Source organism: Heterodontus francisci, chromosome 5 (genome assembly GCF_036365525.1).
Source record: "Heterodontus francisci isolate sHetFra1 chromosome 5, sHetFra1.hap1, whole genome shotgun sequence".
In the NCBI taxonomy this organism is placed as follows: domain Eukaryota; kingdom Metazoa; phylum Chordata; class Chondrichthyes; order Heterodontiformes; family Heterodontidae; genus Heterodontus; species Heterodontus francisci.
The window spans coordinates 34,673,854-35,211,213 of record NC_090375.1 but is presented as its reverse complement, the minus strand read 5'-3'; the positions used below and the strand labels follow the sequence as shown (position 1 = coordinate 35,211,213).

Below are 537,360 nucleotides of genomic sequence, written 5' to 3'. Positions count from 1 at the left end.
AACCAAAAATTAATGACAATTTTAAGTCTGTAAACATACCTCCCAAGCCCAAATAGTCCTTGCAATAATGTTTATATATAAATTGGGGTAGCAGGATCAGAATATTTAAACATTGCTGGTTAAGAAATTAGAAACATTAAGGTTTTCTTTTCGAAGTTCTTGGCTGCTGCTGACCAATATTTTACTGTTCTGGTTAAGCAGATATTTGATACTTTATTTGGGATGTTACCAAATGCTGCTTGTGGCTCAATACCAAACTCATTGCAGCAGTATTCTTCTGCTGGGTCCCCTTAACTGATAAAGGCTCAACTACTCTACCTCACAGGCCAAGTACAAAAGCAAAATACTGCAGATGCTGAAAATCTGAAATAAGAACAGAAAATGCTGGAAATACTCAGGTTAGGCAGCATCTGTGGAGATAAAAACAGTTAATGTTTCATTGGAACTGGGAAAAGTCAGAAATGTAATGGGTTTTAAGCAGGTGAAATCATTGGCGGGGGTGTGGAAAAAGAACAAAAGGGGAGGTCTGTGATGGGGCAAAAGATAAGAGGCATTAAATGATGAGTTGGTGATGCAGAGCCAAAGGGAGTGGGTAATGGGACAAGTAAATAAACAAAAGATGTGTTCAGAGAAGGTGTGAATGACAAAATAATGAACAGCTGCCATCCAAAAGCAAAAATAAGAAAAACACTAGATTAAGACTGAAACATAAAAGAACACAAGAATTAGGAGCAGGAGTAGGCCATTTAGCCCCTCGAGCCTCCTCTGCCATTTGATAAGATCATAGCTGATCTGATTGTGGCCTCCTCTCCACTTTCCTGTCTGCCCCCTATTAACCCTGGACTCCCTTGTTGATCAAAAATCTATCTGACTGGGCCTTGAATAAATTCAATAATTCAGCCTCCGCTACTCTCTGGGGAAGAGAATTCTACAAACTAATGACACTCACAAAGAAAATAATTCTCCTTATTTCAGTCTTAAATGGTAAACCCCTCATTTTACAAACTCTGTCCCCTAGTTCTAGACTCTTCCATGAGGAAAAACATCCTCTCAGCATCCACCCTGTCAAGTCCCCTCAGGAGCTTGTATGTTTCAATAAGATCACCTCATTCTTCTGAACTCCAATGAGTATAGGCCCAACCTGTTCAACCTTTCCTCATAAGATAACCCCTTCATCCCAGGAATCAGTCAAGTGAACCTTCTCTGAATTGCTAATGTGACTATAACCTTAAGTAAGGAGGCTAAAACTGTACACAGTATGCCAGATGCTGTCTAACATAAGCTCTGCACAGCTGTAGCAACACTTCCCTACTTTAATACGATTTCCCTTGCAATCAATGACCACATTCAAGTTAGCTTCCTGATCACTTCTTGTACCTGCATACAAACATTTTGTGATTCGTGCACCAGTATACCCAGATTCCTCTGTACCATAGAGTTCTGCAATCTCCATTCAGATCATGTCCACTTTGGCAGGAAGAATAGAAAAGTGGTATAAGTTCACATTTTCCCACATACTGGATCTACCCCCAAACTTTTTCCTACTGACTCCAACTCACTTTGCAGACTCATGTCCTCTTGAATGCTTACTTTCCTATCTTTGTGTCATCAGCAAATTTAGCTACCATACATTTGGTCCCTTCATCCAAATCACTGATATAAATTGTAAATCTATGAAAAGGAAACAAAATGTGATTAGAGATTACGGTCTGAAATTGTTGAACTTAATGTTCAGAGAAGGCTGCGATGTACCTAATCGAAAGATGCGGTGCTGTTCCTCGAGCTTGTGTTGAGCGTCATTGGAACACTGCAGTAGGCTGACGACAGAAAGGTCAGCGTGAGAGCAGGATGGCGAATTAAAATGGCAAGTTAACGGAAGCTCGGGCTCATGCTTGTAGACGGAATGGAGATGTTCTGCAAACCAGTCACCCAATCTGCATTTGATCTCCCCAGTGTAAAGCAGACCGCATCGTGAGCAGTGAATACAGTATATGAAATTGAAAGAGGTACATGTAAATCGCTGCTTCACCTGGAAGGAGTCTTTGGGACCTTATGCGATGAGAGAGGATGTAAAAGGGCAGGTGTTGCATTTCCTGTGCTTCATAGAAAGGTATTGTGGGAAGGGGAGGGGCATTGGGGTGATTGGAGCAGGGTGTAGTGGAGGAAACTGTTCCTTTGCAATGATGAAAGGGGAGGGGGAAATGTGTTTGGTATAACACTGGGGGTGGTGGAAAGGGTGGAGGCTGGTGGGGTGGATGGTGAGGACAAAGGGAACACTATTGTGGCTCTGGGAGGGAGGAGAAAGGATGAAAGCAGAAGTATGGGAAATGGGTCGGGCACGCTCAAGTGCCCTGTCAACCATGGTTGGGGGAGATGATGTGGACCCTTTCACCTGTTTCCAGTATTCTCTCTCCAGCTGGACTTCTCCCTCTGGCCTCTTACCCTCTCTTGATCTTTTCATTGAGAACTGCTGGTGTGACATCGGCCATCTCAATTTCTCTGCTCCCCTCACTCACACTAACTTATCTCCCTCTGAACTTGCCGCACTTCGTTCTCTCAGGTCCAACCCTAACATCGTCAAACTGCTGACGAGGGTGGTGCTGTGGTTGTCTGGTGAGCAGACCTCCACTTAGCTGAGGCCAAATGCCAACTCTGACACTTCCTCTTACCTCCCCCAGACCATGACCTCACCACCAAACATCAAGCCATTGTTTCCAGGACTGTCACTGACCTCATCTCCTCTGAAGATCTTCACTCCACGGCCTCCAACCTCATAGTCACAACCCCATACAGCCTGCTTCTACCTCCTTCTCAAGATCCACAAACTGGATTTCTTCCTATGTTGACTCTATTCTTTCTCCCCTTGTCTAGTCTGTCCCCAGCTACATCCGTGACTCTTCTGATGCCCTCCATCACTTTAACAGTTTCCTGGCCCTAACTGTCTCCTCTTCACCATGGATGTCCAATCTCACTACGCCTCCATCACTGAACTGGATGGTCTTAGGAATCTCCACTTCCTTGGATGGAGGCTCAACCAGTTTCCATTCACCATCACCCTCCTCTGCCTGGCTGAACTTGTTCTCACATTGAACAATTCCTCCTCTTACATATGAACATACAAATTAGGAGCCGAGTAGGCCATTCAACCCCTCGATCCTGCTGAGCCATTCATTAAGATCATGGCTGATCTGATTGCAACCTTGAGTCCACATTCCCATCTATCCTCAATAACCTTTCATCCCCTTGCTTATCAAGAATCTATCTACCTCTGCCTAAAAATATTTAAAGATTCTGCTTCCACTGCCTTTTGAGGAAGCGAGTTCCAAAGACTCATGACCCTCAAAGAAAAGGTTTCTCTGCATCTCTGCCTTAAATAGGCGACCCCTTATTTTAAAATAGTGACCCCGAGTTCTAGATTCTCCTACGAGCGGAAAGATCCTTTCCGCATCCACCCTGTCAAGACCCCTCAGGTCTTACATGTTTCAATCAAGTCTTCTAAACTTCAACAGATACCTGTCCAACTTTTCCTCAAAAGACAACCCACCCATTCTGCTATTAGTCTAGAATATAAGAGCAGGAAGGTTATGATGGAGCTATATAAAATGCTAGTTAGGCCACAGCTGGAGTACTGTGTACAGTTCTGGGCACCACACTATAGGAAGGATGTGATTGCACTGGATAGGGTGCAGAGGAGATTCACCAGGATGTTACCTGGCCTGGAGAATTTCAGCTATGAAGAGAGACTGAAAAGGGTAGGGTTGTTTTCCTTAGAGCAGAGAAGGCTGAGGGGAGATATGATTGAAGTATGCAAAATTATGAGAGGCATAGATAGGTTAGATAGGAAGAAACTTTTTCCCTTACTGGAGGGGTCAATAACCAGGGGGCATAGATTTAAGGTAAGGTGCAGAAGGTTTAGAGTGGATTTGAGGAAAAAAAATGTCACCCTGAGGGTGGTTGGAATCTGGAACGCACTGTGTGAAGAGGTGGTAGAGGCAGTAACACTCCGAACATTTAAGTATTTAGATGAGTACTTGAAACGCCATAGCATACAAGGCTATGGGCCAGATGCTGGAAAATGGGATTAGAATAGTTAGGTGCTTGATGGCTGGCACAGACACGATGGGCCGAAGGGCCTGTTTCTGTGCTGTATAACTCTATGATTCTTCTCTGAACTGCTTCCAATACATTTACATCCTTCCTTAAATAAGGAGACCAATACTGTACACAGTACTCCAGATGTGGTCTCACCAATGCCCTGTATAACTAAAGGATAACCTCCCTACTTTTATATTCAATTCCCCTCGCAATAAATGATAACATTCTATTACCTTTCCTAAATGCTTGCTGAACCTGCATACTAACCTTTTGCGATTCATGCACTAGGACATCCAGATCCCTCGGCATTTCAGAGCTCTGCAATCTCTCACCATTTAGATAATATGCTTTTTTATTCTCCCTGCCAAAATGGACAATTTCGCATTTTCCCACATTATACTCCATTTGCCAGATCTTTGCCCACTCACAACCGATCTATATCGCTTTGCAGCCTCCTTATGCCGTCCACACAACTGACTTTCCTACTTATCTTTGTCAGAAAGTTGGCATTCGACCTGTGCTATGTAGAGGTCTGCTCGCCAGACATCAGCAGCAAATTTAGCAACCATACCTTCGATCCCTTCATTAAAGTCATTTATATAAATTGTAAAACGTTGAGGCCCCAGCACTGATCCCTGCGGCACAACACTCGCTACAACTTGCCAACTAGAAAATAACCCATTTATGCCTGCTCTGTTTCCTGTTAACTAACCAATCTTCTCCCCATGCAAATATGTTACCACCTACACCATGGGCTTTTGAGTTCCACAATAACCTTTGATGCCTTCTGGAAATCTAAGTACAGTACACCCCTTTATCTACAGCACATGTTACTTCTTCAAAGAACTCCAATAAATTGGTGAAACATGATTTCCCTTTCACAAAACCATTGTAGGATCAGAATCCCCTTCAACTGGGAAAATTTATGGACTATAAAATTCAGACCCACAGATATGCTTTAACCTCATGTTTGGATTACAATACAAAAAGCCAAGCTGCAGCCAGCAGTACAGGCTGAGCAGAAAAGGGTTAATTTGGACATTCAGAAAAGACAGTGGCTCATCAATAGGAATTCAAACATTGACTGATTGTTTTCGATGGAACAATGGTACCAAAGGAAAAGCCATCACCTTATGTAATTAGGAGACTGATTACCCTGCACAATAGTACAAGGGACTTTGTCATAGGTGGTCATTGCTGAGTCATAGTTGGTGCCTCTGATGTGGGCCCACTTAGTCTCTGCAGCCCCTGTAGGAATGTTTTGAAGGGCTGTATCAAGTGAATTTAGAAACTTATGTAACAGCTGTGGATAAGAAATTCTGCTAGTGTTGATACGCGGGCGGCCCTTCGGCTTTGAGTGATGCAGCTTCTTTGGTTTGAGTCTAACCTTGCTGCACACCATGGAGTGGTTGGTGTCGCAGTCCACACTGTGGAAACTGCATGTGATTTGAACGCTGTTTAAAGAGGCTCGCCTTGTGACGATGAGGTCCAGCTGGTGCCAACAACATGATCTTGGGTGCCTCCAAGAGACCTGGTGACAGGGTTTAGTATGAAAGAACGAGTTGGTGATGCAGAGGTTGTGATAGGTACACAACTCAAACAGTCTCTGTCCATTCTTATTCATCCTTCCAATGCCATAGCGCCCAAGGCAGGAGGGCCATGAGTCATGGTCGGCCCCAACCCTGGCATTAACGTCCCCCAGCAGGGACAGATGTTCGGTATTGGGGATCTACTTATGATATTATGGAGTTCCTCGTAGAACTGGTCTTTAACTTCAAGTGGGGAGCAGAGTGTTGGGGCATAGATGCTGAGTAGGTGTACTGGACCAGAGGCGGTGAGCAGTCGGATGGACAGTATGCGTTCCGAGCCATTTGAAGGTGGCTCTATCATGCTGAGCAAGGAGTTTCTGATGGCAAAGCCCACTCCATGCTGTCTTGGTTCTGCAGGATCTCTACCCTGCCAGAAGAAGGTGTAATCTTGCTCTCTTAGAGATCCACTCGCAGGGAGGCGTGTCTCCTGAAGTGCTGCAATGTCCACATTGAGTCTACTGAGCTCGTTGTTAATGATGGCGGTCTTCCGAGAATTGTTGATTTGTGTGGGGTCTTCCGACAGGCCAGGACACATAGTTCTGACGTTCCAGCTTGCAAAACGAAGGGCTTGTACCTTCTTTCCTTTTTTTGTTGTACTGTTTGGTGCGGTGTTGGCAAACGTGTGAAGCAGAACGCAGATTGGTTTCAATCTCACTTTGAAGAGCTGGAACCTGTCATAGCCGCTAAGGCCATCGCACTGTTGAACTACAAGGAAACCCCCAGCGAGTTAACATCTGAAGCACTTAAAGCAGCCAGAAGTACTGCACAAAGAACAGCCAGGCGCTGCGCAAATGACTACTGGCAACACCTATGCAGTCGTATTCAGCTGGCCTCCGACACTGGAAACATCAGAGGAATGTATGATGGCGTTAAGAAAGCTTTTGGGCCAACCATCAGGAAGATCGCACTCCCTCAAGTCTAAATCAGAGGACACAATCACTGACCAACACAAGCAAATAGACCGCTGGGTGGAGCACTACCTAGAACTGTACTCCAGGAAAAATGTTGTCACTGAGACTGCCCTCAATGCAGCCCAGTCTCTGCCAGTCATGGGTGAACTGTATGAACAGCCAACAAAATCGGAACTCAGTGATGCCATTGATTCTCTAGCCAGTGGAAAAGCCCCTGGGAAGGACGGCATTACCCCTGAAATAATCAAGAGTGCCAAGCCTGCTGTACTTTCAGCACTCTATGAACTGTGCTGGGACGAGGGAGCAGTACCACAGGACATGTGCGATACCAATATCATCACCCTCTATAAGAACAAAGGTGACTGCGGTGACTGCGACAACTTCCGTGGAATGTCCCTACTCAGCAGAGTGGGGAAAGTCTTCGCTCAAGTCGTTTTCAACAGGCTCCAGAAGCTGGCTGAGCGTGTCTACCCTGAGGCACAGTGTGGCTTTCAAGCAGAGAGATCCACCATTGACATGCTGTTCTCCCTTCGCTAGCTACAGGAGAAATGCCGAGAACAACAGATGCCCCTCTTCGTTGCTTTCATTGATCTCACCAAAGCCTTTGACCTCATCAGCAGACGTGGTCTCTTCAGACTGCTAGCAAAGATCAGATGTCCAACAAAGCTACTCAGTATCATCACCTCATTCCATGAGAATATGAAAGGCACAATTCAGCATAGCCTCATCAGACCCCTTTCCTATCCTGAGTGGTGTGAAACAGGGCTGTGTTCTCGCACCTACACTGTTTGGGATCTTCTTCTCCCTGCTGCTCTCACATGCGTTTAAGTCTTCAGAAGAAGGAATTTTCCTCCACACAAGATCAGGTGGCAGGTTGTTCAACCTTGCCCGTCTAAGAGCGAAGTCCAAAGTACGGAAAGTCCTCATCAGGGAACTCCTCTTTGCTGACGATGCTGCTTTAACATTTCACGCTGAAGAGTGCCTGCAGAGTCTCGTCGACAGGATTGCGGCTGCCTGCAACGAATTTGGCCTAACCATCAGCCTCAAGAAAACGAACATCATGGGACAGGACGTCAGAAATGCTCCATCCATCAATATCGGCAACCATGCTCTGGAAGTGGTTCATAAGTTCACCTCCCTAGGCTCAACTATCACCAGTAACCTGTCTCTAGATGCAGATATCAAAAAGCGCATGGGAAAGGCTTCCACTGCTATGTCCAGACTGGCCAAGAGAGTGTGGGAAAATGGCGCACTGACACGGAACACAAAAGTCCGAGTGTATCAAGCCTGTGTCCTCAGTACCTTGCTCTACGGCAGCAAGGCGTGGACAACGTATGTCAGCCAAGTGCAACGTCTCAATTCATTCCATCTTCGCTGCCTCCGGAGAATCCTTGGCATCAGGTGGCAGGACCGTATCTCCAACACAGAAGTCCCCGAGGCGGCCAACATCCCCAGCATATACACCCTACTGAGCCAAAGGTGCTTGAGATGGCTTGGCCATGTGAGCTGCATGGAAGATGGCAGGATCCCCAAAGACACATTGTACAGAGAGCTCGCCACTGGTATCAGACCCGCCGGCCGTCCATGTCTCCTCTTCAAAGACATCTGCAAACGCATCATGAAGTCCTGTGACATTGATCACAAGTCGTGGGAGTCAGTTACCAGTGATCGCCAGAGCTGGTGGGCAGCCATAAAGGCGGGGCTAAAGTGTGGCGAGTCGAAGAGACTTAGCAGTTGTCAGGAAAAAAAACAGAAGTGCAAGGAGAGAGCCAACTGTGTAACAGCCCCGACAACCAATTTTATGTGCAGCACCTGTGGAAGAGCCTGTCACTCTAGAATTGGCCTTTACAGACACTCCAGTCGCTGCTTCAAAAATCACTGACCACCTCCAGGCGCTTACCCATTGTCTCTCATGACAAGGAGGCCAAAGAAGAAAAAAAAGTACAAGGGACATGCCATCGGTATGATAATTAAGGTCAGCATCATAGACACTGGTACTGGAATCTGACCATTGTATCTGTGATTGATCCCTCTCAAGGAGAGAGATGAGATGTTCCCACCTTCCAGCAACTTCAGAGCCCGGTGGTTAATGTATTGCCTCAAACAGCAGGAGATTTTGTTTTAAACAACATGAGAGTTTGAAGATTTAGTCTGGGTTATTTCTGCCATGGAAGGACTGTTTTGTTGCTCTGATCAGATGGTTCTGAAGATTTGTTTGAGTTACTTCTTCCACGTTATTTCTCTCAGTATGAGCTGATCAGATTTGTCTGAGCTAGGTGTGAAATTAAGGATGTTTACCTGCTGGACACAGCACAGCATGAACAATAGCACATGTCTTGGAAGTCCTGAGTCATTTTATTGTAAAAAGCAGCCACATCAGAGTGAAGGGGCTGCAGTTATGTGAAGAAGGACAAGGACTGGCCATCTCAGGTCCAGGCCTACAATCAACATTGGTAATGACCAGCCGTGTGGGTGATTGTAAGTTTTTCAGTCAAATCTTGAAGGGGTTTGTACTGTGGGGACTGCAGTCGGAAGAAGGGTCAAGATTGGTCGTTTTGACTCAGGACCTACAATCAACACCGGGACCGACCGGCTGTGTGGGTGATTGTAAGTATTTTCAGCCAATTCGTAGTGAACTTGGTCTGAGGTTTTGGGACAAAAGTGTAGTGTTTTTGCCTGAAATTTGTAAGTTTGAGCTCAGTCGTTGTGACATTGTTTTGGGTAACTGGGAAGTGAAGAGCCAAGTCGTAGTGACTTTGTTTTGGGTAACTGGGAACAGTGGTCAAATCACTGAAGGGTTCAGCTGGGAATTGGGGTGTCAATTTTAAGTTACTGCAGGAGGCTTTGTACTGGGGACAGTTTTGTGTTATTTCTGTTTCAACTAACCATAGAGGTGTCTGGATTAGGGATATTATTGGATTCAGTAAAACAACAATTCATGGTTAAGTCAAACCCTGTGTTGTGTGCAATTTTGTTCTTGTAATTCCTAAAGTCCAAGAACTGTAGTAAGGGGGTATGGGAACGGAACCTCTTACACCATGTTGGCTCTGCCTGAGTACCTTGAATTTTTCTAAGTGCCCTGCTATAACGTCTTTAATAATAGTTTCTAACATTTTCCCGAAGACAGATGTTAAGCTAACTGGCCTGTAGTTTCCTGCTTTCTGTCTCTCTCCCTTTTTGAATAAAGGAGTTACATTCACTATTTTCCAATCTAATAGAACCTCCCTGAATCTAAGAAATTTTGGAAAATTAAAATCAAAACATCAACTATCTCACTAGCCACTTCTTTTAGGACCCTAGAATGAAGTCCATCAAGACCCAGGGACTCGACAGCCCACAGCTCAAACAATTTGCTCAGTACCACTTCCCTGGTGATTGTAATTTTCTTGAGTTTCTCCCTCCCTTCTATTTCCTGATTTACAGCTATTTCTGGGATGTTACTTGTATCTTGCTCTTGCCCTACACTGGAAAATATCAACTTTGTTTCCAATTTCCACCCTTCTTTCACCTTCATATGATCCATCTCCCACTCTTCCTCGAATTCTCTGTCTCCGTTTCTGAGGATAGTCTTTCAACAAATATTTATTATAAGCCCACTGACTCCCACAGCTAACTCAACTACATTTCGTCACACCCTGCTTTCTGTAAGGACTCCATTCCATTCTTCCAGTTTCTCTGTTACATCTGTTCTGATGACACAACCTTTCATACCAGTGCTTCTGATATCTCTTCTTTTTTCCTCAGCTGTGGAATCCCTGCCACCATGGTTGACAGGGCCCTCGACCGTGTCCGATCCACTCTTTGCACTAATTATTACGCTACTGCTCCAAAATTGGCATCTACCCAACAAACTGAATGATTGTTCAGGTATGTGCTGTGCACAAAAAGCAGGACAGATCCAATCCGGCGAATTACTGCTCCATCAGTCTACTCTCAATCATCAGCAAAGTGATGGAAGGTGTCATCGGCAGTGCTGTCAAGCAGCATGTACCCACCAATAACCTGCTCACCAGTGCTCAGTTTAGGTTCTGCCAGGGTCACTCTGCTCCAGACCTCATTACAGCCTTACTCCAAACACAGGTAGAAGAATTGAATTCCAGAGGTGAGGTGAGAGTGGTTGCCCTTTACATCAAGGCAGCATTTTTACAGGGTGTGGCATCAAGAAACCCGAGCAAAATTGAAGTCAATGGGAATCAGGTGGAAAACTTTCCACTGGTTGGAGCCATACCTAGCACAAAGGAAGATGGTTGTAGTTGCTGGAGGGAAATCATCATAGCCCCAGGATATTGCTGCAGGAGTTCCTCAAGGCAGTATTCTCAGCCTCAACCATCATCAGCTGCTTCATCAATGACCTTCCATCCATCCATCAGAAATGAAGATGTTCGCTGGTGATTGCACAGTATTCAGTTCCAATCACAACTCCTCAGATAATGAAGCAGGCTGTTCCCACATGCAGCAAGACCTGGACAACATTCTGGCTTGAATTGATAAATGGCAAGGAGCACTCATGCCACACAAGTGCCAGGCAGTTACTGGTATGTTTAAGCCGGCTTGCTGGATATATTGTATACCTGATTTATCTCAGAGCAATGCAGATATGACACTTGTATTAAATCACCAACTGGTTTATTTATAGTGCTTCAGCACTCAGCACTTACAAGATTTCAGTACAATGCCTTCTCAGAACAGTCTCTCTCTTTTTCTTTTAGTTTCTGTTTCAACTAGGCTTAAACAATCAAACACAGTGAGCACTGATAAGAGGACAGACTAATACATTCAAACCCAGATCAATCAAACACTACAATGGCCATCTCCAACAACAAAGTATCTAACATTTAATGGCATTACCATCATTAAATCCCCCACCATCAACATCATTGACCAGAAACTGAACTGGACTAGCCACATAAATACTGTGGCTGCAATAGCAGGTCAGAGGTTGGGAATTTTGTGGTGAGTGACTCACCTCCTGATCCCCAAAGCCTATCCACCATCTACAAGGAACAAGTGTGATGGAATACCCTCCACCTGCCTGGATGAGCACAGCTGCAACTACACCCAAGAAGCTTGACACCATCCAGGACAAAGCAATCCTCTTGATCAGCACCCCACCCACAACCTTAAATGTTCACTTCCTCCACCGCCGCGCACCACGGCTGCAGTGTGTACAATCTATAAGATGCACTGCAACAACTCACCAAAGCTTCTTTGACTGCACCTCCCAAACCCAAGACCTCTAACACCTAGAAGGACAAGGGAAACAAGCATATGGGAAGACCATCACCTCCAAGTTCCTCTCCAAGTCACACACCATCCTGACTTGGAAATATTTTGCTTTCCATCATCAACGCTCAGTCAAAATCTTAACTAACAGCACTGTGACAGTACCTTCAACATGAGAATCGCAGAAGTTCAAGGTGGCGGCTCACCTTCACCACCACCTTCTCAAGACCAATTAATGATGGGCAACAAGTGCCAGCGACACCCACACTTCATGAATGAATGCAAATATGAAAAAATTAATCGGTGATTCTACATCTACGAACAATGGAATGAGTCTCCCATCTGTCGTCATCAGGAAGAGAGGGGACGTCATCAACGCAGGCCTGGTGTTGAGCCGGATCCCAAAGTGGCCTCACAGGGTTATTTGGAGTTCAGTCACAAACACAAAGAGTTTGGCAGTTTGTTACTGTAAAGCCTGTTTCCTGGTCCCTGGATGATATTTTCCAGTCAGTATCCTTCCTGCCTTCAAGGACAAAGTTCAGATGAGTTCAGTAGGAAGATGCCTGTTTCCATGTTTGTGCGTCTGTGTTCTGCTTTACACATACACATCACAGCAGAGTGGAGCAGTGATTCTCATTCATCTAATCAGGGCAGGATTTCTGTTTGATGGATAAAAGCAGCATTTGGACTCCATCTGTTTACTTTACCAGAGGGATGACAGAGTGTTTAATTTTGATCTGCTGACACTTTTTCCTTTAGAACCAGGTGACTTGCTACAGGATGTTCCTGTTGAAATGCATACCTCTTGGCTTGCTGTCTATTTTCCATCCAGGTCTCGCTGCCTCCTGTTACTGTACAATCCAGTTAAGATTTTAAAGGGACTCTCTCCTTATTATGTAGAGTTATGTATGATTTCAGCCTTGAGCAGGCAGGTTATTTTTTACCTCACTACCCATCACCCAAAAGTAAACATAGAAAGTATTAACGGCCGCGCCTGACCCTGATCACCTCCGAGAAGGAGGATTAAGGACCACTTTGATAGTGTGATTTGGCAGCCTCCAGCCTGTTTTTTTTTCTAAGCTTTAACTCTGTGCATTCTGTTTGTTTCAGTGGTTTTATTTGTCCATGAAAGAAACAGCAGCAACAACAACACCTTGCATTTACATTGTGCCTTTAACATAGTAAAATGTTCCAAGCAGCTTCACAGGGGTGGGATCAGACAATGAGCGTGTAACACTACCACTGACAACAAAAGGTGTTGGAGTTGAACTAACTACAGAGTATGTTAAACGCTAAACATGAGTGCATGTGAATGCCAGCCCTGGTAATTGAGCAGTCAGACTTGGCTAGGTGTGGAAAGAGATGCAGTGGTTTTTGTCGAGGTTCATCCCAAGCAGCTCTGTAACACAGGAGTCTGTGCTCTACGGGCTGTTCCCAGGGACGCACACCGAGACAAACATCAACTGCTGCTGGAGGACTATCAATTCGGTGAAAGACGCCCTTTGGTCTGTCCGAAACTTGCTGGTCTTCCAGTGCAAAGAGTTGTCCACAACCGAATGTTGCAGACTGGCGCATTCCAAGGTCCAGGACTACGTGCTGAGGGATGCACTAAAGCTTGGGGCAGCCGCAGCAAAGGTTCAATGGGGAAAGACCACTGTGCAAGGTCCTCCCACCAAAGTGAACTGAGAGGCTGGATCCATGGGAAACCCCTCGAACTGTATCGGGAAAATTTTCATTTGCTGTAAATGTAAAACTGTAATTGGCATGACAAATGTGAAATGGAAGGGTTGTGAAGCAACTCATGATTGTATTGAAGGAAACTGATCTGCCTTGCAATGTTTGTATTTTTTGACTTGATGCTGTTTTAAACTGTTTGGGAATGTATTTTTTACATATTTTTATGAATAAAGTATATTTTGGAAATTAAAAAAAAGTCAGTCTTGGCTAGGGAAACAAGAACAGATGGGAATTTTCTACTAACACCATTAGGATGTAGTGCCAACATTGGCGACACAGCAGTACAGTGTAAATGGAAGAGCTACTATACTGTGCATGGCCCCAGCTCTTACTGTATGACTGCCTTGTGTGTTGTAAAGGTTTATTTGCTTTCCTCTGATTCCGATGTTCCTCTTTTCTGTCACGATCCCTTGAGTGGGTACTTGGTTTTTCTTGTCCTGCCTGATGCACCATGTTTTCTTTTTCTGTTGATACGATGAATTTTCTGCTTAATTTTCCCTTGCCCTCTAAATAAATGGAGATATTCATAGCAACTACTGACTCCTCAAAAAAGAGCTGTGCCAAGTTGTTACAGTTGGTGTTTACGTCATACTGCAAGGCAATAACGTACTTGGCATCCCTCCAGGCATCAGTGCAGCCTGCATCTGATCAAACATCAGCATTATCTGTCAGAGCCTCTGTGAACTATATCATTGTGTCAGACCTTCTCAAAAACTCTGGCACGTGGAAAATCTGCTGACATGTTCTGCTGAGAGGGAGGCTCTGAATGGGTTTACATGTGATGGGAATATCTGGCCTCATCACTTAGAAAAAGCACTATTGTCTACTTCAGTGTGTAACAGGATTTTACAGAGCTGACTTCTTTTTTTATTGGGAGGAAGAGCTAACGCGGGGAAAGGGGAGTGTGAAATGATTTGCTGCGTACTGCAGCATGTGTTGACATTTCCGAGTATTACCTGAAAGTTTGTAGATTGTAAAATTAAGTTTGATTATATGTTTGTGAATAAAAACTGAAAAGTAGTGACACAATTTTTCTCCGGTCCTCTCCTCTCTCCCCTGGTGGGCCGTAGTGTCACGCCAGCTCAATGAGACACAATAATAAGGGCCCCTCGGACCTCACCATTCTGGCATATTCCAGAGGATGGGACAGGTTGCATCTAAAAGTGTTGCTGCCCTCTACAACAGCAATATTTGTGCTTAAATTGCCACAAAAAGGAAGATTATCAGAAAACTGGCTCCAGCTCACCAGCTCCCAATTTTATTCAGGTGGGATAGGGGGCAGTCAGCCAACCCACTCCCCGGAGGTAGGTTAATATTTTAAATGTGTTAACAAGGCTTGAAGCCTCAAATGTAACCTGCTTTGCAGGTTTAGCTCTGGCTGGCTGGGTTTCCCGGGCCTTGGGAAGTCTGACAGATGCAGTGAGATGAGGACAGCCTCGACGAGATGACGTGTCTTCTCAACACGCCTTTTGGAGTGCTTCCTCCCAACCCCCCCAAGCTCCCCCTCCATCAGACACCCCGCACTATAAGAGCTCCCCCCACCGCCCCCCACCGCGTCCCCCAAGAGTGGACCTCTCTGGGATCAGCAACGCCTCGGACCACCCCTAGGACTGGAATTGACTGGGATGGGAAATCCCCCGGGGTCAGGGATCATACCTACCTGCTCCTTAGCCTCTTCTCTGGGGTTCTCCACCCAACTGGAAGCCAAGCCTGTCGATCAGGGGAGGTGGTGGTGTAGTGGCATTGTCACTGGACTAGTAATCCAGAGGCTTAGGAGAATACTTTGGGGACATGGGTTCAAATCCCACCATGGCAGATGGTGAAATTTGAATTCAATTAATAAATCTGGAATTAAACAAAAAGCTAGTCTAATGGTGACCAAGAAACCATTGTCGATTGTTGTAAAAAAACCCATCTGATTCGCTAATGCCCTTTAGGGAAGGAAATCTGCCGCTCTTACCTGCTCTGGCCTACAGGTGACTCCAGACCCAGAGCAAATGCGATTGGCTCTTAACTGCCCTCTGAAACAGCCTAGCAACCCACTCAGTTGTATCAAACCACTACAGCAGTTCAAGAAGGCAGCTCACCACCACCTTCTCAAGGGCAATAAATGCTGGCCTGGCCAGTGACGCCCTCATCCCATGGATGAATTAAAAAAAAAAATCAGGCTGTCCTCCAGATGAGGAACCTGTCAGTGAGAACAGGTGCACAATGCAGAATTAAAACTTCACAGCGTGTGGAGAAAGCCCGACTTCCCTGTTTGCTACATTCACCCTGGCCCTCCCACTCCTGATGGCTCAAAATGTTAAACATTCCCCTCAAAGTGTACAGGATGATTCAGGAGTGAAGTCACCCAAATTAAATCCTGCCGATGGGTGTACGTTTTATCAATTTGCGGAGTGTGGGTAATCGCTGGCGAAGTTGGCATTTGCTGCCCATCCTTGGCAGTCCTTGAGAAAGATGGCGAGGTGTTACCACCTCGAGGAGGTAACCTCACAGTAGAACAAGCAGGGGGCAAACTAGCTGGTTGGAGTACCTGAGAACTTCTACAACGTCATTTTAAAAAGTCAATAGTTCTGCCAGGTTTTTGCTGTCAAGGAACATAACTGCCATTTGGGTTCTAGTGAACTGAGCTCTACATATGTAACACTTTGCATGAGCAGGGAGCAATGCAGACCCAGGTCTGCCAGCTCTCAATATGGTACCTTCAGTATGTCAGCACTATAAGAATGCCGTGTATCCAACTTTAACCTAGTGGTCCAACTATCTACTGTCGTCATTAATAAATTAAAAATAAATATAGTTACTGAGAGCCTGTAAAATTAACTCAATTCTTCAAGCACAAGATTGACTGTCTGGAGGTGAATATTCTGCACATTGTTAAAGATGGTGTGGAAATTGTGGGAATATTAGATTTGTGACAAAGATTGTTCGATCACACAAGTATTACAGTATACAGTGCTGCTCCCCGAGGTGTTATATTAGGATCACTGCTCTTTTTGATGGATAACCTTTTGTCAGAACTGGAAAAAGTTAAAGATGTTCAGATGTTTTAAGCAAGCACAGAGGCAGAGAAAGGTAGGAGGTGTGAAAAGAACAAACAGAAAGGTCTGTGGTCAGGTGAAAGGCAGGAGAGATTAAATGACAAAAGAGATGATGGGGCAAGGCAAACAGATATGGTAATGGGACAGGTAAAGAAACAAAAGATGGACCCAGAGGAGGTGTACATGGGAATAGCAAAGTCGTCACCAACAGCTGCTGTCTGTGGCAGTGGCAGGGGCAGTGGTTTTGGTCTGAAATTGTTGAACTCAATGTTGTGTCCGGACAGTTGTAAAGTTCCCACTCGAAAGATGGGGTGCTGTTCATCGAGCTCACCTTCAATGGAACACTATGGGAGGCCGAGGACAGAGAGGTCAGTGTGGGAGTGGGGCAAAGAATTGGGGTCACACTTGTGGACTGAATGGAGGTGACCCGCAAAATGATCACCCAAACTGAGTTTGGACTCCCCAGTGTAGAGGAGACTGCAATATGAACAATATACTAAATTGAAATAAGTACTCTTAAGTTTAGTTTAGTTTAGAGATACTGCACTGAAACAGGCCCTTCGGCCCACCGAGTCTGTGCCGACCATCAACCACCGATTTATACTAATCCTACACTAATTCCACATTCCTACCACATCCCCACCTGTCCCTATATTTCCCTACCACCTACCTATACTAGGGACAATTTATAATGGTCAATTAACCTATCAACCTGCAAGTCTTTGGCATGTGGGACGAAACCGGAGCACCCGGAGAAAACCCACGCAGACACAGGGAGAACTTGCAAACTCCACACAGGCAGTACCCAGCATTGAACCCGGGTCGCTGGAGCTGTGAGGCTGTGGTGCTAACCACTGCGTCACTGTTTCACTTGGAAGGAGTGTTTGGGGCCCTGGATGGTGAGAAGGGAGGAGGTAAAAGGGCAGGTGTTGCGTCTCCTGTGCTTGCATGGAAAGGTGCCATGAGTAGGGGAGAGGGTGTTGGGGGCGATTGAGGAGTGGAGCAGGGTGTCGTGGAGGGAACAGACCCTTCAGAATGCAGAAAGGGGAGGGGAGGGGAACATGTATCAGTGGTGGCGGAAATGGTGGAGGCTGATTCCCCCCACCAGCCTCCCCACCCACTTACCCTGCCTCTGCTCTTGCTTAAATCCTGCTACATTTCTAACATTTTCCAGTTCTGATGAAAAGTCCTTGACCTGAAACATTTAATTCTGTATTTCTCTCCACACCTGCTGCCTGACCTGCTGAGTATTTCCTGCATTTCATTTTAGATTTCCAGCATTTGCAGTATTTTGGTTTTGCTCTTTTGAGATATGTGATATATTTTGTGCAAGGCACAATTTCGAAGTTTGCGGATAGCATGAAACTCAGAAATGTAGTAAACAGTGAGGAGGATAGTCACAGTCTTCAGGAGGATATAGACAGACTGGTGAAATGGGCAGACACATAGCAGGTGAAATTTAATAGAGAAGTGTGAAGTGTTCCAGTTTGGTAGGAAATGGATAACAACAACTTGCATTTATACAACGCCTTTAGTAAAATGTCCTAAGACACCTCACAGGAGCATTTTTCAAACAAAATTTGACACAGAACCACATTAGGGCAGAAAGAGGTAGTTTTAAGGAGCAATTTAAAGAAGGAAAGAGAGGTAGCGAGGCAAAGAGGTTTAGGGAGGGAATTGCAGAGCTTAGTGCCCAGGCAGCTGAAAGCACGACTACCAATGGTGGAGCGATTAAAATGGGGGATGCTCAAGAGGCCAGAATTAGAAGAGTGCAGATGTTTTGGAGGGTTAAAGGGCTGGAGGAGGTTACAGAGATCGGGAGGGGTGAGGCCATGGAGGGATTTGAAAACAAGGCTGAGAATATTAAAATCAAGATATTGCTTAACTGGGAGCTAGTGTAGGTCAGCGAGCACAGGGGTGATAGGTGAATAGGACTTGGTGCGAGATAGGACAGCAGAGCTTTGCGGTGACAGTTGCCCTTTTAAGTCGTAAAGCATGAAAATTCTGTGGTTTCTACTGTTTTATTTTTAATAACCTGCCTCTTCTTGGTGCCTACAATTCTGGGTGCTTTCAATGTCAAGGGCAATTAGGGATGGGCAATAAATGCTGGCATAGCCAGTGACGCCCACATCCCATGAATGAATAAAAAAAAATCCCAAACTCCAACTTCTTCCCAGTTCTACTTCCTCTCATGGTACATAATGTTTATACAGGACCTGCACATGGCATTAGCTCAGCAAATGGACAACAGTTGTCTATTATAAAAACAAGAAATGCTGGAACCACTCAGCAGGTCTGGCAGCATCTGTGAAAAGAGAAGCAGAGTTAACGTTTCGGGTCAGTGACCCTTCTTCGGAACTGACAAATATTAGAAAAGTCACAGATTATAAACAAGTGAGGTGGGGGTGGGGCAAGAGATAACAAAGGAGAAGGTGCAGATTGGACCAGGCCACATAGCTGACCAAAAGGTCATGGAGCAAAGACAAACAATATGTTAATATTGTGTTGAAAGACAAAGCATTAGTACAGATTAGGTGTTAACGGACTGAATATTGAACAGCAGCAAGTGCAAACCTGAAAAAAAACAGTGGGTAAGCAAACAACAAGCTAAGATGAAATGAAATAAATGCAAAAAAAAAGATTGTAAAAAATGTTAAAAAGAAAAAATAACTAAAAATGAAAGTAAAATGGGGGGCTGTCATGCTCTGAAATTATTGAACTCAATGTTCAGTCTGGCAGACTGTAGTGTGCCTAATCGGTAGATGAGATGCTGTTCCTTGAGCTTGCGCTGATGTTCACTGGAACACTGCAGCAATCGCAGGACAGAGATGTGAGCATGAGAGCAGGGGGGAGTGTTGAAATGGCAAGCAACCGGAAGCTCAGGGTCCTGCTTGCGGACTGAGCGGAGATGTTCCGCAAAGTGGTCACCCAGTCTGCGCTTGGTCTCCCCAATGTAGAGGAGACCACACTGTGAGCAGCGAATACAGTATACTACATTGAAAGAAGTACAAGTAAATCGCTGCTTCACCTGAAAGGAGTGTTTGGGGCCTGGGATAGTGAGGAGAAAGGAGGTAAATGGGCAGGTATTACACCTCCTGCAATTGCAGGGGAAGGTGCCATGGGACGGGGACGAGGTGGTGGGGGTAATGGAGGAGTGGACCAGGGTGTCGCGGAGGGAACGATCCCTTCGGAATGCTGACAGGGGAAGGTAGGGGAAGATGCGACTGGTAGTGGCATCACGCTGGAGGTGGCGGAAATGGCGGAGGATGATCCTTTGGATATGGAGGCTGATGGGGTGAAAAGTGAGGACAAAGGGAACCCTGTCACGGTTCTGGGAGGTAGGGGAAGGGGTGAGGGTAGAGGTGCGGGAAATGGCCCGGACACGGTTGAGGGCCCTGTCAACCACAGTGGGGGGGAAATCCTCGGTTGAGGAAAAAGGAGGTCATATCAGAAGTACCGTCATGGATGGTAGCATCATCAGAGCAGATGCGTCAGAGACGGAGAAACTGGGAGAATGGAATGGAGTCCTTACAGGAGGTAGGGTGTGAAGAAGTGTACAGTTGTCTATTACTACTTGAAAGTGTCCTGAGATGACACATACCAAATAGTATAGCTTTGCTCCCATCTGGTGGCTGCTTCAGGTATGTGCAATTCACAGTCAAATTGCAGATGCAAATCTTTCATTCTATCTGTATTCTACTCGAGCAGCTTACATTTTGCTATCTCTATTCAAATCAGGAATGTGGTTGGGAGCAATCCATGGGAGTCAAAAACTCTCTGAAATTTTTCATGCACAAGCCTACATAGTGAATGTCAATTAGTTATTGCAAAGTCCAGACCCTCACACCTTAACCCATGTTTATTTCTGCTATAAGCAACTAGGCTACCTGTGGCATAACATGAAGCTTGGGGGTTCCATCCTGTTAACTATCTCACACACTACTAAATGAAAGCAGCCCTGAGATTCAGTATTTGGATCAATTATATTCAAATACTGACTGGGGATTTCTGAATGAATGACATCTGTGCCTCCGTGTAATCTTAGAAATGCTGAAAGGGGTTCTTGGAAGTCCAGATTGATGGAGTACTGCTTTGACAGTGTACTTAACTCCGGGAGTTTGATGAGTGAGTTTTAAAAAATAAGGATCGGTCTGAGTGAGTGAGGGAGCAGGAGACAGCGAGATCTGAGAGCTGAAGTCTAGAGGTACTAATTAGGTGAGCAGGGAAGCGTTTATCGATATTACAGAGAGAGACTCACCAGCAGCAGCGATGGCGAACCTAGGTGGAGACTAAGCATGGCGACCGTGGAGTTAAAGTGGGGGAGAGATCCTCCAGCGCAATCTCCAACAACAAAAGTAACATCAGCAAGATATAATGATGTCCCAACTAGGGAGGGAGCCAATTGGCAAGTAGCTGAAGTGTTTTCATATAATAGTTTCGAAAATAGAGGCAAAGCAGGGAACCTCAGCCTGGTGGGATGCACATCCTGTGCCATGTGCAGCATCCTGGATGCTTCTTATGGCCTGGATGACCACATGTGCAGGAAGCGACACCAGCTAGGGCAGCTCAAGCTCTGGGTTTTGGAGCTTGAGTGGCGGCTGGAGTCACTACGGGATATCTGCGAGGCTGAGAGCATGTTTCTGGAGCTGGTCACCTCACAATGTGAAGGCAGAGAGGGAATGGGTGACTGCCAGAAGTTCAAGGAGCACTAGGTAGACAGGGCAGGGATCCCATGAGTGCATCTTGATCAGTTCTGAATACTGGTGAGAGTGATGGTTCCTTTGGGGAGTGCAGGCAGAGCCAAGCCCACTGCACCATGGGGGAGGAAGAAGAGTGAAAGAGCAATTGTGGTCGGTAATTCGATAGTGACGGGAACAAACCGGCGCTTCTGTGGCTGCAGATGTGATTCCAGGATGGTATGTTGCCTTCCTGGTGCCAGGGTCAGCGATGTCAATGAGCACAGCAGGACATTCTGAGGGGGAAGGGTGAACAGCCAGAGGTCGTGCTCCTTATCAGCACCAATGACATAGGCAGAAAGAGGGATGGGGTCCTGAAGGTAGAATTGAGGGAGCTGGGAAAGAGATTGGAAAACAGGACTTCAAAGGTAGTAATCTCCAGATTACTGCCAGTGCCAGGTATTAGAGAGTATAAAAATAGGAAGATAGAGCTGATGAATATGTGGCTGGAGAGATGGTGCAGGAGGGAGGGCTTTAGATTACTGAGGCATTGGGATCACCTCTGGGGGAGGAGGACCAATACAAGCCAGATGGGTTGCACCTCAACAGGACCAGGACCAATATCCTCACAGGAGCTTTTGCTAGTGCTGTTGGGGAGGGTTTAAAATAGCTTCACAGATAGATGAGAACCTGAGAATAGGTTCAGAAGGGAGAGAAGAAAAGTTTAAAAAAATTAGTAAGTGTGTTTGGAAGGCAGAGAAAACAAAGGTGAGAAAATAGACAACAAGGGAGTTTTTAAGTGCTAAAGGGTATATACTGCAATGCAACAAGTCTAAGGAATAAGCCAGATGAGCTGAGAGCACAGTTTGGTATGTGGGAGTATGATATAATTGCTACTGAGACATGGCTGAAAGAAGGGCAGGAATCGCAGCTCAACATTCCTAGTCACAGGGTTTTCAGACAAGATTGAGGGGGCATAAAAAAAGTAGCCGGGGTGAGGGGGGTCACAATATTGATTTAAGAAACAATTATAGCTGTGAGGAGGAATGATATGGTAGAAGGATCATCAAATGAGGCCATATGGTCTGAGCAAAGAAGGGGCAATCACACTACTGGGAATGTATTATACACCACCAAACAGTTAGAGGGAGATAGAAGAGCAAATATAGAGTCATAGAGTTATACAGCACAGAAACAGGCCCTTCGGCCCATCCTGTCTGTTCCGGCCATACAGCACCCAACTATTCTAATCCCATATTCCTGCACTTGGCCTGTAGCCCTGTATGCTATGGCATTTCAAGTGCTCATCTAAATACTTCTTAAATGTTGTGAGGGTTCCTGCCTCCACCAACTCCTCAGGCAGTGCGTTCCAGATTCCAACCACCCTCTGGGTGAAAAAATGTTTCCTCAAATCTCCCCTAAACCTCCTGCACCTTACCTTAAATCTATGCCCCCTGGTTCGTGACCCCTCCGCTAAGGGAGAAAGTTTCCTCCTATCTAACCTATCAATGCCCCTCATAATCTTGTACACCTCAATCATGTCCCCTCTCAGTCTTCTCTGCTCCAAGGAAAACAACCCTAGCCTTTTCAGTTTCTCTTCATAGCTGAATCTCCTCTGCACCCTCTCCAGTGCAATCATATCCTTCCTATAGTGTGGTGCCCAGAACTGTACACATTACTCCAGCTGTGGCCTCACTAGCATTTTATATAGCTCCATCATAACCTCCCTGCTCTTATATTCTATGCTTCGGCTAATAAAGGCAAGTATCCTAAATGCCTTCCTAACCACCTAATCTACCTGTGCTGCTGCCTTCAGTGATCTATGGACAAGTACACCGAGGTCCTTCTGACTTTCTGTACTTCCTAGAGTGCTACCATCCATTGTTTTAGTTTTTTAGAGATACAGCACTGAAACAGGCCCTTTGGCCCACCGAGTCTGTGCCGACCATCAACCACCCATTTTATACTAATCCTACACTAATTCCATATTCCTACCACATCCCCACCTGTCCCTATATTTCCCTACCACCTACCTACACTAGGGGCAATTCATAATGGCCAATTTACCTATCAACCTGCAAGTCTTTGGCATGTGGGAGGAAACCGGAGCACCCGGAGGAAACCCACGCAGACACAGGGAGAACTTGCAAACTCCACACAGGCAGTACCCAGAATTGAACCCGGGTCGCTGGAGCTGTGAGGCTGCGGTGCTAACCACTGCGCCACTGTGCCGCCCTTGCCTTGTTAGTCCTCCCAAAATGCATTACCTCACACTTTTCAGGATTAAATTCCATTTGCCACTGCTCTGCCCATCTTACCAGCCCATCTATATCTCCCTGTAATCTAAGGATTTCCTCCTCACTATTTACAACACCACCAATTTTTGTGTCATCGGCAAACTTACTGATCATACTTCCTATATTCATGTCTAAATCATTAATATACACTACAAACAGCAAGTGTCCCAGAACCGATCCCTGTGGTACACCACTGGTCACAGGCTTCCAATCGCAAAAACAGCCCTCGACCATCACCCTCTGCCTCCTGCCACTAATTTTGGATTCAATTTGCCAAATTGCCCTGCATCCCATGGGCTCTTACCTTCTTAACCAATCTTCCATGCGGGACCTTATCAAAAGCCTTACTGAAGTCCATGTAGACTACATCTACTGCTTTACCCTCATCGACACATCTAGTCACCTCCTCAAAATATTCAATCAAGTTAGTTAGACACAATCTCCCCCTGCCAAAGCCATGCTGACTATTCCTGATTAATCCCTGCCTCTCCAAGTGGAGATTAATCCTGTCCCTCACAATTTTTTCCAATATTTTCCCAACCACTGATGTTAGATTCACCGGCCTGTAATTACCTGGTTTATCCCTACTACCCTTCTTGAATAATGGCACCACATTCACTGCCTTTCAGTCCTCTGGTACCTCTCCTGTGGCCAGAGAGGATTTGAAAATTTGTGTCAAAGCCCCTGCTATCTCTTCCCCTGCCTCAGATAACAGCCTGGGATACATCTCATCTGGGCCTGGGGATTTATCCACTTTTAAGTCCACTAAAACAGCTAATATTTCCTCCCTTTCAATGCTAATATGTTCAAGTATATCACAATCCCCCTCCCTGATCTCTACACCCACATCGTCCTTCTCCATAGTGAACACCGATGAAAAGTAATCATTTAAAACCTCACCTATGTCCTCCGGCTCCACACAAAGATTGCCACATTGGTCCCTAATGGGCCGTACTCTTTCCATGGTTATCCTCTTACCCTTAATATACTTATAAAACACCTTGGGATTTTCCTTTATCTTGCCCGCTGGTGTTTTTTCATGCCCCTTCTTCGCTCTCCTAATTACTTTTTTAAATGCCACCTTACACTTTCTATACTCCTCTAGAGCCTCCGCTGTTTTCAGCGCTGAGATCTGCCGTAAGCCTCCTTTTTTTCCTGATCCAATCCTCTATATCCTTTGACATCCAGGGTTCCATGGGCCTGTTAGTCCTACCCTTCACCTGAACAGGTACATGTTGGCTCTGAACTCTCACTATTTCCTCTTTGAATGACTCCCACTGATGTGATGTAGACTTTCCTGCAAGTAGCTGCTCCCAGTCCACTTGGGCCAGATCCTGTTTTATCATATTGAAGTCGGCCTTCCCCCAATTCAGTACCTTTATTTCTAGTCCATCTTTGTTCTTTTCCATAACTTCCTTAAATTTTACAGAGTTATGGTCACTATCCCCGAAATGCACCCCCACTGACACTTCTACCACTTGACCAGCTTCATTCATAGAACATAGAACATAGAACAGTACAGCACAGTACAGGCACTTCGGCCCACGATGTTGTGCCGAATCTTTAACCTACTCTAAGATCAAACTACCTACATACCCTTCATTCTACTATTATCCATGTACCTATCCAAGAGTCGCTTAAATGTCCCTAATGTATCTGCTTCTACTACCACCGCTGGCAGTGCATTCCACGCACCCACACTCTCTGTGTAAAGAACCTACCTCTGACATCTCCCTGAAACCTTCCTCCAATCACCTTAAAATTATGTCCCCTGGTGATAGCCCTTTCTGCCCTGGGAAAAATTCTCTGGCTATCCACTCTATCTATGCCTCTCATCATTTTGTACCCCTCTATCAAGTCACCTCTCATCCTTCTTCGCTCCAATAAGAAAAGCCCTAGCTCCCTCAACCTTTCTTCGTAAGACATGCCCTCCAGTCCAGGCAGCATCCTGGTAAATCTCCTCTGCACCCTCTCTAAAGCTTCCACATCCTTCCTATAATGAGGCGACCAGAACTGAACATAATATTCCAAGTCTGGTCTAACCAGGGCTTTATAGAGCTGCAGCATAACCTCGCGGCTCTTAAACTCAATCCCCCTGTTAATGAAAGCCAACACCCCATACACCTTCTTAACAACCCTATCAACTTGGGTGGCAACTTTGAGCGATCTATGGACATGGACCCCAAGATCCCTCTGTTCCTCCACACTACCAAGAATCCTGTCTTTAAGCCTGTATTCTGCATTCAAATTCGACCTTCCAAAATGAATCACTTCACACTTTTCCAGGTTGAACTCCATCTGTCACTTCTCAGCCCAGCTCTGCATCCTGTCAATGTCCTGTTGCAACCTACAACAGCCTTTCACACCATCCACAACTCCAGCAACCTTCGTGTCATCGGCAAACCTGCTAACCCAGCCGTCCACTTCCTCATCCAAGTCATTTATAAAAATCACAAAGAGCAGAGGTCCCAGAACAGATCCCTGCGGAACACCACTGGTCACCGAGCTCCAGGCTGAATACTTTCCATCTACTACCACCCTCTGTCTTCCATGGGCCAGACAATTCTGTATCCAGACAGCCAAATTTCCCTGTATCCCATGCCTCCTTACTTTCTGAATGAGCCTACCATGGGGAACCTTATCAAACACCTTGCTAAAATCCATATACACCACATCCACTGCTCTTCCTTCATCAATGTGTTTTGTCACATCTTCAAAGAATTCAATAAGGCTTGTGAGGCATGACCTGCCCCTCACAAAGCCATGCTGACTGTCTCTAATCAAACTATGCTTTTCCAAATAATCATAAATCCTGACTCTCAGAATCCTCTCCAATAATTTGCCCACTACCGATGTAAGACTGACTGGTTTATAATTCCCAGGGTTATCCCTATTCCCTTTCTTGAACAAGGGAATGCCATTTGCCACCCTCCGATCATCTGGTACTACTCCAGTGGACAGTGAGGATGCAAGATCATCGCCAAAGGCGCAGCAATCTCTTCCCTCGCTTCCCGTAATATCCTTGGGTATATCCCGTCTGGCCCAGGGGACTTATCTGTCCTCATATCATTCAAAATTTCCAGCACATCCTCCCTCTTAACATCAACCTGTTCGAGCATATCAGCCTGTTTCACGCTGTCCTCACAAACGACTAGGTCCCTCTCACTAGTGAATACTGAAGCAAAGTATTCATTTAGGACCTCCCCTACCTCCTCCGACTCCAGGCACAAGTTCCCTCCACTATCCCTGATCGGCCCTACCCTCACTCTGGCCATCCTCTTGTTCCCCACATAAGTGTAGAACGCCTTGGGATTTTCCTTAATCCTACCCACCAAGACGTTTTCATGTCCTCTTCTCACTCTACTAAGTCCATTCTTCAGTTCCTTCCTGGCTACCTTGTAACCCTCTAGAGCCCAGTCTGATCCTTGCTTCCTCAACCTTAAGTAAGCTTCCTTCTTCCTCTTGACTAGCTGTTCCACATCTCTTGTCATCCAAGGTTCCTTCACCCTGCCATCCCTTCCTTGCCTCATCGGGACAAACCTATCCAGCAGTCGCAGCAAGTGCTCCCGAAACAACCTCTACATTTCTGTCGTGCATTTCCCTGAGAACATCTGTTCCCAGTTTATGCTCCCCAGTTACTGCCTAATAGCATTGTAATTCCCCCTCCCCCAATTAAATATTTTCCCATCCCGTCTGCTCCTGTCCCTCTCCATGACTATAGTAAAGGTCGGGGAGTTGTGATCACTATCACCAAAATGCTCTCCCACCGAGAGATCTGCCACCTGGCCTGGTTCGTTGCCAAGCACCAAATCCAACATAGCCTCCCCTCTAGTCGGCCTATCTACATCTTGAGTCAGGAAACCTTCCTGGACACACCTGACAAAAACTGCTCCATCCAAACTATTTGCACTAAGGAGGTTCCAATCAATATTAGGGAAGTTGAAGTCACCCATGACAACAACCCTGTTACTTCTGCACCTTTCCAAAATCTGCCTCCCAATCTGTTCCTCCATGTCTCTGTTGCTATTGGGGGGTCTATAGAAAACTCCCAATAAAGTGACTGCTCCTTTCCTGTTTCTGACTTCCACCCATAATGACTCAGTAGACAAACTCCCCTCGATGACCTCCCTTTCTGCAGCTGTGATACTATCCCTGATTAGCAATGCCACTCCCCCACCTCTTTTACCTCCCTCCCTATTCCTTTTGAAACATCTAAACCCCGGAATATCCAACATCCATTCCTGCCCCTGTGATATCCAAGTCTCTGTAGTGACCACAACATCGTAGCTCCAAGTACTGATCCATGCTTTAAGTTCATCACCCTTATTCCTGACACTTCATGCGTTAAAATAAACACACTTCAACCCATCATACTGGCTGCAACTTTGCCCTGTCAACTGTCTAATCTTCCTCACAGACTCTCTGCACTCGGTATCTGCCTGTTCAACAGCTACCCCATCCACTGATCCGTAGCTCCGGTTCCCATCCCCCTGCCAAACTAGTTTAAACCCTCCCGAAGAGCTCTTGCAAACCTCCCGCCCAGGATATTGGTGCTCCTCCAGTTCAGATGCAACCCGTCCTTCTTGTACAGGTCCCACCTTCCCCAGAAGGTATCCCAATGATCCACATATCTGAAGCCCTCCCTCCTACACCAGCTCTGTAGCCACATGTTCAGCTGCACTTGGTCTCTGTTTCTAGCCTCACTAGCACGTGGCACCGGTATCAATCCTGAGATTACTACTCTGCTCGTCCTGCCTTTTAGCTTCCAACCTAACTCCCTATATTCGCTTTTCAGGTCCTCATCCCTTTTCCTAGCTATGTCATTGGTACCGATGTGTACCACGACTTCTGGCTGCTCCCGCTCCCCCTTAAGAATCCTGTAGCCTCGATCTGAGACATCCCTGACCCTGGCACCCGGGAGGCAACATACCATCCGGGAGTCTAGTTTGCGACCACAGAATCTGCTGTCTATTCCTCTAACCATTGAAACCTATCACTATCGCTCTCCTATTCTCCCCCCTTCCCTTCTGAGCTGCAGAGCCAGGCTCAGTGCCAGAGACCTGGCCGGTGTGGCTTTCCCCGGTAGGTCGTCCCCCCCAACCGTATCCAAAACGGTATACTTATTATTGAGGGGAACGGCCACAGGGGATCCCTGCACTGTGCGCCTCTTCCCTTTCCCTCCCCTGACGGTCACCCAGCTACCTTTATCCTGTAACTTAGGTGTCACTACTTCCCTATAACTGCTCTCTATCACCCCCTCAGCCTCCTGAATGATCCGAAGTTCATCCAGCTCCAGCTCCAGTTCCCTAACGCTGTCTGTGAGGAGCTGGAGTTGGGTGCACTTCTCACGGGTGTAGTCAGCAGGGACACAAGTGGTGACCCTCACCTCCCACATCCTGCAAGAGGAGCATGCAACTGCCCTAGCTTCCATCCCCTCTGCTCTAAAATGACAACAGAGATAAAAAATAAATAAATAAATAAAGGAAAACCTTACCTTACCAAACCCTCCACACAAGAGTCCTTTTTTTTTGGTTAGAGGAGGAGGATGGGTGGGAGACACTACACGTGTAGTGTTTCGGGTTTAGCCACTGCCCGAATATATAAGTTCACTTACCCAGCATTCCCCGTGTCCGCGTCCACTGAATTGCTAGGTCAGTACTTTATAGTGAAACTAACCTCCCTGGCTGCCCCCTGGCTCGCACTCTCACCGCTACCGCTGATCAAAAGGAAGCTGCCGAATCGCTAGGTAAGTACTTTATAGTGAAACTTACCTTCCCGGCTGCCCAACCCAGATGCAATCCAACCTTGCATTCCCTAGGATTAGGTCCAGTACTGCCCCTTCCTTGTAGGAATTTCTACATACTGGCTCAAAAAACTCTCCTGTATGCATTTTAAGAATTCCGCCCCTTCTAAGCCTTTTGCACGAACACTATCCCAGTTAATATTGGGGAAGTTGAAATCCCCTACTATTATTACCCTATTATTTTTACACCTCTCAGAGATTTGCCTACATATCTGTTCCTCTATGTCTTCCTGACTGCTTGGAGGCCTGTAGTACACGCCCAGCCAAGTGATTGCCTCCTTTTTGTTTTTAAGTTCTACCCAAATGGCCTCGTTTGAGGAACCTTCTAAGATGTCATTCCTCCTTACTGCAGTAATTGACTCCTTGATTAACAGTGCAATGCCACCTCCTCTTTTATCCCCTCCCCTATCACGCCTGAAGATTCTATACCCTGGAATATTGAGCTGCCAGTCCTGTCCCTCCCTCAACCATGTCTCTGTGATAGCAATAATATCATAATCCCATGTGCTAATCGATGCCCTCAATTCATCTGCCTTACTAGTAAGACTCCTTGCATTGAAATAGATGCAATCCAGCCTTGCATTTTTCCCTTGTGCCTTACCTGGTCTATATTTGCTCTGCCTTCCAGGAAGACTCACTTTCTGTTCTATATTACCCCCTACTGTACCTCCACTCTGTATCCCATCCCCCTACCAAATTAGTTTAACCCCCCCCCCCCCCCCCCACCAACAGACCAAGCAAATCTTCCAGCAAGAATGCTTGTCCCATTCCGGTTCAGGTGCAACCTGTCCAACTTGCACAGGTCCCATCGTTGATAGAAACAGACCCAGTGATCCAGGAAACTAAAACCTTCCCTCCTGCATCATCTCCTCAGCCACGCATTCATCTGTTCTATCCTCCTATTTCTAAGCTCACTAGCACATGACACCGGGAGTAATCCAGAGATTACAACCTTAGAGGTCCTGCTTTTTAATCTGCTACCTAGCTCCCTAAATTCTTGTTGCAGGACCTCATCCCTTTTTCTACCTATCTCATTGGTACCAATGTGTACCACAACCTCCGGCTGCTCAACCTTCCCCTTCAGAATGTCCTGCAGCCACTCCATGACATCCTTGACCCTAGCACCAGGGAGGCAACATACCATTCTGGAGTCACATTTGCGGCCACAGAAACACCTATTTGTACCCTTTGTGATAGAATCCCCTATCACTATAGCTCTTCCACTCCTTTTTCTCCCTTGCTGTGCAGCAGAGCCATTCTTGGTGCTACGGATCTGGCTGTTGCTGCTTTCCCCAGGGAGGTCATCCCCCCCAACAGTATCCAAAGTGGTATATCTCTTTGAGAGAGGGATGGCTACAGGGGACTCCTGTACTACCTGCCTGCGCCTACTACTCCACCTGGTGGTCACTCATCCCTTTTCTGCCTGTGCTGCCATTACCTACGGTGTGACCACCTCTCTAAATATGCTATCCACGACGTCCTCAGCATCACGAATGCTCCACAGTGAATCCACCTGCAGCTCTAGCTCCATAATGCGGGTAGTCGGTAGCTGCAGATGGATACACTTCCTGCACACATGTTTGTCAGGGACACTGATTTCCTACATAGCGCAGGAGGAGCATACCATGGGGCTGAGCTCTCCTACCATCACTTACCTTTAAATTAATTTAGTTACTGCCTTTAAAAAATACTAATTACACTCGGGGTCTAGTTCTACTCCAAACACTACCCAGTACAATCTAAAGTCTTTCATAAATTACTTTAATTTAAGTAGTACTACACACCTTATTCTTTGAGGTTTTAAAAAAAAACTTTCCCCTTTTTTAAGCAATTTAAATGCACTAACAGCTATTACTTACCCAACCAATCATCTTGCAGAATTCCCGTAATGTCACTGTAAGTTTTTTTCCCCTCTTTTTCGAGTCTCAGCGGGTGCCGAGAGACACAGGCAGTCTGCCGCCACGCCGGATCAGGTTCCTCACAGGTCCGCCAGCTGCCGCTCCACTCTGCTCCCAGGTAAATATGTAGGTAAATTTTTGTGAAATGCAAAAACAATAGGGTGGTAATAGTGGGATTTTCAACTACCCTAATATTGATTGGAGTAGAATTAGTGTGAAAGGCACAGAGGGAATAGAATTCTTAAAATGCATTTAGGAGAACTTGTTTAGCCAGTATGCAGCAAGCCCAACAAGAGAAGTGGCAGTTCTGGACTTAGTTTTAGGGAATGAAGCTGGGTAGGTGGCAAGGGTGTCAGTTGGGGAGCACTTTGGTAGAAGTGATCATAACTCAGTTTGGTTTAGGGTAATTATTGAAAAGGACAAAGATATATCAGGAAAAAAATAATTCTCAACTGGGAAAAACCAACTTTACTAAGCTGACATGTGATTTAGCTAAAGTGGACTGGAAACAGCTACTTGAAGGTAAATCAGTGGCAGATCAGTAGGAGACATTCAAAGAAGAGATAGTGAGGGTTCAGAGCAAGCATATTTTCTTAAAGAAAAATGGTGGGACAAATAAATCCAGATCCCCTGGATGTTGTTACAGCCACCACGGCACTTCACCGCCTCTGACAGAAATGGAATGCAGCATTATGGCGTCGAGTTCAGTGGCGGACAACTCCACACCGACTGTCCCCCACCCCCCAAACCTAAAAACCCACCTTACAGAGGAGCATAAAATTCATCCCTATGTTTCTATGATTCTGTGTGTGATATAAGGAAAAGCAGGATGTTTGTTACAACACCAATAGGTACAGGGGGTTGAACTGCCTGAAACAGTTGCCATCCTTATAACATTATCAGTGGTGCCTTTATAATTGACTTCTATGGTAATGGAAATGGCTAACATCATTTGCCTCATTAGGCCGTGTAAGTGGTGGGTTCCATATTCCAATTGTTGCTCTGCCTGACTTCAGTTAATTCACCACAGAGCAGAAATCAAATCTGGGGATCCCTTGTCTATGTGACTCAGTGCATAGTGGGCAGTGAACTAGACCTTCAGGGGTCTGTGCTTGTCATACATTTTTACTTTTGTTGAAGCAGAACATTTGGCAAAACTTCAAACCATACAATGGAGAAGACCAGAGACAGTGCCGCTGTGGTTACAAAAAAAAATCCAAGAATCTGTATTAAGTTTGTGGTATTTTGACACATATTTGACAGCACTGTTAGTGTGTTCATCTAAGTACGTGTGGTTAGGATAAGATAACTGTAGTAGGGCTATAATGTAAAGGAACAGACCATTTACAGACATAAAATCATTTGGAAAATCTCCTTTTCTCTAGGAGATATTTCAAAGGGAAGTTTTTCTCTTCCTGCCAATCCAGGATTTTCCATTTCAAATCCCTATAGTAAGGGCACAGATTGCCATTCTTTCTGATCTTAGATGGTGGTTCGGAGGCATCTGAGCCAGGTATTTGTAGGACTTGCCAGCTACTGTTGTGTCTCTGGGCTGACCTTAAAATTCCAGGCTTGAATAGCACCCAGTTTGCATCCAAGACCAGACAGAATGCCGGCCTGTACTCATTTGGGGACAAGTTGTACAACTGACAGCAGCTGAATGGCTCCCAGTTAAGTCTGGAGACTTGAAAAGGTGATACTTACTTAGCAAGATGTCAGGAGTATTTACAATGAAACTGCAGCTCTCTACGCTCAACACCTTTCCCCTACAGAAGAACATTTTGCAATGCTAAAGGCGATACATAAGTACAAGGTTTAGTTGTTGCTGTGCCACCCATGGCATAGTCGGTAGCATTTGCACCTCTGAGCCAGTGGGTTGAGAGTTTGAGATCTATTCCAGGACTTGAGCACAAAAGTCAAGGTTGAGACTTCAGTCTAGTGCTGAGAGAGTGCTGCACTGTCAGAGGTGCAGTCTTTCGGGTGAGATGTTAAACTGAGGCCCTGTCAGCCCTCTCAGATGGACATGAAAGATCTCATGGCACTATTTTGAAGAAGAGGAGTTATCCCCAGTGTCCTGTCCAATATTTATCCTTCAATCAACATCTCCAATCATTATTACATTACTGTTTGTCGGAGCTTGCTGTGTGCAAATTAGCTGCTATATTTCCTACATTACAATGGTGACTACACTTCAAAAAGTACTTCATTAATTTTTAAGCACTTTGAGATGTCTGGTGGTCATGAAAGTGTTACAAACAAGTAGTTAAACTTTTTTTTTCTCTGAACAAAATTTCTCTGTTTTTCCAACCACCTGTCTGTAAATAGATTAGTGATTGAATTTTTCCCTCCCTTAAACCTTAATAATAAATGACCACAACAACAACATGGTTCTTAGAATTAAATCAAAGAATCAGGGTTTATTTACACACTTTTAAACTCGGGAAAGGTTTTAACATTTCTACGCAGGCTTACAAACATTCAAGGAAAGGTTAAGGGCATAAGAAGGCAAAGATATTTACTAAATAGAACTATAAACTAACGTGAATTTCAGTTAAAACTAGTGTCTGTTTAAATTATCAAGAAAAGTCCAAAAATTGGAGATCATCAACCGAAAATGCTGTATTGGGGGAAGGAGCTATTGGAAATATCTTCTCTCTGACAAATTTCTTCTTCTTTGCACTCTTGAAAGTAAATGGAGGTAGCTTGACTTGGCTGAAGTCACCTTTTTCTTAGATAGAGTGGAAGCTAGCAGAAGGCAGGTTTGCTTGCTATTTTTGCAGACTGTGCCTTTAATTTGCTGTTTGCAGTCTGTATCTTCTTTAATTTTCTGCCTTTTGCAGACTGTGGCTTAGAGAGAGATGTGTAGTTTCAGACAGCTGTGTAAAACTGAACAAAGGCAGCTGTGGATTGAAAACAGGCTGTACCCTCAAAATGTTACTGTTTCAAGTCCAAGCAGGTTGGAAAGGGATTTTCTGGGTCCAGAAACTAGATCCCTTTCAAGTTGCTGTCCCATGATCTCTCTCCTTCATTTTAACAAGTGGAACCCATCTAAAACTTAAGATGCTGTATAAAAATGGTGGCTGACATTAATACTCAAATGCACACAAAACACAATTTACAGTGGGTTCTCATCGATTCGTGACAAAGGGCACCATCTATAGGCAAGTTTTTCTTTCTTTTATTGTAGTAATCCAGCGATGATTCTGCCAGATTGATACACTGTGGGATTGGTTCTGTGATTGTGCAAATGGCTATTGCAGGAAGGAGCCAGGAAATGGGAGGGCTCCAATTGGCCTCTAGTATCAAAGTGCTATAGTAATGAGATTGGAAATCTCCTGAGGCACCTTCAAGTGCCACCCAGCTTTCCTGGAAAATGCATGTTTGAGGATGTTGGTTGATTGGAATTGCCTATGATGGCTTCCAATTTCAAATTGCCTGGACCTATATGAAGAAAAATTATTTAAAGACAGTTGGAAGAGTCTGCAAGAGAAGAATGCATAATAAAAGCTAAGTAGAATTCCTAACTTGATCTATATTATTGGAGGAGGTGCTAACTGTTACTGAATGGAGGACAAATGCTTGCCTATGGAGAGAAAGAGGAAACTTAAGTGGACTACTGCCAAACACCTTCTAAACAGGTACAGGTAATAAGCTGAAATGGAGATATAACAACTGGAAAAAAGATTCTATTGGGCATTTTTTGCCCATAAAAAAGCAGAATATCTTGAGTGTGTGGGGGTGGGGGGTGGGGGGGGGGTGCTCTTTGGCTTCTTTCATTTATGTCACAGTATCATGCTTTTGAGTTATGGATAGAAATCTTCAACTTCCATTTGAAACAAGCCAGAAGTCAGCAGGACAGTTGTGTCTGCTCCATGAAGCCAGTGTTGAGAAGCCCAAAGCATTTTCAAGTTTGGCCAATGAGCTGCAGCAACAACTTGTAATTATGTAGCACCTTTAACATTGTAAAACGTCCCAAGGTGTTTCACAGGAGCGTTATCAGATAAAACTTGTCAAGGGGCTAAGTAAGGAACTATATCGTCGTTCCTTCATTGTCGCTGGATCAAAATCCCGCAACTCCCTTTCTAACAGCACTGTGGGTGTACCTACCTCACATGGACTGCAGCAGTTCAAGAAGGTAGCTCACCACCACCTTCTCAAAGGCAATTAGGGATGGGCAATAAATGCCCACATCCCATGAACAAATAAAAAGAAATTGTTAGGACGGATGACCAAAACCTTGGCAAAAGTGGTAGGTTTTAAAGGAGGGAAGAGAAATAGAGAAGCGGGAGGTTTAGGGAAGGAACTCCAGACTTTAGGCCCCAATTGGCTGAAGGCATAGCCACTGATAATATGGCAAAGGAAATCAGGGATGTGAAATATGCCAGAATTGGAGGAGTGCAGATATCTGAGAGGGTTATAGGGCTGGAGGAGATTACGGAGATAGGGAGGGGTGAGGCCTTGGATGGATTTAAAAAGGATGAGAATTTTAACATTGTGACGTTGCTGGACTGGGAGCCAATGTAGTTCAGTGAGCTACTGGGTGATGGATAAACAGGACTATGTGTGGGTCAGGATACAATAAAGGCTAAACAGGATCTCTCACTGTTTGTGAGAACATGGGAAACCAGTTGGGTGATACATCGAGCTGGTTTGCAGGTTGCACCTGGGGAGGGGGAGCTGATCACCGAGTGGGTGGACAGCATGGACCAGCAACAGACTCTAATATTTTAGTGGTGCCAGGAGGAATATTCCTACTCCTACTAGCCCATAAACATAAAAATACAAATATCATTTGGGACCCTTTTCTAGAGCAGCATCCAATGGTCCCTTTAATTTGTTTAGGCTGCTCACCACCTGGTACAAATTGGCAGAGCTGTTCGGCCAATTGTGCTTCAAAATTGCAATTGGCTTCCAACTGTACAGGACCCCAATTATCATATTTGAACAGCCACCCGTTTGTTTCAGGAGAGTTGCAACCGATATGAACCCCTACCTAATTCTCAACTGCAGGCCATCCATTTTTCATGGTACAAAACAGGTTGGCAAAAGATTGAAAATCACCATTAAAGGGTTCTAATACAGCAAAGTGGAACTGACCAGACTTGAACCTTCTATTGTCAGATAGAGCCCAGCTTTTGATGAAAATTCCAGCACAAACATAGTCCTATTCCCCAGTGAAAAATGAGCTGTAGAAAAATATAGTTCCTCTTGCAGAGCTAAGAATGAGGACAAATTATTTGGCCTTTTGTGCCCTACAGTGAGTGCTGTGACTGTAACAGCTGAAACCACAAGTATCTCCTGGGCTTGCCTATGGCTTCATTGTTTCCATAAGAAGCTTGTCCAGGTTTCGGTAGCTATGTCGGTGATGTCAATTGTTCAGCCAAAGTCCTCTGTATTAACTTCCTCTCAAATGAACTCCTCTGGCATGTTACAGCGTAGCTGTGTCTGTACAGGAGAAAGAGGAAGAGTCCTTTTTGCTAAAGGAACAGCAACTGATGGTGGAGAAACAATCCAAAGCACCATGCGAAATCAGGATATAAAAATGAACAACTTCACAAACTTAAACCTGTACTTAGGTTTAATCAAAATTTTTCCTGAGGCCAAAATGTTTAAATATGAACTCAAGATATAACTATAATTGAATCATTCACTAACAGAGCGTCATTGGATTCAATTTAGATTTTCCCAATAGGCTGTCAATTTATTATAATTGAATACAGCAGTTATAGCCAGTTCCCTCATACTCCGTGCAGAGGCAGTGTTGAACTGTGTGAGGGTAAAGTTTAACTTTGAGCGAGGGGAGGAAATGGGTGGGCATGGATCAGTAACCTGTTATATGCGATGCCCGTTTTCCCTTTCTCTTCTATCCAATCAAGCAAGATTGTGCGTGGTGTATTGTTATGACCAGGTGAGAAAGAGGTCTAGGGTTCCCTTTCAGCCTTCACCTGGTATTTCTGTAACCGGGTTTAATTTTAAACACACAGTATTTTCAGCTCCCCCTTGGTGAATCCTTGTTCACCGCTTTCCAATTATAAGGCAAATAAAGCAGCACAAACAGGCTTTCTTAGGTTTAAAGAAGAAAAGTTGAAATTTATTAAACTTAAACTTAAACTCTAATTCAGTTGACACCTATTGATACATGACGCACCCACGCTAGCATGCATATGCGATACACACATGCAAATAGGGACAGTAAAGAGCAGAAGAAAAATTAAAGTGGAAAGGTTTAAGGCAATATCTGAGGAGTTGTTCTTAAGGTTCTTCGAGCTCACTCTAGAGTCCTTGATTGTAGGTAGACCTTGCTTTTCATTGGGGCCCAGCATTCTTCTTAAACCTTGTTCACTGTAGGAAACTTTTCTCTCTTGGGGTTCATGTGTCTTCAGTGAATTCAGAAGCTTGTGAGAAAGAGACGGGAGCAGACAGGAGAGAGATCTTTTCAGTTCAGGAACAAACAGACACTCTGCCCAAACTCTTGGTTCAAAAAACACAGGTTGCCCAACAGGTTAGTTATGTGACTAGCTGGTTTGACCATGTCTGTTTGTGTATTAGGCCATCTTAACAGTCAGCCTGGAATGTGAGGTCCCCCACCTTCAACGTCTGGTGATCAAAAGTCCATTGTGGGTTGAATATGTCAGGCAATGGCTGCTTTGTTCTTCCAGACACCATCTGTTAATACGTAAATATCTTTTCCAGCCACAGCTGATCTGTTTAACAAGTCCTTTCTTCACTCCAGTAACAGTTTAAAATCAATGTTCATGACAAAATTAATGTGCCTCATTCTTGGCAGCTGGGGGTTTAGCATGACAGTAAAGTGGGCAGATGATGTGGCACCACCTATTTTAAACCCCACCAAAGTCAAATGTTACCCAACAACAACTTATATTAAAATAGTGCCTTTCAGGAATGATAACAAACAAATTTGACAAAGCCACATAAAGAGATATTAGGACAGGCGACCAAAAGCTTGGTTAAAGAGGTAGGTTTCAAAGAGTATCTTAAAGGAGGAGGAGTAAAGAAGTGGAGAGGTTTAGACAGGGAATATCGGAGCTTAGGGCCTTGGTAGGTGAAGGCACGGCCATTAATGATGGAGTGATTATGATCAGGAATGCGCAAGAAGCCAGAATTGGAGGAGCGCAGAGACGAAGTCATAGAGGCGGCAAGCTCAAAAAATGGCGGTCTGCCCACGCGGACCTCACGCCAAAGAGCCGCCATGACCTTAAGCGCGGCGGCTCATTTAAATAACCGGGGCGGCCCATCTTCCCAATCTCGTGGAGGGGCCGGGCTGTCAGCCCCCAGCAATGGCATCAGCTGCCTGTGCACAAGTGTTGGCTGCATTTTTAAAGGAGAGCCAGCCCTGCTACCTAACTTAAATTTTTGAAGACAGCCACCCCCCCCACCCCCCCCAAAATTAGATAAATAAATTTCTAACGCCCCTTTCCCATGCCCCAAATAACAATTACATTAACTATTTGCCCTTTCCCCCCAAAACACTTACCTTTAACATCTGAACTTCCCCCCCCCCCACCCCACAAACTGCACAAAGCTTACAGATCAACCCTTCCCACCATCCTCTGCACCCATTACCTTTATTTGACCCCGTTTCCCTTCCCCCACACTGAAAATCTTACCTTCTCCCTTCTCCTCACCAGTGTGGCACTGCCCTCATGGGCAGCACATTCTGGGTCACTACCACTCGCTGGGTAAAAAAAGTTCTTCCTCACATTCCCCTGCATCTCTTGCCCAAAATCTTCAATCTGTGTCCCCTAGTCCTTGTACCTTCAGTTAATGGGAGCAGCTTTCCCTTGTCTAACTTATCTAAGCCTGTCATAATCTTGTACACTCTATTAAATCTCCCCTCAATCTCCTTTGCTCCAAGAATCTCAGAGGGTTGTGGAACTGTAGGTTGGAGAAACGGAGAGAGGCAAAGCCATGGAAGGATTTGAAAGCAAGGATCAGAATTTTAAAACTGAGGCATTCAAGGACTGGGATAAAATGTAGGTCAATGAGCACAGTGGTGATGGATGAACAAGACCTGGTGCCAGTTAGGATACGGGAAGCAGAGTTTTAGAGTATTCAAGCGTGTGTTTGTAAGCAATTGTTTTAATTGTTTTAAGAAAGCTAGCATCCAGAGAAAAGCGCACTGAAGAACATTGAAGAACTTAAGAAATAGGAGCAGAAATAGGCCATTCGGCCCTTCAAGCCTGCTTTGTCATTCAACAAGATCATGGCTGATCTTCTACCTCAGCTCCACCTTCCTGCCCTATCCCATATCCCTCAATTCCCTTAGAACCCAAAAATCTATCAATCTCTGGTTTGAATATATTCAACAACTGAGCATCCACAGCCCCCTGAGATAGAGAATTTCAAAGATTCACAACCCTTTGAGTGAAGAAATTTCTCCGTATCTCAGTCCTAAACGGCCGACCCTTATTATGAGACTGTGATTCCCCTTAAGAATTTTTTGTTCCAGTAAGATCATTTCTCATTCGTCTAAATTCCAAGGGATATAGGCCCAGTCCACTCAATGTTTCCTCATAGGGCAATCCCCTCATCCCATGAATCAGTCGAGTGAACTTTTGTTGCACTCTCTCCAAGGCGAGTATTCCTGGTGCAGTCTCACCAAAACCATATAGAATTGCAGTAAGACTTCTTCACTCTTATTCTCCAATTCCTTTATCAGAAAGGCTAACATAACATTTGGTTTCCTAATTACTTGCTATACCTGCATGTTAACTTTCTATGATTCATGTACAAAGACACCCAGGTCCCTCTGAATACCAACATTTCCCAGTCTCTCATCATTAAAAAAAAATTCTACTTTTCTATTTTCCCTTCCAAAGTGGATAACTTCACACTACCCCACATTCTGGGCTGAATTTTTATAGCTCGCCACCGTTCTCGGCGAGGTTCCATGTTGGTGCAGTACACGCCATGTGAGTCTCCGACAACAGCGCCCAGCACCACCGCGCAGGCGCCGGTGCCATTTTTAAAGGGCTTAAAGCCCTTACTGGTAATTCAAATTTTTAAAGTGAACTAAATGTGAAATTTACATTTCTAAATTTAATAAAAGATCGAAGGCCCTCTCCCACCTCCTCACCAATGATCAAAAACTTCAGTTGTTGCCTTTCCCCACTAAAAAAAATTTTGTTCCCATCCTGAACTTTCCTCCAAACTTCATTACCTTTGCCCTTCAACCCCTTCCCACCATCCCCTCAACCAATAGGAACAGTTTTCCCCGCTCCCCACCTCCGAACGGAGATCCGAAGGCGCGGGACTTTTTGCAACCGGTTGGGATATCGGCATGGGACGGCTGTCGCGATGAGGATGGTAATTATTTGTTTATTAGCATTGATTTTAATATGTAAATTAAGTTTTGTTTTGCCATGCTTGATTCCCACAACCCTGCAAATTTATTTCCCTCAAGTGCCCACCCAATTTCCTTTTGAAATCGTTGATTGTCTCTGCTTCCACCGACCTTGTGGACAGCAAGTTCCAGGCCTACATTTACTTTCACTAATCTCTTTCTTTTCGCATACATATACAAACTTTTAAAATCTGTTTTCTGTCTTCTGCTAGTTTACTGTCCTATTCCATTTTCTCACTATCAATTTCTTGGTCATCCTTTCCCAATCCTCAGGCTGACTACACTCTTGGCAACATTACAAATCTCTTCCTTTAATCTTATACTATCTTTCACTTCTCTTGTTAGCCATAGTTGGGCCACTTTTCCCAGGAGGGTTTTTATTCTTTAAAGGAATGTAGATTGCAAAATTATAAATTAATTCTTTAAATGTTTCCTATTGCTTACCTACTATCATCTTTTAATCTAGTATCCCAATCTACCTCAGCAAACGTCCCCTCATATCCACATAGTTTGCTTCTTTCAGATTTAAGACCGTTGTTTTGAACTTAACTAAAAAAAATTCTCAAAGTCAATATAAAATTCCATCATATTATGATCACTATTCTCTAGAGGCTCTTTTACTATAAGCTTATTAGTACAATATGTTAAAGATCAGTGAACAGATACTTTGATGTCTATGTGCTGCTTACTGACTTAAAAGTTCTCAGACAATCTCTAGACATTCAGGCTCCAATCGATAAATCATTTGTGATTCCCAGATACTGCTTAATAAGATTACTGTATGCTTATTTACTTTGTCAGCATAATATAGCAGAGACTCTTATTGCTTGTGTGTCTTTCGTTTGTTCCCATTCTCCCTAATATCTAATTTTATAGTTGTATTTGTTTTCTTATTTAACTATGATTATTCATAAAATCTTCTTGTACAGCGCAATCCCAGATCACCTGTCTTGATCTTGATCTATGACCTTTCTTTACTCTTAATTTTCCAAACCTCAGAAGTTCACTGGACTTGGCTTTGTGGCTGCCTGGAACAGTTTAGTTCCATTATAGTTCATTTCCAGACTGCTCCTCACCAATGACAGGTCACAGCAAACCTTCCCTTTCCACTCATCTATATTTTAAAATTGGATAAACTAAGTTGCAGAGTGAAGATAGAGGGCGCAGCAAGAACAGGACCAGTGACCAAGACCGACGAGGATAAAAGAAGCGGGAGCGGAACGAGAACAAAAAAAATCAAGGAGTGGTGTCACGGCCTGCAGAGCACCATGCGAGAGACCTGAGATTTAAACAGAGTGGCAGCAGTACAATCAGCGGAGCACAGGAAACAAACACTGAGGGAATTTGAAGAAGTGACATGCAGGATGTAACATTATAAGGAGGGGTGGTGGCGGTAAGATACAGTTAAATATTTAATTTAATCTATCTATGACTTAAACTAAATCAAGTAACTGGGTCTTAAGTTTATCTCTGGTAACTTAGCTACTCAACTAATCAATAGAGGCATGGCAGGGCACCTCAGTCCCATCAAACGCACACCCTGTGCCATGTGGGAACTCCAGGACTTTTCTCATATCCTGGACAACCACATGAAGTATCATCAGCTAGAGGAGGTTGAGCTGCATGTTTTGGAGCTTGTGCAGCAGCTGGTATCATTGCAGTGCAACCACGAGGCTGAGAACTCTGGAATAGCACATTTCTGGAGATGGCCACCCTGCAGCTTAAGAGTGTTCGGGCAGTCAAGGAGGATCAGGAAGGTAGTGCAGGAGTCCTCTAACTGCATCTTCTCCTCTAACAGGTATTCAGTCTGAATACTGGTAAGGGTGATTGTTCTTCTGGGGAGTACAGCCAGCAGTAAGTCCACAACACAATTGGTGGCTCAGCTGTACAGGGGGAAGGAATGTGAGAAAAGCAAAGTGATAGGGGTTTCAAGAGTTAGGTGAACATACATGTGGGTCTATGGCTGCAGATGTGCTTCATGGTGTAGGGTGGCTGCAGAGCATTCTGACAAGGGAGGGTGAATAGCCAGAAATGTCGTACATATCAGTACCAATAACATAGGTAGAAAGAGAGATGAGGTCCTGCAGGTAGATTTTAGGGAGCTAGAAAAGAAATTAATAAATAGAATCTCAAAGGTAGTAATCTCTGGATTACTCCTAGTGACCTGCACTAGTGAGTACAGAAATGGTCAGAAAGTGCAGATGAATGCGTGGTTAGAGAAATTATGCAGGAGGGAGGGCTTTAGATTTCTGGGACATTGGGTTCTGGGGGAGGTGGGACCTGTACAAGCCAGACAGGTGGACAGGTTGCACCTCAACAGGGTTGAGACTGATATAGTGGCAGGGAGGTTTGCTAGTGCTTTTGGGGAGGGCTTAAATTAGCTTGGCAGGGCAATGGGAACATTTAGTCTATATTGCCTTTTCCCTATCCCTTCTGTCAAAAGGCATCACCTCACATTTCTCTGTATTAAATTCTGCCACTTGTCTGCCCATTCTGCTAGCCTATCAGCGTACTTTCCTTCGGCAGGTGGATGGAGTTAAGATACAAATGAACCATGACCTAACTAAATGGTGGAACAGGCTCCAGGTGCTGAACATTCCTGTTCCTATGTTCCTATGGACTAGGATTAAATCTGTAACCTTCCTGGTTTGTATAGCTCAGTTGTTCACTTGGTAAATTTACTGATACATAAGGGAGTCTTAGGCATGAAAATTGTAGGACAAAGGAAAGATTACAGGAGGTAAGGGGTTCCATAGCACTTTTGCAAGGCTTAACCATTTAATTCAGTTCACAATCAACAGAGTACTCCTGGCAAATGCAGTCCGTTAAGGACGGTAATATCAGCAGAAATATGCGGTCATTCGAATTACAATTAGACATTGTGGCAGACCAGATCCATCCTGTTTAATGTCCTATTTAACTTTGAGCTGAACTCCAACCCTATATCCTCTCCATCATATAAACTGCTTCCTTCCACCTACATAACATTGCCTGTCTCTGGCCCTGTTTCAACATATTTGGTGATAAAGCCCTCTTTTGAAGCCATGCTTTTGTTACCTCCAGACTCGAGTATTCCAATGCTCCCCTGGCTAGCCTCCCATTTTTCACCATCCGTAAATCCATTTCCAACACATATTAAATCCTCTTCATCCGTCAACTCTGTGTTCTACATTGGCACTTGGTCGACCAATGACTCACTTCAAAAATTCTCATTCTCATTTTCAAATCCCTTCATGGCCTTACCCAAAAAAATTGGCACTGAGCCAAAGCTTTTGGACTAGGTGACCAAAAGCTTGGTCAAAGAGGTAAGTTTTAAGCAGCATCTTAAAGGAGAAGAGAGAGGGAGAGCTTAGCCAAAGACATATGGGAGCTTAGGGCCTAGACAGCTGAAGGCATGGCCACTAATGGTGGGCTGAAGAAAAGTGGGGGATGCATGAGGCCAGAGTTGGAGGAACACTGAGTTCTCGGAGCATTAAGGGACTGCAGGAGGTTACAGAGTTCGGGAGGGTGAGGATGTGGAGCGATTTGAGCACAATAACCTATTTTTATAGCACCTTTAACATGATAAATGTCCCAAGGCACTTCACAAGAGTGCTATAAAGCAAAATTAAACACTATGCCACATAGGGCAGACAGTCAAAAACTTGGCCAAAGAGGTAGGTTTTAAGGAGCATCTTAACTGAAGAAAGATAGGTAGAGAGGCTGAGAGGTTTAGGGAGGGAATTCCCAAGCTTAGGGCCTTGACAGCTGAAGGCACAGCTACCAATGATAGAACAATAAGCTTAGGAGTATAAGAATTTTAAAATCAAGATGTTGCCAGACCGGGAGCCAATGTAGATCAGTGAGCACAGGAGTGATGGGTGAACAGGACTTGGTGTGAGTTCGAATATAGACAGCAGAGTTTTAGGTGAGCTTAAGTTTATGGAGGGTGGAAAGTAGAAGGCCAGCCTGGAGACCATTGGAATAGTTGGGTCTGGAGGTAACAAAGGCATGGATGAGGGTTTCTACAACAGATGGGCTGAGGCTGGGGTGGAAATGAGATATAATATGGAAGTGGAAGTAGGTATTCTTTAAGATGGAGAGGGTGTAGAATTGGAAGCTCAGCAACAAATGGCGCGGAGGTTGTGAACAGTCTGATTCAGCCTGAGACAGAGTCCAGGGACAAGAAGCAAACCAATGAATAGGGAATGGAATTTGTGGCAAGGGTTGACAGCAATGATTTTCGTCCTCCAGATGTATAACTGGAGGAAGATTTGGGTCAGCCAAGACTGGACGTCAGCCACTCTACACAATGTAGAGTTGAGAGAGGTGGTGTGGTCGAACAGGGTATCATCAGTCTACATGCGGAACCTGATGTTGTGACTATGGAAGATGCTGTCGAGGGGCAACAATTAAGAAATAGGTTGGGGTGCGATAGATCCTTCAGGGACTCCATAAGTAACAGTGCAGGGTCGAGAAGAAAAGCCATTGCAGGAGTTTTTCTGGTTACGACTAGATAGGTAAGAATGAAACCAGGCAAGGCAGTCTCATACAACTGGACAATGAAGGAGAGGGGTTGGAAGAGGATGGTGTGGTCAACCACCTTACACAGCATTCACAGAATATCTCACAAACTAAGATAAATTTTCATCTACGCATAGATTGACACATATTTCAATGTTAATAGACAACCACAACTGATAAACTTTTCTCTCATTCAGAATACAGGAATAATTTGCTTTTTACATCTAAGCAGTCATTAACAATTCAAAACAGTAATCACAATCTGAGCGTTCTTTAAAACAACCAGCATCAAATGCATAATTTGCAACAATTGTGCATGCTTGTCTTCTACTGTGATGTCTTTTCATTGTTACTAAGCTGGAATAAACTTGTTGAAGCTAAAACGTTTGACAGTTGCTTAAATTCCCCTTAAAAGTCAAGCTTAAATAACAAAACAAGAACTGGTTGGTACAATGGGTCACCACATTAGTTTTATGCCTCTATGAGCTGTGTTCAAATTAATGAGCTGGAGCAAAGCAGTCTATATCAGCCGACTATGCAGAGTCTATATAAAATTTGGATTATGATCCTGTAAAACGCCTGAGATGTTGCACTAAATTAAAGGAGCTAAATTGCAGAGAGGTACAAAACCTTTTGATTGGTGAGAATGAGGGACTTTAATTATCCTAATATAGACTGTGTTATAGCCAGGTGAGGAGGGAGTCTCAGGCTTCCCTTTTGCCCTTTCTCTGGTTTGGCCGCAACAGGGTTTATCCTTCATTAACACAGAGCTTACCACCTCAGTCAGTGTTTGCTCCTGTTCCTCTAATGTGATTGCAAAAGAACAAATCAGACAGGTTTTCTTGAGTTTAAACAGGAAAGAGGTAAGTTTATTACACTTAACACTCTAACCCAGTTTAAAATACTAAAAATACGCTACACGTTCACGCAGACATTCACACGAGAGCCACACACACACAAATAGATTACAGAGGGAAACAGTGGTTGGATTAAAGTCTGGAATAAATGGAATTTTAATACAGTATGTGAGTCCAATAGTCCTCAGCTGAAATTGTAGTCCTGAAGTCCTTTCTGGGCCAGGTGCACAGCGGTGGGCTCGCTTTGCTCAACGATCCTGAAGGCAGAAGAGGGGGTTGATTCCTGTCCCCTGGTTGCTGGCTGTGGCAGTCTGGAGGCTTGAGGGGGTTCCCAGTTGCAGCCGGATCTTCTGTTGATGTTTTCTGGGGAGAGAGAGAGAGAGACCCTGCTTCATTGATGGCTTTTCAGTTACTGCTGTCTGTGTGACAAAGCTTACAGTTTCTCCAGATCTGCGCAGGCAGTCACATGACTTTATCAAGCCCCTTTGTTTCTAATGAGTTTTTTTTGTGGAATCTTCTCTGAGATTCTAGGTGCTACACGCCTCAAGATGTCTAGTCACACTTGGAGGGGATTGGCTCTTTCAAAGTCAATGGGTGTAGATAGCCTTAATGACTATGTTGATAAAGCCATTCTAGGTAATTCAATCACTGACAGCCAGTGATTGTTCTGGCTAGGTTTGGTGAGACTTTATGTCTCCAGTTTAATCTTCTGGTGTTTCAAATGTAAATTGCATTGACCATCTTGGCTGCCAGTTTTTAAACAAAGTTACTTGCAGGATTTTTCCATTAAAAGTGTAATCTAAGGTTCCAACCGATGAAATGAATATTTCCCCTTTTGCATATAGGGTTTTCATGACAATTGGGATAGAAATAGGTTGGGATAGTAATAGTGTAAAGGGCAGAGAGGCGGATGAGTTTCTGAACTGTGTTCAGGAGAATTTTCTTGTTTCCGGCTCAAAGAGGAAGGAGGTATTCCTGAATCTGGTTCTGGGGAATGAAGTGGGTGGAGTGGATTAAGTGTCAGTAGGCGAACATTTAGGGAACAATGATCATCATATTTAGGTTAGCTATGGAAAAGGGCAAGGAGCAATCTAGAGTAAAAATACTTAATTGGACGAGGGCGAATTTCAGTGGGATGAGAACGGATTCTTTATTCATTTATGGGATGTGGGCAAGGCCAGAATTTTTTGCCCATTCCTAATTGTGCTTGAGAAGGTGGTGGTGAGCTTCCTTCTTGAACTGCTGCAGTTCATGTGGTGTATGTACATTTACAGTGCTGTTAGGGAGGGACTTGCAGGATTTTGACCCAGCGACAATGAAGGATCTGTCCCAGGTAAATTGGAATCAAAGATTGGCAGGCAAAACTGTAACCTTTACAGAGGATATGGTTCAGGTACAGTCGAGGCAACTAAAGCCAGAGCTCCCTTGAAGATGAAATAGATAGAGAATAGGATGAAGCAGAAAAGGGTGTATACACCCAAGCCTAGGTCATTAATATATATCAAGAAAGCCGACGTCAGGTTCATAATACAAGTGAGAACCAGGCTTAATATAGAAGGTTAAAAGAGGAAGTGAAAAAGAATATGAGAGGCAAAGAGAGAGTATGAGAAGAGAATGCAGCTCATAAAAGGGAATCCAAATATCTTCTATAGGCATATAAATAGTAAAATGTGTAGAAGGAGGAGTGGTGGGGTTTATTAGGCATCAAAAAGGGATCCACGCATGGAGGCAGACAGCATGACTGAGGTATTAAATGAATACTTTGCCTTTGTCTTTACCAAGGAAGAAGATACTGCAAAATACATAGTAAAAGAGGAGATTCTGCAGGTGACATGAGGAAAAACTTTTTCACGCAGTGAGTGTTAAGGTCCTGAATGCACTGCCTGAGAGTGTGGTAGAGATAGGTTCAATCGAAGCATTCAAAAGGGAATTAGACTGTTATATAAAAAGGAAGAATGTGCAGGGTTACAGGGAGAAGGCAGGGGAATGGAATTGAATTAACTTAAGCTTAAGATTGAAAATGGCAGGAGATCTCAGACCCGTGTTATGCTCCACTTGCTCAATGTGGGAGCTCAGGGACACGGCTGATGTCCCTGACTCCTTCACGTACTGGAAGTGTGTCCAGCTGCAGCTCCTGTTAAACCGCATGACGGCTCTGGAGCTGCTGATGGACTCACTTTGGAGCATCCGCGATGCTGAGGAGGTCGTGGATAGCACGTTTAGCGAATTGGTCACACCGCAGATTAGGATTGCTGAGGGTGAAAGGGAATGGGTGACCAAAAGGCAGAGAAAGAGCAGAAAGGCAGCGCAGGTGTCCCCTGCGGTCATCTCCCTCCAAAACAGGTATACCGTTTTGGATACTGTTGAGGGAGATGGCTTACCAGGGGAAGGCAACAGTAGCCAGGTTCATGGCACCGTGGCTGGCTCTGCTGTTCAGAAGGGCGGGAAAAAGAGTGGAAGGGCTATAGTCATAGGGGATTCGATTGTAAGGGGAGTAGATAGGTGGTTCTGTGGTTGAAAACGAGACTCCCGAATGGTATGTTGCCTCCCAGGTGCACGGGTCAGGGATGTCTCAGATCGGCTGCAGAACATTCTGAAAGGGGAGGGTGAACAGCCAGTTGTCGTTGTGCACATAGGCACCAATGATATAGGTAAAAACCGGGATGAGGTCCTACAAGCAGAATTTAGGGAGTTAGGAGCCAAGTTAAAAAGTAGGACCTCAGAGGTAGTAATCTCAGGATTGCTACCAGTGCCACGTGCTAGTCAGAGTAGAAATGAAAGAAATGTCAGGATGAATGCGTGGCTTGAGAGATGGTGCAGGAGGGAGGGGTTCAGATTTTTGGGACATTGGGACCGGTTCTGGGGGAGGTGGGACTATTACAAATTGGACGGTCTACACCTGGGCCGGACTGGAACCAATGTCCTTGCGGGTGCTTTTGCTAACGCTGTTGGGGAGGGTTGAAACTAATGTGGCAGGGGGATGGGAACCAAATGAGGAGGTCAGTGGACAGTAAGGAGGTAGTAACTAAAGCCTGTAAGGAACTAGATAATGAAGTCAGCGTGACTAAGGAAAAGAGTAGACAGGGAGCAGATGATGAACGCAAAGGGACTGGTGGTCTGAGGTGCATTTGTTTTAATGCAAGAAGTGTAGTAAGTAAGGCAGATGAACTTAGGGCCTGGATTAGTACCTGGGAGTATGATGTTATTGCTATTTCTGAGACTTGGTTGAGGGAAGGGCATGATTGGCAACTAAATATCCCAGGATATCGATGCTTCCGGCGGGATAGAGAGGGAGGTAAAAGGGGTGGAGGAGTTGCAGTACTGATCAAAGAGGATATCACAGCTGTGCTGAAGGAGGGCACTATGGAGGACTCGAGCAGTGAGGCAATATGGGCAGAACTCAGAAATAGGAAGGGTGCGGTAACAATGTTGGGGCTGTACTACAGGCCTCCCAACAGCGAGCGTGAGATAGAGGTACAAATATGTAAACAGATTATGGAAAGATGTAGGAGCAACAGGGTGGTGGTGATAGGAGATTTTAATTTTCCCAACATTGACTGGGATTCACTTAGTGTTAGAGGTCTAGATGGAGCAGAATTTGTAAGGAGCATCCAGGAGGGTTTTCTAGAGCAGTATGTAAATAGTCCAACTCGGGAAGGGGCCATACTGGACCTGGTGTTGGGGAATGAGCCCGGCCAGGTGGTTGAAGTTTCAGTCGGGGACTACTTTGGGAATAGTGATCACAATTCCGTAAGTTTTAGAATACTCATGGACAAAGACGAGAGTGGTCCCAAAGGAAGAGTGCTAAATTGGGGGAAGGCCAACTATACCAAAATTCGGCAGGAGCTGGGGAATGTAGATTGGGAGCAGCTGTTTGAAGGTAAATCTACATTTGATATGTGGGAGGCTTTTAAAGAGAGGTTGATTAGCATGCAGGAGAGACATGTTCCTGTGAAAATGAGGGATAGAAATGGCAAGATTAGGGAACCATGGATGACAGGTGAAATTGTGAGACCAGCTAAGAGGAAAAAGGAAGCATACATAAGGTCTAGGAGGCTGAAGAAAGACGAAGCTTTGAAAGAATATCGGGAATGGAGGACCAATCTGAAATGAGGAATTAAGAGAGCTAAAAGGGGTCATGAAATATCTTTAGCAAACAGGGTTAAGGAAAATCCCAAAGCCTTTTATTCATATATAAGGAGCAAGAGGGTAACTAGAGAAAGGATTGGCCCACTCAAGGACAAAGGAGGAAAGTTATGCGTGGAGTCAGGGAAAATGGGTGAGATTCTAAATGAGTACTTTGCATCGGTATTCACCGAGGAGAGGGACATGACGGATGTTGAGGTTAGGGACAGATGTTTGATTACTCTAAGTCAAGTCGGTATAAGGAGGAAGGAAGTGTTGGGTATTCTAAAAGGCATTAAGGTGGACAAGTCCCCAGGCCCGGATGGGATCTATCCCAGGTTACTGAGGGAAGCGAGAGGGGTAATAGCTGGGGCCTTAACAGATATCTTTGCAGCATCCTTAAACACGGGTGAGGTCCCGGAGGACTGGAGAATTGCTAATGTTGTCCCCTTGTTTAAGAAGGGTAGCAGGGAAAATCCAGGTAATTATAGACCGGTGAGCCTGATGTCAGTGGTAGGGAAGCTGCTGGAGAAGATACTGAGGGATAGGATCTATTCCCATTTGGAAGAAAATGGGCTTATCAGTGATAGGCAACATGGTTTTGTGCAGGAAAGGTCATGTCTTACCAACTTAATAGAATTCTTTGAGGAAGTGACAAAGTTGATTGATGAGGGAAGGGCTGTAGATGTCATATACATGGACTTCAGTAAGGCGTTTGATAAGGTTCCCCATGGTAGGCTGATGGAGAAAGTGAAGTCGCATGGGGTCCAGGGTGTACTAGCTAGATGGATAAAAAACTGGCTGGGCAACAGGAGACAGAGAGTAGCAGTGGAAGGGAGTTTCTCAAAATGGAGACGTGTGACCAGTGGTGTTCCACAGGGATCCGTGCTGGGACCACTGTTGTTTGTGATATACATAAATGATTTGGAGGAAAGTATAGGTGGTCTGATTAGCAAGTTTGCAGACGACACTAAGATTGGTGGAGTAGCAGATAGTGAAGGGGACTGTCAGAGAATACAGCAGAATATAAATAGATTGGAGAGTTGGGCAGAAAAATGGCAGATGGAGTTCAATCAGGGCAAATGCGAGGTGATGCATTTTGGAAGATCCAATTCAAGAGTGAATTATACAGTAAATGGAAAAGTCCTGGGGAAAATTGATGTACAGAGAGATTTGGGTGTTCAGGTCCATTGTTCCCTGAAGGTGGCAACGCAGGTCAATAGAGTGGTCAAGAAGGCATACGGCATGCTTTCCTTCATCGGACGGGGTATTGAGTACAAGAGTTGGCAGGTCATGTTACAGTTGTATAAGACTTCGGTTCGGCCACATTTGGAATACTGCATGCAGTTCTGGTCGCCACATTACCAAAAGGATGTAGATGCTTTGGAGAGGGTGCAGAGGAGGTTCACCAGGATGTTGCCTGGTATGGAGGGCGCTAGCTATGAAGAGAGGTTGAGCAGATTAGGATTATTTTCATTAGAAAGACGGAGGTTGAGGGGGGACCTGATTGAGGTGTACAAAATCATGAGAGGTATAGACAGGGTGGATAGCAAGAAGTTTTTTCCCAGAGTGGGGGATTCAATTACTAGGGGTCACGAGTTCAAAGTGAGAGGGGAAAAGTTTAGGGGGGATATGCGTGGAAAGTTCTTTATGCAGAGGGTGGTGGGTGCCTGGAACGCGTTGCCAGTGGAGGTGGCAGACGCGGGCACGATAGCGTCTTTTAAGATGTATCTAGACAGATACATGAATGGGCAGGAAGCAAAGGGATACAGACCCTTAGAAAATAGGCGACATGTTTAGATAGAGGATCTGGATCGGCGCAGGCTTGGAGGGCCGAAGGGCCTGTTCCTGTGCTGTAATTTTCTTTGTTCTTTGTTCTGAATGAATTGCTTTTTCAGAGAGCTGGTGCGGACACAATGGGCTGAATGGCCTCTTTCAGTAGTATAACAATTCTGTGATAATTGAGATACTGAATGGGCTAATGATTGATAGAGGAGGTATTAGAAAAGCTGGCTATACTTAAAGTTAATAACTCAACAGGACTGGATGAGATGCATCCCAGGATGCTGAGAGAAGTAAGGGTGGAAATTGCAGAAGCACTGGCCATAATCTTCCAATTGTCCTTAGATAAGGGATGGTGCCAGAGAACTGGAGAATTGTAAATGTTACATCCTTGTTCAGAAAATGAACCCAGCAACTACAGGCCAGTCAGTTTAACCTTGGTGCAAAAAATGAACCCAGCAACTACAGACCAGTCAGTTTAACCTTGGTGGTGGGAAAGCTTTTAGAAACAATAATCTGGCTAAAGTAAGCAGTCACTTGTTCAAGTGTGGATTAATTAAAGAAAGCCAGCATGGATCTGTTCAAGGCAAATCATGGTTAACCAACTTGTTTCAGTTTTTAATGAGGGTAACGTGGTTGATGTGGTGTACATGGATATGTGGCATGGCAGGTTTGGAGAATGATTAAAAAGGCACATGTGTTTTGGGCTTTCTAAATAGAGGCACAGAGTTCAAAAGCAAGGACTTTATGATGAGACTTTATAAAACACTGGTTCAGCCTCAACTGGAGTATTGTGTCCAATTCTGAGTATCACATTTTAGGAAGGTTGTGAAGGTTTTAGAGCGGGTGCAGAAAAGATTTACAAGAATGGTTCCAGGGATGAGGAACTTCAGTTATGTGGATAGATTGGAGAAGCTGGGTTGTTCTCCTTAGAGAAGCGAAAGTTGAGAGGAGATTTGATAGGGGTGTTCAAAATCATGAGGGGTCTGGACAGAGTAGATAGGAAGAAACTGTTCCCATTGGAGGAATTGTCGAGAACCAGAGGACAGCGATTTAAGGTAATTGGCAAAAGAACCAACGGTGACATGAGGAAAATTTTTTTCATGCAAGACTGGTTAGGATGTGGAAAGCACTGCCTGAGACAATGGTGGAGGCAGATTCAATTATGGCTTTCAAAGGGTAATTGGAGAAACACCTGAAGAAAAACAAAGCAGGGCTACAGGGACAGGACAGGAGTGTGGGACTAGTTGAGTTGCTCTTGTGCAGAACCGGCATGGACACAGTGCTGTAACGTTTCTATGATGGGCAAAGAGGTGAGGTGAGAGAGGCTGCCCTTGACATCAAGGCAGCATTTGACTGAGTCTGGCATCAAGTAGCCCTAGCAAAACTGGAGTCAATGGGAATTGGGGGAAAACTCTCCGCTGGTTGGAGTCATACCTAGTGCAAAGGAAGATGGTTGTGTTTGTTGGAGGTCAATTATCTCAGTCCCAGGATATCACTGCAGGAGTTCCTCAGGGTTGTGTCCTAGGCCCAAACATCTTCAGCTGCTTCATGACTTTCATTCAATCATAGGGTCAGAAGTGGGGATGTTTGCTGATGATTGCACAATGTTCAGCACCACTCGTGACTCCTCAGACACTGAAGCAGTCCATGTAGAAATGCAGCAAGGCTTGAACAATATCCAGGCTTGGGCTGATAATTGGCAAGTAACATTCGCACCACACAAGTGCCAGGCAATCACCATCTCCAACAAGAGAGAATCTAACCATCTCCCCATGACATTCAATGGCATTACCATCGCTGAGTCCCCCACTTTCAACATCCTGGGGGTTACCATTGACCAGAAACTGAACTGGAGTAGCCATATAAATACTGTGGCTACAAGAGCAGGTCAGAGGCTAGGAATCCTGAGACAAGTGACTCACCTCCTGACTCCCCAAAGCCTGTCCACCATCTTCAAGACACAAGTCAGGAGTGTGATGGAATACTCTCCACTTGTCTGGATGGGTGCAGCTCCAACAACTCTTAAGAAGCTCGACACCATCCAGGACAAAGCAGCCCGCTTGCATCACGCACAGTGGCAGCAGTGTGTACCATCAACAAGATGCACTGCAGCAACGCACCAAGGCTCGTTCGACAGCACCTTCCAAACCCACGACCCTACCATCTAGAAGGACAAGAGTAGCAGATGCATAGGAACACCACCCTGCAAGTTCTCCGCCAAATCACACACTATCCTAACTTGGAACTATATCACCGTTTCTTCACTGTCGCTGGGTCAAAATCCTGGAGGTCCCTTCCTAACAGCACTGTGGGTGTACCAACCCCACATGGACTGCAGAGGTTCAAGAAGGCAGCTCACCACCACCTTCTCAAAGGCAGTTAAGGATGGGCAATAAATGCTGGCTTGGCCAGCGTCACCCACATCCCCATAAAAACGAATTTTAAAAAGGTCCTCACTGGGATATGCCATTGGCTGGTGCCTAAAATGGAAATGGAGCACATTAGAGGAAGGGATTCTCTTCTGAGGTTACATGAAGCTGTTTACCCAATTAACTGTGTTGAAGCTTATCCAGTTAATACTGACACTGAGTGCCTGAGATCTCTATATCATATATTATCCACGAACGGCCGCAACTTCAAAGCGCCCGCAGGAGATGGCTCGGAGAGCATCTGCAGCGCACTGTCGGCAATGCTGTATGCCTTTATATAAACCACTGCAAAAAACCCTTAGCGAATGTAATCACCTCTGTAAGTCTGCCAAAAGATGCTTCACCTCCTGAAGGACATGGATGAGCTTTCCGGACGTAGATGGTGGGCACTGAGGAAATGGCTTATTACCTGCACCCGCTTTCCCCCCCCCTTTCCCCCCCCTTCCCCTCCCCTTTCCCCCCCTTCCACCCCTCCCCCGTCCCCTTCCCTGCTCCACCCTCTCAGCTCACCCCCTCACAACCCCGTCCCAGCACCCCCCTCGCACCATCTTCCCCCCGCACCCCCTTCTCCTGCACCCCCCCCACCCCCTTACAGCCCCCTTCCCAGCTCCCCCTCACAACCCCCTCCCTCCACCCCTCCCCCTCGCATCCCCTCCTCCCACCGGCATCATCCTACACCTGTGTAGGGGCTCTAACAACCCCACTGCCTTGTGGGCGTCTCGGGAGAGACCAAGGCTAAGGGAGTAAACCCTAACAGATAATCCGGAGCGGAACCCCGTAGGCAGTCATGTGTCACCTTTGGCATGTTTCCGGCAGTTCCTGCAGCCATACCGGTGCCAAACGTCGTGCTCTGCACTCCTTTGGACCCCACCAGAAAGGCCGCGAGGGGGGTTTTGACGACTGGGCAACTCTCAACCTCCATAAATTCGCCCAGGCATGCGCCATGGAGAGGTCACTCCATAGTTGCCTCACAGCGACTGAAACAACACGGAAGGCAGCAGTTACGAGTTATAAGTCCTGATAAATTGGCGTAGAAACTGGGCGCCACGGGTTGCCTTTGTCGGTGGGAGAGGTCATTACACCTCACTGGACAGCTACTGCCTGCCTCAAACCGGGCAGCCTCTGGTCGATAAGGTTTTGTCCCACCACAGTCTACCTGCTTCAATGGGTGCTTGGAGCTCAGGGTCATTGCCCGAAAGGTGGACTGATACACCGCACCGAACAACACGAAAAAAAGGAAAGAAGGTACCAGCCCTTCGCTTTGCAAGCTGGAACGTCAGAACTATGTGTCCTGGCCTGTCGGAAGACCTTACACAAATCAACGATTCTCGGAAGACCGCCATCATTAACAACGAGCTCAGTAGGCTCAATGTAGACATTGCAGCACTTCAGGAGACTCGCCTCCCCGCGAGTGGATCTCTAGCAGAGCAAGACTACACCTTCTTCTGGCAGGGCAGGGATCCTGAAGAACCAAGACAGCATGGAGTGGGCTTTGCCATCAGAAACTCCTTGCTCAGCATGATAAAGCCTCCCTCAAATGGCTCGGAACGCATACTGTCCATCCGACTGCTCACCACCTCTGTTCCAGTACACCTACTCAGCATCTATGCTCCAACACTCTGCTCCTCACCGGAAGCTAAAGATCAGTTCTATAAGGAACTCCATAACATCATTAGCAGCATTCCCAACACCGAACACCTATTCCTGCTGGGGGACTTTAATGCCAGGGTTGGGGCCGACCATGACTCATGGTCCTCCTGCCTTGGGCGCTATGGCGTTGGAAGGATGAATGAGAACAGGCAGAGACTGCTTGAGTTGTGTACCTATCATAACCTCTGCATCACCAACTCGTTCTTTCACACTAAACCCTGTTACCAGGTTTCATGGAGGCACCCAAGATCGCGTCGTTGGCACCAGCTAGACCTCATTGTCACAAGGCGAGCCGCCTTAAACAGTGTTCAAATCACACGCAGCTTCCACAGTGCGGACTGCGACACCGACCACTCCCTGGTGTGCAGCAAGGTTAGACTCAGACCAAAGAAGTTGCATCATTCCAAGCAGAAGGGCCACCCGCGCATCAACACGAGCAGAATTTCTCACCCACAGCTGTTACAAAAACTTCTAAATTCATTTGTAACAGCCCTTCAAAACACTCCCACAGGGGATGCTGAGAACAAGTGGGCCCACATCAGAGACGCCATCTATGAGTCAGCTTTGACCACCTACGGCAAAAGTGCGAAGACAAATGCAGACTAGTTTCAATCTCATAATGAAGAGCTGGAACCTGTCATAGCCGCTAAGCACATTGCACTGTTGAACTACAAGAAAGCCCCCAGCGATTTAACATCCGCAGCACCTAAAGCAGCCAGAAGCACTGCACAAAGAACAACCAGGCGCTGCGCAAACGACTACTGGCAACACCTATGCAGTCATATTCAGCTGGCCTCAGACACCGGAAACATCAGAGGAATGTATGATGGCATTAAGAGAGCTCTTGGGCCAACCATCAAGAAGATCGCCCCCCTCAAATCTAAATCAGGGGACATAATCACTGACCAACGCAAACAAATGGACCGCTGGGTTGAGCACTACCTAGAACTGTACTCCAGGGAGAACGTTGTCACTGAGACTGCCCTCAATGCAGCCAAGCCTCTACTAGTCATGGATGAGCTGGACATACAGCCAACCAAATCGGAACTCAGTGATGCCATTGATTTTCTAGCTAGCGGAAAAGCCCCTGGGAAGGACAGCATTACCCCTGAAATAATCAAGAGTGCCAAGCCTGCTATACTCTCAGCGCTACATGAACTGCTATGCCTGTGCTGGGACGAGGGAGCAGTACCCCAAATTTCTCTGCAGCACCTGTGGAAGAGCCTGTCACTCTGGAATTGGCCTTTATAGCCACTCCAGGCGCTGCTCCACAAACCACTGACCACCTCCAGGCGCTTACCCATTGTCTCTCGAGATAAGGAGGCCAAAGAAGATATTAAAATTCACTTTAATTGTTATTTGGAGTGACCAAATAATTACAGTGAACGGTGCAACTGAAGTAATGTTGATTGTTTTTAACATTCTCTCTGCTAATCTCTCCCAAAAGATATAGTTAGATTTTAGGATTTAACGGATACTGTGGACGGTAAAAGTGTATCTTAACGTTTGGAATGTAATATCGGTTTCTTATGGAATATAACGTTCTTATTAAAGTCATAGGAGACAGAATTCGAGTGAATTCTATTTCTTATAAATAATAAGAAATCATCAGGATTAATTGACCAATGAAGCCGGATTTTACAGTTTGGCGAGGAATAGAGTGTAAGCCGTCTTCGGAACCAGCCTAGCTTTCACCGAAGCGGGGAAATGCCGCCTTAATGTAAAAGCGGAATCCAAGGTAACGGGAGCAAGGCGGAGTTAGAAAAGTTTCACTGGTGCAGACTGAGGGTCCTGATTGGTGCCGATCAAAAGAGAAAACGCCATCTCCAATCTCTGGTCCCTACCTCCCGCAAAGAGAAGGAGAGAGTGAAATGGACCATCGGTCAGAGTGAAATTCAAACCTGCCACAGCACAAAGCGACAGAGCGGAATAGAGCCAGCCAGGGAGGGGGGGAGGGGGGTGGGGAGGGGGGGTGGGGGGAGAAAGGGAAACGATTCCAACAGGGAGACGTTGGTTGGATCAAATGTTGGGAAGATGTCGGAGACGAGTTCCATCAGCTCTGGATCGACGGTGTGTTCAGGCAGCCGTGTTTTACAGCTGGCTAACAGAGGAGAATGGGGCGCCCTGGAACAGGCTCTGAAAAGCATGGACAAGGGAGACCGAGACATCACTCTCACCGATGAAGTGTGTAACTCTTTTTTCCTCCTACTTGTCATTCCTTCTGTTTATTACTGCAGGGTGATCCGCTTCTGGACAGCCGAGTTTTTCCTCTTAATGGTAACAAAATGACCTGTGTTTATATGTAAGGCGCGGAGGGAGGGTAGAAGTTCATAGAGCAAATCGTATTTCACTCGTTGGAGTTGGAAGGTGTGTGTTCCCGAGAGCAGCTGATTGATAAATCAGATAAAGGTCATACTGTGAGTTCACCAGAAGATCAGTCACTCTATCAAAGAAAAATTAATTGTTCTTAACACAAGGCTGCAAACAGCAAGCCAACATTTTATTCAGGACTTGATGCTCTCTTCAGGTAGCTTGACATTTTTCAAACTAAACTACTTAAAATGAACTAAGTCCCCTGAAATCACATCGATCACTTGCGTATTCAGGATTCTTCTTCTTGTTGGGTTATCATAGATCTTTCACTATGAGTCATAGGATAACACAGCCCAGAGGAGGACGTTCAGCCCATCGCGTCTGTGCGGGCACTTTGAAGGAGCTATCCAATTCGTCCCACTCCCCTCTTCTTTCCCCAATACCTCTGCAAATGCCTCCCTTTCAAGTACGAATTCAAGTTCTTTTGAAAGGTCAATTGAATCTGCTTCCACCACCCTTTCAGGCAGCGCATTCCAGATCATAACAAGTCACTGCGTAAAACAAATTCCTCACTCCTCCTCCACCCTTCTAGGAAGTTGGGTCATTGTTGTCATGTAGGGAAACAGTACATTACAAATCTTACACCTCTACATGCTCCCTGACTATTTTCTCCATGAGAAATTTCTAAGTACACATTTACAATGGAAACTGGGTATGTAAAGCATTGTAATGACATCCTCCAGCCCGTGGAGGTACTGAGAGCCACTACTGGAGGGAGAGTGTAAATACAATATGAAAGTTAACATACAAAGTTTCCATTAAAATTTATAACAGAGATATAAAAATAAGGGAAGAATATACCACTTTAAAATGGGGACTGAACTGCATCTGCTCTACCTGGTCTAATTATTGACTGCTCTATCACCCGACTTCCCTTGAAAATATATTTGGTTTTGACTTTCTATGTGCAATGCCACAGGAAATAAATCCGTAAATAATAATTAGAATTTAATGATGGATGAAAGGATAAAACATACATTGTTATTAAATCATATTTACCAAATCACAAAGATCAGGTTAAATATTTGCCAAGGGAAACACATTAATTTCATAGAGTGTTTGAAAAGAGTCATTTTCAGTTGAAAGTTGTGGGAAGTTACTGGATGATTTACTGTGCTGCAGAAATTCAGCAACACATAAACTGCCGTGTGTGTTTATTGTAATATTTGTGTCTAAATAGATGAATAATAAATTTAGTTTAGCAGAAAGGGGACACCATCATACAACTCTTTGACAGATTAAGCAGATTGAGTCAAATGTGGGAGACCATTTGTTTCATTCTTCAAGTAATTGACTTGGCTTGTTGAGGTATAGTTGCTTAAGATGAAAGAAGAGGACACAAATGGAAAACAGTACAGCAGTAGAGACAGGTTTCTCAAAAGGTTGAGGAAGCCTCATTCATTCTCATTGAAAAACAGAAGATTGCAGTGAATTAAGGACTTCAGAATTGTGAAAGCGATTGATAAAATCAGTCCAGTCAAATTGTTCACATGGATATAAGCTTCAAAACTATAGACCGAGTTAATAATTAAGAAATTTGGATTACAGCCTTTTTTGATGCAATGGAGAAATTAGGAATGCATTTCTCCCTAGGGAGAGTTATGCTTTTTTCAGCGGTGTACACAGAAATGTATATTAATGCTTAGAGTCATAGAGTCATTTGTGGCACAGAAGGAGGCCATTTAGTCCATCAAGTCCATGCCAGCTCTCCACAGAGCCATGCCATCAGTCCCATTAGATGCTCATATTGCATTTAAAATGACACATACTTTTCATCCGTCTTTTGGATGAGGCGTTAAACTAAGGCCATGTCTGCTCTCTCAGGTGGGTGTAAAAGACCCCATGGCACTATTTCGATAGAAGAGCAGGGGATGTCCCGATGTCCTGGCCAATGTTTATCCCTCAATCAACATCATAAGAACAGATTATCTGGTAATTATCACATTGCTCTTTGTGGGAGCTTCTGGCATGAAAATTGGCTACAGTGTTTCCTACTCATTAAATTACTAGTTGTAAAGCACTTCAGGATGTCTTGTGGTCATGAAAGGCACTATATAAATGCAATAAAAACAAGAAATGCTGGAACCACTCAGCAGGTCTGGCAGCATCTGTGGAAAGAGAAGCAGAGTTAACGTTTCGGATCAGTGACCCTTCATCGGAACTGACAAATATTAGAAAAGTCACAGGTTATAAGCAAGTGAGGTGGGGTGGGGCAAGAGATAACAAAGGAGGTCTAGATTGGACCAGGCCACATAGCTGACCAAAAGGTCACGGAGCAAAGGCAAAAAATATGTTAATATTGTGTTGAAAGACAAAGCATTAGTACAGATTAGCTGTTAATACACTGAATATAGAACAGCAGCAAGTGCAAACCTGAAAAAAAAACAGTGGGTAAGCAAACTGAACAAACTAAGATGAAATGAAATAAATGCAAAAAAAAGATTGTAAAAAATGTAAAAAAGAATGTAAAAAAAGGAAGAAAAAATAACTAAAAATGAAAGTAAAATGGGGGGCTGTCATGCTCTGAAATTATTGAACTCAATGTTCAGTCCGGCAGGCTGAAGTGTGCCTAATCGGTAGATGAGATGCTGTTCCTCGAGCTTGCGCTGATGTTCACTGGAACACTGCAGCAATCCCAGGACAGAGATGTGAGCATGAGAGCAGGTGAGAGTGTTGAAATGGCAAGCAACCGGAAGCTCAGGGTCCTGCTTGCGGACTGAGCGGAGGTGTTCCGCAAAGCGGTCACCCAGTCTGCGCTTGGTCTCCCCAATGTAGAGGAGACCACACTGTGAGCAGTGAATACAGTATACTACATTGAAAGAAGTACAAGTAAATCGCTGCTTCACCTGAAAGGAGTGTTTGGGGCCTGGGATAGTGAGGAGAGAGGAGGTAAATGGGCAGGTATTACACCTCCTGCGATTGCAGGGGAAGGTGCCATGGGACGGGGACGAGGTGGTGGGGGTAATGGAGGAGTGGACCAGGGTGTCGTGGAGGGAACGATCCCTTCGGAATGCTGACAGGGGAAGGGAGGGGAAGATGCGACTGGTAGTGGCATCACGCTGGAGGTGGCGGAAATGGCGGAGGATGATCCTTTGGATATGGAGGCTGGTGGGATGAAAAGTGAGGACAAGGGGAACCCTGTCACGGTTCTGGGAGGGAGGGGAAGGGGTGAGGGTAGAGGTGCGGGGAATGGGCCGGACACGGTTGAGGGCCCTGTCAACCACAGTGGGGGGAAATCCTCGGTTGAGGAAAAAGGAGGTCATATCAGAAGCACCGTCATGGAAGGTAGCATCATCAGAGCAGATGCGTCGGAGACAGAGAAACTGGGAGAATGGAATGGAGTCCTTGCAGGAGGTAGGGTGTGAAGAAGTGTAGTCGAGGTAGCTGTGGGAGTCGGTGGGCTTATAATGGATATTAGTAGACAACCTATCCCCAGAGATGGAGACAGAGAAGTCGAGGAAGGGAAGGGAAGTGTCAGAGATGGACCATGTAAAGGTGAGAGAAGGGTGGAAATTGGAAGCAAAGTTAATAAAGTTTTCCAGTTCGGGGCGGGAGCAGGAAACGGCACCGATACAGTCATCGATGTACCGGAAAAAGAGTTGGGGGAGGGGGCCTGAGTAGGACTGGAACAAAGAATGCTTGACATATCCCACAAAAAGACAGGCATAACTAGGACCCATGCGGGTACCCATAGCAACACCTTTTACTTGAAGAAAGTGCATGGAGTTGAAGGAGAAGTTGTTCAATGTGAGAACAAGTTCAGCCAGGCGGAGGAGGGTGGTGGTGGATGGGGACTGGTTGGGCCTCTGTTCCAGGAAGAAGCGGAGAGCCCTCAAACCATCCTGGTGGGGGATGGAGGTGTAGAGTGATTGGACGTCCATAGTCAAGAGGAGGCGGTTGGGACCAGGAAACTGGAAATTGTCAAAATGACGTAGGGCGTCAGAAGAGTCACGGATGTAGGTGGGAAGAGACTGGAACAGCGGAGAAAAGATAGAGTCTAGATAGGAAGAAATAAGTTCAGTGGGGCAGGAGCAGGCTGACACAATGGGTCTGCCGGGACAGTCCCGTTTGTGGATTTTGGGAAGGAGGTAGAAGCGGGCTGTCCGGGGTTGTGGGACTATGAGGTTGGAAGCTGTAGAGGGAAGATCTCCAAAGGAGATGAGGTCAGTGACAGTCCTTTGGACGGTGGCTTGATGTTCGGTGGTGGGGTCATGGTCCAGAGGGAGGTAGGAAGAAGTGTCCGTGAGTTGGCGTTGAGCTTCTGCAAGGTAGAGGTCGGTACGCCATACGACAGCAGCACCACACTTGTCTGCAGGTTTGATGACTATGTCGGGGTTAGACCTGAGAGAACGGAGTGCCTCAAGTTCAGAGGGGGGCAGGTTAGAGTGAGTGAGGGGGGCAGAGAAATTGAGACGACCAATGTCTCGCCGACAGTTTTTAATGAAGAGATCAAGAGCGGGTAAGGGGCCAGGGGGAGGGCTCCAGGTAGAGGGAGAATGCTGGAGGCGGGTGAATGGGTCTGCTGGTCGGGGGGAGGACTCCTGGTCAAAGAAGTGAGCCCGGAGGCGGAGGCGACGGAAGAAGAGCTCAACGTCTTGCCGAGTGCGAAATTCATTGAGGTGGGGGCGTAAGGGGATAAAACTGAGACCTTTGCTGAGTACAGAACGCTCAGCATCAGAGAGGGGGAGGTCAGAGGGTATAGTGAATACACGGCAAGGGGTCAGATCAGAAGGGGTGGGGTCAGAGGGAAGTGAAGCGGAGGGAGGATCTGGAGGGGCATTGGTCCCCATCAGCTGCTGGAGCTTGCGTTCCTTAACACCTGAAAGGAGTTAGTGTGAAAGGAATTGAGGGAGCAGAATTCTTGAGGTGCATCCAGGAGAACGTTTTTGGCCAGTATGTAGCAAGTCCAACAAGAGAGGGCGTAGTGTTATACTTAGTTTTAGGAAATTAAGATGGGCAGGTGGATGGGGTGGCAGTGGGAGAGCATTTTGGTGGCAGTGATCATAATTCAGTCAATTTTAACATAATGCACCAAGGCTCCTTAGACAGCACCTTCCAAACCATCGACCTCTACCAACTAGAAGAACAAGGGCAGCAAAGACATGGGAACACCACCACCACCAAGTTCCCCTCCAAGTCACACACCATCCTGACTTGGAACTATATCGGCGTTCCTTCACTGTCGCTGGGTCAAAATCCTGGAACTTCCTTCCTAACAGCATTGTACGTATACCTATCCCAAATGGACTGCAGCGGTTCAAGAAGGCAGCTCACCACCACCTTCTCAAGGGCAATTAGGGATGGGCAATAAATGCTGACCTGGCCAGTGACGCCCACATCCCATGAATGAATAAATTTTAAAAAAAATTATGGAAAAGGACAGAGATAGAACAGGAGTTAGACTTCACAATTGGGGCAAGGCCAATTTTACTCAACTGAGGAGTGATTTAGCGAAAGTGGACTGGAAACAACTATTTGAAGGTAAATCAGTGTCAGAACAGTGGGAGGCATTCAAAGGGGAGATTCAAAGGGTTCAGAGTAAGCATGTTCCCACAAAGAAAAAGGGTGAGACAGCCAAATCTAGAGCCCCATGGATGTCAAGGAGCCGACAGGGTAAGATAAGGCATGAAAGGAAAGCTTATGTCCGACACCGAGAACTCAATACTACAGAAAACCGAGAGGAGTATAGAAAGTTGTGGAGGGTCAGGGTGGGGCGGGCGGGGGAGGGGAGGTGAAATCAAAAAGGGGATTAGGAAAGGAAAGAGAGGGCATGAAAGAATATTGGCAAGCAAAATCAAGGTGAACCCAAAGATCTTTAATCAATTTATAGTTCGTCATTTATATAAACGACATAGATGACTATGTGGGGGGTAGGATCAGTAAGTTCGCGGATGACACAAAGATTGGCCGAGTGGTTAACAGTGAGGTGGAGTGTCTTGGGTTACAGGAAGATATAGACGGGATGGTCAAATGGGCAGAAAAGTGGCAGATGGAATTTAACGCTGAAAAGTGTGAGGTGATACACTTTGGAAGGAGTAATGTGACACGGAATTATTCAATGAATGGCCTGACACTGGGAAGTTCCGAGGAACAAAGGGACCTTGGCGTGTTTGTCCATAGATCTCTGAAGGCAGAAGGGCAGGTTAATAGGGTGGTGAGAAAGGCATATGGGACACTTGCCTTTATCAATCGAGGCATAGATTACAAAAGCAGGGAGGTCATGTTAGGGTTGTACAGAACTTTGGTAAGGCCACAGCTGGAGTACTGTGTGCAATTCTGGTCGCCACATTCTAGGAAGGATGTGATTGCATTGGAGGGGGTGCAGAGACGATTCACCAGGATGTTGCCTGGGATTTAAGCTATGAAGAGAGGTTGGATAGGCTTGGGTTGTTTTCGCTGGAGTAGAGAAGACTGAGGGGTGACCTGATCGAGGTGTACAAGATTATGAGGGGCATGGACAGGGTGGATAGGGAGCAGCTGTTCCCCTTAGTTGAAGGGTCATTTACGAGGGGTCACAAGCTTAAGGTGAGGGGCGGGAGGTTTAAGGGGGATTTGAGGAAGAACTTTTTTACCCAGAGGGTGGTGACGGTCTGGAATGCCCTGCCTGGGAGGGTGGTAGAGGTAGGTTGCCTCACATCCTTTAAAAAAAGTACCTGGATGAGCACTTAGCATGTCATAACATTCAAGGCTATGGGCCAAGTGCTGGCAAATGGGATTAGGTAGACAGGTCAGGTGTTTTAATGTATCGGTGCAGACTCGATGGACCAAAGGGCCTCTTCTGCACTGTATTATTCTGTGATTCTGTGAAACATTTTCTTACGATAGAATCCCCTATCACTATAGATCTTCCACTCCTTTTCCTTCCCTGCTGTGCAGCAGAGCCATCCATGGTGCCACGAATTTGGTTGTTGCTGCTTTCCCCTGGGAGGCCAATCCCCCAGAACAGTATCCAAAGCGGTATATATGTTTGAGAGGGGGATGGCCACAGGGGACTCCTGCACTGCCCGTCTGCGCCTACTACTCTGCCTGGTGGTCACCCATCCCTTTTCTGCCTGCGGTGTGACCACCTCGCTAAGCATGCTATCCACGACGTCCTCAGCATCACGCCTGCCCCACAGTGAATCCACCCGTAGCTCCAGTTCCGTAATGCGGGTAGCCAGTAGCTGCAGCTGGATACACGTCCTGCATACATGGTCTTCAGGGACACTTCCAGATTTCCAACATAGCGCAGGAGGAGCATATCACAGGTGCGAGCTCTCCTGCCATGACTTACCTTTAGATTAATTAGTTACAACTTAATTTAAAAATATTAATTACACCAGGGGCCTTGTTCTACTCCAAACACTACCCACTACAATCTAAATTACACTAATTTAAAAAACAACGCACTAGTGGTACTCACTTTATCACTTGAGGTCTTTTTTCAAAAAAAATCTTTCCCCTTATTTTTTTAAGCTATTTCGAGTCATAGAGAGATAAAGCACTGAAACAGGCCCTTCAGCCCACCGAGTCAGTGCTGACCATCAACCACCCATTTATACTAATCCTACGTTAATCCTATATTCCCTACCTTCCCTCAATTCTCCTACCACCTACCTACACTAGGGGCAATTTACAATGGCCAATTTACCTCTCAACCTGCAGGACTTCGGGCTGTGGGAGGAAACTGGAGCACCTGGCAGAAACCCACGCGGTCACAGGGAGAACTTGCAAACTCTGCACAGGCAGTACCCAGAATCAAACCTGGGTTGCTGGAGCTGTAAGGCTGGCTGCTAACCACTGCGCCACTGTGCCGCCCTTAAATTGACTAACAGCTATTACTTACCCAACCAATCAGATTTCCCGTGCTGTCACTGTAAGTCTTTTGTTTTCCTCTTTTGAGTCTCAGCGCGCACCAAGAGGCGCAGGAAGCCTGGTGCCACTCCGGATCAGCTTCCTCGCAGGTCTGCCAGTCGCTGCTCCGCTCCCAGGTAAGTAAGGGCCTTGAACCCGGCTCTTTATTTATAGCCGTTGCTCCGGATCAGCTTCCTCGCAGGTCTGCCAGTTGCCGCTCCGCTCCCAGGTAAGTAAGGGCCTTGAGCCCCGCTCTTTATTTATAGCCACTGGTTTCTAGGTGTTCTGCTTTCACATCCTTTATAATAGACTGTAGCATTTTCCCCACTACTGATGTAAGGATAACTGGTCTGTAATTCCCTATTTTTTCTCTCCCACTTTTTTTAAATAGTGGGGTTACATTTGCGACCCTCCAATCTGTAGGAACTGCTCCAGAGTCTATAGAATTTTGGAAGATGACCACCAATGCATCCATTATTTCCAGGGCCACTTCCTTTAGTACTCTGGGATGTAGATTATCAGGCCCTGGGGATTTGTCAGCTTTTAATTTTTTAGCACTGTTGATTTACCAATACTGATTTCCTTCATTTTCTCCCTCTCATTAGACCCTTGGTTCCCTAACATTTCTGGGAGGTTATTTGTGTCTTCCTTTGTGAAGACAGAACCAAAGTATGTGTTTAATTGTTCTGCCATTTTTGTCCCCCATTATAATTTCCCCCGTTTCTGACTGTAAGGGACCTACATTTCTCTTCACTAATCTTTTTCTCTTCTCATATTTATAGAAGCTTTTGCAGTCAGTTTTTATGTTCCCCACAAGTTTACTCTCATAATCTATTTTCCCCAGCTTAATCAACCTCTTTATCCTCCTTTGCTGAATTCTAAACTGCTCCCAATCCTCAGACTTGCTACTTTTTCTGGCAATTTTATATGCCTCCTCTTTGGATCTAATACTATCCCTAATTTTTTTTGTAAGCCACGGTTGAGTCACCTTTCTGGTTTTATTTTTGCGCCAGACAGAAATGAATAATTGTTGTAATTCATACACATGTTCTTTAAATATTATCCATTGCCTATCCACCGTCAACCCTTTTAGTAAAGTACCCCAATCTACCATAGCCAACTTGAGCCTCATACCTTCGTAGTTCCTTTATTTAGATTCAAGACCCTAGTTTCGAATTCAACGACTTCACTCTCCATCTTAATGAAGAATTCTATCATGTTGTGGTCGCTCCTCCCCAAGGGACCCTGCACAACAAGATTTTTAATTAATCCTTTCTCATTGCACAATACCCAGTCTAGGATAGCCTGTTCCTCAATGTATTGGTCTAAAAAACCGTCACGTACACACTCCAGGAAATCCTCCTCCACAGTATTATTGCTAATTTGGTTTGACCAGTCTATAATTAGATTTAAGTCCCCCATGATTACAGTTGTACACTTATTGCATGCATCTTTCTATGATTCTATGAACGGTTGTTTTTCAGACTGGAGGAACGTATATAGTGGGGTTCTCCAGGGTTTGGTGTTAGGACCACATCTTTTCTTGATTTATATTAATGACCTGGACTTGGGTGTATAGGGCACAATTTCAAAATTTTCAGATGACACAAAACTTGGAAGTGTTGTGATCTGTGAGGAGGATTGTGATAGACTTCGAGAGGACATAGACGTGAATGGGCAGACAGGTGGCAGATGAAGTTTAATGCAGAAAAGTGTGAAGTGCTACATTTTGGCAGTTGAACGAGGTGAGGCAATATAAAATTATAAAGGAGGTGCAGGAGCAGAGGGACCTGGAAGTGTATGTGCACAAATAGTTGAAGGTGGCAGGGCTGGGGGGGTTGAGGGTTGAGAAAGTGGTAAATAAAGCATATAGGGTCCTGGACCTTATAAAGAGAGGCATAGAGTACAAAAGTCAGTTATGGTGAACTTTTATATATCACTGGTTTGACCTCAACTGCAATATTGTGTCCAATTCTGGACACCACACTTTAGGAATGATGTGAAGGCATTGGAGAGGGTGCAGGAAAGATTTACGAGAATGGTTCCAGGGATGAGGAACTTCAGTTACATAGATAGATTGCAGAAGCTGGGGCTGTTCTCCTTGGAGAAGAGATGGTTGAGAGTAAATTTGATACAGGCATTCTAAATCATGAGGGGTCTGCACAGAGTAGATAGGAAGAAACTGTTTCCATTGGCAGAATGGTAGAGAACCAGAGGACACTGGTTTAAGATGAATGGCAAAAGAACAAACGACATGAGGGAAAACTTTTTTTTCGTAGCAAGTGTTTACGATCTGTAATGCAGTGCCTGAGAGTGCAGTAGAGGCAGATTCAATCACGATTTTCAAAAGGGAATTGGATAACTAACTGAATTGGAAAAAATTGCAATGAGGAAAAGGTGGGGGAGCGGCACTAGGTGAGTTGCTCTTACAGAGAGCCAGCCCAGACACAACGGGCTGAATGGCCTCCTTCTGTGCTATAACCATTCTATGATTCTATGAGCCTATGTGAAGACCTATGCAAAGTAATTATTTAGCAGGCCTGCGGTTTTTTGAGTGTTGCTGGAGCTGCAATCATACACGTGATTGGGGTGTATTTCATCACACTCCTGCCTTGTGCCTTGTAGATGGTGGAAAGGATTTGGAGAATTAGGAAGTGAGTCACTTGCTGCAGAATTCCCAACCTCTGATGTGCTGTTATAGCCAGAGTATTTATGTGACTGGTCCAGTTAAGTTTCTGGTTAATGGTAACCCTCAGCATGTTGATAATGGGTGATTCAATGATGGTAATGCCTTTGAATGACATCAGAAGGTGGTTAGACCTTGTGTTTTTGGAGATGATTATTGCCTGACACCTCTGTGGCATGAATATTGCATGGCATTTATCAGCCCAAGCCTGAATGTTCTCCAAATTTTATTGCATGTGAGCATGAACGGCTTCATGATCTGAGGAGTTGCAAATGGAATTGAACACTGTGCGATCAGCCTATATCCCCCACTTCTGAAGATGGTTGGGCCTAGGACACTACCCTGAGGAACTCTTCCAGTGATGTCCTGGGGCTGAGATGATTGGCCTTCACCAACCACAACCATCTTCCATTATGACTCCAGCCAGTGGAGAGTTTTCCCCCTGATTCTCATTGACCAGTTTTACTCAGGCACGTTGATGCCACATTCAGTCAAATACTGCACTCACTCTCACCTCACCTCTGGAATTCTGCTCTTTTGTCCATGTTTGGACCAACGCTGTAATGAAGTCTGGATCTGTGTGGTCCTGGCGGAACCCAGACTGAGCATCAATGAGTAGGTTAATGCTGAGTAAGTGCTGCTTGATAGCACTGTCGATGACACCTTCCGTCATTTTGCTGATGATTGAGAGTTGGCTGATGGGGTGGTAATTGGCTGGATTTGATTTGTCCTACTTTTTGTGGACGGGACATACTTGGGCAATTTTCTGCTTTGTTGGGTACATGCCAGTGTTGTAACTGTAGTGGAGCAGTTTGGCTACAGGCTAGTTCTGAAGCACAAATCTTCAGCACTACAGCCTGGATGTTGTCAGGGCCCATAGCCTTTGCTGTATCCAGTGTGCTCAGCTGTTCCTTGATATCACGTAGAGTGCAGGACTGCAGAGCTTTGATCTGATCCGTTGGTTGTGGGATTGCTTAGCCCTGTCTATAGCATGCTGCTTCCTCTGTTTAGCATACATGTAGTCCTGTGTTGTAGGTGTTCGAAGTTGGAACCTCAATTTTACATATGCCTGGTGCTGCTCCTGACATGCTGTTCTATACTTCTAATGAAACCAGGGGTTGGCCCACTCTCATGATGGTAATGGTAGAATGAGGAATGTGGTGGGCCATGAGGTTACAGATTGTGATGCAATACAGTTCTGCTACTGCTGATGGCTCACAGTGCCTCATGGATGCTCAGTTTTGATCTGCTGGATATCTTCTGAATTTATCCCATTCCCATGATGTAGTGCGACACCACATGATGGAGGGTATCCTCAGTGTGATGACAGGACTCTGTCTCCACAAGGACTGTGCGGTGGTTCCTTCTACCAGTACTGTCATGGACAGATGCATCTGCAACAAGTAGATTGGTGAGGACAAGATCAAATTGGATTTTCCTTCATGTTGGTTCTCTCACCACCTGCTGCAGGCACAGTCTGGGAGCTATGTCCTTCAGAACTCGACCAGCTCTGGCAGTAGTGTTGCAAGTGAACCACTCTTGGTGATGGACATTGAAGTCTCCATCTGGAGTACTTTGCCCTTAGTACCTGCAGACCGTCTTCCAACTGGTGTTCTACATGGAGGAGCACTGATTCATTAGCTGGCCCTGTAGAGGGTAGTAGGTGGCAATCCTGCCCATGTTTGGCCTGATGCCATGAGACCTCATGGGGCCTGAAGTCAATATTGAGGACTCCCAGGGCAACTCCCTCCCCACTGTACATCACTGTGAGACATAACATACCGAAGGTTGGTGATTGAGGGATCTGGGACGAAAACAGAAAATGCTGGCAATACTCAGCAGGACAGGCGGCATCTGTGGTGAAAGGTCATTGACCTGAAGCGTTAACACTGTTTCTCAATCCACAGATGCTGCCTGACCTGCTGAGTATTGCCAGCATATTCTGTTTTTATTTCAGATTTCCTACATCTGCAGTATTTTGCTTTTGTCTTGAGGAGTCTGGAACTTCGGCTGAAAGTTATGATTCTGTGAAGATGACAATGTCAGGCTGTTGCTTGTTCCCCTAATTTTGGGATAAGTTCCCAGAATGTTGCTGAGGAGGGCTTTGCAATGTCGACAGAGCGGTGTGTTCCTTTGTTGTCGTGCCTAGGTTAATGTCGAGTGGTCCATCCGGTTTTATTATCTCTCATGAAAGCACAACTTAATTCATTGATTTATTTTAAGTGCAAACTGCATATTTGTGCAAGATTTTGCCACAAGGTTAATTCCTACATGGTGTTATTTATTAAACTGTAAGATATATTTATTTCTCCCATCATCCTAATGTGAAGAAGCTAAACTGGAAAACCTGGACTTTGCATGGACTTGAATTCCACAGATAAGGCTCATAGTTTTGTTTGCTGCCTTGACTGTACATTGCTTTGGGAAAAGCAAAGTGGTTTCAACCTTAATTTATGGCAAAGAAACCCATTGGCCGGGATTTCATGAGGAGGTGATGGCCCTGCTATGACTATATTTAATGACCCTCAGCCAATTAACTATCTGCAATTGTGGCTGTTGCCCCTCTGAGGCAGGATGTTGCCAGCCAATCAGAGGGCCAGCAGCTCTTCAGTCCCAGCAGCCCAGCTGGGAGCAGTGGCCACTGCTGGGATTGCATCAGTCCTCAGACCCAGCCAGCGATAGAGGTCAGAGAATAAGGTAAGTGGAGTTGGGACTCGCCTGGACCTATCCACCAGGCCCCACGAGGTGGGGGGTCAATCACGAGGGGGTGTGGTCCCAGCAGGGGTGGCCCATGCCACTTTGGGGGGGGGGGGCCTCCATGTCTTGAACATACTCAATGACTGAGCCTCCACAGCCCTCTGGGGGAGAGAATTCCAAAGTTTCACCACCCTCTGTGTGAAGAAATTCCTCCCCATCTCAGTTCTAAATGGCCTACCCCTTATTCTGAGACTGTGTCCCCTGGTTCTAGACCCTCCAGCCAGGGGAAACATCCTTCCTGCATCAAACCTGTTGAGCCCTGTAAGAACATTGTATGCTTCAATGAGATCACCTCTCATTCTTCTAAACTCCAGAGCATATAGGTCCAGTCTCCTCAAACTCTCCTCATAGGACAATTCTGCCATCTGAGGGATCAGTCTGGTGAACCTTCAATGCACTCCCTCTACAGCAAGTATATCCTTTCTTAGATAAGGAGACCAAATCGTATACAATACTCCAGGGTGCAGTCTCACCAAGGCTGTATACAGTTGCAGCAAGACTTCTTTAGACATTTTGGTTTTTCCTATCAAAATGGATAACTTCACATTTTTCCACATTATATTCCATGTGCCATGTTCTTGCCCACTCAACCAGCCTGTCTAAATCTCCTTGATGCCTCTTTGCATCCTCCAAACAACTCACATTCCCACCTAGTTCTGTGTGATCAGCAAACTTGGCAATATTACATTCAGTCCCCCCATCCAAATCATTTATGCAGATTATGATTAGCACTGCCACCATCCCACCCAATTTTACACCACCCCACCCCGCCCCTCCGCCTCCCACCTTCCAGCAGCTCCCGGGCGGGGCGTGTAAAATCCTGGCCATTGTTTTTCATTACTGGCTTTTTTCTTGCTTTCTTTTTCTAACCCACTCTGTGACTTTAGGATAATCATAGTGTCATGTGAAAGACCAGAGGCCATTCATTTCAGAGGTTTTTTTTCAACTGGATAATGATGGGGTGTTGAAGCTAAGTTGGATAGTGTGAACCTGTATCTCTGATTTTCAACGCTAGTCCCTGGATAAGGTACTCTGTTGCTTGGCACACAGTGTCCCTGGAAGACTCCCTGGTTCACGAAACTTGGCTCTGCATATCCTAACTTTTAATTTCTCGTGTTGGAATATGCCTAATGCATAACTGAGGTACAGCACAGAATATGTCATGTAAGTCATCTTGGATAAAGGTCACTGTTAAATGTCTTAATTATCATAAATGTATTAGGGAGAAATATCCAGAGCATTTCTGTTATTATTATTATCGCTGTTAGCTTTCATATAGATGGTACAACAAGTTCCGATGCTGACTGAATGGCATATGATGTTGAATGCATGCAAGATTCGCAATTCAATAGAGAATTAAAATGGCATTCTGAAAAAGTGTAATTGCGGCTTCAAAAGGATTTTCCATATTTATGACCAACTGGAAAAGAAACATATTATGTTCATATACCAGTCAGTATTTTCCATTTTGAGTGGAGGCAGGACATCGATAAAAGAACAGAAAATTACCATGAAACATAAAGCTGCTCTTACAGTTCTTGCTAGTTCAAGTTCTGTTACCAATTCTTTTCGCAAATTTGAGCCAATGCGGACTAGGCCGTATAGACAGTGGGTACGAAGCACTGATTTCATGAATGGTGTTACTGTATTCATTCCATAATGTGAGATGACATCAATGGTAATTCTATGCGCATTGGTTTTGCATTCGTAGTATATATGTGCAAATATTAAAATATAGCCTGATAAAAAAAATCTTGCCTCGCTACACTGCGCAACCTTAATTTTCTGTCCTGACTACTTTGCCCTGGTCCCACCCATGTGTCCCCGGATTTAATTCAGAAAATATTGTAACCCTAAAGTTGGAAGGTTCCTTTATCTGAAGACTTTCGCTCCTTTTTGAGCTACAACACCACATATGATCGTTGTTCTTTGTTACCTTGCTCATTACTTCTTTCTGTTTTAGCCTTGACAGTGAGTGTCAGTGGACTATTTGAGTGCAACAGAAGCATACAACACTGTATTAGCCAATGTCTGCACAGATGCACTTTCATCAGGGGTTACAGGATATCCACCAGAATTGCGAGCCCTGGTTGATTTTGTCTTCCCTAATCCAGAGGCACTGAGGCCAATTGTAGTGTTCTTACACAATGCCACCTGATGCTGTTTAGCAGGGACCAGTGATTGAATCTGACACTTTCATTTGATGATTCTACATTTTCACAGAAGCAGATTTCACTTAAACACACTTTTAAAGATATTTGTTTTATTAAGCGTAACGTGTTTTGATTCGCAGGAATCTGGTCTGACTCCACTTTTGATCGCTGTTCGAGATAGCAAATTGACTATTGTGGAAAGGCTGTTTGAGTTAGGAGCCAATCAGATTGATCGGTCAAAGGTTAGTTCCAAGTCATTGACATAAACCAAACTATTTTATTCAGTGTGTGTATCTGTATGAAGCAGGCGATATAAAAGACCAACCCCACTAATCTTTCGCTTTTGTTTATATAGCAAGTATGTGGTGTGTTCATGACCTATCTTTCATTGTGCATGATATCATAGATCATAGCGAGACACAGCACTGAAACAGGCCCTTCAGCCCACCAAGTATATGCTGACCAACAACCACCCATTTATACTAATCCTACATTAATCCCATTTCCCCACCTTCCCTCAATTCTCCTACCACCTACCTACACTAGGGGCAATTTACCATGGCCAATTTACCTATCGACCTGCAAGTCTTTGGCTGTGGGAGGAAACCAGAGCACCCACGCAGTCACAGGGAGAACTTGCAAACTCCACACAGGCAGTACCCAGAATTGAACCCAGATTGCTGGAGCTGTGATGCTAACCACTGCGCCACCCCCCTAGAAGGCATACCACAGTAGAGAGATAACTTCCCAAAATAATCTGAGACAACATGGATTTTGTACTAATATTTGATATATCATGTAGATTATACAGATGTTTCATACTTTTCTTGGTACTTCTCGGATCTACAGTCTGTTGTGCATATTGCACAGGAGTGTGGCTGGAGGTACTGGCTCCCAGTGTCATGTGACCAAAAGAGCTGAACTCAAGAGGTGAGGTGAGAGTGACTGCCCTTGACATCAAGGCAGCATTTGACCAAGTATGGCATCAAGGAGCCCTAGCAAAACTGAGGTCAATGGGAATCAGGGGGAAAACCCTCCGCTGGTTGGAGTCATACCTAGCGCAAAGGAAGATGGTTGTGGTTGTTGGAGGTCAATCATCTGAGCTACAGGACATCACTGCAGGAGTTCCTCAGGGTAGTGTCCTAGGCCCAACCATCTTCAGCTGCTTCATCAATGACCTTCCTTCAATCATAAGTCAGAAGTGGGAATGTCCGCTGATGATTGCACAATGTTCAGCACCATTGGTGACTCCTCAGATACTGAAGCAGTCCGTGTAGAAATGCAGCAAGGCTTGGACAATATACAGGTTTGGGCTGATAAGTGGCAAGTAACATTCGTGCCACACAATTGCCAGGCAATGACCATCTCCACCAAGAGAGAATCTAACCATCTCCCCTTGACATTCAATGGCATTACCATGGCTGAATCCCCCAATATCAACATCCTAGGGGCTACCATTGACCAGAAACTGAACTGGAATAGCCATATAAATACCATGGCTACAAGAGCAGGTCAGAGGCTAGGAATCCTGCAGTGAGTAACTCACTTCCTGACTCCCCAAAGCCTGTCCAACATCTACAAGGCCCAAGTCAGGAGTGTGATGGAATACTCTCCACTTGCCTGGATGGGTGCAGCTCCAACAACACTCAAGAAGCTTGACACCGTCCAGGACAAAGCAGCCCGCTTGATTGGCACCCCATCTACATTCATTCCCTCCAACACTGACGCACAGTAGCAGCAGTGTGTACCATCTACAAGATGCACTGCAGCAATGCACCAAGGCTGATTAGACAGCACCTTCCAAACTCGCGACCTCTACCAACTAGAAGGACAAGGGCAGCAAATGCATGGGAACACCACCACCTGCAAGTTCCCCTCCAAGTCACACACCATCCTGACTTGGAACTATATCGCTGTTCCTTCACTGTCGATGGGTCAAAATCCTGGAACTCTCTTCCTAACAGCACTGTGGGTATACCTACCCCAAATGGATTGCAGCGGTTCAAGAAGGCAGCTCACCACCACCTTCTCAAGGGCAATTAGGGATGGGCAATAAATGCTGGCCTGGCCAGCGACGCCCACATCCCTGAATGAATAAAAAAAAAATCGTATGCTCGTATGTACGTATGTTCGTATGTTCGTATGCACATCACCCCAAATGATATTAAAGAGTTGCGTCTTTTGATGAGTTTCATACAGTGTTACGTATTACAAGAATTTCAATGGAAAGCAACTGACTGGGGTTAGGTAATGGAGGTGAATGCTGCCTATATGTGTGTGGATGGATATTATTGAGTTTGACTTCTTTGGCTGGCAGGGAGAGATTTCAGGAGATTATTTGCTGGAGTGGAGTCTATCTATGTCGAACACCTAGGTGATAGGGATTTTATATATGTGGAAGGAAAATGCTTGATGAGCTGGTTTTTTTGGCTCATTCCATCCATTTTCTCAGGCTGAATGTCCTGTTTCTGTGCTGTAGATTCTATGTAAAGTCTATGCATTGTCATGAAGACCCCACCTGCCAAGAACTTCGGTCATTTGAACATTAATTTTAAATTGTTGCTGGACTGAAAAGATAACTTGTTTAAAGAAATCACAGCAGTGGCTGGAAACATTTTGCATACTAAGAGACAGCTGCCTGGAGAGACAATAGAATGGCTCCCTGATCCAATTAACCCAAATGGATTTTGATCACCAAACATTGAAGGTGGGAACAAGCCGGCCCTCCCCCCTCTGCGATTGTCTACTAAGATGAAAGGAATCCACAGAAAATGCAGGAGAGTTTGTTAAAAAAACAACTAGTCACATGACTAACCTGTTGGCCCAGATTTGGTTTTGAACTGTTCACAGAACAGTTTTGGTCAGACTGCAACTGAACTTGAAGAGTCTCTCTCCTGCCTGTCTCTCTCTCTCTCTCTCTTATGAATTTCCAGATCCATTGGAGACACTTAAACCTCAAGAGAAAAGACTCCTACATCGAAACAAGTTTGAAAGCGTCCACTGGGCCCCAACAAAATGGCAAGATTTAACTGCAATCAAAGACGCTACATCGAAGTCAAAGGATAATAAATGTACCCCAGCAACTGTTTCAAACTTTTCCCCCTTATTCTTACTCCTTTTCTGTCTCTATCCATGTGAGTGTTTATCACATATGCATGCTAGCGTGGTCGCATCCCGTATTCGTTGTCGTTTTAACCAAATTAGAGTTTTAAGGTTAATAAACTTCCACCTTTCTTGTTTAAATCTAAGAAAACCTGTCTGGTTGATTTCTTTGCCTTACAATTGGAGGGCAGTGGACAAGGATTCATTGAGGGGGAGCTAAAAGCACGGTGTTTGAAAAAAAATTAAACCCTGTTACGGTCAAACCAGGCAAAGGCTGAGAGGGAACCCCTAGACCCCTTTCTCACCTGGTCATAACGACATGTTATCTATTTTGTTAATGCCATTGTTAATGGGGAGGGAAGACACAAAGTGAATTTTATTGCCTTGCTTTAGACCATTTGGTTGCTTTGTGTTCATTGGTTTGCTTCTCTTTGTTGTACTTTTCTGTTTGTTGTATTTGCTGCAGAAGTGGGTTGTACGCAGAGCACCTGCTTGAGGCCCACTGCAATGTCATTTAAGGATGGGTGCAAAGCAGAACCATTGTACCATACATTTTAAATTAAGTCCTGTTCTGCTGCACAGTTGAGTTATTCTACTGTTTTAACCAGAGGGTGGTTAGCATGTGGAATTTGCTATCACAAGGGCCAAGATTTAAAGGGAAGGTTGTTACCCCGCCCCCTAGTTGGAAAGTTGGGTGTGAACCCACCTCAGCTGGCCCAGGAAGCCAGGAGTATAGAAAGTGCAGGGGTGAAGTAAAAAAGGAACTTAGGCAAGCAAAGAAAGGACATGAAAAATTATTGGCAGGTAAAATCAAGGAAAACCCAAAGATGTTTTATCAGTGCATTAAGAGCAAAAGGATAACTAAGGAAAGGGTAGGGCCTATCAGAGATGTACAAGGTAACTTATGCGTGGATGCAGAAGATGTGGGCAGGGTTCTTAATGAGTACTTTGTCTCCGTCTTCACAAAGGAGATGGATGATGCCGACATTGTAGTTAAAGAGGAGGAGTGTGAAAAATTAGATACGATAAGCATAATGAGAGAGGAAGTACTCGAGGATCTGACATTCTTGAAAGTGGATAAATCACCAGGGCCAGATGGATTGTATCTCAGGCTGTTAAAGGAAGCAAGGAAGGAAATAGCGCATTCTTTGAGGATCATTTTCAAATCCTCACTAGATACAGGTGCGATATTAGAGACTTGGAGATCTGTGAACGTTGTACCATTGTTTAAAAAGGGTGCGAGGGATAGACCAAATAATTATTGGCCAGTCAGTCTGATCTCAGTGGTGGGAAAATTAATAGAATCAATTCTAAGAGATAGGATGAACTGTCACTTAGAAAGGCACGGATTAATCAGGGATAGTCAGCATGGATTTGTTAAGGGAAGGTCATGTCTTACTGACTTAATTGAATTTTTTGAGGAAGTAACAAGGAGTATAGATGAGGGTAGTGCAGTGGATGTTATCTACATGGAATTTATTAAGGCATTTGACAAGGTCCACATGGCAGACTGGTCAGAAAAGTAAAAGCCCATGGGATACAGGGGAATGTGGCGAGTTGGATCCACAATTGTCTCAGTGACAGGAAACAAAGTGTAATGGTCGATGGATGTTTTTGCGAATGGAAAGCCGTTTCCAGTGGCGTTCCACAGGGCTCAACGTTGGGTCCCTTGCTGTTTGTGGTATATATTAATGATTTGGGCTTAAATATGGGAGGCATGATTGGGAAATTTGCTGATGACACAAGAATTGGCTGTGTAGTTGATAGTGAAGAGGATAGCTGTAGACTCCAAAATGATATCAATGGTTTGCTTGAGTGGGCGGAAAAAGTGGCAAATGGAATTCAATCTGGAAAAGTGTGAGGTAATGCATTTGGGGAGGGCAAACAAAGCAAGGAAATACACAATAAACAGGAGGATATTGAGAGGCGTAGAGGAAGTGAGAGACCTTGGAGTGCATGTCCACAGGTCCCTGAAGGTGGCAGGACAAGTAGATAAAGTAGTGAAGAAGGCATATGAATGCTTTCCTTTATTGGCCGAGGTATAGAATACAGAAGCAGGGATATAATGCTGGAACTGTATAAAACGCTGGTTAGGCCATAGCTGGAGTATTGCATACAGTTCTGGTCACCACATTACAAAAAGGACATAATTGCTCTGGAGAGAGTACAGAGGAGATTTACAAGAATGTTGCCAGGCTTGAAATTTGCAACTATGAGGAAAGATTGGATTGGCTAAGGTCGTTTTCCTTAGAACAGAGGAGGCTGAGGAGGACTTAATTGAGGTGTACAAAATTATGAGGGGCCTAGATAGAGTAGACAGGAAAGACCTGTTTCCCCTAGCGGAGAGGTCAATTACCAGGGCGTACAGATTTAAGGTGATTGGTAGAAGGATTAGAGGGGACATGAGGAAACACTTTTTCACCCAGGGGGTGGTGGGTCTCTAGAATTCACTGCCCGGATCCGTGGTGAAGGCAGAAACCCTCAACTCATTTAAAAGGTACCTGGACCTGCACCTGAAGTGCTGTAACCTGCAAGGCTACGGACCAGGTGCTGGAAGGTGGGATTAAATTGGACGGCTAGTTTTTCAGCCAGTGCTGCCACGATGGGCTGAATGGCCTCTTTCTGTGCTGTAACTTTTCTGTGGTTCTATGGTTGACTGGATTTTACAGTCATCAGGCAATTAGTTGCCTGAGGTCATGGCTTCCGCTACTGGTGAGATTGCATTAGGCCTGGGACCATGAGCAGCGCTGGAGGCCGAAAGTAAAGGTAAGTAGGCAGGCTTCCCAGGGTCATTCAGGTGGGTGCAGTTGAAGAGAAGGCGCGATCAAGAGGCGGGGGGCGGGGGCGGGGACGTGGCTCTTCAAGCAGGGCTGGCCCTTACCTTGGGGGGGGGGGGGGGGGGGGGTTCTCCATGGGGCACAGGGTGCCTGAACAGGAGGGACTCCCCCCACAAGCCCGCAATCAGGCCATCAGGGTGTACCAGGTAGCCTCGCCATGTGGCGTGGGCCCCCCACCACCCCCGCTGCTGGTAAAATACCAGCAGTGGCAGGAAGAGGCCCTTAAATGGCCATTAATTAGCCTTTTAAAGGTCTCAATTGGCACAAGGGTGGGCAGACTGCCTGCCATCTCTCCCACTGCTGGTAAAATACCAGCAGAGGCAGGTAGGCGGCAGGCACGGCACTCCCACCATCTGACCTGATATTATGCCCCCACCCAACCTCACAGCCCACTCCTGCTGAGGGGATGTGGTGTAAAATTCCGTCCAAGGAGTAGTTGAGGCAAATAGCATAGACATTTAAGGGTAAGCTAGATAAATACATGGGGGGAAAGGAATAAATGGCTATGCTGATAGGGTGAGATGAAGTAGAGTGCGAGGAGACTCATGTGAAGCATAAACACCAGCATAGACTGGTTGGGCTGAATGGCCTGTTTCCACTCTGTAAATAGCTGCTTCTTTTCTGTAATAAACTCCTTTTGTCTTTCTTGATCTGTCCTCCTTGGCATTTGTAAAAATTATGACCAGTCGCCCTCTCCCATCAATTTTCTTGACGGTATCTCTCATTTCACTAATTAAGTTACATGGATAATAAGAAATATTTTATGACCCCTTGGCTAGTATTCCCATAATGTAATTAGATTTTCTCTATCCTTATCTTGAGCAGAATAAGATGGTGAGTCAGCTCTTGGCTCATTTCCAGAGGCAGTTAAAGAGCATGGTGCCAACATTTAAGGACCTGAACTAGTGAGTGGTGCAACTCCACACTGCCACATTGAATAGTGGGCCTGCAATTGGTCCCTGGAATTGGCCAGCCAGTGGTCCATTTACACGGGAGGAGCTGGAAAGGCTGACTGGAGGCCAGATCACTTCCTATGAGGAGAAGAGGGTGAATCAGAAAATGAAAGAGAAACAGGTGAAAATGACCTGTATTTCTAAGCTCCGTTCAGTGAGCAGAGACAGACAGTACAGGCATGTGGCCTTCATTTACAGGCAAGATCAGGCTCAGCTGCGATTCACTCCATGTTGGAATAGCCTGCCAGGACACCCTGTCAGTGCTCCAGAATGAATGACTACTTGAATGAGGTACCATAGAGTTACTGTAGCTTATAGAACTGAAGCCCAACTCACATGGCTGCCTTCAGAAAATGAAGAGGGAAATTTGAATTGGAAGCAAAAATAAAAAGGCACAAAACTGTTGGTGGAAGGAAGCAGAAGCATGAACTGGCAGCAGAAAGGAGGCAGCTTTGAGAGCGTGGGTGGCTGTTTTCTTTTTATGTTCAGGTCCTTCTTAATTAGACTCGCCAACTTTAAGGGCATTTAAGTGGTCATTGGATAGACATATGGATGAAAATGGAATAGTGTAGGTCAGATGGTTTCACAGGTCGGCGCAACATCGAGGGCCGAAGGGCCTGTACTGCGCTGTAATGTTCTAATGTTCTAATGTTCTAATTCTGGATGGAGTCTCTTAATATAAGCAGAACAGTTCCACAAAACAACCAACAGCAAATTATGAATACTGAGTAAAGCAATAGGCCTCAGCAGGAACAGCGAATAAAAGCCCAGTTGGCGTGGTCGGAAATTCAGTGCAGTCAATGTTTGGACCAGTCAAGCATCTCACCAAAACTTTATTCATGTAAGGGAAATACTATGGCTTAATCGATGTCAATTATGGACCCACTGTTGAATATGAAAACGAAGACATTTAATTCATGATACAGTCTGTAATCAGAGTATCAGAACTACTGGTAATTAATCAAGGGCTCTGCCATTGCAGAGACCTCCTTATGCAGATGTGAATGTGAAAAGGAAAGTTTCTCACAGGGAATTCTCAAGAGCTGTTTGTATTTATTTATTTTACCCCCTCCCGCATTCTTTCTTCCTGTCCTAAAGGAACTGATTTTTGGCTATGTTATCATTATGGCCATTTTTCATTTGGTCTCAGCAGAGATTGCCAGCAGCCTATTCAACTGGGGAGAGCAATCCCCACCTTTCGCTCTGGGCGTTTGGGGATGGGGCAGCCAAGGGAGGGAGTGAAATATAGGTTGTGGCAGTGAGGCAGTGGTAGGTCTCATTGTTGCATTTTGCTTTACTCTCCACCACTATTTGGTCCCATTCTTGGGCAGAATCGCAGAGGAGAGCCTAGCCTGTGGAGACATAAAGAGAGAGAGAGAGCGAGCGAGCAGGTGAAAAACAGAAAAGCACAGTGCTGTTGGGTGTGTGTGATTGCTGATTTAGTAAATCATCCACTAGTTTGCTGAATGCCTTAGGTACTTGACCCATGGACCCACAAAGAAAGAATTCTAATTAGGAATGGAATACAGAATACAATGTGCCCATAATTCCTTGTGTTTGTGCCCGTGGGTAAAGGACAATTGTTCCAGTTTTTTTCACCAAATTTCTACTACTGACAGAGGCCTTGATCTCCAACACAGACATCAGAAATTGTGAGCATGGTATCCTCTGTATTTGAAGTTATTAATATTAAGGTAACTCTGTCAGATTTTTCCATCTGAGTGATGCTATATATTATACCTCTCAATACCCAAAAAAGCCACCACCTCAAAGTTTCTGATCCTTTTCCAACAAAACATTTTCAGTCTTTTTTAAACGTAGAATCATACAGCATTGAAGGTGGCCATTCGGCCCATTGTGCCTGTTCTGACTCTTTGAAAGAGCCATCTGTCACGCTTATGAGAAGTATGACAATGAAAAAATATAGACACAAACTGAAGAATTATAAAAACTGACTTTCCTTTTTTTTTTAAAATGGACAATGCTGCACAAGATGGCCACATGTGTATTTGAACATTGCCACACTGTCTGTTTAGAACAAAGGATACCTAACCAGGTTGATAGGTGTCAGTTACACCCATCTTGAAACATTCCCAAATTGAATGGGTTCTTCTGAAACAAAGAAGGTGTGAAATAGCCACATCCTGGACCATTGTGGGTCACCACAGATAGGGAGATCTATGTCTCCCAACAGAGGCAAGATGTAAGACCATTTTGACCTTAAAAGTAGCTCGCTGAATAGCGAGAGACACCCATAAAGAAGGATCACCAAGAAGCTTGTACAACTAAGGGCTGGGAGAAAAATCCAGCAAGCTAGAAGGGAGGCGCCCTGCTGTAAATGCTACATTTTTGACTTATGCAGCAGTGAAGTTGGAAGTGATCCTCTGTCTTCAAACTGAACTTTCAACCAAGAGAGAAATCTACAAACACCTCAGGCCTGCAACCAATGAGAACTTGACTTCCGAGAGAATTCAACAGGTTTACCGTGAACCCTGAAAACCTACCTCACCTGAAAACAACTTTCCCTTTTTCCTCTCCATCTGTCTGTGTGTGTGTGTGTGTGTGTGTGTGTGTGTGTGTGTGTGTGTGTGTGTGTGTGTGTGTTTGAGTGAATGTGGTTGTGACAATTTCGGGATAAGGAATATTGCTCAATAGATGATTAATCTGCTGCTTTAAACCTACAAGAGAACCTGTTGCTGTCTGTTTATTGGACAAATAAAACAAAAAGGGGTTAAACCCTAATAATAAAAAATGCTTGTTGCAGTCAGGTGGGATTTGAACAATGGGAACTACCCGCCACCTCTCACTGTAACACATCCAATTAGTTCTGTTGGTTCTGGCGATAGGCCATCATTTATGAAACATTTATTCTGTTTCTATCACTGCTGATGCTGCCTGACCTGCTGAGTACATCCAGCATTTTCTGTTTCCATTTCAGAATTCTAGCATCCACAATATTTTGCTTTTGTCTCCAATTACTCCCATTCACCAGCTGTTTTCCATAGACTTGCAATTTTTTCCTTTTCAAGTATACATCCAATTCCCTTTCCAAAGTTCTCATTCAACCTGCTTCCACCTCCCTTCCAGGCAGTGCTGAATGAGTAAAATTGCGACTCAGTTCCTTGGTGAACTTTGTGGAGGTTGAAGGGATTGGCCGGCGCATTGCAGAAAATCCACTTGGCAGGTGTTAGCAGGTTTAAATTTGAGAATTGCACCCTAAATAGGGAGAAATTGTTTTTGGACAAGCTAATTTACTGCTTAGTTTTTCAATCCACTACTGGCCACCCAGAGAAAAATCAATGCCCAGGAGGGAAGAACCAGTTTCTGGAGGTAGTTCCTCACAAGATTTCCAAACATAGCACCACCATCTCTGAGAAAAGCATCACAGATTCTATCCATGGTATTTCTATCGGTTTATTGTGAACAACTAATTGAGTTCTTTTCTCCTCATAAATCTGTCCCTTTGTGCATATTCTCAGTCATTGTAACCTCCACACATCAAACCCTAATAAACTAGTGCCTATGGATATGTCTGCGATTGTTTGGGAGTGGTATATAATTTATGATATACATAGTTTTCAGCTGAAGCCTCTAAGTTTGAATCATTGTAGAGTTTGTGCTCATTAAGGTGAGGAATGGCAATGCTGGGGAAATTGCCAATTTCCTCGCTCACACAATGTTGGAAGCACTTTCAGGTCAAATATGAACAGGCCAAATGCAGGAGCTTCTTCTGCTTAGCCCCAATGGTATACTGACATCCCAACCTCAGAAGAAGCTATTAATACCTCAATGGGTATTCCCACACCTTCAGTCTTCCTCTCAGTCACTGCATGAGAGATCTTGCTGTGCATAAATTTTCTGCTATGTTTTCTACACCATGTCAGTGACAACGCATTAAAAGCAATTAATTGGATGTGAAGTGCTTTGAAATGTCCTTAGGATGTCATGTAGCTATAAGCTGTTTTTACTGCCTTATTTATGCATGTTACCCTGTTTATCAATTAAAGGTTATCTTTATTTTCACCTCAAAATATCCAAATCGTAGACCATCATTCACTTCAGAATGTCATCATTTCAAAGTTGAGAAATAACCCCATTCAGTTCCAGTTATATCTCACACTGGCAATGATAGTTGCGATGTTGGTCTTTGTTCTTTATAAAAAGTGTATGATATATCTCCCACATTACAAGTATATTCATAAAATATCATGACCATAACACATAGAACAGTAATGTAGTGGTAATGTTACTGGACTGGTTAACGTTACTGTGCTAGCAATCCAGAGACCTGGGCTAATGCTATGGAGACACGATTTCAAATCCCACCACGGCAGCTGGTGGAATTCAAATTCAATTAATAAAAATCTAGAATTGAAAAGCTAGTCTCAGTAATGGTGACCATGAAACTATTATTGATTGTTGTAAAAACCCATCTAGTTCAGTAATGTTCATCAGCAGGAAACCTGCCGTCCTTACCCTATATGTGACTCCAGACCCACAGCAGTGCCCTCTGAAATTGCCTAGCAAGCCAATCAGTTGTAGCAAAACACTACAGAAAAGTCTAAGAAGAAGGAAACTGGATGGACCATCCGTCATCGACCTAGGCACTGGAAATGACAAAGGCACACCCTGCCCAGTCGACCCTGCAAAGTCCTTCTCACTAACATCTGGGGACTTGTGCCAAAATTGGGAGATCTGTCCCACAGATAAGCCATGCAACAGCCTGACATAGTCATACTCACCAAACCATACATTGCAGCCAATGTCTCAGACTCTTCCATCACCATCCCTGGGTACGTCCTGTCCCACTCGCATCAGAGGTAGTGGCACAGTGGCATACAGTCAAGAGGGAGTGATCCTGGGAGTCCTCAATATTGACTCCGGACCCCATGAAATCTCATGGAATCAGGTCAAACATGGAGAAGGAAACCTTCTGCTGATTACCACCTACTGTCCTCCCTCAGCTGATGAGTCAGTACTTCTCCATGTTGGACATCACTTGAAAGAAGCACTGAGGGCAGCAAGGGCACAGAATATACTCTGGGTCGGGGACGTCAATGTTCATCACCAAGAGTGGCTCGGTAGCACCACTGCTGATCGAGCTGCTGCGTTCAGAAGGACATTTCTGTCAGACTGAGCCTGCGGCAGGTCGTGAGGGAACCAACAAGGAAAAACCTACCTGAGCTCAGCCTCACCAATCTGCCTGTCGCAGATGAATCTGTCAATGACTGTATTGGTAAGAGTGAATACTGCACAGTCCCGTTCTCACATTGAGGATACCGTTGTATGACACTACCACCATGCTAAATGGGGTAGATACAGAACAGATCTGGCAACTCAAAAATGGGCATCCATGAGGCGCTGTGGGCCATCAGCAGCAGCAGAATTGTATTCAACCACAATCTGTAACCTCATGGCCTGGCATAGCCCCCACTCTACCATTACCATCAAGCCAGGGGATCAATCCCCATTCAATGAGGAGTGTAGGAGGGCATGCCAGGAGCAGCACCAGGCATACAAAAACTAGTTGCTAACCTGGTGAAGCTACAGCACAGGACTATGTGCATACTAAAAAGCTGAAGCAGCATGCGATAGACAGAACAAAGTGAACCCACAACTAGTGGATCAGATCAAAGGTCTCCAGTCGTGAATAGTGATGGACAGTTAAACAACTAACCGGAGGACAATGTAGTGTTGCAGTGGTTTGAAATTGTAATTGCATTGCACCTTGTATATTCTAGAGACCGCTGTAGAACACACATGCCAGCAAAGTGAAAGTAAAACAGACAGAATAAAAGGAGAAGCCTTTACGCTCAGCTTCTGCAGTCTTTGTTTCTCTGTCTTTGCCTCATATCTTATTTCCAACTTGGCTAAACCTCATTCAAGTCCCGAGGGCGTTAGAGAGGAGACTCCACAAACATCCACGTCCTCAATGATGGGGGAGCCCAGCACATCAGTGCAAAAGAAAAGGCTGAAGCATTTGCAACCTTCAGCCAGAAGTGTCGAGTGGATGATCCATCTCAGCCTCCTCCTGAAGTCCCCAGCATCACAGATGCCAGACTTCAGCCAATTCGATTCACTCCATGTGATATCAAGCAATGGCTGAAGGCATTGTATACAGAAAAGGCTATAGGCCCTGACAACACCCCAGCTGTAGTGCTGAAGACTTGTGCTCCAGAACTATTCGCACCCCAAGCCAAACTGTTCCAGTACAGCTACAACACTATCCGACAATGTGGAAAATTACCCAGGTATGACTTGTCTGTTTTACTTCCACTTTGCTGGCAATTGTGTTCTACAGTGGTCTCTGGAATACACAATGTGCAATGCAATTACAATTTCAAACTACTGCAACACTACATTGTCCTCGGTTAGTTGTTTAACTGTCCATCACTATTCACGACTGGAGACCTTTGATCTGATCTGTTAGTTTTGGGATCACTTTGTTCTGTCTATCGCATACTGCTTCAGTTATTTATTATGCATGTAGTCCTGTATTGTAGCGTCACCAGACTAGCAACTCATTTTTAAGTATGCCTGGTACTGCTCCTGGCTTGTCCACAAAAGGCAGGACAAATAAAATCTGGCCAATTATCACCCATACCAGTCTACTCTCGATCATCAGTAAAGTGGTGGGAGCTGTCACGACAGTGAAATCAAGTGGCACTTTCTCAGCAATAACCTGCTCACCGATCCTCACTTTGGCTTCTGCCGGGGCACTCGGCTCCAGACCTCATTACAGCCTTGATCCAAATATGGATAAAAGCTGAATTCCAGAGGTGAGGTGAGAATGGCAGCATTTGACCGAGTATGGCATCAAGGAGTCCTGCAAAAAAGGGAATCAGGGGGAAAATTGTTTGGAGGCATATGTAGCACAAAGGAAGATGATTGTGGTTGTTGGAGGCCAATCATCCAACCCCAGGACATTGCTGCAGGAGTTCCTCAGGGTAGTGTCCTAGGCCCAACCATCTTCAGCTGCTTCAACCTTCCCTCCATCATAAGGTCAGAAGTGGGTTGTTCGCTGATGATTACACAATGTTCAGTACTATTCACAACTCCTCAGAATCTGAAGCAGCCCGTGTCTGCATGCAGCAAGACCTGGACAAAATTCAGGCTTGGGCTGATAAGTGGCAAGTAACATTCGTGCCACACAAGTGCAAGACAATTATCATCTCTAACAAAAGAGAATCTAACCATCTCCCTTTGACATTCAATGGCATTAACATCGTGGAAACACCCACCATCAACATCCTGGTGGTCACCATTGACCAGAAACTTAACTAGACCAGCCATACAAACACTGTGGCTACAAGAACAAGTCAGAGACTGGGAATTCTTAGTGAGTAACTCACCTCCTGACTCCCCAAAGCTTGTCCACCATCTACAAGGTACGTCAAGTATGTGATGGAATACTCTCTACTGGCCTGAATGAGTGCAGCTCAACAACACTCAAGAAGTTTAACACCATACAGGACAAAGCAGCTATCTTAATCAGCCCCTCCATGTTAAACATTCACTCCCTCCACCATCGACGCAGTGGCAGCAGTGTACCCCATCTACAAAATGCACTGCAGCAACTCACCAAGCCTCTTTTGACAGCAGCTTCCAAACCCTCGACCTCAACCACCTAGAAGGACAAGGGCAGCAGATGCATGGGAACACCACCACCTGCAAGTTCCCCTTCAAGTCACACACCATCCTGACTTAGAACTATATCGCAGTTTCTTCGCTGTTGCTGGTTCAAAATCCTGGAACTCCCTCCCTCACTGCACAGTGGGTGTACCTACACCACATGAACTGCAGCGGTTCAAGAAGGCAGCTCATCACCACCTTGGTGTATATGGATGTCCTGATATCTCCCTGCATCAAAGACTAAAATTAATCCTAATAGGTACTGGGTAGTTCAGTTGACTACACTTTATGGCTTTCACCTCAAAACTGGCTCTGAATCTGGGTGATAGGATGAAAGTCTGTTCTGTCTGTTCGCAGTGAGGCACTTTATATAATAAATTTAGAAATCTCAAGCCAATTCCTAATGTGTATTGACCAAAGTACAAAAACTACCAAAGATCTGTAATTCACTCAGGGAGCATAAAAATGACTTGAATAAGAAATGGCAATAAAACGCTGTTGCTGGAAAGGATGGGCTAATGCACATTATTAAACATGTCTGGCTGGATCAGGATTCAATTCTCCACTTACTTAGCTATAAAAACAGATATTAAACATATATATATAATTTTTAAAAAGGCATCTTTGAGGAATTCAAATGAGGATAATAGATTAAAAATACACAAGGATGTAATAAAGTGAGGAACACAACTCCTGCTATATTTAGATGTTGCTTTTCTTCAAGTTATGGTGTACAATGGATTTATATTGCTGGACCACATGCTCATGCGTATTCAGGGAAAACTGTCACTCCACAATGAATCGTTCTTCATTTTTCTTTCCTTAATGTGTCACACGTGGAAATAAGGCTTTCTGCAGCAGGAAGAGTCTCCCTGTGAAAGGTCAATGGGATGACAGAGTTTTGCCAATAAAACAGCTTGGATTTAGAGCTGACCTTTAAATAAATGCTCTTGTGCAGTACATTCTGGTTGGAGTTGGTTCCCCACTGCTAATACTGCTGGACAATGAAGATGAGAGGGGAGGAGACATCAAAATCATCGATACTCCAGAAGAAGTCTCTTTTTAACCCCAGTTTAGTGCAGGGTTATATTTTCAAGTGAAAAGTTTCACTTCCAAAAACGTGAGGAGTGAAAGGTTATGCAGTAACAGTGAAAAGCATCACTTCACTAAGCTCTGAAAAGGAAGAATTTACCTGACTATTGTCACCCACCTGGCCATAACACTACAAAAATTTAATTTTGGACAGATTAATCTGTTCAGGCCATGCTGGGTGCAAAAGGTCTCTGAATACAGAAGCTGCTTTCCATAAAGTGTTTCAATTGCGTTTGAAGACGGACGGAAAAGAACATTGTGCTGAATGAAGGATTAAAAAAGATACACTCAGAACAAAGCAATTCAACACAGTGCCCTAAATTTTCTTCAAACTGATGCTTTGGTCTAGAAATTGGTTCATGCCAGCCTGCTGGCACAAACTGGGTGCAGAATTGATCCCTGCATCAGAACTCCTGCTCTCTTTCTACTTTAAAACCCATGAGGAAAGTAAATCCAACTTGAGAATTGTATCCGGTTTTGGGCACCACACGTCTGGAAGGATGTGAAGGCTTTAAAGAGGGTGCAGAAAAGATTTATGGGAATGGTTCCAGGGTTGAGGGACTTCAGCTACGTGGATAGATTGGAGAAACGGAGATTGGTCTCCTTCGAGAAGATTGAGAAGAGGTTTGATAGAGGTGTTCAAAATCATGAGGGTCTAGACAGAGTAGGGAGAAACTGTTCCCATTGGTGGGAAAGTCGAGAACCAGAAGACATGGATTTAAAGTGATTAGCAAAAGGATGTAATGGGAGGTAAAGTTTTTAACGCAGAGAGCGGATGTGATCTGGAATACGCTGTTGAAAGGGTGGTGGAGGCAGGTTCAATCATAGCTTTCAAAAAATAATTGGTTAGCACCTGAAAAGCAGGTGCTACAGGGAAAGGGCAAGGGGAGTGGGACTAGGTAAATTGTTCATGCAAGTAGCTGGCATGGTCTCAATGGGCCCAAAGGCCTCCTGCTGTGCTGTAACCATCCTATGATTCTGATTCTAAAACAAGGTTTAAAACCTGCTTCTTCTGGCCTCTATTCTCTTCCCGCTAGATTGGTTGACTGGAAGCCTGCTGTTGCTTCCCATTCAGGCTGGCAAGTTAGTATCGTAGTCATGTTATGAGGTTTTGCAGACATGGCATTCATACGTAAAGAAAGACTCTTGCCTGATCATCTCAATTTAACATTTCTATTCATTTATGCTCAACAGATCTGTGTCCTTGTCCCCAAAGCACAACCAGCCTGATCCACATGCTGTGTAATATAGAGTTATACAGCACAGAAACAGGCCCTTCAGCCCACTGTGTCTGCGCCAGCCATCAAACCTATCTACTCTAATCCCATTTTTCAGCACTTGGCCTTGTATGCTATGGTGTTTTAAGTGCTCAGCTAGATACTTCTTAAATGTTGTGAGGGTATCTGCCTCTACCACCCCTTCAGGCAGTGTGTTCCAGATTCCAACCATCCTCTGGGTGAAAAAAAAATTCTTCAAATCCCCTCTAAACCTTCTGCCCCTTACCTTAAATCTATGTCCCTTGGTTATTGACCCCTCCACTAAGGGGAAAAATTTCTTCCTATCTAACTTATCTATGCCCCTCATAATTTTGTATACCTCTCTCTCATATATATATATATATTACATCTCTGAATCAATCATAATAGTAGGATATCATACAACTAATATTAACCCAGTATAGACCAGCCAGCTGTTAAGGTTTAGAAAAAGGGATCCCAAAAGCTGAAGAGGCAGAATTATAAACTAATTCCATTTCTTTTCCTTTACCTATGTAATGTTCAGTCAGTTACAAACTCATTTCACAAGATATTGAACGCAGAACCTCATGGCACTGGTTTACTGGGAAGACAAGACTTTGCTCTTCTTTTGCTGCAACAGGACATAGACAGGCTAGTAGAGTGGGCAGATAGATGGCCGATGGAATTTAGTACTGACAAGTGTGAGGTGATGCATTTTGACAGAAGAAATAGGGAAAGGCAATACATACTTATTGGCACAGTTCTAAAGAGTGTGCAGGAACAGAGGGACCTGGGACTGCATGTGCATTGATCATTGAAGGTTGCAGGACATATTGAGAGAGTGGTTAGTAAAACATATGGGATCTTGGGCTTCATGAAATAGAGGTATTGAGCACAAAAGCAGGGAAGTTATGCTGAACTTTATAAAGCTCTGGTATGGCTACAACTAGCGTATTGCATCCAGTTCTGGTCACCACATTTTAGAAAGGATGTGGGGGTCCTTGAGAGGGTGCAGAGGAGATTTACCAGAATGGTTCCAGGGATGAGAGCTTTTAGTTACAAGGTTAGGTTGGAGAAGCTGAGTTTGTTCTCCTTGGAGCAAAGGAGATTGAGGGGAGATTTAATAGAGGTATGCAAGATATGACAGGCTTAGATAAGTTAGACAAAAAAAACTGTTCCCATTAACTAATGGTACAAGGACTTAGGGACACAGGTTGAAGGTTTTGGGCAAGTGATGCAGGGGGAATATGAGGAAGAACTTTTTTACACAGCGGGTGGTAATAATCTGGAACAGGCTGCCCACAAGGATGGTGGAAGTGGAGGCAATCAGTGACTTCAAAAGGAAATTGGATGGGCATTTGAAGGAATTAAACTTGCAGGGCTACAGGGATTGAGCGGGGGAGTGGGGCTGACTAGATTGCTCTGTGGAGAGCCAAATGGCCTCCTTCCGTGCCATAAATGGCTCTATGAACAAAGAACAAAGAACAAAGAAAATTACAGCACAGGAACAGGCCCTTCGGCCCTCCAAGCCTGCGCCGATCCAGATCCTCTACCTAAACATGTCGCCTATTTTCTAAGGGTCTGTATCTCTTTGCTTCCTGCCCATTCATGTATCTGTCTAGATACATCTTAAAAGACGCTATCGTGTTCGCATCTACCACCTCCGCTGGCAACGCGTTCCAGGCACCCACCACCCTCTGCGTAAAGAACTTTCCACGCATATCCCCCCTAAACTTTTCCCCTCTCACTTTGAACTCGTGACCCCTAGTATTTGAATCCCCCACTCTGGGAAAAAGCTTCTTGCTATCCACCCTGTCTATACCTCTCATGATTTTGTACACCTCAATCAGGTCCCCCCTCAACCTCCGCCTTTCTAATGAAAATAATCCTAATCTACTCAACCTCTCTTCATAGTTAGCGCCCTCCATACCAGGCAACATCCTGGTGAACCTCCTCTGCACCTTCTCCAAAGCATCCACATCCTTTTGGTAATGTGGCGACCAGAACTGCACGCAGTATTCCAAATATGGCCGAACCAAAGTCCTATACAACTGTAACATGACCTGCCAACTCTTGTACTCAATACCCCGTCCGATGAAGGAAAGCATGCCGTATGCCTTCTTGACCACTCTATTGACCTGCGTTGCCACCTTCAGGGAACAATGGATCTGAACACCCAAATCTCTCTGTACATCAATTTTCCCCAGGACTTTTGTGACTCTATGTTCAATAGACTCAGCTCAATACTAGACTCAGCTAGTGTTCCGTTCCTCTTGTGTGTCTTACTCGAGGTTCTTTTAAGTCAGTGTGGTCCAATACATTAGCCACTAGCCAGGTGTGGCTAAATGGGAATCCAGATGGAGCTACTTGTATTTTTGATTAGTAAATAAAAATGACACTAGACTCCATTATTGGACATTTGATCTCAATCATATTCACATGCTGTATATGTGTTTTCTTTAACCTTGCACTTTTGATGGGAAATTGTGAGATGAAATGCAGAATGCGTGAGTGTTTCTTTAATTGATGTACTGTTAGGAAGGGAGTTCCAGGATTTTGACCCAGCAACAGTGAAAGAACAGCAATATATTTCCAAATCAGGATGGTGTGTGACTTGGAGGGGAACTTGCTTGTGGCGGTTTTCCCATACTCCCAATGCCCTTGTATTTCTAGGTCGTTGAGGTTGATTTGGGAGGTGCTTTCGAAGAAGCCTTTATGAGTTGTTGCAGCGTATCTTGTAGATGGTGCACACTGCAGCTGCAGTGCGCCTGTGGTGGAGGGAGTGAATGTTTAAAGTGATGCATGGGGCCAATCAAGTGGGCTGCTTTGTCCTGGATAGTGTCGAGGTTTTTGAGTGTTGTTGGAGCTGCACTCATTCAGGCAGGTGGAGAGTATTACATCACACTCTTGACTTGTGCCTTGTAGATGGTCGACAGGCTTTCGGGAGACAGGAGGTGAGTTACTCGCCACAGAATTCCGAGCCTCTGACCTGCTCCTGTAGCCACAGTATTGGTCAATGGTGGCCCCCAGATTCAGAAATAGTAATGCCATTGAATGTCTAGGGGATTGAACTCTTTCTTGTTGGAGAAGGTCATTGCCTGGCTCTTGTGTGGCATGAACATTGTATGGTGAATGTTATATTAGCAGGATATTGCTTTTAGAGCAGAACCTAGTTTCTGGGGATCATTTTGCTGTTTGAAATATTGGTTGACTTTTGTGAGAAGTTTGATATTATTTGGAATCTTGATACATCGTAACCCCTAGATCACTGTGTGAAGCTCCATGAGAGATCTGGTTAAGTGTATGTATTAAACACTGCATATTCCACACACTTACTGTCCACGAAATAGTTGTCACTATTTTTGAGTAATATATTTTATGTAAATCATTCTAATGGAAATTGCTGTTTAAACATATATATAAAATATGTCAACATATTTATAATGGATAAAGCAATTTGCCTGTGATTATAGGATTCCCCTGACTGTAGTCCAAATGTTTCCAAGTTTCGACTGTAATTTTGCTTTTTTACACAATTTGTACAGTTCAAAACCATATTTTTTGAGTTTTTCATCCTGTAACCAGGGCACCTGGGATCTTCCTGCCATTTTCAGGCTTGAGGCTGCAGCCAACTTGCCCCTTCTCCACCCACTAACTTTAATGTCAAACGCCTTACACACAATACAGGCAAATAATGCTGTAGTGGCTTTCTGCCCAATTACAGGTCTCGACCAATCTGAGCCCACCTGCTTTTTGCTTTCTCCTGTGGCACAGAGGCTGGCTTTGAGCCACTATCTTGAACCATTCACTGCCCTAACACACACCTGTAACTTCTGCTGTGTGACTTCACCATGACCTGGTCATGCCCTCTGACCCCACCTCTCCAAACACCCGACTTATCTGAACTGTCCTTCTGGAAATCTCTCTCCTTACCTTGTGACATTTAAATTGATGACCTCCAAATCACTTGCTTTATAACCACAAGCAATAGTTTTTCCCTGTTTTCCCTTTCATAGTTTTAAAATTTCAATTAACTTTTACCTTGGCCTTTTCTTCTTCAGTGGAAATAGTCCCACTATCTCAAATTGGCCTTGGGTTGGCATTTGCTAATTAATTATTTTCTGTTCCTTGAAATAGATGGCAGTTGCTCAATAAACTTAGAAAAAGGAATAAAGATTTGCATTTATATATTGCCTTTCATGACCTCAGTACATCTCAAAGCACTTTACAGCCAATGAAAAACATTTGTAGTGTATGAAACACTCCTACTGTACCCAGTCCACAAGCAACTCTATAAAGGCACTTACCTTATGGACCCAGCCCTTCTCACCTTTTAGCTGCTGCATTTCCTAAGGCCTGAGAAATTTGGCTGACATGAGTTAAAAATAAAATGGTTGTTAAAATGGAGGCAAGCAGCCTCCTTTAAAGTAAAAGCAAAATACTGCAGATGCTGGAAATCTGAAATAAAAAGAAGAAATGCTGGAAACACTCAGCAGGTCTGGCAGCATCAGTGGAGAGAGAAGCAGAGTTAACGCGTCAGGTCAGTGACCCTTCAACCTCCTTTAAAGGTTTTACTGACAGACACACCCTCATCCTCTTAAGAGTGGATTGGTTGCCCACTGCGCTCCCCCCCCCCCCCCCGTTAAAGCCAGAAATGGGTGGGTTCGCAGTGGATTGAAGTCAGGTTTCGTATTTTAAAGATTGAAATTTCTCACTCGACCCAACTTCACCTATTTTTTGGGGTTAAGATTACGTCCAACAATTCAGGCAATCAGAACTGGAAAATATTAGAGATGAACAGGTTTTAAGCATGGAAAAGGGGGGAGGGGGGTTGGGAAAGAGCAAAAGGGGAATCCTGCGATAGGGTGGAGTTGGAGTAATTAAATGATAAAGCCATGCCGGTGCAAACTAATTGGCGATAATGTTGCCCACAGTCACATCCTATCACCTCAATGTGAATACCAGTGAAACTGTCACCACTCCAAATCCTATTAAGGTTCCTGTATGCATCCTCAATCATTTTTGTACTTGGTGAATTTTTGTTTTATGTTTTATGTTTTTTTGCTGGTCAAAATAATTATTTTTAAAATTGTGTCACAGAAGGGAGTCCACACTTTCCTTCTTGTTTAGTTCTGTAACAGAACTATTGGTAAGTGATAAATGGTTACAGTTCATATGCAATAGGTGTCATGAAGACCCCGGCGGACACGGTTCAACTCTAATAGCGTTAGTGGAATCTGTATTTGTTTAACCTCCCAGGAAGAATACCTGGGTCTGAGGGAGGTGCTGAGATAATTAACCATAGCTCCCAAAAGTGACCCAAAGGAAAGTGTTGATGATCAATTAATATTTGCTGACTTATACTGCAGGCCATTATAAGTCGTCAGACACAAGCAACTCGTAATGGCTATCATTTGAGATTTCAAATGCTGATGGCATTGTGTTGCTTTGTTTTCCACTGAATGAGTCTGTGCTTCGTGTGTAGACTTGATGTTGGAACATTTCCAAATTGAGCTCTAACTCAAGATTAGTCAGTGTTGCTGACAGATTTACTGGCTAAAATTTTAAACAATATATGTAAAGAAACTCAACAGGTGCAAATTCCACTTTTGTTAGCTGGGCCACTCCAGTCGACATTTTTAACACCTTCATTCATTTACATTGACCTACATAATCATTTGTAAATGTTATAAATTCTAGCCATCCATGACACAGGATGGCCCATCAATTACTGCGCTAGAGAAATGGGAGCTCAGCTGAAATCCCAGTTGCTCTGCTGTAACTGGTTTTCTGCTTTCGGGGAGCAGTTTTTAGAAGACTTGCTTGTATGGTGGGGGATTGAAGGAAAAATGCATGTCAAGGAGTAGATTCAAGACATGATTCAAAATTATGAGGGGGAGCTTTCAAAATTATGAGGGATCTAGACAGAGTTCCCATTGTTGGAAGGTTTGAGAACCAGGGGATAGGATACAAAGTTACAAGAGAACCCAAAGGCGACATGACGAAAAACATTTTTATGCGGTGAATGGTTAGAATCTGGAATGCTCTGCCTGAGAGTGCGATGGCGGTAGATTCAATCGTGGCTTTCAAAGGGAATTGTTCAAGCACCTAAGGAAAAGAATTTGCAGGACTATAGGAAAATGGCCGGGGAGTGGGGCTAGCTAATTTTATTTTGTAGAGAGCCAGCACAGACATGATGGGCTGAATGGCTTCCTTCTGTGCTGTAACCATTCTGTGATTCTATGAATGGAGGACATATTTGTGGACGGCACATCTTTCACCCTACTGACAAAATAAGATACCAATTGACATAGAAAGGTAAAGTCGAGGAAGAACAACTGGATGTTAAAAGAAACAAGGTATTTCTTTTCATATTTTACATCAAGTTCTTCTACTTAGTTCTTGGGAGCAGATATTCAGCAGTCCATTATTGATTATAACTATGCGTAGATTATGAGATCACTCGAAAACAGAATCAAACCTACTCAGAAAATTGGAGGAGCAGAAATATCTTCAAATAAACAGATGATAGGAAGCAATGTTGATGCCATCATCTAATCTCAAAGATTCTAATAATATTTATGAATTGCTTAAATTTTGCTTTTATAATTTGCTTTTACATTTGAATTCCTCAGTGAGATTGTTGCCTCGATATATTATTGTTTGTAGCAATTATCTGAATCCCATAATTTGAGATGGCTGTTATTTCTCTTTAGAAATCATCCATAACAACTTGTCCATAACATCCATAACAATAACATCCTCACGGGGCCATAATCAGGCAAAAATTGATACTGAGCCAAAGAAAGAGACATAAGGATATATCTGTTTCAAACCCTTAATATGAATGCTTGCAATCACCCCTCAGCATTCTGGTAATTGTATATTAATGGTGTTTAATTATATGCAGGTGATGGGCATTAACTAGGGATTCGCTTGTGCTCCTATAAAGGGAAACTGTGGTGGTTGGATTAGGGGATGCATGCAGGTGATGTGTATGTCTATAAATTAAAACTTGTAACAGTATGTTAAGACTAGCTCCAGTTCTATCCTTCACTGCCTGGTTACCTGTGCTGTAATATGGTAGCAGTGGATGGTTGACTAAAGGTGAAGGTTGGAAGCTAAGAACATTTTTCAGACACGAAACTGGAATCCTCGTGGCCATTATGGAAAGCAAGAATAAATTAACAGGGTATGATTATCTTCTGATGTTCTTGGAATCTCCATGAAATATATGACCTGTGGAAAAATGAAGTGGATATGATTTTTTATTTTATTTTATTCTTTCCATGGGATATTACTGAACCAGATGGGTTGTTTTGACAATCAATGATAGTTTAATGGCACCATTACTGAGACTAGCTTTCAATGTCAAATTTTTATTAATTAATTGAATTTTTTTGTTAATTAATTGTTTAAATTCCACCAGCTGTTATGGTGGGATTTGAACCTGTGTCCCTTGGGCATTAGCCTGGGCTTCTGGATCACTAGCCCTTACCTGTCCCTACCAAAGAGAAAACAAGGTATGGCCTTGGCGTTGTCGCATCCTAGAGGAAGTAAAATCAGAAAGTAAAGTATTTTGCAAGATGGATGCTCATCAGTTGGATAGTGATAAAAGTTTTAACCTTCTATTCGAGTTTGTGGATGAAATCTACAAGAAAGATGATCCATTAAATGCCTACCAGGCATGGTCAAAATTTGATAGATTTCGGAAAACAGATGGTCATTCCATGGAAGAATAGATCATGAACTTCAACAGATTCTATAAAAGATTGACAAAATTCAATTTGGGAATCCCTGGATCGGTACCAGCATTTAAGTTACTGAATTGTGCTAAGGTGTCTCATTTGAGAATCTCCTAGTTCTAACTGGTGTTCAGCTCTTGGAGAGTGAGATTCTGTTGGATCAGGTGTCTGCTACCTTAAAAAAATTCCTGGGGAAACAGTCATTTCCTTCAGCCTTCAGGGAAGAAATGGCACATTTTGCGGTGACACAAAGAAGAGAGGGCTCAATCATTGCCAGATTTCAAAATAATCCAGATACCAGACACAAGAGGGATTAAAGACAGGCAGAGTGAAATGAAGGCAGATCTAGCTGTCACAGCAGAAGACAAAATTGGAACAATATTATGCGAATGAATAGCTGGAATGCCCGAGGAACTGTTAATAGTGCTTCAGATGTGACTCAAAGTATCATTATGAAATGAAATGCTAAAGGTGAAGAGATTGGGACCTCAAAATGACACATGACAAAGAAAATTCTGAGGAAGAGGATGATAGTCCTGAGATGAATATGTCATGCGGACACCTTTAACTGTGCAGTACTAGATAGTGCTTGTAATTCAACAGTATGTGGGACAGATTGGTTAAAATGTTACCTTGATTTACTAAGTCGTGAGGATCAACCCAAGGTTAAGGAATATAAAAGTACTATTTGCTTTAGGTTTGGTGATGACAACACTTTGAGGTCACTAAAAGGAGTTGTAATTCCATGTAAAATTGCTGGAATAAGCGACTTTATCAGTACTGATGTTGTCTCTAGTGAGATACCTATGCTGTTGAATAAACCTTCCATGAAAAAAGCACAAATGAAACTTGACATGGAGCATGATAAGGCAACTATTTTTGGAAAGTCAGTTGATCTGCAGTTTACCCAGTCAGGACATTATTGTATCCCCTTACCAAAACCTAATGTTTCACATCAGTCTTAGACAAATATTAATGCATTAGGGGATATAATCAGAAGGGAAAAAAAGTCTTAAAATTTCATACAAACTACTTGTCAAAGGTTAAAAATCCTGCTAACAGATGCAACTATGGTTGATGAAGAGCATACAAGGCTAATAGAAGAGGATAGTGAGAATTGTGAAACCTGTAAATGTATCGGAAGACACCATCACATCATATTGTAAGCCTTGAATTGGCATGTGATGTTAACGAGGTAGTTGCCATGAATCTAAAGGTATGGGACAAAGACAGAAATATTTCATCCTACAACTTACAGACCTGTTGACCAGATTTAGAGTTTCTACTATAATATTTAGTAAGGACAAAGAGTTATTATAGACAAAATGCTTGGAGTAATGGATAGGGACCAGACATCGCACTGATAATAGAGGGGAATTTGCTAATGATGTGTTCAGAGACATGTGTGAAAGGTGAACATCATGGTCAACTGCAGCAGAAAGTCCCTTGAGCACTGGACTCTGTGAAAGGAATCATGTGGTGATTGGTGAAATGCTGCAAAACATTTTAGTTGACCAACCAGACTGCAAGTTGACAACCACCCTGACATGGGCAGTTCATGCAAATAGTTCACTCCAGATAGTTGGAGGATATAGTTCTTATCAATTAGTCTATGGGTGAAATCTTAAATTGCCTTCTGTGCTCTGTGATAGTCCTTTTGCTCGAGAAGGTACGACAATTAGTTTAATTTTTCTGCACATTTATTTCTTTCACATACAGGGAGATGGGCTTTCATCAAGGCTGAGATCTTTGAGAAAATTCAGAGAGCACTATCACATTGTATAGGCCCAGCTGAGACAGAGTTCAATCCAGGAGATTTAGAGTACTATAAAAGAAAGGAATGGAAATGCCCTGGTTAGATAATGGGTCATGATGGTAAGACAGTGATTAACAAAAATGGCAATCAAACTGTTAAGGTTCATTCCTGATAATTAATTGGAATTAGTTACAAAATCTCAGACTCTGAGCAGCTGATAGAAGTAAACAAGGTACCTTGTACTTCATGTGCTCATGCGTTTTGTGATGAAGGTCTGGAGGAGGAGAATGCGGCAGATCAAGGGCTGGATAGTGATAATGTGAGTGATCGTGATGCGCAGGACATAGCTATCACATCCACAGGTCAGTTGCCCAGATTGGATACTCGGGTGACATATATTCTAGAGAGGTCTAGTCAATGGAGGGCTGCAACAATTCTGGGACGTGCAGGAAAAGCTGCTGGAATGTTGAAATATTGATTGAATGTCCAGTCTGATGGCCAAGAGGTGAGGTCCATGGACTGACAGAGTAGGAAAGAGTAGAGAGGAAGGAGTTGCAGTGCAAGTACTGATTTTAAGTCCAGAAGTGACTCTTGCATCAGAAAACAATCATGTGCTGCAGAAAGACCCTCCAGTAATGCAAGAGAATGATCTTGCAGTCATGGTCCTGACAAACACAAAGGTGGAAGTAAAGGTCATAGCTTGAATAGTTTTGACAATGAAATAAAGGCCACAGAACAGTCCTGGAACAGAACTAGAAGCAGAAGTCCTCATGATCATGAAATTTTGGTGGATGTCAATCAACATGAGGATAAACTAATAATAGAGGCAAAATAAAAGCAACTAGACAGTTGGAGAGATTTTAGAGTTTATTCTGAGGTACCAGATAAGGGGCAACCAGCTTTGTGACATGGGTGGATTTGTACGAAAATGTCCTTGCAAATTGGAATTGTAAGGCTAAAGCGAGGCTAGTTGCGAGGGATTTTGAAGAGTAACTTGGTAATACAGATGTTAGAGTGGGCTGTCCCACAGCTGGAAAAGTAATCTTGAATATCTTTTTAACTTCTTTGGCCACATAAATAAAAATGTGAGGTTATCCACTTTAGTAGGAGGAATAGATGTGCAGAGTATTTCTTAAATGGTAAGCGATTAGAAAGTGTAGATGTACAAAGGGACCTGGGTGTCCTTGTCAATAAGTCACTGAAAGCTAACATGCAGGTGCAGCAAGCAATTAGGAAGCCTAATGGTATGTTAGCCTTTATCGCAAGAGGATTTGAGCACAGGAGGAGTGAAGTCTTGCTTCAAATGTATGGAACCTTGGTTAGACCGCAGCTGGAGTACTGTTTTGGTCCCCTTACCTTAGGAAGAATATTATTGCCACAGAGGGAGTGCAATGAAGATTTACCAGACTTGTTCCTGGGATGGCAGGACTGTCCTATGAAGACAGATTGGGGAAACTGGGCCTGTATTCTCTAGGGTTTCAAAGAATGAGAGGTGATCTCATTGAAACCTACAAAATACTTAATGGGATAGACAGGGTAGATGCAGGTAAGATGTTTCCCCTGGTTGGGGAGTCCAGAACCAGGGGACACAATTTCAAAATAAGGGGGAAGACATTTAGGACAGAGATGAGGGGAAATTTCTTTACTCAGAGGATTGTGAATCTTTGGAATTCTCTACCCCAGAGGGCTGTGGAAGCTCAGTCATTGAGTATGTTTAAAGCAGAGATTAACAGATTTCTAAATATCGATGATAAAAGGGGATATGGGGATCCTGTGGGGAAAAAGGCATTGAAATGGATGATCAGCCATGATCATATTGAATGGTGGGGGGCAGGCTGGATGGGCCAAATGGCCGGCTCCTGCTCCTATGTTTCAATGTCCTTTGTTTCAGTTGGCATAAAAGCTCCGTTTCTACAGGGCGATACTTTTCAGAGAGAAGTGTTTCTGAAACTGCCAAAGAGGCAGCAGATGCCTCTTAATTAAGTTTTTTGAGGAAGTAACAAGGAGGATTGATGAAGGTAGTGCAGTGGATGTGGTCTACATGGATTTTAGTAAGGCATTTGACAAGGTCCCGCATGGCAGACAGATCAGTAAAATGAAAGCCCATGGGATACAGGGGAATGTGGCAGGTTGGATCCAGAATTGGCTCAGGGACAGGAAACAAAGGGTCATAGCCGACGGATGTTTTTGCAAATGGAAAGCTGTTTCCAGTGGCGTTCCACAGGGTTCACTGTTGGGTCACTTGCTGTTTGTGGTATATATTCATGATTTGGATTTAAATGTGGGAGGCATGATTGGGAAATTTGCTGCTGACACAGAAATTGTCCATGCAGTAGATAGTGATGAGGATAGTCGTAGACTCCAAAATGATATCAATGGATTGGTTAAGTGGGTGGCAAATGTAATTCAATCCAGAGAAGTGTGCATTTGGGGAGGGCAAATAAAGCGAGGGAATTCACAATAAATAGGAGGATATTGAAAGGGGTAGAAGAAGTGAGAGATCTTGGAGTGCATGTCCACAGATCCCTGAAGGTTGCAGGACAGGTAAATAGAGTGGTGAAGAAGGCATATGGAATGCTTTACTTTATGTGCCGAGGTAAAGCATACAAAATCAGGAATGTAATACTGGAACTGTATAAAATGCTGGTTAGGCCACAGCTGGAGTGTTGCGTACAGTTCTGGTCACCACATTATAGAAAGGACAGAATTGCTGTGGAGAGAGTACAGAGGAGATTTACAAGAATGTTGCCAGGGATTGAAAGTTGCAGCTATGAGGAATGGTTGGATAGCTAGGGTTGTTTTCCTTAGAACAAAGGAGGCTGAGGGGTGACTTAATTGAGGTGTACAAAATAATGAGGGGCCGAAATAGAGTAGACAGGAAGGACCTGTTTCCCCTAGCGGAGAGGTCAATTACCAGGGGGCATAGATTTAAGGTGCTTGGGAGAAGGATTAGAGGGGATATGAAGAAAAGCTATTTCACCCAGAGGGTGGTGGGTGTCTGGAATTCACTGCCAGGAATGGTGGTGAAGGCAGAAACCCTCAATTCTTGAAGTGCTGTAACTGACAAGGCTATGGACCAGGTGCTGGAAGGTGGGATTAGATCGGCAGCTACTTTTTTTTTCCAGCCGGCACGGACATGACGGGCTGAATGGCCTCCTGCTGCACCATAATTTTTCTATGGTTCTATGCAGAAGGAAAACTATAGAAACTGAACAACCTTTGGCCTGAATGAAGCTTCCAGGATGTGGTATTTTCTGGTGAGTTCTGTTTTGCTGAATATAGGTTGTATTCCGCGAGTATAATAAAAACAAGAAATGCTGGAAATACTCAGCAGGTCTGGCAGCATCTGTGGAGAGAGAAGCAGAGTTAACGTTTCAGGTCAGTGACCCTTCTTCAGAACTGAATTCTGCTAGACCTGGTTCTTGGGAATGAGGTGGGCCAAGTTTTTTTTTATTCATTCATGGGATGTGGGTGTCGCTGGCCAGGCCAGCATTTATTGCCCATCCCTAATTGCCCTTGAGAAGGTAGTGGTGAGCTGCCTTCTTGAACCGCTGCAGTCCATTTGGGGTAGGTACACACACAGTGCTGTTAGGAAGAGAGTTCCTGGATTTTGACCCATCGACAGTGAAGGAAAGGCGATACAGTTCCAAGTCAGGATGGTGTGTGACTTGGAGGGGAACTTGCAGGTGGTGGTGTTCCCATGCATTTGCTGCCCTTCTCCTTCTAGTTGGTAGAGGTCGCGGGTTTGGAAGGTGCTGTCTAAGGAGCCTTGGTGCATTGCTGCAGTACATCTTGTATATTGTACACTGCTGCCACTGTGTGTCGGTGGTGGAGGGAGTGAATGTTTGTAGATGGGGTGCCAATCAAGCAGGCTGCTTTGTCCTGGAAGGTGTCGAGCTTCTTGAGTGTTGTTGGAGCTGCACCCATCCAAGCAAGTGGAAAGTATTCCATCACACTCCTGACTTGTGCCTTATAGGTGGTGGACAGGCTTTGGGGAGTCAGGAGGTGAGTTACTCGCTGCAGGATTCCTAGCCTCTGACCTGCTGTTGTAGCCATAGTATTTATATGGCTACTCCAGTTCAGTTTCTTTTCAATGGTAACCCCGAGGATGTTGATAGTGGGGGATTCAGTGATGGGAATGCTATTGAATGTCAAGGGGAGTCTGTTAGATTCTCTCTTGTTGGAGATGGTCATTGCCTGGCACTTGTGTGGCGCAAATGTTACTTGCTACTTATCAGCCCAAGCCTGGATATTGTCCAAGTCTTGCTGCATTTCTACACAGACTGCTTCAGTATCTGAGGAGTCACGAATGGTGCTGAACATTATGCAATCATCAGCGAACATCCCCACTTCTGACCTTATGATTGAAGAAGGTCATTGATGAAGCAACTGAAAATGGTTGGGCCTAGGACACTACCCCGAGGAACTCCTGCAGTGATGTCCTGGAGCTCAGATGATTGACCTCCAACAACCACAACCATCTTCCTTTGCGCTAGGTATGACTCCAGCCAGTGGAGGGGTTTCCCCCTGATTCCCATTGACCTCAGTTTTGCTAGGACTCCTTGATGCCATACTCTGTCAAATGCTGCCTTGATGTCAAGGGCAGTCACTCTCACCTCACCTCTTGAGTTCAGCTCTTTTGTCCATGTTTGAACCAAGGCTGTTATGAGGTCAGGAGCTGAGTGGCCCTGGCGGAACACAAACTGAGCGTCACTGAGCAGGTTATTGCTAAGCAGGTGCCGCTTGATGGCACTGTTGATGACACCTTCCATCACTTTACTGATGATTGAGAGTAGACTGGTGGGCGGTAATTGGCCGGGTTGGCCTTGTCCTGCTTTTTGTGTGCTCGACATACCTGGGCAATTTTCCACATTGCAGGGTAGATGCCAGTGTTGTAGCTGTACTGAAACAGCTTGGCTAGGGGCGCTGCAAGTTCTGGAGCACAGTTCTTCAGTACTATTGCTGGAATATTGTCAGGGCCCATAGCCTTTGCAGTATCCAGTGCCTTCAATCGTTTCTTGCTATCACGCGGAGTGAATCGAATTGGCTGATGCTGGAGACTTTAGGGGGAGGCCGAGATGGATCATCAACTCGGCACCTCTGGCTGAAGATTGTTGCAAATGCTTCAGGCTTATCTTTTGCACTGATGTGCTGGGCTCCCCCATCATTGAAGATGGGGATATTTGTGAAGCCACCTCCTCCAGTTCGTTGTTTAATTGTCCACCACCATTCACGGCTGGATGTGGCAGGACTGCAGAGCTTAGAATTGATCCATTGGTTATGAGATCGCATGCTGCCTATGCAGTTTGACACACAAATAGTCCTGTGTTGTAGCTTCACCAGGTTGACACCTCATTTTAGGTATGTCTGGTGCTGTTCCCGGCATGCCCTCCTGCACTTTTCATTGAACCAGGGTTGGTCTCCTGGCTTGATGGTAATGGTAGAGTGGGGGATATGCCGGGCCATGAGGTTACAGATTGTGATTGAGTACAATTCTGCTGCTGCTGATGGCCCACAGCGCCTCATGGATGCCCAGTTTTGCATTGCTAGATCTGTTCGAAATCTATCCCATTTAGCATGGTGATAGTGCCACACAACACGATGGACGGTATCCTCAATATGAAGGCGGGACTTCGTCTCCATAAGGACTGTCCGGTGGTCACTCCTACCAATACTGTCATGGACAGATGCATCTGCGGCAGGCAGATTGCTGAGGACGAGGTCAAGTATATTTTCCCCTCTTGTTGGTTCCCTCACTGCCTGCCGCATACCCATTCTAGCAGATATGTCCTTTAGGACTTGGCCAGTCGTGGTGCTACCGAGCCACTCTTGGTGATGGACATTGAAGTCCCCCATCCAGAATACATTTTGTGCCCTTGCCACCCTCAGTGCTTCCTCCAAGTGCTGTTCAACATGAAGGATTACTGATGCATCACCAGGAGCTTTCCTTCTCCATGTTTGACCTGATGCCATGAGACTTCATGGGGTCCGGAGTCGATGTCGAGGACTCCAGGGCAACTCCCTCCCTACTGTTTACCACTGTGCCGCCACCTCTGCTGGGTCTGTCCTGCCGGTGGGACAGGACATACCCGGTGCTGGTGATGGCATTGTCTGTCAGGTATGATTCCGTGAGTATGACGATGTCAGGCTGTTGCTTGACTGGTCTGTGGGGCAGCTCTCCCAACTGTGACACAAGCCCCCAGATGTTAGTAAGGAGGACCTTGCGGGCTCGACAGGGCTGGGTTTGCCACTGTCGTTTCCAGTGCCTAGGTCGATGCTGGGTGGTCCGTCCGGTTTCATTCCTTTTTATTGACTTTGTCGCAGTTAAATGCAACCTAGTGGCTTTCTAGGCCATTTCAGAGGGCATGTAAGAGCCAACCACATTGCTGTGGGTCTGGATTCACATGTAGGCCTAACCAGGTAAGGACAGCAGATTTCCTTCCCTAAAGGACATTAGTGAACCAGATGGGTTTTTACAACAATGGTTTCATAGCCATCATTTGACTAGCTTTTTAAATTCCAGATTTATTAATTGAATTCAAATTCCATCTTCTGCTGTGGTGGGATTTGAACCCCAGAGCAATACCTTGAGTCTCTGTGTTATTAGTCCAGTGACAATACCACTACGCCACCACCTCCCCTATTATCAAGTATCAGTAGGAGAGCATTTAGGGGATAGTGATCATTGTACCTTAAGGTTTAGGCTGACTATGGAAAAGGACAAAGAGAAATCCAGGGTAAGAGTAATTAACTGGGGGAAGACCAACTTCAATGGGGTAAGTATGGAGCAGGGGCGAATAAATTGAAATCAAAAGCTGGCAGAAAAGACGGTCATTGAACAATGGGCTACCTTCAAAAACAAGTAGTTTGGGCACAGTCGAGGTATGTTCCCTCAAAAGGGAAAAGAAGAGCAAACAAATCCAGAGCTCCCTGGATGACAAAAGAGGTAGAGGTTAAGATAAAGAAGAAAACGTGTGCTTATACAGATGCCAGGTAGAAAATACTATCGAGAACCAGGCTAAATATAGAAGGTCCAGAGGGGAAGTGATAAAGTAAATAAGAGAAGCAAAGAGAGCGCATGAGAAGAGACTGGCAGCTAGCATTAAAGGAAATCCCAATGTTTTCTATAGGTGTATAAATAGTAAAAGGGTGGTAAAATGAGGAGTGGGGCCTATTAGAGACCAGAAAGGGGATTTACACATGGAGGCAGAGGGCATAGCTGAGGTATTAAATGAATACTTTGCATCTGTTTTTAGCAAGGAAGAAGATGCTACCCAGGCAATGGTGAAAGAGGAGGTAAATCAGACACTAGAGGGGTTTAAAATTGATAAAGAGGAAGTATTCGTTAGGCTGTCTGAACTAAAGTGGATAAAGCACCCGGGCCAGATGAGATGCATCCAAGGATACTGAGGAAAGTGAGGGTGGAAATTGCAGAGGCGCTGGCCATAATCTTTCAGTCTTCCTTAGACTCAGGGGTGGTGCCAGAGGACTGGAGAATTGCAAACGTTACACCCTTGTTCAAAAAAGGGTGTAAAGATAAGCCCAGCAACTACAGGCAAGTCAGTTTAACTTCGGTGGTGGGAAAACTTCCAGAAAAAATAATTCAGGACAAAATCAATAGTCACATGGACAAATGCGGGTTAATTAAGGAAAGCCAGCATGGATTTCTTAAGGTAAAATCATGTTTAACTAATTTGCTGGAGTTTTCTGAGGAGGTAACAGAGAGGGTTAATGAGGGCAATGCTGTTGATGTGGCATTCATGGACTTTCAAAAGGCAGTTGATACAGTACCACACAACAGACTTGTGAGCAAACTTGTAGCTCATGGAATAAAAGGGACGGTAGCAACATGGATACGAAATTGTCTGAGTGACAGGAAACAAAGAGTAGTGGTTGATGGATGTTTTTTGGGCTGGAGGAAGGTTCTGGTGGAGTTCCCCAGGGATCAGTGTTGGAACCCTTGCTTTTCCTGATATATATTAATGACTTAGACCTTGGTGTACAGGGCACAATTTCAAAGTTTGCAGATGGTACAAAACTTGGAAGCATTGTGAACTGTGAGGAAGATAGCATAGAACTTCAAAAGGACATAGACAAGTTGATGGAAGGGACAGACAGGTGGCAGATGAAGTTCAATGCAGAGAAATGTTAGGTGATTCATTTTGGTAGGAAGAACATGGAGAGACAATATTGAATAAAGGGCACAATTCTAAAATGGTGCAGGAGCAGAGGGACCTAGGTTTATATGTGCATAAGTCATTAAAGGTGGCACGACAGGTTGAGAGAGTGGTTCATAAAGCATACAATTTCCTGGGCTTTATTAATAGGGGCATAAAGTACAAGAGCAAAGAAGTTATGTTGAACTTGTATAAGACACTAGTTCGGCCTCAGCTGGAGTATTGCATACAATTCTGGGCACCACACTTGAGGAAAGACATGAGGGCGTTGGAGAGAGTACAGAAGAGATTCACGAGAATGGTTCCAGGGATGAGGAATTTCAGTTATGAAGATAGATTGGAGAAATTAGGACTGTTTTCCTTGGAGGAGAGAAGGCTGAGAGGTAATTTGATAGAGGTATTCAAAATCATGAGGAGTCTGGACAGAGTAGGTAGAGAGAAACTGTTCCCACTTGTGAAAGGATTGCGAACGAGATGGCACAGATTTAAAGTATTTGGTAAGAGAAGCAAAAGTGACATGAGGAAAAACTTTTTCACGCAGCGAGTGGTTAAGGTCTGGAATGTGCTGCCGGAGAAAATGGTGGATGCAGGTTCAATTGATGCATTCAAAAGGGAACTAGACAGTTATAGGAAAAGGAAGAAAGTGTCGGGTTATGAGGAGAAGGCAGGGGAATGGAACTGAGGGAGTTGCTCTTTCAGAGAGCCAATGCAGACGTGATGGGCCGAATGGTCTCCTCCTGCGCTTTAGCAATTCTGTGATTCTGTAATTCAACTAAAAGCAGATCCTGCAATGTTTTAAAAGGAAGACTTTCAGACATCTTCGTGATGCATGTTGATGATTTCTTACAGGATAGCTCTGTGGAATTTGAGAAATGTGTAAGTAATTAGATTCTTAAATTACAACAGTGACTACACTTCAACAGTACTTCATTGCTATGAAGCACTTTAAAGTGTCCGGTGGTCATGAAAAGCGTATAAATGCAAATCTTTCTTTTTCCTTTTATTAGAGTAGAATTTAAAATGGGAGTCGGGCTTGTGGAGCCTTTAAATATATTGCTTTAGCTGTTAAGCAAAGTAGATCTGGAATAGCTTTAAATCATCAATCCTATTTAGTGAGTGTTACTTCCACTGCGGTTAATCGTACTAGGTGACTACAGAAGGGTGAAGTCATATCTGAAGAGACAGAGTAATTGTGAAGCTTGTTCAGGGCGGCACAGTGGCGCAGTGGTTAGCACCGCAGCCTCACAGCTCCAGGGACCCGGGTTCGATTCCGGGTACTGCCTGTGTGGAGTTTGCAAGTTCTCCGTGTCTGCGTGGGTTTCCTCCGGGTGCTCCGGTTTCCTCCCACAAGCCAAAAGACTTGCAGGTTGATAGGTAAATTGGCCATTATAAATTGTCACTAGTATAGGTAGGTGGTAGGGAAATATAGGGACAGGTGGGGATGTTTGGTAGGAATATGGGATTAGTGTAGGATTAGTATAAATGGGTGGTTGATGTTCGGCACAGACTCGGTGGGCCGAAGGGCCTGTTTCAGTGCTGTATCTCTAATCTAATCTAATCTAATCTTGATTGAACTGGTTGTGCACTTAGACTAGACCAGATGCCAGTGTTGATGTGATGGAGTTAAGTTCTACAATGAAACACCCTAAAGTAGAGAATGATTTAATGGCAAATAAAACATTAAGGAAGTTAATAAATTCCCATTCTTAGGTGACCCAAAGCACATGAAGCAAGTCATTTTTAGTGATGCTTCACATGCCAATCTTCCTGATGGATATTTTAATGCAGCTGGTTCCATAATATTTCTGATGCATGAGAATGGGAAATGTTGCCCTTTAGCTAGGAAAGCTAAGAAAATAAAAAAGGGTTGTTAAAAGTACTTTGGCTGCTGAAACTCTGGCTCTTGTGGGGACAATGGATATGGGATTCTATGTGTCAAATATTTTCAGTGAGATCCTGTACAAGGGACATAGTGAAGATAAATGAATGTTACATAGATAACCATTCATTGTGGGATAATGTACACACTACAAAAAGACTGAGTATAAAAAAAGTTACAGACTGACCTTGCTGGCTTGAAACAAATGCTAGAGACAAAATAAATCTCTAAAATTAAATGGGTCGGTGGAGGGGGGGGGGGGGGGCGGCGGTGCAAGTAATCAACGATCAGATCATTTTAAAAACAAAATGCATGTATGAAGAACTTGTTAAGGGACCTAGAGGAGGGGTGTTTGTACAGAATATGGAGGTCTTTTGATTTAATTTGTTTCAAAATTTTGGTTTTACATGTAAACTATACTTTTTATTTAAGGAGAGAAGAAAACCTGTTAAGTGTATATTAATTGTGTTTAATTATATACAGGTAGTGGGCATTCAGTTGTGCTCCTACAACAAGGAACAGATTGAAACAATGGTGGTTGGGTTAAGAGGAGCATATAGGTGATGTGTATCTCTGTAAATAAAAGCATGTAAAAGTATGGAAAGGTTGGCTCCAGTTCCATCCTTCACTGCCTGGCTACTTGAACTGTAACTCAATCTATTGTTTTAATAATGTCACTGCGCAATCATAACATCATTTTTATAGAGAATTAGAATTTATAAATGTATCCCTACACATGCACACAGAAAGCTTTGCTCACCACATACTCTCTGTTAGTTGGTCTTTGCACCTGCGGGAACCCCGCTAACCCTTAGAACTGAATGATGCTCTTCCACACACTCTATTTCTCCCTTTTCCCCTTTGTTTCTCTGGTCCATTGGTAAAGTTAGAACTTATGCAATGTTCCTGAATAGAGCATCATCGGCCTTCTTAATGCATGAAAGAACCAGATGGCAAGAATGTCAAGGCATTGGTATCCTTGACTGACCCCTGACTGATGCAGATGCTGCTGTTCTGTAATAAAAACAGAAAATTCTGGAAATACTCAGCAAATCTGGCAGCATCTGTGGGGAGAGAAACCATGTTAGAGTTTCAGGTTGATGATCTTTCATCAGAAGCTTCCTCAGTACGATGGCCAGAATTTTACGTTGGGTGGAAGACCCTGTCCACCGGCCAAAAAGTCAGTGGCAAACTCGCCTCCACCGTGCCTGGGGAGCTAGGCTATGACTTCACACGCTAGGCCCTTAATTAGTCTTGGGCGGTACTTTCAACCCCTTGAGGCAGGGAGTCCCGCCTAATGGAGCTGCTGGTAATCAGCGGCTGACAGCTCTTAATCCCAGCAGCGCCACCAGGAGCGGTGGCCACTGCTGGGACTACCCCCATCCATTGGAGGCAAGAGGAAGGATGGCCCCAGATCTCAGGTAAGTTTTTAGGGCCTCGCCAGGGACAATTGACCAGGCCCCAGTGAGGCAAGGGGGTCGGTTGGTGGTGTGGGGGGTCGATGGGGGGGAAGTGTTATGCATTGGGGCGGTTGGGGCTTCGGGGACAGCCATCCGCGGGGCACAGTGTGCCCGATCAGGAGGGCCCTTCCCAGCCCGCCAAAAGGCCGCCTGGTTTTACCAGACGGGGTCTTGAGGCCTTTGCCGTCCAGCCGCCAAGGGTAAAATACATGCGGCGGTGGGAGGAGGCCGTTAAGTGACAGTTAATTGGCCACCAGTGATTCAGAGGATAATCTGGCCCTATATGTCAGCAAGCTTACTAGTTCACTAATTAAGAGACTTCTAAGAGGCTTAGAACAGAAAGCAAGAGAAATGTCTTTCTACTGAGAGTGCGACACTGAGATTTATCCTCAAGGTTACTTGTTGAGACCGATATATCCAAGATAAGATTGGATAGGTGGATCTAGGAAAAGGGAATAAAGAACAAATCTTTTTCCAGTGGCAGCACAGCACACCCCAAGGAAATTCACCTTCTTAATATTTTTAGGAAAAAAATCCTGTTCCTCTTCCAGGTGAACCCCACTTCTGTCGGTGATCAGCAGTGTTGTGAGTCCCCTCCTGCGACCCCACTGCCTCTTAAGCCGATGGCCTTGTTTAAGGCTGCCCCGCCAATACCCATCCTGTCGTATCTGGGTTCTGGCCTTTCCATTGTGCACAGCCGTGCACAGAAGATCACAGGTTTGGTTCCAGGTTCCTCTGGCCCTAGCTGACCTGAGGTGGGGCAAGAGTTACTGCACTGCAATTAACCTTTAGCACCCCTGAATTATGGAAGGAAATGTTAGCCAATGTTCCTAATTGCTGTCCAGTGACTGCTACAGGAAAGTGACCATGTGAGTGACAGGAGCATTGAGCTTTGGTTGAATGGTCTATCAAAATGCAATATCTAGATTAACAAATGTGGAATGATTCTTTGGACCAATGGTTTGGAGAGCTGTTGGCTGTAGGGATGAATCAGAGATTCATGTGGTAATAGAAAAAAATTATTAAAGAACCATTAATGAAGTCCTCCCCTGCTATCTACAAGTTCCTTTGTTAGCAAAGAACATTTTGACAAACACACACAGATTTAATTAGAGTTTATGTTTTGTCTGAGGATCTCACTGTTCAATCACAGGTGTATGCAGTGATCACATGCTGAGCAATTTTTAACTGGCTGTAAGTTACAAGAGATTGTTGTGCACGTTGTTTAATGGAGGGTTTGTAACTGTGACCAGTCATCCTTTTTACTTACTCATGTTCTAAGTTAACGGGAACAATGCCATTACATTCTTCATGAAGTTTCAAAGTTCAGTAAAGAGTGGGCAGTTAACAAATAATTTTCAAGCAAAATGAAATATTTATTTTCAGTCCCTAAAAAGAAGAAAGAGACTTGCATTTTTATGGCGCCTTTCACAGCTTCAGGATGTTCCGAATCACTTCACAGCCAATGAAATACATTCGATGAGCAGTCACTATTGTAATGTAGGAAATGCAGCAGCCAATCTTTGCACAGCAAGCTCCCATAAACAATTTGATATTGATCACATAGTCCATTTTTGTAGTAAAATTAGTTGAGGGCTAAAGACTGGCCAGGCCACTGATGTCCTCAGGACTGGAGAGAGGTTTAGCTGGGTTTGGTATAAGATATAAGACAGAAATTGAGACAGAATTAGCAAGCTATTAAACACAAAGCCGCCTTCTTTATTCTGTGTCTAGTTTCACTTTCCCTTTGCTAGCATGCGTGTTCTACAGCAGCTTCTAGAGTGTACAATGCAATTGTAAAACACTACAGTTACCAAGGAGAATTCTCCTGAGAGAGCAGATGGGACCTCAGGTTAACATTTTATCTGAAAGGTGCCAACTCCAATAGTATAGAACTTGTCTGCACTACATTGGGGTTTTAGCTGAGATTTTTCACCAAACCTTGGAGTAGGATTTGAACCCACAACCTTTTGATATAAGATGTTGCTACCATCCACTGAGCCACAGCCAACTCCTTCTCGGACAGTGATTTTTTTTTTTTCTTTTGAAACAAGAGCTTTGCACATGTTTGGAAATATTTCTCAGTTCTAAAGTCACTGTCTTCTCCATGTGGACTGGTGACATTCAAAGTATCCCTGACAGATATTAGAATCCTGCAAACTATTTGATTCCCAGCCCACCTAAAAACAATTTCTCGACACCCATAATGCAAAACCTTGTGAACAGATGAAAAGACATGGTACACGGATGGAGCCACATCGCCAGCAGTTGAGATAGAACATGAAGACTTTGTTTTAGCCAAAAAATGAAAAGAAAAATGTCTCTCAGTCTTTATGACAATAACCCGGGCCTTGAAATTAGCCTCTTCAGCTTTTCTTGTACAAATATTTGAAGACATTTCTTCCTTTGTCCACCATTTAAAATAAATAGGTAACAGCTCCTTTAACACAATGAGGAAGGACATTTCATAGAGATGCTTTATGCATTCAAATGCTAATATTCAAAGGCGATAAAAATGTATCCTACACATCGAAGGCAAAATCCAGATATTAAAATCTGAGCTGTCTGATTGCATTGGGCCAACATTGGATTTCATATGAAAAAAATTAAAATTAAATTGCAGAAACATGTGGAAAGGACCTTTAAAATGGCCAGCATTCATAGAAGGAGAGTTACTACCTTTTACCAAGTCTAAACTCACAGAAGACAGGATAGGAGTGAGGTGTGGAATCTTTGGTGTTCTTTTAAAAATAGATTGAATTGCAAACCACAAAGGGAAAGATTCAGAAAGAAAGAAAAGATTTGCATTTATATAGCACCTTTCATGACCACTGGATGTCTGAAAGTAGCTTTTGAAATGTAGTCACTATTCCAATGCAGGAAACACGGCAGCCAGTATGCGCACAGCAAGCTCCCACAAACAGCAAAGTGATAATGACCAGATAATATGTTTTTGTGATGTTGGTTGGGGATGAATATTGGCCAGGACACTGGGGATAACCTCTCTGTTCTTCAAATAGTGCCATGAAATCTTTTACACCCACCTAAGCAAGCAGATGGGGGCTCAGTTTAACATCTCATCCAAAATTCAGCACTTCTGACAGAGCAGGGCTCCCTCAGTAAAGTGTCAGCCTTGATTTCATTTTGTGCAAATGCTCAAATTTTGGAGTGGGATTTGAACCCAGTACTTTGTAAGTTAGCAGTGCAAGTACTACCAACTGAGCCAAGACTGACATTGTAACATTGTGAACAAAGAACAAAGAACAGGACAGCACAGGAACAGGCCATTCGGCCCTCCAAGCCTGCGCCGATCTTGATGCCTGCCGAAACGAACACCTTCTGCACTTCCGGGGCCCATATCCCTCTATTCCCTTCCTATTCATATATTTGTCAAGATGTCTCTTAAACGTCGCTATCATATCTGCTTCCACCACCTCCCCTGGCAGCAAGTTCCAGGCACTCACCACCCTCTGTGTAAAGAACTTGCCTCGCACATCCCCTCTAAACTTTGCCCCTCGCACCTTAAACCTATGTCCCCTAGTAACTGACTCTTCCACCCTGGGAAAAAGCTTCTGACTATCCACTCTGTCCATGCCGCTCATAACTTTGTAAACCACTATCATGTCGCCCCTCCACCTCCGTCGTTCCAGTGAAAACAATCCAAGTTTTTCCAACCTCTCCTCATAGCTAATGCCCTCCAGACCAGGCAACATCCTGGTAAACCTCCTCTGTACCCTCTCCAAAGCCTCCACGTCCTCCTGGTAGTGTGGCGACCAGAATTGCATGCAATATTCTAAGTGTGGCCTAACTAAGGTTCTGTACAGCTGCAACATGACTTGCCAATTTTTATACTCTATGCGCCGACCGATGAACGCAAGCATGCCGTATGCCTTCTTGACTACCTTATCCACCTGCGTTGCCACTTTCAGTGACCTGTGGACCTGTACGCCCAGATCTCTCTGCCTGTCAATACTCCTAAGGGTTCTGCCATTTACTGTATACTTCTCACCTGCATTCGACCTTCCAAAATGCATGACCTCACATTTGTCCGGATTAAACTCCATCTGCCATTTCTCCGCCCAAGTCTCCAACCGATCTATATCCTGCTGTATCCTCTGACAATCCTCATCACTGTCCGCAACTCCACCAACATTTGTGTTGTCCGCAAACTTACTAATCAGACCAGCTACATTTTCCTCCAAATCATTTATATATACTACAAACAGCAAAGGTCCCAGCACTGATCCCTGCGGAACACCACTAGTCTCATCCCTCCATTCAGAAAAACACCCATCCACTGTTACCCTCTGTCTTCTGTGACTGAGCCAGTTCTGTATCCATCTTGCCAGCTCACCACTGATCCAGTGTGACTTCACCTTTTGCACCAGTCTGCCATGCGGGACCTTGTCAAAGGCTTTACTAAAGTCCATATAGACAACATCCACCGCCCTTCCCTCATCAATCATCTTCGTCACTTCCTCAAAAAACCCAATCAAATTAGTAAGACACGACCTCCCCTTCACAAAACCATGCTGTCTCTCGCTAATAAGTTTGTTTGTTTCCAAATGGGAGTAAATCCTGTCCAAAAGAATCCTCTCTAATGGTTTCCCGACCACTGACGTAAGGCTCACCGGCCTATAATTTCCTGGATTATCCTTGCCACCCTTCTTAAACAAAGGAACAACATTGGCTATTCTCCAGTCCTCTGGGACCTCACCTGTAGCCAATGAGGATGCAAAGATTTCTGTCAAGGCCCCAGCAATTTCTTCCCTTGTATTCTAGGGTAGATCCCATCAGGCCCTGGGGACTTATCTACCTTAATGCTTTGCAAGACACCCAACACCTCCTCCTTTTTGATAATGAGATGACTGAGGCTATCTGCACTTCCTTCCCTAGGCTTATCATCCACCAAGTCCTTCTCCTTGGTGAATACCGATGCAAAGTACTCATTTAGCACCTCACCCATTTCCTCTGGCTCCACGCATAGATTCCCATCTCTGTCCTTGAGTGGGCCAACCCTTTCCCTGGTTACCCTCTTGCTCTTTATATATGTATAAAAAGCCTTGGGATTTCCCTTAATCCCGTTTGCCAATGACTTTTCATGACCCCTTTTAGCCCTCCTAACTCCTTGCTTAAGTTCCTTCCTACTGTCTTTATATTCCTCAAGTGCTTCATCTGTTCTTAGCCTTCCAGCCCTTACAAATGCTTCCTTTTTCTTTTTGACTAGGCTCACAATATCCCGTGTTATCCAAGCTTCCCGAAACTTGCCAAACTTGTCTTTCTTCCTCACAGGAACATGCTGGTCCTGGATTCTAATCAGCTGACGTTTGAAAGACTCCCACATGTCAGATGTTGATTTACCCTCAAACAGCCGCCCCCACTCTAAATTCTTCAGTTCCTGCCTAATATTGTTATAATTATCCTTCCCCCAATTTAGCACCTTCACCCGAGGACTACTCTTATCCTTATCCACAAGTACCTTAAAACTTATGGAATTATGGTCACTGCTCCCGAAATGCTCCCCCACTGAAACTTCGACCACTTGGCCGGGCTCATTCCTCAATACCAGGTCCAGAATGGCCCCATCCCTAGTTGGACTATCTACATACTGTTTCAAGAAGCACTCCTGGATGCTCCTCACAAATTCTGCCCCATCCAAGCCCCTAGCACTAAGTGAGTCCCAGTCAATATTGGAGAAGTTAAAATCACCCACCACTACAAACCTGTTACCTTTACATCTTTCCAAAATCTGTCTACATATCTGCTCCTCTACCTCCTGCTGGCTGTTGGGAGGCCTGTAGTAAACCCCCAACATCGTGACTGCACCCTTCCTATTCCTGAGCTCCACCCATATTGCCTCGCTGCATGACCTCTCTGAGGTGTCCTCCCGCAGTACAGCTGTGATATTCTCCTTAACCAGTAATGCAACTCCCCCACCCCTTTTACATCCCCCTCTATCCCGCCTGAAGCTTCTAAAGCCTGGAACATTTAGCTGCCAATCCTGCCCTTCCCTCAACCAAGTCTCTGTAATAGCAACAACATCATATTTCCAAGTACTAATCCAAGCTCTAAGTTCAACTGCCTTACCTGTTATACTTCTCGCATTGAAACAAATGCACTTCAGACCACCAGTCCCACTGTGCTCAGCAACATCTCCCTGCCTGCTCTTCCTCCTGTCCTACTGGCCTTATTTACTATGTCCTCCTCATTTACTTCACTAGCTGTCCTAATGCTCTGGTTCCCACCCCCCAGCCACACTAGTTTAAACCCTCCCGAGTGACGCTAGCAACCTTACAGCCAGGATATTAGTGCCCTTCCAGTTTAGATGCAACCCGTCCTTCTTGTAAAGGTCCCATCTGTCCCTGAAGAGAGCTCAATGGTCCAGATATCTGAAACCCTCCCTTCTACACCAGCTGCTCAGCCACGTTTTTAGCTGCACTATCTTCTTATTTCTAGCCTCACTGGCATGTGGCACAGGGAGTAATCCAGAGATTACAACCCTAGAGGTCCTGTTTTTTAACTTACTACCTAACTCCCTAAACTCCCCCTGCAGGACCTCATCACTCTTCCTGCCTATGTCATTGGTACCGATGTGTACCACAACCTCTGGCTGTTCACTCTCCCCCTTCAGAATGCCCTCTGTCCGTTCAGAGACATCCTTGACCCTGGCACCAGGCAGGCAACATACCTTCCTGGAGTCTCTTTCACGTGAAGTAAGGTCACAGACCTGAAACGTTAACTCTGTTTCTTTCTTCACACATGCTGCCAGACCTGCTGAGTATTTCCGGTACTTTCTGTTCACATTTCAGAGTTCCAGCATCTGCAGTATTTTACTCTTATATTGCAGTAAATAATAAAATAGGCTGGAATCCATCATGACATGTATAATATCAGCTGGTAACCATCACAGCAGGTATAACAAGGATGATATCCTTTATAATATAAGAACATAAGAACATGTAGCTAGAGTTTGGCCCTTCAGGACTGCTCCACCATTCGATAAGATCATGGCTGATCTACCTCAACTCAATTCAACCTTCCAGCACTATCCTTATATCGCTTCATTCCCTCAGTATGCAAAAATCTATCAATTTCTGAGATGAAAAACTCAAGGACAGCTCTCGGGGTAGAGAATTCCAAAGATTCACAAACCTTTGAGTAAAGAAATTTCTCCTCATTTCAGTCCTAAAGGACTGATCCCTTATTCTGACACTGTGCCACCTTGTTCTAAATTCCCCAGCCAGGGGAACTTCCTGAGAATAAAGTATAAGAAATAGAGAAACTGATGCTGCGTTTCTGCTGAAAAGCCTGCCAGAAACCTCCGTTGTCAAAGTTCTCCTGGAAAGCCTGCCAAACTGATCTTCTACGTTGCCAGTAAAGAACTGTTCCAGAAAGATCCCAGTGACAGCTGTCTACGTGTATTTGGGACGCCAAACCAAAAAGGGAAACTGACATCTTTCCATATCTTCTCTTTTTTTCTTCAAGAATTAGCAAGTATTTGGCCAATGCATTTTTCTTTGTCTTTTTTTTTGTAACAGAGCTCTGAAGAGAAAATCTCTATTTTTCACGTGTGTGTGTGCGCATGTGTGTGCGCGTGCGCGTGTGTAAGCTAAGCTAAAAAGGGACGTTTCATATTTCAATCTGTGTGTTAATGCTTTGCTTCATTAATGGTTAAGTCTTGTTTGATAATAAATTTAAAAGGGCGAAGAAGGGTCACTGACCCGAAACGTTAACTCTGCTTCTCTTTCCACAGATGCTGCCAGACCTGCTGAGTGATTCCAGCATTTCTTGTTTTTGTTGTTGATAATAAATTTGTTGTTTATTAAAGAGGATAATATTAGAGTCTATGATTGACCGTATCAGTAACTGGGTAAACATTTAAACTTATGTTGAGACCTGTGGTGATGTGGAACTAGAAAAAACAGGGCACTCCTCCCACCTCGGTCGTAACACTTAGGCAAGGAGACCAAAACTGCACACAGGACTCTGGGCATGGCTTCACCAATGCCCTGTATAATTGTAGTAAGACACTTCACTCTTACACTCTAATCTTTTTGTAACAAAAGATAACATACCATTTGCCTTCCCAATTGCTTTCTGTGCCTCCATGTTAGCTTTCTGTGACTCATGTACAAGGACAATCTCTAAGTCTCTTTTCATACAAAAAATATTCTGCTTTTTATTTTTCCTACCAACATGCATAACTTCCTTTTTCCTCACCTGAGGAATCCCCCCCCACACTGTGGTTGACAGGGCCCTCAACTGTGTCCGGCCCATTTCCCGCACCTCATGCTCACCCCTTCCCCTCCCTCCCAGAACCGTGACAGGGTTCCCCTTGTCCTCACTTTACACCCCACCGGCCTCCACATCCAAAGGATCATCCTCTGCCATTTCCGCCACCTGCAGCGTGATGCCACTACCAAACACATCTTCCCCTCCCTTCCCCGTCAGCATTCCGAAGGGATCGTTCCATCCGCGACACCCTGGTCCACGCCTCCATTAACCCCACCACCCCGTCCCCTTCCCACGGCACCTTCCCCTGCAATCACAGGAGGTGTAATTCCTGCCCATTTACAACCTCTCTCCTCACTATCCAAGGCCCTCAACACTCCTTTCAGGTGAAGCAGCGATTTACTTGTACTTCTTTCAATTTAGTATACTGAATTCACTGCTCACAATGTGGTCTCCTCTACATTGGGGAGACCAGATGCAGACTGGGTGATCGCTTTGCGGAACACCTCCGCTCAGTCCGAAAGCATGATCCCGAGCTTCCGGTTGCTGGCCATTTCAACACTCCCCCCTCCTCTCATGTCCACATTTCTGTCCTGGGATTGCTGCAGTGTTCCAGTGAACATCAATGCAAGCCCGAGGAACAGCATCTCATTTACCAATTAGGCACACTACAGCCTGCCGGACTGAACATTGAGTTCAATAATTTCAGAGCATGACGGGCCCCTTTTTACTTTTATTTTTAGTTATTTTTTCTTTTTTCATTTTCATGTGTTTATTTTATTTTAATTTGTTTAGTTTCTTTCTAATGTGCCTACCCACTGATTACTTTTCATCTGTGTTCACTGTGGAGAAGGACAATGTAGGTGTAGAGATCAGGGAGGGGGATTGTGATAAACTTGAACATATTAGCATTGGAAGGGAGGATGTATTAGCAGTTTTAGTAGACTTAAAAGTGGATAAATCCCCAGGCCCAGATGAGATGTACCCCAGGCTGTTATGTGAGGCAAGGGAGGAGATAGCTGGGGCTCTGACACAAATTTTCAAATCCTCTCTGGCCACAGGAGAGGTGCCAGAGGATTGAAGGACAGCGAATGTGGTATTATTATTCAAGAAGGGTAGGAGGAATAAACAAGATAATTAGAGGGCGGTGAGTCTAATATCAGTGGTTGGGAAACTATTGGCAAAGATTCTGAGGGACAGGATTAATCTCCACTTGGAGAGGTAGGGATTAATCAGAGATAGTCAGCATGGCTTTGTCAGGCGGAAATGGTGTCTAACTAACTTGATTGAATTTTTTGAGGCGGTGACTAGATGTGTAGATGAGGGTAAAGCAGTTGATGTAGTCTACATGGACTTCGATAAGGCTTTTGATGAGGTCCCGCAGGGAGATTGGTTAAGAAGGTAAGAGCCCATGGGATCCAGGACAATATGCAAATTGGATCCAAAATTGGCTTAGTGGCAGGAGGCAGAGGGTAATGGCCTAGGGTTGTTTTTGCGAGTGGAAGCCTGTGACCAGTGGTGTACCACAGGGATCGGTGCTGGGACCCTTGCTGTTTGTAGTGTACATTAATAATTTAGATGTGAATATAGGAGGCATGCAGTAAATGCGCAGATGACACAAAAATTTGTGGTGTTGTAAATAGGAGGAAAGCCTTAGGTTACAGGACGATATAGATGGGCTGGTAAGATAGGCAGAGCAGTGGCAAATGGAATTTAATCCTGAGTAGTGTGAGGTGATGCATTTTGGGAGGACTAACAAAGCAAGGAAATATACAATGGATGATAGGACCTTAGGAAGTACAGAAGGTCAGAGGGATCTTGGTGTACTTCTCCATAGATCACTGAAGGCAGCAGCAAAGGTAGATAAGGTGGTTAGAAAGGCATATGGGATACTTCCTTTTATTAGCTGAGGCATAGAATATAAGAGCAGGGAGGTTATGATGGAGCTGCATAAAACGCTAGTTAGGCCACAACTGGAGTACTGTGTACAGTTCTGGTCACCACACTATAGGTAGGATGTGATTGCACTGGAGAGGGTGCAGAGGAGATTCACCAGGATGTTGCCTGGGCTGGTGCATTTCAGCTATGAAGAGAGACTGAAAAGGCTAGGGTTGTTTTCCTTAGAGCAGAGAAGGTGAGGGGGGACATGATTGAGGTATACAAAATTATGAGGGGCATTGATCAGTTAGATAGGAAAAAACCTTTTCCTTTAGCTGAGGGGTCAATAACCAGGTGGCATAGATTTAAGGTAAGGGGCAGGCAGTTTAGAGGGGATTTGAGGAAAAATCTTTTTACCCAGACAGTGGTTGGAATCCGGAATGCACTACCTGGAGGTGGTAGAGGCAGGAACCCTCACAACATTTAAGAAGTGTTTAGATGAGCACGTGAAACGCCATAGCATACAAGGCTACGGGCCAAGTGCTGGAAAATGGGATTAGAGTAGTTAGGTGCTTGATGGCCGGCATAGACATGATGGGCCAAAGGGCCTGTTTCTGTGCTGTATAACTCTATGACTTTATGATACTGTTTTTTTCATGTTTGTGCTTGGGGCCAGGCTGTTCAGTTTTCTGTCAATTAACACCCTCTCTGTACTAACGCTTTGTCTTTCACCACACCATTAACATATCATTTGCCTTTGAATTAGAATTAGAACATTACAGCGCAGTACAGGCCCTTCGGCCCTCGATGTTGCGCCGACCTGTGAAACCATCTGACCTACACTATTCCATTTTCATCCATATGTCTATCCAATGACCACTTAAATGCCCTTAAAGTTGGCGAGAAAGTTTGCTCTGTGACCTTCTGGTCAGTTATTTTCTGTGACCTTGTACTATTTCTTATGATATTGTTATATGTGCCAGCTTTACCTCTGAGTCAGAAGGCTGTGAATTCAAATCCTACTCCAGAGACTTAGGCACAAAATCTAGCTGACACCCCAGCGTAGTACTGAGGAAGTGCTACATTGTCAGAGATTCCTTACTTTGAATGAGACGGTAAAACAAGGCCCTGCATGCCATCTCAGATGAAGGTGAAGGATCTCATTACACTATTTTGAAGAAGAGTAGGAGAGTTGTCTCCAATGTCTTGGCCATCATTTATCCCTCAACCAGCATCAGTAAAACTGATTACCTTGTCATTATCTCATTGCTGTTTGTGGGAGCTTGCTGTGCACAAATTGCCTGCTACGTTTCAAACATTACAACGGTGACTACAATTCAAAAGCAAAATACTGCGGATGTTGGAAATCTGAAATAAAAACAGAAAATGCTGGAAATACCCAGTAGGTCTGGCAGCATCTGTGAAGAGAGAAACAGAGTTAACGTTTCAGGTTTGTGACCTTTCATCAACAAGTACTTCATTGACTGTAAGGCGCTTTGGGATGTCCTGAGGCTGTAAATGGTGCTATACAAATTCAAGTCATTCTTTCATCTTTTTATTATTTTTTATTAAGAGTTAACTACTAAAGGTGTAACATTATTTTCCCTAACATTTAATGCCATTTAGGTTGTTGAACAGGATGACTCCACAGTTGCACGTTGGGCTGGATAGTCATTAAACTATGCAGTTGTGCATGTTGGATTAGCTTTGAGAAAATAAATTTTGTTAGATTTGGGAATAGTTTTCATTCAAGGTGTCCAGTGGGAGACTTAGCTGAATGAACATACAGGTGCTATGGGCTCCAATACTGAAGGAGTGGCATTTAATTCACTTGTGATTGGCAGCTTGGTGAGCTAACTGGCAGTTCTGCTGATAAGTCATCAACCTGAAACAGTGGGCCAAAATTTATAGTCCTGCTCTCGCAATCGGTTCATTTAAATAGCCAGGGCAGACCGCCCACCCCAATGACATGGAGGAGACGGGCTTCCTGTCCCCAGCAATGAGGCTGCACAGGTGCTGATGCCATTTTTAAAGGGCTTCGAGCCCTACATTTCAATTTAAGTATTTAAAGGGAGAGTGATTTAAAAAAAGTAAATAAATTGATCTTGCCCCTTTCCCACTCCCCCCCCCCCAATAACCATAGATTTAATTACCTGCCCTCTCCCCCCACGAACACTTACCTTGTGCACCTGACCTTCCCCCCACCATCCCCTACACCAATGAGATGACTGTGACCCTGCTCCCCTCCCCCCCCCCCCACCCTGCACAGAGAATCTTACCTGCTCCCCCCTCCCCACCAGTGCTGCGCCTCGGTTCCCCAGACGGCGTTCTGAAGTTGCAGGGGTGCTGGCCACCGGCACCAATATCGCAATGGGACAGACGGCGAGAGCGAAAAGTTATTTAGTTGATTTATTTGAATTTACTCAAATATTTAAATCAGACTCCTGTTGCCGAGCGGCGAGGGGCTGTTATGAGACCTCGCTGCCGCTGGCAATATCGGGCCAGGCCTTCCCAGCGTTGAGGTCCATGGCGGACCTCCCCCAGAGGCATTGTCCGGTTTCCCCCCCCCCCCACCTCCCCATTCTACCATGACCCCTGATGTCGGGGAGTCTGTAAAATTCACCCCAGTCACTCTGTTTCTCTCTTCACAGATGCTGTGTATTTTCAGCATTTTCAGTTTTTATTTCAGATTTCCAGGATCTGCAGTATTTTGCTTTTGTTTCCATCAGCGACCAATTATTCACCTTCTTAATACTGTCGCTGGCAACCACTTCACAAGTAAAATAATTAGTCCCTGGTCTCCTTTCAGGGTGGTTTCTCAGGTGGCCCCTGAAACTGGTCCAATAATGTGATCTGTAAGATTCTTAGTAACTTTTTTCCAGAGATTTTGTTGGAGAATTGGCCTGATGGTGATAGATAAAGAATATTTGACACCCTTGAAATTACCCCTCAGGCTTTGAAGTTATGTTGTGTGAACATTTGCTTACGGATGGTTAATGTTTTCATAAGCATTGCCTTTTTCCACTATTTTAATGGAGGCATTAGCTCATTTACGTAAACAGTTAAATTAGTGAACAAAGGATGCAGCATGTGTATAATAATGTCTCACAACAGAGTTTCAAGAGCTTAGCCTTCCTGCTGCCAACAATCTTGAGGTTTTTGAAAGCCAAGCTTGGCATCATCTAATCATTACTGCGGGATATGTCTTCTCCATGTTTCAATCTTGCAGTTTCCCCTGTCTTGTGAACAGTGCCTTTCTCCCTCAGTTTCTCCATTTCAATATATTCCTGGAAAGCATTTAGATCCTCTCCCTGGAGATAATGGCCAGGAATTTCCTCAAAGTTGCTGCAGGCGGAACTTTGCCAGAAGTGTGGAGTTTCTGCCAGAGCTGTGGTTGTGGGATGGGAGCAGCCCGAAGAAAATTGCTGGCCAATAATTTATGTATTCATAAAGCGTTGGTGCTAAGACAGGTGTAATGCTGATGAAAATAACGTTTATTTTTATGGCGCGCTCAGGCAGTTCGCTGGTGGTCTGTGCTTGAAGTGCCTTTGCTTGACTATTATTAAAAATATCAATCCAAAGTTGGGTCATTAACTTGATCTGTATGTTCTGTACAATGTAAAATGGTCACCAAAGTGTTTCATGCAAAGTCATAGCAGTTTTCTGCTCGACAGTCTATAAAGTATTTCAGGTGGAACAAGGAGTGCAGTATCAAATGTAGCAAGACAAATATAACATCGGTGCTTTCACTCTGGAATGCAGTGCAGGAGGCTGCTTTATTTGCAAACAATTCCTTTGATATTTAAGCCATCCTGTTCCATGAACATCTTGTCCATCACAAACTCATTTCACATGTTAAAACCATTGACATGACAGGAGTGAAGAACAAAGACCTCCCTTTGTGACATTTGGGCAGAAAGTGTTGTCAGCAAATGTTACTGTGGGGAATTCCTCACTCTGCTAGTTTAATGAAGGTGTTAACTCAAATGGGTTGATGCCTCTGTTAAAATAGCGAAGAAAGGAATTACTCCCATTCAATGCCAGCATGTTAAGCATGTTCTGACGCAGAGAAAAAAATCAATGTACTATTCCCCCAATAACAGAGCTTAATCCCAGAAGAGCAGCCCAGACTGTATTTGTGTGATGTTTTCCATTTGCTTCACCAGTTGCCCTCGTGGCCTATTGTAGTGAGATTGACAGTTTTGTTTAATGGATTTGGCAGTGTTATTTAGGTGATCCATTAGGGGCTTCAGCTGAAACCGTGCAAACACATTTCACAAATGACCCTTACAGTCGACAGAGGGAAGAGACTGTTATCCCACCAGGCCAACTTAGATTCAAACGTTGGTCTCAGAGATGGAAGAACAGAGCAGTCCACTGGATCAGTACCCTAGCTTTAATAGCAGTCCACTTAATTGGTACCTTTGCAACGTGCCTCGGTATCAACTCCCTTTGTCATTGTTAAAGCAATATACTGTTCACAAGTTGCACTGCACCAACTCACCAAGCAGCAGCTCCCAGCCCTTTGGTTTATAACCCAGAAAGAATAGGAGCAGCAACATGGGAACATTATCAACTTCATGATCCCCTCCAAGTCATTCACTATCTTGACTTAAAGATATGTCACCATTTTTCGCCATGGACATTCCTCATTTAAATCCCACCGGCTGACTTGCCACCTGGGAAGCAGCGGAAAATCGCATGGCGTAGAAGCCGCCTGCAGGTATGTGGTGGGATAGAGCGAGGGAGAGGAGCACAGTGGGAGCGGAAGTTTAAAAAGTGCGCCAAAAGCCCAGAGTCGGAGACCAGAGACAGAGACAGAGCAAGAGAGAGGAGCACAGTGGGAGCGGAAGTTTAAAAAGCGCGCCAAAAGCCCAGAGTCGGAGACCAGAGACAGAGACAGAGACAGAGCAAGAGAGAGGAGCACGGCGGGAGCAGAGGTTTAAAAATTGCCCCAAAAACCCAGAATCGGAGACAGAGTGAGAGAGAGAGGAGCACAGCGGGAGTGGAGAGAGGAGCAGGGTGGGAGCAGAAAGAGTGGAGCAGGGAAAAATTGAAAAGTGACATCACAGTGACGTCACAATCAACAGAGACGGCAGGGCAACAGAGAGCTGCTGGGGTGAGTATACAGGTTAGCTATTAATTTAATTTAATTTAAATCAAACATAGCATCAAACATCACGGGAAAGCAGGTAGCTGATTGGTTTGGGAAGAAGCTACCTGTTTGGTGAGTATCTGGTAAGTGATTAAGGTCTATTCTAATCCTAACGCTTAAAATAGTAAAGGAACTAGTGGTAAACTTAATAAAATATATTCGAAAAGGAAAATAAAATAAATAATTGAATAAAGTAATTAAGTAGTTAATTAAAACACATTAAGGATAGCAGGACAGGTGACATGTCATGGCTGCAGCATGTGGGAGCTCCTGGATGCCAGTGTAAACCAGGGCAAACACATCTGCATAACTCCACATAAGTAGAAAGGGTTTTAAACTAAATAGTGGGGGCAAGGGATCAAATTTGGGAAGAGGTGGTAAATCAAGGAGTAGAGACAAGGCAAGAGAGAAAGGTATTAATATGGGAAATGATAAACAGACTGTGACAGGAAGGGATAGAGAGTACAAATCTAAGAATAAATCAACAGATAAGGCTAGAGGTTACAAAAATAATAAAAGGACGAAACTAAAGACTCTGTATTTGAATGCACATAGCATCCGAAACAAAACAGATGAACTGAGAGCGCAAATAGAAATAAATAAGTACGATCTGATACTGGTACGATATAGACTGGAAAAATCAAATGGGCAGAGGTAGCCTAGATGAGGAGTACATAGAATGTTTTCAGGTTAATTTCTTGGAACAATACGTTCTGGAGCAACCAGAGAGCAGGCTATACTATACCTGGTATTGTGCCACGAGATGAGATTAATTAATAACCTCATAGTTAAGGCAGGCTACCTAGGTAGCAGCGATCATAATATGATTGAATTTTACATTCAGCTTGAGGGAGAGAAGAGTGGGTCCAAGACTAGTATTTTAAACTTAAGGGGAATTATGAGAGCATGAAAGCAGAACTAGCTAAGGTTAACTGGCAAATCAGGTTAAGGGATAGGTCAATAGAGATGCAGTGGCAGACATTTAAAGGGGATATTTCAGAATACACCGAATAGATACATTTCAATGAGAAAGAAAAATTCCAAGGGTGAGACCCGCCATCCGTGGTTAACTAAAACAGTTAAAGAAAGTATCAAACTTAAAGAAAAAGCCTATAATTGTGCAAAGATGGGAGGCAGGTCAGAAGATTGGACAGAATATAAAAGGACAGAAAAGAATGACTAAAAAGTTGATAAGGAAGATAAAATTAGAGTATGAGAGAAAGCTAGCTAGAAATATAAAGACAGACAGTAAGAGTTTCTATAGATGTTTAAAAAAGAAATGAGTTAACAAAGTGAGCGTTGGTCCTATAGAAAGTGAGTCTGGGGAATTAATAATAGATAATAAGGAGACGGCAGATGAATTGAACAGATATTTTGCATCGGTCTTCACTATTGAGGATACAAGTAACATCCCAGGATTATCTGTAAGTCAGGAAATGGAATGGAGGAAGGAACTCAAGAAAATTACAATTACCAGGGAAGTGGTCCTAAACAAATTGTTGGAGCTGTGGGCTGACAAGTCCCCGGGTCCTGATGGGCTTCATCCTAGGGTGTTAAAAGAAGTGGCTAGTGAGATAGTTGATGAGTTAGTTTTAATTTTCCAAAATTCCCTAGATTCAGGGAAGGTTCTGTTAGATTGGAAAATAGTGAATGTAACTCCTTTATTCAAAAAGGGAGGCAGAAAGCAGGAAACTACAGGCCAGTTATCTTAACATCTAACTTAGGGAAAATGTTAGAAGCTATTATTAAAGACGTTATAGCAGGACATTTAGAAAAATTCAAGGTAATCAGGCAGAGTCAACCTGGTTTTGTGAAAGGGAAATCATGTTTAACCAATTATTGGAGTTCTTTGAGGGAGTTACATGTGCTATGTATAAATGTGAACCGGTGGATGTATTGTACTTAGATTTCCAGAAGGCATTTGATAAGATGCCACATCAAAGATTATTGCAGAAAATAAAAGCTCATGGTGTAGGGGGTAACATATTGACATGGATAGAAGGTTGGCTAGCTAACAGGAAACAGAGAGTAGGCATAAATGGGTCATTTTTAGGTTGGCAAGATGTAACGAGTTGTGTGCCACAGGGATCTGTGCTGGGGCCGCAACCTTTTACAATTTATATAAATGACATGGATGAAGGGACGATGGTATGGTTGCTAAATTTGCTGATGACACAAAGATAAGTAAGAAAGTAACTTGTGAAGAGGACATAAGGGGGCTACAAAGGGATATAGATAGGGTTAAGTGAGTGGGCAAAGACCTGGCAAATGGAGTTTAATGTGGGAAAGTATGAAATTGTCCACTTTGGTAGGAAGAATAAAAAAGAAGCATATTATCTAAATGGTGAGAGATTGTAGAGCCCTGAGATGCAGAGGGATCTGAGTGTCCTAGTGCATGAATTGCAAAAGGTTAGTATGCAGGTACAGCACGTAATTAGGAAATCTAATAGAATGTTATTGTTTATTGTGAGGGGAATTGAATACAAAAGTAGGGAAGTTATGCTTCAACTATACAGGGCATTGGTGAGACCGCATCTGGAGTACTGTAAATGCGTTGGAGGCAGTACAGAGAAGGGTTACTAGACTAATACCTGGAATGGGCGGACAATCTTACGAGGAAAGATTGGACAGGCTAGGCTTGTATCCGCTGGAATTTAGAAGAGTAAGAGGCAACTTGATTGAAACATATAAGATCCTGAGGGTCTTGACAGGGTGGATGTGGAAAAGATGTTTCCCCTCGTGGGAGAATCTAGAACTAGGGGTCACTGTTTAAAAATAAGCAGTCGCCCATTTAAGACAGAGATGAGAATTTTTTTCTCTCAGAGAGTCGTGAGTCTTTGGAATTCTCTTCCTCAAAAAGGCAGTGGAAGCAGGGTCTTTGAATATTTTTAAGGCAGAAGTAGATAGATTCTTGATAAGCAAGGGGGTGGAAGGTTATCAGGGGTAGGTCAAAATGTCAGCCATGATCTTATTGAATGGCAGAAAAGCCTCGAAGGGCCGAGTGGCCTACTCCTGCTCCTAATTCGTATGTTTGTACGTTCGTATGTTTGGCTGCTGGGCCATCCCGTGGGGGTCCCAAGATCAGAATTCGGGGCAGAGCGTAGTTTGTAGCAGGGAGACCTAAACTCAGGTTGTGAAGCCTGGAGGAGCACTTCTCTTCTTGTTGACCTGACAAAAACAGTAAAAAAAAAATTCAAAAAAATTTACCATTTTTGGGCCTCTTTTGGCCCACATCCTCTTCACCTCTGTGTTGGCCTGAGAGGAATCTCACTGCCACTTCCCGCTGAGGCTGGCATGTAAACATTACGGTCAGCTCTCAAAACAGGGGTGAGGGTGGTGTATTAGTAATGTCACTGAAATAGTATTCCAGAGGCCCCAGGCTCTGGCGACATAGGTTCAGATCCCACCATGGCAGCTACTGAAATTTGAATTCAATTCAACAATAAAAGTCTGGAATTGAAAGATAGTGTCAGTAATGGTGCCATGAAACTATCATCGATTAGAGAGAGAGGGGGTCAGAGGGAGAGAGAGGGGGACAGAGGGAGAGAGAGAGGGGGGACAGAGGGAGAGAGGGAGGGAGATGGAGAGGGAGGCTTAAGAGAGGGAGGGGCAGGGGATGGAGGCAGAGAGAGAGAGAGAGAGAGGGGGGATGCAGCGAGACGGGGCAGGGAGAGAGGGGGGGACACAGAGAGGGGGTCAGAGAGAGAAAAGGGGGGGCAAAGAGAGAAAGCGAGGATGACATGGAGGGGGAACAACACAGAGGAGGAACACAGGGAAGAGAGTCAGAGGGAAGAGAGAGAGTGATCAAGATCGCTTCTGACAGATGGACATCTATCTGGAATATGCATCACTAGAAGAAGTGTGTGGGCAAGCACTGACTGCTTATGCAAGAAAAAAATGGCAAGTATCTCACTATATCAGTGTCTTTTTTATTCATTTATGGGATGTGGGTGTCACTGGCCATGCCAGCATTTATTGTCCATCCCTAATTGCCCTTGAGAAGGTGGTGGTGAGCTGCCTTCTTGAACTGCTGCAGTCCATGTGGGGTAGGTACACCCACAGTACAGTTAGGAAGGGAGTTCCAGGATTTTGACCCAGCGACAGTGAAGGAACGGCGATATAGTTCCAAGTCAGGATGGTGTGTGACTTGGAGGGGAACTTGCAGGTGGTGGTGTTCCCATGCATTTGCTGCCCTTGCACTTCTCGGTGGTAGAGGTCACAGAGTTGGAAGGTGCAGGCCTTGGTGAGTTGCTGCAGTGCATCTTGTAGATGGTACACACTGCTGCCACTGTGCGTTGGTGGTGGAGGGAATGAATGTTTGTAGATGGGGTGCCAATCAAGCGGGCTGCTTTGTCCTGGATGTTGTCGAGCTTCTTGAGTGTTGTTGGAGCTGCACCCATCCAGGCAAGTGGAGAGTATTCCATCACACTCCTGACTTGTGCCTTGTAGATGGTGGACAGGCTTTGGGGAGTCAGGAGGTAAGTTATTCGCCACAGGATTCCTAGCCTCTGATCTGTTCTTGTAGCCACGGTAGTTATATGGCTACTCCAGTTCAGTTTCTGGTCAATGGTAACCCAGAGGATGTTGATAGTGGGGGATTCAGCCATGGTAATGCCATTGAATGTCATGGGGAGATGGTTAGATTCTCTCTTGTTGGAGATGGTCATTGCCTGGCATTTGTGTGGCACGAATGTTACTTGCCACTTATCAGCCTAAACCTGGATATTGTCCAAGTCTTGCTGCATTTCTACACGGACTGCTTCAGTATCTGAGGAGTCACGAATGGTGCTGAACATCCCCACTTCTGACCTTATGATTGAAGGAAGGTCATTGATGAAGCAGCTGAAGATGGTTGGGTCGAGGACACTACCCTGAGGAACTCCTGCAGTGATGTCCTGGAGCTCAGATGATTGACTGCCAACAACCACAACCATCTTCCTTTGCGCTAGGTATGACACCAACCAGCAAAGGGTTTTCCCCCTGATTCCCATTGACCTCAGTTTTGCTGGGGCTCCTTGATGCCATACTTGGTCAAATGCTGCGTTGATGTCAAGGGCAGTCACTCTCACCTCACCTCTTGAGTTCAGCTCTTTTGTCCATGTTTGAACCAAGGCTGTAATGAGGTCAGGAGCTGAGTGGCCCTGGCGGAACCCAAACTGAGCGTCACTGAGCAGGTTATTGCTAAGCAAGTGCCGCCTGATGGCACTGTTGATGACACCTTCCATCACTTTACTGATGATTGAGAGTGGACTGATGGGGCGGTAATTGGACAGGTTGGACCTCTCCTGCTTTTTGTGTACAGGACATCCCTGGGCAATTTTTCACATTGCAGGGTAGATGCCAGTGTTGTAGTTGTACTGGAACAGCTTGGCTAGGGGCGTGGCAAGTTCTGGAGCACAAGTCTTCAACACTATTGCCGGAATATTGTCAGGGCCCATAGCCTTTGCAGTATCCAGTGCTTTCAGTCGTTTATTGATATCACGAAACGTCCTGCTACTACTTCCTTAATAATGGATTCTAGCATTTTCCCAATGACAATGGCTAACTATAGGCTAGCTGGCCTATAGTTTTCTGCTTTCTGTCTTAACCCCTTGAATAATGTCATTACATCTGCTGTTTTCCAATCTGCTGGGACCATTCCAGAATCTAGGACATTTTGGAGGGTTATAAAATGCATCAACTATCTCTGCAACCATTTCTTTTAAGACCCTAGGATGCAGGCCATCAGGTCCAGGGGACTCATCAGCCTTTAGTTCCATTAGTTTTCCTAGTACTTTTTCTCTAGTGGTAGAGATTGTTTTAAGTCCATCCCTCCCTTTTGCCTCTTGATTTTCTGCTATTCTTGGGATGATCTTTGTGTCTTCTACTGTGAAGACAGATACAAAATACTTGTTCAAAGTCTCTGCCATATCCTTGTTTCCCATTATTAATTCCCCAGTCTCATTGTCTACGGGACCAACACTTACTTTAGCTATTCTCTTCCTTTTTATTTGTAGAAGCTTTTATGGTCTGTTTTTATAGTTCTTGCTAGTTTACTCTCATACTATCGTCAGACGAACCCCACCTGCCAAGACTGAGCCACACATTATCTTGCCATATGAACATTAAAACTTAAAAATTGCAAACCCTGACTAGAAGGACATTTACATAGTACCAGACAATGTTGAAACAATAGGGACTCAGCAGTGCTTCTCCAAGACACAGAAGTGGTCAGACCACTCAAGCAGGCTATTGTAGAGTGTGAGCTCCCAAACAAAGGAATTGCCAGGCAGACAAAGCCGTGTGCTCATGGAGTAAAGACCTTCTCCTGGGACTGAGAACATCTCCTCTCCTGTCTGTTTGCCTTCATTTCTTCCCATGGAACTTGTGAAAACACGTGAAACTCAAAGAGAGAAAGGTTTGCCACATGAACAAAGTTTTAAGAAGATTACTGGGCCCCAATCCCAATGAAACGCAAGACTATATCTTCAATCAAGGACTACAGTGAGCTTGAGAAACAGTAACAAGAGATTGCCTCAAACTGTTGTACTTATTTTTTCTTCTGTTCTTTTCTATTTTTATTTGCGTGTTTATATTGCATGTGCATGCTAGCATGAGCGCGTCGTATATCCATAGGTGTGAACCATATTAGAGTTTTAGTTTTAAGGTTTTAATAAATTTCCTCTTTCTGCTTTAAACCAAAGAAAGCCTGTTTGTGCTCAGTTCTTTGCCTGATAATTGGAAACTGTGAACACGGATTCACAAATAAGGGAGCTTTAAACACAGTGTGTTTAAAATTAAACCCTGTTACAATAAGACCAGGTAAAGACAGCCAAGGACCACAAAACACATTGCTCACTTGGTCGTAACACTCTAATTTCTCCCTTTTTTTAGTTGTGGTGTCTAAAATTTTCCCAAGCAGGATAGGAGGTGGGGTGGTGGGGGGTGGTGGTGGTGGGTTGTGGAGGGTGGTGGCTGGAAAATTGGGAGGGAAGGAGATAGCTGGAGGGCCGTCCTCCATCTTTCCTGCCACTGGCAAAGTACCATGTCACAGGAAGACAATGGACACACCAACTACCGCCTTCCCTCTCAATTTTTCACCCCCTCCTCCTATCTCGCTCCTGCAGGCCCCATAACATGCAACCTATAGAGTAATTACAGTACAGAAGGAGGCCATTCAACCCATCGGGGTCCATGACGGTTCTTTTTAGAGTCAGTCCCATTCCCCCACTTTAGCCTCATGGCCCTGTGAGTTTATTTCCCTCAAATGCCTATCCAATTTCCTTTTGAAATCATTGATCATTTCTGCTTCCATCAGATCATTACCACCCGCTGTGTAAAAAAGTTCTTCCTCACATTCTCCCTGCATCCCTTGCTCAAAACCTTCAATCTGTCTCCCTGAGTCCTTGTCTCAACAGCGAATGGGAACAGCTTTTCTTTGTCTACTTTATTGAAACCTGTCATAATCTTGTACATGTCTATCAGATCTCCCTCAATCTCCTTTGGTCCAAGGAAAACAACCCCAGCTTCTCCAACCTAACCTTGTAGCTAAAGTCCCTCATCCCTGGAACCATTCTGGTAAATCTCCTCTGCACCCTCTCAAGGACCCTCACTTTCTTCCTAAAGTGTGGTGACCACAACTGGACACAGTACTCTAGTTGGGGGCCTAATCAGAGTTTTATAAAGGTTCAGCATAACTTCCCTGCTTTTGTACTCAATATTTCTATTTATGAAGTCCAAGATACCATATATGCTTTCCTAATTACTCTCTCAATGTGTCCTGCCACCTTCAAAGATCGATGCACATGAACCCCCAGGTCCCTCTGTTCCCTCTGTTTTAGAACTGAACCATTAAGCCTCTTTGCCGCTCCCTATCCTTTCTGCCTAAATGCATCACCTCACATTTGTCTGTATTAAATTCCATCTGCCACTTGTCTGGCCATTCTGCTGGCCTATCTATGTCCTGTTACAGTCAATTGGTACCATCTTCACTGTTTGCCATGCCTCCAAGTTTGGTATCATCGGCAAATTTTGAAATTTTACTCTGTATTCCAATATCTAAGTCATTTATGTATATCAAAAAAAAATGGTCCTAGCACTGGTTCTTTGGGGAACACCACTGTCTACCATACTTCAGTGCGAAAAACAACTGCTCACCATTACTCTCTGTTTCCTGTCACTCAGACAACTTCATAACCATGCTGCTACTATCCGTTTTATTCCATGAGCTTCAACTTTGCTGGCAAGCCCTATTATATAGCACTTTATCAAATGCCTTTTGGAAGTCCATGTACACCACATCAATCACATTACCCTCATTAACCCTTTCTGTTACCTCATCAAAAACTGAATCAAGTTAATTAAATACGATTTGCCCTTAACAAATCTGTGCTGGTTTTCCTTAATTAATCAATACTTGTCCAAGTGACTGTTAATTTTGTTCAGGATTATCATTTCTAAAAGCTTTCCCACCATTGAGGGTAAACTGACTGGCCAGTAGTTACTGGGCTTTGAACAAGAGTATAACATTTGCAATACTCCAGTTCTCTGGCACCACTCTTGTATCTGAGAAGGAATGGAAGATTATGGCCAGTCCCTCTGCAGTTTCTACCCTTACTTCCCTCAGTATCCTTGGATACATCCCATCCAGTCCTGTTGACTTATCAACTTTAAGTACAGCCAATGATTTTAATATCTCCTCTTTATCAATTTTTGCCCATCCAGTATCTCAACTTTTTCACACTGATTTTGGAAGCATCGGCATCCTTGGTAAAAACAAATGCAAAGCACTCATTTAGTACCTCTGCCACACCCATTGCCTTCATGCGTAAATCCCCTTTTTGGTCCAAGAAGGTGGTGGTGAGCCACCTTCTTGAACTGCTGCAGTCCATGTGGTATAGGTGCACCCACAGTGCTGTTAGGGAGGAAGATCCAGGATATTGACCAAGTGACAGTGAAGGAATCAGGATGGTGTGTGCCTTGGAGGGGAACTTGTAGATGGTGGTGTTCCCATGCATTTGCTGCCCTTGCACTTCTCGGTGGTAGAGGTCACAGCGTTGGAAGGTGCAGGCCTTGGTGAGTTGCTGCAGTGCATCTGGTAGATGGTACACACTGCTGCCATTGTGCATCAGTGGTGGATGGAGTGAATGTTTAAGGTGTTGGATAGGGTCCCAATCAAGCACGCTACTTTGTCCTGGATGATGTCAAGCTTCTTGAGTGTTGTTGGAGCTGCACTCAGCCAGGCAAGTGGAGAGTATTCCATCATACTCCTGACTGGTGCCTTGAAAATGGTGGACAGGTTCTGGGGAGTCAGGAGGTAAGTTACTCACCATAGAATTCCCAGCCTCTGACTTGCATTTGTAGCCACAGTATTTACGTGGTTGGTCCAATTAAGTTCCTGGTCAATGGCGACCCTCAGAATGTTGATGGTGTGGGAACCGTCAATGGTAATACTGTTGAAGGTCAATGGGAGGTGGTTAGATAGTCTCTTGTTGGAGATGGTCATTGCCTGGCACTTGTGCGGGACAACTGTTACTTGCCACTTATCATTCCAAGCCTGAAAGTTGTCCAGATCTTGTTGCAGGCAGCACAGACTGCTTCAGTATCTGAGGAATTGCGAATGGAATTGAACACTGAGCAATCGTCAGTGAACATCCCCACTTATGACCTTATAGTGGACGGAAGGAAGCAGCTGAAAATGGCTGAGCCAAACTTTAGGAAAGATGTTAAGGCATTAGAGAGGGTGCAGAAAGGATTTACGAGATTAATCCTAGGGATGAGGAACTAAGGGGAGACGGGGCATAGTGGTAATGTCACTGAACTAGTAATCCAGAGGTCCAGGAAAATGCCCTGGGGACACTGGTTCAAATCCCACCACGGCAGTTGGTGTAATTTAAGTTCAATTAATTAATAAAAATCTGGAGTTAAAATCTAGTCATGTAACGATGCCATGAAACTATCATTGCTTGTCTTAAAAACCCATCTGGTTCACTAATGGGGATGGGCAATAAATGCTGGTCTAGCCAGCGATACCCACATCCCACAAATGAATGAAATAAAATGTCCTTCAGGGAAGGAAATCTGTCGTCATAACCTGGCCTGGCCTACATGTGACCCCAGACCCACAGACCCTTAACGACACTCATATGTCAAGAGCAATTAGGGATGGGCAAAGAATGCTGGCATTGCCAGCAATGCCCACATCCCATGAAATGAATTTTTAAAAAGTTACTTGGATAGGTTGGAAAAGCTGGGGTGGGTCTCCTTGCAGGAAAGAAGATTAAAAGGAGATTTGATAGACTTTTTCAAAACAATGAAGGGTCTGGCGGAGTAGTTCGGGAGAAACTGTTCCCACTGACAGAAGGATCCAGAACCAGAACCAATTTAAGGTATTTGGCAAAAGAAGCAACAGCGCCATGTGCAAAACATTTTTTATGCAGTGTGTGGTTAGGATCTGGAATGCACTGCCTGAGACTGGTGGAGGCCGATTCAATTGAGGGCTTCAAAAGAGAATGGGATAATTATCTGAAGGGAAAAAAAATTGCAGGGCTATGGGGAAAAAGAGGGGGAGTGGGACTAGGTGAGTTGCTCTTACAGAGAGCCAGCATGGACACGATGGGCCGAATGGTTTCTTTCTGTGCTGTAACCGTTCTATGATTCTATGATTCTAGGACAGTGCCCTGTGGAACTCTTCCAGCGATGTATTTGGGCTGAGATGATGGGCCTCCAAAAAGCACAAGCATCTTCCGTTGTGCTCGGGAATACGCCTTTGGAGAGTTTTCCCCCTGATTCCCATTGATTGCTATTTTGCTGGGGCTTCTTGATGCCAAACTCAAATGCTACCTTGATGTCTAGGGCAGTCACTCTCACGTCACCTCTGAAATTCAGCTCTTTTGTCCATGTTTGAACCAAAGCTGTCATTAGGTCAGGAGATGAGTGGTCTTGGCAGAACCCAAACTGAGCATCAGTGCGCATATTAGTGTGTCAGCTGTGAATCAGTCAGTAGCACTTCACTTCTGAATCACAAGATTCTAGTTTCAAGTCCCACTCTAGGGCTTGAGCACAAAATATAAGGCTGACACTCGAGTGCAGCACCGAGAGAGTGTTGGAGATGCCGTCTTTTGGATGAAGCGTTAAATTGAGGTCCCGCCTGCTTGCTTGGGTGGAGGATCCCATGGCACTATTTCAAAGAAGAGCAGGGAACTTATCATAGAATCATAGAAAGATTATGGCATAGCAAAAGGCCACTTCGACCATCATGTCTGTGCCGGCTGAAAAGAAAAAGAGCCACCCGGCCTCATCCCATTCTTCAGCATTTGGTCTGTAGCCCTGCAGGTTATAGCACTTCAGGTGCACATCCAGGCACCTTTTAAATGAGATGAGGTTTTTTGCCTCTACCACCCTTTGAGGCTGTGGGTTCCAGACCCCCACCAGCGTCTGGGTAGAAACATATTTCCGCATCTCTCCTCTAATCCTTCTTCCAATTACTTTAGATCTATACCCCCTAGTCACTGACCCCTCTGCTAAGGTAAATAGGCTCTTCCAATCTACTCTATCCAGGCCCCTCACTCATTTGCACATCTCAATCTCCCCTCAGCCTCCTGTGCTCCAAAGATAGCCCGGCCTATCCAATCTTTCCTAATAGCTGCAATGTTCCAGTCCTGGCAACATCCTCATATTACATTTTTTCTGTAATGAGGTGACCAGAACTGCACACAGTACTCAAGTTGTGGCCTAACTAATGTTTTATATACTTCCAGCATAACCTTCCTACTCTTGTATTCTACACCTCAACTAATAAATGAAAGGATTCCATATGTCTTCTTAACCACCTTATCAACCTGTCCTTTTTTGATATATATAAATGACTTGGATCTTGGAATACAGAACAGAATCTCAAAATTTGCTGACGACATCAAACTTGGAGGTGTGGCAAACAGTGAGGATGATATGAACCGTCCGTAACAGGGCATAGATAGACTAGCAGAACGATTATGCTTTTAGTTCGGCACAGGCTTGGAGGGCCGAAGTGCCTGTTCCTGTGCTGTAATTTTCTTTGTTCTTTGTTCTTTGTTCTAGTTACCTCTCCAAAGCTGCTTGTTTTCCATTCTGTGAAGCATTTTCTATTTTAAAGGTGCTAAATAATTGCAAGTTGCTATTTTAAAAAACAGCTGTCCTGAGGAGATTAGACTTGCATTATTTACAGAGGCAGCACAAAAGTTGAAGTTAATAACCATTCTTTCAGCAAGTGCAAAGAGTCTGATATTATCTCATTAAAGTTGAGTGTCCTTCCTTGTAACAGCACTGACTCTGTAACATAGGCCTCGATTTTGCTGTTAAATTGTTGGTGAGGCAAAGGGCACTCACTGTTATTTAAGCATAACTGGTGCAGCAACAGGTGAGGGACAGATGTCCAGTTAACTGCCAGTATCCAAAAGCTGATGTGTGGGTTCCGCCATTAGCTTGGTGGAAACAGCGTCTCACTGTCTGCCTCACAATTGAAATTCACTGAATGGTGTGAAGTTGCTGTGTTTGCACAGTAGATACAAACTAACCTCATCACAGAAACTTCAGTCTTGTCATTTCAAGTGTAAGCAGCCTGAAAATGATGTGGTAATTCTTAATTACCGCCAATCAATCGCTCCGGCACTGAAAATTCACCATGACAAGTGAGGGGTCTCATTCCTTCATTATTTATTGTTGGAGATTTTAAAAATGCAAAAATTTAAATTTAAGTTCTTTTTTTACTTTTCTGTCTCTTTTTCTGTATCATAATCCAATCTTTCTTTCGCCTCCTTATTTCTCTTTCTGTACTTGATTTCAATGTTGAATTCACCCGCTCCTATTTACACTTCCTTCTCCATCTTTACGCGGTTAATTTCTTAATTCTTCAATTTGATTGGTTAAGGGGTACTCTTTTTGTTGCCCTGTTCACTCGGATACCCGGTTTCCCTCGCTGCTATGTTATGCTATGTTTCAGCAATGTGCCATGCAAAAAAATTAATGATCTAAACAGGCAAGGGCAATTCCAACTAACAGCAGATGCCATTTGATGCGCTGGCACAGCAGATTCTGGCCCCTGGTTTTCCTAAACCCTATTTGTAATATGCTTTTCATTCCCATGTTTCAGGATGGAAGGACTGCACTGCATATCGCTGCAGCACATTCAAAGGAAGAAATTGTTCGACTGCTGTTATCAAAGAAATTGGACCCTAACCTGACGGGAGGGGTATGGATACAGCTATTTTACAGACAATATGTATCGTTTATTTGCCTAAGATTGCTCAGCAGCACTTAAGAAAAACATGTAACTATGTGTGGTTTACCAATGTGGCATTTATCTGAAGAGTCGGTAGAAGCAAATAAAACTGTCAGTGGGTAAAGAGTACACTGAATGAAAAGCACTGATACGTTGTGCTTATCAAACGTGGTGATTCATCCTACAGCTGGCGATCGTTTTTGTGTGAAGCTGAAGGTTGAAACACTGAAAAGACACATGTGTGATTCATTGTGATTACCACAGGCTTCTTCTTAGCTGCACACTTCAGCAAAATAAAGGCCAAATTCAGTCCAAGCTGACAATGATGGTGGCTCCAATCACAAATCTTTATGTAGAGGTGTGCAAAGAATTTACCACCCTGTAATGGTCTTATTGTTTCAATGGTGATCTATTTAGTTCTAGTCAATTGGATTTAAAGATATCTTAAAGTGGTATTATGCCAGCTTATTGTTATTTATATACGAACATACGAATTAGGAGCAGGAGTCGGCCCCTCGAGCCCGCTCTGCCATTCAATAAAATCATGGCTGATCTGATTGTAACCTCAACTCCACATTCCCGCCTACCCCTGATAACCTTTCACCCCCTTGCTTATCAAGAATCTATCTACCTCTGCCTTAAAAATATTTAAAGACTGCTTCCACTGCCTTTTGAGGAAGAGAGTTCCAAAGACCTACGACCCTCTGAGAAAAAATTTCTCCTCATCTCTGTCTTAAATGGGCAACCCCTTATTTTTAAACAGTGACCCCTAGTTCTAGATTCTCCCACAAAAGGAAACATCTTTTCCACATCCACCCTGTCAAGACCCCTCAGGATCTTATACGTTTCAATCAAGTCGCCTCTTACTCTTCTAAACTCCAGCGGATACAAACCGAGGCCTGTCCAACCTTTCCTCATAAGACAACTCGCCCATTCCAGGTATTAGTCTAGTAAACCTTCTCTTAACTGCTTCCAACGTATTTACATCCTTCCTTAAATAAGGAGACCAATACAGTACTCCAGATGTGGTCTCACCAATGCCCTGTATAGCTGAATCATAACCTCTCTAATTTTGTGTTCAATTCCCCTCGCAATAAACAATAACATTCTATTAGCTTTCCTAATTACTTGCTGTACCTGCATACTATCTTTTTGCGATTCATGCACTAGGACACCCAGATCTCTCTGCATCTCAGAGCTCTGTAATCTCTCTTCATTTAAAATACTATGCTTCTTTTTTATTCTCCCTGCCAAAATGGACAAGTTCACATTTTCCCACATTATACTCCATTTGCCAGATCTTTGCCCACTCAATTAACCTATCTATATCCCTTTGTAGCCTCCTATGTCCTCTTCACAACTTACTTTCCTGCCTATCTTTGTGTCATCAGCAAATTTAGCAACCATACCTTCGGTCCCGTCATCCAAGTCATTTATATAAATTGTAAGAAGTTGAGGCCCCAGCACAGATCCCTGCGGCACACTACTCGTTACATCTTGTGAACAGGAACAGGAAATGGCCATTAGGTCCATTAAGCCTTTTTTCTCAACACATCCCTTTCTCTCAAGAAATATCTAGTTGACTATTGACCAAATTCATACTGTTTACTTCAATGAGCAAGAAAGCTTCCACTGTAGTTGAACCTCCTACTAGAGTCATAGAGAGATACAGCACTGAAACAGGCGCTTCGGCCCACCGAGTCTGTGCCAACCAACAACCACCCATTTATACTAACCCATATACCCTACTACATCCCCACCATTCTCCTACCACCTAGCCTACACAAGGGGCAATTTACAATGGCCAATTTACCTATCAACCTGCAAGTCTTTGTCTGTGAGAGGAAACCGGAGCACCCGGTAGAAACCCACGCAGTCATAGGAACAACTTGCAAACTCCGCACAGGCAGTACCCAGAACCGAACCCAAGTTGCTGGAGCTGTGAGGCTGTGGTGATAACCGTTGCACCACTGTGCCGTCCCTATTAACCGTTTTCCCATAGTTTTTGAATCTTCCCCAGGGGAAGCAATTTATGTGAATTAGTTTTGCAGATTTCCTTAGGAGAATCTTGAAAATGTTTGTCATATCAACTCGAAGGGGGTTATTTTGGCCAAAGGGTGAAAACTAACACTATATGGTTGCAGTGCTACAGGGGTAAAGAGATGAGTCACGTCACAGAGTACCAAGTCTCTGAAGCCAGTGGATGCCAAGTCATTAAATATATTCAAGAAGGAGATAGAATTATTTCTTAATGCCAAAGGGATCAAGAGATATTGGGAAAAAGCGGGAACAGGGTACTGAAGTAGACGATCAACCATGATCTTTTTTGAATGGCAGAGCAGGCCCAAAAGGTCAAATGGCCTACTCCTGCTCTTATTTTCTATGTTTCTATGTTTCTGTCTTGCTCTTGTGACCTCTGTGTTGATATGGCTGGTCCAGGTGGTGTCAAAGAAGGTTGGGAGCGGGGGGAAATGAATGGAGATGGTCGTTACCTGACACTTCTGTGGCACAAATGTTACCAGTCCATTTATCAGTCTAGATCTTGTTCAGGTCTTGCTGTGGGCCGGCATAGGCTGAACATCATAAAAACAAGAGATGCTGGAAATACTCAGCAGGTCTGGCAGCATCTGTGGAGAGAGAAGCGGAGTTAATGTTTCAGGTCAGTGACCCTTCATTACTGGAGGAGTTGCGAATGGAGCTGAACATTATAAAACCGTTAGTGTACAGCCCGACTCCTCCTGAATGACAGAGATAAGGTCACTGATGACATTGCTGAACTGGATTAGGCCAGGCATGATGACCTGAAGAACTCCAGCAATGATGTCCTGGGGTTGCAGCCATTGGCTTCCGACCACCACAACCAACGCCCTGTGTGTTTTACGCTTATCTGCATTGTATTTCACCTGTCAGCTGCTGATCCAGTTACCTAAAAACTCTAAATGCTTTTGAATCTGATTAGATTGGTGCTCATTATTTGCTCTCCCTCCCTTTGTGCTTTGTTAATGTCTGCAAATTAGGAGGTTTCGTTCACGATGATTTAACTTAAGTTGCATCACCACCTTGAAACAGTGAACGGCTAAGATATAAATTCCTAAAATATCATTATCTGGTGTACAGACTCCCCAGCTGTGTGGACCTTTATAAGTACATAGGAGATCAGGGGCAATGTCTGAAATAGCTCATGAATAATATAGTGCAGCCTTTTGTGATCCAACTCTAATAGGTATCAAAAAGCTACATTTATAAACATGCAGTTTTAAAAAAAAATCCTTGAGCTTAGAAATGTTATTTTTCACTGCGCCAAATGAGGAATGCACACAATATAACTGTTGTAGTACAGTATTCTGTAACATTATAATCCAAGCAGAACCCTGATAGTTTGAAATTCTAACTATTCTTGCTTGCGACAGTGCAGTTGCATTATAATTCGGTATTTGCCTCATTAACTGGGGTAAAATGCACACATTGCAGTCACTGGCCTCCAAAAATGTCTGTAAATCTTGTGCAACCAGTAAATGTTAAGCGTTTGCTTTCTGATTTATGATGTTTTGCTGCAGATTAGCATCGAATGTGTTACAAGAGATGCCCAGTCCCAATGACATGACCATTATTTATTCGCCTAATTGGATCAGCACCACAAGCACTGAGAGGCTAGCAAGATGCATGTGTGTATTTCGTCATCCAACATTTAGGATGTTTTTCTTATTGTTCATTTAGCAGTGGTTTCCTTTTCTTTTCAGATTTTCAGACTGTTTCTTTTCCTCCTCTTTTTTTCCCCCCTTCTTCATGTTGAGTACAGTTTTGAGGATGTTGGCTGATTTTCAGTTCTTCATCCAAAGCGGCCATTTTTCATTGACAAGCCTTGACTGTGATAATCAACAGGTTATTTAGTCACAGAGGGAATCACACCCAACATGCACACATGTATATATCACTGGAGCACAAAACCTAGCCCGGATGCACCGCGGTCAATAGTAGCATTCAGGCTGCCAATTCGACTGTGAACAGCTCACTCATTAGCTGAGTGAGCTAGAGTGGAAAATGTGTAATGAGTCTTCATCACAATTCACCGAAGAAGCAGGGCGGAAGAGGAAAAGAGAAAAGTTCATTGTATTGATAGCAATAAATTGGAAAGGTTGCAATGAAGACAGAGGAAGATTGAAGGCTCGAGGTGAAAGACTGATCACACATCACACATGAGAAATGTTTTCTTGTATCCTGTGAGAGAGTGAGAGGAGTGCTCAAAGAGCCTTTCAAGTACGGATTCAAATCATGAACAGTGTGGAATTTGTGAGAGTCAAAAACCGTTAAAGGCAATTGTGGTGCTGTATGATGTCATAAACAAGCCACAGTCAAATCCAAGCTGGGACTGTTACATCATAAACTCAATTTCAGCAATTTCATCTGGTTTTTCACTTGTGGTGTAAAATACGAGATCAATGTTAGAAATGGACTGAAGGCTTGCAGTTTTGCAGAATAAAGCTGTAAGTTATCCTTTATTCTGACAGCGAAGCAGGGATAAAATCAGCACACCATAACTATATACAGACTCCTAACTACAATAAAGGACAAGGACCCTTAACTCCAGAAAAAGATGATGAACTATCTGTTCTTCCTCTTGCATGAAAATAGAGTGCTCCATGAACTACTGCAGAGGCTGACAATCAAGAATAGTGTTCATTCAGCTGATTTGTTGCAGTATTTAACATGAACACAAGTTGGCAAATGGATTTCCTTTTGATGCGTTGGCTGAACAATTCAGCTGTCCGCCCCTGTGTGGGAGGCAGCAGCCACTCAGCCCTGCTTGGCATGGAACTGTAGAGTTAAGAGATCAGAGCTGGGGCCTACACAGGATCTGACTCAGAGCTACAGAACATTTCAGCAACATTGGCACTTGAGATAGCCTAGATGTTCCCTTAAGTTAGGCCTTTGTTCACTGCAGCTCTGAGCCTTGCAATCTCTCTGATAAATGGAAACGGGTGACTGGATGGAAGCAAATTGATTTATTCGGTTGACTAGCGAGCCGACATTTATGGATTTCTGATTAAATTGCCACAGGAAACAAACGTCCATTAACCACAAAATCTGCTCAGTGCCTGTTAAATTAATGATCATAGACGGCCGTAAGTACATCTCTTTATAAGTGGTCCGATATTATCTTGTTTTGAAAGTTATTTTTGGAAAGCAGTCCTGTGGTTGAGGAGTTACTTCCATTTTATTAAAGATGGTTTCAGCCTTGGAATCCAATGCTGACTGTTTCCTAGTGAACGTTACCATGGAAATGGAACGCCCTGCGGATGACAGCAAACAATTCAGGCAACTCTCTGCTTGTTGAGCATGTAGTCTGACTTAAGAAGATAGCACTACTGATCAGTCAAGAGTAGCATGATGATTTGCAGCGGGTAAATAGCTGCGTGGAATTAAACCAGCAAGAACTATACTTTTTTGCCAAGTAAAAAACTACAGCAATCATGGAAATGTGTGTTGAAAGCAGGGGAGTAATTGTGTAAAAGTGCTGATGGACATTTGTGCTGTTTTTAAGATGCATGGCTTTTCGGAAAATTCCTCCTTAACGGTAATAACTTTTCAATAAAAAGACGTTTGTTTCTTAAGGACTTGGTAATGAGCTTTCAAGGAAAGATACAGCAGTTTCCCACTGGGAGAATTGAAAACAACCAGGACATGCATCTGCTCACCAGCAGAGCTGGAGTTAGTTAGACAAAGGGGCCACTAGAATGTTGAAGTAGCATTGTGGCATTGACAAAATGAATAATAAGGCATTCAAAAAGAGTTCAAAGGACTCTTCTTCTGTTTGTAACTGAGATATATTAAATACATCACAGAAAGATGAGTTGAAACCTGCAACTTCTAGCTGCTCTGAGCAAGACAGTACAAAGAATTTAATTCATTGAGGAATAGGTTAACAATAATAATCTGTATGTTGTTGTGGAATCTGTTTTTATGTTACTCTGAGGCATAGGCCAGAAATTCTGTTTGTACTTGCAAGTGCTTCTATCTCCCTTTTTGTTTTCTTCTCTTGAGCCCTTGTCCTGTCTCCTCCCCTTCCTTTCAACCAGTCATGCCTCCCTTTGTCTGCTGGGGCCTAACACCACCACGCACCTTCCTCCTCACCCACCCACCACTGTCCCCTGGACATTGGCTAGCGGATCAACAATCAGCAAATCTATCTGCATTTGCATTCAGAATGTCCATTCACTCACCAACAGGGTTCTGACCATCAACAACCTTATTAAGGACAGTTGCATTGTCATCGTGGCTTTGATAGAAGCTTAACTTATGAGTGGTACTTTACTCCTAACTGAAGCCTCACCATCTGACTATATTTTCCACAATCTGCCCAGCTCAAGCCGCCACAGTGGCTTTTGCACCTTAGTTTCTTGCCGCCTTATTCCTCTAATATCTTCTCTTACTTCAAGCACCTCATCATGTTCTCCCTAAGACCCACCCTAAGTTTCTCGCTGAGATACTTACCATCGTCCTCCCTCAGCCACTGCATTCTCAGTGATTTGAATCTCAATCTCAATTCAGCTTGTTCTCTCTCCTTCAGTTTCACTGCCCTCCCTTAGCTTCTCTCTTATAAACTCGCCAATCCATATCGCAGCCAGGACCCTCGACCATGCCATCTCACAGGGCTTCTCTACTCCTACGGTTTCGCTCACAGACCGGACCATCGCTCACCACTTCCTTGTGTCCTTCATCAATCACATGCCCCTACCCGATTCTAATCCCACTTCCATCTGTCCCTGAAATGAACTCTCCCCCTTTTCAAGCTCCCACTTGTCTAAGTCTTTGGCCTTCAATTTGGTATCATGCTTATGCTGCTGTTCATCTGCTCAACCATTCTCTCATCTCTATCCTAAATGTCCTTATCCCTGGTAAAGTTTCACTTTCTCTTTCTCTGATGATTTTTCTTTGTATGTCTCCATCCTCCCCCACTCCACTTCCTCAAGTTCAAGGGGTACAGACTAGGGCGTGTCTGGTGCATAACTAATTTAGCCATCCATCATAAAATCTGGCTGGTCTACACTGTGCACTCTCAGACCTTGGTCTCCTCTGTCAAAAGTGCTCACTACTCCAGGATCATCCTGAAAGATAACTCCTGGCTTATTTTCTCCATTACAATCCACTCATTAAAGCACTCTCTCCTCCTTCATCTCCAACAAGTGCAAGGAGCTCATGGACTTCTTTGTCTTTTCACAGATTTTGGCCATCTCTTCAGCTGCCTCTGATAACACCCCCTGCTCCACCATCCCCTTGTCTACCACGCATCTTTTTTTCAGTTTCTCTCATCTCTTCTCATCCCCTCCAAGCTCATCTAGTTCATGAGACCCAACCCTGCTCTCTTGACTCTGAACCCACTGAACTGTTGGCCACCTAACTTCCCCTCCTGGCCCCCATGCTAGCTGACATTGATACAGTCCCTCTACACAGATACTGTCCTTTCCCTTTCAATGCCACACTAATCACCTGTCTCCTCAAAAAGCTCACCCTTAATTCCTCTTTCTTGCAAACTATCACCTCATCTCCAACCTCTGTGTTGTTAAACTGTATGTTCGTCATCTAGTCCTGGATGAGCTGTAATTTCCTTCCAATAAACATTGGGAAAACCAAAGTCATTGTTTCCAACTCCTGCTGCAAACTCCACACCTTAGCCACCGATTCCATCTTCCTTGCTGGCTACTATGTCAAGTTGAAGCAGACTGTTCGCAATCTTGACATTCTACTTCACCCCGAGCTGATATCCTCTGCATTACAAAGAATGCCCTTCAAATCATGGACCATCTCCACCCTTACCTCAGCACATCTGCTGCTGAAACCTAATCCTTGCTTTTGTTACCTACAGACTTGACAATTCCAATACTCATCCTTGTTTCACTCCCACCCTACACCCTCCATAAACTTGATTAATTTGTGTCTGTCTTCACTGAACAAGATACAAGAGTTCTCCCAGAATTCGAGATCCAAGGGACAAGGGAGAATGAGGAATTGAAGGAAATTAATATTAGTAAGAAGGTTGTATTGCAGAAATTAATGGGGTTGAAGGTTGATAAGTCCCCAGGACCTGATATTCTACATCCCAGAGAGTTGAAAGAGGTAGCTATGGAGATAGTAGATGCATTGGTGATCATCTTCCAAAATTCTGTAGGTTCTGGAACGGTTCCTTCAGATTGGAAGGTCACAAATGTCATGCCACTGTTTAAGAAGGGAGAGAGAGAGAGAGAAAACAGGGAGCTACAGACCTGTTAGCCTGACATCAGTAGTAGGGGAAATGCTAGAATCTATTCTAAAGGATGTGATAAATGGACACTTGGATAATAATGATCTGATTGGGCATAGTCAACATAGACTTTTGAATGGGAAATCATGTTTGACGAACCTGTTGGAGTTTTTTTGAGGATGTTACTAACAGATTTGATAAAGGGGAGTTGGTGAACGTAGTATACTTGGATTTTCAGAAAGCTTTTGATAAAGTCCCCCCAGAAGATTGGTTAGCAAGATTGAAGCACATCAAATAGGAGTTAATATACTGGCATGGATTAAGGATTGGTTAACAGGCAGAAAGCAGAGAGTAGGAATAAACGGCTCATTCTTGTGTTGGCAGGGTGTGACTAGTGGGTTACCGCAAGGATCAGTATCTAGGCCCCAGCTGTTTACAATATATGTCATGATTTGGATGTGGGGACCAAATGTAATATTTCCAAGTTTGCGGATGACACAAAACTAGGTGAGAATGTGTGTTGTGAGGAAGATGCAAAGCTGCTTCAAGAGGATTTGGACAGACTTAGTGAGTGGGCAAGATCATGGCAGATGGAATATAATGTGGGGAAATGTGAGGTTATCCACTTTGGTAGGAAGAATAGATGTCCAGAGTATTTCTCAAATGGAAAACATTAGAAAGTGTAGATGTACAAAGGGACCTGGGTGTCCTCGTCAGTCAGTCACTGAAAGCTAACATGCAGGTGCAGCAAGCAATTAGGAAGGCTAATGGTATGTTAGCCTTTATCGCAGGAGGATTTGAGTACAGGAGTAGTGAAGTCTTGCTTCAATTGTAGAGAACCTTGGTTGGACTGCACCTGGAGTACTGTGTGCAGTTTTGGTCCCCTTACCTTAAGAAGGATATTATTGCCATAGAGGGAGTGCAACGAAGGTTCGCCAGACTTGTTCCTGGGATGGTGTCCTTTGAAGAGAGATTGGGGAAACTGAGCCTGTATTCTCTCGAGTTTCGAAGAATGAGAGGTGATCTCGTTGAAACCTACAAAATACTTAAAGGGATGGACAGGGTAGAGACAGGTAAGATGTTTCCCCTGGTTGGGGTGTCTAGAGCCAGGGGATACAATTTCAAAATAAGGGGGAAGCCACCTAGGACTGAGATGAGGAGAAATTTCTTTACTCAGAGGGTTGTGAATCTTTGGAATTCTCTCCCCCAGAGGGTTGTGGAAGCTCAGTCGAGTATGTTTAAAGCAGAGATTGACAGATTTCTAAATGCCAATGACATAAAGGGATTCGTGGATCGTGTGGGGAAAAAGGCATTAAAGTGTATGATCAACCATGATTGTATTGAATGGCGGAGCAGGCTCAATGGGCTGAATGGCCTACTCCTGCTCCTATGTTCAGCACATCCAAAATTCTGTTGCCCATATTCAACATCATAGCAAATTCTGCTCACCCATTCCCCCTGTGGTTGATGACCTACATTGGCTCCTGGTCCCTCAAAAGCTCAAATTTAAATTGTTCATCCTCATGTTTAAGTCCCTTTGTGGCCTTGTCCCTCCCTATCTTTGTAACCTCCTACAGCCCTGCAATCCTTCAAAAACTCTGCGTTCATACAACACTTACCGCTCCCCATATGTCTGAATTTGTGCAATTTTGTCTGAATTTTGCGCAAAATGTTCTTTAAATTCAGGAACCGTTCCTTTAGTTTGGAAAATTTTGCATGTCACTCTGCTATTAAAGAAAGGTGAGGGATGGAAACCAGGGAATTATAGACCAGTTAGTCTGACTGTTGTCAGCAAATTGCGAGAGTCTATAATAAGGGAGAAGGTGACTGAACACCTTGAAAATTTTCAGTTGGTCAGAGACAGCCAGCATGGATTTCTTAAGAGGAGGTCATGCCTGACGATCCTGATTTGAATTAGTGGGCAGGGGATGTCAATTTATATCGACTTTCAGAAGGCATTTGATAAAGTCCCTCATAAGAGCCTGTTAGCTAACGGTGAAACTGGTTGATCTGGTTCAGAAATTGGCTGAGCAATTGGAGACAGAGAATAGGGATAATGGGCAGGGTGTGACTAATGTGTCCTACAGGAATCTTTGTTGGGGCCTCAACTAGTCACTATATTTATTATTTATTCGATGATGGGATAGAAAGCCACATATGCAAGTTTGCTGATGACATAAAGATAGGTGGCGTTGTAAGCAGTGCAGCTGCATAAAATTACAGAGATATTAATAGATTAAGTGAATGGGCAAAAATGTGACAAATAGATTTCAATGTAGGCAAATGTGAGGTCATCCACTTTGGACCTAACAAGGATAGACTAGGGTGCTTCCTAATAGGTGAAAAGCAAGAAACAGTGGACATCCAAAGAGACTTGGGGGTACATGTAACATAGAGCATTAAATTGTCATGGACACAGAAAATAATCAAAGCGGCTAATGAAATGCTGGCATTTATAGAATCATAGAATCATAGAAAACTGAAGGCTCAGAAAGAGGCCACTTGGCCCATCGTGTCTGTGCCGGCTGAAAAACGATCCACCCATTTTAATCCCATCTTCCAGCATTTGGTCCGTAGCCCTGCAGATTATAGCACTTGAGGTGCTTATCCAGACTCTTATTAAGGCAGTGAGTTCCAGACCCCCACCACCCTCTGGGTGAAAATGTTTTCCCTCATCTTCCCTCTAATATAACTAGTCTTTATTTATTTTAAATTAATTTAATTAGTGCTAAAAATGTCAGTTAGAGGGGTGAAGTGCTTCACCTGTGAGATGTGGGAGGTCCGTGATGCTTCCAGCGTTTCGGACGACTACATTTGCAGGAAGTGTACCCAGTTGCAGCTCCTCACAGACCGCATGGATCGGTTGGAGCCGCAACTGGATGCACTTAGGAGCATGCAGGTGGCAGAGAGCGTCATAGACAGGAGTTTTAGAGAAGTGGTCACACCCAAGGTGCAGGCAGATAGATGGGTGACCGCTAGAAGGGGCAGGCAGTCAGTACAGGAATCCCCTGTGGCTATCCTCCTCTCGAACAAGTAAACCGTTTTGGATACTGTTGGTGGGGGATGGCCTATCAGGGGAAAGCAGCCAGAGCAGTGGCACCATGGCTGGCACTGTTGTTCAGCAGGGAGGGACAAAGCGCAGAAGAGCAATAGTTATAGGGGACTCTATAGTCAGGGGCACAGATAGGCGCTTCTGTGGACGTGAAAGAGACTCTAGGATGGTTTGTTGCCTCCCTGGTGCCAGGGTCAAGGATGTCTCTGAACGGACAGAGGGCATTCTGAAAGGGGAGGGTGAACAGCCAGATGTTGTGGTACACATCGGTACCAATGACATAGACAGGAAGAGTGACGAGGTCCTGCAGGGGGAGTTTAGGGAGTTAGGTAGAAAGTTAAAAGACAGGACCTCTAGGGTTGTAATCTCGGGATTACTCCCTGTGCCACATGCCAGTGAGGCTAGAAATAGGAAGATAATGCAGCTAAACACGTGGCTGAACAGCTGGTATAGAAGGGAGGGTTTCAGATATCTGAACCATTGGGATCTCTTCAGGGACAGATGGGACCTGTACAAGAAGGACAAGTTGCATCTAAACTGGAGGGGCACAAATATCCTGGCTGCGAGGTTTGCTAGCGTCACTCGGGAGGGTTTAAACTAGTGTGGCGGGGGGTGGGAACCAGAGCAGTAGGACAGCAAGTGAAATAAATGAGGGGGAACGAGTAAATAAGGCCAGTAAGACCAAGAGGAAGAGCAGGCAGGGAGATGCTGCGGAGCACAGCGGGACTGGTGGTCTGAAGTGCATTTGTTTCAATGCGAGAAGTATAACAGGTAAGGCTTAGAGCTTGGATTAGTACTTGGAAATATGATGTTGTTGCTATTACAGAGACTTGGTTGAGGGAAGGACAGGATTGGCAGCTAAATGTTCCAGGATTTAGATGCTTCAGGCGGGATAGAGGGGGATGTAAAAGGGGTGGGGGAGTTGCATTACTTGTTAAGGAGAATATCACAGCTGTACTGCGGGAGGACACCTCGGAGGGGTCGTGCAGTGAGGCAATATGGGTGGAGCTCAGGAATAGGAAGGGTCCAGTCACGATGTTGGGGGTTTTCTATAGGCCTCCCAACAGCCAGCGGGAGGTAGAGGAGCAGATATGTAGACAGATTTTGGAAAGATGTAAAGGTAACAGGGTTGTAGTGGTGGATGATTTTAACTTCCCCTATATTGACTAGGACTCACTTAGTACTAGGGGCTTAGATGGGGCAGAATTTGTAAGGAGCATCCAGGAGTGCTTCTTGAAACAATATGTAGATAGTCCAACTAGGGATGGGGCCGTACTGGATCTGGTATTGGGGAATGTGCCTGGCCAGGTGGTCGAAGTTTCAGTAGGGGAGAATTTTGGGAACAGTGACCATAATTCCATAAGTTTTAAGGTACTTGTGGATAAGGATAAGAGTAGTCCTCGGGTGAAGGTGCTAAATTGGGGAAAGGCTAATTATAACAATATTAGGCAGGAACTGAAGAATTTAGATTGGGGGCAGCTGTTTGAGGGTAAATCAACATCTGACATGTGGGAGTCTTTCAAATGTCAGTTGATTAGAATCCAGGACCAGCATGTTCCTGTGAGGAAGAAGGATAAGTTTGGCAAGTTTCGGGAACCTTGGATAACGAGGGATATTGTGAGCCTAGTCAAAAAGAAAAAGGAAGCATTCGTAAGGGCTGGAAGACTAGGAACAGACGAATCCCTTGAGGAATAGAAAGGATGGTTATAGGGGACAGTAGAAAGGAACTTAAGCAAGGAGTCAGGAGGGCTAAAAGGGGTCATAAAAAGTCATTGGCAAACAGGATTAAGGATAATCCCAAGGCTTTTTATACATATATAAAGAGCAAGAGGGTAACTTGGGAAAGGATTGGCCCGCTCAAGGACAGAGAAGGGAATCTATGTGTGGAGCCAGAGGAAATGGGTGAGGTACTAAATGAGTACTTTGCATTAGTATTCACCAAAGAGAAGGACTTTTTAAAAAAAAAATTTTATTTAGAGATACAGCACTGAAACAGGCCCTTCGACCCACCGAGTCTGTGCCGACCATCAACCACCCATGTATACTAATCCTACACTAATTCCATATTCCTACCACAACCCCATCTGTCCCTATATTTCCCTTCCACCTACCTATACTAGGGGCAATTTATAATGGCCAATTTACCTATCAACCTGCAAGTTTTTGGCATGTGGGAGGAAACCGGAGCACCTGGAGGAAACCCAGGCAGACACAGGGAGAACGTGCAAACTCCACACAGACAGTACCCAGAATTGAACCCGGGTCGCTGGAGCTGTGAGGCTGCGGTGCTAACCAATGCGCCACTGTGCCGCCCACTTGGTGGATGATGAGCCTAGGGAAGGGAGGGTAGATAGTCTCAGTCATCTCATTATCAAAAAGGAGGAGGTGTTGGGTGTCTTGCAAAGCATTAAGGTAGATAAGTCCCCAGGGCCTGATGGGACCTACCCCAGAATACTAAGGGAGGCAAGGGAAGAAATTGCTGGGGCCTTTACAGAAATCCTTGCATCCTCATTGGCTACAGGTGAGGTCCCAGAGGACTGGAGAATAGCCAATGTTGTTCCTTTGTTTAAGAAGGGTAGCATGGATAATCCAGAAAATTATAAGCTGGTGAGCCTTCCATCAGTGGTAGGGAAATTATTAGAGAGGATTCTTCAGGACAGGATTTACTCCCATTTGGAAACAAATAATTTATTAGCGAGAGACAGCATGGTTTTGTGAAGGGGAGGTCGTGTCTCACTAATTTGATTGAGTTTTTTGAGGAAGTGACAAAGATGATTGATGAAGGAAGGGCAGTGGATGTTATCTATATGGACTTCAGTAAAGCCTTTGACAAGGTGCCTCATGGCAGACTGGTACAAAAGGTGAAGTCACATGGGATCAGAGGGGAGCTGGCAAGATGGATACAGAACAGGCTCTGTCATAGAAGACAGAGGGTAGCAGTGGATGGGTGCTTTTCTGAATGGAGGGCTGTGATTAGTGGTGTTCCGCAGGGATCAGTGCTGGGACCTTTGCTGTTTGTAATATATATAAATGATTTGGAGGAAAATGTAGCTGGTCTGATTAGTAAGTTTGCGGACGACACAAAGGTTGGCGGAGTTGCGGATAGTGATGAGGATTGTCAGAGGATACGGCAGGATATAGATCAGTTGGAGACTTGGGCGGAGAAATGGCAGATGGAGTTTAATCCGGACAAATGTGAGGTCATGCATTTTGGAAGGTCGAATGCAGGTGAGAAGTATACAGTAAATGGCAGAACCCTTAGGAGTATTGACAGGCAGAGAGATCTGGGCGTACAGGTCCACAGGTCACTGAAAGTGGCAACGCAGGTGGATAAGGTAGTCAAGAAGGCATACGGCATGCTTGCCTTCATCGGTCGGGGCATAGAGTATAAAAATTGGCAAGTCATGCTGCAGCTGTACAGAACTTTATTTAGGCCACACTTAGAATATTGCATGCAATTCTGGTCGCCACACTACCAGAAGGACGTGGAGGCTTTGGAGAGGGTACAGAAGAAGTTTACCAGGATATTGCCTGGTCTGGAGGGCATTAGCTATGAGGAGAGGTTGGGTAAACTCGGATTGTTTTCACTTGAACAACGGAGGTGGAGGGGCGACATGATAGAGGTTTACAAAGTTATGAGCGGCATGGACAGAGTGGATAGTCAGAAGCTTTTTCCCAGGGTGGAAGAGTCAGTTACTAGGGGACATAGGTTTATGGTGAGAGGGGCAAAGTTTAGAGGGGATGTGCGAGGCAAGTTCTTTCCACAGAGGGTGGTGAGTGCCTGGAACTTGCTGCCGAGGGAGGTGGTGGAAGCAGGTACGATAATGACGTTTAAGAGACATCTTGACAAATACATGAATAGGATGGGAATAGAGGGATACGGTCCCCGGAAATGCAGAAGGTTTTAGTTTTGGCAGGCATCAAGATCGGCGCAGGCTTGGAGGGCCGAATGGCCAGTTCCTGTCTGTACTGTTTTTTGTTCTTTGTTCTTTGTAGTGGAATATAATACAAGGGTTAAAAGTTATGCTTCAGCTATACAAAACCCTGGTTCGACCACACTTGGAGTATTGTGAGCAGTCTGGGCACCACACCTTCGGAAGGATATTGGCCTTAGAGGATGTTGGCAGCATAGATTTACCACAACAATATCTGGACTCCAAGAGTTAAATAAACTATAAAGAAACTAAGATTGTATTCCCTGGAATTTAGAAAGTTAAGGGGTGATTTGATCGAAGTTTTCAAGATATTAAGATAACAAGATAGAGAAAAAATATTTCTGATGGTTGTGGAGTCTCGGAATAGGGGGGAATAGTCTATAAATTAGAGCCAGACCTTTAAGGAATGAAATTAGGAAACACATCTTCACATAAAGGGTGGTAGAAGTTTGGAACTCTCTTCTGCAAATGGCAATTGATGTTAGATCAATTGTTAATTTTAACACTGAGATTGATCGATTTTTTTTAGTCAAAGTATTAAGGGATATGGGACAAAGGCAGGTATATGGAGTTAGGACAAAGATGAGCCATGACCTCATGGATGACAGAACAGACTCGAGGGACTAAATAGCCTACCCCTGTTGCTATGTAACTAGCCTCTTGGGAGATAGCTTATTGAACACCTTCTGTAAATCTAGACAGTCATTTCTACAAAGAAACTCCATTCAATTTATCAATTGTGATTTGCTTTTCAAAGCTCCACACTGCCTGTTCTTGGTTATTTAATGCATCTCTATATTCTTGCTAATTATGACTTCCAAGAGTTTTCCCTGAACTAACATTAGACTAACTGTTCTCTGGAAAAGATAGTAACAGATATAATTACAGTAAACCTCTTATGTATGTTTAATAAGTATTGAAAATTGTCATTTATTGTCACTGCCCTAATCCACAAAGGAAGAGTGCAAAAACATTTTGTTCTCAAATCTCCAGTATTAGTCGTTTTAATCATAATAAATTAACAGTTGTATCCATAAGATAACAAACATAATCCCATAGCATTCAGATAGATCTCTTCAATGGTAGTAAGATGTTATTTACGTAGTTCTTTAATTCTGTGATCCTGTTTCCACTTAAATTTTTCTTCTGGAGCCTAGTGGTTGGCAACAGTTTATTTCCATCCTTTCTTCTTGTGCTTTTTGTTAGGTTTCATCTTTGTTAGAGACCTACGTTGAACATTTTTCGGGGACACGTGTCTGTTAGCCTTTCCTTTCTTGCCCCGTTTATTGTGCCACTGACGGCAGCTACTATAGGTTGTATAGGTTTTTGACTTAGTCATGCTTCCGTTTGTGTTCAAGCCCTGCTTAAAAATGATGAGGATTCATTTTTATAAATATTTTGAGGGGTGTATTACATAGGAGGTGATGCACACAAAAGTCATAATCATTTTGGGACATTTTCTTGCCTTTTAAGGTACTGATATATCTGTATATTATGATGTATTTCCTATGATATGAGATCACTGCTTTACAAAGCATTGTTCTATCACACGTATTCCTTTGAGTATTGTACATGCTGACGACATAGAAAACTGATTATGTAAATTTTTAAAAATCCTATTCTAATTCTTTGTCAGTTCATTAAAGAGATTTGTCAATGCAAATCTGATTTAATTCAGGGGCTCACATTGTGGTGACTCCCTAGCCATCTCTAACAGTGTTGGCTTTGATCCATCTAATTTTACTTCTCTTCCCTAACCGTGTTGACTTTAATCCATCGAATTATGCTCTTGCTACATTGTCTAACTGGATTGACTCTGATATATCTGATCTTACTTCCTTGTTTTCTCTAACCATGCTGAGTTTGATCCCTCCAATCTTTCTCCCCATTCTTCTTTAATCCAATGTTGTTTCTAAAATAATAAATATCCCTCCTCCTTCCCTCATATTTATGTTTGTTGAGTCCATGTTGGTAATAGCCTGTCTTTCTGTCACTGTATTGATGCACAAACTATAGCTGACCTAATGTAAATATCTTGGTTTGAAATGCTGGATTTGTTTCCGCTCATCGAACAAAATAAAAAATGAAAATAAGCTACTCCCTACCTTACAATAAGCATAGTTTTTCTTGCACTGGGCTCATTATCACATGTATTCTTTCTAACCTTCTCAATTTTTTCTCTCAGAGGGTTGTTAGCCTGTGGAATTCTCTTCCCCAGAGAGCAGTGGAGGCAGGGTCATTGAATATTTTTTTAAGGCTGAGTTAGATAGATTCTTGATTTGACAAGGGATTCAAAGGTTATAGCAGGCAGACAGGATAGTAAAGTTGAGGCCGCATCAGATCAGCCTTGGTCTTATCAAATGGTGGAGTAGGCTCGAGGGGCCGAATGACCTCCTACTGTTCCTAAATCATATGTTTGTATGTTCTTATGTACCTCATCATGTTTCTTTCCTTCTCAAGGCATTAGATTTTCAATACTTACTGGAATTATTGCTTTGATACAGTGTCCTTTGCAGATCCTCTAGCAATTCACTAGCAATTCTAGCAATTCACCCAATTTCCCACCAATTTTTGGAATGTGTTGGGGACTTGCTATGTGATGTACATGCATAGAAGCACTATTGTGGAGGGTTTCCAAGAACATTTCTGAGTCTCAGATGAACTGACCAGGTTTGCTAAGTCAGAAAGTAGAATCATCTTGGTTTCTATTCTCTTATGTGTAAAAGCTTCTGGTTTACATTGATTCTGAAGTATCTTCTTTTCTGATTGTTGCCCACTGTCTGTGAGTCACTAACATTGAAAATCTTCAGCGTGCTGTTAGACCAGAAATTTTTTCCCCCTTAAATTGAACACTTTAGGAAAGATGTGAAGGCTTTATAGAGGGTGCAGAAAAGATTTATGACAGTGGTTCCAGGGATGAGGGACTTCAGTTATGTGAATAGATTGGAGAAGCTGGGGTTGTTGTCCTTAGAGAAACAAGGTTGAGAGGAGATTTGATCGAGGTGCTCAAAATCATGAGGGGTCTGGACAGAATAGATAGAAACTGTTCCCATTGGCGGAAGGCTCGTGAACCAGAGGGCACAGATTTGAGGTGATAAGCAAAGGAACCAAAGGTTAAGTGAGAAAAAAACTTCTTTACACACGCGAGTGGTTAGGATCTGGAATGCACGAGAGTGTGGTGGAGGTGGATTTAATTCTAGCTTTTAAAAGAGAATTGGATAAGCACCTGAAGAGAAATAATTTGCAGGGCTATGGGGAAAGGGGTCGGAGGGTTGTTAGACTAGCTGAGTTGCTCTTGCAGAAAGCCAGCAAGGACACAACAAGCCAATTGGCCGTCTTCTGTGCCATAACCATCCTATGATTCTATGATGTCCTTGATCACAGCACATCTAAGGAACCTTATAAGTTCTAACATCTGAAGTTCCTACTGATGAAAAGATTGCCTGCATTGTGCAAATTTAGTTCACCCAGCCAAGCCTTGCATGAGTGTTCTTGCACCAGACTGTCCTGGTGCTTTCAGTGCTCACTGCTCCAGTACACGTATCTAACTCTGTGACATACTACTTTGTGCTGGGCCATGGTCTCCTTGATCTTCTGTGACCAACATCTTTGACCTCTTCCTACCAATACACCTTTCCTTACTGCCCCAATTACCAGTTATCACATGTGAAAAAAGGCCTTGCAAGTTTTCAGTATGTCATATCTTACATAAATAGAATAATAGATAACTAACTACCTCAATAGGGACTGCTTTTCCTTTACTGTGGGCTCCAAGTATGATTATTTTCAGGGTGCAAAGCAGATGAGACTTGAAAGGAAACCTGTTTTGCTGGGTCATAGCCCTGTTTGTGTAGACTGCCTACTTCCAGTTGCAGAGCTGGTGTAGTGCTTCAAGATGGCATTTGTATTTAAATTCTATTTAAGTGGGGCTCATGACATCATAATGCTTTGCTTTGCAAAATATTTCTGAAGCTAGCAAGTGGTTTCAACATGTTTATTCTTGGCTAGCTGAGGAGTTGTTGAAGGCCATGCTCATCTTTGACAGAATGAAGATCCCTTTTGAAATACACCATCGTATGTGTTATTTGGAGGAAAAGAAGGGACCCTTGACTTGTAGGGAACTCAGGCATCATTGGAGGAGCTGGTCCCATACACATCTTTACCATCACAGAAAAATCTGTTGGCTCTGCAGGACCATTCTGAACCTAATGGATTAGGCAGGGATGTAGTCCAGAAGCTCTGTGACCTTCCACAGGAGGACATGCAGGTACGCACTCCAGGGCTGATATGGCACTGCCAGAGATGGTCAACATAACAACCGCCTTGAATTTTATTTTTGCCTTGGGGTGTTTTCAGGTAGCCAATGGAAAAACTTCCAACACAACCAGCAGTCTAGCAACTACAGGCCAGTTAGTTTAACATCAGTGGTGGGTAAGCTTTTAGAAACAATAAGCAGGGAAAAAAATCAGCAGGCACTTGGAGAGGTTTGAGTTAATTAAGGATAGCAGCATGGATTTGCAAAAGGCAGATCATACTTGGCTAATCTAATTGAATTTTTTGAAGAAATAACAGAGAAGGTTGATGAAGGGAATGCGGTGGATGTTGTCCATATGATTTTAAGAAAGCATTCGACAAAGTACCACATAAAAGGTAGGTTACCAAAATTGAGGCTCATGGAATAGGTGGGTCAGTAATTATCCAAATAGATTTTTAAAAAATGTCTCAAAGACAGAAAACAGTGAGTTGTGGTAAATGGTTGTTTTTCAGACTAGAGGATGGTAGACAGTGGTGCTCCCCAAGGGTCACAGCAAGAACCACTGCTTTTTTTGCTATAAATAATTGACTTAGATCTTGGAATACAGAGTAGAATTTCAAAATTTGCCGATGGTACCAAACTTGGAGGAGTGGCAGTGAGGGTGATGCAAAGCACCTGCAACATAACATAGACAGGCTATCAGAATGGGCAGACAAGTGGCAGATGGAATTTAATACAGAGAAGTGGGAGGTGATGCATTTTGGCAGAAGGGATAGGGTGAGGCAATATCAACTTAATGGCACATTTGTGCAGGAACAGAGTGACCTGTGGGTGCATTTGCATCGATCTTTGAAAGTGGCAGGACATATTGAGAGAGTAATTAGCAAAGTATATGGGGTCTTAGGTTACATAAATAGTACAGTGTACAAAGGCAGGGAAGTTTTGCTGAACTTTATAACGTTCTGGTGAGCCCCCAACTATGTCCAGTTCTGGTCCTGACACTTCAGGAAAGATGTGAGGGTCCTTGAGAGGGTGCAGAGGCGATTTACCAGAATGATTCCAGGGATGGTGGATTTTAAGTTAGGTTGGAGAAGCTGGGGTTGTTCTCGTTGAAGCAGAAGAGATTGAGGGGAGATTTTATAGAGTTGTACAAGATTATGACAGGCTTAGATAAAGTAGACAAGGAAAAACTGTTCCCATTGTTATGACTGAGATGCACTATCTTTCTCTAGTTGCACTTCTCCATGGGTTACAACATATATTTAAATGTTTACCCCGTTACTGATACGGCCAATTATATACTCTATTTTTATTTCAGAATAAAATCCACCAACCAGGTTTCTTTAAAAAAACAGCAACATTATCAATTTATTATAAAACAAGACTTATTCAGTAAAGTCGCAAAGCATTAACAAACAGATTGAAATATGAAAGTTCCCTTTTAAATTAGCCCAACACATACGAACATACACACCACTTAAAGAAAAAATAAAGGTTTTCTCTGCAGAAATCTCTTTACAAAAAAGACAAAAAAAACTTTAGCCAAATACTTGTTAATTCTTGAAGGAAAAAGAGAAGATATGGAAGGATATCAGTTGTCCTTTTATTCTGGTATCCCAAATACACATAGGCGGCTGTCACTGGGATCGTTCTGGAGCAGTTCTCTTCAGACGACGTCGAGTAGAACAAAGAACAAAGAAGAACAAAGAAAATTACAGCACAGGAACAGGCCCTTCGGCCCTCCAAGCCTGCGCCGATCCAGATCCTCTATCTAAACCTGTCGCCTATTTTCTAAGGGTCTGTATCTCTTTGCTTCCTGCCCATTCATGTATCTGTCTAGATACATCTTAAAAGACGCTATCGTGCCCGCGTCTACCACTTCTGCTGGTAATGCATTCCATGCACCCACCACCCTCTGCGTAAAGAACTTTCCACGCATATCCCCCCTAAACTTTTCCCCTCTCACTTTGAACTCGTGACCCCTAGTAATTGAATCCCCCACTCTGGGAAAAAGCTTCTTGCTATCCACCCTGTCTATACCTCTCATGATTTTGTACACCTCAATCAGGTCCCCCCTCAACCTCCGTCTTTCTAATGAAAATAATCCTAATCTACTCAACCTCTCTTCATAGCTAGCGCCCTCCATACCAGGCAACATCCTGGTGAACCTCCTCTGCACCCTCTCCAAAGCATCTACATCCTTTTGGTAATGTGGCGACCAGAACTGCACGCAGTATTCCAAATGTGGCCGAACCAAAGTCTTATACAACTGTAACATGACCTGCCAACTCTTATACTCAATACCCCGTCCGATGAAGGAAAGCATGCCGTATGCCTTCTTGACCACTCTATTGACCTGCGTTGCCACCTTCAGGGAACAATGGACCTGAACACCCAAATCTCTCTGTACATCAATTTTCCCCAGGACTTTTCCATTTATTGTATAGTTCACTCTTGAATTGGATCTTCCAAAATGCATCACCTCGCTTTTTCCCGGATTGAACTCCATCTGCCATTTTTCTGCCCAACTCTCCAATCTATCTATATTCTGCTGTATTCTCTGACAGTCCCCTTCACTATCTGCTACTCCACCAATCTTAGTGTCGTCTGCAAACTTGCTAATCAGACCACCTATACTTTCCTCCAAATCATTTATGCATATCACAAACAACAGTGGTCCCAGCACGGATCCCTGTGGAACACCACTGGTCACACGTCTCCATTTTGAGAAACTCCCTTCCACTGCTACTCACTGTCTCCTGTTGCCCAGCCAGTTCTTTATCCATCTAGCTAGTACACCCTGGACTCCATGCGACTTCACTTTCTCCATCAACCTACCATGGGGAACCTTATCAAACGCCTTACTGAAGTCCATGTATATGACATCTACAGCCCTTCCCTCATCAATCAACTTTGTCACTTCCTCAAAGAATTCTATTAAGTTGGTAAGACATGACCTTCCCTGCACAAAACCATGTTGCCTATCACTGATGAGCCCATTTTCTTCCAAATGGGAATAGATCCTATCCCTCAGTATCTTCTCCAGCAGCTTCCCTACCACTGACGTCAGGCTCACCGGTCTATAATTACCTGGATTATCCCTGCTACCCTTCTTAAACAAGGGGACAATTAGTCTGGCAGGCTTTCCAGGAGAAATGAGGCATCAGGAATTATAGCTATTACACTGAATTCTCAGGGTTTCTCAGAGAGTTAGAGAAAGGATGAACTGGTGTCTTCTCGCTTAGCAGGCTGACCCCCAACTGACTCAAAACAATGTAAAACGAAACCAACTCTTGACCACCATAAATATGTCATTTCTCTGTAAACTACTCCCCCTAGTTACCAAGGCTCCTGTTGTTTATTTAGCTTAAGACATGTGACATCCAGTAAGGGTTGTTTTTAAACAAGGTTCCCCAATCCTTCCAGTGTCCTTTTTTAAAAAAAAAAGTCCAGCATCTATATAATCTCTTGAGTCCTGCAAAGGAATCCATTTCCATAATTTTAAGTCACGAGTCCTCACAAAATGGAAGTACTTTCATAGCGCCATTAACTGATGGTACAAGGACTAGGAAACACAGATTGAAGGTTTGGGCAAGAGATGCAGGGGGAATGTGAAGAAGAACCTTTTTTACACAGTGAGTGGTAATGACCTGGAATTCGCTGCCCACGAGGGGGTGGAAGCAGAGACTATCAATGATTTCAAAAGGAAATTGAAAGGGCACTTGAAGGAAATTCCTTGAAGACAAGGCTACTCATCCCTCTGCAACCAATGCCACCTATTCAATAGGACAACCAAAGCCCATCTGTAAGGCTTTCTGTCATTATGGTGGTCTGCTCAACACTCCATAAGATGGCCCTCCAGAGAGGTGTGGACCTTGAGGATGGTGAGGCCCTGGAAGGAGACAGCTCATTGGAGAGGAGCAGGAGCACAAGATGAGAAAAGAGGAGGAATTGGAGGCGGTGAGTGATGACACTGAACAGAGAGATGGCCCTGCTGCAAGACAAGGTGGTCTCCTCTTGCCAGTGTCTGGGAAGGCGACCTCCCTCCTCTCCCTCACGGTCTCCATCATTAGATCCAGGTCAGCATCAATGAAGGGGCCAGACCCTCAGCTCGTTTGTGACAACTCACTTCTCTCTGGTGCTGTGGAAGGCACAATCAGCAGATTGCTCCCTTAGGATGAACAGCAGTGTCAGTCATGGCTGCAATGGGGAGTCTAAATCAGTCCCACATTTCATCTGACCCACCTCCTTTCCCGTCACCACTGCTATAAAGCCTGGCTCGGGTATAAAATTAAAACCCGACCTGACCTCAGCCAACTTGAACTCAACCTGGGCCCGTGTCCTTTTTTTTCAAATGCCTGACCCGACCCGAAAATAACAAACACATTAATGACACAGAAAAAAATCGTTGATTAAAATGAAAACAATACAAAACAAAACAGTACAGTCCAACTCAATCCAACCCGATCCCGATACACGTCGGGTTTGGTCAGGTTTGGGTTGGGCAGCCAGGCTTTACACTGCTATATAGATCCTAGGCAAATGGTGAAGAATGAAGCTAGACACACAGATCCTTTTCGTGATAGTCAGTTTATTCACAGAATGCAGCCTTACATTTCTCTGCCTTCTGCTTATCTCCCCGTGTCCCAGCAGGCTTTCTTTCTATCCACTCAAAGTCCTTAATTAAACAATGTCCTTCACCTGTGTTTCTTTAACAACATAATTCACCTACCATTAACACCCACTGGCTCTATGTGGTTAGGAAACAGTTCTTCATATTAATTAAGGGCTCACTCACTGTGAAAATCTTTATCTTAATCATTTTCCCACCAGAAGCGGGTTTCTGACCCGAAAACAAACTCTGCTTCCGTTGTCCGCCTCCATGGCGAAAATTCAGCCCCAGAATTCTGCTCCTTCTGCTCGATGAATAGGCAATTACAACAGTACAACCTAGAATCATAAGGGATGAAGTTAAGAAATTCATACTATATTCTGCTGTCGTTGATGCATTTATTTCAAATGGGTTAAAATCTTATCCACAATTATTGGGAATAAGAATTGTTTAGACAATTGCTACAACAGCAAAAATCATGTAGATCAATGTCCCAAAACACTTTGTCGTGATGTAATCAGACAAAAATTGATGGTGAGACTAAGGAGGAGATATCAGGAGGGGTCATTAATAGCGTGGTTAAATAAATGGGTTTAAGGAGGAGAGGGTGGAGAGTCAGAGAGATTCAGTGAGGGAATTCCAGAGCCTATCCACCTCTGGACAGCTGAAGGCAATGCTGCCACTGGTGGGTGGAAGGGAGTGAGGCCAGAGTTGGAGGAATGCAGAGTTGTCGGAGAAGAAGTGAGCCTTGGGTCAGCAGTGGCATTAACGTTTCGGATAACTATAGATTCAAGCCTACTCCAGACACTGGAGTTCCAGTCTCTGGTTGCATCCAGCGCATATTAGCATCCGATGGGGAAAATCATAGCCTTGTTAAGCAGGAGTTCAGAGCCCCGGCCTCTGAATACAGGGCTGGAGAAGGTTATAGAGATAGGGAAAGGCGAGTTCTTAAAGAGATTTAAACATGAGGATGAGAGTTTTAAATCTGAAGTGTTGCGACTTGATGGGGTGTAGGATATGGACAGCAAGTTTTGGATGAGCTGAAATTTATGGAGCGTGACAGATGGGAGGTTGCAACAATAGCATTGAACACTTGAGTCTGGAGGTGACAAAGGCATGGCTGAGGGTTTCAGCAGCAAATGCAAAAGGCAGCTGGGGAGATGGGTGTGGAAGTAGACATGGAGAGGTTATGAGGTTAGAATCTTAATATGGGGTCAGTTGACACTGAACATTTTGGTCATCTGTCCTAATATTTCCTTATGGAATCCTTGGTGAGGGTGTGATATTTGTGGTGAGACTGAAGGTGGCAGTTTTGGTCGTCCCAATGTTTAACTGGGAGAAAGGACTATTAGAATTTGTGTTACTGCTCAATCTGTTTCCATAGACAAGCCCTTGCTACCTATGAACTGAACTGTGGTTTATGCAGAGGAGCAGTGCTTTGGGCAAACAATCGACTCTGTTGATTGGGACTATGCAAGCTATGAATATTTGATCTCTTCCAAATCAATTGAAAATAAAACATAGATGATTCAACCTAAAGGCTACTAATTAATTCTTATGAACATATAAGCAAAAGTAGATCAACCAGCAAAATGTGTGATTTTTTACTGCTAAAATAATGAAAAAAAATAAAGGTTCCTGAGAAATTCTCTTCAAGAACACTGGACAATTCATATGATCTTGAAATAAGGGCACTCCTCCTCCAGTTATACTTCTCCCTTCCCTTTGATCTGCTGCCTGTGTCCTAACTTGTACCAAATTCCATTCACCCATCACTCCTGAGCTCACTGACCTACATTGGCTCCCTGTTAAGCAATGCCTAATATTAAAATTGTCATCCTTGCTTTCAAATCCCTCCATGGCCTCACCCTCTCCCTACGTCTGTAATCTCCTCCAGCCCTACAACCCTCCGAGATACCTGCACTCCTCCAATGCTGACCTCTTGATCATTCCTGACTTTAATTGCTCCACCATTAGTTCACCACCTTCAGCTGCCAAGGCCCTAAGCTCCAGAATTTTCTTCCTAAACCTCTCTGCCTCTCTTCCTCTTTTCCTCCTTTAAGACGCTCCTTGAAATGTACCTTGTTTTTGGTAATGTGCCCTAATATCTCATGTGGCTCGGTGTCAAATTTTGTTTGATAAAACTCCTGTGAAGCACTTTGGGACATGTTGCTATGTTAAAGGCATTATATAAATAGAAGTTGTTGTTGATCTAGGCTAGTACAAGGATATTGTTCATAGTAATCAAAGCAGATCCACTGGGAAACAGTTCTGACAATGAACAACCCATCAATCCAGCCAGGTTTTCACAGGTAGTGAGACAATATCTCAGCCACCAGACTCCTCTCTCCTCCTGCAAGTCGGTGAGTAGGATGTTTTGTTCAGACTGACACCCTTAATAATGGCTTTGACTCTTTCTCGTAGTAGCCAACTCACATATCTGAGGAAACAAGCTAACCATTTATCATGTAAAAAAGTTTCAAAGATCAGAAACTATATGTAGCATCATTTAACACAAAGCATCTTAAGGTGTTTCATTGGTCTTGTGGAGGTTTTGAAGATGGATGGAGAGGTGGAGAGATTTAGGGTGGGCATTCTAAATGGTAGAACTCAGCCAGCTGAAAGATGTGTTGCCAATGGAGGGGGGACGGGGAAAGGAAGGAGAAGAACAAAGAAGACTAGAGTCAAAGGAATGCAGCACTTGGGAGAGGATTATATTCCTGGGGGATTTTGCAGAGATAGGTTAGGGAGGGTAATGCCACAGCGGGGCAAAACGTTTTGAAATGGACACATATTGTCAGCCCCTTATTTATCTTAGTTATGGGTTTGAGCCCTACTCCAGGTATCCCCATTGTGACCAGGGAGTTCCAGTCTCAGGTTGACATCTAAGGAGCAAAAATAGGGTCTTTATTATCTGTAATAGGTCTGCATGATCTGCTGGATGTACAAGCAGTGGGAAATGGATTGCCTCATGCACCTGTCGGTATGGAAATGAAAAAGGAAAATCAGGGTTTTTTGGTTTTGTGGCTCTAAAATTAGATATTCCCCTTTCCATTAAATAGGGACCCCCCCCCCCCTTTACACTTCCCCTTGAAATAATTTAAAGCTGATGCCCATATTTAAAACTAATTATGATCAATGAAGGCTGATCCCTTATAAGGTACTGCTGTTGTATGATATGAATGTATGGTTTGTTTTGTTGGTTTGTTTTCTGAATCATTACCTTGAATATGTTGAGTATAGGGGCAATGAAGTGCTGAACCCTTATCATTTAATTGCTCCACCATTAGTTCACCACCTTCAGCTGCCAAGGCCCTAAGCTCCGGAATTTGCTTCCTAAACCCTCTCTGCCTCTCTTCCTCTTTTCCTCCTTTAAGACGCTCCTTGAAATGTACCTTGTTTTTGGTAATGTGCCCTAATATCTCATGTGGCTCTATGGTAGCTGCAAATGTATGCCATATTTCCACGGGAGTAATTATGATTTAAACCATATAGTATTCACACCAGTCTTGCACTAACTATATTTGCAGGGAACAAAAACAAGAGGTACACAATGGAATTAGATTAGTTTGCAAGTCTCTGGTACTTGTTTTATTTTATTCGTATTCAATTGATAATTTCTCTTGACGCAAGTTGCCAATCACACATGTTTCCTCAAGGATAGTCGGTTCTTCAACGTTTCATTAAGACTTTTGTTTTTTGCTTTTAAAGTATTATCCAGTTCATTTTCTAACTTCAGCTTCATAATCTTTGGCTGTCTTTTGCTTGGTGCATACCGAGGTCTGCGTGGGGGTCTTGTTCTTCTGCCCCTCGCTTTTTTCGTTCTCCTTGCTTTAGCGTACCGTTTGCGGGCACGATTCTGCCTCTGGCGGTATCTTGACTTGACCATGGTTTTGCTTTTCACCTCTGCTTTATCAACAGATTACTTATTTCTACTAAGTGGTCATCAGTCTGTTACTTATATAGCTTACAATGTGTTGTGACACAATGTAACTTGAAATTTGTTTTGTGACACTACATTACCTTTTAAGGTACTGATGTCTCACATGATAAATCCTGGGTATTATGTCCTTATAAGGTATAGTTGTGTAAGGTTTACAACCCTACTTGGTATCCTTAGTTTACAGAAGTGACCTTTGAGGTGAACTGTTCTTACGTTCCTCTGTTCCTGAATTGCTTGGATTTCAGAGATTATGCCCATTTTGATTTTGTTCTTTTCTAGCAATTCCATTGAATGATAGAACATACAAATATTATTAACATTTCTCATCTTTGCAAAGATTCATCTTACTGAGGTTTACATTCTTTTATTGATTATAAAATAACTTCTGCTATGTCCATTGGAAAAGTTTGTCATAAGAGGTTCGATACGTTTTCAGAAGTATTATTTTAATATTAACACAGAATCATGAATCAGAGAATGGCTACTGCACAGAAAGAGGCCATTCAGCTCTTTGTGTCTGTGTCGACTCTCTGTTGGAGCAGTTCAGCTCGTCCCACTCCACCGCCTTTACCCGTAGCCCTGCAGATATTTTGTCTTCAGGTAATTATTCAGTTCCCATTTTAAAGCCACAATTCAATCTGCCTCCACCACAGTCTCAGGCAGTGCATTACAGATCCTAGCCATACACTATGTAAAAAAAGTTTTTTCTCATGTTGTCTTTGCTTCTTTTATCATTCACCTTAAATCAGTGTCCTCTGGTTCTCGACCCTTCTGCCAATGGGGACAGTTTCCTTCTATCTACTTAGTCCAGACGCCTCATGATTTTGAACAGCTCTATCAAATTTCCTCTCAACCTTCTCTTTTCTAAGCCTAAGCCTATCCACATAACTGAAGTCTTTCATCCCTGGAACTATCCTCGTGAATCTTTTCTGAACCCTCTCTAAAGCATTCACATCCTTCCTAAAGTGTGATGCCCAGAATTGGACACAATACTCCAGTTGAGGCCAAGCCAGTGTTGTAAAAAAGGCTCACCATAACTTACTTGCCTTACTTGCCTTTGATCCCCATGGAGGTCAACAGACTAAAAGAACCAAATTTTCCAAACAACCCCAATAAAAAAAAGGCCCAGGCTAATGCCCTGGGAGCATAGGTTCAAATTCCCCCCATGGCAGCTGGTGAAATTTAATTTTAATTAAATTCAATCAATTAATAAAAATTTGGAATTGAAAGCTAGTCTCAGTAATAGTGCCAGGAAGCTATCATCGATTGTCGTGAAAACCCATTTGATTCATTAATGTCCTTTAGGGAAGGAAATCTGCCATCCTCACCTGGTCTGGCCTCCATGTGACTCCAGACCCACAGCAATGTGGTTGACTCTTAACTGCCCTCTGAAATGTCCTAGCAAACCACTCAGTTGTCAAGGGAAATTAGGGATGGGCAACAAATGCTGGCCTTGCCAGTGATGCCCAGATCCCATGAAAGAATAAAAAAAACATTTCCAAGCCACTAAGAGGTAAATCCTCTTTCTCCACAAAGGTCTGAGCATCAAAGGTGTTCATGTTGAATTCCCACTGAATATAGCAAAAGTAAATGTGAAATCTTGTTCGTTTAAATTCTGGAAAATTCCACTGAACCCGCTTCACAGCCAAATTTGGGTTCCTGGTCTATCCCCCACTTTTGTTATGATCCCCGTCGAGATCAACAAACGAAAAGAACTGAATTTACCGAACAACCCCAATAAAAAAAAACAAATGGACAAGATTCTACTTTTATAACTTTTACTTTAACAATCAAACCAAAATCAACATAAATTAAACATGAATTAATGGACAAATCACAGTCAATATATATATTACAAATTGCACATTAACTATCAGATACAACAAAGATAGATCTCACAGATTTACTGGGAAGTTCACTCAGCAAATATGCCACCAATTGTAGCCACAAAGGTCTTCAAAGCTCTGATCTAGCTCCTTTATTCCAAGATGTAGCCACCGATTCTCATCTGACAGCCCGAATATCAACCCGAACACCCAAGTACGGTCTTCACCAAAATGGGGCACTTCTCCAGAACTTCCTCAGCTCTGCTCACGACAGTATTGATGACGTAGATTCACCAGTGTTAGCTTAAGTAACAGAAACAGCAGCAACTCCTGGATCCAACCTCCACTTTCTTTAATAAAAGCAAAATATTGCAGATGCTGGAAATCTGAAATAAAAACAAGAATTGCTGGAAATACTCAGCAGGTCTGGCACCATCTGTGGAGATAGAAACAGAGTTAATGTTTCAGGTCAGTGACCCTTCTTCAGTTGACCTGAAACGTTAACTCTGCTTCTCTCTCCACAGATGCTGCCAGACCTGCTGAGTATTGCCAGCGTTTCTTGCTTTTATTCCACTTTCTTTAGCTTGCCTGCACTCCGCCCTGTGTGATCTGAGCTTGGATGGCTCAGCCTTTTAACCTTGTTTCAACCAGTTTCTGTTTCCCCAGAAGCCTGAAGTTTTAGTTTCCCTTTCAGTTAAGGTCTTTCCTCAAAAAAACAAGCTTTGAAACCTACGTCCGTGCACCTAACAGAACATTCGACATACAGCTCGCACATGTGCCCCATTGGTCCTGTAAAACCGCCGATACAATCACACGATTTATAAAGCCCAGGATCCCATATGCCTTATTAACCACCTTCTCAACCTGCCCTGTCACCTTCAATGATTTGTGCACATACATCCCCAGGGCCCTCTGCTCCTGCACCCCTTTTAGAATTGTACCCTTTATTTTATATTGCCTCTCCTCATTCTTCCTACCACACTTCAGCAGTTAATGTATTAAATGTTTGGTGAGTCGAACATAATATAAAACTTGACTTCCAGATTTCAAGAGAGGTGGCATGTGCCATCCAACCTGAGCTGAAAACAAATAATTCACAAAGAAATATATGATTTATGTGTGTCAGAATATAGCATTGAAAAACATATGCCTTATATATACTCAATCCAAATATATACATCCTCATAGTAATAGTTTATGGTTATTAAATCACATTTATTGAGTACACATTATCTGTCACCCCTTTACATTAATAGACCAACCATAATTTATATATATTAATCAGGCTTGTGGCCCCATAACCTTGTTTTAGGCTGTTAAAATGAGGGAAAGGCTTAAAGACAAAATCATAATTTGTGATTTTATCACTCATGGATTGTTGGGGGCTGTCTTAAGGGGAGTTCTTCCTCCTGCTTTGCTTTGTTGACCAAGGTCTAACCAATACTCCCAACATAGATCTCTAACAAACACACTTCCAACCATTAGCAACAGCTGGGTTCAGGTGGCTTAGCTAGATGAAAGTGATGGGACAGAAATTCATCGAAAAGACTACAAGGGATTGAGGAAGGATAGAGTGGGTCAAAGAGAAAGTGGAGCTGCTATTTTTCTCAGTGAAAAACTAACAGCTCTAACCTTTTACTTGAAACACTTGACAAGTGCCCCCTTTTTAGAGAGGCAAAACTAATAAAACCTAAACCATAAAAAAGACATAGGAAACATAACAAATCAAATCATATTATTTCCTCTGTCAACCAAGCATTCCATTTCCTGCAGTGCTTATCAGTTACAGAAGGTCTGAAGTGGACCAGTGGACACTGCATGCTCCTTCTCCAGGGCCATCTGGGCATGGCCTGGACTTGTAGATGGCTATTTTTTAAGGGGAGTTCCTGGATTTTGTTGGAGAGGGGTTAATCTAAGATGAATGGTGGTAGAGTGCAGTGAACAACTAATACCAAATTTAAGGAGGAAAGAAAATGATGAGAAACAGGGAAGCTTCTAAGTGACAGTGAGCAGAATTTCAAGTCAAAAGCCTGATGGTGATTTCCCAGCATATTGGATCCCTACAACAGGTAAGGAATGATTTTAATCTTGCCAGGCCTATAGGAATGGGGGTGGATGGATGGTTAAAAATCACTGCACAATACTTTCTGTTCTGTTCCTTTGGCTGGCATTTATTTTAGTTAGCTGTGTCACATGCCAGAGACAGGCAGGATCTTCCATGAACACCTATAAATCGGACCACGAAAACATGTAAACCCCACCCTGTGCCCAGTCTACCAGTAATACCTCTTGGTATTGGGCACTCACCTGCAGGTTACTGGATCAGATGATTTGTGTGCTATTTGGATTGGCAAGAGAGTTTCCAGTTTCTGGATTGCTTTTTTCTCACATACTTTTCCTTAATTAACCTCAGAAACCTCTATCTGCTTCTCGTGAGTGCTCGTATCACCAGTTTAATTTGGGCAGAACTACTACACAAGCACTCAGGATGCACAGACCATACCTCAGGAGGCTACGCTGCTCCAGGCAGGCTGTTGCAGACCTCTGCTGCCTGCTGTGCCGGCGGACCATGCTTTGCCAGTGGTTATGCAGTCACCACAGCCTTTAGCTTCTTTGCCATTGGCTCTTTCCAGCCTGTTACAGGGCCCATGACCCACATGCAGTACACAGCAGCATTAAGTCACCATGCCGTATTTGCCAGGGCTACGTAGTACATCACCTTCCCTGTCAACTTGATCATTAACAGGAGAGAGCTGAAGATTTAACACAGTGGCTGGCTTTTCTCACATCCAGAACATCATTGAGGGAAACCATGTTGCCATGAGGGCACCAGACAGCAGCATTTGTGAATACGAAGGGCCATCACTCTAATCTCTGATCACAGAAACAAAATCGTGCACGTTTTACAAAATACCCAGGCAGCTGTCTCAATTATACTGTGCAGCACTCAACCATCCCAGCCCCACCTCCCTCACCAACACTCAACCCTTCCACCAATGTGGCAGGATAGTTGCTGGGTACTCCTTACACACTAGCTTATGACTCTCCGCACACCCTCCATCCTTGAGCTACAAAGATGTAACCAAATGTACCGGGGGATTCCTTTGCACACTATAGGCCTTCTGTAGCAGAAGTTCATGTGACTGGATAGGACTGGGGGCTCCCTACAACATGCGTCACAAAGGGTCTCCCGCATCATAGTGGTGTTGCTGCATCCTGCATAACCTTGTCATACAAAGAGGTCTGCATTTTGAGGAGCAGTGCTCATCTTATAAGGGAAACCAGGATGAATGTGAGGAAGTAAGATAAGAGGGAAGGCCACCTTAACACCTTGCAACAGGCGCTGAATTAATTTCTCAGCGACTCTGGTGACCTGCCCAGTCCCCTGTCATTAAAAAAGCCTCTTCCTCCCCGGGGAAAATTTGGGGCCTATATCACCACTGCCCAGGACCACCTTCTGCATGCCGATGCTAACTAAGATGGAAACAATGAGATTCTGCTGGGGACCCAAGCCCTGTCCATCTATGCATGCAGAGGTTGGGGAAGGAGGGGCCATTGGTGGTCCTGGCAGTGGCAGCGGGAGGGAAATTCTGGACAGGGCAGTGAGGCAGTGGCAGACCATGCTGCCCAGATATGCTGACATTCTCTCCCACAATCCACTCTGACTTTGGACAGGATTGCAGTTGACAAATACCCTCAGTGTCTCATCGCAATCCCAGGAACCTCTCCCAGATATACAACTGACACCTTCTCCCAGTCTCCTGTCAATGGAATTACACTGAAATGAGACACTAGAATAGATAGTCAGGCACAACAAACAACCTTCTAAGGGTATGGACAATACCGGCAAGGCTGGTAATTATTGCCAATCCTTAGGAGAAGGTGGAGACACAACTGAGTGACCTACTAGGCCGCTGAAGAGTGTAGTTAAGAATCAACCATGTTGGTATGGGACTGGAGTCACATATAGTCCAGACCAAACCAGCTAAGGATACCAGGCCTCCTTGTCAGTGACCAAGTTGGATTTTTACACCGAGCTTCATGGTTGCTTTTTACTGATGCTATCTTTTGATTTTTGAATGTCTGAATTCAGATTCTCAGACTGCCTTGATGGAGATTTCAAATCACATTCTCTGGATTATTAATCCAGGACACTGGATTAGTAGTCCAGTAACATAACCACAACACTGTCATAAAAAACCCTGGGATACGGCTGGGGGTGGGGCAGGGTGATTAGGTTAGAGATACAGCACTGAAACAGGCCCTTCGGCCCACCGAGTCTGTGCCGAACATCAACCACCCATTTATACTAATCCTACACTAATCCCATATTCCTACCAAACATCCCCACCTGTCCCTATATTTCCCTACCACCTACCTATACTAGTGACAATTTATAATGGCCAATTTACCTATCAACCTGCAAGTCCTTTGGCTTGTGGGAGGAAACCGGAGCACCCGGTGAAAACCCACGCAGACACAGGGAGAACTTGCAAACTCCACACAGGCAGTACCCGGAATCGAACCCGGGTCCCTGGAGCTGTGTGGCTGCGGTGCTAACCACTGCGCCACTGTGCCGCCCGCACAGTGTGGTGGTTAAAGTTGATAACCCCCGTAAAAAAAATTTTTATTCGTTCGGGGGTTGTGGGCGTAACTGGCTAGACCTGCATTTATTGTCCATCCCTAATTGCCCTTGAGAAGGTGCTGGTGAGCTGCCTTCTTGAACCGCTGCAGTCCTTGGGCTGTAGGTACACCAACAGTGCTGTTAGGAAGGAAGTTCCAGGATTTTGACCCAGCGACAGTGAAGGAATGGCGATGTAGTTCCAAGTCAGGATGTGACTTGGGGAACTTGCAGGTGGTGCTGTTCCCATGTATCTGCTGCTCTGGTCTGTCTAGGTGGTTTGGAAGGTACTGTTGAAGGAGCCTTTGGCATGGGGATTGTGTTGCTGGATTAACCTGTGCTCATTGCTTTCAATTCAATCAGTATGTCAATTCCACACTGCCTGCTAATTAATATGATTGCAGTGTGCAGCCAGCACTAGTGCACTGTTGAGTGGCTGCATGCTTCAGCAGGGGGCCCAAAATCATGAGAGGCTAGCACCAGTTAAAGCTAGCATATGCTACTTAAAGCCAATCTGCACCTTTAAAGGGGAGGTGCATTGCGGTTGGAACAGATGCTGGAAGTCATTGTGGACACGGCAGAAGAGGTAATAATGGGAAAGCGTGGGTTTCCAAGATTTTCTCATGCTGTACTGGAGGCCTTGGTCGAGGAGAAGAGATGTGTCCTATCAAAAGGGGACCAGGACGCCCTCCAGACTGCCGCAGAATGAAGGTATCGTGACTGCTGGCAGGATACTGGTCATTGATCTGCATGATTCTCTACTTATAGTCACACCCCAGTTGGATGTTAAGGGAGTGGCATCCCTTTCAGTTGCGGTACATCTCAGAACTGACATGCGGTACCCTCAAAGGGATATGCATGCAATCAATGGCACCCTGGGGAAGCTGAAATCCTCGCAAAGCCATGTGCTCACTCTGCTTGCTGCTCTCTGACAAGGAAAAATTGATATGGAGTCAGCTGTCTTTGAAGAGAGAGCCTCAGTGACCTCCCTTATGTAGCAGTGGACAGCAAATGTGAGATGTTGCACGTGTCTCCAGTTCCAGCCTGGAAAGAGCCAGACCCATAAATCCTCATGGCTACGCTCACCCTCACAGCCGCTGGCAATGTGGTCTTCTCCCAGCTCTGAGTTCAGGCTGAAACAGGTCCAGATTTCAGTGAGGACATCCTTAGTGAAATGCAAGCATCTTACACATTGTTCCTCGCTGAGGTTCAAGTAGGAGATTTGCTCCCTGAACACATTGGGTGGATATGGCCTCCTGCTGGGAGCCTTTCTCCCCTTCCTCTCTCATCTATCAGCTTGTCCTGCACATTTCCCAGTCATTCCCAGCCAAGGGGAATGGCTCTGACTGCACCCAGGTCTAGGAGCAACTGATTGAGCAGAAGCCTTGAAGTTAGGATAATGTCCTTCAGCACCTGTCACAACTGTAGATTTTGGCAACTTTAACTCTAGAAAGCACCAAACACTTGTACAATCTTAGCAACAGCCAGTAGAAATTAATCAGCAATTGACCTGAAAGTAGTTGATGATCCCTTTAAATTACGCTGGTGGGGGAGTCCTTCCTGTTGCTGAGCGCATGTTGAGACATGTGTAATTTAAGAGACAGTGCTAGCAAAATGGCAGAGCTGGTGTTAGATCAGTTACACGTGGATCCATCAATCTGTATACTTCCAGTGAATGCTCACTGCGCATGCGCTAGTGGCCTCACCAATATGGTGTCTGCCGCAACTTGCACCCAAGTGTGCACGTGCAATGCTAATGATATTTTGGACCTCTAAGGAGTATTTTACTGCCAGAATATTGACTCCACAGATCTGAGTTTTCACTGATAGAACTTTGTTGAGAAAACTTATTTGCATGCATCACTGTGTAAACTTGAAGAGTTTCATTGCAGAGGTGCATGCCCAAAATGCATTACACAAGGGAATGGTGCAGGAGGAGGATTCATTGGCTGATGTTAGACATTGGTGCTCATTGGGGAGCAGGTACTTGAGGACGTTCAGAAAGGCTACATGAGTTCCATTGACTAAACAGTCTTTGGAGAAGTCTGAAAATGCCTAGGCCTCAAACCTGTTACTCCAAGGGTTCCAAGGAGAATTTGATTCGTCAGCTTGTTTCAACAATGCATGGGTCATCCTCTTTTAGGCAGGTATCTACAACAGACTCAATGGTAAAGCTGGCATCAGCGGTTGCCCCAGAAAAACCCTGTGGCATACAAATTTAAAGTGACTGAACTTTGTCTTTCTCCAGCAGATCATATGATGACTAGTCCACTTGTTTCGGGAATAATAGGCCCAAATTTTCCCAGACCTTTGTACTCTGTTTTGGTGGTGAACGGGCTGGGAAAGTTTTTGTTAAAATGTGTTGGGCCGGCTCCCTGATGTCTTTCTGCTTCCATGTGCTTTTGCCTGGGGCGGATCAGCAAATTTGGCAGCAACCTGTTGAGCAGTGGCAGGAAGCTAATCATGGCAGGACATATTGAGTGTGTGGTTAGTAAAGCATATGGGATCTTGGGCTTCATAAACAGACGCATAGAATAGAAAAGCAGGGAAGTTCTGCTGGTTAGGCCCCAACTGGTCCAGTTCTGGTCACCGCACTTTAGGAGGTGAGGGTCCTTGAGAGGGTGCAGAGGAGATTTACCAGAATGTTTCCTGGGATGGGAGATTTTAGTTACAAGGTTAGGTAGGAAAAGTTGGGGTTGTTCTCCTTAGAACAAAGGAGATTAAGGAGAGATTTAATCGAGGTGTACAAGATTATGACAGGCTTCGCTAAGTTACACACAGAAAATCTGTTCCCATTAACTAATGGTACAAGGACTCGGGGACACAGATTGAAGGTTTTGGGCAAGAGATGCAGGGGGAATGTGAGGAAGAACTTTTTCACACAGCGGGCAGTAATGACCTGGAACTCGCTGCCCACAAGGGTGGTGGAAGCGGAGACAATCAATGACTTCAAGGGGAAATTGGATGGCCACTTGAAGGAAATAGACTTGCAGAGCTGCGGGGATCGAGCCAGGGAGTGGGACTGACAGCATAGCTCTGTGGAGAGCTGGCATGGACAGTGGGCCGAATGGCCTCTATCTGTACCATAAATGACTATGACACTATGAATTAGTTATTATTTTCACAGAGAAATTAGATTTTCAGTGGGGGACACAGACTCCTCGCTGTGTCCGCACCCCGGCAAGTGAAAGGAGGCAAATGCACAGTGGGATATGGATGCGTCATTAAAGATGAAGGATATTTAAATGATACCAGCAGAAAATGGCAGGGCTGCTGTCTCCCCATTTCACAGCTTTGCCATTTAGTCTGGAAATCGTGGAGACGGATGTCTCCGATCGTCATGAGTCTCCTGATGTCTCAGCCACTCCCTTGATGCCGATGGCGACTTCAGTGCTCCAGAGTGCTCCCTGTTGCTCCTGCTGCTTGAGCCTCAGCAGTGCTGCTACTGGTGACGCAGTGAGGGCTGCCATCCTCTCTTGCAGTGGGCTGCGCTGTCCTGAGCTCCCGCCTCCAGAATCCACCTGCCATTGGACATTGAGCCTGTTAATTGGCCATCTCCTGTAAAATTAGGGTGGTGGGCACACTACTGAAGAATGCAGGCTTGGGAAAATTGTGCCCAAAATCTCCAGTGTGGTCCAGAAAAGCACAGCATTGCTGATAAATCAATGGCCAACTAAATGCCCTCCCCTCCTATCATGTCTGACCTCAGTCATCCTAAGTAGCCCCTTCTTTATCCTGATTCTCTTCCTCCAAGTATGCCAACTATAAAGGCATTCTGAATAATACGCCCATACTGTAGAAGTATCACTTAATCTCCAAGGCCTCTTTAAGGCATCCGACCACACTTCCCCTTGACCAACAGCACAGCTCCCAGAAAATTGCAGTGAAATTCCCCAAATAAACAAAATTATTTCACAACTTTTCACTTTGCTGTGCCCATTTGTACCTGGAATTTGGAATGTGGTCCTACAGTTGATGTATGACCTGAGGCAAAGGCAGAATCAGGTGATGTTACAGAAGGGGAAATAGATGGTCTTAGTGATGTGCGGTTTTGTGGTCAGAAGCTCCTCTCGGGGTCAAATACAGCACCAAGGTTACAAACAGTTTGGTTCAGCCTCAAATAGTTGCCAGGGACAGGCATGGAATCAGTGATGAGGGAACAGAGTAAGTGGCGGGGTCTGAAGCCAATGGGTGGAATTTTATGCTCTCGCCCGCAGTGGTTTGGAGGCGGGGAGAGCATAAAGTCGGGTGGGATGGTAGTTGGGTGGGTGGTGGGGGGGGGAGCGGGGGTGCCCTGCCACCATCCTGCCTCCGCTGAAATTTAGTCCAGGGCCTGTGCATGGCCTTCCTGCCCCGCCAATTGAGGCCCTTTACTGGGTCATTAATCCCCAATTAAAGGCCTCTTCCCGCCTCAGTTGCAGTTACCCATGCAGCAGCCGGCCCTGTTGCCACACAGGAAGCACTGCACGGAAATCTGTACAGGCTGCTTCCTGGCTCCCGGAGTGGGAGGGGTCGGTCCCTCGTTCAAAGGCCAGAATGAGAGACATGGCTTCGGGAATGAGGGGAGGAAATTTCTGCCCACCCAGCACTGGATGTTGGATAATCAGTCTAATAATTTAGAGTAGAGAGGTTGAGAGAGTTTGGTGATGAGGCAGAGCTGGGTGTCATCAGTGTACATGTGAAAACTGACTGTCAGCGGCGAGCTTCAATGCGGGATTTGCCCCGCATCGTGATGGCTCATTTACATTGGGGGGGGGGGGGGGGGAGGGGAACGCCCACTCCCAATGACACAGACGGGGCAGATGCTTCGTCCCCGTTAAGGGCACGAGCGCCATCATGCAGGCGCTGGCACCATTTTTAAAGGGCTTCAAGCCCTTCAGCTCCATTTAAATTTTTAAAGGTACAGGTCTGTAAAACATAAAATTAAAATTTTATTCGCAGTTCAAACTCCTCTCTCACCACCCCGCCATGACTTATTAATCTATAAATTGCCCTCTCTCCCCACCCCCCAAAAAAAGGTTAACTTTCGATCCCGAATTTTGTTAATTATGACCTCCATCCTCTTCCCACCATCCCCTCAACCAATAGCAAGAGTTTACCCAACTCCTCCCCCTCCCATCTCCCCACCAGTGTTCCGCCTCGGATCTGTGAGTGGAGATCCGAAGGCGCGAGATTTCCAGCAAATAGCTGGAATATCGGAGTGGGATGGATGTCGCGACGAGATAAGTGCTTATGCATTAATTAACATTTATTTAAATATTTAAATTACGTTCCTGTTGCCGAGTGATGCGGGGGCTGCCACAAGGTCATGCCGCTGCCTGTAATACAGGGTGGGGCCTTCCCGGCATCGAGGCCCGTGGCGGGCCTCTCCCTGAGGTATTTTCCAGGCCCCTTCGCCACGATCCCCAACGTCGGGGGGCCAGTAAAATGCAGCCCTGTGTTTTCGGACGTTGTCTGAGGGACAGCATGTAGATGAGAAATAGGAGGGTGCCATATGATAGTTCCTTGAAGGACACCAGAGTTAACAGTGAGAAGCAGGAAGAGATGCCTTTGCAGGTGATTCTCTGCTATGACTGAATAGATAAGAATGGAACCAGGCAAGTGCTGTCCCACCCAGCTGGATGATAGTGGAGAGGCACTGGAGGAGGATGGTGTGGCCAACTGTGCCAAAGGCTGCAGACAGGTCGAGAAGGACAAGGAGTGATGGTCACATTTATGACTTTGATAAGAAGAGAATGATGAGTAGAAAAAAAATTGCAGGTGACTTACTGCAAGAAAACCTGAAAAACCATTTGTCTTTTGCCCCCATCACAAACTCTGTTCCATGGACACAGAGCCCTGGACATGGCTTCATGTCTCGGGCTGAACCAGTTTATTCGCAACCTCAGCATCCTATTTGACCCTGCACTGGGCTTCCAACCCCACATTCTCTCCATCACAAAAACCACCAACTTTTACATCTGTAAAGAAAAAGGCTTACATTTGTATATCTCCGTTCAGGATCTTAGGATATCTCAAAGTGCTTCACAGCCAATGACTTTTGGTCCTATGTATCTTCCCCATTTCCTTCATCCCACCATTGGTGGCCATGCATTCAATAGTCTCGGCCCTAAGCTCTGGAATTCCTTTCCTAAACCTCTTTTCACTTCACCTCTCTCTCTCCTCCTTTAAGATGCTCCTTTAAAACCTATTGCTTTGACCAAGATTTTGGCCATCTGTAGTTCCACATTGTAGTGTCTTGGCTCAACCATCTACAGCTGCTTCATCAATGATCTTCCCTCCATCATATGGTCAGAGGTATGGTTGTTCACTAATGATGGCACTGTTGGGCCCCATTTACAATTCCTCAGATACTGAAGCAGTTCATGCACCTCATCCACGATCTATTCCTGATACTACCAGTGTACTGCATCAAGGCTTCTTCAGCATCGCCTCCCAAAAACAAAACCTCCACCAACAAAAACAACTTGTCTTTATATAGTGCCTTTAATGTAATAAGACATCTCAAGGCGCTTCACAGGAGTGTTATAAAGCAAAATCTGACAATGGGCTAAAGGCCGGCTACCCAACCAGAACCTGACGGGACCCGACGACATGTGTCGGCTTCGGGTCGGGTTGGGCCGCACTTCCGAGTCCGGCATTTGGTCTCAGGTCGGGTCGGGCCGGGTTGGACATGCTCTATCACCACCTCTGGTAAGTGGCTCCAATGTTTATATTTTTTGGACGTGAAAGGTGGTTTTGTTAGTTATTTTAAGTTTATGCAGATAAGCAACAAAGTGAAAAACGGAAGGTGGGTTAACTGATGGTTGGGTCGGGTCAGGTCGGGTGAGGGATAAAATGAAAGTACTTGGGCCAGGACGGGCTCGGCGTCAGATGTGGGTCTGTCTGGCTCAGGTCGGGTTTCATTCGCAGACCCAAGCCGGCGAGGGTGGAGATTGCAGGGGCTCTGACCCTAATTTTTAATTCCTCTCTGGCCACAGGGGAGGTGCCAGAGGACTGGAGAAGAGCTAATGTGGTCCCACTATTTAAGAAAGGTTGTAGAGATAAGCCAGGGAACTACAGACCAGTGAGTCTCACGTCAGTGGTAGGGAAACTATTGGAGAAAATTCTGAAGGAGAGAATCTATCTCCACTTGGAGAGGCAAAATTTGATTAGGAATAGTCAGCATGGCTTTGTCAGAGGGAGGTCATGCCTAACAAATTTGATTGAATTTTTTGAGCATGTGACCAGGTGTGTTGATGTAGTTTACATGGATTTCAGCAAAGCCTTTGACAAGGGCCCACATGGGAGACTTATCAAGAAAGCAAATGCACATGGGATACAGGGTAACTTGATAAGGTGGATTCAAAATTGGCTTAGCTGTAGGAGACAGAGAGTGATGACAGACGGCTGTTTTAGTGACTGGAAGCCAGTGTCCAGTGGCGTACCACAGGGATCTGTGCTGGGTCCCCTATTGTTTGTCATTTATATAAACGACATAGATGACTATGTGGGGGGTAGGATCAGTAAGTTTGCGGATGACACGAAGATTGGCCGAGTGGTTAACAGTGATGTGGAGTGTCTTAGGTTACAGGAAGATGTAGACGGGATGGTCAAATGGGCAGAAAAGTGGCAGATGGAATTTAATGCTGAAAAGTGTGAGGTGATACACTTTGGAAGGAGTAATGTGACACGGAAGTATTCAATGAATGGCCTGACACTGGGAAGTTCCGAGGAACAAAGGGACCTTGGCGTGTTTGTCCATAGATCTCTGAAGGCTGAAGGGCGGGTTAATAGGATGGTGAAAAAGGCATATGGGACACTTGCCTTTATCAATCAAGGCATAGATTACAAAAGCAGGGAGGTCATGTTGGAGTTGTACAGAACTTTGGTAAAGCCACAGCTGGAGTACTGTGTGCAATTCTGGTTGCCACATTATAGGAAGGATGTGATTGCATTGGGGGGGTTGCAGAGGCGATTCACCAGGATGTTGCCTGGGATGGAACATTTAAGCTATGAAGAGAGGTTGGATAGGCTTGGGTTGTTTACACTGGAGCAGAGAAGACTGAGGGGTGACCTGATCGAGGTGCACAAGATTATGAGGGGCATGGACAGGGTGGATAGGGAGCAGCTGTTCCCCTTAGTTGAAGGGTCAGTTACGAGGGGTCACAAGTTTAAGGTGAGGGGTGGGAGGTTTAAGGGGGACTTGAGGAAGAACTTGTTTACCCAGAGGGTGGTGACGGTCTGGAATGCCCTGCCTGGGAGGGTGGTAGATGCAGGCTGCCTCACATCCTTTAAAAAGTACCTGGATGAGCACTTGGCATGTCATAACATTCAAGGCTATGGGCCAAGTGCTGGCAAATGGGATTAGGTAGACAGGTCAAGTGTTCTAATGCATCAGTCTAGACTCGATGGGCTGAAGGGCCTCTTCTGCACTGTATTATTCTGTGATTCTATGATTCTGTTTACAATGGGCCATGTAAGGAGACAATAGGTCAGATGACCAAAAGCTTAGTCAAAGGTTTGAAGGAGTGTCTTAAAGGAGGAAAAAGAGGTAGAGAGAAGGAGTGGCTTAGGAAGGGAATTCCAGAGCAGCTAAAGGCATGGCCACCAATGGTGGAGTGATTAAAATTGTGGATGCTGAACAGGCCAAAATTAAAAGAGTATAGAAAGCTTGTGGAGTTGTTGGGCTGGACCAGATTACAGAGATAGGGAGGGGTGAGGCCATGGAGAGATCTGAAAACAAGGGTGAGAATTTTAAAATTGAGGTGTTGCTTAACTGGGAGCCAATGCAGATCAGCAAACAAATGGGCGATGGGTAAATGGAACTTGTTGCTAGTTCGGACATGGGCAACAGAGGGTAGAGCTTGGAACACCTGCCAACAGAGTGTTGGAGTTGTAGGGCACCTGGAAGGACAAGAGCAACAAGTATATGAGAACCTCAATCACCTTCAAGTCACACACCATCCCAACTAGGACACAGAGCACTATTTGCTAGGTCCTTCATAGTTTGGTCAAAATCCTGGAACTCACTACCTAATGGCATTGTGGGAACATCACACGAATTTCAATGAGTCAAGAGGCTTATCAGCAATTTCTCAAAGACAAGTCGAAGGGCAACAAATGGTGGCCATGACAACAATACCCATCTCCTGAGAATGAATAATATAAATGTAATTTGTTGCTGTTGTCTCTCCAGTGATCCCGTTCTATAACGTGTTGCTTGGGAATGTGCTGTAGTGGTTTCCTGGGGTGGCGTGCCACTTGATTTGCCCTCCCCTGTTCTTTCCCTAAAGTTTTATTGAAGAGACCCCAACCACTTATCCTGCCACCATATTTCTAAGTTCATTAGTGTGAGAAAAATTGAACCACTTCTATCTTATCAAGTTATGCATTAATTTAACTGAATCATAGTATTCTAAGAAAAATGCAAGGTGAACACAGCAAGATTGTTTTCCAAGTCTCAAGAACTTGTCTTTTATTCAATATCAAGTGATACTCTTTTCTTAAGTAGCAACATGGCATTCAGACAGGTACCCTCATGGGCAATCTATGCTGCTTAAGCGATTCATTAAGACGTCTGTTGTTCTTTACTTTCAAATTATCAATTTCATCTCGTGGTCTACTGCGGCGTTTTAGATGCACAATCTTCCTTACTCTTCTCCTGTAAGAAGTATGGCGGGGTCTGCGACTAACCCGCCTTCCTCTTCTTCGACACCTTGTTTTACGCAGTCGTCTTCCATATCGTTTACGTGGACGACTGCGTCTGTTGCGATATCTTGACTTGGTCATGACTCCTTGATTTGCAAACCGGCTTGTTTACTATCTCACTGATTTGAGATTTTCAATTGAATGTTTGCTCCCGTAGGCAGCTTTTAATACCTGTGACCGCGATTGTTCAATGACAGTACTGCCATGTAGGCTATGAACTACCATATTTGGTATGCATTATGACAGCACCTTATAAGGTAGTTTTGCATATAACCAATGCCTGTTACCGATCACATCACATATTGGTGGGCTTCAACACCCATGGGATAATACTCAATGGATTTGATTGTCTTGATACCATTTTCATGCCATATATGGACAAAGGCTGTGTAAGAGTATGTCAAAGAAATTTCTATTGTCTCAATTATTAGTTGCTGCCTGTGCTACACCATCTGCACATGCTGCCAAATAGGCACCTTATGACCACTTTATCCCACTTCTGACACACTTTTTGGGCGGCACAGTGGCGCAGTGGTTAGCACCGCAGCCTCACAACTCCAGCGACCCGGGTTCAATTCTGGGTACTGCCTGTGTGGAGTTTGCAAGTTCTCCCTGTGTCTGCGTGGGTTTCCTCCGGGTGCTCCAGTTTCCTCCCACATGCCAAAGACTTGCAGGTTGATAGGTAAATTGGCCATTATAAATTGTCCCTCGTATAGGTAGGTGGTAGGGAAATATAGGGACAGGTGGGGATGTGGGAGGAATATGGAATTAGTGTAGGATTAGTATAAATGGGTGGTTGATGGTCGGCACAGACTTGGTGGGCCGAAGGGCCTGTTTCAGTGCTGTATCTCTAAATAAATTTTTAAAAAATAAAATACTCATCTCTAACTGCTGCGATACACTTCTTTATGAGAGCTGTCCTGTGCAGCCATTGTTAACTGCCTGTAGCAAGCTCTATTCTCATTAAGACACTGATAATCCTTCACACTAGCACTATTCTACCCAGATACCACTGAAACTCCACATCAGCACTACCCTACCCAAACAGGCAATACTTACTCTCCTCATCAGACCTAACCAACCCAAACAGGCACTATTAACCTGTACATTGCACAAGCCTATCTGGACAGATAGTACTTGCCCTCTAATCCACTGTAATCCTGCCCAGATTCTAACAATGCAGATACTAACTGTAAAGAGCTACCTTGCACAGAAACACTAACCTCAGCCAGACCACTAAACTCAACTCACTAAAACTATAACCTGTTGCACTGCTGAAGGATAAAGCCATAGCCCTCTGAGGCACCAAGTATACTTACTGCATTGCAGCTAATACACATTTGAATTGTCCTCACTCATCTAAATTAGGAAACATCACAGTTTCTATTCCATCTCTGGTTTCATATTTGGCTCATCCTAAATGTGCCTACAAGTTTTTCCCTTTCTTGGCTTCTTAATGTTGGTGCTGTTAAAAAACAATCAGGAATTATTACAGGACAAGAAGTGTGTAGTAGGGAGGAGAAAATAAAACCTATTGTTTTTTTCTGATTATATTGTAATGCTCGAATTGTAAAAGGATATATTGCATTTCTTCAAAGAAAAGAGTTGTGAGAATGTGGAATGCACAGTCCAAAAGGCCACAGATAATGAACTGATCTGTTTAAAAAAGAAAACACATACTTATTTGGAAAGCAGGGGATTGGGATTAACGAGGGAAAGAGGTACCAAAACTAACAAAATAAGACTAATCTCTGTGCGACAAATCGCACAATTCTCTTCCTATCCTGTTTCTATTGTCAGAGAACCACATACAGAAAGATGTGATTGTGAATCAGTTTTTGGAAAGAGATAAAAGAGAGATGTAATATGTGTTTTGAAGATGTGTTTTTCCAGAAAGGAGGGTGGAGACAAAGTAAACCAAGGTGCCCCACTTGCAAAGCCATTAGATAGTGGCACAGTATTTGAGCTGAAATGGGAAAAATCCAAAGCAGACAATGCTGTCCACATTAGTATTGAAGACAGGTACAGATGCCAATTCTGACATGTGAAAGATATTAGAAACTTCTCTGAAAAGCATGTCCTCCAAATGCCATACATTTATCCAAAAAGGCAGCCAGCGTGACAATAAAAGTGAATTTATACATTTCTGTAAACAAGAGTCACTTACTGATTTAACACAAAAAACAAATGTAACTTTACCAAGAGTAGCTTTGTCCCAATTTGTAATGGAATTGGAAACTCTGCAGTAACCTTGCCCAAATACATTGCAAACCCACTGAGTTAGCCACTCATAAATCCAAATAAGGAATTCAGGCGAAGCCTCTTTACTCAGAGTGATGAGAATGTGGAACTCACTGCAACAAGGAGTGTAAGAGGCATCAAACATCAGATATTGGGTCTGACAGTCTGTGTTTTCAGTCAAATGTCAACCCTGTCAGCAAATTAAAAGAATCTATTTTCCCCAGCTTGGATTGAAAGCTGTCAGTATCGACCCAATCAGACTGGCTTACTGGCAGGATTAAAGCAACCAATCAGCACTCATCTATCCCACTGTTATTTGTGAGGCAGAAATATTTTCAGATGAGCTGCTGGTTTCTAAGAACTGCAATTACAAGTGTGCTCAATGTTTATCCCTGTAAAATTCTATATAAGCTAAAATGTAGCTTGCAAAAAAACAAAAACAAATTCTCCTCAAATAACTTTCTGGAGCATGTCCAAAAGTTGCATGCCAGTCATTTTAACTTCGGTGGTGGGGAAACTTCTGGAAAAAATAATTCGGGACAAAATCAATAGTCACATGGACAAATGCGAGTTAATTAAGGAAAGCCAGCATGGATTTCCTAAGGGAAAATCATGTTTGACTAACTTGCTGGTGTTTTTTGTGGAGGTAACAGAGGGGGTTGATGAGGACAATGCAGTTGATGTGGTGTACATGAACTTTCAAAAGGTGTTTGATACAGTGTCACACAACAGACCTGTGAGCAAAGTTACAGCTCATGGAATAAAAGGGACAGTCGCAACATGGATACGGAATTGGCTGAGTGACAGGAAACAGAGTTGTGGTTAATGGATGTTTTTCGGGATGGAGGAAGGTTTGTAGTGGAGTTCCCCAGGGGTCAGTGTTGGGGCCCTTGATTTCCTTGATATATATTAATGACCTAGACCTTGATGTACAAGGCACAATTTTAAAGTTTGCAAATGATACGAAACTTGGAAGCATTGTGAACTGTGAGCAGGATAGTGTAGAACCTCACAAGGACATAGACAAGTTGGTGGAATGGACATTCAGGTGGCAGAAGAAGTTCAATGCAGAGAAATGTGAAGTAATTCATTTTTGTAGGAATAATATGGAGAGACAGTATAAAATAAAGGGTATAATTCTAGAGGGGTGTAGGAGCAAAGGGACCTAGGTGTATATGTGAATAAGTCATTGAAGGTGGCAGGACAGGTTGAGAGAGCGGTTAATAAAGCGTACAGTGTCCTGGGCTTTATTAATAGGGACATAGAGTACAAGAGCAAGGAAGTTAAGTTGAACTGGTAGAAACTAGTTTGGCCTCAGCTGGAGTATTGCCTCCAGTTCTGGGTGCCACACTTTCGAAAGACATGAGGGCATTAGAGAAAGTACAGAAAAGATTCATAAGAATGTTTCCAGGGATGAGGAACTTCAGTTATAAAGATAGATTGGGGAAGTTAGGATTGTTTTCCTTGGAGAAGAGAAGGCTGAGAGGAGATTTGATAGTGGTATTCAAAATCATGAGGGGTCTGGACAGAGTAGAGAGAGAGCACCTGTTCCCACTCGTGAAAGGATTGAGAACGAGAGGGCACAGATTTAAAGCATTTGGTAAAAGAAGCAAAAGTGACATGAGAAAAAACTTTTTCATGCAGCGAGTGGTTAAGGTCTGGAAAGCGCTGCCTGAGGATGTGGTGGAGGCAGGTTCAGTTGAAGCATTCAAAAGGGAATTAGACGGTTATATGAAAAGGGAGAATGTGCAGGGTTATGGGGAGAAGGCGGGGGAATGGAACTGAAGGAATTGCTCTTTCAGAGAGCCGGTGTGGACATGATGGCCGAAGGGCCTCCTTCTGCACTGTAACGATTCTGTGATTTTGTGCATGCATATTTTAACTCTGTGCAAGTGAATGGGTTTTGAATGTATTAAAATCGGGCCATGATGTTTAAAATTGCTATGAATACATTCCTGGCTTCATCTGAGCATTCCTGTCACAACACTTTCAGAATTGCCAAAGTTTGGAAATAAAACAGGAATTGGAATTTGAATCATGTGCTTTAAAGAAACCTTGTTTAAAGGATTACACTGAGATTTCCATATTTAGAGTTCTTACTGCAATGTACTGTTATGTTGTGAACCAAGGCCTGTTTGTGGTGAGTTGTAGCGCTCCCATGTTCTGTAACTTGGAAAGAAGATTTTAGTTTGTTTACACAGTTGTAATTATTGGCAATCAGTAACTGAGGAGCAAGCCTGCACTGCCATATCTAAGTGGTTAGCATCCACAGGGATATGTGAAGAGTAATATTAATAATCAATAAGAGAATAATATATTGAAAGCCCCAGAGTGAAGACAATGGCCCAGATTTTGCAGTCAGAGTCAAAGTCGCCGCTGATCTCAAAGAAAACGGTCCACAAAGACCTAACGAACTCTGTGGATTTCACCTTTCCCAACGTTTTTTGTTTTTTGTTTGCACTGGAGTGCTGACTTGGGTTGCAATAGAGTGCGACAGTGGAAGTTTGGTAAGTGAGGATAATTAAGGGTTAATTTTATCTTAAATCTAATCTGTCTTTTATTTAGCAGATCAACTTAACAGTTGCTGTTAGGGTTGGGGAAGGTGAGTTTTAGACCAGCTTTAAACAGGGTTCACTCAGGCTCTGCTTGCAGCTGCATCTTGTTAATTAGAGAATTGGTTTAAACAAGTTTTCAGGGGGCTAGAGTGAGTCAGTATAAAAGTGAGCCATCTTATAGTGCTTACTTTGTTTGCACTAGAGTGCTACAGCGGAAGTTTGGTAACTGAGGAGGTTCGGTAAGAAGGGAGCGAGGAGCTCCTTTCATTTCCTACCCCTCAGAGTGAGGGGACCCCAGAGCTTCCAAAGAGCACAGCTGACTGGGAGAAGACTCGGAGGGCAGAGTTCCAGACCGGTAAGTATAAAAAACTTACCTCTGGTAAAAAAAACTGAAAGTGACGTCACAGGAAAGCCGTGACCTGATTGGCTGGCAGGGAATTTTTTTTTACTGAATTTGAAAATAAAACATTGATAAAAATTGATTAAAACCCTAATTAACTAATTAATAAGTAGAGTAACTAAACCAGAGGGAGGAGATTACTGTATTTAGTTAGCATTTAATATTTATAGTAGGAATCTAGCACTAGGGACCATATAGTTATAACAATTTAGTAAGGATTTAATAAGTATTTATTTATTTTAAATTAATTTATTAATTAGTGCTAGAAATGTCAGTTAGAGGGGTGAAGTGCTTCACCTGTGAGATGTGGGAGGTCCGTGACGCTTCCAGCGTTTCAGACGACTACATCTGCAGGAAGTGTACCCAGTTGCAGCTCCTCACAGACTGCATGGATCGGTTGGAGCGGCAACTGGATGCACTTAGGAGCATGCAGGTGGCAGAGAGCATCACAGACAGGAGCTTTAGAGAAGTGGTCACACCCAAGGTGCAGGCAGATAGATGGGTGACCACTAGAAGGGGCAGGCAGTCAGTGCAGGAATTCCCTGTGGCTATCCCCCTCTCTAACAAGTAAACCGTTTTGGATACTGTTGGTGGGGGATGGCCTATCAGGGGAAAACAGCAGCAGCCAGAGCAGTGGCAGCACGGCTGGCACTGTTGTTCAGCAGGGAGGGACAAAGCGCAGAAGAGCAATGGTTATAGGGGACTCTATCGTCAGGGGCACAGATAGGTGTTTCTGTGGACGTGAAAGAGACTCCAGGATGGTATGTTGCCTCCCTGGTGCCAGGGTCAAGGATGTCTCTGAACGGACAGAGGGCATTTTGAAGGGGGAGGGTGAACAGCCAGAGGTTGTGGTACACATCGGTACCAATGACATAGGCAGGAAGAGTGACGAGGTCCTGCAGGGGGAGTTTAGGGAGTTAGGTAGAAAGTTAAAAGACAGGACCTCTAGGTTGTAATCTCTGGATTACTCCCTGTGCCACATGTCAGTGAGGCTAGAAATAGGAAGATAGTGCAGCTAAACATGTGGCTGAACAGCTGGTGTAGAAGGGAGGGTTTCAGATATCTGGACCATTGGGATCTCTTCAGGGACAGATGGGACCTGTACAAGAAGGGCGGGTTGCATCTAAACTGGAGGGGCACAAATATCCTGGCTGCGAGGTTTGCAGGCGTCACTCGAGAGGGTTTAAGCAAGTGTGGCAGAGGGGTGGTAACCAGAGCAGGAGGACAGCAAGTGAAATAAATGAGGGGGAACTAATAAATAAGGCCAGTAAGACTAAGAGGGACAGCAGGCAGGGAGATGTTGCGGAGCACAGCGGGACTGGTGATCTGAAGTGCATTTGTTTCAATGCGAGAAGTATAACAGGTAAGGCAGATGAACTTAGAGCTTGGATTAGTACTTGAAACTATGATGTTGTTGCTATTACAGAGACTTGGTTGAGGGAAGGACAGGATTGGCAGCTAAATGTTCCAGGCTTTAGAAGCTTCAGGCAGGATAGAGGGGGATGTAAAAGGGGTGGGGGAGTTTCATTACTTGTTAAGGAGAATATCACAGCTGTACTGCGGGAGGACACCTTGGAGGGGTTGTGCAGCGAGGCAATATGGGTGGAGCTCAGGAATAGGAAGGGTGCAGTCACGATGTTAGGGGTTTACTACAGGCCTCCCAACAGCCAGCGGGAGGTAGAGGAGCAGATATGTAGACAGATTTTGGAAAGATGTAAAGGTAACAGGGTTGTAGTGGTGGATGATTTTAACTTCCCCTATATTGACTGGGACTCACTTAGTACTAGGGGCTTTCTCTCTCATTATGCTTATCGTATCTAATATTTCACACTCCTCTTTTACTACAATATCTACATCAACCGTCTCCTTTGTGAAGACAGAGACAAAAACATCCAGGTATTCCACCTCACCCTCACACACATATCAATGCTACCAGCTTCACAGCCACCTCAATTTCTCTACATACATTTGGCTATTCAGCCATGGCAGGCACATCATTCAAATGCAGTGCTACACAATCACTGGCATTCTGCCCTTTCTCTTGCAGGACAAGGTGACACACAATAGACGGGAGCAGAGCAGAGCTGGTGGAGCATCTCAGAGGAGACGGTTGTTCACAACACATGGCCAGCTGCAACAGCGTCTGCAGCATCTGATATTTCTGAGAACATTGAGGATAATGGTATGTTCCTTATGCTGCTTCTCAACTCCTAACAAACCCTCATCCTGCTATCTGGCATGCTGAGCAAGCTGCTATGCTGTGACCATGGACTACTAGCTTTGCCCTCCATTCCCCCTTTCCTCACACCAACCTTCCCCTTCTGAGTTCCTGCTTTCAGACACCCCAGAACAGCCACCTGCCCAGCCACTTGAGCAACAGGAGGAGGAAAGAGAGTTACTGATGAAGAAGATCTGTCACTTGATCTGGCACTAGCAGTCACCATCTCAGATACTGGCACTGGACGTTCCTTGGAGGCGAACATAGAGTTGGAATCAGCACATGATGCCTGAAACCAGGTCAGAGACAAAAATTGATTGGCTTACCAGAGGGCGATGAGAACTTCTGGAGAGGACTCAGATGAGGACCTCGATGGGACAGCATATAGAGAGCATGAAGGACATGTCCACCCAGATGCTGGGTGCATTGGCTGACGTGCCAGACAGCCTCCAGTCACTGCCAAGGAGCCTGGAGGAGTCTACTTCCAACTTGGCAGAGGGAATGGCAGAGTTTTCCTTCTCCACAGCCTCTGCTCCTCATCTCTGTGCCATTCTGCAGACCCAGAGGCACTGCCACTGCTGCCCCCATACCTCCTACAGCCTTTGTGTGGACAGGTCACCCACTGCCCCTTAAGGAAGTGGCAACACTCTCTGGCAAATCCAGGAACTCACCAACACCCTCCAAAAACACTCCAGAGTACTTCCAGACACTTGCAATGGAAAAAGATTTCAAAAAAATTACCATACCTGCACCTTAGGTGCCTACCCCTTTAAATAATGCTCATGCAGAGCCCAGAAGCTGCCTGTACATTCATTGACCAAATTTGGACTCCTGGCATCGCATCACGTCAGCCAGTTGAGCTGTGTGATGTCAGGGTGGCATCTATTCAAGGGCTTCCAGTGTGTGCAGGGGACACATCTGTGTGAGCCCTTCTTATCCAGCAATGCCACAGGAGCTGTGTAGGAAGTATCTGCCGGTGTAAGGCAGACAGGTAGAATGTCACTACACTCCCTGGTGATGCTGTCTGTTTCACAGAGTGAACATTGACCGTTTCACCATCATTAACAACCACAAAATCCAGGCCATTCAGTCAGGGCCATAAAATTGCTTGAATCATTGTTTTTAAAACTATTAAAGCCCCTAATGCAGAAGGGGCGTGTGTGTGCCGTACATGCTTTGCATATTGATACCTCGAAATTGCAATTGGGGTATGGCATAGGATCATGATTTGATTTGTATAATACATCCACCTGCTGGAAGCACACACACAAACTAATTGCTCCCAGACATGGGCTCACTGGTAGGCATTCCCTTTGGAATACAGCATGACTCTGTAAATGAACAGAGGTCACACAGATTAGGACAAGCTGATGGAAATTGGAGGAGGAGGAAGGGGGAAAAGGGCTCTCAAGAGGAGACCACATTTGCCTCAGGTGTTCAGGGAGCAATTGTCCTACCTGAACCTCAGTAATAATGTGCACAACATCTCTGCTTCACTAAGGATGTCCTCACTGAAATCTGCCACCTGCTGCAGCCACAACTGCAGCCTCAGAGCAGGGCAAGGACTGTATTGCCAGTGGCTGTGAAGGTGACAATGGCCATGAACCTTTATGCATCCGGCTCCTTCCAGGCTACAACTAGAGATAGTTGCAACATCTCCCACTTTACCGTCACTGCTGTGTGAGGGAAGTCACTGAGGCTCTCAATTTATTGAGCGAGTACTATATTTCATTCACTCTTGCCAGAGAAAAGCAGGCAGAGCAATCACATGGCTTCAATAGGATGACAGGCTTCCCCATGGTGCAGGGTGCCAGTGTCTGCACACACATCGTTTTGTGGGTGCCGAATTTCAGCTCTGTCCAATACTGGAAATATCCAGCTGTTGTGTGACCACACACACAGAATCATGCAGATCAATGCCCGGTATCCTGGCAGCAGTCACGCTGTGCCAGCTGCACTTGAACCACCCCGGCAAACCAAAGGCTGGCTACTGGGAGACAAGGACTATCTGTTGACATGGCTGATGACCCCGGAATGCAACCCATGCACATGTGTGCAGCATGCATAGAATGAAAGCCATTCTGCCACATGAAATGTGATGGATCAGAACATTGGTGCACTAAAATAATGCTTCCACTGCCTGGAATGCTCTGGAAAAGCCCTGGAAAAGCCTTGCAGTACTCTCCAGAGTGTGTGTCATGATTCTTCATGGTCTGCTGCATGCATAACCTCACCATCATGACGGAATAGCCCTTGCTACCAGCTGTACAGCGAGCAACTGTGGAGCAGGAACATGAGGAGATAAAAGAGTACAAGGAAGGGAAGAGGCAACTTAGACAACAGCCCCTTTCTACCCGGGCTGTCTGTGAAGAACTCCCCCAAGAACTCCTTCCCTTATCCTGGAAAACCATTTGTGCAGGAAATGTTGGAACTTGAGTGGCAGCTGGTGACACTATGGTGCATTCATGAGGATGAGAGCTACGTGGATAGCACGTTTTAGAGATGTGGTCAGCCCAGTTCAAGAGTATGCAAGGAGAGAGAGAATGGGTGACCAGCAGGCAGTCAAAAAGAATCAGACAGGTAGTGCAGGAGACCCCTCGTGCATCTCTCTCTCCAACAGATATTCGGTACTGAATACTGAGGAAAGTGATGCTTCAGCTGGGGAGTTCAGCCAGAGCCAAATCCATGGCACCACGGGTGGCTCAGCTGCACACGGGGGTAGAGGGAAGACTGGAAGAGCCATAGTGATAGTCAGGGGAACAGACAGGTGTTTCTGTGGCCGCAAACGTGAATCCAGGATGGTGTGTTGCGTCCTTGGTGCCAGGGTCAAGGATATCACTGAGCAGCTGCAGAGCATCCTAAAGGGGGAGGGTGAACAGCCAGCAGTTGTGGTCCACATCAGAGCCGACGACATAAGTAGAAAGAGGGATGTGGTCCTGCAGTCAGAATTTAGGGAGTTAGGTAAGAAATTAGCAAGCAGGACCTCAAAAGTAGTAATTTCCAGATTACTACCAGTCCCAAGCACAAGTAATAGAAAGATAAGACAAATGAATGCGTGGCTGGAAAGATGGTGCAGGAGGGAAGGCTTCAGATTCCTGGGACATTGGGACCGGCTCTAGGGAGATGGGACCCGTACAGGCTGGACAGGTTGTATCTGAACAGAGCCGGGACTGAGTTCCTTGCGGGACATTTTGCTAGTGCTGTTGGCGAAGATTTAAACTAGTTTGGCAAGGGGATGGGGACCTGAGGGTAGACTCAGTTGGGACAAAATCAGAAATGAAAATGGAAGGTAGAAAATTAATGGATGAGTCTGGAAGACAGAGGAAACAAAGGTTAGAAAATAAAAAAAGAGTTTGGCAGTGCTCAAGGGTATCTACTTCAATGCAAGGAATATAGCAAATAAAGCAGACAAGCTGAGGGCACAATTAGACACGTGGCAAAATGATATCATAGCTATTACAGAAACATGGCTGAAGGAGTGACAAGAGTGGCAGCTCAACGTTCGTGGTTACAGGGTTTTCAGATGCAATAGGGAGGGGATTAAGAAAGGAGGGGGAGTGGTAATTTTGGTGAAGGAAACTATTACAGCTGTGAGGAGGGATGATACGTTGGAATGTTCATCAAATGAGGCCATATGGATTGAGCTAAAGAACAAAAAAGGGGCAATCACACTGCTGGGAGTGTACTATAGACCAGCAAACAGTCAGAGGGAGATAGAAGATCAGATATGAAGGCAAATCTCTGAGAAGTGCAAGAACAATAGAGCAGTAACAGTAGTGGATTTTAACTACCCCAATATTAACTGGGATAGTTTTAGTGTGAAAGGAATTGAGGGAGCAGAATTCTTGAAATGCATTCAGGAGAACTTTTCTGGCCAGTAAATAGCAAGTCCAACAAGAGAGGGTGCAGTTTTAGACTTAGTTTTAGGAAATGAAGATGGGCAGGTGGAAGGGGTGGCAGTGGAAGAGCATTTTAGTGGTAGTGATCATAATTCAGTCAGTTTTAACATAATTATGTAAAAGGACAGGGCGTTCTCAATTGGGGCAAGGCCAATTTTATAAACTGAGGAGTGATTTAGAGAAAGTGGACTGGAAAAAGCTACTTGAAGGTAAATCAGTGTCAGAACAGTGGGAGGCATTCAAAGAGGAGATTCAAGGGGTTCAAAGTAAACATGTTCCCACAAAGAAAAATGGTGAGACAGCCAAAGCTAGAGCCCCATTGATGTCAAGGAGCCTACAAGGTAAGATAAGACAGAAAAGGAAAGCTTATGTCTGACACCGAGAACTCAATACCACAGAAAGCCGAGAGGAGTATAGAAAGTGCAGGGGTGAAATCAAAAAGGAAATTAGGAAAGCAAAGAGAGGGCATGAAAGAATATTGGCAAGCAAAATCAAGGGTGAACCCAATGACGTTTTATCAATACATTAAGAGTAAGAGGATAACTAAGGAGATAGTAGAGCCCATAAGAGTCATAGAGGCATTGAGTTATACAGCACAGAACAAGACCAAAAAGGTAACCTATGCGTAGGGGCGGAAGATGTTGGTATGCTTCTTAGTGAATACTTTGCGTCTGTCTTCACAAAAGAGGGGGACAATGTAGTTAAGGAGGAGGAGTGTGAAGTGTGATAAACCTAGGGAGAGAGGAAATATTAATGGGATTAGCATCCATGAAAGTTGATGAATCACCAGGGCCAGATGAAATAGAATCGTTATACAGCATAGAAACAGGCCCTTCAGCCCATTGTGTCTGTGCTGGCCATCAATCACCTATCTATTCTAATCCCATTTTCCAGCACTTGGCCCATAGCCTTGTATGCTATGGCGTTTCAAGCACACATCTAAATACTTCTTAAATGTTGTGAGGGATGCTGCCTGTACCACCCCTTTCAGGCAGTGTGATCCAGATTCCAACCACCCTCTGGGTGAAATTTTTTTTCCTCAAATCCCCACTAAACCTCCTGCCCCATACCTTAAATCTATGGCCCCTGGTTATTGATCCCTCCACTAAGGGAAAACATTTCTTCCTATCTGTCCTATCAATGCCCCTGATAATTTTGTATACCTCAATCAGGTCCCCCCTCAGCCTTCTCTGCTCTAAGGAAAACAGCGCGGGCCTATCCAGTCTCTCTTCATAGCTGAAATATTCCAGCTCAGGCAACATCCTGGTGAATCTCCTCTGCACCCTCTCCAGTACAATCACATCCTTCCTGTAGTGTGGTGACCAGAACTGTACACAGTACTCCAGCTGTGGCTTAACTAGCATTTTATACAGCTGCATCATAACCTCCCTGCTCTTATATTCTATGCCTCGGCTAATAAAGGCAAGTATCCCATATGCCTTCCTAACTGCCTTATCTACATGTGCTGCTGCTTTCAGTGATCTATGGAGAAGTACACCAAGGTCCCTCTGACCCTCTGTACTTCCTAGGGTCCTACCATCCATTGTATATTCCCTTGCCTTGTTAGTCCTCCCAAAATGCATCACCTCACACTTCTCAGGATTAAATTCCATTTGCTACTGCGCCGCCCATCTTACCAGCCCATCTATATCATCCTGTAATCTAAGGCTTTCCTCCTCACTATTCACGACACTACCAATTTTCATGTCATCTGTGAACTTACTGATCATACCTCCTATAATTCATGTCTAAATCATTAATGTACCCTAGGCTGTTAAAAGAAGAAAGAGAGGAAATAGCAGAAGGTCTGGCCATTAATTTCCAGCCCTCACTGGATACAGGTGTGGTGCTGGGGGATTGGAGAATTGCTAACATTGTATCTCTGTTTAAAAAGGGAGCGAAGGATAGATCGAATAATTGCAGGCCAGTCAGTCCAACCTCAGTAGTGGGCAAATTATTGGAATCTATTCTGAGAGACAGGATAAACTGTCACTTAGAAAGGCACAGGTTAATCAATGATAGTCAGCATGAATTTGTTAAGGGAAGATTTTGTTTGACCAACTTGATCGAATTTTTTGAAGAAGTAGCAAGGAAAATAGATGAGGGTAGTGCAGTTGATGTGGTCTACATGGTTTTTGTCAAGGCTTTTGACAAGGTCCCACATGGCAGATAGTTTAAAAAAAAAACAAAATCCCATGGGATCCAGGGAAATGCAGCAAGGTAGATTCAAAATTGGCTCAGTGGCAGGAAAGAAAGGGTAATTGTTGACAGGTGTTTTTGCGACTGGATGGCTGTTTCCAGTGGCGTTCCAGTGACCCCGGCTTTTTGTGATACATATTAACGGTTTGGTTGTAAATGTCAGGGGCCTGATCATGAAGTTTGCAAACGACACAAAGATTGGCCATGTGGTAGATAGTGAGGAGGATCGCTTTCGGCTGCAGGAAGATATTGATGGTCTGGTCAGATGGGCAGAAAAGTGGCAAATGGAATTCAACTTGGAGAAGTGTGAGGTGATGCATTTGGGGAGGTCAAACAAGGCAAAGGAATACACGATTAATTGGAAAATACTGAGAAGTGTAGAGGAAGTGAGGGACCTTGGGGTGAATGTCTACAAATCCCTGAAGGTAGCAGGATAGGTTGATTAGGTGGCTAAGAAGGCATATGGAATCCTTGTCTTTATTAGCCGAGGTGTAGAATATAAGAGCAGTGAGGTTATGCTGGAACTGTATAACTCACTGGTTAGGCAACAACTTATGTACTGCGGGCAGTTCTGGTCACCTCATTACAGAACAGATGTAATTGCACTGGAGAGGGTACAGAGGAGATTTACAGGAATGTTGCCAGGACTGGAAAAATGCAGCTATGAGGAAAGATTGGATAAGCTGGGGTTGTTCTCCTTGGAACAGAGAAGGCTGAGAGGAGATCTGATTGAAATGCACAAAATTTTGAGGGACCTGGATAGAGTGGAGGTGAAGGGTCTATTCACCTTAGCAGAGAGGTCAGTGATGAGGAGGCATAGATTTAAAGTGATTGATAGAAAAATTAGCGGGCAGATGAGGAAAAGCTTTTTCACCTAGAGGTTGGTGGGGGTCCGGAACTCACTGCCTGAATGGATAGTTGAGGCAGAGACCCTCAACTCATTCAAAAGGAATCTTGAAAGGCACTTCAAGTGCTGTAATCTGCAGGGCTACGGACCAAAGGCTGGAAGGTAGGATTAGAATAGGTGGATCATTTTTCGTCTGGCATAGACACGATGGGCCAAGTGGCCTCTTTCTGTGCCTGTCATGCAGGCCCCCACCTGCCAAGGATGAGGCATATTAATTTTGTCATATGAACATTGATTTTAAGCTAAAAGCAAAATACTGCGGATGCTGGAAATCTGAAACAAAAACAAGAAATGCTGGATTCACTCAGCAGGTCTGGCAGCATCTGTGGAAAGAGAAGCAGAGTTAACGTTTCGGGTCAGTGACCCTTCTTCGGAACTCATTGATTTTAAACTGTTGCTGGGAAGAAAAGAAAGCCTGTTACAAGGGCTGCCAGGCACTTAGCTGAAAAACATTTGCATACTAACAGACAGTGTTTGTGGAGACAAAACACCATTCCCTGACACATTCAACCCACAATGGATTTTGATGACCAGATATTGAAGGTGTAAGGAAGAGCATTCCAGAGACTGCTAAGATGATACAATCCACAAAATCCAGGACTGGTTAAACCAGTTGGTCACATGAATAACTGGTTGGTCCAGGGTTTTTTGAACTCAGAAAAGATGTCTTGCTCCTAGAGTGAGAAGACCTCGCCTGTCTGCTCCCATATCTTTCTCTCAAGCCCACTGAGGGCACATGAATGTCAAGAGAGAAAAATCTCCTATATTGAACAAGGCTTAAGAAGAATACTGGGCCCCAATGAAAAGCAAGACCTATCTACAATCAAGGACTTTACAGCGAGCTCGAAGAACAGTGACCAAAACTACCTTCAGATATTGCCTCAAACTTTTCCACTTTATTTCTTCTGCTCTTTTCTGTCTCAATCTGCATGTGTGTATCACGTATGCATGCTATCGCTGATGCGTTGCATATCCATAGGCGTTAACCGAATAGGAGATTAAGTTTAATAAAATTCAGCCTTTTTTCTTTAAAACTAAGAAACCCCGTTTGGTTTGTTTCTTTGCCTTATAATTGGAAGTTAGTGAACAAGGATTTACTAAGGAGAAGCTAAAAAAAGTGTGTTTAAAATAAAACCCTGTTATGCTAAGACCAGGTGAAGACTGAGAGGGAGCCCTAGACCCCTTTCTCACCTAGTCATAACAGTGCCTTAAACGTTCTATGATTCTAAGTGATCACAACCTCAATTCCTTCTTTACCAACAGTCTTCCCTTCCCTCTGTCACTGACCATCACGAAGTTCGCTTAGGCATTATCCAAAAATAAAAGGCACCACAAAATAAACATTCCAAGCCAAAGATATAAATTAAATCATGTCATAATGAATACAAAAGTCAGCTAACTACCCTTGTCCCTTCCTTTCTGCTTGATTTCCATGTGCCTTTGCCTGTCCTAGTGCTCCCCCACAGCGCTACCCCAGTGACTGCAGCATGGCTGGTGGAAGGCTGCATTTGGCCATGCAGGATGACCTTGAGTAGCTCTGGGCCTAGAGGGCCAGCTGTGGGCAGTAAACTCTCATCATGGGCGGCAGCAGTCCGGGCTAGCTAGCTCACAGGCAACAGCAAGAGCACTAGCGGAGTGGGAATGGGGGAAGTAAAAATTCTGCTTTCCTGAGTGAGGACAGCGGGCTCACACATCACGAAGTCACTTCCTTTCCTGAGGGTGGCACCTCAGAAATCCTAACACTCTGTTGGAGAGCAGGTTGCTGGACTGCTGTGACACCGTGAAAGTCCCTTTGAACACTGTAATCTACAACCATGATGGCAACAAGCTGAGCTTGCATGACTTCAGTTTGAGCTTGCACTGCCACACTCAGACTTCTGGTGGAAGCTGCTTGTGCTGCAGTGGAAACTGAGACATCGAACATCATGCCTGGGTCCACAAGTATGCGAATGGTTTTGGCCATTACATGCATGCTGGACAGGATGGGCTCCGAGCTCTGCACAAATCCCAATGACAAGCAGCATCCTCCAGAAGTCTGAGTGGCGCTGGACTCCTCAATGCTCCCTGGCTTTCTAGCAGGTTTCCCAATGCACTGAGCATTTTGTTGCCTGCATCCATCTACCTTCTTCTCGAATGCTATCCCATTGAAGTGATAATCTGAGTCCTCTGCAACAGAACTCGTGTGTGATTTCGCTCTCCAGCGAGCTGTTACCTGCACTATTCTTGCCGTCTGTAGGCTACTCATGCCTGGTGTCTCACCACATACAGATCCTGCTTTTATGCTATCCTCTAAAATTATATGCCTTGTTAATACCTGACCTGGTGGTTGCGAGTGTGCAATCAAATGACGGTGCTGTGTCATCATCATCACTGTCTTCTTGCTGCTCTTCCAAGCCCTGCCCAGGTTCTTGGGTATCTGAAAAGAAAAAAAGCACAGGGAAGGGTTATGATGTGGGGCAGGGTGAGAAAGTAAGTGGTGCAAGCTTCCACCATCTGCAACTTGTAAATCAGAAGAAATTGTGGGATGAGAAGGAGATTGAATGTGAGAAAGAGGATTAGAAATGAAGATACTGTCATCTTCAATGGTTTCAGCCCCGCCACTGTTCACAGCCTCAGAAATGGGCATCCTGATAATGGCCAGCTCTGTTCTGCTCAATGGGATCAGGCACACCTGTCTTTTTTTTTTAGAGATACAGCACTGAAACAGGCCCTTCGGCCCACCGAGTCTGTGCCAACCATCAACCCATTTATACTAATCCTATACTAATTCCATATTCCTACCACATCCCCACCAGTCCCTATATTTCCCTACCACCTATCTATCCTAGGGGTAATTTATAATGGCCAATTTACCTATCAACCTGCAAGTCTTTTGGCATGTGGGAGGAAACCGGAGCACCCAGAGGAAACCCACGCAGACACAGGGAGAACTTGCAAACTCCACACAGACAGTACCCGGAATTGAACCCAGGTTGCTGGAGCTGTGAGGCTGCGGTGCTAACCACTGCGCCACTGTGCCGCTCCAGTTAGCTCTGGTTGTGTGCCGCTTTGTCCTGCAAGAGACAGGGAAATGTGTCAGTGAGTGTAGTGCATTCTGTTTGGATGATGCGTCTGTCATGGTTGAATAGCTGGCAGTGTGTGCAAGCTGTGAGATGTGGATGTGAGGCTTACAGCAGGACTAAGTGTGTGGCGGTGCATTGGAGCACCTGAATGTCAGGGTATCATTCAGGATTGATAGAGATTGTTGGCAGGTGAGTGATTGGGGTCTGGTGAATTGAACAGTGTCTGAGGCAAGTTGGTAGGAAATGACACTTGAAGATCTATTCACTGACCTTGACCACTTGTGTGAGGTCATTCATATTCTTGTGGTAGTGCATGTAGGTCCTCTGAACTTGACTCTTGGCATTAACCTCCACGGCTATCTGCTCCCACTGCCTTCTGAGCATGTGTCTGCAGGGCTTCTTTACCTCCTAAGGATACAGGGCATCTCTCCTCTTTTCCATCTCCTCCTCCAAGGCCTCCATGCAGCGTCTTGGAATCCACTGTCTCCCATTTTGTGCCATTCTTTAATGTTTCCCAGGTCAGAGTCACTTCCTGCATAACTGCTCCATCCACAAGGCATTTCCCCCTTAAGCAGTGCAGGCTAGCTTTAGCTGGTGCTAGTCACTCACAATATTTGCCCCTGCTCAGGTATAGCAACAGATGAATAGTACGGTTTGTGTTGGCTGAATGCTGAAATCATTTAAACCAGCAGGCAGCACGAGGTTTGCATGCTCCCTGCATTGGGTCAATGGGTGTGGGTCAATTGCGCCTTGCGATCCCCGCACCCACTTTCAGGGGTTATTGAACTTCGCGCTATGTAACTTTAACATTTCACAACAGTATATAGGGACAGTTTCACACTCAAGAAAAAAAAATGTTTCATCTGATAGGCAATTCCAGTATCACCCACCTCCAGCACCATTTACTCCATTGCCTTCTCCCAATCCTCCTCTTTAATATGTTATTATACAAAATATGACCAGTAGCATCATGGGTGAAGTAAAATAATTGCAAGGAATTAACTGAATTAATAATCTATAATGATCATTACAACAATCTCATTGGCCAATCTAATTTTTCACTGTATTAATAGGACTCTGAACCATGTTACAAAAAAGACTAGGAGGCAGTGGTGTAGTAGTAATGTCACTGGACTAGTAATGCAGACCCCAGGCTAATGCTCTGGGGACATGGGTTCGAATCCCACTATGGCAGATGGTGAAATTTGAATTCAATTAATAAATCTGGAATCAGAAGCTAGTCTAATGATGATTGTCGATTCTTATAAAAGCCCATCTGGTTTACTGATGACCTTTAGGGAAGGTAATCTGCTGTTCTTACCTGGTCTGGGCCTAAATGTAACTCCAGATCCACAGCAATGTGGTTGAGTGTTGAAAGCCCTCTGAAATGACCTCAGTTCAAGGGCAATTAGGGATGGACAATAAGTGCCTAGTCAGTGATTCCTGCAAATCAATAAACAAAAAGCCATTGGGGCGGTCCTGATGCTGGCCTCAAAAGGTGAGGGAAACCCCAGTTTGACTGTTTGGGAGACCCCCCTACTGTATTTCATAGGGCATGGGCAATGAACTGCCTGGCACTAGGGTCCCACTCCAAGAGCTGCTGGCCAATCAGAGGGCTGGCACCTCAGCAGTTGCAGCAGCATCACTGGGAGCAGTGGTCCCTGCTGAACTGCAGCAGGCAGTTAAAGAAGAGGAGCCATGACCAGCCTGGGTCACAGACTGCCTATGGAGGAGGGCACCTCCCCTCCAAGCCCACACATAGGCCACTTTGAGTTTCTGGGCAGCCTCCACACGTGGTGGGGGGCTGGCCCCTGACACTGGTAAAATGCCAGTAGTGGTGGGAAGCAATCGCCCTCTGGGAGGGAAGGCCGTCCTTGGCTTTCCCTGCCCTGGACTAAAGGCGACGGGCACTCCACCGCTTGCCTTCCCACGCACTTTTATGGCCTTTCCCCTGCCACCATTCCCTCCACCCCTGGCGGGGAGGGGGGGCTCATAAAATCCCCTAGGGTGGAAACAAGGGGCTGAATTTTCCTGGTGGAGTCATGATCCCGATGTCGGGATGAGTTCTGGGTCGGGAACCCAGAAATGGCCGTGACAGGACTATGGACACCGGTCTTCCCAAAGGTGGCCAATTGAAAAGCTGCCTCCAGGATCCCCATCCAGTGTGGCACAGTGGCGAGGTTCCAGCGTTGGGAGGTCCAATCAATGTGGCTGGTGGAGATGGCCGCCAGCCGCCCTCGAAGTGTGGGCGATGTTTGGCCATCAACATGAGTGGCTGCGGTGCCATGGAGGCACCTTCAGATGGAGGGAAGCAGATGCCATTGAAGCAGGGCAAGCGTTAGCAGAGACATCAGTCTCTATGAAGTGGCTGCAAGGGCTCCTGCTGTTTGGGGATGTGAATTACTCTTGTGAATTACTGCCGGAAAATAAATTTAAGTCCTGAACTGAGTTGCAGCTTGGACCTCCCCGCTGCAAAGCTGCCTCTGATTCACTTTCGGGCTCCTGACACAGTGGAAGGGACCCATGCACCGTTGGGAAAATCGCCTGCGGCTCGGAAAAGTGAAGGCAAGTGGCTCATTACCATCTTTAAGTGGATTCCTGCTGCTGCTGGGTGGGTTGCTGTCGAACCTGTTAGTCCACTTCTGGGAAAAGCACTCCGAATGTGTCATGGATCCAACCCAATGCGCATCTTTCCAAATTACCTCACATCCCTGCTTCCAGCATCACTTCCAGGGTCCTGGGAAAATTCAGCCGAAGGATTCTGTTTGGTCCCTGGTAACTACTCGACTGTTTCCATGGCAACCCCAGCTTATTGTTTTTTTGAGTGCTGCGATTGGTCCATGAGAACAATGTGACTAAAAATCTCATTTATCATTGGTTTCTGATGCTTACACAAGAAAATGACATCACAATGGCATGGTGATATGATAGAGCAGCTACAACAGACTTTAACATCGTATCCACTGGTGAATGAAACATACAGTTACCGCACTGAAACAGGTCATTTAGCTCAACTGGTCTATGCCAGTGTTTATACTCCCACCCTCTTTGTCTAACCCCATCAACATATCCCTTCTCCCTTATGTGTTTGTCTAGCTTCCCCTTAAATGCATCCATGCAATTCACCTCACCTACTCTTTGTGGTATCCAGATCCACATTCTAACCACTCTCTGGATAAAGAAGATTCTCTTGAATTCTCTATCGGATTTAAAACAATGCAATACACTCAAGGTCGTAAGGTCATAAGAACTAGGAGCAGGAGTAGGCAATTCAGCCCCTTGAGCCTGCTCAGCCATTCAATACGATCATGGCTGATCTCATCTGAGCCTCAACTCCACTTTCCTGCCCATTCTTCATAACCCATTACCAATTAAACATTTGTCTATCTCCTCCTTAAATTTACTCAATGTCCCAGCATCCACCACACTCTGGGGTAGTGAATTCCATGGACTCACGACCCTTTGAGAGAGTAATTCCTCATCTCTGTTTTAAATCTGCTACCCCTTATCCTAAAACTATGACCTCTCATTCTAGATTGCCCCACAAGAGGAAACATCCTCTCTATGTCTACTTTGTCAATCCCCTTAATCATCTTATATACCTCAATTAGATCTCCTCTCATTCTTCTAAACTCCAGAGAGTAAAGGCCTAAACTGCTCAATCTCTGTTCATAAGACAAACCCCTCATCTCTGGAATCAATCTAATGAACCTCCTCTGAACTGCCTCCAATGCAACTACATCCCTCCTCAAGTAAGGGGACCAAAACTGTTCGGAGTACTCCAGGTGCAGTCTCATTAATGCCTTGTACAGTTGCAGCAACACTTCCCTACTTTTATATTCTTTTCCTTTAGCAATAAATGCCAAAATTCCATTTGCCTTCTTTATTAACTGCTGTACCTGCATACTAGCTTTCTGTGATTCATTCACAAGGACACCCAGATCCCTCTACACCGAAGTATTCTGAAGTTTCTCTCCATTTAGGTAATAATTTGTCTTTCTATTCTTCTGACCAAAGTTAAACTCCATCTGCCAAATTTTGGCCCATTCACCTAACCTATCCATATCCATTTGTAAATGTTTTATTTCTTTATTGCAACTTACCCCACATATTTTAGTGTCATCTGAAAATTTGGCTATAGTACCTTCTATCCTTGCATCCAAGTCATTTATATAGATTGTAAATAGTTGGGGCCCAATGACCGAACCCTGTGGCACCCCACTAGCTACATCTTGCCAACCAGAAAAAGACCCATTTATCCCGACTCGCTGTTTTCTGTTGGTTAGCCAATCCTCTATCCAAGCTAATAAATTGTGAACCTAACCCCATGTGATCTTACCTTGTGTATTAACCTTTTGTGCGGCACCTTATCAAATGCCTTCTGGAAGTCCAGAAATACTACATCTACAGGATCCCCATTATCCACTTTGCTTGTTACAGTTTCGAAGAACTCTAACAAATTAGTCAAACACGATTTATCCTTCATAAAACCATGCTGACTCTGATGGATTGCATTTTGACTTTCTAAATGTCCTGTTATTACTTCCTTAATAATAGATTCTAACAATTTCCCAATGACAGATGTTAAACTAACTGGTCTGTAGTTTCTTACTTTCTGCCTCTTTCCCTTTTTGAATAAGGGCTTTATATTAGCTTTTTTCCAATCCACTGGATCCTTTCCAGCATCCAGGGAATTCTGGAATATTATAACCAATGGATCCACTATCTCCGCTGCCACTTCCTTTAAGACCCTAGGATGTAGGCCATCAGGCCCTGGGGACTTGTCTGCCTTCAATCCCAATAATTTGCTCAGTAATTTTTCCCTAGTATGATGATTTTTCTAACTTCCTCTCTTTCTATAACCTCTGCATTTCCTGTTACTATTGGGATGGTACTAGTATCCTCCACCATGAAAACTGAGGCAAAATACCGATTTGGTATCTCCGCCATTTCTGTGTTACCCTCTATTAACTCCCCAGTCATCCTCCAAAGGATTAACATTCACTTTGGCTACTCTCTTACCTTTTATATATTTATAGAAGCTTTTGCTGTCCGTTTTTATATTTTGCACTAGTTTTCTTTCACAATTTACCTTTTCTCTTTTTATTACTTTTTTAGTAACCCTTTGTTGATCTTTAAAAGTTTCCCAATCTTACAGCCTGCCACTGGCCTTTGCAATATGGTATGCCTTAGTTTTTGTCTTTATGTTATCCTTAACTTCCTTGCTTACCAATGGATGTTTTTCCCTCCCAGAATCTTTCTTTCTCTCTGGAATATATTTTAGTTGGGAGGAATTGAATATCTCCTTAAACATCTGCCACTGCTCATCAACTGTCCTACCTTTAAGTCTTCCTGCCCCGTCTACTATGGCCAAATCTGTACTCATGCCTATGCAATTACCTTTGTTTAAGTCCAAAACCCGAGTGTGGGACTCCAGTTTCTCGCCCTCAAGCTGAATTTGAAATTCTAGCATGCTATGATCACTCTTCCCTAGATGATCCTTAATTATGAACTCATTAATTAATCCCACTTCATTACACAATACCAAATCTAGAATAGCCTGCTACCTGGTTCGTTCCACAACATATTGCTCCAAAAAACAATCTCTAATACCTTCAATGAACTCTCTCTCGAGGCTACCCTTGCCAATTTGAATAATCCAGTCTATATGCATATTAAAATCACCCATGATTATTGCACTACCTTTTTTACAAGCCCCCAGTATTTCCTGGTTTATACTGTGCCCCACTGCAGAACTACTTTTTGGGGACCTATTGATTACTCCCACCAGGGACTTCTTTCCCTTGCTATTTCTTCTTTCTACCCAGACTGACTCTACGCCTTGATCTCTAGTGCCTATATCGTTTCTCACTACAGCACTGATCTCTTCCTTTACTAACAAAGCTACACCTCCTCCTTTTCCTTCCTGCCTATTCTTTAGAAATTCTGAGTACCCTTGAATATTCAATTCCCAAACTTTGTTTCTCTGCAACCACGTCTCAGTAATCGCCACTAAATCAAAACCATTCATCTCTATTAGCGCTGTTAACTTGTCTATTTTATTCCGAATGCTTTGTGCATTCAGATACAAAGCCTTTAAGTTTGTTCTATTATCAAATTTCCCTACTGTTGTACGATTATATGTATTATCTTCTTTGGCCTCCTTATCACGAGAGACAATGGGTAAGCGCCTGGAGGTGGTCAGTGGTGTGTGGAGCAGCACCTGGAGTGGCTATAAAGGCCAATTCTAGAGTGACAGGCTCTTCCACAGGTGCTGCAGAAAAATTTGGTTGTCGGGGCTGTTACACAGTTGGCTCTCCCCTTGCGCTTCTGTCTTTTTTCCTGCCAACTGCTAAGTCTCCTCGACTCGCCACACTTTAGCCCCGCCTTTATGGCTGCCCGCCAGTTCTGGCGATCGCTGGCAACTGACTCCCACGACTTGTGATCAATGTCACTGGACTTCATGTCGCGTTTGCAGACGTCTTTAAAGCGGAGACATGGACGCCGATGGGTCTGATACCAGTGACGAGCTCGGTGTACAATGTGTCCTTGGGGATCCTGCCACTTTCCATGCGGCTCATATGGCCAAGCCATCTCAAGCGCCGCTGACTCAGTAGTGTGTATAAGCTGGGGATGTTGGCCGCCTCGAGGACTTCTGTGTTGGAGATATGGTCCTGCCACCTGATGCCGAGTATTCTCTGGAGGCAGCGAAGATGGAATGAATTGAGACGTCGCTCTTGGCTGACATACGTTGTCCGGGCCTCGCTGCCATAGAGCAAGGTACTGAGGACACAGGCTTGATACACTCGGAATTTTGTGTTCCGTGTCAGTGCGCCATTTTCCCACACTCTCTTGGCCAGTCTGGACATAGCAGTGGAAGCCTTTCCCATGCGCTTGTTGATTTCTGCATCAAGAGACTAGTTACTGGTGATAGTTGAGCCTAGGTAGGTGAACTCTTGAACCACTTCCAGAACGTTGTCGCCGACATTGATGGATGGAGCATTTCTGACGTCCTGTCCCATGATGTTCGTTTTCTTGAGGCTGATGGTTAGGCCAAATTCATTGCAGGCAGCCGCAAACCTGTCGATGAGACTCTGCAGACACTCTTCAGTGTGAGATGTTAAAGCAGCATCGTCAGCAAAGAGGAGTTCCCTGATGAGGACTTTCCGTACTTTGGTCTTGGCTCTTAGACGGGCAAGGTTGAATAACCTGCCACCTGATCTTGTGTGGAGGAAAATTCCTTCTTCTGAAGACTTGAACGCATGTGAGAGCAGCCGGGAGAAGAAGCTCCCAAACAGTGTAGGTGCGAGAACACAGCCCTGTTTCACGCCACTCAGGATAGGAAAGGGGTCTGATGAGGTGCCGCTATGCTGAATTGTGCATTTCATGTTGTCATGGAATGAGGTGATGATACTTAGTAGCTTTGGTGGACATCCAATCTTTTCTAGTAGTCTGAAGAGACCACATCTGCTGACGAGGTCAAAGGCTTTGGTGAGATCAATGAAAGCAATGTAGAGGGGCATCTGTTGTTCGCGGCATTTCTCCTGGTTTTGACGAAGGGAGAACAGCATGTCAATGGTCGATCTCTCTGCACGAAAGTCACACTGTGCCTCAGGGTAGACGCGCTCGGCCAGCTTCTGGAGCCTGTTTAAAGCGACTCGAGCAAAGACTTTCCCCACTATGCTGAGCAGGGAGATTCCACAGTAGTTGTTGCAGTCACCGTGGTCACCTTTGTTTTTATAGCGGGTGATGATATTGGCATCGCGCATGTCCTGAGGTACTGCTCCCTCATCCCAGCACAGGCAAAACAGTTCATGTAGTGCTGAGAGTATAGCAGGCTTGGCACTTGATTATTTCAGGGGTAATGCTGTCCTTCCCAGGGGCTTTTCCGCTGGCTAGAGAATCAATGGCATCACTGAGTTCCGATTTTGTTGGCTGTATGTCCAGCTCATGCATGACTGGTAGAGGCTGGGCTGCATTGAGGGCAGTCTCAGTGACACCATTTTCCCTGGAGTACAGTTCTAGGTAGTGCTCAACCCAGCGGTCCATTTGCTTGCGTTGGTCAGTGACTATGTCCCCTGATTTAGATTTGAGGGGGGCGATCTTCTTGATGGTTGGCCCAAAAGCTCTCTTAATGCCATCATACATTCCTCTGATGTTTCCGGTGTCTGAGGCCAGCTGAATATGACTGCATAGGTGTTGCCAGTAGTCATTTGCGCAGCGCCTGGCTGTTCTTTGTGCAGTGCTTCTGGCTGCTTTAAGTGCTACGGATATTAACTCGCTGGAGGCTTTCTTGTCGTTCAACAGTGCAATGCGCTTAGCGGCTATGGCAGGTTCCAGCTCTTCAATATGAGATTGAAACTAGTCTGCATTTCTCTTCGCAGGTTTGCCGTAGGTGGTCAAAGCTGACTCATAGATTGCGTCTCTGATGTGGGTCCATTTGGTCTCAGCATCCCCTGTGGGAGTGTTTTGAAGGGCTTTTACAAGTGAATTAATTTCTGCTCGTGTTGATGCGCGGGCTGCCCTTCTGCTTGGAGTGATGCAACTTCTTTGGTCTGAGTCTAACCTTGCTGCACACCAGGGGGTGGTCGGTGTCGCAGTCCGCACTGTGGAAGCTGCGTGTGATTTGAACACTGTTTAAGGAGGCTCACCTTGTGACGATGAGGTCTAGCTGGTGTCAACGAGGCGATCTTGAGTGCCTCCATGAAACCTGGTGACAGGGTTTAGTGTGAAAGAACAAGTTGGTAATGCAGAGGTTATGATAGGTACACAACTCAAGCAGTCTCTGTCCATTCTCATTCATCCTTCCAACGCCATAGCGCCCAAGGCAGGAGAGCCATGAGTCATGGTCGGCCCCAATCCTGGCGTTAAAGTCCCCCAGCAGGAACAGGTGTTCGGTGTTGGGGATGCTACTAATGATATTATGGAGTTCCTCGTAGAACTGGTCTTTAGCTTCAGGTGGGGAGCAAAGTGTTGGAGCATAGATGCTGAGTAGGTGTACTGGACCAGAGGCGGTGAGCAGTCGGATGGACAGTATGCGTTCCGAGCCATTTGAGGGAGGCTCTATCATGCTGAGCAAGAGGTTTCTGATGGCGAAGCCCACTCCATGCTGTCTTGGTTCTTCAGGATCCCTACCCTGCCAAAAGAAGGTGTAGTCTTGCTCTGTTAGAGATCCACTCGCAGGGAGGCGTGTCTCCTGAAGTGCTGCAATGTCTACATTGAGTCTGCTGAGCTCGTTGTTAATGATGGCAGTCTTCCGAGAATCGTTGATTTGTGTAAGGTCTTCCGACAGGCCAGGACACATAATTCTGACGTTCCAGCTTGCAAAGCGAAGGGCTGGTACCTTCTTTCCTTTTTTCATGTTGTTTGGTGCGGTGTTACAGTCCACTTTTCGGGCAATGACCCTGAGCTCCAAGCACCCATTGAAGCAGGTGGACTGTGGTGGGACAGAACCTTATTAACCGGGGGCTGCCAGGTTTGAGGTGGGCAGTAGCTATCCAGTGAGGTGCGATGACCTCTCCCACCGACAAAGGCAACCCATGGCGCCCAATCTCTACGCCAATTGAGCTGGACTTATAACCTGTAACTGCTGCCTTCCGTGTTATTTCAGTCGCTGTGAGGCGACTATGGAGTGACCTCTCCATGGCGCATGCCTGGGCGAATGTATGGAGGTTGAGAGTTGCCCAGTCGTCAAAACCCCCCTCTCGGCCTTTCTGGTGGGGTCCAAAGGAGTGCAGAGCATGACGTTTGGCACCGGTATGGCTGCAGGAACTGCCAGAAACATGCCAAAGGTGACACATGACCGCCTACGGGGTTCCGCTCCGGATTTTCTGTTAGGGTTTACTCTCTTAGCCTTGGTCTCTCCCGAGACGCCCACAAGGCAGTGGGGTTGTTAGGGCCCCTACACAGGGGTAGGAGGATGCCGGTGGGAGGAGGGGGTGCGAGGGGGAGGGGTGGAGGGAATGGGGTGCGAGGGGGAGCTGGGAAGGGGGCTGTAAGGGAGTAGGGGGGTGCAGGAGAAAGGGGTGCAGGGGGAAGATGGTGCGATGGGGGAGCTGGGAAAGGGTTGCGAGGAGGGAGGGGGTGGGGGAGGGGGGTGCGGGTTGGGGGTGAGCTGAGAGAGTGGAGCTGGGAAGGGGAGGGGGGGGTGGAAGGGAGGGAAGGTGGGGGGAGAGGGGGTGAAGGTAATAAGCCATTTCCTCAGTTCCCACCATCGACGCCTGGAAATCTCCTTCGCGTCCTTCGGGAGGTGAGCGACATCCTTGGGCGCCGGTACCAGCATTGCCGAAAGTGCGCTGCAGATACTCTCCGAGCCATCTCCCGCTTTGAAGTTGTGGTCGAGGAGCCGTTCGTGGCTTTTTGCGTGTTCGGGGCACCTTTTCGCAAGGCTTCCCCTCTGTGATAGTCTTATTGCCCTCGGGTCCCGCTGCTCCTTCTTCTCTGCAATGGAATTACCGCACGCCGTGGTCGCGGACACTCTGGACGGTGAAGACAGCAGGATCGAAGATGAAAGTATCACCAGCTGTACTTTGCAATTTCGTCCGGATTACGTTCAATTTCATTGAGTGCTCAATGGGGAAAACAAAGAGCAGGTATGGCTGGGGGAGGGCAGTGGGCCCAGGTAACATTAAACTAGCTGTTAGCTTGTAGTTAGGCTAAAATGAACTGATTAAAGAGCCAGGGGAGTTTAAACAGTTTAAGAGGGTAGATTGGGGGAGAAAACACTAAGAATGGGAGCAGATGGCCATGGATAGAGTTGAATAGCAAGGGAGCTTCCTAGGGAACTTATAGCCCTGGAGCCATCTTGGAAAATATTGTTAAAGCGTATTATATATATATATATATATGTAATATATATTATTCAGCATATACAGCAAATATATTTTTTCTTTTCCATGAGCAATGCCATGCAAGATCAAAGTGGAAATGATCAAGAATCCCCTATAAAGTAACAAATATTCTTCCAATTTACTTTGCAGAATTTGATACATGAGGCATGCAGTTCATTCAGAACTCATGATTAGTACCTGCAGTACCTGTTGTGCCTGTGGGTGATGCTGTGGTTTAATTTTTAAAAAGACTTGTATTTGTATACACCTTTTACAACCACCAGGTGTCTCAAAACACTTTACAGCCAATGGAGAACTTTTTTAAATGTCAAGTCACTGTGTAATGTAGGAAATGCAGTAGCCAGTGTGCACACAGCAAACTCCCGCAAACAGCAGTGTGATAATGACCAGATAATTCGTTTTGTGTTGATTGAAGGATCCAGGGCAATTTGGCAAATTGGATCCAAAATTGTCTTAGTGGCAGGAGGCAGAGGGTGATGGTCGAGGGTTGTTTTTGCAATTGGAAGCCTGTGACCAGTGGTGTACTGCAGGGATTGGTGCTGGGACCCGTGCTGTTTGTAGTGAACATTTTAGTCCTGAATATAGGAGGTATGATCAGTAAGTTCGCAGAGGACACGAAAATCAGTGGTGTTGTAAATAGTGAGGAGGAAAGCCTTAGATTACAGGATGATATAGATGGGCTGGTAAGATGGACGGTGCAGTGGGAAATGGAATTTAATCCTGAGAAGTATGAGGTGATGCATTTTGGGAGGACTAACAAGGCAAGGGAATATACAATGGATGGTAGGACCCTAGGAAGTACAGAGGGTCAGAGGGACCTTGCAGTGCTTGTCCATAGATCACTGAAGGCAGCAGCACAGGTAGATAAGGTGGTTAGGAAGGCATATGGGATACTTGCCTTTATTAGCTGAGGCATAGAATATAAGAGCACGGAGGTTATGATGGAACTGTATAAAACACTAGTTAGGCCACAACTGGAGTACTGTGTACAGTTCTGGTACCACACTATAGGAAGGATGTGATTGCACTGGAGAGGGTGCAGAGTAGATTCACCAGGATGTTGCCTGGGCTGGAGCATTTCAGCTATGAAGAGAGACTGAAAAGGCTAGGGTTGTTTTCCTTAGAGCAGAGAAGGCTGAGGGGGACCTGATTGAGGTATACAAAATTATGAGAGGCATAGATAGGGTAGATAGGAAGAAACTTTTTACCTTAGCGAAGGAGTCAATAACCAGGGGGCATAGATTTAAGGTAAGGGGCAGGTGGTTTCGAGGGAATTTGAGGAAAAGTTTTCACCCAGAGGGTGGTTGGAATCTGGAACGCACTGCCTTAAGAGGTGGTAGAGGCAGGAACCCTCACAACATTTAAGAAGTATTTAGATGAGCACTTGAAATGCCATAGCATACAAGGCTACGTGCCAAGTGCGGGTAAATGGGATTAGAATAGATAGGTGCTTGATGGCTGGCACGGACGCAATGGGCCGAAGGGCCTGTTTCTGTGCTGTATCACTTTATGACTGATAAATATTGGCTCTTTGAAAAAGTGCCATGGGATCTTATACATCCATCTGAGCAGGCAGTGGGACTGAAGCCTCCCTCCCTCTCTCTCTCACACACACACACACACACACACCCACACCCACAAATGGCAACAATTATTTTACTGTGACAGTTTCTGATAAGAAAACTGCTTTTCATTCTGTTATGCAGTTGCAGGTTCCGAGCACTAGGTGGCACATCAAAGCAAATTGTATTTATTCCCACCTATTTTGGGAGGTGAAATAGCCATTGTATTTCCATGACCATACATGCTGAATTCTAAGTATAGAAAGTGCTAGAAATGCATAATTGGCTGATCAGCACCTGAAAGAGAAAGATACGTTATCATTTAAATGTAGGCAGTCAGTGATGTTATGAATGGACGAGCAGGGAGATGGGACTAATTGGACCAGTGTGCATGAAACAATGACAATGACAATGGATAGATTAACCTAGTTGTGGAAAAGTGAATCAGTCTTTATGACTAGCGGCTTGAGTAAGGAGCAGTGCAGCATTCCTTCAGGACTGCACTACTAAAGTGTCAGCCGAGATATGTGTTCAGTCTGTATGGAGAGATGACAACCTTTAGACCCAGTCCTATTATCACAATTTAGCTTTGCAAGGTGAAAGCAATTATGAGGCAAATAAGTGGTAGCACTTTTGCCTCTCATCACAAAGTTCAAGGTTCAAGTCCCACAATGAATTGGCTGCCACTCTAATGCAGTACTGAGTGAGTACTGAATTGTCAGGTGCCAGTTAGGGGACTGTTGAAAACCCTTATTAGAGAAGACCAGTGTGGTCTTTGTGGCCCCAGCATTTAGCTGCAGTCAAGTGGAAAAATAAAATACATAACAAAACTTGAAGCATACACAACATTTTAGTTCTTTCAAATCTCAAGTACTTGTAGGCGTTTTATTCAATTTGAATCAGTGAAACATGGGTGTGAAGTAGCGAAGTTGCATTCAAATAATATTCCTTCCAAGTACAAGTCGGCCTTGTGCACATTCTCATCAGCACTTGTTAGCTCAAACATGGTTCTATTTCTTCTTTGGTCTATTGTAGTTTCTTAAGGAGTACAACGTCTTGTTGCTCTTCTACGATGAACAAGATGAGCTCTGACAATAGTACTCGATCTTTGCTTGCACGGCCGCTTCTTCCGCTTGCACGCATTTCTGCGCCTGCGCCTGCGCCTGCGCCCACACCTCTTCATGGTTCGGAGTTTAACTACTGACTCTCTTTAACCGGTTCAAATCTCCAGTTTTATAGTTTTTCACATGTGTGGCCTATTATGATGTCGTTGTGATTTTGCAGTTTTCCACTGCCTTGTAAGGTCCATATTTGACATTAAACATCAGGTGCTCATTGTTGATTATGATGCGAGCGACTATCACTGCCTTATAAGGTATTGCTGTGTGTAGCTGCTGTAGTTTATCATTTAGGCCATGATCCTCCAGGTGTAGACAATGGAGTTAAAAACTCACAAAAGCATATTTCGCTTCCTATAAATATTTCTCAGCAATGGATTGTTGAGAACAATCAAGTTTATGTGTCATAGAGTTGCCTTATCTGGTTGGAGGTATTTCTTGAAGGACATATCACATGATGTCTGATCATATGATGTCTATAACGTCATGCGCGCATTCAAGCTGGCAAAGGTTCGCACACACTGATGACGTCCGCAATCACTCTGCGCATGCTCTGCAGCGTCAGGAGTCACTTTGTTTTTCAAAATAGCATATCTTTTACATCCATCTGAGAAGGTAGACAGGGGCCTCAGTTTAACCTCTCATCCGGCAGTGCTCAAATCCTGGAATGGGATCTGAAACTACACTTTGGCTCCGAAGCAAGAGAGTTGCCAATTGAACCACATCTGACACTACATAGCTTTTGCACCATAAATTGCTGGAATTGCGCAAATGGTTAATGGTATGGCGAAGGCATCCTTTGAGCAGGATGTGGAAGAGCCTGATGTGGCCAGGGTGCCTGCAGCCACTCACCTAGCTTCACCCTCACTTCACTGAGGTGCTGAACGGTCAAGGTGAGGCTTTCCTCCATTCTAATTAGACTGGAAGACAGTGTGCAGGCCATTGGTGGGGGCCAGTGTGTACTCAGTTGCCTGCTGCATCTGATTCTCCATGCAGGTGGCCACCCTCTCCTTGGAGGTGAACATCAGCTGAAAGGCCTCAGGTACTCCGAGTGGAGATGGACTTCTCCAATCTCTCTCCAATGAGAGGGAGTGCCTCCGGAAATGCTGACCAATCCTCACACATTTCCTGCTGCTGCTCCAAAATAGTCGTTTTGGTTGTTGAGCCCCAAGGCTCAGCAACTGCATCCAGCTGAGTAGAGCTTGGAGCATTCCGATTGGGACTCTCCACTGCTGTCCTTGTCTCCAGCACCTGCCCCTGCACACCTGTGATGTGTGACTCACCACGTGACAATGTAGCTACCTGCCTTGAAAACTCCACCGAGGTGTGTGTATATCTGAGCTGGTGGAGGGTGTGCATGCGTTAGGTGACAGTGCTTCCTCAGAGTCCTCCTCTGAGGACTCCTCAGCCTCGCCCTGTACCAGCTCCTATGTCACGCTTGGAGGACCTGTGGAAGATGAACATGAATTAGAACTGACATGGGAAAGAGTTCACAGTCAGCATTTTACTGATGATCATATTTCAGTGACAGGTGACAGCACTTCAACATCTGATTGTTCGCTGTAATGTGGAAGTATAACATCTAATTCTGTCACCAGCTATCTGGAATAACCCCATTTGTCCATCTGCAAAGGACCAGCACTTGCCAACTTGGGTGATCTCCAATGCATCCTCCTCTGCAGCAATCACCCCCTGTTCTCTGTCCCTTTCTGGAGTTGTGCACTCTTTTATTCTGCAAAGAGAGCTATGAGTGTGAGATACAGATTGTGTGCAGCGGATGGAATGACAATATTTGTGGAGGATGACTGCAAGGGATGCGGGTGAGTGTCAGTGGTGGCTGTTCAGATGGGGATGTGTGGAGATGCCTCGAGAAAGAGGAATGGTCAGAGCTGCAAGCTGTGTTGGTCTGAGGAGTGCTGTGCACAAGAAGCCCGCGGATGTCAGAGTGAGGGGGTTGCCACCTAAAGGGGGCGTGCCACTCGCCTTTCCTGCCCTGATGAGGTCATTGAACCTCTTTCTGCACTGCACCGAGGATCGCAGGACCACACTTCTGCTGCTCCCCTCCTCTGTGACTTCCAGTCCTGCCTGTTTGCTCACAAATGCTGGCCTCTTCCTCCCATCCACCAGGAATACCACATCTCTGCAGGCTCTTATTGTCTACAGCATTACCTCCAGTGATACATCTGAGAACCAAGAGCGACCTTCCCACGTTGGCACTCCAACACTAAAGTTCCTGCCTGTGTGCTGACACTTGGAGAATGGATGAATTCTAACCCCTGATGGGGTCCCTTTAAATAAGGGCAGGCTGTCACTAGTGGGGTACTGTAAGAATCAGGCCCCAGCTATTCACAATCTATATCAATGATTTGGATGTGGGGATTAAATGTAATATTTACAAGTTTGCAGATGACACAAAACTAGGTGGAAGTGTGAGTTGTGAGGAGGATGCAAAGATGCTTCATGGGGATTGGGAGAAGCTAAGTATCAGGCAAAAATTTGGCAGATGGATTACAACGTGGAGAAATGTGAGGTTATCCACTTTGGTAAGAAAAACAAATACAGTGTATTTCGTAAATGGTGAGAGGCTGGGAAGTGTTGAATTTCAAAGAGACTTGGTGTCCTTGTTCATGAGTCACTGAAAGCTAACATGCAGGTACAGCAAGCAAGGGGAGAGAGAGAGATAGATGGAGAGTGGTAAAAATCACTCCTGACAGATGGACATCTATCCGGAATACTTTTTGTAGCAACGCACAGTATTCCGGATTCTCACCAAATCAGTGTCTAACATAGTGATGAGACAGAGAGACAGAGGGAGAGAGATATAGAGAGAGAGGGAGGACTGAGAGAGAGGGGGGGGGGGGCAGAGAAAGAGAGGGAGGCTCACTGGCCCCATAGATAAGATAAAAATTATAATGTAGTCCCCACGTGAAAAAGGTTGGATACCCCTGTGTTACTCCTTTCCACTTGACACAATTTTTCGTAGGGGGCAAAACAATGGACAGGAATGTAACATATTGCACGATTTCACTCCAAATGAATAGCCTCGGCTGCATGCAATGGATGCAGGACTGCTGCAGTTGGAAGAAGAGTAGCTGCTTTCATTCCAGTTAGAAATGTGAACTCTGCATGTTGATGGGGTCTGTGTATGGCTGAGACCATTTTCACAGGCTCTGCTACATTTGCCAGAGAAGGCCACTGGATAGCAATCAGGAGGAGCAAGCAGGGGCCTGGACTCTTCTTCCCCTTTCTTGGTTCATGAGCTACTGATTTTGATGTTCCATTTGAGATCTGCCGCCTCGGGAGCTAAATGTGATGGACCAGTTTGTATGACTCAGGGCAGAATTTTATGTAGCCCTCAGGGACAGGAGCGGACGTAGGGACGGAGGCAATGATGGCAAACCTGGAGGGCGGAGAGAGGCATTTAAGAGACCTATTGACACTGATTGTATTTTTATTTTTAAATTTTATTAACAGTGCTTGGGAATCATGGGGCTTCAGAGCCTTTCCTGGCTGAGGGAGACCATTGGGAGAAGCAGCATCAACTGCCAGGCAGGGTGGAGAAGGGAGGACATCATCTGCAGACTGGGATGACAAAGGTGCCAGCACTGCACAGGAGCCATACCGGTGGAGGGTTGGGGAGGAGGGTGCAACAGGCAAGTCCCAGCATTGACCTCCAGACAGTGGAGAAGGGTGCACAGGGCAAACCAGCTGCCTCCTCCATGCAAAAGAAGGAGAGGCAATGTACGATGAAGGACCTTGGGTATACGTGCACAAATTGTTGAAGGTGGCAGGGCAGGTTCACAAATTGATTAATAACGCATACGGAATTGTTCCCTTTGGCGGAAGGGTCAAGAACCTGAGGTTACTAATTTAAAGTGATTGGCAAAAGAAGCAACGGTGACATGAGGAAAAATGTTTCTACACAGTGAGTGGTTAGGACCTGGAGTGCAAATTCAACTATGGCTTTCAAAACAGAATTGGATAAGCACCTGCAGAGAGAAAAAAATTGCAAGGTTAGAGGGATAGGGAAGGGCAGTGGGAGTCGGTGGCATAGTGCTAATGTCACTGGACTAGTAATCCAGAGCCTATGTTAATGCGGCAGATGGTGAAATTTGAATTCGATTAATAAACCTGGAATTAAAATCTAGTCTAATGGTAATGGTCTAATTGTTGTAAAAATCCATCTGGTTCACTAATGTCCTTTAGGTAAGGAAATCTGCCATCCGTACCTGGTCTGGCCTACATGTGACACCAGACCTACAGCAATGTGGCTGACTCTTAAAAATGCCATCTGAAATGGCTGATCAAGCCACTCAGTCCAAGGGCTAGCCAGCTACGCCCACATCCCACAAATGAATTTTTTTTTTAAATGAGCTGAGTTGCTCTGGCAGAGAGCCAGCATGGACTCAATGTGCTGAATGGCCTCCTTCTGTGTAATAACCATTGTATGATTGATGCCTGTGAGGTACCCTCGTTCAGAGGCAGAGGACTGGTACAACACCTACCATGGGACAATGTAAGCGACCAAAGAGCAAGCCATTTGTCTACTCAAGATGAGTGGCCCTGGCGGAATCCAAACTGAGCATCACTGAGCAGGTTATTGCTTAGCAAGTGCTGCTTGATGGCACTGTCGATGACACCTTCCATCACTTTACTGATGACTGAGCGTAGACTGATGGGACGGTAATTGGCCGGGTTGGACTTGTCCTTTTCGTGTACAGGGCATACATGGGCAATTTTCCACATTGCCAATTAGATGCCAGTGTTGTAACTGTACTGGAGCAGCTTAGCTAGGGGAGCCACAAGTTCTGGAGCATAGCAGTATCCAGTGCTTTCAGTTGTTTCTTGATCACGTGGAATGAATCGAATTGGCTGTAGACTGGCATCTATGATGCTGGGGACTTCAAGAGGAGGCCGAGATGGATCATCAACTCAGCACTTCTGGCACAATGCTTCAGCCTTGTATATTGCACTGATGTACTGCCGTTGGTTATGGGATCGATTAACTCTGTCAATCACATGCTGCTTACGCTGTTTGGCTTGCAAGTAGTCTTGGTTGTAGCTTCACCAGGGTGACAGCTCAGTTTCAGGTGTGCCTGTTGCTGCTCCTGGCATGCCCTCCCGCACTCTTCACTGAACCAGGGTTGGTCCCCCAGCTTGATGGTGATAGTAGAGTGAGGGATGAGGTTACAGATTGTGGTTGAGTACAATTCTGCTGCTGCTGATGCCCCACAGTGCCTCATGGATGCCTAGTTTTCACCACCACGGTGGTGGTGCCACACAATACGATGGAGGGTTATCCTTAATGTGAAGACTGGACTTTGTCTCCACTAGAAATGTGCAGTGGTTACTCCTACCAATACAGTCATGGATTGGTCAGGACGAGATCAAGTATATTTTTCCCGTTTGTCCTTTAGAATTCAGCCAGCTCAGTCAGTAGTGCTGCTAGTAGTGATGATGGACATTAAAATCTGGCGTCATCCAGACTTGCTTCCTCCAAGTAGTGTTCAACATGGAGGATTACTGATTCATCAGCTGAAGGGGGTGGCGGCGGGCAGTAGGTGGCAATCCGCCGGAGGTTTCAGCAGGAGTTGATATTGAGGACTCGACTCAGGCGGCACAGTGGCGCAGTGATTAGCACTGCAGCCTCACAGCTCCAGGGACCCAGGTTCGATTCTGGGTACTGCCTGTGTGGAGTTTGCAAGTTCTCCCTGTGTCTGCGTGGGTTTTCTCCGGGTGCTCCGGTTTCCTCCCACAAGCCAAAAGATTTGCAGGTTGGTAGGTAAATTGGCCATTGTAAATTGTCACTAGTATAGGTAGGTGGTAGGGAAATATAGGGACAGGTGGGGATGTTTGGTAGGAATATGGAATTAGTGTAGGATTAGTATAAATGGGTGGTTGATGGTCGGCACAGACTCGGTGGGCCGAAGGGCCTGTTTCAGTGCTGTATCTCTAATCTAATCTAAGACTATGACTATTTTAGGCTAATGCATGACTTACCACTACCCTAGATGGCCCCGACCTGTTGAGGGCCTCTTGCCCAGAAACAGTATGAAGGAGGATCTGGTGTCACTGGTAGCAGGGGCAGAGGAATGCCCACACCACAAGCACCCTGAGAGGAGCCCCCAGCTGCCCCTGATGATCTGAGAGGATGGAGAACCTGATACCCCTCTCGCCTTGCCACGGCCGCCTTGAGGTCGTGATCACAATGAAGGTATGCAGGTGTGCATGAATATCCTGCAGACACAGAGTGCTTTGTTGCATGTGGCTCTCCATGGGAGTTGCCAATCTCTCAATGGAGGATGCTACACGTGCACCGGTCAGAGACAGCGCTCAAGGCCTGGATGGACTCCTCCATTCTCCACGCTTGGGTACACATGACTTTGCTCTGCAGCTGCAATATTTTTCGTGAGTCTAGGGGCTCAGCACGGGCCTGTCACAGCTCGGGCGCATTCGAGTTGTATCATCGTTAGCCACGGGTGAGGTACCGGAAGACTGGAGGATAGCTAATGTTGTGCCTTTATTTAAGAAGGGCAGCAGGGATAAGCCAGGGAACTACAGGCCGGTGAGCCTTACATCAGTGTTGGAAAAGTTATTGGAAGGGATTCTGAGAGACAGGATTTACATGCATCTGGAAAGATATGGTCTGATTAGAGATAGTCAGCATGGCTTTGTGCAAGGGAAATCATGTCTCACGAATTTGATTGAGTTTTTTCGAGGAGGTGACCAAGAGGATTGACGAGGGCAGGGCACTGTGGGCAAGGGGGTAGCAAATAGAATTTAATGCAGATAAGTGTGAAGTGATGCATTTTGGGAAGTTAAACCAGGCCAGGACATACACAGTGAATGGCAGCTCTCTGGGGAGTGTTGTTGAGCAGAGACACCTTGGGGTACAAGAACATAGTTCCCTGAAAGTTGGAATACAGGTAGACAGGGTGGTGAAGAAGGTGTATGGCATGCTTGCCTTCATCGGCCGAGGCATTGAGTACAAGAGTTGGGATGTCATGTTACAGTTGTACATAACGTTGGTTGGGCCGCATTTGGAGTACTGTGTGCAGTTCTGGTCGCCGCACTACAGGAAAGATGTGATTAAGCTAGAGAGGGTATTAGATAGGCTGGCTGTACATAAAGTTGATATTACGGTATTAGAGAGGGTACAGAGAAGATTCATGAGAATGATTCCAGGGATGAGGAACCTCAGGTCTGTTCTCTTTGAACAGAAGATTAAGAAGAGAACTCAAAAAATCAAGAGGGTCTGGACATAATAGATGAGGAGAAACTGTTCCCATTGGCGGAGGCAATGCCTGCGAATGTGATGGAGTCAGATTCAATTGAGACCTTCAGAAGAGAATTGGATGATTATCTGAAAAGAATAAATTGCAGGGCTACAGGGAAAAGGTGGTGGAGTAGGACTAGATGAGTTGCCCTTGCAGAGAGCTGACACAGACATGATTGGGCGAATGGCCTCCTTCGGTGTTGTAACCATTCTATGATTCTATGATTCTAGTCACCAGGACCGAATACTTAGGGAAGTAAAGGTAGAAATTGCGGAGGTACTGGCCATAATATTCCAATCTAGATTCAGGTGCCAGAGGACTGGAGAATTGCAAATGTTGCACCCTTGATCAAAAAAGGGTGAAAGGAGAAGCCCAGCAACTGCAGGGAAAGCCTTTAATCCATTGAAGACACATGAACCCCAAGAGAGAAAACAAGGTTTGAGAAGAATACTGGGCCCCAACGGAAAGCAAGACTACTTACAAAAGCACTACAGTGAGCTTGAAGCATAGTAAACAAGAAACTCTTCTGATATTGCCTTAAACCTGTCTGAAGAGTTATCTGAAGAGAATAAGATTTCAGGGCTATGGGGAAAAGGTAGGGGAGTGCAACTAGATAAGTTGCTCTTGCAGAGAGCCAGCACAGACCTCTTTCTATGATGTAAACATTCTATGATTCTATGACATTCCCTCCTGATATAGCAAACACCACTACATTGGAACATAGGAATGTAACAGCAGGAGGAGGCCATTCAACCTGTCGAGCCTGCTGCGCCATTCTATTCGATCATGGCTGCTCATCTAACTCAATGCCACTTTCCTGTGCTATCCCCACATCTCTTGTTGTCATTAGTATCCAGGGGCTGGATTTTGTTCTCCTCCGGGAGAAAGCCCCGACACTAGGAGGGCCCTGCCCGATACTACCAGCGGCGGCGAGACCTCGTGCCAGCCCCCCCACCCTCCCGCTGCTCGGTGATGGGACTCCCATTTGAATATTTAACTAAATTACAATGAATGAATAAATGATACTTGCGCCGCCGCCTCATGTCCTGCTGCAATCTTCGGCCCGTGCCTTCGGAGGAGAGGGAAAATAATTAATTTAATGGTTATGGGGTGGGTGGGACAGCGGCAGAAAAAATATCTTTATGTTCTTTAAATATTTAAATTGCCTGGTAGGGCCGACAGCCCTTTAAAAATGGCGTCAGCACCTGTGCACAGACAGCCGGCCTCTCCCTGTGATTGGGGGAGGGTGGGGGAGGGGGGATAGCCAGCCCCCGGCTATTTAAGTGAGCTGCTGCACAGACGATTGCGGCAGCTCCACGACGTGTGGCCGTGCGGGCTGCCCGCCATGATTCAGCCCCAGATATCTATTGATTTCTGTCTTAAACATGATCAACGATTGAGTTTCCACAGCCCTCTGGGATATAAAGTCTAAAGTGGCCAGCTCCTTATTCTGAGACTGTGTCCCCTGGCTGGTGAGTCGAGAACTAGGGAAACTTGGGAAAGTGCCCCTATCTCTCTGTCCACAATGCACCGTCTGTCCTGCGGCCATGCCAGTTCCATGGCCAATTCCTCCATCGGGATCAGGGTATGACAATTTGGCAGTCTACTGCCAGTCTTAGCCCAGTCTTTGCGATTGTGTGCTATAATTTGCTACAGACACAAAGATGAATGTTGTTGGTTTCCCAGCGGGGACAATCCAAGACATATGCTGGTGCTAGTCCAGCAGTTAATGATGAGGACACACAGAAGGCGGCCCTTTCCAGGGATCTTGTGAGGGTCTCCCATGACAAACGACCACCTTTCAGCACAATTTTGCCATGCCTCAGGATGCTTTGTCATGTACGCCCTGACCCTTTGCCCACGTCTGGGTAGGCACGCACTATGCCCAACACATGCACCCTCCACCTCTGACAAATGCAACACCCAAGAGCTGAAGGCTTTAAGAGGTGCGCACTTTTACTGCCCAAATTAGATAATTGAGCCGCTTGCAGCACTGGATCCAGGTCCTTGCTATGACCCCCATGGCTGCTGACCTCCTCCACTATCAGCCAGGCTTGTTTTGTCAGGTGCACAGCTCTCCTCCTCCTGTCCCTAGGGAAGAGTATACCCCACCTTTCCCTGACAGCCTGTAACAGAACCTGGAGGGAGGCATCACAAAAGTGTGGGGCCACCCATCCTTCTACCATCATCCTGCAGCCTTTCTCCCCTAAAGAAAACCTTACACTTTGCAAGGAAATATTGAATGCAGGTCTGGCAGCCCTTTAAATATGGCAGCAGCACCTGCTGAGGCACCAGCTGATGCCAGCGTACCCACCCCTGCCACCATCCACTGTAATGGATGGCCCCTGGACCTCATTCGCCTTAATTGGCCAATTGTCATTTGATCATGAGCAGCTAGTCACTCATGTCCCCGATGGAAGCTACACGCCTTCCAGTCCTGACATCGGGACATGTGGCTTCCAAACAAAAATTCGGCCCTCAGTATTGAATGAAAGAGACATTGAAAGGTAAGAAATTTGCAAGAAAGACAATTATCAATAGTTACATCATAAAACACTGATTAATGATCATTAATGCACTTGCCTGAAAACAAGGTACACAATGTTTATTTGAAGTTTATTCAAATGGCTGCAGTATATGAAGCAGCAAGAGAATTGTTTTCAGAAAGGATCTCATCACAAACAGTGAAATTTTCTTCGCAAAATTCAATAAGAAAGCTTCTTGTCGCTTGGCGAAGTCTGACAGTCAACTTTTAACATTTTCTTCTTCTCTTTGGCAATCTTCTAATGTGGCGTCTTCTTCGATAAGTTTTAGACCTGTCCCTTTTGCATATATGCAGCCGTCGTAAGTGCCGCCTTCGTAAATAACAAGCTTGTTTTTGTTTTGGCTTAACGCACGGCATTATTGTGTCTCTCACCTTTCTTTTGCTTCTAGTATCGCAGTGTTTTGTCTTTTTTGATGTTTTAATATCTTTCACAGCTTATATTATATGAGGCATCTATTATGATGTGATAGATTTTTGTGAGCTTCACTGCCTTGTAAGGGATTGACAACAAGGTGTGCTTAGCACCGATTATGATGTCGATGACGCATCACTGCCTTATAAGGTATTGTGTGCAGCTAGGATCCGTCCTATCTCCCTTTTTTCTTTCTTTTGTTAATAGGATAAAATTTTATGTTTAGTAAAGTAAGGAATTTTAACTCTAGCACCAAGTGGTACCAATATTCCCAAGATCAGGTATAAGCTCAAGCAGCTGCTGAGTAAACCTCTCTCTAGTTACCCTGACCCTCACCCTGCCTATTTCTATTTAATACACAAAGCACCATTATTGCCTTTGAATGACATCATGAATTTGGTGCCAAATTAGGAGCAGTTTTGTATTATGGGCTCACTCCCACGAAGAAATGGGTTGAAGCTGTGCATTTCACAAAAGACTCTGACAACCAGCCAAGATCAGACTCCCATCATTCCGGATTGGTTTCACATTAGGTCCCAGAGGTGAAAGGACAGTCAACTGTCTAACTGCCCTTCACTCTCTATTTCATAAACATTTCTATTCTTGGTTGAGGAGCTCATTACATTATGGCTCAAACATAGTTACTTCAAGGGCGGTGCAGTGGCGCAGTGGTTAGCACCGCAGCCTCACAGCTCCAGCGACCCAGGTTCAGTTCTGGGGACTGCCTGTGCGGAGTTTGCAAGTTCTCCCTGTGTCTGCGTGGGTTTCTGCCGGGTGCTCCGGTTTCCTCCCACAGCCAAAGACTTGCAGGTTGATAGGTAAATTGGCCATTGTAAATTGCCCCCAGTGTAGGTAGGTGGTAGCAGAATGGTGGGGATGTGGTAGAGAATATGGGGTTAGTGTAGGATTATTATAAATGGGTGGTTGTTTGTCAGCACAGACTCGAAGGGCCTGTTTCAGTGCTGTATCTCTAAAAAAAAGGTTCTGGGCTTATTGCTCTAGGTAAAAGATAATATACATCATAGATCACTATGCAACATCATCTGACATAAATGGCAAAGACCAAACAGAAGTGTGTTAGATCCTGGCATTTCATCTCTGGGACCTAATTCTAACCATGTTGTTGAAGTACAATGACAAATATTTCACTGCACAGGTATTCTGCACAAAAAGGAATAAAGTTGTTGTTCCCGAGTCAAATAGTATAGTATAATGCCGACCTCTAAGAACGAAATCTTCAAATCAGGCGCACACTCACTCTTGGCCCCCGCAAGCCATTTGGCCCATCTTACTTGTGCCTGCTCTTTGAAAGAGTCTTCCAATTAGTTCCACTCCTTTGTTCTTGCCCCACAGCCCTATAATTTCTCCCCCCTCAAGTATTTATCCAATTCCCTTTTGAAATTTACTATTGAATCTGCTTCCACTACAACAGCCAGCCTTTATATAGTGCCTTTGAAATGTCCGAAGACACTTCACTGGAGAATTATCAAATAGAATTTGGCACCAAGCCACATAAGGAGATATTAGGACAGGTGACTAAAAGCTTTCACACAGAGCATTCCAGATCCTGGGGGAGAAAAAAATCCTCATTTCACTTCAGGTTGTCAATCTGATCCTTCTGCCAATGGAAACAGTTTCCTCTTATTTACTCGATATCAACACCCAGCATGATTTTGAACAACTCAATTAAATCTAACCTTAACCTTCTCAGCTCTAAGGAGAACAGTCCCAGTTTCTCTCATCGTCGCCACATAATTGAAATCCCTCATCTCTGGTCCCACACTCTTAAAACTCTGCACACTTTCCGAGGCCTTAACATCCTTGCGTGGTGCCCAGAATTGGATGCAAAATCCAGCTGAGGCCTAATCAGTGATTTATAAAGGTTCAGCATAACTTCCTTGCTTTTGTACTCTCTGCTCTATTTATAGAGCCAAGTATTATGTAAGCCTTTTTAACAGCCTTTATTTGCAATAATATAAAAAGAATTTAATATTTTAAATTCGGTACTTTTGAATTTAAGCACTTTGGTTTCAGAGACAAGGTGCTGGATTTTCAAAGCTTGCGGGGGCCAAGAGTGAGTGTGCGCCTGATTTGAAGATTGCGTTCTTAGAGGTCGGCATTAGGTTCTGCCACCTCCGGATCACAAATCCATTTTTAAAGGGATGCCGGGAGGGAGGGAATGGCAACCCCATAAAACGCCTCCAGTTAATTGCCTGTTGAACTGTTTGTGGAGCTCATTAACAGGCATGTCAGCAGCAATTTACAACTTTCAAAGGAAAGGAATGGGGAAACGCCATGTCTGGAACTCAGCAGGGTGTACACGTCCTGAACACTGCGGGGCCATAAGAGCTATGGGAAGGGTTGATTAACATGATGCAGAGGCACAAAATAAAGCTCAGCTGCTTCAAACGTGTCACAGAGTGTCCATTGCTGGAGCTGCAAGACTTGCTTTTCTCAGTGGCGAATGGTAGGAATCCAAAGAGGTACGTGAGGCATCACTAAGGCACCTGGGGTTGGCAGGGGAAGACCTGGTGAATGCACAAAGCTCAGCCGAGGGATTTCAGATGGGAAGAGGCTACTCTAACATTGGACAGAGCAGCCAGGATGAGCTACAGCAGATGAAACCTCCTGGACAGCAGGAGGCCAGAGGAGCACAGAGGGGGGGCTGAAAGGGGAAGAAGGTGCTACCCAAGATATCGGGTCGGCTGCCCAAGAGTCAGCTACCTACAAATGACAGGAGGCTGTGCCTATCCAGTAAGATGGTCTCAGACCTGTGTGCTCTGATCCACAATAATCTGAAGGCTCATGGCTCCCATGGCAGTCCCTTACCTGCAGCCGTCAAGGTCATCATCGTCCTGAATTTCTATGCAATCGGGACTTTCCAGGGATCAACTGTTGACCTAGGTGGCATCTCATCACACCATCAGGCAGTGGTGACATAAAGAATGTATATTGTGAGGCAAATGAAATAACAGGCAGATGTAGACAATAGCACCCAGGTGACCTAAAAGTTAATTCAACAGTGTGGCCTCTTCCTCTCCCGATCAATTCTAAAGGGTGCTCTCCCTGTGGCAGAGGATGAGGTGGAGGCAGCCTGCTCCCTACATTCTGCTACCTACTCTCTGCCTCTGGCTGAGATGCCCGTGTCTTCTGTCCTCATCTTGGGTGCCCATGGGGTCATTGCCATAATCTGCCACAACTGAGTCATGGCATGTGCTGCCTCTGTCACAGGGCCCTGGCACACAGATGGCTCCTGAGTTGGAGGGATGAGGGGCCAAAGGGTGAGTGATGCTGGTGCCCCCTGAGGGGTGGCCCCTTCGTCTGCCGTATCCCAGCCCTTCCTGATGCCCATGGATGGTGGATATGGCGACCAACTGGGACGCAGCTGGCATCCACTCAGTGCACCTTTGCACCATCAGCAACACTGAGTGGTGAATGCTACAGAAAGTCTCACTATTTCTGTCATATCAGCGTGCTGCTCCTGCACCCACTCAGAATGATGCTGCACATGGCTCTCCAAGAGTTTGTCCAATCTCTCAGTGGAGGAACTCATGCGATCAAATCCTTGAGTCATGATGGAGCACATGCACTGCATGGACTCCTCCACTGCCTGCCTGTGGCTCTTCACTTCCTCAGGGAACTTTGACAGACAGGAACTTCTCTGCCTCTGGCTCTCCTCGTCAGTGACACCTGAGGTCCAGCATCTTCGCTGAGCGAAACAACGCTATTTCTGCCCTTTGTCTTCCAAGGGGGACTGCCTCCAGCTGATTCTGCCTCACCATCCTCCTCCTGCTCATGCGTGCTGTGAAGTTCACCCACTGTTCCCCTTTCTAGGCTGATCAGTGGCCCAACCGAGGTGAGTGTGCCTGCGCTGGTGGAAGGAGCCGAGGTATGATGTGATGGTGCAGGTTCCGCGGTCTTCCCCCCACCCCGAGGATGGTGGCAATGATTTGCGGGTCCACTTTGGTTCCACTCTGCAACTGGCCCTGTGGGAAACACAAGAAAATGGAAATGAGGACTCGTCCTACTCAACAAGTGCCCCAGCACAACCATCTCCTCAAATGACACTGGTCTTAGATCCATAACACACATTGGACAGGTCTCTCCTCCATGCCCTTCACCTCAAGAAAGAGCTATCCAATGACCCTGCTGGTCATGGCCTCCCATCTCACCATCTCTCACCAAATGCCTCAGGGGCACCCCTGGCGATCTCCAGGGCCGCCTGCTCCACTACTGTCAAAGTGTGGCGATGGGCTACTCTACGTTCTGCTCTGGCCATCTCCCGCATTTTATGGGCTCTCTTCTCTGTAGGATGATTCATGAGTTGCCTGCCCTCCCTCATCTCTTCCAGCATGACATATATGGGAGCTGATGTTCCCCTCAGTGATGTCCCCTCTGAATGTCACCCCCATATGTGAGAGTGGCTGTGTCTCAGTGTTGTGACTGTTCACTTACTCTGACAATGTGAGGGAAAACTATGGACATTCTGTGAGATCAGCTCACGTCCATTCTGGTGCTTAGAGAGTTGATGGCCAAAGCACCCGGTGCCGCTGGCCACTCACCTTACCCAGAACGGAAGTGGGCATGGAACCTTTTTTCTACACTGGACCCAGGTTCTTCTCATGGGTCCCCGGCTGGGTGGACCTCTCCCTCCTGAGGCTGGGAAGAGCATTGCTTTCCTCTGTGACACTGCATTCAATGAGTGTCTCCTTGATGAGCTAGTCTCTGAGAGTTTGGACAGATAGGGATCCTATTGGTCGCTTCCTCTGCTTCTCCTTTTAATCCTTGTGTTCCTCTTGCTCTTCCTCTTCCTCCTATACTTGGTGCTACCAAGGTGGTGGTAAATCATAGAATCTTACAGCAACGAAGGAGGCCATTCCATCTGTTGTGTATATGCCAGCTCTTTGAAAGAGCCGTCCAATTTCGCCTCACACCCTAGCTTTGTCCCCATAACCCTGCAAAGTAATCCTACTCATGTACAAGTTTAATTGTCTTTCAAAGTTCCAGTGGATTCTACTTCGACTACTTTTTAAGGTAATGCATTCCAGATGTTAACAACCCTCTGCGTGGAAAAGCTTCCCCTTGTTCTTCTCCAGTTCTTTTGCCAATTAATTTAAATCTGTGACCTCTGGTTAAAGACCTGCTTGCTAGAGGAAACAATTTTTCCCTACTTGCTCCATCAAAACCCCTCACAATTTTGAATATCTCTATTTAAGTGATAGAGTTGTAGAGTCATTATGGCACAGAAGGAGGCCATTCAGCCCATCAAGCCCATGCTGGCTCTCTGTTGAGCAATCCAGCCAGTCTCATTCCCCAGCTCTATCCCTATAGCCCTGCAAGTTTATTTCCCTAAGGTGCCCATCCAAATTCCTTTTGAATTCCACTTCCATCGCCCTCCTTAAATATTCACTCCCTCCACCACCAGCGCACAGTGGCAGCAGTGTGTACCATCTACAAGGTGCACTGCAGCAACTCATCAAGGTTCCTTTGACAGCACCTTCCAAACCCACAACCTCTACCACCTAGAAGAACAAGGGCAGCAGACACATAGGAACACCCCCACCTGGCTATTTCCCCTCCAAGCCACACACCATCCTGACTTGGAACTACATTGCTCTTCCTTCACTGTCACTGAGTCAAAAATCTGGAACTCCCATCTGTTTTCCGAATAAGCTCATTATGTAATAGTTTATCAAATGCTTTTTGAAAGTCCATATATACAGCATCTACTTCACTACCTCATAGCCCTCTCTGTTACCTCATCAAAGAACTCAGCCAGGTTAGTAAGACACGATTTGCCTTTAACAAATGCATGCTGACTGTCCTCTTTAACTCATGCTTCTCCAAGTGAGAATTAATTTTGTCCTTGACAATAGTCTCTAATAGTTTTTCCACCACTAACTGGCCTGTAGTTGTCGGGTTTATCCCTCTTCCTTTTTTGAATAGAAGTGTAACATGTGAAATCTTCCAGTCCCCTGGCACCATTTCCATGTCCAAGGAGGATTGCAATATTGTGGTCAGAGTTTCGACTGTCTCCATCCTAGCTTTCCTCAGCCACCTAGGATGCAACCTAAGATGCATAACTTTGAGTGATTGTTAAGGGAAGATCTTGTTTGACCAACTTGATTGAATTTTTTGAAAAAGTAACAAGGAAGATAGATGAGAGTAGTGCAGTTGATGTGGTCTACATTGATTTTAGCAACGCTTTTGACAAAGTCCCACATGGCAGACTGGTTAAAAAAATAAAATCCCATGGGATCCAGGAAAATGCAGCAAGGTGCATACAAAATTGGCTCAGTGGCAGGAAACAAAGGGTAATTGTTGATGGATGTTTTTGCGACTGGAGGGCTGTTTCCAGTGGCATTCCGCAGAGCTCAGTACTGGGTCCCCTGCTTTTTGTGGTATATATTAACAATTTGGACGTAAATGTTGGGGACATGATCGAAAAGTTTGCAGATGTCACAGAGATTGGCCATGTGGTAGATAGCGAGGAGGATACCTGTAGGCTGCAGGAAGATATTGATGGTCTGGAAAATGGAATTCAACCTTGAGAAGGGTGAGGTGGTGCATTTGGGGAGGTCAAACAAGGCAAAGGAATACATGATTTATGGGAAAATACTGAGAAGTGTGGAGGAAGTGAGGGACCTTGGAGTGAATATCCACAGATCCCTGAAGGTAGCAGGACAGGTCGAAAAGTGGTTAAGAAGGCATATTAGCCAAGGTATAGAATATAAGAGCAGGGAGGTTATGCTGGAACTGTATAACTCATTGGTTAAGCCACAACTTGAATACTATGTGCAATTCTGGTCACCTCATTACAGAAAGGGTGTAATTGCACTAGAGATGTACAGAGGAGATTTACGAGGATGTTCCAGGATTGGAAAAATGCTGCTATGAGGAAAGATTGTATAGGCTGGGGTTATTCTCCCTGGAACAGGGAAGACTGAGGGGAGATCTGATTGAAATGTACAAAATCTTGAGGGGCCTGGATAGAGTGGAGGTGAAGGGTCTATTCACCTTAGCAGAGAGGTCAGTGATGAGGGGGCATAGATTTAAAGTGATTGGTAGAAGAATTAGAGGGGAGATGAGGAAAAACATTTTCACCCATAGGGTGAACTCACTACCTGAAAGGTTAGTTGAGGCAGAAACCCTCAACTCATTCAAAAGGAGTCCGGATATGCACCTCAAGTGCCGTAATCTGTAGGACTATGGACCAAATGCTGGAAGGTGGGATTAGAATAGGTGGATCATTTTTCAGCCAGCACAGGCATGATGGGCCAAGTGGCCTCCTTCTGTGCCTTAAACCTTCTATGATTCTATGATGCCAAGCTAGTTAACACCTCTTTTCTATCTATTTTTATCCTGTCCAATATCTCTACTTCTTCCTCCTCTACTGCAACATTAACTTTATCCTCTTCTTTTGTGAAGACTGATGCAAAATACTCAATCAGTACCCCAATCATACCCTCTGCCTATGGAAGATTCTGTTTTTGCCCCTAACTTGCTCCAATAATACTTTAACTATATTTTTACTTTTTATGTGTTTATAAAAGATTTTTGAGTTTCCTTTTACTCTTTTCTCATGCTCTCTCTTTACGCTTATATCCTTTTCCAGTTACCCTTGCATTCTCTGTATTCTGCCTTGTTTTCAACTGCATTCTGTATCTGACATGTGTCATAAACCTGTCTTATCTGTTTTACCTTAACTTCTATTTTCTTTGTAATCCAAGGCCCTCTGGCCTCGGATGTTGTATCTTCTTATGCAAATATGCTTGGCTTGTACCTGAGCTATCTCTGCCTTCTTGCCTGCTAGTGCTTATTTACTGTTTTCTTGACCAATCTTTGTTCCTAGTTCTCCCTTTGTGACCTTCCTGATATGTTGGTGTACTGTGAACTGGGATATGTTGCTAATGTCACCTATTGCAGCCTGGATGGAGTCCATTGCATAAAAGCTGAGGTTGATGGTGACTTTGACAGCCACAGCATGCCCTGGATTGAGGCTGTAGTTGAGACTGGAGCAGATGGCATAGCTCAGGCGACTCAGACATTGCTCCTTGGTTAAGTTGAGCTGGGAGAATATGGATATATGCTCTAGTTGAGAGCTCTGCTCCACCTCTTCTGGCAGCTTCACCTGCTCCGTGTTGTTTCCAATTGTGCTCTATTCCCAAAGGCAGCCTGACCAGACCAGCCGCATCTGCCACCAAGTACGTTGTGAGCCAATGAGCAACAACAGTACAAGAGCAGCAGAATATCTCCCTGTGCAGACAAAGTGAACTTTTAAATGTGCTACAACTCAGTTAGAAATTCCTGAAAGTCAAAGTATACCAAGAAGTAGTAAACTAGCAACTAATCTGTATGTACAGCATAGTCCCTTTAAATAGCACTGCAGGAGAGGACCTACAAGCTAGTTAGTGTCAATTTGTGCTGAGCAAAGTCAACATGTGGCAAGTGAAGTGCTGAGAAGGCCAAAAACAAAATGCAGGGCCCTCAACTACATAAATTATTTTTGACTTTAAATGCTGTGTGTATGCGCTCCTGATGCGAGTGCTACCTCCTCTAACTAGATGGCGGGAGGCACAGTTCTGGCTGCCATTTTGGGGCCTTAGCAAGTTCTATAGCAACTGAAAAAGTATGCACCACAGGGCCCAACTTCTAGGCCCACCTCTCTCCTGCCAGAAATGTCAATTCGTTAACAATGATTTATTAAGGAGAAAACAATGATTTATCGAAATCCAGCAACTAAACCAAGAAATAAGCCTATTTACCTCCTCTCCCCTCACTATCCCAGGCCCCAAACACTCCTTTCAGGTGAAGCAGAGATTTACTTGTACTTCTTTCAATGTAGTATGCTGTATTCGCAGCTCACAATGTGGTCTCGTCTACATTGGGGAGACCAAACGCAGACTGGGTGACCACTTTGCGGAACACCTCCGCTCAGTCCGCAAGCAGGACCCCGAGCTTCCGGTTGCTGGCCATTTCAACACTCCCCCCTGCTCTCATGCTCACATCTCTGTCCTGGGATTGCTGCAGTGTTCCAGTGAACATTAACGCAAGCTCGAGGAACAGCATCTCATTTACCGATTAGTCACACTATAGCCTGCCAGACTGAACATTGAGTTCAATCATTTCAGAGAATGACGGGCCCCCCATTTTACTTTTACTTTTAGTTATTTTTTTTCTTTTTCCTTTTTTAATATATTTTTTGTGTTTGTTTTATTTTATTTCATCTTAGTTTGTTCAGTTTGCTTACCCACTTTTTTCATGTTTGTACTTGCGGCTGTTCAATTTTCAGTCCGTTAGCACCCTTTCTGTACTAGTGCTTTGTCTTTCAACACACCATTAACATATTGTTTGCCTCTGCTGCACGATCTTCTGGTCAGCTATTCTGTGACCTTGTCCTATTTACACCTTCTTCTTTGTTATCTCTTGTCCCACCCCCTCTTTACTTGCTTATAACCTTTTACATTTCTAATATTTGCTTGTTCTGAAGAAGAGTCACTGACCTGAAACGTTAACTCTGCTTCTCTCTCCACAGATGCCGCCAGACCTGCTGAGTATTTCCAGCATTGCTTGTTTTTATTTCAGCTTTCCAGCATCCGCAGTATCTTGCTTAAATAAGCCAAGAAAGATTGTTTAAACAACCATTCTACTTTCATAGGTTTTCCTGCTTTTATATGAAGAGTAGGAATACAGACATTGCGGGCTGATCTGTTTTGCAGGTGATGAGCAGGAGTGAGAAATGGGGAAGTAAGTGGGAAAAATGTTGCTGTATCAATGGCTTCCTCAGGATGCACCTATCTCACTGCACCTTTCCATGCTTTTCAGCACAAGGATCAGTTGCCTCTACACTTTGCAGCTAGTCGACCCAGCGGTGCTCTCAACATAGTTCAGATGCTGCTGAAGTCCTCAAACAAAGATGCTCGATTCATACAAGATAAGGTAGGTGATAAACAGTCTCCATCATTAATAGCTGTGTCGAAGTACACTGGCCCTATGATGTTTTTTATGATCAATCCAAACTCACTCAGCAGTCAGCTTGTTGGCCTTGATACTCAAATTCTCATGTAGCTTATCCTGTTAAGCTTTGGATGTCATTAGCTTGGTATCATCTGCAAATTTAACTGTGCTTATGACTCCCATCTCTAGATCATTTATAAAGATATTAATCAAAAAAGGGATTGCTGGTAACGTTTTCCCAGGTTGCTGACAATCTTTGTACCATTGCCCTCATGTTTACCCTCAGCCAACCAGGTCAGTGATTGAATGCGGTGTCACCAAGTTGGCAGAGATGTTGCATTTACAATCCCAGCTTATTTCAGCCAGGATGGTGCCCAGTGACTGCTGCTAAAATGGTTACTGAGACCGTAATTTTCCTGGGTGAGTCACAATCACGACGGCAGGGTCAATTCCTGATCGGGAACCCGGAAATGGCCATGGTGGGACATCGGATTCAGTCTTCTTAGAGGCGGCCAATTAAGAAGCCACCTCTGGGACACCAGTCCAATTAGGGCCGGTGGCCGGATTCCAGAGTCGAGAGGTTCAATCAGTGCGGCCCGTAGATATGGCCGCCGGCTGTCTTCGCAGTGTGGGCACTGCTGAGGGGCCAGAAACAGGAGCAACAGCGGCCCCATGGAGGCACCTTCAGTAGGAGGAGTGTGGCTGCTGTTGCAGCAGGTAAAGCCTCATGGAGACAGCAGTCTCCATGAAGTAGCTGCAATGGCATGCCTTCTGGTTGGGGATACATGAGCTTTGAGAATTACTGCTGGCAAGTTAATAAAAGGTCTCAAATATTTTGCAGCTCAGGCCTCCCGCTGTGAAGCTGCCTCCGCTGCATTGCTGGGCTCCTGACACAAAGAGGGGCCCGTGCGATGCTGGGAAATTTGCCTCCCTCCATGAAAATGACCATTAATTGAGGCAACCATGCAATTTTCCCATGCTTACAGTGGGACACTGCTGAATCATCAACACACATTAAAAAAATGACTGCCCAAAATTTTTAGGGTGTGCTGGTTACAAAGAACATAAAACAAGCCCTATAGTAAGGGTACCCTAGGTAGCAGATTAAAAAGCAGGACCTCTAAAGTTGTAATCTCTGGATTATTCCCGGTGCCACGTGCTAGTGAGTTTAGAAATAGGAGGATAGAGCCGATGAATATGTGGCTGAGGAGATGCACTGGGTCTGCTTCTGACAAAGGTGGGACCTGCACAAGTTGGACGGGTTGCACCTGAACCGGAATGGGTCAAGCATCCTTTCTGGGAGATTTGCTAGTTCTGTTGGGGGGAATATAAACTAATTTGGCAGGGGGATGGGATACAGAGTGGAGGTACAGTAGGGAGTAATATAGAACAGAAAGTAAGTCTTCCTGGAAGGCAGAGCAAATATAGACCAGGTAAGGCACAAGGGAAAAATGCAAGGTTGGATTGCATCTATTTTAATGCAAGGAGTCTTACTAGTAAGGCAGATGAATTGAGGGCGTTGATTAGCACATGGGATTATGATATTATTGCTATCACAGAGACATGGTTGAGGGAGGGACAGGACTGGCAGCTCAATATTCCAGGGTATAGAATCTTCAGGCACGACAAGGGAGGGGATAATAGACAAGGTGGCAATGTACTGTTGATCAAGGAGTCAATTACTGCAGTAAGGAGGGATGACATCTTTGAAGGTTCCTCAAACTAGGCCATTTGGGTAGAACTTAAAAACAAAAAGGAGGCAATCACTTGGCTGGGCATGTACTACAGGCCTCCAAGCAGTCAGGGAGAGATAGAGGAACAGATATGTAGGCAAATCTCTGAGAGGTGTAAAAATAATAGGGTAATAATAGTAGGGGATTTCAACTTCCCCAATATTAACTGGGATATTCTTCGTGCAAAAGGCTTAAAAGGGGCAAAATTTTTAAAATGCATACAGGAGAGCTTTTTGAGCCAGTATGTAGAAAGTCCTACAAGAGAAGGGGCAGTACTGGACCTAATCCTAGGGAATGAAGCCGGTGAAGTGGTAGAAGTGATAGTGGGGATGCAGTTCGGGGACAGTGACCATAACTCTGTAAGATTTAAGGTAGTTATGGAAAAGGACAAAGATGGACCGGAACTGAATTGGGGGAAGGTCAATTTCAATATGATAAAACATAATCTGCCCAAAGTTGACTGGGAGCAGCTACTTGTAGGAAAGTCTACAGCACATCAGTGGGAGTCATTCAAAGAGGAAATTGTGAGAGTTCTGAGCCAACATGTACCCATTAAGGTGAATGGTAGGACTAACAGGCCCAGGGAACCCTGGATATCAAGGGATATAGAGGATTGGATCAGGAAAAAAAGGAAGCTTACGGCATATTCAGAGTGCTGAAAACAGCGGAGGCACTAGAGGAGTATAGAAAGTGTAGGGTGGCACTTAAAAAAGTAATCGGGAGAACGAAGAGGGGACATGAAAAAACACTGGCGGGCAAGATAATGGAAAATCCCAAGGCGTTTTATAAGTATATTAAGGGAAAGAGGATAACCAGGGAAAGGGTAGGGCCCATTAGGGACCAAAATGGCAATCAGTGTGTGGAGCTGGAGGACATAGGTGAGGTTTTAAATGATTACTTTTCATCTGTGTTCACTTTGGAGAAGGACGATGTCAGTGTAGAGATCAGGGAGGGGGATTGTGATATACTTGAGCATATTAACATTGAAAGGGAGGAAATATTAGCTGTTTTAGCGGGCTTAAAAGTGGATAAATCTTGAGGCCCAGATGAGATGTATCCCAGGCTGTTATGTGAGGCAAGGGAGGAGATAGCAGGGGCTTTGACACAAATTTTCAAATCCTCTCTGACCGCAGGAGAGGTACCAGAGGACTGGAAGACAATGAATGTGGTACCATTATTTAAGAAGCGTAGTAGGGATAAACCAGATAATTACAGGCCAGTGAGTCTAACATCAGTGGTTGGGAAACTATTGGAAAAAATTCTGAGGGACAGGATTAATCTCCACTTGGAGAGGTAGGGATTAATCAGGGATAGTCAGCATGGCTTTATCGGGGGGAGATCGTGTCTAACTAACTTGATTGAATTTTTCGAGGAGGTAACTAGATGTATCGATGAGGGTAAAGCAGTAGATGTAGTATACATTGATTTCAGTAAGATTTTTGATAAGGTCCCGCATGGGAGATTAGTTAAGAAGGTAAGAGCCCATGGGATCCAGGGCAATTTGGCAAATTGGATCCAAAATTGGCTTAGTGGCAGGAGGCAGAGGGTAATGGTTGAGGGCTGTTTTTGCGATTGGAAGCCTGTGACCAGTGGTGTACCACAGGGATCGGTGCTGGGACCCTTGCTGTTTGTAGTGTACATTAAAGATTTAGTCGTGAATATAGGAGGTATGATCAGTAAGTTCGCAGTTGATACGAAAATTGGTGGTGTTGTAAATAGTGAGGAGGAAAGCCTTAGATTACAGGGAGATCTCAATGGGCTGGTAAGATGGGTGGAGCAGTGGCAAATGGAATTTAATCCTGAGGAGTGTGAGGTAATGCATTTTGGGAGGACTAACAAGGCAAGGGGGAATATACAATGGATGGTAGGACCTTAGGAAGTACAGAAAGTCAGAAGGACCTTGGTGTACTTGTCCATAGATCACTGAAGGCAGCAGCACAGGTAGATAAGGCGGTTCGGAAGGCATATGGGATACTTGCCTTTATTAGCCAAGGCATAGAATATCAGAGCAGGGAGGTTATGATGGAGCTATATAAAATGCTAGTTAGGCCACAGCTGGAATACTGTGTACAGTTCTGGTCACCACACTATAGGAAGGATGTGATTACACTGGAGAGGGTGCAGAGGAGATTCACCAGGATGTTGCCTGGGCTGGAGCATTTCAGCTATGAAGAGAGACTGAAAAGGCTAGGGTTGTTTTCCTTAGAGCAGAGAAGGCTGAGGGGGTCCTGATTGAGGTATACAAGATTATGAGGGGCATTGATAGGTTAGATAGGAAGAAACTTTTTCCCTTAGCGGAGGGGTCAAGAACCAGGGGGCATAGATTTAGGGTAAGGGGCAGGAGGTTTAAGGGGGATTTGAGGAAGCATTTTATTACCCAGAGGGTGGTTGGAATCTGGATCTCTCTGCCTGAAGAGGTGGTGGAGGCAGGAACCCTCACAACATTTAAGTATTTAGATGACCACTTGAAACGTCATAGCATACAAGGCTGTGGGCCAAGTGCAGGAATATGGGATTAGAATAGTTGGGTGTTGTATGGCTGGCACAGACACGATGGGCCAAAGGGCCTGTTTCTGTGCTGTATAACTCTATGAGTCTATGAGTAAGAGCTGTAGTAGAATCTTGAGGCTATTTCTGCAGCTATTTTCATTGTTTCTTTCCTGTTTTTATTTAGTTGGTCTTGTTTTGTTTTGAAAGAAGAAGAGTTGTAAAATGCCCAGCAGATCAGACTGTACCAGAGACAGACTGTGGTCGCCTGCCACCCAACTTTTGCTTCTCTTACCCATTACTTTAAATCTGTGCCCTCTCGTTCTCGATCCTTTCACAAGTGGGAACAGTTTCTCCCTGTCTACTCTGTCCGGACCCCTCATGATTCTGAATACTTCTATCAAATCTCCTCTCAGCTTTCTCATCTCCAAGAAAAACAGTTCTAACTTCTCCAATCTACCTTCATAGCTGAAGTTACTCATCCCTGAAACCATTCTCATGAAGCTTTTCTGTACTCTCTCCAGTGCCCTTGCATCTTTCCTAAAATGAGGCGCACAGAACTGGACACAATACTCCAGCAGAGGCCAAACTAGTGTCTTATGCATGTTTTACATAACTGCTTTGCTCTTGTACTCTATGTCCCGATTAATAAAGCCCAGGATACTGTATGCTTTATTAACAGCTCTCTCAACCTGTCCTTCCACCTTCAATGATTTGTGCACATATACACCCAGGTCCCTCTGCTGCTGCACTCACTTTAGAATTATACCCTTTATTTTATGTTTTCTCTCCATGTTCTTCTTACCAAAATGCATTTCTCTGCATTGATCTTCATCTGCCACCTGTCTGCCCATTCCACCAACTTGTCTATGTCCTTTTGCAGTTCCACACTTTCTTCCTCACAGTTCGCAATGCTTCCAAGTTTCATATCATCTGCAAACTTTGAAATTGTACCCTGTACACCAAGGTCTAGGTCATGAATATATATCAGGAAAAGCAAGGGTCCCAACACTGACCCCAGGGGAACTCCACTACAAACCTTCCTCCAGCCCAAAGAACATCAATTAACCACTACTCTTTGTTTTCTGTCAACTCAGCCAATTCCATGTCCATGTTGATACCATCCCTTTTATTCCATGAGCTGTAACTTTGCTCACAAGTCTGTTGTGTGGCACTGTATCAAAGGCCTTTTGAAAGTCCATGGACACCACATCGAACATAGAACAGGAACATAGAAGAAAATACAGCACAGAAGGAGGCCAATCAGCCAATCGTGTCTGCACTGGCCGAATAAGCTATCCACCCAAACCTATCCCACCTTCCAGCACCTGGTCCCTGGCCCCGCAGGTTTCAGCACCTTATAGATGGTCAACCGCATTGCCCTCATCAACCCTCTCTGTTACCTCCTCAAAAACGTCAGCAAGTTAATTAAACATGATTTTCCCTTAAGAAATCTGGATTTCGTTAATTAACCCGCATTTGTCTGTGTGACTAATAATTTTGTCCCGAATTATTCTTTCTACAGTTATCCCCACCAGCAAAGTTAAACTGACTGGCCTGCAGTTGTTAGGCTTATCTTTAACACCCTTTTTAACAAGGGTGTAATGTTTGCAATTCTCCCGTCCTCTAGCACCTAGTCTAAGGAAGACTGAAAAATTATGGCCAGCACCTCTGTGATTTCCACTCTCACTTCCCTCAGTATCCTTGGATGCATCTCATCTGGTCCTGGTACTTTATTCCCTTTAAGTACAGACAGCCTATCTAATACATCCTCCTTTATCAATTCTAAACCCTCTTGGTGTATGAATTACTTCCTCTTTCGCCATTGCCTGGGTAACATCTTCTTCCTTGGTAATGACAGAGGTGGTGGTGTAGTGGTATTGTCAGTGGGATAGTAACCCTAACACCCGGAGTATTGATCTGGAGACATAGGTTCAAATCCCACCACAGCGGAAGGTGGAATTTGAATTCAGTTAATAAATCTGGAACTAGAAGCTAGTTTAATGATGGCCATGAAATCATTATTGATTGTTGTAAAAACCCATCTGGTTCACTAATGCCCTTTAGGGAAGGAAAGCTGCTGTCATTACCTCATGTGACTCCACACCCACAGCAATGTGGTTGACTCTTACATGCCCTCTGAAATAGCCTAGCAAGCCACTCAGTTGTATCTAACCACTGCAAAATCAATAAAAAAGAATGAAACTAGACAGACCACCCAGCATTGACCTAGGCACAGGAAACGGCAACAGCAAACCCAGCCCTGTCGTTCATGCAGACTGGTGAGGTCAAGTATGTTTTTCCCTCACCACCTGCCATATACCCAGTCTAGCAGCTATGTCCTTTAGGACTCGGCCAGCTCAGTCAGTGGTGGTGCTAGCGAGCCACTATTGGTGATGGACATTGAAGTCCCCCACCCAGAGTACATTTTGTGCCTTTGCTCCCCTCAGTGCTTCCTGCAAGTGGTGGTCAACATGGAGGAATACTGAATCATCAGCTTGCTAACATCTGGGGGCTTGTGCCAAAGTTGGGAGAGCTGTCCCACAGACTAGTCAAGCAACAGCCTGACATAGTCATACTCATGGAATCATAGCTAACAGACAAGGTCCCAGACACTGCCATCACCATCCCCCGGTATGTCCTGACCCACCGGCAGGACAGACCCAGCAGAGGTGGCGGCAAAGTGGTATACAGTTGGGAGGGAGTTGCCCTGGGAGTCCTCAACTCCGGACCCCATGATGTCTCATGGCATCAGGTCAAACATGGTCAAGGAAACGTCCTGCTGATTACCACCTACCATCCTCCCTCAGCTGATGTCAGTACTCCTCCATGTTGAACACCACTTGGAGGAAGCACTGAGGGTGGCAAGAGCACAAAATATACTCTGGGTGGGGGACTGCAATGTCCATCACCAATAGTGGCTCGGTAGCACCACCACTTACCGAGCTGGCCGAGTCCTAAAGGACATAGCTGCTAGACTGGGTATATGGCAGGTGGTGAGGGAAAAACATACTTGACCTCGTCCTCACCAGTCTGCCTGCCGCAGCTGCATCTGTCCATGGTAGGAGTGACCACCGCACAGTCCTTGTGGAGATGGTCCCGCCTTCACATTGAGGATACCCTACATCGTGCTGTGTGGCACCACCACCATGCTAAATGGGATAGATTTTGAACAGATCTAGCAATGCAAAACTGGGCATCCATGAGGCGCTGTGGGCCATCAGCAACAGCAGAATTGTACTCAACCACAATCTGTAACCTCCTGGCCCGGCATATCCCCTACTCTACCATTATCATCAAGCCAGGAGACCAACCCTGGTTCAATGGTGCAGGAGGGTATGCCAGGAGCAGCACCAGGTATACCTCAAAATGAGGTGTCAACCTGGTGAATTTACAATACAGGACTATCTGCGTGCCAAACTATGTAAGCAGCATGCGATAGCGCTAAGCGATTGCATAACCAACGGATCAGATCTAAGCTCTGCAGTCCTGCCACATCCAGTTGTGAATGGTGGTGAACAATTAAACAACTAACTGGAGGAGGTGGCTCCACAAATATCCCCATTCTCAATGATGGGGGAGCCCAGCACATCAGTGCGAAAGATAAGGCTGAAGCATTTGCAACAATCTTAAGCCAGAAGTGCGGAGTTGATGATCCATCTCGGCCTCCTCCTGAAATCCCCAGCATCACAGATGCCAGACTTCAGCCAATTTGATTCACTCTGCATGATATCAAGTAACGACTGAAGGCACTTGATCCTGCAAAGGCTATGGGCCCTGACAATATTCCGGCAATAGTACCGAAGACCTGTGCTCCAGAACTTGCTGCATCCCTAGCCAAGCTGTTCCAATACAGCTACAACACTGGCATCTACCCGGCAATGTGGAAAATTGCCCAGGTATGTCCTATACACAAAAACCTGGTCAATTACCACCCTATCAGCCTACTCTCAATCATCAGTAAAGTGATGGAAGGTGTCATCCACAGTGCCATCAAACGGCACTTGCTTAACAATAACCTGCTCAGTGATGCTCAGTTTGGGTTCTGCCAGGGCCACTCAACTCCTTACCTCATTACAGCCTTGGTTCAAACATGGGCAAAAGAGCTGAACTCAAGAGGTGAGGTGAGAGTGACTACCCCTGACATCAAAGCAACATTTGACCGAGTATGGCATCAAGGAGCCCTAGCAAAACTGAAGTCAATGGGAATCAGGGGGAAAACTCCACGCTGGTTGGAGTCATACCTAGCGCAAAGTAAAATGGTTGTGATTGTTGGAGGTCAATCATCTGAGCTCCAGGACATCACTGCAGGAGTTCCTCAAGGTAGTGTCCTAGGCCCAACCATCTTCAGAAGCTTCATCAATGACCTTCTTTCAACCATCAGGTCAGAAGTAGGGATGTTTGCTGATGATTTCACAATGTTCAGCACTATTCGTGACTCCTCAGATACTGAAGCAGTCCGTGTAGAAATGCAACAAGACCTGGACAATATCCAGGTTTGGGCTGATAAATGGCAAGTAACATTTGTGCCACACAAGTAACAGGCAATGACCATCTTCAACAAGAGAGAATCTAACCATCTCCCTTTGACATTCAATGGCATTACCATCACTGAATCCCCCACTATCAACATCCTAGGGGCCACCGTTGACCAGAAACTGAACTGGAGTAGCCATATCAATACCGTGCTACAAAAGCAGGTCAGAGGCTAGGAATCCTGCATTGAGTAACTCTCCTTCTGACTCCCCAAAGCCTGTCCACCATCTGCAAGGCACAGGTCAGCAGTGTGATGGAATACACTCCACTTGCCTGAAAGGGTGCAGCTCCAACAACACTCAAGAAACTCGGCACCATCCAGGACAAAGCAGCCCGCTTGATTGGCACCCCATCAACAAACATTCACTCCCTCCACCACCGATGCACAGTGGCAGCAGTGCATACCATCTACAAGATGCACTGTAGCAATGCACCAAGGCTCCTTGGACAGCACCTTCCAAACCCGCAACCTCTACCAACTAGAAGGATAAGGGGAGCAAATGCATCTGCAAGTTCCCCTCCAAGTCGCACACCATCCTGACTTAGAACTATATCGCCGTTCCTTCACTGTCGCTGGGTCAAAATCCTGGAACTCCCTTCCTGACAGCACTGTGGGTGTATCTATCTCCCATGGACTGCAGCGGTTTAAGAAGGCAGCTCATCACCATCTTGTCAAGGGCAATTAGGGATGGGGAATAAATGCTGGCCTATCCAGCGAGGCCCACATCCCATGAATGAATTTTAAAAAAAATTAATACCTCAGCTGTGCGCTCTGCCACCATGCATAAATTTCCTTTCTGGTCCCTAATCGGCCCAACCCCTCCTTTTACCACCATTTTACTATTTATATGTCTATAGAAAACTCTGGTATTCACTTTAATGTTAGCTGCCAGTCTCTTTTCATGCTCTCTCTTTGCTTTTTCACTTCCCCTCTAGGACTTCTATATTCAGCCTGGTTCTGAATAGTATTTTCTACCTGGCAGCTGTCATAAGCACACTTTGTCTTCTTTATCTTAATCTCCACCTCTTTTATCATCGAGGGAGCTTTTGACCTACCTTTCCCCTTCAAGGGAACATACTTGACTGGGCCCAAACTATCTCTTCTTTGAAGGTCGCCCATTGTTCAGCTACTGTTTTTCCTGTCACTTTTTGAATCCAATTTATTCGCCCCTGTTCTTACCCCATTGAAGTTGGCTTTCCCCCAGTTAATTATTCTTACTCTAGATTGCTCTTTGTCCTTTTCCATAGTCAGCCTAAAACTTGTGATACAATAATCACTGTCCCATAAATGATCTCCTACTGACACTTGATCCACTTGGCCCACCTCATTCCCAAGAACCAGGTCCAGCAGTGCTTCCTTTCTCGTTGACTAGAAACATATTGCGGTAGAAAATTTTCCTGAACACACTCTAGGAACTCCTGCCCCTCACTGCCCTTTACAATACTACTATCCCAGTCTATGTTTGGATAATTAAAGTCCCCCATATAACTACCCTATAAATTTTGCACCTCTCTGTAATTTTCTTGTAAATTTGTTCCTCCATGTCTTTCCCGCTAGTTGGTGGCCTATAGACAACACCGAGCAATGTAACTGCACCTTTTTTGTTCCTTAGCTCGAGCCAAATTGATTCTGTCCTCGACCCCTCTGGGACATCCTCTTTCTCCAGCACTGCAATACTCTCCATAATCAATACCGGCACCCCTCCCCCTTTTTTCCCTTTCCTATCTTTCCTGAACACCTTGTATCCAGTAATATTCAATATCTAGTCTTGCCCTTCCTTGAGCTAGGTCTCTGTTATAGCCGCAACATCATATTTCCACATGTCAATCTGCGCCTGTAACTCACTAATCTTATTAACAACACTCCGTGCATTCACATAATTACACATTAACCCTGATTTAGACTTTTTTACTTTCTCCCTTACTCTGACTCCACCTAATAACTTAGCATTCTCTACTCTAGTGCTATCTATCTCTACCAGTATTCTGTGGACCTTGGTATCCTTGTCTGATATTTCCTCCTGGTTTCCAAACCCCTGCCAAGTTAGTTTAAAGCCTTCCCAATAGCACTAGCAAATCACCCGCAAGGAAATTTTACCAAGCTCTGTTCAGGTGCAACCCATCCAGCCTGTACAGGTCCCGATTTAAGGCTGGCATTGCCAGTGGCAGTAATAGCCAGCTAAGACCTCAAATTTTCTTTCTCGGCCTCCCTCCAGACATGCTGCAGTGCTCTCCAATGATATTATGAGTCCTCTAGAATGGAAAGCAGCGCCACTCTCTCACAGAAACCTCATTCTGCACAACCTCCACTTCATTGACCATCAAACAGAATGTTAGAGCACTGTTTCAACACCTGGCAACCCATTATTGCTATTTCCAGTTCTGATGAAAGGTCATGGACCCGAAATGCTGTACAGGATTTTACCCTGGGCTTTGGGACCCCAACGTCCGGGCTAAATGTGTGTCTCAAGCTCACACTTTCCAGCAGTGAGACCGGCTCTGCAATATTCCCAGAGGCAGCCTCCAAATTGGCAGCCTCTATGCTCGACATCCTACTGAGGATGGCGGGCGGGCTATCAATGCCTCATCACGCACCAGGGGGCCGTTCTGCCACTGACAAAATGCCAGTGGGCCCTCTAAATTGTCCCTAATTGGCTCCTTGATTATGTCAATTGGCAGCCTGCCTCAATGGAGTGGACAGTCGATCCGGGTCTCCGCCCAGTCCTGGAAAACTTCCCCAACAGCGGGAATGCATCAGGGAGCCATCCTGACATGGCCATCCCCCATTTTCCTGGCCCTCACACCTGCAAGCCCGCTACTACGGGGCTGGGAGAATTCTGCTGGTTAACTCAGTTTCTCTCTCCACAGATGCTGCCTGACCGTCTTTGAGTATTTCTGGCATTTTCAGTTTGTATTTCAGTATTTTCTGTTAGATTTGCTCCTCAGAATAAATATTACCCAGAATTCCAATTAGAAAGAAGAAAAGAAAGACTTGCATTTAAACAAAAGAACAAAGAACAAAGATAATTACAGCACAGGAACAGGCCCTTCGGCCCTCCAAGCCTGCGCCGATCCAGGTCCTCTCTCTAAACATGTCGCCTATTTTCTAAGGTTCTGTATCTCTTTTCTTCCTGCCCATTCATGTATCTGTCTAGATACATCTTAAAAGACTCCATCGTGCCCGCATCTACCACCTCCGCTGGCAATGCGTTCCAGGTGCCCACCACCCTCTGCGTAAAGAACTTTCCACGCATATCCCCCCTAAACTTTTCCCCTTTCACTTTGAACTCGTGTCCTCTAGTAATTGAAACCCCCACTCTGGGAAAAAGCCTCTTGTTATCCACCCTGTCTATACCTCTCATGATTTTGTACACCTCAATCAGGTCCCCCCTCAACCTCCGTCTTTCTAATGAAAATAATCCTAATCTACTCAACCTCTCTTCATAGCTAGCGCCCTCCATACCAGGCAACATCCTGGTGAACCTCCTCTGCACCCTCTCCAAAGCATCCACATCCTTTTGATAATGTGGCGACCAGAACTGCACGCAGTATTCCAAATGTGGCCGAACCAAAGTCCTATACAACTGTAACATGACCTGCCAACTCTTGTACTCAATGCCCCGTCCGATGAAGGAAAGCATGCCGTATGCCTTCTTGACCACTCTATTTACCTGCGTTGCCACCTTCAGGGAACAGTGGACCTGAACACCCAAATCTCTCTGGACATCAATTTTCCCCAGGACTTTTCCATTTACTGTATAGTTCACTCTTGAATTGGATCTTCCAAAATGCATCACCTCGCATTTGCCCTGATTGAACTCCATCTGCCATTTCTCTGCCCAACTCTCCAATCTATCTATATTCTGCTGTATTCTCTGATAGTCCCCTTCACTATCTGCTACTCCACCAATCTTAGTGTCGTCTGCAAACTTGCTAATCAGTCCACCTATACTTTCCTCCAAATCATTAATGTATATCACAAACAACAGTGGTCCCAGCACGGATCCCTGTGGAACACCACTGGTCACACGTCTCCATTTTGAGAAACTCCCTTCTACTGCTACTCTCTGTCTCCTGTTGCCCAGCCAGTTCTTTATCCATCTAGCTAGTACACCTTGGACCCCAAGCGCCTTCACTTTCTCCATCAGCCTGCCATGGGGAACCTTATCAAACGCCTTACTGAAGTCCATGTATATGACATCGACAGCCCTTCCCTCATCAATCAACTTTGTCACTTCCTCAAAGAATTCTATTAAGTTGGTAAGACATGACCTTCCCTGCACAAAACCATGTTGCCTATCACTGATGAGCCCATTTTCTTCCAAATGGGAATAGATCCTATCCCTCAGTATCTTCTCCAGCAGCTTCCCTACCACTGACGTCAGGCTCACCGGTCTATAATTACCTGGATTATCCCTGCTACCCTTCTTAAACAAGGGGACAACATTAGCAATTCTCCAGTCCTCCGGGACCTCACCCGTGTTTAAGGATGCTGCAAAGATATCTGTTAAGGCCCCAGCTATTTCCTCTCTCGCTTCCCTCAGTAACCTGGGATAGATCCCATCCGGACCTGGGGACTTGTCCACCTTAATGCCCTTTAGAATACCCAACACCTCCTCCCTCCTTATGCCGACTTGACCTAGAGTAATCAAACATCTGTTCCTAACCTCAACATCCGTCATGTCCCTCTCCTCGGTGAATACCGATGCAAAGTACTCGTTTAGAATCTCACCCATTTTCTCTGAGTCCAAGCATAACATTCCTCCTTTGTCCTTTAGTGGGCCAATCCTTTCTCGAGTTACCCTCTTTCTCCTTATATATGAATAAAAGGCTTTGGGATTTTCCTTAACCCTGTTTGCTAAAGATATTTCATGACCCCTTTTAGCCCTCTTAATTCCTCGTTTCAGATTGGTCCTACATTCCCGATATTCTTTCAAAGCTTCGTCTTTCATCAGCCGCCTAGACCTTATGTATGCTTCCTTTTTCCTCTTAGCTAGTCTCACAATTTCACCTGTCATCCATGGTTCCCTAATCTTGCCATTTCTATCCCTCATTTTCACAGGAACATGTCTCTCCTGCACGCTAATCAACCTCTCTTTAAAAGCCTCCCACATATCACATGTGGATTTACCTTCAAACAGCTGCTCCCAATCTGCATTTCCCAGCTCCTGCCGAATTTTGGTATAGTTGGCCTTCCCCCAATTTAGTACTCTTCCTTTAGGACCACTCTCGTCTTTGTCCATGAGTATTTTAAAGCTTACGGAATTGTGATCACTATTCCCAAAGTAGTCCCCTACTGAAACTTCAACAACCTGGCCGGGCTCATTCCCCAACACCAGGTCCAGTATGGCCCCTTTCCGAGTTGGACTATTTACATACTGCTCTAGAAAACCCTCCTGGATGCTCCTTACAAATTCTGCTCCATCTGGACCTCTAACACTAAGCGAATCCCAGTCAATGTTGGGAAAATTAAAATCTCCTATCACCACCACCCTGTTGCTCCTACATCTTTCCATAATCTGTTTACATATTTGTACCTCTATCTCACGCTCGCTGTTGGGAGGCCTGTAGTACAGCCCCAACATTGTTACCGCACCCTTCCTATTTCTGAGTTCTGTCCATATTGCCTCACTGCTCGAGTCCTCCATAGTGCCCTCCTTCAGCACAGCTGTGATATCCTCTTTGACCAGTAATGCAACTCCTCCACCCCTTTTACCTCCCTCTCTATCCCGCCTGAAGCATCGATATCCTGGGATATTTAGTTGCCAATCATGCCCTTCCCTCAACCAAGTCTCAGTAATAGCAATAACATCATACTCCCAGGTACTAATCCAAGCCCTAAGTTCATCTGCCTTACCTACTACACTTCTTGCATTAAAACAAATGCACCTCAGACCACCAATCCCTTTATATTCATCATCTGCTCCCTGCCTGCTCTTCCCCTTAGTCACACTGACTTCATTATCTAGTTCCTTACAGGCTTTTGTTACTACCTCCTTACTGTCAACTGACCTCAATTGGTTCCCATCCCCCTGCCACATTAGTTTAAACCCTCCCCAACAGCGTTAGCAAAAGCACCTCCAAGGACATTGGTTCCAGTCCGGCCCAGGTGTCGACCGTCCAATTTGTAATATAGCACCTTTGACAACCTCAGGAGATTCCAACTTGCTTTACTTTTGAAAAGTAGTCACTGCTGCAATGTAAGAAATAGGGCAGCAAAATTGATGTTGTTCGAGGGATAAATATTGGCCAGAACTCCACTGCTGTTCCTTGAAATAGTGCCATTGGATCTTTTACGTCCATGTGAGAGGGCGGATGGGGCTTTGGTTTAATGTCTCATCTGAAAGACGGCATTTCTGACAGTGCAGCACTCCTTCAACGCTGCACTGGAGTATCAGCTTAAATTACATGCTCAAGTCTCTGGAGTGAGACTTGAGCACACAATCTTCTGACTCAGAGGCGACTACTGAAAAACTATTGAGTCAAAGCTGACACGTAAGCAGACGTTCCATCCTCTGTGATCCAAAATGTTCCATCATCCGTGGTCAATAATGTTGAGAACTTTGTTTCGAACAGAGATCCCTTGCATTTGACTGGAATGCATCACATTGTGGCTATGTAATCTCTTCATCTTTGGTGGGCAGTCAACTCACAGATAAAGAGTCATGCCGTAAACCAATCGACAGTTTACTTAACATAACACAAGTAAACAATCAGAACTAAGTACAGAACAGCACGTTTCTGGTAGTGGAAAACATCTTGAGTTACAGAAGGTCGAGAGGCCAGCAGTGACTAGTGGTACCAGTTACTGCAGTCTGCTGGAACTTTCCTGCAGAGATTGGGGATGAGTTCCCAGAGCTTTTATCCTAATTGGCTTAAGACTCTTGTCTTTCTGTATGTTGTTAATTATAAACTTTACTATCGTCCTCGATGTATCAACATATTAGATGCTTGAAGCTGCTAGCCCATTTTCACTGCTGGCTATGGGTTGTAGATTTCTGATCTCAGTGCAGGTAATCGAATATAAACTTATAGTTGGAACCCTTGGTCATAGGGTTATCCACCAAAGACTCAATGGTCCTATCCCCACGCGCAGGCTTTGACCCCATTCTTCACTTCATGTGTTAGTTCAAACGAAAAATTAACACACTGTTATTTTGTTAACGTTCAAGCAGTGTTTCTGAAAGATGCACCAGATACTGACATTTAGATTGAATTGCTGTTATAATAATTTGATGGACAAGAGATTGAAATGACCATACACTCAATTGCATTAAGATATTAATCTCCTCTTTGTTTCGAGAAACCAATACTCAGATGCCTATTGATTTTCATTTGCTAGAAAGATGTTTTTTCGTACTTTCTAGAGGCAGCTCACAGAAATCGTAATTAACTCTGTGCGTACCATTGCTAATAATAAGAAATACAAATAAGCAATCTAACAGACAGAATCATAGAATCATAGAAATAGAATCATGTAAATTTACAGCAAGGAGGGAGACCATTCGGTCCATTGTGTGCACACAGACCGACAAACAGCCACCTAGCCTAATCCTACTTTCAAGTTCTTGGTCCATAGCCTTGTAGGTTACAGCACTTCAAGTGCATATCGAACTACTTTTTAAATGTCATGAGGGTTTCTCTCTCTACCAGCCTTTCAGGCAGTAAGTTCCAGATCCCCCACGACCAGCTGGGTGAAAAGATTTCCCCTGAAATCTCCTCTAAACCTTCTACCTCTTAACCTAAATCTATGCCCTCTGGTTATAGACCCCTCAAACAAGGTGAATAGGGCCTTCCCATCCACTCTATCTAAACCCCTCATAATTTTATACACTTTAATTAGATCTCCCCTCAGCCTCCTCTGTTCCAAAGAAAACAACCCTGCTCTATCCAAACTTTCCTCATAATTAAGATTCTCCAATCCAGGCAATATCCTTGTAAATCTCCTCTGTACCCTCTCTAAGTGCAATCACATCTTTCCTATAGTGTAGCAATCAGAACTGCACAGAGTACTCCAGCTGTTGCCTAACGAGTGTTTTATACAGTTCCAGCCTAACCTCCCAGCTTTTATATCCCATGCCTTAGCTAATAAAGATAAGTATCCCATATGCCTTCTTGACCACCTTATCTACCCATCCAGTCACCTTGAAGGATTTGTGAACATGCACTCCAAGGTCCCTCTGTTCCTCTACATTTCTCAGTATCCTACCATTTATTGTGTATTCCCTTGCTTTGTCAGCTTTCTCCAAATGCCATACCTCACACTTCTCCAGATTGAACTCCATTTGCCACTGTTCCATCCATCTGACTGGTCCATTGCTAACTTCTACAGCATTTTTCTTCATTATCAACCACATGATGAATTTTTGTATAATCTGCAAACTTCATAATCGTACCCATTACATTCAAGTCCAAATCATTGATATTTAGCACAAAAAGCAAGGGACATAATACTGAGCACTGAATCACCCCACTGGAAACAGCCTTCCAGTCACAAAAACACCCATTAACCATTACCCTTTGCTTCCTGCCTCTGAAGCAATTTTGGATTCAACTTGCTACTTTGCCTGGGGTCTCATGGGATTTTACTTTCGTGACCAGTCTGGCATGTGGGAGGTTATCAAAAGCCTTGCTAAAATCCATATAGACCACATCAAATGCACTACCCTCATCAACCTCCTTGTTACCCCCTCAAAACGTTCAATCATATTAATCAGACACCACCTTCCCTTAACAAATCCATGCTGTCTGTCTTTGATTAATCCGTATCTTTCTAAATGAAGATTTATCCTGTCTCTCAGAATTTTTTCCAATAAGTTTCCCACCACTGAGGTTAGGCTGACTGGCCTGTAATTACTCAGTCTATCCCTTTCTCCCATTCTAAACAATAGTGCATTAACTGTCCTCCAATCCTCTGGCACCACACCTGTAACCAGAGAGGATTAGAAAATGATGGTCAGAGTCTCAGCTAATTCTTCTCTTGCTTCCCTTAACAGCCTAGGATATATTTCATCTGAGCCTGGGGATTTATCCAGTTTCAAAGATGTTAAATACTTACTCTCTCACTTTGTTAATTTCATCAAATATTTCACACTCCTCTTCCCTGATTTCAATGTCTGTATCATCCCTCTCTTTTGTGAAAGCAGATGCAAAGTAGTCATTAAGAATCATACCCACATCCTCTGCCTCCACACGCAGGTTACGCTTCTGGTCCCTAATAGGCCCTACTCTTTCTTTGGTTATCCTCTTGCTCTTTATGTAGTTACAAAAATTTTGGGGATTTTCCTTGATTATATTTAGAATCATAGAGTTATACAGCACAGAAACAGGCCCTTCGGCCCATTGTGTCTGTGCCAGCCAATATTTGCCAATATTTTTTCATGCCCTCTCTTTGCTTTCCTAATTTCCTTTTTAATTTCATCCCTACACTCTAGGTTTTCTGCAGTACTGAGCCTTCGATATCTGTCATAAGCTTCCTTTTTTTTATCTTCTCCTTTAAGCTACTTGACATCCAGGGGGCTCTGGGTTTGTTAGTACCACCCTTTTTCTTTAAGGGAACATACTTGCTCTGACCCTCACTGTCTCTTCCTTGACTGCCTCCCACTGATCGGGCACTGATTTAACTTCAAGTAGCTGTTTCCAGTCCACTTTAGCTAAACCACATCTCAGCTTAGGAAAATCAGCTTTTGCCCAATTGAGAACTTTTATTCCTGGTCTATCTTTGTCTTTTTCTATATCTACCCTAAATCTAACTGAATTATGATCACTTCAACCAAAGTCTTCCCCAACTAATACTCCTTCCACCTGTCCAGCTTCATTCCGTAAAACTAAGTCCAGGACCATCCCCTCTCTTGTTGGGCTTGGTTCATACTGGCTAAAAAAGTTCTCCTGAATTCAGTTGAAAGATTCTGCCCCCTCTAACCCAGTTAATATTAGGGTAGTTGAAATCCCCCACTATTATAGCCTGAAAGTTTTTGCACTTCTCCGAAGTGTACAAAAGCACGTTCTTACACTGAGTTTCCTGCCTCTGTGTTTATTGAGCCATCCATTGAGTGTTTGCAAAGCACGGAATGTTTCATTAAAAATATTAGCATCCTCTGTAATTGCTACCAACATTTTAAGAGCTTTCCTACACCCTTTCCTGGACAAGCTCCCAAAGCTCAGCCCAATGTTGGCCAGGAGCTTGTCTAAAACTTTGTAAATGAAGCTGACTCCTTCAAATCAGGTGAGTGGAGTTCTCCAAGTAACAGAGTGAAGGAGTTGTGCATCATCCAACTTATGCCTAGTTGTAACCCTGACTGGGGGATCTATCCCTTTACATCGAGGTTACACTTTAAAAAAATCTCTGGCCTTAAATACAAACTATCCAGTCCAAAACTAGGCAGTGGCAACACTAATTCTCATGTACTATTATGAACTTTTAATCAATTATAAAAATACCAGTCCCTAGAAAAATCACTTCCAAAGGCCATGAGTTTTACAAGAGTTTTACACTTGGTGGGGTTATTAAAGCCTATTCAAATTTGGGGTGAAATTTCAACACAGTGTTGATAGGTGAACTTGCACCTCTTCTCTTAGACTCTTAACCCGTTGGGTGGGGAAAATGGTGAGAGCTCACGACTCAATACACTCGGTACTCTTTTAACAGTTTATTGTACCACCGATAACTTGCAAACATCATCCCTTCAAGTTGAATCAATACTCGCAAATGCTGTCTCTTAATTTCTGAACTGCACTCACCCTATCGATCACTCAGAGGATTATGATCCCATCTGCGTGGATGATCAAGTCTGCCCACGATTATCTTTGCAGGTTGCTGCTCTTGTCCCTAAACACACATTTCTCATAGTACAAAAATTACACTTGTGACAATGATTGATGCAAACACCTCCCGCTTTTCATTGAAACTTCTTAAATCATACAACAATTCTACATCTTGTGTTCATGAATAGACCATTAACATATGAAGATGTTTTGATGGGGAAGATTCTGGCTTATCAACATTATCAAATGGGTGAATGAGTTTTGCCCAAATGAAACAATTTTTCGGATTAGCATTTCCAAGGGATGTGAGTGTCAACTAGACATACTGGAACCCACAGCTCGTTAGCTTGTAAGTGCTATTTACAGTCTGGCTACACATGTTAAATGGTTGAGCTAAGTCACTTAAACCTGGATAGACGCATATCATTGTGTTGTCTGATTGCGTCTCTTGACTAGTATATTCATGAAGTCACTCGTTTGCGTCTGTGTCTCTATATGAATAATTTCATGTCAGCTCCCAGCTTGTCTTCAAAGTTCAGTTAAAAGTCCTGTTGGTTCCTGGGATACGAAACTTGGCCCATTTATGACGATTATCAACTTACAAACTGCCTTTGCAGTGCAGCTGCTTCAGTTTAATTTAAGTTAAATAATGCATTTTTGCTGCAGAACTGCTGCACGGGCATGAATTTATTTTTAATAGTCGCCAAGGATTTCACCCTAATTATCATTGCAAATACTGAAAATAAAACTAATTAGACAGTCTGTGGTAAATATCTTTTTTCCCTTCTTGCTTTTTATCTTACATACGTTTGTCAGCAGTGGCTCAGTTGGTAGCCTTCGAGTCAGGAGGTTGTGGGTTCCAATCCTTGTTCATGGACTTGAGGCCAAAACTCAAGGCTGACATTTTAGTACAGTGCTGAGGGAGAGCTGCACTGTTGGAGTTGTCAGCTTTTGGATGAGACATTAAACTGAGGCCTCGACTGTTGCTCACATGGATGTAAAAAATCCTATTCCATGATTTGCAGAAGAGCAGGGGAGTACTCACCACTATTTTGGCTATTATTTATCCCTCAGTGAACAGTACTAAAAAAAACTGATTATCTGCTCATTATCCCATTGCCATTTGTAGGACCTTGTGTGGAAATTGGCTGCCATGTTTCCTCAAACAGTGACTACACTTCAAAAACTTCTTCATTGGCTGTAAAGCACTTTAGGTCATCTTGACACTGTGAAATATGCTATATAAATGCATGTCTTTTCTTTCTACATTATTTCTTTACTCGGTCTCACTTTGTTCTCTTTCCACAGGATGGTTGCATTCCATTGTTTCTTAGCGTTGAAATCGGTAACATCGCAGTCTGCAAGGAGTTGCTTAGTGTTAATGCTGATCTACAGCTCAAGACACAAAGGAAGGTAGAACTGAACAATGGTCTGTGACAAGTATTGTTGGAGCTATACAGTAAGGCTTGTCATCAAAGGGAAGAAAATCATGGGGCAAGCCCATTCAACCTCCCAATGCGTGTTCCCAGTGCACAAAGTTCTGTGCTGGAAATACTGAAGATAAAACTGTACTCTGTGATATTCCACCAGATTACCCAACTGAAATAATTTGACCCTCATCTCTCCTGCTAATACAAACTCATTTTCTGTTGAAGTTCTGTTCTGAGTCAAAATCCTCTGTCCTCTAAGGCCATGAGATAGGTGTATTCTTTATTGAATCCAAAGCAAAGCCTCTTCTCAATGTTGAGATTATGCAACATACAGCAGACCACAATCATTTTGCACACTTTGGCTGCATTGTATTCTAAATTTTCCTTGCAAACTGTCAAGGTACTTAAATTGCTGATTGAGGAGACTGATGAGTTGTTCGAGGACCCAACTAAAATACTGTGGATGCTGGAAATCTGCAATAAAACAGAAAATGCTGCAAATACTCATCTGGTCAGACAGCATTTGCAGGGAGAGAAACAGAGTTAACATTTCTGGTTGATGACCTTTCATCAGAATTGGAAGAAGTTAGAGATTTAATAGTTTATATGCACGTACAGAGTTAGAAAGAAATTTGTGGCGAGGAAGGAGGCCATTCAGCCCATCATGTCTACCAAAAGAAGAGCTCTCCAGCCTGATCCCACTTTCCAGCTCTTGGATTGCAGGTTATGGCACTTTAAGTGCATATCCAAATGCATTGTTTCCCCAGAGACCCTCAGCTTTGTTAGGTGCGCTCATTCTTTAATTTTTGCATGAAATTCAGTAAAGCCTCTGTCGTGCGGCACAGTGGCACAGTGGTTAGCACTGCAGCCTCACAGCTCCAGCAACCCGGGTTTGGTTCTGGGTACTGCCTGTTTGGAGTTTGCAAGTTCTGCCTGTGACCGTGTGGATTTCTGCTGGGTGCTCCGGTTTCCTCCCACAGCCAAAGACTTGCAGGTTGATAGGTAAATTGACCATTGTAAATTGCCCCTAGTATAGGTAGGAGAATGGTGGGGATGTGGTAGGGAATATGGGATTAATGTAGGATTAGTATAAATGGGTGGTTGTTGGTCAGCACACACTCAGTGGGCCAAAGGGCCTGTTTCAGTGTTGTATCGCTCTATGACGAAGAGCCTGTTTCAGTGCTGTATGACTCTATGTATGTGCTGTTCTTTTGGAAGTCCAGTGCTGCTTGCCCAACCCTTTATCTAATGACAAGCACAAAAGCAGCAAAATTCATATTGCTACTGTTTTGTTAGCTTTGAAGATGATTCGCACCACTTGTGCAAGGTCTGAACTGGATTTGTAGACAATACAGGCTGTATTTTGACTCTGTGTGATAGTGTAAAATGGCTGATAGTGAATCAGCAGCCCCTTTCACATCCCTCACAATTCTTAGTTCCATTGACTTCTATAAATGCTGCACGTTACAGGGTTGTAACACTCTTGGCATCCAGTATATTATGAAATGGCGCTAATATCGGACATCTGCACCTCCGAGAGGGCTCAAATGGATGGAGAGAGGAGCAGAGTTAAAGGATATTGACGTGAAATGTTAACTCTGTTTCTCCCTTCACAGATGCCGCCTTACCTGCTGAGTATTTCCGGCATTTTCTGTTTTTATTTAGATTAGAGATACAGCACTGAAACAGGCCCTTCGGCTCACCGAGTCTGTGCCGAACATCAACCACCCATTTATACTTATCCTACACTAATCCCATATTCCTACCAAACATCCCCACCTGTCCCTATATTTCCCTACCACCTACCTACCTACACTAGTGACAATTTATAATGGCCAATTTACCTATCTACCTGCAAGTCTTTTGGCTTGTGGGAGGAAACCGGAGCACCCGGAGAAAACCCACACAGACACAGGGAGAACTTGCAAACTCCACACAGGCAGTACCTGGAATCGAACCCGGGTCCCTGGAGCTGTGAGGCTGCGGTGCTAACCACTGCGCCACTGTGCCGCCCTTTTTATTTTGGATTTCCAGCATCTGCGGTATTTTACTTTTGTGTTGAGCTCACATGGATATTTTTCACTGGAAGTTATAGGGAAATGACTTTTAAACTTATATTATGTATCTGTTGGAACCTTTAAAATGAAAAAAAACTGCACCTAATCTTCTGACTTATTTTCTAGGATAATGGCGACACAGTCTTACACGTTTGCTGCAGAAAAAAAGATACAGAACTGGCTAAACTCTTGGTGGAGTTAGGTGCTGGTGTTGATTTCCAAAATGTGAGTACAGAATAATAATGACCAGTTATACTGTTGCAGGGTGATAGCACAGTCAACAACCAAATCACCAAGACTGCAGAGGCTGAAAGATTGAAATTCCAGTAATTTACAAACCGGGAATTATTTCTTCCTTTGTAGTTCTCATTTCTAGTTCCATAATACAGCTAAGACCGCTTCAAATAACACAAGCAACTATATATGAATGAATCTGCCTCTTCATAAGATTTTATTCCCTGTCGCACCCAACTAATATGGTTCAGTGAACAGACATCATCTTTGTTCATTGACAAAGATTCTTTCTGTATTTGCTAAATGGTGGTACAATTTTACCACATAAGGGCAGATGGAATTTAATACAGAAAAGTGGAAAGTGTTACATTTTAATAGGAGGAATAAGGAGAGGCAATATTAACTAAAGGGTATAATTCTGAAGGGGGTGCAGAGTTCTTGGTTATGTTCCTAGTAATCCAGAGACATAAGTTCAGATCCCACCAGTTAATTAAATGAATCTGGAATACACAGTTAGTCAGTTAGCATTAGCAATGGCAAGCATGAAACTATCAGATTGATAGAAAAAAAGACACGCATCAGCATTCACCAAGGAGAAGGACTTGGTGGATGATGAGCCTAGGGAAGGGAGTGTAGATAGTCTGTAGATAGTGGTGAAAAAGGCATAGTCAGATGCCACTTGAAGTCTCCAGGTGACATTAATGAACAGTCTGTGGTGGGTAAGCATTCAAGGCTGTAGCAGGCATCACACAGTTCTTTCAGCAACAGGTTGTAGCAACAGGTCTATTTAAGCTTTAAAGTAGCAGCCTAACAGTAGAAACCTTCTTTGAGATTTCAGGAACTTCCAAAGATACAAAAGGCCACCCTTGAGCCAGAGATTTTCCAGAGACTGGAGACAATGGGAAATTTTGCTACCTTCAACAATGCAGGCTTCCTCTTCGCAAAGGAGTGTTACTCCACAGAATGTAGCAACTCCTCTTTTTTCTGGGACTTTTCCTGTCTCTCAGGCAGGTTAAAACCTCACCTTAAATGTTGCACTTTTCAACTTGAAATGAAAAGCATATTTCCAGAGTGAATAGGTCTTTTTCTCTGGTCTATCAGTAAATCACAGCTCCAAGCCAGCTCACAGCTCTCTCTCTCTGTTCTGTTTCACTGCAGAACTGAAAGAAACAGTTTTTTTTAACAGAAGACACACGATAGTCGTAAACATTTCTGGTTGCTTGGAAACAAGTTTACAGCCTGCACTTCAAATACCGAATGTCAACATTCAGTCACTGTTCACAGTCTTTTATTTTCAGTCTTAAAGGCGCACAGACCTCCTAGTTTTAAAAAAAAACAAAAATCTTATGACAAGAAGGTGCAGAAAAGATTCATGAGAATAATTCCAGGGATGAGGGACTTCAGTTACATGCATAGATTGGAGAAGCTGAGGTTGTTTTCCTTAGAGAGGGGAAGGTTGAGAGGAGATATGATAGAGATGTACACAATCATGAGGGGTCTAGACAGAGTAGATAGAGAGAAATTGTTCTTGCTGACAGAAGGGTCAAGAACCACAAGACACTGATTTAAAGTGATTGGCAAATGAACCAAAAGCTACATGAGGAAAAACTTTTATTTTTGCAGAGAGTGCTTAGCATCTAGAATACACTACCTGAAAGGATGGTGGAGGAAGATTCAATTGTGGCTTTCAAAAGGAAATTGGATGGGCACCTGAAGGGAAAACATTTGCAGGGCTACATTCCCCCATGGGACGAGCTTAATTGCTCTTGCAGAGAGCCCCCAGGGGCTCGACAGGCCAAATGGCCTCCTTCTGTGCTTTACCTATTCTATAATTTTATGATAAGGTTGAAACATTGAATCATACTTAAAATTGCTGTTTTTCAGAACACAATGAATGTGACTATTCCAGCTATCACTCTACGTGAGCCGAAGTAGTGCCTCTTTAATAGCAAAATAAATTGTGTCAATATATTTATGACATCCTGTTAGATGTCCTTCAAGTAGCTTGGCTGTGAAGCAGAAGGTAGGCAGTTTATGTTTCTGCCCGAGCATCCAAACCTCCTTCCGTAGTTTGGGTAGTCCTCAGCTCAGTCACAATGGATGGGGACATGACCCATCAACAGAAGCTTTCAACACAAGAAAAATGATGGTTAAAAACCGGTGGCTGAATTAAGAGGTCACAATTAACTTAAAGGCAAAGCAGAAATATTTTAACATATAAAAGGAGTTGTGAGGACTGAGAGTTGTACAAATGCCAGTTGAGGATAACTAAAATGAGAATCAGAGACAAATAGTAAGGTAGTTTGTAGATAGCAGAAAGGATCCGAATGTTAATTGTGGGAGTGAATGAAGTGCAAAAACTTCATTTTAGGAGGTAAATAGTTTAGATACTTGGAAGGAGAGAAAATGGGAAATGTGTTTAATACATACCATACACCAGCCTTCAAAAACTGCAGGCAAATAATTGCTCTAATTTATGTTAACTTCAAAGAATTAATTAAATTAGTGGTCATGGTCATTGAGAAAGTCCTGCTGGTGAAGTATTTAAAGGTTAAGGTGCATCAACTTGATGGATTAAATCAGTAGTTGGTCTTGTTTAGTGATAGATGATAAACAGTGCTGTCTCAGGTAAGTGACTAGTGGAGTTTCACAGAATGTGGTCCTATGTTTCCTATTGTTCACACAATTCATAAGTGAAATGGAAGAGCATATTTCTTGCACTTTAATAATACTTGTAAGTGAAGGTAACTGATGTGATCAGGTTGCAGAACATGAAAAACTGGAGTAATAAGCTAAGTAATAAGCAAATATTTTTGAAGTGGATGAATTTAAAGATATTGAACGCAGACATGATAAAAACCACCTGAACCCACAAGCTAATGCTCCCATTCGCATTCCCGCCGGGGAGTTAAAATCAAGCCGCACGTGTGGCACACCATGACATCAGATGTTAAATAAGGTATATTATGAAATTGGAATGAGTCCTGGAGTTTTGTTTGATTACCTTCAGGGTCATGGAGTAATTTCGCTATTTTGCCTAGAAACGGAATGGGTTTGGTCAAACCCGAGGTAGATCAGGTTTTACATGGTCTGTGGCAGGAATTGGTTTGCTTTAGCTTTTACATGTAAATTACATGTGTGCCTCAAGGGCAAGTAGGGATGGGCAATAAATGCTGGTATAGCCAGTGATGCCCACATCAAATGAATAAGATAAACTTAAATAGGTTCTTATTTCAAAGAGAGAGAAAGGGAAAACAAACATTCTTTGAGCTTTGCCAGTCAAATATGATCCAGATGAAGGGTGCAGTCACGATGTTGGGGGTTTACTACAGGGCTCCCAACAGCCAGCGGGAGGTAGAGGAGCAGATATGTAGACAGATTTTGGAAAGATGCAAAGGTAACAGGGTTGTAGTGGTGGGTAATTTTAACTTCCCCTTTATTGACTGGGACTCACTTAGTGCTAGGGGCTTGGATGGGGCAGAATTTGTGAGGAGCATCCAGGAGGGCTTCTTGAAACAGTATGTAGATAGTCCAACTAGGGATGGGGCCATTCTGGACCAGGTATTGGGGAATGAGCCCGGGCAGGTGGTCGAAGTTTCAGTGGGGAAGCATTTCGGGAGCAGTGACCATAATTCCATAAGTTTTAAGGTACTTGTGGATAAGGATAAGAGTAGTCCTCGGGTGAAGGTGCTAAATTGGGGGAAGGCTAATTATAACAATATTAGGCAGGAACTGAAGAATTTAGATTGGGGGCGTCTGTTTGAGGGTAAATCAACATCTGACATGTGGGAGTCTTTCAAACGTCAGCTGATCAGACTCCAGGACCAGCATGTTCCTGTGAGGAAGAAGGACAAGTTTGGCAAGTTTCAGGAAGCTTGGATAACGAGGGATATTGTGAGCCTAGTCAAAAAGAAAAAGGAAGCATTTGTAAGGGCTGGAAGGTTAGGAACAGATGAAGCACTTGAGGAATATAAAGACAGTAGGAAGGAACTTAAGCAAGGAGTTAGGAGGGCTAAAAGGGGTCATGAAAAGTCATTGGCAAACAGGATTAAGGAAAATCCCAAGGCTTTTTATACATATATAAAGAGCAAGAGGGTAACCAGGGAAAGGGTTGGCCCACTCAAGGACAGAGTTGGAAATCTATGCGTGGAGCCAGAGGAAATGGGAGAGGTGCTAAATGAGTACTTTGCATCAGTATTCACCAAGGAGAAGGACTTGGTGGATGATGAGCCTAGGGAAGGGAGTGCAGATAGTCTCAATCATCTCATTATCAAAAAGGAGGAGGTGTTGGGTGTCTTGCAAAGCATTAAGGTAGATAAGTCCCCCGGGCCTGATGGGATCTACCCTAGAATACTGAGGGAGGCAAGGGAAGAAATTGCTGGGGCCTTGACAGAAATCTTTGCATCCTCATTGGCTACAGGTGAGGTCCCAGAGGACTGGAGAATAGCCAATGTTGTTCCTTTGTTTAAGAAGGGTGGTAAGGATAATCCAGGAAATTATAAGCCGGTAGCCTTACGTCAGTGGTAGGGAAACTATTAGAGAGGATTCTTCGGGACAGGATTTACTCCCATTTGGAAACAAACGAACTTGTTAGCGAGAGACAGCATGGTTTTGTGAAGGGGAGGTCGTGTCTCACTAATTTGATTGAGTTTTTTGAGGAAGTGACGAAGATGATTGATGAGGGAAGGGCGGTGGATGTTGTCTATATAGACTTTAGTAAAGCCTTTGACAAGGTCCCGCATGGCAGACTGGTGCAAAAGGTGAAGTCACACGGGATCAGAGGTGAGCTGGCAAGATGGATACAGAACTGGCTCGGTCACAGAAGACAGAGGGTAGCAGTGGATGGGTGTTTTTCTGAATGGAGGGATTTGACTAGTGGTGTTCCACACGGATCAGTGCTGGGACCTTTGCTGTTTGTAGTATATATAAATGATTTGGAGGAAAATGTAGCTGGTCTGATTAGTAAGTTTGCGGACGACACAAAGGTTGGCAGAGTTGCGGATAGTCATGAGGATTGTCAGAAGATACGGCAGGATATAGATCGGTTGGAGACTTGGGCGGAGAAATGGCAGATGGAGTTTAATCCGGACAAATGTGAGGTAATGCATTTTGGAAGGTATCATGCAGGTGGGAATTATACAGTAAATGGCAGAACCCTTAGGAGTATTGACAGGCAGAGAGATCTGGGCGAACAGGTCTACAGGTCACTGAAAGTGGCAACGCAGGTGGATAAGGTAGTCAAGAAGGCATTCGGCATGCTTGCCTTCATCGGTCGGGGCATAGAGTATAAAAATTGGCAAGTCATGCTGCAGCTGTACAGAACCTTAGTTAGGCCACACTTAGAATATTGCGTGCAATTCTGGTCGCCACACAACCAGAAGGACGTGGAGGCTTTGGAGAGGGTACAGAGGAGGTTTACCAGGATGTTGCCTGGTCTGGAGGGCATTAGCTATGAGGAGAGGTTGGAAAAACTCGGATTGTTTTCACTGGAACGACGGAGGTGGAGGGGCGACATGATAGTGGTTTACAAAGTTATGAGCGGCATGGACAGTGTGGATAGTCAGAAGCTTTTTCCCAGGGTGGAAGAGTCAGTTACTAGGGGACATAGGTTTAAGGTGCGAGGGGCAAAGTTTAGAGGGGATGTGCGAGGCAGGTTTTTTACACAGAGGGTGGTGAGTGCCTGGAACTTGCTGCCAGGGGAGGTGGTGGAAGCAGATACGATAGCGACGTTTAAGAGACATCTTGACAAATATATGAATAGGAAGGGAATAGAGGGATATGGGCCCCGGAAGCGCAGAAGGTGTTAGTTTCGGCAGGCATCAAGATCGGCGCAGGTTTGGAGGGCCGAATGGCCTGTTCCTGTGCTGTACTGTTCTTTGTTCTTGTTCTTTGTTCTTTGTCTCGCTTTGTCGGGACTGTATTTTTCCTTTCAATCAGAAAGCACAAATTACAGCTTTCTAATACAACCTGCAGTAACACAACTGGCTGTTTTCTGCAAAGTTACTTTGCTTCAACCTTTGCTTGTTTCTTCAATGCAGGACGACGGCCAGACTCCCTTGCATGTTGCTGCCTGGGAAGGGGATGAATTCATGCTGAAATTCTTCTACCAGTACAAAGCCAACCCAAATATTGCAGACAAGGTACCTTTAGTGTTCAGTATACATCAGTTAAAATGATAATAAGAAGTAAGAATTCAGTGTGGTCCCAATAGCAAAAGAAATTTTAAAAGTTATAACTCCTGACTGTAAAAAAATTGTCCTTGGGATGTGGATGGCATTGATTAGCCAGTGTTTATGGCCCATTTGTGAGAACATTACATGCTGCATGTAGGCTGGAACAGGTAGAGGGTGGCAGGCTGTTTTGTGGAAGGACGTGAATGACTTTCATGACAATCCAATATGCTAATTTTCTTGCCCAGAAATTATTAGATTTATTGAACTATGAGGAAATGCTGGAGAAACTTGAATGTTTTAGCCTGAAAGAGAAATGTCTGGGGGGTAATTTCGAAGTGATATCTAAATAAAGGTACAGAAAAGGTAATCGAGAATAGTTCCTTAATCAAACTGCAGCAATGGAACTAGGGGAGACAGGTGCAAACAAGTAAAAAATCATTTTGGGCTGATGTTAGGAAATTCCTCTTCACGCAAATGTGTGATATAAACTTCCAGATCGAAGAGAGGAGATGAAAACCATTTAAGAAACAATTTGATACTACAGTAGGGGAATGTTAGGATCATAGAATCATCGAAAAGTTACAGCACAGGAGAAGGCCATTTGGCCCATCATGTCTGTGCCAGCCCTGTTAAGAGCAACTCAAACAGTCCCACTCCCCCACCTTTTCACGGTAGCCCTGATTTTTTTTTTCTTCTTCAGATAATTATCCAATTTCCTTGTGAAAGCCACAATTGAATCTGCCTTCACCACACTCAGGCAGTGCATTCCAAATCCTAACCACTAGCTGTGTAAAAAAGTTTTTCCTCACATTGCCTCTGGTCCTTTTGTCAATCACCTTAAAGCAGTGTTCTCTGGTTCTCGACCCTTCCGCCAATGGGAACAGTTTCGCCCTATCTACTCTGTCCAAACCCCTCATCACTTTGAATGCCTCTATCAAATCTCCTGTCAACCTTCTTTTCTCTAAGGAGAACACCCCCGGTTTCGCCAATCTGTCCATGTAACTGAAGTCTCTTATCCCTGGACCCATTCTTGTAAATCATTTCTGTACCGTCTACAATGCCTTCATGCCTTCACATTCTTCCTAAAGTGTGGTGTTCAGAATTGGACACATTACGCCAGTTGAGGCCAAAAAAGATCTCTATGACATTCCTCATCTGTAATTATCTTGCAATTTTGTGAAGACCTAGACAAAAAGTACAATTTTATTTATTTGTAGACAATGAGATGAGGATTGCAGGGAACAGAAAAAATGTAATATGCAAGGCTTTGAGAAGCACAGCCGGAAAACACATGGGATAAGTGTCTCTAAATTGAGGTCAACAATATTGAATTACACTGAGTTTTGACTTGATTTAATACAGACCGATGCCTTCTCCTCTGTTCCAGCTGGACCGGTCCCCATTACACATTGCTGCCGAGCGAGGACACACCAATGTGGTCGAAGTATTGACTGAGAAATTTAAGTCCAATGTGCTGGCCCGAACCAAGGTGCTTCCTTTCGTCACAACTTTCAAACTCTGGCATGTCTCAGTGGTAACTAAATAAGCAGTATTTGCAAAATGACAAGACGTATTTTAATCTGAGTTGGGCACAAGACAGGTACAAATATATGAAAATGATGGGACAAAAATCGTGAATAGATTCTTCCTACCATCTCATTACCATTAACCGTGGAGAGAGAAAAAAGAAAAACCCAGGAGCAATAAATAGAGGAAAATTATTTTTGAAAATAAAATCCTCCTTCTTTATTGGAAAGTAGTCAGGGTGTTCAATGACCTGTTTATCACCAGATGATAGTAAATACTGAATACAATATGAAGATTCATTGTCACCAGGAGCTGAACAGAGGTATTCAACCCAGAAAAAATAAATTTCCCCAGTTGTGCAGAAAACATGACTGCGGCTCCTCACACCCCCACCCCACTCCTCCTCTGAGGACAGTGATCACTTTTTTGTCATAAAAGAGAAATTTATATGCTTGGAGTAATGCTAGAGGTTGATTTGAAAAGGCCTTAAGTTGTAGAATAAAATCAGAAACTTTACGTTCCCACTGTCCTTCTTCAATTGAAATGAAACACCCACACAGGGCGGAATCTCGACCACTTAATCCGTGCGGGAATGGTGAGCCCAGTTTCAGGTGAGGAACCTGATTTCCCGATGGTGTGGCTTTGCTGACGCTGTTTCCCAGGGCAACAGCGTTAGCATCCCGTCTCTGGGCTCCCCGACCTATTAGGGAGGGCGGGTAGAATGACTCATCTGTTCGGTCAAAGGAAAGATTTCTAATTTAAGGGACAACGGAATGGGTTGCAAGGGCTCACCAACACTTGGATTTTTGAGGCTGCAGCAACCACCGGAATGGAGGAGACCTGGGAAGTCTGCCGCCCCACCCACCCCCCCACCCCCCCTCCCCCAACCACCCTGTTTCCCCAGCAACCCCTGCTACAACCTCGGGTCTCTCACTCTTTCCTAGAGGTCCTGCTGCAGGATCTGAGGGACTGGATTGAGCTGATCTTTCCCAGGGATGGGAAATGGGTGGCTTTTCCCAATGCCTTCCCCAGTTGACATCAAACACCCACACAGTGTCAAAGCCTGTGGGCAGAGAGCAGGAGATAGTATGTGCACTGTGGTCACTTGCCACATGGCATTAAAGGCCTGCTCAGTCAGCAAAAAGAACCCAACCCAAAACCGACCGAACCACAGCAGACCCAAGCCCGACCCGGCCCGAGTCCCTCTCATTTTGCCCTGAGCCCGACCCCGACTCAGCCTGAGCCTGACCTGATCATCCCTTTACTTACCATTCTGTCACCGAACCTGCAGGAAGCCGGAACCTAACAGCACTGTGGGTGTACCTACCTCACATGGACTGCAGCGGTTCAAGAAGGCAGCTCGCCACCACCTTCTCGAGGGCAATTAGGGCTGGGCAATAAATGCTAGCCTGGCCAGTGACACCCACGTCCCAAGAATGACTTAAAAAAAACTGCAGCGCATGCATGATGACATCATAGTGATTTCACTCTCACTGCGCAGACTCAATTTCGCCCCGGACTCCCAGCTCAGGTAAGTTTTTTATTTTTAATACTTACCGGCAGAGCACTTACCGTGTGTGTCTGGCCCGACCCGGACTCGGCCCGACCCAACCCGAGCCCGAAAGCCGGACCCAGAAGAGGGGCCTGACCTGACCTGAACCCGACACATGTCGTCGGGTCCTGTCGGGTTCGGGTTGGGTAGCAGGCCTTTACATGTCATTATTGGGCAGGTAAATGCCAAAACCAGACAGCACCAAGCTGCAGTGGGATTTAGATCAGAAATGTTTGACAGTCTTTTTTGCTGACGAGTTGGATCTGTTGTCAGATCTTCATGTGAATAAGAATGAAAACCTCCCAGTTTTACAAGGTTTCAAGAAATTATAGCCTAGAAATTGTTGTTAGCAATATTATAAACACTTAACACATTCATACAATGGTCTTCAATCTACTATTTTAACAGATGTGTTAACCAGTTTAAAGCAAACAGATGAAAATTCAGATTAAAATAGCAGTTACAGGAATGTCATACAAATGTGTTAAACATTTGTCCATTAATATCGCTAAGAGAAATTTCTAAGCGTAATGCATTTTGACTATATTAAACTGCATAACAGTAGGAGCAGATTGATTTTTAAAAAAAGAAATGAAATAAAAGCAAAGCATACTTCATAACATGGAGACTGAGTGCAATAAATATGCTGTAAACTGACTTGGGACTATTTGACTTGGCTGACAAAATGTCCCATGTCAAGAATCTCTTTGATGAGCATAATATTTACCAGAAAATTAAATTCAGAACTCAGACTAGCATTCTACTTGAGCTCTCGTCACACAAGGTTCCGAGTTTCACAGTTCTGAGCCATGCAGCCTGCTCTGAGGGTGATGCCAGCTAGTAACTACCTGGAATACTAATCAGCAGCAATCAATCTCACAGGGATCCCTGTGCCTCCTCCTTCGGCCCACAAGCTACTGGCATAGTTGTGCAGGGCTCTTCAAAACTCCAGCCAGAGCCTTGGAAATACTTGTCAAAGGCAAATTGTATCTGTCCCACCTATTTTTCTTTTGATGGTTAGGCTGAGGTCAGGTATCAGTGCACTCCATCAGTATGACATTGCTTTGTTCTTTTCTGTTTGGCATGCAAGTGAATAAAGAGGCATGACAATTAGAAACAAATGTAATAGCAGGAAGGAAACACACATAGATGAGCTTCAATGAACAAAAGCCGAAGAGTTGCATGGCGATAGCAAAGGGCAAGTATGTGGCACAGTCAGGTGGTTCCCTTGTTGGCAGCAGCCTGGTGATAAACCCTACATTTCAATAGTGACTACACTTCAAAAGTACTTAATTGACTGTCAAGCGCTTTAGGACATACTAAGGTCATGAAAGGCACTATATAAATGCAAGTTCTTTCTTTCCTCTTTCACATAGCAGAAAGCACTGGCTGGCACTTCAGGCTGAAATAATACTAAAATAATAATATAATAATAAAGCATTATTAACTAAGATGCACTTTTGGAACTGAGGGTAAATCATTGGAATATGAACTCAATGTAGCAAGGTTCATTCATAGTCTGCTGTACTCAGCATGAATGTTTTAATGGTGCTTCTTGTGAAATTTGTGTATTGAGGTAAGAGACCTAAAAAAAAATACATTATCACTTGCCACTTATCAACCCAAGCATGAATGTTGTCCAGGCCTTGCTGCATACTGCTTCATTATCTGAGGCGTTGTGAATGGAGCTGAATACTGTGTAATCATTAATGAACATCCCTACTTCTGACTTGATGACAAGGACGGTCATTGATGAAGCAACTGAAGATGGTTGGGCTTAGGACACTACCCTAAGGAACCTCTGCAGCAATATCCTGGAGCTGAGATGATTCGCCTTTAACAACCACTACTGTCTTTCTTTGTGCCAGGAATGATTCCAACCAGTCGGGGCGGCACAGTGGCGCAGTGGTTAGCACTGCAGCCTCATAGCTCCAGCGACCCGGGTTCAATTCTGGGTACTGCCTGTGTGGAGTTTGCAAGTTCTCCCTGTGTCTGCGTGGGTTTCCTCCGGGTGCTCCGGTTTCCTCCCACATGCCGGTTGATAGGTAAATTGGCCATTATAAATTGCCCCTAGTATAGGTAGGTGGTAGGGAAATATAGGGACAGGTGGGGATGTGGTAGGAATATGGAATTAGTGTCGGATTAGTATAAATGGGTGGTTGATGGTCGGCACAGACTCGGTGGGCCGAAGGGCCTGTTTCAGTGCTGTATAACTAAACTAAACAGTCGAGAGTTTTCCCATTGCCTTCAATTTTACTAGGCCTCCTTGAATCCACACTCAGTCAAATGCTGCCTCGCCTCATCTCTGGATTCAGTTCATTTGTCCGTGTTTGGACCAAGGCTATCAGGTGAGGTGAGAGTGATTGCCCTTGATCAAAATCAGCATTTGACCGAGTGTTGCATCAAGGAGCCTTAACCAAATTGAAGTCAATGGGAATCAGGGTGAAACTCTCCACTGGTCAGAGGCACATCTAGCATAAGGGGAGATGGTTGTGGTTGTTGGTCATCTCAGCCCCAGGACATCACTGCAGGAATTCCTCAGGGTAGTGTCCTAGGCCCAACCATCTTCAGCTGCTTCATCAATGACCTTCCCTCCATCATAAGGTCAGAAGTGGGGATGTTCACTGATGATTGCACAGTGTTCAATACCATTCGCAACATCTTGGATACTGAAGCAGTCTGTGTCCATATGCAGCAAGACTTGGACAACATTCAGGCTTGGGCTGATAAGTGGCAAGTTACATTTGCACCACACAATGACCATCTCCAACAAGAGCGATTCTAACCATCTCCCCTTGATGTTCAATGGCTTTACCATCACTGAATCTCCAACTATCAACATCCTTGGGGCGGCACAGTAGTGCAGTGGTTAGCACCGCAGCCTCGTAGCTCCAGCGACCCTGGTTCAGTTCTGGGTACTGCCTGTGTGGAGTTTTAAGTTCTCCCTGTGATCGCGTGGGTTTCTACCGCAGCCAAAGACTTGCAGGTTGATACTTAAATTGGCCATTGTAAATTGCCCCTAGTGTAGGTAGGTTGTAGGAGAATTGAGGGAAGGTGGGGATGTGGTAGGGCATATGGGATTAATGTAGGATTAGTATAAATGGGTGGTTGATGGTCAGCACAGACTCGGTGGGCCAAAGGGCCTGTTTCAGTGCTGTATCTCTCTATGACTCTACCATTGACCAGAAACTGAACTGGAGAAGTCACATAAATGCTGTGGCTACAAGAGCAGGTCAGAGGCTGGGAATTCTGTGACGAGTAACTTACCTCCTGTCTCCAGTCCACCATCTACAAGGCACAAGTCAGTCGTGTGATGGGATACTCTCCACTTGCCTGGATGACTGTGGATCCAACAACACTCAGGAAGCTTGACACCATCCAGGACAAAGCAGCCCACTTGATTGGCACCCCATCCACCACCTTCAATATTCACTCCCTCTACCACCGATGCACAGAGGTAGCAGTGTGTACCATCTACAAGATGCACTGCAGCAACTCACCAAGACTCCTTCGACAGCACCTTCCAAACCCACAACCTCTTCCACCTAGAAGGGCAAGAGCATCAGACGTGTGGGAACACCACCGCCTGCAAGTTCCCCTCCAAATCACACATCATGCTGACTTGGAAATATATCACCGTTCCTTCACTGTCACTGGATCAAAATCTGAGAACTCCCTCCCTAACAGCACTGTGGATGTACCTGCAACAAATGGACTAGAGCATTCAAAAAGGCAGCTCACCATCACCTTCTCAAGGGAAATTAAGGATCGGCAACAAATTCTGGCCTTGCCAGTGTCACGGCCAGGTGAGGAGGAGGGTCTCAGACTCCCCTCTTGCCCCTTCCTCTTATTTGATTGCAACTGGGTTTATTCCTTGAAAACAGTGGTTGTGCTTACCACCTCCATGAGTGTTTTACCTTTTATCTTTACTGTGATTGTGGAAGAACCAATCGGACAGGTTTTCTTGAGTTTAAACAAGGAAAAGGTAAGTTTATTATACTTAACACTCTAACCAAATTTTAAAAATACAAAAAAAAAGCTACATATTCATGCACACATTGACATGAGAATCACTCACACACAAATAGATTAAAAGGAGGCAAAAAGTAGATTTGATGGTTGGATTAAAGTCCAGAATAAATGGAACTTAAATACAATATGTGAAGTAGATTAAAGTCCAGAATAAGTGGTGTCCCACAGGGATCTGTGTTGGGGCCTCAATTATTCACATTTTATTTATAGATACAGCATTGAAACAGACCCTTCGGCCCACCAAATCTGTGCCAACCATCAACCACCCATTTATACTAATCCTACATTAATCCCATATTCCTACCCCATCCCCACCTTCCCTCAACCTACACTAGGAGCAATTTACAAAGGCTAATTTACCTATCAACCTGCAAGTCTTTGGCTGTGGGAGGAAACCGGAGCACCTGGTAGAAACCCACGCGGTCACAGGGAGAACTTGCAAACTCCGCACAGGCAGTATCCAGAATTGAACCCAGGTCACTGGAGCTGTGAAGCTGCAGTGCTAACCACTGCGCCACTCTAAACATTATTCATTAAAGACTTGGATGATGGCATAGTAAGTCATATATCCAAATTTGTTGATGATACAAAGTTAGGCGGCATTGTAGAAGGTCTAGATGATAGCATAAAATTGCAAAGAGATATTGACAGACTAGGTGAGTGGGCAAAACTGTGGCAGATGGATTTCAATGCGGGCAAGTGTGAGGTTATACATTTTGGACAAAAAAAGATAGAGCAGGGTACTTTCTAAATGGGAAGAGGTTAAGTTTAGTGGATGTCCAAAGAGACTTGGGGGGTTCGGGTGCATAGATCTTTAAAATGCCACGAGCAAGTGCAGAAAATAATCAAAACGGTTAATGGAATCCTAGCCTTTATATCTAGAGGGTTGGAGTATAAAACCCTGGTTAGACCCCATTTGGAGTACTGTGAGCAGTTCTGGGCACCACACCTCAGGAAGGATATATTGGCCTTGGAGGGAGTGCAACGTAGGTTTACAAGAATGATACCTGGACTACAGGGGTTAAGTTACAGGGAGAGATTACACAAATTAGGCCTGTTTTCACTAGAATTTGGAAGGTTAATGGGTGATCTGATTGAAGTCTTCAAGATATTAACAGGAGAAGACAGGCTAGATAAAGATAAACTATTTCCACTGGTTGGAGATTCTAAAACTAGGGGGCATAGTCTAAAAATTAGGGCCAGACCATTCAGGGGAGATGTTCAGAAACATTTCTTCACGCAAAGGGTGGTAGAGGTTTGGAACTCTCTCCCACAAACAGCAGTTGAAGCTAGAACAGTTGTTAATTTTAAATCTGAGATAGATTTTTGTTCAGCAAAGATATTAAGGGATATGGGCCAAAGGCAGGTATATGGAGTTAGGCCGCGGATCAGCCATGATGTCATTGAATGGTGGGACAGTCTCGAGGGGCTGAATGGCCTATTCCTGTTCCTATCTTCCTATGTAAATACAATCTGTGAAGTAGATGATCCAGTAGTCCTCGGCTAAAGCTGTTGTCATGCTCGGCCCCCACCTGCCAAGAATGAGACACATTAATTTTGTCATGAACATTGATTTTAAATTGTTAGTAGAGCAAGGGGAGGACTTGGTGAACAGATTGGCCGTGGCTGGAAGGGACGTTTGCATATTGGCAGTCAGTTTCTGGAAGGACAAAGCAGCCCTTCCCTGACATTCAACCCACAATGGACTTTTGATCACCAGACGTTGAATGAGGGGGAGCTCGCATTCCAGGTTGACTGCTAAGATGGCCGAATACACAAACAGACATGGTCAAACCAGCTCGTCACATGACTAACCTGCTGGGCGACCTATGCTTTTTGAATTTGTACAAACAGTTTGGGCAGAAAGCTGTTTGCTCCTGGACTGAGAAGATCACTCTCCTGTCTGCTCCCATCTCTTTCTCACAAGCCTCTGAATCCACTGAAGACACATGAACCCCAAGAGAGAGAAGTATCCTACAGCGAACAAGGTTTAAGAAGAATACTGGGCCCCAACAAAAAGCAAGATCTACCTACAATCAAGGACTCTACAGTGAGCTCAAAGAACCATAACAACAACTCTTCAGATCTGGCCTCAAACCTTTTCACTTTATTTTTCTTCTGCTCTTTTATAGAGTCATAGAGTTATACAGCACAGAAACAGACCCTTCGGCCCAATGCGTCTGCGCCGACCAGCAAACCCCCATCCAATCTAATCCCATTTTCCTGCACTTGGCCTGTAGCCTTGTATGCTACGGCATTTCAAGTGTTCATCTAAATAGTTCTTAAATGTTGTGAGGATTCCTGCCTCTACCACCCCTTCAGGTAATGTGTTCCAGATTCCAATCACCCTCTAGGTGAAAATTCTTTTCCTCAACTCCCCTCTAAACCTCCTGCCCCTTACCTTAATTCTATGTCCCCTGGTAATTGACCCCTCCGCTAAGGGAAAAAGTTTCTTCCTATCTATCCTATCAGTGCCCCTCATAATTTTTGAATATACCTCAATCAAGGTCCCCCCTCAGCCTTCTCTGCTCCAGCTATGATGAGAGACTGAAAAGGCTAGGGTTGTTTTCCTTAGAGCAGAGAAGGCTGAGGTAGCTGTGGGAGTCGGTGGGCTTATAATGAATAATAGTAGACTGCCTCTCCCCAGAGATGGAGACAGAGAAGTCGAGGAAGGGAAGGGAAAAGTTGGAGATGGACCATGTGAAGGTGAGAGAAGGGTGGACTTCCACAGCTACCTCGACTACCCTTCTTTTTACCCTGCCTCCTGTAAGGACTCCATTCCATTCTCCCAGTTTCTCCATCTCTGACGTATCTGCTCTGATGATGCTACCTTCCACAACAATGCTTCTGATATGCCTTCCTTTTTCCTCAACCGAGGATTCCCCCCCCATTGTGGTTGACAGGGCCCTCAACAGTGTCCGGCCCATTTCCCGCACCTCTACCCTCACCCCTTCCCCTCCCTCCCAGAACTGCCACAGGGTTCCCCCTGTCCTCACTTTCCACCCCACTAGCCTCCAGATCCAAGGGATCATCCTCCGCCACTTCTGCCACATCCAGCGTGATACCACTACCAAAAGCATTTTCCCCTCCCTTCCCCTGTCAGCATTCCGAAGGGATCGTTCTCTCCGTGACACCCTTGTCCACTCCTCCATTACCCTCCACCACTTCGTCCCCTTCACACGGCACCTTCCCCTGCAATCGCAGGAGGTGTAATACCTGCCCATTTACCTCCTCTCTCCTCACTATCCAAGGCCCCAAACATTCCTTTCATATGAAGCAGTGATTTACTTGTATTTCTTTCAATTTAGTATACTGTATTCACTGTTCACAATGTGGTCTTCTCCACATTGGGGAGACCAAACGCAGACTGGGTGATCGTTTTGCGGAACACCTCCGTTCAGTTCGTAAGCATGACCCCGAGCTTCTGGTTGCTTGCCATTTCAACACCACCCAACCCTGCTGTCATGCTCACATCTCTGTCCTGGGATTGCTGCAGTGTTCCAGCGAACATCACGCAAGCTTGAGGAACAGCATCTCATTTACCGATTAGGCACGCTACAGCCTGCTGGACTGAACATTGAGTTCAATAATTTCAGAGTATGACAGGCCCCCCTTTTTATGTTTAGTTATTTTTTCTTTTTTCTTTTTTTCTTTTTTATATTGTTATTTTATTTTAGTTTGTTTCTACTGTGCCTACCCACTGTTCCTGTTTTTTTTAATGTTTGTGCTTGGAGTGCTTTGTGCTTTGCAGTCTATTCACACCCTCTCTGCACTAATGCTTTGTCTTTCAGCATACCATTAACATACCGTTTGCCTTTGTTCCATGACCTTCTGGTCAGTTATTCTCTGTGATCCTCTGTCCTATCAACACCTCTTTTGTTATCTCTTGCCTCACCCCCCGCTTTACTTGCTTAAAATCTTTTACATTTGTAATATTTGCCAGTTCTGATGAAGGATCACTGACCTGAAACATTAACTCTGCTTCTCTCTCCACAGATGCTGTTAGACCTGCTGAGTATTTCCAGCATTTCTTGTCCTTATTTCAGATTTCCAGCATCTGCAGTATTTTGCTTTTACCAAAGTAAGGAGGTTATGCTTCAACTATACCGTTCCCCAAAGACACATTGTACAGCGAGCTCGCCACTGGTATCAGACCCACCGGCCGTCCATGTCTCCGTTATAAAGACGTCTGCAAACGCGACATGAAATCGTGTGACATTGATCACAAGTCGTGGGAGTCAGTTGCCAGCATTCGCCAGAGCTGGCGGGCAGCCATAAAGACAGGGCTAAATTGTGGCGAGTCGAAGAGACTTAGTAGTTGGCAGGAAAAAAGACAGAGGCGCAAGGGGAGAGCCAACTGTGCAACAGCCCCGACAAACAAATTTCTCTGCAGCACCTGTGGAAGAGCCTGTCACTCCAGAATTGGCCTTTATAGCCACTCCAGGCGCTGCTTCACAAACCACTGACCACCTCCAGGCGCGTATCCATTGTCTCTTGAGATAAGGAGGCCCAAAAGAGATACAGGGCATTGGTGAGACCACTTCTGGAGTACTGTGTACAGTACTGGTCTCCCTATTTAAGGAAGGATGTAAATGCATTGGAGACAGTACAGAGAAGGTTTACTAGACTAATATCTGGAATGGGCGGGCTGTCTTATGAGGAAAGATTGGACAGGCTAGACTTGTATCTGCTGGAATTTAGAAGAGTAAGAGGTGACTTGATTGAAACATATAAGATCCTGAGGGGTCTTGACAGGGTGGACGTGGAAAAGAATCTCAAACTAGGGGTCACTGTTTAAAAATAAAGGGTCGCCCATTTAAAACAGGGATAAGGAGAAATTTTTTCTCTCAGATGGTTGTAAGTCTTTGGAATTCTCTTTCTCAAAAGGCGGTGGAAGCAGAGATTTGAATATTCTTAGGGCAGAGGTAGATAGATTCTTGATAAGCAGGGGAGTGGGAGGTTATCGGGGGTAGGTGGAAGTGTGGAGTAATCAGTTTAGCCATGAACTTATTGAATGGCAGAGCAGGCTCGAAGGGCTGAATGGCCTACTCCTGCTCCTAAATCATATGTTCGTTTATTTGTACATTCATATTCTAAGCTTTTTATTTAAACCATAGGGTTTCTATGCAGCCAGAAATTTGTACATCTTTCTTTAGCTTTCTTTTAGTAATTTGTTTAGTTTATGTTTAGAGATACAGCACTGAAACAGGCCCTTCGGCCCACCGAGTCTGTGCCGATCATCAACCACCCATTTATACTAATCCTACGCTAATCCCATATTCCTACCACATCCCCACCTGTCCCTATATTTCCCTACCACCTACCTATACTAGGGGCAATTTATAATGGCCAATTTACCTACCAACCTGCAAGTCTTTTGGCTTGTGGGAGGAAACCGGAGCACCCGGAGAAAACCCACGCAGACACAGGGAGAACTTGCAAACTCCACACAGGCAGTACCCAGAATTGAACCCAGGTCGCTGGAGCTGTGAGGCTGCAGTGCTAACCACTGCGCCACTGTGCCGCCCATAATTTCCCATCATGTGAAGCCCCTTGTAGTCAACCTTCCAGGTTAAGATGTGTGTAGAATTTGCAAGAACACTAGGCTGCATCTTATCTAACTGTTCTCAATGCGGTCTACTCTACATTGGGGAGAAAAAAATGCAGTGACCGCTTTGCTGAACACATCCTTTCAGTCCGAAAGCATAACCTGAGCTTCCGGTTGCTTGCTATTTCAACACTCCCCCCTGCTCCCATGCCAACATTTCTGTCTTCAGCCTGCTCCAGTGTTCCAGTGAACATCAACGCAAGCTCAAGGAGCAGCACCTGATCTTTCAATTAGGCACTCTACAGCCTTGCGGACTGAACATTGAGTTCAATAACTGCGGAGCATGACTGGCCTTTTAAAAAATATTTTATGTTTTAACCATATTCCTGCTTTTCATGTAGTCATGTAGCTGCTCATTATTCCACTATTAACAGTCTCTCTGGACTAATGCTTTGTCTTTCACCACAAGCATTAACACACGCTTTGCCTTTGTCCAAAGACAACTTTGTTATCTCATCTCTCCTGCCCTATTAAACACCTTCCCCTTTGTTCTCTCTCCCACCCCACTCTCCTTCACTTGCTTAAAACTTAATTCTTTTCTCACCTTTGCCAGTTCTGATGAAAGTTCACAGACCTGAAATGTTAACCTTGCTTCTCTCTCCACAGATGCTGCCAGACCTGTTGAGTATTTCCAGCACTTTTTATTTTTGTTTCAGATTTCCAGCATCTGCAGTATTTTGGTTTCCATCTTAGCTAAGATGGGCAGTCTCCAAGGTCTATCCAAATACCAATCTCTACTTCGCTCTCACTATCACTGTTTCTTTCTGATAGCATTTGTTTAGTTTCACTATCTTATCACAGATGAGCAAGTTTAATTTGAAAAGACTGAAAAACAAGCATTTCTTCCATCAGCACAGTTTCCAGCCTGTCGCAGGCCATGACGGTTAGTTTGTCCAGTCTAAAAGTCATGTCAATCTGCTCCTTTCCCTTAAACTCCCTATCCCAGGGACATTTAGGCCATTACTACCTGAGCTGAGATCAGATAAGTCAGAAAAGACTAGGAATCAGACTTGTATATCTCACTACCATACCACAGAGAGCATAAACCCACTGGGTCCTGGTGTGTTTATTTTCAGTTAAGTATTTCAAGCCAATTAATATTACATAAACAGATGTTTGTGAACCTTATATGATATGATTTCCTTACAGGATGGAAGTACCCTGATGCATATTGCCTCACAGTGTGGCCACCCTGACACAGCACTGGCATTTCTGAAGAAAGGGGTCCCTCTGCATATGCCCAATAAGGTAGAACTAATCCTTTTTTTCCTGTTTTATTTACTTACTTCATTTTGGGTCTTTGACCATTAACTCTCCAGGCACTGGTTTATTGCACTAATGAACACATTGATTTGGCAGACACTATTTCTCATACATTCACCAAACCTGCCCTCCCAATGGGGAACTGAAGGCTTAAAAGGAGCATGACTCAGAGATCTACAGCACCGATGTACCAATCTGCACTTCCTTTGCATGTGGCTGGCTACATGTAGCCAGTGAATTTACCCCAATAAGTTAACTCCATCCTAATATATCATATTCTAAGGAATAAATAAGAAGGCCCATTTAAAAATAAAAGCATAGGCCTACTACTGTTTCTTTGCCAACTTTTCTCTCTTCCTATCCTACAGTTCTTGGCTGGGTTATATGGTTCCAGAAGTATTGGGTACCATCTCTTTTAAGTGGTAATTCTTCAAGTGTGAGCTGAAGACAGAAGCTGAATTCTGTTTGACGTCCCATGATGTTTCCATGAGCAGCTCTTGCAGCAATGTCCTGTGGCTTTGATAATTGGCGTCCAACAGCGTTAGCCATCTTTCTGTGTTAGAGATGAATCCAGCCATTTGAACGCTATCATAACACATTTCACCTACACTGTTCCAACCAGTCCATATGATAAATACCAAGGACTACGAGCAAGCACTGGGACCAAGCTTGTAGTTTTATTGCTGAAGATTTTTGTCGAAGCTGTTCAGCTTGCACTCATCAGGACAATTCGCAAGAATACCAATGGAAGGGAAGCAACAAACTTACACTGCATGAGAAGAGAGTGATGATTGGTTGGCAAGTGGACTCTGATTGGTAGAGGCGTTGCCATGGCAAATGCACCAGTTTACGGTGACTGACAGTTAACTGTCAAGCTTCGACAACGTGTCTATTTTCAGCAATACTCAAGTTCTGTCCTACTCCTCAACTACTTGTAGATTTTGTTGATGCTGAGAACAAAACTGCTGTAGTTTATTTAAAAACTCAAGATCATAAAGCTTTTGTCAAAGCAAGAGCTTTTCCTGGTGTCTGTCCATTAAAGAGGACCTCAATTTTTTACAAGGTAAAGTAACAATGAAAATTATGTTTTAATTCCCCATGAATTTGAAGTAATGCAGCTTGACCATATCAGGCTTCAGAATGTCCCCTGAGGTTGTCAGCCAATATTTCACATTTGAAGCCTTACTTTTTTGTGTTGCCGCAACACAACAATTGCTTTTAGTGTGATCTGTGCTATATCATTCGTGTATTCCATTTGTAGCCCATCTGTCCAGTTTTACAGGGTGTGTAAGTGGGAGAAGGAGGAAAGGAGGAGAACAGCACTTCAGAGCTGCTCAGTATCCAAACCACAATAAAATTTGGCATCCAATATCAAAAGTAGAATCGTTTTTCATTTCCTGCATCTTAAATCATTCTTTCAGCACTTGTAGCCAGCACTTTGGTATCACTCTGAGGAGGTGGTGGCGTAGTGATAACGTCACTGGACAAATAATCCAGAGCCCCTCCTAATGCAGAAGTTCAAATCCCACCTCTGCAGCTGGTGGCATTTGAATGTAATTAGTAAATCTGGAATTAAAAGCAGTCTAATGGTGACTATGAAACCATTGTCAATTGTTGTAAAAGCCCATCTGGTTCACTAATGTCCTTTAGGGAAGGAAATCTGCCATCCTTACCTGGTCTGGCCTACATGTGACTGTACAGCCATGCGGTTGACTCTGAAATGGCCTAGCAAGCCACTCAGTTCAAGGGATGGGCAACAAATGCTGGCCTAGTCAGCAATGCCCATGTCCTACAAACAAATAAAAAAAAACTGTAACCATGTTAAATAATTATGTCCATCCAAAATGTTACTTAAAGCTTAAGAATCGCTGCTATCTTTCTTAATCATAATTTTTTTTGTTAATTTCACAATCCAGAAAAAAAAGTTAGTGATCTGCCTGTACTTGTCCAACTTACAAACGAAGTATTGAAGGGGTATAGATGCAATTCTGGTTCTGAGAGTAGCTGAGTTATATGGTGATCAGGGTACAGGGAGGTTGGGGGAGTAGGGGGGTGGGTTCCATGTCAGTCAGCAGAAGGCGCAAAGACCCAATTCAGGGCCTGGAAGGAGCAGTCCTTCCCATAAGAAACTCTGATAAAAGTAATTTTTTACAACTGACATTGGCCTCCTCTAGCCAGTCTGTGCCTCCTGCTGTGATTCTGCTGTTGGCCTGCAGTCAGTGCAGGGCTTCCTCCCGATCTTTAGTTAAGGTTATGTCATGGCTCCACTGGCATCATTGGACCATGACTTTGAATGTAAAGTAGGCCTCCGCCTGCTTGTAGTGGACTTGAAAGTTGGCAAATGTAAGATGGCACCATGCAAAAGGGCAACCTCAGGCCATTAAGTCGGGTGGCTTAATTTTAACACTTTCCATTTGCTATTTCCACTCACTAGGGGGTTAAAAAAGTGCCCACAGACTGGCACTTTTTCGATCATCTTTCTTGTTTTGAGCTGCCATTCTCTTAATCAAACAAATACGTTTCTGGATTGCAAGTTAGAATTGCCCAAGGATAAAGACTGAGCTCACTCCAGTGGTTTAGGATTAAATATATTGCCTGAAGTGATACTAAACCACAGACATTGGAAAGGTCTCAAGTTCTATTAGTCTACCCTGAGGCAATTGATCTCAGTCAAGGTGGTAATGCTACAGTTGATGCCAGAGCTTCTGGACTAAGGAGAGGAAAGGTCAGCCAGGGTTCCTGATTGAGTGACCCATGTTGGAAAGATATGGACTGTGGTTGAAACCATATGACAATCATTGGCAAAGATGAAGAGTGCCAACTTTGAGGTACCAGTGGGCTGTCAATCCCACTGGGCTAATGCACACACAAGTTAGTGGTTTCAAGAGAGGAAAGGAAATTTGAAAAAATATCAAACTGCAGTATGTTTTTAAAGTAAATTCTTCTCATCAGGAAAGTGGTACTACCTGCAGTGGCACACTCTCATCTTCCATGAAGGGTCGGTTCATCACTTCTCTTTGCTGCATCACCCTCACTTTGTGGGAGAGACCCTCCTGTGTCTCAGTGCTGCCCTGTGATACAGAGGTATCCAGCTCCATGCATTTCCTGTGCCCTGCTCTGTAGGGAGGGGATGGGGGGGTTTAAACATCACTGGATCCCGAACCCTCACTCTGTGATGGAGGTGGAGAAGCTTGTCCCTTGGATCTTCTGCTATTCTGTGAGGGGAGGATCCCTCCCTGCTATTCTGTGAGGGGAGGATGCCTCGTCATATCTCACATAGCCTGACTGAAATCTGTAATCAACCCTGGAAAATTATGCCAATGAACAAAACAGTCACTTGGTTGTACAAAACTTGAGTATTGTAAAAAAAAAGAGACATGCTGTCAAAGCTTTTCGTCTTGCACTCATCAGGACAGACACAAGAATGCCAAATTTCAAAGGCAACAACAATATATACTGCATGAGAAAAGGGTGCTGATTGGTTAGCAAGTCAACTTTGTTTGAGGCGTTGCCATGGAGAACGCACCATGGAACTATTGTCCCTCATACTTTTGTTTAATTCAAAAAAGGCGCAACGCCTGGACATGATCCTTTTGCCTGCAGAGGACAGTTCCCTGCCTAGGAATTTATGTGGGTTCTAGCAAGTGTAAGTGAGCCAGACTGATAATCTGAAATTGGTTGTTAGTGTAATTCTTAGCACACTCGGGATTGTTCAGTAAGTGCTGTCCAATCGTGGAATCACATCTAATGTGTTCTGAGTTCTGAGTTTTGCAAGTACAGGCTGCTTGAGTATGGTTAGTACGCTGACTATTGTGAACAGCTGAAGGGACACGCTGTTTGTTACAATCCGCCAGTCATTGGGATGTATGGCTTACGTATCTGGCATCGCACTGGCGCTGGAATTCGTATACCACATTACTCATTTGTGTGGTAGGCAGAACATCTTTTTGGCTTGACGGCAGCATCCTGTTAGTTGAAAATACAATTTGTCATGAATGGGCCTAAGGCAGACCTTTGGACCTGAAAAGTGACCAGTCTACCTCAAATTACCCTGGAAGTGTAAGGTATCTCAAAAATTTCGACAAAGGTGAAACTAGCCCTTTGACACTGCTACTATGCAATAGCAATGCAAGTGGTATTTTCCACTAATAGATTGCTGCCATCAAGCCAAAAAGCCTATCGCACAAATGAGTAATATGGTATATGAATCCCTGTGCTGGTGCATTGCCAGGTACATAGGCCATACAACCCAACAACTGGCGGATCGTATCAAGCAGCACGTCCCTTTGCCTGTTTGCAATAGGCAGCATACTGACAGTACTTAACCAGCCCGTAATTGCAAAACTGAGAACACAATGTTTAACATTCGATGTGATTCTGTGATTGGACAGCACTTACCGAACAATCCCGGGTGTGTTAAGAATTATACTAACAACCAATTTAAGATTATCAGTCAGGCTCGCAATGTGGTTAACTTACACTTGCTCGAACCTATATATGTTCCTAGGCAGGGACCTGTCCTCTGCAGGCAAAAGGATCATGTTCAGGCGTTGCGCCTTTTTTGAATTCAACAAAAGCGTGGGGGACAGTAGTCCCCTGGTGCATTCTCCATGGCAATGCCTTGACTAGAATCAATTTGCCAACCAATCAGCACCTTTTCTCATGCAGTATAAATTGTTGCTGCCTTTGAAATTTGGCATTATTGCATCTGTCCTGATGATTGCAAGACGAAAAGCTTTGACAGCATGTCTTTTTTCAGCAATAATGAAAAGAACATTTTTCAAATTTGCAAACAGTTTTAGTGTTCAATGTACATTCTATGATTTGACCTGAAATATCATATCATGGAATTATTAATAATTCAAAAAGGGCATAATTTAAAAAATAGCATGGGGTTTGCCATTTTAAATTCTTCAATAATAAACACTAAATTAGGTGTATGAACACAGTGAACAGGATTCCCTGGGGATTTTTTAAACGGTGGTAACAAAACTCTCAGTTGCTTATTTTGCTGCTATTTTCTCATAACATTTTATTTTTCGTTCTCGAGTCAGGGGCAGTGTGTCTACATGCTGCAGCAAGGAGAGGGCACACAGCTGTAGTGAAAGCTTTACTCCAGAAGGGGGCTCACGTTGATGCTAAAACAAAGGACTGCTACACGGCCCTGCACATTGCGGTGCAGCACTGCAAACCCATGGTGGTACAGACCCTGCTGGGCTTTGGGGCCCAGGTCCAGCTTAAAGGGGGCAAGGTAAGAACAGGTATAGTATATTGGGGATTGAATAACAATGTGTTTTTTTTTACTTGCTTCCAAGCTGGAAATGTTGCTGGCAAATCTGCATTTATAGCCCATTCTTAGTTACCCTGTGAATGTAGTGGTGGAATTTCTTTAGAACATAAGAACATAAGAAATCAGAGCAGGAGTAGGTCATTCAGCCCCTTGAGCCTGCTCCACCATTCAATATGATCATGGCTAACCTGATTGTGGCCTTAACTCAATTTTCTACTGGCCCCCCATAACCCTTGACTCCCTTGTAGATCAAAAATCTGTTTACCTCAACCTTGAGTATATTCAATGACCCAGCGTCCGTGCTGTCTGGGGAAGAGAATTCCAAAGATTACCGACCTGAGAGAAGAAATTCCTCCTCATCTCCAACTTGAATGGGAGACCTCTTATTTTAAAACTGTGCCCCAATTTTAGGTTCCTCCACAAGGGAAACATCCTCTCAGCATCTATCCTATCAAGCTCCCTCAGAATCTTATATGTTTCAGTAATATCACCAAATGGCCTGCATTACAACCAATGCATCTACTATCTCTGCAGTCACTTCTTTAAAGAGCCTAGGATGCAACTGATCAGGTCTAGGGGACTTGTCAGCCTTTAATCCCTTTACTTTTCCTAGTACATTTTCTCGAGTGATAGTGATTGTTTTAAGTTCCTTCCTCCCTTTTGCCTCTTGATTTTCTACTATTCTTGGGATGCTTTTTGTGTCTTCTACTGTGAAGACAGATACAAAATACTTGTTCAAAGTCTCTATCATTTTCTTGTTTCCCAATATTAATTCCCCAGTCTAAGGGACTAACTCTTACTTTAGCTACTCTTTTCCTTTCTATATACTTGTAGAAGCTTTTACTGTCTGTTTTTATATTTCTTGCTAGTTTACTTTCATACTTTAATTTCTCGCTTTTTTAGCCATCCTTTGCTGCTTTCCAAAATTTTCCCAATCTTCTGGCCTGCCACTACTTTTCAAAGCATTATATACATTTTCCGTCAATTTGATACCATCCTTAACTTCCTTAGTGAGCCACAAATGGTGCATCTTTCTCATAGAGTCCTTCTTTCTCCATGGAACATATCTTTGTTGAGAGTTAAGAAATATCTCCTTAAATGCCTACCACTGCTTCTCTACCATCTTACCTTTTAATCTGTTTTCCCAGTCGACTTTAGCCAACTCTGTCTTCAAACCCTGGTAATTGCCTTTACTTAAGTTTAAGACACAGTTTCAGATCCAAACTTCTCACCCTCCAACTGAATGTGTAATTCTATCATGTTATGATCACTCTTGCCTAGAGGATCCTTTATTATCAGGCCTTTAATTAATCCTGCCTCATTACACATTACCAGATTCCAGAACACATTGTTCTAAGAAACTGCCCCGAATACACTCTATGAGCTCATCCTCCAGGCTAATTTGCCAATTTGAATTGTCAGTCGGAATGAAGATTAAAAACACCTATGATTATTGTGGTACCTTTCTTACAAGCCCCCATTATTTCTTGATTTATACCCTGTCCTATAGTGTAGCTACTGTTAGGGGGTCATAGCAATTCTCCCATAGTATAACTGATTCAAATAGCATATCTGGGCTTGGAGTGACTAACCAGAATTCAGTTGCCTGGAACCATAGGAACACTGATTTTAGTTTCACATTGCTTCCTTAAATGATCAGATAAGGCATTATGATATACTGAACAATGGATGGGTCAAGCATTTTTTGTTGGGTTCCGGTTTGGGGGGGACCAAATGAATTAAATCTTTGTACGTCTGGGAACAGGGAATGACTCCACCCTGGATTGATTAGATGATACTTTCTTCTCTGACCACGCTTAATGTCTCTAAATAAATGTAACATTTTCTTGCAGCCAACTGTCAGATAGCTATAAAGCCAATCCAGGGGCTGGAAATCAGTCAGGTAGATAGGCCTGAGCACTAGGCTTGAGTCCCAAACACATATGATGGGCAGGAAGCAGTTAGGTCAAGGTACAAAGCCAGGCAGCTACAAACAGGTTGGGCGGGTAGGTGAAAAAACAAAATGGTGAATCAACCTGAGGTGGATGGTCCACAATACCACTTCGTGACATAAAGCCTGTAACCACAATTTGACTGCCATTATAAAATATTTGATTCAAGTATCAAGACACATGTAGCAAGAGTAACCTGGGCAGAATGGGCACATTACAGCCAAGACCTTTAATGTATTCAGGCCAATACTCTTCTGAAATTGGGAACGAAATGGAGAAGATAGGACTTTTCCCAACCTCTAACTTGATAACCTTTGATATTGACAGTCAACTTTATATAAGTAGAGGAAAATGTTCCATTCCCAAGGATGAAGAACACAAAGTTTCAACTAACAATAAAAAGAGAAAAACCATTTGAAGTTGCACTGGAAAGAGAAGGTGGCTCCATGTTTTCTGTGTAAAAATGGTGACAGTTTCACCTCATATTGGCTCATGTGGATCAAACACCGGCATGAAACTATAACAACAACAACTTATATTTATATATCACCTTTAATGTAATAAAACGCCCCAAGCTGCTTCACGGGAGAGTTATAAAACAATGTTTGACACGGAGCCACATAATGAGATATTAGGTCAGATGACCGAAAGCTTGATCAAAGAGGTAGGTTTTAAGGAGTGCCTTAAAGGAGGAAAGTGAGGTGGAGAGGCAGTGAGGTTTAAGGAGGATATTCCAGAGCTTAAGGTCTAGGCAACTTAAGGCATGGCCACCAATGTTCACTGAGAGAGTGGAAATCAACCAGAGCGGAGCAGAGCATAAAAAGCCTGGAGAGTTCACTCAGAGAGCGGGAAAAAGCGAGAACGGAGCGGAGCATAAAGAGCCCAGGAGAGAGAGAGTGAGAGTTCACTGAGAGAGCAAGAAACAGCGAGAGCGGAGCGGAGCATAAAGAGCCTGGGACAGAGAGCGAGAGTTCACTGAGAGTTGGAAACAGCGAGCGCAGAGCAGAGTGTAAAAAGCCCAGAAGAGAGAGAGAGAACAAGAGTTCACCAAAAGAGTGGAAAACAGCAAGAGAGGAGCAGGGCATAAAGAGCCCAGAGAGAGAGTGAGAGCGAGAGTTCACTCAGAGAGCAAGAAACAGCAAGAGCAGAGCAGAGCGTAAAAAGCCCAGGAGAGAGACAGAGAGAGTGTGAGTTCACTGAGAGAACAGGAAACAGCGAGAGAGGAGTGGGGCATTTAGAGCCCAGAGAGAGAGAAAGAGAGAGTTCACTCAGAGAACGGGAAACAGCGAGAGCAGAACGTAAGGAGCCTGGGGGAGAGAGAGAGAGAGTTCACTGAGAGTGGGAAACAGCGAGAAAGGAGCAGGGCATAAAGAGCCCAGCGAAAGAGAGTGAGAGTTCACCCAGAGAGGGGGAAACAGTGAGAGAGAAACGGAGCATAAACAGCCTGGGAGAGAGCAACAATTCACCGAGAGAGCGGGGAACAGTGAGAGAGGAGCGGAGCATAAGTGAGCTCAGGAGAGACTGAGAGTTCACTGAGAGAGCGGGAAACAGCGAGAGCAGAGCGGGGCTAGTTGCTGCTGCTGCCACTGTATGCCGGCACTCAGACAGAAAAATCGAGGTGTGACATCGCAGGGAAGCATGTAGGTGATTGGCTGGTGAGTATTTCCTAGTTACCTAAACTAAGAAATAAGCTGGTGTATCTTAGCTTTTTTATGGTAACATTTATAACTACCAATAAGGTTGATCAGTATGAATAAGGTTTATTAACATTAGCAAGGTTTATTAATTGTAGTAAGGTTTATTAGTATTGGTAAAGGTTTATTAGCAGTAGCAAGGTTATTAACTAATAAATAAAGGAATGGCAGAGCTGCTCCAACATCTAGAGTGCTATGTGGCAACTCCAGGATGCTTCTCATATCCTGGATAACCATATGTGCAGGAAGTGAAGTCAGTTGCAGCAGCTTGAGCTCCGGGTTTCAGAACTTGAGCAGCAGCTGGCGACACTGCGGTGCATCCGCGAGGATGAGAGCTTTGTGGATAGCACATTTATAGATGTGGTCAGCCCACAGCTTAAGAGTATGCAGGGAGAGAGGGAATGGGTGACCACCAGACAGTCAAGAAGAAACAGGCAGGTAGTGCAGGAGACCCCTGACTGCGTCTCACTCTCCAAAAGGTATTCAATTCTGAATATTGGGGAAGGTGATGGTTCATCTGGAAAATGCAGCCAGTGCCAAGGCAAAGGCATCACGGCCAGCTCAGTTACACAGAGGGGCACAAGGAAGACTGGAAGAGCGATAGTGATAGGAGATTCAATAGTTAGGGGAACAGACAGGTGTTTCTGTGGCCGCAGGTGTCAATCCAGGATGGTGTGTTGCCTCCCTGGTGCCAGGGTCATGGATGCCACTGAGTGGCGGCAGATCATCCTGAGTGGGGAGAGTGAACAGCCAGCAGTCGTGGTTCACATTGGTACCAACGACATAGGTAGAAAGAGAGATGTAGTCCTGCGGAAAGAGTTTACTGAGCTGGGTAAGAAATTAGCAAGTGGGACCTCAAAAGTAGTAATCTCCAGATTACTCCCAGTGCCACGCGCAAGTGAGTACAGGAATGGAAGGATTAGACAGATGAATGCGTGGCTGGAAAGTTGGTGCAAGAGGGAAGGCTTTAGATTCTTGGGACATTGGGACTGGCTCTGGGGGAGATGGGACCTGATGCAGGAGGGGCTACACCTGAACAGAGCCGGGACTGAGTTCCTTGTGGGATGTTTTGCTCGTGCTGTTGAGGAGGGTTTAAACTAGTTTGGCAGGGGGATGGGGACCTGAGGGTAGACTCAGTTGGGACAAAATCAGAAATGAAAATGGAAGGCAGAAAATTGATGGATGAGTCTGGAAGGCAGAGAAAACAAAGATTAGAATTTTTTTTTAAAGAGTTTGGAAATGCTCAAGGGTATCTATTTCAATGCGAGGTGTATAGCAAATAAAGTAGATGAGTTGAGGGCATAGATAGGCATATGGCAGTATGATATCATAGCTATTACAGAAAACTAGCTTAAGGAGGGACAGGAATGGCATCTCAACATTCCTGGTTACAGGGTTTTCAGACACGATAGGGAGGGGGATAGGAAAGGAGGGGGAGTGGAAATTTTGGTCAAAGAAACTATTACAGCTGTGAGGAGGGATGATATGTTGGAAGGTTCATCAAATGAGGCCAAATGGATCGAGCTAAGGAACAAAAAAGGGGCAATCACACTGCTGGGAGTGTATGATAGACCCCAGTCAGAGGGAGATGGAAGAGCAGATATGTAGGCAAATCTCAGAAGTGCAAGAACTATAAGGCAGTAATAGTAGGGAATTTGAACTACCCCAATATTAACTGGGATAGTATTAGTGTGAATTCTTGATGTGCATTCAGGAAAACTTTTTTGCCCAGTTTGTAGCAAGTCCAACAAGAGAGGGTGCAGTTTTAGACTTAGTTTTAGGAAATGAAGATGGGCAGGTGAAGGAGTGGAAGTGGGAGAGCATCTTCATGGTAGTGATGATAATTCAGTCAGGTTTCACATAATTATGGAAAAGGACAGAGATAGAACAGTTCTCAATTGGGGCAAAGCCAATTTTACTGAGCTGAAGAGTGATTTATCGAAAGTGAACTGGAACCAGATACTTGAAGGTAAATCAGTGTCAGAACAGTGGGAGGCATTCAAAGGAAAGATTCAACGGGTTCAGAGTAAACATGTTCCCACAAAGAAAGAGGGTGGGATGGCCAAATCTAGAGGCGCATGGATGTCAAGGAGTTTACATGTTAAGATAAGGCAGAAAAGGAAAACTTATGTCTGACACTGAGAACTTAATAGTACAGAAAGTCAAAAGGACTATAGTAAGTGGAGGGGTGAAATCAAAAAGGAAATTTGGAAAGCTAAGAGAGGGCTTGAAAGAATATTGGCAAGCCACATCAAGGTGAACCCAAAGATGTTTTATCAATACATTAAGAGTAAGAGGATAACTAAGGAGAGAGTAGGGCCCATAAAAGATCGAAGATATTGGTATTGTTCTTAATGAATAGTTTGCATTTGTCATCACAAAAGAGGGGGACAATACAGTTTTGTAGTTAAGAAAGAGGGGTGTGAAGTATTGGATGTGATAAACATTGGGAGAGAGGAAGTATTTATGGGATTAGCGTTCTTGGAAGTTAATAAATCACCAGGGCCAGATGAAATGTAGACTAGGCTATTAAAAGCAGCAAATGAGGAAAAAACGAAAGGTTTGACCAGGTGTGGTGCCGGAGGATTGGAGAACTCCTAACGTTGTACGTCTGTTTAAAAATGGAGTGAGGGATAGATCGAATAATTACAGGACAGTCAGTCTAACCTCAGTAGTGGGCAAATTATTGGAATCAATTCTGAGAGACAGGATAAACTGTCACTTAGAAGGGAACAGATTAATTAAGAATAATCAGCATGGAAAAGTTAAAGGAAGATCTTGTCTGACCAATTTTGTTTTTGAAGAAATAACAAGCAGAATTTATGAGGACAGTGCAGTTGATGTAGTCTACATTGATTTTAGCATGGCTTTTGACAAGGTTCCACATGGCAGACTGGTTAAAAAAATAAAATCCCATGGGATCCAGAGAAATGTAGCAAGGTGGATACAAAGTTGGCTCAGTGGCAGGAAACAAAGGGTAATTGTTGATGGGTGTTTTTGCGATTGGGGGGCTTTTTCCAGTGGCGTTCTGCAGGGCTCAGTACTGAGTCCCCTGCTTTTTGTCATATATGTTAACGATTTGGACGTCAATGTATGGGCATAATCAAGTAGTTTGTAGATGACACAAGGATTGGCCGTGTGGTAGATAGTGAGGAGGATAGCTGTAGGCTGCAGGAAGATATTGATGGACTGGTCAGGTGTGCAGAAAAGTGGCAAATGGAATTCAACCTGGAGAAGTGTGAGGTGATGCATTTGGGGAGGTCAAACAAGGCAAAGGAATACACGATTAATTGGAGAATACTGAGAGGTGCAGAGGAATTGAGGGACCTTGGAGTGAATGTCCACAGATCCCTGAAGGCAGCAGGTCGATAAGGTGGTTAAGAAAGCATATGGGATCCTTTCCTTTATTAGCTGAGGTACAGAATATAAGAGCAGGGAGGCTATGCTGGAACTGTATAAATTATTGGTTAGGTCACAACTTGAGTACTGTTTGCAATTCTGGTCACCTCATTACAGAATGGATGTAATTGCATTAGAGAGGGCAGCACAGTGGCGCAGTGGTTAGCACCGCAGCCTCACAGCTCCAGCAACCTGGGTTCGGTTCTGGGTACTGCCTGTGCGGAGTTTGCAAGTTCTCCCTGTGTCTGTGTGGGTTTCCGCCGGGTGCTCTGGTTTTTACCACAGCCAAAGACTTGCAGATTGATAGGTAAATTGGCCATTGTAAATTGCCCCGAGTGTAGGTAGGTGGTAGGAGAATGGTGTGGATGCGGTAGAGAATATGGGGTTAATGTAGGATTAATATAAATGGGTGGTTGTTGGTCGGCACAGACTCGGAGGGCCAAAGGGCCTGTTTCAGTGCTGTATCTCTAAATAATTAAAGGAGATGTACAAGGATGTTGCCAGGACTGGAAAAATGCAGCTATAAGGAAAGATTAGATAGACTGGGGTTGTTCTCCTTGGAACAGAGAAGTCTGAGGGGTGATCTGACTGAAATGTACAGAATTATGTGGGGCCTGGATAAAGTGGGTGTGAAGAGCCTATTTACATTAGCAGAGGGGTCAGTGACTAAGGGACATAGATTTAAAGTGATTGGTAGAAAAATTAGAGGGGAGATGAGGAAAAGTGTTTTCGCCCAGATGGTGGTGAGGGTCTGGAACTCACTGCTTGAAAGGATAGCAGAGGCAGAAACCCTCAACTCATTTAAAAGGAGTCTGGATATGCACCTCAAGTGCCGTAACCTGCAGGGCTACGGACCAAATGCTGGAAGGTGGGATTAGACTGGGTGGCTCATTTTTGGGCTGGCGCAGACACGATGGACCAAGTGGCTTCTTTCTGTGCCGTAAACTTTCTATGATTCTATGATTCTAATGGTGGAGCAATTAAAATCAGGGATGCACAAGAGGCCAGAATTAGAGAAGCGCAGATATCTAGGCAGATTCTGGGGAGGCCAGGGAGGGATTTGAAAACAAGGATGAGAATTTTAAAATCACAGCGTCGTTTGACTGGGAGCCAATGTAGGTCAGCGAGCACAGAGGTGATAGGGGAATGGGAGTCAGTGTGAGTTAAGACACAAGCAGCAGAGTTTACGGAGGGTAGAATGTGGGAGACTATTGGGCTCAGTTTCAGTGCTGTAAATGCTATTTAATAGTGATACAGCAGAGCTCAACCCACAGAACAAAATAGATCAACTGGCTATTTATCTCATTGCAATTGCTGGGACGTTGCTATGCACAAATTGGTTGCCTCAGTTCTCGACATTACTCTTCATAAATGCTTAATTGGCTGTGAAGGGCTCTGGAACAACCTAAATTCACAAAAGACATTTTAATTTGCCGTTGGTTCCAGCTTATGATTGAGGCAGTATAGGTTAAGGCCCAGTGATGCTGCCTTTCTCTCGACAGGCTCAGGAGACTCCACTACACATTGCAGCTCGAGTTAAGGATGGTGAGAAAGTGGCGGAGATGCTGTTAAAAAGTGGAGCTGATGTAAATGCTGAACAAGAGGTGAGAATATATACAATGTCTTTTTAAAATTAAAACTGCTGGCTACTGATGAAAAAAAGCAGTTCATATTGCATCTTGTATTTTGGACAATTGGGCAATAATTTACTTTGGGACTTTAATGAGATCCGAAGGCAGAACAGCAAAATTTACTGTACCACTCATTTTTTTTTATAACGCTACATAAAACAAAAGCTAATGAGATGGCTTAAAAACTAAACAAAGGTTGCGAGATTTGCTTGCTGCCAATTACAGTAAAGGAATTAATCAGCAGCTGTAAAGCAGATTTACATTGGAATGAGGAGTCTGGCATATATTTTCTTTTATTGTATTACTAGGATTTGTTATATTGCTTTATCTTCCAGTGCTTATATGAGCACAAGCTTGAATAATTAGGGTACAGCTGTTGGCAACATTTATGGTGAGATTCCTCATTGTAAGTAATCTCCGTTAAGAAGCCTCTATCTCTGTTTTCCTTTTTTTCATTTTTATCCATTTTCCTCCTTTCCTGATGTCTGTGTGTCCTTGCTGAGGTTTAAGTGCACAGGTGCCTGCCTCAGCCAAGTTTATGTGCCTTGTTACTGAACATCATTATGGCACTTGGCCATAGAGACCTCATATTCCAGCCTGAACCTGTTCTCACCTGTACATAAATAGGCATGTATACATGCACGCACAGATAAATAAATGTACCTCTGAAGGCTAATCCAAAAGGATGCTAGAATATAATGCCAGGATGATTTTTTTTATTCGTTCTTGGGATATGAACATCGCTGGCAAGGCCAACATTTGGTTGCCCATCCCTAAATGCCCTTGAGAAGGTAGTGGTGAGCTGCCTTCTTCAGCTGCAGTCCATGTGGTGTGGGTACACCCACAGTGCTGGTAGGAAGGGAATTCCAGATTTTTGACTCAGCGACAGTGAAGGAACGGCAATACAGTTTCAAGTCAGGATGATTTGTGGCTGGCTGGCTGAGGTGAAATTGCACTCAAGTTTTTTCTGCGCAAACCAGCAAATTAGCATAAGCATAGTGGTGCGACCAACGAGGGAGGAACACACTATCAATTCAGTCCCGTTACTCCACAGGTCACAGCATATTATTAAAGTTTCCTACATACTGGAAATTAGCCAAATTAAACACTGTATTAACCCCCAGAATAAAACACACCAAACCAGATGTCTTTAAACGACAACAAATTAACTATTTATTAATAAAACTAAATCTTAAACAATATTGAGATAAATCTATGTCTGAAAAGACTTTATAATTTCTTATTCCTCCTCACCCTCATGCACACAAACATACATTCAAATACCAATGGTTAACCGGTACTAAAATGATGTTTTAAATTAGAGTTGTTTCTTAGGAATAATAAAATAACTGGGTTGTAAGTCTTGCTTGGTTACATTCCTAGTTCAGTGAGGTGTCCCAGAGTCGAATAGTCAGATGCTACTCGAATTCTCCAGGTGAGTTTGATGAACAGTCTGTAATAGGCATTCACGGTACTTCAGCTACAGTAGGCGTCACACAACTCTTTCAACAAGGATTATAACAACAGGTCTATTTAAATTTTTGAATTAGCAGTCTATCAGTAGAAACTTTACTGAGTTTCCAAAACTCCCAGAAACTCGAAAGGCAACAGAATGTCACTCCTGAGACTTCTTAGACACTGGAGTAAAAAGGAATTTGCTACCTCCAATAATACAAATATTCCATTCCAGAGGTCTTTTCCTTTTATGGCGAAATACAGCCAATGTAGATTTTCTGCTGAGAGAGACAAATCCTTCCTTCCTTCAAGGTGCATGCTTTGCTGGCCTGCCAGTACAAACTGGTTCTAGCCAGTCTTTTCCCACAGTCAAACTGATACAATACTGCATTTGACCTCTCTCTCTCTTGCTGTTGCTCAGTAAACCGGCTTGCAGCTTGCACAAACTGTCTTCAGCAAGACGAAAAACTCTCAGTCTTAAAGGCACATAGACCCCCTTTAATTTTTAAACAGAGAAAAAAATACGCTTCCATGACAATAAGCATAAACATAAAATCTGCCGTGAATCAGCACAGTCAACCAACCTAATCAATTTGTGGCTGAAACAAAGTGAATGGAGCCTCAAGGTGCTCGGGTGATAATAGTGCTGAAATAAAATTTATTCTTCAAAGGCTGGACACTACAAGATACGCAGTACGTATCTCTGTATCCTGCAAATGTTTAAAATAATTAATTTAAATTGCTGTGTATGGAGTCAGAAGAATACTTTTGAAAAGCACTTAGTGAATAATCGAGGGACCCGGAATTCGAAAGTGTGGTGGGGGGGGGGGGGCAAGGAGGGTGTGCTACTGAGAGCCAGCCCCCTGCCCTTGCTGCTGACCCCCCCCCCCCCCCAAACCTCCTGCTTTGTGATCCCCATCCCATGAAACCTCTCCATGCCATCACTCACCTGTGGCCTGGGTCCCTCGACGATCCTGGACTTCACAGGGGTACATTACAGGCATTATAGGAGGAAATAAAATGGTGTTTTGGGACGAGGATGCATCAACAGCTATAAAAGTGACTCTTCCATAAAGAAAAACATTAAACTTCAGAACCAGAAATGCAGGCACTTTTACAGTTTTACCGAGACCACGTAACTTTGGGTCCAGCTGAACCTACATTTGGGAGGTAAATCTGTGCCAGCACATTACTGACTTGACCACAGGAAAATCACGTGAGTTGGTCTTTTGCATTGGTGTGGGGCTATAAAAATGTGTGGGAGAGGATTTCAGCAGATGTGTCTTGGAAACATTCGAGGAAATTAGCATGTGACAGTGCTTCAGTGTAAAAATTGGTGTAAATTAGTTATGCATGAATTTCTTTGGAACAAAAGATGCAACTTTGCTCTTAAGCCAAAGTTGCCTCGACAAGTTGTAGAAACCCGGACCTATTGTCTAGACTGCTTAGCATTGGCTATTATTTTCTGGCTATAGTGAATGTTTTTGTGATCTGTTTGGTTGCTTTGTTTTGATGTCGGCAGAATGGTGAAACGGCCATGCATGTCGCAGCTCGTCATGGGAACTTGAAAATGATCCAGGCATTGATTGAGGAGGGAGGAGATTTAACATGGCAGTCAAAGGTAAAGAGAACCCACTACTGCAAACAGATAAAACAATGTAAAAGTATGTGCAGCAGCTTAACTCCCTTTCAATCTCTTTCCAGCATGTATTAGATTACATTGAAATTTACAGCATGAGGACAGGCCATTTGGCCCAACAGATCATGTCTGTGTTTATGCTGCACAAGAGCTACCTTTCACCTGACTTCATCTCAGCCTATCAGCAGATCCTTCTATTCCTTACTTACTCATGTGCTTGTCTAGCTTCCCCTTAAATGCATCTATGCTCTTCATCTCAACTATGCCATATGGTAGTGAGTTCAACATTCGCATCAGTTTCTGGATAAAGAAGTTTCTGCTGAATTTCTTACTGAATTTATTAGTGACCATCGTATACTTAAGGCCCCTAGTTTTGGACTTCCCTGCAAGTGGAAACTTCTTTCCAAGTCTGCTCTATTGAACCCCTTCATAAACTTAAAGACCTTTGTTAGATCATCCCTCTGCCTTCTCTTTTCCTGAGAAATGAGCACCAGCTTGTTGGTCATGATAGTTGTACTCTCTCAGTTCTGGTATCATCGTTATAAAATCTTTTGCACTTATTGCAGTGCTTCTTATATCCTTTTTGTAATCTAGAGATGGAATAGTGTAATACACTTGAAAAAGTGTATGTATTTTAAACAGTGCAAGATTGTTAATGGTCTGGGAGACAAGAGATGAACTAATGGGAATCGAAGCCAAGTCAGTGAAACCCCTTCAGAAAGCAGCTGAGTGAACATATACGCCATTAATTTACATGGAGGTTCCCCCGATCGTCCACTCTGGCTTTGGTGGGAGATCTATGGAAACTCTGCAGAAACAATATAAAAGGCAGAAGTTTAAACTGAAGTGATCACATACTTCACAGGTCACAAAGGCTTGTTTTTTTGGGAGAGGGAGGAGCATGTGAGCTGTGGAGGGCTCTGCCTGCAATTAGTGATGGAGGTGTGAAGATGGATGAATATGCTGGAGTTTTGCTTGATTGCTTTTTGGGATCAAGGAACATATATGCAGACTGTTCTCTCAGCAGTAGACAAGAGTACAGAGAGTAAATTGTATGTGCTTTGTGTGAGGGAGTGGGAAGTGGGGTTAACCAAGTAGTCTTTTCTTTTCCATGCTTTCTTGCATTCATTTCTAACAGATGTTTCTCAGACAGAAAGGTGGAGGTTTCTCCTTTTGAGTTTTGAATTTAAATTATAATATTACACTTACCATTCACTAATATCAGAGGCAATTATACACAATTTCATATATGTACTGGAGCCAGAAATCACTGTCAAAACTTCAGCAGCTTGTATTTATATAGTTACTTCTTAGGCAGAAGATTGCTTTACAGGGCAAAGGAGTACCCAGGCTGGAAGTTAGAGGGAGTTAACCAAGGGGAAAACCAAAGATATAGCGATTAGAATACTGAGCTCTGGTAATGGAGCATATTAGGGTAAAAAGTAATTTGTAGCTGGAACTCCCCATTCAATCCAAAAGTACAGCTGCCCCTACCTCCACACCATCGCACTTTTTGCTTTATTTTTACTCCCTTCTACCATGAACCTCATTCCCTGCAGGAACCTTCAGCTGAGATGCTAAAACGGCAGCAGTCACAGATGCTGCTGCTTATATAATCACTTTAGAACAGGCCCAGCCTATTTCTGAACGTCAATGTATATCAACTGCAAAATGATTTCACATTAAGAAAATAAATGCAGCACAAATTTGGCAGGTTCTGAACTTGCTAATTGTGCAGCAATATTGAAATATTTAATACAGTCTGCATGTTCTCTTTCAAGTTGAAGAGTCCTGTTCCAACTGCTATGATCAGGTGAGGAGGGGTCGAAAGACTCCCCTCTTGTCCTTCCCTTTGTTTGACCGCAACAGGATTTATACCTTTTTAGACAGTTGATGCGTTTACCAATTCAATGAGTGTTTAACCCTTTATGTGCTATGATCATAAAAGAACCAATCAGACAGGTTTTCTTGAGTATAAACATGATAGAGGTTTGTTTATTGTACTTAAAATCAAATCCTGATCTAAGTGAAAATAATAAACCATGCTCCAACTTTCACACACACACACACATGACAATCACACACGCACAAATAGGTTACAGAATGATGAAGAAGAGTTTGGTTGGATTAGAGTCCAGAACAAATAAAAATAATATACAGTCGTGGGGTCTGGTAATTCAGTTGTCTTCTGTCTGAATTTGTGGTTCTGAAGTCTCTGGCTGGTAGAAGTGCACTTACAGCTGGTCCACATGATTCAGGATTTTCTTGGAAACAGTGATGTAGATGGCTTTCTCCCCTGGGGTCTCTGTCTGTAGCAATGGTAGACTTGGATGTTCCGCAGTTGCAGTCAGGTTTCGAAACTTGCAATGTTACCTGGAGAGAGAGAGAGAGTGAGAGAGAGAGAGACAGCCCCACCGGGGTCCTGCACTGGTTAGCTCTCAAAGCTTGTCTGCTGTGTGTAACAAGTTCACACAGGCTGGGGAGACTGCCACATGGTTTACTCAGTACTTTTTGTAACTTTAATGAGATACAAAGTCTTAAGAATCCCAAATCTCTCTCAGGTTGTATTGTTTCAATGTTTACCCCAGAGGTACTTCTCCACTAGTGAATGCTCCAATATGGCTTTGAATGTAGGAGCATAGGAACATAGGAAGATAGGAACAGAAGTAGGCCATTCAGCCCCTCGAGCCTGTCCCACCATTCAATGAGATCATGGTTGATCTGCGGCCTAACTCCATATACCTGCCTTTGGCCCATATCCCTTAATATCTTTGCTTAACAAAAATCTATCTCAGATTTAAAATTAACAACTGATCTAGCTTCAACTGCTGTTTATGGGAGAGAGTTCCAAACCTCTACCACCCTTTGCGTGAAGAAGTGCTTCCTAACATCTCCCCTGAATGTTACGCTCCTAATTTTTAGACTATGCCCCCTAGTTTTAGAATCTCCAACCAGTGGAAATAGTTTATCTTTATCTAGCCTGTCTTTTCCTGTTAATATCTTGAAGACTTCAATCAGATCACCCCTTAACCTTCTAAATTCTAGCAAAAACAAGTCTAATTTGTGTAATCTCTCCTCGTAACTTAACCCCTGTAGTCAGGTATCATTCTTGTAAACCTACGTTGCACTCCCTCCAAGGCCAATATATCCTTCCTAAGGTGTGATGCCCAGAACTGCTCACAGTACTCCAAGTGGGATCTAACCAGGGTTTTGTACAGCTGCAGCATAACCTCTGTGTCTTTATACTCCAATCCTCTAGATAGAAAGGCTAGCATTCCATTAACCTTTTTGATTATTTTCTGCACTTGCTCGTGGCATTTTAAAGATCTATGCACCTGAAGCCCAAGTCTCTTTGGACATCTACTGTACTTAACCTCTTCCCATTTAGAATGTACCCTGCTCTATCCTTTGGTCCAAAATGGATAACCTCACACTTGCCCGCATTGAAATCCATATGCCACAGTTTTGCCCACTCGCCTAGTCTGTCAATATCTCTTTGCAATTTTATGCTATCATCTAGACTGTTTACAATGCCGCCTAACTTTGTATCATCAGCAAATTTGGATATATTTTTTTTTAAATGACTTACTATGCCATCAACCAAGTCGTTAATGGATAATGTGAATAATTGAGGCCCCAACACAGATCCCTGCGGGACACCACTAGTTACATCTTGCCAGTCGGAGTACTTACCCATTATCCCCGCTCTCTGTCGCCTACCACTCAACCAACCTTCTAACCATGTCAATAATTTGCTCTCAACTCCATGGGCTTCTACCTTAGTTAACAGTCTCTTATGTGGGACTTTATCAAATGCTTTCCGGAAGTCCATATAAATAGCATCCAAAGACACTCCCCTGTCCACTACCTTAGTCACCTCTTCAAAAAATTCAATGAGATTTGTCAGGCATGACCTTCCCGTCATGAATCCATGCTGGCTGTCCCTGATTAACTGACATTTTTCTAGGTGTTCAGTCATCCTATCCTTGATTATAGACTCCAGCAACTTGCCCACCACAGATGTCAGGCTAACTGGTCTGTAATTTCCTTGGTTCCCCCTTTCACCCTTCTTAAAAAGTGGAGTGACACGTGCAACTTTCCAATCCAGAGGGACCACTCCTGAATCTAGGGAACTCTGAAAGACTATAGTTAGGGCATCTACAATGTGCTCCCCTACTTCCTTTAACACCCTCGGATGGAAACGGTCAGGTCTTGGGGATTTCTCACTCTTTAGTTCCCTTAATTTCCTTGTTACTGATTATTTATTTACGTTAGTTGTATTAAGTTCCTGTCCTCTATCGGCTATTAATTTTTTCGGGACTTCCGACAAGTCATCCATGTTTTCAACTTTAAATACTGAGGCAAAGTAATTGTTCAACATGTCTGCCATTTCCCCATTATCAATGACGCAATCTCCATTTTCAGCTTTTAATAGGCCTACATTGCTCTTGACCACCCATTTTCCCTTTATGTAACTATAAAATTTCTTCTTATTGATTTTGATGTCCCTTGCAAGTTTCCTTTCATAATCTCTTCTAGTAGCTCTTATAAGCTGCTTTGTGACCCTTTGCTGGTCTTTGTATTGATCCCATTCGGCTGGATCTGTGCTGCATTTTGCATTTTTGTAAGCCATTTCTTTTTGTTTTATGCCATCCCTAATCTCTTCAGTTGTCTGTGGCTGTTTTTTCTGTGAAGTGGAGCTTTTTCCTCTCAGGGGTATATACTCGCTCTGTATTTCGTTAAATGTTTCTTTAAATATTCTCCACTGTTCTTCAGTCGTTTGACCCATTCACAGATCTACCCAGTTTACCGTGGACAGTCTGTATCTTATCCCGGTAAAGTCAGCCTTACCCAAGTCTAAAATTCTAGTAGCTGATTCGTGCTTTTCACTTTCAAACGCTACCTTGAATTCGATCATGTTGTGATCACTATTTGATAAATGTTCACGCACAGTTAGGCTACTAATTAAATTTGGCTCATTACTCATAAGTAAATCTAATATTGCCTGTCCCCTTGTTACATCTAGGACATATTGCTGTAGGAAACTAGCCTGGACACATTCCAGAAATTCACTACCTTTCTGATAGGTGCTAGTCTGCCTCTCCCAATCTATGTGTAAGTTAAAATCCCCCATTAATACTACTCTGCCTTTGTTACACACTTGCCTAATTTGTGCATTTATACAATTTAACACCTCAGAACTGCTACCAGGGGGTCTATACACAACACTGATTACAGTTTTAGATCCTTTTCTGTTCCTCAATTCCACCCATAAGGTCTCCACTGGATGCTTTCCCCTCATTATATCCTCCCTCACCAATGAGGTGATATTATTTCTAATCAGTAAGGCTACTCCACCCCCTCTGCCATTTTCCCTGTTCCTCCTGTAAACTTTATAACCAGGTATATTTAGTTCCCAGTCCCGACCATCCTGCAGCCACGTCTCCGCAATGGCCACCACATCATAATCTTCCATTTGAATTTGCACCTGCAGTTCATCTAGTTTATTCCTTACACTCCGTGCATTTGTATATAGAACTCTTATTTGGGCTCTACCCCCTAACCTGTCCCTCAGCACTGATACTTTATTCGCCTGTTTATTATTTCTCTCTTCTGGTTTAACCAGTATACTTCTTGCAGTTTGATAACAATCAACCTCACCACTAACCTGCACTCCTACCTCCTCCTTTAACTTCCTGTTTTTCCATGCAACTAAACCCTCCCCCCACTATTTAGTTTAAAGCCCTATCTACAGCCCTAGTTATACGATTCGCCAGGGCTCTGGTCTGAGCATGATTCAGGCGGAGCCTGTCGCATCGGACCAGGTCCCTCCTTCCCCAGGATTGGTGCCAATGTCCCACGAATTCAAACCCATTTCTCCCACACCAATCTTTGAGCCACACATTTACCTCTTTAATCTTATTGACCCTTTGCCAATTTGCTCGTGGCTCAGGTAGTAATTCAGAGATTATTACCTTTTTAGTTCTGCTTTTTAATTTAGCCCCTAGCTGCTCATATTCCCTCAGCAGAATCTCTATCCTCATTCTACCTTTATCGTTGGTACCTACATGGACCACGACAACTGGATCTTTCCCCTCCCACTCCAAGTTCCTCTGCAGCCCAGATGAGATATCCTGAACCCTGGCACCAGGTAGGCAACAGAGCCTTCCGGACACTCGATCCTGGCCACAGAGAACAGTGTCTATGCCCCTAACTATACTATCCCCAATAACGATTACATTTCTCTTTTCTCCCCCTACTTGAATGGCTCCCTGTACCATGGTGCTGTGGTCAGTTTGCTCATCTTCCCTACAGTCTCTGCTCTAGTCCACACAGGGAGCAAGAATCTCGAACCTGTTGGACAAGGAGGCGGAGGCTCCTGCAACACAACCTCCTGGATCCCTCTACCTGCCTCACTCATAGTCACACCCTCCTGTCCCTGACCACTGGCCGAATTCACGGTCGTTAATGTAAGGCGTGTGACTGCCTCCTGAAACACAGCGTCCAGGTAACTCTCCCCCCCCGATGTATCACAGTGTCCGAAGCTCAGACTCCAGCTCATCAACTCTGAGCCGGAGTTCCTCGAGCAGCCAACACTTGCTACAGATGTGGTCACTAGGGACCACAATGGGGTCCACCATCTCCCACAGCACGCAGGTACAACACATCACCTGGCCCTGCATCTCCATTTTATTTAATTAGATTTTAATTTGTTTTTTAAATTTCTGACTGGTCTTTAGTTTTTAATCTGCAAAATATTTCTCCTATTCACCTTTAATCTGAAATCAACTTGGAATAGGTAATTCAAATTAGCACTTACTTACCAAGCAATGAACTTACGATTTTCCTGTGATGTCACTCTTTTTTTTCACTCTGTTTTTACTCCCTTAAATTACCCAAAAATTAGATTATTTACATTAGGAACCTTGATTCCCCCCCCCAAAAAAACACTACCTACTATATTAAAAAGAACTGTAGACGTTTCTCTTTACTTTAGTTACTTACTGAGCTATTTATTGTTGTTCCCTAACAGCTGTTACTCACCAACCAATCACCTTGCAGCTTTCCTGTGATGTCACTGTTGACTTTTTTTTTCTAAACTCTGGCTCATCTGGGCCGCTCCCGGAAGGTAGGCCGGCTCACTGAGTGAACTCTCGCTCTTTCTCCCGGTCTCTTTATGCTCCGGCTCCGCTCTCGCGGTTTCCCACTCACGGAATGTCTTGCTAACGAGGGTAATACTAGATAATTTATTCAATTGTTCAAGCCACTGTCCTGAATGGGAGCTTTTTAGACATGCATCTCCACTTCGATGCCTTGGAATGTGTGGTGTTTCAATGCTAATTGTGGTGGCCATCTTAGCTGCCATTTATTTTTAAAGTTGTATGTAGAATTCCAGCTTTCCTTTGTAAAAGTTTAAAGTAGGTTTCCAACCGATTAATTAAAAATCCTCATTCAGCATAGCATGTTTTCCTGACACCTCCTCTCCCCGTGGAATTAAATGTGACGACAGGAGCATTTCATTGTAAGGTCATAGGTAAAGAAAAGAAACTGTACACAAACATTCATTCTCCAACACTCACTTCTCAAGATCACACTGCCATAGCTAGGCTCTGGTTTAATTTTCATCTGGAATGATTCTGGGTTGAGTTAGACTCTGGACAACGCATCATCTGTCACATTGTTTTTTCCTGCAATGTGGGTAATTTTTAAGTGATAGGGTTTCAAAACCTGGCTGCATCGAAATAGCCTTGCATTTGATTTTTGAATTTCTCCACAAAGGTTAAGAGGTTATGTTCGGTGTAGACTATAGTCTCTCTATATCCAATTTGGACATTGTTACGCCAATGTGTTTTGTTGAATGATAATTTTCTTTCGTCCACTGACTGGAGATCGGACTTTATATTTTTTTGAAGAAATTTAAGAAGAAATTTTTGAAAAAGGATGACTGCTGGCAGCTTGAAATGATCACCTAGTTTGCTACACAGTAACCTACATTGCAAAGGACTGTGAGGAGGGAGACAGAATGTCTGTGCAGTTCCCAGCAAGAACCAAGACCCAGGAAGTTTAAAGGAACAATTTGTTCTGTTCAGCAAGCAGAAATACTGCTCATGGCTATTTTTGAATCACTGAGTGACTGTCATGTGACAAGCCTCTCCCCATTTATGCTTTTAAGTCATTTTTTTTTTCTGCAGCAGAGGAGAGGCAACTGGACTCTGGCATGAGCAGACCCTAAGTGGGGGTCTCTCTCTCTCTCTCTTCATTCCAGTTTGAAAGCTTTCAAATCCTGCATGTTGACTGACCACCATTACATACACTGGCTACAATCAGAAACCCTGTTGGAGGAAATCATCCGCATCGCTATCTCCAAGAAACCAATCGAACCAGTCATCTACCTCTTCAAACTGAAAGCCTCAGGATCACTGAATTCAGCAAGAAGCCAATGGAATTACCAAACTTCACAGACTGTATATCCTTTTATTTTTATGTACTCTAACTCAACCAATCCACCCTTCCCCACTCATAACATATTTGTGTGTTTGTAAACCTCCAGAGTGTGTGTGTGAGTGAAAGTTGGCAAGTTGTTTATTATTTTATTAGTTGGGTTGAGGTACGATAAAGTTGACCTCTTTCTTTGTTAACTCAAGAAAACCTGTCCGATTGGTTCTTGTTATGATCATAGCAAGTAAGTAATCAACCACCTACTGAATTGGTTAATGCATCCACTTTAAGAAAGACTTAAACCTGTTGTGGTCAAATAAGCGGAGGGAAAACAGGGAAGCCCTTCAACCCCCTCCTCACTTGACCATAACAGCATAGACCTCAAAATGCTGCAGAGCTAGCAACGTTTCCAGAGTTTCCTTTTCCATAGTAGAATAACTCTTTTCGGTGTCAGTTTGATTTTTTGGAGAAGTACCCAACTGGACTCTCAATGCCTAACTCATCATCTTGGAACAGGATAGCACCTACCCCTAGGTCACTATCATCAACTGCCACTTTAAAGGGTTTATTAAAATTCGGAGCTGCGAGCACCTGTTCATTGGTTAGAATGGCTTTTAGCCTCTCAAAAGTTGTTTGGCACCTCTCTGACCACACTCCTCTGCTCTTTTCTGCAGTAAGTCTGTCAGTGGGGCAGCGATAGTGCTGAAGTTTGGGACAAACTTGTGGCAAAACCCACACATTCCCAAAAATCACATTATTTCCTGTTGGTCGTGGGGGACAGGAAAATCTATCGGCGCCTGGGCAGCACTCGCCCCTGACCTACAATATGCCCTAAGTAGGTTACTTGAGCTTTAGCAAGCTCGCTTTTTGCAAGGCTGACCACTAGGCCAGCTAATTGTAACCTTCATAAAAGGGCTTCTAATTGGTCTAGGTGGTCCCTCCAGGTCTCACTGTATACTATCAAATCATCCCGGTACACTGCACAATTGGGTAGACCAGTTACTACCTCGTTCATTAGTCTTTGGAAGGTGGCTGGGGCATTCCTTAATCCAAAGGGCATCACTTGGCACTGGAATAAGCCATCTGGGGTGACAAAAGCAGAGATCACTTTGGCTCAGGGTTTTAAGGGAACCTTTTAGTAAGTCTATCTTGATTATGTAGGTGGCATTTCCTACTCTAGCAATATAGTCTTCCAGGCAGGGAATTAGGTAGGAATCAGTTCTGGTCATCGCACTAACCTACCTGTAATCAATGCAGAGCCTTGTTGAACCATCAGGCTTGCGCAGTGATCCGCGGCGCTAGGGTATCGTTACGTTTAGGGAGGATTCTGACTTCGAGGCGTTCAGTCAAAATCCCACAGATGGTAGCTTCGTACCCAGCCCAGCTGCTCTGGCTGGGCTCAATCAGTTTGTTTTCCAGTATACACCAAATTTCCTCCAGAACCTATGTCAGTTTCCTGGGACCTAGGCAGAAGGGGTTCTGTTTTATGGGAGGGGTCCTTCCTACATCCACATTGTGTAGGGTTAGGGTTATGCACCCTGGTTTGTCATTGCAGATTTCTTTAAATGCTGTGAGAAAGCTTCTTAGAGCTTCTCTTCTGCATTTAAGTAGGAGAGTACAGTGTCTAATTTTCCTAACATTTCAGTTTTGGCTAACCAGACAGTGGGGTTCAATTTGGGAACACTGCAGGCCCTCCTCTAACTCATCCTCACTGTCTTTTATGTCCTCCTCTGTCCTAACTGCCTGACAGACCTGGGCTTGGTTGTCCCCTTCCCGACTGTGATACTGTTTAGCATGTTGATGTGGCACGGCCTTTGTTCTTTCCTAAGATCTGCGGTGTCAATTAAATAGTTCACCCTTTCAATTCTCTTTATTGCTCTATAGGGGCCACAGATCTGGCTATCAGAGGTTTGCCTGTATTGGGAGTAGTACAAGCACATGGTCTCTAGGCTGAAATGTTCTGGCTTTGGAATGTTTATCTGCCTGCCTTTTCATAGCTCTGGGAGATTTTTAGGTGCTCCTGAGCCATTGCACAGGGTCTCATGAGCCACTTCCAGAACATAGAGATGTTGTCTAACATGGAAGGCTCATCCCTGCGTCCCAAAAACCTCTCATAGATTAGTTTAAGATGGAACTCTCACTTCGTGTCCATAAACTAATTCAAAGGGACTGAAGTCGTGGACTCATCGGGTGCGTCCCTGGTGGCAAGCAGGAGAAATCCCAGCCTTTGTCCCAGTCATAGGGGCACTCGTAGCAGTATGCCCTGATCATTGTTCCTCGGGCCTGGTGGTACCGCTGCAAAGACCCTTGTGACTGTGTGTGGCAGACTGAGGACTTTAGCTGGGTTATGCCCAGATTACCCATTGCTTTTTGTAAGATACCAGACATGGAATTTGTGTCCTGCTCCCACTGGATCTCAGCAGGCAGTCTCTATCAGGTAAAGAATTAGGTTAGCCCCTCCACACTACCTTGGCAGAGATAGTTCTTAGGGGAATGGTCTGGGAATCAGGTAGCCACATCCATAATGGTGAGAAGGTTCTGATGGCTCCCTTATATTATCGGCAGGCGTCCCATACAATCCACCAGCACTCTGCTGAAGGATTCTCGAAAGCCGGTATGGTAGTTAGGAGTGCAGGTTTTATTGCAGGTTGGGGCTTCCACACAACCTGGCACATGTGGCAAGTTTTACTGAACTCCACCACATCTTTGTGGAGTTTTATCCAGTCCAAATACTGCCTATTCTTTGAATAGTTTGTTAAGGCTGCTTTTGGAGGGTCGGGAATTTTTAGTGATACGCATCTGGTACGAGCTCATATGCACCCAGGATAGCATTTTTCGTCGTCTCATAGTCTGATGAACTCTCATCAGGCAACAGTGAGTAAACCTCATGGGCTTTTCCTGTTAGTTTGCTTTACAATAACAGTGTCCAGCTCCCTGCTGGCCGCTTCAGCTATTTTGTAAGCTTTTCAAAAGAGACGAAAAATGTTTCCACATCCCCCACATTGAACTTTGAAATCAGCTGGACGAACTTTAAGAGCTGAGCACTCAGTCCTGAGGTAGGGGTAGTTCCCTCACTTGCGTACCTTCACTGGTTGCACTGGATCTTCCCCTAGTTAGTTCGAGCAGCCTTAACTCCCATTCCTCTTTCTCCTTCTGAAAAGCTCTCTCTTTTTCTTGGAATTCTAATTCTAGTCTCCTCTGTTCTAGCTGTATCTTAGCTTATGTTACCCTGTCGTTTCCGACTCTAAACTCGTTTCTGAGTTTAGTTTAGTTTAGAGATACAGCACTGAAACAGGCCCTTCGGCCCACCAAGTCTGTGCCGACCATCAACCACCCATTTATACTAATCCTACACTAATCCCATATTCCTACCACATCCCCACCTGTCCCTATATATTTCCCTACCTATACTAGGGGCAATTTCTAATGGCCAATTAACCTATCAACCTGCAAGTCTTTGGCGTGTGGGAGGAAACCGGAGCACCCGGAGGAAACCCACGCAGACACAGGGAGAACTTGCAAACTCCGCACAGGCAGTACCCAGAATCGAACCCAGGTCCCTGGAGCTGTGAGGCTGCGGTGCTAACCACTGCGCCACTGTGCTGCCCCTACAGATTCAAGTGCAAAATGGTTAATTACATGCTTCAGGATTTTGGGTTTCCTAGTTTTTGGGTGGGTAGTAACCCCTAACGCCCAGCTACATTCCTTAACACTTCAATAGATAGGTCGTTTAACCTGTCCCAAGTTACTTCACTCTGGTTTAGGAAGGTGCTGGCCTCGAATATGGACATTTTAGTGCTGTGAAAATCACAAGAAAACCTGTATTGAAGTTTTTAAGTTTTGCTAGGGATCAATTTGGTTTCCCAGTTCCAATTTCTTGTATGTCTTTGGGTTTCGATCCTAGGCGCGAGCCAGCAAATTTCTGTTCCGATCAGGTGACGTGATCGAAAGGCTCCCCTCTTGTCCCTCTTCTTGTTTGACTGCAACAGGGTTTATTCCTTTTTAAACAGTTGATGTGTTTACCAATTCAGTGAGTAGTTAACCGTTTATATGCTATGATCATAAAAGAACCAATTGGACAAGTTTCTTGAGTTTAAACGAGAAAGAAGTTGGTTTATTGTAATTAAAAATCAAATCCTGATCTAAGTGAAAATAATAAACTATGCTTCAACTTTCACACACACGCACACACACACACAAAAACACACACACAAGAATCACACACACACAAATTGCTTACAGAGTGATGAAGGAGTGTTTGATTGGATTCGAGTCCAGAACAAATAAAAATAATATACAATCTGTGGGGTCTGGTAATTCAGTTGTCTTCCAGCTAAATTCGTGGTTCTGAAGTTTCTGGCTGGTAGAATTGCACTTGCAGCTGGTCCACCTGGTTCAGGGGTTTCTTGGAGACAGTGATGAAGGTGGCTTTCTCTCACGGGGTCTCTTTTTGTATCAATGGTAGACTTGGATGTTCCACAGTTACAGATAGGTTTCGAAACTTTCAATGTTACCTGGAGAGAGAGACACACACACACAGCCCCCACGGGATTCTGCACAGATTAGCTCTCAAAGCTTGTCTGCTGTGTGTAACAAAACCTCCAAGTTCACACAGCCTAGGGAGACTGTCACATGGTTCTCTTGGTTATTTTTACTTTAATGAGGACCAAAGTGTAAGAATCCCAAATCTCTCTCAAGTTGTTTTGTTTCAATGTTTACCTCCTGGAGGTACTTCTCCACTAGTGAATACACCAAGATGGCTTTGAATGTCTTGTTAACAAGGGTTATACTAGACAATTTACTCAACTGTTCAAGCTATTGTCCTGGATGGGAACTTTTTAGACATGCGTTCCACTTCGATGTCTTGGAATGTGAGGAATTTCAATGCAAATTGTGGTGGCCATCTTAGCTGACAGTTTTTAAAAAGTTATATGTAGGATTCCAGATTTCCTTTGTAAAAGTTTAATGTAAGTTTCCAACCAATGAATTAAAAATCCTCATTCAGCACGGCATGTTTTCCTGACACAACATAAAAACAGCTGTCTAGTACTTTCAGTGACATAGAGTAGTACAAGATAAATTAGCATATCAGCAACAACAACATGCATTTATATAGCAACATAAAACTAGTAAAACAGTCCCAAGGCGCTTCACAGGAGCGATTGTTAAACAACATTTGACACTGAGCCAAAGGAAGAGCTATTAGGAGAAGTGACCAAAAGCTTGGTCAAAGAAGTAGCTTTTAAGGAGAATCTTAAAGCAAAAGAGAAAGGTAGAGATTGAAAGAGGGTTAGGGAAGGAATTTTAGAGCCTAAACAATGGTGGAGCGATGAAAATCATGGGATGCACAAGAGGCCAGAATTGGAGGAGTGCAGAGATGTTGGAGGGTTGTAGGACTTGATATGGTTGTCAGCTCAATCACAAGGAATGTCATTAGAAATGTGGGTCAGCAGCAGGGATCTGTATGTAAGCCAATGTTTAAGTAAGAACTGGACTATGTGATTGTTGCTTCTTTGTTTAGGATGGAGAGAATCCATTGCACATTGCAGTCCGACACTGTCATATCAATGTCGTGGAAGAAATCCTCAACTACCTGACCAATGAGAGGGGCCACATCGAGGCTGTTGCATGTGTCAACCAGGAAAACAAGGTAAACCCAGGAAAGTGAGCAATGTCAAAAGTCTTTTTATTAAAACTAGCAATTTCTATAAAAGATAGAATTAAAGGGAGCGAGAAGTCTAAAACCCTCACCCCTCCCCTTCCTCCAAAAATATTTACATTTAATTAATCCTTTGAAATTAGGAAACTCTTTCCTACCTGATAAAGGAACTCCACTTTTGTACTCCAGTTTCTGCAATCAGTTCATGAAAACCCTGTGCTACAATCCTGCTAAGAACAGTTTTCAACATTATCCTGTCTGATGTCTTTATCACAAAATTTGAGGGCAGGTTGGGGTGAAAGAAAACCCTTTGTTCAATCCAATACATTATATTGAATGTAAGTCTTAAAGCAATTGGAATGTTTGGTGATTTTATCCAAATTCTCACTATTTAGTCTTTAGCAGTTTCCTGCCTCCTCTCTAGTTAATAAATTCATTCTTTTCCATTTTATCCAATTTCAGTGCTGATAGCAGCTTATTCCAATTGCACCTCCCCTCTCGTTTTTGGCCTGTATATATCCAAACAATCTCTAACCATCTCCCCAGTGGTTCCTTTTCTTCCCAGGCTAAATGTTTTCACAAGCATTACATCAAAACCAGCACCTCTGTGAGGTCCCAACATGCTGGCTTTGAATCCCTGAAATTTCACCTTCTGCCCCTCCAGGTCAGTATTTTGTAATTGGCAATTCCAGGACTGAATCAGAGGCATTGACTGCTCCAGTCAAGTTTTGGAGCCCATGTTCTTATGTCAAGTAAACGTTGTGATTCTTTAATTGTTGAATAATGAGAGCAGTGTGCTGATTGATATTCTGCCATGCTTTGCTGTGATGTGGTGATCTATATATTTGAGATAGCAATTGGAATCTGGTGCCATGTGTTGAGAGATCAGAGGTCAAATCATCTCTCTGCCTCACATCTCTCTTGCATTCCTCACATTTCTGGCTACAGAGAGTCATTAATAGATTTCTTCTCGTAAGAGAGACACAGTGGGGAGAAACTTCAAGGGACCAAGGAGAAAAATCCACTAAAGGAGTACCACCTTCCTTGTTTGCCAGCACACAATTCTTTGAATGAATTGTATTAAAACACTTTATCAAGCCATTTCCATAAAACATTATCCAACCAGTTTGGGAGCTCCAGTGCTCTGCAATTCTCTTCATAAAGTTTTCACTAAGCTACATCTCTCTGAATTTTCAAGCGCCTTCTCAAAACTTACCTTCAGTCACCTGCACCAATCTTTCTCTTCCTTCCCACTCGCCTTCAGTAAAGGTTGTTTAGTTAAATGAAAGATGTATATGTAATTTTAACTTATTGACCAGCACAAAGCATAGATTTTCTAGCTCACATTTCTCCCCAAACAACAAAAAAGATTCTATCAAGTCTTTTCAGAGATGAGAAAGTAACTAATGGGAAACAAAGGGCTGAATTTTATGGGCTCCCTTGGGACGGGAACGGAGGTGGAGGGGGTTCATAAAATTGCGTCGTAAGGCGGGGGTGGAGTGCCCATTGCCTTCCTGGCACTTTCCAATTTAATCCGGAGTGAGGAAGGCCACTTAACGGCCTCAATTTAATGGAAAGCAGAGGGTTTTGCCATTGTAGGGACACTCTGCCAGGTAAAACCTGTCGGCCCCCTAGCGGGGTCAGGGCAGGGACGGGTGGTCCCTCCTTTGGAAGCAATACAGGAGGGCCTCCCAGTGGCAATCAGTGCCCCCTCCCCCAGGAAGTACCCACCCCCCACCCTCACTAATCCCCCCCCCCCCATCCTACTTTTCCAGGGCCTGCCGAACCAACCTCACTCAACTGTCCCGAGGTCTTCTGTCTCCTCGATGTTATATACGAACATACGACCGTACGAATTAGGAGCAGAAGTCGTCCATTCAGCCCCTCGAGCCTGCTCAGCTATTCAAAAAGATCACGGCTTTTCTGTTTCAGACTCGAATTCCACATTCCCATCTTTACCCCCCGATAGCCTTTGATTCCCTTGCTTACAAGAATCTATCTACCTCTGCCTTAAAAATATTCAATGACCCCTACCTCCACCACCTTCTGAGGCAGAGTGTTCCAAAGTCGCACAACCCTCTGAGAGAAAAAAATTCTCCTCATCTCTGTCGTAAAAGGGTGACCCCTAATTTTAAAACAGTGCCCCCTCGTTCTGGACTCCCCCACAAGAGGAAACATCCTTTCCATATCCACCTTGTCAAGACCATTCAGGCTCTTATATACTTCAATCAAGTCTCCCTTCACTGTTCTAAGCTCCAGTGAAAATTAGCCCAGTCTATCCAACCTTTCCTCATAAAACCACCCGCTCATTCCAAGTATCAATCTAGTAAACCTCCTCTGAACCGCCTCCAATGCATTTACATCCTTCCATAAATAAGGAGACCAAAACACAGTATTCGAGATGCGGTCTCACCAATACCCTGTATAACTGAAGCATAACATCCTTACTTTTATTTTCAATTCCTCTCATAATAAAGGATAGCATTCCATTAGCCTTCTTTATGACTTGCTGCACCTGCATACTAACTTTTTGTGACTCATGCAGTAGAACACCTAGATCCCTCTGCACTTCGGAATTCTGCAGTCGTTCTCCGTTTAAGTAATACTCTGCTTTTTTATTCTTCCTGCCAAAGTGACCAACTTCATATTTTCACACATTATACTCCATCTGCCAGATTTTTTCCCACTCACTCAACCTATCTATATTGGTCTGCAACCTCCTCATGTCCTCTTCACAACATACTTTCCGACCTATCTTTGTGTCATCTGCAAATTTAGCTACCAAACCATCACTCCCTCATCTAAGTCATTGATATAAATTGTAAAATGTTGAGGCCCCAGCATAGACCCCTGCGGGACTCCACTTGTCACATCCTGCCAATCAGAAAAGGGCACAGTTAGGCATATTCTCTGTTTTCTGCCAGCCAGCCAATCTTCTATCCATGCTAATATGTTACCCCCTACACCATGAGCTCCTACTTTGTGCAATAACCTTTTATGTGGCACCTTGTCAAATACCTTCTGGAAATCCAAGTACAGTACATCAATGGGCTCTCTTTTATCCACAGTACACGTCACTCCTTCAAAGAACTCCAATAAATTGGATTAACATGATTTCCCTTTCAGAAAACAATGCTGACTATTCCCGATTACTTTGAGTTTTTCTAGGTGCCCAGCTATAACCTCCTTAATAATCGAATCTAACACCTTCCCCACTACAGATGTCAAGCTAACTGGCCTATAGTTACCTGTTTTCTGCCTCCCCCCACTCCATGAATAGAGGGGTTATATTTCCTCCTTTCCAGTCTGATGCAACCTTTCCGGAATCTAGCGAATTTTGAAAAATTAACACCAACGCATCTACTACCTCATTAGTCACCTCTTTTAAGACCCCAGGAAACCCATCAGGGTCCGGGGACTTGTCAGCCTGCAGCTCCATCAGCTTGCTCAGTACTGCATCCCTGGTGATTGTAATTTCACCAATTTCTCTCTTCCCTCCACCTCCTGATTTACAGCTATTGCTGGAATGTTTTTGTATCCTCTATAAAGAAGACAGAAGAAAAATATTTGTTAATTTCATCCACCGTTTCTTTATTATCTACTATTAACTCCCAATTCTCACTCTCTAAAGGACCAACACTCACTTTACTTACTCTTTTCCTTTTTAAATACCTGTAGAAACTCTTACTATCTGATTTTACATTTCTAGCTAGCTTCCTCTCATACTTTAATTTCTTTCTCCTGATTAACCTTTCTCTGTTGCTCTTTATATTCTGACTCCCAGTGGGGCTGCTGGTACTGCAGAGCAGCCGGCCTTCCGATTGGCTGGCAGCTGTCGGAGGCAGGAACTCTTACCTTAAAAGGATTGAGTTCCCGATGGCAGGCAGTTAATTGATTGCCCACCATGGAATTGCAACGGGGGTCTAACGCAGGGCCGTGGCAGAGTCTCTCCACCATGCCGCCCCCTCCACCCCCCCCCCCCCCCCCCCACCCTCCCATCTTCTGGCCCGCCGCCGGGACCCCTGTCTTCAGAACAAAATCCAGCCCAAAGTATTGCTGTTTCACATCAAGTAGATTTTTGAGTATGCACTTTTGCAAACTGGGCTAAAATGGATGTTGTTACTTCCTCCGCTGTTAACTTTATAGTTCCTTCTGTTTTGTCCAGGAAGGAGAAACATCACTGCACCTGGCAGCTGAGATTAAGAAAGATATGATTCACTTTCAGCAAGAAGACACTAGGCTTGTTAAAATTCTCATGGAGTATGAGGCTGATATCACTGCAACAACAAAGCTGGTAATTAATGCTGGGAAACTATCGGATATGCAAGGAGTCAAATGGAGAGCGGTATTGTTACAGTGAGATATCTTGTCAGACAGTTTATTATGTGCAGTGATGAAGGGGAAACATGAACTAAGGAAACAGATGTGAAAAGCACACATTCCAAGAGCTTCAGCACAATTTATTGTTCAATGGATTGAGCATTCTAATATTAATAGATCTTAGGTAGATAGGAAAAATCAATAGATCTTAGATAAGAAGGTGAATTCCTGTATGAGATGGTATTTATTGTGGAAGCAATGGGTTGATGGACCGAATGACCTCTTCTCATTTCAATTGTGGTGGATTATAATCCTAGCCACTTTTTGGGAGCATCCCAGATTAGATTTACTTCTCAAATAATCGCTCTCAATTTAAGGTTGATAAAGACAGATCCTAAAGACACTGAATGGGTCTGAAAGGTTGATCTAACTCTCCCTAAAGGAAATGAATCAGCTGAGAATATTACCATCGTCCAGATAGCCTTTTTAACAAGTTTCAGACAGATTATAATAAACCAGATATTATGAAGGTTGGGAATCTCTCCTCAGTGATGTACTTCCCCACCAAAGTGTGTATGGGGACAGGTTCACAAGTTAGCGGGAGACATTTATATTCTAAATTGTATAAAAGTTTATTAATGAACTGAACATGCAATTCACAGGTGGTGAGACAGTCAATCGCAGCATTAATAGTTCTGGGAAAAGATAGAAAATTCAATTCTATTTCCAGTAGAGAATCCAATTATTTAAATCCAAATATTGGGGGTTGTAATAAGATATTTAAGTAGGATATCCATCAATTGTTAAAGTAATTAAATCCCCAAGTAGAAGACTACAGAGATAGTGAGATATCTCTGCCCCAGTTAAGGGGAGAATTATCATCGATTAGCTTCAACACTCATATCTTTACTGTGAGAGATGTTGGAGTGAGTCCAACGATTCTAAAAATCCAATGTGTGCTCCCAATATTTATACTGTTTTTCAAGTTGCATAACTAATTTCTTATGTCTAGGGGTGTTACCTCAACTGTAAGTAAATTCATTCCCTTTTATTTCCCAAATAAGGCTGTATAACTGTAATTTCTAGGTAAGGTCAATCCTCTTTGATTCCTAAGGAAGGTTGTATGACTGTTAATTTCCAGGTAAGGTCTGGGCTTCTTTGATTTATAAGAAAGTCAGGCCAGTAGGAAGCTGCGAGCCTCATGATGGTCAATTTTTCATTAGTCATCTAGCTGTGTTTCAAGATTATAATTCAGTTTTTGGGTTTGGTCAGCTTTGTCAAAAAATTCATTTGACGGTGCTTTAGGGCATAAAAGCATCTTATCAAATATTACACTGCAGTAACTGTTGTGACAGCTTGCAAAACTATGGGGGGAATTTTATGCTCTCCCCCCGCAGCGGGTTTGGAGGCAGAGAGAGCATATAATCAGGTGAGATAGTGGCGGGGAGGACCCCGCCATCTTTCCACTTCTGCCAAGATTAAGTCCGGGGCAGGAAGGCCTGCGAGCAATTAATACCCAATTAAGGGCCTCATCCCTCTGCCATGCAATTAGCTGTGCAGTGGGCGGCCCTGTCACCACGTGGGAAGCACAGCACGAAAAACTGTGTGGGCTGCTTTCCGGCTCTGGGGTGGAGGGGTGGGGTGGTGGGTCCCTCGTTAAAAGGCAGTTAGTGCCTAAACGAGGGACTTGGCATTCGGAAGGGGGGGGCTTGCCTGCTGAGAGCCATCCCCCTGCTCTTGCTACATACCCCCCTACACACCCACTCCCCCTCGGCCCCCACCCCGTGAAACCCCTCCCACCATGACCTACCTCTGGCCTAGGTTCAGTGCCGCTCCTGGGCCTCGGGTAGGTGCTCCACCAGCAGCAGCCACCAGCCTCTGATCAGAGGGTGGGTCTTCCGTCACTGAGGTCCTTGCTCCCGTGGAAGGCCCACCGTTGTCCATTTAAGTGCCTAATTGGCACCAGATTCAGTGGGCCTCCCACAGAAGTCGAGACGTTGAGTTTGCGGCATCACTTTTTCCGGACATCGAGACCCCCGTTGTCAGGACAAAATTACGGCCTTTGTTATCAATGTTTTACCCTGTGATGAGGTTCGTGACTTTAGGAGTGAATCCCTCTTATCAGAAGCTGCCTTTATTGTTCTAAGATGAGGCAAGGTTTTTCACTTAGAGGCTCATATCCATTCAGAATTATAGAGCTGCAATTTTTTTAACCTTTTAGTAAGATGAACCCATTTTTAATTTTTTAAAATCCTCATTCATAGGAAAATAATTCTTTTAACCTTATAACCCCTCATTATGGCTGGATTCCTTTACACAACCTCTTATCATACTAATTTTCAATTTAAAAGTAGTCTGTGATACATTGAATGTGAGATTCACTGTAGCACAGACTTTCTCTGGCAGTGTATACAGCAGCATGGATAGAGCTTTTAGACCCAGTTTTATCAGAAATTGAAATATCCTGCACAAAATCCTACTGAGACAAGTCAAGCCTCTGCCATATTTCGATGACTCCTTTAGAAAAGAAGGCACCAATGCTATCTAATCAATCGCTGGTTCCTCAAGTCTGTATTCATATTTTTAGATATTCAGTTTCTGGAGCTAGTTTTTGGATAGTTGAATGCTAAGTTGCCCCAACCTCCAAAATGCAGGACAGGATCTGGAGAAAACAGTCTAATAAAGGGTTTCAATCTTTAAAAAGGAAAAGAAACTGGAGTAGGCAAAGTAAATTGTTATAATAGATAAAAAATAAAATAATATAATGGAAAAGAGGAAAAACAAGAAAGAAAACATAGGGAGGAGAAAAAGCCATTCAACCTAGCCAAGCTCGTCACTCCAGTAGATTAACTCACCTATCATGGCAATGTAATGATCAAACTATTACAGGGATATAATTAAACTTCAAAACTTTGTCTCTGGGGTTTTACTTGAAAATTTGTCTTTGGAAATTTATTGAAATGTGATTGTTATTGGCTTTTTAGACACATGAGACTCCGTTGCATTACTGTGCACATGTGGGGAATGCTGACGTTCTTCTTGAGATCGTGAAATACATCAGCTCAAATAGAATCCAACAGGCCATCAATAAACAATCCAAGGTACTTTTCCACCATTAAAAAAAAAATTCTAGCTGTATTTAAGTCTTCTTAAATGTTGGGGAGGAGACCTCGTTAAGAACATAGAACATAGAACAGTACAGGCCCTTCGGCCCACGATGTTGTGCCGAACCTTTAACCTACTCTAAGATCAAACTAACTACCTACCCTTCATTCTACTATCATCCATGTACCTATCCAAGAGTCGCTTAAATGCCCCTAATGTATCTGCTTCTACTACCACCGCTGGCAGCGCATTCCACGCACCCACCACTCTCTGTGTAAAGAACCTACCTCTGGCATCTCCCTGAAACTTCCTCCAATCACCTTAAAATTATGCCCCCTGGTGATAGCCCTTTCCACCCTGGGAGAATGTCTCTGGCTATCCACTCTATCTATGCCTCTCATCATCTTGTACCCCTCTATCAAGTCACCTCTCATCCTTCTTCGCTCCAATGAGAAAAGCCCCAGCTCCCTCAATCTTTCTTCGTAGGACATGCCCTCCAGTCCAGGCAGCATCCTGGTAAATCTCCTCTGCACCCTCTCTAAAGCTTCCACATCCTTCCTATAATGAGGCGACCAGAACTGAACACAATATTCCAAGTGTGGTCGAACCAGGGCCTTATAGAGCTGCAGCATAACCTCGCGGCTCTTAAACTCAATCCCCCTGCTAATGAAAGCCAACACACCATACACCTTCTTAACAACCCTATCAACTTGGGTGGCAACTTTGAGCGATCTATGGACATGGACCCCAAGATCCCTCTGTTCCTCCACACTGCCAAGAATCCTGTCTTTAAGCCTGTATTCTGCATTCAAATTCGACCTTCCAAAATGAATCACTTCACACTTTTCCAGGTTGAACTCCATCTGCCACTTCTCAGCCCAGCTCTGCATCCTGTCAATGTCCCGTTGCAACCTACAACAGCCTTCCACACTATCCACAACTCCAGCAACCTTTGTGTCATCGGCAAACTTGCTAACCCAGCCTTCCACTTCCTCATCCAAGTCATTTATAAAAATCACAAAGAGCAGAGGTCCCAGAACAGATCCCTGCAGAACACCACTGGTCACTGAGCTCCAGGCTGAATACTTTCCATCTACTACCACCCTCTGTCTTCTATGGGCCAGCCAATTCTGTATCCAGACAGCCAACTTTCCCTGTATCCCATGCCTCCTTACTTTCTGAATGAGCTTACCATGGGGAACCTTATCAAACACCTTGCTAAAATCCATATACACCACATCCACTGCTCTTCCTTCATCAACGTGTTTGTCACATCTTCAAAGAATTCAATAAGGCTTGTGAGGCATGACCTGCCCCTCACAAAGCCATGCTGACTGTCTCTAATCAAACTATGCTTTTCCAAATAATCATAAATCCTGTCTCTCAGAATCCTCTCCAATAACTTTCCCACTACTGACGTAAGACTGACTGGTCTATAATTCCAAGGGTTATCCCTATTCCCTTTCTTGAACAAGGGAACAACATTTTCCACCCTCCAATCATCCGGTACTACTCCAGTGGACAGTGAAGACGCAAAGATCATCGCCAAAGGCGCAGCAATCTCTTCCCTCGCTTCCCGTAAAAACCTTGGGTATATCCCGTCTGGCCCCGGGGACTTATCTGTCCTCATATCATTCAAAATTTCCAGCATATCCTCCCTCTTAACCTCAACCTGTTTGAGCATATCAGCCTGTTCCACGCTGTCCTCACAAACGACCAGGTCCCTCTCACTAGTGAATACTGAAGCAAAGTATTCATTTAGGACCTCCCCTACCTCCTCCGACTCCAGGCACAAGTTCCCTCCACTATCCCTGATCGGCCCTACCCTCACTCTGGCCATCCTCTTGTTCCTCACGTAAGTGTAGAACGCCTTGGGATTTTCCTTAATCCTACCCGCCAAGACTTTTTCATGTCCCCTTCTAGCTCTCCTAAGTCCATTATTCAGTTCCTTCCTGGCTACCTTGTAACTCTCTAGAGCCCTGTCTGATCCTTGCTTCCTCAACCTTAAGTAAGCTTCCTTCTTCCTCTTGACTAGCTGTTCCACATCTCTTGTCATCCAAGGTACCTTCACCCTACCATCCCTTCCCTGCCTCATCGGGACAAACCTCCCCTACCTCCTTCGACTCCAGGCACAAGTTCCCTCCACTATCCCTGATCGGCCCTACCCTCACTCTGGCCATCTTCTTGTTCCTCAGATAAGTGTAGAACGCCTTGGGATTTTCCTTAATCCTACCCGCCAAGACTTTTTCATGTCCCCTTCTAGCTCTCCTAAGTCCATTCTTCAGTTCCTTCCTGGCTACCTTGTAACTCTCTAGAGCCCTGTCTGATCCTTGCTTCCTCAACCTTAAGTAAGCTTCCTTCTTCCTCTTGACTAGCTGTTCCACATCTCTTGTCATCCAAGGTACCTTCACCCTACCATCCCTTCCCTGCCTCATCGGGACAAACCTATCCAGCAGTCGCAGCAAGTGCTCCCTAAACAACCTCCACATTTCTGTCGTGCATTTCCCTGAGAACATCTGTTCCCAATTTATGCTCCCCAGTTCCTGCCTAATAGCATTGTAATTCCCCCTCCCCCAATTAAATATTTTCCCATTCCGTCTGCTCCTGTCCCTCTCCATGACTATAGTAAAGGTCAGGGAGTTGTGATCACTATCACCGAAATGCTCTCCCACCGATAGATCTGCCACCTGGCCTGGTTCGTTGCCAAGCACCAAGTCCAACATAGTCTCCCCTCTAGTCGGCCTATCTATATATTGAGTCAGGAAACCTTCCTGGACACACCTGACAAAAACTGCTCCATCCAAACTATTTGCACTAAGGAGGTTCCAATCAATATTAGGGAAGTTGAAGTCACCCATGACAACAACCCTGTTACTTCTGCACCTTTCCAAAATCTGCCTCCCAATCTGTTCCTCCATGTCTCTGTTACTATTGGGGGGTTTATAGAAAACTCCCAACAAAGTGACTGCTCCTTTCCTGTTTCTGACTTCCACCCATACTGACTCAGTAGACAAACCCTCCTCGACGACCTCCCTTTCTGCAGCTGTGATACTATCCCTGATTAGCAATGCCACTCCCCCACCTCTTTTACCTCCCTCCCTATTCCTTTTGAAACATCTAAACCCTGGAACATCCAACATCCATTCCTGCCCCTGTGATATCCACGTCTCCGTAATGGCCACAACATCGTAGCTCCAAGTACTGATCCATGCTCTAAGTTCATCACCCTTATTCCTGACACTTCTTGCGTTAAAATAGACACATTTCAACCCATCATACTGGCTGCAACTTTGCCCTGTCAACTGTCTAATCTTCCTCACAGACTCTCTGCACTCGGTATCTGCCTGTTCAACAGCTACCCCATCCACTGATCCGTAGCTCCGGTTCCCATCCCCCTGCCAAACTAGTTTAAACCCTCCCGAAGAGCTCTAGCAAACCTCCCGCCCAGGATATTGGTGCCCCTCCAGTTCAGATGCAACCCGTCCTTCTTGTACAGATCCCACCTTCCCCAAAAGGTATACCAATGATCCACATATCTGAATCCCTCCCTCCTACACCAGTTCTGTAGCCACGTGTTCAGCTGCACTCGCTCTCTGTTTCTAGCCTCACTGTCACGTAGCACCGGTATCAATCCTGAGATTACTACTCTGCTCGTCCTGCCTTTCAGCTTCCAACCTAACTCCCTATATTCGCTTTTCAGGTCCTCATCCCTTTTCCTAGCTATGTCATTGGTACCGATATGTACCACGACCTCTGGCTGCTCCCCCTCCCCCTTAAGAATCCTGTCGACTCGATCCGAGACATCCCTGACCCTGGCACCCGGGAGGCGACATACCATCCGGGAGTCTCGTTTGCGACCACAGAATCTCCTGTCTGTTCCTCTAACCACTGAATCTCCTATCACTATCGCTCTCCTATTCTCCCCCCTTCCCTTCTGAGCCACTGGGCCAGGCTCAGTGCCAGAGACCTGGCCAATGTGGCTTTCCCATGGTAGGTCATCCCCCTCAACCGTATCCAAAACGGTATACTTATTATTGAGGGGGACGGCCACAGGGGATCCCTGCACTGTGCGCCTATTCCCTTTCCCTCCCCTGACGGTCACCCAGCTACCTTTATCCTGTAACTTAGGTGTCACTACTTCCCTATAACAGCTCTCTATCACTCCCTCAGCATCCTGAATGATCCGAAGTTCATCCAGCTCCAGTTCCAGTTCCCTAACGCGGTGTGCGAGGAGCTGGAGTTGGGTGCACTTCTCACAGATGAAGTTAGCAGGGGCACCAGTGGTGACCCTCACCTCCCACATCCTGCAAGAGGAGCATGCAACTGTCCTAGCTTCCATACCCTCTGCACTAAATTGACAACAGAGATTTAAAAAAAAAAAGGAAAACCTTACCTTACCAAAACCCTCCACACAAGAGTCCTTTTTTTTTTGGTTAGAGGAGGAGGATGGGTGCGAGACACTACACGTGTAGTGTTTCGGGTTTAGCCACTGCCCGAATATATAAGCTTACTTACCCAGCAGTCCCCGTGTCCGCCGAAACAAAAGCTTCAGAAAAAGCTGCTGGAACAAAAGGTAAGTTACTTAAAACTGAAACTCACCTTCCCAACTGCCAAATGATTTATTAATTGACCATTGCATCAAACACTGCAAAGGCTGTGGCCCCTGGCAATGTCCTGGCAGTATTGCTGAAGACCTGAGAGCCAGGGCTATCTATGCTCCTAGCCAAGCTTTTTCAGTGCAGCTATGAAACTGGCACCTACCTTAAATGGCCCAGGTATGTCTTCTTTGCAACAAAACAGGATAAATCTAACCCTGTCAAACACTGCCCTGTCAGCCTTCTCCCAATATTCAGTCGAATTGATCATAAAAATCATCAGTAACTACTCACCAATAAGCTATTCTCCAATGCTCAGTTTGGATTCTTCCATAACCACTTGGCTCCAAACATCATCAAGGCCATGATGCAGGCAGGTATGCAAGAGCTGAATGCCCAAGAAGGGGTAAGACCAACAGTCCTCGACATCAAGGCAGCATTCAACTGTTGTTCATCCTTTGCAGCATAGATGACCATGTCCATCATTGGGGTGTCTGGTAGGATTTCAGTGGATACTTTTAACTAAGAATGGAACTAAGGAGCTGTAGCAAAACTGAGGTCAATGGGGGTCCAAAGGAAAATCCACCTGTAGTTGGAGGTCACATCTGATACAAAGGAAAATGGCTGCAATTGTTAGAGACCAATCATTGCAGCTCCAGGACATCAGTGCAAGAGCTCCTCTGGGAAGCATCTTGAACCAACTGTCTTCAGCTGCTTCATTAATGACATTCCCTGCATCATAATTTCAGAAATGAGACTATTTACTAATGAGTGTTCAGCTCCATTCACAAGTCTTCTGATAGTGAAACAACCATGTCAGCCTACATCAATGACTCAGTAAATGTCCCTGTGTTCAAATCATTCCCTCCATATCTCTTTAACCTCCTCCTGCCTTACAGCCCTCCGAGATCTATGCATCCCTCCAGCCTCTTGTACGTCCCCAACTTCTTTCATCCTACCATTGGCCTCTGTGCCTGCAACTGTCTAGGCCCTAAGCTCTGGAATTACCTCAGTGAGCCTCTCTACCTTTCTCCTCCTTTAATGTTCCTTAAAACCTATCTCTTTGACCAAGCATTTGGTCATCTGACTTTGCAGGCTCTATTTTAACTTAAATGACTGGGTGGGAGTTTAGTTTAGTTTAGAGATACAGCATTGAAACAGGCCCTTCGGCCCACCGAGTCTGTGCCGACCATCAACCACCCATTTATACTAACCCTGCACTCCTACTACATCCCAACTGTCCCTATATTTCCTACCACCTACCTATACTAGGGGCAATTTATAACAGCCAATTTACCTACCAACCTGCAAGTCTTCTGGCTGTGGGAGGAAACCGGAGCACCCGGAGAAAACCCACGCAGACACAGGGAGAACTTGCAAACTCCACACAGGCAGTGAGGGTGGGGGTGGCATTGGGGTGTCTGTCATGGGAAACCAGATATCAAGATTCTCTCCACACTGTGGGAATGTAACTCCACAGTGTGTGTGTGTGTTTGTGTGTGTGATGTCACCAACAGGTTTCCTGCCTGGAAACCAGCTGGATTGACAAGCTTGGCTTCCAGTCAGATGAGGAGCGCAAAGGAGGCCACAGGACCAGGTAAGTCTGTACCCAGATGGTGGGAAGCAGGGAGGCGGGGGTTGGAGGTCAATCCTGGAGGGTGAGGGGTTGTGGGGTCTGATCCCAGGGTCTGGGTGAGTTGCACTGTAGCCTTCGGGGTCCTGAGGATGGGGTGGGGGGGGGGGGGGGTGGGTGGAGGAGTGGAGGTTGATCCCAGGTCCAAACTCTGAGTCCCAGGGAGTCCGATCTGCGGGTATGATGGGCGGGTCAGTTGACTGGTCAATCAGTGGTTGGGTGGGATGGGAGGCCTGCCTCAAAGTGGAATATCTCAGAGGATTGGGGGATACTGGAGGCTCGGATAAGGGGAAGTTGGAGGCCTGGGAGGTATCGGAGGCTTGGGAGAGATATAGGAGGGCTAGGGGGTGTGGTTGGGGGGGAGGGGGGAGGGGGAGGAAGGGATAGATTAGAAGCCTCATGGAGAAGATCAAGAGGATTGGGGTGCGGGGTATCCGATTTCGGGGCAGTTGTCCAGGCAGGCATACTGGATCTAGCAGGTAAATGGAAAGATAGATAGTGCTCCTGATGCAGCAGTCCTCATCTGGGTTTAGTTGCCCAATTTCCCAAGGCTTGGGAAGCCCAGCCATCCACAGTTAGAATCAAAGTGTTGAATACAAAAGAGGCTTGCAGCCTCATTATAATTTTTAAAGGGCTAACCCACCTCATTAGAATCATAGAAAGTTTAAGGCACAGAAAGAGGCCACGGCCCATCATGTCTGTGCCGGCCAAAAAACGATCCACCTATTCTAATCCCACCTTCCAGCATTTGGTCTGTCGCCCTGCAGATTACGGCACTTGAGGTGCATATCCAGACTCCTTTTGAATAAGTTGAGGGTTTCTGCCTCAATTCCCCTTTCAGGCAGTGAGTTCCAAACCCCCACCAGCCTCCGGGTGAAAAGGTTTTTCCTCATCTCTCCTCTAATTTTTCTCCCAATCACTTTAAATCGATGCCCTCTTGTCACTGACCTCTCTGCTAATGTGAATAGACCTCCACTCTATCCAGGCCCCTCAAAATGTTATACATTTCAATCAGATCTACCTTCAGCCTTCTCTATTCCAAGGAGAACAACCCCTGCCAATCTAATCTTCCTCACAGCTGCATTTTTCCAGTCCTGGCAACATGCTCGTAAATCTCCTCTGTACCTTCTCTCGTGCAATTACATCCTTTCTGTAATGAGGTGACCAGAAACTGCACACAGTACTCAAGTTGTGGCCTAACCAATGAATTATACAGTTCCAGTATAACCTCCCTGCTCTTATATTCTAAACCTCCTTGGAGCGGGTTAGTCGCCTGCCCCCATTCCGCATCTCATAAAACTGGAATTGGGCCTTTATTTTTAACCTCTCACTGACAAACCTCGCCTGTTTTTTGGGGGTTAAAATTCCTCCAATATCTCCTTTGGCTTGGTGCTAAATTTTTTGTCTGATTACCCTCCTGTGCAGCACCTTGGGATGTTTTACTACATTAAAGGTCAATTCAAGTTGTTGCTGTTTTTGTAGGAGGAATGTGCTTCATTCAGTTCCTACACACTGAATTTAATTGCACCAGTGGGGTGAGGGGAAAGCCGCCTGGCCTTTCCGACCACTACCCCGAGCCCTGGCATGCTTTAATGCAATTTAAGTGCCCGGTGCCTTTAAGACCAATCAAAGGGCCATCAACTCAGTAGTATCAACAGCACCACCAGAAGAGGTGGCCACTGCCAGTACTACAGGAGACCCGAGACCAGACCCATGCTGGAGCCCCGGAGAGGAGGCAAGTGAGGCAAGGTCACCATGGCCAGTCCGGCAGGGCTCGGAGATGGGGGTAGGTGGACGATAATGGCGAAGGCGTGGTACCGCAGTGGTGGCTTTATTGCCGGGGGCCCTCCGTGGGCCACAGATTGCCCATGGAGAAGACCTCCACCCGCAAGCCCCTGGGAAGGTCACCTGATTTTACTGGACGACCTCCCCACTTGGTGGAGGCATCCAGCAGTAGTGGGAAGAGGCCCTCACGTGGCTAATAATTGGGCACTTAAGGGCCTCAATTGGCCTCTGGGCGGGAAGGTCGTCTTTGGCCCAGCGACAGTGAAGGAATGATGATATAGTTCCAAGTCAGGATGGTGTGTGATTTGGAGGGGAACTTGCAGGTGTTGGTGTTCCCATGAATCTGCTGCCCTTGTCCTTCTAGGTGGTAGAGGTCGTGGGTTTGGAAGGTGCTGTCAAAGGAGTCTTGGAGAGTTTCTGCAGTGCATCTTGTATATGGTACACACTGCTGCCACTGTGCGTCAATGGTGGAAGGAGTGAATGTTGAAGGTGGTGGATGGGGTGACAATCAAGCGAGCTGCTTTGTCTTGGATGGTGTTGAGCTTCTTGAGTGTCGATGGAGCTGCACCATCTAGGTAAGTGGAGAGTATTGCATCACATTCCTGACTTGTACCTTGTAGATGGTGGACAGGCATCGGAGAGTCAGGAGGTGAGTTACTCGCCACAGAATTCCCAGCCTCTGATCTGCTCTTGTACCCACAGATTTATGTGGCTGGTCCAGTTCAGTTTCTGGTCAATGGTGACCCCCAGGATGCTGATAGTGGGGTATTCAGCGATGGTAATGCTATTGAACGTCAAGGGGACATGGTTAGATTCTCTCTTGTTGGAGATGGTCTTGCCAGGCACTTGTGTGGCGCAAATGTTTCTTACCACTTATCAGCTCAAGCCTGGCTGTTGTCCAGGTCTTGCTGAATATGGATACGGGCTGCTTCAGTATCTGAGGAGTTGCAAATGGTGCTGAACATCATGCAATCGTCAGTGATCCTCCCCACTTCTGAATTTATGATGGAGGGAAGGTCATTGATGAAGCAGCTGAAGATGGTTGGGCCTAGGACACTGCCCTGAGGAGCTCCTGCAGTGATGTCCTGAGACTGTGATGATTGACCTCCAACAACCACAGTGGCGCAGTGGTTAGCACCGCAGCCTCACAGCTCCAGCGACCTGGGTTCAATTGTGGGTACTGCCTGTGTGGAGTTTGCAAGTTCTCCCTGTGTCTGCGTGGGTTTTCTCCGGGTGCTCCGGTTTCCTCCCACAAGCCAAAAGACTTGCAGGTTGGTAGGTAAGTTGCCCATTATAAATTTCCCCTAGTATAGGTAGGTGGTAGGGAAATATAGGGACAGGTGGGGATGTGGTAGGAATATGGGATTAGTGTAGGATTAGTATAAATGGGTGGTTGATGGTCGGCACAGACTCGGTGGGTCGAAGGGCCTATTTCAGTGCTGTATCTCTAAACTAAACTAAACCATCTTCCTTTGTGCTAGGTATGACTCCAACCAGTGGAGAGTTTTCCTCCAATTCCCAGTGACTCCAGTTTTGCTCGGGCTCCTTGATGCCATACTCGGTCAAGTGCTGCCTTGATGTCAAGAGCAGTCACTCTCACTTTACCTCTGGAGTTCAGCTCTTTTGTCCATGTTTGGACCAAATCTGTAATGAGGTCAGGAGCTGAGTGGTGGAACCCAAACTGAGCATCAGTGAGCAGGTTATTGCTGAGCAAGTGCTGCTTGATAGCGCTGTTGACACCTTCCATCACTTTGCTGATGATTGGAGTAGACTGATCGGGCGGTAATTGGCCAGGTTGGATTTGTCCTGCTTTTTGTGCACAGAACACACTTGGGCAATTTTCCACATTTGCCAGGTAGATGCTAGTGTTGTAGCTATATTGGAATAGCTTGGCTAGGGGCACAGCTAGATCTGGAGTACAAGTCTTCAGTCCTAATGACGGAATGTTGTCAGGTCCCATAGCCTTTGCTGTATCCAGTGCCTTCAGCCATTTCTTGATATCACGCGGAGTGAATCGGATTGGCTGAAGACTGGCATCTGTGATGCTGGGGACTTCAGGAGAAGGCCGAGATGGATCATCCACTTGGCACTTCTGGCTGAAGATGGATGCAAAAGCTTCAGCCTTGTCTTTTGCACTGATGTGCTGGGCTCCCCCATCGTTGAGAATGGGGATATTTGTGGCGTCTCCTCCTGTCAGTTGTTTAATTGTCCACCACCATTCACAGCTAATATTTCAATGCAGTACAGAAGGAGTGCTGCACAATCAGAGGTACCATCTTTAAGGTATCATCTTTCAGATGAAATGATAAGCTGATACCCTTTCTACCCTCTCATCTGATATAACACGATAATAAAAACATTCATCCCTCAACCAATATCATTAAATCAGATAATCTGATAGTTTATCTCATTGCTGTTTGCGGGACTTTGCTCTTGTTGCATCTGAATAAATACTCAAATTGGTGCGGTACTAGCTCTCTGCTTTTATTTCCTGTCCCCCTAAAATATTCCATCAAGAAATAACTAAGTAATATGAGAGAAGACGTTGGAGTATAATTGCTACAATGTGCCTACTGTCATTAGTTGGTCATCTAGAGTTCATTTAACATTGTGTAAGTACCATTCATATCAGCAGTGCACAAATTGGGATGTCCTGAGGTCATGAAAGGTGCTATATAAATGAAATCCATTCTTCCTTGCTCGTGTCATGTTGAGGAAATGCTTTATATTCAAAAAAGTACCAATGCTGGAAATACATAGCAGGTCTCTTTGCATCAAACGTATTTGCACGATTTTCTGTCTTTATTTCATGCTTTACGTTCAGTGGTTTTCATTGGGGTGGTTGCACTTTTATGACTTTTATGACAAAGTCCATTAACTGTTTCCTGAATTTCCCATTATGTTTCAGAATGGTTGCTCCCCATTGCTTCTGGCTGCAGAGAGAGGACACACAGAGATGGTGAAGATACTGCTGTTAAACCATGCCAGAGTGGATGTATTTGACGAGGTAACCGCGATGCCCATTTTAAATTGTTATATTAGAAGTAAAACATAAGTTAGTCTACCAAAGGAATCAGGACATGTTGTTTAGTTGGGTCTTCCAGTGCTGAATATTATATTCATTATTCGAAATATTATGTGACTTCTACCAATCTCTAAAGTTAAATGTGTGATCTTGTGCGATGCTTAACATTTAAAATATAAGGATCTGTAATACTGCTATAAAGACTTGTCCTTTTTGCTTTGTTGTACAGCATGGTAAAGCTGGGCTTCACTTGGCAGCAGAGAATGGGCATGATCAGATCTCAGACATCCTGCTCTGGCACAAGGCCTTTGTCAATGCCAAAACAAAGCTTGGCCTGACGCCCCTTCATCTGGGAGCACAAAATGGTTACAACAGGCTGGTAAAGCTTCTGGTGGAGACCCACGCATCCAGTATTGATGCACTCTCTCTGGTAAGTTGCTAACTGTAGTCTCTTACCCATAATGAGTTAACAGCATTTTGCATTTTACAGATTACAGGTGGCTACCAGGAGGCAGTTCACACCATCAAGAATGATGAATACCAGTCAACATTCAAGGACACACCAATGGTATACAGTGTAAGAACAGCCCACTTCACTGTTGAAGAGGGAAATTTATTTGGTCCTAAAATTACAGAATGCAATGCTTGCATCTTGACCCTTAAAACAAACTAACTGGCTCATAACTCATCAAATTACATGTCACTAGGGAGCTAACTTCTGCTTTGTCTGGTTCCCTGACTGGACTGTTATTGGCACAGAATCTGCTGGAGCTTGGCATCTCACCATGTGCCCAGTTAGTTAGACTTGTTCCTACACCCGTCAGCTGAAAAGGCTTTTGCTCATAACTATGCTGGAAGTTTGAGCTGTGAGCAGTGCAGCAACGGCCACAGGGCATCTGGGACCTCGGTGAACAACGGGACAAATAATCTAGCTCCTTAACCAATGAGATTAAAGATTGAGAAAAAAAAGAGGGAAAACTGAGAGGGAGGGCGAGTTAGAGTCGGTGAATTCATTGTCATTCGCGGTACAGAAAGAGAAATAAAAACAGAGTGAAAGAATGATTGGGGGAAATTATATGCTGTCCCTCACGGGTTGCCGCCACCATCCGCCTCCACCAAAATTTAGTCCAGGGCAGGAATGCCATTCACAGGCCTTCCCACCCTGCCGCCAATTGATGCCCTTAGCTGGACAATTTCTTTCTTTCTTTCTTTTGGGCCTCCTTATCTCGAGAGACAATGGATACGCGCCTGGAGGTGGTCAGTGGTTTGTGAAGCAGCGCCTGGAGTGGCTATAAAGGCCAATTCTGGAGTGACAGGCTCTTCCACAGGTGCTGCAGAGAAATTTGTTTGTTGGGGCTGTTGCACAGTTGGCTCTCCCCTTGCGCCTCTGTCTTTTTTCCTGCCAACTACTAAGTCTCTTCGACTCGCCACAATTTAGCCCTGTCTTTATGGCTGCCCGCCAGCTCTGGCGAATGCTGGCAACTGACTCCCACGACTTGTGATCAATGTCACACGATTTCATGTCGCGTTTGCAGACGTCTTTATAACGGAGACATGGACGGCCGGTGGGTCTGATACCAGTGGCGAGCTCGCTGTACAATGTGTCTTTGGGGATCCTGCCATCTTCCATGCGGCTCACATGGCCAAGCCATCTCAAGCGCCGCTGACTCAGTAGTGTGTATAAGCTGGGGGTGTTGGCCGCTTCAAGGACTTCTGTGTTGGAGATATAGTCCTGCCACCTGATGCCAAGTATTCTCCGAAGGCAGCGAAGATGGAATGAATTGAGACGTCGCTCTTGGCTGGCATACGTTGTCCAGGCCTCGCTGCCGTAGAGCAAGGTACTGAGGACACAGGCCTGATACACTCGGACTTTTGTGTTCCGTGTCAGTGCGCCATTTTCCCACACTCTCTTGGCCAGTCTGGACATAGCAGTGGAAGCCTTACCCATGCGCTTGTTGATTTCTGCATCTAGAGACAGGTTACTGGTGATAGTTGAGCCTAGGTAGGTGAACTCTTGAACCACTTCCAGAGCGTGGTCGCCAATATTGATGGATGGAGCATTTCTGACATCCTGCCCCATGATGTTCGTTTTCTTGAGGCTGATGGTTAGGCCAAATTCATTGCAGGCAGACGCAAAGCTGTCGATGAGACTCTGCAGGCATTCTTCAGTGTGAGATGTTAAAGCAGCATCGTCAGCAAAGAGGAGTTCTCTGATGAGGACTTTCCGTACTTTGGACTTCGCTCTTAGACGGGCAAGGTTGAACAACCTGCCCCCTGATCTTGTGTGGAGGAAACTTCCTTCTTCAGAGGATTTGAACGCATGTGAAAGCAGCAGGGAGAAGAAAATCCCAAAAAGTGTGGGTGCGAGAACACAGCCCTGTTTCACACCACTCAGGATAGGAAAGGGCTCTGATGAGGAGCCACCATGTTGAATTGTGCCTTTCATATTGTCATGGAATGAGGTGATGATACTTAGTAGCTTTGGTGGACATCCGATCTTTTCTAGTAGTCTGAAGAGACCACGTCTGCTGACGAGGTCAAAGGCTTTGGTGAGATCAATGAAAGCAATGTAGAGGGGCATCTGTTGTTCACGGCATTTCTCCTGTATCTGACGAAGGGAGAACAGCATGTCAATAGTCGATCTCTCTGCACGAAAGCCACACTGTGCCTCAGGGTAGACGCGCTCGGCCAGCTTCTGGAGCCTATTCAGAGCGACTCGAGCAAAGACTTTCCCCACTATGCTGAGCAGGGAGATTCCACGGTAGTTGTTGCAGTCACCGCGGTCACCTTTGTTTTTATAGAGGGTGATGATATTGGCATCGCGCATGTCCTGGGGTACTGCTCCCTCGTCCCAGCACAGGCATAGCAGTTCATGTAGTGCTGAGAGTATAGCAGGCTTGGCACTCTTGATTATTTCAGGGGTAATGCTGTCCTTCCCAGGGGCTTTACCGCTGGCTAGGGAATCAATGGCATCACTGAGTTCCGATTTGGTTGGCTGTATGTCCAGCTCATCCATGACTGGTAGAGGCTGGGCTGCATTGAGGGCAGTCTCAGTGACAGCATTCTCCCTGGAGTACAGTTCTAGGTAGTGCTCAACCCAGCGGTCCATCTGTTTGCGTTGGTCAGTGATTATGTCCCCCGATTTAGATTTGAGGGGGGTGATCTTCTTGATAGTTGGCCCAAGAGCTCTCTTCATGCCATCATACATTCCTCTGATGTTTCCGGTGTCTGAGGCCAGCTGAATATGACTGCATAGGTGTTGCCAGTAGTCGTTTGCGCAACGCCTAGCTGTTCTTTGTGCAGTACTTCCCTTTACCCCCCTTCCACCCCCCCCCCACCCCCGTCCCCTTCCCTGCTCCACCCTCTCAGCTCACCCCCTCACAACCCCGTCCCAGCCCGCCCCCCCCTCGCACCATCTTCACCCCGCACCCCCTTCCCCTGCACCCCCCCCCCACCCCCTCCCTCTACCCCTCCCCCTTGCATCCCCTCCTCCCACCGGCACCATCCTACACCTGTGTAGGAGCCCCAACAACCCCACTGCCTTGTGGGCGTCTCGGGAGAGACCAAGGCTAAGGGAGTAAACCCTAACAGAAAATCCGGAGCGGAACCCCGTAGGCGGTCATGTGTCACCTTTGGCATGTTTCCGGCAGTTCCTGCAGCCATACTGGTGCCAAACGTCGTGTCCTGCACTCCTTTGGACCCCACCAGAAAGGCCGAGAGGGGGGTTTTGACGACTGGGCAACTCTCAACCTCCATAAGTTTGCCCAGGCATGCGCCATGGAGAGGTCACTCCATAGTTGCCTCACAGCGACTGAAACAACACGGAAGGCAGCAGTTACGGGTTATAAGTCCAGATAAATTGGCGTAGAAACTGGGCGCCACGGGTTGCCTTTGTCGGTGGGAGAGGTCATTGCACCTCACTGGACAGCTACCGCCCGCCTCAAACCGGGCAGCCCCCGGTCAATAAGGTTCTGTCCCGCCACAGTCTGCCTGCTTCAATGGGTGCTTGGAGCTCAGGGTCATTGCCCGAAAGGTGGACTGATACACCGCACCAAACAACATGAAAAAAGGAAAGAAGGTACCAGCCCTTCGCTTTGCAAGCTGGAACGTCAGAACTATGTGTCCTGGCCTGTCGGAAGACCTTACACAAATCAACGATTCTCGGAAGACCGCCATCATTAACAACGAGCTCAGTAGACTCAATGTGGACATTGCAGCACTTCAGGAGACTCGCCTCCCCGCGAGCTGGACAATTAACCTCCAATTAAGGGCCTCTTCCCACCGCCGCTGCAATTTGCCGTGCAGCAGGCAGCCTTGTCACTGCACAGGAAGCAGGGCACAGAAAACCGTGTGGCTGCTTCCCGTCTCTGGGGGTGGAGGGGTGTCCTTTATTAAAAGGCACAGTGCCTGACCGAGGACCTGACATTGGGGAGGGGGAGGCCGCTGAGAGCCACCCCCTTGCCCTTGCTGCCGACCCCCCATTCCTCCACTCCTCTGTGGCCCCCACCTCACAAGACCTCTCCCGTCCTGACGTACCTGAGGCCTGGTTCCAGTGACACCCCTCGGCCTCCATCAGGTGCAATTGCAGCAGCAGCAGCAGCCACCGCTTGGGTCCTTGATCCTGTGGAAGGCCTGCCACTGTCCACTTAAGTGCCTGATTGGCACCAGGATAAAATTCCCCTCTGGCTCGCGAGGTTTAGAGTTTGAGACACTGAGAAGCTCGAAGGCACTTTTCCAGGGATGAAATCAATGAATGAGTGAATCCTGCATTGAGGCATCTGTTGACATAGATCTTTTGTCAGGTGATTAATATATAGGAATGAATGACCTACATGTTGAAAAAACGTGGCACACATTTGAAACAGTTTGGGATTCATTAGTACTGCAGCCAGACATCTCCAATAAAAGTTCTGACAGGCTGCTGCCATTGTGCCCCAGCTGAAAGCTGCATCTTTTCAGAGGTCTTACTGAACTATTAACATGTGAAAATATGCACAACCATCTGAGCTGTCGGGACTGGAAGTTTATATAGAGGTCGAATCCATTTGGGTGATCTCTGCCTGTAGATGGTGCTATAGTACAGTGTAAGTTACAGAGACAATAGAATAGTCAAACATTGGGTTAGCTACTTCCCTTATTTTTGAGATACAGCACTGAAACAGGCCCATCAGCCCACCATCCCATGGTCGCTGTGCCGACCATCAACCACCCATTTATACTAATCCTATAATAATTCCATATTCCTACCACATCCCCACCTGTCCCTATATTTCCCTACCACCGACCTATACTAGGGGCAATTTATAATGGCCAATTAACCTATCGACCTGCAAGTCTTTGGCATGTGGGAAGAAACTGGAGCACCCAGAGGAAACCCACACAAACACAGGGAGAACTTACAAACTCCACACAGGCAGTACCCAGAATTGAATCCGGGTCACTGGAGCTGTGAGGCTGCGGTGCTAACCACTGCGCCACTGTGCCTTATCCTCTCCACTAGCTTGACAATCTAATAAACAGGCCCACTGCAGTTCTGCATTGCAAAATCATTGCAGTGATGTCTATGTAAAATAAAAGATTACATGCAAACACGAAGTGGGATAACATTATATGGCAGATATCCTAAACAGAAAATATAAGGCTGTCTGAGCATATTTGTTTCAGACTCCTGTGAAATCTCTTGCAGATGTAAAACAGATGATCTGGACAGGATGAAGCAATATGGGATCTATACTCCTCAACTTCCCCAATCCCCTGAACTACACAACAATGGACAGGAATTTAAAAAAAATAATTTTTGCCATTGCTGGCATAAAATAATTGCTGTTTTTTAAACAAATTATGATTTATTTTTTAATCATGTCACACCAAGAGTGTCAACCAAACTGTATCATAGAACCAACTATTGTACTGTGCTAACTTAATCTTATCCAGGACCCAAATCCATGGAACTCCTCACTTCCCTCAATTTTGTCTTCCATCTTGTCATATTTAGACTTGGAAAGGCGAAGCTTCAGATGTCCTATTCGCTACTGATTCACCTTGTGTTCTCTCCTTTTTTTCACTAAAGGCTGATGCTCTGCATTTCAGAGCTGGACTGTTCCTCTCGGTCTATCAAGCATCATTCAAATGAAAGTTAGAACACCTAAAGTATAAAGTAACTGAACTAAATTGCTGGTACATCCTGTATATTTGATCTGCTATGTGGTTAAGATCACCTCGCATCTCAGAGAGCTAGCTCAGATTTAAACTTAAGTACAGTGATGCACCACATTCACGTTTCAACAAATTGTGTCCTAGAAGCAGAAGGAATTTGCATTTCTGTAGTACCTTTCATGCACCCAGGATCTCGCAAATCACTTTACAACCAATGCAGTGCTTTTCAAGTCTAGTCACTATTGTAATGTAGGAAATGCAGCAGAGAATTTGTGCACAGCAAGGTCCCACAAACAGCAATGAGATAAATGGCCCGATAATCTATTTTAGTGATGTTGGTTGAGGGATATATATTGGCCAAGGCACTTGGGAGAGATCCACTGGTCTTATATTCTTGTAACTTCTACATGGCATATTCATAATGGATCACGTGCAGGTAGCAAGATCAGGTGCTTCCCCGAAGGGAGGCTACAACAATCAAGGAGCTGGTCTCTCCCACCCAGCTGGGGGACAATATCGGTGGAGCAGGCCTCATGTCTGTCACTTCTTGATGGAAAAGGTCAAAATGACAATAGGATTGAAAAGTTTTGTTGTTTAAATCTGGAAGTGAGGCAGGTCACCTCCTTTGATATTGTTACATTTAAGTTACAATTTTATAATTAATGTATTTTTTTATGCATTTAGTCGAAGCGGACTCCTCTACACCTGGCAGCAGGAAACGGGCAGCTCGATGTTTGCAACAGTTTACTCAAAATGAAGGCGAATGTGAATGCAACTGATATTGTAAGTGAACGTAAGAACGTTAGAAACAGGAGCAGGAGTAGACAATATGGCCCCTTCCACCATTCAGTACGATCATGGATGAGCTCCTGCCTCAACTCCACTTTCCCGCCCGCTCCCCATATCCCTTGATTCCCTGAGAAACCAAAAGTCTGTCTATCTCAGCCTTAAATATATTCATTGGTGGAGTATCCACAATCCTCCCGATAGACAACTCCAAAGATTCACACCTCTCTGAGTGAAGAAATTTTCCTCATCTGAGTCCTAAATGTTTGGTTCCTTATCCTGAGTCTGTACCCCCATTTTCCAAATTCCCCAGACAGGACAAATAACCTCTCAGTGTCTATCCTTTCAAGCCCCTTCAGAATCCTGTATCTTTCGATGAGATCGCCTCTCATTCTTCTAAACTCCGGAGAGAATAGGCCTAATTTACTCACTCTCCCATCAGAGGACAACCCTCTCATTCCAGGGATCAATCTAGTGACCTTCGTTATACTGCCCCCCATGCAAGAATATTATTCCTTAAATGTGGAGACCAAAACTGCACACAGTACTCCAGGTGTGATCTCACCAAAGCCCTCTACAATTATAGCAAGACTTCTTTATTCTTGCAATAAAAGCCAACATATCATTTGCCTTCCTAATTTCTTGCTGCACCTGTATGCTAACCTTTTGTGTTCCTTGTACTAGTACATTCAAGTCTCTCTGCACATCAACATTTGGAAGTTTCATGCCTTAAAAATATTCTATTTTTCTATTCTCACTACCAAAGTGAATAACGTGACACTTACCACATTATACTCCATCTACCACCTTGTTGCCCACTCAGTTAACCTGTCTAAATCTCTTTTCAGCCTCTTTGTGCTATTCTCACAGCTTACATTCCCATCTAGCTTTGTATCGTCAGCAAACTTGGGTACATTACTCTCTGTCTATTTGTCTAAGTCATTAATATAGATTGTAAATAGCTGAGGCCCCAGCACTGATCCTTGTGGCACTCCACTAGTTGCAGCCTGCCAACTTGAAAATGTCCTATTCTCTACTTTTCTACATCCTGTTCATTAATCAATCTCCCATTCATGCTAATATGCTATATGCGCAACTTCATCAGCCCTTATTTTGCATATTAGCCTTTTGTGTGGCACCTTATCAAGAGCTTTTTGAAAATCCAAATACACTACATTCACTGGATCCCCCTTATCTATTTTGCTAGTTACAAGCTCAAAAACCTTAAAAAAATTTGTCAAATATAATTTCCCTTTCATAAATCCATGTTGACTCTGCCCAATCATATTATGATTCTCTAAGTGCCCTATTACCACATCCCTACTAATAGATTCTTGCATTTTCCCTACTACTTTTGTCACATTAACTGGCCTATAGTTCTTGAATAGCAGGGTTAAATTTGCTACCTTCCAATCCAGAGTTGCCACTCTAGAATCAAGAGAATTCTGGAAGATCAAAACTAGTGTATCCACTGTCTCTGTAGATACCTCTCTCTTTTAAAATCCTAGGAAGAGGGTCCAGGGGATTTGTCGACTTTTAGTCCCATTGATTTCTCCAGTACTATTTCTTTGTTGATACTAATTTCTTTAAGTTCATCATTCTTGCTAGACCCTTGTTCCCCACTATTTCCAGAATGCTTTTTGTATCTCCGACTATGAAGACAGATTTAAAATATTTTTTAATGCCTCTTCCATTTCCTTATTCCCATTTCTCCTATCTCTGCTTCTAAGGGACCCACATTCACCTTCACTTATCTCTTTCTTTTTAGATATCTTTATAAGCTTTTACAATCTGTTTTTATTCCTCTTGCTAGTGTGCACTAATATTCTTTTTTCCTTTATCAATTTCTTGATCATCCTTCTCGGAATTCTAAAAATCTCCCAATCTTCAGGCATAGTACTCTTTTTAACAACATTAAGCCTCCTTCTTAAACCTACCATGACCTTTGACTTATGTTGTTGGTCGGGGTTGAACCACCATTCCTGTGGGGTTTTTTTCCCTAAGGGAATGTACATTTGTTGGGAATTATAACTTAATTCTTTAAATATTTGCCATTGTTTATCCACTGTCATATATTTAATCTAAGTTTCCAAATCTACCCTAGTCAACTCACCCCACATAAATACGTAATTTGCTTTACCCAGATTTAAGACCTTAGTGTGGGCTTAACTACATCACACTCAAACTTAATATAAAATACTATCGCTCTTCCCCAGAGGCATGTTTACTACAGATTATTAATTAACCCTTTCTCATTGCACAATACAAAATCTAAAATATCCTGTTCCAGTTGGTTCCTCGATATACTTATCTGGAAAGCTATCTTGAATACATTCCATGAACTTGTCCACCATACTCACTGCAAATTTGGTTTTGCCCAGCCTATATGAAAATTAAAGTCCCCATAATACTGTATTATCCTTGTTACATGCACCTGTAATTTCCTGATTTATACTTTCCCGACACTGCAAATATTGTTCGGGGGCCTATAAACTACTCCCACCAGTGTTTTTTTCCTTTCTTGTTTCTTAGTTCCACCCAAATGGCCGGATTTTCAGCCCCACAGGGGCCGGATTTTCAGCCCCACAGGGGTTGGGATTGGAGACGGGCGAGGCCGGAATTAACTCTGCCTGCCGGCATGCCAATTCCCCAGCTGCATCCTGCCTCCAGGCCATTTTTGCAGAGGCGGGATCAGGGCCAGCAGGGCTACCCACCTGCAAATGGTGGGTAGCCGATCAGGCTTGTTAAGAGCCTAATTGAGGCCAATTAGAGGATGCCAACTGAAATTTTCCAGTTGACCTCCAGGTTCCCACACTGGCAGGGGCCAGTTCAAGTGTCTGGAGGCCGGCACTCTGGGAGTGGCAAGGGGGGGCAATGCTGTAGACAGGCTTAGAGCCCCTGCCTGTCTGTCTGGGTTCTTGATTTTCTAAGCTCTTTCTCTCTACTGTCTTTATCCCATCCTTTATTATCAGGGATACCAACCCCCTCCCCCCCAGCACCACCACCTTCTAAAATCCTTTTCCATTTTTCCCCATCTCTTCTCAAAGTCAAGTATCCTGGAATATTTAGTTTCCATTCTTGGTCACTCTACAACCACGTCTCTGTAATGGCTATTAGATAAAACCCATTTATTTCCATCTGTGCTATTAGTTCAGCTATTTTGTGCATTCGTAGAAAGTGAAAGGCTGGCCACGAGATTGATACACTTAATGTTTCATGGACTGCCATGTTTGTATTGTGGAGTTTCACAAGCCAGGATGGGAAAACTGGGAAATTTGTAAGGTGGTTATAATATTATAACTTCCTCTTCCAGCTCCCCCTAAAAATCCACCTCCCTCAACCCTTAATTTGTTCACCTGTCTGATTTATTGTCCCTTACTTACCTTGTCCATGCTTTGTGCACTGAATGTGGGTACATGAGTAGCATAAAGGTGCAGGCAAAAGACAGGAGCTTTTGAAATTCATGAGGGAAACATTAGAGTCAACGTGATCAGCCAAATCAAAGCTGCTGAAAATTTAACTCTAGGACTGGATTTTATGAGGACTGGACTTGCAAAGGTGGCATATGGCTTGAACCAGGTTGATGGGGCAGACTGAATAGGTGGGGACATTACCGGCACAGAAGAACACTCAAATGATTTTGAAGCCATCCTTTAGCAAAAGGCAGCCTTGTGAAAGGAGGACACATGGCAAAACAAAGCTAAGTTGGCAAATGGGTCATATTCAAGGACAAATCAGATTCATCTTTACAGGCTTAAAGAAAGAATTCTCAGGAGAACAGAGATAGATATTGATCTCAACTAGAGGCAACCAAAATGTTATGAGCTGTCAGAAGAACATTGAAGAGGAAGATCATGGATAAATATGATAACAGTGACACGGTCTTTTTCAAATTTGTAGGCATTAGAGAGGCATTAAGGATTGTTTAGGGTCATTGACAGATTCCTCTGATTAACTCCTTGAATATGCTAGAGGTTTAAAATGCATACTTTGTATCAATCCACTACAGAAGATGCTGATTACAAAATGTAGGGCTGATACTAAAGCTGGCAGTGTCGAAGTGGATGCAGACTAGAGTAGTTCCTGACTAGTGTAAAGAGCTCTCAAAACCAATCAGGCTGCTTATGCTGATGGCAGTCACCTGACAATCTTTAAAGAAACGGAGGCTGTGCTCTGCAAGACTATTGTTTATGTGTAACGGCTCAATGGGCTCTGGGATTGTTAGCATGGACTGGAGAGGTCAATAAATACCACTGTTGAAAAGGGAAATAAGTCAGGACCAGGAAACCAGAAGGCCATGACCTTGATTTAGATTAAAGACAAGTAGCTAGATGGAATTATTGAGATACACTGTATGGTCACTCTGACAGAGAAGGGGTTATTAGAGAATCTTAACATGGTTTCTTGTAAATAAGGTCATGTGGCAACAACCTTATTGAATTATTTGGTAAAGTTACTAGGTGGTGGATGTAGGTAGCCCGGTTGACGTTGACAATGTGCTACTTAATAGGTGAGTTACTAAGATAGTCCTGTAGAATTAATGGGAAAATTTCTGGGTGTATAAAGTATTAGTTGCATTCAGGTAGACAGCAGGCTGTTATTAATGGCTTTGGTATTGGATAAGTTTTGGTTGCTAGTGGGGATCCACGGGGTCGGTGTTAGGACCATTGTTGTTCTTCATCTTTATCTTGAGCTGGATGAATGCAATTGTCCACAGGTTTGTGGATGGTGCAAAGATATATAGGGGCATAAGAAACTTAGTTGAGAAAAATTGATTATAGGTGGATCAAGATGTGATAGGAGACTGAACTTGGGTCTGCCTGATGTCATATCAGTAAATGTACTGTTATGCACATGGATAGGGCATAGGTGTTACAGTACATAGGAGTAGGCCATTCAACCCCTCAAGCCTGTTTCACTGTTCTTCAGCTGCCTAGACCCTAAGCTCTGGATTTCCCTCCCTAAACCTCTCCGACTCTCTACGTCTCTTTCTTCCTTTAAGACACTCCGTAAAACCTACCTCTTCGACTAACCTTTTGTTCATCTGACTTAATATTGTCTTGTGTGGTTCAGTGTCTATTTTTGCTTTATAATGCTCCTGTGAAGTGCCTTGGGACGTTTTATTACATTAAAGGTGCTATTTAGTCATATACGTTGCTGTTGTTCTATTAGATCATGGCTGATCTGTAGCTCAACTCCATTTACCTGTCTTTATGCCCCTTGATATCCTTGGTTAACAAAAATCAACTAACCTGATGTAGTCTTAAAAATTTCAATTGACTCAGCCTCTACAGCCATTTGAGGGAGAGAGTTCCAGATTTCCACTACCCTTGGTGTGAAAAAATGCTCTAACTTGACTAGCTGTAATTTTAACATTGTGTTCCTTTGTTCTGGATCTAGCACCTTCAACTGGGAGAGAAAAGATGATAAGATTCAATCACAATGCAAGTTTCTCTGTAGCTACGCTGTTGAATCTCCTTATAATTTTAAAGATCTTGATTTGACCGCTTCTCAACCTTCTAAACTCAAAGGAATACAAACCAAGTTTATTCTACCGTTCATCATAACTTAGCCTTTTAAACTCTGGTATCATTTTGATAAATCTGCGCTGTATCCCCTCCAAGGCTAATACAACTTTCCTGAGATGCGGTGCCCAAAACTGAATGCAGTCTTTAACATTATTTTGAATACCAACCACACTAGAGGTAAAGGCCAACATTCTATGAACCTTTCTGATTACCTTTCTTTTAACCCGTGAACTAGCTTTTAATGTTTGCGTACATGGTCACCTACATCCTTTTGGTCCCCCACAGCTCCTACTCTCCAACTAGTAAGTAAATATTTTGATTTGTTTTTCTCGGATCCAAAGTTAATGACCTCAGACTTCCCCCCATTGAATTCTGACTTATCTCTTCTCTGCAAAAGAGCAGAACTTCATTTTGGTAGTTTGACCTTAAATGACTCCAAATCATATGACATTTCAGAACTCAGTCACAGAAGAATGATAATCCCATTTTTAAAAAAAATCCTTGATCAATGTGTGACAGAAACTGGAAAAAATTACCTACATTTTACAGTTAAAATTAAAACTAAATGGAACCAACTTCTTTGTCTTGTGGGATGCATTGTTTCAGGCAGTGACGAGGCTCCAAGAGATTATATAACAGTTCTTTGCTGTAATCTAATCCTTGGTTATGTCTCCTTAGTTGTTCTATAAGTTTATAGCAGTACTATAAGGCAGTCCATTCTGTGTTCAGAATGTCTCACTGAAATTCTTCCCTAAACTATAGAACATAAGAATGAGTCTACTTGAAAGGAGTCTCAGGTGACAAATAAATATTTCCTGCACAGTGATTTTCATCCTCCTCTCTCCTCTGAAGGTGCTGACACGAGACCAATATTGTTGCTACCTAACAAATGAGGGATTGAAGGCGGAATCTACCTATGTTTCTGTACTAAACTGAGTGATGAATTAAACTGCTGAGCTAAAGGGGAGCTCATCTAACAGAATTTTTATACATCGGTCCAGGAAACATTGCCACAAAAATAATCCATTTGTGTTGATTTTAGGAACTTCTTTGCTGGTCCAGAATGAAATTTCAGAGCTAGAACAGGCTCTTCTTATTCAGTAGGACCAACATAGTGATTTCTCCATATTTCCAATAGTTCATTTAAGGTCACCAACGACAGTGCTGGATAATAACACTTCAGTATGAAGCACTCCCAGATCGAGTGTCACACAGATGTGGAGTAAAGCTCATGTTCTGCACTATAAGTGCACCTCAGCCATGTACCATACTGGTCAGTGTGCTGTTAGTATTAAATGAGGATAGTAGACTTTGGGTCAAAGTAACAGGAGTTTATTTACAGGGGTCTTATCTCTAAGGCATCTACATTTACACTGAGCTACAAGAGGTTCTGACTCATGACATCACATCCTGTGATGATGCTTAAGGTCTATTTACATAATCTAAACAGCAACAGTTTATGTACATTATACTACAAGCCACAACTCTGAATAGCGTCAGCTACTTCATTTTTTTAAAACACAGAATTTACAGCCATTGGCCCAGCTGATCTATGTCGGTGTTTATGCTCCACTTGAGCTTCCTTTCACACTACTTCATCTAACCCTGTCAACATATCCTTCTTTGCTTTTCTCCCTCAGATACTTATCTAGCTTCCCCTTAAATGCATGCCCTGCTATTCACCCCAACTACTCCATGTGGTAGCACATTCCACGTTCTAACCATTCTCTGGGTAAAACACTGTGTGACATTTTTCCATTTCCCCAGTAGCCATCCCATGGCCTCTTGGAGTGTGATTGCTAATTTAGCTTGCTGCTACCCCAAAACTAATTTTTCCATGAGACTGTGCTGGCCTGTGGACAGAAGGGACTCTGATCACACCAATCATGATGCTGTCTAATCATCCTCGCTTGCCGTTTCTTGCTGTTGGCAGCATGGACAAACGCCACTCCACCTGGCTGCGGAGAATGATCATTCTGAGGTCGTGAAGCTTTTCCTCAAACAGAAACCAGAACTGGTGACTTCGGCAAACATGGAAGGGTCCACCTGTGCGCACATCGCTGCATCAAAAGGAAGCGTCGCCGTGATAAAGGAACTGCTAAAATTCAATAAAGCTGGAGTCACCACGGCACGGAACAAGGTGAGGCCCGAGGTCTCCAAACTGTGGGAAGAGTAAACATAGACTATTGACTGTACAAGAGAGAAAATAACTGATTATATATCTAATGACTTGTAAAACACTGTTAACCTTAAGGCTAGTTTACTATTTGTACTTTCTAAATAGTAATTGTGTTACTGCGAAAGTGTGTTCTTGATCCATTAACAGAAGAGTGCCAGGGACAGTGCCACAGTTGCCGACACTCAGGATTTCATTATTTATTGTTTTTAGTCACAGAGCATTATGGCACAGAAGGAGGCCATTCGGCCCATCAAGTCCACACTGGCTCTCTATAGAGAAATCCAGTTTGTCCAGTTCCCCTGCTCTATCTCTGTAGCCCTGCAAGTTTATTTCCCTCAATTGCCCATCCAATTTCCTTTTGAAATCATTCATCATCTCCACTTGCACCACCCTCATAATACAGCAAGTTCCAGGTCATTATCACTCGCTGTGTAAAAAATTCTTCCTCATGTCCCCCCTGCATCACTTGCCCAAAATCTCAAATCTGTGTCCCCTAGTCCTTGTACCATCAGCTAATGGGAACTGCTTTCTTTGTCTACCTTATCTAAACCTGTCATAATCACCTCTATCAAATCTCCCCACAATCTCCTTTGCTCCAAGGAGAACAACCCCAGCTTCTTCAACCTAACCTTGTAACTAAAATCCCTCATTCCTGGAGCCATTCTGGTAAATCACCTCTGCACCCTTTCAAGGACACTCGCATCCTTCCTAAAGTGTGGTGACCGGAGCTGGACACAATACTCTAGAATAACCTAACCAGAGCTCTATACAGGTTCATCATAACTTCCCTGCTTTTTTACTCAATACCTCTATTTGTGAAGCCCAAGATCCCTTATGCTTTGCTAACTACTCTCTCAATATGTCCTGCAACCTTCAAAGATTGCACGTGAACCCTCTTTAGAACTGTGCCATTTAGTCTATATTGCCTTTCCCTATCCCTTCGGCTTTTTATACAGTCCTTTTAAGTATGTGTGATTCACTGCCTTCTGTTTCTGCGAACCACTTACACTAAACTGAATATTCCACCAATAGAGCACTAAAAAAATCATGAGTCCTGGCTGTACTGAGAGCTTAAGATATTTTAGTATGCCTCACATTTTATAGACTGGGATGTGCACCTCAATGATAATTTAGATTTAATTAACTTTTATAGTATTCACAGCAACCGTATGGGTCAGTTATTCTTTTAAAATTTCAGCTGACGCACAATGATATGGAACCTTATGTTATAGTGAGAGTTCTAGATATGTCAGTTGTGGCTTTATTGTAACACTGATAAAATATACTTTATTTTCTATCACTTCTATTTTATGCAATTTCTCAATCACATACTTTGTTTTAACATTAATTCATGTTATTTCTTATTTTTCATTCCTAATCACACTGCATTTTTGTTCTCAAATGCCCACAACCATTCTACAGATTAGAATCACATCTTTAATACTTAGACTTTGGTTGGTAGTAAAGGTCTGTTTCTTCAAACAATCAAGACTTGAATCTCATTGCATCTCATTCCATCATTAAAGCCCCTGATCAAGTTTCTTATTGTCTTTTGAGCCAACATAAGGAAACGCTTAACAAAACAACTTGCTTGCAACTTCTGAAACCTATCACTGTATAACAAATATCTGTGCAGTGGCCCAAGGATTAAGCATAAATTGTGCGATAGGGCTTGATTTTCCTTCTGGGGTCAGGAAACTGCCATCTGGGTCATTTCCAGGTCCTGACACCACCACAGGGGTCAAGTAGGTCACAGTCACTGATTTTCATAGAGGTTGGTTGCTAATTGGCTGGAGGGTGGTTTTCATCTGGGGCTGCTGTCCCTATAAAGGATGTCGGTCTGCCCCCAAGAGCTGCTGGCCAATCAGAGGGCCGGCAGCTCAGCAGCGCCACCATTAGTGGTGGCCACTGCTAGGGCTGCACCTGCAGGACGAGAACGCATCAATGGCAATGCCATTGCCACTGGGAGGCCCTTCCATGGGCTAAAGTGTGCCTGAAAAGAAGGCCCCTCCCACCCTGGAGACCGCTGGGAGACTTCCAGGGTTTACCTGGTGGTCTCCCCACATGGCAAAGGGCCCCCCCCCCTCCCCCCGCCAAGTGCTGGTAAAATACCAGCAGAGGTGGGAACAGGCCCTTAATTGGCCATTTAAGTGGCTCAATTGGGCTACAAGCAGGTGACCTTTCCTGTCACTGGCAAGATGGCACGGCAACAAGACGATGGCAGCATTTTGCCAGCCGTCCCACCTTCTAGCCCATCCCATAGGGCTCATAAAATCCAACCCCTCGACTTCTGTTTAGCTGAAAAAGTGGATGCGCCAGTGATCGAAGAAGAAAGGCAGAGGACTGGCAGCTCAGGCTTCTCCAGGAGGGTCATTGATGAAGCAGCTGAAGATGGTTGGGCTTAGGACACGACAAAGAACAAAGAACAGTACAGCACAAGAACAGGCCATTCGGCCCTCCAAGCCTGCACCGATCTTGATGCCTGCCTAAATTAACACCTTCTGCACTTCCGGGGCCCATATCCCTCTATTCCCTTCCTATTCATATATTTGTCAAGATGTCTCTTAAACGTCGCTATCGTCTCTGCTTCCACCACCTCCCCTGGCAGCAAGTTCCAGGCACTCACCATCCTCTGTGTAAAAAACTTGCCTCGCACATCCCCTCTAAACTTTGCCCCTCACACCTTAGTAACTGACTCTTCCACCACCTCCCCTGGCAGCAAGTTCCAGGCACTCACCACCCTCTGTGTAAAAAACTTGCCTCGCACATCTCCTCTAAACTTTGCCCCTCACACCTTAGTAACTGACTCTTCCACCCTGGGAAAAAGCTTCTGACTATCCACTCTGTCCATGCCGCTCATAACTTTGTAAACCTTTATCATGTCGCCCCTCCACCTCCGTCGTTCAAGTGAAAACAATCCGAGATTATCCAACCTCTCCTCATAGCTAATGCCCTCCAGACCAGGCAACATCCTGGTAAACCTCCTCTGTACCCTCTCCAAAGCCTCCACGTCCTTCAGGTAGTGTGGCGACCAGAATTGCACGCAATATTCTAAGTGTAGCCTAACTAAGGTTCTGTACAGCTGCAACATGACTTACCAATTTTTATACTCTATGCCCCGACTGATGAAGGCAAGATTGCCGTATGCCTTCTTGACTACCTTATCCACCTGCGTTGCCACTTTCAGTGACCTGTGGACCTGTACGCCCAGATCTCTCTGCCTGTCAATACTCCTAAGGTTTCTGCCATTTACTGTATACTTCCCACCTGCATTTGACCTTCCAAAATGCATTACCTCACATTTGTCCGGATTAAACTCCATCTGCCATTTCTCCGCCCAAGTCTCCAACCGATCTATATCCTGCTGTATCCTCTGACAATCCTCATCATTATCCGCAACTCCACCAACCTTTGTGTCGTCCGCAAACTTACGAATCAGACCAGCTACATTTTCCTCCAAATCATTTATATATACTACAAACAGCAAAGGTCCCAGCACTGATCCCTGCGGAACACCACTAGTCACATCCCTCCATTCAGAAAAACACCCATCCGCTGTTACCCTCTGTCTTCTGTGACTGAGCCAGTTCTGTATCCATCTTGCCAGCTCACCTCTGATCCCGTGTGACTTCACCTTTTGCACCAGTCTGCCATGCGGGACCTTGTCAAAGGCTTTACTAAAGTCCATATAGACAACATCCACCGCCCTTCCCTCATCAATCATCTTAGTCACTTCCTCAAAAAACTCAATCAAATTAGTAAGACACAACCTCCCCTTCACAAAACCATGCTGTCTCTCACTAATAAGTTTGTTTGTTTCCAAATGGGAGTAAATCCTGTCCTGAAGAATCCTCTCTAATAGTTTCCCTGAGGTACTCCTGCATTGATGTCCTGGAGCTCAGATGATTGACCCCCAACAACCACAACCATCTCCCTTTGCGCTAGGTATGACTCCAGCCAGTGGAGGGTTTTCCCCCTGATTCCCATTGACCTCAGTTTTGCTAGGGCTCCTTGATGCCATATTCGGTCAAATGCTGCCTTGATGTCAAGGGCAGTCACTCTCACCTCACCTCTTGAGTTCAGCTCTTTTGTCCATTTATGAACCAAGGCTGTAATGAGGTCAGGAGCTGAGTGGCCCTGGCGGAACCCAAACTGAGCATCACTGAGCAGGTTATTGCTAAGCAAGTGCCGCCTGATGGCACTGTTGATGACACCTTCCATCACTTTACTGATTATTGAGAGTAGGCTGTTGGGGCGGTAATTGGCTGGGTTGGACTAGTCCTGCTTTTTGTGTACAGGACATACCTGGGAAATTTTCCACATTGCAGAGTAGATGCCAGTGTTGTCGCTGTACTGGAACAGCTTGGCTAGGGGCGCGGCAAGTTCTGGAGCACAGGTCTTCAGTACTATTGCCGGAATATTGTCAGGGCCCATAGTTTTTGCAGTATCCAGTGCCTTCAGTCGCTTCTTGATATCACGCGGAGTGAATCGAATTGGCTGAAGTCTGGCATCTGTGATGCTGGGGATTTCAGGAGGAGGCCGAGATGGATCATCAACTCAGCACTTCTGGCTGAAGATTGTTGCAAATGCTTCAGCCTTATCTTTCGCACTGATGTGCTGGGCTCCCCCATCATTGAAGATGGGGATATTTGTGGAGCAACCTCCTCCAGTTAGTTGTTTAATTGTCCACCACCATTCACGGCTAAATGTGGCAAGACTGCAGAGCTTAGATCTGATCCATTGGTTATGGAATCACTTAGCTCTGTCTATCGCATGCTGCTTACGCAGTTTGGCATGCAGATAGTCCTGTGTTGAAGCTTCACTAGGTTGACACCTCATTTTGAGGTATGCCTGGTGCTGCTCCTGGCATGCCCTCCTGCACTCTTCATTGAACCAGGGTTGGTCTCCTGGCTTGATGGTACTGGTAGAGTGGGGGATATGCCGGGCCATGAGGTTACAGATTGTGGTTGAGTACAATTCTGCTGCTGCTGATGGCCCACAGCGCCTCATGGATGCCCAGTTTTGCATTGCTAGACCTGTTCGAAATCTATCCCATTTAGCATGGTGGTAGTGCCACACAACACGTTGGAGGGTATCCTCAATGTGAAGGCAGGACTTCATCTCCACAACGACTGTGCGGTGGTCACTCCTACCAATACAGTCATGGACAGATGCATCTGCGGCAGGCAGATTGGTGAGGACGAGGTCAAGTATGCTTTCCCCTCTTGTTGGTTCCCTCACCACCTGCTGCATACCCAGTCTAACAGATATGTCCTTTAGGACTCGGACAGCTCGGTCAGTCGTGGTGATGGACATTGAAATCCCCCACCCAGAGTACATTTTGTGCCCTCGCCACCCTCAGTGCTTCCTCCAAGTGCTGTTCAACATGGAGGAGTACTGACTCATTGGCTCAGGGAGGGCGGTAGGTGGTAATCAGCAGGAGGTTTCCTTGTCCATGTTTGATCTGATGCCATGAGACTTCATGAGGTCCTATGCTGAGGGTATGGCTTCCATTGCCTTTCTGCCCCTTGTCCCTCTCCACTGCCCTCCTCAAGCTCAAAGCTGTGCCCCTTCTGCTGACGTTGCTGCTCATTGCCACTGGACCCAAAATATGGGGGTCGTGCTCCTATTCTCAGCTATTGTTTTCCTTGCACTTAGCTGGGCTCCCTCTAATGTCTGGAAGCTTTAACCCCTTCTCTTATGCCCCTGCGATGCCAGGAGGATGGTGACCCCCACTACACTGCTGAAGCAGGTACAGAACTCTCTCCCCGCAACTCTCCAAACCCGATGGCACCCGTGTGCCAATGGCTGAGTGCCCATCTCAGCCTTGCTCCCTTATATGGGCCCACCTGGGTTGATGTTGCGGCCATGACTGGCTCCCCGCTGTGTTGATGCCTCCATGCAACTGGTCTGCCCCTGGCTTAGCATCCAACCCATATGCCCCCACCAAAATCCCAAATTGGTGCTCAATGAGCTTGTTAACAACTTTAATTGGCTTCATTCCTAAATTGGATGGGTTTCCAGGGCCCACCATCCTGATGAAACTCACCAGTGGCAGGAATGGTGATGGGAAACCGGCACGCCACCCTGCGCCATTATTTCTAGTGCCCGCCCACCTCTGTTCCCATCCCTGGCAGGACCTAAAACTACGTCTATAATATCTGTGGCAACATGAACTTATCACCACAGCACATATAGCAGAACAAGAATGGAGTTTCAAAATACATACTCTGGGTAAACTGATGCATGATATGGTATTGAGCCACACAGACCACGAGTCTCAGATTGAACCCTCAGATATTTGCTTTAGCTCCTAAGGCAAAGGAGGAGGCTATCAGCCGGGGTCTAACCATCCTGCTGGAAAGTGTGTACATTGATGTCTTTTGAAAACAGGATTACAGTGGTGTCTCCCACTGTTGAATAGACTACTGATTTTTTGGCCCACACTTTGCAACTACCTCCCCCACCATTTTACAGCTATGTTTGTGACAGATATTTGATGTGGTTTGGTCAGTAGCACGCTTGCCTTTGAATCAGAGATTATACGTTCAATTCCCACTCCAAAGACTTGAGTACAAAATTCTGGGCTGCTACTCCAGTGCAGAACTGAGGGAGTGCTGCATTGTCAGAGGTGCTGCCTTTTGATTGAGGTGTTAAACCGAGGCCCCATCTAAGATCCCATGGCACTATTTCGAAGAAGGGGCGTTATCCCTGTTATCCTGGTCAATCCTTATCCCTCAACCAGCATTACTAAAACAGATTATCTAGGAGTTCTGAAGAAGGGTCTCTGACCTCAAACGTTAACTCTGCTGCTCTCTGCACAGATGCTGCCAGACCTGCTGAGTATTTCCAGCTTTTCTTGTTTTTATATCACATTGCTGTTAGTGGGAGCTTGCTGTGCGCAAATTGGCTCCTGCTTTCCTAACTTACAACAGTGCCTGCACGTCAAAAGTACGTAATTGGCTGTAAAGTGCTTTGCGATGTCCTGAGGTCATGAAAGGCACTATAGAAATGCAAGTCTTTTTTTTCTTTATGTTAAGTGTAGCCTCTACCCTGCTTCCTGCATTGTTCCAATGCTGGATGCAGGAGTGAAGAAGTCCCAAGACAAAAGTTGAATATATTTTATGAAGCCATTGTGCATTTATACAATGGGACGGCCTAGGTTTCTGGTCTTGACCATGTTCAGATTGGGAGCAATGGAGGCGAAGTGGTTAGAACAGCTGCTCTAATTTTGAGCCATGGAGGGAATCAGATAGCAGGAAGCGTAGTGAGCTGCAAGCCCCAGAATTGTTTTTATTCATTTCATGGGATGTGGGCATCATTGGCAAGGCCAGCATTTGTTGCCTGTCCTTAATTGCCCTTGAGAAGGTGCTGGTGAGCTGCCTTCTTGAACCGCTGCAGTCCATCTGGTGCGGGTACACCAACAATGCTGTTAGGGAGGGAGTTTTGTGCCAGCGACAATGAAGGAACAACGATATATTTCCAAGTCAGGATGGTGTGTGACTCAGAGGGAAACTTGCAGGTAGCACTAGCCTGTCCTAGGTGGTAGAGGTTGTGGGTTTGGAAAGTGCTGTTGAAGAAGCCTTGGTGAGTTGCTGCAATGCATCTTGTGGATGGTACACACTGTTGCCACTGTGCATCGATGGTGAAGGGAGTGAATGTTTAAGATTGTGAATGGGGTGCCAATCAAGCAGGCTGCTTTATCTTTCGATCGTGTCAAGCTTCTTGAGTGTTGTTGGAGCAAGTGGAGAGTGTTCCATCATAACTCTGACTTGTGCCATGGCTTTGGGGAGCCAGAAGATGGGTTACTTGCTATAGAATTCTCAGCTTCTGACCTGCAGAGTATTTATGTGGCTGCTCCAGTTCAGTTTCTGGTCAATGGTAACAATCAGGATGTTGTTAGTGGGGGATGGTAATGATGTTGAAATGTCAAAGGGAGATGGTTAGATTCTCTTTTATTGGAGATCATCATTGCCTGGCACTTGTGTGACGTGAATGTTACTTTCCACTTATCAGCCCAAGCTGTATGTTATTCAGGTCATGCTACATATGGACACAGACTGCTTCAGTATCTGAGGAATTGCAAATGGTATTGAACATCGCACAATCATCAGCGAACATCCCCACTTCTGACTTTATGATGAAGGAAAGGTCATTGATGAAGCAGCTGTAGATGGTTGGACCTAGGTCACTACCCTGAGGAACTCCTGCAGTGGTGTTCTGGGACTGAGATGATTGGCTTCCAACAACCACAACCATTTTTCTTTGTGCTTGTTATGACTCCAACCAGTGTAGAGTTTTCCACCTAATTCCCATTGACTTCAATTTGGCTGGGGCTCCTTTATGCCACTCTCAGTTAAATACTGCTTTGATATCAAGGGCAGTCACTCTCACCTCATCTCTTGAGTTCAGCTCTTTTGTACATGTTGGGACCAAGGCTGTTCTGAGGTCACGAGCCGAGTGGCCCTTGTGGAACCAAAACTGAGCATCAGTGAGCAGGTTGTTGCTGTTTAAGTGGTGCTAGATAGCACTGTCGATGAGACCTTCCATCACTTTGCTGATGATCGAGAGTGGAATAATGGGGCATTAATTGACCGGATTGGATTTGTCCTGCTTTTTATGGACAGGACATACTTGTGCAATTTTCCACATCGTTGGGTAGTTGCCAGTATTGTAACTGTACTGCAACAGCTTGGCTAGGTGCACGGCTCATCTTGCAGCACAAGTTTCAGTACTACAGTCAGGATGTTGTTGGGACTCATAGCCTTTGCAGTATCCAGTGCCTTCAGCTGTTTCTTGATAACACATTGAGTGAATCGAATTGGCTGAAGACTGGCACCTGTGATGCTGGGGACCTCTGGAGGAAGCTGCAATAGATCATCCACTCGGCACTTCTGGCTAAAGATGGTTGCAAATGCTTCAGCCTTTTCTTCTGTACTGAGTGCTGGATCCTTCATCATTGAGGATATTTGTCGGGGCCTCCTCCTCCGATGTTTGTGACTAGATGTGGCGGGACTGCAGAGCTTAGATCTGATCCATTGGTTGTGGGATCACTTAGCTCTGTCTATTGCATTCTGCTTCTGCTGTTTGGCACACATGTAGTCCTGTGTTGTAACTTCACCAGGTTGACATCCCATTTTTAGGTATGCCTGGTGCTGCTCCTGGCATGCTCTCCAGCACTCTTTGTTGAACCAGGATTGATCCTTTGGCTTGATGGTAATGGTAGAGTGACGGATATGCTGGGTCATGAGGTTACAGATTGTGGTTGAGTACAATTCTTCTGCTACTGATGGTCCACAGCACCTCATGGATGCCCAGTTTTGTGCTGCCAGTTCTGTTCTGAATCTATCCTATTTAACACAGTGGTAGTGCCACACAAAGTGTTGGAAAGTATCCTCAGTGTGATATCCAGACTTTTCCACCCCCACCTTGCTCATACCTACTTCAAGACCCACATGCCTCTTTCACAACTTTGCTGCCTGTTAAAAACTTAGCCTCTGCAACAGAAATGATGCTCATGGTATTTTAGCACATTAGCACATTTAAAGTCTGCCAGTGGACTTCCCACCTGTTCCAAGCAGGATGTTGGCGAGAAATCATGGAAAACCACACGGCCGAGTGGCAGCTGGTAAGCCACAGTAATTGGCTGCCATGTTGGGGGTGTCTCTTGCGATCATTGGAGAGGAGGGCATGAGGCTGTGGCAAAGTAGGCCTAAGCTTTCCCAGTGGGGCTCACGAGAGCACTCCTGCTCCTCCAGGGCCCCACAAGGAAACTTCTTTAAATTAGAAAAACTTACCTTTTTGGGCCTCTTCTGTCACTAATCTGCTTGGCCAGTAGGTTGGCCTGGCTGGGAGCTCATTGACAGTTCCCCCTTAGGCCAACTGATTAAAATTGCAGTCTAATGCTCATGACATGAAACCTCTTGATTGCTTCGAACTTCCTACTCTTTACATTTCTTTCATTTTTAAAATTCCTTGAGACGTTTTGCATGAAAGATGTTGTGTAAGTTGTTGTTGCCCTTTATTCATCCCTGCATTTTACTAAACAAAATAAACATCATCCTTCATCCCAAATCTCCTTCATGCTTTGTTTGAATTGTCTGAGTTGAAAGTGATCATAATGCCATTGAATTTCATGTTAAGTTTTGAAAGTGATGCATTTCAATCACAAACAAGAATCTTAAACTTAAACAAAGCCAATTACGAAGGTATGAGGGGAGAACTGGAGACGGTTAATTGGGTAAATAGACTGGAAGGTATGGCGGTAAATGAACAATGGAAAACATTGAAAGAAACAATTCAAAGGGTTCAACAAAAGTACATTCCATTCAAAAACCAGTCAAGGAAGACCCATCCCTGGCTCACTCAGAAGTTAAGGAGAGTATTAGACTAAAAGAAGAGGCTTACAATGTTGCAAAAAATAGTAGCAAGTCTGAGGATTGGGAATATTTTATTTTCTTTTCTTTAGAGATACAGCACTGAAACAGGCCCTTCGGCCCACCGAGTCTGTGCCGACCATCAACCACCCATTTATACTAATCCTACATTAATCCCATATTCCTACCACATCCCTACCTTCCCTCACTTCCCCTACCTATACTAGGGGCAATTTATAATGGCCAATTTACCGATCAACCTGCAAGTCTTTGGCTGTGGGAGGAAACCGGAGCACCCGGCGAAAACCCACGCAGTCACAGGGAGAACTTGCAAGCTCCGCACAGGCAGTACCCAGAATCGAACCCGAGTTGCTGGAGCTGTGAGGCTGCAGTGCTAACCACTGCGTCACTGTGCCGCCCGTGAATGTTTTAGAAACCAGCAAAAGGCCACCAAAAGTTGATAAAAAGGGAAAAATTAGAATGAGAGTAAACTAGCCAGCAATATAAAAAACAGAGTGTAAGAGCTTTTATAAGTACACAAAAAGGAAGAGAGTAGCTAAAGTAGACATTGGTCCCTTAGAGGCAGAGACAGGAGAAATCATTGTGGGGAATGCGGAAATGGCAGAAACATTAAACAAATATTTTGTGCCTGTCTTCACAGTAGAAGACACAAGATCCATACCAGAAATAGGCAACAACCTAGGGGCTAAAAAGGGGAACCCCTTCTCTGTCACCATCTCTGGTGATAGGCTGTCCACTGATATCCATTATAAGCCCACTGACTCCCACAGCTACCTCGACTACACTTCTTCACACCCTGCCTCCTGTAAGGACTCCATTCCATTCCCCGAGTTTCTCCGTCTCCGCGCATCTGCTCTGATGATGTTACCTTCCATGACAGCGCTTCTGATATGTCTTCCTTTTTCCTCAGCCGAGGACTCCCCCGCACTGTGGTTGACAGGGCCCTCAACTGTGTCCGGCCCATTTCCCGCACCTCCACCCTCACCCCTTCCCCTCCCTCCCAGAACCGCCACAGGGTTCCCCTTGTCCTCACTTTCCACCCCATCAGCCTCCATATCCAAAGGATCATCCTTCGCCATATCCGCCACCTCCAGTGTGATGCCACGACCAAATGCATCTTCCCCTCCCTTCCCCTGTCAGCATTCCGAAGGGATCGTTCCCTCCGTGACACCCTGGTCCACTCCTCCATTACCCCCACCACATCGTCCCCTTCCCATGGCACCTTCCCCTGCAATCGCAGGAGGTGTAATACCTGCCCATTTACCTCCTCTCTCCTCACTATCCCAGGCCCCAAACACTCCTTTCAGGTGAGGCAGTGATTTACATGTACTTCTTTCAATGTGGTATAATGTGCTGCTCACAGTGTGGTCTCCTCTACATTGGGGAGACCAAACGCAGACTAGGTGACCGCTTTACGAAACACCTCCGCTCAGTCCGCAAGCAGGACCCTGAGCTTCCGGTTGCTTGCCATTTCAACACTCCCCCCTGCTCTCATGCTCACATCTCTGTCCTGGGATTGCTGCAGTGTTCCAGTGAACATCAATGCAAGCTCAAGTAACAGCATCTCATTTACCGATTAGGCACACTACAGCCAGCCAGACTGAACATTGAGTTCAATAACCAGAGCATGACGGGCCCCCCATCTTACTTTTATTTTTAGTTATTTTTTTCTTTTTCCTTTTTTACATTTTTTTTTCTGTGTTTATTTTATTTCATTTCATCTTAGTTTGTTCAGTTTGCTTACCCATTGTTTTTTTTCCATGGTTGTACTTGCAGCTGTTCAATTTTCAGTCCATTAACACCCTATCTGTACTAATGCTTTGTCTTTCAACACACCATTAACATATTGTTTGCCTTTGCTCCACGACCTTCTGGTCAGCTATTCTGTGACCTTGTCCTATTTACACCTTCTCCTTTGTTATCTTTTGCCCCACCCCGCTTTACTTGCTTATAACCTTTTACATTTCTAATATTTGCTAGTTCTGAAGAAGGGTCACTGACCTGAAATGTTAACTCTGCTTCTCTCTCCACAGATGCTGCCAGACCTGCTGAATATTTCCAGCATTTCTTGTTTTTATTTACTATACAGAGATCCTGTTTGGCAAATTTATTAGAGTTTGAGGATGTAACTAGTAGGGTAGATAAAGGGGAACCAGTAGATATAGTACATCTGGATTTCCAAAAGGCATTTGATAAGGTGCACAGAAAAGATTAATAGGCAAGATTAGGGCTCATGGTGTTGGGGGTAATATATTAGCATGGATAGGAGGATTGGATAACAGACAGGAAGCAGAGAGTGGGTATAAATGGGGCATTTTCAAGTTAGCAGACGGTCAATAGTGGGGTGCTCAAGGATCAGTGCCTCAGCTATTTACACTTTATATTCATGACTTGGATGAAGAGACAGAGAGTAATGTATCTAAGTTTGCTGTTGATGCAAAGTTCAGTGGAAAGGTAAGCTTTGGGGAGGACATAGAGAGGCTGCAAAGAGATATAGACAGGCTATGTGAGTGGACAACAAGATGGCAAATGGAGTATAATGGAGGGAAGTGTGAAGTTGTTCACTTTGATCATAAAAATAGAAAATCAGAATGTTTTTTTTAAAAAGGTGTGAAACTGGTAAGTGTTGATGTTCAGAGAGACTTGGGGGTACTCGTACAAGGAACGCACAAAGTTAACATGCAGGTGCAGCAGGCTATTAGGAAAGCAAATGGCATGTTGGCCTTTATTGCAAGGGGATTGGAGTACAGAAATAAAGAAATCTTACTAAAATTGTACAGGGCTTTGGTGAGACTGCACCTGGAAAACTGTGTGCAGTTTTGGTCTCCACATTTAAGAAATTATATACTTGGACTGGAGGCAGTGCAGTGAAGATTTACTAAATTGGTCCCTGGGTTGTCCTATGATGAGAGGCTGAGTAAATTGGGCCTATATTCTCTGGAGTTTGGAGGAATGAAAGGCGATCTAATTGAAACATACAAGATTCTGAGAGGGCTTGATAGGGTAAAAGCTGAGAGATTGTTTTCGCTGGTTGGTGAATCTTGAACACGGGGGCACAGTCTCAGGATAAGAGGCCAATCATTCAAGACTGAAATGAGGAGAAATTACTCCACTCAAAGGGTTGTGAATCTTTGGATTGCTCTACCCCAGAGGGTTGTGGATGCTCCATCATTGAATACATTTAAGGCTGGGATAGATAGATTTTTGGTCATATGGTCTACTTCTGCTCCTATTTCTTGTGTTCTTGTATTCTTGTATACTTGATCCTGATACTGGCTAAGGAAAATATTCCTTTCCCAACACAAACTTTCCCCATCTTGTAAACATAGAAAAAAATGACTTCATTTACAAAAAGAATGTTCTAAGTAGTGCACGAAAGAGTCTTTTATGTACAGCAGCCTTGCCTGTTTGTGAAGATTGTGGCTTTGTATTTTTCAGACTAAAGACTCCACTCCACTCCATCTAGCTGCTGCTGGAGGTCATGCAGAGGTCGTTAAGGTGTTATTGGAGGCTGGTGCATCTGCTATTGATGAGAACGCGGTGCGTATTAACCTAATAGAGGTCTTTAAAATTATGAAGGGGTTTGATCGAGTCGATGTAGAGAAAATGTTTGCAACTTGTGGGGAGTTCAAAACTGGGAGCCATAAATATAAGATGGTCACTAGTAAATCCAATAAGGAATTCAGGAGATACTTCTTCACTGAGAGTAGTTAGCACATGGAACTTGCTACCACATGCATTTCAGGGGAAGATAGCTAAGTACATGAGAGAAAAAAGAAAAGAAGGATGTGCTATCCATGTTAGATAAAGTAGGGTCAGAGGAGGCTCATATGGAGCATGAACACCAGCATAGACCAGTTGAGCTGAATGGTCTGTATGTGCTGTAATTTCTACATAATTCTCTTTAATATGCCCCTATTGAGCTACACCTGGAAGTCTGCAGTTATTTTGTTTCATTCTTTATGAGTTGTCCACACCTTTCATGGGTAATCTGGTTCTGCAACACTTCAGCCACGTGCAGGCATTGGTGGGGACCGACTGGAGTTCCCACATGCACTGTCATCCTGAGAGACAGCACCCTGAAGTGTTCCCAACCCTGACAAGTCACTAGTGCTATCCACTGTCTTCACATAGCCACTTTTCTGTGCCAATGCAGGCCTAATAGTATCAATAAAATCAGCAGAGCCATGTGTGATGACTTGTCTGCAATCCCAGTTCCATTCTTTCCAGACTGGGAAAAAAGCTCTCAATGGCAGCAGTGTGAGCATGCATAGAAGAAGCACAAACAGCGAGTGAGCCTCTGTCATCAATGCCTGTACTGCCGATGTCCCAGAAACTAGATTCCATGTGAACCATTTATGAATGTAATTGTATGTAAGGCCACAAATGAAGAAACAATTCAAAGGAACATGGGAAAAGGAGTAGGCCATTCAGCCCTTCAAGGCTGTTCTGCCATTCAATTAGATCAGGGCTGATCTGTATCTTAACTCCTTCTACCTACCTTGGTTCCATATCCCTTAATACCCTTACCTAACAAAAATCTATCAATTCATTTTGACATTTTCAATTGACTTAGCCTCAACAGCTTTTTTTAGGGGAGAGACTTCCAGATTTTCACTAACATCTGTGTGAAGAAGTGCCTAGCTCTAATTTTAAAACAACCCCTCTTGTTCTGAACTCCCCCACCAGAGAAACCCGTTTCTTTCTATCTGCCCCATCAATTCCTTTAATCGTCTTAAACATCTCTGTTAGACCACTCCTTAGTCTTCTATACTCAAGGGACTACAAGCCTAATGTATGCAACCTAGCCTAATAATTTAATCTTTTTAGGCCCAGTATAATTCCAGTGAATCTGCACCACCTCCAAGGCCATTATATCCCTCCTGAGCTGTGGTGCCTAGAGCTGAACACAGTACTGCAGATGCAGTCTAATCAAAGCTCTATACAGCTGTAGCATAACTTCCAACCCTTTATATTTCAGTCACCTTGTGATTAAAGTTAACATTCCATTAGCCTTTTAAATTATTTTTTAAAATGCTAATCGAATTTTAGTCTCCATCTCAAGGGAACTAGAATACAAAGGGATGGAAATTACATCCTGGTGAAGGCTGGGGTATAAACGAATGGGGTGTAAAGGGCTGGGGTGTAAAGGGATGGGGTGTAAAGGGCTGGGGTGTAAAGGGATGGGGTGTAAAGGGCTGGGATGTAAAGGGATGGGGTGTAAAGGGCTGGGGTGTAAAGGGCTGAGGTGTAAAGGGCTGGGGTGTAAAGGGCTGGGGTGTAAAGGGCTGGGGTGTAAAGGGATGGGGTGTAAAGGGCTGGGGTGTAAAGGGCTGGGGTGTAAAGGGCTGGGGTGTAAAGGGATGGGGTGTAAAGGGCTGGGGTGTAAAGGGATGGGGTGTAAAGAGCTGGGGTGTAAAGGGATGGGGTGTAAAGGGATGGGGTGTAAAGGGATGGGGTGTAAAGGGCTGGGGTGTAAAGGGCTGGGGTGTAAAGGGATGGGGTGTAAAGGGCTGGGGTGTAAAGGGATGGGGTGTAAAGGGCTGGGGTGTAAAGGGATGGGGTGTAAAGGGATGGGGTGTAAAGGGCTGGGGTGCAAAGGGATGGGGTGTAAAGGGATGGGGTGTAAAGGGCTGGGGTGTAAAGGGCTGGGGTGTAAAGGGATGGGGTGTAAAGGGCTGGGGTGTAAAGGGATGGGGTGTAAAGGGCTGGGGTGTAAAGGGCTGGAGTGTAAAGGGCTGGGGTGTAAAGGGCTGGGGTGTAAAGGGCTGGGGTGTAAAGGGCTGGGGTGTAAAGGGCTGGGGTGTAAAGGGCTGGGGTGTAAAGGGATGGGGTGTAAAGGGCTGGGGTGTAAAGGGCTGGGGTGTAAAGGGCTGGGGTGTAAAGGGCTGGGGTGTAAAGGGCTGGGGTGTAAAGGGATGGGGTGTAAAGGGCTGGGGTGTAAAGGGCTGGGGTGTAAAGGGCTGGGGTGTAAAGGGATGGGGTGTAAAGGGCTGGGGTGTAAAGGGATGGGGTGTATTGCCTCCTGGGCATCGATGCAAAGCAATTCAAGTAGTTTCACACATAATCCCCTATTTTAAGCCCTCGATGAGAATGGAGCATGAGGTGGGGTGGGAGGTTAAAAAGCGACGAAAAGGCACTTACTGGAGCCACACTGCACATGTGCATTGGGCCATTTTAACAGGACATTTCAGGCAACGTGAGGCCCTCGCTGCAGGTAGGTGAGGGCCTCATTAAGATTCAAAAGTCAGAGTCTGACAATTCCTTTCAGATCCCAACCACATTTCAATCGACAGCAGCAAGGTTGTCACCTGGTGCCAGTCACACCAGAGAAACCCAGTGCCAAGAATCAGCAGGCCAGAAGAGGGCTGAAAATATTAGTTATTTTCAATTTTTTAAATAAACGTCAGCGGGAGGTACTCCTCTGGATGTCACAAGGAATCCTTTGGGCCCACCCTGTCCCGATCTCCCGCAATCTCATCTGGCCTCCCCTCCCCCACCCAACTTGCCATACGAGTATCCATTCCTGCAGGTGTCCAGCTGCAACCTCCTCCCACCCTCACCCATCTCCTAACTGCCGGCAGCAGTCGGACCCTGGTCTAAATGAGGCTCATGTCTTAAATGACCCAGCCCTCAAGTCGACGAGCCAGGGTGTTCTTTTTTCTTTTTCTTTTGGGCCTCCTTATCTCGAGAGACAATGGATACGCGCCTGGAGGTGGTCAGTGGTTTGTGAAGCAGCGCCTGGAGTGGCTATAAAGGCCAATTCTAGAGTGACAGGCTCTTCCACAGGTGCTGCAGAGAGATTTGTTTGTCGGGGCTGTTGCACAGTTGGCTCTCCCCTTGCGCCTCTCTTTTTTCCTGCCAACTACTAAGTCTCTTCCAACTCGCCACATTTTAGCCCTGTCTTTATGGCTGCCCGCCAGCTCTGGCGAACTCTGGCAACTGACTCCCACGACTTGTGATCAATGTCACAGGATTTCATGTCGCGTTTGCAGACGTCTTTAAAGCAGAGACGTGGACGGCCGATGGGTCTGATACCAGTGGCAAGCTCGCTGTACAATGTGTCTTTGGGGATCCTGCCATCTTACATGCGGCTCACATGGCCAAGCCATCTCAAGCGCCGCTGACTCAGTAGTGTGTACAAGCTGGGGATGTTGGCCGCCTCGAGGACTTCTGTGTTGGAGATACGGTCCTGCCACCTGATGCCAAGTATTCTCCGGAGGCAGCGAAGATGGAATGAATTGAGACGTCGCTCTTGGCTGGCATACGTTGTCCAGGCCTCGCTGCCATAGAGCAAGGTACTGAGGACATAGGTTTGATACACTCGGACTTTTGTGTTCCGTGTCAGTGCGCCATTTTCCCACACTCTCTTGGCCAGTCTGGACATAGCAGTGGAAGCCTTTCCCATGCGCTTGTTGATTTCTGCATCTAGAGACAGGTTACGTGTGATAGTTAAGCCTAGGTAGGTGAACTCTTGAACCACTTCCAGAGCGTGGTCGCCAATATTGATGGATGGAGCATTTCTGACGTCCTGCCCCATGATGTTCATTTTCTTGAGGCTGATGGTTAGGCCAAATTCATTGCAGGCAGACGCAAACCTGTCGATGAGACTCTGCAGGCACTCTTCAGTGTGAGATGTTAAAGCAGCATCGTCAGCAAAGAGGAGTTCTCTGATGAGGACTTTCCGTACTTTGGACTTCACTCTTAGACGGGCAAGGTTGAACAACCTTTATGTACTTTACATTCAACCCACCAACCTCATGCTCCCCACTCATCCCAAGTTGAAATTGAGGCTTTAATGAGGGGAGGTTGCTGGAAGTAATACACGCTTGAAATGTGTGACTAGGTCCTCTAACCTTTCTCGATCTGGTAAAGTCAGAAAACATTTTCTGACAATTGCTTGCCATCCATAGGATATCAATATCACTGACTGTCTCTCCATTTCATTTCTCTGCTCCTTGAGCAACTGTGCTTTACAATCTGTGTCACTCTGTTTCAAGCAGAGCCTCCCACCTCTGCTGGTAACCCCTGTTTAAGGAATATCAAACCCCAACGAGAGTATCAGCAAATTAGCCCTGCACTGCAATTTACTGTCAATAACCTGAGCAAAGTAATAAACAGGATCAGGTTAGATTTTGATCGAGTATATTCCTACATAATAAAGATGGCAGGGTGGGTGAAGTGTTGTCGCTGCAGTATGTGGGAGCTGGTGGACGCCAGTGATCCACAGCAAACACATCTGCAGTAAGGGGCTATGGCTCGAGGAGCTTCATCTCAGAATCAGTGAGCTGGAGGCTGAGCTACAGACACTGTGATGCATCAGGGAGGGGGAAAGTTACCTGGTCACTTTGTTGCAGAAGGCAGTCATACCCCTTAGGATAGGGTCTTCTGATTTGGTCAGTGGTCAGGGACGGAAGGGTGTGACTGCAAGTGAGGCAGGTAAGAGGATCGAGAAGGCAGAAGTGGAGTAGCCTCAGCCCTTGCAATTATCCAACAGGTTTGAGGTTCTTTCAGAAGGCTGTGTTGCCTGCCCGGTGCCAGGGTTTGGGAAATCTGTTCAGGGCTGGAGAGGAACTTGCAGTGGGAGGGGGTGGAACCAGTTGTCCTGGACCACCAGAGCACCAATAACATAGATAGGACTAAGAAAGAGGTTCTACCTAGGGAGTATGAGCAGCTAAGGGCTAAATTATAAAGCAGAACCTCAAAAGTAATAATATTACCTGAGTCACAAGCAAATTGGCATAGGGTAAATAAGATTAGAGAGCTAAATGCATAGCTCAAAGATTGGTGTGGGAGAAATGGGTTTCATTTCATGGGGCACTGGCACCAGTACTGGGGAAAGTGGGAGCTGTGCGTTGGGACGGTCTTCACCTGAACTATGCTGAGACCAGTGTTCTGGTGAATCATATAATAGGTTAGCAGAGGGAGATTTAAACTAAATAGTGGGGGCAACGGGTCAATTGAGAGAAGATGTGATAATTTTAAGAGAGGGAAGAAGGCAAGAGAGCAAGTTAGCAATAAGGGTAATGTGAATCAGTGAGGCAGGAAGGGACAGAGTATACAGACTTAAGAGTGTGCCAGCAGATAAGTCTAGAGGTTGTGAAAATAATAAAAAGACAATTAAAGGCACTCTATTTGAATGCACACAGCATTCGCAACAAGGTTGCAACATTGACAGCACAAATAAAAGTAAACAGGTATGATCTAATTGCCATTAAGGAGACGTGGCTGCAGGGTGACCAAGGCTGGGGACTGAATCACAGAATAATACAGTGCAGAAGAGGCCCTTCAGCCCAACGAGTCTGCACCGATGCATTAAAGACACCTGACCTGTCTACCTAATCCCATTTGCCAGCACTTGGCCCATAGCCTTGAATGTTATGACGGGCCAAGTGCTCATCCAGGTACTTTCTAAAGGATGTGAGGCAACCCGCCCCTACCACCCTCCCAGGCAGTGCATTCCAGACCATCACCACCCTCTGGGTAAAATAGTTCTTCCTCAAATCCCCCTTAAACCTCCCGCCCCTCACCTTAAACTTGTGTCCCCTCGTAACTGACCCTTCAACTAAGGGGAACAATTGCTCCCAATCCACCCTGTCCATGCCCCTCATAATCTTGTACACCTCAATCAGGTCACCACTCCGTCTTCTCTGCTCCAGTGAAAACAACCCAAGCTTATCCAACTTCTCTTCATAGCTTAAATGTTCCATCCCAGGCAACATCCTGGTGAATCGCCTCTGCACCCCCTCCAGTGCAATCACATCCTTCCTATAATGTGGCGACCAGAATTGCACACAGTACTCCAGCTGTGGCCTTACCAAAGTTCTGTACAACCTCAACATGACCTCCCTGCTTTTGTAATCTATGCCTCGATTGATAAAGGCAAGTGTCCCATATGCCTTTTTCACCACCCTATCAACCTGCTCTTCTGCCTTCAGAGATCTATGGACAAACACGCCAACGTCCCTTTGTTCCTCAGAACTTCCCAGTGTCAGGCCATTCATTGAATACTTCCATGTCACATTACTCCTTCCAAAGTGTATCACCTCACACTTTTCAGTGTTAAATTCCATCTGCCACTTTTCTGCCCATTTGACCATCCCATCTCTATCTTCCTGTAACCCAAGACACTCAATCTCACTGTTAACCACTCGGCCAATCTTTGTGTCATCCGCGAACTTACGGATCCTACTCCCCACATAGTCATCTATGTCACTTATATAAATGACAAACAATAGGGGACCCAGCACAGATCCCTGTGGTACGCCACTGGACACTGGCTTCCAGTCACTAAAACAGCCATCTGTTGTCACTCTCTGTCTCCTACAGCTAAGCCAATTTTGAATCCACCTTATCAAGTTACCCTGTATCCCATGTGCATTTGCTTTCTTGATAAGTCTCCCATGTGGGACCTTGTCAAAGGCTTTGCTGAAATCCATGTTAACTACATCAACTGCACTACCCTCATCTACACACCTGGTCACATGCTCAAAAAATTCAATCAAATTTGTTAAGCATGACCTCCCTCTGACAAAGCCATGCTGACTATTCCTAATCAAATTTTGCCTCTCCAAGTGGAGATAGGTTCTCTCCTTCAGAATTTTCTTCAATAGTTTCCCGACCACTGACGTGAGACTCACTAGTTCCCTGGCTTATCTCTACAACCTTTCTTAAATAGTGGGACCACATTAGCTGTTCTCCAGTCCTCTGGCACCTCCCCCGTGGCCAGAGAGGAATTAAAAATTTGGGTCAGAGCCGCTGCAATCGCCACCCTTGCCTCCCAAAGCATCCTGGGACACAAATCGTCCGGACCTGGAGATTTGTCCACTTTTAAGCCTGCCAAAACTTCCAATACCTTGTCACTCCCTATGACAATTTTCTCAAGAACCTCACAGTCTCTCTGAGTTCCATATCTACATCCTCATTCTCTTGGGTGAAGACAGATGTGAAGTATTCGTTCAACAACCTACCAATGTCCTCTGGCTCCACCCACAGATATGCCCCTTGGTCCCTAATGGGTCCTACTCTTTCCCTGGTTATCCTCTTCCTATTGGTATACTTATAGAATATCTTGGAATTTTCCTTACTTTTACCAGCCAGAGATTTCTCATATCCCCTCTTTGCTCTCCTAATTGCTTTCTTAAGCTCCATCCTACACTTTCTGTACTCCACTAATGCTTCCATTGATTTGCTCTCCTTGTATTTGCTAAAAGCCTCTCTTTTCCTTCTCATCATACCCTGAATGTTTCTGGTGATCCATGGTTCTCTGGGCTTGTTGCTCCTACCTATTACCCTAGAGGGAACATGTTGGGCCTGTACCCTCCCCATTTCCTTTTTGAATGCCCCCCACTGCTCTTCTGTAGATTTCCCGACAAGTAACTCTTTCCAGTCTACCTTGGCCAGATCCTACCTTATTTTACTAAAATTCGCTCTCCCCCAATCCAAAACCTTTTTTTGCAACTTGTCTATTTATTTCTCCATAACAAGCTTAAATTGTACCATGTTGTGGTCACAACCACCTGTCCGGCTTCATTCCCCAGAATTAGATCCAGCACTGCACCCTCCCTTGTTGGATCCTCTACATATTGAGCTAAAAGGTTCTCCTGTATACATTATAAGAACTCCACTCCATCTAAGCCCTTAACACGATGACTATCCCAATTAATGTTGGGAAAGTTGAAATCACCTCATATAATTACCCTATTATTATTTTTACACACCTCTGCGAATTGCGCACATATTTGCTCCTCAATTTCCCGCTGACTATCTGGGGGTCTACAGCAATGTGGCTGTCCCTTTTTTATTCCTAAACTCTATGCATAAAGCTTCATTTGATGCCCCCACCAAGATATCATCTCTTCTTACTGCAGTAACTGACTCCTTAACTAATATTGCAATGCCCCCTCCTCTTTTACCCCCTCCTCTGTCTCGCCTGAAGATTCTATATCCCGGGATATTGAGCCGCCAATCCTACCCCTCCCTCAACCATGTCTCTGTGATGGCTACTATATCACAATTCCACGTGTCAATCATTGCCCTTAACTCATCCGTTTTACCTGTAATATTCCTGGCATTAAAGTAGAGGCCATCCATCCTGGTCTTACTCCCTTGAAACTTAGTTCCGCTGTATTCCCTCTGACTTGTTTGCTTTCCTGTGTTTAGCTGTGTCCCTATTCTGCTAGGAGTCTGCGTCCCCTCCCCCTGCCAAATTAGTCTAAACTCCTCCCAACAGCACTCGCAAACCCGCCAGCAAGGATGTTAGTCCCCCTCTGGTTCAGATGTCGACCGTCCCGCTTGTACAGGTCCCACCTTCCCCAGAAACGGTCCCAGTGGAGCAGGAATCTAAAACCCACCCTCCTGCACCAACTCTTAAGCCACACATTCATCTGTGCTATTCTCCTATTTCTATACTCGCTAGCACGTGGCACTGGGAGTAATCCAGAGATTACAACCCGAGAGGTCCTGCTTTTTAGTCTACTGCCTAACTCCCTGAATTCTTGATGCAAGACCTCATCCCTCTTTCTACCTATATCATTGGTACCAACATGTACCATGACCTCTGCCTTATCCCCCTCCCCCTTCAGGATGCCCTGCAGCCGTTCAGTGACATCCCGGACCCTGGCACCAGGGAGTCAACACACCATCCTGGAGTCACGCTGATGGCCACAGTAGCGCCTATCCGTTCCCCTGACTATAGAATCCCCTATTACTATTGCTCTTCCTCTCTTTCCCCCTTCCTGTACAGACAGTCCGCTTGTGGTGCCAGAAGCTTGGCTCTGTCCGCACTCCCTGGAGGAACCAGCCTCATTAGCCTCCAAAATGGAATACCGATTTGCAAGCGGGACCCCAGGGGACTCCTGAACTACCTGCCTGTTTCTCTTGGACTGCCTGGTGGTCACCCATTCCCTTCCTTCCTCAAGTCCTTCAGCTGCGGTGTGACCACCTCTCTATACGTGTTATCCACGATGCTCTCAGACTCACGGATGCTCCACAGTGTTTCCAGCCGCCATTCCAGCTCTGAAACCCGAGCTTCCAGGAGCTGCAGTTGGACACACTTCCTGCACACATGCTGGTCCCGGGGACTGGAAATGTTCCCGGATTCCCACATGCAGCAAGAGGTGCAAACCACGGCTATAAGCTCTCCTGCCATGACTAAACCCTTGTAAACTTTGGAAGACTATTATAATAAAAAAATAAATCAACTAAGTCTTGCCAAAACAATGACCTACAATTCAATCCAGTTTGAAAAACACCCACCAGGACTTACTCACCAGTCAGCTGTGCTCTTTGGAAACTCTCGGCTCCCCTCACGCTCTTTGAGGACAGGTAAGAAATGTTCAAGGGTATTCAACATTTAGGAAGATTAGGTAAAAAGGAAAAGGAGGTGGGGTAGCATTGTTGTTAAAGGATGAGATCAGTACGTTAGTGAGAGAGGATATTAGATCAAAAGATCAAGGTGTAGGATCAGTTTGGATAGAGCTTAGAAACAGCAATGGGCAGCAAACACTGATAGTTGTTTATAGGCCACCAAACAGTAGTGGTAATGTAGGGCAGGGTATAAATCAGGAAATTAAATGTGCATGTAACAAGAGTAATACAGTAATCCTAGGGGACTTCAATCTATATATAGACTGGGTAAACCTAATTAGCAGTAATGCTGTGGAGGATGAATTCCTGGAATGTATACAGATGGTTTTCTAGAACAGTATGTTGAGCAACCAACTGGAGAACGGGCTATTTTAGATCTGGTATTGTGCAATGAGAAAGGGTTAAACAATAATCTCGTACTAAAGGAACCTTTAGGGAAAAGTGACCATAAATAATAGAATTTTACTTCAAGTCTGAAAGTTATGTAGTTCCATCCAAAACTAGGGTCTGCCCGCCCCAGGCCAATCAAGGCCCTTAAGTGGATTTTACCCGTGGCAAGCGGGCGTCCAGGAGATGTGAAAGGCCGCTCAGTGAAAGTTGGCGGCCTCTCAGCGTCCCGGGTGTGGACCCTGACAAACGGGCACAGGGTGCCTGATTGAGACCCACATCCACTTCCCCAACCATCCCCAGGACCTGAGACGCCCCTACACGACCACTCTTGCCTCGCCAGGACCCAACCGATCACACCGGCGAGGCAAACCAAACTTACCTGTAGTCCTGGTTCCATGTCCTTGGCTGGGCTACAGTCCAATCAGTCCCTCAAGCGGGGGATGTCTCGCCTCAGAACAATTAAAGCCTGGGGATCCATAAAATGCAGGTCAGGTCCCTGGGCCGGACGGAAGCGGGTTCGACACTGACTTTTACATCGGCAGCCAGCTCCCGTCTGCCTGATGTAAAATCCAGCCCTTTGTGTCTGTCTTCAGGGAGGAAGATACAAAAAACCTCCCAGAAATACTGGGGAACCTAGGGACTAACGAGAATGAGGAACTGAAAGAACTTAGTATTAGTAAAAAAATAGTACTGGATAAATTAATGGGACTGAAAGTTGATAAATTCCCTGGACCTGATGATCCACATCCCGGAGTGTTAAAAGAGATGGCTGGAGAGATAGTGGATGCATTGGTGTTCATCTTCCAAAATTCTATAGATTCTGGAGCAGTTCCTGAAGATTGGAAGGTAGCAAATGTAACCCCACTATTTAAGAAAGGAGTGAGAGAGAAAACGGGGCATTACAGACCGGTTAGCCTGACATCAGTAGCAGGGAAAATGCTAGAATCTATTATCAAGGATGTGATAACTGGACGCTTAGAAAATAATAGTAGGATTGGACAGAGTCGACATGGATTTATGAAGGGGAAATCATGTTTGGTACACCTGTTGGAGTATTTTGAGGATGTAACTAGCAGATTAGATAAGGGGGAACCAGTGGATGTGGTGAATTTGGATTTTCAGAAGGCTTTCAATAAGGTCCCAGACAGGAGGTTAGTAAACAAAATTGGAGCACATGGGATTGGGGGTAATATACTTGTGCCGTGAAGACCCCACCTGCCACGAATGAGGCCTATTAATTTTGTCATATGAAACATAAATTTTAAACTGTTGCTGAACTGAAGAGATGAATTGTTTAACGAGATCAGCAGTAGCTGGAAAAATTTGCATTTTAAGAGAATGGAACTGCTCCCTGATCCAATTAACCCAAATGGATTTTGATCACCAGACATTGAAGGTGGAGCAAGCCATCATTCCATTACCCCCCCACATCCTCCACCCACCCCACCCCACCCCACTGCCCACCACCCCCCCCCCCTCCCCCACACCACCGCCATTGCAGGTGTCTGCTAAGATGAAAGGAATCCACAAAACGCAGGAAGGTTTGTTGAACAAACAACTAGTCACATGGCTAACCTGCTGGCCAACTTGGAGATTTGAATTGTGCTCACAGGACAGTTTGAAGACAGAGACTGTTTTGAAGACAAAAGAGAAGGAAGGTCTCTCTCCCTGGCTCGCTCTCTCTCACGAATTTCCAAATCCACTGAAACCACTTAAACCTCAAGAAAGAAGACTCCCACATCGAAACAAGTTTGAAAGTGTGCACTGGGCCCCAACGAAGCGGCAAGATTTAACTGCAATCAAAGACTCTACATCAAACTCAAAGGACAGAAAATGAACCCCAGCTATTGCTTCAAACTTATCCCCTTTATTCTTACTTCTTTTCTGTTTCTATCTGTGTATGTGTTTATCACGTATGCATGCTAGCGTGGTCGGGTTGCGTATTCGTAGTAATTTTAACCGAATTAGAGTTTTAAGGTTAATAAACTTACACCTTTCTTGTTTAAATCTAAGAAAACCTGTCTTACAGTTGGAGAGCAGTGGACAAGGATTCACTGAGGGGAAGCTAAAAACACGGTGTTTTAAAAATTAAACCCTGTTACGGTCAAACTAGGCAAAGGCTGAGAGGGAACCCCTAGACCCCTTTCTCAGCTGGTTGTAACACTGGCATAGACTGAGATTTGGTTAATGGACAAAAAACCGAGAGTAGGAATAAACGGGTCATTCTCAGGTTGGCAGGCTGTGACTCGTGGGATGTCACCAGAATCGGTCCTTGGGCCCCAGCTATTCACAATCTGTATTAATGATTTGGATGTGAGGATCAAATTAATATTTCCAAGTTTGCTGGTGATACAAAACTAGGTAGGAATGTGAGTTGTGAGAAGGATGCAAAGAGGCTTCAAGGGGTTTTAGACAGGCTGAGTGGGCAAGAACATGGCAAATGGAATATAATATGGAAAAATGTGAAGTTATCCACTTTGGTAGGAAAAACAGAAATGCAGAACATTTCTTAAATGGTGAGAGATTGAGAAGTGTTGATGTCCAAAGGGACCTGGGTGTTCTTGTTCATAAGTCACGGAAAGATAACGTGCAGGTGCAGCAAACAATTAGGAAGGCAAATAGAATGTTGGTCTCTATTGCAAAAGGATTTGAGTGCGGGAATAAAGACATCTAGCTGTAATTGCAGAGAGCCTTAGGGAGACCACACCTGGAGTATTGTGTACAGTATTGGCCTCCTTACCTAAGGAAGGATATAGTTGCCATAGAGGGAGTGCAACAAAGGTTCACCAGACTGATTCCTGGGATAGTGGGATAATCCTATGAGGAGAGATTGAGGAAACTGAGCCTAGACTTTCCAGAGTTTAGAAGAATGAGAGGTGATCTCATTGAAGCATACAAAATTCTTACAGGGCTTGACTGGGTTGATGCAGGAAGGATGTTTCCCCTGGCTGGGGGTGTCTAGAACCAGGAGACACTGTCTCAGCATAAGAGGTCGGCCATTTAGGACTGAGAAGAGAAAGAATTTCTAGATATTAAAGATATCAAGGGATATGGGGATAGTGCGGGAAAATGGCATTGAGGTAGAAGATCAGCCATGATCTAGTTGAGTGGCAGAGCAGGTTCGAGGGGCCAAGTGGCCTATTCCTGCTCCTATTTCCTATGTTCCTTGGATGCCATATTTGTTAGCTATTATTCTTCCTGAATATAATTATTTTGTTTGCTTTTTCTTTTCATTTACCAGGAGGGAATGAATGCAATTCATTTAGCTGCTAAAAATGGACACATTAATGTTCTGGAAGCTCTGAAAGGCACCGTATCCTTTAAAATAACCAGTACGAAGGTCAGAGACACTGCCTGTCTTTTTATTTCATGTTCTCTTCTAGTTTTAATTTATATTAGCTTTAGTATCAATTTAGTTATCATTTGAAACTTAGAGGCAAGCTTAAAAATGTCTCACATAACTTTGCCAAATTGCTATAGTCATTACAGTGTAATTATATACCAACAGTATTTTTTTCTGATAATTGACAGTTAATTATTCATTAATAGTCTCAGTTGTTGCACTTGTTTATCTGTCGCACATCAGTGGTGTAGAACAGACTTGTCATAGACAAAAGTTCAATCAATTTAGGGTTCTTCCATTCTTTGCAATACCTATCCAGGGGTTCATGATATGGCGTAGATCTTCAGATTGGCTAAATCAAGCGAATTTGATTGAAAAACAAGGCAGTGATCTGTAACATCAGATCTCCACCTTCTTCCAGGACATGGATCACTGGCATCAGAAGCACTGGCCACAAGCATTCAAGAGTTTAATTTAAATAGTAAAATGCTCCCTCCCTCCCAATGCCCTGTGAGAAATTTCCAGGTGTTTGTACATGCAGGATGCTTATTCAAAATTGTGGCAGTTCAAAATGGGGATCCAAAGGTACCAGGAAATGACAAGTATTTGGAAATTAATTTATACAACACAGTAATTTTCAGATAAAGAGGAGATGGATGTGCACCCTTCCTGTGCTATGGGGATGCCTAAGTAAGATCTTCTTGGTCTTTAGACCCTGATGCCTACCTATGTTCCTAGCCTCTTGCTGTCTTCATTTGTGTCAGCCATGGCTCAGTTGGTAGCAAGCTTGTATCTGTGTCAAGAATTCTGGGTTCAAGTCCCACTCCATGACTTGAGCACAAAAATCAAGACTGATGTTCCGGTGCAGTACTGAGGAGTGCTGCACTGTCGGAGGTGCTGCCTTTTGGATGAGACTTTAAACTGAGGTCCTGTCTGCCTTCTCAGATGGACGTAAAAGATCTCGTAGGCACTATTTTGAAGAAGAGCAGGGGAGTTATCCCTGGTGTCCTGACCAATATTTATCCCTCAATCAACATCACAAAAGAACAGATTATCTGATCATTATCGCATTGCTGTTTGTGGGAATTTGCTTTGAGCAAATTCTACATTACAACAGTGACTACACTTCAGAAGTGCTTCAGTGGGTGTAAAGTGCTTTGAGACATCCAGTGGTCATGAAAGGTGCTATATAAATTCAAGTATTTCTTTCTGTTTGCTTTTTCATTGCCCACTTCTTCATAACAGCAAGACAAAAGTATTCCCATTGGGAAACCCATGTCTAGAGTACAAAATTGTACTTGGAGCAGAGCTGAGTAAAAATAGTAGTAAAAGTCCTGACTCAAACCTGAAATACTAAAAATATTGGCATACAAAGAGATGCCAACCTTCATTAGCAGCCCAAAAAATGTCCTCCTCAGTGAGGTCTTTTCACCAGTGATGTAGTGGCGGCTTTTATGCAGGGGTAAGTTTGGGCGGAAATGAGGAGGAATGGAACGAAGGAGTCAGGCACTTAGAGCATGACTACCCGACCCAAACCCGATGGGACCCAACGGGTCAGGCCGGGTCGGACACACTCTATCACCACCTCCAGTACGTGGCTCTAATGTTAATGTACTTTTTGGACTTGAAAGGTTGTTTAGTTACAGTTTTTTAAGCTTGTGCGGATAAGCAAAAAAGTGAAAAACGGAAGCTAGGTTAACAGATGGTCAGGTAGGGCACGGGAAAAAATGAAAGGACTCGGGTCGGTTTGGGCTCGGGTCGGATGTGGTTCTGTCGGGCTCGGGTCAGGTTTCATTTGCAGACCCGAGCCGGCCTTTACAGCCAGTGCCCCTTGACCCAATTGTAACGTGGCTACAGTTTGGCAGATTTGAGGTAGCAGCCTTTAAGAACAACTTTAACTCTGTCCGTGGACCCAAAGCCCCAGTAATTCAAAGGAGAATGCAGCTTTATTTGTTTACAATCAGCCTTCTACCATTCAGTAAGCTATCAGTAATCTTATAGGAATGCACTTATACTCTATTCTATCTGTGAATGAATAGAAGGTAAAAGCAGAACTAAAACTGCCCTTGTGTGCTACTGTGAATGTTCAAGATCACCATTTCTTCAAAAACAAAATCAAATCTTTGTATATATCCCACAAACCTGTTGAAAATGTTGTGAGTAATTTGCCAGTTAAATGGCTGTTAGGATCTTGACTTTTTTTTTACTCTAGATGATTTTTTCAGGTTGAGCGCCTTAGCGCATAATCATCGGCGAGCTTGCATTCCCTGAAACCTAAATGCAGCTTAATCTAATAAAACGTCTTTTCCTTCTCTGAAGACTGGATTCACAGCCCTTCATGTGGCTGCACATTTTGGTCAGATGGACTTTGTGAGGGAGATTCTCACCAAGGTGCCAGCAACCATGTGCAGTGAGACTCCAAAGACCACCAGCGAGGGACAACTAATGAAGGATCAAGCGAGCGAGGTAGTAAGAGTTGACATCTCCTTACACCAAACACTATGATGGGTTGGCAGATATGAACAAAGAAATATGCCACTAAGATCTGTTTTTTGCTTTTAAAGCAGTTTTGTTAGGCCTCCACCAAACGCCTAACTTTGTATTTTTAATAGCGAATCAATATTATGCAAAGTTTTCAATTGAGGATTACAGTACCTCTAGAATCAAGCACTGGCAAAACAAATGAAAGCACCTACCTTGTTACCAGAATGTTACCAGGGCGCCAAGGCTTAAATTATGAGGAGGGATTGCATAAACTAAGCTTATATTCCCTGGAGTATAGAAGGTTAAGGGGTGACTTGATTGGGGTTTTTATGATTTTCAAGGGAATCAATAGGGTTGATAGAGGGAAACTTTTTCCACTGATGGGGGAGTCTAGGTTAATGGAATTTTATGATCAGAGCTAGACCATTCAAGAGAGAAGTTAGGAAACATTTCTTCACGCAAAGGGTGGTAAAAGTATGGAACTCTCTCCCTCAAAAAGCAGCAGATGCAAGCTCAATTGACCATTTTAAATCTGAGATCATTAGATTTTTGCTAGCCAAGGGTGCAAAAGGATATAGAGCCCAGGCAGCTGGAAGGACTTAAGATACAGATCAGCCATGATCTCATTGAAGAGCGGAACAGGCTCAAGGGGCTGAATGGCCTACTCCTGTTCCTTTATTCCTATGCCTTGGATTTAGGATCAAAGCTCTGATTACAAAAAAGTTTATTCATTAAAACAAATGATTGACATGTGAGGACATTGCCTCTGTTGAATTCAGCTCAGAAGGAGAATGTAGAGGTCAATCTATGGCAGACGTCAAGGGGCCCACGTGAAATGAACCAATACAGTCTTTGATGCAGTAAATCCCTGTTGCTACTGGTAATGAGTACACATTGTTTCAAAGTTGGCTATTAATCCTTCAGTCTTACTCAGTGGTTAAAGTTATGTGGTGGAGAGAGTTCCAAGGATACTGCAATACTAGTGCAAAGAGGGAAGCTCAGCATTGTGCCACATCTAGGAAATACTCCACACATAAGATAAGAAAAATCACTTCCTGATGCATTTTTATTCAAAGATAGAATTCATTATACTCACATTAATTATCGGGCCAGATTTTGCTGGCATGGAGCTTCACATGCCCTGCCCATGTTACTTAGATTTGTTCATGCACATTTAGGTTTTAAATTTTCTTGCTGCAAGTGTGAACTGATAACAGCGGGCTAACTATGATAGGTTGTAAGTTTGTTTGACACTCAGAAGAGATTAGCCTGAATAGTGAAGTAGGACTTTCGCCATTCACTTCGCAAGCCTTTGTTGCAGGTTGAAGTTGTCTCTGCTGCTTGACGCATGAACCCCGCCAAGTCCTGTATACAGCGGGGGTGAATTTCCATAAAGGTTTAACCTAGTCAGCCATTGTAACTTTAGTGGCAGATCTGTGGAAGCTCTGGAGAAACAGCGTAATCACCATTTAACTGTGAGAGATAACTGGCTGTGAGTCAAAGAGGAATTTTCTTAATTATTCAGAGAATTCCTAAAAATAAGGTCACTTTTTTAGGAAGATGGTGCCCCTTTCATGAAGATATCAAGTGAAAACTGGAGGAGTAATTGTTCAGTAGTCAGTGTTGTGGGAATAAGGGTTGATCTGGAATTAAAGCCTTTATTGTTTTTGCTTCAGTCAGGGTACACGCCATTACACTTGGCAGCACAGTCTGGACATGAGAACTTGGTGCGGCTTCTACTTAACTACCCAGGGGTCCAGGTGGACACACAAACCAGCCTGCAGGTGAGTGATCAGCTGCACTGAATTAACTTGTGTTTGTGTCATTTACTGCTTCACAGTGCTCACTTGGTTTCACTGTGGTGAAATTACTGAACCTGAGCTCTTTAGGCTTATGAAGTACACATTAGCATGACTTCCTCTGTGTGCTATTTGTAATAGTCATACACCTTTTCATTATCTTATTCCTATTCTACTTTCTTCCTTCCTGAATGTGATGAATCATGATGATCCAAGGTCCCTCTGATGACCGCTCTAAGAGGCTGCCCTTGACAGTGAGGGGTAAACTTTCATCTTCAACACATGGGTGCTAATCTGGCAGGGTTGATCACCTGCCTGTTTGGGTGAGTGAGCCCATCTGATTCCATTGAAATGAATGCAATGAAATCTGGATGATCTGACCTGCTGGTTCAACGACCACATGGTGAAGATGACAATTTAACCCCCTAGTGGCTGCAGCCTATCCTATTAGTCTGGTTTTGACACATCATCCATACATGTTCATACGCATCGGCTAGCAGGAATTACTGACTGGATAGTGATCAGGAGTAGAGATCCTGAGAAAGTTCCTCTCCCTGTATCTTGAGCGTTGAGGTCACTTATAACAGGGGCAATTTTGACATTGGACAAAAGTATGACATGTGGTATAAGCATTTTGATGACTTCAGTGGAAACAAAAATTGGGAGAAGTGTTTAACAGGTGGCTGAGCTGCTGTTGTCCATTTTACTAGATTATCTAAAGTCGATCATGCATCCTGCCGAGATCAACGAATTCAGCAGAGACAGGTGATCAAACCCTCAAGCTTCCTGGTCTGTAAGAGCACTAGATTGTGCATTTACCAACTTGGCCACCAGGGGGAGCTCTGACATTGTAAAAGGAGACTTGTGACTATAACACCCAAGCAATAACAACAATAACTTATATTTTATATAGCACCTTTCACATAATAAAACATCCCAAGGAGCATTATAAAACAAAATATGAAACCAAGCAGCACAAGGAGATATTAGGTCAGATGACCAAAAGCTTGGTCAAATAGGTAGGTTTTAAGGAGTGTCTTAAAGGAGGAAAGCTAGGTAGAAGGACGAAGAGGTGTAGGGAGGGTATTTCAGACCTTGGGGCCGAGGCAACTGAAGGTGTGACCACCAATGGTAGAGCGATTAAAATCAGGGATGCTCCAGAGGCCAGAATTAGAGGAGTGCCGATATCTTGAAGGGTTGTGGGAGCTGGAGGAGATTACAGAGATAGGGAGGGACGAGGCCATGGAGGGATTTGAAAATAAAGATGAGAATTTTAAAATCAAGACGTTGTTTGACTGGGAGCCAATGTAGGTCAGCGAACACAGGGGTGGTAGGTGAACGGGACTTGGTGCGAGTTAAGACATGAGCAGCAGAGCTTTGGATGACCTCAAGATTACGGAACGTGAGAGACCAGTCAGGAGTGCGCTGGAATAGTCAAGTCTAGAGGTAACGAAGGCATGAATGAGTGTTTCAGCAGTTGATGAGCTGAGACAGGGCAAAGTCGGGCAATGCTACAGAGGTGGAAATAGCAGTGAACATACGCAATATGTTTGTATTCTCATGTTTATTAATAAAGACTCTTTCAGCCTATGTTGGTTTTCTCCCCCAGTACTCACACCAGAAATTGTCAGCCATTATCTTTCTTAATTTTTTTTGACCCAAATGGGAACATGTCATTTTACAACACTAAGGTTTTTTTTAGTGGAACTAGATGTGTAAAGATAATTACTTGCACCAGGGTGTTATAGAATTGAAGTAAAAAAAACTTGCATTTATATATTGCTTTATCATGCCCTCAGAACATCCCAAACTGCTTTATGGCCAATGAATTACCAGGAAATTGAATGTCTTAGTCGCTTGTTATTTTCTCTCTTTACCTATCTTCACCCCTCAGAAGTCCTCCCTTGGGGCATGCACACCTGTAGTCACCTACTGGAGACCCCTCAAGCACAATCCTCGACCACCTGACAAGAGGCTCAAGACACAGAGTTCCACTTAATAGACTTCCAGATCAGACTTTCTAAATAACTCACATCTTAAAACTAATGGGCAAAAAATGGCGAGTCACTTGCCTGTGAATTTACGAAAAGGCAGCATTAGGACTGTGAGGGTGGAATTGTTTACTTACTGATAGCTGCAAGATTAAAGAAACATATAGCGGGTTCCTGCCAAGGAGGAAGTCAAGCCTGTGAAAGGAAGATGGAGGGAGCTGAAAAAAATAGATGTATTATTGAATTGTTATTTGGTAGTACAGAACTTGAGTATTGCTGAAAATAGAGACATGTTGAAGAATTTTGTCTTGCACTCATTAGGACAATCCGCAAGAATGCCACTGTAATGGAAAATAACAACTTTATACTGTATGAGACAGTATAAAGTTGTTGTTTTCCCTTATATTGCTATTCTTTCAGATTTTCCTGATGGGTGCAAGACGAAAAACTTCGATAACATGTCTATTTTCAGCAATATTATTGAATTATCACCTTTTTCGTTACAAAGCACACTTGGATAATATTCAAGTGTTTTATTGTTCTTTTTCAGAGATCTCTACTTTGCCCCTACCCCACTGCAGGTTGGCAGAGAAAGAAGGGTGATTGCCGGCTAGACTGTCAATCCAGTAGGCAACGGGCAGGGTGCATACTGTGCCCGGCTAAAGGAGTCAATGTGGGACAGACTCCATGATTGCGGCCAGGCCTAGTGTAAAGTAAAAAGGGGAGCAGCCGTCACAAAACATGCTGTAGTGTATAGACACAATGGGAGGGCTGAAAATTCAGCAGGGTGCCAGCTATTTAAAGGCATCCTGTAAGGCCTTAAAAGGAAGGTACATTTTAACAGTGGTGGGTGGTGGGCAACAAGATGAATACAACCAGGGGTCCCCAAGTTCTCTCATTCATCGGTGGAGATGCTGATTAATCAAGTGAGCAGCAGAAAAAAGGGCATCAGGTGCTCAGACAAATTCATCAACATGCATGGAGAGAGATGGCAAAAATTGACAATGCCACCTGCATTGTCCCCAAGAGTTGGCTGCAGTGTGAGAGAGAAAAGTTATTTGACCAGGAATACCAAGGTAAGACTCCCCTTCACATCTCTCATACTCTCTGCATACACATGCATACCTTACATTAGTCTCAGTACCATTAATCCTACCTCTGCTCACTTCTCACAGTTTTCCTCCAGTCAGCAGGCAGCACTTCACTTTACTGCACCTCTTTCTGGCTTGCAATCACACCCTCAAAACCTGCCATTGCCCTCACAACTAATTCTCCCACTTTGCCACACCTTAGCTCTGCATACCATCAAGCAGGTTATGCTAAGCTGCCTCGTACATTTTGAAAATCTTTAAACAGGGCAAACAGAGCCCATTTCCACTCCTCTTGCAAGAGACAAAAGGAAGGAGGGCATGAGAATAGGAGGAGGTTCAGCTACTCTACCGACAATGGCACCTGTGGAAGAGACCACCATCAACATCATTGACTGAGAGGACACACAGCATCAAAGATGGCCAGACTGAAGGCCAGGAATAGGAAGGCGTTTGGCATCTTCCTTTTCTCTTTCTGCTTAACATTCTCACTCACACAGTCGCACACGCAACATGACAATCTACTGGTGCATTGTATTGTCACTCATCTGCTGGTCACTCATCCACTCTTGCCACTACTTGTGAACCCTTATCACTCTTCCCAGTTTCTGGGTCCATTATACAACTCAGTTATTGCAGTCACACAGGCTACTAAGGAGAACTGGCATTCTTACCCTTCCAAGTATTAATAGAAGAATGAACAGCCTTCTCGGTAAAGAGCGTGAGCTCAAAGGGTCTGCGCTGGACAATTCTGCGTTTTCAACTGAGCAGGTGGAAAGAATGGCCCAGGAATATAGGTCACTGGATGGCCAGCTCTGCTAAAAAGGCCCAGCCCCTAAAGGAAGATGATTTCTGAGCACCAGCAAACTATCACTGCATTGGACTGCCTTCTGTGGAGCCTCCAGAACATGATGGAGAGTGTAGAGGAATCCAACCAATTTATGTAGGATTCTAACGCATGGTATCAAGACTCTGTCGTCAACCACGGAGCATGTGCTCAACTCAATGGACGCTGCAATTACACTTTCCCTGCAGGGGTCTGTGGCATCAGTAATTGCAGCTCTCAGTGATGCACATTCTGAGGCCATGCAAGCTCTGGGCTCTACCATTTCCTCTGTCTTGGATGGGCTGGCAGGTCAAATAGAACGGGGTTTGAATAAGATCACAGATGTCCTACAGCCTCCTCTCTGCAGATCAGTGCGAGAGCTGAGCCAGAGCCTTGTAGAAGGGGGCAGTCATGCAATGGGAATGGAATATATTGACATGATGAAAGCGCATCTGGACCCTCATAACCCCTTGAGCCAATTCCTGGCCCTGGTGATGGAAGCCAGCAGGGTCAAACTGCCATGGCGGATGCTGAGGTGCTGCCATGTGCAGCGAAGTTTCCTCTGGCCCAAGGTCCAGCGGCAGTAGTGAGGTCTCAGCACCCACACCTTGAAAGTCAAGCTCGAGTGTAAACTTAAAATTCTAGCAACATCCCTGCTAAGTTCCGTCAATTGTTGCAGTGATCAGTCTGCCACTATTAAAGCAACCTTTTAAAATCCACTTATTTATTCATCCCTGTTGACTCAGCAACAATATCATCGATGATTGACGTTGCCTGAAAGTTTATACTTGGCTGGTCGAAGTAGATAAGGAGTTCAATGTCTGAGAGTCACCCCTCCGTGATTCTGGATGTCAATGAGATTGTTCTATACAGGATGCAACAGCCACTTAACAACTGTTCAAAACAAGTGACGTCAGCCAATGATTGTGGGAACATGGCAGTAAAGCTGGCACTTAATACTATGACTCATTTCCCCATTTATAATGAATTGGTCTTCAAAACAATTTTGAAATATATCAGTTATTTTGCAAACTTTGGTGCGACGTCACTAAATTGATAAAGAAGCAAAACTACTTGGAATTATCTGGTTGTCAGGCTGAAAGTTTCCAAAAATAGAGGATAGGTGACGAGAGTATATAACAAAAGTTTTTTTTTTATTCGTTCATGGGATGTGGGCTGTGCCAGCATTTATTGCCCATCCCTAATTGCACTTGAGAAGGTGGTGGTGAGTCCTGCACTAAGTCTGTACAACTGTTCGTGAGAACAAATAGGAATTGACGTAGAATTGCAGAGAATTTTACAGCACAGAAATAGACTAAAGGGAAAGTCAGTAGATGAGCAGTGGCAGACATTTAAGCAGATATTTCATAACACTCAGCAAGCATTTATTCCGGTCAGAAGGAAAGACTCAATGAGAACGATGAACCACCCGTGGATAACAAAGGAAGTTAAGGAAAGTATCAAATCAAAAACAAAGGCATACAAAGCGGCCAAAGCTAGTGGTAGGCCAGAGGATTGGGAATCTTTTAGGAACCAGCAGCAGATGACTAAAAAACTAATAAAGAGGGAGAAAATGGATTATGAGAGTAAATTGGCAAGAAATATAAAAACAAACAGTAAGAGCTTCTACGGGTATATAAGATGGAACAGAGTAGCTAAAGTAAGTGTGGGACCCTTAGAGGATGAGACTGGGGAATTAATAACAGGGAACAGGGAAATGGCAGATAACTTAAACCAATATTTTGCATTGGTCTTCACGGTGGAGTACACTCTGAACATCCCAACAATAATAGATGAGCAAGGTGTAAATGGGAGGGAGGAACTTGTAACAATCTCTATCACGAGGGAAAAGGTGCTGGACAAACTGATGGAACTAAAGGCAGACAAGTCGCCAGGACCTGATGGCCTGCACCTAAGGGTGTTAAAAGAAGTGGCTGCAGAGATAGTGGAGGCATTGGTCATAATATACCAAAACTCACTGGATTCCGGTAGGGTACCAGCAGATTGGAAAACCGTTAATGTGACACCCCTATTCAGGAAAGGAGGAAGACAGAAAGTAGGAAACTATTGACCAGTTAGCTTAACATCAGTCATAGGGAAAATGCTGGAGTCCGTTTTTAAGGAAGAAATAGCAGGACATTTAGAAAAACATAATGCAATCAAACAGAGTCAACATGGTTTTATGAAAGGGAAATCATGTTTGATAAATTTGTTACAGTTCTTTAAGGATATAACAAGCAGAGTGGATAAAAGGGAACCAGTAGATGTAGTGTATTTGGATTTTCAGAGGGCTTTCGATAAGGTGCCACATAAAAGGTTATTGCACAAAATAAGAGCTCAGGGTTTTGGGGGTAATGTGTTGGCATGGATTGAGGATTGGCTAAAACACAGAAAGCAGAGAGTCGGGATTAATGGGTCTTTTTCAGGTTGGAAAGTCGTAACTAGTGGGGTGCCACAAGGATCTGCCCTAGGGCCTTAACTATTTACGAAAGATATATTAATGACTTGGAGGAAGGGACAGAGTGTAATGTATCCAAATTTGCTGATGATACAAAAGTAGGTGGGAAGGCATGTTGTGATGAGGACACAAAGAACCTGCAAAGGGATATAGATAGGTTAAATGAATGGGCAAAAACTTGGCAGATGGAGTTCATTGTGGGAAAGTGTGAGGTCATCCACTTTGGTAGGAAGAATAAAAAGGCAGATTATTATTTAGATGGAGAAAGACTACAAAATACTGCACTACAGAGGGATGTGGGTGTTCTTGTACATGAAACACAAAAAGGTAGCATGCAGGTGCAGCAAGTAATTAGGAAGGCAAATGGAATTTTGGCCTTTATTGCTAAGAGGTTGGAGTTTAAAAATAGGGAAGTTGTGTTACAACTGTACAGGGTGTTGGTGAGGCCATACCTGGAGTACTGCATACAGTTTTAGTCCCCGAATTTAAGGAAGGATATACTAGCATTGGAGGCAGTTCAGAAAAGGTTCACTAGGCTGATTCCTGGGATGAAGGGGTTGTCTTATCAAGAACCGCTAATCAGGTTAGGCCTTTATTCATTGAGTTTAGAAGAATGAGAGGTTATCATTGAAACATATTAGATTCTAAGGGGACTTGACAGGGTAGATGTTGAGAATATGTTTCCACTGGTGGGTATCTCGAACTAGGGGACATAGTTACAGAATAAGGGGTCACACATTTAAAACTGAGATGCGAAGGAATTTCTTCTCTCAGAGGGTGGTGAATCTCTGGAATTCTCTACCTCAGAGAGTTGTGGAGGCTAGGTCACTAAATGTATTTAAGGAGGAGGTAGTTAGATTTTTGAGATCTCGGGGAGTCGAGGGTTATGCGGAGCAGGCCGAAAGAGGAATTGAGTCCTGGGACAGATCAGTCATGCTGTTATTGAATGGTGGGGCAGGCTTTAGGGGCTGAATGGCCTGCTCCTGCTCCTATTTCTTATGTTCTTATGTAGACCATTTGGTCTATAATCCACATGAGCCTCCCCTCACTTTACTTCATCTCAGCCTATCACCCTGTTTAATCCTTTCTTCCACATGTACTTATCTAGTTTCCCCATTTACCATACTTTTAAAAAATATACTATTTGCTTTCCCTCAAACATGCATATTAAATATTACATTGAAATATTAATTTGTGCTAAACGTTGGGGGGTGATATTTCCCTGTAGATAGCTTTAACATCAAAGTTGCATAAGTACAGCATTTTCCACTTACCAATACTTTTTTCCAGTAAAATCCAGAAAAATAATGTTTTTTTCTACATTACAATAGTGACTGCACCTCAAAAGGACTCCATTAGCTGTAAAGTGCGGTGCAACATCCTGAGTTTGTGAAAGGCGCTATATAAATGCATGTTTTCCGTTTCAAATCTTTCTTTTCCCAACAGCAGGAATTCCAGCTGAAGGGCTGGATTTTGTTGTCCTGTTGCAGAGAGTGGCAGGGGGTGCAGAAAATGGTGGCCGCCCCATATGGGAGATACGCTGCCGCGGTTATGCGGCGGGCGGCCACATACCATGTTAATGGCTCCTCTCCCCACACCCACCCCGCCAATCACGTGGCAATGGTGGCATTAGCAATGCCGTTCACAGCGTCACATGATGCAGGAGCAGGTGCTGGTGCCATTTTTAAAAGGCTGCCAGCACTGTAAACAGTCCAACATAGTGCAAAGTTGACCCATACCCCCCCCAAAACACTAAATAATGCGGAGTTGACCCCTACCCCCCAAACACTCAATAATGCAGAGTTGACCCCTTCCCCCCAAACACTAAATAATGCAGAGTTGACCCCTTCCCCAAACACTGTAAATAATGCAGAGTTGACCCCTTCCCCAAATATACTAAATAATGCAGAGTTGACCCCTTCCCCAAATATACTAAATAATGCAGAGTTGACCCCTTCCCCAAACACTAAATAATGCAGAGTTGACCCCTTCCCCAAACACTGAAAATAATGCAGAGTTGACCCCTTCCCCAAATATACTAAATAATGCAGAGTTGACCCCTTCCCCAAACACTGTAAATAATGCAGAGTTGACCCCTTCTCCAAATACACTAAATAATGCAGAGTTGACCCCTTCCCCCCAAACACTGTAAATAATGCAGAGTTGACCCCTTCCCCAAATATACTAAATAATGCAGAGTTGACCCCTTCCCCAAACACTGTAAATAATGCAGAGTTGACCCCTTCCCCCATACATTAAATAATGCAGAGTTGACCCCTTCCCCAAATATACTAAATAATGCAGAGTTGACCCCTTCCCCAAACACTGTAAATAATGCAGAGTTGACCCCTTCCCCCCATACATTAAATAATGCAGAGTTGACCCTTTCCCCAAATATACTAAATAATGCAGAGTTGACCCCTTCCCCAAACACTGTACATAATGCAGAGTTGACCCTTTCCCCAAACACTAAATAATGCAGAGTTGACCCCTTCTCCAAATACACTAAATAATGCAGAGTTGACCCCTTCCCCAAACACTGTAAATAATGCAGAGATGACCCCTTCTCCAAATACACTAAATAATGCAGAGTTGACCCCTTCTCCAAATACAGTAAATAATGCAGAGTTGACCCTTTCCCCAAACACTAAATAATGCAGAGTTGACCCCTTCCCCAAACACTGTAAATAATGCAGAGTTGACCCCTTCCCCAAATACAGTAAATAATGCAGAGTTGACCCCTTCCCCCCATACATTAAATAATGCAGAGTTGACCCTTTCCCCAAATATACTAAATAATGCAGAGTTGACCCCTTCCCCAAATACACTAAATAATGCAGAGTTGACCCCTTCCCCCCATACATTAAATAATGCAGAGTTGATCCCTTTCCCCCATACACTATATGATGCAGTAGACTCCTTCCCCCTTCCATACATTAAATAATGCAGAGTTGACCCCTTCCCCCATACACTAAATAGTGCAGAGTTGACCCCTTCCCCCCATACACTCAATAATGCAGAGTTCACCCCTTCCCCCATACACTAAATAATGCAGAGCTGACCCCTTCCCCCATACACTAAATAATGCAGAGTTCACCCCTTCCCCCATACACTAAATAATGCAGAATTGACCTCTTCCCCCCATACAGTAAATAATGCAGAATTGACCCCTTCCCCCCATACACTAAATAATGCAGTTGACTCCTTCCCCCTTCCATCCATTAAATAATGCAGAGTTGACCCCTTCCCCCATACACTAAATAATGCAGAGTTCACCTTTTCCCCCCATACACTCAATAATGCAGAGTTCACCCCTTCCCCCATACACTAAATAATGCAGAATTGACCCCTTCCCCCATACACTAAATAATGCAGATTTGACCCCTTGTCCCCCCACATACTAAATAATGCAGAGTTGACCCCTTGCCCCCCCATACACTAAATAATGCAGATTTGACCCCTTGCCCCCCCATACACTAAATAACGCAGAGTTGACCCCTTGTCCCCCCACACATTAAATAACGCAGAGATGACCCCTTCCCCACCTCGGTGGCGCCAGCTTCTCCTGGACGGGAAAGTGAAGGCGCGAGAGTGCCGCACAACATGCTCAACATTGTAAACTGAAGGTAAGATCACAGGGAATTAAATTTAAATTTATGCAGAGAGGTATTATAAATATGTAAAGTAGGATCCCATCGTAGAGCAGCGGAGGTACCACCACAGTGCCTTGCATTTGTTGCCCATCCTTAATTGCCCTTGAGAAGGTGGTGGTGAGCTGCCTTCTTGAACCACTGCAGTAGAGGCCTGCTACCCGACCCGAACCCGAACCCGACGGGACCCGACAACATGTGCCGGGGTCGGGTCGGGCCCAACTTCAGGGTGTGGCTTGCAGGCTCGGGCTGGGTCGGGCCCAGTCCAGGTCGAGTTGGGTCAGGTCGGGCCGAACACACACGGTAAGTGCTCTGCTGGTAAGTATTGAAATTAAAAGTCTTACTTGAGCTGGGAGTCAGGGACGAAACTGAGTCTGAACAAAGAACAAAGAAAATTACAGCACAGGAACAGGCCCTTCGGCCCTCCAAGCCTGCGCCGATCCAGATCCTCTATCTAAACCTGTCGCCTATTTTCTAAGGGTCTGTATCTCTTTGCTTCCTGCCCATTCATGTATCTGCCTAGATACATCTTAAAAGACGCTATCGTGCCCGCGTCTACCACCTCCGCTGGCAACGTGTTCCAGGCACCCCCACCCTCTGCGTAAAGAACTTTCCACGCATATCCCCCCTAAACCTTTCCCCTCTCACTTTGAACTCGTGACCCCTAGTAATTGAATCCCCCACTCTGGGAAAAAGCTTCTTGCTATCCACCCTGTCTATACCTGTCATGATTTTGTACACTTCAATCAGGTCCCCCCTCAACCTCCGTCTTTCTAATGAAAATAATCCTAATCTACTCAACCTCTCTTCATAGCTAGCGCCCTCCATACCAGGCAACATCCTGGTGAACCTCCTCTGCACCCTCTCCAAAGCATCTACATCCTTTTGGTAATGTGGCGACCAGAACTGCACGCAGTATTCCAAATGTGGCCAAACCGAAGTCTTATACAACTGTAACATGACCTGCCAACTCTTGTACTCAATACCCCGTCCGATGAAGGAAAGCATGCCGTATGCCTTCTTGACCACTCTATTGACCTGCGTTGCCACCTTCAGGGAACAATGGACCTGAACACCCAAATCTCTCTGTACATCAATTTTCCCCAGGACTTTTCCATTTACTGTATAGTTCACTCTTGAATTGGATCTTCCAAAATGCATCACCTCGCATTTGCCCGGATTGAACTCCACCTGCCATTTCTCTGCCCAACTCTTCAATCTATCTATATTCTGCTGTATTCTCTGACAGTCCCCTTCACTATCTGCTACTCCACCAATCTTAGTGTCGTCTGCAAACTTGCTAATCAGACCATCTATACTTTCCTCCAAATCATTCATGGATATCACAAACAACAGTGGTCCCAGCACGGATCCCTGTGGAACACCACTGGTCACACGTCTCCATTTTGAGAAACTCCCTTCCACTGCTACTCTCTGTCGTCTGTTGCCCAGCCAGTTCTTTATCCATCTAGCTAGTACACCCTGGACCCAATGCGACTTCACTTTCTCCATCAACCTACCATGGGGAACCTTATCAAACGCCTTACTGAAGTCCATGTATATGACATCTACAGCCCTTCCCTCATCAATCAACTTTGTCACTTCCTCAAAGAATTCTATTAAGTTGGTAAGACATGACCTTCCCTGCACAAAACCATGTTGCCTATCACTGATAAGCCCATTTTCTTCCAAATGGGAATGGATCCTATCCCTCAGTATCTTCTCCAGCAGCTTCCCTACCACTGATGTCAGGCTCACCGGTCTATAATTACCTGGATTATCCCTGCTACCCTTCTTAAACAAGGGGACTACATTAGCAATTCTCCAGTCCTCCGGGACCTCACCCATGTTTAAGGATGCTGCAAAGATATCTGTTAAGGCCCCAGCTATTTCCTCTCTTGCTTCCCTCAGTAACCTGGGATAGATCCCATCCGGACCTGGGGACTTGTCCACCTTAATGCCTTTTAGAATACCCAACACTTCCTCCCTCCTTATGCCGACTTGACCTAGAGTAATCAAACATCTATCCCTAACCTCAACATCCGTCATGTCCCTCTCCTCGGTGAATACCGATGCAAAGTACTCGTTTAGAATCTCACCCATTTTCTCTGACTCCACGCATAATTTTCCTCCTTTGTCCTTGAGTGGACCAATCCTTTCTCTAGTTACCCTCTTGCTCCTTATATATGAATAAAAGGCTTTGGGATTTTCCTTAACCCTGTTTGCTCAAGATATTTCATGACCACTTTTAGCCCTCTTGATTCCTCGTTTCAGATTGGTCCTACATTCCCGATATTCTTCCAAAGCTTCGTCTTTCTTCAGCCGCCTAGACCTTATGTATGCTTCCTTTTTCCTCTTAGCTAGTTTCACAATTTCACCTGTCATCCATGGTTCCCTAATCTTGCCATTTCTATCCCTCATTTTCACAGGAACAAGTCTCTCCTGCACGCTAATCAACCTCTCTTTAAAAGCCTCCCACATATCACATGTGGATTTACCTTCAAACAGCTGCTCCCAATCTACATTCCCCAGCTCCTGCCGAATTTTGGTATAGTTGGCCTTCCCCCAATTTAGCACTCTTCCTTTAGGACCACTCTCGTCTTTGTCCATGAGTATTCTAAAACTTACGGAATTGTGATCACTATTCCCAAAGTAGTCCCCTACTGAAACTTCAACCACCTGGCCGGGCTCATTCCCCAACACCAGGTCCAGTATGGCCCCTTCCCGAGTTGGACTATTTACATACTGCTCTAGAAAACCCTCCTGGATGCTCCTTACAAATTCTGCTCCATCTAGACCTCTAACACTAAGTGAATCCCAGTCAATGTTGGGAAAATTAAAATCTCCTATCACCACCACCCTGTTGCTCCTACATCTTTCCATAATTTGTTTACATATTTGTACCTCTATCTCACGCTCGCTGTTGGGAGGCCTGTAGTACAGCCCCAACATTGTTACCACACCCTTCCTATTTCTGAGTTCTGCCCATATTGCCTCACTGCTCGAGTCCTCCATCGTGCCTTCCTTCAGCACAGCTGTGATATCCTCTTTGACCAGTAATGCAACTCCTCCACCCCTTTTACCTCCCTCTCTATCCCGCCTGAAGCATCTGCACAGTGAGCGAGTGACGTCACTATGATGTCATCACCCATGCGCTGCAGCTTCATGGAGGTTCCAAGTCGGAAGGTAAGTAAAGGGGATGGTTGCATCGGGCTCGAGTTGGGTCGAGTCAGGGCGGGTTTGGGTGGGGTCGGGCTCGGGGCAAAATCAGAGGGACTCGGGCTGGGTTGGGCTCGGGTCCGCTGTGGTTTGGTTGGGTTCAGGTCGGGTTCTTTTTTCCGGACCTGAGCAGGCCTCTACGCTGCAGTCCATGTGGGAGTAAGGAAGGGAGTACCAGGATTTTGATGCAGCAACAGTGAAGGAATGGTGATATAGTCCCACATCAGGATGGTGTGTCGCTTAGAGGGGAACTTGCAGGTGGTGGTGTTCCCATGCATCCGCTGCCCTTGTCCTTCCAGGTGTTAGAGGTCATGGATTTGGAAGGTGCTGTCAAAGGAGCCTTGGTGTGTTGCTGCAGTGTGTCTTGTAGATGGTACATAGAAACAGAAAAAAAATTAGGAGCAGGGGTAAGCCATTCGGCCCTTTGGGCCTACTCCGCCATTCAAAAAAGATCATGGTTGATCGTCTAATTCAGTACCCTGTTCCCGCTTTCTCCCCATATCCCTTGATCCCTTTGGCATTTAGAAATATATTTATCTCCTTCTGGATATAGATTTAAGGACTTGGCTTCCACTACCTTCTGCGGTAAAGAATTCCATAGGTTCACCACCCTCTGTGTGAAGAAATTTCTCCTCATCTCAGTTCTAAATGGCATACCCTGTATCCTGAAACTGTGACCCCTGGTTCTGGACTCCCCAGCCATTGGGAACATCCTCCCTGCATCTAGCCTGTCTAGTCCTGTTAGAATTTTATAGGCTTCTAGGAGATCCCCTCTCATTCTTCTAAACTCAAGTGAATATAGGCCTAGTCGACCCAATCTCTCCTTATGCGTAAATCCTGCCATCCCAGGAATCAGCCTAGTAAATCTTCTTTGCACTCCCTCCAAGGCAAGAACATTCTTCCTCAGATAAGGAGACCAAAACTGCACACAATACTCCAGATGTGGTCTCAGCAAGTCCCTGTATAACTGCAGTAAGACACCCTTACTCCTGTACTCAAATCCTCTTGCAATGAAGGCCAACATACCATTCGCCTTCCTAACCGCTTGCTGCACCTGAGTGCTTGCTTTCAGCGACTGGTGTACAAGGACACCCAGGTCTCGTTGCACCTCCCCCTTTCCCAATCTATCACCAGTCAGATAATAATCTGTCTTTCTGTTTTTACAACCAAAGTGGATAACCTCACATTTATCCATGTTGCACTGCATCTGCCATGCATTTGCCCCACTCATCCAACTTGTCCAAGTCACATTGGAGCCTCTTTGCATCCTCCTCACAGCTTACATTCCCCGCAACCCACCCCCCAACTTTGTGTCATCTGCAAACTTGGAAATGTTACATTTAATTCCCTCACCCAAGTCATTAATATATATTGTGAATAACTGGGGCCCAAGCACTGATGCCTGCGGTACCCCACTAGTCACTGCCTGCCACCCCGAAAAAGACCCGTTTATTCCTACTCTCTGTTTCCTGTCTGTCACCCAATTCTCAATCCATGCCAGTAAATTACCCACAATCCCATGTGTTTTAATTTTGCATGTGGGACCTTATCAAAAGCTATCTGAAAATCCAAATACACCACATCCACTGGTTCTTCCTTATCTATTCCACTAGTTACATCCTCAAAAAACTCCAGCAGATTTGTTAAGCACGATTTGCCTTTCGTAAACCCATGCTGACTTTGTCCAATCCCATTTATGCTTTCCAGGTGTTCTGCTATCACATCCTTTATAATAGACTCCAGTACTTCCCCACTACTGATCTGTAATTCCCAGAGTCTATAGAATTTTGGAAGATGACCACCAATGCATCCACTATATCCAGGGCTACCTCCTTTAGTACTCTGGGATGTAGATTATCAGGCCCTGGGGATTTGTCAGCCATTAACCCCATTAATTTCCCTGGCACTATTTTTTTACTAATACTGATTTCCTTCAGTTCCTCCTGCTCATTAGACCTTTGGTTCTCGAACATTTCTGGGAGGTTATTTGTGTCCTCCTTTGTGAAGACAGAACCAAAGTATGTGTTTAATTGTTTATTTAGAGATACAGCACTGAAATAGGTCCTTCGACCCACCGAGTCTGTGCTGACCAACAACCACCCATGTATACTAATCCTACATTAACACCATTTTCCCTACCACATCCCCACCATTCTCCTACCACCTACCTACACTAGGGGCAATTTACAATGGCCAATTTACCTATCAACCTGCAAGTCTTTGGCTCTGGGAGGAAACTGGAGCACCCGACAGAAATCCACTCAGTTACAGGGAGAACTTGCAAACTCCACACAGGCAGTACCCGGGTCGCTGGAGCCATGAGGCTGTGGTGCTCACCACAGTGTCACTGTGCTGCCCTAATGTTCTGCCATTTCTTTGTTCCCCATTGTAACTTCCCCCGTTTTTGACTGTAAGGCACCTACATTTGTCTTCACTAATCTTTTTCTCTTCACATATTTATAGAAGCTTTTACAGTCAGTTTTTATGTTTGCTGCAAGTTTACTCTCATACTCTATTTTCCCCCACTTATTCAACCTCTTTGTCCTCTTTTGCTGAATTCTAAACTGCTGCCAATCCTCAGACTTGCTGCTTTTTCTGGTAATTTTATATGCCTCCTCTTTGGATCTAATACTATCCCTAATTTCTTTTGTAAGCCATGGTTGAGCCACCTTTCCAGTTTTATTTTTGCAGGCAGTAATGAATAGTTGTTGTACTTCATGCACACATTCTTTAAATATTATCCATTGCCTATTCACCGTCAACCCTTTTAGTAAAGTTCCCCAATCTACCATAGCCAACTCTTTCCTCATACCTTCTTAGTTTCCTTTATTTAGATTCAGGACCCTAGTTTCGGATTCAACTACTTCACCTTAATTCTATCATGTTATGGTCGCTCCTCCCCAAGGGACTCCACACAAGATTCTTAAGGAATCCTTTCTCATTGCACAATATCCAGTCTAGTATTGCCTGTTCTCTAGTTGATTCCTCAATGTATTGGTCTAAAAAACTGTCACATGCACACTCCAGGAAATCCTCCTCCACCGTATTATTGCTAATTTGGGTTAACCAATCTATATGTAGATTAAAGTTACCCATGATTACAGTTATACCCTTATTGCATGCATCTCTCATTTCCTGTTTAATGCCATCCCTTATATCTCCACTACTGTTTGGGGGCCCATAGACAACCTCCACCAACATTTTCTGCCCCTTGGTGTTACTTAGCTCCACCCATACAGATTCCACATCATGATTTTCAGAGCCAATATCCTTCCTCACTATTGCATTGATTTCCTCCTTTACTAACAACGCTACTCCACCTCCTTTCCCATTTTGCCTGTCCTTCCTAAATATTGAATACCCCTGGATGTTCAGTCTTGGTCACCCTGCAGCCATGTCATCACAACTATATCAGAACCGTTTTTATCTATTTGCGCTGTTAATTCATCTACCTTATTGCGAATGTTCCGCGCATTAAGGCACAATGCTTTTAGACTTGTCTTTTTAACATTGTTAGTTATCTTAGCTTTATTTTGCACTATGGCCCCATTTGTTTCTTGCCCTTGTTTTCTTTGCCTTCCACATTTGCTTCTCACCTTTCTGTCTTTCATTTCTATCCTTGTTTCCACCTCTTCTGTTTCCCTGTTTGGATTCCCATCGCCCTGCCATTCTAGTTTAAACCCTCCCTGACAGCACTAGCAAACACCTTTCCCCCACCCCACCTGAGGAAATTGGTCCCAGTCCTGCCCAGATGCAACCCGTCCAGCTTGTCCACCTTCCCCAGAACCAGTCCCAATGTCCCAGGAATCTGAATCTCTCCCCCTACACCATATCTCCAGCCACGTATTCATCTGATATATCTGATATATCTATTTCTGCTCACGCTAGCATGTGACACTGGAAGTAATCCTGAGATTACTACCTTTGAGGTCCTACTTTTAAATTAATGTCCTAACTCCCTAAATTCAGTTTATAGGAGCTCATCCCTTTTTTTAAGCTATATCATTGGTACCAATATGAACCACGACAACTGGCTGCTCACCCTCCCCCCTCACTGCTGCCACTGTGCTTCGGTGGTGGAGGGAGTAAATGTTTGTGGATGGATTGCCAATCAAACGGGCTGCTTTGTGCTGGATGGCGTCGAGCTTCTTGAGTGTTGTTGGAGCTGCACCCATCCAGGCAAGTGGAGAGTATTCCATCACACTTATGAATTTTTTTTTTATTCATTCATGGGATGTGGGCATCACTGGCTATGCCAGCATTTATTTCCCATCCCTAATTGCCCTTGAGAAGGTGGCGGTGAGCTGCCTTTTTGAACCGCTGCAGTCCATTTGGGGTTGGTACACCCACAGTGCTGTTAGGAAGGGAGTTCCAGGATTTTGACCCAGCGACAGTGAAGGAACGGCGATATAGTTCCAAGTCAGGATGGTGTGTGACTTGGAGGGGAACTTGCAGGTGGTGATGTTCCCATGCATCTGCTGCTCTTGTCCTTCGAGGTGGTAGAGGTCGCGGGTTTGGAAGGTGCTGTCTAAAGAGTCTTGGTGCATTGCTGCAGTGCATCTTGTAGATGGTACACACTGCTGCCACTGTGCGTCGGTGGTGGAGGGAGTGAATGTTTGTGCATGGTGTGCCAATCAAGTGGGCTGCTTTGTTCTGGACGGTGTCGAGCTTCTTGAGTGTTGTTGGAGCTGCACCCATCCAGGCAAGTGGAGAGTATTCCATCACACTCCTGACTTGTGCCTTGTAGATGCTGGACAGGCTTTGGGGAGTCAGGAGGTGAGTTACTCGCCGCAGAATTCCTAGCCTCTGACCTGCTCTTGTGGCCACGGTATTTATATGGCTACTCCAGTTCAGTTTCTGGTCAATGGTAGCCCCTAAGATGTTGATAGTGGGAGATTCAGCGATGGTAATGCCATTGAATGTCAAGGGGAGATGGTTAGATTCTCTCTTGTTGGAGATGGTCATTGCCTGGCACTTGTGTGGCGCGAATGTTACTTGCCACTTATCAGCCCAAGCCTGGATATTGTCCAGGTCTTGCTGCATTTCTAAACGGACTGCTTCAGTATTTGAGGAGTTGCGAATGATGCTGAACATTGTGCAATCATCAGCGAACATCCCCACTTCTGACCTTATGATGGAAGGAAGGTCATTGATGAAGTAGCTGAAGATGGTTGAGCCTAGGGCACTACCCTGAGGAACTCCTGCAGTGATGTCCTGGAGCTCAGATGTTTGACCTCCATCTTCCTTTGCGCTAGGTATGACTCCAGCCAGTGGAGAGTTTTCCCCCTGATTCCCATTGACTCCAGTTTTGCCAGGGCTCCTTGATGCCATACTCGGTCAAATGCTGCCTTGATGTCAAGGGCAGTCACTCTCACCTCACCTCTTGAGTTCAGCTCTTTTGTCCATGTTTGAACCAAGGCTGTAATGAGGTCAGGAGCTGAGTGGCCCTGGCGGAACCCAAACTGAGCATCACTGAGCAGGTTATTGCTAAGCAAGTACTGCTTGATGGCACTGTTGATGACACCTTCCATCACTTTACTGATGATTGAGAGTAGACTGATGGGGCAGTAATCAGCCAGGTTGGATTTGTCCTGCTTTTTGTGTACAGGACATACCTGGGCAATTTTCCACTTTGCCGGGTAGATGCCAGTGTTGTAGCTATACTGGAACAGCTTGGCTAGGGGTGGAGCACGTTTTGGAGCACAGGCCTTCAGTTCTATTGCCAGAATATTGTCAGGACCCATAGCCTTTGCAGTATCCAGTGCTTTCAGTCATTTCTTGATATCAAGCGGAGTGAATCGAATTGGCTGAAGTCTGGCATCTGTAATGCTGGTGACTTCAGGAGGAGGCCGAGATGGATCATCAACTCGGCACTTCTGACTGAAGATTGTTGCAAATGCTTCTGCCTTATCTTTCGCACTGATGTGCTGGGCTCCCCCATCATTGAGGATGGGGATATTTGTGGAGCCACCTCCTCCAGTTTGTTGTTTAATTGTCCACCATCATTCATGACTGGAGGTGGCAGGACTGCAGAGCTTAGATCTGATCCGTTGGTTATGGGATCGCTTATCTCTGTCTCTTGCATGCTGCTTATGCAGTTTGGCATGCAAGTAGTCCTGGGTTGTAGCTTCACCAGGTTGACACCTCATTTTGAGGTATGTCTGGTGCTGCTCCTGGCATGCCCTCCTGCACTCTTCATTGAACCAGGGTTGGTCTCCTGGCTTGATGGTGATGGTAGAGTGGGGGATATGCCGAGCCATGAGGTTACAGATTGTGGTTCAGTACAATTCTGCTGCTGCTGATGGCCCACAGCGCCTCATGGGTGCCCAGTTTTGCATTGCTAGATCTGTTCGAAATCTATCCCATTTAGCACGGTGATAGTGCCACATAACACGATGGACGGTATCCTCAATGTGAAGGCAGGACTTAGTCGCCACAAGGACTGTGCGGTGGTCACTCCTACCAATACAGTCATGGACAGAAGCATCTGCGGCAGGCAGATTGGTGAGGACAAGGTCAAGTATGTTTTTCACCTGCCGCAGACCCAGTCCAGCAGCTATGTCCTTTAGTACTCGGCCAGCCCGGTCAGGAGTGGTGCTACCGAGCCACTCTTGGTGATGAACATTGAAGTCCCCTACCCAGAGTACATTTTGTGCCCTTGCCACCCTCAGTGCTTCTTCCAAGTGATGTTCAACATGGTGGAGTACTGATTCATCAGCTGAGGGAGGGCGGTAGGTGGTAATCAGTTGGAAGTTACCTTACCCATGTTTGATCTGATGCCATGAGACTTCATGGGATCCGGAGTCGATGTTGAGGACTCCCAGGGCAACTCCTTCCCTACTGTAGACCACTGTCCCACCACCTCTGGTGGGTCTGTCCTGCCGGTGGGACAGGACATCCCCAGGGATAGTGATTGCAGTATCTGGGACATTGTCATTAAGGTGTGATTCCATGAGTATGACTATGTCAGGCTGTTGCTTGACTAGTCTGTGGGACAGCTCTCCCAACTTTGGCACGAGCCCCCAGATGTTAGTAAGGAGGACTTTGCAGTGTCGACAGGGCTGGGTTTGCCGTTGTCGTTTCCGGTGCCTACGTCGATGCCGGGTGGTCCGTCCGGTTTCATTCCTTTTTATTGACTTCGTAATGGTTAGGTACAACTGAGTGGCTTGTTAGGCCATTTCAGAAGGCATGTAAGAGTTAAGCACATTGCTGTGGGTCTGGAGTCACATGTAGGCCAGACCAGGTAAGGACAGCAGATTTCCTTCTCTGAAGGACATTACTGAACCAGATGGGTTTTTACAACAATCGACAATGGTTTCATGGCCGTCATTAGACTAGCTTTTAATTCCAGATTTATTAGTTAAATTCAAATGCCACCTTTTGCCGTGGTGGGATTCGAACCCATGTCTCCAGATCGATACCCTGGGTCTCTGGGTTACTAGTCCAGTGATAATACCACTACGCCACCGTGAGTTACTCGCCGCAGAATTCCCAGCCTCTGACCTGCTCTTGTCGCCACAGCATTTATGTGGCTGGTCCAGTTCAATTTCTGGTCAATACTAACACCCAGGAAATTGATAGTGGGGGATTCAGCCATGGTAATGCCATTGAATGTCAAGGGGAGATGGTTAGATTCTCTCTTGTTGGAGATGGTCTTGCCTGGCACTTGTGTGGCACAAATGTTACTTGCCACTTATCAGCCCAAGCCTGGATATTGTCCAAGTCTTGCTGCATTTCTACATGGGCTGCTTCGGTATCTGAGGAGTCGCGAATGGTGCTGAACATTGTGCAATCATCAGCGAACATCCCCACTTCTGACTTTATGATTGAAAGAAGGTCATTGATGAAGCAACTGAAAATGGTTGGGCCTAGGGCACTACCCTGAGGAACTCCTGCAGTGATGTCCTGGGACTGAGATGATTGACCTCCAACAACCACAACCATAGAATCACAGAATCACAGAATAATACAGTGCAGAAGAGGCCCTTCGGCCCATCGAGTCTGCACCGATGAATTAAAGATACCTGACCTGTCTACCTAATCGCATTTGCCAGCACTTGGCCCATAGCCTTGAATGTTATGACGTGTCAAATGCTCATCTAGGTACTTTTTAAAGGATGTGAGGCAACCCGCCTCTACCACCATCTTCCTTTGCGCTAGGTATGACTCTAAATAGTGGAGAGTTTTCCCATGATCCCATTGACTCCAGTTTTGCTCGGGCTGCTTGATGCCACACTCAGTCAAATGTCACCTTGATGTCAAGGGCAGTCACTCTCATTTCTGCAGTTCAGCTCTTTTGTCCATGTTTGAAGTAAGGCTGTAATGAGGTCAGGAGCTGAGTGGCCCCAGTGGAACCCAAACTGAGTGTCACTGAGCAGTTATGCTGAGCAAGTGCCGATTGATAGCACTGTTGATGACCCCTTCCATCACTTTGTTGATGATCAAGTGTAGACTGATAGGGCAGTAATTTGCCGGGTTGGATTTGTCCTTTTTGTGCACAGAATATACCTGGGCAATTTTCAACATTGCTGGGTAGATGTCACTGTTGTAGCTGTACTGGAACATGAGAAGGCAAGGTCAAGGGAGTGGCTGTGAATATGGGTTTGGTGCTTACATGGAGGGAGAAATTTAGGGAGGATAAGAGGGCAGTGAACTCAGAGGTGAAAGAACATGATGAGTTAAGATGAAGGTTGAAATCACCGAGGAGGAGAAGTAATTCGGTGCAGAGACTGAGGGAGAAAGGCAGTGAAGATATCTCGGTGAGAAAATTCTTAACATTCTCGGGAGGGTGATAGAGAACAATGATTTTGACTGAGTAGTGAGAGGGTGGGACAAGGTGAGATGCTCAAAGGAGGAGAAAGTGCCAAAGGAGTAGGTGGTCAGGCCACGGTGTGATCTCGTGATAAGCACCACATCACAGGGCAAGTGGTGGAAGATATAACCCGGCAAGGAGGCTTCATTAAGGGGAGAGGTGTCATTACACTTCAGCCAGGTTTCTGTTAAGGTCATGATGTCGATGAAATCATCTACAATAAGGTAATGGATGGCGAAGGCCTTGTTCACAAGTGAGCAGACATTCTGGAGGGAGATGCGGAGAGGGGTGATGAGAGCTAATACACTGGCAGTGCCCATAGGATCAGCAGTGGCGAGGTGAGTTGGAGGAAGGAGATTGGCAAGGTTAGCCCCCAACGGGCACACTGTGCAGGAAGCATGACGAGAGAGTGGGATGCAGCAGTTGGGTTTGCTGTTCATAATGAGCCAGGTCCTTCCTACCACTCTGTCTAGTCCCCTCATAATTTTATACACTTCAATTAAATCTCCCCTCAGCCTCCTGTGTTCCAAAGGAAACAACCCCAGACTACTTTTCCTCATAGGAAAAATTCTGGTTCCCAACCCTCCTGCCAGTGGAAACATATTCTCCTTATTAACTCTGTCAAAACTCTTGATGATTTGAACAACTCTATTTTGAACACCAGTTGAATTTTTTTCTTTTCCCTTTTCATGTTTTTTTTGTGTAACTTTTTTTGTTTTAAGAACCTATGGATGACAATAAAATGAGTGCTTATGGTATCAATGGAGAGGGTTTAAATAAGCTTGGCAGTGGTATGGGAACCTGAGCATAAACTCGGAAGGGACAGAAGCAAAGCTGGAAATGGAAGACAAAAAGATTAGTCAGCAAGTATGGAATACAGAGGAAACAAAGGCTAGAAAATAGACAATAAAGGAGTTGTTCAGTGATTAATGGTATATACTTCAATGCAATGCAAGGAGTCTAGTGAAGACAGAAAGCATAGAGGAACATAGAAAGTGCGGAGTGCAATTGAAAAGGAAATTAGGAAAGCAAAGAGAGGGTATGAAAAAAATTTTGGCAAGTCAAATAAAGGAAAACCCAAAGAAGTTTTATAAATAGATAAAGAGCAAGAGGATAACTAAGGAAGAAGTAGGGTCTATTAGAGACCAAAAATATGTAGCCTGTGTGTGGAGGCGGAAGATGTGGGCATGATTCTTCATCAGTACTTTGCATCTGTCTTCACAAAAGAGGGGGACAATGCACAGACTGCAGTTAAGGAGAAGGAGTGTGAAATATTGGATGGTATAAAGTAAGTCAGAAATATCAACCTTGAAATTGTTGGGTGCTGGGGGTGAGGGGTATTGGGGGTGGGGGGGTATTGGGGCAGAAAGAATTAACTCACAACTCAGAAATTCCAAGTAACTTTTGGTGGAAAATAAAACCTTTCTGTCTCTGAGAAGCTTCCACTGCCTTCTAATAGTTTTGCTTCCATTGAGTTAGCTTAACGTCATAGGGTGCATCCAAGTTCTGATTACACGTTCATTCACACGCACATACTCATAGACATGTACACAGAGACATGCACAAATACACATCAGTGCATTCTTATAAACAATTCTCAGAACCCAAATTGAAACAAACCAGCTTGCTTTTTTTTTTGATTTACAATAGTGATCAGCACTTGAAAATGCTCCAAATATCTTAAAGGTCAGTGGTATCTCAAAACGTATGGGAGAGGTGCAGCCTATAAACACTACAGTTCTTTGTTGGCATTACATGAATCACTGTTCAGAGCAGACTCACCACCAGGAATTCCTCTTTCCCTATTATAGTGCAAAATTTACAACACAATGTTAACACGTATTAAAAATTTCATTCATTCATTCATCAATGGAAAATTGTTCCAGGCAGACTGACCTACATGTCTGGTATTCCTGTTATATGCTTCTGCCATGTGAAGCTCCATGCCAGGGGCACCAAACCATGCAATTTACTGTTCAGCATATATTTTACATTAAACCCAATGGATGGACCCAGTGCTCTGCAGATGAGTCCTGTCCGTGATGATATTTATAAAAAAGAAAATGGATGCACGAGGTGAGTAAGTAGCTGTCATGGACGTTGCCTACATTGTTATTAAGTTGCATTAACAAAATGACATCCCCTCATGTCCTGCACTCACTTTACAGTAAGCATATGCAATCACTGGTAATAACTTGGAAGGTAGGTAGAACTCAGCTCGTTTACTGTGTATTCTTTAACATGAACAAGGTCTTCATTGAGACAGGTTTGGCAAACATTTACCTTTAGATTGAAAGATAACTCAGAAGAACCAGGTGTTCTTTTATTCACAGTGCCCTCATGTGTAAATGACATGATAATGTGCTTGCACACGTTCTGGAACAAGAGGGCATTAACGCAAATATATATTGTCACTGGAATGTTGGCCATTTCATTTTTTTATTGTGTGTAACATGTTTTCCTTGTGCGGACACAGTGTTGAACTAGCATTTGAGCAGGAGACTGCATAAATAAGGTGGTAATCAGTTGAATTTTATTCCAGGGCTCCACCCCACTGCACCTCGCAGCGCAGAATGGCCACACTGCAGTCATTGGGCTCCTCCTGAGTAAATCCACCTCCCAGCTGCACCTCAAAGACAAAAGAGGGCGTACCTGCCTGCACCTGGCGGCAGCCAATGGTCACATTGAGATGGCGCGAGCACTGCTTGGTCAGGGGGCTGAGATCAACGTCACAGACAAGGTGGGCGAGAAGGAGCAAGAAACGCTACACTTTGAAATAATTTGAATTCTATATGTCCTGCCTTCATTTGCGTGGAGTTTTCTTTCAATTTTTTTTTGCTTGGATTAGATAGCTCGAAAAGTGCATCCTAAACCACAATATATATCCTTTACACCAGGCCAGTCACTCACCTGTTCACAGTGGACTATTTTTAAATTTAGATCACACCATAATTAAAGCAGTACGATTCAGCTGCAGATGCATGACACAGCTCCACCAGGTTAGATATTTCCACACCTCAAATAATTTTAAGAGCACTTAGACTGCAGTTCTCCCGAGAATTGAAGTCCAAAGCAAGACTCCAGCTGGTGATTAGCATTAATGTTTATCTCCTGATATCACCAATTATTTATGATATTGCTGAGTCAGCTTGATCTGTTAGTGCTCTTAGTCATAAAGTGAGGTTTTATCTATAACGTTTAAAAAGAAAATTAAATAATTCACAGTAATATCAACAAAGTTCTCTATCCATTTGATTTTTGTGTGTTTAACCATCCTCATGAATGTTTTATTTTTGGAGGCCTGCCTTCATGTTAGAAGCCTGGGACTTGAATTTTTATGCTTCCCCAGGTCCCTGCATGAAAAAGAACTAGCCAATTCCAGAATGTACTGATATCATTACTACATTGGTGAGCAACCTCTCCTAGAATGCATCAGCATCAATTTGTGTACCAGTCTGATAGTCTACATTTTAAAAAATTTTTCATGGGATGTGGCCATTGCTGGCTAGGCCTGCATTTATTGCCCATACCTAATTGCCCTTGAGAAGGTGGTGGTGAGCTGCCTTCTTGAACCGCTGCAGTCCATTTGGGGTAGGTATACCCACAGTGCTGTTAGGCAGGGAGTTCCAATATTTTGACCCTGCGACAGTGAAGCAATGGCGATATAGTTCCAAGTCAGGATGGTGTGTAACCTGAAGTGGAACTTGCAGGTGGTGGTGTTCCCATGCATTTGCTGCCCTTATCCTTCTAATTGGTAGAGGTCGCAGGTTTGGAAGGTGCTGTCTAAGGAGCCTTGGTGCGTTGCTGCAGTGCATCTTGAAGATGGTACACACTGCTGTCACTGTGCGTCGGTGGCGGAGAGAATGAATGTTTGTGGATAGTGTGCCAATCAAGCGGGCTGCCTTGTCCTGGATGGTGTCGAGCTTCTTGAGTGTTGGAGCAGCACCCATCCAGGCAAGTGGAGAGTTTTCCATCACACTCCTGACTTGTGCCTTGTAGATGGTGGACAGGCTTTGGGGAGTCAGGAGGTGAGTTACTCACCACAGGATTCCTAGCTTCTGACCTGCTGTTGTAGCCACAGTATTTATATGGCTACTCCAGTTCAGTTTCTGGTCAGTGGTAGCCCCTAGGATGTTGATAGTGGGGGAATTCAGTGACGGTAATGCCATTGAATGTCAAGCGGAGATGGTTAGATTCTCTCTTGTTGGAGACGGTCATTGCCTGGCACTTGTGTGACATGAATGTTACTTGCCACTTATCAGCCCAAGCCTGGATATTGTCCAGGTCTTGCTGCATTTCTACACGGACTGCTTCAGTATCTGAGAAGTCGCGAATGGTGCTGAACATTGTGCAGTCATCAGCGAACATCCCCACTTCTGACCTTATGATTGAAGGAAGTTCATTGATGAAGCAACTGAAGATGGTTGGGCCTACGACACTATCCTGAGGAACTCCTGCAGTGATGTCCTGGAGCGCAGATGATTGACCTCCAACAATCACAACCATCTTCCTTTGCGTTAGGTATGACTCCAACCAGCGGAGAGTTTTCTCCCTGATTCCCATTGACTTAAGTTTTGCTAGGGCTCCTTGATGCCATACTCAGTCAAGTGCTGCCATAATGTCAAGGGCAGTCACTCTCACCTCACCTCTTGAGTTCAGCTCTTTTGTCCATGTTTGAACCAAGGCTGTAATGAGGTCAGGAGCTGAGTGGCCCTGGCGGAACTCAAACTGTGTGTCACTGAGCAGATTATTGCTAAGCAAGTGCTGCTTGATGGCACTGTTGATGACACCTTCCATCACTTTATTGATGATTGAAAGTAGACTACTGGGGCGGTAATTGGCCAGGTTGGACTTGTCCTGCTTTTTGTGTACAGGACGTACCTGGGCAATTTTCCACATTACCAGGTAGATGCCAGTGTTGTAGCTGTACTGGAACAGCTTGACTAGGGGCGCGGCAAGTTCTGGAGCACAGGTCTTCCGTGCTATTGCATCTCTCAGAATATACCAGTCTGTTAGTCTACAACACCCAGAATGTAACAGTCTGATAGTCTACATGTGTCAGAATATACCAGTCTGGTAGTCTACATCACCCATAATATACCAGTCTGATAGTCGATATCTACCAGTCTGATAATCTATGTCACCCAGAATAAATGATTCTATACGTATCTGGTATTCTGCACTCCTAGAATGTACCAGCCTGATCATCTACATGTCCCAAAATGTACCAGTCTGATAGACTATATCACCCATAATATGCCAATCTGATAGTCTACACCTCATAGAAAATGCCAATCTGATAATCTGCATCACACAGAATATACCAGTCTGGCAGTCTACACCTCCAGAATGTACCTGTCTGATAGTCTACATCACCCAGGATGTATCTGTGTCAATACAGGTGCCAGTCTGATAAAGTGCAAATGATGGAAGCTGTTTCTTTTCTCAGTCAATACTAGACATCACTGCACTAGGTGAGGGAACATCTCTTACAAGCAAGAAGTTGTGATTCACTCTGTGAATGATTAGTCTTGCTGTCATCCTAAACAAATGCTAGAGCTTTAAAGATAAGTCACAATGGACAAAGTTTTCCCTCAGATGCCAATTGATTCAGATCTAAAAAAATTATTCAAACGCCTGGCACCATTGTTCACTGGATTTCCAGCATTATTAAACAGGTAAGCCCTTACTTCTCTCCAGGCACAGTGGTTTTAATATTTAAATCCATGATCTCACTATCCTCCAAGAACTATCCTGTTGTGCTCTATTCCTGGTTCTCCCCCATGCACTGTTTCCCACATTCCCCTTGTGTTGTATTTCCCCATCCCGGCAGTAATTTTGACTCTTATTGCCAAGTTAAAACTAGTGATAACGAGTTGCTCACCCATTTTGCGCCGCGCCTTATTTTTATTTTTCCTCAACTTCAGAATTGGTCAGAATATAAAACAGGCGGCCAATTTGATATTGCCCAACCTTTATGGCAATAAAAGTTAAAATTACCCTCTTCACCCTGCACCACCCCTGCGCACCACCCCCCCCCAACCCCGCACCAACTCCCTCCTGCCCCGAGGTCTATTTCTTGGCAATTTCAACCCTGGTGCATTATATTCCTATCCAATTGTACGTTGTAATCTTCAGTAGGATGAGAAGATGACAAGCCTTTGTATATTCTTTTCATTTTTTGTCTAATTCAGTAATAAGAGGATTTAATTGAAGAGTTAATTTTTGACCAAAGTGTAACAAGCGCAGTGTGTAGGGTGTTTCAACATGCTTTTGCAGGACACTGGTTCCCATCTTTAATTCTGTACAAAGCAAGGTCCCAATATTTGTCATGATAAAGAGGGAGCCTACCTTCACTGTCCTACGAAAGGAAAGTAAAATCAGCTACAGTCCCGCAACTCAAAACTGTCAGAGGAAAGTACATTGTACCAAGGGGAAAATAGAAGGGGAGGGCAACATTGAGGTGGAGAGAGAAAATGATCACAGAGGATTGAATTGAATTGGCCATTTTCTCTCCTTTGTGCAGAATGGTTGGACACCATTGCATTTTGCAGCAAAGTCTGGTTACCTTGATACGGTGCAGTTCCTGGTGGAAAGCGGAGCTCCTTCCAAGCTGGAATGTAAGGAAGGAAAGATTCCCATCCAGTATGCAGCAGCTGACCATCACCAAGAGGTGGTGAGCTTTTTAATCCGAAAGAACAACATCACCCTTAAACTAACAGAGGATCGCAAGGTAGGTGGCTGAAATGCAAAACTGTGGACAACACATCTGTAGAATCAACATGGACAGAATGCTACATTTTATAACACCTTAAGTATAATGAAGATTTCATGGAATTATAGAGTTATACAGCCCTTCGGCACATCGTGTCTGTGCCGGCCATCAAGCACCTATCTATTCTAATCCCATTTTCCAGCGCTTGGCCTGTAGCCTCGTACACTATGGCGTTTCAAGTGCTCATCTAAATACTTCATAAATGGTGTGAGGGTTCCTGCCTCTACCACCCCTTCAGGCAGTGTGTTTCAGATTCCAACCACTAAGGGAAAAAGTTTCTTCCTATCTACCCTATCTATGCCCCTCATAATTTTGTATACCTCAATCAGTTCCCCCTCAGCCTTCTCTAGTCTAAGGAAAGCAACCCTAGCCTTTTCAGTCTCTCTTCATAGCTGAAATACTCCAGCCCAGGCAACATCCTGGTGAATCTCCTCTGCACCCTCTCCAGTGCAATCACATCCTTCCTATAGTGTGGCAACCAGAACTGTATACAGTACTCCAGTTGTGGCCTAACTAGCATTTTATGCAGCTCCATCATAACCTCCCTGCTCTTATGTTCTATACCTCAGCTAATAAAAGCAAGTATCCCATATGCCTTCTTAATCACCTTATCTACCTGTGCTGCTGCCTTCAGTGATCTATGGAGAAGTACACCAAGGTCCCTCTGACCCTCTGTACTTCCTGGGGTCCTACCATCCATTGTATATTCCCTTGCCTTGTTAGTCCTCCCAAAATGCATCACCTCACACTTCTCAGGATTAAATTCCATTTGCCACTGCTCTGCCCATCTTACCAGTCCATATATATCGTCCTGTAATAAGACGCTGAAGGAGGCCATTTAGCCCATCATGCGTCTATTGAAAGAGCTATCCAATTAGTCCCACTCCCCTGCTTTCCCCCTATATCCTGCAAAATTTTCCCCTTCAAGTATTTATCCAATTCTCTTGTGAAAGTTACTATTGAATCTGCTTCCACCATCCTTTCAGGCAGTGCATTCCAGATCATAACAACTCGCTGCATATTCTTTTCTATCCCTCGTGTCACCTCTGATTCTATCTTCTGATGAATTCCTGTGTTCATCAGCTAGCATTATGAGGAAGGGGGTTGATTTTGTTCTCATTGGAAAAGAAGTGACTGCAAGGTGACCCAATTTGAGTTTTAAGAATTATAAAGGGTTTGGTAATATCGATCCAGATAAATTGTTTATGTATTGCCAAAAGATTCAAAAACTCAGGAAATATGAGTAAAAAGGAAATTAATACAAGACGTATTTCACAATCCATCTATAGAGTAAGTTACCAGGCAGAGTCAGTGAAACAAACTTGTTTATTAATTTTTGTTTGCTTGTTCCACAGTCAGCTCATATCTGATTTTGCTGAAAGGTGTAATATTTTTGCTATTTATAATTGGAGTCTACAGTGTTGGGATCAATTGGTCATTCTTGTGACTTAATCAATAACATTGTGCCCAAAAAAATCTATAATGTAATTTATAATTCGTTGGCTATTTTTGTGACTGAACCAGTTGCAACTGGCTGCTGGTGGCTTGCTGGGAGCTCGCAGGCTGCTCACAGCTGGCTACAGGATGGTAGCTGGCTGCTGGTGTGGTTAACTCTCTGCTGGTGCGGTTAGCTGGCTTCAGCTTGGCTGGCTGGGAGCTGGTGGTAGATGGACAATTTCTGTTGGCTATGGTTAGATGCTTCTGCTGGCTAGCTTCTAGTTGTTGGTAATAGCTGGTTATGGTTTGACAGGCTGTCTATCGCTTGGTCTTCTAGCCTTCTTGTCATTTTCCAAAAGTACATGCTTTTTGGTAGCCTGTCAGAGCAATGAATTACAGTACCAGTGAGATAACAGTTCAATCCTTCCTGTAACTGATCTCCAGATCACAGCTGCAGTGCTTTGCCAGGCAAAATCCAAGCACCTCATAATGAGAAGAATTGTCTCTGAGCCCCTATCTTGTCTTTCCTGGTAGCTGACTCAAAGCAGCCTTGATGGAGAGGGCTGGGAGCAATTCACTTATGTACTGTCTTGATTGCTATTGATTTGTAGTCTGAGAAGTCAGGTGAAAAAGCTTAGAGGGTGCTTAGATTTCAATGATTAAATTCTGACAGAGTACACTTCCAGTTATTATTAAAGAAGTCATTTTTAATGTGGGGGTTGAGCAGACTTTAGCCGCAGACGTTACCTTTTCTTGGACTATCAGTCCACATTAGCTTATTGTGTTTGTCACTTGAGACCAGAGCTCCCTGGATGATGAAAGGGATAGAGATTAAAATAAAGAAGAAAAAGTGTGCTTACGACAGATGCCAGATAGAATTGTGAGGAGGATAGTGCAGAACTGCAAAGGGACATAGACAAGTTGATGGAATGGATAGACAGGTGGCAGATGAAGTTCAATGCAGAGAAATGTGAAGTGATTCATTTTGGTAAGAAGAACATGGAGAGATAATATAAAATAAAGGGTACAATTCTAAAGGGGGTGCAGGAGCAGAGGGACCTGGGTGTAAAGCATGGCTACCTGACTCGAACCTGTCCCGACCTAATGGCAAGTGTCGGGTTCAGCATTCGGGCTTGGGTCAGGTCGGGCTGGACATGGACAGTGCTGCCTTGCTCCGGGAAGTAATCTTCAAATGAACATTCAGGACGTCAAGGCGGGAAACGTGCAGTCCGGACTCCGCACTCTGCAGTAAAGCCTGGCTACCCGACCAAACCCAACTATATATGTCGGGTTCGGGTCGGTTTGGGTCGGGCATTTAAAAAAATTAAAGGACTCGGGTTTCGGTTGACTGTTGTCGGGTTATGCCTGGGTTGGGTTTTAATTTTATACCTGAGCCAGGCTTTACCTGGGTGTATATGTGCATAAGTCATTGAAGGTGGCATGACAGGTTGAGAGAGCGGTTAATAAAGCATACAGTATCCTGGGCTTTATCAATAGGGCATAGAGTACAAGAGCAAGGAGGTTATGTTGAACTTGTATAAGACACTAGTTCGGCCTCAGTTGAAGTATTGCATCCAGTTCTGAGCTTTAGGAAGGATGTGAAAGCATTAGAGAGGATGCAGAAAAGATTCACGAGAATGATGCCAGGGATGAAGAACTTCAGTTGTGAAGATAGATTGGAGAAGTTGGGACTGTTTTCCTTTGGGAAGAGAAGGCTGAGAGGTGATTTGATAGAGGTATTCAGAATCATGAGGAGGTCTGGCCAGAGTAGATAAGGAGAAGCTGTTCCCACTTGTGAAAGGATCGAGAACGATAGGGCACAGATTTAAAGTAATTGGTAAAAGAAGCAAAAGTGATATGAGGAAAAGCTTTTTCATGCAGTGAGTGGTTAAGGTCTGGAATGCACTGCCTGAGAGTGTGGCAGAGGTTCAATTGAGGCCTTCAAAAGGGAATTAAACTGTTATATGAAAAGGAAGAATGTGCAGGGTTACAGGGAGAAGGCAGGGAAATGCACGTTAGGACAGCCGTTGTAGACACAATGGGCTGAATGGCTTCCTCTTCGCTGTAACACTTCTGTCATTCTGTGAATCTGAGACCCATTGGTTCAGAGGTAAATTATGGCCCAAAAATTTCAGTGACATTGGTAAGCCCCATATTTCAGCGGCAGCCAATCTCTTTTGGACCAATTGCTGTTTGAACCCAGCACTGTGGGGGACTGAATATAGTTCTAAGCAGTAAGTTTGGCTGCTTCATGAGGATGCACTTACCACTCACCATACGAGGCATAACATGATCTCACAAATAGTGGGGGAATCCAGGATCCTGCCAGTCATGCCTGTATGGGGGAACTCACTGTGCCATCGCAAGCTTCGGTGCTTTGTGACTTGGATATGTTGTCCTTTAATTCCTCCCGCCTCCCCCCCCCCCCCCCCAAGGTTACTACCTCTCCTCAGAATTCACTCTTTTCCAACGGCAGATGGAATAGAAACATAGAAAAATAGGATTAGGTGTAGGCCATTCGGCCCTTCGAGGCTACTCCTCCATTCAATACGGTCATGGTTGATCTGTTGTTTGCTATTCTCCATTGAAAAATGGCATTGGCCAGCTACTGTCCAGGTTCATTCTGGTCTCTTCTTTCTCCCCTTCTTCCACATCCCAGATTGGATGCTCGATCAGGAAGGCCCCCTCACAGCCCGCCGCGGCCTTCTGAACTACTGAACTGCCCACCCGCCACTGAATGTACCAGCAATGGCGGGAGGAGGCCCTTAAATTGCAACTGGGGGCGGGAAGGCAATGGGAACTGCACCCCCTGCCTCTCACTCAATTTTATGCACACCCCCCAACCCCATGCCCCCTCCAGCCCGCTCCTGCAGGGGGTGCAAAATTCCGGCCTGTGTTTCATCCGTCACCCTTCATCAGTTCAGGCCAATAGCATAGATTCATTTAAGGGGAAGCTGGATCAACACATAAAGGAGAAAGGAATAGAGGGATATATTGATGGAGTTAGATGTATGGTCTGTTAATGTGCTGTAAATTCTATGTAATTCTCTGTAAAATTGTGAGAGATAGGCTGCCAATCTGCTATCATCCATTTGACACTATCTAACAAAATTAAATTACCCCCCATTGTGTGAAAGGCTGTGAGACATTTCAATGGATAAGGCACTATAGAAGTGCAGGTGATATTATTGATATGCTCTACTTCTATCAATGCTCTGTGATAAATTGTAGCTCATCAGAATAACTAACACAACCTTTGTGTATTTTCTTGCAGTTTATCTTTGACCTCATGGTATGTGGGAAACTCAATAGAAACAAGGTCATCGAAGAGTTTGTACTGCACTCATCTGCCCCCATGGACACTGCCATCAAGCTCTCCCGTGCTTTTAGCATCACAGCTCTGAAGGAAAAAGAGAGGTCCATGGAGTTGCTGGAAGCGGCCAAGTACTGCGAAAACATGGCTAAGGAGCTCCTCACCGTGGCATCTGGTTGCAGAAGCGCTGGATACCTGCTCCGTGCCGTGGACCATCGTGGCACTACAATGTTGGACTCTTTAATAGAATGTGAACAGAAGGATGTGGTGGCTCACCCAGCGGTTCAGAAGTACCTGACCGATGTCTGGTACGGGAACTTGAAGTGGGCCCACTGGAAAATAGTCCTTTTGTTCTTTACCTTCCTTATTTGCCCCCCTATCTGGCTGATGTTCTCCCTTCCGCTTAAGCACCAGTTCAACAGGATTCCGATTATGAAATTCATGAGCCATTTGGTTTCTCATATTTTTCTGCTGGTATTATTTATATTAACCATAGTCTATCCCCCACTTAGCCCAATATATGAAGGGCGGATGCTGCCCTGTTGGAATGAATGGCTCCTGTTAGCTTGGCTTTCAGGAATGCTGGTCTCAGAACTGACGCACCCTGGGGAGAGAGCAGGACTAGCGTGGATTCGAGTTTTCATCCTGGGATTTTCAGCCATTGCTGTCTTCTGTCACCTCCTTGCATTTGCTTTTCAGGACCATGACCGCCTTCACTGCTTCTTTGGTCGAAACATTTTCCTTGCCGTGGCCATGACTCTTTGCTTCGTGCAATTTTTGGAGTTCCTAACCTTCCACCACCTCTTCGGCCCCTGGGCTGTCATTATCCGAGACCTGATGAAGGACCTGGCCAGGTTTGCAGTCATTCTGGCCCTGTTTCATGTAGCCTTTACCATGCAACTTTCAGCTGTTTACCAACCTGTATACCCTGTACAGCCAGTCAACCCATCTGCTAGAAATAGTTCAGGTTCTAAAGGGGAGTATTATGATATTCAAGACCCTTTGGATATTACTGTCCTACTTTTCTTTGCTCTGTTTGGGATGGTGGATCCTGACACTTTACCCCCATTGTATCGGACACCTACTTTTACCCAATTCATCGTCAAGTTTGTGTTTGGAATGTATCTTGTCATGACCCTGATTGTCCTGATTAACTTGCTAATCGCCATGATGAGTGACACCTACCAGCGGATCCAGGCGCAGTCAGACATCGAGTGGAAGTTTGGGAGGGCCATGCTGATCCGTGACATGATCAGGAAATCAGGGACACCTTCTCCATTCAACCTGTGCACCAATCTTTTCTACTACATCAAAATGCTGTGCAAACATAGGGGTAAGTCGATGACTTTCATTGAATGGGATACATCGAATGAGTGGCCCTACAAACATCAACCAGGGTTCCAGTTCCTGATCATACCCACTGACCTGGGATAGAGATAGGGAAAATTAGCCAAGGTTCCTTTCTAAATGATGTTCTCGTCATGGCCTCAATAGACACGTCATGATGCATCCCATAGTGGAAAACTCTTTTCTCCCTTCCCTCTTGGTTTTTCCATTGAGAATCCTCAGTCTCCATCCTCCTGTTCCTCTTTAATCCACCAGTACAAACAATCTTTCACTATTTACCCAGAGTAAAGTCGCCAGGTTACACTCACCCTTTTATTGTCTGTTCCTCTCTCAGCACCCCTTGCTATTTTCATGCTGCTCTTAGTCTTGCAGGAAGTGCTAGGGCCCACACTCATCCACAAATCTCAAACCATTTTTTCCCTACCTGAGCTCCAACTACCCCAACCCTCAGTGCCCAGTCTCCCTCTCACCTCCCACTCTGTCCCTCCATTCTGTCCCCATGTTCCTTAATCTTCTTCACTTCCCTCCTGCTTGAATCTTCATACTCCTGACTCCAATAGTACAGTCTTCATACTCACTCAGCCTATCTCTAATCCCCTGATCTAGTCCCCAATCTCCCTCTTCTCCCCCTCCTCTGTCCAAGCCCCAATCTCAGCCCTCTATTTCCCAGACTCTCAGTCCAGATACTCGTCCTGCCCTTACTTTTATCTCCCCAACTCCTGTCCCTTTCTATCCTCTCCACTCAACCTCCAGTTCCCCTGCCCTTGAGCCCCCAGTCTCCCAATCTCCCCCACCCAAACCCCATACCCATTACCCATCCCTCAGTCTCCCTCTTTCTCTGAGCCCCATTTGTCAACCTCTCCCCAATGCTCCACTCTCCCAACCACAACACCCAGTCCTCTCTTAAGACCCAAGCTCCAGTAACCTGTCCTCCTCTCCCACAAGTTCTACTTGACTGAATACCCTATCTCCCCCCCAATCCCCGATTCCCTTCCCTCAAGTCCTCATTTATATATTCCCAACCTCACCAGTCTTCCCAGTCCTGCTCCCTAGTTATTTATCCACCAGCAGATCCTGCTTCTGGAGGTTATCCCTACTTGCCAGAAATGACCTCATTAACCCCAAAAGCCCCCATTATTCTTCAATGAGACACAAAGTTAACACCAATGGGTTGATGTCACCAAGCTGGAGGCAGTTTCTCTGTGGCAGGCAATGACATCATGGGGCAGGGGGTGGGCATTGGCAGGAAATTTAAAGAGCTTCCTCATCACTGTGCATGAGTCATTGTAGTGGGGACAATCTCCCAGGTTGTCAAGCAGCAGTGCCCAGGAGATTCTTCTTCCTTTATTGAAGACTCCAAGCAATCTGGGATGACTGGCAATCCTAGCTCTCCATGGTGGTCCCAATAATCAGGACCAGGTAGGCAGCTGCAGGCCTGAGAGACTCCTGATAGACCTGCCTCTACTGCCAGGGCTAAGATAGGCACTGGCAGGGGATTGGTCTGCAAGAGGGCAGCCCCAGGCAATTTAAATGGCCTAGGAAAGGAATTCTAAGTGTTTCTCGGGCTGAATGGATGCAGTCATTTTTGTTTAGTGCCCAGGAATGGTGGGGGGGGGGGGGGGGGGGGGGGAGTGGTGTGGGGGAGGCGGGGGTGGTGGTGTGGATAAGGAACAACAATATCATCCCTTCTAATTCCCAAACATGTGGCCAAGTCATAAAAAGCTCATATTTTCTAGCACCTTTTGCAACAACTAGACATCCCAAAGCACTTTACAGTTAATTAAGTACTTTTGAAGTGTAGTCACTGTAGTAATGTTGGAAACACAGCAACCAATTTGCGCACAGCAGGCTCCCACAAACAGCAATGTGATAATGGCCAGATCACCTATTTTTGTGATGTTTATGGAAGGATAGATTTTGGCCTGAACAGCGGGGATAGCCCACCTTCACTTCTTCGAAGTAGAGCCACCGGATCTTTGATGTCCATCTGACAGCACAGCACTCCCTCAGTACTGCACAAGAGGGTCAACCTTGATTTCTATGCTCAAGTCACTGGAGTGGGACTTGAACATACAGCTTTCTAACATTGAGGCAAGCATGCTATCAACCAAGCCACAGCTAACACCAAAGTCATATAGAATTTTGGTCATATTCAATATTGATGTTAAGTAGCTAAATAAGTTAGACTAACTATATGAATGATTAAGTCACAGACCCTAATTGGTGATACGATTTATTATATTACATGCCTAGATTTACTTCTTCTAGCACTTGGGCAAGGTTTTTAGTTGATCATGTTCTATTATTATGATGCCAGATATAACTTAATAGTTATTTCCCACATAAGCTTACTTTAAACTGTATAAGCTTGAGAATGTCTGAATGACATTATTGTATGACCACTTAGCATACTTGCATCAAGTTTTTCTCTGCAGTTTCACTGGAGACAATAGACAATTGTATGATAACATCATGAATAGTAATTTCAATACTACAAATAGAATTGTTGAAACTTCAGAACAGAAGAGGCCATTGAACTCCAGATTGGAGCTATTTACTCTAACCTATCTAGTTTGTATATTGCCATTAACCAGACCAAATATTTCAAGACTAAAAGAAGTTGAATCAATGGTGTATGCCCATGTCAGTCAGATTCAGCAAGGACTTTATAACGTGCAGGAAAAATTAAACTGGATGAGGAAAAATGTACTTAAAATGGATCTGGGGAGGGTCCAGAAGAGATTTACCAAAATGGTGCCAGAGATGAGGGAATCAAGAGATGAGAGAAGTTGGAATTGTTCTCCTTAGTTAGAGCAAAGAAGGTTAAAGGGAGATTTAATAGAGGTATTCAAAATTATGAGATGTTTTGATTAGGAGGAACTTTCCACTGGCAGTCGGGTCATTAATGAGAGGACACAGGTTTAAGAAAAGTCAGTGGCAGAGATGAGAATTTCTTTACTCAGCAAATTGTTATGATCCAGAATGCACTTCCTGGGATGAAATGGTAACTTGCAAAAGGAAATTGAATAAATGCTTCAAAAGGAAACATTTGCTGAGCTATGGGAAAAGTGTAGGGGGGGTGGGACTAACTCGAAGCTGACACAGGTACAATGGGCCAGATTGCCTCCTTCTGTGCTGTATGATTCTATGACTTGATTGGGAAATTCTAGTTTATGCTCCTGCGAGTTGGAGGCAATGTGAGAACTAATTAAGAACATAGGAAAAAAATCAGGGATCCACATAGAACATTCGCCAGCTCATAGCATATTGCTATAATACATTGATTACATCACAGTGGAAGAGTTAATGGGAGTTTCATTGATCCAAATGAGCCAATTCTCCGATGATGCATGATTTTTTAAATTCATTCATGGGATGTGGGCATCGCTGGCTAGGTCAGCATTTATTACCCATCCCTAAGAACTTTAAACAGCAGAATACTCAAAATGTCCCAGGCTCAGTGGTAAGTATATACATTTTGCACCACCAAGCTGAAAATAGGCTGCAAACCAGGTTCTGTACGAGACTAGTTTCAGGATATTATGACAAATCATAATGAAACATTAGAGATCCTTCACTCCCAAAAATGAGAACATTAGGATGAAGGAGAGACTACTTAACTGAACAAAACTGCCAATTTTTAATTGATTTTAATCCCACCTCCCTGCCACCTCACTGCATCCCTTGACCGGGTGGCAGGAAGATGCCACAGGGACCAGAGGGTTGATCTCTGGTATATTATGTAGGTGATAGAAGGCTAGGGGTGGGGGAAGGGGGAGAGTGGGGGCTGAGGCAATTACAGGAGGGGAAGGGAAGCAGAGGATTCCTGAAGTTTCCTTGTGGGGCCCGCAAGGAAACCTACAGAAGATTAAAAATTATAAATTACCTGAGCCTTTTCTGACCGCGATACTGCCTGCTACCCGGCTTCATTGGTGAGACAGTCACTGAACGTCGCTGCCGCAGTTAGCTGTTGAGATCGTGTCAGGTTCCTAATGATGTCATCGGACTCCAACATTTATATTTATCTGAGGCTGCTGCAGACGCAAATGTGTCAGGAATGCAATGTTAACTGTCCCACCACTGTGTTGACGACCTGCCCATCCCATTCCCACCAGGTGGGCAGAGTTAAAATCGGGTCTATTGTTGTGTGAAGTAGTTCTGCCTAAAATTCCTACTTACACCTAAGGATAAATGAATCAATTCCACACTCCCAGACGAGAGCCAGATGCAAAAGGAACTGAGGTTACACCATCAGTTCTACACTGTTGTGGATGCCTATCTTCAACCATCGTTCACTTTGAGCACTGTTCCCCACTGGGAAGGCAGATTTAGTGGATTGACCCTCTCATCTCCTTATTCTCAAATTGCAATGGAATTTGTCAAAATGAATAATTTGGTTGAACTTCAGAATTCTGAAGACTTCTGCTATGTCAGCTCCTAGGATCTCACTCAGCAACAACTCTAAGCCCAGTTTTCATAACCTTTCCTGACAACATAGATTCCTGAGACCTGTTCTTACTCAATGCTGTCACCTCTCAAGGGCAATGATATCCTTGCTATGGTCTGTACTGGTCACAGTCATTCATAAATCTCATGGATTTAGCTCTATTTTGTGAAGATTTTTACATTAGAGGGCACCAAACAAGCAAGTGAGAACATCAGCAACCTTAGCGCTGTTCTGTTTTATATCCTTGGCATACAGCATGACAGATAATCTGGATAATCTGCATGGAGTATAAAATTACTCCAGTATATCATGCTGATATAGTTGCAGTTTGGCAGCAGATTAATAGAGGTCAGAAGCTCGGGATCCTACAAATTTATGGGATAAGTATTACAGATACTTCAAACGTTAACAGACCCATTTTAAACCATTTAGCTATTTCCAATCACTAACCAAATAAGGCTAGAATGACTGAGGTTGATATTAGCAAACAAATGTTTACTATATTCATATGATATTCTTTTGTCCATTATCTCAACTGAGGCATCAACTTGTTTATTTTCAATGTGTTAAACTTCCATCCGCTAATATTTTCAACAGCAGTTTCTAGCCCACATTTGGAGATGGCTGCAAATATTTAAACTTGTAATTGAAAGCTTGTTTATTTACTGTAAAGGTAAAGTGGCCATGTTAAACACCCAGTTGTCCAAAATTTAAAACATTTGTTGAGAAAGAGCCCAGCAAATTTGCATAAAAGACTATGAATTCTGAAAAAAAACACAATTGTTTTTAATTTAAAGGTATTCATTCAACTGAAATTTTCCAATTACCTGGTACTACAGTCTGGATTTTGTGTGGCCACATGGGGCGGGGGTGATGGGGGGACATGTAGTAATGCAACGGGTGTTGTGGGGGGCGGTGGGGCAGAGGGCCCGATGCCAAGTGATCTTCCTGGGGGTGGGATAGGCCGACGACAGCCTTCCCGCCCAGAGGCCAATTGAGACCCTAGTAACAGCCAATTAATGGCCTTTTCCCACCGTCGTTGGGATCTTACCAGCGGCAGGGGTGACCTCCGCCACGTCGGGAGGATGCCTTGTAACATGAGGCCCCTCTCCCTGCGGGCTTTGGGGAGTGCGGTCCCTCCTCCGTGGGCCACGGAGGACTCCCACCAGGAACCAATTCACCTCACGAAACTCCCCTCCCCCGGTCTGCAATACCACCTCCCAGCCTCCCCCCTTGCTGGGACCTTCTGACTAGCTCCAGCGACCCCACCTCATCAACCTCTTCTCTGGGGTTCCACCGCTGGGCCTGGATCCGAGGCCTCTGCAGTACTGGCTATGGCCACCGCTGCCAGTGGAGCTGCCAATACTGCTGAGCTGCCGGCCCTCTAATTGGCCAGCAGCTCATGGGGGTGGGATCCCTGTCCCTTTAAAGATTTTAAAGGGAAGGGGATCCTGCCTCTTGAAACTTTGAATTACAAAGACCGGAGCATCGTTCCGGGGGAGGCGCAAAAAGGCAGAAGTGGGGTTCTCCTTGTCTTTTTAGCCCAGTGCTGGGAGCCCTGCCTCCAGCACAAGATCCAGACCTGCATGTGTCGGCTGCCACAGGCCACAATGAGCTGAGGTGATTTCTCATCCCTGCGATTTTAATTCCATTTTATTCTGCATAAATTCCCAAACCCTCCAACCTGGCAGTTCTATTATGAATCCTACTTCCTTCCCATCGTCAGCATTCTTCTTTTGCCATTAAAGGTATTAAATTCTGACTTGGGCATTTGCCTCCAGCTGAGTCTGTTGCTGTTGTGTTAAATTGAGTTCCTTTTGGTGAACCTCTGGCACTTTTCCCTTGTGGCTTCCATTCTCATATTTACATGGGATCCTTATGTCAATCATTCTCAGAATGTGACCAATGTAAGTCCATCTGCTTTTCCTGGCTGTTACAGTCAGTGGTGACATCTAATGCTCTCTGACATACACTTTGATTCATCCATCTGATGTTAAAGCCATCGCAGGTTTCCACAATGGGAGCTGCTGAGCTTCATGTGGATGTTGGATTGCCATGAGTCAGATAACAGCACAGGTAGCATATAGCTCCACAAATTCTCAACTTTGTTTTTACTTCAATCACATTTGATTTACATAGAATTTACAGCAGAGAAACCAGCTGGCCTTTACTGGTGTTTATGCTCTAAATGAGCCTCCTCCCACCCTCTAACCCCATATAACCCTATCAGCATATCCTTCCATTCCTGTCTCCCTCATTTACTTAACTAGCTTCACTTCTAGACTTGCAGATTGAGTGAAGCAATTGAAAGCTCCACTAACTTTCCAATGTAAGCTTTGATATCGGACATGCAGTCTCCATCATCTTGCACTTTACTGCCTAAGTAGGTGAACGAATGTGCAGTTTGCAGTCATTCACCTGTTATGATCCCCATGGAGACCACCAACAAACCAATAAAAAAAATTAAATTCACCAATTCACCCCAAGTTAGGAAATCAAAAAACCAAACGGAAAGGATTTTGCTTTTATACAGTTTACTTTAACACTCAAACCAAAGGCAACATAAATTAAATGTGAACTAATGGTTAAATCATGATCGATGTATGTACATCTGAAAGGTTACTCATTAATTAGCAGATGCAATAAAGGTAGTTCTTACGAATCCTCTGAACAGTCTTATCAGTACGGTGACATCGAACAGTCCCACACTACAACAAAATCAGGATCTTCCTCAGGTAGTTTTTCAAGTTCTGTCCTCCAGGATGCAAATACAGAAGTAATGAAGTCCTGTCGATAGCAAGCGATACAATCTCCCCTTTAACGGTTCGGTCTTGTCGCCTCTCGAATGACCTCAGTTTTTCCCACTACCGCTACTGTTCTGATGGCGTGGTTCTGCTGATAACTTTTCAGTCACCAAAGGCAGCTGCTGTAAGTCATTCAGCAATGGTCAGCCCTCAGTCTTGGCTCCTTTGCCTGCAGTCAAACTACTTCAACCAATTGCTTTGTAGTCTGATTCTATTCCAAGCAGCTTCTCTGGAAGACTGAAAACTTGCAGCTCTCAGCTTGTCTCTTTAAATAATTTGGCTGATTTTCCATCCACTGCAGTGTTCTTCTCAACTCTCCAAAAGACTTATTTTTGTAAAACACACATACAGGCTTTCAGGTAGCTCCCACCATCTGCAAAAGCCTTCTGGTCAAACTGAAAACTAAACCCCCAGTCACATGCTCTTGGTTAAAAAAACATTTTTTTCTCAGTCATAGGACTGTTCATTTGTTGAACCTGAGTTTGACTCCCCAAAAACCTGGAAGCCTGCAGGTTTAATTTCAAATCAGGAACTGTCTCAAAAAAACAAACACAAGCTGTCTCGAACTCAGTCTACACATGAAGAGTGAATCACACATCTCCTGGGTATATTTCTTTGTCAAACTCCGCATTAACTGTCATGAGTTTGGTTTTTGCACCGTGGATTATAACTCTGCGTGATTGTCTTTTTCGCATGTCTTCTGTATCTTTATTAATGAGGCAGATGTCATCGGCAACTACTTGACGATCAACATCTCCACTAGTTCATGCAACACCTTGGGCCGGAATTTTAAAACCAGGCAGCCTCCTTGAGGGCTTGGGGAGGGGCCCTCCTGATTTGATCAGGCACCCTGTGCCCCATGGAGGGCCCTTCCCATGGCACAAGCCACCCCTGTTGCAGCATATCTCCCCACCCTCCTAATTGACTCCCACCCCCCCTTGCCTGGGCCCAACCGATTTTCCCCGGCAAGGCCTGAAACGCCACCCATCTCGTGGGACCGACGTCCCCCTTGGTCTTCTGGCTGGCTGCAGTCCCAGTAGTTCCCACTTCTCCTGGTGGCGTTGCTGGGACTGAGGAGCTGCCAACCCTCTGATTGGCCTCCTGGAGGTGGGACCTCCTGCCTTAGAGGGTCGGAAACCCCAACCAAGGCCAATTAAGGGCCTGGACCAGGCAAAATCGCACCGTGGCTTCCAGGCCCAGTGGAGGCAGGCTCGCCCCCGACCTTTCAGCCGGTGGGCTGGGTCTTCACCACAACATAAAATGCCAGCGTTGATTTTATACTAGGTCTCATCACAAAATTGATCACAATTCCAAAAGGTGAGCCTTGCATTACGCCAGCTATAATTAAACCTGTTGAATGATTTACTGCCTGTTCTTACCACACACAGTGGTTCTTGATGCAGAATCATAATGATGCTACAGACTTTCCTGGCTGACACTTCTGGAATCCGCAATATTGAATTTCTGTCACAGCTACAGTCAAATAGCTTCTGAAAGTCAACACAATTCAGCATCACTGGTAAAGAACTACTCATGCAAGCTCGATTCTGGCATAAAACACCTTGCTCTTCTTGGACTCTGCCATCAATGACTGTTCTAATTTGTGTAGTACAGAAGAGTAATGTATAACCATGTTACTTGACAAAATCTCTTCAGCTCCATGCCTTGAGAACCTTGACATTGATTTGTTTGTCCATACTTTTGGTGTTACTTCTTTTGCCTGCACTCAATTAAATAGACGTACGATGATAGTCACGTTTTCATTTCCACTTTCTTTCAAGCTCCCTGGCTGACTTATTCTTCTTTAAGTTAACTATGGCAGATGTCAGCTCATGCAATGTCATTATGCCACAATTGACATCCAGATCATCCATCTTCTCAATGGTATTCAAGTCAGTCATGTAGTTAAATTAATTACCTATCACATTTGTCACTTTGATCAGTAGTGCCCTTTCATAGCAACTTCTGAATCTGCATTTTCAGTGTACCATTGATATAAAAGTATAAAAGTTGGCTGAATCATTTCAAAGTTATTCAATACTAGATTAAGGCAACGAACTAGCAAAAGGGTCAAAAAGGCAGATCACCACCACCTTCTCAGGGGCAATTAGGGATAAGCAATTAAATACTAGCCTTGCCAGCAGTGTCCACATCCCATGAATTAAAACATTTTTTAAAAAGCCTGTTAATGTAGAATGGCTTTGTGTACCTTTTCAGGAGATGGAAATGAGCAGGATGCACTGTGCCATGAACTGGCCCATGGCCTAGATGTGCTGACCCTCCTTCTTCTACTTCACTTTTATCCAAGACTTGTTCATCAAATGACAGTTCCTGTTACTCTGCTTCCTTTAAATACAATCCTCCCTGGATTGCCATGTTGGGCAACATGCAGCACAGAACAATATTGTGGGAGACTTTGGGGCATATTATAGGGAGCCTCCAGAGCTATTCAGACCGCTGAACCTTTGCTTCACTGGCACAATAGTGTGCTCAATATAAATATATATATATATATATTTGCCATACAGTTTTGTACCAGGGCTACACAATGCCAACTGCAAATAGCAATTGATCTGAGAGCCACTGAATACTGCTTCAAAATGGACCTCACCAATAGGGGAGCAGCGGGTAAAGGAATTTGAGGCTAATATATCTTTAGCCAGATCGTTCTGTACCCCTCCTCCCTGCAGAGTGGCGAGGTATTTCTATGAAATTCTTCCAGGTCTATGGCCATGGGAAGGGCACCCAAACAGCACTAGTTGGACTGGTGTCCACTCCCAATATGTTTAATTACCCCATCCCTAGGATTTGTGATAGGGCAAAGGTGAGGCCAGATAGGAAGGCAAAAGCTCCCCTCACTGCCTCTCTGCATCACACCGCCAAAATATCTAGGGTATCTCCTCTAACTATCACTAATTACAGATTGGTAGAACACTCAGCTCTGAGTCTAAAGGATGGATTCAAGTTCCACTCCAGTACCTGAGTACATAACCTAGGCTGATACTTCAGTGCCATCCTTTGACCGGACATAAACCAAGGCCCATACAAATACATATCTAAGATCCCAGGCACTGTTTGCAGAAGATCAGGGACTTCTTCCAATGATCTGGCCAACATTCATCACCAAAACAGATTAAATTGCCATTGTTGACATTGCTGTTCGTGGGACCTTGCTCTGTGCAAATTGGCTGCTGTGATTGTCTATCAAAGAACTGTGCCTGCACTTCAAAATGTTCCACCTCCCTCCTTCCATCTGTACTTCTGATGTCCAGTTCAGGAGTAATTTGCTTTTTCTCATCTTTAAAAATGAAACTATCCATTGAACTTTCTCAGCCTTCACCTACCCTACAAACTCCCACAAATCGGTTGCCTGGAGCAACCATCCCGCCCTCCCCGCCACCCACCGCCCCCCCCCCCCCCCCCCACCTTAGCCCTGACCCCACAGCACAGTAGCTTCTCCATGATATTCCTGCCCTAATCTGACTCATCACCTTCTGCAACTAGGAGGATGATGACTTCAACTTTCCCCTCTCAACCCCATCCCTATCCCAACTCTTAACCACACAAATGCCTACCCTCAGGCCATTTCTCATTGATAACACAACTGTTGCCTTTCCTCGGGCATTGTTCACTCCTTCAAAGCTTCTCCCATCACTCCCTCATGGCAAAGTGCATACTAAACCATTCCGTCAAAATGAGTTTGGTTAAAATCACCCCCCTTCCCCTCCCAGTAAATCTGAAATCAAAACAAAGTGTTGGCACTCAGTCAACATCGGAAAAAGAGAAGTTCACATTTCAGGTATAATATTTTACACAATTGATTTGAAACATTAACCCATCTTTTCTCTCTCAGACTGACCTATATATTGTTTTCTATCATTATTTTAGGACACAATAACTGCTGCTTTATTGCCCATTGAAAGTACTCACCATATAGAACGTTTCAAATATATATAGCCAAGTCCCATTTTCAAGACTGCACAATTTTGAATTTAAGACCATGATGTGTTTTTTTTCCTTCTTAACCCATAGGTAAGCTGTGCTCCACAGAGGGCAGGGAGTTGATGAATGAAGAAGATGACCTTGACACTATATCAGATACACGCTCTATTGACATGTTGGCACATACATCTGTTGGTTGGATACGAAACACCTCAAAGAGAACACCACAAGTCTCTCCTGAAGGTGCTATAGCAGCTCTCTTTTATTTGGAAGTATCAATGTTATCAATTTTAAGAGGCTGGAGGATGGCACGGATTATGTTAGATTAGATTTGGAATCGGGCCGACACTTGAAAAATAATTAACAATTGAAGGGCTACTCTACAGAACTGAAGAAAGGCATCAGGGTGAAGCAGCTTTACAGCATGCATGTGCCATTGATGGCGAGCAGGGGCATTGGCACAGAGGGGAGCTGCAAACCAGGATTGCATTCAGCATAGCTACTCCATGCACACTAAAGGGGGAACTTTATGCCCTCCCCCGCATCGGGTTTGGAGGCATATAATCGGGCGGGATGGTGGCAGGAAACCTACCATATTCCTGCCTCCACCCAAATTGTCCGGGGCGGGAAGGCCTGTGAATGGCATTCCTGCCCCACTGCCAATTGAGACCCTTAAGTAGGCAATTAATGCCCAATTAAGGGCCTGATCCTAATGCTGCCAAAATTAGCGCAGTGGCGGACGGGAGTGTCGACGTATGGGGAGCATACCAAGCAAACCCATGCGGGTTGCTTATCAGCTCTGGGGGGAGACACAGTGCCTGAACGAGGGATTCAGCATCGTCCTTGCTGCCAACCCGCCCTATACTACTCTCCCCTGCAACCCCCACACTGTGAAACCCCTCCTGCCCTGACTTACCTATGGCCTGGGTCCCTTGGTGATCCATCGCTACCAGTGGGTCCTTTACCAGCAGCAGCCACCGCCTCCACCAGCCTCTGATTGGCCGACAGCTGTCAGCAGGCAGGACTTCTGCCACCGAGGTCCTTGATCCTGGGGAAGGCCATTTAAGTGCATAATTGGCATTTGATCTGGCAGACCTTCCCCAGAGGAGGCGACGCGAGGCTCTCACCGGCGTTTGCCAGTGGTCAAGACCCCCATCGCCCAGATGAAATTCCAGCCTAAATGTTTGGATGCTGTAGTTCCTCTTTCTGTTGCATTCCCTGCGAACAGAAACTGATCTGAGAGAGATTTCAGAGGAAGCTCATTCCCATTCAATATGCGAACATAAAATTCCACAGGACTTGGGGATAGAAATTTGTCTTGGCTGATGTAGCTGAATGGCCGATATTGCACTTGATGGTCAGCTCTATTGAAGTCAGGCCAGTCAGAGTAACAGGCAGCCAATTTGAATTGCTTATTTTGTGTGACCCATTTCCACCCCACCCCCCCCCCCCCCACCCCACCAAGATGAATTTCTACCCCATAGTATTAGAATACACACTTTGTCCCCCTCCCCATTAGTAAGGCATGTGTGCTTCATTCAGATGCCTGCTCTGTCTCATCATTTGGCTAATGGTAGATACTGTTTCAGTGTGACACACATAAGAGAATAGTTACTTTACATTGCAAGATTTTCTTTCCCCTGAACTTTTCATTGAAAGAAATAGCTACGTTTAAACAAATGCATTATTATGATGAGGCTTATTGCCACTCAGGAATAAATTGAAAGCAGAATCTACCCGTCTGAACTTAAATTCCAGGGAACTATTGGATGGAAGACATGTTACAGCCTTCTCGATTAAGATAAAATATATAAATATAGGAAGTGCCGAGGAGGGACAAAAGGACAGCGAAAACAACACTAATCAAAGCAAGAGACATTTTTATGAGCTTGCCTTGATTTCTGGCCAGTTTAAGAGCTTCTAGATATATGGCAGTGGAGGTTAGCAGTGAAGAAAAAATTCAAATTAATCTGAAACATTTGTAATAATGTGAAGTTTTAAATCAAACTACTGGTGGCAAAATATTTCTTATTTTAGGCAAGTGTGAATAAGATAAAACTGGCTTTCAACATTGCCTTCTCCACAGGTGGATTCTTAAGAGGCATACGACAAAATGGTCCAATGCAGATCGAAGATGTTATCGACTGGCACAGCGTGGTGCTTCGTTACCTAACAATGAAAGGGCAGACCGATGCTGGTATGTTTGAAAAGGATTCCTCTCAGTATGAGGATACAAACAACACTGAGCGTTTTGCTGTTTTAGTGAACACTAAGATCTTGAATGGTTTCTCCGCTTAGGCAATCTAGAAATGAAAGCATAAAGGACCCTTTTTTTACAGTGAGAGCACAGTTACACTTAGAGCTTTAAAAATGTACATGGCTACCATTGTCTGTTTATGCTTATTGACTCAGAGTGGAATGGGACACGTAGCACGGTGTGATGCTTGAAATGGCACATTATTACATTGACGATGCTCAGGTTAAACATAAGCATCCTTCAATAGCCTAAATATTGCCTTCCACTGCCAGCTGTAAAGCAGGACTTGCCCATCTGCCCACTCTTTCATCTGTCATTGCCATTCACGATTTATGGATTACGGCCTGGACCTCAAACCATCAAACCATGTACCCCAAAGAAGGAAGAAGAACGAAAATCTGAAACAGTGGGAGGAAAATGACTGCCAAGTGGCCTCTTTCTGTGCTTAAACTTTCTATGATTCTATGTCTTTCCCCAACACAAATTTGTTTTTTCTGTTATCTTATATCATTGTTTCTGAATTGCCAAAAATCAACATAAAGGGGGAAAACAATCTTCCCTGTGGGAGATTAAATTAGAGGGTTTTTTCTAGCTATGTTGCTGCAGTAAAAGGTACACTTTTATATAGAAAACAGATTTCTGTTTTCTTTTGTATTGTTTAGGATTGGTCTTGATCCAACTGCAGTATGATGGAAGACCAAAGGTCTGTAAGTGTGATTTTGGCATCAACTGCCACACTTGACTTGCCAAATCCCAGTATCGTCGAAATCATGAGGTGCTGTCCAGATGGATTACAATGTTGCTCAATGATGTATGTGAGAAACCAGCAGATTGGAGTGTGCACCTTTCAAGGACATCAACTATGTTGAAAACAGTTACTTGTTAAGTAATATTAATCAGTGGAGCAGTATCTTTGTAACCATTGATGAAGTGTAGTAGAGTGTGATGTATTTTTAATTCATTGTGGGGTTATTGTGTTATGTTTAAAGGGCATCCCCTACATGTGCTACTGCTTAGCAGATCTCTTTCTATTTGGTGGGAGAGACAATGGCAGTGTATGATTTTATTATATGGGCACTATGTACAACATGACATGACAAAATTTGTCTCGCATTACATGTTTTACAGTTTTTCATGAAAATGTACCTCTTTAAGGCAGGTGTCTGATTTTGTTGAAATAATGTGCTTATTTTCGCAAAATGTACTGAGAGAAATGTACCAAAATAAGGAAAACTATGAACTGGAGTGAGGTACAAATGGTCGATGATCAAATATTGGACAATTAGCCTTAAAATCTGATGACACCAACTTCCTACTTCCACATATACTTCTTCATTCTGTACTGCTTCACTTGCTACTGGAATCGTGTTCTGAATTCTGGAGCATTGAAGATAATGTCTGACCTACAGATTCTTCCTTTTTTCAAATTAATATGAGGTATGATATATTCAGAATATAACTTGCATTTGTGCTCCAGGTGTAAAAAACTTCTAGCAAAATATTGAGAGGCTCCATCAGTGCAGGTTAAGATTAAGGCAAGTATTACTTTCCCTTTTTTTTCGGATCTATTTTCTCTTTTCCTTTTTTATTGCACCCATTCTGACACAAGCACCATCCTCAGACAAGAGCAAAATTAGATAATCTGCTGTAAGGCCTCTTCTATAAATGCTGCTCTGAAGCAGGCTCCCACAACATGCATTGCAGTGGCCTTGGATGACCCTCAATCCAATCTCCCCTCTTTTACCCGACAGTTAACAGTGTCTGGACTCCATTCGGCATGCCTGCATCCCCAGTCATGGCAAATATTAAACTTGCATCCTTCTATTCTGTGATGTAGTCTTCTCAAACTCTTAAAAGGTTGAGCCAGTACTCACCATGAAAATTTATTTGGTGTATCCCACCTCCCCATCATTCTCTTACCCATTTTTCTCAAGCTCTTCAAAATGTAGAACTTCCCACCAGTTTCACTTTTCCCTTCCTCCTACGTATATAGATGATCCAAACCCAAGCCAATACTTCATGACTTATTTCACTTTATTTCAACCTACCAGTTGTCCTGCTCCTTGAACTCCAGGCCTTCACTTAGGTTTATCATTTAAAATACCCTATATACAGTAGCACAAATTAAAATGAACAGTGCAAGCCCAAAGAGCAGATCATGGTCCCCTTCTTTCCCTCAGGAGTCTGACTAGAGAACACTGCAGAATGATTTGGGTTCCTGGAACTGTGGATGCTTAATTCTGACAGTAAAGTTTATCATAACAGGGGAGTTTGTCACTTTGTCTTTTTAGGAAGAATAGTACTCACAATATAAAGAGTTATTAGCTCAGGGAGTGGCCTTTCACCACAAAAGCAGACTGTAGTTATGCTACCAGAAGCATGTCATCACTAAAATTTATGAGTCCCTGGGATTAATTTTAACTGAATCCCCCTAGCAGAAAAATGATAGGATGGGATTGGCCGCCCATTGACTTCTTTAAAAAGTGAAGTCAGGCAGGGAGTAAAACAATCGATCGATCAGATCCTGTCAGTTTTCCGCTGGGTGGGTTCGGGTAAAATTACCCTCTCTGTTTCCAATCATTTCAATGGCATCTGCATGTCCCTGGACAAAATAAAATGTCTTCAGTCACAAATCGAACGCATCAACGTAATTTGTTGGAATTTTAAACATCATGTTATATTAGCACGACTTAAGCTGGGAAGCACCTTGCTTACAGAAAGATTTATATTGCAAAGGATTAGTATATCAGGACTTACTAAATCAGGAACAACGTGTGGTTTGACAATTATTTATTAATATCAGTATTTACGTATTATCATAATGCATATTGGTTATACTAGGCTCTCCATTATATTAGTAGCTCCTGACACGGCTCTGAGCTAAGGGAAAAACCAAGGATGAGAAATTGGGCTCATTAAGTGCCCTTTGTTTGCACTTTGAGTACCCTTGGAGCTCCAAATTGGCGTCTGCTGCACTCACACACTCTTGTTGGGCAAATCACGCTGGATGCCATATTGGTGCATGTGTTAGCGACTCCGCAGTGAACTTCCACCAGATGTATGCTGAGCAGGCAGACCATGACGTCAATCAGTGTCCAACGCTGATTTGATGCTAACACTGACCTTTTGGAACTCAGTGCTCCAGATAACGCCCTTTCTTAGCCTGACACAGCTGAACACATGTTCAGCAGCAGGAAGGATCCCTGCCAATGCTATTTAAAGGAATCATCAACTAGTTATAGGTTGATTTGCTGGTTGATTTCCTCTGGCTGTTGCGATGATTTTACAACCGTTTAGTGCTTTCCATAATTGTATCAAGTTGCAAAAAGGGAATGATGTGGCTGAAGGACTTTTTGCTGACTTCAAGGCTTCTGCACAAACCAATTGTTCCCAAACATGGATACCAGAATAGAAATTCCCCTTGGAATACCACATATCTTGGAGAATGAACAGAGCCCACACACAGCAGGACAAGTTGCTGGAAGAAGAAGTAGGAGGAGGAGATGGGCTCTCAGCAGGAGGCCATATCTGCCCAGGTTGTTCAGGAAACAAAGAGAACTAACAACATTTCATTCTCTCTTGCCAGAGACCTCTTGCCAGTAGGCAGAGCAATCATACAGCTTCACTAGGATTGTAGGCTTCTACATTAGATAGTGTGCTGTTGACTGCATGCATATTGCTTTGTGAGCACTGCATGTTGACTGTGCCCTACACTGGAAGCACAGAGGATTCCATTCCTTCACCATCCAGCTAGTGTATGATGATAGGGAGCAAATCATTCAGGTAAATGCCTGGTATCCTGGCAACAGTCCTGATGCCTTCATTCTATGGCAGTCCGGTGTGCCAGCTGCACTTGAGCCACCTTGGCAAACAAAAGGGTGGCTACTGGGCAACAAGGGCTATCCACTGACGACATGGCTGATGACTCTGTGGAGCAACCAAACACAGGTCTGCTGCATGCTTCACAACCTTGCCATCATGTGGGGACGATCTTTGCCACCAGCTATCCAGCTGAGGAAGAGGAAGGAGGAGACAATGGAGACAGCCCTTTCCTGCCTGGGCTGTATGTGAAGAACCCAATGTGATACCAGAAACCATTTACCCCAGTTTCCTATTCACCAACAGTCCCACATCTTACCTTCATTCGGTGTCTGACCACCACAGCATCCACTAGGCATATGAACATATGAATTAGGAGGAGGAGTAGGACATTCGGCCCCTCGAGCCTGCTCCACCATTCAATAAGTTTATGGCTGAACTGATTACTCCACATTCCCGCCTACCTCCGATAACCTTTCACATCCCCTTGCTTATCAAGAATCTATCTACCTCTGCCTTAAAAATATTCAAAGACTCTGCTTCCCTGCCTTTTGAGGAAGAGAATTCCAAAGACTCATGACCCTCTGAGAGAAAAGATTTCTCCTCTGTCTTAAACGGGCGACCCCTTATTTTTAAATATTGACGCCTAGTTCTAGATTCTCCCACAAGAGGAAACAGCCTTTCCACATCCGCCCTGTCAAGACGCCTCAATCAAGTCGCCTCTTACTCTTCGAAATTCCAGTGGATACAAGCCAGGCCTGTCCAACCTTTCCTCATAAGACAACCTACCCATTCCAGGTATTAGTCTAGTAAATCTTCTCTGAACAGCTTCCAAGGCATTTACATCCTTCCTTAAATAAGGAGACCAATACCATACACAGCACTCCAGATATGGTCTCAACAATGCCCTGTATAACTGAAGCATAACCTGTTTACTTTTGTATTCAATTTCCTTCACAATAAATGATAACATTCTATTAGCTTTCTTAATTACTTGCTATACCTGCATACGAGCCTTTTGCAATTCATGCACCAGGACACCCAGATCCCTCAGCATCTCAGAGCTCTGCAATCTCTCACCAGTTAGATAATATGCTTTTTTTGTATTCTTCTTGCCAAAATGGACAATTTCACATTTTCCAACATTATACTCCATATACCAGATCTTTTCCCACCTACTTAACCTAGCTGTATGCCTTTGTAACCTCTTCACAACCTACTTTCCTATCTATCTATCTTTGGGTCATCAGCAAATTTAGCAACCATAACCTCAGTCCTTTCATCCAATTCATTTATATAAATTGTAAGAAGTTGAGGCCCCAGCACAGATCCCTGTGGCACTCGACTTGTTACATTTGCCAACCAGAAAATGATCCATTTATGCCTACTCTCTGTTTCCTGCTAGTTAGCCAATCTTCTACCCATGTCAATATGTTACTGCCTGTACCATGAGCTTTTATTTTCTGCACTAACCTTTGATGTGGCACCTTATCAAATGCCTTCTGGAAATCTAAGTACAGTACATCCACCGGTTCTCCTTTATCCACAGCAAGTTACTTCTTCAAAGAACTCCAATAAATTGGTTGAACATGATTTCCCTTTCACAAAACCATGTTGACTCTGCCAGATAAGCTTGAACTTTTCTAAGTGCCCTGCGACAATGCCTTCAAGAATAACTCTGAACATCTTCCCTATGACAGATGTTAAGCTAACTGGCCTGTAGTTTCCTGCTTTCTGTTGCCCTCCCTTTTTGAATAAAGGAGTTACATTGGTTATTTTCCAATCTAATGGAACCTTTCCCGAATCTAGGGAATTTTGGAAAATTAAAACTAACGATTAACTATCTCACTAGCCACTTCTTTTAAGACCCCAGGATGAAGTCCATCAGGACCCAAGGACTTGTCAGTCCGCAGCCTGAACAATTTGCTCAGTACTACTTCCCTGGTGATTGTAATTTTCATGAGTTCCTCCTTTAAGAGGTGCCGGCTAGCTTTAAATGGTGCTGGTTAGCTTTAATTGATGCAACAAGTCAAGATTTTAGGCCCCCTGCTGATGCATGCAACCAATTAACACCGTGGTTAGCACAGACTGCATGAAGAAAGCATTCAAATGAGCAGGCAACTCAAAGTTGGTATGCTGCTTGCATCGCAATCATTGGACGCAGATAATTGTGCATCACAATCCCATCTATCATTGTCAGGGGCTATCTAATGTAGCCCCTCCCTCCAGGAGTTTTGTCAGTAGCATTTTTATATCAATTTTGGCAAGTTAAAAATCATTACTTTTGGTAGTGGCATTAATACTGATTCAGATTACCAACAGCAGGAAGGATCTAGGCTATTGTCCATTTTTTGGTCCCTATTGAACTTCACCCTTCCTTTGACTACCTTTTACTATTTATGTGTTTATAAGAGACTTTTAGGTTCCCTTTTATGTTACTTGCTAATCTATTCTAATACGCTTTCTTTACCCTTGCTGTTTGTAGTATACATTAATGATTTAGACGTGAATATAGGAGGTATGATAAGTAAGTTTGCAGATGACACGAACATTGGTGGTGTCGTAAATAGTGAGGAGGAAAGCCTTAGATTACAGGACGATATAGATGGGCTGGTAAGATGGGCAGAGCAGTGGCAAATGGAATTTAATCCTGAGAAGTGTGAGGTGATGCATTTTGGGAGGACCAAAGAGGCTGGGGAATATACAATGGATGGTAGGACCCTAGGAAGTACAGAAAGTCAGAGGGATCTTGCTGTACTTGTCCATCCATAGATCACTGAAGGCAGCAGCACAGGTAGATACGATGGTTAGGAAGGCATTTGGGATACTTGCCTTTATGAGCCGAGGCATAGAATATAAGAGCAGGGAGGTTATGATGGAGCTATATAAAATGCTAGTTAGGCCACAGCAGGAGTACTGTGTACAGTTCTGGTCACCACACTATAGGAAGGATGTGATTGCACTGGAGAGGGTGCAGAGGAGATTCACCAGGATGCTGCCTGGGCTGGAGCATTTCAGCTATGAAGAGAGACTGAAAAGGCTAGGGTTGTTTTCCTTCGAACAGTGAAGGCTGAGGGGGGACATGATTGAGGTGTACAAGATTATGAGGGGCATTGATAGGTTAGATAGGAAGAAACTTTTTCCCTTGGCAGAGGGGTCAATAACCTGGGGGCATAGATTTAAGGAAAGGGTCATGAGGTTTAAAGGGGATTTGAGGAAAAACTTTTTCACTCAGAGGGTGGTTGGAATCTGGAACTCACTGCCTGACGAGGTGGTAGAGGCAGGAACCCTCACAACATTTAAGAAGTATTTAGATGAGCACTTGAAGTGCCATAGCATGCAAGGCTGCGGGCCAAGTGCTGGAAAATGGGACACGATGGGCCGAAGGGCCTGTTTCTGTGCTGTATAACTCTATGACTCTACCCCTCTAATTGCCTTTTTCAGTTCTCCCCCTGTATATTTGTATTCAGCTTAGTTCTCTACTGAATTTTGAACCGGACATTTATCACAATCTTTTTTCTGTTTCATTTTATTCTCTATATCTTTAGTCATCCGTGGAGCTCCAGCTTTGGATATCCTTCCTTGTTCCCTCACGAATTTTCAACCACATATGCATACCATCACTAAGACCGCCTAGTTCCACCTCCATGACTCTCTGTCCCTGCCTCAACTCATCTGCTGCTGAAACCCTTAGCCACCTGTGTTACCTCTGGAATTGATTATTCCAATGTACTCCTGGCCAGTCCTCCCGCGATCTACCCTTCGTAAACTCTGCTGCTATGTCCTAACTCATACCAAGTCCCATTCACCGATCATCCCTGTGCTCGCTGACCTACACTGGCTCCCAGTTAAGCAACAGTATGATTTTAAAATTCTCATGATTATTTTCAAATCCCTCTGTGGCTTCACCCCTCCCTATTTATGTGAACACTTCCAGCCCCACGACCCTCCGAGATACCTGCACTCCTCGAATTCTGGTCTCCTGAATTGCCCCAATTTTAATAGTTCCATCATCAGGGACCTGGGGGGTAAATGTGCACAAATCCTTGAAGGTTGGATTGCAGGTTGAGAAAGCAGCTATTAAAGCATATGGGATCCTTGGCTTTATAAATAGAGGCATAGAGTACAAAAACAAGGAAGTTATGATAAACCTGTATAAAACACTGCTTCTGCCTCAACTCGAGTATCATATCCAGTTCTGGGCACCACACTTTAGGAAGGATGTGACGGCATTAGAGAGGGTGCAGACTGGTTCCAGGGATGAGGAACTTCAGTTACGTGGATAGGCTGGAGAAGCTGGGTCTGTTCAAAATCATGTAGGGTCTGGACAGCATGGATAAGGAGAATCCGTTTCCATTGGTGGAAGGATCCAGAACCAGAGGACACCGATTTAAGGTGATTGGCAAAAGAAGCAACATGAGGAAAAACTTTTTTAAGTAGCAAGTGGTTAGGATCTGGAATGCACTGCCTGAGAGTGTGGTGGAGACTGGTTCAATTAAGGCCTTCAAAAAAGAACTGGATAATTACCTGAAGATAAAAATTTTGCAGGGCTACAGGGAAAAGGGGGAGTAGTGGGACTAGGTGATTTGCTCGTCAAAAGCCGGCACGGACATGACGGGCTGAATGGCCTTCTCTGTGCTGTAACCATTCTATGATTTATGATCATTGGTGGCCGCACCTTCAGCTGCATCAGCTCTAAGCTCTAGAATTCCCTCCTTAAACCTGTCTGCGCTTCTCCAGCTCACTTCTGTCCGTTAGGACACTCCTTAAAACCTACCTATTTGGCCAGGCTTTAGGTCATCTGCCCTCATGTCTCCTTATGTGGCTTGGTGACATATTTTTGTTTTGACATGCCCCTATGAAGTGCCGTGGGACATTTCATTCAATTAAAGGTGATATATAAATGCAAGTTGCTGCTCTTGTGTCTAATCTGTATCTGAACGATCTCCTCTTTGAAGACCTCCCAGTGCTCATTTACTGTTTTACCTGCCAATCATTGGTTCCAATCCATCTGAGCTAGTTCTCATTACAACTCAGTGAAATTAGCTCTCCTTCATTTGAATCACATTTGATTGTTCCTTGGCCACTTAAGGACCTTAAGTAGCCTGGGGTCGGTGGGCCGTTTGTCACCTCTCCCACCACTGGTAAAATTGCAGAGGGGGTGGGAAGGCGAAGGGAAGGACACCCCTGCCTCCCACTCAATTTTACACCCCCCCCCCCCACCCCCTGCCGCTTCCAGCCCACTCCTGCGGGGGCCGTGAAATTCTGGCCTCTGTTTTGAACCCTCAAACATATCCTCCCATTCTAGTAACGATAACGGTATCTTTCATTAATACTGCTCCCCACCTTTTTTCCTTCCCTATCTTTCTTGAGTACTCTGTAGCCAGTAATCCAATCCTCTCCTTGTTTGAACCAGATCTGTGTTATTGGCACTATATCAGAATGTCATGTGCCTTGCAGCTCACCAATCTTACTTACCACACTCCATACATTTGCACTCGTGCACTTAGTCTCCCACACAGTTCCCCCACATCTGATCTGTTGTATGTTTGTTTGGTACGCTGCCATCTTAGTTAGTCTAGCTTAGAGAGATTCTTTAGTCAGGAGTAATTAGAACATTAACCTTTATTACACTGTAATTATGTACAGCTTCACACCAGTCTGTGTGACCCCTCTGAAGCCATGCTGCATCTCTCCTCAAATCTCTCTCACATGTGATCTCTTATATCATCATGGTAGAAGGTATCTTTACACTTTCTCAACATTAACCCTTTCAGACCCTTATAATACATGATCCCTCTTATTTCTGAACTGCTCTTTATTCTAATGATGCTTGTTTCTCCCAGTCTTGTGCACCTTGCATCTCCTCTAATTGCAATATTCCCCCCTACCAAATTCATTTAATCCTTCCCCAATCTGCTCAAAAACCAGTCTGATCCATAAAAGACAACCTTAACTGATGAACGTTCTAGAAATTCATTTTTTCATTCATAGATCTGTTAATACAAATATTAAAACAAAATGCAATATTACTTTTCAATAAAATAATCACCTTCTTGTTGTAGAACTGGTGAATGTTCAGTGTTTGCTGCAGTGATTATAGCTTGAAAATAGCCCTACATAATCATTGAAGGAAACAGGCTAGTCCTGATTTTGTTGTAAATCTAGTTGAAAAGATTGGTTAGTATTTAAAATTACATCTTTAATTTGTATGTTCTACTTTTAATTCTGAAGTAGCCAATTTAATTTGCACAAAGAATTCCAATTTTTTGGCATTTTTAAAAGTGGGAGGAACATTTTAGAATGATTTGGTCATTATCATCACATCTTAGATCCTTGCCTACTTTGAGGGGAGAAGGAAAATTAAAAGCTTAACCTACGCTGTGCCAGTGAAAAACCTGCTGCAGTATTAGATAATATTTTGAACTATGCTGCCAATAATGTATTAGTAGTACTGCTAGAAGTTGGTAATTGGTAAAAGGACTAACAAACGCCAGGGTGTTGTTGTACTGTGGGCATTGTGTCCTGAATTGTAGTGTGAGCTAATTATCTTTGACGTAATGTCTTATTGAAAAAAAACATTCCATGTTGTTTTCATGAAGAATTAAAATGATGTTTTGAATGATGAGTTGTGTATATTTTATACAGATACTTTCTCCCCTTCAATTTTCTGCCCTTTCTTAAGGTGATGACACATGTTCGGGTGGATCCCCCAGGTGCGCGTATCTCACCTATATCTCACCTAATTTTCCAACCTTCATCTCTGAACCCTTATGGTACAAGTTGGTGGGCTATTGCGTCACGGAAGAATATCTCAGATAAAACTGATCGAGTCCTCACCATGGCACTTTCAGCAAAAGTCACTGTAAAACTTTAAAATAAATTTCTGAAAACAGAAATCCTGGTTTATTCATTTATTGCTCTCCCTGTCACCATTCCTGATCTGGATGACTCATTGTTAGCTGTTTTGTTGTAGCATATGTGCATGTGCTCACTGTTCATCAACGGCTCCAGCAAGATGGATTTACTGAATTATAGAGCTTATGGGGGTGAAATTGGACATGAGTGGGTCGAAAAACAGATGGAATCATTTTGCTGACCACTATATCACACTCCTGATATTCAGTTCTATTGGCATCAATATCCTGGATTTTAACAGTGTGGGGGTTGGGGGTGGAGTGGGGGGGGAGTAGGTGATGTTGCCGTTGTAAGAGTAGGAAAGCTGGAAGAACGGGCAGGGTGCCTTTAAAAGAGGTTCCAGCCCACATGCAGCCGGATTGAAAGGCCTTTTTGGCAGAAATTCACTTCAAAGGCTGCAAGAGCAGGTAGGTATATTGGGGGAGTGAGAGATTATTGTGGGGGGGGGGGGTGGGGAGCATTAGGGTCCTGATCACATGGGGTCCCAATTGCAGGAAGCAAGGGTTGGATGATGGTCCAGAATCACGATCGTGGGAGGGGTGTCAGATGTTGATCAGGGTGGGGAGCAATTGGTGGTTGGAGGGATCAGATTGTGGCCAGGGATCAGATGTTGGTCAATAGGGGGCGGGGGTTTCTATTGATGATTGGGGTGGAAAGGGAGCAGACAGCTTGATGCAGTGTGGGGGTCGGGTATTGTTTACTCCTGCTCCTCCTGGCCCACAAGCAGTGCTATAAAGGCACTTACCTCATGGATTCAGCCCCTCTCACCTCCTCTAAAGTGTTGAGTTTCCCGAGGCTCAAGAAACCAGGCTGCATGTGATTAAAAATAGACTGAGCATTAAAATAAAGGCACACAGCCTCATTGTAATAATTAAATATGCAACCTGCTTACCGGAAGGGTAACGGTCACCCTTCCTTTGGCCCACCTCTGTTAAAACCGGAAGTGGATGGGTTTGAGGCGGATTTGGTTTCTGTTTCATGTGTCCTGCATTTTAACCTCTGACCTGACCTCAAATCGCCCATTTCTGCAAATTAAACTTCAGCCTAGTGGCCTCAATTTTAGCTCCCTGGGGCAAACCTGGTCACGGCATTGGGGTGGAGGGAAGAGGGGGGGAGCTGTTAAACTGATGCTGGGGAATTAGCTCACTCCTTTCTTCCACAAATATGACCAACTGCAACTTTAGATTGCAGGTAATCAGATCACCCACACAAAAGCGGGGTGGAGAGTGCGAGAGGGAGGGTCCATTTTAAATATGCAAATTGGGCTCCAGTTGCACCATCGGGGCCACATCTGTGGTTTTAACCTGAGGTCTGAGTGGTGATGCAATGATAACATCCTAAAATAAGCAAACCAAGACTAGGATTTATTTCTAAGGAAGGCTGAATTGGCTGGGAAATTTCCTCTCAAAAAGAGAAGACTGAAGGGTGACCTTATGGAAATCTTTAAAATTATGAAATGTTTTGATAAGAGTGTTTTCACTTGTAGGAAAGAGCAAAGCTAGAAGCCATCAATATCAGATAGTCACCAAGAAATAAAATAGGGAATTCAGCAGAAACTTCTTTACCTCGAGAGTGATGAGAATATGGAAATAGTTACCACAGAGAGCGGTTAAGAGAAATAGTACAGATGCATTTAAGGGGAAGCTAGATAAACATATGAGGGAGAAGGGAATAGAGGGTTATTGTGACAGAGTTAGATGAGAAAGGATGGGAGGAGATTGAGTGAAGCATAGATGCTGGCGTGGACTGGTTGGGCTGAATGGCCTATGATATGATTCCCGTGGAAACCAACTAACCAAAAGAATCAAATCCACCAACTGACCCCAATTTAGGAAACAAAAAAAAACAACTGGATAAGATTTCACTTTTATAAATGTTACTTTCACACTCCAACCAAAATCAACACAAATTAAACATGAACTAACAGTTAAATCATGATCAATGTATGTAAATCTTAAAGGTTACACATTAATTAGCAGATACAGCAAAGATAGTTCTTACGAACCCGCTGAACAATCTTATCAACAAGATGGCACCGAACAGTCCCACAGTACTATAAAATCAGGAACTTCCTCAGGTAGTTTTCCAAGTCCTGTCCTCCAGGATGCAGATACAGAAGTAATGATGAGCGGTCCAATCTTCCCTTTAACAGTTGGGTATTGGCGCCTCCCAAACCACCTTGGCCTTGCCCACAACCGTCGTTCCACTGATAACTCTTTCAGTCACCGAAGATAACTGCTGTAAGTCATTCACCAATTGGCAGCACTCAGTTCAAGCTCCTTTGCTTGTAGCCAAAATAACTGCTGCAACTGGCTGCTTTGTAGTCTGTGTCAATTCCAAGCAGCATCTCAGAAAGCACAAAAACCTGCAGCTCCCTGATTGTCTCTTTTAAAATCACAGCTGGCTGTTTCTGATTACATCCACAGCAGATTTCTTCTAAAACCTGAAGCTTGAGTTCCATTCACATGTCTCTGGTAAAAAAAAACTTTTTTTTTAACCTGATCTTGACTTCCCAGAACTTTGAAGCTTTTAGTTTCATTTTTAAATCAGGGTCTGTCTCAAAAAAACACACTTTGAATCCTAAAGTCAGAACACGAACACTGGTCTCACACTGTGGACTCCATCACACTTGTTTCTGTGTTCTATATTTTATGTAATTCTATGTCCTTGCCAGACCAAACCTGCCATGAACAGGAACTAGGCTCAGTAAGGTATGTCGTTTTTATTTTGATTCATAGTGGGTACAAGCCCCAAAAGAAATTTTAGGCCTACTATGCTTCAAGATTCCCTCTCCCAACCAAGATCAACCACACCCCAACCAATCCATTTAATTTGGTGCTGGGGACCATTCCTGATAGTTTTGGGTGGGAAGTCAGCAAGTGGCAAACATTTGCAAAAGAGAAAGTTAAGAATGACGTCATCAAGATAAAGGGGTCCTTCAAAGAACAAACAAAGAACAAAGAACAGTACAGCACAGGAACAGGCCATTCGGCCCTCCAAGCCTGCGCCGATCTTGATGCCTGCCTAAACTAACACCTTCTGCACTTCCGGGGCCCATGTCCCTCTATTCCTTTCCTATTCATGCATTTGTCAAGATGTCTCTTAAACGTCGCTATCGTATCTGCTTCCACCACCTCCCCTGGCAGCAAGTTCCAGGCACTCACCACCCTCTGTGTAAAAAACTTGTCTCGCACATCCCCTCTAAACTTTGCACCTCGCACCTTAAACCTATGTCCCCTAGTAACTGACTCTTCCACCCTGGGAAAAAGCTTCTGACTATCCACTCTGTCCATGCCACTCATAACTTTGTAAACCTCTATCATGTCGCCCCTCCACCTCCGTCGTTCCAGTGAAAACAATCTGAGTTTATCCAACCTCTCCTCATAGCTAATGCCCTCCAGACCAGGCAACATCCTGGTAAACCTCCTCTGTACCCTCTCCAAAGTCTCCACGTCCTTCTGGTAGTGTGGCGACCAGAATTGCACGCAATATTCTAAGTGTGGCCTAACTAAGGTTCTGTACAGCTGCAACATGACTTGCCAATTTTTATACTCTATGCCCCGACCGATGAAGGCAAGCATGCCGTATGCCTTCTTGACTACCTTATCCACCTGCGTTGCCACTTTCAGTGGGAGACCAGCGGAAATGGCCAGACAAATCAAGGAATTTCAGGGGAAAAAGTATGATTTTTTTTTAATGGTGGACCTAGAATATTATTTCAACTTGAGTCAATCCAGTGAAACAAGAGGCCACGATTTAAATTAAATGAGTGAACTGTAAAAACATTTTTTACTGAGAAGATGAGGAATAATTTGAATAGTCTACCGAGTGAGGTAGCGGAGTCAAAAAGGTTAAAAAAAGCTGGGTTAGTTGGCTGTTAGTTAGCTGGCGGGCAGCCATAAAGGCGGGTCTAAAGTGTGGCGAGTCGAAGAGACTTAGCAGTTGGCAGGAAAAAAGACAGAGGCGCAAGGAGAGAGCCAACTGTGTAACAGCCCCGACAAACAAATTTTTCTGCAGCACCTGTGGAAGAGCCTGTCACTCTAGAATTGGCATTTATAGCCACTCCAGGCGCTGCTTCACAAACCACTGACCACCTCCAGGCGCTTACCCATTGTCTCTCGAGATAAGGAGGCCAAAGAAGAAGTTGGAATACTAGAGAATAACTCAGCTGAGCCAAATGGCCTTTTATTACCTTTGACTTTATCTCATTTATTCGACAGAATAAATAACATATAAAGAAAAATGCCATGGCATCATGAGATAAGAGCATTAGAATTTCCAGATAAAGTACGTGAATAAATTGACTCCTCACTTTCCCCACCCGAAGCCCACATACACATATATGCACTTTTCTTATTCAACATGTACAGCCTCCAGGTTTCCAGTTTATCGCCATGGTTTACAATTCCCCTGAGCAATACAAGAATTTCTATGTGTCTTGTGATGCATTGGCAAAACTCAATCACCAAATCCTAGACAATCAATAAGCCCAGTGTCAATCATATTACAAACATAGCATCTTTCAGAAGAGAAATTAGGAAACATTAAATGGTAGAAGTTTGGAACTCGTCCACAAACGGCAGGTCAGTTATTCATTTTAAATCAGAGATTGATAGATCTCTGTTAACCGAAGGTATAAAGGGATATGAGGCAAAGGTGGCTATAATGAGTTAGGTCGCAGATCAGCCATGATCTCATAAATCGGCAGAACAGGCTCAAAAGACTAACTGGCCTATTCCAGTCCCCATATTCTTTTGTAATGCAGCTCCACTAACAGTTGCATTCACAACGAGTCAAATCCTTGTTCTCTATTCTGCCGTGAAGCCCCCAGAACAAAAGATCAGACCTCAGATAGATATCACTCTACAACCATGGCAGTTAATGGACCCAAAAAGAGCATTCTAAGCTGTTTTAAGTTGAACATATTTAACTATTATAAAGAGAATGCATTTCAACAATAAATTGTATAGCACTTTTAATCAAATAAAACATCCCAATGGGTTTTACAGAGACATTGTAAAATAAAATATGACATCGAGCCACATAAGGAGCTATGAGGGCAGATAACCAAAAGCTTGGTCAGGGGTAGGTTTTAAGGAGTGTCCGAAAGGAGGAAAGCGAGGTAGAGAGGTGGAAAGGTGTGGGGAGGGAATTCCAGAGTTTAGGGCCTAGGCAGTGGAGTTTGTGGTAGGGACTGAAGACAATGTCATATCTTTCAGCTTCCAATGTGGCTCACTTAATAAAAAACTTCATCCATATAACAGCATTCTGCACACTCATTATCTCACATTTATTCATAATTCTAATCATAAACATCATTGCTACATGTTATTTTATCCTTAGAGGCAAACAATGGACAGGGGCCTCTAACTTGGTTTCGTACTTTAAGATAATCCTTAAAACCGAGCTTTTGGTCATCTGCCCTAATATCTCCCTGGGGCAGGATTTTCATGGTGAGATGGGGGCGAGAGCAGAGGTGGGTGGGCCTGGAATTTCCTGCCGCCGCCTAGCCTGCCGGTTCCCCAGCATGGTCCAGACTCATCCATTTTCCAGGAGTCTGGGTTAGGTTAGGACCAGCTACCTGCCCTGAAGCAGCAGGTAACCTATTGACCAAATTAAGGGGCCTCTCCCACGCCAACTGGAAGTATCCAGCTGGCAGGCGGGCCCCCTGCAGTGACCGAAACAAGTCCAGAAAAAGGAGGCAGCGTCCCGGCAGCAGACCGGGAGGCCTGCGCTCCAGATTGCTTTTAGAAACTCCCCGATGCCAATGAAATATGTCCACAGCTGAGGTCATAGTGTGCCCTGTAGAGGAGTTCCACCTCCACAAAGACGGGCTGGCAGATTTGGCCATTTTACTTTTATGAATTTTAAAAGTGCTGAGAGGCACTCTCTCTCTTACCTGCAACGGCAGGCTGCAGCTCTTTCACTGCTGGAGGGCCTCCTATTGGCCCCCCAGCATCCGGTGCCTGTCCACCGTCGGTAATTCGATGGCGAGTGTGCCCTCTGGCCATCAATTAACCAATCCTACAAAAATTGTGTTGAATGACTATTCCCCAACACGGTGTGGGGTCAGGACCAGCATTTGATTCCGACATCAGGGTCCCGACGCCAAACGGAAAATCCAGCCCCATGCCTCTGCATTTAGCATCCTCCCATTGTGTGACCCAATCATCATTAAGAACATTAAATAGTTTTTTAAATGAGTGTACCTCTCAAACATGTGCAAAGTCCACAATGTGCATTCTGACACATGATGCTCTTGCACGCTTCCAAGTGTAGCATCACTGGGCCTCTCATCAAATCAGGCCGGCTGTGCTCATGTTAGTCATGAAATGGACCTCAGCAGCATTTTTTTATTCACTCACGGAGTGTGCATGTCTCTGGCGAAGCCAGCGTTCATTGCCCAGCCCTAATTGCCCTTGAGAAGCTGGTGGTGAGCCACTTGCTAGACAACTGAGTGGCTTGCTGGCCATTTCAGAGGGTCGATATGAATCAACCACTTTGCTGTGGATCAGGAGTCACATATAGGCCAGACAGGTAAGACAGCAGATTCCCTTCCCTAAATAGCATTAATGAACCAGACGGGTGTTCACAGCAATTCAGTAGTTACATGATCACCATTACTGATACTAGCTTTTTAATTCCAGATTTATTGAATTGAATTTACATTTCCCAGCTGCAGTAGTGAGATTTGAAATTATAGGCTGAAATTTATGATGCCGCCATCATAATTGGCAGTGGATGTAAACAATGGCGGTCCACCCGCGCGAACTGCACGTCATGGAACCGCCGGGATATTCAGTCGCACGGGCCGCCACCCTGATGACATGGAGGGGCGGGCTCTATGTCCTGGAAATAGCATCAGCAGCCTTTGTGCAGGTGCTGACACCATTTTTGAAGGGCTTCGAGACCTACATTTAATTTAAATATTTCAAGAGAAATGTAACAAAATTTTTTTAAAACATTTAATTTGACCCTCTCCCACCGTCCCCCCCCCCCACAATAATCATGCAATGCATTACTTGTCCTCTCCCCCTCAAAACACTTCCCCAGCCCACTTGACCTTCCCACCTCCCAAAGTTCATAAACTGTGCACTGTAACCCTTCCCACCACTCCCGACACCAATCAAATGAATTTGACCGTGCTCCCAGCCCGCTCCTTGCACTGGAAAGCTTACCTGCTCCCCCCTCCCCACCTGTGTTCTGCCCCGGACAGGGATCCGTAGGTGCGGGAGTGCAGGCCACCGGCACCAATATCGTTCCGGGATGGACAGCGGGAGCACAACAATCATTAATTCAGGTATTGACATTAATTTACAAATTGAAATTGGGCTCCCATCGCCGAGCAGCAGGGGGACTGCCACGAGGGCTTGCCGCCACCAGCAATTTGGGGCCGGGCCTTCCCGGCATCAAGAGGCATATTCCGGCCCCACCCCACCATGACCCCTGATGTCGATGGGTCTATAAAATGCAGCCCTATGTCTCCAGATTATTAGTCCAGGCCTCTGGATTACTATTCCTAGGTACATCAGAATATAGGAGTAGGAGTAGGCCATTTAGCTCTCGAGCCTGTTGCACCATTCAATGAGATCATGGCTGATCTGCAACCTAACTCCATCTATCTGTCTTTATCCCATATCCTATAATATCATTGGATAACTAAAATCTATCAATCTCATATTCAAAATTTACATTTGATCTAGCAGCAGCTGCTGCTTGAGGAAGAGAGTTCCAAACTTCTACCACCCTTTGGGCTAGATTTTAAGAGCCTACTGCATGCCAAAGAACTGTCGCAATTTCAAGCGCGGCGGTTCATTTAAATAGCTGGTGTGGCCCACCACCCCACCAATCACGTGGAGGGGCGTGGGCTGTCCGTTGCCGGCAATGGCGTCAGCTGCCTGCGTGCAAGCACTGGAGCCATTTTTAAAGGGCAGCCAGCCCTGCCGCCCAATTTAAATGTTTGAGGTCCTACCTCTCAAAAGTAAATAAATAAATTTCTAATGCCCCTTTCCCACCTGCCCAATAACAATTACAATAACTATTTGCCTTCCACCCCAAAACACTTACCTTTTACAGCTGACCTTCCCCCCTAAACTGCACAGAGTTTATGGTTCAAACCTTCCTACCATCCCCTACACCCATTATGTATATTTGGCCTCGTTCCCCCATCGCCCGCACTGAAAAACATATCTCCTCCCCACTCCGCAGCAGTGTGCACCGTGTTTCCCCGGACGAGGATCTGAAGGCGCGGGAGTGCCAGTTGCCACGTTGAATATCACAGCGGGCCCTCAAGATCGCAGGTTACCATAGAACCATAGAAAAGTTACGGCACAGAAGGAGGCCATTCAGTCCATTGTGTCTGCACCAGCTGAGAAAACTAGCGGCCCAAATCTAATCCCACCCCTTCCAGCACCTGGTCCGTAGCCCTGTAGGTTACAGCGCTTCACGTGCAGGTCCCGGCACCTTTTGAATGAGTTGAGGGTTACTGCCTCCACCACCGATCCGGGCAGTGAATTCCAGACACCCACCACCCTCTGGGTGATAAGTTTTTTCCACATGTCCCCTCTAATCCTTCTACCAATCACCTTAAATCTGTGCCCCCTGGCAATTGACCTCTCCACTAGGGGGAACAGGTCCTTCCTGTCTACTCTATCTAGGCCCCTCATAGTTTTGTACACCTCAATTAAGTCACCCCTCAGCCTCCTCTGTTCTAAGGAAAACAACCCTAGCCTATCCAATCTTTCCTCATAGCTGCAACTTTCAAGCCCTGGCAACATTCTTGTAAATCTCCTCTGTACTCTCTCCAGAGCAACTATATCCTTCCTGTAATGTGGTGACCAGAAATGTATGCAATACTCCAGCTGTGGCCTAACTAGCATTTTAAACAGTTCTATCATTACATCCCTGCTTTTGTATTCTATACCTCGGCCAATAAAGGAAAACATTCCATATGCTTTCTTCACCACTCTATTTACCTCTCCTGCCACCTTCAGGGACCTGTGGACATGCATTCCAAGGTCTCTCATTTCTTCCATCCCTCTCAATATCCTTCCGTTTATTGTGCATTCCCTTGCTTTATTTGCCTTCCCCAAAAGCATTACCTCACACTTATCTGGATTGAATTTAATTTGCCATTTTTCTGCCCACTCAACCAAACCACTGACATCATTTTGGAGTCTACAGCTATCCTCTTCACTATCAACTATATGGCTAATTTTTGCGCCATCTGTGAGTTTACGTAAATTTATTAATTTTATTCATTTAAATATTTAGATTGCGGTCCCATTGCCCAGCAGTGGTGGGGACGCCATGGAGCCTCACCACGCCTGCAGGATCGGGCCGGGCCCTCCCAGCGTCCAGGTCTGTGGCAGGCCTCATCCAGAGCCACCTTCAGGCCCCCTTCCCCCTGCCACGGACCCGACGCCTGGGGGAGAACAAAATCCAGCCCTTTGTGTGTAGAAATGTTTCCCAATTTCCCTCCTGAAAGCTCTGGCTTTAACTTTTAGACGATGCTCCCTGGTCCTAGATCTCCAACCAGTGAAAACAGTTTCTCTCTATCTGCCCTATCTGTTCCCCTTAATATCTTGAAAACTTTGATGAAATCATCCCATAATCTTCTAAATTCTAGGGAATACAACTCTAGTTTGTGTAATCTCTCTTCGTAAATTAACCCCTGGAGTCCAGGTATTATTCCGATAAACTTAGGTTGACTCCCTCCAAAGCCAATATATCATTCCTATTGAATGGTATCCAGAACTGCTTACAGTACAGTACAGTAAATGGGTGGTTGATGTTCGGCACAGACTCGGTGGGCTGAAGGGCCTGTTTCAGTGCTGTATCTCTAATCTAATCTAATCTAATCTACTCCAGGCATGATCTAACCAGGGTTTTGTACAGCTGAAGCATGACTTCTAAACATTTTATTCTAGTCCTCTACGTATAAAGTGTATTCACCTCTTTGATTACTTTCTGTACTTGTTCAGGACATTTTAATGATCTGTGTACTTGAACCCTCAAGTCTCTTTAGACCTCCACTGCTTCTCGCTTTACACAATTTAGAAAGTACCCTGTTCTAACCTTTTTAGGTCCAAAGTGGATGACCTCACATTTGCCTTAATTGAAATCCATTTGCCACAATTTTGTCCATTCACTTAACCTATCAATACAAAGAACAAAGAACAAAGAAAATTACAGCACAGGAACAGACCCTTCGGCCCTCCAAGCCTGCGCCGATCCAGATCCTCTATCTAAACCTGTCGCCTATTTTCTAAGGGTCTGTATCTCTTTACTTCCTGCCCATTCATGTATCTGTCGAGATACATCTTAAAAGACGCTATCGTGCCCACATCTACCACCTCCGCTGGCAACGCGTTCCAGGCACCCACCACCCTCTGCGTAAAGAACTTTCCACGCATATCCCCCCTAAACTTTTCCCCTCTCACTTTGAACTTGTGACCCCTAGTAATTGAATCCCCCACTCTGGGAAAAAGCTGCTTGCTTTCCACCCTGTCTATACCTGTCATGATTTTGTACACCTCAATCAGGTCCCCCCTCAACCTCCGTCTTTCTAATGAAAATAATCCTAATCTACTCAATCTCTCTTCATAGCTAAAGCCCTCCATACCAGGCAACATCCTGGTGTACCTTCTCTGCACCCTCTCCAAAGCATCTACATCCTTTTGGTAATGTGGCGACCAGAACTGCACGCAGTATTCGAAATGTGGCCGAACCAAAGTCTTATACAACTGTAACATGACCTGCCAACTCTTGTACTCAATACCCCGTCCGATGAAGGAAAGCATGTCGTATGCCTTCTTGACCACTCTATTGGCCTGCGTTGCCACCTTCAGGGAACAATGGACCTGAACACCCAAATCTCTCTGTACATCAATTTTCCCCAGGACTTTTCCATTTATTTTATAGTTCACTCTTGAATTGGATCTTCCAAAATGCATCACCTCGCATTTGCCCTGATTGAACTCCATCTGCCATTTCTCTGCCCAACTCTCCAATCTATCTATATTCTGCTGTATTCTCTGACAGTCCCCTTCACTATCTGCTACACCACCAATCTTAGTGTCGTCTGCAAACTTGCTAATCAGACCACCTATACTTTCCTCCAAATCATTTATGTATATCACAAACAACAGTGGTCCCAGCACGGATCCCTGTGGAACACCACTGGTCACACGTCTCCATTTGGAGAAACTCCCTTCCACTGCTACTCTCTGTCTCCTGTTGCCCAGCCAGTTCTTTATCCATCTAGCTAGTACACCCTGGACCCCATGCGACTTCACTTTCTCCATCAACCGACCATGGGGAACCTTATCAAACGCCTGACTGAAGTCCATGTATATGACATCTACAGCCTTTCCCTCATCAATCAACTTTGTCACTTCCTCAAAGAATTCTATTAAGTTGGTAAGACATGACCTTCCCTGCACAAAACTATGTTGCCTATCACTGATAAGCCCATTTTCTTCCAAATGGGAATAGATCCTATCCCACAGTATCTTCTCCAGCAGCTTCCCTACCACTGACGTCAGGCTCACCGGTCTATAATTACCTGGATTATCCCTGCTACCCTTCTTAAACAAGGGGACAACATTAGCAATTCTCCAGTCCTCCGGGACCTCACCCATGTTTAAGGATGCTGCAAAGATATCTGTTAAGGCCCCAGCTATTTCCTCTCTCGCTTCCCTCAGTAACCTGGGATAGATCCCATCCGGGCCTGGGGACTTGTCCACCTTAATGCCTTTTAGAATACCCAACACTTCCTCCCTCCTTATGCCGACTTGACCTAGAGTAATCAAACATCTATCCCTAACCTCAACATCCGTCATGTCCCTCTCCTCGGTGAATACCGATGCAAAGTACTCGTTTAGAATCTCACCCATTTTCTCTGACTCCACGCATAATTTTCCTCCTTTGTCCTTGAGTGGACCAATCCTTTCTCTAGTTACCCTCTTGCTCCTTATATATGAATAAAAGGCTTTGGGATTTTCCTTAACCCTGTTTGCTAAAGATATTTCATGACCCCTTTTAGCCCTCTTAATTCCTCGTTTCAGATTGGTCCTACATTCCCGATATTCTTCCAAAGCTTCGTCTTTCTTCAGCCGCCTAGACCTTATGTATGCTTCCTTTTTCCTCTTAGCTAGTTTCACAATTTCACCTGTCATCCATGGTTCCCTAATCTTGCCATTTCTATCCCTCATTTTCACAGGAACATGTCTCTCCTGCACGTTAATCAACCTCTCTTTAAAAGCCTCCCACATATCAAATGTGGATTTATCTTCAAACAGCTGCTCCCAATCTACATTCCCCAGCTCCTGCCGAATTTTGGTATAGTTGGCCTTCCCCCAATTTAGCACTCTTCCTTTGGGACCACTCTCGTCTTTGTCCATGAGTATTCTAAAACTTACGGAATTGTGATCACTATTCCCAAAGTAGTCCCCTACTGAAACTTCAACCACCTGGCCGGGCTCATACCCCAACACCAGGTCCAGTATGGCCCCTTCCCGAGTTGGACTATTTACATACTGCTCTAGAAAACCCTCCTGGATGCTCCTTACAAATTCTGCTCCATCTAGACCTCTAACACTAAGTGAATCCCAATGTTGGGAAAATTAAAATCTCCTATCACCACCACCCTGTTGCTCCTACATCTTTCCATAATCTGTTTACATATTTGTACCTCTATCTCACGCTCGCTGTTGGGAGGCCTGTAGTACAGCCCCAACATTGTTACCGCACCCTTCCTATTTCTGAGTTCTGCCCATATTGCCTCACTGCTCGAGTCCTCCATAGTGCCCTCCTTCAGCACAGCTGTGATATCCGCTTTGACCAGTAATGCAACTCCTCCACCCCTTTTACCTCCCTCTCTATCCCGCCTGAAGCATCGATATCCTGGGATATTTAGTTGCCAATCATGCCCTTCCCTTAACCAAGTCTCAGTAATAGCAATAACATCATACTCCCAGGTACTAATCCAAGCCCTAAGTTCATCTTCCTTACCTACTACACTTCTTGCATTAAAACAAATGCACCTCAGACCACCAGTCCCTTTGCTTTCATCATCTGCTCCCTCCCTACTCTTCCCCTTAGTCACGCTGACTTCATTATCTCGTTCCTTACAGGCTTTAGTTACAACCTCCTTACTGTCCACTGACCTCCTCATTTGGTTCCCATCCCCCTGCCACATTAGTTTAAACCCTCCCCAACAGCGTTAGCAAAAGCACCCCCAAGGACATTGGTTCCAGTCCGGCCCAGGTGTAGACCGTCCAATTTGTAATAGTCCCACCTCCCCCAGAACCGGTCCCAATGTCCCAAAAATCTGAACACCTCCCTCCTGCACCATCTCTCAAGCCACGCATTCATCCTGACTATTCTTTCATTTCTACTCTGACTAGCACGTGGCACTGGTAGCAATCCTGAGATTACTACGTCTGAGGTCCTACTTTTTAACTTGGCTCCTAACTCCCTAAATTTTGCTTGTAGGACCTCATCCCATTTTTTACCTATATCATTGGTGCCTATGTGCACAACGACAACTGGCTGTTCACCCTCCCCCTTCAGAATGTTCTGCAGCCGATCTGAGACATCCCTGACCTGTGCACCTGGGAGGCAACATACCATTCGGGAGTCTCGTTTTCGACTACAGAACCGCGTATCTACAATAACTCTTCGTAATTTTATGCTTCTACAACTGCTTACAATGCTGCCTATCTTTGTGTCATTGGCAAATTTTGAAATATGGCTTTCTATCCCATCATCTAAGTGTCCTAGGCCCAACCATCTTCAGCTGCTTCATCAATGACCTTCCACCAATCAAAATGTCAGAAGTGGGGATGTTCACTGATGATTGCAAAAACTCCTCAGATACTGAAGCAGTCCGTGTAGAAATGCAACAAGACCTGGACAATAGCCAGGCTTGGGCTGATAAGTGGCATTCGCGCCACACAAGTACCAGGCAGTGATCATCTCCAACAAGAGAGAATCTAACCATCTCCCCTTGACATTCAATGGCACTACAATCGCTGAATTCCCCACTATCAACATCCTGGGGTTACCATTGAGCAGAAACTGAACTGGAGTAACCGTATAAATACTGTGGCTACAAGTGAGGTCAGAGGCTCGGAATCCTGCAGCGGATAACTCACCTCCTGACTCCCAAAGCCTTTCCACCATCTACAAGGCACAAGTCAGGAGTGTGATGGAATACTCTCCACTTGCCAGGATGGGTGCAGCTCCAACAACATTCAAGAAGCTCAACACCATCCAGGACAAAGCAGCCCGCTTGATTGTCACCCCATCCACAAACATTTACTCCGTCCACCACCGATACGCAGTGGCAGCAGTGTGTATCATCTACAAGATGCACTGCAGCAACACATCAAGGCTCCTAAGACAGCACCTTCCAAACCCGCAACCTCTACCACCTAGAAGGACAAGGGCAGCAGATGCATGGGAACACTCCAAATCACACATCATCCTGACTTGGAACTATATTGCCGTTCTTTCACTGTCACTGGGTCAAAATCCTGGAACTTCCTTCCTAACAGCACTGTGGGTGTACCTACCCCACATGGACTGCAGCAGTTCAAGAAAGCAGCTCACCACCACCTTCTCAAGGGTAATTAGGGATGGGCAATAAATGCTGGCCTAGCCAGCCATGCCCACATCCCATAAAAAAACGAATTAAAAAAAAACCTGAAGTCATTAACCCTTGCAGGACATCATCAGTCACATCCTGCCAATTAGAGTACATGCTCATTATCCCTACTCTCTATCTCCTGTCACTCAGCCAGTTTCCTAACCAGGTCAATAATTTGCCTTCAATTCCATGGGCTTCCATACTTTAGCTAACAGCTCCGAGGAACTTTATCTTTATGCCTTCTGGAAGTCCATGTAAATAACACCCAAATACATTCCCTGTCCATTACTTATAGTCACCTCTACAAAAAATTCAATCAGGTTCACCTATCTTTTACAACTCCATGTTGACTCTGATCAGCTGAACACGTTCAAGGTGTTCAGTCACCCTATCCTTAACTATAGGCTCCAGTAATTTTCCAACAACAGAAATTAGGCTAATTGGTCTATTCCTTGTTTTTCCTCTCTGACCTTTCTTAAAATAACGGTGTGACATGCACATTTTTCCGATGTAAAGGAACAGTTCCCAAATCAAGAGAACTTTGCAATATTATAGTTAGGGCCTGTAACATAACCACCATGGTACTGTGTCCATTGACTAACTCGTTATAAACTTTGCTGGCTTATTAATTTGCCCTCAACCTGTTGGGCCAAAACTACAATGGTTTGGACTTTGTGACTATTATGCGATACAGCAGAGGAACAAAATAGATTCACGTCAGCTTGTTGATGATAAACAACTTCCTAAATTGTTTCTTTTTCCCCCAGACCTAAGTTGTTTCCCACAATGTTTCTGGAGACATGTTAAGTACTTACTTCAAGATATGTTTATAGTTCGCTAAAAGTGTAGTTCTCAGGCTGGACCTAACAGACTTTCAGTTTTAGTGAAAAGGGTCAATAGAGAGGATCGCAAGGGAGGCGATGGGCTGGTCTAGCTCTGCTTTAAAGGAGACGCCTAGCTGTATGATAGAGTTCGCCCATTGACTCAGCTCATCTGGCAATACGGAACGGGATACAATACATCATGAAGTCGACAGCAGAGACAACAGCCACTTATCCCGCTGCGGAATCCTCTGCTGCAACAAGAGCTAGCTCTGTCCCAATTCAGAAGTTTGAAAGTACTTTTCATACTTGATATTATTGTATGTTAAAAATAAATGAAATATATGCTTAACAATAGATGTAGATGTGATAAACATGGTGATGATGTCAGGATATTGCCGGTCAGGTCATTTAACCCATTTCTATACCTAGGTCTTGTTTTGAAACCAAAGCAATCACAACTACTTCAAAAACAACCTGGGGAATATTTCCAAGACCACTTGATGATGTTACAACTTTCCATTCAAGGTGGTTTCAAGGACGTCTTAAGGGGATTGATTCTGAGGAAGCAAAGTGGAGAAACTATGGTTTTGCATTATTCCATGCAGCACTTCAAAGAGGCTAAGATGAGTTCTTTCTTAATTTTGAAGTGTTTTGATACAGTGCCTAAGGAAAGCTTATTTCCTGTGTTTGGGGAGGCTGTAACAAGAGGTCATCTGTTTAAAATTCCCATTAAGAGAGAAAGTAGATTGATTAGAAGAAATTTCTTTACACAAAGCATTTCTGGAGCATGGGATGCTTCTCCATTTGCTTCTATTTGAAGCAGAGACCATTGCTTCTTTTAAGGGTAAATTGGATAAATGTTGAAGCATTGGAAGGTACAGGCCTTTGGAAAGAGCTGGGCAATGGGTTTAGGATTGGATTACTCTAACTGAAAGGAAACACAGGTAAAATAGCCTTTTTTCTGGGCTATAAACCTCTTCCATGGTAAGCGCGTTCGTCACTTTTGCAGACATTTTTTGTGGGACCCATCAGCTATGCCACAAACCTGAGGTGGAGACTGTCACATTTTTTGGGCACTCGGCCCTATTGTGGCTAAGGAATTAGGCAGACTTTTCTTGAAGGTGGAAATGGCAACCAAGGAACAGCCAACAGATGAATGCAGTTAAGGGGTTTCTCAGTGGGGTCATCATTGATACAGAGCACAGCCCAGTTCTCCTAAGCCCAATTCACCCATCCTTCAAATAATGCAGGCACTTTGGACTGACAAACAATAACGGCATCATATCTGCTTCCTTGAAAATAGCCACTGACATACCCAATGATGTTTCTGTGGTCAGATAACCTGTGCACAGTAATTGAGGGCACTTTTCTGTTCATGGAGGTTGTTAAAAACAGCTCACACGAATTAAAAGAAAAAGTTCTCAAAATGTGAGCATTGCTGACTCATCCCTAAGCAAGTGGTTCTGGTCCTTCTACTTGAATATTAATTACAACTGAGTGGCTTGCCATTGAGTCACTTAAGAGTCAGCCACATGTGTGCGGGATTAGTCTCACATATAAAGCAGGCAGGGTAAAAAATATTGGTGAACCAGTTGTATTCTAATGACAATCCAACAGCATCATGGTCACATTGATTGATACCAGCTTTTTTATTTCCAGATGTATATAAACTGGATTTAAATTCACAGGCTGGGATTGGAATTTAAATCCTCTGGATTACTAGTCCAGTAATATAGGCCAGAATTTTATGCCACGCCAGCGAGCCGGATGGTGGTGGTGGGAGGGGGGCGGTTGCCGTAGAAATGAGTGGGAGGCTCCGGGAGGCCTTCCCGACCCGCTCCAGCCTCCGCCCCACTTTATGTGGGCCGGAGGGGCGAGTAACGGGCTTCCCGCCCCAGGCCAATCAAGGCCCTTAAGTGGCCACTTAACAGCCACCTAAGGGCCTTCGCCTGCCTCCACGGGGATTTTAACAGTGGCAAACGGGTGTCTGGTAGATGTGAAAAGCCGCCCAGTGAAACCTGGCGGCCTCTCAGCACACTGGGTGGAGGGAGGAGCTCTGACAAATAGCACAGGGTGCCCGATTGAGGGCTGCCCCACTTCCCCAGCCATCCCCAGGACCTGAGGTGCCCCCCTTCCCCTCAAATGACCATCCTTGCCTCACCGGGCCACGACCCATTTGCCCGGCGAGGCAACCCTAACTTACGTGGACTCCTGGCTCCAGGTCCTCAGCTGGGACTAAGAGCTGCTGGCTGGATTATTGGCCGGCAGCTTAATGAGGTGGGACTTTCTCCCTCAAGTGGGTGAAAGTCCCGCCTCGGAACAGTTAAACCCGGGACTCGTAAAATGCGGGTCGGATCCCAGTGTAAAATCCAGCCCACAGCCACTGCAATAGCATACCTCCACCACCAACGCACAGTGGCAGCAGTGTGTACCATCTACAAGATGCACTGCAGCAAAGCACCAAGACTCCTTAGACAGCACCTTCCAAACCCACGACCTCTACCAACTAGAAGGACAAGGGCAGCAAATACATGGGAACACCACCACCTGCAAGTTCCCCTCCAAGTCACACACCATCCTGACCTGGAACTATATCGCCGTTCCTTCACTGTCGCTGGGTCAAAATCCTGGAACTCCCTTCCTAACAGCACTGTGGGTGTACCTACCCCACGTGGACTGCAGCGGTTCAAGAAGGCAGCTCACCACCACCTTCTCAAGGGCAATTAGGGATGGGCAATAAATGTTGGCCTAGCCAGCAATGCCCACCTCCCATGAATGAATAAAAAAAAACAAAAAAAAAAATGCAGCTTCAGCTCACTTCCAGGGTGCCTTACACCAAACATGATTTTGGTGAGGTTGTTAGCATAGTCATTATGTACATATGCCTGAAGTATCAGATTATGAGGTCAGTCAGAATTGAAAGTTGATTTGACGGCGGGGCTGCCATTTTCAACCTCTAACACTCTCTCTCGAACACGCACAACTAAGCATTAGACCCCCCCCTGCCCCGCCACCCCCCCCCCCACACACATACACCCTCCCCCACCAGTACTATTTAATGGAATCATCAACAACTTGCACATTAGTTGCTGATTACTTTATACTGGTTATGTTTGGGTTTGTGGAAGTGCTCGGTGTTTTGAGGAGTTGCTTAGAGTTGGTGAAGTCTGCAGGGAGTGGTGCTGCACATGGGGAAGCTACTGCAAGGGCACTGGGCATACCACTTGCTGTGTGAATTTCTGTCTTGGGTATTCAGGTGACGGAACGACCCGCAGACCTTTGGGCACATGGGGCAGGACGCCCCACGAGGTAATGGTATCCGGAGTGCCGGATTTGCTTTCTTTTCTTTCCTTCTCTGCTGCCGCTCTGCCTCATCATTAAGGCGTTTGGACTCAAAGCATGATGAAGGTTGACGGATGAGTTTCACCATTTTGAATGATCGGATGCAAGTTCCAGTCACCAATGTCAATGCTACCACACTTCAAAGAGCTTCAGAGTATCTTTGAAGCTTTTTCTTTGTCCTCCCCTGGAACACTGGCCATTTGAGAGTGGAGAGAACAGTACCTGGCAGGGGAAACAGTTTTTGACCAATGGACACAGTGCCCACCCAGTCCATCGAAGTCGGTTTTGCAGGAATAAAACAGAAAGTTATGGAAATACTCAGCAGGTCAGGCAGTATCTGTAGAGAGAGAAGCAGAGTTAATGTTTCAGGTCTGTGACTTTTAATCAGAACTTTCAAGGGTTAGAAAAGAATTTGGATTTAAGCGTGAAGGTGGGTGGGGGGTGGGGGGAGTGGTGGCAAAAGAACAAAAGGGAAGGTGTATGATAGGGCAGAGGGCAGGAGAGATTAAATAACTAAGTTGTTATGGGACAAAGGCGTGAAAGACAAAGCATTAGTCCAGAGAGAGTGCTAATGGCAAAATAATGAGCAGCTCTGTCCACATGAACAATAGGCACATGGTTAAAAAAAATACAATAAAATAATAAGAAAATTGAAAAATATGAAAAAAAGGCCAGTCATGCTCTGAAATTGTTGAACTCAATGTTGAGTCCGCAAGGCTGTAGAGTGCCTAATCAAAAGATCAGGTGCTGCTCCTTTAGCTTACATTGATGTTCACTGGAACACTGCAGCAGGCCGAGGAAAGAAATTTGGCATGAGAGCGGGGGGGGTGGGGGGGGTGTTGAAATAGTGAGCAACTGGAGGTTCAGGATCATGCTTTTGGACTGAGCGAAGGTGTTCCGCAAAGCGGTCACCCAATCTGCGTTTGGTCCCCAACGTAGAAGAGACTGCATTGTCAGCAGCGAATACAGTATACTAAATTGAAGGAAGTACAAGTAAATAGCTGCTTCACTTGGAAGGAGTGTTTGGGGCCTTGGATAGTGAGGAGAGAGGAGGTAAAAGGGCAGGTAATACACCTCCTGCGATTGCATGGGATGGTGCCATGGGAAGGGGACGAGGTGTTGGGGGTAATGAAGGAGTGGACCAGGGTGTCCTGGAGGGAATGATCCCTTCAGAATGCTAACGGGGAGGGGAAGGGAATATGTGTTTGGTGGTAGCATCATGCTGGAGGTGGCGGAAATGGCGGAGGATGATCCGTCGGATGTGGAGGCTGATGGGGTGGAAAGTGAGGACAAGGGGAACCATGTCACAGTTCTGGGAGGGAGGGGAAGGAGTGAGGGCAGAAATAGGTCAGACACAGTTGGGGGCCCTGTCAGCCACAGTGGTGGGGGGGGGGGGGAACCTTCGGTCGAGGAAAAAGGAAGACATCTCAGAAGTGCTGTTGTGGAAGGTTGCATCATCAGAACAGATGCTTTGGAGATGGATAAACTGGGAGAACAGGATGGTGTCCTTACAGGAAACAGGGTTTGAAGAAGTACAGTCAAGGTAGCCATGGGAGTTGGTGGGCTGATAATGCATATTAGTAGACAGCCTATCCCCAGAGATGGAGACGGAGAAGTTGAGGAACGGAAGGGAAGTGTCAGAGATAGACCATGTAAAGGTAAGAGAAGGATGGAAATTGGAAGCAAAGTTGATGAAGTTTTCCAGTTTGGTGCGAGAGCAGGAACCAGCACCAATACAGTCATCATTGTACCGGAAAAAGAGGTGAGGGAGGGGGTCTGAGTAGGTCTGGAATATAAAATGTTCAACATCCGAAGGGCCTGTTTCTGTGCTGTACAACTCTATGACTGTATGACTTTATATCCCACAAAAAGACAGGCATAACTAGGGTACCCATAGCAATGCCTTTTAGTTGAAGAAAGTGAGCGGAGTTGAAGGAGTTGTTAAATGTGAGAATAAGCTCAGCCAGGCGGAGGAGGGTGGTGGTGGATGGGCACTGGTTGGGCCTTGGCCTTTGTTCAAGGAAGAAGTGGAGAGCCCTCAGACCATTCTGGTGGAGGGATGGAGGCGAGAGAGATTGGACGGCCATAGTGAAGAGGAGGCAGTTACATAGAAACATAGAAAATAGGAGCTGGAGCAAGCCATTCGGCCTATCGGGCCTGCTCTGCCATTCAAAAAAGATCATGGCTGATCGTCTAATTCAGTACCCTGTTCCCGCTTTCTTCCCATATCCCTTGATCCCTTTGGCATTATGAAATATATCTATCTCCTTCTTGAACATATTTAATGACTTGGCCTCCACTGCCTTCTGTGGTAGAGAATTCCATAGGCTCACCACCCTCTGAGTGAAGAAATTTCTCCTCATCAGTTCTATATGGCATACCCCGTATCCTGAGATTGGCACCCCTCTCCCCCCGCCCCCCGGGATGCAGAAAGGCCGGCAGCTATCACTAGGCGGTCTGTCATGTCCCCAGCACGCCCGCTTGCCATGGGTAAAATACCCATGGAGGCATGTGAAGGCCCTTATGTGGCCATTAAGTGGCCACTTAAGGGCCTCGATTGGCCTGGGACAGGTGGGCCGTTCCCTCCAGCTCCACCCCGACTGCCGTAAAGTTGACCGGAGGCGGGACCAGGGTGGGAAGGTCTTCCAGACCCTCCCGCTCAATTTTACGCTGCCCCCATGCCACCATCCGGCCTACCGGGCGGCGTAAAATTCAGCCCATTGTGTGACAATCGAAAGAAATAAGTTCGGTGGGGCAGGAACAGATAGGTCTACCAGGATAGTCCTGTTTGAGGATTTTGGGAAGGAGGTAGAACCGGGCTGTCTGGGGGTGTGGGACTATGAGGTTGGAAGCTGTAGAGGAAAGATCTCCAGAGGAGACAGTAGTTTGATATTCGGTGGTGGGGTCATGGCCCAGGGGAAGGGAGGAAGAAGTGTCTGAGAGTTGGCGCTGAGCCTCTGCAAGGTAGAGGTCTGTACGCCGGACAACAACAGCGCCGCCCTTGTCTGCAGGTTTGATCACAATGTTGTGGTTAGACCTGAGAGAATGGAGTGCAGCAAGTTCGGCAGGAGACAGGTTAGAGTGAGTGAGGGGAGTGGAAGAAATTGAGATGGCTGATGTCATGCCGACAGTTCTCAATGAAAAGATCAGGAGTGGGTAACAGGCCAGAGGGAGGGGTCCAGGTGGAGGGAGAATACTGGAGGTGGGTGAAAGGGTCTGCTGGTCAGGGGAGGAATCCTGGTCAAAGAAGTGAGCCCATAGGCGAAGACGATGGAAGAAGAGCTCAACGTCATGCCACACACAAAATTCATTGAGATGGGGGTGTAAGAGGATAAAACTGACTCCTTTGTTAAGTACCGATCGTTCAGCACCAAAGATGGGAAGGTCAGAGGGTATTGTGAAAAAACAGCAAGAGGTCAGTTTAGGAGAGGAATAGAGTCAGAGGGAAGTGAAAGGGAAGAAGGATCGGGAGGGACGTTGGTACCCATGAGCTGCTGGAGCTTGCATCCCTTAACACCTGAAAGGAAGAGAAAAAGTTTTTAGTTAATGCATTGGATAAGATAAGGATGAAATGAAACTGCGGAGAAGAACAGCTTTGAGATAAGGTGAAGTTGTGCTTCTGGAAAGAGAGGTCAAGTATGTACATGTGGTGAGGCCTGGCGCTGAGTGTGGATCTCAGGATGCGGCAAGGGCAGCAGTCCGAGGAACGTTGTATTTCTTGGAGATACCTGTAATCCTGGGTAGATTTGAAATATGATGAATAGAACTTCAGTTGGAATCCACATGGAGTAAGTCAGAGCCGGAGACAGTCGCTGAGGAAGATGTGGCTGTGGAAACAAGTTTTGCTCGACATCTTATCAAACACCAGGAGGGAAATAGAAAGCAATGAAGGTGAACAGGGTAAAAGAGACAAACGGAAATCCTATCGGAGAGAAGAGCAGGACTTCTTCAAGGTAGGCATTCCTGGAAGAGAAATGGCATTGAATTAAACACTAAAATAAAAGCAAAATACTGCAAATGCTGGAGAACTGAAATAAAAACAGAAAGTGCTGGAAATACTCAGCAGGTCAGGCAGCATCTGTGCAGAGAGAAGCAGAGTTAATGTTTCAGTACTGTGACATTTCATTAGAATTGGCAAAGGTTAGAAAAGAATTAGGTTTTAAGCAAGTGAGGGGGGGGGGCGGGGTGGGTGGGGAAGAGAACAAAAGGAAAGATGTGTGATAGGCAGAGGGCAGTAGAGATTACATAACAAAGCTGTCATGGGACAAAGGCAAAGAGTGTGTTAATGAATAAGTATATTCCTACTATAAAGAAAAATTCTAAGGGGAGGACCCACCATCTGTGGTTAACTAAAGAAGTTAAGGAAAGCATCAAACTTAAGGAAAAAGCATATACTTGCGCAAAGATGAGTGGCAGGTCAGATGATTGGTCAGAATATAAAGAACAACAGAGAATCACTAAAAGATTAATCAGGAGAATGAAATTACAGTATGAGAGGAAGCTAGCTAGAAATGTAAAAACAGAAAGCAAGAGTTTCTACATGTATTTAAAAAGGAAAAAAGTAAGTAAACTGAGTGTTGGACCTCTAGACAGTGAGAATGGGGAGTTAATAGTAGATAATAAGGAAATGGCGGATGAAATGAACAAATACTTTGCTTCTGTCTTCACTATAGAGGATACAAAAACATTCCAGTAATAGCTGTAAATCGGGAAGTGAAGGGAAGAAAGGAACTTGGTAAAATTACATTCACTAGGGAAGCGGTACTGAGCAAACTGATGGAGCTGCAGGCTGACAGGTCCCCGGGTCCCCCCTGATGGGCTTCATCGCAGGGTCTTAAAAGATGTGGCTAATGAGGTAGTAGATGCGTTGGTGTTCATTTTTCAAAATTTGCTAGACTCTGGAAAGGTTCCATCAGACTAGAAAGTAGCAAATATAACCCCTCTATTCAAGAAGTTGGGGGGGTGGGTGCAGGGGGTGGAAATCAGGTAACTATAGGCCAATGAGCTTGACGTCTGTAGTAGGGAAGGTGTCAGAATTGATCATTAAGGAGGCTATAGCTGGGCATTTAGAAAAACTCAGGGTAATCGAGAATAGTCGGCATGGATTTGTGAAAGGGAAATAATGTTTAACCAATTTATTGCAGGACGATATAGATGGGCTGGTAAGATGGGCGGAGCAGTGGCAAATGGAATTTAATCCTGAGAAGTGTGAGGAGATGCATTTTTGGAGGACTAACAAGGCAAGGGAATATACAATGGATGGTAGGACCCCAGGAAGTACAGAAGGTCAGAAGGGCCTTAGTGCACTTGTCCATAGATTACTGAAGGCAGCAGCACAGGTAGATAAGGTGGTTAGGAAGGCATATGGGATACTTGCCTTTATTAGCCGAGGCATAGAATATAAGAGCAGGGAGGTTATGATGGAGCTGTATAAAATGCTAGTTAGGCCACAGCTGGAGTACTGTGTACAGTTCTGGTTGCCACACTATAGGAAGGATGTGATTGGTTTGGAGAGGGTGCAGAGGAGATTCACCAGGATGTTACCTGGGCTGGAGCATTTCAGCTATGAAGAGAGACTGAAAAGGCTAGGGTTGTTTTCCTTAGAGCAGAGAAGGCTGAGGGGGGACATGATTGAGGTATACAAAATTATGAGAGGCATTGATAGGTTAGGTAGGAAGAAACTTTTTCCCTTAGCGGAGGGGTCAATAACCAGGGGCATAGGTAAGATTTAAGGTAAGGGGCAGGAGGTTTAGAGGGGATTTGAGGAAAAATGGTTTCACTCAGAGGGTGGTTGAAATCCGGAACGCACTGCCTGCAGAGGTGGTAGAGGCAGGAACCCTCACATTTAAGAAGTATTTAGATGAGCACTTGAAACGCCATAGCATACAAGGCTATGGGCCAAGTGCTGGAAAATGGATTTGAATAGTTAGGTGCTTGAAAGCCAAAGGGCCTGTTTATGTGCTGTATAACTCTATGACTCTATGACTCTATTGGAGTTCTTTGAAGGAATGACATGCGCTGTGGATAAAGGGGAACCCATTGATGTACTTGAATTTCCAGAAGGTATTCGACAAGGTGCCATATAAAAGGTTATTGCACAAAGTCGGAGCTTATGGTGTAGGGGGTAACATATTAGCATGGATAGAAGATTGGCTGGCTGACAGAAAACAGAGAATATGCATAAATGGTCCTTTTCTGATTGGCAGAATGTTACGAGTGGAGTCCCACAGGGGTCTGTGCTGGGACCTCAACTTTTTACATTTTATATCAATGACTTCGATGAGGGGAGCGATAGCATGGTAGCTAAATTTGTAGATGACACAAAGATAGGTAGGAAAGTATGTTGTGAAGAAGACATAGGAGGTTGCAAACCAATATTGATAGGTTGAGTGAGTGGGCAAAAATCTGGCAGATGGAGTATAATGTGGGAAATGTGAAGTTGGCAAGAAAAATAAAAAAAGCAGAGTATTTCTTAAACAGAGAACAATTGCAGAATTCCGAGGTGCAGAGGGATCTAAGTGATCTAGTGCATGTGTCACAAAATGTTTGTATGCAGGTACAGCAAGTAATAAAGAAGGCTAATGGAACATTATCCTTTATTACGAGAAGAATTGAAAATAAAAGTAAGGATGTTATGCTTCAGTTATTCAGGGCATTGGTGAGATTACATCTCAAACACTGTGCAGTTTTGGTCTCCTTATTTATGGAAGGATGTAAATGCATTGGAAGCAGTTCAGAGGAGGTTTACTAGATTGATAGCTGGTATGAGTGGGTTGTTTTAGGAGGAAAGGTTTGACACACTGGACTTGATTTCACTGGCGTTTAGAAGAGTGAAGGGAGACTTGATTGAAGTATATAAGATCTTGAACGGTCTAGACAAGGTGAATGTGGAAAGGATGTTTCCTCTTGTGGGTGAGTCCAGAACGAGGGGGCACTGTTTTAAAGTTAGGACTCGCCTTTTTACGACAGAGATGAGGAGAATTTTTTTCTCTCAGAGGGTTGTGCAACTTTGGAACTCTCTGCCTCAGAAGGTGGTGGAGGCAGGGACATTGAATATTTTTAAGGCGGAGGTAGATAGATTCTTGTTAGGCAAGGGAATCAAAGGTTATCGAGGGTTGATGGGAATGTGGAATTCGAGAAACAAACAGATCAGCCATGATCTTATTGAATGGGGGAAGCTGGCTCGAGAGGCCAAATGGTCTACTTCTGCTCCTAATTTGTATGCTCGGATGTTCGTATGTTTGTGGGGAAAGACAAAGCAGTATCCCAGAGAGACTGTTAATGGCAAAATAATGAGCAGCTCTGTCTGCATGAAAAACAGGCACATTGTCAAAAAACCAAATAAAACAATAAAAAAAGAAAAATATAAAAAAAGATCAGTCATTCTCTGAAACTATTGAACTCAATGTTCAGTCTGCAAGGCTGTAGAGTACCTAATCGAAAGATCAGGTGCTGCTCCTCGAGCTTGCGTTGATGTTCACTGGAACACTGAAGCAGGCCAAAGACAGAAATGTGGGCATGAGAGTAGGGGGTGTGTTGAAATGGCAAGCGACCGGAAGCTTGGGGTCATGCTTTCGGACTGAGCGGTGGTGTTTCGGAAAGCGGTCACCCAATCTGCATTTGGTCTCCCCGATGTAGAGGCAACCGCATTGTGAGCAGCGAATACAGTACACTAAATTGAAGGAAGTACAAGTAAATCGCTGCTTCACCTGGAAGGAGTGTTTGGTGCCTTGGATGGTGAAGAGCGAGGAGGTAAAAGGGCAGGTATTACACCTCCTGCGATTGCATGGGAAAGGGGACGAGGTATGGGGGGGTGATGAAGGAGTGGATCAGGGTGTCGCGGAGGGAACGATCCCTTCGGAATGCTGACAGGGGAGGGGAAGGGAAGATGTGTCTGGTGGTGGCATCACACTGGAATCTCCACATCCAAAGGATTATCCTCTGCCATTTCTGCCACCTTAATTTCCCAATCATTCATGAGCATCTGAATTCTTCACTCATGAGTTGAGGGCCATTGTCACTCATCACAATGTCGGGACTGCCATGAACTGAAGTGTGCTTGCAGGCGTTCTACTATCTCACTGGTAGTTGTTGATGTCAGCTGGTCTAACTCCAAGTAATCTGAATAGTGGTTGACTATGACAAGATAATCAGTTCCAGTGAGAATGAAGAGGTCTAATTCAACCTTCATCCATGGTCTGATAGGGATATCATGAGTCAAGAGGGGCTCTTTAGCTTGCTCAGCTTGATATTCATTGCAAGCTCTACAGTGGTTGATGTGGTCCTTAATCTCATTGCTCATGTTTGGCCAGTAGAGCACTTCTCCTGCCTTCCTCAGACTAGACTCGGTTCCTTGATGGCTTGCATGGACATGATTCAGCATCTCTTTTCTCATCTCTTTAGGGATAATGACCCTGGTTCCTTTGTACAAGATGCCCTCTTGGGCAGTCACTTCATCGCTGTATGCCCAATATTCTCTTACAGCAATAGGTGTGTCCTTGATGGTTTCATATCATCCTTTCATCACAGGTTCCTGTAGCACTGAAGAGTTGCATCTCGTTGCATAGTTTGCTTGATCTGAGCAAGACCCTTGTCTGTCAGATTCAAAGGCTGGATTTGTCCCTTGGCAGATGGGAGCGGCTACCTTCTAGCCTGGGGATCCGACCTATATTTTGTGGGTCCCCGGCCTTTAATTGTTCTGAGGCGGGACTTCCACGCATTTGAGGCAAGAAGTCCTGCCTTGATTGGCCTGGGGCGGGTGTGTCATTTCTCGCCGTCGCCACCCTGAGTAAAGTGGTTGCGGAGGCGGAAGCGAGTTAGGAACGGTCCCTCGAGCTTCCCGCTCCATTTTACGCCTCTCCCCCCTCCATCGCAACCTTCCCGCTCTTTGGAGTGGGGGGGGAGGCGTAAAATTCAGCTCAATGTCTCTGCCGGGTTGATGACTTCCAGAGCACGTCATCCTGTTACTTCTTGTTGAATCTGGAGGATTTTGCACTCTGTACTAGCATCATCAACTTCCTTCAAAGGGAGTACAGCTCTCAACAGCACGTCAGTGATGTACATCTGCTTCCCTTGCTTGCACTTCACTTCCAAGACTTCCTTTGCAAACGCTTTGGAGCGGATAGAAATGGTTTGAGAAAGATGCTTTGAAGTGACTTGTGGTCAGACTCTACCATTGCTTCTGTCTCCCGAACGGGTACCGGTTGAAATGCTTACAAGCAAAGACAATAGCCAGACACTCTTTCTCCATCTGTGCATTGTATCGCTCAGTTTGCATTAACGCCCTAGATGCAAACGCAACTGGTTGTCCTTGCTGCATGAGAGTGGTTCCAAATCCTTTTTCACTGGCATCACACTGCAGAGTGACATCCTCGTTGACATCGTAGTACCTCAGCACTGGTGTTTCTTTTTTTATTCGTTCATGAAATGTGGGCATCGCTGGCTAGGACAGCATTTATTGCCCATCCCTAATTGCCCTTCAGAAAGTGGTGGTGACCAGTCTTCTAGACCACTGCAGTCCATGTTGCCGTCACTAGTTGTTTGATACGAGTGAATGCTACTTCTTGTTCTGTGCCCCAATATCACTGAACATCCTTTGCAATGAGCTTGTGTACAGGTCCACAGTCTGACAACAGATAGGGCAAGAACGTAGCTAGGTAATTCACAAGTCCAACAAATCGTGGAACTGCCATCACATCTGCTGGTTCCTGCATCTCTGCTACAGCTCGCACCTTATCAAGATCATGGGGAAGTCCTTTAGCTGTCAGTACATGCCTAATGTACCTGACTTCAGTCATCTTCAGCTGCAACATTTTCTTGTTCAGCTTCAGTTACATCTGGTGAGTTCTCTCTAGCAATCTCACCAGATTCCGATCATGGTCTGCAATGGTGTCTTCCATTGTATTGCCACATCTGTAGACTAGAAGATCATCCACGATCACTTCCATTCCTGGTAGACCATTACTATCTCATGCTGTCTGCATTTGTACTCTTCCAGAGCAGTAGAAATGTCAAACAGCATGCACAGCCATCTGTACCTCCCAAATGGAGTCCAGAAAGTAGTCAGAAAGCTGTTGATTTCATCCAACTCCACTTGCCAATTTCCATCCTTAGCATTTGGGGTAGTAAAGACCTTTGCCTTGGTATGTTAAGGCAGAATCTCTTCAATTGTTATTATAGGGTAGTGAGATCTCTTCAAAGCTTTATTGAAGTCCTTTGGATCTAGACACTCTCACTTTGCCAGGTTTTTACACTGCTACCATGCTGCTAATCCAGTCTGTAGGCATTGTCACTTTCTTGATTATTCCCATCTTTTCAAGCTCCTCTACCTTATCTTTCAGGCTGAAATTCAGGACAGCTGGAACTCTCCCTGTAAGATGTTGAGTTGGCCTCACACTCTCATCTACTTCAAAATGATATTCCCCAGGAAGGCATCCAAGACCTGTGAAAGCATCTTTGTAATCTGTCAGGATCTGTTCAACTGTCAATGGTTTGGTGTCATGTAAAACACTGCAAATCTCTTCTGGTACAAGAAGGGTTACCAGTTCAAGCTATTGACTTGTTTCAGTCGAGATGGGGGGAGTTTTCTTAGTGTCCACTATCTGGAACTGAGGTTCTTCCTTCTTCCTGGTGCATTGGACTCTCAGCTTGGTTTGTCCTCTTGAGATGAGCATTGTTCCATCATAGAGCCTCAACTTTACCTTTGACAACTTCATAGTTGGGTCACCACCTTGTGCAATTTCACACAAGCCTGCGAAGCTCATTATATGTTGCACATCGACACCTCACATCAGCTTGATGCTCTCCCTATGTCATCATTCCAACAGTCACAAACCAAATTCTACCTTGAGACTTGACTGCACCAACTTCTTCTAGTGTGTAGAGTGATTCATCAGAATCATCTTCAGACATCTCTCCAACAGCCATCTTTATAGGTCTACTTTTCTTCTGTCTAGCAAAACATTGTCCTTCCTTTTCATCATTGACTTGTGCTTGGAAGACTTGGACCGCCTCTCAGCATCGTGCACAGCCTCGTCGGCTTTCCTGTCAGCTATTGATTAGCCACCTCAGGCCTTCCGCACATGTCAATAGCTCTCTTGAGAGTAAACGTCTTTTCTCTCAGCAGCGTTAAGAGAGTTTCCATTTTTTTTTGTTAAAATTTGAGAATTTATGTTTAAAACTGCAAAGGATTCCATGGATGTTGGAACTTCGAGTGTTTTTTTTTTAAAAAGGAAGGTCACCAGTAGATTTGGACTGAGGTTGAACTGTAAACAGTTCAACTGGAAGACACCTGTTTTCAAAGAAACCAGCAGGGGTTGTTTTGGCTTGGAGAGATGTTTGCAGAGACAAGCCAAGATTTATAGATGTCAGAAGACTGGACTTCTGGAAGGTTTTAGTTTCAATTTGAACTGTTAAAAAAGGACAGTTGGTGTTTCTGCCTAGACAGAAGAAAAACAGCTCACCTTTCACTTGAAGAGAAATCCTGCATTAAGAGATTCCTATTTCCTCCTGTATTTGAAAGAAAGCCTGCACGTTTAAAGAACTTGCATGAAAAATGTGTGGAACTGAAACCTTTTGCTGCACTCCTGCTGAAAGTCCTATGTGGAGCCTTCTGTAGCTTCTTCACTTGGAAGGCCTACCCAAACTGATCATCATCCTTGCCTGGAAAGAACTGTTGCAGGGAGATCCCATTGACAACTGTCAACGTCTTTGGGACACCTCACCAAAACAAAGGACTTCCCTCCATACCTTCTTCTCAGCCTGGTTTTTTTTTATTCCTTCTATTTCTTTGTAACAGCTGTAAACAAAAATCCCTTTTATTTTTTTTTCCTGGTTAACTGGTTGTGTATGTATGTGTGTGTGTGAGGGCTAGGATAAATCAGAGGGTTTAATAGTTCAATTTGTGTGTATGTTTTACTTCATTATTGGTGTTACGACCAGGTGAGACAGGGGTCTAGGGGTTCTGTCTCAGCCTTTTCCTGGTTTAACTATATCAGGGTTTAATTTTTAAAACACTGTGTTTTAGCTCCCCCCTCAGTGAATCCTTGTTCAGCGCTTTCCAATTGTAAGGCAAAGAGATCAGACAGACAGATTTTCTTAGATTTAAACAAGAAAGGTAGAAGTTTATTAATCTTAAACTTTATTCCGGTTAATGAGCTCAAATATGCGACACGACCACGCGTACCATGCATACGCGATAAACACACACGCAGATAGAGGCAGAAAGAGTAGAAGGAATAAAGGGGAAAAGTTTGAGGCAATATCTGGTAATTATTTACGGTCCTTTGAGTTCAATGTGTAGTCTTTGGTTGCTGGTATGTCTTTCTGTTCACTGGAGCCCAGTGCACGCTTTAACTTATTTCGATGTAGGAGTCTTCTTTCTCGAGGTTTAAGCAACTTCAGTAGGTCTGGAGGTTTGTGAGAAAGCGAGAGAGTGCCAGCCAGGAGAGAGGCTCTCTTGTTCCAGATTCAGTTACAATCTGCAGTCTGTGCTCAAATCTGACCTGTGAGCACAATTCAAACCTCCAAGTTGGCCAGCAGGTTAGTCATGTGACTAAGATTTTTCAACAAACTCTTGTATTTGTGAATTCCAAAGCTATCAGTGGGGGACATGGGGGCGGGGTGTAGTGCTGTCTCCCACCTCGACAAGATGTGGATCACCATTGCCCAGCCCAATCTCTGTTAATTGAATCAGTGAGCAATTCCTTTGTTTCTCCAAGCACTGTCTATTAGTATGCAAATGTCCTCCAGCCAAGTGTCTAGTGATCTCTTGTAAAACAAGTCATTTCTTCACTCTAGCAACAGTTTAAAATTAATGTTCATTTGACAAAATTAATATGCCTCATTCTTGCATTCTTGGCGGGTGAGTGCGGCGGGGCTGGGGGGGGGGGGGGTGGTTCTTCATGACACCTCCACACCCAGCGGAATGAAATGTGATTTTTTTTTTAAAGGGCATTTCATTAAAAGGGACTAGACAGAAGATAAGTACAGGAAAACACACATGCATCTTTCTCATTCATTCAGAAATCCTAACAGTTGTTACAGTCTGTCTTTTCTTGGTAGCAGTGCTGCTTTAAACTGCCCTTTTTGGTATCCCAATAAATATGTGGTTTTTGGCGAACTTTTCCAGTTTGCACATTTCCATGACTGCCGAGGGTGTCTTTGTTCGTGTTGAGGTCTGCAGGGGAAGGGTTAGATTGAATTAGCCCTAGGTTGGAGTTCTGCTCAGGGGCAGAGGCAGTGGGCAGTTACACTCTGAACTCTCTATCAGTGCTTTGAATATGCAAGGGCTTTTCACCTCAGGGGATGGATAGTTCCCTTTTTTCCTGACTGTGGGGGGTGATTCTTTGCTAATCTTCCTTTTGTCCTCTGGGACACTCCTGCTTGCAGGTGGTTGCCCAGATTCTACTGCACTCCCCTGCAGCACTTCGACTAGGTGAGGCATCACCCTCATGGTTTCTCTGCCCTCTTGAGGACTGTCTTTGTCTCTGCAGGTTCGTGTAAATGCTGTTAGTCACTCTGGTGGGGTCTTCTACTGTCTGCATTTACAAAGGAGGATGCGCGGTCTAGCTTTTCAAATATTTCGGGGTTGACTGGACAGTAAGGGTTTCCATTTGGGATTCCTCCCAGACTTCCTTTAAGCTGCCCTCTTGGTCCCTTTTTCCCCTTTCTTTTCTAACCTTTTGCCAGTCTTTTGCTTGCCTGTCCCCTTTTGTTCACGGCAGGGGTCCCTTACAGCTCACCTGCCCTCTGCTGGAGGGTCATCCAAACACCGATACAGGACATAGGGGTGCAGATTTCACTGTAGGTTGGGGTTTCCCCTCAACCTGACACATGTGGCAACTCCTGCAGTACTCCACCACATCTTTGTGGAGTTTTGGCCAAACTGCTGTCTTATGCGGGCTTTGGTTTTTCGTATGCCGACATGTACAGCCACTGTAATCTCATGGGCCACTCTTACTATTTCTCTCCGGTACCTCTGCAGCACCACTAACTGCTGAACTGCTGTCCACTCCTTGCTCTCAGGTCTGTGAGGAGAACTCCATTTCCTCATCAGTACCTCATTCTGTAAATAGTAGCAATCAAGGACTTCCTCTGCTTCAATTTCAGATTGCGCAGCCTGTGCTATCTCTTGCAATACTGAGTCAGCTTGTTGAGCCTCAGCTTGGGAAGATCTATTTAACTCATTCCCTAGGTCTCCTAACTTTCCAAAGAAAGTCTCAGACAGACAGACCTGGTCATCTGCCTGCATGGTCAATTCAGTCTCCTCTGGGGGAGCTGGTTTGATCATGGTGTCACTCATTACACATTCAGGGAAACTGCAGGGGAGTCTCCTGCCGCTGCCCTGTCTCTCTGACCTTCTGCGGTCTCTCTTTCACTATTGGGGAAGTTACCACCTTCGTCCCCGCCGGATCATTACCTAGGAGCAGGTCATCCCAATCCACAGGCAAACTAGGGACAATCCCTATGGTCACCGGTCCCAAAACTAGGTCAGTCTCCAAGTGCACCCAGAGTAAAGGTACATGCATACACTGCCCTTCAATATTATTCACCACCATTCTGGTGTTTACTGTGCTATCTGGGGGAAAGGTCAGACCTTTTCCCAGTAAAAGGGATCTAGTGGCCCCTGTGTCCCTGAGAATTACTGTGGGCTTGCTTGCCCCACTCGAGGGGTATGGGGTTACTTTCCCTTCAGACACAAAATCCTGATAATCTTCAGGAATCCTATTAAATTTTCCTGCACTTGCAGCCGTAAGCTTCCTGGGTCTCACTCTTACTGCAGTTAAAGCCACAGCTTGTTCTGCTGTGCTTTCCATCAGGGTCCCTTCTCCGTCACTGAGCGGGTGTGCCCTGATTAACCCTACAGGTTTTACCCTTTAGTTTCCAGTAGTCAGCTCTTAAATGCCCTGCTTTGTTACAATGGAAGCACACAATCCTACTTACAGCACCTTCCTTTTTGGCTGGAGGAGGGCCAGTCCCTCCCAGGAATGCTTGGGCTTCTATCACCTTCCCACCCTTTGTCCTTTTCGGATTTGTGGGGGTGATTAGGAAAGGTTTTGCCCTGGGAAACCGACTTATAAATGAGAGAAAACTCATCAGCCAGCAATGCTGTGTCATTATGATGAGCGGGAGAGAGATTTTAAATTCCTCGAGCAAAATTTCTTCTCTGAGATTTTTATAGGCGAGCTGCACTTTAAGAACCCTCAGCCACTGGTCAAAAGCCAGCTACTTATTTCTCTCAAACCCCAGGTAAGTTGGATCAGCTTGCTTCTTGAGGGTTCTAAACTTTTGGTGATAGGCTTCCGGTACTAACCCAAGGCTAGCATTTTTTGTCAGTTAATAATTTGATGAACTCTCATCTGGCCACAGGGAATAAACCTCAGGGGCTTTTCCAGTTAGCTTGCTTTGTAGCAGGAGAGTCCAAGCCTCAGCTGGCCACTTTAACTGCCTTGCCAGTTTTTCAAAAGACACAATAAACACTTCCACATCTCCATCATTGAATTTTGGGATCAGTAGGGAAAGTTTTAACAATTCTGTACCCATCCCTGAATTACGCTCCTTCATATTGGCCATGGGGTTACTTGTCGCCTCAGCTCTCTCTCTTCGCATTCTTTCTGGCAGGTTCTTTCTCTTTCTCTCTCCTCCCTCTCTTTTTCTTTCTCCTGTCTTGCTTTCTCTCTTACCTCTCTCTTTTTCTTTACGTTCCTTCTGGAAGGCTCTTTCTTTCTCTCTTTCTCTTTCTCCTGTTTCTCTCTTTCTCTTTCGCTTTCCCTGTCTTCCAATTCAAGTTTCCTCTGTGTGGAACTGAAATCTTTGTTGCTGCACACCTGCTGTAAGACCTATGTTGAGCCTACCATAGCTGCATCTCTTGGAAAGCCTACCCAAACTGATCATCAACCTCGCCTGGAAAGAACAGTTCTAGGAAGATCCCATTGACAGCTGTCGACACCTTTGGTACACCTCACCGAAACAAAGCACTTCCTTCCATACCTTCTTTACAGCCTAATTTTTTTTTAGTCTTTCTATTTCTTTGTAACAGCAATAAACAAAAATCCCTTTTATGTTTTCCCAGTTAACCAGTTTTGTATGTATGTGTGTGTGAGGGTGAGGATAAGTGAGGGGCTTTACTATTTCAATTTGTGTGTATGTTTTCCTTCATTATTGGTTTAAGCTTGGTTTATAATAAACCGATAATTTTTGTTGTTTATTAAAGAAATCTGGTTGGTGTGCTTTATTCTAGGGAAAATTAGAGTGATTGACTGTTTCAGTAAGTGGGAAAATTTACATATATGTTGTGACCTGTGGAGAAGTGGGACTGAATTAACAGCGCACTCCTCCCACCTCAGTCATAGTGGCACAGTGGCGTAGTGGTTAGCACCGCAGCCTCACAGCTCCAGCGACCCGGGTTCAATTCTGGGTACTGCTTGTGTGGAGTTTGCAAGTTCTCCCTGTGTCTGCGTGGGTTTCCTCCGGGTGCTCCGGTTTCCTCCCACAAGCCAAAAGACTTGCAGGTTGGTAGGTAAATTGGCCATTAGCAATTGTCCCTAGTATAGGAAGGTGGTAGGGAAATATAGGGACAGGTGGGGATGTGGTAGGAATATGGGATTAGTGTAGGATTAGTATAAATGGGTGGTTGATGGTCGGCACAGACTCGGTGGGCCGAAGGGCCTGTTTCAATGCTGCATCTCTAAACTAAACTAAAAAACTAAATAACAGTAAGCGTGCTCTCACAGCTGGATCGCTTGTTCCTAAGACAATCCTATCTCTGATGAGACCATCCTTCAGTTGCTCAAACTCACAAGACTCAGCTAGATGCCTCAGTTTAGTCACATACTGATCAATATTCTCTCTCTCTCTCTCTTCTTGAGCTCTAGTGTTAAAAACATAGAGTTCATAAATTACATCAGTAGAGGGTTCAAAGTGGGTCTTCAAGGCCTCCAACTCTCCCAAATCTTGCTTTTCTTCACCTCAGTGAGATCTAGGGTACAATACAGCTTGTAACACTCCTTCCCCATCAATGATAACAGAGTTGCTACTCTTATCTGTTCAGATTTCTAGACCAACTCTGTGGCAATATCATGATACTGCCATTGAGACTGGAAGAGTTGCCAAATTCCCTCTCAAATCTCCCTTCATGTCCATAGGAGCAGGTACTGGAAAATTGAAAGCCATAATGACTTATCCAGCTGTCGCTGTCCTGTGCCAAGTTGCAGACAGGAGTTGTTTTAACTCTGATGTTTTGCACATCTGCTATCTGCCTTACGGCTATCAAAATCCTCTCAAATCCCAGCTATTTACATCTGACACCATGGACTGGATTTTAAGAGCTCAGCGGCGATCTCAAAAAGTGGGAGCCCGCCCATGCGGGCCGCATGCCAAAGAGCCGCTGCAATCTCAAGCACGGAGGCCCATTTCAATGGCAGGGGCGGCCTGCACCACCCCCCACCAATCTCATGGAGGGAGAGGGCTGTCCGTCCCCAGCAATGGCATCAGCTGCCTATGTGCAAACGTTGGCGTCATTTTTAAAGGGCAGCCAGCCCTGTCACCCAAGTTAAATTTTTAAAGTCCTACCCTCCAAAATTAAATAAATAAATTGCTAACGCTCGCTCCTTCCCCCTCAAGACACTTACCTTTTACATCTAACCTTGCCCCTGCCAAATTGCACAAAGTTTAAGGTTCAACCCTACCCACCATCTCCTACACCCATTATGTATTTTTTTTAACGCCTCCCTCCCCCTGCACTGACAAACCTATCTCCTCTCCCCTCCCCACCAGTGTGGCACCGCGTTTCCCCGGACAAGAATCTGAAGGCACGGGAGTGCCGGCCACCGCACTGAAGATTGCCGCGTCCTCAAGATCACAGATAAGTCTATGTAAATATATTAATTATATTAATTTGAATATTTAAATTGTGATCCCATTGCCCAGCGATCTCCAGTGGTAAACTGGGTTTTTTTTTCCACGGACCACAATTTTCATTTTGCTACTGTCCCATTTACATAAACAGCATGGTAAAAAGTTGAACATCGGCCTCCAGTAATATATAAAAATTCACATAATGGAAGTATGCACAACCTAATGTGATTATTTAAATATTGGTCCACATTCTTTTGAATAAAATATCTGAGTAAAAAATAGACATGCGAGGTACCATCTGACTTCCAGTCAAAAACCCACCAAGTATTAATTTGGTTGTGTAGTCAAATTTGTCCTTGTGGTCTCAGCTTCAACTTCTTTAAATATTTCACAATTCTGCCCATTTCCTGTAATTTCCTAGACTTCTGCTAAAAATTTGCAGGCTTTTGCTAAAGCTCAGACAAGAAACTTTGCTTAGATTTATTTTTTTATTCTTTCTGGGATGTCACTCGCAAGTCCAGCATTTGTTGTCCACCCCTAATTGCCCTTGACAACTGAGTCAATGGCAACAATGGCTCACTCGGCCATTCCAGAGGGCGGTTAAGTGTCAACCACACTGCTGTGGGTCTGGAGTCACATGTAGGCCAGAGCAGATACGAATGGGATTTTATGACAATCATTGATAGCTCATGGCACCATTACTGAGACTAGCTTTCAATTCCAGATGTTAATTAATTGAATTTGTATTCCACCTTCTGCCGTGGTGGTATTTGAACCTGTGTCCCCAGGGAATTAGCCTGGGTCTCTGGATTACTAAGTCAGCAACATAACCACTAAGCTACTATCTCCCCCTTACTAATGTTTGTTCTTGGGATGTGAGTGGCATTGACAGAAGAGCATTTAATGCACAACTCTAGTTGCCCTGAAGGTATGAAAAGGCAAGCACATCGGGCCGATCTTTTGGGACCTGCCGACATCGGGAATGGAAGTGGACAGGGCCCAAACATTATGAGGCTGAATAGTATACCAGCTTCCCGATACCATACTGACGCGGGTTTGGGGCCCAGGAAGGCTGCCCGCCCACAAGATGGGCAGGTAGGCTCATTAAGAGCCTCATTGAGCAGAGATTAAGGATGCCGACTAGGATTTTCCAGTTGGCCTCCAGTTTCCTGATGTGATGGGGCGGGCAGATTAACTGCCTGGAGGCGGACACCTAGCGGCAGGCTGGGGTGCTAGCACTCCTGGCAGGCCGAAAGGCTCTCCCTACCTGCCTGGGTGGGGGTATAGTCAAAGATCGCCTGTAGATGATCCCCTGCCCCCAGCCCCACAGTGGTGTGCTGGCTGATTTTTGTATTTTTTAATTAAATTTTTAAGTGGCTGAGAGGGCACCTTCTTGTTGAACCGCCTCCCAGTTACTTACCTTTTCTAAAGCTGAAAGGCCTCTGATTGGCCCTCTAGCTTCGAGAGCCCACCCACCGCCAATTAAGTGCTCCCCCCCACCCGTGCAAATTTTGAAAAATTCAGCCCATTGTGTAGGACTGGAGTCACATACAGGCCAGACCATGGGCATCACAGGTTCCCTTCCCTGAAGGGTTTTACTGAACTAGATGATGCTGAAAATGATTTTTGTTGTCAAAGCTAGAGATAAAATAATGCTTCCTTTCTAAGAACTAGTCCTAAAGTAGCTAAAACCACTACATGAAAATTACCCCAGTGTGTGGTGAGCATCTTCTAGAACTTATTCTAGTACTCCTTCCAGATATTTTCCTCAGAGGATGAATTAAGTAAGATTGCTGGGTGCTGGATCTCCCTTGGAGCCTCTTGCGATTGAGGTGGGCTTTACCTTCTTATGGCATGCTAGTAGATGGGCATGGGGCTGATTCTATCAAATCCACTGCTGCAGTTGGCATCTGAGCCTGCTCATTGTCTGATATTTGTGACCAGTAGTGGTGGGGTGGGTTGGGTGCCTAGATGGAATGCGTGTAACATTGCACTAAAAGACAGCATCCACATCCAGGAAAATTCTACCTGTACCCCAATAGACCTCTGGACAACTGTCAGGTCAGCGGAGCCCGCCATAATGGCTCTGATCATTTAAATGGTCAATATGCTCAACCCAGAAAAGGGAGGCTATTATAGGTTGGAGCTTAAGTCTCAAAGCCTAGAACTTGGATCATACTCACATCAAGACTTGATCCCACTGCTGCACAGTCTGCAGGTGCCTACAGAGGCCAATGGTAAAAACACAGGAAACTGATCCACCGGCCCAGAAGTAGCTCACAGGTCCCGAAGGCATCAAGAGGTTATTTTTTTTTTTAGAATATTACAGCGCAGTACAGGCCCTTCGGCCCTCGATGTTGCGCCGACCTGTGAAACCATCTGACCTACACTATTCCATTTTCATCCATATGTCTATCCAATGACCACTTAAATGCCCTTAAAGTTGGCGAGTCTACTACTGCTGCAGGCAGGGCATTCCACGCCCCTACTACTCTCTGAGTAAAGAAACTACCTCTGACACGTGTCCTATATCTATCACCCCTCAACTTAAAGCTATGTCCCCTCATGTTTGCCATCACCATCCGAGGAAAAAGACTCTCACTATCCACCCTATCTAACCCTCTGATTATCTTATATGTCTCTATTAAGTCACCTCTCCTCCTCCTTCTCTCCAACGAAAACAACCTCAAGACCCTCAGCCTTTCCTCGTAAGACCTTCCCTCCATACCAGGCAACATCCTAGTAAATCTCCTCTGCACCCTTTCCATAGCTTCCACATCCTTCCTATAATGCGGTGACCAGAACTGCACACAGTACTCCAGGTGCGGTCTCACCTTGGTTTTGTAAAGCTGCAGCATAACCTCGTGGCTCCGAAACTCGATCCCCCTACTGATAAAAGCTAACACACCATATGCCTTCTTAACAGCCCTATTAACCTGGGTAGCAACCTTCAGGGATTTATGCACCTGGACACCAAGATCTCTCTGTTCATCTACACTACCAAGAATCTTCCCATTAGCCCAGTACTCTGCATTCCTGTTACTCCTTCCAAAGTGAATCACCTCGTACTTTTCCGCATTAAACTCCATTTGCCATCTCTCAGCCCACCTCTGCAGCCTATCTATGTCCCTCTGTACCCTACAACATCCTTCAGCACTATCCACAACTCCACCGACCTTAGTGTCATCCGCAAATTTACTAACCCACCCTTCTACACCCTCTTCCAGGTCATTTATAAAAATGACAAACAGCAGTGGCCCCAAAACAGATCCTTGCAGTACACCACTAGTAACTAAACTCCAGGATGAACATTTGCCATCAACCACCACCCTCTGTCTTCTTTCAGCTAGCCAATTTCTGATCCAAAGCTCTAAATCACTTTCAACCCCATACTTCCGTATTTTCTGCAATAGCCTACCGTGGGGAACCTTATCAAACGCCTTACTGAAATCCATATACACCACATCCACCGCTTTACCCTCATCCACCTGTTTGGTCACCTTCTCGAAAAACTCAATAAGGTTTGTGAGGCACGACCTACCCGTCACAAAACCGTGCTGACTATCGCTAATGAACTTATTCTTTTCAAGATGATTATAAATCCTGTCTCTTATAACCTTTTCCAACATTTTACCCACAACCGAAGTAAGGCTCACAGGTCTATAATTACCAGGGCTGTCTCTACTCCCCTTCTTCAACAAGGGGACAACATTTGCTATTCTCCAGTCTTCCGGCACTATTCCTGTCGACAATGACGACATAAAGATCAAGGACAAAGGCTCTGCAATCTCCTCCCTAGCTTCCCAGAGAATCCTAGGATAAATCCCATCTGGCCCAGGGGACTTATCTATTTTCACACTTTCCAAAATAGATAACACCTCCTCCTGGTGAACCTCAATCCCATCTAGCCTAGTAGCCTGAATCTCAGTATTCTCCTCGACAACATTTTCTTTCTCTACTGTAAATACTGACGCAAAATATTCATTTAACGCTTCCCCTACTTCCTCTGATTCCACACACAACTTCCCACTACTATCCTTGATTGGCCCTAATCTAACTCTAGTCATTCTTTTATTCCTGATATACCTATAGAAAGCCTTAGGGTTTTCCCTGATCCTATCCGCCAATGACTTCTCATGTCCTCTCCTTGCTCTTCTTAGCTCTCCCTTTAGATCCTTCCTGGCTAGCTTGTAACTCTCAAGCGCCCTAACTGAGCCTTCACGTCTCATCCTAACATAAGCCTTCTTCTTCCTCTTGACAAGCGCTTCAACTTCTTGAGTAAACCACGACTCCCTCGCTCGACAACTTCCTCCCTGCCTCACAGGTACATACTTATCAAAGGACACGCAGTAGCTGCTCCTTGAATAAGCTCCACATTTCGATTGTTCCCATCCCCTGCAGTTTCCTTCCCCATCCTACGCATCCTAAATCTTGCCTAATCGCATCATAATTTCCTTTCCCCCAGCTATAATTCTTGCCCTGCGGTATATACCTGTCCCTGCCCATCGCTAAGGTAAACCTAACCGAATTGTGATCACTATCACCAAAGTGATCACCTACATCTAAATCTAACACCTGGCCGGGTTCATTACCCAGTACCAAATCCAATGTGGTATCGCCCCTGGTTGGCCTGTCTACATACTGTGTCAGAAAACCCTCCTGCACACATTGGACAAAAACTGACCCATCTAAAGTACTCGAACTATAGTATTTCCAGTCGATATTTGGAAAGTTAAAGTCCCCCATAACAACTACCCTGTTACTCTCGCCCCTGTCGAGAGTTATAAGGGAGTTCAATGCATAGGGTGGAGAGGAAAGCACTCAGAAGTGGGGAGGTTGGTAGCGAGTGGTTGTACCTTACCTAAAATAATGTAAATGAAAAAATTAATCTTAACTTTCTAGTCCCAGCCTCCAGCTGCCCCTTTATGGACTGCTGGCTTAGCCATTGAGCACCTGGGAATGTACACTTCCCCATCTCTTCTCTCTATGACTTATTAGCAAGAGATTTTTTTTATGGAGAACTTTGGGGAAAAGGCCAAAGCTCAAACTGCAGAGCATCATAAAGGTTGAAATAAGTAGGAAAGAAGACAAGATAAATCAAAAAGTAGATGACACACAAAGGAGACTGACAGAGGTAACAACACAGGAAAATAAGATAACTAGTGAACAAAAATGGATAGATTTTCTTAACCCTTACATGAGTGAGTGCAATGCTGGCCAATTTATACCAAGATCACTCTCCTTTCGAACTTTTCAGAGCTCCATCGCTCATGGAGCTTCTTTTAGGCCCAGTCCAAAGTGAATTCCCAGGTGAAGCTTGGCCTAAGCAGACTGAAGCTCATATTAGACTGAGTTATAATACCAAAATGAGGTTGTAGTTCGTTTTTAGCAAAGCCAAGTTAGACCCGTCTAAAATGCCTGCCAGAGCACTGTGCTGGACAAGAACGAGGCACAGATATAACCATGTGGATCTTAGTCGGATATTCCAGTGTCCTTTTCTGCTCTAGCAGAAAATCCTCCCTCAATTCTCTGTGGTTTTAGTGGCTATTTTGTCCTGTTCATTCCATTGTATAAGCCACAACAATGTACACACTGTTCTGATGAAAGGTCAATGACCTGAAACATTAACTCTGTTTCCCTCTCCACAGATACTGCTCGGCCAGCTGAGTATTTCTAGGACTTTCTGTTTACATTTCAGATTTTCAGCATCCGTAGTATTTTGGTTTTGTATTAGTCCTTTGAAGGTATATGGAAAACAAAACTTAACGCACACAAAAAAACCCTTATTCATATTAGATGGCTCACCATTATTTGCCTAGTACATTTGATGTTTATCTCTTAGCTTGAAATATCAGTGATAGTTGGAACTTGGTGTTTCATCATCCATACATCAAAGCTATCATAAAATAGGTACAATCCAATGTCTCTGCATTCAATCTATATTAGCATGTCCAAGCCGTCTGTTTTAGGAGGAACTAAACACAGTCAACCTGTCTGGGTTTCCAAACACATACAATGACAGCAATCAGACCATTAATACCACAGGCTTCCAGAATTTCTGTCTTGCCCTGAGTTGTGAATATTAGCCAGTCAGTAATTCAAATTCCCTCCATCCTGCAGAAATCATAATGTTACTTCAGTTGATGCCATATTCAGAACTGTGCCTTTAAATCAACTACAAAATGTAATTATTACAGTTTTCTTAAAAACTCACCTGAGTGCATCATAATTAATCTCAATAATTCTCCAAATCACAGCCATTTTATATGTAACAATACAAATGGAAAATGAAAACAGATAGTGCTGGAAATACGCAGCAGGTCAGGCAACATCTATGGAGAGAGAAGCAGAGTTAATGTTTCAGGTCTGTGACCTTTCATCAGAACTGCTAGTGAACAAAAATGCATAGATTTTCATAAACCTTCCATGCAGTGAGTGCAATGCTGGCCAATTTGTACCAAGATCAATACAAATCAATGCAAATGGCAAGGTCCTCTTAAAGAAAGGAAGTATTACTTAATGGAACTTATTATGTAATAGACATTTGTGGCTAATTTTCATGGGTTGTACCTCTACTGGAAGATGAAAAAAAATTATGAAATAAAAATCAGGAACAAGTTCAAAATATAACTGATTGCCCTGTGAGGGCTCATTCTTTTTGCATCCTCAGCAGTGGCTACTGCTCTTGATGGCGCTATCGAGGCTGCAGAACTGCTGGCCCTCTGATGGAGCTAGCAGCATGGAGACCCAGCCAGCCATTCTCAATTGGGTGGCAGGCCCAGCAGCGACCAGTTAAGAAGCCGCCTCTGGGAAGCTGCTGCAGTCCTGCTGCCCGCCCATCGGGGCTCAGGACCCACATATGGTCCCGACGTTGGAACTTATCCCCTACCAAGAAAATCCCGGCCCTAATTACAGGCATTCAGCCAATGGATTGCATGTAAGAGATGCTATAGAAAAAAGAATCTGTTTTGCTTTAGGGCTCATGTAATAAAATTACAGTAAAAAAAAAAGTTCAAAATGCTGTAGAGGTTTGTGAATGAGAATCCAGCAAAAACATGACTTGCACAAAACATGGGTAGAATGATGAGACTTGGGGAGGTCACAGAGGAGACAAGAGTTATTCACAGAGGAAACTGGGCAATAGGAAATTAGTGACACCGATGTATTTCAGGCGCACAACCTTCAGATCATCACAGAGTGAATAGGAAACAAGTTTTAACAAAAAGGCTCTGTTGCATGTCTTTGTTGAATTTATCCAATTTTTTAAACCATATCAAGCATCATCATCAAAGAACTGGAAATTCATATCCTAAAGCCAGAAAAGACTGAGCAGTGTTTAATATCATGAACGACCCTCAAGTTGAAAAGCAGCATAGGCTCTGGCAGACTTGCTTTAAAAATACTTCAATCCATGATTAAAATACATTTGCTCGCTGATTCAAAGACCAGAAGTAATTTATATACTTGTATTGAAATGTTGATGATATCAAACTCCTGCTTAATCATAAACACATCAATTACAAATCTGTGTCATTGTAATGTGTCTGCATTTTAAACATTTTCTTGAACTTTACTATGAAGGTTATGATAAAAAAGTTATACATGAACCTGGATGGAACATATTGTTATTGTTCATTTTAATATATTACAGCTTTACCACACATATGTTTAAAAAACCTAGTGAGTTCAAAAAGAAAGGCATTTTCAGGATACTGCTTTCCAAATGGAATAGCGATATTTATGACACTGAACAAGAACTAGTGTTAACATTTACATATAACACTGCTCAAATGAAGTAAAACAGAAACTAAGGAGCTATTTTCTGACTATGTGTAATCTTATGTTGACTTGGCACCAGTCGGACATTTGTCATGTTTATTAGCACCAAATAACATCGGTTTACCTGACTGATAAATGGTTATCAACTCCAGGCTAAAACCAGCAACTGTGTCAGAAACAGAGCCAATCAATATAAGTAACTGCATTTTAAATATTATTGAATCTTTGCACTGTAAGTCGCACTTAGAAGATTAAGGGGTGATCAAATGAAGTGTATTCTATAACACTATGTGAATTCTGAAACTTTCCATGGTGGTTTTAATAGGCATGAAAGGAATGTTAACATTTGCAACATATTGTAATTTTTAAAAAAAATCAGCATCTTGATATGGCCTAGAATTGATCATCCTCTGTATGAACTTATCTAATAAGCAGGACAAGAGAGAAAAAAAGGCTATGGGTGTGGGACTACAAGTTAACTGGATACATTTTGGAGGCAAGTAGCCATCCTGTACAAATTTCCAAACATGTGCAGAGTTGAGTAATTGAATAGTGTGGAAACGGCACAAAGAAGTGATAAATAATAAGCTGATTGGTCAAACCAGTTGAACGTGTAATTAAGAAAGAAACTTGTATCTATAAAAGCACCTTTTAGAATCTCAGGATGTTCGAATGTGCTTCATAGCTCGTGAAGCGTAGTCACTGCTGTAGCAAGATGCAGCAGCTAATTAATGCTCAGTATGGTCCTACAAACAGCAATAAGTGACTAGATAATCTATTTTAGTAATATTGTTTGAGGGATAGTGTTCGCCAGGATACCAAGAGAGCTCTCGTGCTCTTCTTCAAATAGCGTAATAGCGAGAGGGGACTGTAATGGTGCCTTGGTTTAACATCTCATCCGAAAGATGGCTCCTCTGACAGTGCAGCATTCCCTCTGTATAGTGCTGAAGTGTCAGCCTAGATATGTGCTCAATTCTCTGGAGTGGTGTTTGGATCGATTACCTTCTGGTTTAGAGACTAGAGTGCTACCAACTGAGCCGTAGCTGACACTTAATAGATACATTCTTGTGTTTTCTCCGTAAGTAATGTGCAGTTCACTTTATGTTTCTTTCTCAGATGCATACATGTAAGTCTCTAAATATTTCCCCATAAAGTTCCTTAATGATATCATTCCTATTTTGGAAAGAATGCTTGTTTTTGTATTTGGCTACAAATCCTTATAAGAGGCATCACTAAGGAGTACATCCATGACAGAGGAGCTCCAAAGGCCTGAATCTGAGAAACATGTTGGCATGGAGAATTAATCGCATTTACTATCAGTGAACAGCATTTCGGTTGAAGGGATCCCTCATTCCAATGCACAAGCTGCCTCCGCTTCAGAGCGGCATCTCCCAATATTACTGCACATATATGATGTGTACTATTACCAGGAATGCATTTGGAAAGTAAGTCAATCTCTGTCCACTACCCATGTGGATTGGTGAATATCTTTATGCGAAAAAGGTCCTTCTGATTTCCTTTTATATTCAACACTTTCTAACCTTTTAGTTACATACCCTGATATTTGAAGCCTTTTCTGGAGTAACATGCCTTTCTGTCAATTCTCATCATAATCTTGAAAATTCAGTTATATAACTTCAAAGTCGAATTTTTTACAAAATAAACAAACCTGAGAAACACTAACTATATTTCAAAAGTACTTCATTGGCTTTAAAATGTTTTGGGACCTTTCGAGGTCATGAAAAGTGCTAATATATATATATATATATATATATATATATATATAAAGTCTTTCTTTTTCTTTAACCTTTTATTACAACTTAACTTCTTGAACCTGTATCCTGAACTATATAGACTGTTTGCCTCTGCCTCTCAAGCGTAATAACGACCTTTCTATGATGAGCGAGCCAGAACTGAAAAACCATGTTCCCAATTAAATATATCCAATGCCTTATAAAGCAACACAACACCTCCTTTACATTTGTTCTATCAACCAGTACTTATTTGCCTTTTCTTACTGCGTTGCACTAGTGGTCTCATAAAAGATGTTTCCACTTGTGAGCAAGACCAGAACATGGGGCCAGTCACCTATAAATCCAATGGGGAATTCAGAAGAAACTTCTTTATCATAGAGTCATAGAGTTATACAGCACAGAACCAGGCCCTTCGGCCCATCGTGTCTCTGCTGGCCATCCAGCATCCAACTATTCTAACCCCATATTCCAGCACTTGGCCCGTAGCCTTGTATGCTATGGCATTTCAAGTGCTCATCAAAATACTTTTTAAATGTTGTGAGGGTTCCTGCCTCCACCACCTCCTCAGGCAGTGCGTTCCAGATTTCAACCACCCTCTGGGTGAAAAAGTTTTTCCTCAAGTCCCCCCTAAACCTCCTGACCCTTACCCTAAATCTATGCCCCCCGGTTGATGACCCCTCCACTAAGGGAAGAACTTTCTTCCTATCTAATCTATCAATGTCCTCCATAATCTTGTACACCTCAATCATGTCCCCCCTCAGCCTTCGCTGCTCCAAGGAAAACAACCCTAGTCTTTTCAGTCTCTCTCCATAGCTGAAATGCTCCAGCCCAGGTAACATCCTGGTGAATCTCCTCTGCACCCTCTCCAGTCCAATCACATCCTTCCTATAGTGCTGTGCCCAGAACTGTACACACTACTCCAGCTGTGGCCTAACTAGTGTTTTATATAGCTCCATCATAACCTCCCTGCTCTTATATTCTATGCCTTGGCTGATAAAGGCAAGTATTCCATATGCCTTCCTAACCACCTTATCCACCTGTGCTGCTGCCTTCAGTAATCTATGGACAAGTACACCAAGGCCCTTCTGACCTTCTGTACTTCCTGGGGTCCTACCATCCATTGTATATTCCCTTGCCTTGTTAGTCCTCCAAAAATGCATTACCTCACACTTCTCAGGATTAAATTCCATTTGCCACTGCTCCGCCCATCTTACCAGCCCATCTATATCTCCCTGTAATCTAAGGCTTTCCTCCTCACTATTTACAGCACCACCAATTTTCATTCATCTGCGAACTTACTTATCATACGTCCTATATTCACGTCTAAATCATTAATGTACAGCAAGGGTCCCAGCACCAATCCCAGTGGTACACCATTGGTCACAGGCTTCCAATTGCAAAAACAGCCCTCGACCATTACCCTCTATCTCCTGCCACGAAGCCAATTTTGGATCCAATTTGCCAAATTGCCCTGGATCCCATGGGCTCTTACCTTCTTAACCAATCTCACATGCGGGACCTTATCAAAAGCCTTACTGAAATCCATGTCGACTGCATCTACTGCTTTACCCTCATCGACACATCTAGTCACCTCCTCAAAAAATTCAATCAAGTTAGTTAGACACGATCTCCCCCTGACAAAGCCATGCTGACTATCCCTGATTAATCCCTGCCTCTCCAAGTGGAGATTAATCCTGTACCTCAGAATTTTTTCCAATATTTTCCCAACCACTGATGTTAGACTCACCGGTCTGTAATTGCCTGGTTTATCCCTACTACTCTTCTTGAATAATGATACCACATTCGCTGTCCTCCAGTCCTCTGGTACCTCTCCTGTGGCCAGAGAGGATTTGAAAATTTGTGTCAAAGCCCCTGCTGTCTCCTCCCTTGCTTCACGTAACAGCCTGGTATACATCCAGTTCTGAAGAAGGGTCACTGACCTGAAACGTTAACTCTGCTTCTCTCTCCACAGATACTGCCAGACCTGTTGAGTATTCCAGCATTTCTTGTTTTTATTTCAGATTTCCAGCATCTGCAGTATTTTGCTTTTATTTTGGGATACATCTCATCTGGGCCTGGGGATTTATCCACTTTTAAGCCTGCTAAAACAGCTAATATTTCCTCCCTTTCCATGCTAATATGTTCAAGTATATCACAATCCCCCTCTCTGATCTCTACACCTACATTGTCCTTCTCCATAGTGAACACCGATGAAAAGTAATCATTTAAAACCTCACCTATGCTTCACAAAAAGATTGCCACGTTGGTCCCTAATGGGCCCTACTCTTTCCCTGGTTATCTTCTTACCCTTAATATACTTATAAAATGCCTTGGGATTTTCCTTTATCTTGCCTGCCAGTGTTTTTTCATGTCCCCTCTTCGCTCTCCTAATTACTTTTTTAAGTGCCACCCTATACTTTCTATCCTCCTCTAATGTCTCTGCTGCTTTCAGTGCTTGGGATCTGGCGTAAGCCTCCTTTTTTTTCCTGATCCACTCCTCTATATCCCTTGACATCCAGGGTTCCCTGAGCCTGTTAGTCCTACCCTTCACCTTAACAGGTACATGTTGACTCTGAACTCTCACAATTTCCTCTTTGAATGACTCCCACTGATGTGATGTAGACTTTCCTACAAGTAGCTGCTCCCAGTCCACTTTGGCCAGATCCTGTTTTATCATATTGAAATCGGCCTTCCCCCAATTCAGTACTTTTATTTCCGGTCCATCTTTGTCCTTTTCCATAACTACCTTAAATCTTACAGAGTTATGGTCACTATCCCCAAAATATTCCCCCACTGACACTTCTACCACTTCACCAGCTTCATTCCCTAGGATTAGGTTCAGTACCGCCCCTTCTCTTGTCGGACATTCTACATACTGGCTCAAAAAGCTCTCCTGTATGCATTTTAAGAATTCTGCCCCTTTTAAGCCTTTTGCACTAAGACTATCTCAGTTAATATTGGGGAAGTTGAAATCCCCTACTATTATTTACCCTAATATTTTTATACCTCTCATAGATTTGCCTACATATCTGCTCCTCTATCTCTTGCTGACTGTTTGGAGGCCTGGAGTACACATCCAGTCAAGTGATCGCCCCCTTTTTGTTTATAAGTTCTACCCAAATGGCCTCATTTGAGGAACCTCGTAAGATGTCATCCCTCCTTACTGCAGTAATTGATTCCTTGATCAACAGTGCAATGCCACCTCCCCTTTTATCCCCTCCCCTGTCACACCTGAAGATTCTATACCCTGGAATATTGAGCTGCCAGTCCTGTCCCTTCCTCAACCATATCTCTGTGATAGCAATAATATCATAATCCCATGTGCTAATCAATGCCCTCAATTCATCTGCCTTACTAGTAAGATTCCTTGCATTAAAATAGATGCAATCCAATCTTGCATTTTTCCCTTGTGCCTTACCAGGTCTATATTTGCTCTGCCTTCCAGGCAGACTCACTTTCTGTTCTATATTACCCCCTACTGTACCTCCACTCTGTATCCATTCCCCCTGCCAAATTAGTTTAAACCGCCACCCCCCCCCCCCCCACCCCACCAACAGCACTAGCAAATCTCACAGCAAGGATGCTTGTCCCATTCCAGTTCAGGTGCAACCTGTCCAACTTGTACAGGTCCCACCTTTGCCAGAAACAGACCCAGTGATCCAGGAAACTAAAGCCCTCCCTCCTGCACCATTTCCTCAGCTTTGCATTCATCTGCTCTATCCTCCTATTTCTAAACTCACTAGCACGTGGCACCGGGAGTAATCCAGAGATTACAACCTTAGAGGTCCTGCTTTTTAATCTGCGATTAAGCTCCCTAAATTCTTATTGCAGGACCTCATCCCTTTTTCTACCCATGTCATTGGTACCAATGTGTACCACAACCTCTAGCTGCTCACTCTCCCCTTCAGAATGTCCTGCAGCCGCTCCGTGACATCTTTGACCCTAGCATCAGGGAGGCAACATACCATCCTGGCTGGAGTCACATTTGCGACCACAGAAACATCTATCTGTACCCCTTACGAACGAATCCCCTATCACTATAGCTCTTCCACTCCTTTTTCTTCCCTGCTGTGCAGCAGAGCCATCCTTGGTGCCACGGACCTGGCTGTTGCTGCTTTCCCCTGGGAGGCCATCCCCCCCCAACTGTATCCAAAGCGGTATATCTGTTTGAGAGGAGGATGGCCACAGGGGACCCCTGCACTACCTTCCTGCGCCTACTACTCCACCTGGTGGTCACCCATCTCTTTTCTGCCTGTGCTGCCATTACCTGCAGTATGACCACCTTCTAAATGTGCTATCCACGACGTCCTCAGCATCGTGGATACTCCACAGTGAATCCACTTGCAGCTCCAGCTCTGTAATGCGAGTAGTCAGTAGCTGCAGATGGATACATTTCCTGCACACATGGTTGTCAGGGCCACTGGAATCTTTCCTGATTTCCCACATAGTGCAGGAGGAGCATACCACAGGTGTGAGCTCTCCTACCATGACTTACCTTTAAATTAATTTAGTCACTCCCTTTAAAAAATACTAATTACACTAGGGGTCTTGTTCTACTCCAAACACTACCCAGTACAATCTGAAGTCCTTAATAAATTACATTAATTTAAGCAGTAGTCCTCACCTTATCACTTGAGTTTTTAAAAAAAACTTTCCCTTTTTTAAGCAATTTAAATGCACTAACAGCTGTTACTTACCCAACCAATCACCTTGCAGAATTCCCATGATGTCACTGTAAGTTTTTTTCCTCTTTTCGAGTCTCAGCGCACGCTGAGAGACACGGGGAGTTCTGCCGCCGCTCCGGATCAGGTCCCACGCAGGTCCGCCAGCCACCGCTCCGCTCTGAGGTCAATGAAAGGGGGCCTCACTTCCTCAATGTCCAGCTCGTGTGTTACCATAAGCAGTGAATCACGCAGGTCAATGCCCGGTATCGTAGCAGCAGTCATGATGCCTTCATTCTGTGACACTCCGCTGTGCTAGCTGTACTTGAGCCACACAGCAGCAAACCAAAGGCTACTGGCTGACAAGGGCTATCTGCTGACAGCACGGTTAATGACGCCAGTGCACACGTGTGCCACACAAAATGTCATAGAGCAGACCATTGCATGCTGAAACCACACTTCCGCTGCCTGGAACATTCTGAAGGAGCCCGGCAGTACTCAGCAGAGCAGGTGTCAAGATTCATGGTGGTCTGCTGCATGCTGCACAACCTCATCATCATGTGGTGACAGCCCATGCCACAAGCTATATACCCAGCAGCTGAGGAGCAACAACATGAGGCGGAGAAGGAAGAAGAGGAGGAAAAAGGGAGGAGGCAACCTAGACAGTCCCTTTCTGTCCAGACTGTCTAATTCAAATGCGAGACCAGTAACCACATCCACAATTCACCATTGACCAAAAGTCCCATACTTCACCTTCCCTCTGTCACTGACCATCACTGTGTCCGCTTGGCTACAATGCAAAAGATAAAATCCACCACAAAACAACTACTCCATACCAACGTTATACCACAAAACATTCAATTATCCATAGAAAACTCAGCTAATCACCCTTGTGCATTCCTTTGTGCCTGTCTAGCAGGTACCTTTGCCTGTCCTTGTGCAGTGCTGCCCCAGAGGCTGTAGTATGGCTGCTGTGAGGCTGCTGGCATTCAAGGGAGCAGAATGCAGATGAACTCGCAGGATGACCTCAAGCAGCTCTGGGCTTAGAAGATCCAGCTTCAGACTGCACTACCTCGGCATGGGCATCAGCAGTCTAGATTGTCTGGCTGGCACAAAACAGCAAGAGTGGTAGGGCTGGGAGGACAAATACTGTCATTCTGAGAGAGGACAGCAGGTTTGTGTTCCACTCGCCTGGATAGGTGCAGCTCCAGCAATACTCAAAAAGCTCAACACCATCCAGGACAAAGCAGCCCGCTTGACTGGCACCCCACCCACCACCTTCAACAATTCGTTCCCTTCACCACCGATGCACAGTGAGATCAGTGTGTACCTTCTACAAGATGCACTGCAGCAACTCACCAAGGCTCCTTACTCAGCATCTTCCAAACCCACAACCTCTACCATTTAGAAGGTTAAGTGTAGCAGATGCATGGGAAAAGCTCCCCTCCAAGCCACATACCATCCTGACTTGAAACTATATCGCCGTTCCTTCACTGTCACTGGGTCAAAATCCTGAACTCCCTTCCTAACAGCACTGCAGCAGTTCAAGAAGGCAGCTCACCACCATCTTCGCAAGGACAATTAGGGATGGGCAATAAATGCTGACCTAGCCTGTGATGCCCACATACCACTAACGAACAAATAAAAAAAAACATTTGGCTGCTGAAGATGAGATTCAGGTGCCTAGATCGCACCAGTGGAGCACTCCAGTATGTCCCAGCGAGGGTCTTGTTTCTTGTGGTGCTCTGCACTATCTAGCACTGCAGAGGAGGGAAGTCTTGAATGATGAGGATATCATTGAACACCATTCTTGATACGATGAGGAGGATGTGGAGGAGGCTGCTGAGCAGGTGGCACAGGGTGAGAAGCCTGTAATATTATTTGTTCCTTTGGTGTATGATCTGCTTTCTCCCTGTATCCCTTGATCTCTTTAGCCCTAAGAACTATATCTAACTCTTTCTTGAATATATTTAATGCTTTGGCCTCAACTGCTTTCCGTGGTAGAGAGTTCCACAGATTCACCACTCTCTGGGTGAAGAAATCCCTCCTCATCTCAGTCCTAAATGGCTTACCCCTTATCCTTAGACTGTGACCCCTGGTCCTGGACTCCCCCGCCATCGGGAACATCCTTCCTGCATCTAGTCTGTCCAGTCCTGTGGAATTTTGTAGGTTTCTATGAGATCCCCTCTCATTCTTCTAAACTCTAGCGACTACAGGCCTAATCGAACCAATCTCTCTTCATACGTCAGTCCTGCTATCCCAGGAATCAGTCTGGTGAACCTTCGCTGCACTCCCCCCATAGCAAGAACATCCTTCCTCAGATAAGGAGACCAAAACTGCACGCAATACTCCAGATGTGGTCTCACCAAGGCCTTGTATAATTGCAGCAAGGTATCCTTGCTGAATGTCTGAAGTAAACATGGGTTTTCTTATGAAAACAAAATACTGCGGATGCTGGAAATCTGAAATAAAAACAGAAAGTGCTAGAAATACTCAGCAGGTCAGGCAGCATCTGTGGAGAGAGAAACAGAGTTAATATTTCAGGTCTGTGACCTTTTATCAGAACTGTTTGGATTTTATTATACTTTAACTGGATATATATATGCAAACAGTTACTGCACAAGCCACATCTAAACACGTCTTGCTCTGTTGGGCTCCACCCAGAACTGAGTCATATGTGACATGACATCACTTCCTCCAGTGATCTTCACTTACAGCTCCTTAAGGTGATCTGCTATTGAGGTTGTGCCACAACAGAACCCCTTGGACCAGAGGCAAGGGGAAATAAGAGATGGGAAAGGGAAGCTCAGGATGATCTCAAATATACCTGTTTCTTGTTAGCCTGAAGCCCTTTCACAGTCAATACAACAAAGGTTCACCTTTATGCGCATCTGCTGTCACTTCCTTCATCTCTCAGTCCATCGCCCAGTGCCCATGTTCACAGTGCACACTGGCAAAGCTGACTAACTGACCAGACATGGCAGACTCCAACACTAGCAAATCATTGAGGGAGCAAAGGCTGTAGATCAGACCTGTCAAGGAAGCAAGATTTGAAAGTAAGACCAACAGCAATGAGTCAAATTTTTATTAAGCGGCACAATATCATCAAGCCTTCACATGTACAAGATCTAAACACCAGTGAAATCCGTGCAGCTAGGTGCGTTTCTTACTTTGCTTAAGTGTGCTCCTGCCTGATGCTTCCCCTGCACTTGCAGTTCTCGTGAATGCAGGCTGCTGATCGGGCAGCCTCGTGGCTTGGGATGACCTTGGTTGTTGTCCTCTGGCTGCCTGAGGTCTGGAGGACCCTGGCGTGCTGAGGAGCTTCTGCACAGGAGCAGGACCCCCTCTGTTTTCATGGCTATTGGAGGCGCTGGGGTCACTGGCAGAGGAACTGAGAAGCCACTGTCCACATTCGGAGTGCCCAGAAACAGAAGGCAGACAGTCATCCTCCCTTGCAAGGCACACTTTTCTGCTGACCTGAGAAGGACGAGGACCTGGTGGAGACTCCAGGTGCCTTGTTGCCCCTTCACCTTGCTACTGCTGCATAGAGCTCATGAACAAGGCAATGCCATGCAGATCTGTGCCCATCTCCCACATCCACAGAGTGGTCTGCTGGAGCTGACTCTTCATGAGAGTTACTAATCTCTCCCTAGAGGAAGCCATGCGCACACATGCCTGAGACATGGCAGTACTCATGACCTGATGAATTCCTCCATCATCTCTGCATGGGTGCTCATAGTCTCTGGCAGTTCTGCCAGATGTTCCCTCGTCTCTTGCTGCAGCTGCAGATGGTGCTGTGTTGCCAACGACTCCAGAGGCATTGTCATCAGCCTGGGGCTCAGCATTGGCCTGGCCTCCCACAGTCCTCTGACTGTCAGTGACCTCAGCTGTCACTGCCTCCGTCAGCTATTTGGGCATGTCTATGATATGCTTACCAGCTTGTGACCCTGAACCTAATCGTGAGCACATACCCATCGATGTGTGAGAGTATCTGCGCTGGTGGAGGGGGTGATCAAATGATGTGACGCTACACCCTCTGAGGATTCCTCCTCTTCCTCAGAGGTGGACGGATGGTCCTCAGTCTCTCAAGCTCCACGTCCATCATGGTGACCATGACCTGCATGAGAGAACACAAACATTGAAGGTTTAAGGGATTGCCATTTCCTCATCACAAATATGCCTGATGTGGAGCTCCATGTGTTAAAGGGGAGTATAGGGAGGTGGGTTGTGTTCCACTGGGGGCCCTCCATGGGCCACAGATTTCCTACAGAGGTGGATCTCCCAAGCCCACAGAGAGGTCGCATCATTTTACTGGGCGACATCCCCATGTGGCAGAGCCCCCCGCCCCCCACTGTTGCTGGCTTAATTCCAGAAGTGGGGAGGGAACAGGCCCTTAAGTAGCTGATGACAGGCCTCCTAAGGGCTTCAGCTGGCCTCTGGCCATTTTTGTCCTATTCTGCCCCCACCTAAATTGCAGTGCAACTGGAAAGCGACAGGCCCTTTGCCATCCGCCTCCCATCGCAATTCTATGAGCCCCCCTGCCTCCTATTCCATCTCTAGGGACCCATTAAATCCAGCCCCTTGAGCCCTTATCTTGTGTATTAACCTTTTGTGTGGCACCTTATCGAATGCCTTTTGGAAATCTACAATACTACATCTACTGGTTCCCCTTTTTACCCTACTTGTTACATCCTCCAAAAACTCTCATAAATTTGTCAAACATGATTTCCTTTCATAAAACGATGTTGTCTTTTTCTGATCATGCTATGATTTTCTAATGGCATTGTTAAGGCTTCCTTAATAATAGATTCCAGAATTTTCCCGACAACTGACATCAGGCTAACCGGCCTGTAGTTCCCTGTTTTTTCACTCCTTCCTTACTTGAATAGCAGTGTTGCATTTGCTAACTTCCAATCTCAAATCTGGGGCATTTTGGAAAACCATAACTACCGCATCCATTAGATCTGCAGCTACCTCTTTAAGAACCCTAGGATGTAGGCTATCAGGTCCTGGGGATTTGTTGGATTTTAGTCCCTTAAGTTTTTTCAATACTTTCTGTCTGCTGATATTAATTACCTTAAGTTCCTCACTTTTATTAGCCCCTTGGTTACCCTCTATTTCCGGTATGTAATTTGTGTCTTCTACTGTGAAGACAGATACAAAATATTTGTTCAACATCTCTGCCATTTCCTTATTCCCCATGATAATTTCTCCAGTCTTTGCCTTTGAGCCCAATGTTTAATTTTGCTACTCTCCTCCTTGTACTCACCTTGGCAGAGCGAAGGAGGTCATTGTCGCATCGCCGTCACTGCACCCAAGTTTGTGGTGGGGGGGGGACCCCATGGCTCTGGATCTGCTCTTCAATCTCTGTTCAGGCTTGCTTGGCCAGATGGGTCTGTGTCTTCCTCCCATTCCTTGGGAGGAGAACCTCCCGCCTTGCCCTTGCAGCCTGGAGGAGAATCTACAGGCAGTCATCGCTAAACTGTGGGGCCAACCGATGTCTTCCTTCTCCCATGGTTGCTGCAGGTTTATGTTCAGCTCCTTGGGTTTCAACTGTAGTCAGGCAGCGAGGGGTCATGAGAGCAGTCAGGCATTAGGAGGGGTCTTCAGGCCAGTTAGGAAGGCAATCCTTTAAACCAGGCAGCCGTGAATGCAGGGCTGGCAGTCCTTTAAATATGGCGCCAGCAACTGCCGTTGAGTCAGCTGTTGCTGCCAATGGCACCTCGTTTCCCATCTCTGCTCCTTAATTGGATGGGCCCCACGCCTCCCTAACTTAATTGGCCAACCGCCATGTGATCGCTTTTGGCCAGCTGCTGGATGCCTGAGCGGAAGTGGCACCCGCTTCTGGTGCTGCCTCCGGGCCAGAAGCTTTCTTATAAATTCAGGCTTTCGTGTGCAGACCCCACCACTACGCTATCCTCTAAATTACATGCAGTGTCAGTATCTGAAATGCTAGCTGTGGGTGTGAGAGCAAGTGATGGCATTGTGTCTTCATCATCACTCTCTTCTTGCTGTTCCCCCGATTTCGGGTCAGGTTGCACCTTTTGGGTATCTGAAAGGAAAAAAGTATATAGGTAAAGTTGTTGAGCAGGAAGGTGGTGGGGGGGGGTGGTGGGGGGGGGGGTGGTAGGGGAGTAAGAGGTGAATGCTTACATCATCTGCAACTTGTAAATCAGAAAAAAGAGTGTGGGATGAGGGGAAGGACGGTTGTGAGAAGGTGCTCCTGTTGCCTCTGGTTGTGCATCACCTTGTCCTGCAAGAAAGATGAAAATGTGTCAGTGAGTGTGTGTTTGGGTGATGTCATTGTAATGGTTAATTAGCTGGCGATGTGTGCAAGCTGTGAAATGTGGGTCTGAGGCTTGCAGCAGTGCAAAATGTGTGAGGATGAGGTGAAGGATATGCATGTTAGGTATGAGTCCTGATTGATACAGATTGTTGGTAGGTGAGTGATGGGTGTGTGGCGCATTAACCAGTGGAGGTAGGATATGGCATTTGAAGATCCATTCACTGACATTAACCACCTGTCTGATGTCATTTAACACTTGTGGCACTGCTTTCAGGTACCCTGGGCTTGACATTGACCTCCAAGGCTATCTGCAACCACTGCCTTTTGACTGTACATCTGGAGGGCCTACAACCCCCTGCGGATACAGAACATCTCTCCTCCTTTCCACATATTCCACCAAGACCTCAGAGCAGCATCCGAAAATCTTGCAGCTCGCTGTCTCCCATGTTGTGCCATTCTTCAATGTTTGCCAGGTCAGATTCACTTCCTACACAACTCCCAGCAACTGCTTCATCCATAATGCACCCCCATGCAGCTAATGGACAGTGCAATTAGCACTGACTGTATGCAGAAATTATTATAATGAGCGGGCAAAGAGTACAAAGTTGGTGTGCAGCCTGCATTTCAATCAATAGGTATCATCTGAGGGATTTCACTTACCGTATTTTTGTCTAAGTCATTAATATATAAAATATTGTAATGGACAGGTGGTTAGGGACGCAGCTGTTTCCCACTGATCACCTCACATAACCGCAATCGTATTTTGTTTAAAATGGTGAGTTAGTCCCTGAGTGGTTTTTTTTTTTAGGATCAAATAAACAGGCAAATGACACATTTTCTTGTAGGTTTAAAACAGAGATTACTATTTATTGAACAATATTCATTCCCCGAAATGTTTGCAACACCACTCATGCACTCTCAAGAGAAGATAGATAGAAGGTAAAAGGTAAGAATTCAAGGTATGGTAGGTGTTCCTGGTTCACGGTAAACCTGTTGAATCTTCTAAGTAGGACTGTCGCTTTTAAAGATGTAGGCATGGATGTTTGAAGTCTTGAACTTGAAGTGTTGTAGATTTCTGGTGGTTAAGATTGCAGACTGGAGGTGGGGATCACTTTCAGTTCCCTGCTGCACTAAATTGAAGTGTAGAATTAGCAGCAGGGCTTCTTTCTGTTTAGGCTGGATCTTTCCACAGCCCCTGGCTGGACTGCTTTCTGTGATGTTGCTGTGATCTCTTTATCTCTCTCTCCAGAGGGTTACTTTTTAATGTCAAAATTCATCATATTAGCATTTCTGTTATTTGACACATGGCCTTCTCCCCTGGTGTGATCACACAATGGACCAGGATGTGGAATCCATGGTTATCTATTGATGTCTGGATGAGTATCATTCTGTTAAGATGTGGCTACTTCACATCTTCTTTGGCTCAGAAGAACCCATTCAATTCAGGATTGGTGTAGTTGACACCTCTTAGGCTGGAATGTAATGTTTTGTCCTTTTGAGACAGTGAGGCAGTTCAAATACACAGGCCAAGTTATCTGACCTTTGGTGGCCATATTGCAGCACATTGTCCACTTTTTTTAAAGGAAAAGTCAATTTCAAGGAGTCCACATTGAATAAAGTCCATATCATAAAAGTTAGGACTATGATATGTCTTTACTGGGCATGAGAATATAATCAAAAGAGCAAACGCTTTCCACTGGCAGGATGGTCAATAACCAGAGAACACAGATTTAAAATAATTAGCATGAAAGCCAATGGGAATATGAGAACACAAGAAACAGGAGCAGGGGTAGACCATATGGCCCATCGAGCCTGCTCAGCCATTCAATACGATCCTTTCTTAAATGTAGAGACCAAAACTGCACACAGTATTCCAGATGTGGTCTCACCAAAACCGTCTATATTGTAGTAATACTTCTTTATTTCTGTACTGCAATCCCCTTGCAAAAAAGGCAAACATGCCATTTGCCTTCCTAATTGCTTGCTGTACCTGCATGCTAACTTTCTGCATTCCTTATACAAGCACGTGCAAGTCTGTTTGAACATTGACACTTACAAATTTCACACCTTTCAAAATATAAACTACTTTTCTATTCTTACAACCAAAGTGCATAACTTCACATTTCCTTACATTATATTCCATCTGCCATCTTGTTGCCCACTCACTTAACCTGTCTATATCTCTTTGCAGCCTCTGTGTCCCCCCCCACAGCTTACCTTTCCACCTACCTTTTATCATCAGCAAACGTAGATACATTACTTTCTGTCTCTTCATCTAAGTCATTAATATAGATTGTAATTAGCTGAATCCTCAGCACTGATCCTTGCAACTCTCCACTATTCACTGCCTGCCGATTTGAAAATGCACCGTTTATGCCCACTCATTGCTTCCTGCTGTTAACCAATCATTTATCCATGCCAATATATTATCCACAACTCCATGAGCCCTTATCTTGCCAATTATCCTTTTGTGTGGCACCTTATCAAATGTCTTTTGGAAATCCAGGTATATTACATCTACTGGTTCCCCTTTATCTACCCTACTAGTTACATCCTCAAAAAACTTTAATAAATTTGTCAAACAGGATTTCCCTTTAGTAAAACCATGTTGACTTGTTCTAATCATATTGTGTTTTTCTAAGTGCATTGTTAAGACTTCTTTAATTATAGATTGTCCTATTGACTGATGTTAAGCTAACTGATCTGTAGTTTCCCGTTTTCTGTCTCCCTCTTTTCTTGAAAAGTAACATTTGCCAACTTCAAATCTGATGGGACTTTTTCAGAATATAAAGAATTTTGGAAAATCATATCTTGCGCATCCAGTATCTACAGCTATCTCTTTTAGAACCCAGGGTGTAGACTATCAGGTCCTAGAGATTTGTCAGATTTTAGTCCCTGAAGTTTCTCCAATGAGGGGAAATTTTTTTGCTGTTGTGCTCTGGAATACAGTGACTTACAGAGTGGTGAAAGCAGATATAATAGTAAATTTTGGGGAAAAAAAGATCTCGACTTGAAAGGGAAAAATTGTAGAGCTAAGAGGAAACAGCAGGGGAGTAGGACCAGTTGGGGGGTAGCTTTTTCAGGGATCCAGTACAGGCAAAATGGGCCAAATGGCCTCTTCTGTGCTGTATCATTCTATGATTCTATGAAATCTGTGCCATGTCTTGCGCTCTTCACCAGCATTTGCACCTCAACGGTCCAACTGCCTGAAAGCTATGACAAATAAATCAAAAGTAAGCACAGGAAAAGTTCCAAGCTGGCTGTACCACAACAAGAACGACAACAAAGTTTAGACACGTTTAATATTTTAGGAAAACCAGGCATCTCTCGACTCAACGCGAGCTGTTTTTTTTTCAAATAGTCAGCCCCGTACTGCCAATATCGTGCAACCTTTCGAAAGTGTTCTACTTGTGAAATCGCAAAACTGTGTCAAGTTCTAACCCTGGTTATGCTACAGGGCTGTCACTGTGCCAATGATCAATGCCAAAGATAAATTAATACCATAATATTTAACTGTCTGACACTACAAAGGATTTTAAAATAATATACATTTGGGCAGTGGGGCTGACGGCTCGATGTCAAAGCTGCAGTTACTGACACTTTCATCTTATAAGCTCTCTTTGTGGTAACAGTAAAGTGATGGTTAGAACCTGGAGAGTGTCCAAGATGCTGAAGCATTGCTGTTCTTTTCTCCCATATATGGATGTTGCTGCCATCCCAGAGCTCACTGTGGCCTTCCTACTAAAATTGCCAGCATGCGAATATCTAACAAGCCAGCGAATGATTGAGTACCCAGTGCTCATCAGTAACGGCATATGGCAATCTTTATTTAAAGAACCTCAATTGTTTATTTATCGACGAGCCTGCTTTCACCTTCCTCTTTGTAATCATCTGTCTTCTTCTGTCTCTCGTGGTCATATACAACTTGTTTAATAACAAATTCCTCTTTGATAAGACGTGAGCCATCTGGATCACTATTGTCATTAAACCATTTTTACATTTGCAAACTATTAAACCCTGTGCTTGAAATGTTGAAGGGATCAGTCCAGATTGTATTATATTTTTTAGTGATGGCAGAACCCTGACATCATTCAGATAATATGGGCTGGATTTTATAAGCTTGCTGCAGCCCATGCGGACCGCTCATCGCGGAGCCGCCGTGATATTCAGCGCGGTGGCTCATTTAAATGGCCGGGGCGGACCGCTCCCCCACCCCCGATGACGTGGAGAGGGCGGGCAATCTGTCCCCGGCAACGGCATCAGGCGCCACTGCGCAGGCGCCGATGCCATTTTTAAAGGGCTTCCAGCCTTACATGACCATTTAAATTTTTAAAGACACATGCTTTTTAGCCTTCAACCCCTTCCCACCATCCCCTACAACAAACAGAATTGTTTGACCCCACTACCCCCAACCCCTGCACTGAAATACTTACCTCCTCCCCCCTCCCCACCAGTGTCCCGCATCGGATCTCTGAACGGAGATCCGAAGGCACGAGAATGCCGGCCACTGCTGCCAATATGGCACCGGAATGGACGGCGGGAGCGGGTAATTTAACTACTTTAACATATTAAAATTTTGGTCCTGTCGCTGAGTGGCGGGGGGGTGGGGGGGTGGTGTGTGCCGCCACGAGGCCTCACCGCCGCTGGAAGTGTGGGGCTGGGCCTTCACAGCGTCGAGACCCGCAGCGGGCTTCTGCTGGAGGCATTTTACGGCCCGCCCTGCCAAGACCCCTGACTTCGGACGGGCTGTAAAATCTGGCCCTATTATACAGCACAAGGTTGATTCATCCTTAAAAATGTACACTTGGGAAAAGCTGAAGATTGAAATGATTTGCCACCACTTGTAATACATATTTGGCAACACAACCATTCATCTCTTACACTCTGGCCCATTCTTCTGGTACAGCTCACAACTCCGCTTCCTAATTTCAAAGGACGTGGATTTGAACAGATATGGCAGACAACTAGTTTAACCATTCACCACCAGATCTGGCTGGAACAAAAAGCACTATCGGGTCCTGTTCTCATCTGCTGAAACTGCACACTATTCCAGGATCATCCTCGAATGCAAAAATAACCCCAAGCTTTGTTTCTCTACTGCAAACTGTCCTCTTAAACCCCTATCCTCTGTCCCCTATGCCCTCATCTCCAACAATAAATACAATGAGCCCATAGACTCCTTTCTCACTAGATTGAGGCCATCCAATCAGCTGCCGCTGCTGTGGCATTCCCTTCCATTCGCCCACCTGGCCAAACCAAATCTAAAGTTCCCCCTGCCCTAGGCCTGAACTCGCATCTTTCTCTACTTTCTCTCCTATCTCCCTTCATGCCCTCTCCATGCTCATCTTGTCCATGAGACCCACCTCCTACTCCCTCGACCCTATTCCCAATAAATAAATTGCTGACCATCCAACTTCCCTTCCTGGCTCCCACGTTAGCTGATATCTTTAACGGTTCTCTTTCTTCAGATACTGTCTCCATCACTTTCAAATCTGCCGTCAACACTCCAATCCTCCAAAAACAACCTTTGACACCCCCCACCTCCAATCTCCCTTTGCTCTCTGAAGTCCTTGAACGTGTTGCTGCCTCCCAAAGTTCATGCTCATTGTTCCCGGAATTCCATGTTTGAATCCCTCCAATAAGGTTTACGCCCCTGTCACTGTACCGAAACAGCTCTTATCAAAGTCATAAATGATATCCTATGTGACTGTGACAAAGGTAAACTTTCCCTCCTTGTCCTTCTCAACTGTTGATACAGCTGACCACACCATCCTCTTCCACTGTCTTCCAGCTGGGTGGCTCTGTTCTCGCCAGGCTCCATTCTTATCTAATTATAGCCAGAGCGTCACCTGCAGTCATTTCTCTTCCCACTGCCACACAGTTACCTCTGGTGTCCCCCAAGGTTCTATCCTTGGGCACCTGCTATTTCCAAATACATGCTGCCCCTCAGCGATACCATCACAAACATAAGTTTCCATCTGTACACTGACAACACCCAGCTCTACCTTACCATCACCTCTTTTGACCCCTCCGCTGTCTCTTAATTATCAAACTGCTTATCCATCATCCAGTACTGGCCGAGCAGAAATTACCTCCAATTAAACATTGGGAAGACCGAAGCCATTGCCTATATTGAGCTACAAATAAAGTTAATTTCTTACTTATAGGAGTTTTTTGCAATGAACACAGCCAAGCTAACGTCCTTTGACCAATGAAATTGCTCCAACCAGTAAAAGAGGGTGACACAGGGTGGATCATTTGCAAAACATTGATTTCATTAAATGTGAATGAAATGAAATTAAATGCTGAGCAGTGGGTGTGTGGCATTATAGATGGCACATTAGAAGAAGAAACATCTAGAAAAAGAGACTGTACATTCTGGCATAAAACACCAGTGAGTAAAATACCATTGGATGCATGTTACTTTATATGCTGATGATACGCTAATTGAAATAGGTGTGCATTAGAAAGCAGAATGATACTGGAGTAAAAGGGGTTAAATTATGAGGACAGATTGTATAGACTAGGCTTGAATTCCTTTTGAGTATGGGACATTGAGGTGTTTAAGTTGATTAAAGTATTTGATAGGGTAGATAGGGGAAAAAAAACTATTTCCTCTGCTGGATGAGTCCAGAGCAAGGGGCATAACCCTAAAATTAAAGCTAGGCCTTTTAGGGGTATTGTCAGGAAGTATATCTTCACACAAAGGGTAGTGGAAATCTCTTCCCCAGAATGCTGTTGAGGATGGGGATGGGGGTGGGTGGGGGATCCACTGAAAATTTCAAAACTGAGATTGATAGGTTTTGTCTAGACAAGGATATGTAGATTTATAGAACAAAGGTGGGTAAATAGAGCCAAGGTACAGATCAGTCACAATCTAATTGAACAGGCTCAGGGGGGCTGCACTCCTGTTCCTAGTAGCACGTCAAGTGGATTCAAATGATATCACGAACAAGGGATGAGCTAAAGTAATTTACACTGTACGGGTTGAATTTTATCAGCAATCTAGAGGTGGGCAGGGAGGCAGGAGTGCCCATGAAACAGCGGGGGGCTCGTGGTGGAGATCCCACCGCCTTTCCAACACTATTAAATTTTGTCAAAGATGGGGAAGACAAGGACGTTCTTCCTGCCCAGAGGCCAACTGAGGTTCTTGTGGCCAATTAATGGCCACTTAAGGGCCTCTTCCCATCGCCGCTGGCATTTAACCAACAGTAGTGGGGCAGGCCCTGCACAGCATGAGGAGGCCAGAGGGCTGGGGGAATGGTGGGGGAGCCTTCCTGCTTGGGCAATCAGTAGCCCATGGAGAGCCCCAGGCAGCAAAGGCTGCCTTGATGCGACCATAACCCCCCAACTCACTAATCAACCCCTCTGCACCACTCTTCACCACCCCCACGTACCTTCACTCTGGGCCTCCTCCACCGCTCCTGGTTCCAGGCCTACTGCAGTCCCAACAGTGGTCTCCAGGTGGCGATGCTGAGCTGCTGGCCCTCTGATTGGCCGGCAGCTCTTGGAGGCGGGATCCCTGTCCTTAAAGGGACGGGAGCTCCTGCTTTGGGCCTGAATGCCATAAACTGCAGCAAGGGTTCCCCCAAATGGCTGAGGTGGGGTCACCTCTCCTTCTGGCATGCTGTCGTGCCCCCTGCATAAAATTTAGACCTATGTATTACTCAGAGGATAATGGCTAAAAAAGTAATTACAGGATAAAAATCTCATTCATTTTGGAAATGGTGGATACATGGGAGGATAGTAATCTAATGATGAGAAATGATTGCTTCTTGATAGGAAAGGGGAGTTGAGACCATAACCAGATCAGTCTTCATCTTATTGAATGGCGGAGCAGGCTCGAGGGGCCGAATGGCCAACTCCTGCTCCTAAGTCCTGTGTTCCTGTGCCATGTGGAGCTATGGGTTCCACAGGGCCACTCAGCTCCTAACCTCATTACAGCCTTGGTCCAAACATGGACAGAAGAGCTGATTTTGAGAGGTGGGATGAGAGTGACTGTCCTTGACATCAGGGCAGCATTTCACAGAGTGTAGCATCAAGCCCTAGTAAAATTGAAGGCAATGGGAATCATGGGAAAACTCTGGTTGGAGTCATACCTAACACAAAGAAAGATGGCTGTGGTTGTTGGAGGCCAATCATCTCAGCTCCAGGATATCACTGCAGGAGTTCCCCAGAGTACTATCCTAGGCCCAACCACCTTCAGCTGTTTCATAAATGGCCTTCCCTCCAACATAAGTTCAGAAATGGGGATGTTCGCTGATGATTGCACAGTGTTCAGTACTATTCGCAACTCCTCAGATACTGAAGCAGTCCGTGCCCACGTGCAGCAAGACCTGAACAACATTCAAGCTTGCACTGATAAGTGGCAAGTAACAGTCACGCCAAGAAATGATCATCTCCAACAAGAGAAATTGTAACCATCTCCACTTGACATTCAACTGCCTTACCATCGTCAAATCCCCCACTATCTACAGCCTGGAGGTCACCATTGACCAAAAACTGAACTGGAGCAGTCACAGAGATACTGTGGCTTCAAGAGCATGTCAGATGCGGTGATTAACATATCTTCTGACTCCCCAATGCCTGTCCACCATCTACAAGGCACAAGTCAGGAGTGTGATGGAATACTGTCCACTTGCCTGGATGAGTGCAGCTCCAATAACACTCAAGAAGCTCAATACCATCCAGGAAAAAGCAGCCCACTAGATCAGCACCCCATACACCGCCTTAAAAATTTACTCCCTCCACCACTGATGCACAGTGGCAGCAGTGTGTACCATCTACAAGATGCACTGCAGCAACTCACCGTGCTTCTTCGACAGCACCTTCCAAACCACTTAGAAGGACAAGGGCAACAGATGTATAGGTAGACCACCACCTGCAAGATCCCCTCCAAGCCACATACTATCCTGACTTGGAACTATATTGCGTTCCGTCACTGTCGCTGGATCAAAATCCTGGAACTCCCTCCTTACCAGCATTGTGAGCATGCCTACACCACACAGACTGCAGTGGTTCAAGAAGGTGCCTCACCACCAGTTTCTCAAGGGCAAATTAGGGATGGACAATAAATGCTGGCATTGGCAGCGAGGCTCACATCCTACGAATGGATAAAAAAAATCATTAACAAATGGGGAAACATTTCTTCCAATTGGTGCTTGTTGCAAAATCTTTTTTGACCACATTTGTTTGTAATTTCATTACATGTAGTGACTATAGGAAGTCATTTCCTCAGATGGTTTATACAGTGGCCAATCAATACATGCAAGTACTAAAAGTAATCTACTTGAAAAGTTTATTTGAAGAACATTGGATACCTGGAATGATTAAAAGACTCTAAACTAAACAAGGGGCTCAGTGACATCATAAAGCACTAGAGAAAACTTCAAGTGGCTTAGAAATATCGTCTGAACTCCAAGATAATATTACGCTCTTGAAGTCATTCCGCAATAGCGATTTTCTTTTAAGATGTAACACTCCTTACACATTATGAGATGGTTTTATTAAGTTCTTGGTCAGTTTCTTTTTTTTGTCAATCAGTGAAAGTTAATGCAGAATGATACTCACAATGCATGATTAGCTGTTAGGTTAGCATGTCATTAATTGGAAAATTGTATTTCAGTAGTTCAGCAGTAAATATGTTTAAGCTCCAATTTTAACTAGGCAGCCGGGGGTGAAAACGCCTGTTTTCCACATGTTGACCAGAGTTGAAATTATCCCATTATTAGCAAAGGTGTCTATGCACTCATTGATTAGAGGATAGACTCCTTTCTGATTCTAACTGTGGTGAATGGTGAGGAGGAGGAAATGTTATGGGATGATATAAAATGGCTGGTTAAGTGCCAAATAGAATAGACCTTTTCCATAAGAGAGAGATAGAAATTGAAAAGCCTTCGCAGCAATTGTAGAGTTTTATTTCATTCTCGGTATGTGGGCCTTGCTGGGATTTATTGCCCATCCTTGGTTACCCTTGAGAAGCTCATGGTGGGCCTTCATCTTGAACCACAAAGTCTGTGTGGTGACGGTGCTCCCATAGTACTGTTGGGTGGAGGGGCCCAGGATTCTGATCCAGAGATTATGTCAGAATCTTAAAGGAGAGCTTTCAGGTGGTGGTGCTCATCGGTTGGAGTCTTGGGCGGAGAAATGGCAGATGGAGTTTAATCCGGACAAATGTGAGGTAATGCATTTTGGAAGGTCTAATGCAGGTGGGAAGTATACAGTAAATGGCAGAACCCTTAGGAGTATTGACAGGCAGAGAGATCTGGGTGTACAGGTCCACAGGTCACTGAAAGTGCAACACAGGTGGATAAGGTAGTCAAGAAGGCATACGGCATGCTTGCCTTCATCGGTCAGGGTATAGAGTATAAAAATTGGCAAGTCATGTTGCAACTGTACAGAACTTTAGTTAGGCCACACTTAGAATATTGCAAGCAATTCTGGTCGCCACACTACCAGAAGGACATGGAGGCTTTGGAGAGGGTACAGAGGAGGTTTACCAGGATGTTGCCTGGTCTGGAGGGCATTAGCTATGAGGAGAGGTTGGATAAACTCGGATTGTTTTCACTGGAACGACGGAGGTGGAGGTGTGACATGTTAGAGGTTTACAAAGTTATGAGCGGCATGGACAGAGTGGATAGTCAGAAGCTTTTTCCCAGGGTGGAAGAGTCAGTTACTAGGGAACATAGGTTTAAGGTGAGAGAGGCAAAGTTTAGAGGGGATGTGAGAGGCAAGTTCTTTACACAGAGGGTGGTATGTGCCTGGAACTTGCTGCTGGGGGAGGTGGTGGAAGAAGGTATGATAGCGACGTTTAAGAGGCATCTTGACAAATACATGAATAGGATGGGAAGGTTTTAGTTTAGGCAGGCATCAAGATCGGTGCAGGCTTGGAGGGCCAAATGGCCTGTTCCTGTGCTCTACTGTTCTTTGTTCTTGTTCTTTGTTCTTTGTTCCTGCTGTCCTTGTCCTTCGAGGTGGTTCAGGTCATGGATTTGGGAGGCAGGATTAGAGGAAGCCTGGGAGCAGGTCTTCACCTTGTCCTCTCAAGCAGGGAAGGCTCATGACACAGTGGAATAGAATGGAAAATATCTATTTTAAAAACATAGATATAAATAACATGTTGCTGTAATCAAAAAAATGATGGAAAAAATCTATTGCAGAATGGTAGGAAATCCCATGCATTGTGTGTATTACATTATACTATTAGATTCTCCAGCAATAGCATATAAGAATAGCATGTAGGTGTGTCAGTGACAAAATCTGAAGAGCAAATCTAGACATGACTGCACATGAAACAGAACGGACAGATGTAGAAATAGTATGTGTAACATGTAGTGAGCTCCAAAATGCAGTCAAAAGAAGCACAATCAATATACCTTAATACAAAGTCTGATTAATTCAGTTTCTTCCCTGTTTGAGTGATAGGGTGCTACTTAACAATTTGAGTCTCACACATATTTTTCACTCAGTCATCCACAACACAAAAGACAGATGAGTTCTGATATTCGATGCCTTACATAAATTTAGAAGCTCTTATGAAAGGTCATTGACCTGAAGTGTTGGACTGAGGAATGGGTGTCGGAAGGGTTACCCGCCCGCTAGTGGCAGGTAGCCAATTAAGAGGAATTAAAGGCCGATCAAGGCCTATTGTTAGAAGCCGACTGGAATTCTCTAGGCAAGCTGTGGTCCCCGCACGGCGTAGGGAACAGGCCAGCTGCCTGGAGGCGACCTTCTGGCGGCAGACCAGGGGGCAGGGCTTCAGGTAGGCTTTGAGGCCTTCCCCACCTGCTTGGCCGTATCTGTGGCCACGGGCCGCCCAGAGGAGAGATACCCCCTCCACAATGGTTGCCCGGCTGCTAAGTCCATTTTGTAACTTAATAGCTTAAAAAATTGGAGAGAAGGCACCTCATGATGGAGGTGCCCTCTCTCTCATTGATGCTCCTTTCATGCTGGAGGGCCTCCTACTGGCTCCGCATCTTCGAGAGACTGTCCACCATCCTTAATTGTATGGCAAGCCTGCCCTCTGGCCACTAATTGGTTAATTCGGGTAAAATCACTGCCGGGTGACTGTATCCCACACAGTGCAGGATCGTGACCCCCCACTTGACCCCAGCGTCGGGGTCTCAACACAAAATCCAAAATCCAGCCCGTTAACTCTGTTCTTCTCTCTACACACTCTGCCTGACCTGCTGAGCGTTTCCAGCATTTTCTGTTTCTAGTTCAGATTTTCAGCATCCGCAGTATTTTGTCCCATGTTCTATGCTATACATAAATTTTGAAGATAGCATCAGGCTGAAGTGATCCAACCAAAACTGTTTGAATATTAAAAATGTAAACAATTTTATCCTGTAAAACAAAACAGTTGAGATTTTTTTCTGCATTTGTTCAATTGAAATCAGTTCCGATTCCAAAGTTTCTTGTGCACAATTGCAACTAAGTATAGCAACAAGAAAAGCAGAATGTTTTATAAGGTGTGAAACTGGTAAGTGTTGATGTTCAGAGAGCCTTGGGGGTACTCATAAAAGGAACGCACAAAGTTAACATGCAGGTGCAGCAGGCTATTAGGAAGGCAAATGGTATGTTGGCCTTTATTGCAAGGGGATTGGAGTACAGGAATAAAGAAGTCTTACTAAAGTTTTATAGAGCTTTGGTGAACCGCACCTGGAATACTGTGTGCAGTTTTAGTCTCCAGATTTAAGAAAGGTTATATTTGCACTGGAGATGGTGCAGTGAAGATCTACTAAATTGGTCCCTGGATGAGGGGGTTGTCCTATGATGAGAGGCTGGGATAGATAGATTTTTGGTCTCGCAGGGAATCAAAGGATATGGGGAGCGGGCAGGAAAGTGGAATTAAAGCCCAAGATCAGCCATGATTGTATTGAATGGCAGAGCAGGCTCGATGGGCCATATGATCTACTGATGCTCCTATTTCTTGTGTTCTTGTGTTACAACTTTTTATTCTTTCATGGGATGTGGGTGTCACTGGCAAGGCCTGCATTTGTTGCCCATCCCTAATTTTCCTTGACAAATGAATGGCTTGCTAGGCCATTTCAGAGGGCATTTAAGAGTCAACGACATTTCTGTGAGCCTGGATTCACACGTAGGCCAGACTAAGTAAGGACGGCAGATTTTGTTCCCTACAGGGCATTAGTGAACCAAATGGGGTTTTTCAACAGTCAACATTAGTGAAACTAGCTTTCAATTCCAGATATTTTATTAATTAAATTAATTTATTAATTAATCAAATTTAAATTCCAGCAGCTGCCATTGTGGGATTTGAACCCATGTCCCCAGGATATTAGCCTCTGAATTACTAGCTCAAAGACATTATCATTACACCACCATCTTCCCCGTATAATAAAGGCCTTGTCTCCTGTATGATAATGCTATGTTGATCTCAGTCTTTTTTTGTCCTCCAGACCTTCTCTACAAGTACATAGAGTCATAGAGTTATACAGCACAGAAACAGGCCCTTCGGCCCAACGCGCCTGAGCAGACCATCAAGCACTCATACAATCTAATCCCATTTTCCAGCACTTGGCCCATAGTCTTGTATGCTATGGCATTTCAAGTACTCATATAAATACTTCTTAAATGTTGTGAGGGTTCCTGCCTCTACCACTCCTTCAGGCAGTGTGTTCCAGATTCCAACCACCCTCTGGGTGAAAACATTTTTCTTCAACTCCCCTCTAAACCTCCTACCCCTTACCTTAAATCTATGCCCCCTGGTTATTGACCCCTCCGCTAAGGGAAAAAGTTCCTTCCTATCTATCCTATCAATGCCCCTCATAATTTTGTATACCTCAATCAGGTCCCCCCTCAGCCATCTCCGCTCCAAGGAAAACAACCCTAGCCCATCCAGTCTCTCTTCATAACTGAAATGCTCCAGCTCAGGCAACATCCTGGTGAATCTCCCCTGCACCCTCTCCAGTGCAATCACATTCTTCCTATAGTGTGGCAACCAGAACTGTATACAGTACTCCAGTTGTGGCCTAACTAGCGTTTTATACAACTCTAACATAACCTCCCTGCTCTGATATTCTATGCCTCGGCTAATAATGGCAAGTATCCCATATGCCTTCCTAACCACCTTATCAACCAGTGCTGCTGCCTTCTGTGATCTATGGAAAAGTACACCAAGGTCCCTCTGACTCTCTGTACTTCCTAGGGTCCTACCATCCATTATATATTCCCTTGCCTTGTTAGTCCTCCCAAAGTGCATCACCTCACACTTCTCAAGATTAAACTCCATCTGCCACTGCTCCACCCATCTTACCAGCCCATCTATATTGTCCTGTAATCTAAGGCCTTCCTCCTCACTATTTACGACACCACCAATTTTCGTGTCATCAGCGAACTTACTGATCATACCTACTATATTCACGTCTAAATCATTAATGTACACTACGAACTGTAAGGGTCCCAGCACCGATCCCTGTGGTAACCCACTGGCCACAGTCCTCCATTCGCAAAAACAACCCTCGATCATCACCCTCTGCCTCCTGCCACTAAGACAATTTTGGATCCAATTTGCCAAATTACCCTGGTTCCCTTCTTCATGCAGGAACTTATCAAAAGCCTTACTGAAGTACACGTAGACCACATCAACTGCTTTACCCTCATCTACACATCTAGTCAACTCCTCGAAAAATTCAATCAAATTTGTTAGACACGATCTCCCCCTGACAAAGCCATGCTGACTATCCCTGATTAATCCTGCCTCTCCAAGTGGAGATTAATCCTGTCTCTCAGAATTTTTTCCCAATAATTTCCCTACCACTGACGTTAGACTCACAGGCCTATAATTACCTGGTTTATCCCCGCTACCCTTCCTGAATAATGGTACCACATTCGCTGTCCTCCAGTCCTCTGGTACCCCTCCTGTGGGCAGAGAGGATTTGAAAGACACAACCTCAAAAGAGTAGATGCCCCCAGCCCAATCACCAGTTCACTGGTGAGACACTTTTCTTACACATCTATTCTGTACTTCTGGAAGTGACTAAGTACTGTCCCTATTGGGAAGCGTCACTACTAAGCACAAACCACCACCCGACACGTGGTCTGCTCAGGGAAGCCCAATTTCCCAAAAGGGTCCTAAAATAGGTAAGGGGCCTAATTCCCCTTTTAGGTACCCACCCCATTGCCCAAAAAATGGCTCGACCCACAATTGGGTTGGGTGTCCTTCAGACGTCCTTGGGGCACTGAACATTAGTTCCCAAAATTGACCTTTGTTGTGCCTGTTTTACACATGTAAAACAGGTATAACAAGGCACCAGTCATCCTGCTGTGTGCAGCATGCAAAGTACTTTCCCACTAGACACATAATTTACTTTTATGCTATCATAATGATGCATATAAGTACACTAAAGGATGCAAATTATCCCTTTGTGACATGGACAGAATCCCTACAGAGTGCACCATGTATCATGAATGCAATGTCCTTTCTTTGTAACCTTTAATGAAAACATATCAGTGAAGCCAAAAAAAAGTTTTCCCACAAAGTCTGATGTTTGTTCTTCTTGATATATTTAGACTACTATTAAGAAGGAAAGAACTATTTTGTCATTCATTTTCGTCCCACTTTGTAAGCTGAGGCTTCAGAGCCATTATGAGCTGACAGATCAAGAAATTCATACACCAGAAGGCGATGATGAATTAGCCGTCTTTCTTAATGCTCCTTTGTCATAATGGCTTACATAGCACGGCATCAAAACAGCTTGATTGTGGTTTACTGAAATATTTGCGGTCTGAAGCCTAAAGAATTGGATAAACAGTTAGATTGCTGTTCACTGTCACATTGACGTCCAGTTTAAGTAGATGATACAAATGGTGAAATGAATGCTGGTAGCTGCTATGAAATTGAACCACACCAGAAGCCAATGTGTATCACATGGTGACAGTCCAGACAAATAACTTTAAGCATTAAACATGGAACAGTTTACATTCTCCTCAGGCTGAATTTTCCCAGTCCTGTGGAGACAGGTTTGGAGGAGGTGGGGGGGGGGGGGGGAGGGGGTGGTGGTTGGGGGTGGGGGGGGTGCGTGCAGTTGCTGGTGGTGGTGGGGGGGTTGGGGAAGCAGCACTGGGAAGATGTGGGGGAGCCCAATCGGGATGGCTCCCGATGCATTCCCGCTTCCGGGGGAACTTCCCAGGGATGGGTGGAGAAGAAAGTCAGTAGCCCACTCCAGCAAGGCGGGCAGCCAATTATGCTACTTAAGGGCTCAATAAGGGGCCATTTTCCGATGAAGGCAGGATCTTCCCACCGTCAGAGTGGACCCCCGCTGAGAGTGAACCTCTGCCAGCTTTCTAGAGGAAACCCCCTCCATGCAGACCAGGGGACCGTCGGAACCGTAAACCAATAAAGGAGCTGCCAAGACAAAAGGCTGCCATTATGGGCAAAACCAGTCCTGGTGGAAGGGGTTCCCTCTCCACACCAATGGCCTTACCTGCTGGAGTGTCTCTATGTTGATGTGCTCTCGAACTCACCTGTCTGCCTCAGCAGCGCTCATCTCGCCCAGTGGGGCTGCTGGCCGGACTTAGCAGTGGGCTCTGTGCTTGGGCTTCCCATTTCCCTGGGAAAATCCAGCACTTTGTTTCTAATAGTTACTTATCATAAACTTAAAACATATCTTTTGTCGAAAAGCAATCTTTGTGAAAATTGTGGGAATAATTTAACAGAGGTAACAAGAAAAGCCTCAGATTGTGGAAATCTAAAACTGCAAAGGAAATTGCTGCAAATATACAGTCAGTATAGATAGGTTCTTGGCCATGTGAACCGCATGGAAGATGGCAGGATCCCCAAAGACACATTGTACAGCGAGCTCGCCACTGGTATCAGACCCACTGGCCGTCCATGTCTCCGCTTTAAAGACGTCTGCAAACACGACATGAAGTCCTGTAACATTGATCACAAGTCGTGGGAGTCAGTTGCCAGCGTTCGCCAGAGCTGGCGGGCAGCCATAAAGGCGGGGCTAAAGTGTGGCGAGTCGAAGAGATTTAACAGTTGGCTGGAAAAAAGACAGAAGCGCAAGGGGAGAGCCAACTGTGTAACAGCCCCGACAAACAAATTTTTCTGCAGCACCTGTGGAAGAGCCTGTCACTCTAGAATTGGCCTTTATAGCCACTCCAGGTGCTGCTCCACACACCACTGACCACCTCCAGGTGCTTACCCATTGTCTCTCGAGATAAGGAGGCCAAAGAATAGATAGGTTAATATTTTAGTTAGGGCTTTACTGGTGTCAAGCCCCCTGTTTAGGCCTGATGATGGAACACATCCAAAACATTAACCTATCTTTCTCAGTGATTCTTAGCTCTATTCTCTATCTCCTTCACATTCTTTGAAGTATAGTGGCCCATTTAAACTCTCTCACACTTAATGAGATTTCCAGACATGCTCATTTCACTGTTGAAATAAAGTGCATCTCAAACTGTTTCAACGTCACCACTAAGACCATATACCAAAAAAGTAACAACATCTGAGATGAACACAAACTAGATCATTATATCTTGCAATGCAGGTTTTCCTTTTGTGGATGTTTGGAATCATAAAAGATTCATAGAACATTATAAATAAATGATTGGAACTGAAAAAACAGTATTGCAATATCAGAAGTACCCTGTGGACAACCTTATTGCAACTGATGTTCCAAGAAGCAATTACATATGCTTTTCACACAGTCCACATTGAGAGGTTCAGATCACCATGCGGCAGGTAGATTTAACTGAGAAACTGTAGATAGAAGGCTAAGACCAATTATGCAGAACGCCTCTAAAGTTAAAGAGAACAGAAAGGAAGATGAGGAAGTCAAGAAAAAATTGTTGAAACTTGGCATTTGAAATTTTGAATTGCTTGCTCATTTTTCAATCTATTCTAAAAGATTGATAGAATTTGCCTCTCTTTACTGCATTTATTTAAGAGAAAACTCAAACAGCATAGAAACAGAAAAAGGGTTAACTTAAACATGGAAATTTTGGAAGGGCTGCACCATTATCCAAGTAAGAAGGGGAGGATATCAAACTCCTGAAGTTAGACACCATGATCCCGATTTTAAAGGGGGGAAAATATGGTACAGGTGAGCCCCAAAACAGCAGGTTTACCAGGGGAGTCCAAGGATGTGGAGGCCCTGCTGATCTTAACGGATGGATCTCATTATCATAACTTTCATCGGAGTTCGACCGAAACTTGTTCAGATACATTTCCTGGGCGGCTGGCGGGACTGAGGGGAAGATCGCAGAAGGAGTCCACAGCCTGGGTCCCGCAGTATTGGGGGAGGGGGGGGAAGGAATGGGGGAGCAAAGGCAGTTAGAGGTTGGGGGTGGGGGTGCAAGCTCAAGGTAAGGGAGGCTCAAGGCTCCCTTGTGAGGCACAGAGGAACATTTCCCTCTGGAGAGGTTTGGCCTGACAAGGAAGCCAGGACTGCTTCTCCACTCAAGCCTCGGATTAAAATCCTGTTGACGTCATCGGGACCTGAACTGCATATTGAAACTAGATCCTGCTACCTTCCTGCAGGTGTCCTTCTCACCTGCTCAAAAAAGCAGGTTAATAGTCGGACCTGTCAGGAAGGCAATGGAATCAGAGGGGGTTAAATCTTTTGCAACATTTTAACTGCCTGTTTTCCACTTGGCGAAGGGAGTTAAAATCAGGGTTATTACGTAAGTAGGAGATCTTTGGCAATAGTACATGCTGTTGTTGAAATGTTTGATGAAGAAGATAAAGGGCAAGCTAGTTTAATCTTCTCTTAAGTTTTAGGTATTCAATCCTCACTATAAAAAACCCGCCCACTGACTTTAGATAAGCATGCCATATTAACTTTTCCTCCCTCCAAGCTTTGAAATTATTATAACTTGTAATAATTCAGCTCATTGAATCATAGAACGATACCACATTCAACCCTTTTGCCTGTGTCAGCTCTTTGAAAGAGCTGTTTAATTATTCTCCTGCCCTTTCCCCATTGCCCTGCTAATTTTTCCTTTCAAGTACTTGCCCAATTCCCTCTTTCAGCCAGTATGTTCTGTTAGGACCAGGTGAAAAATGTGTCTCGGGGTCTGTTACTATCTTCACCTGGTCTTATAGTAACAAGGTTTAATTTTAAACACACTGTTTTGAGCTCTCCTTTTGTGAATACTGGTTCACAACTTTCTAATTGTAAGACAAAGAAACCAACACACCAGGTTTTCTCAGGTTTAAAAGAGAAAAGTGAAATTTATTTTAAAAAACTTAGGCTTAAACTCTAATACAGTTGATGCCTTCTCTTTTTTTGGGCCTCCTTATCTTGAGAGACAATGGATACGCGCCTGGAGGTGGTCAGTGGTTTGTGAAGCAGCGCCTGGAGTGGCTATAAAGGCCAATTCTGGAGTGACAGGCTCTTCCACAGGTGCTGCAGAGAAATTTGTTTGTTGGGGCTGTTGCACAGTTGGCTCTCCCCTTGCGCCTCTGTCTTTTTTCCTGCCAACTACTAAGTCTCTTCGACTCGCCACAATTTAGCCCTGTCTTTATGGCTGCCCGCCAGCTCTGGCGAATGCTGGCAACTGACTCCCATGACTTGTGATCAATGTCACACGATTTCATGTCGCGTTTGCAGACGTCTTTATAACGGAGACATGGACGGCCGGTGGGTCTGATACCAGTGGCGAGCTCGCTGTACAATGTGTCTTTGGGGATCCTGCCATCTTCCATGCGGCTCACATGGCCAAGCCATCTCAAGCGCCGCTGACTCAGTAGTGTGTATAAGCTGGGGATGTTGGCCGCTTCAAGGACTTCTGTGTTGGAGATATAGTCCTGCCAGCTGATGCCAAGTATTCTCCGAAGGCAGCGAAGATGGAATGAATTGAGACGTCGCTCTTGGCTGGCATACGTTGTCCAGGCCTCGCTGCCGTAGAGCAAGGTACTGAGGACACAGGCCTGATACACTCGGACTTTTGTGTTCCGTGTCAGTGCGCCATTTTCCCACACTCTCTTGGCCAGTCTGAACATAGCAGTGGAAGCCTTACCCATGCGCTTGTTGATTTCTGCATCTAGAGACAGGTTACTGGTGATAGTTGAGCCTAGGTAGGTGAACTCTTGAACCACTTCCAGAGCGTGGTCGCCAATATTGATGGATGGAGCATTTCTGACATCCTGCCCCATGATGTTCGTTTTCTTGAGGCTGATGGTTAGGCCAAATTCATTGCAGGCAGACGCAAACCTGTCGATGAGACTCTGCAGGCATTCTTCAGTGTGAGATGTTAAAGCAGCATCGTCAGCAAAGAGGAGTTCTCTGATGAGGACTTTCCGTACTTTGGACTTGGCTCTTAGACGGGCAAGGTTGAACAACCTGCCCCCTGATCTTGTGTGGAGGAAAATTCCTTCTTCAGAGGATTTGAACGCATGTGAAAGCAGCAGGGAGAAGAAAATCCCAAAAAGTGTGGGTGCGAGAACACAGCCCTGTTTCACACCACTCAGGATAGGAAAGGGCTCTGATGAGGAGCCACCATGTTGAATTGTGCCTTTCATATTGTCATGGAATGAGGTGATGATACTTAGTAGCTTTGGTGGACATCCGATCTTTTCTAGTAGTCTGAAGAGACCACGTCTGCTGACGAGGTCAAAGGCTTTGGTGAGATCAATGAAAGCAATGTAGAGGGGCATCTGTTGTTCACGGCATTTCTCCTGTATCTGACGAAGGGAGAACAGCATGTCAATAGTCGATCTCTCTGCACGAAAGCCACACTGTGCCTCAGGGTAGACGCGCTCGGCCAGCTTCTGGAGCCTGTTCAGAGCGACTCGAGCAAAGACTTTCCCCACTATGCTGAGCAGGGAGATTCCACGGTAGTTGTTGCAGTCACCGCGGTCACCTTTGTTTTTATAGAGGGTGATGATGTTGGCATCGCGCATGTCCTGGGGTACTGCTCCCTCGTCCCAGCACAGGCATAGCAGTTCATGTAGTGCTGAGAGTATAGCAGGCTTGGCACTCTTGATTATTTCAGGGGTAATGCTGTCCTTCCCAGGGGCTTTTCCGCTGGCTAGGGAATCAATGGCATCACTGAGTTCCGATTTGGTTGGCTGTATGTCCAGCTCATCCATGACTGGTAGAGGCTGGGCTGCATTGAGGGCAGTCTCAGTGACAGCATTCTCCCTGGAGTACAGTTCTAGGTAGTGCTCAACCCAGCGGTCCATCTGTTTGCGTTGGTCAGTGATTATGTCCCCCGATTTAGATTTGAGGGGGGTGATCTTCTTGATGGTTGGCCCAAGAGCTCTCTTCATGCCATCATACATTCCTCTGATGTTTCCGGTGTCTGAGGCCAGCTGAATATGACTGCATAGGTGTTGCCAGTAGTCGTTTGCGCAACGCCTAGCTGTTCTTTGTGCAGTACTTCTGGCTGCTTTAAGTGCTGCGGATGTTAAATCGCTGGGGGCTTTCTTGTAGTTCAAAAGTGCAATGCGCTTAGCGGCTATGACAGGTTCCAGCTCTTCATTATGAGATTGAAACCAGTCTGCATTTCTCTTCGCACTTTTGCCGTAGGTGGTCAAAGCTGACTCATAGATGGCGTCTCTGATGTGGGCCCACTTGGTCTCAGCATCCCCTGTGGGAGTGTTTTGAAGGGCTGTTACAAGTGAATTTAGAAATTTTTGTAACAGCTGTGGGTGAGAAATTCTGCTCGTGTTGATGCGCGGGTGGCCCTTCTGCTTGGAATGATGCAACTTCTTTGGTCTGAGTCTAACCTTGCTGCACACCAGGGAGTGGTCGGTGTCGCAGTCCGCACTGTGGAAGCTGCGTGTGATTTGAACACTGTTTAAGGCGGCTCGCCTTGTGACAATGAGGTCTAGCTGGTGCCAACGACGTGATCTTGGGTGCCTCCATGAAACCTGGTGACAGGGTTTAGTGTGAAAGAACGAGTTGGTGATGCAGAGGTTATGATAGGTACACAACTCAAGCAGTCTCTGCCCGTTCTCATTCATCCTTCCAACGCCATAGCGCCCAAGGCAGGAGGGCCATGAGTCATGGTCGGCCCCAACCCTGGCATTAAAGTCCCCCAGCAGGAATAGGTGTTCGGTGTGGGGGATGCTGCTAATGATGTTATGGAGTTGTTCATAGAACTGGTCTTTAGCTTCAGGTGCGGAACAGAGTGTTGGAGCATAGATGCTGAGTAGGTGTACTGGACCAGAGGTGGTGAGCAGTCGGATGGACAGTATGCGTTCCGAGCCATTTGAGGGAAGCTCTATCATGCTGAGCAAGGAGTTTCTGATGGCGAAGCCCACTCCATGCTGTCTTGGTTCTTCAGGATCCCTGCCCTGCCAGAAGAAGGTGTAGTCTTGCTCTGCTAGAGAGCCACTCGCGGGGAGGCGAGTCTCCTGAAGTGCTGCAATGTCCACATTGAGTCTACTGAGCTCGTTGTTAATGATGGCGGTCTTCCGAGAATCGTTGATTTGTGTAAGGTCTTCCGACAGGCCAGGACACATAGTTCTGACGTTCCAGCTTGCAAAGCGAAGGGCTGGTACCTTCTTTCCTTTTTTCATGTTGTTTGGTGCGGTGTATCAGTCCACCTTTCGGGCAATGACCCTGAGCTCCAAGCACCCATTGAAGCAGGCAGACTGTGGCGGGACAGAACCTTATTGACCGGGGGCTGCCCGGTTTGAGGCGGGCGGTAGCTGTCCAGTGAGGTGCAATGACCTCTCCCACCGACAAAGGCAACCCGTGGCGCCCAGTTTCTACGCCAATTTATCTGGACTTATAACCCGTAACTGCTGCCTTCCGTGTTGTTTCAGTCGCTGTGAGGCAACTATGGAGTGACCTCTCCATGGCGCATGCCTGGGCAAATTTATGGAGGTTGAGAGTTGCCCAGTCGTCAAAACCCCCCTCTCGGCCTTTCTGGTGGGGTCCAAAGGAGTGCAGGACACGACGTTTGGCACCAGTATAGCTGCAGGAACTGCCGGAAACATGCCAAAGGTGACACATGACCGCCTACGGGGTTCCGCTCCGGATTTTCTGTTAGGGTTTACTCCCTTAGCCTTGGTCTCTCCCGAGACGCCCACAAGGCAGTGGGGTTGTTGGGGCCCCTACACAGGTGTAGGATGGTGCCGGTGGGAGGAGGGGATGCAAGGGGGAGGGGTAGAGGGAGGGGGTGGGGGGGGTGTGCAGGGGAAGGGGGTGCGGGGTGAAGATGGTGCGAGGGGGGGGCGGGCTGGGACGGGGTTGTGAGGGGGTGAGCTGAGAGGGTGGAGCAGGGAAGGGGACGGGGGTGGAAGGGGGGTAAAGGGGGGGGGAGGGGGGGTGGAATCTGGTGCAGGTAATAAGCCATTTCCTCAGTGCCCACCATCGACGTCCGGAAAGCTCATCCACGTCCTTCGGGAGGTGAAGCATCATTTGGCAGACTTAGAGGTGATGCCTACGGATATATTATGTTCCCACGCTAGCATGCACATGCGATATACACACATGCAGATAGGGACAAACAAAGAGAAGAAGAAAAGATAAAGTTGAACAGTTTGAGGCAATACCTTGTTACTGTGCTTTGAGTCACGGTATAGTCCTTTTGTAGGTAATTCTTGCATTTCATTGGGGCCCAGTATTCTGCTTAAACCTTGTTCACGTAGGAGACTTTTCTCTCTTTGAGGTTCACGTATTTTCACAAGATTCAGTTCCATGGGAAAAAGATGGAGGCAGGCAGACAGGAGAGGCCTCTGCTTTAGTTCCAGGAGCACACGGCGTTCTGAGTTCAAATTCTGTTTTTCCAGTTTAAAACTCCCCTAGTTGGCCAGCAGTTGGTTACATGACCGACTGGTTTGACCAGGTCTCTTCTGTGCATTGGGTCGGGGACTGGTTCCTTTGTTTCAATACTGTCTGTTACTATGCAAATGTCCTCCCAGTCAGGGGCTTGCAATTTTAAGTTTTAATGTTCATGTGATGAAATAATGCATGCCTCAGTCTTGCCAGGTAGGGGGTTTGCCTGACAATTCAAAATTATAACAACTTGCAGTTTTAAAAAAACTCCTCATTTTAGCTCTGGTTCTTTTGGCAATCACCTTAAATCTGAGTCCTTCCTAAATCTCTCAGCTTCTCTACCTCTCTTCTCCCCTTTAAGATGTTCATGGCCAAGCTTTTGATTATCTATTCTAATATCTCCTCATGTGGCTCAGTGTCAAATTTTATTCGATAATTTTTTTTTACTATGTTAAAGGCGCTATATAAATGCAAATAGGTGTTGTTATTGTTGGTTACTGACTCTTCTGCCACTGGAAACAGTTTCTCCTTATTTATCCTTCATGATTTTGAACACCACTATTAAATCTCCCCTGAATCTTCTCTGCTCTAAGAACAATCCTAGTTTCTCTAGCGTCTCCACATAACTGAAGTCTTGCATCCTTGGTACCATTCTGGTATACCTCCTTTGCACCCTATTTACAGCTACACTTCTTTGGGCCTCCTTATCTCGAGAGACAATGGATACGCGCCTGGAGGTGGTCAGTGGTTTGTGAAGCAGCGCCTGGAGTGGCTATAAAGGCCAATTCTGGAGTAACAGGCTCTTCCACAGGTGCTGCAGAGAAATTTGTTTGTTGGGGCTGTTGCACAGTTGGCTCTCCCCTTGCGCCTCTGTCTTTTTTCCTGCCAACTACTAAGTCTCTTCGACTCGCCACAATTTAGCCCTGTCTTTATGGCTGCCCGCCAGCTCTGGCGAATGCTGGCAACTGACTCCCACGACTTGTGATCAATGTCACACGATTTCATGTCGCGTTTGCAGACGTCTTTATAACGGAGACATGGACGGCCGGTGGGTCTGATACCAGTGGCGAGCTCGCTGTACAATGTGTCTTTGGGGATCCTGCCATCTTCCATGCGGCTCACATGGCCAAGCCATCTCAAGCGCCGCTGACTCAGTAGGGTGTATAAGCTGGGGATGTTGGCCGCTTCAAGGACTTCTGTGTTGGAGATATAGTCCTGCCACCTGATGCCAAGTATTCTCCGAAGGCAGCGAAGATGGAATGAATTGAGACGTCGCTCTTGGCTGGCATACGTTGTCCAGGCCTCGCTGCAGCTACAGCCATGTAGGAAACATGCAAGGATCTCGAAGGTGAAATATTATTTAATATTTGGAGCTTTTGATTTTGCTGAGAAAATGCTTATTTTAGGACAGCTGTTTATTCAGCGGCTGTGACATAGGACTAGTTTTGATGAAGTTACTCTTTTTAACCACATCCACTGAACTCTAAAGCCTGAATTGTGTGAGCAAGGGAAGTACAGAGAATTTGAATCATGGTACATCCCTTCCAAGAGTTCCCTCTTTACGTTAACCCTTTTTCTGCTGTTCTGGTTTTTGTGTTCTCTCTTAGGCACACACACTAAAAGAATAGTAATTGCCATCAATCATTCAGAACAGATTTCAAAACAAACAAGCAATTCAAAATTTCAATGCTGTGTCATTTGATAACGAGTTCAGCTAAACATGAACACCATTTACGAAAACTGTAGGATGCTCTTGAAGTAATACAACACCACTTCCTAAATTATACTATTTCAGCATTGCATCCCGAAATGAACTAACAGCATCAAGATCAACTGTGTCACCATGAATCTCTTTGCTAACTGCATATCCCGTGTGGAACCTTTCCTTCTTCAATACAATGTTATCAATGATGCTACAGAAGTAGATTTCAATTCTTAATATTAATATGGCTGTACATAATTTCTTGCATTGCAGAAAATAAAAATATAGTTGTGACAGCAAAAGCAATATCATATCCTGCATATACAGTTAACATACAGTTTCTTCTTTTCTGATTAGATGACAACTGCACCAAAATGCTGTCATCAAACCTCAGGAATATGACATATTTACAAATGCTTTATAAATACTTTTTAAAAGCCAGCCAATCATTTTAAGCATCATTTCGATTGATTTGCTTTGGCCGAACTCACACAACTACATTTATGCCACTGGGTTCATGTTAATAAATCAAGATTGCAATGAAATTTAATCCAAGAGGCCTATAATGTAGACATAAGCATATTCAGGCTGATTAAAGGAAAACTTTGGGGATGTCTTCTAAAATCAGACACGAAAGCAAATAAAGCAGAGTAGCCAATATCACAGAAAGTAGTGAATCATGATTTTCATCCAAAGGTTTCTTCTTGTCGTGTCACTATACTCGCCACTGGTCCACGCAGGCTCTGGAGAAACCTGGGTGGCGGAAGGTTGGGTGTAACATTGTAGGAAGATTCCGAGAGTAGACAAAGCCTTACAGGGACAGTGCCATGAACGCTCTTTCTGTGGCCCCAATCCCAAGGTAAGATCGCAGTTCTTTCCAAAACTCATTTAAGTTTAGTTCTATATTCCCGGATGGCTCAGTGAGGCTCATTTCCCACTGTGAAGGAAAGGTGGCTGCAGTTGTGGTGCTCCCCGAGTGAAAGACGCACTTCACCAGTTTTCACAAGATCATCTAATTTAAACACTTGCTGCACATTTTTACACAGTCAGTGGTACTAACCTGGAACTTGCTGCCTACAATGATGGTGGAAATGGAAACGATGAATGACTCCAAACGGAAATTGGATGTGAATTTGAGGGAAATAAACTTGCAGGACTATGGGGATACAGCTGGGGAAAGGGACTGATTGCATTGTTCTAAAGAGAACTGGCATGGACTCAATGGACTGAATGGCCTCGCTCTGTACCGTTATGACTGTATGGGCTGATTTTTATTCCATTGATGGGGATCCTGGCGACAGGTCAAAAGGTGGGGGTGGGGGTGGGTGGGACAATCCTGCCTCGGCCCTCTAGCAGAGCCCCCGGCCGAATTCAACAGCTGGCAGGTAATTAACTGCACTATCAGCGATGCCTTTCCCTTTAAGGGACAAGATACCACGCTAAGAACTGCCGGCCAATCAAAGGGTCAGCAGCTCAGCAGCACCACTAGGACCGGTGGCCACTACTGGTATTGCAGAAGGCCCAGAGCAATGAAGATGGAGGAGACCATAAGGTAAGTAGAATTGGTGTAGCCAGGCCAGTCAGGCAGGCCAAGGCGAGTGGGTTGTTGGGAGGGGGTGGTTGGCGGTGCGGGGTCTTGTCAGAGGCAGCCATTGCCGCGGGGGACTGTCCTTAGGCCATGGATTGCCCCCAGAAGAGGGACACGCACCCACTGCAAGCCAGCTAGGAAGCTACCAGGTCTGACCTGGCGGTGTCTCCATGCAGCAGCGAGCCCCTCTGATGTTGGCTACATGCCAGTGGAGGCGGGAGACGGCCCTTAAGTGGCCCTCAATGACATGGGGACAGGACAATGTCACCCCACGCCATTTTACCTGCCACTCATGCCTCACAGACCACCTCCATCGGCAGATAAATTCCAGTCCGAAGACTCTATGACTCCATGACATTTCCAGGTGTCCAGCAAGTATTATGGCAATAAATAACTGTGAAATGATAAGTAGGTCTTAAAGGGCTGCTACACTGTTGATCATTTAAATGAAGCCTGACTCTTCTGGCACAATGAAGATGTTTGCTGCAGTGCACAAAATGCCCCTTTCAGCAAAGAAAGTTTGGATCTGCTGCAGGAGGGGGTGAAGCAGTGGAAAGTGGCAATTTTTTCAGGCTAGGAGGAACTCTCCCAGTTGTGTCAATGTGTTGCAAGCCTGGCAGGAGCTGGCCAGACATGTAAGTTCAGTCTCACACATCCATTTTTCATGACCAAATTAGAAAGAAGTTCTTTGAACTGGGGAACAGTGTCATGATAGAGTTCACTAAAATGTAACACTTGAAGGAAGGAAATGCCTGTATGCTCTTCCTAACATTGCGAAGCAGAATTCACCAAGCGTTGGATTCAGCCAATAGGATGATGTGACATCAGCAATGCAGCTTGGAAAGTACTGACCCATCCCTCACATCTTACTCCACTCCAAACCACAATGTCTGTAAAGTGGCAGCTGCAATTTTGTGGCTTCCTTAGCCACACATAACTGTTGCATGTTTGTCACCATGGCTTCTGAAACTACTTGCATGTCATCCTTTTGCACCAGGTGGAATGCAGACTAGTCACTGAGGTATTCCCCCATGTTGCATTGTTATGCTGCAAGTATCTGTTTGGTCCTTTCCAAAGTAAAAGGCATCGGTGAAAAATCAGCTATGCTGTGCCACCTCACTTGCCATGAGGAGCTAATTATTGAACATTAAGGGTGTTGAACAGGGTGAACATGAAGGCTTTGTTGCAGCCCAATAAGTTAAATGTTCCCTTCAAATTCTTCTTGCTGTCCTTTCAAAAACTTAATGAGTCTGAATTTTATCTTGGGTGGTAATGCAAAATGGGTGTTAGTGTATCAGCACAAAGGCACACTATACCACTTCTCAGTCTTATTACAAACAGAAACTCACCTATTTCTTGTTCCTTTCACAACAGCCACTAGCAGCACTCTCTTATTTGCTAGCCTTGGCACAATCACCAATTTCCCTCATAACCCCTTTCTTCACATTCAATACCTACCCATCCTAATTCCATTTGCTTCTTCTCTTTCAGCACAAGTAGAAGCTCCCATGTACTAGAGACAATCTCTTCTCAGTCTGCAGGACAAACAGTGTGCAACACAAGGGAAAGGAGTAAGACAGGGGGAAGAACCAACCAACCAATGTCATGAACCTCCCCAAGCTGGAGTACTGGAAATCAGTGGTCTCTCCAGAGTTGTCAGAGTAGGACATTTCAAGCCAGGGTCTCTGACTGCTACTTGCATTTCTTTATGAACCTTCAAAAAATGTATTTCAATATGTCAAGCTGCATTGTGATTCCTGCCATCAATTACTGTTCAGCTTCTTAGGCCATCCTTATTCTTGCCCTTTTTTTCTTCTTCTAGATCCTTATCAACAGCTGCAGCCTGCATAAGTTATGACAGCAAATGAGACAACACTTCTTTGGACTTGGGAGTGTCAAAGTGTAGTTCATTAAAATGTGCCAATCAAAGGAAAAGGAGGCGAGTATTTCTGAGAAGGCACTGTCACATGCTCCATCACTTTCAAGCACTAGCGCAGAGATTGGTTCCTAGGCTGGGTTAAAGAGTGAGATGGAGGGGTCTGTATGTGGTGATCGGCAGCATGTACGGGCAGCAAGGACAGCCCAGGAGACAGCTTACCAGAGGAAAGGCCTTCTCCCAGCTCTGCTGAGGACAGTGATGAGGACTTCAGGGACCCAGCTATATATAAAAAAAGCTGCTTACTTCACACGCTTTTGTGATGTCATCTTCCAGGTCATGAGCCCTCTGCAGTCTACTTGAGAGAGTGTGGCCACCTCTAAAAACACTGCAGCCAGGCCTTCACAACAAGAATCAATGTTCACAACCTTTGCACCATAGGTGAAAACTCAAATAGCTGTCATGCAGGCTCTGGGCTCAAGCTTATCTGTCATTTGGAGAGGCAGACTTCCCCCTTAGAGAGGTTGATGGAACACAATGCTAGAGGTTGCTCAGCAGGTTTGCTGCTGGCGGGTACTTCTGACCCGCTCATTTAAAATCGTGTCAGGGTCCTAATAACGTTTTACGACCCCAATTTGAATTTAGTTATGAGGCATCTGCCTGTTTCTGGCAGGCTCATTGAATGCCCGGGTCAGCTCCAGTGTTCGAATAGCACTCATCGCAAATGGGCAGTAAATCAATGTTCGTGATTTTATCCGCTTACTGCCCCATTCTCGTTGGTTGGGTTAAAATTGGAACTCAGTATACTTGACATTCCATATGTCCATTCAATACAAAGCAGGAATTATCAAGGCCAATAGAATGAAACAAGAACAAAAAATGCCAGAAACACTGAGCATCTGTGGAGAGATCAAATGAATTAACATTTCAGGTTGGATCCTTTCTCAAGACTTCTTTTGTCACTGCAGATGTTGCCGCAACTACTGAGTATTTCAAATATTTTCTGTTTTTGTCTTAGGGTTTCAGTATCTACAGGTTTTGCTTTTTGTTCATAAAGCTAACAGAATATTGAACTAAATAGCTAACATAGTACAACACAGGTCAGAGGAATTCATGATCAAATGTATGGTGTTCTGTTTCTACTCTCGTCACTGAGATGCAAGGAAGACATTCAGATTTTGGAGGTTGTGCCAAGAAGAGCCACAGACTGACCTTAGTGGCCACAAGTTCAAACATATAAAAAGTAAATTTAGGATTGCTATCAGGAAGTTCTCCTTCAAACAAAACTCATGGAATGGAGTCTCTAGTACAATAGTGGTGGAGCAACCTTGGGATCATTTGAAAAACTAATTGGATACTGCAACGGAAGGTTAGAGTCTTTCTGGATGGATGAACTAAGATGGGCCAAATGGCCTTCTGCATTCAGAATCATTCTGTGATCTCAGTGTTGCCCAATACCATAACCGCTACACTATCGATTTACTTAATTACCTTAGGGAGTTAGAGAGGGGCGTTTTCTCCAAGCTCTTCCTGAATTTACCATTGATTTTTTTTCTTAGTCTTTTACAGGAGATAATATTGTGAGGGAACAGTGTACAAAATTGCACTGTTTTCTGGATGGTGTACATTTGATGGGCCTGACAGTATTTTCTTGTCCTACTTTTCATATATTAGAATGTTTGGTTAGATGCATAGACAGATAGTTAAGTAGATAGATTTAAAAAGTTTATTTATAATGTTAGTTGTTCTCTTGGGAAAGAAGCTGGGGGGAGGCCAGGATTGAAGATGGGACATGAGCAAGTGCTGAGTCCAAGAGCCAGGCAGTGATTGACGATGACTGGAACCAGTTGATGATGAATACAAACAATTTTTAAATTCATATAAATAGATATCTAAAGCCCATAATAACAGCTTATACATTTTAGGTTCCAAAGGCACACTGATATCATTGTTACACACCTTATTATGTCAACATGCTGTACACCGGGGCATTAAATTCAGTTGCATAGCGTTGATTCTGATGGCACTATGAAGACCTACCTGAGGTTTTCTTGAGCACGAAGCACCGCTGGCTGCTTACTGCATGGCCTGTGCGGCGTTAGTGAAGTGGAATGACTCTGGCAGATGTGTCCCCTGCATGCACTCAAAGACACTGAAAGTGTGAATTCATGAGTTCATTGCCCTGAGCAGTTCTGATGCAACACCAGAGTACCAAAATTGGTCAATGCATGTGCAGGCATTCCTGAAATAACAAGAGTTATTAAGCTAGATAGGCTTCCCTGTTCTGGAGCGATTTAAAGGACCACTCAAGAAGTTGCAGGAGAGGCATTTCTGAGCAACACGACAAAATCTGTGGAAGCACTGTTTTAAGTTGATGGAGCAATTTGGAAATATTTGTTGCACACAATAAGAGAGGAAAGATCAGTGCCTTCCACAGGTATGGGGGCAGTTATTGCAGTACCTCTTGGTCTACAGCATGATCAGGACATGGAGAGGAGGAGACAGGGAGGAGATCACATGTACCTTATGCAACCAGACGCAGCAAAAGAGATCATCTTGTGAGGCTTTGCTTCAGTTAAAAGGAACTTATCCACCACAACTTGGACCCACCATTCCCCAACCGTACATCCATATCAGACTCCCCATCACAAAGTCCCCTTGACCACCATCAATCAATGAAGGTCAACTGGAAAAAACATTCACTTTATCCAGCAACACATCGACAATACAAGAATTACCAGGACTAATCATCCTTGTGCATTCTCTTAGTGCCTGTCTTGTGGGTGACCTTACCTGCCCTAATGCACCTATGCAGTGCTACTCCAATAGCTGCAGCATGGCTGAAGAAAGGCTGTTGACTTTCACTGGGGGAGACTCCAGATGGCGTTGCATGAAAACCTTGAGCATCTCTGAACTTTGAGAGCCCATTTGGAAAGCACCACCTCAGCATGGGTGGTAGCAGTCTAGGCTGGCTGACAGACAAGCAACAGCAAAGGCACTGGTGGAGTGGTCATGGTGGGAGCACGAATGCTGTCATCCTGAGAAAGGAGAGCAGGTTTGTGCTCCACAATGTCACTTGCACTCCCATGGGTGGGCACTTCAGCAATCCTCATAATCTGCTGGATAACAGATTGCTGGATTGTTGTGAGAGCCTGCATGCCCTATCAAGCACTGAGATCTGCATGCCACAGATGACAGCAGTTTATGACTGAATGGCAGTAGCCAGGGATCTCATGACCTCCGTCTGAGCATCCACTGCAGCAGTGAGACATTGGGAGGCCTCCGCCTGTGCTGCAGTGGAAGCTGAGACAGCAGCCAGCAGATGCTCCATCATGGGTTGGTCTGGCAGTGCTGCCATGGAGGTGCCCACCACTTCCACGGTGGAAAGGATGGGCTCCAAGCTCTGCGGGATGTCCTGGGCCAAGGTGGAGCCAGACTCCTCCATGCCCCTAAACAGTGAGCAGCGACTATCTGGCAGGCCTGTCAATGCACCAAGCATCTCAGTGTGCATCATCATTAGCATTTTCTTGTAGTCTGCCTCAACGAGGTCCTCATCTAAGACCCCTGCAAAAAGATTGGTCTGCAACCTTGCCCTCTGGGTTGTTTGCACACTGTAGTATGATGTGATGTAGGTTGTTGCTAAGTAGATATGGAAATAGACTGCAAGCATCATTCCAGGATATGATGTCACAGTTTGTGCAGAGTCTTGTGTGAGTAGTATTGTAGTGACAGTCATAGTTGATAGACATTTTAAATAAACACCAGTTACCTTAACTCACACACTACTGTCTTTATTTGATACAAAGAGTATAGTAACCCGGGTATTACATACACAAGCTGGCCTATCCTCCTGCCCTTGTTGCAGCCCACTCGTACACAGTGACTCACCACATGCAGATCCCGACTCTAAACTAGCCTCTACATGCAGTGCCAGTAATGAGTAGCTATGAGTGCAAGGTCAAGTGACAGTGCTTCTTCCTCAGAGGTCTGCTGTTGCTCTAGCCCTTCCTCATGAGACTGCATTAGCTGACTAGATGGTAGTTCTAGTCCATCTAATAGCACAAAAGCATAAAGAGAGCATAGGAATGAGGGACGGACAGGTGCAGAGGAAGGCAGGGGGTCCATATCACTCTGAGGGACACTCTTGATGGCTCCTGCCCCCTGCCAGAAACATGGCATCCTTCCTTGCTTCCACTTATCTGACCAGTGCCTCCAGGGCAGTGAAACTAACGTGGGGGCCCTTTCTCTGATGTGGTGAACCATTCCCCTTCTCCCTGTGTGCTTCAAAGTAATTATTCAGCAGCCCGCAGTGCATAACTATTAATTTCTTTTTATAGGGAATGCGCCTTTAAAAAGGGAAGGCCTGTCTGGAGCATGTACCTTCAGAACACGACTCGGCCCTTTGCAGTGCACAGAGGTCATCGGCAACATAACAGAGACCAGTGCAGTGCGGGAGCCACTCGTGGCCACGCTACAATCAGCAATATGAGGTGGGTGCATGAATTTTATGCACTGCCCACTTCGTTTCCAACCACAGTAGGCAGGTCATGTAGCACAGACCCGCGCCCAAAAAATTGGGGGTAAAGAATTTCTAGTGTTTTATTTTCCTAAAGAATTTCAAAATGTCTGAATCTGTATGTAGAAATTGCTCAGAGATCTGGGATTATTACCTTGGTCTTCAAGTTACAGGACTTCTACCACGTTCAACGTGACCTGATGGAGGCTCAGGGGTGAGCCGAGATGGTAGATAACCATTTCAAAACAAATGTGGTCAGTAGCTAAAATAAAATCATTCTTGGCATCAGTCTAATATTTCCATTTAGCCTTTTGGAAACATTTTTTGGAGTGCTCTACGTCAATCATTATCCTCCAAAGGTTTTATAACAGTTATGATGGGAAAATATAAACAGAGTCTGAAGTGCAGGCTGGCACCAGGGACGAAAAACCCAAAGGACCAACCAGCACATTTTCCTTTAACTCACTGAGGAGGTTGGGTTTTGCACTTCAAACCAAAAATAGATGCATTTTCTTACTGTACAAACAGCACATCTAATGAATATTTTGATGTCAAATATGTATATACACAAATGTCTTATCGCAGTTGACTCAAATTTCATATTCATAACCAGCTTCATGACAAACAAATTATGACTCAGCAGGTATTATTAATATGGAATATTACTATCAACAAGTAACAATCAAAAATGAATACATAGGAACAGGCATAGGCCATTCAGCCATTCAAGCCTGTTACGCCATTCAATTAGACCATGGCTGATCTGTATCTTAACTCAATCTCCCCACCTTGCTCCCATATGCCTTAATACCCCTACCTAACAGAAATCTTTCTCAACAGCCTTTATGCAGCAGACAGTTCTAGATTTCCACTACCATTTGTGTGAAGAAGTGCTTCCCAACATCAGAGGACAGCCTAGCTCTAAATAAGGTTATGCTCCCTTGTTCTGGCCTCCCCCAGCTGCTCTCTATCTACCCCATCAACTTGTTTAATCATCTTAAATACCTCAATTATATAGTCCATACCACCAATCAGCTATTTCAACATACTTCCAATGAAAATTCAACAGTAGCCAATAAAAGTGGGAAGATGAAATGTTAAAAATGTTACAAAAAAAGTTGTGATACGCTTGTCTCCACCTTGAGCTTTCCTCTAGCTGAAAATGTATGTAGAATTGTAACATTTAGGACATAAGCAAACCTTTAAAAAATTCTGTGTACAATATTTATTCATAGCGTTATCTGTACAATGTTTTCTTGGAAACATCCATTCCTGTGTCAGTTTTGAAAACATGGTTGGAGCTGGAATTACTGGGTTGGGTTTTTAATTCCACAGATGTCTTGGTTTCCCCTTATTGACTGTTGTCCTTGTCAATCAATACCCCTCTTCTATTTGGCTCCAGAAGCAGTTGGACAATACAGTCATGCAAGTTGAAAGCCCCACCCCTGGCACAATAGTGAAAAGCCTGGGAAGTTTTGGTAAATTACATAAATAATAAATAGGCAATTAGGTTGATTGCTTTCCAATTTCTGCTCATTGAAGCAGCATATGGTGATTTACTATTCCTTGTCAGTCAACCTTTCCTCTTAAAATTTTGATGGCATTTTCTCACATAAAATAATTTTGGTTAATATATTCAAAAGGATTTACATTGTTCTTCCTTTGCTAAACTTTAGACTTCACACTTCAGGCACCACCCCTTCTTATATACAAGTTTTTTTTTCCTGCTCATTCATATAATTTTTCTATCTAGCAATAAATCACAATTGACAGTTATGGAAAGTACCAATTACCGAGCAACATGAATGATAACTGCTAATCACAATGTTCAAAACAATATAAATCAAAAATAGAGAGTCAGCAATAGTAACTAACGAAGGAGAAGGCAAACCGATCAAATCATTCAAAATATTTTTTGGCTACATTCTTGAATTATCCTGAGATGAATAACTTAGAACTGGAAATATAGGTTGTAACATCATAAAAACAAAACAAATACATTTACAAGAAAATGATTAAACCTTCAGATACAAAAGCATTTTGTTTTGGTCAAAAAACATGCCCCAAGAATGTTGTCCATCTGTATTCGAATTCCAGGTCTTATGTTAAGACTGAACAACTATAAATCCCAGAAAGTAAATTCCCAGCAAATTCTGAGTGTGTGGATTGTGGAGGAAACTTCCAGAATGCATCAATATGATTACAGGTAATTTGCAACAAATACTTGAAGTGTCAGCACAATGAAATTACAGCAGCAATTATGAGATTTTATGTATGCAGCTATGACACTTACATATAATGTTCCCTCTAAGCTGTGTAGGTGCACGGTCGTTCAGCGAACAGGAACGTGTCACGCAGAGAACAAACAGGCCACCCACAAGCAATGTTCCCTTCAAGATACGCGCATCTTAAAGCAACCGCTGAGCGCAGCAAGCCAACTGCGCGCAGCAGACTGCAGCTGGAGGGAACATTGTTTACGTATACAGCTATAATATTTAAAAACATTTTTTTTTATTCTTTTACAGGATGTGAGCGTCACTGGCTAGGCCAGCATTTATTTCCCATCTCTAATTAACCTGGAGAAGGTGGTGGTGAGCTGCCTTCTTGAACCATTGTAGATACACCCACAGTGCTGTTAGGGAGGGAGTTCCAGGATTTTGACCCAGCGACAGTGAAGGAATGGAGATATAGTTCCAAGTCAGGATGGTGTGTGGTTTGGAGGGGAACTTGCAGGTGGTGTTAGAGGTCGTAGGTTTTGGAAGGTGCTGTTGAAGGAGCCTTGGTGATTTACTGCAGTGCATCTTGTGGATGGTGTACACTGCTGCCACTGTGCATCAGCGGTGGTGGCAGTGGATGCTGAAAGTAGTAGATGGTGTGCCAATCAAGCGGGCTGCTTTGTCCTGGATGGTGTCGAGCTTCTTGAATGTTGTTGGAGCTGCACTCATCCAGGCAAGTGGAGAGTATTCCATCACACTCCTGACTTGTGCCTTGTAGATGGTGGACAGGCATTGGGGAGTCAGAAGATTAGCTACTCATCGCAGAATTCCCAGCCTCTGCCCTGCTCTTATAGCTACAGTACTTATATGGCTGGTCCAGTTCAGTTTCTGGTCAATAGGATTAACCCCATTGAATGTCAAGGGGAGATGATTGGATTCTCTCTCATTGCCTGGCACCTGTGTGGCACGAATGTTACTTGCCACCTATCAGCCCAAGCTTGAATGTTGTCCAGGTCTTGCTGCATAAGATTTATTTGCATTTGTGGATAAGGAAAACATTATTTATTAAATCTCCAAGAGCAAATCATAAAGATCTTACTCAACTATATGCAGCTCCCTTAAAACCTCTTTCTAAATTCTTCTACTTGAAGATCTGCATTCCTCCACCAATTCTGAAGTCCAGCACCACTCCCCTGATATAACAACATAAGAGATCGGCTATAAATAAATAAAAGAGTTGCATATGGTGTGATTCAATCACACTAAAGAATTGGAGCTTTCAAGGCTGACATCAATTGATTTTTATTAGGTAAGGATATCGAAGGATATGGAACTAAGGCAGGTAAATGGAATTGAGGTACAGATCAGCCATGATGATTAAATGACAGAGAAGGCTTGAGGGGCTAAGTGCCTACTCCTGTTCCTATGTTTGTGTTTTCCGAAGCAGGGTGCCAACCCTGATGCTGACTCTCCCTCCACGCTACACAACGACAAGTCAGAGAGCTTCCTCCCTGCAGCCGCTTTCCTTTTTTGCCAAAAATCCCTCTTGTGGATTAGTCCTGGATTTCTAATGTGACTGCAGGAATCCCAATGTTGTGGGCCTTGGAGATATGAACCATGTAAAAGGTCTCTGAACACAAGTATAACCTTGGGTATCTTACTAGAATGATAATCACAATGCTGCTTTAGCTACAGAACTGTACCCTCATAAGATTGCCTTCAAGTTCTTTATAGTTAATTGCTTTAACATATTTAAATAGAAGTTTTCTTGCTCATTAAATGTTTACTGCTCATGTTGATGAAGTAAGAGCTGGGATTAAGTATATAGGTATATGATAACAGATGTTTAGATTTACTCCTTGACCCAGGACACTTTCCTTCTGCATTTTTATTTAATCTGCATTCTCTTTTCATGAAGGGTTATGCTGCCCTGCCAGATTATTTTAAAAATCTATTTGTGTTAAGACTCGCTTTAAATTACATTTATTCCCTTTAGTATTTTTATCTCCCCCTCACTCTGTTAATATTATTTTTTTGATAGCAACTGTAAGTGGGTGGGAAGGCTAGAGATTTTCTGTTCAGCTCAGTTGGAAGCACTCTTGCCCCTGGATTGCAGGTTTGTGCGTTTGAATCTACTTCAGGGACTTGTACACATCATCAAGGCTGAGAATTGTGCTGCATGACTGGATGTGCTACCTTTGGATCTGATGTTAAGTAAGCAGCACATTTTCCTGATATCGTGGCCAATATTCTTCCCTGAATCAATGCCACTGAAAAAAAAAACAAATTAACCAAACCGGTCATCCAAATGTTTGTGGATGCTGCTGCCACAATTGAGTGTGAATAGTGTATTTACTGTTACTCTGTTACTTCACAATCCACGAGAAGAAAAATTTTTGTGTATTCCAATAACAGATAAAAAACTGCTCATGTTTCTTTATATAGATCTTGAACAAGCTCTTCATGTCATTACCAAGTTTTTTAGGGGACTTTTCTCTTACAATTTTGGACTGTGAGCAAAAATGAAACCAACACCAATAGTTTGCTTTCTCCTGATCCATAACCAAAGAAAAATATAGCTAAAAATTATTCCCATCAAGAGAAATAGAGGAAATGTGGCTAATCAACACAGAATAATGAAAGTGTGTCAGACTTCATAAGCCAAGATTGATGAGACTGAAACTGCATTATGTTTCAGCCATACCATTGTGGTTGGTTATTCCTGCTTCTGACTCTCAATTCTTCATTGGGCATTCATTTCTGGAAATGTGGCACAATGCCTGACAGTCCTGGTTGATAGGATCAGAATTATTCTATTATTATGGTGCATTGCTGAGAAATCCAAGTTATCTTCATGCTAATTGTTGGTCTAAATGAGCTCACATCTCATCTGTGGACGTTATTTACTTTCCTCTGCTCCTCTCACTGGGAAATTTTTTCCACTTCATTCATCTCCTTGAGAACTCTGTCCCTTTGAACCCAATACACTACCAAAGTCAACTTTAATCTATACCGCTCCTCATCATTTCTCCTTTCCTCAACATTTATCTATTTTGTATTTCATTTGTCTCCAGTACTTTGCAATCTGCTCTGATAGCTTGCGTTCCATTATTTTCTATTCCATATAACTTCACTCAGTTCCTTTTCTAATTTAATTCATTGAAACAATGTAGGCATCACTGGCAAGGCCATCATTTTTTTGCCCAAGCCTAATTGAGTGGCTTGCTATTCCATTTCAAAGGGCAGTTAAGAATCAACCACATTGCTGAGAGTCTTGGATTCACATATAAGCCAGACCACATAAGAACAAAACAAAGAACAGTACAGCACAGGAACAGACCATTCGGGCCTGCAGATTTCCTTGCCACAAGGACATTAGTGAACCAAATGGGTTTTTTCCAACAATCTGGTAGTTACATGGTCACCAGTACTGACATTAGCTTTTTATTCCAGATTTATTTATTGAATTTAAATTCCTTAGCTGCCATGGTTGGATTTGAACTCATTTCTCTGGGTGTTTGTCCAGGCCTCTGGATTACTAGTCCAGTGATATAACCACTATGCTACTGTTCCCGACAAATTCCTTTATTGAAAAGCAAAATACTGCGGATGCTGGAAATTTGAAACAAAAACAGAAAGTGCTGAAAATACTCAGCAGGTCAGGCAGCATCTGTGGAGAGAAAAACAGAGTTGACGTTTCAGGTCAATGACAAATTCCTTCATTTGTTAATTTCCTCTCTCCATTCCTTGCCTTACTTAATTGTGCTGAATCCCTGTCTACTTTACTTAGCCTCATTCGACTCTGCTACTTTTCAATACACCTCATTCTTCCTACACAGGACGTCTACCTACCACTCCATTCTTCCCCATAATGTTTAACTAAATCTTTGTGAATTGTTCAGTGAGAATCTCGATTTGAAATTTACTGCAGGAGCAGCAAGATCAGGTAAATTAAATTTGATCAGGCATATACCAGGCACTTGTCTGCAGGTTGCGGCCCCAAATGTGTGGCATACTGTGATTAGGATATGCCCGTTAACTCCATAATTTAATTCTGCTTTTCCTCCCTAATTACCTTTCATGCCCTTCAACATGATCATTCCCAAACATCTGATTGTATATTTTCCTGTCCCATTCTTGTTTTTTCTTGCAAGTCAATGTACATCCTATTTTCTCATTACTCTTGTTTTACAATGGTGACATGGTTGGAACATCTGTGTTGAATTTGGAGGTGACGTATGTGGATGTTTGGTGGGTTTCTGTGTTTGACCCTATAGAAGTCACATGCTCACTGAAACACCAGAGGCAAGGACTGCTACTCCTCTGGAGACAGTTGTATAGATTCTTTCACCCACCACCACCTCCTCCAGTACCACCACTAACAGGTGACATGTTTTTATTTACTTTTGCAGGTCAAATTGTTCAATGAGTTTTCTTTTCCCTTTGGAATTCAGAACATGCATATCATCTTAGGATAGGTCTTGAATATGGCATTTCCCCTCGGGTCTTTGATTTACCATTTATTCTTGCCTCAGTAGAGTTCATGAGAAATATATACCACCAGAAAAAAGAAGAAACTAGCCAAGAATGCGATGCCATGGATAAATAAAAAGGTGAGAATAAAATTGAATCTAAAAAGTGCATAAACAATAAAGGAGAGGATGACAAGAGGTTGAAAAGAAATATAAAGTTAATATATTAAAAATATTAAAAATTAGCAAATTGTAAGTAATAAGTAACAAAAGGGAAATTAAGGGCCACTAAAGGATAAGCAAGATAAATAGCAGGAGATACACAAATAGCGGGGATAGAATAGATTTTTTTATCTGTTTTTACGGAAGGTGCTATCAAAAGAGAAAATAACAACAGTAGAACTAGTCAAGATAGCTTCAAAACAAAAAACAGAGTACAAGTTAAGAGAAATTTGTCCGACTAGCAGAAAGTGATGTCCACAGAGATCCACACTGGCACTACAGTTTTCACCATATACAAAACCATAACCATGGTGAGAACACATACTGTGTTCAGTGCTGGTTTACATTTTACAGAAAGGATATTGAAGCACTGGAAAAAGTGTATAAAATATTTAGAAGAATGTTACCAGAATTGAGAGGATGGAATTATCAGGAAAGATTGAGCAGACTGGGTTCTTTTCTCCAGAAAAGAGAATGGAGGTCTTTACAATTATGAAGGGGTTTAATAGGGTGGATGTCAAGAAATTATTTCCACTTGTGCATGAATCCAGTGCACAGGTGCATAAATTAATTTAAAAAATTATACATTCTTCCGATGTAAGCATCGCTAGCAAGACCAGCATTTATTACCCATCCCTAGTTGCCCTTGAGAAGGTGGTGGTGAGTCGCCTTCTTGAGCTGCTGCAGTCCATGTGATGTAAGTACATCCACAGTGCTATTAAGGAGGGTGCTCCAAGATTTTGACCCAGTGACAGTGAAGGAACGGTGATTTTGTCTTGTGGATGAGGCTTAAGCTGAAAAGAGGGAAGAACTCAACAACGTCACTGGAGGACCACAGCAGGATGAGAAAGCCTGGTTTTGGCAGCTGCTGGTACTGCAAGGTGCAGCTGGCTGCCGAAAAAAGATCTTTCAATTTCAAAAAAAGCTAACAGTTAAAAAAAAGCACCTGCTCTCTCGGTTTTTAAAAAAACAAGCTGTGTAAACAAAGACCTCCCCGCTCTGCAGCAAAAAACCTGATGTAGTTTCACTCTTAAAAGGGGCAAGCCTGCAGAAAATAAATCTGTCTAAACAAGAAAAACATGTGCCTAATTTTCCAAAATTCCCTAGATTCAGGGAAGGTTCCATTAGATTGTAAAATAGTGCATGTAACTCCTTTATTCAAAAAAGGAGGGAGACGGAAAGCAGGAAACTACAGGCCAGTTAGCTTAATATCTGTCTTAGGGAAAATGTTATAGCAGGGCACTTAGAAAAATTCAAGGTAATCAGGCAGAGCCAACATAGTTTTGTGAAAGGGAAATGATGTTTAACCAAGTTATTGGAGTTCTTTGATGAAGTAACATGTTCTGTGAATAAAAGAGAACCGGTGGATATCTTGTACTTAGATTTCAAGAAGGCATTTGATAAGGTGCCACAGCAAAGATTAATGTGGAAAATAACAGCTCATGGTGTCAGGGGTAACATATTGGCACAGATAGAAGATTGGTTAGCTGACGGGAAACAGAGAGTAGGCATAAATGGGTCATTATCTGGTTGACGAGATGTAACCAGTGATGTGCCACAGGGATCGGTGCTGGGACCGCAACTTTTTACAATTTATTTAGATGGCTTGAATGAAGGGACCGAAGGTATGGTTGCTAAATTTGCTGATGACACAAAGATAGATAGGAACGTAAGTTGTGAACAGTGCATAAGGAGGCTACAAAGGGATATAGGTTAAGTGAGTGGGTAAAGATCTGGCAAATAGAGTATATTGTGTGAAAATGTGAAATTGCCCATTTTGGCAGGAAGAATAAAAAACAAGCATATTATCTAAATGGTGAGAGATTGCAGAGCTCTGAGATGTAGAGTGGTCTGGGTGTCCTAGTGCATGAATCGCAAAAGGTTAGTATGAAGGTACAGCACATAATTAGGAAAGCTAATAGAACATTGTCGTTTATTGCGAGGGGAATTGAAAACAAAAGTAGAAAGGTGTCAAGATGTCTTTTACTGTCTTCACCTGGTCTTATTGTAACAGGGTTTGATTTTTAAACACACTGTGTTTTGAGATCCCCCTTTGGTGAATCCTTGTTCACCACTATCCAATTATAAGGCAACAAAATGAGCACACCAGGTTTTCTTAGGTTTAAAGAAGAAAAGTGAAATTTATTAAACTTACTTAAACTCTAATTCGGTTCACGCCTACGGATATACAACACGCCTATGCTAGCATGCACACGCAATACCCACATGCAAATAGGGACAGAAAAGAGCAGAAGAAGAAAAAAGTAGAGAGATCTGAGGCAGTCTCTGAAGGGGGTTTCTTGTTACTGTTTCTGTGTTTCCAGTTTGCCATAGTCTTTGATTATAGACAGCTCTTACTTTTCATTGGGGCTCAGTATTCTTCTTAAACCTTGTTCAGGTAGGAGACTTTTCTCTCTTTGAGTTTATGTGTCCAGGAGCGAACAGCTTTCTGAGTTCAAAATTCTGTGGCCAGTTCAAATTCAAAAACCAACAGCCAGCCAGTCATGTGACTAAACTGGTCTGACCACTTCTTGTGTGTATTGGGGAAGCAAGGACTAGGTCCCTTGTTCCAACTCTGTCTGCTAGCATGCAAATGTCTTTCCAGTCAGGGGCTTGGCAATTCCTTGTGATAGGCCCTCTTTTCTTCCCAGCTACAATTTTAAGTTTTAATGTTCATGTGGTGAAATAATATGTGCCTCTGTCTTGGTAGGTGGGGGCCTGCATGACAGGAGGTCGTGCTTCAGTTATACAGGGCATTGGTGAGACCACATCTGGAGTACTGTGTGCAGTATTGGTCTCTTTATTTAAGGAAGGACGTAAATGCGCTGGAAGCAGTTTAGAGAAAGTTTACTAGACTAATACCTGGAATGGGCAGGTTGTTTTATGAGGAAAGATTAAACAGGCTAGGCTTGTATCCGCTGGAGTTTAGAAGAGTAGAGGTGACTTGACTGAAACATATAAGATTCTGAGGGGTCTTGAAGGGAAAAGATGTTTCCTCTTGTGGGAGAATCTGGAACTAGGGGTCATTGTTTAAAAATAAGGGGTCGCCCATTTAAGACAGATGAGGAGAAATTTTTTCTCTCAGAGGGTTGTGAGTCTTTGGAACTCTCTTCCTCAAAGGCCATGGAAGCAAAGTCTTTGAATATTTTTAAGGCAAAGGTAGGTAGATTCTTGATAAGCAAGGGGGTGAAAGGTTACCGGGGTAGGTGGGAATGTGGAGTTGAGATTACAATCAGATCAGCCATGATCTTGTTGAATGGCGAAGCAGGCTCGAGGGGCCGAGTGGTCTCCTCCTGCTCCTAATTCATATGTTCATCTGTTCATATGTCCTATATTTATAAAAAGGCACTAAGACAATAGCTTTCAGATATCCAGTTATCAATTGGAAGTCGACAGACATACTGTCTGAATTTACCCCATTCTGACAACGAATGGAACTGTGTTTCCTGGATCAAGAAGTGAGCAAACCAGAGAAATCAGCTATCAAAATCAATGGGCAATGAGAGCCTGCAACAAATCAATACATCAGGATTGTCAGCTGAGGATCAGAAGGACTCTAGCAAGATATGGGCATTCCTGGAGCAGCGACTGAAGCTAAAGGCCAATTTCCAAGTACATAGGCTTCACCTTATGACTTACCGGCAAAGGCAAGATGAGTCCATTGAGTGGTTTGCTGCAAGGTGCCGAGACAAAGCTCAATATTGTGAATTAGCAGATATCGAATCCATCGGAATGGATTATAGAGCGAGTAATTGCGTCTACCCCAATAGAGGCCTTTCAAAAAGGCCTGCTAGAAAAGAAGAAAGGGCACACCATAGATGCACTATTCAATGATGGAAGGAAGTTTGAAGCCATCATGGCCGGGCGCCAACAGTTACAAGCATTGGATGCGGCTACGATAATTGGTATGGTAACAAAGGCTCAGAAATCTGCTAAGCCTTGTGACAAATGTGGCCTAACTCACCCAATTCGCAATTGTCCAGCGTACCAGGACCAGTACAAAGCATGTGGCATGTGAGGACATTGGGCAAGGCAGTGCAGAAGGTCGAGCTCAGATACTGCACACAGGAATGGTGGCAGATCACATGCAGAGAGAACGTCTGCGAGACAGGATGGAAAACGTAACAAAAGGTAGGCCAACACACAACAAAAGCCCAAGCAGGTACATCAGGTCAGCAGAGAGACAGATTGCCAGGAGGACATGTGTGAAGAATGTACTCATGTGAACAGAGAGCAATCATTTTGCATAGTTAATTTGGATCAGCATGTTAATGCTATTACGTATTCAGAGGCATTCGCTATGATTGGGATTATATGTCCACAGAAGAGTGGCAGGAATAAACTCAGAGTAAAAACTGACACTGTAACAAGTGCAAATATTCTGCTCCTCCTTATACTGAAGGACACAGATCTAAAGAAATGGGAATCAATGGTGCGACCCAGCATGGCCAAGCTGACTGCCTAAAATGGTTCTCCAATCAAGAGCATTGGAATGATAACCTTGCAGTGCAGCTATGGGAGCTCCGAATAGCTACCACAAATGTTTGAGATTGTATTCACAACTGGACCAGCTGTCACAGGACTTCCATTATGCTGAGATTTACGAATTGTCACAATACGTGAAGTCAGTAACGTATTGAAGATGGTAGAAAATATCTAGCAAATAGATCGAGTGTATTGGGTCACTCCATGTAAAGGACAACACAAAGGCGGGGAGGCTTGACACGGTGATATGGCTGGGAGTCTCTCCTCAAGCTTCAGTTCATTGCGGCAAATACCCGGATGCCAGAGAGATTGATGGTGATTAGTGATGTTGCTAGTCATCATTTTTATAAGCGTTCTAAACAAGGGAAGATGAAGGTATTGTATGACAGGCAAGCAGGACGAGAATTAGCTCGATTGTGAGTAGGACAGAAGGTCAGAGTCCTCAATCAGGAACTTGATATTCTACAGAGGTTACGAGGATATGCGACCAGCCCGGATCATACAAGATCCAGACACTCAATGGTGCAATTCAAATGGAACCGAATTTAACTCAGAGAGCTATACGGCACAAGAACACAAGAAATAGGAGCAGAAGTAGACCATATGGCCCATCGAGTCTGCTCCACCATTCAATACAATAATGACTGATCTTGGGCTTCAATTCCACTTTCCTACCCGCTCCTCATGTCCCTTGATTCCCTGCGAGACCAAAAATCTATCTATCCCAGCCTTAAATGTATTCAGTGATGGAACCCTCTGGGGTAGAGAATTCCAAAGATTCACAACCCTTTGAGTGTCGTAATTTCTCCTCATCTCAGTCCTGAATGATTGGCCCCTTATCCTGAGACTGTGTCCCCATGTTCTAGATTTCCTGACCAGCGGGAACAATCTCTCAGCTTCTACCCTATCAAGTCCTTTCAGAATCTTGTATAGCTCAATTAGATCGCCTCTCATTCTTCTAAATTCCAGAGAATATAGGCCCAATTTACTCAGCCTATTATCATAGGGCAACCTCCTCATCCCAGAGACCAATTTAGTAAATCTTCACTGGACCGCCTCCAGTGCAGTATATCTTTTCTTAAATGTGGAGACCAAAACTGCACACACTATTCCAGGTGCAGTCTCACCAAAGCCCTGTACAATTTTAGTAAGACTTCTTTATTCCTGTACTCCAATCCCCTTGCAATAAAGGCCAACATGCCATTTGCCTTCCTAATAGCCTGCTGCACCAACATGTTAACTTTGTGCATTCCTTATACAAGTACCCCAAAATCTCAACATCAACACTTACCAGTTTCACACCTTTTAAAAAAATTCTGCTTTTCTATTTTTACGACCAAACT

The 537,360-nt window shown here is 44.6% G+C and overlaps 1 protein-coding gene across 6 annotated transcripts; it reads left to right on the top strand.

Moving 5' to 3' along the window:
• The first annotated feature begins 57,971 nt into the window (after window positions 1–57,971).
• On the top strand, window positions 57,972–433,790 carry trpn1 (transient receptor potential cation channel, subfamily N, member 1). 6 transcript variants are annotated; one of them, XM_068031337.1, is made up of 29 exons: window positions 57,972–58,170; window positions 73,929–74,030; window positions 140,033–140,131; window positions 235,405–235,518; window positions 256,365–256,469; window positions 258,670–258,768; window positions 264,816–264,917; window positions 266,338–266,439; window positions 278,819–278,917; window positions 283,983–284,183; window positions 292,770–292,871; window positions 295,876–295,974; window positions 309,953–310,081; window positions 314,316–314,384; window positions 317,395–317,511; window positions 328,437–328,535; window positions 328,783–328,983; window positions 335,394–335,492; window positions 342,957–343,163; window positions 357,038–357,139; window positions 370,599–370,697; window positions 373,020–373,166; window positions 374,861–374,968; window positions 399,570–399,767; window positions 403,554–403,760; window positions 408,514–409,885; window positions 421,183–421,335; window positions 423,179–423,289; window positions 424,012–433,790. In XM_068031337.1, the coding sequence occupies exons 1-29, from the start codon at window positions 58,021–58,023 to the stop codon at window positions 424,089–424,091; spliced, it is 4,872 nt and encodes a 1,623-aa protein (XP_067887438.1). In that variant the 5' UTR covers window positions 57,972–58,020; the 3' UTR covers window positions 424,092–433,790. The 6 variants fall into 6 exon arrangements, with proteins under 6 accessions (XP_067887438.1, XP_067887437.1, XP_067887440.1 ...); XM_068031336.1 differs by having other exon boundaries at window positions 314,256–314,384; XM_068031339.1 differs by lacking the exon at window positions 73,929–74,030 and having other exon boundaries at window positions 314,256–314,384.
• Window positions 433,791–537,360: the final 103,570 nt, after the last annotated feature.

What these genes read in the sequence shown, in the direction of transcription:
- trpn1 (XM_068031336.1), top strand. Translation starts at nt 58,021, where the DNA reads ATGTCGGAGACGAGTTCCATCAGCTCTGGATCGACGGTGTGTTCAGGC. An exon ending in CTGGTGTTGATTTCCAAAAT is followed by an intron (nt 258,769 to 264,815) that starts GTGAGTACAGAA and finishes TCTTCAATGCAG; the next exon opens with GACGACGGCCAGACTCCCTT. An exon ending in ATTTAACATGGCAGTCAAAG is followed by an intron (nt 295,975 to 309,952) that starts GTAAAGAGAACC and finishes TTCTTTGTTTAG; the next exon opens with GATGGAGAGAATCCATTGCA.